At 38.2% G+C, this 559,775-nt stretch overlaps 8 protein-coding genes, 1 long non-coding RNA gene, 2 other non-coding genes and 1 pseudogene across 38 annotated transcripts; 6 read left to right on the top strand and 6 right to left on the bottom strand.

The window, feature by feature from the left end:
* Positions 1–7,073: 7,073 nt before the first annotated feature.
* On the top strand, positions 7,074–22,528 carry COCH (cochlin). Of its 3 annotated transcripts, XM_046008905.1 has the most exons (12): positions 7,074–7,136; positions 7,486–7,542; positions 7,631–7,678; positions 9,614–9,770; positions 10,586–10,719; positions 11,428–11,490; positions 12,991–13,035; positions 13,142–13,289; positions 16,884–16,987; positions 17,901–18,127; positions 18,314–18,830; positions 21,535–22,528. In XM_046008905.1, exons 2-12 carry the CDS (start codon positions 7,509–7,511, stop codon positions 21,708–21,710), a joined length of 1,653 nt encoding a protein of 550 aa, XP_045864861.1. In that variant the 5' UTR covers positions 7,074–7,136; positions 7,486–7,508; the 3' UTR covers positions 21,711–22,528. The 3 variants fall into 3 exon arrangements, with proteins under 3 accessions (XP_045864861.1, XP_045864863.1, XP_045864862.1); XM_046008907.1 differs by lacking the exon at positions 11,428–11,490; XM_046008906.1 differs by lacking the exon at positions 7,631–7,678.
* Positions 22,529–24,897: 2,369 nt separating this feature from the next.
* On the bottom strand, positions 24,898–140,854 carry STRN3 (striatin 3). Of its 2 annotated transcripts, XM_046008902.1 has the most exons (17): positions 140,322–140,854; positions 82,384–82,487; positions 81,731–81,804; positions 76,504–76,585; positions 72,099–72,272; positions 64,469–64,598; positions 63,082–63,223; positions 57,911–58,021; positions 44,031–44,164; positions 42,510–42,685; positions 42,269–42,316; positions 41,855–41,976; positions 37,550–37,717; positions 36,172–36,312; positions 32,608–32,715; positions 26,718–26,804; positions 24,898–26,634 (listed from the first exon to the last, which is right to left on the bottom strand). In XM_046008902.1, the coding sequence occupies exons 1-17, from the start codon at positions 140,601–140,603 to the stop codon at positions 26,465–26,467; spliced, it is 2,253 nt and encodes a 750-aa protein (XP_045864858.1). In that variant the 5' UTR covers positions 140,604–140,854; the 3' UTR covers positions 24,898–26,464. The 2 variants fall into 2 exon arrangements, with proteins under 2 accessions (XP_045864858.1, XP_045864859.1); XM_046008903.1 differs by lacking the exon at positions 57,911–58,021.
* AP4S1 (adaptor related protein complex 4 subunit sigma 1) lies at positions 140,046–194,161 on the top strand. 2 transcript variants are annotated; one of them, XM_046008910.1, is made up of 6 exons: positions 140,046–140,203; positions 166,834–167,042; positions 171,142–171,228; positions 172,484–172,552; positions 180,769–180,850; positions 192,878–194,161. In XM_046008910.1, the coding sequence occupies exons 2-5, from the start codon at positions 166,905–166,907 to the stop codon at positions 180,838–180,840; spliced, it is 366 nt and encodes a 121-aa protein (XP_045864866.1). In that variant the 5' UTR covers positions 140,046–140,203; positions 166,834–166,904; the 3' UTR covers positions 180,841–180,850; positions 192,878–194,161. The 2 variants fall into 2 exon arrangements, with proteins under 2 accessions (XP_045864866.1, XP_045864865.1); XM_046008909.1 differs by lacking the exon at positions 192,878–194,161 and adding an exon at positions 191,034–191,641 and having other exon boundaries at positions 140,048–140,203; positions 180,769–180,780.
* Positions 194,162–194,294: 133 nt separating this feature from the next.
* On the bottom strand, positions 194,295–292,175 carry HECTD1 (HECT domain E3 ubiquitin protein ligase 1). 6 transcript variants are annotated; one of them, XM_046008880.1, is made up of 43 exons: positions 291,846–292,175; positions 290,251–290,411; positions 265,244–265,478; positions 257,307–257,534; positions 256,254–256,535; positions 255,881–256,151; positions 255,304–255,380; positions 255,120–255,218; positions 252,602–252,716; positions 251,368–251,542; positions 246,718–246,856; positions 246,358–246,528; positions 241,300–241,522; positions 240,521–240,784; positions 240,346–240,422; positions 236,181–236,315; positions 235,271–235,417; positions 234,125–234,219; positions 233,156–233,261; positions 230,045–230,179; positions 228,751–228,890; positions 228,151–228,474; positions 226,086–226,252; positions 225,819–225,995; positions 221,649–222,485; positions 220,742–220,963; positions 216,575–216,708; positions 215,181–215,303; positions 212,910–213,066; positions 209,314–209,536; positions 208,168–208,222; positions 207,764–207,946; positions 206,983–207,190; positions 206,813–206,895; positions 206,472–206,599; positions 203,587–203,788; positions 201,403–201,540; positions 200,529–201,136; positions 199,057–199,135; positions 198,836–198,929; positions 198,011–198,161; positions 195,360–195,504; positions 194,295–195,250 (listed from the first exon to the last, which is right to left on the bottom strand). In XM_046008880.1, exons 2-43 carry the CDS (start codon positions 290,388–290,390, stop codon positions 195,113–195,115), a joined length of 7,830 nt encoding a protein of 2,609 aa, XP_045864836.1. In that variant the 5' UTR covers positions 290,391–290,411; positions 291,846–292,175; the 3' UTR covers positions 194,295–195,112. The 6 variants fall into 6 exon arrangements, with proteins under 6 accessions (XP_045864836.1, XP_045864838.1, XP_045864837.1 ...); XM_046008882.1 differs by having other exon boundaries at positions 206,813–206,898; positions 221,649–222,344; positions 291,846–292,174; XM_046008881.1 differs by having other exon boundaries at positions 206,813–206,898; positions 216,581–216,708; positions 291,846–292,174.
* On the top strand, positions 237,184–237,695 carry LOC123944117 (annotated as a pseudogene).
* Positions 261,725–261,861, bottom strand: LOC123945263. The gene has a single exon (XR_006819140.1). It is a non-coding gene; the product is annotated as a U4 spliceosomal RNA (small nuclear RNA).
* Positions 292,176–292,369: 194 nt separating the features above from the next.
* LOC123944119 lies at positions 292,370–360,735 on the top strand. 4 transcript variants are annotated; one of them, XR_006818738.1, is made up of 5 exons: positions 292,370–292,829; positions 315,862–315,895; positions 335,780–335,881; positions 359,003–359,115; positions 360,625–360,735. It is a non-coding gene; the product is annotated as an uncharacterized LOC123944119 (long non-coding RNA). The 4 variants fall into 4 exon arrangements; XR_006818737.1 differs by having other exon boundaries at positions 359,028–359,115; XR_006818739.1 differs by lacking the exon at positions 315,862–315,895 and having other exon boundaries at positions 359,028–359,115.
* On the bottom strand, positions 359,209–468,620 carry HEATR5A (HEAT repeat containing 5A). Of its 16 annotated transcripts, none has more exons than XM_046008891.1 (39): positions 468,474–468,616; positions 464,406–464,445; positions 456,637–456,730; positions 453,474–453,660; positions 451,707–451,918; positions 450,515–450,623; positions 447,139–447,288; positions 446,151–446,325; positions 439,745–439,905; positions 438,300–438,555; positions 437,314–437,469; positions 435,696–435,946; positions 432,898–433,009; positions 426,835–426,987; positions 425,540–425,639; positions 419,568–419,677; positions 415,867–416,030; positions 415,601–415,776; positions 412,075–412,180; positions 411,038–411,228; positions 406,395–406,554; positions 403,445–403,634; positions 402,341–402,510; positions 399,814–399,840; positions 397,448–397,586; positions 395,243–395,422; positions 392,372–392,611; positions 390,684–390,865; positions 389,054–389,122; positions 386,824–387,003; positions 383,707–383,929; positions 381,911–382,159; positions 380,044–380,171; positions 378,376–378,523; positions 376,659–376,931; positions 374,224–374,448; positions 368,755–368,924; positions 361,001–361,214; positions 359,209–360,702 (listed from the first exon to the last, which is right to left on the bottom strand). In XM_046008891.1, exons 4-39 carry the CDS (start codon positions 453,597–453,599, stop codon positions 360,395–360,397), a joined length of 6,183 nt encoding a protein of 2,060 aa, XP_045864847.1. In that variant the 5' UTR covers positions 453,600–453,660; positions 456,637–456,730; positions 464,406–464,445; positions 468,474–468,616; the 3' UTR covers positions 359,209–360,394. The 16 variants fall into 16 exon arrangements, with proteins under 16 accessions (XP_045864847.1, XP_045864843.1, XP_045864848.1 ...); XM_046008887.1 differs by having other exon boundaries at positions 453,474–453,698; XM_046008892.1 differs by lacking the exon at positions 456,637–456,730 and adding an exon at positions 464,257–464,307.
* LOC123944118 (60S ribosomal protein L35a-like) lies at positions 455,525–455,857 on the top strand. Its single transcript, XM_046008912.1, has one exon. It carries the CDS (start codon positions 455,525–455,527, stop codon positions 455,855–455,857), a length of 333 nt encoding a protein of 110 aa, XP_045864868.1.
* Positions 468,621–497,718: 29,098 nt separating the features above from the next.
* Positions 497,719–506,608, bottom strand: DTD2 (D-aminoacyl-tRNA deacylase 2). Its single transcript, XM_046008908.1, has 3 exons — positions 506,413–506,608; positions 502,490–502,559; positions 497,719–498,706 (listed from the first exon to the last, which is right to left on the bottom strand). The coding sequence occupies exons 1-3, from the start codon at positions 506,521–506,523 to the stop codon at positions 498,381–498,383; spliced, it is 507 nt and encodes a 168-aa protein (XP_045864864.1). The 5' UTR covers positions 506,524–506,608; the 3' UTR covers positions 497,719–498,380.
* Positions 506,609–517,717: 11,109 nt separating this feature from the next.
* On the top strand, positions 517,718–517,853 carry LOC123945257. The gene has a single exon (XR_006819137.1). It is a non-coding gene; the product is annotated as a U4 spliceosomal RNA (small nuclear RNA).
* Positions 517,854–520,757: 2,904 nt separating this feature from the next.
* GPR33 (G protein-coupled receptor 33) lies at positions 520,758–522,102 on the bottom strand. Its single transcript, XM_046009799.1, has one exon. It carries the CDS (start codon positions 522,100–522,102, stop codon positions 521,083–521,085), a length of 1,020 nt encoding a protein of 339 aa, XP_045865755.1. The 3' UTR covers positions 520,758–521,082.
* Positions 522,103–559,775: the final 37,673 nt, after the last annotated feature.

Genomic DNA, 559,775 nt, shown 5'->3' on the forward strand with positions numbered 1-559,775 from the left:
ATGGGGAGGGCACGTTTTGCATGGAGCACTGGGTGTTGTGCAAAAAGAATGAATACTGTTACGCTGAAAAAATAAATAAAAAGGGGAAAAAAAAACAAAACAAAACAAAAAAAAAATTATCAAGCTAAAAAATTAAATAAAGATTAATGCATAATGAAGGAACTGGCTTTCCCTGTACATAATTATTTGGAAACATTTTGCTTTAGTTTACACTCTTCCAGTAGAACATGTTTAAGCAACAGTGTGAATAATTCCCCAGAACGACATGTAGAGATATTTTATTTCAGATCTAAAGACTAAGCAAGCAATTGGATCAATGACTTCAAAACAATTACTGTCACTATCATTTGACGACCCCACTGAAAATCAACCACATCTCCTAGGATACAGAAGAATGAATAATCCCACTGTATGTACATAATAAAATGGACCTCTGAAAGACAAGCTTTGGGATCATCACTAATGTCCATCTATCCTAAAAGGTATCTGAATCACATTAGGCTTTTGCTCCATATGGATATATTTTAGAAATTACTGTTTGACCTGTATGTTAAGCATATGAGCAAAATCTGCTATCTTTGTGTTTGGAATACATAATAATATTTTATAATTATCTTGTTATGCTAATCTATGGGTTATGTGCTTCTCTTGAATGTATCAGTTTCATAGCAGATCTCAGGGGTCACACACCAGTCACTCCCACTCAGAGATTTATCTCTTCTTTTTCTATTTTCTTCTAGCCTTTGTTGCATCCATGACCTTCTGGCTTTTCAGTGGATTTACTTGGCTATTATGAGGGAAAACACAGTATAACCTGGCTTTAGAGAACTAGATTTGATCCTGGCTCTGCGCTCTAGCTGTGTGATTTTGGACACATCTTATAATCAGTCTGGACATAAGTATCTTCATTCAGAAAATTAGGATGATATCCACTTTGCAGGTATGTTGCAAAAATTCTTATGGGGACATGTATAAAAAGCTTAACACAGTGCCAGGACCACTATTATTAGTAGTATTTTTATTACACCTCTGCCAAGAGCCAATTGGGCAACTTTCTGGCCCAAGTCTTACAGTAAAAAAGAAAAGTAAGTCATCAGCAGAGATCTGCCAGGACGGGAAGCTATGAACCATCCTTTATACTGGGAACTGAGCTTCCACCTTACTCCAAAGCTTTGTGTAAGCCACTGAAACTATAGGGGAGCATAAGAATGGTCAGCCTTGAAGAAGCTTATAGCCTTTAAGAGGAGAATTACCACATATAAAAAACCAAGTAGTAATAAATAGGGGAGAAGAGGCAAAATGTCACTTGCAGAAGAGTTCCCAATAATTTACATTGCTGTTCTGCCCTCAAGGAGATTGAACATAACTCCCCACTCCTTAAGTATGGGTTGCACATCATGACATCCTTCCAAAGAGGACAGCATGGAAAGGGGGTACAAAAGAGTAACTTCAGAGTAGAGAAACATGACAAACACCACCTCAGCCACATGACCAAGGTCAATGTCCGCAGTAATAATTCATGTTGATAGGATATACATACCTTTGATATGATGTGACAACAATGTTACTTCACCTCTGTGGCCCTCCTCCAAAAACCATAACCCCAACCCCGTAGTGAGAAAAACATCAGACAAATGTGTATTGAAGGACATTGTACAAAATATCTGACCAGTACTCTTCAAAATTGTCAAGGTCATCAAAATAAGGAAAATCTGAGAAACCTTCACAACCAAGAGAAGTCTAAGTAAATACATGCTGATTAGATGTAATGTGGTATCCTGGAAAGGATCTTGGAACAGAAAATGGACATTAGGTAAAAACTAAGGAAATCTGAAAAACGTACAGGCTTTAGTTAATCTTAATGTGTCATTACTGGTTCATTAACTGTAACAACCATGCCATAGGGAAAATTGGGCGTGGGATAATAGGAAGTCGCCTGTATTACTGATTTTTCTGTAAACCTAAAACTGCTCTAAAATAAAAAGATTTTTAAAAATCAGTACAAGATGGGGACATACAACTCTTAGAACATAGAACACACGACTCTTGATCTCAGGGCCATGAGTTCAAGCCCCACCTTGCACATGGAGCCTACTTAAAAAATAATAATAAAAAATATAAATAATATTAAATATTAAATAACATATAATTTATTAATAATATAAAATAATAAATATCACTACAAGGGAGCAAGTGATAAGATAGAATGTGACTGATTCATTTATTCAACAAATATTTCTTGAGTACTCATTATGTGCTAGACACTGCACTGGGAACTAAGGGTACAGCCATCAAAGAGCGATCAAAAAGAGGATGATGCTTGATCTTGAGAAGCTTACGTGGGATGTATGCTGGGCCTTATGACACAAATTTACTAAGCTGTCACAGCTTTCCTAGCTCAGGAGGGAAGTCTCCGTGGCACTTCAGTGGCCAATGTTATCTCTATTATTTCTTGTTAAATAGAGGCAAATGTGATCCAGTCCATAGTTTAGGAGTAAGAGGTGAATAGAAAGAGAACTTGTGTAAGACAGGATGGGTCCTGGGACAGCTGAGGGACAACTGAGGGACAGCTGGCACAGCCAGTGTTTCCTAAGGCCTCCCAAACTCCAGAAAAACAGCATAACCCTCACAGCCAATATACGCCAAGGGGAAGCATTCGCCCAAACACAGAAAATGGCCAGTGGGAGGTCTCTTCCAATCACTTGGTCTAATCATCTTCACTTTATAGGAAAGGGAACTGAATTCCAGAAAAAGGTGATTCCTAGTGGTGATAAGGCTATCTCAGAATCAACTTTTTTCTTCTCCAAGTTTTTACTTAAATTCTAGTTAGTTAATGTATGGGTAATATTAGTTTCAGGTGCAGAATTTAGTGTGAATCAACTCTTTGATTTGTCATTCCTCAGAAGCTGTAGGCATTTATTACATTGCTAGAAATCACTGAAAACCAAAAGGCTAGATATACATACTTGCTTAGTATTAGACATGAACAAAAACAATCAGGAAAACTAGATCCGGAAAAAACATCAATGTGGTAAAATAACATAGGTGATGGGAGTTTTCAAACTGATTATGGTCTATAACCAAGCATAGGAGCCTATGGGATACTGCAGGATAAATGTACACTTGTCTAAAGGTAACAAATTCACTTTAAGGTCAGTGCAACAGAAATAAAACCAGGTTGCTATGTATTGTATTAGCTAAGTAAATTTACAAGAGAGCTAAACTAGCTTAGGTGGTGGGACAGGACTGAGACTCCTTTTGTGTGTGTGTGTGTGTGTGTGTGTTGTTTTGTTTGTTTTTTAAAAAGATTTTATTTATTTATTTGACAGAGAGAGATCACAAGCAGACAAAGAGGCAGGCTCCCCGCTGAGCAGAGAGCCCAATGCAGGGCTCGATCCCAGGACCACGTAATCATGACCTGAGCCAAGGCAGAGGCTCAACCCACTGGGCCACCCAGGCATCCCAGGACTGATACTCCTTTTAAAAATAAGAATGAGGGGCGCCTGGGTGGCTCAGTGGGTTAAAGCCTCTGCCTTCGGCTCAGGTCATGATCTCAGGGTCCTGGGATCGAGCCCCACATCGGGCTCTCTGCTCCGCGGGGAGCCTGCTTCCTCCTCTCTCTCTGCCTGCCTCTCTGCCTAGTTGTGATTTCTCTCTGTCAAATAAATAAAGTATTTAAAAAAAAAAAATAAGAATGAAAGACCAACAACAAAAACACAAAAATTTCCAGGTAACACTAGATTCATACTTAAGTAAAAACAGAACAGAGAGGGGACCTATCAACCTAGAGCTTATCCGCAAAGGTAATGAGCCAAATCTAATCCGATAACCATACCATTCTTGAGAAACTCTTTTGAGCTGTCAGCAGCATCCTGAAGCGTAAAGATGCCACCTAGGGTATTAGCTTTAGAGGTATTTCACTCCCTTAACAAGGCCAGACCATTCCACACAGTTAGAAATGTGACCAGACAGAACATTTAGGAAAAATTACTTTTGAAATTGAGTTTTTAACTCTTCTATTAAGAACTGTCTTTAAACAACAATCAGGCCAGAAGATGCTTCCAAGTTTTATCCGGGAAACACAGTAGGCATATTTTTGATGGAATTTTAATGAAAGGATAACGAAAAAAAAGAAAGAAAAACTAGAATTATTAGCTTAACCTCTAATCCTGAGCTAAGTATTAAGTACCCTGGGCAGCCCATTAGAATCACCTGGGAGCTTTAAAAAATTCTAATACCCAGGTCTCATCCCAGTCCAATTACACAGACTCTCCTGGGTGAGACTCAGGCTTCTGTAATTTTTAAAGCTCCCCAGGTGATTCCATTGTATAGCCCACTTAGGAATCCACTGCTCTGCAGGGACTTAGTCTAAATATTGAATATCAAATAGTCTGAATTAAAGCAGGGTAAACTGGCTAGGCATCTCAGGAGAACAATAACCGGAAATGTCTCCCAACTGAATACAAAACTATAATTTTATCAATTTGTCTTTTTAAGTCAAACATACCCATTTCTTTGGCTTTCCCTCCCAGATAGTCCCATGGTAGAGAAAACTACCTCTTAAGTTCAGATATTTTTTTCCCCGTTTTACTTATGGTGAGCATGAGGTACAAAGTAAGTGAGAATGAGAAACCTCACCCCCACTCCCCCACCCTCCTTGGTTGGCCTTTCAAACCAGAAAAATAACGGAAGAATAACTTCTCTTAAATGTTCCAAAACAAAATAATTAAAATTGTATCTTTGGGTAAACAACTATGAAACTCAATGAGGTATTTCCTTTATTTTTCAATAGTCACAGACTCAGGGGCAATCGTGGAAACAGTTGCATAGTTTTGACTCTGCCAAACGGTTCAGTGAAATTACATCACAGGAGGGGTGTGCCCCATAGGAGTCCTGAATAGCAGTCAGCCCTTTGGCCATTTGGGCACCTGCCTGCTGAGCTGTGGAATAGTAGCATTTTTCCAGGATGTGAACTCTGCCTCATGATGTAGCATCATGACAATTTGCCCAGCCCAACTGGGAGGAGATTATCCAACGCTGATTGAAGACATTCAATAAGCAATAATGAAAAGACAGCTTTACTAGTCCTGAAGGCTTGAAATTTCTCCCAAGAAAAATATCAGGCGTGGTGGCCAGATTACTGGGTTTCTAAGAAAAGGGTTAACTGTCTACTATGGAAGAGATTAAATCTTTAAAGCAGCCATGAAAATAAGAATAAAAAACCTCCCAGCCAACAAATGTTATTTAATGAGTCTCTTTCTCTTCAGAAGACATTCAAATAGTAAAGGGAATGAAATCAGCAATCCCCATTTACCTGGTACAAATACTGACTCATTCCAGATGGAGAGAAGAGTTGTAAAACCACTACAAAATTTGGCTTCCAGGTGATGGTGGTAGGTTTCTTTCCTAATACAAAATGGGTGAGAATACTACTAAGCGATAAAAAGGAAGAACACATACAAGCCACAGCCTGGATATGCCTCAAAAACATTATGCTCAGGGCATCTGGCGGGCTCAGTGGGTTAAAGCCTCTGCCTTCAGCTCAGGTCATGATCTCGGGGTCCTGGGATCCAACCCCGCATTCTGGGATTGAGCCCCACATCAGGCTCTCTGCTCAGCAGGGAGCCTGCTTCCTCCTCTCTCTCTGCCTGCCTCTCTGCCTACTTGTGATCTCTGTCTGTCAAATAAATAAAAAAAATTAAAAAACATTATGCTCAGTAAAAGCAGTTGTATCATTCCATTTACATAAAATGCCCATAAAAGGCAAATGTATATACAGGAAGCAAATCCGGGTGGAGGGTAGGAAAGGGAACTGACAATGATTAGAACAGATCCTTTTAGGAGGAATGGAAATGTTTTAAAACTGGATTGTGGAGATGGTTGCACAACTCTGTAAACTCATTAAAAATTATGCGTTTTACACTTAAAGGGATGGATTTTATGGCATATAAATCATTGGTTATTCTCTGGACCAAAATAAAATGCTGTTCTTGAACTAAATAAAACTCTTTGGGGAAAAAAACAAAAGAGCATCCTGCCCCCTCTCCTGGGTCTGGAGGTGGTTCCTAAGCTACCATGGAGGTCACTTGTCTGTCACACTCCATGTGAATTCCGCTCTTAGTCCCATTTCCACCTGTCAAAAGTTACCGGGATGACGGAGGACACATGAGCAAATCAGCGATTCTGCGTAATCACCACAGGTCTGGGAATTTGGAAAAGCAATCAAGCATAAATCCTTCCTGATCTAGAAAGGAAGAAAAGGGAGATACAGTGAGGGGCCCGGGTCACCTCAGAAGCGTGGCCTTACCCATTATAGTAAATGGAGCCCGCTGGGGAAAATCCGATTCCAGCAGAAACCAAGTCGTAAGGCTGGATCCTAAGGTCGAAAGAATAACCAATCAGTTGACAGAGTTTCTAAAAATACCAGGCCCGCGTTTGCAAAACCCAGGTTGCTTTTAATTTACAAGTAGGAACTCCATTTCCATGAGAGCACGAAGTTGTAAAGTTTGGTTCTGAGGCCGCGTGGAGCTGGTAGCTCTCCGGGGGCGCAAGGCCTCTCTGGGCGGACAAGCGGCCCTGCGCCCCCTCGGCCGAAGCAGCGCCAGGTTCCCCGCGAGGGCCGCAGCTCCGCCGTCGGGAACTGTGCACGCGGGACCGTCCTTCCCCAGCCCAAGTGAGGCTGGCCGCGCACGTCGGGCAACCGCCCGGCCCGGAGCGCAGCTAAGCCTGCGCGGCCGGCGCCCTGCACCCCGGGCTCACCCCGCTCGTCCCCAGGCAGGGTCCCGCCGCCGGGTCCCGCCGCAGTTCTACAGTCGCTCCGACGCCCCTGACGCCGGGCCCCCGGGGGGCCTCGACCCTCTGACCCGGGCCTTCGCGCCTCCCCTCGGGACGGACACAGCGTCCAGGTGGCCGGGGTCCGCGCTGCGCGGGGGAGGCGCCTCGGCGCGGGACTCAACCCGAGACCCGGAGCGGGTGAGGGCGGAGCTGGACGGCCGCCGCCCAGCCCCGCGGGACAGTCTCCCAGCCCCCTCCTCGCGCGCCCCCCGCACAGTGCTCATGCGCGCGGCCCGGCCTTTATAGCGGCGAAGGGAGCAGCGCTTTCCGCACTCAGGCGCACCCGGGAGGTTCCGACTCAGGTGCGGAGCCCTGGGCGTCCGGCGGCGGACGTGCGGGTCCCTGACCCCTGCCTGTCCGAGTCTCTCCTCTGTCGTTCCCAGTTTCTTTCTGTCTTGATATCGCACCCCCTCTCCCGGGCCGGGATTGCACATCGATGCTGGGTTTGGCTCGATTTGCAGCCAGAGCGTCGCCTCCAGATAGAGAGGCGCTAGCTCCGGGGCAGCGGCCTCTTAGGTCACCTCCCTCCCTTCCACCGCCCCTGGGGTTCCGAGGGGTGCGAAATCTCCAAAGGGGTGGCGGGCGTAGCGTGGTGGGGAAGTAGGGGCCTCCGTTCCCCGGAGCCTCCCTCGCATTCTTCCTGTCTCCCAGGTCCGAGCAGCCCCTCGACTACCATGTCTGCAGCCTGGATCTCCGTTCTCTGCCTCGGTGGGTACCCGTCCCTCCCCACCTCCTTCCCTTCGCACCAAGCGGGGTGGAGGCTGGAGCCAGCCCTCGCGCTGTCCTTTCTTCGCAGGTGTATGTCTGCTGCTGCTGCCGGAACCTGCGGGCAGCGAGGGAGCGGGTGAGTTGCGGGTTCCCATGTCGGGGAAGCAGGGCTCGGTCCAGGCGGTGGGAGGGGTTAGGGGCCGGCAGGTAGAAGCGCGCTCAGACCGAGCCCCTAGATCTTGGCCCCAGGGACCAAAGCTGGAGGGCGCCAAGGTTGCAGCGGCTGCCTGGCGCACACACATCCTTACCCACAGCGTATCTGCTCCGGCTTACCCATTTCTCCAACGCGAGGGGGCCCCTGGTGTCCGATGGGGACGCTCTTCCCAAGGCGTGGAGAAGCAAGCGTCCCCGAACCCACACTCACACCGCGGGAGGCAGCCGGCAAGCCGAGCATCGGCATGGAAAGTTCAAGGCAGGGGAGTATTCGTTGAGTCCCACCGAGAGGCACCTAGTTTCAGGTTGTCCCCGGCGTTTGAGGACAGGGAGAAGCCTCCCAGACCCAAATTCACACTGTCAGAGCTGACAGAGACAGAGAGAGATGCTTACATCTTTGTCCCACCTCGCTGGAACCCCTGGTTTCTAGGAGTAACCCCTATTTGTAGGCCCGTTTCATATTGGAGAGAGTCTAAAAACAGTTTGTTCCACGTGTAAAAGTCTGAATATGGGCGTGTGTGTTTTCTATATTATAAAAGGCAAACTCTTACAAAATCTATTCTGTTCTCCTTGAAAGGAGAAATGAGGGTAAGCATTGCACTGGGCTGTTTTCAGCACCCCCTCCCGCCCCCCCCCCCACACCCCCATCCTCTCTCTCTCAAGTCAGTGTTGGCAGCTAAAGGCAGAACCTCTGATGACATGGAAAGTGAGAGGAAGGGTTAAGGCTGTTTGATCAAATGTGTAAGGCTCACGGGTATGAGTCTACTGTTTTTGGTAAAGATTTTAACTTCCCCAGCAATCTAGAGTGTTTCAGAGCTAAGGAATCAGCACTGTACCTGGCATTCTGTCTTCCCTTACAAAGACAAGTACAGTTGAGGGTGTTGCTCAACAAATCTAGTAGAAAAGGGTCATTGGTAGAGGCAGGCTACTCAAATGGTCATGACCGGACAGTATTACCCCATCTTGAAAAAAGAATGTGCTTGTTGTTTTTTTTTTTTTATTAATATCTGTTTCAAAAAGTTTTGGATAACCACACTTTCTTATGCTTGGAGAATAGCATTTGATAACATTAGTCTCAATATTTATTGTAAATTGATGAGTTAACATATTACATTGTTACATGCTGCCAATGACTGTCTACCTAATGTCTTTTGTAGTAAGAACTTCAATTCCTTATTAGTTTAGGTTGGTATGTAAAAATTGAGAGTATTAATGCTGTTTCAAAAATGCATTCACTGCCTGATAAATCTCTTGGGACTGATTTGGAGCAGAAATAAGCAGGTTGCATTCAGATAAAAATGCTTCATTTCATAGAGACTAAATTCCCTGTTTCTTGTCCTGCAGGAGTTGGGCAGTGTGACCTAGGGCAAATTAACCCCATCGCTTTAATTTCTGCATCTGTAATATGAGTGATTGAGCTAAATGACATTCTGTAAAGGGAAACATCTGTTTACTGGCTTCCTTAAATTAAGATATAATTTTAAGGCACTGCATTTGGAGAAAAACTGGTATAACTGATCCTTGAGGCAAAGGATGGGACCTAGAGAGGTTTGCGTATGACAGGTTTGTCTATGAAAATGCTTCTTATTGGGGTGCCTGGGTGGTTTAGTTGGTTAAGGGTGGGACTCTTGATCTCAGCTCAGGGGGTTACCTCAGGATTGTGCGTTCAGGCCCTACATTGGGCTGCACGCTGGGTGTGGAGGCTACTTAAAAAAAATGAAAGAAAGAAAGAAAATGTTCCTCAAGGCTCAGGCCAGATTTAATATCTTTACCTCAGGAACTGTGTCCATAGTAATTGAGATTTTTATTTTTCTAAAATGAATTAATAATGTCATCACATTCCCTCCTTTCTTTTCAGTTCCCATTGCTATCACGTGCTTTACCCGAGGCCTGGACATCAGGAAAGAGAAAGCAGATGTCCTTTGCCCAGGGGGCTGTGCTCTTGAGGAATTTTCCGTGTTTGGGAACATAGTATATGCGTCCGTATCAAGCATATGTGGTGCAGCTGTCCACAGGTAAGCTGAAACATGCAAGGGGAGAGGAATCCAAGTATGATAACATCCCTTCCCTCTTTAGCCAAATGGACACCCCCACCTTCCTTCGTTTGGTGTCAGTATTGGTCACAGAAGATGGATACATTTTTAAGGTTTTCATGGATATCCTTGAAGCACCAGCTACACAAAGGAAGCTTTCTGACTAAAGGCAAATTGTATTATTTCTTGATAGCTAGATCCCTGTGATTTTAGAGCATGCCTAATCATGTAATATATTAGTGAATTTTTGTTATGTGCTAGACATTGTTTTAATTTCCATGACATCTACAACTGTAGGAGTAGATACAATTTCATTCCATTTATAGATGAGGAAACTGAACTCAGAGTTTCCAACCATCTTGCCACTGTTAGCAAGTGCCCAAGCTAGAACTGAAAGCCCAGGCTGCCTCCAGAGCCCATATTCACCACCCACTCTGCTATCCTGCAAGACTTTTTTTTTTTTTAAATGAAGTCCAAGGACATAGAAAGTATCTTAGAAAACTAAGAAAATTATTTGGTTCTGTTAACTCTGAATCTCTGAGCTGTAGGGAACATGATCCCACAGGTATGTTCCTATCAACATTTAAGAAGTATGACAGCACAAAACTATTTCTCCCAGGCCTATTTTATACCTGTGTAAGCAACTTTTTCAAAAGGCTGGCAGCATCCTCATGTATCTTCCCCGATGAACTATTTTCTCGATTAATCAGAACAATAGATGTAACATGACACTAGAAGTCAGCCAGATACCCCTAAAAAAGTGTGGGTAGAATATCAGCTGCTTTTCTGTGTTACAGGGGAGTAATCAGCATTTCAGGGGGACCTGTGCGAATATATAGCCTACCAGGTCGAGAAAACTATTCCTCAGTAGCTGCCAATGGCATTCAGTCTCAAACACTTTCCAGATGGTCTGCTTCTTTCACAGTGACAAGTAGGTACAATTACATTATTCTTACTTTTGTATGAATAGTGCTTCACCCCCCCCCCCCAAAAAAAAGTTTTCTGTTTTTCTTTATCCAATCTCTTTGACTCTAATGGAAAAGTCTGCAATCAAGACTTGGAGGAGTCAACAATTGGGTTAGAGTCAGGGGACTGGACAGGCAAAGACCCACTCAAGCTAAACCTGGCTGAATGGGGGAAAAATAATCTTGCTGTTAGAAGACTGTAGTTAGAAGTTTGCATTGTCTGTAGTGTCTGGGTGACTCAGTCAGTTAAGCATCTGACTCTTGATTTCAGCTTGGGTCCTGATCTCAGGGTCCTGACCTTAGGGTCTTAAGTTCAAGCCCCATGTTGGGCTCCATGCTGGGTATAGAGCCTATTTTGAAAAAAGAGAGAGAGAGAAGGAAAGAAGAAAAAGAAACTTGCATTGTCTGCAATCAGAATGCCCTGACATTTTCCAAGTAACACTAAATAAAAACACTCATGAGTGAAAATGAATGTGAATTCATTTTTGGTGATCCTTTTAAAATATGATTTAATAGATAAAAACCCATTTTGGTCAAACTAGCATGAAACAAGTACTCATACAATTGCCATCACTCAATTACATTTATCACCCTGTAGGACCCTAAATTAGATTCATTATGCTTTGATGGTAAAGAAGGAAGGGAAAAAAATAGTCTTCTCTTTATTTTAACAGAAGGAAAAGGTGGTACCCAGGAAGCCACAGGAGAAGCAGTGTCCACAGCACGTCCACCTACAGGTATGAAATATGGAAGCTATCTCCTAGTCGCCTGACACAACATTTGGAAATTCAAAATAAATGTGTTGTTGATAGCTTTCCTTTTAAAGGAAAATGATACTAAACACAAGACGGGGAGCCTGCGTAGCTCAGTCGGTTAAGCTTCTGACCTCGGCTCTGGTCATGAGCTCGGGGTCCTGGGACTGAGCCCCACATTGGGCTTTATGCTCAGCAGGGAGTCTGCTTCTCTCTCTCCCTCTCCCCCTGCTCATGCTCTCTCTCTTTCTCAAACCTTAAGACTAAAAAAAGAAAAAAAAGATTTTATTTATTTGAAAGAGAGAGGGCACGAGCAGGGGTAGCGGCAGAGTTTCTCCCTGCTGAGCAGAGAACCCAGCACAAGGCTCAGTCCCAGAACCCCGAGATCATGACCTGAGCCAAAGGCAGATGTATAACTGACAGAGCCACCCAGGTGCCCTCAAATAGATAAACCTTTAAAAATTAAAAAAAAAAAAATGTTTACTGGTATGTTACATAAAGAAACATTTAATTTAATATTTCAAATTCTTATCCTTCTATTTTCAATTACAAAGTCTGCTACCAAACGTTCTCTTGAAGTCCTACTATTTCTGATCTGATAAACCCATGCCTACACACTGGACAAAGTAAAAGTACCATGAACTTCCTAGTTCCATTTGCCACATGCAAAAAGGAATTAGTGTAGGTCCAATTTTTTAAAAATATTTTATTTATTTAACAGAGATCACAAGTAGGCAGAGAGGCAGGCAGAGAGGGAGGAGGAAGCAGGCTCCCTGCTGAGCAGAGAGCCCGATGCGGGGCTTGATCCCAGGACCCTGAGATCATGACCTGAGCCAAAGACAGAGACCTTAACCCACTGAGCCACCCAGGCGCCCCAGTGTAGGTCCAATTTTTAACAAACTGTCAGGGATATCATTTCTTCAGACTTTGGCGGTTTATTCATTTTTTTTGAAGGTTTTATTTATTTATTTGAGAAAGAGAGTGAGAGAGAGAGAAAGAGAGAGAGAGTGCCCAAGTTGGGGGAGAGGCAGAGGGAGAATTAGGTTCCCCACTTAGCAGGGAACTTGAAGTAGGACTCGATCCCAGGACCCTAAGATCATGACCCGAGCCAAAGGCAGACACTTAACTGACTGAGCAACCCAGGCACCCCAAGACTGTGGAAGTTCTAAAATCAAATAAATTAAGAACATTAGAATCTAGCTGTTGAGTATCCAGTCCTGCCTCCACTGTAGGTTTGAGAGATCAATTCCTGAATTAGTGGCATATTAAATATATAGGCCTACAACAGTTCTGACTTGTTTCTTTGTTGGGGCATTGTTTTCCCAGCCCAGAAAACCGTGAGAAAATTAATTTTTTAAGGAATTTACTTTTTAAAAACAAGTATTTTTAAGATTGACACTTCTTGTTAGGAGCTTTTACCCATGTGGGCTTCTTGCTATGAAAATGTCTTCCTTTTACTAATGCCAAGTGCTTCCTTTGTTTCAGGGAAACGACTAAAGAAAACACCTGAGAAGAAAACTGGCAATAAAGGTAAGAGTCCAGATATCCATTTGGGAAAGTAACATTCATTGTCCCTTCCTCCCTCCATCTCTCCTCTTGAAACTGCTAACAGAAAGACTTGTTTGGGTATTCACAGACTGCAAAGCAGACATTGCATTTCTGATTGATGGAAGTTTTAATATTGGGCAGCGCCGATTTAATCTACAGAAGAATTTTGTTGGCAAAGTGGCTCTAATGTTGGGAATTGGAACAGAGGGACCACACGTGGGCCTTGTTCAAGCCAGGTACCAATCTTGTTAAAATGTGGAGATTTGATGATAACAGATGAATTCCTTTAATGGATACATGCATTTTGGTTCAATGAGTTGTAGACAATCTGATTCCCAAACTGTAAATACAGGATTTAGGACTGCTAAGCAGACTAGATAGGTCTAAGTGCTTCCTTTTTGGAATAACAGATTGAGAATCATATGCTATTTGAGGACCAGAAGGTAAACTAAAGGGTTTTGTTGCTCATACAAATTACGTCTGCACATACGCTCTGCTCAATTCCCAGTTCCTCTTTGCTGAAGGAAGAAGTGACAGGTTTATTCTTCCTCCCTACTCTGTCATTCTTGTAAACATTTTCCATAGTTCCTTGAAGATCTGAATTCCATCTTTTTAGTTTTGCTCATTTAAAAATAAGATCTATAGCTTTTAGGATTATAATATGGTCACTATAGAAAGCTTCAAAAACATATAAAGCACAAAGAAAACCAATTTCCCAAGTATGCCCCTCAGAGATAATCACTATAAAATGTTTTGTATCCTTTATTTTTTTTAAAAAAGATTTTATTTATTTATTTATTAGAGAGAACGTGAGCTGAGGGGATGGCAGGGGGAGAAGGAGAAGCAGATTCCCCATTGAGCAGAGATCCATCCCAGGAACCATGACCCAAGCCAAAGGCAAACGTTTAACTGAGTGAGCCACCCAGGCACCCACCTTTCAGTATTTTAAGAAAATTTGTTTATACACGCATGGGCATGTGTGAATAACTGAAGTATAGTTGACACACAATGTTAACATTAGATTCAGGTGTGCAACATAGTGATTCAACTTCTTTTATGTTACACTGTGCTTACTGTAAGTGTAGCTACCATCTGTCTCCGTAGGATGCTATTAAAATACCACTGACTACATTTCTTGTGCTGTAGCTTTTTTTTTATATTTTTTTTTATTTTTTTTAATTTTTATTTATTTATTTGACAGAGAGAAATCACAAGAGAGGCAGGCAGAGAGAGAGGATGGGAAGCAGGCTCCCCGCTGAGCAGAGAGCCCGATGTGGGACTCGATCCCAGGACCCTGAGATCATGACCTGAGCTGAAGGCAGCAGCTTAACCCACTGAGCCACCCAGGCGCCCTGTGCTGTAGCTTTTATTCTCCTGACTTACTCATTTCATAACTGGAAGCCTGCAACTCCCACTCTTCTTCACCCATTTTGCCTACCCCCCATCCCTCCTACATGTGCATGTTGCTTTTTCAAAAGCTCCAACTATAAAAATGTCTTGTGTCCTGTTTTTTTCATCTCTTAATATTTTAAGCATTTTACCAGATCACAACTACTCTTCAAAAAATGGTTTGGGATGCCTGGGTGGCTCAGTTGGTTAACCATCTGACACTCAATTTTGGCTCAGGTCATGATCTCAGGATTGTGAGATCCAGCCCTGTGTGGGCTCTGTGCTGGCTGTGGGGTCTGCTTAAGATTCTCTCCCTCTACCCCCTCCTCCCTCCACCTATCCCCACTCACACACTCACTCTCAAAAGGAAAAAAAAAGTTTTGTAGTGTTCCTTTGCATAATTATTTGTTTAACCATTTTCACTGTTAGACATTACATTATCATTAACATCCTTATGTGATCCTGTGCCATCCTTGATTACTTCAGTAGACTAGATTCCTGAAAGTGAAATTGGGTCAAAGAGTTCTGACATTTTTAAGGCTTCTGATACAAAGTTAAATTGCTTTCTAGAAAGTTGATCCAGTTTAAACCACTATCAGTATTATGGAAGAAGGTAGCACCAGTACTACAAATATTAATTTCTATTTCATTCTTATGTTATTTTTTTTACAACTGATTCTTAATTTAGATAGTTTTTTTTTTTTTTTGGTATGAGAATTTAACTTTGTTTTCTACATAATTTAACCATTTGTCCCACACCTTTAAACAAATGAGCTTCTTATTCCATTGATTTGAAATATCAATTTTATATACAAGTTTAGGCAAGTCAGTTTCCTTGATCTATAAGCTAATTTCACATCTTTTCCACAATGCTTTGATTACTGTAGCTTTATTGTACTCTTTAACATCGCAGGAGGCAAATTCTCCTCAGTACTTTTCTTCTTAATTTTTTCTTTGTGATTCTATCCAAATCTTTTTCAAGATGAAAGTTACACTATCTTTAGACTCAAACAAAGAATTAGCTTCTCTGTAAACTCCTTGGTTAATAGTTTTTCTACTTTAGGAAGAACATCAGAATAACCCATGTCAAGAGTTTATATTTAAGCAAAATAACAGAATATATCATTAAGGATGCAAAAATAAGACTAAATCTCATAAATCAAAATTTGGATATTTGAAAAGTGACCATTAAAGTGAAAATGTTATCAACCCATAATATCTGGTTTTGTGACCCAGCATTTCGCCAGATATACAGAAATACAACCAGTGCTATATTTATGTCTCAAAACTCTTGACTTAATGACGATTGATAATACTAAGATCTTAAAATTTTATACTTAAATACTAACTTACCCAAAAACTAAACACAAAAAATGGTGCTTTTAACTGTTTTTATTCACCATGGTCTCTAATGAACACAGAGTAGTGGTAAAAGTGAGCTGAAAAAATAAAAAAAAAAAATGAGAAAAGAGTGAACTGGGGTGCCTGGGTGGCTCAGTGGGTTAAGCCTCTGCCTTCAGCTCAGGTCATGATCTCAGGATCTTGGGATCAAGTCCCACATTGGGCTCTCTGTTTGGCAGGGAGCCTGCTTCCTCCTCTCTCTCTGCCTGCCTCTCTGCCTACTTGTGATCTCTGTCAAATAAATAAATAAAATCTTTAAAAAAAAAAAGAAAGTGAGCTGAAATCCGTCTACTATTAAATATGGAAAATCCCAAATCCTATAATATACATTAAGATTGGTAATGTCAATATCATTTATTATAACAAAAATTCCATATTGTAATCCTTCACATTTTTTTCTTATACCTTCTCATTTTTAAAATGTTGGTCCCAGTGTCCTTGAAATTGCCTCTTGTGACCAAAAACTGGAGTATTTAATAGACCCACTCTGTTGAGTGCTTCCAGGGTCTCCCACTGGAACAGACCTAACCTCACACCCAGCCACCTTCCAACTCTGTGCTGCCCAGCTCTGCAGATTTCCATTAAGTCCAGTGCTCTGAGCCAGGCCTCGTTTCAGGGGCCCCATATAGGTTAGGCATGAACTCTGGTGCCACACAAACCTGAATTTCAAGTGCAGCTGTGTTTTGTTGGGCAAGTTACCTAAATGTTCTGAGCCTCAGTTTCATCATTTATATAATAGGGATAATCATTTCTACCTTGTAGAGTTATGATGAAGTGAGCTGATACATGTTACATGTATATAGCATATTACCCAGAATAAAATAAACCCTCAAGGTAGCAATGGTTTTTGTTACAATTCTGCAAGATGCCTTAAAAGTCAAGTAAGGATGCAATTCCTTAACTGACTATATACTATGGGATTGAGCAAGAAACTTAGGCATTGTCCAATTCAAAGACTTTTTTTTAAAGGTATATAATATTACTTGATTTACCTTCTCAGTTCTCCCTAGATAACATTTTTTTTCATTTTTTCCACTTAGTGAACATCCCAAAATAGAATTTTACTTGAAAAACTTTACATCAGCCAAAGATGTTTTGTTTGCCATAAAGGAAGTAGGTTTCAGAGGGGGTAATTCCAATACAGGTAAGTAGACTTTGGCACCTGGGATGCAACACAAGAGAGGGTTATGAGTGGTTGGACATGTAAAACAGTTTTAGGCTGTTTTATAGAAGCAGATGTGAAACTTTTCCTCTTGACACTGAAATCTTGGCTAGGTTTGTACTTGATCATCTAAGATACTCAATTTGTAATGGAAAATATGCCAAAGGACTAAGTAATATTGCTTGTTTAAAACACAAAAAAGGGGGCACCTGGGTGGCTCAGTGGGTTAAGCCTCTGCCTTTGGCTCACTCGGGTCATGATCCCAGGGTCCTGGGATCGAGCCCCACATTGGGCTCTCTGCTCTGCGGTGACCCTGCTCCTCCTCCCCTCCCCACCGCCTGCCTCACTGCCTATTTGTGATCTCTCTCTCTCTCTCTCTTTGTCAAATAAATTTAAAAAATAAGTAAATAAAACACAAAAAAGTATTGTGCTTTATTATTCTTATATTGGATAGAACAGGTAGCCACTGTTCAGCATGTTAAAAAGAAGCAAAGATCAGCAGATGATTTAACAAGTGGAGATGGGTAGAAAGAACTGGAGTAGCACTACAGATACTTTGAAGGAACATTTCTTGTTCTTAGTCTTTAGTGGTACTAGTCAGTAAGGGGCTAGAGAGCAGAATTACAGGAGTGGAGTCAGTTTTGTTTCTGACTGGTGACTGATGTACAGTAAGGAAACATGAGGCTTTAGGAGGTGATGGGGGAAGTAACGTGGGTTGTGAAGACAAAGTAAATAAGGCCGATGGATAATTAAACTTTCCCATCTATTATAGATTATAGACAAGTTCTGTGTAAGTTAAAATCTTAAACTTTGGTGGCATCAAGTTGGTACAGGGAAACAGAAATGTCATTTTGAGCAGTGGTGCTGCTCCAGTCTGCTTCTTTTTCAAACCTAGGAAAAGCCCTGAAGCATACCGCCCAGAAATTCTTCACAGCAGACACTGGAGTAAGAAAAGGGATCCCCAAAGTGGTGGTGGTATTTATCGATGGCTGGCCTTCTGATGACATTGAGGAAGCAGGCATCGTGGCCAGAGAGTTCGGTGTCAATGTATTTATAGTTTCTGTGGCCAAGCCTATCCCTGAAGAACTGGGCATGGTTCAGGATGTGGCATTTGTTGACAAGGTACGGAGGTGAGGGTGTCTTCTGTTATGGTCGTGATTTAATTTTGGGCCTCGAGCCACAGTGCTGATTGGCCCTTATCTGAATTAACTTTGAACGGTCAAGACAGAATGTTTTTTACAACTGTTTTAATGTTTCCATAATTTTAAAGAAACAACTTTGGATCCCTTTTCTGTCTCCCTCATTTAGGCTGTCTGTCGGAATAATGGCTTCTTCTCTTACCACATGCCTAACTGGTTTGGCACCACGAAATATGTAAAGCCTCTGGTACAGAAGCTCTGCACTCATGAGCAAATGATGTGTAGCAAGACCTGTTACAACTCGGTGAACATTGCCTTTCTAATTGATGGCTCCAGCAGTGTTGGAGACAGTAATTTTCGCCTCATGCTTGAGTTTGTTTCCAACATAGCCAAGACTTTTGAAATCTCAGACATTGGTGCCAAGATAGCTGCTGTACAGTTCACCTATGATCAGCGCACAGAGTTCAGTTTCACTGATTATAGCACCAAAGAGAATATCCTAGCTGTTATCAGGAACATTCGCTACATGAGTGGTGGGACAGCTACAGGCGAAGCTATCTCCTTCACTGTTAGGAATGTGTTTGGTCCCGTGAGGGACAGCCCCAACAAGAACTTCCTGGTAATTGTCACAGATGGCCAGTCCTATGATGATGTTCGAGGCCCTGCTGCTGCTGCACACGATGCAGGTAAGGTTCTTGTCCTTCTTCTGGGGGTGGGGACCTGAGGCATTCAGTGAGTTTTATAAATATAAATTTAACCATTTGTTTTATTGAACAAACACCTACATTATGGCAGTCACTGTTCTAAGAGCTTTACCCAGTATTAACTGATTTAACTATCAAACCAGCCAGATGAATCTCATTCTATGGATAAGGAAAGAAATTTCCTCGAAACCACACAGCTAGCAAGTGGTGAGGCCAGTATTCAAACCCAGGCAGTGGGCTGAGTCCATATTCCTAAGATCTGTATTGTTGGGAGAATGCCCAGGAGAACCATGTCAAGGAAACATGTTACAGGGTCTTATGTTTGGCTCAAACTTGGAATATATGCCTGCAAAATCACCATTTATAATTTACCATGAATCCATTTGATGTTTTATCTTTTTTTTTTTCTTTAGTAATTTTGAGTCTGGCATGAGTTTTCTAAGATAAGGTCAGCAGTAGACTTTAATTCTATTCCATCTAAACTTCCTTTTTAGTGTCTTTTTCTTCTTGAAATAATAAAAACACACTCTGATGTTATAAAAGGGTATGAAAAGGCCTTCTTTTTCCCTTAACCCCAACCTTAATATTACTTGGCAAAGGCCCCTCATTCCTGAAAACATTAGCATAATGTGTTGCTGAGATCAAATAGGGCAACAAAACGCTGGCATCTCCTTTCCTGGGATAAAACTGAGTGATTGCAGTCCAATAATACTTAAAAAACAAAAACGCTAACTTGAGAGAGGCGCATTAGCAGCCTTGCAATTTTCTATAGTCTTACATACATCCTTTTCCCTATTTAACTTCTAATAAATTAACCTTTTTCCTTTCATATATTAGCATGTTAATGTACTTATATATTGATGGAATACTGTTTTTTAGTGGGTAGAGAACTGATCCATGGAATTTAACCTATACATTGGTTTATTTTTATACATCTGGCTTATTTTATACATCATGTACATTATACATCTAACCCAGATCAAAAGGCGTGTTTGCTATCACACTCCTTAAAAACGTAGCTTACAGGGGCACCTGGGTGGCTCAGTCTTCTGAGCTTGCAACTCCTGCTTTCACGTCAGGTCATGATCTCACGGTTGTGGGATCAAGTCCCACATGGAGCTCAGCACTCCATAGGGAGTCTGCTTGAGGGTTTCTCTCCCTCTGTCCTTCTCCCGACTTGCACATGTACGCGCATGCATTCTCTCATAAATGTTTAAAAATGTAGTTTACTGAAATAACTTATGGTTAATAGGCTTGGATTCAGGCTAAATTACGTGAACTGGATTAATTGAAATATATTTTCCCTATGTAATTAGTTGAACTTCAGGAGGTTGGGCCAAACCATTTTCATGATAATTATCCTTTAGTGATAGTGAAGTCAAAGTTACAAAGTTAACAAAACCCAGAATACAGGGTAGGCCTTCAGGGCTAGGTCATAACTTTTTTTTTTTTCAAGCTGTACCTTGGGTCCAAGCTAACCAATTTGAGCTTGAATTCAATCTACAAGTGAGGAAACCTGAGGGGAGAATTTTTTTTTTACTTTTTTTTCTTTCTTTTTTTTTGCCAAAGGAGTATTAACCAGGGATAATAAATAGTTTTAAGGAGCTTTTACATATACTAAACCTGAACTATATCTTAAGTATTCACAACTCTTGGCACTGAATACTAGAAGAGGGATGAAGTCTTAGATAGATGAGCAGATTTTTCAAAAACTCTCAAAACATTATAGGGAATTTCACCCAAAAGAAAGATGGTGAACAAATACTGCACTTGGGATTGAGGTGAATCAAACTGAGGTAGTAATCACCCTAGCCAAAATGTGGTCAGAGTAAAAGCCTTCTAGTAGTACAAGGGAATGCAGAAGTTACGCCTCAATGCCTAACTAGAAGAAATTATTCCAGTTCCCAGACCTTGCTCTTTTGGCTATTTTTATCACATCTGTGCTTTGGTCAAATTTCGGACTACAGGTCAGTTTGCCAATGTAACATATGCATCAAAATGCAAGAAAATTTTCAATATTCATATTCACAGAGGCTGGTCGCCATCCCTGGCAATGCAACAGCCTTAGAAAACTTCCATTTACATATCCCAAATTTTGTGTCATTCTTTCATGCTGTCACATTGGCTTGGACTCCAGTAAAATGATTAATTGGAGTGATGATGGCAAGCAGCCCATTCTCATGCCAATCTCAGGAAGTTTTCCATTTCACTAAATGTGTTAGTATAGGTTTGTTGTTGTTGTTTTTTAAAAGATTTTATTTATTTATTGACAGATCACAAGTAGGCAGAGAGCCCCATGCAGGGCTCGATCCCAGGACCCTGAGATCACTACCTGAGCCGAAGGCAGAGGCTTTAACCCACTGAGCCACCCAGGCGCCCCAGTATAGGTTTTTTTTTAAAGATATTAATCAGTTTACCAAATATTTGTCAGTGATCATGTGATTTATCTGTTAATGTGCTAATTTATACTGATGGCAGAGCTTGTTTTGATTCAACTGTTTAGTCATTCTCATTATAATGACGTTAAAACCTACCTAACCATTTGGTGAAGGAGATTCAGTTCTTCAGACATTACTGGAGAGTTTTTGCTACAACTATTTATTAATTCATGAAAAAATATTTACATCTGATTTTATATATAAGCTGGAACTTTGCTTTAATTCACTTAAAAATATTTTCATTGTAGGTATCACCATCTTCTCTGTTGGTGTGGCTTGGGCACCTTTGGATGACCTGAAAGATATGGCCTCTAAACCAAAGGAGTCACATGCTTTCTTCACAAGAGAGTTCACAGGATTAGAACCAATTGTTTCTGATGTTATCAGAGGCATTTGTAGAGATTTCTTGGAATCCCAGCAATAATGGTGTCATTTTGACAACTGAAAGAAAAAGTTTAAGAGGACATAATGTATAAGTCATTTTCTCATAATACCAAAATACTATATAGCATAATAGGATCAGATACAAAACTACTATATTAAAAATGCCAACAGCTGTTTTAAGCACATAAGCATTCATTTAAAGCTTTTAATGACAATTTAGAATTGTTCAGCACTCTGCCTAGGCTTCATAATCATGACCCTTAGAAACTCAGGAAAGAGGAGATACTGTGCATCCAAATCTTAAGAATTCCAAAAGGCATATTAAATGTATAGAAATGCAAATTCCATAGCTCAATAAAAGAATGATACTCAGAACAAAAGCAACATTCCTTCTCTAATCATTCTGCATTAAATCTGTAAGGAAAACGAAACTTAGAGTTAACTCAGTTCAAATGTTATTTTGCCCCAATAGATGTTGTCTTAAAAACTAATCAACCATATTTGTTACTTCATACTAAAAAGTTTTTATTATGAATGAAATGGAAGGGAATTAGGTCTGAAGTTTCTTATGTAGTGTATTTTCCTAATAACATAATGGAAATATCACACTGAACAAGATAGGAGGATTGCCTGGTATTTTTCTATTTATATCCTTAATTTTATATGTGTCTTGATTTATTTGGCTTATACACTGAAAGTCATCCATGTACTTTAAAAAAAGCTAAGTTGGTAAATTTTTATTTACTATTTATACTTGTAAACATTTGGCATTGAGGGAAAGCACATATTAAAAAAAGGACTGCAGGAAAAACTATTGTAGTTTGACTATTTAAGCAATAAAACTATTAGTGACTATTATTCTACGCTGCTTTACTTTTATTATTCCAAGTATCTATCCCTGGGATATGGTAAAAAATCCTACATTCACTATTTTATGCAGAAAGACCAATTCTGAATTTTTTCTTAAAACTGTTACATTTATTCAATTATTTATTGAATGTCTCCTGTTCGAGGCATTATACATAGTCACTACCAAGTTAAATAGCATGAGATGCTTTTGATTACTTAGTTCAACAAGTGTATTTTGTAATTAACATTATTTTTACTTATATATGCTTATAAAGTTGGCTTTTGAAAAATGATCAAAATTACCTTAATATAACTATCATTACCTCACCAAGAGTTCTCCCTTCAGACACAGGTGTCATCCAGTCTGCCTTATCTTTTCTACAGAGAGGACCTGCCCTCTCCCTTATCCAACCTATGCACCCTATATCCCTTCACACATACACTGATCCTTATCTGAAACAATTAACACGTTGACCTGAAAAAGGTGTTAACTGATTTACTGGAGTCCATGTATTAATTCTGAATCTTTGGAGTCTAACAATTTCATAGGTCATATAAAAGGGATGAAAGGGCCATGTATTCAAAAAGGCAGAAATGAAATTGCCTTTAACACTACTTAAAAATTTGGCAAAATGGGGTATGGGAAGACAGTGCGCCTGCCCCTTAACAAAATGCCTCAAAGATGAATTGACTCATGTAACAATTTTTATTTAATTAAGCAAAAATGGGTTTAACCTTTTCCCTCCATAAACAGAAAACAAATTCTTAGCTGAGAGTACCACTCCTTGAAAAATTAAATGAAAATCCAGCTTCCAAACATTACAAGCAGTTTTTAAAGAAGGTAATTTTATAAAGGACAAAGTTCTGAGGCATCTGATGTAACCAGGGAAACTAAAACTCTAATTTAACACTAAGAGCAGCAATGACCACTCTATCAAAGTTACTATCAATTATTTTGTCAGTAAACAAGATAAAGCATTAACTAAAAGGGAGTAAAAGGATTTTTAAAAAGATGTATCACAATCCAACTTTAGCAGGCATGCCTAAATTTCAAATACGCTAGGCTTTTTATAACATTTAAGGTGTTAAATGAGGTACTGGTCGTTAGTGGATAACTTTGAAATGTGAGAAAATTACACAAAAATAAAGTATGAAAAGGGCAGATTATGATTAAATACTGAGAAAGTCAACAGATTGACAATTGTATAGAAAAATATTCTTAAACTTTAAAAAGCATCATTTCATAGCCAAATCAGTCTACATAACTTCCTATAAGTCACAAAAGGGAGCACACAAAATAAGACTTACTCTTTTTGCATCCTTTAGTCTCTTCCAAACATTTAACACTGGAGAGAAAAATACAACCAAAGTAGAGAAGAGAAAAATAAACATCTACAATAATTTTTATTCATTTCAGTTTTAACACATCCCAAGAGGTGAATGTTTATGCTCTGCAATGATGACAATCACAGTTCAGTTAAACAGTAATGCATAAGTTTGGAATAGCTGCCAGAAACCATACTACCTTTGGAAAAACTGTTATTTCCAAAACTAAGGAGAAAAATAAAAAAGGAGAAAATATGCCTTTCACTTTGTTCATTAAGTTGAATCTTCAGAAAACAAAAAATCTATCACTTCAAGAAAATTTCTGAAAAATTTTAGTATTTCACCAGCAATGACTAAAATTGACACTTGTATTTTTATGTAGAAAACACAATTTCTCAATGTACACACAATGTAATTTTTTTGCACTAATAATTCAGATAGAATTTTGCCACTTAAGTTTTGATACCCTCTAATTCCATTTCCAATTTTCTTCAAAAAAGGATATTACCTTGTTGAAAGAAAAAGTTTCAAGATACTTATTATTTATAAGAACAACTTCTAATTGAGTAATGCAGTTTACTCTCTGCTTTGCTTTTTTGTGGAAATAGGTATGGCTAGCTAGGAAAGACAACACTATTAACTGAAATCCAGATTTAATAAACAGAACATTTAGGGGCACCTGGGTGGCTAAGTCGTTAAGCATCTGCCTTCATTCAGCTCAGGTCATGGGATCAAACCCCACATCTGGCTCCTTGCTCCACAGGAAGCCTGTTTCTCCCTCTCCCCTTGCTTGTATTCCCTCTCACTCTCTTTCTCTGTCAAATAAAAAAAAAAATTTAAGGAAATTATTTAATACTGGATCTCTATTTTTTCTTTTTTTTTTGGTTATTGTGAATTACCTTACTTTAATAGAAGACTTTTTAAGATTCCCAAATGGGGTGAAATATGTATAAAGTCATTCTTAATAGTGTTAACTGTCCTAATCTTTAGAGTCTCAATAAGCAATACAAAGTTTAATATAACAGCATAAAAATGAAGGACTCACTGAGAAATCATCTCCATTTCCTAGTTTAATGATGGAGAGTAAAGTATTGCACTTTATTAATCAACACAAAATAATGTAGCCAACAGTAACATACAGGTACACAATTTAATATTTATTATATGCATTTTATATACATTATTTTTCAACAGCTGTACGTTTGCTATGTGGTACAATCTTAAAAATTTGCTGATTCATAGTTTGTAAAACAAAAACCTTACAAAACTCATCAAAACTCGCAAACTGATCAGAAAAGTTTTTGGAAGACTAGAAAAAATACTTTATTGTCTTAATCATGCATTACACAAACAAAATCTTTAGTTACACCATAAAATTAAGCATATCTGAAAAAATAAAACAGGGATAACTAATCCAAACACAGCAGATTTCTGTATCCTGATTCAACTATTTTTGTACCCTATTTGTAATGCAAATAAAATTTTACTCCAAATATTTTTAAACAAGATAGTTTTTGTTTGGAATCATGGTAAACCAAGATATGCATATGGGGGAAATCACCTTGGTTTGTACTTAAACTATAAAATATTCAATTTTTAGTCTATTTTAGACTATTCAAAGAGTTCCAAAATAGATATACAGGTTCCTTTAGCACATTAATAAAAGGATATATAGACCAACAAAAAGTGAAATAAATAATAGGCTATTAGCAAGATGGATAATCCTTGATAAATAAACTTGTAAATACAGTAAGATGTACAAAATATCACATAGTGATAGGATGCCAAGATTAGTTTGTTTTTTTCTTTTTAAAGAGTTCATTTGGAGTATTAAACCCCACTGTTTCATTTTAATACACTTAATAGTCCTTGGTATATGAAGACAATTATGTGATGATGAAGGTGATTTAGCATCTTTATGGAAGGACTTAGCTGAGCTGTATTAGGCAAAAGAAGGAAAAAGTGTGGTTACATGGCAGCGGGTCAGTGAGATCTCTGTGTTTTAGGGTTGTATAATGCAGAAAAACTTCAATACAATCTTGAGCACTGTTGTGACAGGCTAAATATATAAAAAGACTTATAAAAACTAGAATTTTATCCAAACATTTTGTGCAACTAATGCTAAAATATTTTAAGTTAAATTTTCTTTTTTTTTTTTTTAAAGCAAAATAAGTTTAAAAGGGAATCTGTGGCATTCAACTGATAAACAGAAAAATCACTAAGAGATGAAAAAAAGCTACTCTTGGAGCTCACTTCCCCCCCAACAAGAGCACCACATTCCTAACCCTAAGGCAGCACACAGAGTCCAAAATAAAAGTCTTTTGTAAGATCAGACTCCACATTGGCTTAAAGATACCTAAAAAACAGACATACGCTCAGTTCATATCCAGTACAGGCCACAAATAATGGAGTCCTTTTTATTTGTCCCACAAGATACAGTAATTACAATTAAATTAACGAGCCTGACATTAAGATGTGATTTCCATCAATTTATGCCTGCCCCGAATAGCTTTCACCAAGCAGATCACATGTAGTGTCATATCAGTAACCTTTCAGATGGCAGTGATGCAGACCCTCTTTCTGTCCAAATTTGTTGTTAAGATGTGAGTTTTTGTTGATTCACACAAATACTTTGGCAAGGGCATCAGCCCCTGCACTGGCAATATATGCTTTTGATGGATGGAAAGCAACATCATAAATCGATTCATCTAATTTCTTCCTATGTGCTGTTATTTCTTGCACACATGTCTTGCTGTCCAAATTCCACAATCTAATAGAACAGTCATGGCCTGTAATAAAAGAACAAATAAAGTACATTATTGAGTAACAATTCTTTTATAAAGCTGTGGCAGTACAGGAAGTTCAGACTTACTTCCAGACATCAGGTAGATTCCATTAGGATCTACTGCTAGACTTGTAACAGCATCCAAATGAGCTACCATAGAATGGATCATTTTACCTAAATAAAACATAACATAGAAGATAAAATTTTCACAAAGAGTTACTAACTTGCAAGATCAGAAACCATAATATAGCATCAACAAAAAATAGACAATCACTATAGCAATGTATTTTTTACTGTGGTAAAATACATGTAACATAAAATTTACCATTTTAACCATTTGGGAAGGTATCATTCAGAGGCTTTTAGAACATTCGCAATGATATGCAACCATCACCATTATCCAGTTCAGAACATTTTCATCACTGCAAAAGGAAACCCGTACCCATTAAGCAGTCACTCCCTATTTCTCCCTTCCCCCAAGTCCCTGGTTACCACTAATCTGCTTTCTCTCACTATGATCTGGCCTATTCTGGATGCTTCATACAGTTGAAATCATACAATAACATGTGGCTTTTGTGTCTGCCTTCTGTCATTTAAAGTTTTCAAGGTTCACCCAGTACCACAGGTATACCTTACTTTATTGTGCTTCAAAGATATTGCAGGTTTTTTTTTTTTTTTAAACAAACTGAAGATCTGTGGCAACCCTGTGAACAAATTTACTAGCACTGTTTTCCAACAGCATTTGCTCACTTTGTGTCTCCATCACATTTTGGTAATTCTTCAATATTGAAAACATTTTCATTATTATTGTATTTGTCATGGTGATCTGTGATGAGTGCTTCCAACTTGATGAAAGCTAAGCAACGGTTAGCAATTTTTTTGCAATAAATATTCTTTAATTAAGGTACATACATTTGGGTTTTTTAGACATGCTATGGCACACTTAAGACAACAGTATAGTATAAACACGACTTTTATAAACACTGGGAAACCAAAATTCATTTGACATACTTTAATGACAAATGAGCTTTTACTGCAGTGGTGTGAAACTGAACCCACAGAGGTATGCCTGTAATAATTTTTTTAAAGAGAATTTGAAATCTAATGCAGAACTTTCCCAGTTATTCTTTAAAAAGACATCTGTGTGGGGCGCCTGGGTGGCTCAGTGGTTTAAGCCGCTGCCTTCGGCTCAGGTCATGATCTCGGGGTCCGGGGATCGAGTCCCGCATCATCTCTGCTCTCTGCTCGGCGGGGGGCCTGCTTCCCTCTCACTCTCTCTGCCTGCCTCTCTGCCTACTTGTGATCTCTCTGCCTACTTGTGATCTCTCTCTGTCAAATAAATAAATAAAATCTTTACAAAAAAAAAAAGACATCTGTGTGACATGAATCTGACAGTATCTGGCAGTGGAAAACATAATGACTATATGGTTGCATCGAAGGCTCAAGATCATATAAAGTGGAATTAAACTAAATCTCTCTCATTAAGAGATGTAAAGGTTATTTCATATACAGGGTTACTAATAAATAAATCACTAGAGGATATATTCTTTACTAAAGATTCTATTATCAGATTCATTTATCCTTTGAAATGTCAATCATTTTATACATCAGAAATAAGAAAGGGGGGAGGGGTGAGAGTATATTAGAGAAATTATTCTGGATTTCCCCAGACAGTAGCAAAAACAATATTCTGGAAAATGGGATTTAATGGTGAGTTAAAATTAAAAAACAAGTTATAAGTACAAAGTTATGTTGCATAAATACCTCGGGGACAAGAGGATTGGCCTCTGTACTTGCAATATATGCCTTTGGTGGATGGAAAGCAGTATCATAAACTGATTCATCCAAGAAGGGAATAAAATAGCGAATACTGGTATTTCTAAAATTACCTCCCCTTTCATTCAGCAATGAGTCTTTATTACTCAAATGCTTGTGTTGCTCCTAATGAGAGGCCTTCTTCAGAATTCTAGTTAGAATCATGTGCCATGTTTTTGGTCCCCTGATGACATTCCACAATGGGACATGAACTAGATCTACTTTCATTGTTTGCTACAGCACCTAGACTGCATATAAAACCACAACATAATCAAATGTGCAAAAGTTACTCTGGAAACATAAAAGGTCCTATCACTTTCTGGCAATACTAATGTCATCAATTAAGTACAAAATTAGTCTCTCATCATTTCAAACCACATTTGTCTGTTTCTCACTAATACTAACAGAATAAATTTTAGAGATTCTTCTTTGCTACCTTGAAGAACAAAAGAATCATTCAACATACTATCTTTAAATGCGTAGTCTAATATAACTCATCAGAAATCTAGAATCTGGGGCGCCTGGGTGGCTCAGTGGGTTAAAGCCTCTGCCTCTGGCTCAGGTTATGGTCCCAGGGTCCTGGGATTGAGCCCCACATCAGGCTCTCTGCTCAGCAGAAAGCCTGCTTCCTCCTCTCTCTGCCTGCCTCTCTGCCTAATTGTGATCTCTGTCAAATAAATAAATAAAATCTTAAAAAAAAAAAAAAATCTAGAATCCATTCCTCCCAACATTCCTATAACAAAACCAAGCATGAAATAGTTGGTCTCCAGGACAATAATCTCAAATCATTAGAGGTTAAATACCAAGCATCATTAGCTTCCTTTAAAATGTCATAATCTATGATGGTAACTCTTAATTCACAAATCTAGTTCCAACTTCTCTCCTGAGAATGATCCTGCATCTCCTAAATGTAACATGTCTTAAACCAAAGAATTTCATCCAAAAAGCAGATTTACTCACTTCTTCAAGGGTACTTACTATAGTTTGCCCAGTATGCCTCCAGTTCTCCTGTCTGTGCACTAAATTAACCCTATGATATGCTAAGTCAATTTAGAGTCAACCCTTCCTCTCCCCAGAATCAGAAGGTCACTTTAAAATTTAAATGACTCCTGGGGCACCTGGGTGGCTCAGTGGGTTAAAGCCTCTTTCAGCTCAGGTCACGATCTCAGGGTCCTGGGATCGAGCCCCACATCGGGCTCTCTGCTCAGCAGGGAGCCTGCTTCCTCCTCTCTCTCTGCCTGCCTCTCTGTCAAATAAATAAATAAATAAAATCTTTAAAAAAAAAATTTAAATGACTCCTTCAGACTACACAGGAATAAAGAGGTAGAATGCTGAACTAAGTTGGATGCTGGGCTTCCACTGGTGACCACAGAAGTCACAAAACTTCTGACACTTCCCGAGAGTTAGGACTCTGTCTTTAGCAACATATACTTGTGGCTTCTCCCATTTAACCAATTTCACTTTTGCCCCATGTCTCTGCTACTACCTCTCTTCACTGACCAAAGTTAATTCCTCCTATAACGGAGGGAAACAGAGAATACACGCATTCTGTTCTCGCCTCTCTGGCACCTCAAGCCCTCTGACTTGGGTAATCAATATTATGAGACTCTATGAAATGGAAACAAAATAGATATTTTTTTTAAAATGTAGACCAGACATAAGAGGACCAGACATTTTGTCTGTTCTATTTAGGAAACTGAACGTAACAGTTGAAAACTATGTCAGGGATATGGCAGACAATAAAGTGTGCCAAATGAATGAGTCCACAACAAATTCAGGATCTTCCGTCTCCAATTCCTCCATATTCCTCACTTGTACACCTTTTTCCAAACTCACCATTACTAGCTAAGTTTCTCAGGCAAGTATATTCTCATGCAACTCAAATTTGTACCTCTACCAAAATTTTAAAAAATCATGAGCCCTTAATATCTCTCCAGAACTAACAGTAGAAACTGAAATTACAAATTCTTTAAAGTCAAAGATCTACCAGGTAATACCAATTTAAACCAATTTTACAAACCCCTGCTCAAATATCTTAAGTGGTTTTCACAGTATACAGCATAAACAAAAATCCATTATTCTTAGCCTGGTGCTGAGAAGTTCTCCTCAACGGTTTCTGTTTCCCTTCTTCAAACTTACCTCTTTAGCTTTACCTATAAGATACTTTTGTTCCAGCCCAAGTTCCTACCACCATGCTGCCTCTGCTCAAAATAGGCCCACTGGAATTTCCCACTACCTTCTTCACTTAAAAACAAATACACACACACACACAAACAATAAAACTTACCATTTCTTCAAGGAAAAGATCACTATGAAGACTCCTTTATCTAGCACTATCTAGCATGACTCATCTTACTGCACATATAAGTGCACGTGCACATGTGCACACACAGACACGTGTCCTATTTTCCCGAAACAATGATAAGCTCCCAGAGAAGAGAAACCACATCGTATACATGATAGCAGCCAGTGCCACGCAGAATACAAAAGCTAAATATATTCTTTTTGTTAAAATCTAAGAATTCATTGAATTCATCCACAGTATCAATTTCTATGTTTCAGATTAAAAAATTCAATAAATACAACAGTCACTTCACAAAATAATACTCTATTAAAAACTTAGCTGTCAACACTAGACCAGCTATGAAAATATTGTAGTTTATCACATTTAAATGAATTACCAATTTTCAGGGAAAAGTTTCTTTGGAAACAGTATACCTCACCACAATTTACAGTTTAATTTAACTCAGTGTTGTTATGTGTATGTACCTGTGTGGGAAGTGAGATGGATTTATAAAGACTGTTTCCATTGTTAAGAGCCTACTGCTTTGGCTTTACATTACAGAGAAGGTAACTAGACTAATTAACAGAAAGAATAAATTGGTAGTATTTTTAAACAATGTGAAAGACTGTTATACTTACATGTACATATATATGCTACTTATTTGTTATTAAGTAAAATTTTAATACCATTTTCTTGATTTCTGCCAATGAAACAGCTCTAGAGACTCACACTTTGCTCTTAAATACAACTACTAAAATTTCTGACCCTCCCCTTACAAACCTAAATGTAAATCTCCAAAAGTTAATTTAAAAAATATTTTCAGAAATACAAAGGAAATTATCTCTGTGCTTGCAGCAAAGGAAGACAATGAGGCTTCATAAAAATGTTCATAGAATTGTTTTGAGAAGGTGCTAAACTGAGAATTTTCATACAAATATGAATCTTCTTTCCTTTGAGATACAGACTATAAATATCCATTCTCTTCTCAACTTCTACTGAGTTAAAAGGAATCTGTCCATTAGAGTGTTACCTGAACATGGGGATTTAGTTTAAGACTCTAAAGATTAATAATTATAACCACAGCCTACATAACCTTCGAAGAGAAATCTGTAGAGGGGCACTTGGATGGCTCAGTCAACAGACCATCTGACTCTTGATCTTAGGGTCATGAGTTTAAAGCTCACGTTTGGCATGGAGCCTTCTTGAATGAATGAGATTATCAAAGAGAAATCTGTAGTTCTAATTAGCTGTCTTGCTTGACAATCTGTTGCCCTGCAATACTGCTGCAATTAACTTCTAAGTTTCTTACTTGGAAATCCTTCAACATCCCTGGTTTTAGCTTCTCAAAGGAGCCTAACTGAGAACCAACAGTATTTTATGTGGTATTCTAAGGAAAGATGAAACAGAGGTCATTAAGAAAAAAGAACCCTAAGGCCAAATTAAAATTTAATTTGACTTCTATATAACTGTTAAGTTTCCTCACAGTAAGAAATAGAGGGAAAATAACAATTAACAATTTCCACCATTTCATCATTTCATTTCCCGAGGAATAATTCTAAGAGCATATCTGAAACACCAAACCCCAGAAAGAGACCTTTCACAACAGAATATGAAGAAGAAATTTCAAATGGATGGGTTTATATTTAACATGACATGGAGAAAAACATAACTGGTAGGCAAAGTATTATATAGACTTAAGGACAGAACTTAACATGTAAGTATACTACATTAAGTAAAGCAAAAATCTGAGTTCAAATAGTTCAACTTGGCAATTTTTTAGGCAAAAAGTCAGTATGTCTTACATAAAAAGAATAGCATTTTTGATCATCTCAAATTTACAGTACTAAGACTAAGAAGAATATATGATAACCTACTTACCCGTTTTGTTGTCAAAAAATTTGATGTGTCTATCTTCATGAGCAGTTATTGTAACAGGGAGTGTGGGATGACTTACTACTCTGTTAATGTGATTACTGGATTGTAAACCTGAAAAAGGAAGAAAATGCACTAAAGTTCAAGCTTTTGATTAAAATTTGGATAGCCCTTTTTTTCTTTTTAAGATTTTATTTAAGAGGGGCGCCTGGGTGGCTCAGTGGATTAAGCCGCTGCCTTCGGCTCAGGTCATGATCTCAGGGTCCTGGGATCGAGCCCCGCATCAGGCTCTCTGCTCCACAGGGAGCCTGCTTCCTCCTCTCTCTCTGCCTGCCTCTCTGCCTGCTTGTGATCTCTCTCTCCGTCAAATAAATAAATAAAATCTTTGGGAGAAAAAAAAAAAAAAAAAAAAAAAAGATTTTATTTAAGAGAGAGAGAACACAAGCAGGAGAAGAAGGGCAAAGGGAGAAGAAGGACGAGGAAGAAGACTCCCCATTGAGTCCCACTGAGCAGGGAACCCAACATGGGGCTTGATCCCAGGACCCTGGGATCATGACCTGAGCTGAAGGCAGATGCTTGACAGACTGAGCCACCCAGGCAACCCTGGCTGATAGCCTTTTTAAGCTTATCAACAAATGGGAATCATTAAAAAATTAAAGCATTTGTATAAAAGAAAAATCTGAAAACTAAAACTAGAGCTCTGGAGGGATAGTTTCTTTTCTTTTCTTTTTTTTTTTAAAGATTTTATTTATCTATTTGACAGACAGATCACAAGTAGGCAGAGACGCAGGCAGGCAGAGAGAGAGGGGGAGGCAGGCTCCCTGCTGAGCAGAGAGCCCAATGTGGGGCTTGATCCCAGGACCCTGGTATCATGACCTGAGCCAAAGGCAGAGGCTTTAACCCACTGAGCCACCCAGGCGCCCTGAGAGATACTGTTTCTTAAAAAATGTTAGTGTAAGCTATCATGTCCTATAATATGGACAGCACTAAACTCAAGGAAAAATTAGGAATATTTTAATGCAGACTGTCAGTATAGGTGGTTTAGAATTTTAAAAGACCCACAGTAATTATTACTCTAAATAAACAGTCCATAAATGAATTACAAGCATTTAATGGGAAAATATCATCAACATTTATTAGATTTTAACTACATCAGTCATTCCACATACATACAAGAACACTTAACTTAGACACATTACCTGTGAAAGGGAGACAGGGACTTAAGTTGAAAAGATGCCAGGAAAGACACCTCTTTGACTAATTTTTTTTGAGATTTGACCAAGAAACCATTTAAATGGTTTAAATAATTATAAAAATGATTTTTTTAAAGGTGCGTGCACACACACACACACACACACACACGGAAAAGCAAAATTTAACAAATGAGTGTAACTGCATGTCCAACTGAGGTATAAACACAAAGAAATGAACCACTTCAAGTGACTTGAAAGCAGAATAATTAGATGTCCCATCCCAAATGGAATACACAATTCATATGAAACTATTATCAGTAATCAAACTATTGGTGGTGGTGTCATTTTTATTATTTTGAGATGACTCTATCTATATTGTGGAATAAATTAAAGAGATGATGATGATGATTTTGCTGACAACCAAGAATTTCAGCATGATTAAGATGAGGTAAAAAGCAAAGAGAGAAATCTCAACTTGAATGGGAAGTATCTGTATGAATTTATCGTTCTTTTTATTTTTTTTTTAAAGATTTTATTTACTTATTTGACAGACAGACCAGACAGAGATCACAAGTAGGCAGAGAGAGAGAGAGAGAAGCAGGCTCCCCACTGAGCGGAGAGCCGGACGCGGGGCTCGATCCCAGGACCCCGAGATCATGACCTGAGCCGAAGGCAGAGGCTTAACCTACTGAGCCACCCAGGCGCCCCCGTTCTTTTTATTTTTAAAAATGCATTTCTAGCTCTGTCCACTGAAGAAGCCCAAACCAATAAGCAATTCAAGAGCCATAAAATCTATGGGCACCAACCCAAAAGCCCTGCACCTATATTATAGTCTCTAAATGCCATTTTCCACTAAAAGAAACCATGGCTCCTTAGAGAAATGCATGATTTCAGTCTGGGGCACAAAATGAACAAGATGAACCCAAAACATCTTGCCATATCAGAAAGTAAGAAAGTTATCAATGACTACCAAAGTCATATCAAAAGGACTCAAGAGCAAAACCTGAATAAGCTCCCACTGGCTAAAGATAAACAATCTGAGGAGTAATAAAGAATACCCGCAATGGACAGAAACACATGAGATACATTTATTAGAAATTATAATGGTAATAAAAACACCCAAAACACTCAAAAGTCACCTTCGGGTAATGCTAGGAAACCACCTCATTATTTTGAAAACTGATAAAGTGGGGAAGGGATCAATAACTGATCTTCCCCTTCACTTACGATCACTAACTCTAGGTTAATCAAATTATTGATGAGGGGTGTTCCTTTTTTACAGAAATATTCTAGATAATAAGTGGTGAAGGAAGGAAAGAATTAGAAAAATCATTCTTCAACAGAATTAATGCATTAATGGCCCTAGGCAATGATCATCAAGACTGAAAATGTTAAGAAAAAGATAAACGACCAGACAATATTTACTTCTGATAAAAGCTCACAAATTACTATAAAGTAATCTTGCCAAAAACACTGAAAAACTTTATAATGAAGACAAATAAAAATACTAAACCTGAATTTGAGTACGCCTCCTCTATTTATAGGAAATAAAATGAAAAGAGAAAGCATATTAAATGATACCACAAGGATGATACCAGCAAAATCCACACTGTGGAGACTACAGGTTGATAAATGATTCAATTTAATAAGTGACTGATAAATGATGGATAAATGATTTAATTTCTTCAATCAAAAAATGTAAGGGAAAAAGAAGAGATGGAGGGGGAACCTACAGATGAGAAGATACCTGAGACACATATCAATCAATTACAATGCATAGGCCTTATTTGGAACCCTATTTAAATAAACTGTAAAGCACAAATCACAGTCTACACTAGCAACACTGGCCATTCATACATAATTAATAGAGATGGATGATGCTTTCCTCAGGCTTATTTTATTTTCACTACTTTCACATGTATTTCCATTAAAACTTTAAAATTATTTCCCATGCTTTCACACTTACATTGCTCTTACATTCTCTGTCCCCTAAATGTTTCTCCAAGCTTTTAAGCACAATTTGAGAAAATTGCAAAAACAATGTAAATAAATATACCTATAACGTACTGAAATTTTTTCATCATAAATTCAAATAGTCAAAATATAAAACTTAAGATTACCCTCTGTTGTATAATAATCTTTTTTTCAAGATTTTATTTATTTATTTGACAGACAGAGATCACAAGTAGGCAGAGAGGGAGGCAGAAAGAGAGGAGGAAGCAGGCTCCCTGCTGAGCAGAGAGCCTGATGTGGGGCTGGATCCCAGAACCCTGGGATCATGACCTGAGCCAAAGGCAGATGCTTTAAACCACTGAGCCACCCAGGCGCCCCTGTAATAATCTTTTTTAAGGTTTCAAAGAAACCAATGAAAACTTACCAGAATCTATCTGTGATGAAAGCATCACCAATGATTGTGATGTTTCTAAATCATAAATTATTGTACTACCAGTGTTGAAAGAGGTCACCATATGAGCTGGATCACAGCCTATAAAGTCAACTGATGTAGGTATTCCATGCTCTGAAAAGAAGCCCAAAGAGATCCAATGTAAAAACAATTTAGAAATCCCTGCTTTTCTAATAAGAAAAAGGAATTCAAGTATTCCTGAAATAATGTCAATAATGAAAAAGAGAACAATTACATTAGGATAGTGAGATATAACAGGTAACTTTCCCTCAATTATTTTTAGTTGTTATAACACTATTTAACAGTGTAAGAAAACTACAATTAGAGGGCTCAAAGTTATGAGAAGATATGTACAGAAGTTATTTCATTTTTTTAATGTAAAATGATAAATTAGCATTCTCACATCACTATCTTGGGAGACTGCACCTATTTGAGACCTATAAGCCTTATCAAGTAGCTCACACAAGTTGAAATTTTGGATCTGTGAAAATAAAGCCTGGATCTGGAATTCACTGATGCAGTACCATCCTACCATGTCCTGAGCAGCAATTTCTGTTTTTAATATTCAAATGACCAGATTAATGCACAACTAAAGTCCAGAGTGTCAAGCAATAAATTAGATGAAGTAAGCAATAAATATCTAAATAAATTTTTACCTCAAAAGTTTGGGTAATTGAAAAATTAGTAGAATCACTAAGGTATCTAAGAGACCCTACAAAATAAGCATATACTATTTATCTAAAATGCTTTAAGAGAAAACAGTTTTTAATAAAAATAAAAGGTCTGATTTGTAAAATAACTTAAAAATGCCTTGAAAACATGACTATTACCAGTACACAAAAGTATTTATATAAATAAATGGCATCAAAAAGCAAACAGCTTTGACAGGAAAACACCTGAAATTCTACCTGTAATTCAGTTTGTACTTCCCACTTAAGGGTGCTAATTCAATGATTATGATACTTCTCATCAGTGTGCTCTTACATATTAGATATGCTTAAGACTGTGACCCCTTCAGTCTTTCTGGGCAGGCAACTACAGTTAAGTGGAGGCCCTCATGTTGTTTCTATGAACAGCCTCATTTGTCTACTTCACTATTACAAAGAGCTTTATTTTTTAAATAGGACATGTCCTGGAAAAGGTCAAAAAGCACCAAACTATAGAATATACTTGCAAAATTCCTTTCTTATTTATAAGAAATGACTAGGAATACAAAGATCATCACAAGCTTTATAAAATTATTTCACTATCTTAGAGTAACAAAGGAATAGTAAATCATTTGCTTTGTCATTTCTATTTCCAAGTTAAAAAAAAAAAAAACAGCTTTTTTTATAGGGCAAAATTTACTTACCCTTGTCTCCATTGTAAGTGCAAATACATGGCAATTTTTCTTGTGGATTCCATAACCTAACAGTGCCATCTGCTGAACAAGACAGTAATTGATTTTTTATGCCACTATAAGCAAGACCCCAGACAGCATCTGTATGTGCAACTAAAGTGCCAGCTAGAACATTTGGCTCTGGGAAAAAACAACAAACAAATAAAAATTAGCTAAAAGAAGTTGGAAAGAAATGTTTTGGATAAATATAACTTACCACATAATTAAGTATAAAGACCATGTATAATAGCCCTAAGAAGATAACCAAAATGTACACACTGGCCATATCTAAGTTGTAGAATTATGGGTTATTTTTTATCTTCCCCACAATACTTTCCTGTATTCTTAGAATTTTCTATAAAGAACATTACACTTTCTATAAAACAGCTTTAATGACACAGAATTCCCATACCATATAATTCACCAATTTAAAGTAATACAATTCAAGGGGGTGCCTGGGTGGCCCAGTTGATCAAGTGTCTGGCTTTGGCTCAGGTCATCATCTCAGGGTCCTGGGATGGAGCCCCTTGTCAGGGTCCACACTCAGAAGGAGTCTGCTGGTCCCTCTCCCTTGGCCCCTCCGCTCCCCACTCACTCTCTCTCTCTCTTTCTCAAATAAAGAAAATCTTTAACAACAAAAAAAAGTGTACAATACAATGGTTTTTTGAAAAATTTTATTATTTTATTATTTATTTGACAGAGACAGAGAGCGAGACAGTAAGAGGGAATACAACCAGGGGGAGTGGGAGAGGGAGAAGCAGGCTTCCCATTGAGCTGGGAGCCCAAAGTGGAGCTCGACCTCCGGATCCTGGGATCATGAGCTGAGCCGAAGGCAGACACTTAACAACTAAGCCACCCAGGCGCCCATATACAATGGCTTTTATTAGGTTCATAGAGTTATACAATCATCAGCACATCAATTTTAGGACACTTTCATGATTCATTAGCCATTCCCACCCCCCACTGCCCAATTCTTCCTTCCTGCTTTTCTGCAGCCCTACAAAACCACTAATCTACTCGGTTTCTTTAAGTTTGTCTGTTCAGGACATTTCATACGAACGGTGTTTTGTAACGGGCTTCTTCCACTTAGCAAAGCATTTCCAGAGTTTGTCCATGATGTAGCATGCCTCAGTACTTCACTTCTTTTTATTGTATAATATCCATTGTATGTATATACTATGTTTTATTAACCCATTTATCATTTGATGGACATGGTAGCTAATAATAACATTGTGTATCATCTGGCCTATAATCCTATTTCTCCAGCAAACTTCTACTTTCCACTGGTATTTCTTATCTACTCCGGAATGTTCAGTTTCCAACCTTCCTTCCACATGAATGATTATCTCTATCGACTTCATTGAGAAACTACAGCACTGAAATAAGAACCCCTCCCCTTATCTTTTCTCTATCCAATCTACTAGTGTCTAAAGCCACCTTCTCCTCGCTTTCAGATAGGAGTAAGGAACTGTCCACCTTCTTCTCAAAGGCTAATTCTACCAGGTAAATTTTGGATTCCATTCAACTCATTAACTTCTTTCATGTTTACAGTTTCCGTACTACACAATAATTCTCCTTCTCCTGGATCATCACCACTGCAAACAAAGATGCTCCAGAATCTCCTGACTTAAACAAAAACCTTCATTAACCTTATATCACCCTTCCAACAGACAGCAGAAGAGCATATTGAATAAAATGCTTTTTTATCTCTCATTCACTCACTTAAATCAGTGTAATACGCTTTCTGATACCACCATTACACCAAAATAGCCCTTGCTGAAATCACCAATTATGAACTCTCTTTTATCAAGTTTAATGAAATTTTTCTTCCTTTGAACATTATTTTCTTGGTTATTTTTATCACATTGCTTTTCATCCAGTGTGTACCTTAAAAAGTTGCCCACAGGTACCTTCACCCTCTGGTCTTTGTCCCAGCATCCAACCTCTGGCTAAGACCTGGGTGACCTATTTGTCACATAAAAAAAGGAACCTTTCTATCCTCCTATTATTGGACTTCTCAGCAACACATGAAAGGGCAGACTGCTTTCTTCTTTTCAAAATGGTTTTTTATTTTGGTATGCTTCCATGGTCCACATTTTCCTTCACTTCCTCCTTCCTCAAAGGCCACTCCTTCTCAGTTTCCTTTGTTGGCTTTCCTACTCTAGTCACCCTCCCAGTATCAGAGTTGTTCAGGATTTTGTCTTCTCTTCATGCCCTAAACAGTACACTGTTCTCTATGTTATACAATCCATTCTCATATCTTAATATTAGCTACTTGATACTGCTATCTCTTAATATGTCTAAAAACTGAACTCACCATCTTTAATCCTCTCACACCTGTTCTTAATATACTCAATTGTTCATGTCAAAAAAAAACCAGAGCAGTAGTGATAAAAATGTTCTGAACTGGATAGTGGTAATGGATGCACAACCCTGTGAATATAGTAAAAACTATATACATACTACCTATATAGTAAAAACTGTATACATAAAAAAGATGAATTTTAGCATGTGAATTATATCTCAATAAAGCTGTTTTAAAAAGTAACAAAATCAAGAATCACTTATCCATCACTTTATCCACTCAATCCAATTTATCAACAGATTCTTCCTATTCTACCCTACTTCCCCAGGTCCGCTATGAAGTGATTTACCATCATTACGACCATGGAGAAACATAAACTCTCAACTAGTCTACTGGACCGGTACATGATAACTTTGCAACATTAATTGGTATTCTTTTCTCCACTTCTCCCACCCCTAATCTATTCTCCTTACAACAGCCAGAGTCACCTTTTTAAACCCTATATTTAGGGGGACCTGGGTGGCTCGGTGGGTTAAGCCTCTGCCTTCAGTTCGGGTCATGACCTCAGGGTCCTGGGATCGAGCCCCACATCAGGCTCTCTGCTCAGCAGAGAGACTGCTTCCCTCTCTTTCTCTGCCTGCCTCTCTGCCTACTTGTGATCTCTGTCAAATAAATAAAATATTTTTAAAAAAATAATAAATCCTACATTTATGGGTCACTTTTTGGATTCAAACTCTTTACTGAAAGTTTCCTTTAAGAAAAAAAAAAAAAGATTTTATTTTATCTCAAGCAGACTTCATGCCAAGTGCGGAGCCTCTCACAGGGCTCAATCCCATGACCCTGAGATCATTACCTGAGCCAAAAACCAAGAGTTGGATGCTCAACTGACTGAGCCACCCAAATGCTCCCTAAAAGTTTCCTTTTATCCTTTCGATTGTGACTTAAATGTCACTATTTTGGACTTATCTAAAGAATATCATCTTCCATAGTACTTCTATATCTTCATAATGCTTATTAAAATTTCTAGCCATAAACTGGACCCCTTTGTTTGATGTCTGTCTTTTCACTAGACTAATTCTTATTTCTTGATATAGTGCTTAACACCGTACCTGGCAAATTGGCACCAAGTGTGTGTTAAATAAAAAGCACAAAGAGATCCTGGATTTTATTTAATTTTTTTTGATTTCTAACAATGTTAGAGTCAGAGTACATTTTTTTAAAGTTATTTATTTATTTATCAATCAGAGAGAGAAAGAGACTGAGAGAGAGCATAAGCAAGGGGAGAAGCAGGCTCCCCGCTAAGCAAGGAGCCTAATGCAAGACTCAATCCGAGAACACTGGGATCATAACCTGAGCGGAAAGCAGATGCTTAACTGACTGAGCCACACAGGTGTTCCGCTCCTGAATTCTTTTTAAATGCACCAACCATTAAGTAGATCACTGTTCATTCAACCTTCTCATATTAGTAACTATTCTTTTTGATTTCTTTTAATTACAAAAATGCCCTTATAAATATATTTGAATACAGATATAGGTATTTCTGTGGGACAGATTTTTAAAGTATCATTTGTGAGTAAAAGGGTTTTCTTAATTAAGAAATTTTTGTCTTCTAAAAAGTTGTACTGATTTACACACTGCCACTATTTGTTTCTACTTTCTTCTGCTAAGTATTTTTGAACTACATAAACTATTTCTTAAGTTTAAAAAACTGTTCATTACATTTTATTCTCCTTTTTGTTAACTAGCACTAAAATTGTTTTAATTAATATAGTTTTTAAAAATTACTGGACAATAAGTACCAATTCACAGGCTTAAATATTCCATGGTATGATACTGCTTAATTTTCCCCTTTAATAAAGCAAATTAATAGTAAATGAAAACTAAATGAGGAGACTAATACTTGCTTAAGCAACTTATAATAATATTTTGTCAGTTCCATTCACTTAAGAAGATTTTTTAAGCCTTTCACTTACCATAGGTATCATATGGATCCACATTAGGGCTAGGCATATTCCACCACTGGATGGTTGCATCAATACCACCACTAAAACACTGTTCTCCATTAGAACTAATAGCTAACGATAGAACAGGACCACTATTACAGGAAAAGAGGGAAAAAATTATTTATAAAGTCTAAGAAGACATATCTGTATCCCCCCAACCTCTAAATTCATACAGTATCTAAAAACTGTTTAAAATTTAAAACATAAATTTGAACAGTACAGATTATATTCTCATTAATACTATCATTAATCAAATGAAATACTACTTAACAAATGTCTTTTCTACTATAAAACATTGCAAGAAAATTTTAAGCTTTGAGGATTGATAAATAATAGTGAACAATAACTATGGTTGTTAATTTAAGCACAAATTCAATAACTTACATGTGGGCCCTAAACGTGTAGATAGGCTCTACATCTAAAGAGGCACTCCTGAAAGAGGAAAGTACAAGGGTGGGGGAGGAGAAGGTAATTAAATAACTGCAAATCACTGGTTGACATTCAAGAATCATTAGGTAAGATCAAATGAAAGCTTCAAAAAAGAGAACCATAGAGAAGGATAATTACTTATAATTATTAGCAAATTTAGAAGGAAAAAAAGACAGGCTAACGTGAAAATACTTGCTTTTTGGCTGGAACTGTTTTTTGCAAGTTCCAAAGTTTCAGAGTATGGTCCTCAGAGGCAGTAACCAGCACAGGTTCTACAGGATGAAAAGCTAATGCCCGTACTCCATCAAAATGGCTACGTAGTGTATACTTGGGGTTCCATGTCTTTCGAAAGGCATCTTTATTGGCAGGCAACTAAAAAGAAAGAGTGCAATATTTAGTGGTAAAAGTCGTAAACTGATAGGCAAGTGGAGTTTTGTGTGTTTTGGTGTGTAAAATATATATATTAAACTGCTTTGCTAAAATGTCCAGTGGAAATTTAATGTACCTTAAAAACTTTATAACAAATCTTTATCATTTAATAAATGATACTAAGAAGAATAACTTCAATTAGCTTTCAAATATGTAGATCAAATGAAGAGTTCCTTAATCTGTTTTACCTAATCATCAGGCTAAAGCCAAAAGTCCTATTAAATGTCAGATGAGAACAACAAAAAACTACCATGCTGCAATGCTTTACATGAAAAAAAAAAAAAAAATTATATAAATCACTACCAAAAATTCAAGCGAACAGTATTAACAATACAATTGTCATTTAGAAAATCAGCATGTGAAATTTTTAAAGGAAGCAAGTTAAGGTACTTTCCAAAAGTCTGAACTAAAGACACTTTAGGAATATCATCATCCTATTTTCATTATTATTGTTGATATTGGTAAGAGGTTAATCTTTTTACCTTCACTTCTCCATCTGTAAAGATAGGCTGTGAAAACACTTCTAAAGTAGTCAAAAGTTTACTAGAATTTAGTTGCTTACATACTTTGAAAATATTAATGAGAATAATCCAGCCCACCAAGGCTGATGTCTCTAAAAAGCATGCTCATCTAGATATAAGTATAATATGTAGAAAAAAGAAATGCTATAAAAGGGAAAAAATAAATTTGCTGAAAAACTGCAAATTCATTCATACAAAATCTAAACAAGTATAGTTAACTCTCAATTGAGTGTTTATTGTCTATAAAAAATTTAATCCAAGACTACTTTCACCTCTGAACACTACCTTCCCATCCAATCTCTTCTCTCCCATCCCTCAAATGAAGGACTAAGTATTCAGGAAATGGCAAGCTAACTTTAACATTATGTTTACAAAAATAAAAGTTCAAAAATAAAACATAATTTTTAAGAAGTATCCTGAAGGCAAGTGATTCAGGTTACCTATTTTTCTCTTGTTGACACCAAAATATGGCTCAATTTGAGTAGATAATTGAGAGTTGACTACTCAAGATAGATATTTATCAACCAATATTATCAGGTAATCAATCATCCCAAACTTCTAGCTAATCCACCACAATACCTAAGAAAAATTTAAGCACCACAAAGTAATTAAAAAAGAAAAACTACATGTCACTTCAAATCAACATACTGACACACTTAAACTTATCTTTTCCATGCACCTTGATATTAATTCTGTTTTTTAAGTGTTTCCCAAAAAATAAGGAGCCTATTAAATCATTAAAAAATTAAAAATAAAACTGCACTTACATCATAACTATAGTCTGCATCATTTGTTACCGTCAAGTCTGCAAGGTCTCCAAGGCCCAGTACACTTAACAAAACATCATCAGAACCCATAATAAATGACTTGCCTCCTCCAGATGGAAACGTTATTGGTTCAGCTATAAAGAACAAAACCGCTTCTTAAATGCTGAAAAATCATACAGTACAAGACAATATTGTGGGGGAAATGTAAGCACTTAACAGTTACAATATTAATAATTATTTTTTTATTTTCCCACTTCCCTCCTATTTCTTCCACTCAAAAAATCCTATTACTGAGTATCAATAAACAAGTGTTTATTTGCTTATTTACAAACTGCAACATAATCTTCTACAAATCAAGTATGCACTAGATACATTATTCCAGGATGGGAGAGGGGCCACAAAGGCTTTGTGTTTGTCTATTTAAATTAGTTACTTATCACTTTGGTACAATTAGAACTATAATATTTTTTAAATGTTATAGTCCTTTTGCTTTGTATCATATTTGCTTAGAAGTGCTAGGTATTCTAGTCCCTGATAAAAATTAATGTAAGCATTCAAAAGTAAATGGTATCCAATTTATCAGTTTACTAGTTTACTGAAATGAAGCCTTAAATAGCTCAGGTTACAACAATGTTCTAGGAAGAGGGTGGTTCTACAACCAAAACTGTCAGCTTCCTTTCTGTAAAACGTTAATCCATGTGATGTTCCAAAATACCTTCCAGTTTTCAAGCTTTGATTATGATTTCTTATTTTAACTCTCCTTTTATTTACCATACTTCTAAAATAAAAATAACTATTCTATATTGACTAACTATACAACTTTAAATTAAATTTCTATTACGGTTAACATCAAACTCTGCCATAATCAGAATAGCTATACTATAAGTATTTTGTTGTAACAGTTACAGTACAAGGAATAATTCTCAGTATTATCTCACACATGCTTTGAAATCAAAATTTTAATCTGATGATACAAGAAGAAAGCACACAAGTCATTGTAATACAAAACAACTCAACATGTCAAAAAAACATTTAAAATTCATGAGCAGATTTAAAAGAGAAACATTTAAAAACTAAGCTAATTAATAATTTTGAAAAGTTCCTACGAAAAATGATACAAACTTAATATACAAGAAACATAACAGAGGTAATGAAATTTGTCAGTCATCACTAATACTACTGAAAATTACTCTAAGACACAAGTCAATCTCCTCAATATATACTACTGCAGAAATAATATTTACCTTTATCTAGAATATCATATTATCGAAGTAAGCTAATGAAGTTGTGAGTCAGCAACAAATCTAGAGTAAATCTGACAAGATATATATACACAGGTATACTAGTAGTAATTAATCTTTCAATGATTATGTTTATTAAATCTAAATCTACAGAATTGATTCTACCTATCTAGTATACAGTTATTGGTAATATTAGAAGCTGCAAAAAACTATTTAAAAAAACGTTTCAAATGATGTTAAGAATAACTACGTAAAATTCATGAGGTTAATATTTTCTCAAAGCATTTTTAGCCAGTATAAGGACAAATTTTTCTTTTAATTTCATAATTTGTTTATAAGACAAGTTAGAACAAACTGCCACAATTCCTCCCACTCACAATTACACACTCATTAACACAAATCTTAATAAAAGCCCAATAAATTACTTTTAACATAATAACAAATTATTCTGCATTATTATATAGAGCTTTTTCAGAGATTATTTCTGATCAGTTGTTGAGAAATTTACGGGCATGTGAAGTGAAGTACCTGGGCAATTTTAACTACGTTTAACCAGATTTCTAATTAAGCATACGATTACATTTCTCCATCTCACTCTATATACATACATTTATTTATACATAGCAAGCTTACTGCTCATTCAGCATTTATTATATATAGCTATGTATTTCTACTTTTCATAATCACCTATCACTGGGGCATACAGTAATCACAGTAAATACTCAATTTTGTCCTTGTTTTTTTGCAGAGGGAATTAGTTTCTATTCTATAAATTCATTTTATTTATAACTAATTATAGCAAATGATTGCATAAACATAAGAAATGTCATTAGCAATTCAAAGAAACCAAAATTAAAGGTAGTTTTTAGTAAAGAAATTTTGATACTTTTTGTCAGTTAACCTAAGAGATTTCATCAAGCAATTTAAGAATACTATTACTACCTTAGCATTTCCTTTTTTGGAAATTTTATGGTCTACAAAATGGGATCTTATAATAAGGTTCTTTTCATACTTCTATAATTAATTCTCCTTTTTATGGACACTCGACTGACCAAGGAAACCTACAGTTCACATATCAAACAAACCCTTTCTTCTTCAATTTTATCAAACCTAAAGAACACAGCCAAATAATTAATTCCACTTATGCCAGTGGTGACATGGTATATCTTAAATCTTTATTAAAAAACGGTCTGGTTGGAAAGAAAACAGTCTGGTTAAAAACACTTTCTTTACAAAATGGAGTATGATAGGAACTCAACAAGAAAAGATAAAGTTGGAAAAATGCCACTGAAATAAGAGATTATGAACTCTAATGTTCCCTTCTCAGCTTTAAGTTAAAGGTGAATTTGCATCTTTTTAAATAACAAACTCTAATGAAATATTTATCCTTTAAAAAGTGTAATGAGGTTCATGCTTATTGGCCCCCTCTCCTCCTTCCATCATTAAGTGTCCTGTCATGAATTTAGGAATCACAGGAATTTAGATGTCTTCCAAGAAGGTAGTAGTTATTGTCAGGTGCTAAATTCAAGCAATATGACAAAATGACTAAACAGTTTTTTCCCATCTGTGCTTTTTTTTTTTTTTAAAGATTTTGTTTATGTGACAGACAGTGATCACAAATAGGCAGAGAGGCAGGCAGAGAGAGAGAGGAGGAAGCAGGTTCCCTGCTGAGCAGAGAGCCTGATGTGGGGCTCAATCCCAGGACTCTGGGATCATGACCTGAGCCGAAGGCAAAGGCTTAACCCACTGAGCTACTCAGGCGTCCCCCCATATGTGTTCCTTAAATTCCTTTATTAAACTACTATTTTCCTGATCTGTGAGCTAAAATTAGATTTCAGAACAGTACTCTCAATTGACTTATGGCAGAAAAAACTTCACTTAACATTAAAAACGAAAGCAAAATATATAGACATAAAAGTCAAAAATTCGGGATGCCTGGGTAGCTCAGTCAGTTAAGCGTCTGCCTTAGGCTCAGGTCATGATCCCAGGGTCCTGGGATGGAGTCCTGCATCAGGCTCCTTGCTCAGCAGGGAGCCTGCTTCTCCCTCTGCCCCTCCCCACTGCTCATGATCTCTCTTTCAAAAGGGGTCGGGGGAGCCAGAAACTCCAAAATCCTTAAGACAATTGCCCAAACCCTCTCTCAAGATCATACAAGCAGATCTTCAGCACTTTAAAACAGCAGCAAATTTACAATATTAAGGAGATTAATGTCTGCTGCAATATAAGTAAACACAATAGCTATATTTTGTACCTTCCTCTGCTCTTGCAACTTTATAATCAGTCATCCAGTAGAGGCTGACCTTGACTGATTAGAAGGGGGGGGCACCTGCGTGGCTCAGTTGGCTACGCATCCAACTCTTGATTTTGCTCAGGTCATGATCTCAGGGTTATAAGATCAAGCCCCACACAACTCAGAACCTGCTTAAGATTCTCTCCCTCTGCCTCTCTCCTTTCTCCCTCTCCCTCTCTCCCCCTATCTCTTAAAAAAAGTCCTGAAGGGATGAGGGGCAATCTATCTCTCAGATCAGTTATCATGTCATAGAGTTTTGTCCTAGTAAATTAATGTTGGCTGTAGAGGTTCATTTCATGACTGTCTGATTTGCTAGCAGCCTTAAAACTAATTTACTAACAAAACAGGCTATTTTTCAGAAGTTCCTGTTATAAAAATCTCAGATAAATAAATCTTCAGTTTCCCAAACTGAAATATTTCAAATATTTCCAAAGATATTAAGATTTAAATAATATATTCACAATTTCTGTAGTGAAATATATACCCACTATGTTTTATATCTATATATAAAATTGAGTCTTCTGTCACTCAACGAAAGCTCTGTAAGCTCACAGACACAAGTACCCTTAAAAGACAATTCTGGTATTTAAGATGATTAATGTTGTACAATGCACAGAGTAAAACATGAGTTTTTTTCCAATTTAATTCACTATCATAAAAAGTTAAATAAGTACACATGATTTTTATATGAGAGGGCAACAAACAATTGACTCTCCCTGGTGTTCATATGGATAGTTTCCTGCCACACTTACACAAATGTGTCATTAACAAAGCAACCCCAATTTTCCTCAAATTTTTTTCACTCTTCCCAAATTTGAAGTCTCATTTACCCATGTGTGCTCTGAGATTCTCATAACAGTATGAAAAGTCAACACTGTCACAGGCCATAAATTTAAAGGGAGAATTTCAGCTGTTGCCTGGATTATTCAGGCCAAAATATACAAAACTCAAAAGCATCTGCAGTACTGTGAGATCTTTAACTATGAACTTCAATAATGACAGAACTATTTTCTTAAGTATTTTGAAAGAAAACAGTTTTTAAAATGTCCCAAAAAATTCTTGAAAAGACAAAAGAAAGTATTTTGTAGTCAGTATCAAGTAAAAACAAAACAGGCAAACCCAAGGTCACACATTATGACCTTATATTTACTATGACTTTGTATTTACTAAAGCCAGTACTAATGGACTAACTAACAGCTACTTAATTATTAAATTTCACTATGGCTATTGGAATATTATAACTCTATAGAAACTATCATTCATCCATGTATCTGTAAAAAAAATGCTAGGCAGTGAGACGTTAGGAATTAATGGGAACCGGTGAAATCTTACACATTTATTGTCCTAACAGTAATCCTTAATTTCTCAGAAATGCTTAAGTATCATTACTTCTGCATGGAAGTAGGCAGTATGCCAAATAGTCTGAATTTTCTAAAATGATTATCACAGGGATTATGCGAGGATTTTCTCCCTGATACTGAATGACTGTAAACAAATTCTGTAACAAATGAGAAACTGCCAACTGGATGTCTAACCATCAGTTAAATTCAACATAAAAGAAAATGTTATCCTTACTCACAAAATAGCTCTCCTTTATAACTTTCCCACTTACAAGTATCACCACCATTGCTCTGGTTTCTATTCTTAAAATTCTGCAACTACATTTTAATAATTCCTCTTCAACTTGTAGGGGCATCTGGATGGCTCAGTCAGTTAAGTGTCCCACTCTCAATTTTGGCTCAGGTCACGACTGTGGAACTGAGCCCCACATCCAGCTCCATGCTTCCTAGGGAGTCTGCTTGGGATTCTCCCTCACCCTCTGCACACTCCCCCACCAATATAACTAAAAATAAATAATCTTTACTTTAAAAATTCCTCAACTTTTAAAATGGGGGTAGGGTTGTTTTTAAAAAGAATTTTCCCTACCAAGAAAAAAAAAATTCTCCTTTATTATGCTTCAGCTTAATCTACCCTGTTGACTTTTTTCTAATCAAAGCTTTCATTCTTATCAATTATTGCCATAGATTCCTAATTAGTTTTCCTAACCTCCAGCTCCACTTACCTTCTGCAAAATTGGAAAGCCACAGTCAAACTAATTTTCTAAAATTATCACAATTATCACCCCTAATTCAGAAACCACAAGTGGCGCCTTAACATTCTTTGGATCAAAGCTAACTAAAATCTTGTACTTTACCCTTGCATGTGGCTTCATGTTCTGATCCTATTTTTCCTATTTGATCTCATTTTTTAATGCTCCACAACACAAATCTCCCTGATTTTAGACTCAAAGCAGCTTCCTCATCTCACTCATTCACACTTTCTCTCTCTCACACACACACACATACATAAACGTTCTAACTCTACCATGCACTTACCACAATTCTACCTATTCCTTCAAACCACTTCCAGCTCTCCTCTTAAAGCCTTTGCTGATCTTTCCCTGCTCATTCTTATTAAACTTGCATGTACCATAACATTTGACTTTATTAGATATTATCTTACAATTAATTTCATGATAGCTAATATCAAAAATAATAAAGATGAGCTCAAGTTTTATCGCACATGTGAAGTCATAATCTTCCTGAACACAGAGACTGAGAAACACAGAAGAAAAGGAAAATAGGAGATAACATGAAAGTTATTGTTTAAACTAAAGGTCCCAAATTATGTAATAACTATTATTTTTTCATACTAGAGCCAAACACTAGTCTTTGTGTGTCACAGTGCCAAGTTCAGGAGACAATGTAAGAACCCTGCTTTAATTCTAGTGCCCAAAAGCTGCTTAAAGATTAAAGCAGATTTCATAACCAGGTATGAGTCTTAAGTAGTCCCTAGTTTATAGAATACCTCTCAACTACAAATTTAATGTGTATTCATTCTCTTTCTAAATCTACCCAATATTCTAAATATAATAAATGTAAAAAAATGCAACTTCAAATAAATTTGAAGACTAATTCACAGTAATAAGAAAACTGTAAACAGGAGCGCCTGGGTGGCTCAGTGGGTTATGCCTCTGCCTTTGGCTCAGGTCATGATCTCAGGGTCCTGGGATCCAGCCCCGCATCCGGCTCTCTGCTCAGCAGGGAGCCTGCTTCCCCCTCTCTCTGCCTACTTGTGATCTCTGTCAAATAAATAAATAAAATCTTTAAAAAAAAGTGGAAGAAAACCGTAAACATATTAGTAAAGAATATTACACATACAAAAATAATCAAGGCCTAAATGAAAACTCATTAAGCATTTACTAGATAAAGCCTGATTCTTAATTATTGTTGGACTTTATAGGAGAAATACTTTATCAAACTGAACAACAAGAAAAACACTTTCTTTTTTTAGGTGGAGGGCAGGGGAAGGATCAGAGGGAGAAACAGAATCCCAAGCAGGATCCATACTCAATGCAGAGCCTGACACAGGGCCCAATCTCATGACCCTGAGATCATGATCTGAGCTGAAATCAAGAGTCATGAGCTTAATGGACTGAGCCATGCAGGTGCCCCAAGAAAAACTCTTTTTACTACTCTGAATTACATAACAACCCATCTACCTCTTAACCATGACTATCAAATCTGCAAAATGTACAATCTTCTAAACAGATTACAGGACAATGAAAAATATACTAATTATGGCACGTGTAAGCCAAACTATGGACCGATGATTGCTGTGTTCATGTTTTTAAAACCATACTTGTTCTCAAACACACATATTCAGGACTTAACGGAATGTATCTTTCTATAGACTCTATTACTGTAAGTACTCAAGTATTTTACTAAATCTAACATTTTCCCTTTCTCATTAGGTGCCCCCCCCTTTGTTAATCAAACCTTATATTCTAAAGTGAAAGCAACTGTTAGCAGGCAATCTGGAAAAGATAAATTTATTTTATATTTTTTAAAAGATCTTAATTATTTGAGAAAAAGAGAGAGCAAGCGAGCGTGACAGACAGCATGAGTTGGGAGAACAGGGAGAAGCAGGCTCCTGATGAGCAGGAAGCCTAAGGCAGGGCTCTATCCCAGGACTCTGGGATCATGACTTGAGGTGAAGGCAGATGCTTAACTGACTGAGCCACTCAGGCACACCAGTAAGTTTATTTAAAAATAAGGATTTAGTTATGTCTGCTACATTTGTTCTATTTTCTCATTATTGTTCTAATAAAATAAAAGCTTTCACACGAAAACTATCATCTTAAAAAAAATAACATCACAACAGTAAGAAAAAAAAAAAAAACTAGTTCAGCTAGGAAGTGACTCCACAGTTTTAAAAAGTGTACTGATTCAGAGAGTATCAAGCTGATACTTTCTGATCCTTGTCAAAATGTCAAGTTAAGATAGTTAGCTACAAAGTGATTCTGTAGTTTTAATAAAAAGAGTATCAATTTGATACTTTCTAATCCTTGCCAAAATGTGTAAGTTAAGGTACTGTCTTACAGGGATGGAAAAAAAAAAAGGGGGAAGAAATATGAGTTGAACTCAACGGTCTATTTTAAAAATGTGAAATCAGGGGCAGCTCAGTGGTTCAGTCAATTGTGTCTGACTCTTGATCTCATCAGCTCATGTCTTGATCTCCAGATCCTGAGTTCAAAGCCTGTGTTGGGCTAGGTGTGGAGCATGCATGCATATATACATACATGCATAAAAAAAGGTATGAAATTAAAACAGGAAATACAAAACCAACTGCATCCCCTTCATAAGAGACAACTATTTTTGTCTTTGATTTGATATGAGACAGAATACTTAACTGTTTTATGGATTCTTCAAATTTATACTCTCTTGTAAACAGAAGCAGCTTAAATACCAAATATTTGGAGCACCTGGTGGCTCAGTGGGTTAAATGTCTGACTCTTGATTTTGGCTCAGGTTACGATCTCAGGGTCATGGAATTGGTTGAGCCCAGTGTGGGGCTCCACACTCAGCAAGGAGTCTGCTTGAGATGCTCGCTCTCCCTCTGTCCCTCCCTGAGCTTGTGTGTGTGTGCGCATGTTCTCTCCCTGTCTCTCTCAAATAAGTAAATAAATCTTTTTAAAAATACCAAATATTTTACAGCGTGCACCAAGTTGTTTTTAAAAGCCTACTAAAAGTTACTGCTATAAAAGAATAATTTCTCCTTAAATGTTAAAATGTCCAATATACAGATATTCGGACAAAAGTCATACTTGACAAAAATATTACATTTCTTTTTCTTTTTTTTAAAGATTTTATTTATTTATTTGACAGAGAGATAGATATCACAAGTAGGCAGAGAGGTAGAGAGACAGGAGGAAATAGGCTCCCTGCTGAGCAGAGAGCCCCATGCGGGCGCTCGATCCCAGGACCCTGAGATCATGACCTCAGATGAAGGCAGAGGCTTAACCCGCTGAGCCACCCAGGCGCCCCCAAAATATTACATTTCTGTTGACGGTTTGTCATCCTGGATCTGGAGTAACAAGTGACAAAAACTAATATAAAATTTTTTAAAAAACTAGAAAACAATCCAGGGACACTCACTTATAAATTATATATATATATTTTAAATATTTTATTTATTTGACACAGAGAGAGATCACAAGTAGGCAAAGAGGCAGACAGAGAGAGGGGGAAAGCAGGCTTCCTGCTGAGCAGAGAGCCCGATGCAGGGCTCGATCCCAGGAGCCTGAGATCATGACCTGAGCTGAAGGCAGAGGCTTAACCCACTGAGTCACCCAGGTGCCCGTATAAATTATATTTTAAGAATACTGAAAAAGTTAAAAGACTTTCCTTTTCCAATGTATTGACAAGTCAAAGCATATGCAGCAATTCTGTAACATCAGTTAAGAAGGGGAATGACAATCATATTCTATACATGGAAAAGACAGGAAAATTAGCACAAATGGCAATCATGAGAAAAATTAAGACAAGTTCATTCATTCACTAAAAACCAAAACTGTAAACATATATATTTTCAGAATGTGAGTCTTTGAAATGGGAAAAGCCTATGAATCATTTGAAGGAAAGATATGAAATGATGTTATTTTAATAAGCCTCAATTTTAGAAGTCTTAAAAAGCATAGGAGTAACAATAAGCCATACAATAAGACCATCTATAAAAGAAAACATATTACAATTCACAATTTAAACTCTCCACTTGAAAACCTGAAGCAGACAAAAATCTAAGGAAGTCTTAAGAACTTTTTAACTTCTTCCTCATATTTTTCAAACTTCAGATGCTTCACACTTACTCTATATGCTCCACAGTGATTTCTGTTATTGATTTACATGCTTTTATTGAGCTATAAATAACACAGCAAAATGCACACCACCAAAAACTTCTCTAGAAAAATCCTACCAGACCAAATTTTAACATAACAATAAATTTAGAAACTCTCCCAGACTCCCTTCCCCAATTATAGAACCTTTAGAAATTATTAAAGAATGAAAGAAAACTGAGTTGCGGGTCAGATAACAGTACTGTATCATTTACTTTCCTGGTTTTCATCACTGTACTGTGGTCATTTAAGAGGATGTTTTTGTTGTCAGGTAACATATGCTAAACCATTTAAGGAACAACATATCTGCAACCTACTCATTTTTTGAACTATTCAAAATAATAAATGTATATAATTACAGAGAAAGAATAAAGCAAATGCAGTAAAATATTGACAACTGGGGGGTCTGGGTGAAAATTACCTGCAATTCTTTGTACTATTCTTGCAACTGTACTTTTCCTTAAGTATGAAATTATGTCAAAATAAAAAGTTAAAAAGTAGGGGCGCCTGGGTGGCTCAGTGGGTTAAAGCCTCTGGCTGTGGCTCAGTGGGTTAAAGCCTCTGGCTTCGGCTCAGGTCATGATCCCAGGGTCCTGGGATCAAGCCCCACATCGGGCTCTCTGCCCAGCAGGGAGCCTGCTTTCCCCTCTCTCTGCCTGCCTCTCTGCCTACTTGTGATCTCTGTCTGTCAAATAAATAAATAAAATCTTAAAAAAAAAAAAGGTTAAAAAACTAAGGTAAGCTTAATACTTTTGAAGCCTTAGAACAAAATAACTGCATCAAGTCTCTTAAGTTTCATGGTTTCTACTTTTACAAGTATTAATAAAGTATATCTCCTAAGCATATGGCACTTAGCATGAAATTAATACTAAATTATATCTACAATCCAAGGCAAAGTTCACATTTAAGTCATTTTCTTTTGCCTCAGGTGGAAAAAAGGAAAGGTGTAGTGAAGTAAACAAGTTAGAAGACAAATAACCACTAGTTGCTCAGCTCTGGGTTTTAGAATTCTTTCCATTTAAGAGTCAAATCATGGTTGAGTCTTTACAAAGTTAAAAAGCTGATATTCTCACCACTTTTTTCTTTCCATTAAAAAAAAAGCATTTAGGTTGGGTTACATCTGCTGAATCTATATGGTAAAACTAGCAAATAATTTTCTTCCCTCTAAGAAGCTAGAAAAAGATCTGTAGAAATGTAGTATTATGATCCAGTGGGTATAATTCATTCATATATTGGAATAAAAGAAATAAAGAAATCAAGACTACAGCTTGCAAATTATTCTATCTTGTACAAAGCTGTATCTAATAAAATATCAAAATAAAACTCAACAAAAACAGTTAATAAGAATAAGAAAATACAGGAATTATCCTTTTCATGTAAAATTATATCTTTGTATTAATGTAGATCTACCTAGATTAAAACAGAAGTTATGATCCATCAACTGAAAAAAGTTTTTTTATTTCCTTAAGTTTTATCTCCATATCAGGGATTCAGAGCCAACAGGTTCATACTGAACTTGATATATTCAAAGGCAAAAAGGTTTTATTTAAATTCACAATAAGTGCAAAAAGAAACACATTACCTCCTAATACATTCCTGAGACATTTTGCTAAAAATCTTATATGTACATATACAGGAAACCTTAAGACATGGACATTTCTAAAAACATTAAAAATGAGAAAAAATATAAAGGTCTAACTAACGGAGGCCAGGTTAAACCTACCAACTGCAAAACTATGTAATCATTAAAATTATATCTTCTTCAGATGACTGTGCAACATTTAAGACAAAATGAATTAAAATATTACAATATTTTTGTTAAAAAATTAAAAAGGTGGTTTATATATAAGACAACACTTGGAAAAAGTTGTAAAGATATATGGCAAATATTAATCTCTAAGTATTAAGATTGTGGGTCTTTTTCACATTTTTCTATATGTTTCTAGATACTATACTTCCTACACTGTCTGGGTAACAAGGATGTGTTACTTTTTATGGTTATATAAACAAAGTTAGCTCCTTTAAAAAAAAAAAAAGAAAAAAAAACAAAATTTAAAAGACCTGGCTAAATAATAGAGTACATATCTAGATAATAAAACAATACAAAAACAAAAACAAAACCCCCAGTACTCAGACATGAGAGCCTCAGGCATGGCTCTGCAGGCCCAACTTCTAATTTGTATCACAACAATCCTCTTTTGTCCACTTCACATAGTTCTCCAATCTTATATTTCACAACAAGGTAGTTGGTTAAAAAAAAAAAACAAAAAACCTGAAAACATGCTATAAAGAGGAATATTTATTGATATGAAATAATGTCTTCTATGAAATGTCAGCTAAACAGGCAAATAAAACTTTGATACAATTGGGGGTTTTGAATTTTAGCTTCAGTTGATTTGTTTCTAGTATTTCTTAAAGATGTGGGTGTAATATTTTCTAGGTACATTTAGGCCTACAACTGAAAAAGACCTTCAATTGACCTATATATTATTTTCTAAACCTCAAAAAGATATAATCATATCAGGAGGAAAAAATGGGGGGTATTTATATTTTAAATTAAAGCAACATTATCTAACATTTTCTAAAGAAATCAAAAGATGAGTCAGTTCATGAACAGCACACGGAAAATAAGTAATCTAGTATTAAAATAAACTACATTTCATTAAAAAGAACTACACCCCAAAATTCTAATGTTTCATGTCTATATTCAAATAGTCAATCATGCAAAAGTACTTTTATACTAAACATGCATGAATTACGTAGGTAAATGATGTTAGAGCTGAACAAAGCGCCTGCCCAGCACTAAATGTTTTTAAATACAATAAGCGATTCACCGTATAATCTGAAACTTCTTAGAAAGTAGTTTCTTTTCATCCACATGCATAGCAAATTAGCATAATTTTATAAAAGAAAACTGTACAAGTCCCCAAAACTCTCCTTATTAGCTTCCACAATAAATTAAACCATTTAAAAAGTTTTACTGCAAAAAACTTACATGCATTTCAGTTACACCTGCCATTTTATAAACTTCTCTGTCAACAAAGGAATATAAAAAGAATGCCTATATGGTTTTAGCCTTTGCCATCACTTTGTCCTTGACATAGTCAAAAAAGTGAGACTAGGAGAATCAACAGCCAGTTCAAAATAAAGTTTTCCCCAAAGCGAGCTTCAAGTTTCTTCATTTAATACTCAAAAGTCTCAAGATACTTTTCATGTGGGTGTTTTTAAGGTTTGATTCAAAAAATGGAAATGAACTGTATCACTGAGAAGTGCTATAGCTGAATTTATACTTTCACAGTACACTGATCAGACACAACACAGTGAAAATACTATGAAAAAAAGTTACTCAACTAGAGACCAAACAAACCTTACTGGCATCACTACCCTTTCTATTAGCCTTCTACCACAGTAGTCAACAAACTACTAGCCAGGAGAGATTTTTCTGCTGTCCTCTTGCTTTGCTGTTGGATTAAGACCAGAAAGCAGCAATGATGAAAAGGGCTTTTATATTCACTATACTTAAGGATTTCCAAACTAAGAAATATAACCTGGACAAGACAAGTTGGTTATAGCTATAATACCCCATTTATCAAAAACAAGGAAATTGGGGCGCCTGGGTGGCTCAGTGGATTAAGCCGCTGCCTTCGGCTCAGGTCATGATCTCAGGGTCCTGGGATCGAGCCCCACATTGGGCTCTCTGCTCCACCGGAAGCCTGCTTCCTCCTCTCTCTCTGCCTGCCTCTCTGCCTACTTGTGATCTCTCTGTCAAATAAATAAATAAAATCTTTAAAAAAAAAAACAAGGAAATTTATACTTTCTCCCTTTTGAACAAATTTGTTACTTTTAATTCCAAGGCCAATATTCCTTACAAACTGGTAAAATTTTTAAAGCTGTAAACAAAAAAACCTCTCTTTCCTTCATCCTTATTAGTATTATTTAAAGAGATTTTTCATTTGATTAGTAACACAGCCTAAGTTATATTCAAATAAATTTCAATTATACAACAAAGTTTAAAGTTAGTTGCCCCCTGATGAAACCAAAAAAAGGTACACACACACACACACAAAAAGCAAGAGTTGAAGAATTTTTTTCTAAGAGATTGGTATACAAAAATTATAATAGAATCTGCACTTACTCTTCACCCCTTTCTTCCCCTTTCGTTCCTTCTTGTACTGTTCCTTCAGTTTACTTATTAATCCCTGGTCTACATCCCAAACCTCAGTAGGTGGGGAGAGGTCATCTTTATCTACATGCAGCATATTATTAAAAGAAAAAAAATCAGCAGTTGGCAATGCGAGCTGTTGGCAGTAAACTTACAGTTTTACATAATCATAATAAAAATACACTAATAGCATATACCCAAAATACTTTAAAGGTGCAGTTTCAGTTTTGGTATTCACAACTCAAACTCTAAATGCCCATCTCATAAGTTTCGAAACAGTTAATACTAACAGTTAAATGATGCTTCATATCTATGAATCACAAATTTGAAGGTTATTATTCTTTCAATGAGTAATATTCAATGGACTGACATTAGAAACTGTTATACAAAAGAGATCACTGCATCTTTATAAAAATGTTCATAAAAATTATTCAGCCAGCATCAGAAAAGCAAATGAATGAATTACATGCGAACTACTCATAAGAGTGCAAGCTGGAAAGGTCAGTGCCATTTTACTGATGAAAATATTCATGCACCTTCTGTCACACTGATTCTGCATGCACGGGTAACTATACTAATAGAGAGGCATTCTAGTCCAATATAATACATACATATAGTTCCAAAATACATTGTCTCCAATAATACATACAAAGCATTCAGAGAATCCCACCTTGGCCCCCACCCCACCCAAATAGTTCAACATCTCATTACCTTCTTCCATTGGTCTACAACTAAGATTAGCAAAAAAAAAAAACAAAAAAACAAAACTCAAATTCCACTGAAGAATTTTTTGAGTTGATTTTTTTAGGGTAAGATAAAAGCAGTGACAAGCATGGAGAAGTGAAAACATACATTTGCTGTACATCTGCTAAAGAAGAAACTTCAGCTATTTTAGCTGAATAACAAATCTGTATTTATTTTAAGTAAATACTTGTGCCTGAAAAAATTTTACTCTATCGTAAACTAGAAGAAAACAGCATTAAAAAGAAGCAGAATAAAAATAAGTCTATTAGAATTACTTTAAGTATTAAGGGATTTCCCTTCATTTGTTTAGTTTTAAAATAGCCATGTCATTAGAAAGTTTAACATTCTGTTACAGAGTAACAGGTATGCGTTTATGTAACCATGTTACTAATTAAGAACTGTATCAAAACACACAGGCTAAGTCACTGAACAGGACTGACAGAATAGTGAGATTTTAGGGAAACCACACTTGCTAAATTTCTGGTAACTCATTATATTCCAGATTACAAGTCTTGTAAAACTGCCTAGGCCTCACTGACTTAATCCATACAGTGGACATTAAAAAGCCTTTTTTGCCCCTTATAGACTGCTATTTGTAGTAAATATAAAAATTCTCATATTTGAACGGCATGTAGAAATTCAATTACTTACTGTACCTTGAGCCTTTTCTACTACACTTGTTATCACTTTCTCCCCTATGGATATACCTATGATCTTGGGCAATCTGGATGTAAAAAGCTAAATTCAAAGCTTTAAGTTAATTTACCAACTTGAATTACTCAAACTAGGTTGCTCAAGATTGAAATGTATACATAAGATTATCTGTCAAATTTGCTATTGTAGTACTGTTTGTAATACTGCAGTAATATTGATTTAAAGAAAAAATTTACTTTTGTGTACTCTAATCATGAAGTTTACTGAAAACGGCTGTAATCAGAAATTATTCTGTGAACTCACTGGATACTCCCAAAAAAAAAGTGATCTAAAGAACAAATCAATTGCATTCATCTTAATAAAACTAGCAATTATTGTTTAAGTAACCACTTAAAATAAGCCAAACTACACATTTTTAAACCTACAGAAAGAAAATTTAAAAACAAAAAAGCTTCAGTGTTATAAACTTTATGTAAGTAATGCCACAGGACAGAAAATTTTAGTAAGATAGCCCCAAGAGTTTTTTAAAAGACCGCTGTAGAAAAAATAAAGTTGTAACTCTAATTCAAGTAGCAAAGGGTACTAGAGTGGAAAAGCAAAAGGGAATAAAAAGGGTAAGCCTAAGGAAAAAAAAAACAAAAACAAATATTACTTGCAAGATAACCTAAAGTCTAGAAAACAAAGGTTAACTCAAAGCAGTGCAAAGAACAGGTTGGTGAATGCATATGTGCACAAAAAACATCCTGAAACTTGCCTGGTAATAACAGCTGATTTGATACTGCTTATAAGAAATAGTTAAGAGCAAAAGGGAAGAGGCAGCATAATCTTCTACATATTAATTCTGTTTTGTTAATAATCTAGGGGGGGAAAAAATACCAAGAAATGAGGTTGAATCAGTTAGGGGAACTTTTTTGTTTAAAAGAAAACACAAATATGCACACACAAAAAAATGACCCTTAACAACTCAAAACCACAAAAACATAAAATTCTAATATGGTAATTCTAACTATCAGAGTAGAAGAATTATATAAATCTACTTAATATAGCATAAAAATGTAACATTACTTTATGCAAATATTCAGTACTTTAATTATCCAATCCATAATATTTAAATACAAACATTCAGGAACTAATTACATTTGGTAGTCCTACAAATTTCCACAAATCACACTTTCAAAGTGGAGGAGAAAATAACCAAACATGCTCAAAATGCCATGTCTCCATGAGAGAAACAGCAAAATCAGAAATGCCTACTACTATTTTTGATTATGAGAAGAACTAAAAACTACCAAAATTAAACTCAGATTACCTAATGTAGGTAACAGAAGAAAAACAGGATTTAGAAGCTTCCTAAAAAGCAGTGGTTTTATATGATGAAAGTATTCAAAATTAGAATATCTGAGATTTATAATGTTACAAAATAAAAAACAACGGACTACCCACTGTGGGTGGGTACTGGAATATGTTTCAGTAGGATACATTACTTATGAATAACAAAAAAATAACAAAAAAAAGGTCTTTAACCCAATAATTTAAATCTCAAAAACTGTCACCTTCCCATTTTTAAGTAAATTCAAATTTAAGCAAATGAGTTAAATAAAGTTATGTTTGTATATCCATCCTCTTTGTTTTGGAAAAACTGAATATAGCACCTGTTGAGTAGAAATGAAAAATACTGCATAGATCCTTTGACAGTCTGCATTTGGTAAGGAAAGAAACTGACTGAAAATTTTGTTCTTTTCCTTCTAAAGAACTTAAAATGCTTTAAAGATGGTTCAGTCTCATCTGGAAGGAAGAGACTTTCAGTTACTTCCATATACACAGATTCAGGTCACGGTCAAATAGTAACAGTGAAAGTGAATAATATTTTACAGTTATCACTCACTAGTTAGGTCTGCTTTTGAAACTGCTCTAGAGCCAAAAGCCTTCGGACAGAAGGACCAATCGACTACACACAATATACCATTTCATTATTAAAGAAATAATGCCATTTTACACAAACTAAATTCCTGAAATTTTTGTATATTCTTTTGACTAACAGTTAAAATTCCAGCAATTTTAGGCAAAGAAAGCAGGAATGGTTATATGCCAAGCATCAGCTATGTAGATATTTGAAAACTGTTGATTATTTTCTTTAAGGAAAATAATCTAAATATTCATCAGTAAGACCCCAATTAAATAATGGAACATATTGACAGAATATTATAAAGCTATTAAAAATGTTGCTCCAGAAGAACAATGTATTGGGTTTTAAAAAGTGTGGGTTATAAACCGGAACTAAGCAAAGTCCTTTGTTAAAGACAGATACACTACATAAATGTTAAGCATGATTCTCCTTACACAGTGGCATTAGAGGTTATTTTTAAATTCTTCTTCACAGGTACGTATGGGTTTCTAAACTCCTAAAATACACGAATTACAAAATAATTATATACTTATATAGTTATAAAATAACCTGGGGGAAAAAAACAGTACTTTAGAATCTACTGGGGAAAAATTAGGTATTTCTAACATTGAATGGGTTGCACAAAGAAGCTTAAAGAAAACTTTTATACTTTTATTGTGCCCCTTGAGCAAGGCTAATTCTTAAGAAAAGTAAACTAGAATATAGCCATTTTCAAATAGTAAGTACAAAAATGTATATTCAAAGTCTAGAAGGTAATTCCGAATTTTTTTCATATTTTCCACTAACGTGCCTCTTCTCTTTCCACTTAGAAGAGATAAGTAAAGGTCTGAAACAATGCTTAAGAATTAGAATCAGTAAGAAAGCAAGTAACAAAACGCAGATTTTTAAGTGCTTAAATTGTTATCAGGATAGTAAATAATTACATTACCTCTTGGGTTTTGTTTCTCCTACTATTAGCAAATTCAATTTCAGTACACAAATGAGGCATTTTTAAAAAACATGTGTTCCCCATCATCAAAGTAGTTTTTAAGTAGTTAGTGATAACTCCTCCTGCTAGTAACTAAGCAACTTTGGTGTTCCTTTGAAATGTGCAATAAGGTACTTAGTGACCTTCTCCAATAAAGCTCTGTAAACATAGTGTGAGTTCTACCTGCCAGATAACATGCTGGTTTTCAAAGCTGATTGAATGCACAACAGAGTGGACCTCAGCTATTATCGTAGTATAATTTTTATACTTTTATTTTCTAATGGAGTTTTAAACCCTTTAAAAATAGAACTGTTTTCTTTCAGTTATAGCTGTATTATTATTAGCATTACATATCATTTCCAAAGGCTAGGCCCTAACATGCACACTAAATATATGTAGTAAAGTTTAATATCTTCACTAAACCTTGTTCGATGTAAAGCTGTAATTCAAGATTAGGAGCTTTATTACTTTCTAGCAATAAGTCAGGTAACATTGTATGGGCATAACAATAGTTAAATCTTTAAACCTAGATTCATTACCAAGTTAAATAATGGGAATGTTTAAAACTACATACAGGCACTTTTTTTTTTTTTTTTAATTTGCTAAGAGGAAAAAACTTGGACTTCTTTCAACTTTAAATCAAGGTAAGTTTCAAAAATCAAAATCCACCAAAACGCATACATTAAACAATAGTTTTGTCACCATATCTAAATAAATTGGTACAAAATACCCTGAGCTTATTCAACACCACTTCCCCTTGTTTTTGTTCAACTGCCACCATACATTCAAATACTCACATTCCACATATAATATTCAATACCAATACATCCTTAAAGGCTATTCTCCCGCCCCCATATTTCTTTATCACCTTACCCCATTCTGTGCCATCCCCTGAACTCCGTGCTTCTCCAGCTCCTTCACCATCTTCAGCTGTCACTAAAAAATCAAATTCTTTCAGTGCTTCCTCAGTATCAGGATCATCAGTTAGGTCAGCAGCTAAACCTTCATTACCTATCTGTAAATGGAACATAAGCCAAGAATTACTTTTATTCTAGATTTTAAAGGGGTCCTTTATATGTTTTCACACAATTATCTTTATAGTTGCACTCCCATTTTTAAATTATTTATACAAAATTTTAGATTTTTCTATTTATTTCACCAATCCCCAAATACATGCATATAAATGGCAAATATAAATTTCTTAACAGTGTCATGTGAAGATTACTATAAGATGTGATACAAGTAATCTGGTAGTAAAAAAAAAAAAAATGGTAGTTAAAAAAATGGTTACAATAATAATCAAAAGTAGTTCACTTCTTTAATTATAATAGGATCACAATTATCCCTATTTATAGGCCCTTTCACTCACTTACATTCTGATAATACATTGTGTTGAATTGATTTCACTGAGAACTGCACATGTAGTCCATAATTCACAAGGTTCTGGCATGGCTAATATAATAAAGAATATTAACTGATCTTAAGTCACTAGCTGTGATAATAATAGTCCTTTGCCTCCCAAGGGAAAAAAAAAGGAGGGGGGATCTCTCCATTTACCCATGTTATACACATGAGTATGCTACATACATGAAATGTGAAAGGAAGGCTGAAAACAGCTTTAATAGCCTAAAAACTTTTAAAGAACAAGAACATTATTATAATATCCCAAGAAAACAAAACTTAACCCATGTACTTTTTTTTAGATACAAGAAATACTCTATACTACTGTGGTAATTCATAAATGGATCATCTAATTTGTGTATACTCTTATAGCTAACCCACATCACCGATAAAATTGGTAACTCAGTTTCTTAGGTTATGAGGAAAAGTAAATTTTTATTAACCCTTATCAAAGAACAAGAATGTAGACACATACATTTATAAGCTATAGTTTAGTCCCTCACCCAGAGTGGGAGTATCCCCACTGCAGCTTCAGTTTATTTACCACCTGTTTACTGTACACGAAGAGACAGACTTCAGCAGTGAGTCTTAATTGTAGCAGGAGTGGATAAGGTGGTTTGGTTGTTTTTTTTTTTTAAGTTTCAAAGTGCCAGACTAGTTCTATTGAAAAAAAGACTCCCTTTTGCTATTTAGTGAATGATACAGCAAATAATAATTTTTACTATAGGTGGGTAATAGTAAGAACTGACAATATATAAAACTTTCAATCAAGATGATAAAATAAAAAATAATCCATCACTCCTCCAAATACATGTGTATATGTATTTTAGCCAATAAAAATTAAAAACTGAGTTCCTACTTTGTGTTTATTCATCCTATGTTTATCTTTTCCTTCTGGGATGCCTTCAATCATGTCATTTTCCTCTTCTTCATCACTGTCATCAGCATTTTCTAAAAAATTGAATGTCTCAAGAACATCACCAGAGGGCCTGTCAAAGGGGACAAAGATGAATCCAAATAGTCCAATGGTTAATTCTAATATTTCTTTGTTTCCTATTTTAAAACAGTACTTGAAAGTAGTATAGAGATTCAAATGATAACCTATTTGTAATATATTGCCTAAGCATTTTACCCAAGAAAATAATGTTTTGAAGATTGTTTTCTGACTAAAGTAAAAGTGATTGTTTTGTTAAGTTTCTCTTTGAGTAATTACTGTGTTAAAATCTTATAGTAACAGACACTCAAATGCGGTATTATTTCTCAAAATAAAGCCATCATAAGCAAGCAAGTAAACTTAGCATTTCTTATAGCTCTACAACCTCTTACAGAGGTCCAAATGTCTGAAGACTAAAACGTGCCCAGATTTAAAGTTATGGGGTAAATCAGATACAGATATTCCAATCTATTTCACAGACTTTCTTACCTATAAAACAGGATTCTTCCTATACTAAAGAAATACTTTCTTCAAGTCTTTCAGAATCATTCATTTAATAGGTAATAACGATCATCTATTTTAATCTACCTATGAAGTCATTTTTTAAACTGTAATTTGAGTCCCTTCTCTATGTACAAAAAAGAGTTTTCAAATAGCTGTTTAATATCTAATAACAAAGCAAGAGAACAGTGAAAATTTCAGCCCAACAAAGACTTACACAATAAAATTTTCTGCTCTACCATTAACTAGATGACTGAATTTGGCCAAGTCACTTAAACCTTTTAGCTGCAATTTCTTTACCTATAAACTGTCTGGGTTGAACTAGATGATCTTTTGGTACCAAAAAGAGTAACAATCTAAAATACAACTCAGACTTTTTTTTTTTTTTTTTTTTTAAGGGGGCAGGGCCTGGAGGGGCAAAGAGAGAGAGGGAAAGAGAATCTTAAGCAGGTTCCATGTCCAGTGCAGAGCCCCCAGTGTAGGGCTTGATTCTCACAACCCTGAAATCATGACCCGAGCTGAAATCAACAGAAGACAGGGTCACCTGGGTGGCTCAGTCTGGTGAGCATCTGACTCTTGGTATCAGCTCAGGGCATGATCTCAGGGTTATGAGATCAACCCCTTGTATCAGACTCCACACAAGTGCAGAGTCTGCTTGGGGTTCTCCCTCTCCCTCTTCCCAAGTGCAGATACTCCCTCTCTCTAAAATAAACTAAAATCTTAAAAAAAAGAAGAAGAAGACACTTAACCAACTGAGCCACCCAGCCACCCTAATTCAGACTATTTTTTAACATAGCATAGGATTTTAATAGGTCTACTATATACTCTACCTAATCCAGCTCATGGTTTAAGGATCTGAATAAAAACTGAATGTAGAGAGAGATGGTTTTCCAAATACAAATCAGTAAAACAAAGAAATTACCACAGTAACAGAACACACACTTTCATCTCATTATTTACAGTATGTCTGAACATCTGGGGATTAAATGAAAAGCAAAAAAGTAAGTGGCAAAACTGGTACATTAATGACAGAAAAATAAAACCAGTACATTTAAGATATGAGAATTCCATTTCAAACTCTCACAAATTAAGTAGTACTATTCCTTGAATAGAAATGTCTGTCTATAAGGGCGCCTGGGTGGCACAGTTAGTTAAGCGTCTGCCTTTGTCTCAGGTCATGATCCCACAGTCCTGGAATCAAGTCCCATGTTGGGCTCCCTGCTCATCAGGGAGACTGCTTCGCCCTCTCCTTCTGTCCCCCCACTTATGCTTGCTCTCTCTCCCTCTAGTTCTCTCCTTCTCTCAAGTAAATAAAATATTAAAAAAAAAAAAGAGAGATGTCTCTAAAGTGAAAATCATGTTTTAAGTTTCTAAAACTGTATTTTTTTAAACTGTATTTTTTTTTTTAAGATTATTTATTTGACAGAGAGAGATCACAAGTAGATAGAGAGGCAGGCAGAGAGAGAGAGGGAAGCAGGCTCCCTGCTGAGCAGAGAGCCCGATGCGGGACTCGATCCCAGGACCCTGAGATCATGACCTGAACCGAAGGCAGCGGCTTAACCCACTGAGCCACCCAGGCGCCCCTAAACTGTATTTTTAAAATAAGACTTTATTTGTCAGAGAGAGAAAGGAGGGAGAGAGAGAGCATAAGCAGGGGAAGCTGAGGCAGAAGAAAAAGCAGGTTCCTCGCTGAGCAAGGAGCCCGATGTGGGACTCGATCCCAAGATCGTGGGATCATGATCCGAGCCCATGGCAGATGCTTAACCAACTGAGCCACCCAGGCATCTCTTTAAAATTGTATTTCATCACAGCAATACACGTGGATGGCTTTAAAAGACAAACAGAACACAATCTATAAAAGAAAATGAATCAGACTTTCCAGTATTAAAAACTTTGTTCTTCAAAAGACAGTGTTAGGGGAACATAAAGAAAAGCAAAATATTGGGAGAGAATATTTGCAAGTTATATATTTTATGAAGACAACCTGTGTCCATAATACATAAAGAACACTTAAATAACAGTAACAAATAAAAACAATAAAAAATGGGAACATTATTCAAAGAGACACTGTATCAAAAGATGCATAGATGGCATAAACTGATGGTCAACATCATTACTCTTTAGGAAAATGAAAATTAAAGCCATCACAGACTATGAAAGGTCTGAGACTTTACCCTACTTGCATGCTAACAAACTGTTTCTTTTGAGATGCTTCTTTTTAGCATTCATGATGATGGCCTTTGTATTTTTTTTTTTTTTACTAATTTTATAGTGTAATTGGGACGAATCTTTTCAATCTCGAAACATCCTTGAAAATTAACAATCTATAAATTTATTCCAGAAAATTTTCTTTTATTACTAATTTAATAATCTTTTCAAGACATTTTACTTGTTCTCTCTGGAACTCCTAGTCAGATGTTGGCCCTACTGATCTTTGAATTTACCTCTTTTCAGTCCTACTTCTTCTTTCCCCTTTTCTCTTTTCGGAGGGTAGAGGTGTGGGGGGGTGGTGATTCTTCAATCTTATCCTCCAAGTTTTATATGGAAATTATTTCTATCACACCTTTTAATCTCTAACAGCTCTTTTTTATTTTTGATTGAACCTTTTCTTAGAGCTTTTAAAATTTAAGTTCGATTAATTAACATATAGTATATTATTAATTTCAGAGGTAGAGTTCAGTGATGCATCAGTCTTGTAAAATACCCAGTGCTCATTACACCCCATACCCTCCTTAATGTCCATCACTAAGTAACATCCCACTTGTTTTGTAGAGGTATTATCTTCTCTCAATCTTTTCAGAAGAGTAATTATAGTTTTGAAAATCTGCTCCCTGTTTTGAGTTCCTTTTTTCTTTGGTTCCCTGGCTTCCAATTTCCGTAGTAAAGTGTCTCCTGAAATGCTCACCTTTAAGAGCACCAAAGGCTAACTGTATGTACTGAGTACATAGGTGAGGTTTGCCAAAGTGACTGGCTTCACTTCTGCATGAAAGGACAGAGCCTCACCATTTCACCAGCAGATCCCAACTGTCAGTATCATTAAGTCTTTCCTATTTATGTGATAAATTTCAACATTCTGCCTGGAAGGGATGTAAGACCCATTGCCAATATAACAGAAGCCAAATACTAGAAGAAAACAGGAGTCTCACTGCTCAGCTGGAGATTCAGATAATCCTCCTGTTTCCAGTTAAGTAGATTCTATCCTAGAGTTGCTTTATATCTTAAGAAATCAGAAATCATGGAACTTCACTGGAAAATATACCACCACAGGTGGAGGGGTGTTTAGCTCTGAGATTCTAACGACCTCTTACATAAACTTTAAACCAATACTCCAATCATAACCCCCTCTAAACCCAATCCAGATGTATCTGATACTTCTAATTCCTTAGCCTTTAGAGCTTTGCTGGCATTTTAAGACTTTAATTGGCTTGTTCCTTTTATTATTGCTCCTGAATGTCCCTAGATTTAAGGCATGTGATATTTCTCCATTTTCTTTCCAGCCTCCAAAACTGTTAAATGCTCCCTATCTGCTGAACAGTATATCCTCCATACTCTTGCCAACTTTTCAAATTGTTAAACTCACTCTATCCAGATGTATGGTACATCTTCACATTCTTTCTACATATTCAGTTTTTTTGCTCTTCTGCGTTAATGCGTTTTAGAAAAGTCTTTAACTGTAATTTTAACAGAGGTTTCAGAAGGCACATAACTAAAATGTGACTTTTTAAATCCATGATGCTTAAGCAAAAATCTTTGTCTATGGCTTTTGTAATAGTTGCTTTTTTTTCATTGCCAACTATGTATTTACTATCCTCTCTCACTGTAAAAAGAAAATCAACAGAATAAGAAAATTAAGGTGTAAAAAAAAGTAAAAAAATTAAAAAAAAAAGAAAAGAAAAAGAAAAAAAAAAGAAAATTAAGGTGGCTCAGTTGGTTAAACAACTGCATTCGGCTCAGGTCATGACCCCAGAGTCCCAAGATCAAGTCTCGCATTGGGCTCCCAGCTCCATGGGGAGTCTGCTTCCCCCTCTGACCTTTTCCCCTCTCATGCTCTTTCTCACTCTCTCTCAAATAAATAAAATCTTTAAAAAACAAAATTAAAATGTCCAGATGAAGAGAAAATAAAATGGAAGCCAAGGGCAAGGTTGGTAAGTAAAAGGCTAAAAGTCAGGCGGGGGTGAGGGAGCATGTCTGCAGGGCACAAACATGGCAAGAATCCAAACAGAGTAAAAAGAGAAAGAGAGCAGCTACTGGAGGTTCACAGGTAAATCAAACCAATTACTAAGAAGCAGCAAAGATTTTCCAGTTGCAAGATCTAAGAGAACTCTGTGCTCCTTGAATCCTCATAAAGTAGATGCTTTGTGACATGATGCACTGTGCATTCAAAACACCCCCCTCCCCAATAAACCAACAAATACAAGAGTGACATTCACTCAGCAGAATCTAGTAAACATTACCCTGGTAGGGTCACATTTCAATAGGATTCACATTCCACCACAACTGGCACTTACTATGTTCTAAATGCTTCCCTATTAATTCATTTCTTCTTCACATTAACCCTATCATCACTATTTTATCAGTGAGGAAACTGAGGCACAGGAAGGTTAAGTACCTTGCCCAAAGTCATGACTAATAAGTGGCAAGTCACAATCTAAACCTAGTCAGTCCTCCTCAGAATTTACATTCTAAACCATTAAATCTCTAGTAATACGATCTAAAATTTGCCACTGCTCTGTTAAACATTAAGATTGCTTTTAACTTTTTACTATTATAAGTTAAGAATGTGATAAACATCCTTCTGCTAAAATCTCAACATGTTAGATCATTTTTCTCATTCCTGCTTTTCAAAGGCCCGAGTAATAGCTGAACCACACATACCTGCATTAGTGCAGATTCAAAATATGTAAGTATACTCATTAAAATGGAAGTCAGCCTTGATTAAGAACAACTATTACCTAAACATCTGTGGACACATGAATGGAACAAGAAAATGTGGTATATACATACAGTGGAATATTATTTAGCCAAAAAAAGAAGGAAATCTTGTCATATGCTACAACACGCTAAACCTTCATGACATTATGCTAAGTGAAATAAGGCAGTCAAATAAGGACAAACGCTACATGATTCCACTTACATGAAGTACTTAAAGCAGTCACTTACAGAAACAGAAAGTTGAATGGTGGTTGACAGGGGCTGGTAAGGGGAGGAAATAGGGAGTTGCTATTCAATAGGTATAGAGTTTCAGTTATGAAAGATGAAAAAGTTCTAGAGGTGTACTCTATAACATTGTGCTTATGGTTAACAATACTGTACTCTATACACTTTAAAAATGGTGAAGAGGATAGATCGCATGTGTTTTTCTTTAAACACAATAGAAAAGAAACCTATTAAAGTCTTAATCTTGCAAAGGTAAGGAGCTTTACAAGATTAAGTCTGGTGTGGAAATTTAATTCAGATTCAGGTGTGCTAAACTGCATTCCTCTAAATGAGAGGAACTACTCAGCCTGATTAGCAAACAAACTTAAAAATGCATAATACTTTTGCTTCTTCTCTTATACCACAAAAATATTCTGTGTTTCCTGAAATCCAGAGTAAAGAAAATAAGAGCTCTATTTGATGTCAAATGTTACTGAAGAGACCTTATTTCTCGGAAATAAAACCCCTAAAGCAAAGGTTTATGTTAACTTGAAATTTTTAGTACATGTTTTAAACAAAAGCATAATGTCATGAAATAAGCAAAGGTAAGAAATAATGCTAGTTTATAAACAATACATAGCATTCATTTCTTAAGCTCTAAAGGAACTCAAGGAACTCATTTTGCTTCTTTCCATTTTCTTTTTCTTTTCTACGTCCTTCCAACCTATGTTTTCAAGGAGACATCTAGTGGTTAAAAAAAAAAAAATTCTACCTACTTAACACCTTGCATTTATAAAATCTGTATTAACCAAAGGTATGTATGACAGACAAAAAACATCAAAGGTGATGAGGACATGAAGAAAGTTCTGGTGGGAATGTAAAATAGTTTACCCACTTTGGAAAAGAATTTGGAACTTCCTTGACAAGGAATGGATAAACAAAATGTGATATATCCAATACAACAGAGTATTACTTGGCAATAAAAAGGAATGAATTACTGACACTTGGATGAAGCTTAAAAAACATTATGCTGAGGTAAAGAAGCCACTCACAAAATAACCATTTATATGAAATGTTCAGAATAAGGAATCTATAGAAACAAAGTAGATTAGTGGTTGCTTAGGGTTGGTAGTGAAATGAGTGCAGAGCAGAATGGGGAGTGTTGGCCAGTGAGTTTGGGGTTCCTTTTGGGAATGATGAATATTTTCAAAACTAAGATTGTGGTGATGGCTGAGAGACTGAATTTCCTAAAAATAAACTACATACTTTAAATGGCAGAAATGTACAGTATGTGAATTTTAGCTCAGTAAAGACATTAAATTTTAAAAAGTATTAACTGATGGCTTTCTGACAGCAAACTTAACACAAAACCTTGTTTCTTTCATACTTGTGTGTAAATTGCTACTCTAATTATAGAGTACCATTATAATTTATTGAAAATACCCTATCAAAAATTTAAATCAGGATGTTAAAGTAGCTCTGAACTGCCTGGGTGGCTCAGTGGGTTAAGCCGCTGCCTTCGGCTCAGGTCATGATCTCAGGGTCCTGAGATCGAGTCCCGCATCGGGCTCTCTGCTCAGCAGGGAGCCTGCTTCCCCCTCTCTCTCTCTGCCTGCCTCTCTATCTACTTGTGATCTCTCTCTGTCAAATAAATAAATAAAATCTTAAAAAAAAAAAACAAAACGAAATTACTCTTAAACTGAAATTTAAATTCTGCACCTACTTCAGAACTATAGCCAATTTCTTGGTATCAAATCTTAACAGAGATCAATTTAAATTTGCCCATGGTACCATGCAGGAGGGAAAAAGTCTTTAAATCTGAACTCTACCTGCTTTAAAAATTAACAATAGTAACATGTTAAAGAGATTCATAGTATCCATTATACAACCAATGTTAACCAATAAGTACAGATCATACCTTTTGATTTCTTGTCCTTTTTGCTTAGGAGATTCACCTCCATTCAGGATCTGTTCCAAGTTCTTTGTTTCTACTGATCCATTTGGTTCTGAATTGGATAGTCCAAGTAATGACCTTACCCGCTGAGACCGTACATCTAATATTGTATCTGTGTAACCTACTTCCTGAAGATATCTATAAGAGAAAATTTAAAATATTAAAACTCATATATTAAGACCTACAACTTGTTAACCCAAAATCTTATCAAGGAATTTCAGAAAAACCCCTAACTCTCTAAAATACAATCTTCCTTTGCCACAAAACCTTCTTCTCAATAGACTAGTTCCAATTCTAAGAAAACAAGGCCAATTATAAACCAAAATTTAATTAAGAAAGCATATAGTATGCTAACACTAATTAAGGGATAATTATCGTGAAACCTAAAAAGCCCAAGAACCTTAAAAAGCTTTAGGAGTTGATGATATATTAAAAAAAAAAAAAAAAAGTCCACAAAGTGATAAAGAATGAGTAGAACTAAACCTCAGTAATGCAACATTCTAAGCTTAAACCTGGGTTCTTAGCCAGAGGATGATGCATAGGTTAGTTATTCTTCTAGGACCTAAAATCTGGTACTCAAACTTTCTTTATATCTAACTTAGGATGCAGGATGCTATTTGAAAAGAAGAAAGGGACCAGATTATGACATAATACATAATGGGTCATGAATGGCTTTGTGTGATAAAGAATTTCTTCTAAAAGTATTTGACAGGCTACGGAAGGATGTTAAAAGGAGTCTTAGACACTACTGGCAAAGAACGAAAGATTTTTAGGTGAAAGCCAATGATAGGGAAATTGGTTAGAACACTATTAAAACAGCAAGAAATAAAACTGAAGCTAATAAATGTGAGAAAATAAGCAAGATATAATCTTAGAGACATGGTGCACAAATAAATATGGCAGAAGAATTTAAGGAGATGGATGCCTGGGTGGCTCAGTGGGTTAAGCCTCTGTCTTTGGCTCAGGTCATGATCTCAGGGTCCTGGTATCAAGCCCCGCATTGGGCTCTCTGCTCTGTGGGGAGTCCTCTTCTCCCTCTCTCTCTACTTGTGATCTCTCTCTCTCTCCCTGTCAAATAAATAAATATTAAAAAAAAAAAAAGAATGTAAGGAGATAAAAGAATTTTAGAAAAATTTCAGATTTCTAACATAGATGGTGGTCCCAGTCAATGAAATGAAGAATAAGGTGTCCAAATCTGGTTTATATGGTAACTATAAGATAATCATGTAGTATCTATGAAAGTGACAACATTTATTAGGCACAATAATAAAAAAAGGCCAAAGCTCAGAAGAGACTGGACTCAGTTTATAGATTTGAGAGTCATCAGTGTTCAATGGTATTTAAAGCCATGGATTTTAATGAAGTCACCCTGAGAAAAAAACTCTAGAACAGAAAGCCTGGGGACACAGACATCTAAAGGACTAGAAAAAGAAGAAAAAAAAAAAAAATCAAAGAAAATTGAAAAAAAAAAGCACTTGAGAAATAAGGGTGGGAAATGACAGCAGAGATTAAGTAAGAAAAAAGGCTCAAAAAAGAATGAATAATTAAATGAGATATCACCTCACACCAGTCAGAATGGCTAAAATTAACAAGTCAGGAAATGACAGATACTGGCGAGGATGCGGAGAAAGGGGAACCCTCCTACACTGCTGGTGGGAATGCAAGCTGGTGCAACCACTCTGGAAAATAGCATGGAGGTTCCTCAAAATGTTGAAAATAGAGCTACCCTATGACCCAGCAACTGCACTACTCGGTATTTACCCTAAAGATACAAAGGTAGTGATCCGAAGGGGCACGTGCACCCGAATGTTTATAGCAGCAATGTATACAATAGCCAAACTATGGAAAGAACCTAGATGTCCATCAACAGATGAATGGATAAAGAAGATGTGGTATATATACACAATGGAATACTATGCAGCCATCAAAAGAAATGAAATCTTGCCATTTGCGACAACGTGGATGGAACTAGAGGGTATCATGCTTAGTGAAATAAGTCAATCAGTGAAAGACAACTATCATATGATCTCCCTGATATGAGGACGTGGAGATGCAACATGGGGGGTTAGGGAGATAGGAGAAGAATAAATGAAACAAGATGGGATTGGGAGGGAGACAAACCATAAGTGACTCTTAATCTCACAGAACAAACTGAGGGTTGCTGGGAGGAGGGGGGTTGGGAGAGGGGGAGGGGAGTTATGGACATTGGGGAGGGTATGTGCTATGCTGAGTGCTGTGAAGCGTGTAAACCTGGCGATTCACAGACCTGTACCCCTGGGGATAAAAATACATTATATGTTTATAAAAAAATAAGAAATAAATAAAAAATTTTTAAAAAAAGAATGAGTAGTTAATGTCAAATGCTTCCAAAACATCAAATAGGAACAAAAAAAGTCTCTTAAGTATGTTTGTGAGTAGCTTCAGTCTGATATTGATGTAGAAAAGAGAGTACACAGCTGAGAAATGAACAAGGAAAACTACAGCGATAAACTCTTTTCAGTTTATAGAGATAAACTATTCTCAGGGAAAGAGATGGAGAGACAGAATATTAATCCAGACAATAACATTAGGTTTTTTATAAGAGAAATACTGTGCAACCGATTTCTCTACAGCTACTGCACTCTTCTAAAAACTGCAATTCTCTTTCTGGGGGAACAAATGCCATCACACTCTAACCATGTGGTCTGAATGAGCAGCCAAGATCTCACACAACTAGGTAAAAATAACTGACTCATGGGCATTTATTTGATCAAGTAAGTAAATTCTGACTTTCAGAAGAAAAGATTAAAACTAATATACAGAGGAGAAGAAAACCAGAGAATAAGAACGTATCATGGTTGTTTCCATTCACTAAGAAGTCCTCAGGTATATGTCAGCTCTTGTCTTCTGGATACTCAGTTATTCAGCACTTTCCTCAATTCTGCTAGCTACTCTCGCATCCTTCCAAAGACTAATCTGTTTTACTAAAGCTTGTTCAAGTTTTAGTCACTAAGAGTTTGGACTGGTAGTTTCAAAAGAGTTTGAATGAAGCATCAGAAACTAAAGTGATAAATTTGAGGTTTAAATACATCTACAGAAAGGAAAGCATAAAGTTAAGGGAGTTCTCACCTGACAGCCTTCATATTTTCAGTGAAGTAGAACTTGAGGTGCTCTAATAAGTAAGGGAGAATGGGCTGAGATATGGTAAAAGTTTAGAATATCTACTGAGGGTAATGGGAGTAGGACATGGCCAGGGTTATGGAGAAAGACTCTCTACAATGTTTGTACAGGAAACTGAGAATATGTAAGGGCATTCAGAGGACTCTGTGATTTTTCTCCAAGATTTAATTAGAAACAGAAGAAGCAGACAGCAAGACTGAACTGGGGGTGGGATACTGCGGGTACAGTAAAACGACTGGTGGAAGAGGGTTAGAAGAGGGTTAAGAGAGGGCACCAAGAAAGCTAGGGCTACTAGCAAAAGGGTGATGGATGATTGGTCTAAGCTAGAACTAGGTAAAAATAAAAACAAGAAAAGCCCACATCAACAAATAAACAAAATAAAACCAACCAGAGCTAAAGGAGCCAAAGAGGAAAATTAAAGTAGTCAAGAATCTAAAGAAAGAATCAAGGTAAGGTCAAAGAGCAAACAACATGGGAACTGGGGTGGAAAAGGTGCAATGTAAGACAAATGTTGGATCATGGAATATTCCAGAGTAAGGTAGTTCTACGTAATAACAAGATGAAGGGTATGACCACATTTCACTGGGTTACTGAAATGAAGTTAAACATCTATATAGTTGAGAAGTTTGAATAATTGTAAATTACCCAGGATATTAGTAGTACACAAGTACCAAAGCTTTAAAAACACATGGCCAAAAACCAAATAGATTAAAGATAATAAGATATGCCATACGATTACTTCTAATACAGCAAAGAATTCAAACATTAAAAAAAAAAAATTCAAACATCAAAATGTTCCTCAAAAATTCAAGTAAAAAGTAGGATTTGGCAAGCCACTTATGAAAGGTTTCAGATAACCGGATGAATTCCTCTATAAACCAGTAATATTCCTAACCCAAGTTTGTGAATTCTGCACTGATAGGAATGAGAGTATCCTCAAGTATGAACTCTATATTATTTTTATTCTTGCATTCCAGTTTTTATGACATTCTACCCCATAAATAAGAAAACATCATCATCCTGAGTAGTGTTCAAAGGAACATTCAGAGGAGACAAACTTTAAAAAGATCCAATAGTCTAATAAAGCAAGAAAGCAATTTGAAAACTACACACTGTCCTATTATCACCAATTTTTCATTTGCAAGTGACTGAATATAAGCACTTTCATACCTAGATCCTTAAAGAAAGCTGAAAATGAACCATTACTTACTGTCTTAACAGCTGTCTGCCTTGCTTCCACGTTAACTGGCTATTCTGAGGTGCTGTGGGAGCTTCTGTGTCTTTGGTTTCTTCTAAAAATTAACACACACACAAAAAAAACAGATGATTTCATACGCATTATTTCAAGTCTTGAGAAAATATTGCCGAAGTTCTCCTAGGGATAAATTCTCACAAAATATAACTAAATATTTTATAAAGAACAGAAGTAAATTAACAACTATTGAGTATTTACTGTGGGTCACTCATTTTAAATGTGTTTATCCCAGTAACTTACACAACTCAGGTATGACCCTCCTTGTTTAACATCGGGAAAACCCAAGAGTACATAAACTCTACTAGAGATTCAAAAACCAAAATACTAGGCTTTGAAACGAAATGCTAAAAAATAAATGTTTTTAAGTACCAGAATTCTGCTGGGTCGAATGCTTTCAAAATTAAAAGACTGTATTTAATATTTACTTAATATTAAATTAAGCATTCAAAATCAGCACTTAGGAAACTTAATATATATAAAACCACTAAATAACTTAATTTTGAGTCTGTATCAGTTAACTTTAAGTAGATATCATAACACTTCATATAATCAACTTCAGTTTGAGAACTAAAACTTAAACCAGAAAACAGCTTCTACTACAATTAAAAAGTCGTATTTTGGGGTGCCTGGGTGGCTCAGTGGGTTAAGCCTCTGCCTTAGGCTCGGGTCATGATCTCGGGGTCCTGGGATCGAGCCCCGCATCGGGCTTTCTGCTCAGCAGGGAGCCTGCTTCCCTCTCTCTCTCTCTCTCTCTACTTGTGATCTCTCTCTGTCAAATAAATAAATAAAATCTTTAAAAAAAAAAAAAAGTCGTATTTTATTCTGGAATAAAAGTATATGCATTAAGAGAGAGTGAGTTTAGGGGCGCCTGGGTGGCTCAGTGGACTAAGCCGCTGCCTTCGGCTCAGGTCATGATCTCAGGGTCCTGGGATCGAGCCCCGTATCAGGCTCTCTGCTCCGTGGGGAGCCTGCTTCCTCCTCTCTCTCTGCCTGCCTCTCTGCCTACTTGTGATCTCTCTCTGTCAAATAAATAAATAAAATCTTTAAAAAAAAAAAAAGAGAGAGTGAGTTTAATAAATAATACAGGGGTGCCTGGGTGGCTGGCTCAGCCAGTTAAGCATCCAACTCTTGATTTTGACTCGGGTCATAATCTCAGGGTCATGAGACGGAGCCCCATGCTGGGCATCATACTCAGTGGGTGGTTTGCTTCTCTTCTCTCTCCCCTTTTGGGCCCCTCTCCCCACTCTCTCTCTCTCAAGCAAATAAATAAACCTTAAAAAAAATACTATAATCTGAAGTGAGTCAAGCTCTCAATAAGTATCCCTAGAGAGAGACTTAAAACTATGTATCAGCATGAACGTTATTATAGAAATATTTTCCTATAAAGTCCCATTATGAAAATTAAAATAAAGCAGAGAAGAGAGGATCATAGAAGACCAGTCTTCACACTGAATGTTGAGAACCCTTAGCATGGCTCACAGTTAGGCTCCTAGCCTCCTCAAAGTCATGAGAACAAATACTGGTAGCAGGCATTACTTCTCTAACCCTAACAATCCCATTATTAACATCTTTTCATTCTTCCCCCGAACACATGAATTTCTAAGATTTCTAGAAACAATTATTTCATCCTAATAGCCTCTTTATTTTTGTTTATAACTTTTTCTTTTATACCATTTGTTTACCGTGTAATTACATATAATACATAACCACTGGAGAAAAAATATATTTTTTTAAAAGAATTATAACTGCCTCAAATCCTATCATCAATAGTGTTAGTCCTATACTTCTTTAAGAAAAGAGGGGGTTCAATGTGTGCACTGTAGCATAAGCCGCTTTTGACAACGTATTTGAATATTCTCAACATTCTCTTGATAGTAATAGATTACTATCATAAAATGATTACCTATTATTCCAAAGAAAGTATATGACTATTTAACGAGTCCACTAATGTTGACATTAGTTTCCACTTTTCCTTATTATAAATAATGCTGCTAAGGATATCCCTGAAGTACATCAGAAGCATATAGATCAATGAATTTTTTAACACACCAATGTAACCAATTCCTCAATGAAGAAACAAAACATTTATCAGCACCCCAAAAACTTTCCTTGTGCCCTCTTTAGTCACTAGACACTCCTAAAAAGGGTATCAATACTATCCTGATTTATAAAACCTAGATTTTTTAACTTGATACAAACAAAATCACTTGTATCAATTTTCAGTTTTATGTTACCTGTACATGTTGTCAAGTATAGTTATAGTTTGTTTACTTTTGTTGCTAAAGAGCATTCCACTATGCTAAAGTATTACACAGTATATGTACCCATTCTAACACTGCAGGTCATTCAAGTTGTTTCCTGATTTTTAATACAACATACTATACACAAGCCTTATGATGAACATGTATGTATGCCTTTTAAGGAGTAGAATACCTAGAAGCAAAATTACTGGGCCATAGAGCATGCTGCTATGGCTATGTTCCCTTTAGTATCACTGACAAACCACTTTCACAGCAGTTCAATCAGTTTTCAATCTCAAACCCAGTAGGTATGGTTGTTTTAATTCCTCATCAACACTTCACCTTTTTTCTCTTTTGTATGTTATTTTAGCCATTCTGATACGTCTCTAATTATATACACTGCACTTTGGTTGTATGTCCTCAGTAACTAATAAAACTGAGTCTCATTTCATCTACTCATTGACCATTTGGATATTTTCTCGTATGGGCTGCCTTTTCAAGTCTTTTGTCTACTTTTCTACTGTTAGAGATTTTTTTTTTCCTAAAGGCATGAAAAAGAGCTCTTTACATATTTAGATACAACCCCTTCTATAAGTGTTAGATTTAGAATACATATACATATTGGTATTACTGAGGCACAGGTACAAAAACATTCACATTTTGTACTTCAGTCAAGACAATATTTTACACTTTTTTTACATTTTGATTTTGTGCATCTATAAAAGGCAATACTAATTTGTTGAATAGCTCTCTTGAGCTGTACTTTGATGTAAGTAATTTCATTCCATTTTGTTTGCATGCTGTATTTAGCCCATCCCTTTGTCTTTTTCCCCTGCTCAAGACCATGAAGTTTGCTACATCAATAAAAGCAATCTATTTTGCTATTGCTATTTCCCGTAAGTAAAATAATTGGATGTCATTTATTCCTCATTTTGAGGAAGTTTTAATAGTTAAGTTTACACAGAAAGAAACAGTTGTTTTTAATCTTACCTCAGTTGTAGGCAACAGAGATCTATCTGTTTTCTACAAGCTGCTGTACTGAAATCAACTAGCCAATTCTAACTCTAGCTCCAGGACCAAGGCAGCTCCAACTAGTCAACTTCTGCTCATTTACGAAGACCAAGTTAGGGGGGATAGCCCTTGAGTTAGGAAGTGAATACTTGTTTAGTGACTATTCTAACCATATTATAAAGAAAAGGAGTCAAAGAAAAGTTCTGAATCCATTAGGTTGTGTGAAGCTACTCTACTCCCTCTACCTGCAGTAAGACTACTGTAGTAAACAAGGCCCAAAATATATAGACCTTTCCAACTTTTTATCATTTACTGTTGCTTTTCCATTAGGCCATAATACTGTTCCCTACTATCAAATCTTCATATTCACTGAAAAGCCAGATCAAAGGAAACTCATGCAGGACACCAGGGTCGCTCAGTTGTTAAGCGTCTGCCTTCAGCTCAGGTCCTGATCCCAGAGTCCTGGGAACAAGTCCCACATTTAGCTCCTCGCTGGGCGGAGATCCTGCTACTCCCTCTGCCTGACTCTCACTCTGGCAAATAAATAAAATATTTCAAAAACAAAAAGGAGGGGCGCCTGTGTGGCTCAGTGGGTTAAAGCCTCTGCCTTCAGCTCAGGTCATGATCCCAGAGTCCTAGGATCCAGTCCTGCATTAGGCTCTCTGCTCGCGGGGAGCCTGCTTCCTCCTCTCTCTGCCTGCCTCTCTGCCTACTTGCAATCTCTGTCAAGTAAATAAATAAAATCTTTTAAAAAAAAAAAAGAACTCTTTAAAAACAAAACAAAAAAAAAAAAAAAAAAAGGAAACCCATGTTGTTCATATTTTTTTCCTCAATTTTATATGTATGCCAACAACTAGAAATATAATAAATGGTAAAATTAGTTAAGTATAGAAAAATTAAATCAACTGCAAGTTTTATGTATGAAGTGTTTTGCTAAGTATTTAACATTAACAGTAATATCAAACTAAAAACCAATAAAATTTTTAAAATTTACTTTGCCACCTAACTAAAAAAAAAAATCCATACTTAAGTTTTATTTTCCCTACCATATATACTTTGATTTTATTGGATATGGTACAACTATAGAAGGAGAGGAAATATTGCATATCCAAATGAAGACACACTTTTTCCTTGTCTTAGTAACCAGCATCCAAGAACACAGAATTCAATCTGACTGCACCATCGAAATGTGTATGAGTTCTAAATGTACCTGAAATAAGAAACTGATAATATTCATAATATTGTATAAAACAAAATAATCCTCATTATTAGATGTTTAGACTACTGAAATTGTAATCATACAGAACCCTAAATTTACCAGTAAACTGTTAGCCTTTTCCTTTATCTAGCCATCTCTTCCCAGCGTAACTGCTCATCAAATAGTACTCTCACCCTCAATATCCATTTAGTTTAGTGCAGATGCAAAATGTAGTATAGTGCAAGATGAAGCAAAGATTTTTTTTCCTTCTCTTAACCCTTATTTGGCTGCCTATGAAGTTTTCAATCAATCAAATTTCCAATTTTCAGAATTAAACTGTTAATCACAGCTTTTCCACATAAAAACAACTTTGTAATAATAAAAAATTAAGCTCATGTGGGATAAAGATTACCTACAAGCACAGAAAGAACTGTTTCATTACCTTTCACCTCTAGTTAATTCCAAAAATGTACCCACAATTTTACATAAGTTTCAGCACAAGGAAAACAGGATAAATAACCTCAGGACTGAGATGTAGATAAAGCTATTTACTTTATTCATTTATGATTTCCCCTGAAACACTACATAATATTACAGTAGTCAACGATCTGACTAACCAATGCTATCAAAGCAAAATGAGAGTGAAGAAAATATGTCTGTTACATAAAAATGAGCTTAAACCAATTTTTCTTGAATTAGGTCAGGAGAAGGTTAAAGGAAGAATCAAGTTTACCTGATTCAAAGGTTGGCATTTTCAAATCACCTTGGTTCAGTTCTGTGCCATATTTTAATTTGTGATATTTTGCCCTGAAAATTCAATAATAAATTGTTGAAAGAAAATACTTTCTCCTTTTCCACACAGTTAATACTGGTATATATTTCTCTGATAACAAATAAAACATAATACGAATTGTCTGTTTTTAAGCTTTACTTGCAAAGGAAGTTAGAAAAAAAGGTGCGCTGCTGTGAAAGAAAAAAATGTAAAATTACTCAATTAACATAAACACCTGAGTAAAGACAAATTTTTCCTGATCTTTAAAGAAACAAAACCCCCAAAATCTAGATTCCATAACAAGATATTATTTCAATTTTAAAGATTTAAATCTTGGCGCGCCTGGGTGGCTCAGTCAGTTATCCTGGGGTCCTGGGATGGAGTCCCACATGCTTCTCCTCCCCCATCACTCCCCCCATGAAATAAATAAATAAATCTTTTAAAAAATAAAGATTCAAATCTTCTCTTTTCCCATATAAAAGTCAAAGTATCATCTTGTATTTTGGGCAGGGTTTCATATCTTTCAAAGAGCTTTTAAATACACTGTACACTAGTACAAAAAAGAAAACTGTTCTACTTTATATTACACATATAAGAAAATGAGGCACACAAACCTTTCTTGTTTTAATGCATACTCTAACATCTTTATTCTTCTTACTAAATCCTTCTTTAAGTTTTCTTGACCTTTTCTTTCTCCTTGCAAAAATGCTATCCGGGCCTAAAAATATAAAAGATTCATTTATTTTCATTTTTTCCTAATGACACACAGGAAACCAAAATTAAGAAAACATGACAGGAAGTTTTATAACGCATAGAAACAGTCAACCAAACTTTGTTAGGTAACACAATTATTTTAAAAATAAACATAACTGTAAGTCAATTTATTTGCTTATAATTGTAAAGTCTTAATATTAATAACTTTTACATAATCATAAAAGGAAATTTTATACATAAAAACGGAACCTACTTCCTAACATAAGTCACAAAGAACTAAAAAATATTATTTTCATAAATAGATAAAATATTTTTCCCCAAATGAGATACTGGTTGTTTCAAAAAACAGTAATAATACCTCAAAAGCATTTTCTTTATGAAATACTTAAAAACTTATCATCTTTTCTATTCTACGCACCCACTCCAAACTCTTTCAATTCTTGAAACAGTAACAGCACAGTATTGCAAATAGTTTAAGTAAAGCCACCATATTTTCAAAGAACTCATTACTTTCTGTTGTCACTTTTCTATTGTGATAGGAAAATGTTTTTCCTTTAATTGCTTCATTTCTGTGAGAGACAACTCTCTATCTTTTCCTGGCCCCTCCTATCATGTCAGGCCCCTTTACCACACTAAAGAGTAATGCTTAAAGAGACTATCATCGGTATGGAGACATTTGCTATTATGCATGTAATTACAATAAAATTAACTTCCACATGGGGGAGAATGCTTTTGCTGAGATAACCCACAGGTATATTTGTTGGTTAAGAAAAAGGAAGTTACTTAGTAACCTAAATTATGATTAATGGAATCAGAGCAAATAAATTCAGGTGAAAAATTTAACCCATTAAGTTAGGATCTCTTCATTTCTTTAATAGAAAGAGCCAGCAGGGGGCGCCTGGGTGGCTCAGTGGGTTAAAGCCTCTGCCTTCCGCTCAGGTAGTGATCTCTGAGTCCTAGGATCGAGTCCCGTATCCGGCTCTCTGCTCCGCGTTCCCTTCCTCTCTCTCTCTCTGCCTGCTTGTGATCTCTGTCAAATAAATAAAATCTTTAAAAAAAAAAAAAAGAGCCAGCAGACCAGCTAAATCAAACTGATTAATAAAAACATATTTAATGTTTAACAAATGTCCACTGCCATCAAAACAAGCTCTTCTCTATTATCCTTTATTTTAAGATGTATTTATTTGAGAGAGAGAGAGTGTGTGTGTGTGTGTGTGCGCCAGTACACAAGCACAAGCAGAGAAGAGTGGAGGGAGAGGGAGAAGCAGGCTTCCCGCTAAGTAGGGCACCTGATTCGAGGCTAGATCACAGGACCCTGAGATCATGAGCTGAGCCGAAGGCAGATGCTTAACTGACCAAGCCACCCAGGTGTCCCTCCATTACCCTTAATTAAAATAAAAAGGGGGGCGGCGCCTGGGTGGCTCAGTGGGTTAAGCCTCTGCCTTTGGCTCAGGTCATTATCTCAGGGTCCTGGGATGGAGACCCGCATCAGGCTCGCTGCTGAGCAGAGAGCCTGCTTCCCTCTCTCTCTCTGCCTGCCTCTCTGCCTACCTGTGATCTCTGTCTGTCAAATAAAAAAAAAAAAAAAAAAAAAAAAAAAGAGGGGCGCCAAGGGTGGCTTGGTCAGTTAAGCTAAGAGCCAGACTCTTGATTTTCATCTCATGTCATGATCTCAGGGTTGTGAGATCTAGCCCAGCTTAAGATTCTTTCTCTCCCTCTTCCACTGCCTGTCGGCCCCCCCCCCACCACTGCTCACTTGCTCTCTCTGAAATAAAAAGAAATCACCTATGTAACTCCTTAACATCTGAGATGTTAGACAGCTACATAACACTTGTAAATACAAATTTCAAACAAACAAACAAAAACGTCTAGGAGGAATGGTAACTATTCAGAACCTAACAGTCTAATACCTTAAGAGAAAAGTAGCACTTAACGACTCTTGAACTATAAAGCAAAAGCGAAATGTCAATTTCATCACACAGCCTCAAGAGTTTTTTTTAAGCCTCAAGAAATTCTCATTAGGTTTTTTGCCTGCACCAACTTTCTAAGTGCAGTCACCAGCACTGTCACCATACAACACCCTAATGGTATTATTGACTATATTCTCTATGGGGAGTTTTCATTCCCTAACTTACCAATTCTGTAACTGAAGTTGCACCTCTAAAATCACTTCACCTATTTTGTCCATCCCCCCAACCTCCTCACCTTTGGCAACCACCAGTTAGTTCTCTGTATTTATGATTCTTTTTCTGTTTGTTTGTTCAATTTACTTTGTCTAGATTTCAAATAAAAGTGAGATCATATAGTATTTGTCTTTCTTTGGCTTATTTCACTTAGCATAATACCTTCTAGGTGTATCAATGTTGTCCCAAAAGGCAAGATCTCATTCTTTTTATGCCTGAGAAATATTCCATTGTGTAATATTCCATCGTTTTTATCTTTTCAACTATGAGTGGATACTTAGGTTGCTTCTGTATCTTGGCTATTGTAAATAATGTTGCAACAAACACAGGGGTGCATAAATTTTTCCAATTAGCATTTCCATCATCTGTGGGTAAATACCCACTATAGAATTATTGGACTATATGGTATTTCTATTTTTAATTGTTTGAGGAATTTCCATCTTGTTCTCTACAGTGGTTGCATCAATTTACACACTTCCACCAATGCTGCAAAAGGGTTCCCTTTTCGCCACATCCTCACCAACACTTGTTATTTCTTGTCTTTTTTATATCAGCCATTCTGATAGGTCTAAGGCGGTAAGTCACTATGGTTTTGTTATGCATCTCCCTGATTAATAATGTGAACATCTTTTCACATATCTCTTGGTCATCCATATGTTTTCTTTGGAAAAATGTTTATTCAAGTCCTTTGCCCATTTTTAAACCAGATTGTTAATTATTTTTATTTATTTTTTTGGTGTTCAGTTGTCTTAAGTTCTTTATATGACATTAACCCTTTATCAAATATATCATTTGCAAATATCTTCTCCGATTCAGTAGGATGTCTTTTCATTTTGTTGACTGTTTCTTTCACTCTGCAGAAGGTTTTCATTTTGGTGTAGTCCCAAGAGTTTATTCTTACTTTTGTCTCCCTTACCTGAGGGGACATATTTAGAAAAATGTTGCTAAGATCAATGTCCAAGACATTATTGCCTATGTTTTCTTTCAGGCGTTTTATGGTTTCAGCTCTCACATTTAGGTCTTTAATCCATTTTGAGTTTATTTTGTGTATGGTATAAGAAAGTGATCTCCTTTCATTCTTTTGCATGCAGCTGTCCAGTTTTTCCTAATACCATTTATTGAAGAGGCTGTCTTTTCTCTATTGTATACTCTTGCCTCCTTTACCATAGATTAATTTACCATATAAGTGTGGGTTAATTTTTGGGTTCTCTATCCTGTCGATCTATGTGTCTATTTTTATGCCAGCACCACACAGTTGTCATTACTACAGATTTGCAGTGTATCCTGAAATATGGGACTGCCAATACCTCCAGTTTTGTACTTCTTTTTCAAGATTGCTTTTACCCATTTGGGGTCTTTTTTGGATCCACACAAATTTTACCATTATTTGTTCTAGTTCTGTTAAATACACTATTGATATTTTAATAGGGATTGCACTCAATCTATAGAATTTGATTAGTATGGAGATTTTGACAATATTAATTCTTCCAATCCACAAACATGGTATAACTTCCCATTTGTTTGTGTCATCTTCATTTTTTTTTTTTAAGATTTTATTTATTTATTTGACAGAGGGAGGGAGAGATCACAAGTGGGGGAGGAGGGCCAGAGAGCAGGCTCCCTGCTGAGCAGACAGCCCACTGCAGGGCTTGATCCCAGCATCCTGAGATCATGACCCAATTTGAAGGCAGGAGCTGAACACACTGAGCCACCCTGGCACCCCGCCCCCTTCAGTTTGTTTTAGCAATGCTTTCTCATTTTCAAAATACAGTTCTCTCACCTCCATGATTAAATTTATTCCTAGGTATTTCACTCTTTCTAGTGCAAATATAAACATTGTTTTCTTAATCTCTCTTTCTACCACTTTGTTATCAGTTTACAGAAATTCAACAGAATTCTGTATATTAATTTTGTATCCTGTGGCTTTACTGAATTTATTAGTTCTAATAGTTTTTTGGTAGATTCTTTAAGATTTTTTATATATAGTACCATGCCATCTACAAACAGTGGCAATTTTACTTCTTTGTTACCAATTTGGATACTTTTAATCCCCTTCTGGTCTGACTGATAAGTTTAAGACTTTCGGTTCTAAGTTGAATGAAAGTGACAAGAGAACACCCTTGTCTTGTTCCTGATCTTAAAAGAAAGGTTTTAGCTTTTTCCCCTTAAGTATATTAGCTGTGGTCTTGTCATATATGACCTTCATCATGTTGAGGTATGTTGCCTCTAAACACACTTTGTAGAGTTTTTATCATAAAAGGACGCTGAAGGGGCACCTGGATGGCTCAATGGGTTAAAGCCTCTGCTCAGGTCATGATCCCAGGGTCCTAGGATCAAGCCCCACATCGGGCTCTCTGCTCAGCAGGGAGCCTGTTTCCCCCACTCTCTCTGCCTGCCTCTCTGCCTACTTGTGATCTCTCTGTCAAATAAATAAATAAATAAGATTAAAAAAAAAAAAAGGATGCTGAATTTTGTCAAATGCTTTTACTGCATCTACTGAGATGATCTTATGGTTTTACCCTTCATTATGTTAAAGGAATGTATCATGTTTATTAACTTGCAGATATAGAACCATTTTTTTTTAAGATTTTATTCATTTATTTGAGATAGAGAGCAAGAAAGAGAGTATGGGGGGGCAGGGCAGAAAGAGAGGGAGAAACAGTCTCCTTGCCAGAGAGCCCAATGTGGGGCTCGATCCCAGGACCCAGGATCATGACCTAAGCCAAACGCAAATGCTTATTAACTGACTGAGCCACCCTAGCGTCCCTAGAACTATCCTTGTACTGCCTAGAAAAAAAGGGGGGGAAAAAAAAAGGCAAAAACCATTATCAGATACTAAAAGCATTATGTGACTCCAATTTCCAGATCTTATAAGCATACTATAATTAGCAATGGAAAAAGATGAAAGAAGCTCATTTAATTCTGCTTTTTTTTTTTTTTAAGATTTTACTTATTTATTTGACAGAGAGAAATCACAACAAGGCAGAGAGAGAGAGAAAGGGAAGCAGGCTCCCCGCTGAGCAGAGAGCCTGCTCCCCCGCCCCACCCTCTCTCTCTCTCTGCCTGCCTATCTACTTGTGATCTCTCTCTGTCAAATAAATAAATAAAATCTTAAAAAAAAAAAAAAAAAAGCAGTCATCAAGGTGGCTCAGTCAGTTATGTGTCTGCCTTCCACTCAGGTCATGATCCCTGGGGTCCTAGGATCCAGTCCTGCATTCGGCTCCCTACTCAACAGGGAGTCTGTTTCTCCCTCTCCCTCTGCTTCTTTCTCTATTAAATAAATAAAATCTTAAAAAAAAAGCAGTAATCAGTAATTTTTCCAATGAGAAAGGCAATGAAATTAAGTGAAAGTCATAAGGCCCTCTAAAGGATTAAAAAAAAAGTGGTAAAAGTAGTAATGTTTCCTATTAGAAGCTTACACTGTTGTCTATGTGCTTATACTAAAGCCGGCACTAGAATCTTACTCTATTGTGAGAATTCATTTTCTTGGCAATGTCTTGGCATTTTCATACTAAAAACCATCCATCCATACAGGATTTAGTACATTAAACAAGCACCTACTATATTTAAAAAGCAAGAATCCCACAGCAGCTTTTGAACAGGAGTTGAAGGGAGATAATTCACAGACCCAAAAGACAAAAAAAGGTGAGAGTTCATCAAGAAAATACTTTTAAAGGACATATCCTAACCCAAACTATGTGGAGATGAGGGTAAAAAGAAAATAACAGATATATCATGACTGTTGGGTGTAGCTTTATGACCTCACATCACGTAGTATCTATATAGATACTCTGACTTAAAAGGTAAAGGTTATGTCTGACAGTGATTAAAAAAAACACACACACGCACAATTAAATAAGAGATTGTGGCCCCCTGCTGCCATTCTCTAGCAGTTGACTTGTTTATGCCTCATTCTTCTCCTGTGCCTGTCAGGAGGCGGCAGTAATAAAGGTTCATTGACAATGAATTCTGAGCTATTTTTACAGGTCATAATGCACCATTAGTAGCATCATCTCAGCAAATAAACACTTTAAAAAGTAAATGCAAAAAAAGAAAAAAAAAAAAAAAAGGAAGGGAAGCCTAGGGAACCCCGGGTAGCTCAGTAAGTTAAGCCCCTGCCTTTGGCTCATGTCATAATCCCAGAGTCCTAGGACAGAGCCCCACATTCAGCTCCTTCCTCAGCGGGGAGCCTGCTTCTCCTTCTCCCTCTGCACTACCCCTACCCTCACTTCTGCTCCTTCGCGGTCAAAATAAACAAATAAAATTTTTTTTTTATTTTTTTAATTTAAAATTAATTTAAAAAAACAAGAGTTACCACAAAAACCATATTTACAATGGCATCAAAAACCAAAACTATATATGAATAAACCAACAACAACAACAAAAAACAGAAAAATCAACAAAACCAAAACTTGATTGACCTGAAGTATCAACAAAATTGACAAAATGTTAGCTGGGTCCACTAAGAAAAAAAGAAAGACACAAATATCAAAATCAGAAATGAAAGTGGAGGCATTACAACCAATTCTACAGAAATAAAAGGACTGGAGGCATACTATGAACAACTGAACACCAACAAATTGGATAACTCAGAAACACAAAACCTAACAAGACTGAATGATGAAGAAAAAGAAAAACAGAAAAGACCTACTTATAGATTAATTCGGTAATCAAAAATCCTTCATACAGGGGTGCCTGGATGGCTTAGTTGGTTAAGCATCTGATTCCTCATTTAGGCTCAAGTCATGATCTCAGGGTCATGAGATTGAGCCCTGTGTCTTTGAACTCCCCACTAAGCAGGAAGTCCACTTCTCTCCTTCTCTCTCTGCCCTTCCCCCTGCCCACAAGTGTTCTCCCTCTAAAATAAATACATAAATCTTTTCTAAAAATAAAAAATAAAAACTCCTCATACAAAGAAAAACCCTGGACATGATAGCTTTACTAGTGAATCCTGCCAAACATTTAAAGAACTAACATAAAACCTTCTAGAACATTTCCAAAAATTGGAGACAAAACACTCTGTAACTCATCAAGGCCAGCACTGCCCCATACCAAAGCCAGAACAAACACTGTAAGAAAACTACAGACCAGTATCTCTTATAAACACTTTTGTAAAAACCCTCAACATAATACTAGTAAATCAAATTCAGCAGCATATTACAAAGACTGTATACCACAACAAAGTGAGATTTACTCCTTGAATGCAGGGATGGTTCAACACAAGAAAACCAATCAATGTAAGGCACCTCATTAATAGAATAAAGGAAGAAAACTGCAAAACCATTTCAACTGATGCAGAGAAAGAACCTGACAAAGTTCAACACACTTTCATGACCAAAAAAAAAAAAAAAAAAAAACAAACCACCCACTCAACAAACCAGGAATAAAACTATCTCAACATAATTTAAAAAGCCATATATGAAAAACCACAACAAACATCATACTCAATAGTTTAAGACAGAAAGCTTTCCCTCTAAAATCAGAATGGAGGATGGGGGAGGTGTGCCTGGTGCCAGGGTGGCTCAGTCAATAAGCGTCTGACTCTTGGTCTCAACTCATTCCTTGATCTCAGGGTCATGAATTCAAGCCCTGTGACTGGGTTCCATGCTGGACATGGAGTCTACTTAAAAAATTCAAATAAATAAAATCAAATCAAATGAGAACAAGGGAAGGATGCCTATGTCAACACTCCTATACAAACAGAACTGTTAAGTACTTTCCAGAGTAATAAGGCAAGAAAAAGAAAGGAATCCAAATTAGAAAAGAAGTAAAATTATCTCTGTTCACAGATAATACAGTCTTATATGTAGAAAACCCAAAAGATTTCATTAAAGATGTTAGGACTAACAAATTAAGCAAAGTACCGGGATACTGTCACACAAAAATCAACAATTTTTTTTTTTTTTTTTTTTTTTTAAACAGGGGTGGTAGAGTGGCAGGGGGAGAGAAAGAATCTTTAACAGGCTCCACGCCCAGCACAGACCCCAACACAGGGCTCTCACAACCAAGATCATGACCTGAGCCAAAATCAAGAGTCAGACACTTTAAACAACTGAGCCACCCAGACACCCTCAGCAGCATTTCTATATACCATCACTGAACAATCATGAAAGGAAATTATAAAACAATTCCATTTTTTAAAAAGATTTATTTATTTATTTGACAGAGAGAGAGAGAGATCACAAGTAGGCAGAGAGGCAAGGAGAGAGAGAGGGGGAAGCAGGCTCCCCACCAAGCAGAGAGTCCGATGTGGGGCTCGATCCCAGGACCCTGAGATCATGACCTGAGCTGAAGGCAGAGGCTTTAACATCTGAACCACCCAGGCGCTCCAAAACAATTCCATTTTTAACAGCATCAAAAAGAATAAATTAACTTAGGAATTAACCAAGGAGGTGAAGGACAGGTACAATGAAAAGTACACAATAATGCTTAATCAAATTAAAGACTGAAATAAATGGAAACACATTTCATGTTCATGGACTAATGAACACTATTATTATTAAAATATCAATACTACCCAAATTTACAGAGTGGGTGCAATTCCTTTCAAAATCCCAATGACATTTCTTACAGAAATAGAAAAATCCATACTAAAATTTACATGGAATCTCAGGGGACCCCTTAATAGCAAAACAATCTTAAAAAAGAATGAAGTTGGAGGCCTTTCCTAAGTTCAAAACATACTACACAAAGCAAAAGTAATCAAGACAGTATGATACTGGCAAAAAGACAGACATATAGACCAATGGAACAGAAATGAAATACCAAATATAAACCGTTAACATATACGTCAAATGTCTTTTACAAGGATGCCCAGACCACACAGTGAAGAAAACAGTCTTTTCAACAGGTACTGTTGGGAAAAAATGAATACTCACATGCAAAAGCATGAAGTCAGACTGTTCATACACCACAAATTTTCATACATCACAAATTAATTCAGAATGAATCAAAGACCTAAACAAAAGATCTAAAACTATAAAATTAAAAGAAAACACAGGACAAAACCTTCAAAACATTGGACTTGGGAATGGTTCCCTGGATATGAAACCAAACCACAGGTAACAGAAGATCAAATGGACAAAATGGACATGATGAAAATTTAAAACTTTTGCACATCAATGGAAACTGCCAACAAAGGGAAAAAGGAATCTATGGAATGGCAGGAAATAACTGTAAATTGTGTGTCAGGTAAGAGATTAATATACAGAATATATAAACCATTCCTAAAACTCAAGAACAAAAAACCCAATTCAAAAATGGACAAAAGACTTGAATAAGTATTTCTCTAAAGAAGATACATGACTGGCCAATAAGCACATGAAAACATGCTTTCCACCACTAATCCTTAGGGAAGCCCCCTATGAGATACTATACCTCATTAAGATAGCTACTATTAAAGACAGTAACAACAACAACAACAACAAAAAGCATCCGTGAGGATTTGAAGAAACTAGAAACCTTATATAAATTGTTGGTAAAACGATAAGAGTCACTGTGGAAGGTAATATGGTGGTTCCTCAAAAAATTAAAAAATAGAATGATCTCACCCAGGCACCTGGGCGGCACAGTTGGGTTGAGCAGCCGACTCCTGTGTTAGGCTCAGGTCGTGATCTCAGGGTTGTGAGAACAAGCCCTGTGTCAGGCTCTGTGCTCATCGGAAAGTTGGCTTGGGACTCTCCCTCCCTCTGCCCCTCGCCCATGCATGCTCTTGTGTACACACACACGCTCTCTCTCTCTCTCTAAAAGTAAATAAATATTATGGACACTGGGGAGGGTATGTGCTATGGTGAGTGCTGTGAAATGTGTAAGCCTGATGATTCACACCCCTATACCCATGGGGCAAATAATACATTTATATGTTAATAAAAATAATAAAAAAAAATTAAGAATAAAAGTAAATAAATAAAATCTTTTAAAAAATGATCATATTACCCAGCAATTTCACTTCTGGGCATAGACTAAAAAGAACTGAAAGCATGGTCCTGAAGAGAAATTTACACACCCATGTTAATAGCAACACCATTCATTATACCTAAAACCTAGAAGCAAACCAAGTGTCCATCAAAAGATAAATGGGGACACCTGGGTGGCTCAGTCAGTTAAGCATCTGACTCTTGATTTCAGTTCAGGTCAGGATCTCAGGGTCGTAAGATCAAGCCCTGTGTCAGGGCTCCATGCTCAAAAGGGAGAAAAATCTAAGTTTCTGTCTGATGAATTTTTAATACAAATAAAAAAATGAAAAGCATGATCCTTGAAAAAAAAGCATCAGACTTTATTAAAATTGAAAACACTTTTGCTCTACAAAAGACATTATTAAGAGAATGAAAAGTTGTACCTGACTGGGAGAAAATATCTGTAAAAACACGTATCTGATTAAGGATTGCTACTCACTACCTATAAAGAATTCTTAATACAACTCTTATTAACAACCAAAATTTTAAAAGGGCAAAAGATCTGAACAGACATGTCAACAAAGAAGACACACAGGTGGAAAATAAGCATCTGAAAAGATGCTCCACATCACTGTCATCAGGAATATGTAAATTACAACAATGAGATACCACTACACATCCATTAGAATGGCTGAAATCCAAAACACAGGCGAGTATGTCAAACAACACAAACTCTTTCATTGCTGATGAGAATGCAAAATGGGACAGCCACTTTAGAAAACTACATGGCAGTCTGTTATTACAAATTAAACATACTCTTACCCTAAGATCCATCGATCATGCTCCTTTGGTACTTCCTCAATTAGTTGAAAACCTCTGTCTACACAAAAATCTACACATGATGTTTTGTTTTGTTTTGTTTTTTTTTAATATTTTTTATTTATTTGACAGAGAGAAATCACAACTAGGCAGAGAGGCAGGCAGAGAGAGAGGAGGAAGCAGGCTCCCTGCAGAGCAGAGAGCCTGATGTGGGGCTCGATCCCAGGACTCTGGGATCATGACCTGAGCCGAAGGCAGAGGCTTTAACCCACTGAGCCACCCAGGCGCCCCTACACATGATGTTTAAAGCTGTTTTATTATTAACTATCCAAACTTGGAATCAACCAAGACACCCTTCAACAAATGAATGATAAACTGTAGCATATCCATACAAGAGAATAAATATTCATCAATAAAAACAGATGAGCTGGGGCGCCTGGGTGGCTCAGTGGGTTAAGGCCTCTGCTTTCAGCTCAGGTCATGGTCTCTGGGATGGAGCTCCGCATCAGGCTCTCTGCTCAACGGAGAGCCTGCTTCCCACCCCACCCCCACACCCAGGCCGCCTACTTGTGATCTCTTTCTGTCAAATAAATAAATAAAATCTTCGGAAGAAGCAAACAAACAGGTGAGCTATCAAGCCATATAAAGACATGGAGGAACCTTAAATGCATATTCCAAAAAGTGAAGGAAACCAGTCTGGAAAGAAACTAGCCACATATTGCATAATTCCAACTATGACATTATAGAAAGGGCAAGACTATCAATACAACAAAAAAAAAAATCAGTGGTTACCAACTGTTCAGGGATATGGGGGAAGATGACTAGGTGAAGCACACAGAATTTTTAAGGGTGATGAAACTGTTCTGTAGGATACCATAATGATAAATCTGTAACATTATGCTTTTGTCAAAACCTACAGACCAGTACAACACAAAATGAACATAAAGCAAACTATGGAGTTCAGTTAATAATAATAACATTCAAAACTGGCTCATTAATTGTAGCAAATGTACCGCTCTAATGCAAGATGTTAATAACAAAGGAAAAATGTTTTGAGGGGTGGGGGCACGGCACATATGGGAACTCTATGCTATATGCTCAATTTTTCTGTAACTCTAAAATTATTCAAAATATTCATCAACAAGTGTTGGTGAGGATGTAGAGGAACTGGAACTCTTGTGCACTGTTGATGGGATTATGATACAATCATTACATGCATGAAATACTGTGAATGATCGGGCGCCTGGGTGGCTAGGTGGGTTAAGCCTCTGCCTTTGGCTCAGGTCGTGATCTCGGGGTCCTGAGATCGAGTTCCACATCAGGCTCTCTGCTCAGCGGGGAGGCTGCTTCTCTTTCTCTCTCTCTGCCTGCTTCTTTGCCTACTTGTGATCTCTCTCTCTGTCAAATAAATAAATAAAATCTTAAAAAAAAAATACAACTATCAAATATGATCCAGCAATTCCACTTTTGGGCATATATATCCAAAAGAATTTATTTTTTTTAAAGATTTTTTTTATTTATTCATTTGACAGAGAGAGAGATCACAAGTAGACAGAGAGGCAGGCAGAGAAAGAGGCAGAGAGAGAGGAGGAAGCAGGCTCCCTGCGGAGCAGAGAGCCCGATGCGGGGCTCGATCCCAGGACCCTGAGATCATGACCTGAGCCGAAGGCAGCGGCTTAATCCACTGAGCCACCCAGGCGCCCCTATCCAAAAGAATTTAAAGCCAGGTCTTCATCCTGCCACATGCTACACAAACGAACCATCAAGCCATATTGTGTCAAATGAGGCAGTCACATTAAGACAAATATGCACAATTTCACTTTTATGAGGTATGTAAAAGTAGCGATATTGATAGCAACTAAAAGTAAAATGGCAGTTAAAAAGGAGAGGGGGAGGGATGCCTGGGTGGTACAGTTGGTTAAGTGATTTTTTATTTCAGCTCAGTCTTAATCTCAGGATTGTGAGCTCAACCCTTGTACTGGGCTCCCAAAAAAAAAATAAATAAATATTTTAAAGGAGAAAGAGAGGGGTAGGAACTGTTGTTTAATGGGTTTAATGCTTCAGATTTGCAAGTTGAAAAGTTCTGAAGATCTGTTTCACAACAGTGAGAATATACTTAATACTAATGAATTTACACTTTAAAAAATTGTGCTAAAGGGGCGCCTGGGTGGCTCAGTGGGTTAAAGCCTCTGCCTTTCGCTCAGGTCATGATCCCAGAGTCCTGGGATCGAGCCCCACATCGGGCTCTCTGCTTGGCAGGGAGCCTGCTTCCTCCTCTCTCTCTCTCTGCCTGCCTCTCTCCCTACTTGTGATCTTTGTCTGTCAAATAAATAATATCTTAAAAAAAAAAATTGTGCTAAAAAGCATAACACAGTATTTACCACCTTAACCATTTTTAAGTACTAAAAGAACTTAAAAAAAAAAAAAGCAAACCAGATGAAAGATATTTGCTAAACATCTAGATGAGAATGTGATCAAATACATAATACAGAATTCATAACCACTCCCCCAAAACACACAACCACATAATAAAAAAGATGCATGATGGAAATACTATAAGAAGACTTACACTTCACAAGTTATCAAAATAGGCAATCAAGATATGAAACAGTTCTCAATTTCATCTGTGTTCAAAGGAATATAAATTTAAGATACCAATAAAGTAACAATACCAGATTGGCTAAAAAATTTTAAAACTGACAATACTATTTTTAAGGAACTATGAATGAACAGAAATTCCCATAAATGACTTATGGGACCATAACTTGGTATAGTCTCTTTGTAAAATTTTTGTATTATACTTAAGTTGAAGATAAACATATTAAACCCAAAATTCCTAGATACAGACCGAAAAAAAATACATGTGCATAAGTATGTACTATGAGACATATAAAATATTTCCAGAATCAGTTTTTATAACAGCCAAAGACTGCAAACAATCTAAATATCCATCAGTTAGAGAAGAGATAAATTGCGGCATATTAGTACAGTGAAACACTATAGAGCAAAGGAAATGAACAAACTACAGCCACACATAATATGGATGAACTAATATCGTGTTGAGGGAAAAGTCAAGACACAAAAGACAATGTCCTATACAATTTCATTTATGTAAAGGTCACTATCAAACATAACTAATACATTTAGGTAATGTGAACTTTATATGAGCACATATAAAGAAAACCAAGAAAATGATTATATAAAAATGATAGCAGTTATCCTCATGAGGGAAGCAGGAAGTAGTAATTCGGAAGGGACAGGTGGTAAGGCTCCTGGGGTACTCCATCTATCTCTTTACCTTTCCAAGAATGATTTCTTGGTTGTTCTCTTTGTTTTTTTTTTTTTTTTTTTTTTTAAAGATTTTATTTATTTATTTGACAGAGAGAGATCACAAGTAGGCAGAGAGGCAGGCAGAGAGAGGAGGAATCAGGCTCCCCGCTGAGCAGAGAGCCCGACGTGGGGCTTGATCCCAGGACCCTGGGATCATGACCCGAGCCAAAGGCAGAGGCTTTAACCCACTGAGCCACCCAGGCACCCCGGTTGTTCTCTTTGTAATAATTGGCTAAACTATGCAATTATGTTTTATACACTTTTCTGCATATAGTTATTTTTACAATTTTGAAGTGTTTTATACTAGTGTTAAAAATTAATCTCGGGGCACCTGGGTGGCTCAGTGTGTTAAAGCCTCTGCCTTCGGCTCAGGTCATGATCCCAGGATTCTGGGATCGAGCCTCCCATCCGGCTCTCTGCTCAGCAGGGAGCCTGCTTCCTCCTCTCTCTCTCTCTGCCTGTTTTCTCTGCCTACTTGTGATCTCTGTCTGTCAAATAAATAAATAAAATCTTTAAAAAAAATTTAATCTCATCTTAACAGTTAGATTTAAGAAGTAAATTTTTATTGTGAAAATGAGGTCAATGACCTAGGTCCTTTAGTTAAGAGGAAAAAATTCTACCATAGAGTGTGTAGTACTGTCAATAAAGTAAGTACTTTTTAAAAACCATAAATTTTTGGGTTGCCTAGGTGGCTCAGTCGGTTAACTGTCTGTCTGGCTCTTGATTTCAGCTCAGGTCATAACTCTGGGTAGTGAGACGGAGACCCAAACTGGGCTCCATATTGGGCATGGAGCCTGCTTAAGACTCTCTCTTCATTTCCCTCTTCCTCTCCCCAATTCACGAGTTCTCTAAGAAAATAAAAATAAAAAATAAAACACCACAAATTTTCATTTTTTATTTGCCCAAGTCAACTAATTTTAATGCTTTTAATTACCTGACTTCAAGATTATAACTGTGGGGGCACCTGGGTGGCTCAGTGGGTTAAAGCCTCTGCCTGGGGCTCAGGTAATGATCCCAGGGTTCTGGGATCGAGCCCCTTGTTGGGCTCTCTGCTCAGCGGGGAGCCTGCTTCCCTTCCTCTCTCTTCTGTCTGCCTGCCTCTTTGCCTGTCATCTCCGTCAAATAAATAAATAAAATCTTTAAAAAAAAAACATTATAACTGTGATGATTAACTTGAAATTTGTTACTACAAACATACTGTACAGGCAGAAATGAACTTTTTACATTTGTTTCCATATCTAATCACAGTTAATTCGGAGTAACAAAGCCTACTGCTGTCTTCTAATACAATTTTTCTTCCTTTAAATATAGGTAAAGGTACTCACTGGGGTCATATATTATTTATCACCTGAGTTCAACAGATTCAACAATCAGCATGTGATTATCACATGAGAGCCTTAAAAAAAATTACTTGATATTGACAGCTGATCACTTTTAAACTGCAAGACCGCGAGAGGTCATCAGAGCAAAACATTCAACACTGAACTAATATCAGCCTCAAGTTATTTCACAGTTACTATAGTTCCCAATGTTTCTAAAATAAGAGTATCTTGCTTAAAACAAAGAAAATACTTAACAAAATCTGTTTTACTGTAAGAGTTTTCTTACTTTAAACAAAACTTAAATGCCAATACCAGAGACAGGTCAGTTTTGTTCAATGATTATAAAACATTCTTTACAACTTTTTGGAAAACTGATAATGTACTTAGAAACTATAAAGCCATCAGCAAGCAAATTTTAACATCCCAAGGAATTAACAAAGTTAAATATTTTATGTACAGAAGCAAATTAAAGAAAAATCAGGTTATAGCAACTATTAATAAATTCAAGACATCTCTATTCAAAATAGGCTCTCCACAGCTCTTTCTGCCCATGGGTCCTGTCCCCGAGCTATAATAAAAACACCTTTTGGGGGAACCTGGGTGGCTCAGTCAGCTCAGGTCAGGATCCCAGCGTCCTGGGATCAAGCCTATGTCTGGCTCCCAGCTCAGAGGGGAGTCTGCTTCTCCCTCTGCTCCCCACCATTCCTGACTCTTCCTTGGTGTTCTAATAAAATTTTTAAAAATAAACACCCTTTCCCACTAAATAAAGAAATATATGAATGAAATAGTAGGCTCTCAACAAGTATTAGTACCCTCTCCCCTAATGATCAACTGAAATTATAAAAGTGGTTCTATTCCAAGCACTTAACATCTGGAAATTAAGCAAGGGCCAGCCAGCTGTAAATAACAGAAAATAAAAGTATAGGGATGCCTGGATGGCTCAGTCGGTTAAGCCGTTGCCTTCGGCTCAGGTCATGATCCCAGGGTCCTGGGATCGAGTCCCACATCGGGCTCCTTGCTTAGTGGTGAGCCAGCTTCTCTCTCTGCCTTTGCCTGCTTGTGCACTCTCTCTCTCTCTGATAAATAAATAAAATCTGCAAAAAAAAAAAAAAAAAAGTATAAAGACTCAGCTGACCCACTGACATTTTATATAAAACGAAACAGAAAATAATTACTTAATACAGAGGTTTCAAAACCTAGCTAATTATTAGAATCATTAATGAGTTTAGATATTAAAACAGACATACTTAGCCTCATAATTCAGTATGGTGAGACACTACAAAGAAAGCTTTGTACACTCATCTAGTGATACAAAAGTAGTAACAAGATGGACCCAAAAGCTATACTACGCTTTCAAGAATAAACGAAAAGCCTGCTCGAAATAGCTTGAAAGTTTTTCACAAAAATAACTTTCTAGGGGCGCCTGGGTAGCTCAGTCAGTTCAGCTCACGTCATGATCCCAGGGATCCTGGGATCAAGGCCCTGTGTCTAGCTCTCTGCTCAGTGGGGAGCCTGCTTCTCCCTCTCCCTCTGCTGCACACCCCCAAGCTCTCTCAAATATATATATATATATATATATATATATATATATATATTTTTTTTTTTTTTTTCTCCCTAAAAAGCTTTCCGGGGCACCTGGGTAGCTCAGTGGGTTAAGTCCCTGTCTTTGGCTCAGGTCCCGGGGTCCTGGGATTAAGCCCCGCATTGGGCTCCCTGCTCAGCAGGAAGCCTGCTTACCCCTCTCTCTCTGCCTGCCTCTCTGCCTACTTGTGATTTCTCTCTCTGTGCCAAATAAATATTTTTTAAAAAAATTTTAAAAAGGGGCGCCTGGGTGGCTCAGTGGGTTAAAGCCTCTGCCTTCAGCTCAGGTCATGAAACCAGGGTCCTGGGATGGAGCCCTGCATCAGGCTCTCTGCTCCGCAGGGAGCCTGCTTCCTCCTCTCTCTGCCTGCCTCTCTGCCTACTTGTGACCTGTCTGTCAAATAAATAAATAAAATCTTTAAAAAAAAAAAATTTAAAAAGCTTCCCAATATTATAGACAAACAAGAATTCCAGAGAAAAGAGAAACACTAACAATTACTAAGATTTCCAAAGGCAAATAAAATCTTTGTTTTTATCTCTTCTATCAGAGCCTTAAAAAAAGTTAATAAAAATACGACTCCATTCTCTATAATCCCAATGTCATTTTTCATGGTAATAGTTGGTTTAAAGCATAAGAGATTTTTAACTATCAACTCTGTTCTAGTAAGTTCTCATTTATCCGGTATCTGAAAGCATTATGTTCCAGGTAAGCCCATTTTCCATTAACAGAGGAAGTATACCCCCCTTTTTAAGTATAAACCTGTAAGCCATTTTAATGAACTCTCTAAAAACATGTTTACTAACATCGTAACTATTTTCTAAATCTGTTATAAATTACATCCTATACAAGTTCAGAAAAAAAAAGCAAAACACAAAAGATTAACATGGCGTCAACAGTAATGATTCAGAATCTGCAGAATGGACACCCGCCTCGAGCTGCACAGAGCCACTTCTCCTATCAAAACAGTATACTTAAAACATATCACCAAACTTTTTAAAAAGATTTTATTTATTTATGGGGGGAGGGGAAGCAGAAGCTGGTGGAGGGGCAGAGGGAGAGGCAGATGACCCGCTAACCATGGAGCCAAACGTGGGGCTTGATCCCAGGACTCCGACATCATGACCTGAGCAAAAGGCAGATGCTTAACCAATTGAGTCACCCAAGCGTCCCTCTACCAAAAGAGGTAGACTCTTTTCAAAAGAGTTTTCTGACTCTTGGTTAAGCTTGTTTGCTTTTTCCTTTTTTAAAGATTTTATTTATCTGACAAAGGGAGAAAGAGATCACAAGTAGGCAGAGAGGCAGACAGAGAGAGGGGGAAGCACGGTCCCCACTAAGCAGAGAGCCCAATGCAAGACTTGATCCCAAGACCTCAAGATCATGACCTGAGCCGAAGGCAGAGGCTTAACCCACTGAGCCACCCAGGTGCCCCTTGTTCAAGATTGTTATCTATACTATTGAAGTACTGGCAACAAGTTTCCCTCTTCCCTCAACCATTCTATTTTGTACCAAGTTAGGAATCCAAACTATATTATATATATATATAATATATATAAATATATATATTTATATATAAATATATATAAATAATTAATATATATAAATATACATAATTATATAATTATATATATATATTTTTTTATTTTTATTTTTTTATTTATTTGAGAGAGAGAGAGATCACAAGTAGGCAGAGAGGCAGGCAGAGAGAGCGAGAGGGAAGCAGGCTCCCTGCCGAGCAGAGAGCCTGATGCGGGACTCGATCCCAGGACCCTGAGATCATGACCTGAGCCGAAGGCAGCGGCTCAAACCACTGAGCCACCCAGGCGCCCCTGCTTATTTTTTCTTTGAAAAGAGAATAAAATTCTTTTTGAGATATGGCCAGGTATAATTTTTTTAAAAACTGACAAAATGGAAAAGGCTTCTACATATAAGCGACTTTGAGCTTTTATTTGTTTTGTTTTTTTCTGCTGACAAGATTCTTCAGGAGAGCCTATTATGATTATGTTAACTAAACATAATATTACTTTCTCAGGACTGGTATGTTTCTTGAAACCATTTTTTTAAAATAAAACTCCCAAGAGATATTTCAAATTTTATAGTAAAAATAGATTACAAATAATAAAAAAAGAACCTTACAAGCAAGTTTTCAAGAACAGCATCTCTAGGGCACCTAGGTGGCTCAGGTGGTTAACCATCTGCCTTCTGCTTGCATCATGATCCCAGAGCCCTGGGATCAAGCCCCACACTGGGTTCCCTAGCGTGGAGTCTGCTTCTCCCTCTCTCTCTAGCCTGCCTCTCCCGGTTTGTGTGCTCTCTGTCAAATAAACAAAATCTTTAAGGAAAAAAAAAAAAAAAGCCCAGCAGCTGAGGGGAATTTATTACTCTTTCTCTTAAAACTCAAAGCACCTTTATAGTCCTCAATTAAGGCAATTACTAACCAGGTAAGCTACTTAAAATCACTGTAAATTGTGAGATACTAATGTGAAAAAAGAGGCGTGCTTAGCCATGACTTCTACTAGCAGAGGTCTACATTCCTTTACCAAAACCCTTCAGGCCAAATGTGTTCTGACATTTATCACTGAAGTATAGATACCACATATGACCTAACACCCCATCCAAAACGAACTGTGGCAGTAACAAAATCAAGCAAATACAACAAAGTATAAGACCTTGCAGTAAGTGGGATAAAGACTATAAATAGCTTTGTTATCACTTTTCAGATAAGGTTTCTGCCATCAATTAATCAAAACCTTTTGACTATCACAATTTTGGGACTTGAGAACTGTAAATGAAAAGGAGGAATAATAACCATGACAAGTATTTGTAAAGTATGCTATAGCCAAACCATTTTAAGTATTTAAGTGTATGAGCTCATTTACTCCTCACAATGATCCTGACTTGGTATTATTTTCCCCACTTCACAGAAGAGATAAATGGGGTGTAAAAGGGTTAAGAAACTTGGCCAACATCCTAATAATAGCAGTGGAGACTGTAAAATTTGATTCTAAGCAGTCTCACTCTCGAACAGCTTCTGATCACCAAACTACACACTATAAAGCTGCTCAACAGAGTGGGGAGAGAAAATCAAGTAGAGAGATAATGTTGGGGTTGACAATCTCATGATACTACCAGGTTTCCTCCCCAACTAAGGTAGACATCAAAAACTTTGCCTCAGTGTTAAAAAAAGAATTCTTCACATATCCTAGGCTCCAGGCAGCAGTGGCAAAACTATCTGAACCAGCAAAATATCTGCCAGTTCAATTTCATACTAAGAAAATCAAAACACTAAAAATCAAGTGTCCCTGTTTTGCCACTAATTAAACAAATGTCACTAAAAAATAAGCTCCACAAAATTATGAATATCTCTTGTTCACTGATACATTCTTATTACCCAGGACAGTACATGTCGTAAGTAAAAACTCAATAAATATTTGTTGCTGAATAAATGAAGGAAGTCATTATTACAATTTCTCAGTTTCCTCAGTTGTAAAATATGGGAATGACTATATGTATATAATTTCTAGCTAAATCTCAAATCTGGAAGTATTTAATTCATCTACAATAAATGACAACACTTTTTAAAAAGTGCTGAGTCATTCACCTTGATTAAGTGTGTGTTTGTGATTCCAGAAATTTTGTTCATCTAGTCTATGTTAATTCAGGACATTAATGATCAAAATTAAGAAAATACTTAAGACATTTAAACTGAGCAATGAGGGGTGCCTGGGTGGCTCAGTCGGTTAAGCATCTGACTTTTTTTTTTTTTTAAAGATTTTATTTATTTGACAGACAGATCACAAGTAGGCAGAGAGAGAGAGAGAGGAGGAAGCAGGCTCCCTGCTGAGTAGAGAGCCTGATGCAGGGCTTGATCCCAGGACCCTGAGATCATGACCTGAGCCAAAGACAGAGGCTTTAACCCACTGAGCCACCCAGACGCCCCAGTATCTGACTCTTGATTTCGGCTCAGGTCATGATCTCAGGGTTAAGAGTGACCCTCAAGTCAGGCACCAATCTGCTTCTCCCTCTACCTCTGATCCTCCTCTTGCTCATTCCATAAAACAGGAGGTCTCCAAATTGGCCCACTTGTGACCATAGTCCTTGGTATGGGCAAGACAGTCAGAACCCCTATTTATAGCTGGTGGGTAAGCACAGATAACAATCTGCATTGGCAATTAGCACCAGAAGAGATGGGGGGGGGGGTGTTTTGTAGGATCAAGCCGTTAAATCTGTGGAATCCGATGCTGTCTTCAAGTAGATACTGTCAGAACTAAGTTAAATTGCAGGACACCCAGCTGGTATCACAGAACTGCTTAAATTTTAGAAAACCCCCATGTTTGGGATGCCTGGGTGGCTCAGCTGGTTAAGCGTCTGTCTTTTGCACTGGGCTCCTTGCTCAGAGGGAAGACTACTTCTCCATCCATCTGCCTGACACTCCCCCTGCTTGTTTGCTTGCTCTGAGAAGTAAATAAAATCTTAAAAAAAAAAAAAAATACCCACATTTGGTGTCTGAAAGGAAGTACAGTTGACCCACAAACAACAGTGGTTGAGCTGCAGGTCCACTTATACATAGAGTTTTTTTTTATAAATATGACAATATTGTTAAATGTATTTTCTTTTCCTCATGATTTTCTTAACATTTTCTTTTCTCTAGCTTACTTTATTGTAACAATACAATATGTACATAATACATACAACATTGTTAACTATTTACGTTAACCATAAAGCTCCCCTTCAACAATAAGTTATTAGTTATTAAGTTTTGGGGGAGTCAAAAGTAAACAAAGATTTTCAACTGTGCAGGGGTCAGCACCTCCTAACCCCTGCATGGTTCAAGAGTCAACTGTACTGATAAACTATTGATAGCAGAGGAGATACACAGAGATGAGTCTTTCCTTATGGGGCAGTCTCAAGTTTTGCTTAGAAATAATGTGCATTTGGCTCAAACATCTTCAAGAACCCAAGCATTTATCAGGAATCTGAAAATTACAGTAGTAGCTCTACATGATGTAGCTGCAAATAAGATGAGTACCTAATCTAAAAGATTAATAAGGTTAATAAACCTTTTACCTAATATCGTATCATTATTCCTGTATTTCTTTACTTTTTTTTAAAGCTTTTATTTGTGAGAGAGAGCAAAAGCTCACAAGCAGGGGGAGCAGCAGGCAGAGGGAGAAGCAAGCTCCCTGCTGAGCAAGGAGCCCCATGTGGGACACAATCCTAGGACCCTGGGATCATGACCTGTGCCAAAGGCAGATGCTTTACTGATTAAGCCACCCAAGTGTCCCTTTCTTTTACTTCTATAATATGCAAAAGTAAATTCTTTGAAAACCTAGGCCATATTGTTATATCCCTCCAATACCACCCTAGCATCCTGCAAATTGCACTTTCCATTCTGTATAATGCATGGTGCCAACTAAGTATGTATAGAATAAATTAATGTTTCTCTGAGTCTAATAAATAAAAAAAGTACCACTCACTCCGGCTCAGACATACATTAATGTAACTGAGATACATAGCCCCACTACTAAATCAAAAGTATCAATGTTTTTCAGGAGAGAACTGTGCTAATTAATTTGAATTTGTTAAAAATGCTTAAGTTAGAGGGGGAAAATGCTGAATTTTAACACTCTCACACACATTTTCTGTCTCTCTCTCACACACACATACCCCAAAGGTAGCTTACACTGTATAGTGTTTCTCAAATCCACAAAGCTGCTCTAGCCATTAATTTTTCTATGCTGTTTATACCAATTCCTATAATTAAAGAGTAATGCAAATTTTTGCTAGCACAACATATTTTCAGTTTACTTAGTTTTACCAAATACATTTACTAAACAAATATATACAAAGTACAAATTTGCTGAGCCACGGTAAAACAAAATTAAAGCATGTAAATGGTGATAAAGCCACAAAAATGGGACAGAATACAAAAGTTCTCTTTTTAAATGTCTAGATTCTAAAAAGTAAGGTTAATAAAGGAAATGAATCCTGTGCAATTACAGACTTACTGATGACAATAATGATAAGCTATACCAAGAAACAGAAATAAAGCCCAAAGAATGTAACAGCATCCATGTCATTCTAATTCAGAAATGTGGTGAGACAGGATAAGAGACTACAAATTTAGGAAAGAGACTCCTGTAAGTATTTCAAAAAAAGAAAAATCCTGGCTAAAGGAGCCAAGAAGCTAAACAGAGGTAATGTGGCAGCAAACTAGTGTTAGGGCACTCTAGCAGAGTCTTCAGGGGGTACTAAGACTCTTAAGAGATAGCACAAACTGGGTATTTTTTAAGGGGGAGGGACGGCACACTTTCCTTAACCTGTAAGTTTATAAGAAAAGTGCCAGAAAAAGTGACCATAACTTCAGCCTAAAACTGGCACTGCACAGGAGATTCCATCTGCGACAATACCAGAAAAGGAAGTAATTGGGACTAAGATAATTAAGTCAATTATGACCTAGTCTACTTCCAAATACCGTAAGAAAGAGAAGACACTAACCAACAACTTTGGGATTAAGTTAGCTGTATTCCTAGGCTCTATTTTCATCAGCCTATAACCAGATATGATCATATTGGTTGCCCTTGTTAACTTAAACAAGGAAGCCATTAGATGAGTTGGCTTTAATGCCTCAGTAGCCTACCTAAGCAAAATAAAACCTAAACCTGAAATGCCTAAAGGTTAAGAAATCCAAACCACCTAGGGACAACCAATCACAAATAGCCAACTAAGCTTTCCCAAATAATGCCATGTCCTTGTTGTTCCTCTGAATCCTGTCTGCAAGAGCCCTCCTAACAATTTCTGGTTTGCTGGTGCTCAATTTGATTTTTGTACCAAAAAACTCAAAAAATTTAACAGCCTGCAGTTCTATTGAAGGTAAAGTGAAGGAAGGCAAGAGGAAACCAACTTCTCCACTACATTTGAAGCTGACTGCATAAAAGAACTTGTGTTCAATTTTACATCATCCAGAGTGCCCTACACATATTAGAAACTTGTTTAAATACTGGTACTGCTGCTCATTCTTGAAACAATTACTTACAGAGTGCTTCCCATGGCTCTAGGGATACAGTGATGCACAAAAGGCCAATATAATCCTACTCTCACAGAGCTTATGGCCTACTATAGAGACCCATAAAAAGATCAGGCCTGTGAAATGCAGCTCAATAAATACTGTGATAAAGGAAGTTTACAACATAGGAGGAGGTTACACTTGCAGGCTCAAAGGTGGTTTCCCAGAGGAAATAACAGCTAAAATCTAAATTGAAAACAGTTCAAACAGAAGACAAACTATTCCATGTAGAGAGAACAGCATGTGTGAAGGCCTGAGGGGAAAGAGGATACACTAACTTTACCAAAATTTAAAGAAACGGAGCTGTAACCGGAACTTTATATATCTTGGAGGAGAGGGGTAGAAAAGAGGAAGAAGAGACACCGGGGAGAGAAAGCTGGAAGCCATATCGTAAAAAGGCTTACTGGAAAAATACCATTAAAAAGCCGTATCTATCTGAATATTTCAGTACATGTGATGTATAGTATAACACAGATAATATAAAAAAGTTATCAAGATCTCCATTAAATATTCTCCAACACACAGCAGAGCTAATAGTATAGAAAAAGCTTAACAGCAACAAATGACCTGATTTAAAAATGGGCCAATTTGAATAGACATTTCTCCTAAAATGGCCAACAAGCATATGAAAAGATGGTCAAGATCACTAATCATTAAAGAAATGTAAACCAAGCTACAATGTAGGATGACCTCACAACTATTAGAATGACTACTTTTTTTTTTTTTTTTTTGGTTAGTCACTTTTGTTTATTAAAGATTTTTTTTTTCATTTTATTTATTTTTTCAGCGTAACAGTATTTAGAATGACTACTTTTTTAAAAAAGACAGGGTGGAAGCCAAAAAAGAAAAAAAATAAATGCTGGCAAAGATACAGAGAAACTGAACATTTATACAGTGTTGGTGAGAATGTAAAATGGTGCAGGCATTAGGAAAACAGATTGGTGGTTGCTCAATAAACTAAAATTTGATTATGATCTAGCAATTCTACTTCTAGGTATTATCCAAAAAAACTGAAAGCAGAATCTTGAAGAGATATTTATGCACCCATATTCAGAGCAGCACTATTCATAAGAGCCAGGAAATGAAAGCCACCCAAGCACCTTATGAATAAATTGTGGTATATGCATACAATGGAATACTAGTTAGCCTTAGAAAGGCAGGCAATTCTAACAACTGCTACAACATTGATACACCATGGAAACGTTATTCTAAGTGATATAAGCCAGTCATAAAAAGACAAATATCGTATGTATCTACAGTCAAATTCATAGAAATACAAAGTAAAACAGTGGTTGCTAGGGGCTGAGAGGAAGGGTAGATGAAATGCTGTTGTTTAACAGGTAAAGTTTCTTTTACAAGATGAAAAAGGTTCTGGACATTGCCTGTACAACAATATGAATACACTTAATAGCACTGAACTATACACTCAGAAAGATGGTAAAGTTCATGTTTCCTTTTTTTTTTTTTTTTTTATTTATTTTAGAGAGAGAGAAAGCAGAGGGAAGGCGCAGAGGGAGAGGGTGAGATTCTTAAGCAGACTGGGCAGCTGGGCATGGAGCCCAGTGCAGGGCCTGATCTCATGACCCTGAGATCAGGACCTGAGCCAAAACCAAGAATCAGATGCTAAACCGGCTGTGCCCCTTATGTTATGTTTTCTAATACATACATACATGCCCCTTGTATTCATCAACAAAGAATATAACAAATTTTATTATCTTCTTTCACCTCACCTCCTATCTTTTCCCCTTCTCCCTCCCCCAGTGATATATTTCAAAGCAATTTTCAGATCTTATTGCACCCATAAATACTTTTGTGTACTTTGATAACAAATGAGGTTATTTCATTTGTATAACAAGATGTCACTACCACTCCTAATAAACAATGATTCTTTTTATTATCAAACAGCCGATCCAGAGGGCACCTGGGTCAGCTCAAGTCATGATCCCAGGGGTCCTGGGATCGAGCCCCGCATTGGGCTCCTTGCTCAGTGGGGAGACTGTTTCTCCCTCTACCTGCCGCTCCCTCTGCTTTTGCTCTCACTCCTTCTGTTTGTCAAATAAATAAAATCCCCCCCCCAAAAGCCAATCCAGGGGTGCCGGGGGGCTCAGTTGGTTAAGTATCTGACTCTTAACTTTGGCTCAGGTCATGATTCCCCAGGTCATGAGCTGAGCACTGCATCGGGCTCCCCACTCAGCAGGGAGTCTGCTTGAGATTCTCTTCCTCTACCCCTCCAGCCACTTCTCCCTCAAATAAATAAATCTTTAACAAAAAATAGCCAATCCATATCCATATTCCCCCAAGTGTCTCATCAACATATTTTTACAGATTTTTAAAATCCTATCAGGTGGTCATATCTCTGAAGGGTAAAGACTCTTGGGGACACCTGGGTGGCTCAGTCAGTTCAGCATCTGCCTTCTGCTCAGGTCATAATCTCAAGGTCCTGGGACAGAGCCCCACATCAGGCTCCCTACTCAGCAGGGAATCTGCTACTCCCTCTCCCTCTGCCCCTTCCCCTGGCTCGTATGCTCTCCTTCCCTCTCTCTATCTCTCAAATAAATTAATAAATAAAACATTTTTTTTAAAAAGGAAGGGGATGAAGACTCTTAATAGTGTGGCAAATTTTAGGTGAAAAAAAAAAAAGGAACACAGGAATAGAAAATATAATGCTGAGGGGGAAAAAAAGACACCAAAGAGTACTTACTGTAAAACTGCAATGTTAAAATGTAAAATAGGCAAAAATAACCTGTGATGATGAAAGTCAGATTAGTAGCTACTTCTGGTTGGGAGTGCTGACAAAGTAAAAACAAAACAGACACATCTGGGACACTGGTAATATTCTCCATCTTGATCTCCACCTTGAGTGGTAATTATACTGGTGTATCAATTTGTAAAAATTCATCAAATTGTATATTTAAGATCACTCTACTATGTGGATATTATACTTCTAGTTCAGGGAAAATATACTAAAATATCACTCATCTTTTTGAGTATTTACATATTTATATAAAAGTATCACCTACCACATACATATCCTAACACCAAAATATTAATATGGTTATCTCTAGATGTTGAGGTAAGTCATTTCTATTTTTCTTTTCAAGGCTTTTCTACTGTCTCCCCACAATTAAAAGTAAAACATGTGAAAATTAAGAATATTGCTATCAGAATGCCTGGGGGGCTCAGTCCGTTGAGCATCTGCCTTCAGCTCAGGTCATGATGCCAGGGTCCTGGGATGGACCTCAGCAGGGGGTCTTCTTCTCCCCCTCTCCGTCTTTTGCTCGCGTGCTCACGCGCTCTCTCTCTCGCTATCTCTCCCCAAATAAATAAATAAAATCTTTAAAACAAAAATACTGCTATCAATCTAAACATTCCCTCTAAAACATTATCTTCTCTCTTCTCAAACTGATAAAAATATCATTTTTTTTCTCCCACACAATTTGTCTTCCTACTCCACATTTCAGGTTTTAAACAGCTCTGTTACTAGTCAAAACAAATGAGTATTAAATTCCAACTTTTGGTCCCAGGCTAGAGAGAAATACAGAGCTTATAGTATACTTAGCATGCTCAATATACTTGTCAAAGCACTAGGGATATATATACATACTTACACACAGACCCTGTTTTCAACTTAGCTTCTAGTGCATTCCTGGCCTGACAAAAGTCAGATCATGTCACTCTTCTGTTCAAAACTCTGCAATGACTGCCCATCTCACTCAAAAGAAAGCCTGAGTCCTTATCATGGCCAAGAAAGTCTTAACAGTTTGCCTTTTTTTTTTCAGATCTCCCTTTCTATCACTCTCCCCTACACTTCACTCTACCTCAACCACACTGGTCACCCGTACCAGTTTCTCAACACATCTAGCACCTACTTTTCTTGGGGACTTCATACTCAGTGGTTGCAATGGCAGTAAGTTCTTCACCACATAACTAACTCCCTGGTACCACATCTTTGCTCAAATGTCATCTTCTCAATGAGACCTATCCTAACTCTCCTTTCAAAAAGCACAAACTGTTCCACATCCCTGCATACTCCCAACACTTACTCCCCTCTTTTTCTTTTTACCACAATACTTACCACTTTTTAACAATACTTTTTCATTTAATCATACAATTTCTCAATTAAAACTTATATATATGTTATCACTTGTCTCCTCCTACCCTCAGATCCAATAGAAACTAAGTTCTGGGGGGCACCTGGGTGGCTCAGTGGGTTAAGCCTCTGCCTATGGCTCAGGTCATGATCTCGGGGTCCTGGGATTGAGCCCCACATCGGGCTCTCTACTGGGCAGGGAGCCCACTTCCGCCTCTCTCTCTCTGCCTACTTGTCATCTCCCTCTCTGTCAAATAAATAAATCGAATCTTTAAAACAAACAAACAAACAAAAAAAACCTAAGTTTTGTGAGAGCAGGGATATCTGATTGCTTAGTTCTAGGTTATATCCCAAGAATTTTTTTTTTTTTAATTTCCTTAAGTAATCTCTACACCCAATTGGGGCTCAAATCAGAACCCCAAGATAAAAGTCACATGCCCTTCCAAATGAAGCAGCCAGGTGCCACTATCCCAAGCATTTAGAAATGTCTGGCAACTAGCAGGTAAGGAAAAAAGGAGGGAAGAAAGAAGAAAAAAGAAAGACCTGTGGCAGGTTTAATGACATAGCCAGATGGGTGATAATTAGAAGGAAAATTACAATGGCAAATAATCTTTTATTAAAAATTAAAATTAGTGAAATATCAAGAATAAGGACTCACTCAGTAATATTTCTACTGATACTTGGCACAATTCATCATATTTAGTTTTATACACATTTATACTCTCCCATTAGAAAGTGTGTAAACCGTAGGGGTACCTGGATGGCAGTGGGTTAAGCAGCCAACTCTTGATTTTGGCTCAGGTCAAGATCTCAGGGTCCTGGGATGGAGCCCCACATCGTGGAGGGAGGGGGGGGTCCACACTCAGCAGGGAGTCTCCTTGAGATTGTCTTCCTCTGTTCCTCCCCCAACTTGTGCTCTCTCAAATAAATAAATCTATCTTAAAAAAAAAAAAAAGCTGTATGTAATAGACACTGATGTGTTGCCCAGGTTTCCCTTCAGAAGTGAACAATTTCTGGGGCACCTGGGTGTCTGAGACAGTTAAGGGTCTGCCTTTGGCTCAGGTCATGATCCCGGGGTCCTGGGATAGAGCCCCACAACATCAGGCTCCCTGGTCAATGCGGAGTCTGCCTTTCTCCCTCCCTCTGCACACTACCACCCCCCACCCACCCCCTGCCTGGCCCGGCTTGTGCACTCTCTCTCTGATAAATAAAAATCTTTTTAAAAAAAAGTGAACAATTTCTTGTACCGATGCTGAAAGTGCTGCTGGAAAACAGCCTTCACCTGTCAGCCTTTTCAGGCATTCCCTTAGCTAAAGACAGCTGCCTGCCCAAGTGGCCTCCATCAAGCAACTAATTAAAACAGGGCTGAGAGGTGCTGTTGTGGCTCACTTGGTTGGGCAGCTACCCTTGGATCAGGACATAAACCCTGGACCCTTGGATCAAGCCCCTGCATCAGGCTTGATCCGCAGGCAGCCTGCTTCTCCCTCTCCCTGCAGCTGCCTCAGCTTGTACGCGCTCTCTCTCACTTTCTCTGTCAAATAAAAATTTAAAAAAATTTTTTTTCTTTTTTCCCAATTAAACAGAGGCATAAGGGCACAGCACCTGCCCACAATTCTAGACAACTCTGAGAGTTATTCCAGCTTCAGAATTCCCATGGGGTCAACTGTGGCTTTTGTTGATAGTACCTTACAGCCCAACTTTTCCTTTGTTTCCTTTGCATTTTTTCTACAGATGTTGATCCTAACAACCTCCCCTAATAAACTTATGCATGCATGCAAATCACCATCTCAGTTCTTCAAGGAAACTAACACCCACTGGTGATGGGCATGGTCCAAGAAAGCAGGCTCTACCATGAAGTTCTACTGTGAAGTTTTGGAGTTGGTTCACCTGGCTGCCCAGCTTCAGAGAAATACATCAGTAGGGATGAAAAGAACAGGGAGCCCCTTGCACAAAGTGGCAGTCAACAGTTAAAACTTTCAGTGTTGATATACTGGGTAGTTTTCCAGTGAAAGGGTATGCAGGCGTTGGTCAATCTTTTTTTTTTTTTTTTTTTTTTTTAAGATTTTATTTATTTGACAGACAGAGATTACAAGTAGGCAGAGAGGCAGGCAGAGAGAGCCACCCAGGCGCCCCTGGTCAATCTTTTTTAAAGGAAGAGACACTATTTTGTATTCTTGTTGTTTTCATTTTATAACTTTTTTTTTAAAGATTTTATTTATTTATTGGACAGATAGAGATCACAAGTAGGCAGAGAGGCAGGCAGAGAGAGAAGGAAGCAGGCTCCCCGCTGAGCAGAGAGCCCAATGCGGGGCTTGATCCCAAGACCCTGGGATCATAACCCAAGCCGAAGGCAGAGGCTTTAACCCACTGAGCCACCCAGGCACCCCATCATTTTATAACTTTCTAAAAGTGGGGGGGCGCCTGCGTGGCTCAGTGGGTTAAAGCCTCTGCCTTCGGCTCAGGTCATGGTCTCAGGGTCCTGGGATCGAGCCCCGCGTCGGGCTCTCCGCTCAAGCGGGGAGCCTGCTTCCTCCTCTCTCTCTCTCTGCCTACTTGTGATCTCTGTCTGTCAAATAAATAAATAAATAAATAAATAAATAAAATCTTTAAAAAGTGGGGTATAACAAAAACAGGCTGGCCCAGAAATGGATTTGGCCTGCAAGCCATGGTTTGCCAAACCCTGCAATATAAGGTACAATGTATTAGACATTTGAGAAATATAAGGAAAACAGTAATTTCAAGGACCATGAAATTAGGCTGTTGTTACTAAAGGCAATTAACTCACTCTTTGGAAAAATGTAACAAGAGGTCAAAGTGAGTAATGGGGAATTAAAAGCTAAATGTGAAAGCCAGAAGATTCTTTGGTAGCATAAAAAGACACTCATCTCTAGCAGTAAAAGACCACAGAAGGCTAAGGGGCAGGACCAGGTCTTAATCATGAGTAGCAGAGTGACAAAGAAAGTTGAACTCTCAAAACAGGTCTGCTGTATCAAGGTTAAGGAATGAATTGGAAAAAAGAAAGAACTGGAACCCTGAAAAAACGGGATGAGAATATAGACTGATTAACCTGAAAATCCCCAACCCTCAGGTCTCCTTGAGCCCCCAGAGCTTGGGGAAGGAACCTATACATTCTTACTAAGTACAAATGTTACTCTTATTAGTAAGAGCACCCAAGTAAAGACTTCTGAAATTCTCTCCTTCATAAAAGAAACTAGAACAGAAGTTCTAAGAATCACCTTTTTCAGAACTGTGGAAATTACAAAGCATTGCAGCGATCTAGTGAGTGTTTAGGCAAGAAATATGGCTGAATTCTGTTAAGAATGACAAGCCCTGAAGCTTTGTAATTTGCCCTATTCTCAGCACATCCCAGTTCCATGTAGCCATGAAAACCAATGGCCTACAATTACAGCAAAAATCTGCAGCCACTAGAAGGGCCAGAATAGGACTGGAGCTCCTTCAAAGTCAAACTCCCAGAGAATTGCCATTATATGACAGTCTTCCCTGGAAGACTCCACTCTAGCAATCTGTCTTTATTTGACCTGACTTAGCTCACCTAGTCCAAATATCCTTTTCTCTGAGTGCTTTTGGCCAAAAACAATCAGAGGCAACTGTCAAACACTTAAGCCCCAGACTTTATGCTCTGTGCAAGCAGAAAAAGAATGCTACAACAGAGATGTAAACTGCCTGGCTGAATGCCGAAGGCATGTCTTACATAGAGCCCCTTAGCAAAAACCACAAGACGTACATGTTTCAGGCATCCAAGGAAATGTCTGCCTATTTATTATCTTACAGTAACTACATACAACAAAAAAAATATAGACTCTATGGTAAAATATTAATAACAGCAGTAAATAATTCAGAGGATGGGGGAGAGCAGTCAGTATAAACTATCCCTAAGGAAGCACAGACAATGAACTTACTAGACTAAGATCTTAAAATAACTATTTTAAATGTTAAAACTAATGGAAACCACATCTAAAGAACTAAAGGAGAATATGAAAATGATGTCTCACCAAACTGAGAATGCTAACAGACAAAAATTATTTTTTAAAACAACCAAACTACAGATTTGAGAATTACGGTAACTAAAATGAAAAATTCAATGGAGGGGGGGCGCCTGGGTGGCTCAGTGGGTTAAAGCCTCTGCCTTCGGCTCAGGTCATGATCCCAGGGTCATGGGATCCAGCCCCGCATCAGGTTCTCTGCTCAGCAGGAAGCCTGCTTCCTCCTCTCTCTCTGCCTGCTTCTCTGCCTGCTTGTGATCTCTCTCTCTGTTAAATAAATAAATGAAAAATTAAAAAAAAAATTCAATAGAGGGGCTCAACAGTAGGTATGAGCTGGCACAAGAATCTGCAAATTTTGAAGGCAGTTCAACTGAGATTAGCCAGTCGGAGAAAAAGAATAAAGAATAGGGAAAAATGAACAGAGTCTCAGAAACCTGTAAGATACCATTAGGATACCAATAAATGCATAATGGAGAGATGAGAGAGAAAAGGACAGAATATATGAATAAGGGCCCCAAATTTCCCACTCTAATTAAAAAAAATTAATATACACATCCAACAAGCTCAATGAATTTCAAGGAGCCTAAACTCAAAGAGATCCACTCAGCACACATCATAATCAAACTGTCAATAGCCAGTGAGAAAGGGAGTATCTTGAAAACATCAAGAAGCAAAGTATCACGAACATGATTAACAACTGATTTCTCAGAGGAACCATGGAAGCAGTGGGACAACAGTCACAGTGGTGGGGCGGGGGGGGGGGGGGAGAGTGTCAGCCAAGAATCTATACCCAACAAAACTGTTCTTCAAAACTGAAGGAGAAATTAAGACATTCCTGATAATAACTGAAAAAGTTTGTTGCTAGTAGACTTGCTCTAAAAAAAGAAACTAAAAGAAGCTCTTCAGGGTAAAATGAGAAGACACTAACTGGTAATTCAAATCCATATGCAAAATACAGAGCATTAGTACAGGTAACTTTCCAGGTAACTATAAAAAACACAAAGTCTATTTTTTGTTTGTAACTTTTTTCCCCTTCATATGTGATTTAAAAGAAGACCACATTCAACAGGTACTTAAAAATGTCTTGGTAGTATACAGTGGATAAAGATATAATTTTTAGGGGCACTGGGTGGCTCAGCTGGTTAAGCATCTGCCTTTGGCTCAGGTCATGATCTCAGGGTCCTGGGACTGAGCCCTGCATCAGGCCCCCTGTTTAACAGGGAGCTTGCTTCTCCCTCTCCCTCTGCCATGCTCTCTGGCTCTCTAATAAATAAAATCTTCTTTAAAAATGTAAATTTTTTTAGGGGCGCCTGGGTGGCTCAGTGGGTTAAAGCCTCTGCCTTCGGCTCAGGTCATGGGATCAAGCCCCACATCAGGCTCTCTGCTCAGCAGGGAGCCTGCCTCCCCTCCTCTCTCTTTGCCTGACTCTCTGCCTACTTTTGATCTGTCAAATAAATAAATCAAATCTATTTAAAAAAATTTAAAAAAAAAAGAAATGGTGGGAATTTTTTTTAAATGTAAATTTTTTGCACTTACTTTTTATTTTTTATTAACATAGAATGTATTATTTGTTTCAGGGATACAGGTCTGTGAATCATCGGTCTTACATAATTCACTGAGCTTCCCACAGCACACATCCTCCCCAATGTCCATCCCCCAGCCACCTCTCCCTCCCACCCCACTCCACTCCAGCAAACCTGTTTGTGCTCCAGCAAACCTGTTTGTATTTCCTGAGATTAAGAGTCTCTTATGGTTTGTCTCCCTCTCTGGTTTCATCCCATTTCATTGTTTCCTCTCTTTACCCATGATCCTCCGCCTTGTTTCTCAAATTCCACATATTAGCGAGATCATATGATAACTGTCTCTGACTTATTTCACTTAGCATAATAACCCTCTAGTTCCATCCAAGTCGTTGCAAAAGGTAAGATTTCATTTTTTCTGATGGATGCATTATATTCCATTGTATACATATACCACATCCTCTTTATCCATTAATCTATAGATGGACATCTAGGCTATTTCCATAGTTTGGCTATTGTGGACAATGCTGCAATAAACATTGGGGTGCCCATGCCCCTTCAGATCACTACACTTGTACCTCTGAGGTAAATACCTAGTAGTGTAATTGTTGGGTCACAGGGTAGTTTTATTTTCTACTTTTTGAGGAACCTCCATATTGTTTTCCAGAGTGGTTGCCCCAGTATGCACTCCCACCAACAGTGTAGGATGGATCCCCTTTCTCCGCATCCTCACCAACATCCTGTCGCTTCCACACTTGTTAATTTTAGCCATTGTGACTGTTGTAAGGTGTTACCTCATTGTGGTTTTGATTTGTATTTCCCTCTACCAAGTGATGTTGAGCATTTTTTCATGGCCTGTTGGCCATTTGGGTGTCTTCTTTGTAGAAATGTCTGTTCATGTCTTCTGCCCATTTCTTGACTGGAATATTTGTTCTTTGGGTGTTGAGTTTGATCAGTTCCTTACAGATTTTGGATACTAGACCTTTACCTGATATGTCATTTGCAAATATCTTCTCCCATTCTGTCAGTAGTCTTTTCGTTTTGTTGACTGTCTCCTTTGCTGTGCAAAAGCTTATGAAGTCTCAATAGTTCATTTTTGCTCTTGCTTCCCTTGCCTTTGGTGATGTGAAAAATGTAATTTTTAAGACAACAGTAACACAAAGGAGAATGAATAGAATCGAGCTTCAAAGGAGTAAAGCTTTTATCTACTATTGTATATTAAATTAGTATTAATGAAAACTTGATAAAAGATTAACTGTAATCCTCAGTATAACCACTAAGAAAGTAACCCAAAAATCTACAGTAGAAGGTCCTCCTGGGTTGTTCAGTCAGTTAAGTATCTGCCTTTGTTTCAGGTCATGATCCCCGGCTGCCTTTGTTTCAGGTCATGATCCCCGGGTCCTGGTATCAGGCCCCGCACCAGGTTCCCTGCTGGGGATGGGTACAGGGGAGTCACTTCTCCCTCTGCCTCTCCACCCCCCACTTGTGTTTTCTGTCTCAAGTAAATAAATAAAATCTTAAAAAAAAAAAAAAAAACTTCAGTAAAGAACAAGTTTTTAAAATGGTACACAAAAAAATTAATTAAATGGTACACCAGAAAATATCCTACACAAAAAGACAGTAATAAAGGAAAAGAGGAACAAGAGATACCTAATGTTCAGCAGTGAGGTCTTCCCCTGTTTAAATAGTAATCTTTTTTTATTATTATTATTTTTTTTATTTATTTGACAGAGAGAAATCACAAGAGAGGCAGGCAGAGAGAGAGGAAGGGAAGCAGGCTCTCCGCTGAGCAGAGAGCCCGATGCGGGACTCGATCCCAGGACCCTGAGATCATGACCTGAGCCGAAGGCAGCGGCTCAACCCACTGAGCCACCCAGGCGCCCCAAGATTGTATTTATTTATTTGACAGACAGAGATCACAAGTAGGCAGAGAGGCAGGCAGAGAGAGGAAAGGAAGCAGACTCCCTGCCAAGCAGAGAGACTGATGCTGGGCTCGATCCCAGGACCCTGAGATCATGACCTGAGCCGAAGGCAGAGGCTTAATCCACTGAGCCACCCAGGTGCCCCTAAATAGTAATCTCTTAAACACAAATGCATTCCTTATCACCCTTCTCTGCTTTTCTTACCTCAATAGCACTTATCACCATCTGACAAGCTTTATTTTCTTTCTCTACCCAATAAAATCTCAGCTTCAAGAGGGCAAGAGCTGTATTTTGTTTATGGCTTTATTCCCAGACACACACCCACTGAGTAGGTACTTAATAAATAGCCAATGAGTGAATAAATAAATGAACAATCAGTAGAAATAAGCCTTATAAGAAATGTCTCCCATTTTTTAAGAGCAGCCTAAGAGGAAGGGTTATGTGTTCACATGTACAATTTGTAGACTTGGTAGCAGGAATATAAAGAACTTCCCATCTGATGGGTTTCTATTTTCTCTGTTAAGTAGGAGGTAAAGACATCTGCTGAGTTATAAGGGAAGGTAGAAAAGCTGAAGATTTCCAGACAGTAACTAGCTGCCTGGCATGCTTCCGTTTAAAATTTCTATATCAGATTCAAATTCTGATACGTTTGATTGGGCACTGTTGTCTTAAATCAGCAGTCACATGATTTCATGTAAAACTGTTCACAAAAATTCATGCAGTCTTACAACTTAAAAAAAGTTCAACCTTTAAAAAAGATCAATACAAGATAAATGTCTTGAATTCAGATTTTGAAAAGAACACTGTATCAAATGGAAAAGTCTATAACCTACAAGTATTGAATTTATCAATTTTTTAAAAGATTTTATTTACTTATTTGACAGAGAGAGAGAGAGAGAAAAAAAAAAAACACAAGCAGAGGGAGCAGCAGTGGGAGAGAGAAGAAGGCTCCCTGCTAAGCAAGAAGCCCAATGTGGGACTTGATCCCAGGACCCCGGGATCATGACCTGAGCCAAAGGCAGACACTTAACCACAGGCACCCCTGAATTTATCAGTTTTATTAACAAGTAAATATCAGTTATACAAAATGAAAGCTGAGTCCTGAAGATGTATTTTAGTACACTCGTGTTTCAGCAGCACCATTCGCAGGAGCTAAAAGGTAGATGCAATCCAAGTATTCATCAACAGATAAATGGATAAGCAAACTGTGGCTTATATATACAATGGAATATATTATTCAGCCTTAAAACGGAAGGAAAATTTTGACATTTGCTACATGGATGAACCCTGAGGACATATTGCTAAGTAAAATAAAGCAATCACAAAGAAATAAATACTAATGATTCCACTTACATGACGTACATAGAATAGTCAAATTCACTAAATGGGAAGGTAAAAAGCTGAGTTACCAGAGACTGCAGGGATGGGGAATGGGCAGTTACCATTTAATGGGTACAGAGTTTCAGTTTTACAAGATGAAAAGAGTTCTAGAGATGGACAGTGGTGATGGTTGGCAATACTAACATGTATACATAAAAACAGCTAAGATGATAAATTTTGTATTTGCATTTTATCACAATTTTAAAATCAGTGGGGTGCCTGGGTGGCTCAGTCGATTGAGCATCTGACTCTTGATTTCTACTGAGGTCATCTTCTCAAGGTCAGGAGATCAAATTCCCAGTGGGGCTCTGCGTGCAGCATGGAGTCTGCTTGAGATTCTCTCTCCTCCTCTCCCTCTGCCCCTCCACCCACACACGCACTCCCTCTCTCTGAGATATAAATAAATACATCTTTAAATAAAATTGGGAGGAAAAAGTCAATTTTAGTATATTATGTATTAAAGCACAAAATACACTGTTACCCTTAAAGAAAAAAACCACTTTTTTAGACACTGAATTTAAATCATCTGTACTCCATGCCGTACATTTGTTTATACCAGACAGCGCAACAGAAGCTAAAGCTTTGAGATACCCACTGGCTCTGAGAAGAGGACTTCAAAAATAAACTGAACTGGGTACCTGGGTGGCTGAACTGTTAAGTGTTTGCCTTTGGCTCAGATCATGTTCTTGGGGCCCTGCGATCGAACCCCACATTGCAGGGAGTCCACTTCTCCTCTGCCTCTGCCGCTCGCCCTGCCTGTGCTCTCCTGCTATCCCTCTGTCAAATATATAAATAAAATCTTAAACAAACAAACTGAACCTAGTATGCAAACCAGGATTTAAGGACACCAAAAACAGTTAAAACAACAATACAGAACACAAAGACATGACAAACAAGAAAGATACAGTATGACTAAAGGAATAACTAAAGGAGAGTCAAGGACCTCAAGTTTATGCAAGGCTGGTAAAGTGGAAATAATAAAAATCTAGGGAGGGGAGCCTGGGTGGCTCAGTCAGCGAATCATCTGCGTTTGGCTCAGGTAATGATCCCACAATCTAGGATCAAGTCCTGCATCAGGCTCCCTGCTCAGCAGTGAGTCTGCTTGTCCCTCTGACCCTCATCCTGCTGGTACTCTCAAAAAGATAAGGAAAAATCTTAAAAAGAAATAAAATAAAATAAGGGCACCTGGGTGGCTCAGTGGGTTAAAGCCTCTGCCTTCTGCTCAGGTCATGATCCCAGGGTCCTGGGATCAAGCCCCACTTCGGGGGGGGGGGGGGGGTCTCTGCTCAGCAGGGAGCCTGCTTCCCTCTCTCTCTGCCTGTCTCTCTGCCTACTTGTGATCTCTGTCTGTCAAATAAATCAATCTTTAAAAAAAAAAAAAGTAGGTAGAAAGTGACCATATAATAATGGAAACAATAGGATAGAATAAAGAGAATTCTGGAAAGAACTGATAGAAGACCAAAAGAAAACCAGGCTCCAAAAAAGTTCAGGAAAGATGGAATATTATCCTACAGGTAGGCTCAACAGAATATAAACAAGAATGATAAATTCTACTTTTACATAGTTAAAATTTCAGAAGATTACAATGATGGACATCTGAGACCATTAGAAGACTACACAGGACGGGCTCTCTACTCCGCGGAGAGCCTGCTTCCTCCTCTCTCTCTGCCTGCCTCTCTGACTACTTGTGATTTCTGTCAAATAAATAAAATATTAAAAAAAAAAAAGACTACACAGGAAGTTATCTGGAGAAGTCAGAGAATTATAAGCTCAGAGAATGAATTATAAACAATTAAAGATTTAAGAAAACAAAGTTATGGGAAGGATAAAGCAGATTAAAAGCCATTATCCACGACTTTTAGGCCTTTCTAAAGAATGGTAATAAAAATAAGCTTTAAGCATTAAAAATAGCTACCATCTAGCCTTATAGTATCTCACTCTTAAGCATACAGAAATAGTCCTAATGGTCACCAGTATTTGAGAAAAGCAAGGAAATAAAGGGGAGAAGCAAAAGAAAGAAATCTGGAAGACACTATCAATTTAGGCAAAGAAAACATCAAAAAACAGAAACACCACTATGCCAAAAAAAAAATAATAATAAATCCATTAAAAAAAAACAGAATATCACTCTTTAAAAAAATTCAAACAGGGGCGCCTGGGTGGCTCAGTGGATTGAGCTGCTGCCTTCGGCTCGGGTCATGATCTCAGGGTCCTGGGATGGAGCCCCGTGTCGGGCTCTCTGCTCCGCAGGGAGCCTGCTTCCTCCTCTCTCTCTGCCTGCCTCTCTGCCTACTTGTGATCTCTGTCAAATAAATAAAATAAAATCTTTAAAAAAAAAAAATTCAAACAAAGGTGCCTGGGTGGCTCAGTCGGTTAAGCATCTGCATTTGGTTCAGATCATGATCCTAGCATCCTGGGACTGAGTCAGCATAAGGCTCCTTGCTCTACATGCAGTCAGCTTCTCCCTCAGGCCCCTCCTCCTATTTGTTCTCTCAATCTCTCTCTCTCTAATAAATAAAATCTTTTTAAAAAAATTCAGAAACACCTGGGTGGCTCGGCTGGTTAAGTGTCTACCTTTGGCTCAGGTCATGATCCCATGGTCCTGGGATCAAGTCCTACAAAGGGCTCCTTGCTCAGCAAGGAGCATGCTTCTCCCTCTGCCTGCTGCTCCCCCACTTGTGGTCTCTCTCTTTAAAATTAAAAAAAAAAAAAAAAAAACAAGAAAATGCTTCTTAAAAATTTAAGATAACAGGACTGAAAAATATAGTTGAAGAAAATCTCTCAGAAAATAGACCAAAAGGAAAAGAAAAATGGAAGACAGAAGAAAAATTTTAAGTCAGCACGTCCATCATCAACAGAAAATGTGCCCCTATGACTTGGGACTACAGTAATACTTCTCAAAAAAGACTAGTACTGGGGCACCTGAGTGGCTCAGTGGGTTAAGCCCCTGCCTTCGGCTCAGGTCATGGTCTCAGGATCCTGGGATCGAGACCCGCATCGGGCTCTCTGCTCAGCAGGGAGCCTGCTTCCTCCTCTCTCTCTGCCTGCTTCTCTGCCTACTTGTGATCTCTGTCAAATACATAAATAAAATCTTAAAACAAAAAAACACAAAAACACAAAAAACGACTAGTACTGCTGCCACCTAGGAGGGTGTTTGAAAATGTCAGAGAACAATTCTAGTCCTAATAACTAATGGGTTATACTGGCATTCAGTACCTGGGAATCAGGGAGCTCAAATCCCTACAAGCACAATACAGTCTAACACGGAAACAGTAACTACCTAAATGCCTACAGTGCCCTCTATTGAGAAATACTTGACAATGGAGTGAGAGAATTCTCTTAGTGCCTGACACACTATGCACTTTCATGAACTTTAATAATATCAGGATAAACCAAAGATACCTAGAAAAACTTTCAAATCCTGCATAAAAAATCCAGATTAAAAACAGCAACAGGGGCGCCTGGGTGGCTCAGTGGGTTAGGCCTCTGCCTTCGGCTCAGGTCATGATCTCAGGGTCCTGGGATCAAGTCCTGCATCGGGCTCTCTGCTCAGCAGGGAGCCTGCTTCCTCTCTCTCTCTCTGCCTGCCTCTCTGCCTACTTGTGATCTCTCTCGGTCAAATAAAATCTTTAAAAAAACAAACAAACAAACAAAAGCAACAAATTCTTCAAAAGCAACACTGAAAGTTCAAAGATAAAACCTTCAAAATGTTGAGAGAAACTTAGAGTCAAACCATCAATGAAGTATGACATTTTTAAGAGATAGGTCCCTAAGATTTATATACTATGTAACTTTTCTCAAGAAGAAATCAGAGAATATTTCTGCAAAAGCAAGAACTTAAGCCAAGAAAAGAGCTTTCTGAATGGTAGCTAGGAAAAAAGGAGTTGGGGGAGGCAAAAGGAGACTCCCAACTGGAGAACAGTGGACAAAAGTTTCAGAATAGTAACTTTGTAACAAACACAAGAGCCCAGAGAAGTTTCAGAATAAGCACTCTGTAACAAGTCTTAAGAACAAGTTTAGATCAGAGCAAAGGGTCTGACGTCCTCCCCCATCCTCTCTCTAGGGCAGAACTGGTAGGTAGTATGATGCACTCTCAGTGAGTCTGAAAACCCGGGTAGCTTTCCAAGACCTTTTGGAAAAACAGCAATAAATACACAGAAAACAAAGTACATAAAAAGAGGAGGCAAATAACTGCAAGAAAAACAAAACGTACAGAGAAGGTAAAGTATTCACAGTATTCACTTGATTAACAACTTATAATCTGCATGGTAATAACGTAAAATCTAGTGATTTAACTAATTTTATTACAATGAAAAATGGTGAAAGGAGATAAGAGGGGTGTAATAAGTTAAAAAATAATATAAAATATTGTCAGAGACCCTAACTATTTTTCTTAAGATTTTATTCATTTATTTGACAGAGAGAGAGATCACAAGTAGGCAGAGAGGCAGGCAGAAAGAGTGAGAAGCAGGGTCCCCCACCAAGCAGAGAGCCTGATGTGGGCCTCAATACCAGGACCCTGAGACCATGACCTGAGCCAAAGACAGAGGCTTAACCCACTGAGCCACCCTGGAGCCCCACAGTTCTATTATTTTTAAAAAGGCAGTAAATATCAGAAGAGTCGATAGTGGTTGCTTCTGGAAAGCTGGAGTAGAGAGACAGGATGGGTAGAGACCTAACTACTCTGGACATAAGCGTTCTAGTATTTTCCGTGTTTCTCAGGAAAATCAACTGGAGAAATGACAATGTTTCATAAACATAACATTTCATGCTATTAAGAAATTAGGCAGGGCACCTGGGTGGCTCAGTGGGTTAAAACCTCTGCCTTCGGCTCAGGTCATGATCCCAGGATCCTGGGATCAAGCCCCACATCAGGATCTCTGCTCAGTGGGGAATCTGCTTCCCTACCTCTCTCTTTGCCTGCCTCTCTGCCTACTTGTGATCTCTGTCAAATAAATAAAATTTTTAAAAAATTTTAAAAATTAGGCAGATTTATATATATTGAAATGGTACAAAGTTTATAATAAATTTTAGTAAGAATTTATTTTATTAATATAATCACTCAACAATTATATAACTACCAGGAGTTTTTCTAGACACTGAACCTGAATGATAAATGAACTATATAAATACACATACACGCAGTTAGCTGGGTATCAGCTTCTAACCTCAGCATTACTGACATATGGACTGGATAATTTTTTTATCTGGGGGGTAGAGGACTACTGTCTTGTCCATGTTTAACAACATCCTTGACTTCTATCCACTAGATGTCAATAACAGCCTCCTCTCTGGCTGTGATAACCAAAAACGTCTCCAGACACTGCCAAATGTCCCATGGAAGCAAAACTGTCCCCAGGTAAGAATCACTGTTTTATATGTTGCACATGTTGAAAAAGTTCTGGGGGCACCTGGATGGCTCAGTCGATAGAGCACGTGACTTTTGTTCTCAGGGCTCTAAGTCTGAGCCCCACTTGGGTGTAGAGAGTACTTAAAAATCTTTAAAAAGAAAAAAAAAGGCAAAGTTCTGAAATGATACACACCCAAAAGATAGCAGTTTTGTAACTGGAAGAGAAAATTAGCAAAAGTCACTATCTTTGACACTCTTGTAGCTTGATTTTCATATAAATTCATTATTTCAATAGTAAACATTGAAAACTAATATAAAAACTTACAAAATAAATTAAAACTAAATGCAACCACAAAACAAAAGTTTTTTTTTTTTTTTTTTTTTTTTTTTTTTAAGATTTTTTTATTTATCTGACAGAGAGAGATCACAAGTAGATAGAGAGGCAGGCAGAGAGAGAGAGAGAGAGAGAGAGAAGCAGGCTCCCCGCTGAGCAGAGAGCCCGATGCGGGACTCGATCCCAGGACCCCGAGATCATGACCTGAGCCGAAGGCAGCGGCCCAACCCACTGAGCCACCCAGGCGCCCAAAAGTTTTAATAGAGAGTATTTGTCAGTTTTTAAAGAAATCAATAAAAAGGGACTCGTGGGTGGCTCAGTTGGTTAAGTATCTGCCTTCTGCTCAGGTCATGATCCCAGGACCCTGGGATCAAGTCCCACTTCGGGCTCCTCACTCAGCAGGGAGCCTGCTTCTCCCTCTGCCTGCTGCTCCCGCTCTCTCTGACAAACAAATAAATAAAATCTTTTAAAAAGGGAAAAAAAAGAAATCAGTAAAAAAAGGAAATGGAGAAAAGATAAATATATAAATTTATTTAAAATATTAGTAAGTTCAGGGGCACCTGGCTGACTCAGTGGTAGAGCATGTGAGTCTTGATCTTGGTAGAGCATGTCAGTTTTCATAACTTCAAGACCCACACTAGGCATACAGCTTACTTTAAGGAAAAAAAAAACTAGTAAGTTCAACTTGCTGTTTTATGATAAAGTATTTTTCAACAACTATACAGATATAAACAATCCATTTCTGAAATATCAATTTTAAAAAAGTATTTACTCTAGGGGTGCATTAGTGGCACAGTTGGTTAAGCAGCTGCCTTCAGCTCAGGTCATGATCCTGGGTCCTGGGCTCAAGACCGAAGCCAGCTCCCTGCTCAGGAGGAAGCCTGCTGCTCCCTCTCCCTCTGCCACTCCCCCTGCCTGTGCTCTCTTGCACTCCCTCTCTCAAATAAATAAATAAAATCTTTAAAAATAAAAAATATAATTTTGAATACCTTACAATAAAAAAACAAAGCTTGGTTCATTCCAGTATCAAATGAGAGGGTCAGGGAAGCTTGCGGGCTTTTTTCCCTATTACGTACTACAAAAATTACAATTCAGCTTCTCTTATCTATCTAACAGCTTAACGGAATCCTAAGCAACTTCACTCATTTATAATTTTAAGTAAACTCTACACCAACGTGGGGCTCGAACTCATGACCCTCTGAGTTCAAGAGTTGCATGCTCTATCAACTGAGCCAGCCAGGCGACTCAACTTCACTCATTCAACAAATACTTAGCAAATACCTAGTATATGCCAGGCCCTTCACTGTACATTGGATCGAGTTTTTAGAAAATAAATAAATAAATACTAAAAAGATAGATTCTTCCTCTCAGTTTAGAATCAACCTTAAATGGGAAAACAATCAAACAATTAAGTTTAAAATTACCAATTATATTAAAGTTTAGGAAGAAAATGACCTGGGTGTAGTGATACATGTTAAGCATGAAAACTCATAAGCACCGATTTTTTTTTTTAAAGATTTTATTTATTTATTTGAGAGAGAGAGCATGAGAGGGGAGAAAGTCAGAGGGAGAAGCAGACTCTCCAAGGAGCAGGGAGCACGACGTGGGACTCGATCCCAGGACTCTGGGATCATGACCTGAGCTGAAGGCAGTCGCTTAACCAACTGAGCCACCTAGGCGCTTAGCACCGATTTTTAAGAATTCCATTCCCTACCCCCACTCCTCTTTTATTTATTTATTTATTTTTAAAGATTTTATTTATTTATTTGGTAGACAGATCACAAAGAGGCAGAGAGGCAGGCTCCCTGCTAAGCAGAAAGGCTGATGGGGGGCTTGATCCCAGGATCCTGAGATCATGACCCGAGTCCAAGGCAGAGGATTTAACCCACTGAGCCACCCAGGCGCCCCCTCCCACTCCTCTTTTAAATAAAATTTTATGGAAGTCTGATCCACTTTTTAAATGTTAGTCTAAGCCACTCTAAAATTATTTTATTTAGACAACCGTTAGCTGGACATTATTACACTCACCCACTGTTTATCATGATTATTACACTCCCCCACTGTTTACATGAACTATCCTCTTTCCATCCACCATACCCTATTTTTTATTTCACATTTTACTTTTTTTTTTAAAGATTTTGTTTATTTATTTAACAGAGATAACAAGTAGACAGAGAGGTAGGCAGAGAGAGAGAGAGAGAGAAGAAAGCAGGCTCCCCACCGAGCAGAGAGCCCGATGTGGGTCTCGATCCCAGAACCCCAGGACCATGACCCAAGCTGAAGGCAGGGGCTTTAACCCACTGAGCCACCCAGGTGCCCCATACCTTTTTCTTTGTTTTGCCTTTCTACTACATTCTCCAGGATTTCAGTAACAGCCTTGGCATTAAATGAACCAATCCCTGGTTAACAGTTTTCAAAACTAAAATATCCATGACCCCTAATTTAAATTCAGATTTAGAAGCTAACCATGAAATAAAGCATTAAATAAAATTTTAATTTTACAAGGGGTAATAACTCTAAACAATACAATAGAAGTTTGAGGAGGCAACACTGGTTGCTCACACATTTAAGAACATAGTTACAAATGCTATGTGAAAATTTAACAGAACCACCCAGCAACAGTAAAGTAGTTAAATCAACTATGGCTAGTCCACATGGCAGAATACAATGCAGCTGTTAGAAAAAAAGTGAGAATGTTCTCTATTAAAGGTTTAGAATGATTTCCAAGAAATGTTAAACAAAAAAGTGAAAAATAGGGTAGTGTGTTTCTGCCTTTATCTACTTGCATAAAAAAGTAAGACTACACATAGTACTAATAAAAGTGGTTACCAATGTGGGATCAAGGGTGGACAGGCTTATTGTAAGTACAAGACTTAATTCTGAACCATGCATTACTTATTTTAACAAGTCTGAAATTACCTAATAAGAATTTTTTTTAAAAGATTTTATTTATTTATTTGACAGACAGAGATCACAAGTAGGCAGAGAGGCAGAGAGAGAGAGAGAGGAGGAGGAAGCAGGGTCCCCACTGAGCAAAAGGCAGAGGCTTAACCGACTGAGCCACCCAGGCCCTCTGAAATTGCTTAATAAGAATTTTAAAAACCAGGGCACTTGGGTGGCTCAGTTAAGCGTCTACCTTCAGCTCAGGTCATGATCCCAGGGTCCTGGGATGGAGCCCCATATCGGGCTGCCTGCTCAGTGGAAAGCCTGCTTCCCCCGCTCCTTCTTTTTTTTTTTTTTTTTTTTTTTTTAAGATTTTACTTATTTATTTGACAGAGAGAGAGATCACAAGTAGGCAGAGAGGCAGGCAGAGAGAGAGGAGGAAGCAGGCTTCCTGCAGAGCAGAGAGCCCGATGTGGGGCTCGATCCCAGGACCCTGAGATCATGACCTGAGCCGAAGGCAGCCGCTTAATCCACTGAGCCACCCAGGCGCCCCCCCCCCCCCCCCGCTCCTTCTGCCTGCTGTTCTACTTGTGCTATCTCTCTGTCGAGTAAATAAATAAAATCTTAAAAAAAAAAAAGAATTTTAAACATCTTTTTACAAAGTCTATCTGAAGATGATCCAAAATTTCAAAATTTCACTACAAATTTATAACAGCTTCAGTTATAATTTTTTATATCTTGGCACACTAAGCCTATCCATTAGTCATTTGTTTACAATTCCTTACCACTCAGGTGGTCCAAATGAACATGAGGTACTGGTATTAACTTAAAACAGTACAACACATTGCTCAAAGGTAACTTAGCTCCTGACTTCACTACCTATTTTATGTTGACCAAATTATTTAACCTATTGCCCATGTTTCCCTCTCTATAAAATGGAAATAACTATACCTATGGCATGGTATGGAAGTTAGAATGATTCCCGGCACACGGAAAACTGATTAAATGTTAGCAGATATTATTATTCATAGTTTTTTTATGGACATGTAGAGCTTTCATCTATATAAGCAAACACCACAGTAGGTTTCCATCAAATTCAACAATAATTCATAGCATATTCAGAATCAGTAAATTCCTGTTAAGGAATGGCTTCAATGTACTGCAAAGCAGGAAAGTGAAAATAATACAATAAAAAAATAAAAGTGAAACAATGTAACTATACACAGTCCAAGTCCTGGAGAGTGACATATTGCTAAAGTTTAAAATATCAATAGGAGGGGCGCCTGGGTGGCTCTGACATCAGATAAGCGTCTGCCTTCAGCTCAGGTCATGATCCCAGGGTCCTGGGATCAAACCCTTCATTGGGCTTCTTGCTCTGTGGGAAGCCTGCTTGTGTATGCTTGCACAGGGGCTCTCTCTCTCTGTGTCAAATAAAGAAAGAAAATCTTAAAAATAAATTCATAAATACATAAAATAGCAATAGAAAGATGAAGATTTTGAAGGAAAGCAGAGAAATGGATTATACCAAATCATTAATAACCTTTGATCACACTGGTTCCCAAACCCGGCTGATAATCAGAATTATCAGGCAGGTATACACTTTAAAAACAAATTCCACCTCCTACTCCGTAATCACAATGACAAGGGATAGAATATGGAAATCTGTATTTTTATAGCATCCCAGATGATTATGATCATTAACTAGGTTTGGGAGCCACCAAAGGACTCACTATTTTACAATTAGAGACTTCACAAGTATCACCAGATAACAATCATTGCCTTTGGTGGCTGTAAAGCCAGAGGCAAAGTGATATTACAATTAGTCATTCCCGGGAATGCCTGGGTGGCTCAGTCAGTTAACTGTCTGCTTTTGGCTAAGGCCATGATCTTGGGGTCCTGGGACTGAGACCCACACTGGGCTCCCTGCTCAGTAGGGTGTCTTTTTCTCCCTCTGCATCTTCCCCTGCTCCCTCGTGTGCATGCTCTCTCTCCCTCCTGCTCTCTAATAAATATATAAAATCTAACAAAAACAAAAACACAATTATTCCTTCAGACTAAATTAAAGAATTTTTTTTAAGATTTTATTTATTTATTTGTCAGAGAGAGAGAGAGACAGAGATATCACAAGCAGGCAGAGGTGGAGAGAGAAGCAGGCTCCCTGCCGAGCAGAGAGCCGGATGCGGGACTCGATCCCAGGACTCCGAGATCATGACCCGAGCCGAAGGCAGCAGCTGAACCCACTGAGCCACCCAGGCGGTAAACAGTAAGTGTTTTAAGTTATAGTGTGGCTGCCATTTACTGAACAATTACTCAATGGCCCAATATCATTCCATTCAAAAATAAAGAAAATGTCAAGAGGAAGAGAACAGAGAATACAATTTAAAAACAGACAAAAAAAGATCTGAGCAAACACCTAACCAAAGAAGATACAGAGTGGCAAATAAATCTATAAAAAGATGCTCATTAAGGAACTGCAAATTAAAGCAAGATACCACTACAACCTATTAGAATGGCTAAAACCCAAAACATTGACAGCATCAAATGCTAACAAGGATGTGGCACAAGAATTCTCATTCATTGCTGGTGGGAATGCAAAAAAGGCATAGCACTGTGGAAGACTGACATCCATCTTTTCCTTGCCCCCCTTTTAAAGATTTTTTTAAGAAATGGTCTTTGGGGATACCTGAGTGGCTTGGTAGGTTAAGCGCCTGCCTTCAGCTCAGGTCATGATCTCAGGGTCCTTGGATCAAGCCCCATGTCAGACTCTGCTTGGTGGGGAATCTGATTCTCCCTCTCATGCAGATTCTCTGCTCGGTGGGGAGTCTCATTCTCCCTCTCACACTCCCTTTGTGCTCGCTCTCAAATAAATGAGAAAAATGCTTAAAAAAAAAAATCAGGTCTTTGGTCCTATAAAGGTTTCCAGAGTTCTGCATTTTGCAGAGTCCTTTTCTATAGTTTAATATATTTTGTTTTGTTTATTTTTCCTATAACTTGGCTAGTTGGATCCAGGGCTTGATCAGAATTGGTATATTTTCTTATTGGGTGTGAGGATGAGAGAGGGCAAGACTTTTCACATGTGTTGAGGATTCCCATGAGAAGGCCCAGACAGTTGATTTTGACCCCACCGAGCAGAGAATCTGCATGAGAGGGAAAAGATGGAAAGGTTTCCAACCAAATAATGGTGTTTAGTTATCTTTAAAGTTCTTATCTTTTAGATCTATACTGAAATACTCATGGATAAAATTACATGACTGAGATTTGCTTCAAAAGAACAGATAGGGGAGGAGTGGACAGAAGTGTAAGTAAAATAAAAAAAAAAAACAGTCATGAGTTCCTTAAGATGAATGACAAGTTTGTAGGTCACAGATACTGTAATATTTTTGTATATATTTAAAACTCTCCATAATAAAAAATTAAAGAGTATACTCAACACAATCATATTTACAATATAGAGAATAAACTGTTAAGACAGCAGTATGGATGGATGGAAACTGTTAGTTTATTCCAGAGAAATCAGACAGAAGCACCCTGAAAAAAACAGCGGTAGTAAAGAAATGAAAAACACAAATTAAATCAGGGTGATTTCCTGAGGTCAGTGGTTACCAGGCTTCAGGGACATTCTATGCGAAATTTTTTATTCACTCATTTTTTTTTTAAACTAAAAGAGTCTTCACAGCTTTCAGACTATATCCCAAAATATTAATCACTGAAATTAAAATATATTTTAAGGGCGCCTGGGTGGCGATGTCGGTTGGGTGTCCAATTCTTGGTTTCAGCTCAAGTCATGATCTAAGGTCATGGGATTGAGCCCTGCATTAAGCTTTGTGTTCAGCATGGTGTCTGCTTGAGACTGCCTCTCCCAAAATAAATAAATAAATCTTTAAAAATATGTATATAGGGGCACCTGGGTGGCTCAGTGGGTTAAAGCCTCTGCCTTCAGCTCAGGTCATGATCCCAGGGTCCCGTATCGGGCTCTCTGCTCCGCAGGGAGCCTGCTTCCTCCTCTCTCTCTACCTGGCTCTCTGCCTAGTTGTGATTTCTCTCTGTCAAATAAATAAAATCTTTAAAAAAAAAATGTATATATATATTTTAGCATATTGAGGCTGTTATCTATATTTGACAGCCCCTTGAATCACTGTAGTCCAGTTTACACATTTCAACAAAGTTATTTCCTCCTTCAGAACTTCTGCTAATGCTGTATCTTCTAACTGCAATACCTATGATAAGGTATTCATACTTCAGATCTAAAAGTATTCTTACCTCCAGGGGCTTTATGAGAATTAGATGAGCTAAACATAGTAAGAATTTAAATTCTTGGCATATAGAAATTGCTCAATAAATATTACCTATTTATCTGAAAATCTGTTATCTACATAGGTTTCTTATTACCATTTATTTTCTCACCATTTATCTAGTTAATTTCTGATTTATCATATTCTATTATTTCTAGACTACAAGCTCCATGAGAGGCAAGGTCCTTAATTCATACATCATTATGTACCCAGTGCCTAGCACAAAGTAACACTCAAATACATTCACTGAATAATTACACTAGAATCGATAAAACTTAGACTCAATATATATAGGGGTAAGACCCACTAATATCTCTAGCATCTAATGATGGGAAGGATGGTGATAAACATTAACAGTATCAGGGAAAAAGGAGAATAAGTAGGTTAAGTGTATTTTGTGGGGGGAGGAAGAAGCAAGCATATGAGATGAACTGAATAATGAATGTACTGAATAAAAGTAAAAAGTTAAACAGAAAATTAGAAACAGGAGACATTTGATAACCAAAAATCTAGTAATGGTAAGTACAGGGCTCCTAAAGGCAGCCTGTCCAGGTTTAAATCCCAGCTCTGCTGCCCGCCAGTTGCACAATCTTGGGTCAATTATTTAATCTCTGGGCCTCAACATTCCAATACCCACCAAAAAAACCCCAAAACAAAACAAAACTCCAAAAGCCAACAAGAAAATAAACCAACTGTGCAACCTCATTGGGTTGTTTTAGAATTTAAGGAGTTAATACTGAAGCACTGGAATACTTAGATAGCAGTAACCAAAAAATGTTAGGTATTAAGACCTAAGTGGTGGGGCGCCTGGGTGGCTGAGCCGGTTAAGCACTGGTTAAGCACTGGACTCTCCATATTGGCTCAGGTCATCATCTCAAGGTTGTGAGATGGCCATGGACCCTGCTTTCAATTCTCTCTCCCTCTGCCCTTCTCCCCTCCCTCTCCTAATTTTTTTTTCTTTTTTGACAGAGAGGGAGAGAGACAGTGAGAGAGGGACACAAGCAGGGGGAGTGGGAGAGAGAGAAGTAGGCTTCCCACTGAGCAGGGAGCCAGATGTGGGGCACCTGAGCTGAAGGCAGATGCTTAACAACTGAGCTACCCAAGCAAATCCCCCCCAATTTTTTTAATTAAAAAAAAAAAAAAGACCTAAGTGGTAGCTGAAAATCTGATTTCAAATGATACAGTGAATACATTAGGAGAACAAGAGTTCCAGGGAATAGCAACTGGGAACAAAGAAGAGGAAACATGAAGAAAGTGTTAAGTGGACCAAGGAAAACTAGGGAATTACAGAGTGGAAGCCAAAGAAAAGGATTTTGAAGAAAAAATAGTTAATAGCAGAAAGTACTGGTTAAGTGCATAGAAGTCCATAAAAAAGCCAGGATGGGGTGCCTGGGTGGCTCAGTCAGTTAAGCTTCTGCCTTGGGCTCAGGGCATGATCTCCCAGGGTCCTGGGAGCCCCGTGGCTCAGGCTCCCACTCATTGGGGAATCTGCTCCTCCCTTTGCCCCTCCCCCTGCTCGTACACACTCTCTCTCAAATAAATAAATAAAATCTTAAAAAAAAAAAAAAAAAAAGCCAAAGGATTGGCATTTGAGGGCCAACCATCAACAGAAAAAAACAATATCCTACAAGGTGTTCAAATGTGTTTAAGGAGAAAGTAGGGTAAAAAAGGTAAACTATCATGCAGGGTTAAGGGGTAAAAAGAAGAAGAGAGAATTTCAGATTAGCAGCCCCTAGACGTTTGGTTTGCAAAGATTTCAAAAAGAAATAGAGAAAATGACATAGGGCTGTGGTCTCTTTAATTCTGTCAAATAAACTTTTCCCCCCTCTGCTGTCAACTATCATTTGAAAAAGGGAAGTGCATAACAGCAAAATTTATGAAGGTAAAAACTGTCAGAATAAAGGGAGTACCTTTACAAAAAATTACCATACTGTTCTTCTTTTTGTATTTTCATAGTAGATTCATAAAAATGTTGTAATAGTGCAGAATAAGCTGTCAGTTTTTCTCTTTTAAAAATGAAGAAATCAGGGGCGCCTGGGTTGCTCAGTGGGTTAAAGCCTCTGCCTTCAGCTTGGGTCAGGATCCCAGGGTCCTGGAAATGAGCCCCACATCGCACTCTGCTCAGCAGGGAGCTTGCTTCCCCTTCTCTCTCTCTCTGCCTACTTGTGATTCTGTCTGTCAAATAAACAAATAAAATCTTAAAAAAAAAAAATGAAGAAATCAAGTTATGCTTAAACAAATTATCTATTAAGGTCTTTAGGTGGCAACATCTGTCAAGATACAACAAATCAGTATGCCAGAGTGTGCAAACACAAACACTAGTTAAAATTTTCACATTTGGGGGGCGCCTGGGTGGCTCAGTGGATTAAGCCGCTGCCTTCAGCTCAGGTCATGATCTCAGGGTGCTGGGATTGAGCCCCGCATCGGGCTCTCTGCTCCGCAGGGAGCCTGCTTCCTCCTCTCTCTCTGCCTGCCTCTCTGCCTACTTGTGATCTCTCTCTCTGTCAAAGAAATAAATAAAATCTTAAAAAAAAAAAAAATTTTTTTCACATTTGTTGGGACACCTGGGTGGCTCAGTGAGTGAAGTCTCTGCCTTCGGCTCAGGTCATGATCGAAGGGTCCTGAGCCCCGCATCGAGCTCTCTGCTAAGCGGGGAGCCTGCTTCCCCTCTCTCTCTGCCTGCCTCTCTACTTGTGATCTCTCTGTCAAATAAATAAATAAATAAATAAAATCTTTTAAAAAAATTTTACATTTGTTCAATTAATAGTTTTAGAATACAAACTCCTATACTACATTTTCTATGTAATATCTGTCATATTTTTACAGTTAACAAGCAAGAATTTTGTGTATATCCTAAGTGCATACCACAACAGAGAAAAATATAAGGACATTTTTGCAATATACATAAATTAGACCTGACACATAATGGGGGTTCAATAAAACTTTGTTGAAACGTACTAGTGTGCCACATAATGGTAGACGAAGAATTGTAAGTCGGATTCCATTTCTATAAAAAATGGCAAGACAACAATATAATACAATGGTTACAAGAACGGTAGTAAGACCACAAGCTTTGGATTCAGACAAACTGGGGTTCAAATCTCAACTGTAACACTTCATAGGTGAATGACATTGGCAGTATTTCACCTAAGTTTACCTCCTCATCTGCAAAATAGAAATATGTACCTCATAAGGTTGTAGTGCTTTTAAAATAGCAGTTATAATTTTTTTATAACATGAACTGCCAAAACCCATAAACAGTCCATTTTCTCCAAGTCCTAAACCAAATTAATCCAAATCTCTGGAGGATGAAGTAGAGGCCTGCATATTTTTACAAGTTTTACAAGTGATTCTGAGGGCAGCTGGGTGGCTCAGTCATTAAGCGTTTACTTTAGGCTCAGGTCATGATCCCAGGGTCCTAGGATCGAGCCCCGCATTGAGCTCTCTGCTCAGCTTCTCCACTTCCCACTTCTCCTGCTTGTGTTACCTCTCTGGCTGTGTCTCTCTATGTCAAATGAATAAATAAAATCCTAAAAAACAGTAACAACAAGTGATTCTAGCTCACATTTTCATTTAGGAATTTTCATTTAGAGTCTTACTACTAAAGCTTTATCTGAGCCCCAGGTAAGTTAATGTCATAAAGATAAAAGAGCATTAAGACATGATACTCTGGTTTAATTCCAAGTTTGTATGACAGACCGTTAATCAAAATTCCTTTTACAGAAAATAGAACCATACTGCAAAATTCCAATTTAAAACCCTTTCCAGGGGCACCTGGGTGGTTCTGTGGGTTAAGCCACTGCCTTCAGCTCAGGTCACGTTCTCAGGGTCCTGGGATCCAGCCATGCATCGGGCTCTCTGCTCAACGGGGAGCCTGCAGCCCCCCAGCCCCCGCCTGCCTCTCTGCTTACTTGTGATCTCTGTCAAATAAATAAATGAAACCTTAAAAAAAAAAAAAAGAAAGAAAGAAAGAAACCAGTGGGTTGGGGCCTCTGCCTTCGGCTCAGATCATGATCCCAGGGTCCTGGGATCGAGCTCCGCATCAGGCTCTCTGCTCAGCAGGGAGCCTGTTTCCCCCTCTCTCTCTCTGCCTGCCTCTCTGCCTACTTGTGATCTCTGTCTGCCATATAAATAAAAATAAAATCTTTAAATAAATTAATTAATTAAATAAAATCCTTTCCAGGGGCGCCTGGGTGGCTCAGTGGGTTAAGCCTCTGCCTTCGGCTCAGGTCATGGTCTCAGGGTCCTGGGATGGAGCCCGGGCACTGGGCTCTCTGCTCAGCAATGAGCCTGCTTCCCCCCTCTGTCTGCTTGCCTCTTTGCCTACTTGTCATCTCTGTGTCAAATAAATAAATAAAATCTTTTTAAAAATAAATAAAATAAAATCCTTTCCAGGGATACCCGGGTGGCTTAGTTGGTGGAGCATGGAACTCTTGATCTCAGGGTCATGAGTTCAAGCCCCAAGTTGGGTGTGAAGTCTATTTAAAAAAAAAAAAAAATTTAGGGGCGCCTGGGTGGCTCAGTGGGGTAAAGCCTCTGCCTTTGGCTCAGGTCATGACCCCAGGGTCCTGGGATCAAGCCCCACATCGGGCTCTCTGCTCAGCAGGAAACCTGCTTCCTCCTCTCTCTCTCTGCCTGCCTCTCTGCCTACTTGTGATCTCTGTCAAATGAATAAATAAAAATCTTAAAAAAAAAAAATGTTTAAACAAAATCCTTTCCAAAGCCAGGGAAAGTAGGATTCCATATTGAAATTTTACATCAAAATTGGGTATATCCTAACCTCTTCATATTCATTATTGAATAACTCTAATATTGAATATTTTTGAGTCACTGTTCATCTACACATCAACAGCGAGCCAAGGCTGTATACAATAATATTTAAGCTCTCTTGTTATCATTCTTAAAAATAAGTTTAAGTTTACAGTTAAAATCCACTGACACTAAACCCTAATCCATTTTTTATTTGACAAATATATTTTCCTTAAAATTTTATTGTTTTAAGTAATCTCTACACCCAATATGGGGCTGCAACTTACAAACTGGAGATCAAGAGCTGAAAGCTTTACCAACTGAGCCAGCCAGGCACCCTTTGACACACGATTTTTAAAGGTGCACCTTACAAGCAATCTTATTTAAGACTAAAAGTAACTAAAGCAAATTCAATATTCCAGAAAAAAACCTGAAACCCTATTAACTAAGTAACCCAATAAAACATTTTAGAGAAATATGTAGAAAGCATACAGAATCATGAACATTCCACTTCAAAAAATCAGCGTGAAATAATAAAAATCCCTCGCAAAAAGTAAGTCTAGAAACACTGTAGAGGTTGTTAAAAATAAGCAAACAAAAAAAGCTTAGAACAGCTTTATCAGAACTAATATGCCAACAGCAGATTAACTGGAAAGCAAACAAGAAAAGGAATCTTCCTTAAAAGATTTCACTGTTACTGGCAGAGAGGAGAACTAAAAGGGAAAGAAGGGGCTAAGGCAGTCATATAGACCTCATTAATGTCTTATAATTAATAGATTTTAATTTAGACAGAAGTAAGACATTTTCTCACTTAGTGAAGCTAACCTACAAAGTGTTAAAACCAAGCTTTCAGGTGCTTACAAGGCAAAATAAGCGTCTCATCTTCTACAGTAGGAAAAAAAAAAAAATCCAACCTTTCATACAACGGTGCAAAGGTCCTAGACACTATATCCAAAGACTGGTGAGGTATTATTTAGTGAGTCCAAGACGCAGTACATTTGTAAATGCAATTTTTTTTTTTTTAAAGATTTTACTTATTTATTTGACAGACAGAGATTACAAGTAGGCAGAGAGGCAGGCAGAGGGAGAGGAGGAAGCAGGCTCTCCACGGAGCAGAGAGCCCGACACGGGGCTCGATCCCAGGGCCCTGGGATCATGACCTGAGCTGAAGGCAGTGGCTCTAACCCACTGAGCCACCCAGGCGCCCCTGTAAATGCAATTTTTAAAAAATAACTGTCCTACTATCTTCATTCACACAGAATATTAAGTTTGCAACACGGTGTAATAAAAAGGGCTTATCAAGAGAACTCTATAAATCCCACATATTTTAAACCAGACTATGCACAAGTTAAAAGAAACAATAGAAAACTGGAATACAAGCTTTTTGAAAGTTATATTTTTTGAAGTTCAATAGTGAGGCATCTGTGTGGCTCAGGCAGTTGACTGACTGCCTTTGGCTCAGGTCATGATCCCAGAGTTCTGGGATCAAGTCCCACATGCGGCTCCTTGCTCAATGGGACGTCTGCTTCTTCCTCTCCCTCTGCCCTGCTCATGCTCTCTTTCTCTCTCACTCTCTCTCAAATTAAGTAAGTTGGGTTTGTTTGTTTGGGGGTTTTTTATTTTTAAGTTAAATAAATAAATAAATAAAAGTCCAATAGTATATCAAAGCACAATTCAAAAACATTGAATTGACTAACAGGTGTTAATTTATAATTAATTTTTTTAAAAGACTTGATAAAGTGTCAAGATATATAAACATCCTTACTTTTTTTAAACATCTAGCTTCCCCAACTTTATAGAATCAAATAAAAGTTTACTAATTCAAAATTAAACTAAAGTATATATATTTGTTTGAAGACACCCTTTCTAAATTAACTCAATCATCCTTCTTGCAACACTGTATTTTCCTAACTACTCACTGTAGGCATATATGACATAATATATCAGCGAACACTACTGCTTACATTCTAAATATATACCAGTCTGAAGAACAGGTGCAACACTACTTGATTGCATGCTCTTTTCTTCTAAGCCTAAATTTGCCCTGGAAAGGGTTTTAAAAATAAACACAAATACCCAAGAGTTGAACTATCCTCTTAAAAAGATGTAGCGATACTGAAATCCAAGACATAAGTTCTTCAACTACCAACACCTTCCAAAAGTTAGGTAAACAGCCTATCAAAGCTTCACCTTAAAAAGATCAAGTAAGGACCAATTATGAAGGGTTCTGAGCACATCTAACTTTGCTTCCCTTGCGTGAGTCAGTAACGTGAGACAAGTACGTTTTACTTCAAGCTAATATTGAATCTTTCCTCAGTCGTTTCATAAATACAGCACAGATACTCTGGTTTGGCTTTTTACAGATAAAGAAAGGGCTAGAGGCCCGGTGAAGAGTACTCTAAAAAGAAAATTTCAATTTAGAGAAGTACTCATGAGTCAGTCGCTTAGGGAGAACTAATTGAAAGAGAACCTAAGTGAGTAAGGCAGCATCCCAGGTAATAAGGTACTGAAAGTTGGCGGTAAGAAATGAAAACTTCTCAAGAGAGCAGCAAGACATTATGCTTGGTAGCAGCCCTGGAAAGAAGCGTGGCTGTCAAGGGGCAAGTGCATACCAACTCCGAGAGAGGGGGCCAAAAATGCCAAATCGGATGGGGGGGGGGAGGTGATGAAGGAGAAGATAATAAAATGCCCATCCCAGACCCTCTCTTCGGGCTCTCCATCGCAAAAGACACAATCAAAAGCAAGCTTAATGCCCAATAACCCCACGCTGGACTCTCCCACAGAGAAGAGTTTAGCCCCAAGCCCGGGAGGCCCGGCAGGCCGCCTCCAGAGGAGCCCCCGCAGACGCCATACTAAAAGTCAAAATGGCTGCCCCAAGGAAGCCCGCACCGCGCAGCTAGTAAGGGTTGGGGAACAAGCTTCTGCGGGAAAGGGGGAGGGGGGCTCTCGGAAGAGTCGTCGCCAGAACCGTAGGCAGGACTATCACCCCCCGAGCTACACAGGTAGGTTCCCCTCAACCCTCAAGGCCCGGGGCTCCAACAGAGGGGAGTCCCGGCCCCACCCCCCAAGCCGGGAACCCCGCCGCCGCAGCCGTCCCGCACACCGACCCCAGCGAGGTACCTGCAGTTCGGCCCGCTCCACCTCCCAGTGCGCCCGCTCCATCTCGAACCGAGCCCACTCGTGCTGGATGTAGTGCAGGATCCCCGGGATAGTGTACTGCTGCGGCCGGGACAGCTCCGGGCCTGCCGCGGAACCTGCACCCTCGGCGGCTGGAGGACCCCCACCGCCCGCCGCTCCATTTCCCCCTGGCGAAGGGCTCATGTTCCCCCCAGGTCCCTGCTGCTGCCTTGGAGGGGCTGCCATCCCCGGGCCTCCACCACCGCCTCCGGCGAGCTCGTCCATTGTGTGTGGGGCCCCGGCCGGGGCGCAGGGCGAAAAGCCGACGGCTGGGGGAAGGGCCGGGGCGGGTGGCCCCGCGCTGGCCGCGGGGCGGAGGCCGGCTGAGAAGGGGGCGAGGAGGGGGTCGTTGCTGTATGCTTGCCGTGGGTCAGAGCAGGGAGCTGCCGGCCGCCGCCATTACAGTCCCTCCTCCATCTGCCAGTCTCACTCACTCACTTTAGGGAAAGGGGGGGCCGTGGCGGGAGGGGGAAGAGGGGGCAGGGTTGGGAAGGGGATAGACGTAGGGCCGTCACTACCGCGCAGCATGCCGGGTAGAGAACGCCGCTGCCGCCGCGAGCCTAGCAGCCAAATAGAGTGCGGCCTCACCACACGCAGGCGCACTGAAGACCCAGTAAGGGCGCTTGAGGCGGGGTAGGAGCTCTGGCCCCGCCCCCAGGCCCTCCTTCGGACTTGCTCCGGGTGTCTCGCTGCGGTTACTGGACGGTGTTCCACCAAGACTCTTAACTTTGGGGAGCCAGTGGGGCTCGTGCTCCCAACAATCAGTTTCCCTTGCTCAGTTACCAACCTCCCGAACGTCGTTCCCCACCCAAGAGACTTCAGCAGCCTTAGAAAAGCCTTAGAAAAGCTGTTTTAACCTGACTGGGCGCTTCGGCCGGCCGCAGCCGGTCCCGGATTCCTGCCGTTTCTTTCGCATTCCTTGCGTGTTTCAGGATGTCCCAGAGGGTCGGGCCTCTTTCTCTCGTAGTCACTCACTCTTTCGCTGGTTTCTTAGCACCAGTCAGTTATTGAGGCTTGGGGGGAGGGGGGGCTCTCTTTTGTCAAATTGCCCAGATCCTTCCGGACGTTGGTGACTGATTCCCGGTCTCCGTTTCAAGCCCGAGCTTTGGTTCTATTCTGTGCTCCCGGTCGCCGGTCGCAACTTGTTCCACTTTGCCTACCCCCTTCCTTACTATTTTGGTGTGGGTTGGTTGGGGTGGGGGCAGGGGGCGAAGCAGGAGTGAATGTTTCCATTTTTTCCTTTGGGAGAAGGGAGGGTGAAAAACTTTAGATCTTGACGATAGTGTGAAGAGAGAAAAAGGTAACTTTGAAGGAGACTTGTTAGACTAACGTAACAATTAAGTGTTTCAGAATGAATGGGTTCACAAATAGGATTCATAGCAGAATCTTTAATGGAAACAAAGTAAAAGCGCCGTGAATACAACGTAAAATCCTAGATGAACAGCTGCAAAGATGTTTTCCTAGGTCACTAAATGATGTTTGAATGAATATAATATACACCGAAAAGTCACGCTTAATCTTTTAAGTACCGTAGTGTTTTTATGTGCTTAGGTTGCCAGAAAACATCCTTAATGAACTAGTATGTTTCTAAAGAAAGTTAATATAGCTAATAACTTGTTTGAAAAATAGGACAAAAATATTGAACAATATAATAAGAGGGAAAAGTTTCAATAATTACAGCTACCCAGGAAAATTGCGCATAAAATTGATTGCATTAATTTTTTTTCTTCTCTACTACCAGTATGTAATATACAAGACCACTCAAGGTATAATTTCAAAAAGATAAAAATAGTACATCTTATTTTATCATGTCTGCTTTACTATTTTTTTGTCTAATGGAGAGCAGATTGGACTTGTTACCCATGCTGCCATATTTTATTTGTAAATGAGGTCTTAGGTTACATATTATTAGGAACTGTTTCTCCATATTGTTAAGTACTATTTTTCTATTTTATAGTGACCAGATACACCCTGCTTATTTAGTCCTCTTCCTTTTTAAGGGGCCTTATATCACATAAAATGTTCTAAAATAATGTCTCCAAGAAACATGTTTGAGCAGGTGTAATTGATCTCTGTTATGCTGGCATCAAAAGAATAATATGTACTTATATTTCCCACTGGTACCTCAAGCTCAAGTAAAACTAGATTGATAATCCTTCCATTTTCCTCCCCACACACCTTCAAAAAAACAACTCTGTTTCTCTTCTATTACCTATCTTATTAGGTGGCACTACATTCAAACCTGAGGGCTGGCAGTCATTGTAGTACCTTCCTTTCACTCACCCCCACATCCAATCCCTTTCCCAGTACATATTTCATTTCTTTCCTTATCTGTATCATATCTATTCCGTTACCTTTCTTCTTGTGTTAGTTTAAGCCTTCCCACCTTACTTGTTCCCTTACCTCCCACTACCACTGATGCCTGAGTGATCTTCAAAAGACAGATCTGATTCTTTTGTTCCTTGCTTAAAATATTTTAGTGATGGGGTGCCTGGGTGGCCCAGTCAATTAAGCACTGGACTCTTGGTTTGGGTTTAGGTCATAATCTCAGGGTCATGAGATTGAGCCCATGTGGGGTTCAGGACTCTGCAGAGTCCCCTGGAGATTGTCTCTCCTCTGCCCCTCCCCCTGTGCATTCTCTCTCTCTCTCTCTCTCTCTCTCTCCCCCCAATAAATTAATCTTTAAAAAAGTATTTGGTGGTCGCTGGATTTAGAATAAAGCCCAAATTTTAGCATGGCATATAAAGATCCTTCTAGATCCTCCCTATTGCTTAGTCCACCATCATACCATCATGGCACTCCTCTCCAGGCAAGCTACACTGATTTTGGTTCCTCAAGAGCATAATGCTGTTTCATTTCATGAGAATTTAACATGCTGTATCCCATTGGCTTCCCTTCCCTTCTCCAGTCAAAACTTGGTTTGAGTGTTACTTCTACCAGAAGGCTTTCTAGATCCCTGAATTAGATGTAGTTTTAAAATATGAAGTGCTGGGGCACCTGGGTGGCTTGGTTGGATAAGCGACAGCCTTCAGCTCAGGTTATGATCCTGGAGTCTCAGGACTGAGTCCTGCATCTGGCTGTCCACTCAGCGGGGAGTCTGCTTCTCCCTCTGACTCCCCCTCCCCCATGCTAGTTCTCTCTCAAATAAATAAAATATGAAGTGCTCCCTGGGCGCCTGGGTGGCTCAGTCAGTTGAGCCTCTGCCTTCAGCTCGGGTCATGATCCCAGGGTCTTGGGATCAAGCCCCACATCAGTCTCCCTGCCCAGCAAGGAGCCCACTTTTCCCTTTCCCTCTGCCTGCCAGTCCCCACTGCTTGAGCTCTCTCTCTTTCAAATAAATAAAAATCTTTTTTAAAAAATTTGAAGTACTCTGAATTTGAAGAATTCCAGTTGAACATGTCTGCACTCACTTTCACCATGGTTTTATAAATGCCAGTAATTCAGTCCTTGGCCATGTTCTACCCAGATCACAGCCATGTTTCTGCAGCCTTGCAGCCTGTTAGAGGGGTAGGACCCGTGCCCCTCTTATTTGCTTAACCAACTGAGCCACCCAGGCGTCGCCCCTCTTATTTGCAACCATACCCCCCGGATCGGGGATAGGAGCAATCTCCCCAAAATGATGAATAACTGAAATTTAGACTAGACTAATAGGCATATTTTTCCTTCACTTCAACTCTTTTGTAGTATTAGTGTTTGCTACCATTGTATCAGCTATTTAAGGTTCAGTGGCCAAAAATGCTCTGAATTCTTTTTTTATTTTGTTTTTGTTTTTTACAGTTGACTTTACCCTGAGTATTAAAAGAGAAAGGTACCAAGATTTTCTCCAATGTGAGGAGAATGTTTTTTACATTATTGTCATTGTACATTGTGTCCATGACTCCTGAGGACACTCTGCAGTGAGCTCCTGGAATCTTGTCCTTCGTATGTAATGAGCTTACCCAGGTCATATCATCACCTACAACTCACCTAACTGGAACTCCCTCCTGGAACTGTGGCTGAGTCATTTCCTCTCTTCAGTTTCACCTTTGAAACTTCGTATTTGTTCTGTCTTTTCATCAGTCCTGCTTCTCGCTGCTCCTCTCCCATTGATTCTCTTAGTTTCAGTATACTGCTGATGATCAAGAGTACCTATTTGCACTAAATATGAATTTAGAATTTTAGGCGTTTTTTTCCCTTTCCTGTTAGCTTATCTTAGACACCTGTGTGCTTATTCTATCTGACCAAAAAGGGATTTGTCAAATTTGATATTAGTATATCAGTAGAAGTATGTTAAGGAATTCCAAGCTTTTAATTAAGTCAGGAGTTATTAACACTAAGATGTCTTCTTCCCAATTATTGCAATATCTGATGTACAAAGAGTTTTGACCCTGCTTTTGAGAACTGTATGGCTCCCTGTAATTACTCACCTGAACATCCAGTTTCACACCTTACTGGTTATAAACCTGACGTCCTTCTAACAAAGAGCTCAAACTGGTTCACAAACACTGTTCTAGTCATCTTTTTGCATCATGTGGAAAGGTTGCGACAGGTACTATTATCTACATGGGGAGATGAGGAAGCTGAGATTAGAGTTCTGGGTCACCTCCTCAGGCCCTTACTAGAATAGGAAGTGGGTCCTACTCATATCAGTGAGTATATATGTTTTTTTGGAAACAAAGTCTCCCTTCACTATTCTTCCTCCTACTGTCCTATCAGTTGCTTAATATCCCTGTCTCTGGTTCGCAAATCATTTGTACTTCCAAAATCATTTTTAGGTGTTTTGGGGTAATTTTGTCATTGGGGAAATTATGTAGTGTTTTACATTTATAAATATAGAGAACAAAGGAGGAAGATCTTTGAGAAGATCTGGCATGTGCTCACAAACCAAAGGAGCAAACTGTGTAATGTACATAGAACAGAAAATGAGGAGACAGCTTTGCCCTACACCGAGGTTTAACCTGCCAAATAAGATCAGATATCTATTTCTCATTACAGGAGTTGCCTGTGGCTAAGAAAATTATAGAAATACATGCAGGGCACTTGAACTATTCAAATAATATGTTGTATGGGAAAGAAAAGGAAAAGGACGTTCAATGGTTATAGAAAAATAGGTACCAAAACCTTTAAGAAACTCAGCATGCTATATAAAATTCTAGTCCCAAGTTCATTCCTGAATTGTCTTCTGGGTAATATGAGTCAGAAAGCAGTATGCTTTGATAATATTGTATAATAGCTAACTCACAAACAGGTCACAATTGGAGGAAAAAAAATTGCCTAGAGCAGAGTCCCTTCTGGACATTGGCTAAAAGTGAACAACCAGGTCCATAAACATGAGAACCAAATGACTGGAAAATGTGACTGAATGGGAAATTGCCAAAACTTTCCTAGGTAATAATTTACAATCTTGGAAATGTGGTTTGTCTCCTATTTGAGCAACAGTGGAGAATGTTCAAAAGAGTGATACCAGACACAGACACTTTGCCTTGGAAATCTATGCTAGAGAGTGTTCTCTTTGGAGAATGTTTTAAATTTGGCAAAAATTCCCAAAATCTTGTGGGCTTTTTTTTTTTATAACAACGTATTTTTAAGTGATGGTTTTGTCTTTGTATTAATAGACTAACCTAAAGAGTATGACAATTACTCCACAAAAAAAGGATTGAAGAATTTTTTAGAACGGTTTAAAATAAATCCTATTCTCCTTTGCTCCTTTTGTTTCATAAGTTTTAATATAGTAATTAGATATTCTAAATCATGCTGCGCCTAGACTTTTTCTATTTAGTTTTTTAATTTTGAAAAATTTCAATCACAGGGTTGCCTAGCTGGATCATTCGATGAACATGGGACTCTTGATCTCAGGGTTGTAAATTTGAGCCCTGTGTTGGGTGTGGAGATGACTTAAAAATAAAATCTAAAAAAAAAAAAAAAAAGAAAAATTTCAGTCATGCAAATATAGAAACAAAGTCTTATGAACTATACTTACAATGGTTATCAAAATGTTGCTGTTCTCTGTTCAACTCTTCCACCTTTTTGCTGAGGATTTTTTTTTACAATTACAAAATGTATTTAATAAAGAATTTAATATAAAAATGTTTGTAGCCCTGATAATTCATCTCATAGTAAAACTGGCTCATTGGAAAGGAGACATCTTAGAAGCAATTGATTCCTGTGCTGAACAAGTCTTAGCTTATACTTGTTCCAAGGCTTAAATATGATGATACTGTTTCCTTGTATTACCACTTTTTTGTATTGTTCTGTTCTGTTGCCCACTGACTGCCGTCTCAATGCATTCATTTATCACAAGTTTCATAAAGCTATCAAATCCCCCAATATTCCTTGGACATGGCTGCCACCACTTAATTTCAGTTACAACTTCTTGTCCCTAAATTTTCCAACTTGGCAGGGTGAGCTTTGCTCATGACATTACTTGACAAGCTCAAAGATGCCTTGAAACAGAATTCATGGTCTCCCCCATGCTCCTGTGGCAGCCCCAGTAATATTTTAATATTTTAAAATAAATCCCAGACATCATATTATTTCATTGGTATATATTTCTCTAAGTATCTTGAACAGATTAGGACATTTAAAAAAAAAAAAAAACATACCACAGGGGCACCTGGGTGGCTCAGTGGGTTAAAGCCTCTGCCTTTGGCTCAGGTCGTGATCTCAGGGTCCTGGGATCAAGCCCCGCATTGGGCTCTCTGCTCAGCAGAGAGTCTGCTTCCTCCTCTCTCTCTCTGCCTGCCTCTCTGCCTACTTGTGATCTCTGTCTGTCAAATAAATAAATAAAATCTTCTAAAAAAATATACCACAGTATCAGTGTCACACCTACAAAGTTAATGGTAATTTGTTAATATAGTCTAATCCTCAGCCCATATTCAATTTCCCCCTGTTGTCTCAAAAAAATTTTTTAAGGAGTTGGTGACTTCAAATCAGGATCCTAACAAAATTCATATATTTCATTTAGTTGCTATGTCTTTAGGTCTTTTTTAATTTTCCTTCCCGTCACCCCCACATTGTCATGCCATTTTACTGAAGAGACCAGGTTATTTATCCTATAGGATTTCCCACATTTGGCTGATTGCATTTTTATGGTATTAATTAGCATATTCCTTTCTCCTCCATATTTTCTATAAAATAGAAAGTCCTATATGGGACATTACTTTGCACTCATGGGCAAGAGAAACCCTACCAGGCATCCTCCCAGTTCTCCCTGTGGTTCTTAGACTCACTTGTGGAATTCCCATTTCAAGTGGTGAAGAGCATCCCCTTCCTTTGGATGATGACCTGGTGATTTCTGGATTCTTTGGCTGCTCTGACTCTTACAAGACCACATTTTCAAACCTCCACTTCAGCCAGCACAGCTGTGATCATTTTTTTTTTTTTTTAAGATTTTATATGAGAGAGCTTGAGCAGGGGTGGGGGCAGGGAGTAAGGGGAGTAGGTTGTTGGGCAGAAGGAGAGGAACAAGCAGACTCCCCACTAAGCACAGGCTCAACTGGGGGCTCCACTCTCGGCTCGACCCCCAGGCCCTGAGATCACGACCAGAACCACATTCAGACACTATTCAACTGAGTTACCCAGGCACACCTGTGGTCACCCCATTTTTGTTGTTAAGTGTAGTTTGACTCTACCCATTTTAGATTTCCAGGACCATTTTTCACCTGGTTTTTGGTAAAGATGTTGCCTACAGACTTGAATTTTTTTTTTTCCAACCTTGCATCTATCACCATTTTTTGTGAGTGGATCCTGGGAGCTCCCAAAACTACTCTGCTACTATCACCTTGCCTCTCTACACTCTTGGCATTTTAAAGTTTAAGTTGCTTGCTATTTAACCTAAAGTTACTTATTACAACCTGATATTGAAATAGCTTTATTTGGCCACTGAGTATTCGAGGCATTTTTGCTCTTCAAAGATTGTGAGATATAAATTAGTATAAATTTAAGTATGAATATTCCTTTGGGCAACGTTCGGGCCAGCTCTTGGCTGACGACTGTAATATCCTATTTACATTTTCAGCGGGAGCTGTAACATGTTGCTACACTTTACTGTGAAATTCAGAAAAGCAAAAGATGTTCCTGGGCAAAGGGCAGCCAAGCAGGCCACCTGAAAGGACCTGCCTTTACCCTGACATTTGATCTGAATGAGAATGATACTAAATTCAGATACGTGTTTGCAAACTTGCCTTGGACAGCATTTGCCGGGTATGCTTTATTTATTGGAAGTAGAAAGGGAGATTAGCTAACCTCACTAAGAGAGCAAATCAGGCGCAGGGATTTTGGAAGTACAGGTCCAGTTGTAAACGTTAAGCATGTTGTGGTAAATGTAGTAATATGAGTTTTACTGTCCTAAATTTTCGCATGATCTGATTGAGTCATTTCTGAGGCATTTTAGGCTCCGTGTTGAGCTCCACCAAAAAGTAAGTAATCTATTAGAATTGCACCTTTTGTGACATGCTCCAGGGTCTGTTTGAAACTGCCAGAATATGCATGTTAGCCAGTAAAAGCTTTTGTGCACAGGGTACAACTGGCCCAAGCTAGATTTACACTAGTGAATGAGTAGAATTGTGCATTGCTGGTCATATTATGGCCATCACTGCATTACTGGAGTCTTGAGGCAAACCTGGAAGGAAAGAGCCCTGGGTGAGAGCACAGACTCTGGAGTTAGGCCATCCAACATTGGGTCCTTTCTCCATTGTTTTAATGAGTGACCTTTGGCAAGTGACTAAGTATTCACACCTGTAAGTGAGGATAAAAACAGTCTCCAACTCATAGAGGTATTATGAGGATCAAATGAATGTAGGTAAAATGTACAGAACAGCCCCTGGCTGTCTAGTTAGTACTGTGTTAGTGCTTTCTAGTGTTACTGTCTCTCGTCATGAGCTGCTGTGTTGGGTCTCGTTCACACATCATAATCCAAAGAGCAAATACACGAGCACCATCAAACATTGGGAGTATTAATTACTCATTTGAATTAGCATTCGTGGTAGTCGTGTCACTAACAAAAAAGATAGATCTTGTTGGGTAAGTTAGCTGATCCCCAAATGGGAGTTTAATGCAGTAATTTTTGTGTTTCACTGCTTCTCCTTAGAAGGGTGATCTGCAAAAAGAATTTGTTATTGGAGCCATATTTTCCAAGTGATATCTTCAGACCCTGAAAATACTGATGTAGCTTTTGCTATGCTTGGTTTTAACTCAGGACATACTTTATTTAAGAAGCTCTTAAAATAAGAACTTTAATACATTGGTGTAGTTTCATAGTATGACTTTCTTGTATATTTTTTAGGGAAATATTAAGAGTAATTAATTTTCCTTAAGTAATGTGAGCATTAGAGTTAAAAACTTCACAATATTGAAACGAATTAGTTGCAGATAAATTATGGAATGATTATTTTATAGAAACACTTTTTTTTAAAGATTTTATTTATTTATTTGACAGACAGAGATCACAAGTAGGCAGAGAGGCAGGCAAAGAGAGAGGAAAGGAAGCAGGCTCCCCACTGAGCAGAGAGCCAGATGCAATTGGGGGCTTGATCCCAGGACCCTGAGATCACAACCTGAGCCAAAGGCAGAGGCCTTAACCCACTGAGCCACCATGGCGCCCCTATAGAAACGTTCTCAATAATTCCAGCATTGTATTTAAATTCAATTTATAGTCAACTTTTCAGAGATACATTTTTTGTAAAGTGAGATTCCTTTGCATCCCAGCAATGTTTTGTTTGCTTCTTCTTTGACACGAGAAGATAGGAGCCATCAACAAATCAAATTTTAATTCTAAATTGCTTTAGTTTGATTTGAATTTAAAACCTGTAACATTGCACTTAAAGGCCTGTCATTCAGATCCTAATACGATGCTATTAGATGACTGCTCTTCAGAAGGACAAACATAGAAGAAAAATCTGCCTTTGTATGGCTTCCACAGTTTTCATTGGAAATCAGATGCCCAGCAAAAATTAACAAGATCCATCTAACTTAATACAGAAGTTAAATTTATTAGAATCCAGAATATCTGGTTTGAAGTATTTCCAATTTGAGGGGGAAATTTGACAAGTTGCCCATTTTACAGGAATGGGGAGTAAAATATAGTACTCCTGTTTATCTTCTGGAATCCCTCCTTATTGTAATTCCTCCTTACATTGTAACATCAGAATAACAAGTTCTGGGAGCATCCCAGCCATGAGACTGCTAGATCTCTGCTTCCCATGCTCTCTCCTCTAAAACTAAGATATTAGATGTCTTTGATAGCCCAAAAATTCGATGAAGAGGGGCATCTGGGTGGCTCAGTGGCCTCTGCCTTCAGCTCAGGTCATGATCTCAGTGTCCTGGGATCAAGCCCTGAGTTGGGCTCTCTGCTCAGCGGGGAACCTGCTTCCCCCTCTCTTTCTGCCTGCCTCTCTGCCTACTTGTGATCTCTCTCTCTGTCAAATAAAATAAAATAAAATAAATCTTTAATAAATAAATAATTTTGGGGGCGCCTGGGTGGCTCAGTGGGTTAAAGCCTCTGCCTTCGGCTCAGGTCATGATCCCAGGGTCCTGGGATCGAGCCCCGCGTCGGGCTCTCTGCTCCGCGGGGAGCCTGCTTCCCCCTCTCTCTCTGCCTGCCTCTCTGTCTAGTTGTGATTTCTGTCTGTCAAATAAAAAAAAAAACAAAAAAAAATTTTTTTTAATAAATAAATAATTTTTAAAATAAAATTTTAAAAATTCAATGAAGATTTTTAGTCAGTAAGCACAAGTATTTGATTCGTGTGGCTAATTTTAACTGATCAATAAAGATTACCCATGCAGGGGTATTTCTTCACTATTTCTAACCCATGCCCATGTTTTGTCAAAGTAAAATATAATTCCCTATTTTAATGTTATTTCAAATTTCAAAATAAATTATCTTTGACATGAAACCCTATAGAAGAGGGTCGCCTGGGTGGCTTGGTTGTTAAGTGTCAGCCTTTGGCTCAAGTCATGATCTCAGGGTCCTGGGATCAAGCCCCACATCAGACTCTCTGTTCCGCTGGGAGTCTGCTGCTCTCTCTAACTCTCCCTCTCTGCTCTCTCTCTCTCAGTTTCTCTGCTCTCTCTCCCACTTTCTCTGCTCTCCCTCTCTCTCTCTCTCAAATAATTAAATAAAATCTTTAAAAAAAACAACAACAACCTAATAGAAGAAAGGTAATTTTAGAAGAAAATCTTTGTTTTGATTTCAAAAGATATGTATTGTTATCTCCGTTGGTGGTAATGGGAAGGTTGAGTCCCATTGTTTGCCCCAAAGCAGCTTTTCTATCCTAAGAGTGGAGGGTAAGATATCAACAACAAAAGGGTGACTGGGTGGCTCAGTTGGTTGAGCTACTGCAGCTCAGGTCATGATCCTGGAGTCCTGGGATCGAGTCCCACATCAGGCTCCCTGCTCAGTGGAGAATCTGCTTCTGCCTCTGACCCTCCCCACTCTCAAACTCACTCTCTCTCTCTCTCTCAAACAAATAAATAAAATCTTAAAAAAAAAAAAAAAGTCAACAACAGCAACAGCAGCTACAACAAGAAGCTCGTGTGATCTCCAGCCATTAACAATTTGTATCTTTAAAAAGTACACAGCCTCGCCACCACCTGATCTGATAGTCATTACCTCTCTGGCAGAGATGACTGATGGAGCATCTATTCTCAATCCCTCCATCACCCACTACACACACACACACACACACACCACTAATGAATAAAAATAAAACAAGTATTTTCAGACAATGTAATGCTCTATTTATAGTATATAAATTCCTCATCCTCAGTTTTTGAAATATGGCTTTTCTCCCTCTGCCTGAATCATGTTGCTGTAAAGACCTTAAAAATTCTTCAGTTCATCCCCTGATTTAGGATAGAAGTCTGATATCTGAACATCTCCAAAAGTTCAATATCTACCCTTTCCAGTAAAACTTCCAGCTTGTCTCTGATATATTTATATATGTTTTGAAGTTATAAATAACCACACTTAATTTGAACTTACATTGTAACTTGGATGAGAATTTGATGAGATATATTTTTTAAATTTTTGTAACTGAAGTATAGTTGACCTACAATGTTACATTAATGTTAAACTTACAACATAGTGATTCTACAATTCTGTGTACATTACTGAGTGCGCACCATGATAAGTATAGTTGATAAGACTTCCCTTTTTTTTTTTTTTCCAAGATTTTATTTATTTAGGGACGCCTGGGAGGCTCAGTGGGTTAAAGCCTCTGCCTTTGGCTCAGGTCATGATCCTAGGGTCCTGGGATCCAGCCCCGTCGGGCTCTCTGCTCAGCAGGGAGTCTCCTTCCTCCTCTCTCTCTGTCTGCTTCTCTGCCTACTTGTGATCTCTGTCTGTCAAATAAATAAATAAATAAATCTTTAAGAAAAAAAAAAAGATTTTATTTATTTATTTGACAGACACACAATGAGAGAGGGAACACAAGCAGGAGGAAGAAGCAGGCTTCCTGCCCCGCAGGGAGCCCGATGAGGGGCTGGATCCCAGGATCCCAGGATCATGACCTGAGCTGAAGGCAGCTACCTAACAACTGAGCCACCTAGGTGCCCGATAAGACCTTTTGGCCAATTTACCAAAATGTCTTTAAGTCAAGATGTTAGAGTCCTGTGAAGCTTTAGAAATCTTTCAGATATATTCTTAGAAAAATGACAGGCCAGAGTATTAAGGTTTATTCTTAAAGTACTTTTCTACAGAAATGGGAGCTTCAGGATTTCAATAGATCCTGAATTTGATTGAAATTTAGCATTTTATTATTTTTTAAAAGCCTTTATTTTGAAGTAATCTCTACACCCAACGTGGGGCTCAGACTTATAACGCTAAAATCAAGAGTTGCGTTCTTGAGCCAGCCAGGTACCCCAAAATTTCGTATTTTAAATGGTTTTAATATTTTATTTATTTACTTATAAAGGGTGGAGGGGCAGAGGAAGAAAATCTTAAGCTTTATCTCACAACCCTGAGATCATGGCCTGAGCTGAAATCAAGAGTCCAGCGCTTAACTTACTGAGCCACCCAAGTGCCCCTTAACTATTTTAAAACCAAGTTTTAAAAGTAGCATACATGTAAATGTGTTAATTGCCAAATAAATCAAATGCAGTTGAAATATTTCTTGAGTGACCCAGGGATTTAACAGAAGTTAAAAGCCTCAGGTAAAGCTACTGAAAATGTATTCTGAATCATAAAGAAGAGATTTAGAGAGAGATGGGAGGGGGGGGAATGGATGGAAAGAAAGGCAGGGTGGTAAAAGGTTTCCTGAAGTCACATTTCATTGGTCTTAGAGTTGCAGTAGCAGGGCTCCTGGATGGCTCAGGCATTAGGCATCTGCCTTCAGCTCAGGTCGTGATATCAAGCCCCGCATCTGGCTCCCTGCTCAGAGGGAAGCCTGCTTCTCCCTCTCCCACTCCCCTTGCTTGTGTTCCCTCTCTCGCTGTGTCTCTCTGTCAAATTAATAAATAAAATCTTAAAAAAAAAAAGAACTACAGTAGCAAGAATCTGTTGGAAAGAATATCTCATCTATACTGAAGAGGAGGATGAGGAAGGAAAAGGAGAGCTCTGTTGAGTGTTGTATATTTCCTTTATCTCATTTGGTCCTCACATAAGTCTGTGAGGCAGCTGTCATTCTCAGTTAACAGATGAGAAAACTGAACCATAGAAGAATTCCAGTAAATCTGAAGCAAAGAAAAAAAACTATTTTCATGTATAAATAAACAGTATATATTACAAACTCTGAGGGAGATGCTCCAAAATAGATGAAAGTCTGCTACTGACCAGTATTTCCTCTCATTTTAATGATGGAAAGATTCAGAAACAGCTAGATAATTGAGAGGCCTATGCAATGAATCGATGTGATGTGGCAAGTAGATCTAGTAGTTGCTATTTCCATGCTTCTGGTATTTAGTCCATACTGATTAGATGCTGCCAACCCATCCACTTTGAAAAACAGTACATGTTTTAAAGAAGTATGGCATTTAGAAATGTCACAATAAATAGAACAATAGTTTCATTATTCAGATTAACATTTATTTTCCAGTTGGGTAATTTCTTAAAACTACATAATGCAGCTCAGCCTTCCTAAACAAACTTTTTGTGTGTGACACAAAAAATAACACATTTCTTCAAACTTAGGAAATAAGGCAAAGTAAAGATAGGGAATAAAAATTGGCCCTAATCCTACCATCCAGATTTAAGCAAAATGCATTTCGGTCTCATTACTTCCTTCTCTGCTCATTATTTCATAGTATTTCTGAGCTTTATGTAACATACATGCACAATGATTTTTAATAAATTTACCAAGTTGCGCAAATATTATCATGCAAATAAATCCAGTGTTAGAAGATTCTTATTATAAGGGAGATGGGTGATGGGCATCTTGGAGGGCACTTGTGATGGACGCTGGGTGTTGTATGTAAATGATGAATCACTAAGTTCTACTCCTGAGCCCAATACTATTTTATATGTTAACTAACTTGAATTTAAATAAATACATTTTTTTTAAAGAAGATTTTTTTTTTAAAGATTTATTTATTTGAGAGAGCACACGTGTAAGTAGGGGGAGATGCAGAGAGAGACTCTTAGAGACTCCCCACTGATCAGGAAGCCCGATGCAGGGCTCAATCTCACAATCCTGAGATCAACACCTGAGCTGAAACCAAGAGTTGGAGACTGACTATGCAGGCTCCACCAAAAAGAAGATTTTCATCATCCCTAAAACAAGTCCCATCCCCATTTTCCCCTAAACCTCTCCTGGCCCTAATTACATTATACTTGGCCCACTAATATACTTTCTATCTAAATAAATTTGTCTTTTCTGGACGTTTCAGAGTAATGGAATCATACAATAGGTAGTGTTTTGCATCGGGCTTCTTTCATTTAATGTTTTCAAGTTTCACCCATTTCATAGCATGTAGGAAATGCTCCCTTTCACTGCTAGGTAGTTTTCGTTATGTGTAGATCCAGCACATTCTGTTGATCCACTCATCAGCTGGCGGACATTTGGGTTGTTTCCACTTTTTGGCTATTATGAATAATGTTCTATGAACATTCATGTACAAGTCTTTGTGGACGTGGTTTCCTTTCTCTTGGGCTTATACTTAAAAGTAGAACAGCTGGATAATATAGTAAATTTGTGTAAATTTTTAGAAAACTGCCAAATTGTTTTCCAGAGTGGTGGAACATTTATTTTCCCAACAACACTGCATGGGAGTTCCAGTGTCTCCACATCCCAGCTGGCACTTGTTATTTTCTCTCTTTAAAAAAAAAAAAAAAAAAAAAAAACAAAACTATTTATTTATTTATTTTAAAGAAAGAGAGAGCATGAGGAGGAGGGGAGAAGGAGAGAGAGAGAGAGAGAGAGAGGGAGAACCCCAAACAGACCCCACACCCAGCACAGAGTCTCATGCCAGGCTCAATCCCACAACCCTGAGATCATGACCTGAGCCAAAACCAAGAGTCTGACACTTAACCGACTGAGCCACCCAGGTTCCCCAATTTTCTCCTTTTTTGATTATAGCTACTCAAGTGGGTGTGGAGTGGTATCTTGTGGTTTTAATTTGAACTTTACTAAGGATTAATGATGTTGAACATTTCTTCATGTGCTTATTAGGAATTTGTATATTCTCCTTTCACATGTACTTTGAAATCCATTATCCATTTTTTAAATTGTATTGCTTTTCTTCCTATGAAGGAGTCTCTCATATTCTAGATACAAATCCTTTATCAGATACATGATTTGCAAAGAATTTCTCCTGGTCTGTGACTTTACATTTTCTTACGGAAATGTCTTAGCATGTTTCTTAATGTCTTTTGAAATACAAATTTTCTAGTCTCATAAAATCCAGTTTATCAGTTTTTTTCTGTTGTAGAGTGTGCTTTTGGTTTATTTGTTTGTTTGTTTTTAAATATTTTTATTTATTTTTTTTTTGAGAGTGAGAGAGAGAGGACAAGCGCAAGAGAGGCAAAGGGTGAAGAAAGCTCCCTGCTAGGCAGGGAATCCCAATGCAGGGCATCATCCCAGAATGCTGGGATCATAATCTGAGCTGAACACAGATGCTTAACCAACTGAGCCAACTAGGCACCCCTGTGTTTTTGGTCTTAAATCTGTTTCTTCTAAAAGTTTTATAGTCTTGGGGCACCTGACTGGTTCAGTTGGTAGAGCATGTGACTCTTGATCTCAGGGTCATTGAGTTCAAGCTCCACTTAGGTGTGGATTCTACTTAAAATAAATTTTTTTAAATAAAATTAAAAGTTTTACAGTTTTACCTCTTATATTTAGGTCTGTGATCTAATTTGAGTTAATTTTGGTATATGGTATAACATGCATTGTAATTTATTGAGGTTAAATGAAATATTCTAGTCAGCCACTATAAATTCTTTTTTTTTTTTTTTAAAGATTTTATTTATTTATTTGACAGACAGAGATCACAAGTAGGCAGAGAGGCAGACAGAGAGAGGAGGAAGCAGGCTCCCTGCTGAGCAGAGAACCAGATATGGGGCTCGATCCCAGCACCCTGGGATCATGACCTGAGCTGAAGGCAGAGGCTTTAACCCACTGAGCCACCCAGGTGCCCCAGCCACTATAAATTCTTGACAAAAGAATGGCTCTGTGCTTCCTGGAAATAACATTGTATTCTAATATATGTACAACTTTGAGAGAGACCTGCTGAGGCCATGAGGGATGGGGCTGCCACCAAACCAGCCAGGTCACGTGAACAAACCTGAGGGTCTGTGGAGTGACATGTCAGGACAGCTTGCCCTCTCACCCAGCATTTTATGGATTAAGATCCATGTCCAAATGAAAGAAATTACCCATAATAGTTGTGGTTCTGTTTACTCTGTTGCCATACTGTCATATACCTGGTAAGCACCCAGCTCATGTTATTTGGTCTGATTTGATATTGAGAAAGGTGAACTTCATGACATTGTAGGTATGTAATTTAAGGAGTCTTTTAATACTCTGCCACGCCATGTATGGTTCCTGCTCCAGACCTACGGAATTAGATTCTATATTTTCCTAAGTTCCCCAAGTGATTTATATGCTCATTAAGTTTGATAAGCACTGGTCTAGAGCAGAGCAAGCTACAGCCTGCAGACTAATCCAGTTTATGATGGCTTTCATAAATAAAGTTTTCTTGGAACACAACTACACCAATTTCTTTACATATTATTTATATTGTATGGGCTGCATTCATTCTGCAGGGGCAGAGTGACTGGTTGAGAAAGAGACCATATGGCCCTCAGAGCCTAAAATATACCTGGCTTTTATAGAAAAAGCTTTTCTAAACCCTGAATGAGGGAAAAAGAGGGAAAATTCCCAAATGGTGATGTGTGGTGGAAGGATTACTGGGAACTACTAGAGGTTATCCAGGTCAGAACAGAGACTGACCAAAGGGCATAGGAAGCCATTTATAGAACGTATACATTGATACACACACACACCCCTCATCTCTTAAAATTAATATGCTTCTTAGCTAAACAAAAATAAGAAAGCCTAAAGTGTAATTGTTGAGAATATTAATACAAATGAACCTCATACCTAACATCTACAATACACTGATAAGAACTTAGATATCTAAGCAATATAACCAAATATAACTAATATAACCAATATGACATAGGCTTAGACACTCAGACACACCAACAAACAAACCCCCTTCACTTTAATACAAATACAACTCTCTCCTTTTATATTTTAAAGTTGGTTTTTTTTTTTTTAATCTAAGTAATTTCTACACCCAGTGTGGGGCTTGAACTCATGACTCACATTCTTTTCCAACTGAGCCAGCCAGGCACCCCTCTCTCCTTTTATTTATTTATTTTTTTAAAGATTTTATTTATTTATTTGACAGACAGAGATCACAAGTAGGCAGAGAGGCAGGCAGAGAGAGAGGAGGAAGCAGGCTCCCTACCGAGCAGAGAGCCCGGCGTGGGGCCCAATCCCAGGACCCTGGGATCATGACCTAAGCTGAAGGCAGAGACTTTAACCCACTGAGCCACCCAGGCGCCCCCCCTCTCTCCTTTTTTAAAACTAAACTTTTACCTGGAATAATTTTAGATTTATAAAAGAATTGCAAAGATCGTATAGAGAATTTCTGAATATCTTCACCCATATCCCCTAATGTTGTCATTTCATATTACCATGTTAACGTTTATCAGATCTAAAAAACCAACATGGGTAGTATTATTATTAACTAAACTCAGACTATTCTCATGTTTCACACACACACACACACACACACACACACACAATTTAAGATTTTGTTTATTTATTTGAGAAAGAGAGTGAGAGCAAGAGAAAAAGAGTGCACACACAGAAGGAGAGAGAGAAGCAGGCTCCCCACTGAGCAGAAAGCCCAGTGGAGGCTCCATCACGGGACCCTGGGATTGTGATTTGAGCCAAAACAGATGCTTAACGGACTGAACACTGAACCACCCACATGCCCCTCATCAAAAACTTTTTTAAGTTTATTTATTTTTAAGTAATCTCTACACCCAAAGTGGAACTCAAACTCACAACCCCAAGATCAAGAGTCACATTCTCCTCTGACTGAGCCAGCCAGGCACCCCTCGCCAATTTTTTATTAATGTCCTTTCTCTGTTCAGGATCCCCTCCAGGATACCACATTGCATTAGTCACCATTATCTCCTTAATCTCCTCTGATCTCTTACAGTTTCTCACACTTCTCTTGTTTTTCATGATCTTTTTTGTTTGTTTGTTTGTTTGGGTTTTTTTTTGTTTGTTTTTCATGATCTTGACAGTTTTGGGAAATACAGGTGGGATATTTTTTTAGAATGTCCTTTCATTTGTTTTTTGTTTGTTTGTTTTCTACTGCATTTTCACATGATTAGAATGGGGCTGTGGGTTTGGGGAAGAATACCACAGAGATGAAGTACTTTTCTCCTCACATCATTTCAGGGGACATGACATGACTGATGATGCTAGCATTCGTCAGTTGGGCAAGGAGGTGTGTGCCAGGTTTCTCTGCTGTGAGGATACCATTTTCTATTTCCACATGCTGTCCCTTGGAAGTGAGTCACTAAGTCCCGCTTACCCTCCAGTGAATGGGTGGGAGAATTTAAGCTCCACCTCCTGGAGGAGAGCCTCTCAACAGATAGGGAGGTATCTCCTATGGAAAGCCTTTCGCTTTTATGAAAGACCTACTTAGTACCCGTTTTCGTTGACTGGAAGAAATTCAAAAAGGATTTTCACTTTTAGAAGAAAAGCCGGAAAGCGAAAATAGCGTTGAGCATTTGTTTTGCAGTGAGCAGTCACGGAGGCAGTTTGCACCCGGACAGCCAGAGATCCTGCCAAGCTCCTTCCCCGGGAACTACACTCAGCATGACAGCATCGAGCTGACAGAGCTTGGAGCTGTGTCCCTGAGCATCTGTGCTTTCTCTCCATTTGTTTTGTACATCCCTTAGCAAGATGGGTCCTAAGGCATCAGAAAAGCGTAAGAGAGGTTATTTTTTGTATCTGGGAATGCTCAAAAATTTTCCCGTATAAATTAATAGTAATTGCTTCTTTGCTTTACTGCCATTTTTAGCTTGGTAAAGGTTTCCCAGGAGCAGTCTACTTTCAGAGAGCAGGGGGAATCCTATATATGGGATTCTTCTGTCCTATTTATTGATTCAATCATGTATTTATATCAGTATGTACTAATGTATACTTATTGTGTACTCTGGGTAATAATCTGATACTATGTTATTTGTTGTCCAGATTGTTTCAGTTTTGGCCACTGGGAGCTCTTCCCAGATTGTCTGGTCTGTCTGTCTGTTTTTTTTTTTTTTTTAAAACAGGCTTTATTGAGATATAATTCACCTACCATATAATTCACCCATTTAAATTATACAATTCAGTGGCTTTTATATACGCACATTTGTTCAACTATCATCACAATTCTATTCCTCTTAGACTTCCTATGCCAAACCCCCATCCCCTGGCAAGCCTTAATCTATTTACTTTCCCTATAAATTTCCCCATTCCAGACATTTCTTATAAATGGAATCATACAATATATTGTCCTTGTGACTGGCTTCTTTCAGTTAGCATGATGTTTTCAATGATCATCTTTCTAATCTCGTTTTGTTTGTTTTATGTCTTGTTTTTGTATGGTTTCTGTCTAATCTCTATAATCTTTGTTCAGATCTTGCTTCTACATAATTGTAATCCATGTGGTATAGAATTTGGTATTCTGATTTTGTGACTTTATTATATCTACATTTTCCCCATTTTTCTGCATATTTTTCTTTTTTAAAAAAATTATTTGAATTCAATTAACATATAATGTATTATTGGTTTCAGAGGTAGAGGTCAGTGATTCATCAGTCTTACATAACACCCAATGCTCATTACATCACTTGGCCTCCCTAATGTCCATCACCCAGTTACCTCATCCCCCACCCCTCCCCCCTCCAGCAACCCTCAGTTCGTTTCCTATGCTTAAGAGTCTCATGGTCCCTTGCATGGTTATTTTAATGGTTAGAAAATATCAAGTTGGTGTTCATTTAACACTTGGTTCTCAGTTTATAATATCAGCTTGTTTCATTTTTCACTATTATAAATTTTTTCATGCCTGTGGATTTAAACTTATACCTTAGGATAGATTACCAAATCCGAAATGCTTGACGGTAGAATCATTTTCATGATTTTTTTTTTGGTTAAATTCTATCAAGTTACACTGTAAAAAAATTTGTAACAATTTAAGGGACTACTCGCAATGTATACATATACACCTATCTGTTTCCTTATAATCTTACCAGCATTCCTTTCTAGTTTAATATACAATAAGAAAGGAAATGAAAGAAGTCAGTGTGTTAAATGTTTTACGAGAGTTACATCATTTACCTCATTTGATCTTCCACTACCACTCTGTAAAGTAATTGCTACTCCCAGTTAACCAGCAAAGACTGAGTGCCAGAGACTTCCCCGGTTACAGCCAGAGGGCAAATACCAAAGGTCAAGTCCTGGAAGATTGCAGAAATCCAAGCCATCTCATTAAGAACTAAGGCCAGAGAAAGAATGGAAGCCAAGGCCCTGGATCAAGGGGGCAAAGACCAGGAAAGCCTGGACTAGACTGAGTCAACAGGAAGTGCTCCTGATGAGTTCCAAGACGTCTCTCTTCAGTGCCCTTTTATAGGCTCCTGCCAGGGCTTTGTGAGCGTACCTGGTTCATTCAAAGGTTCCAGAAGAGAATAACCGCCAGGCTAGTCACTTGGCATTTTAGAGTTCGATCACATTTAGGTTTAAGAAATAAAGTTACTACACATGCATGCATATTTATATGTAAATTTATAGAAAGTCTAGTGGAATATGCACCAAACTTAAAAACATTGGTTTATATCTTTCAGGAGACTGACAGGTTTGGGGGCAGGAGTTGGGGTACCAGAGTACTTTATGTGTCTGCTTTGTTTGAATACTGATGTGATTTTCTTTTTAAGGGGAAGTTATTACTTTTAAAAAGTCTTCATTATTTCATTCGTTCAACAAACATTTATTGGATAATCTCTTACACTAGGCACTGTGCAAAGATCTGAAATAAGATATGAACCCTACCCACAAGTTCATGTTCTAATATAGTGTTTTTCAAACATTGGGCCACAGTTCTTTAGTGGATCCTGAAATTTAAAATCTGTGGATCATATTATATTATAACCCTAAGTATAAAATAAAATATCTGTGAGTCCCTACTGATATAAATAAGTGATTGAGTAAATAAATAATAGGGTACAGTAGACAGATCTCCTGTGCAGTAGAATTCCAAACAATTTACATAGGTAGTTTTTCTTCAAGGAGATGGAACATAACTTCCCAACCCTTAAATGTGGGCTACATATAATGACTTCCCTCCAAAGAGTATGGTGTGGAAAGGATAACTTTATATTACAGAAACCCAACAAAACTGTCTCAGCCAGATACCAAGATCAGGTTCAACAGTGATACATCATGTTGATAGTATGTGTATTTTGTGTGTTGGGGCTCTGTCTGTTAAGCATCTGCTTTTGGCTCAGGTCATGATCCCAGGGTCCTGGGATCAAGCCCTGCATTGGGCTCCCCATTCTGCAGGAAGCCTGCTTCTCCCTCTCCTACTCCCCCTGCTTGTGTTCCCTCTTTCACTCTCTCTCTCTCTCTCTCTCTCTCGTGTGTCAAATAAATAAACAAAATCTTTAAAAAATAAATAATACATTTATCTATGTAACCCAAACACCTCACACCTACATTTTTTATAAAATGTCCCAAAAATCACTAGAGTACAATACACACAGAATGGATAGGTATTATTTGGTGAACATCATATATAACCGAATCAGATATGTATGTACGTGTATGCTGGGTCACAATAAAAGTGTCACCAAAAAAAGTAAAAATCACTGGTTTTGTAGGGGAGCTTAGTATGTAATCAAATTCAGCCACCTGAAGTTGATGCTTAGTAAGGTTAAATGAACCTCTAATGACACTAATACACTGAGCAAGGCAAAGAGGCACTGTGACAGATTAAAGACGGCATCAGATTATGAGTCAGGGGACCAGAATTCAAGACTTCACTCTACATCTCAGATTATCCATTTTCCCATCTGCAAAATGAAGGGAGTGCACATCATGGCTGACAGATATAAGATGCATATGTTGCCACACCCTGCTTCCTAACCTGCAGCTGACATACTCATCATTCATGGCATCCTTTTGAACCTAAACAGTTGCAGAATCCTTCCAAACAAGTGCTCAAAGCAGCAAATACAGTTAGTCACAGTTGGCACCCAAGTTACAATTTATTTGTCATCTCTGGATGACAGTCTCAGAATACACCATCAGAAATATGAAAACTGTACCCAATTCAGCATGCATTTCAATTGTTCCAGTCTCTCTTTTCTCTAGGCATTCAGTTTGTGTCATAAAGGGTCTTGGGATATTGATCTGCTCATATTCTACTATGACTATATCATCTTGGCCTTTAGGCATCCTGGCATCCTTCGTGTAAGGCTTTCCTCAGTGAAATTTCCCTTCTTTATCTGTCCTCGATTCACACAGGCTCTTGGGTGTGGAATCCCCTAAGTCCTGGCAATCAAAACATCTTCCCCAGCCTGTGTGTTGTTGAATACAAAGAGTTTTATAAACAGAGGAAGTTCATACCTGCTTCCTGGCCACTCCCAGCACTTGTCTAGGCATATTCTTTCCTTATTGCCCTACCTCAGTTTCATAATTATTTGATTTCTCTCCTCCCTGATGATTAGTAACCAGGAGAGATGCTTAAAGCATTCATCTTCTGTTCTCAAACATGTACTTGTCTCTGAGTCTCCACGTTGTATATTTCGGCTTTGTGTATTTTATAATGGAGTTTACAGTCTTACTTGTCTACTTTATTACCACTGTGTAATCCTACAGTTATAAATTGTGTAATTGTTTATGAGCATGCAAAAAAAAAAAAAAGATGATGTATACGAGCCTTTAGATGCCTTCAGCTACTATTTTTAAGGCTTGCATCCTAATGAGTATCAATTCAACACGCCCTTGTTTGTCATCCTTGTTCCTGAAGTCAGTGGGAAGGAATGCTGTGCTTGTGAAGGTAGAAACCAATTTGATCCTTTGGTGTAACATCTCAATGGGATCATTTTACATCTCATTTTACCGTAAACTTAACACAGCCAGACATTTAAAGGCAAAGGTTTGGACATGAGTACCATTGAGATGTTATCTTTTTTTTTTTTTAAATTATTTTTTTTTAAAGATTATTTATTTATTTGACAGAGAAAGACACAGCGAGAGAGGGAACACAAGCGGGGGGTGGGGGGGAGAGGGAGAAGCAGGCTTCCAGCCGAGCAGGTAGCCCGATATGGGGCTCGATCCGAGGACCCCAGGATCATGAGCTGAGCCAAAGGCAGATGCTTAACGACTGAGCCACCTAGGCAGCCCCGAGATGTTATCTTTTTATTTAAAAAAAAAAAAAAGAGAGGGAGAGAGAAAGAGTAGGGGGAGGGACAGAGGGAAAGGAGACTAGCAGACTCCCTGCTGAGCAGGGGGCCCCTCACAGGGCTGGATCCCAGGACCCTGAGATCCTGACTTGAGCCGAAACCAGAAGTCGTCTAGACATTCAACCGACTAAAGCCACCCAGGTCCCCAAGACAGTAGCTTTCTTCTAGCTGGCAGTTGGAATCCAGAGTATAGGATTGTAATTTCTAAATTTCATGAAGATTCTTTTAAAATAACTTTGCTAAACGGCAATAAAAGAATGGATGGTAACTTAATTTACTGGTCTCCAGCCATAATTTATTGGCAGTAATTTGTGAGAATAAAAGCAGCACTTAATACCAAATGACTAAACAGAGTATGTTGCAATCCCACCTACAGTCGTGAACTTATCTTCCTGGAAGAAGGAGTGAATGACCGACTACTGGCCGCCCCCACCATGGCACAGCTGCCATGTCCCCCGCGGAGCTGGTCTACAGAACATCCTGCCCTGTGCCCTCAGTGAACATGGCAGCCCAGGCTTTGCCAGACTGGGCCTGGCTCTTTCTAGCTCTTTGTGTTTGGCATTATTGTGAGATAACCACCTGTCTGATCTGGTTTAGGAAATAAGAGATGAGCTGGGGGGGGGGGGGGCAACGAATAATATAAAATGTAGTCCAAGAATTATCCTGTAACCTGCTGCAACTTTTCTGTAAAATTATTCCAAATTTTAAAAGTTCATTTAAGGGGCACCTGGGTGGCTCAGTGGTTTAAGGCCTCTGCCTTCGGCTCCGGTCATGATCCCAGGGTCCTGGGATCAAGCCCCGCATCAGGCTCTCTGCTTGGCAGGGAGCCTGCTTCCTCCTCTCTCTCTCTCTCTGCCTGCCTCTTTGCCTACTTGTGATCTCTTTTGTCAAATAAATGAATAAAATCTTTAAAAAAATAAATAAATAAAAGTTCATTTAAGAGGGGTGCCTGGGTGGCTCAGTCGGTTAAGCGCCTGCCTTTGGCTCAGGTCATGATCCTGGGATGAGCCCCATATCCGGCTCCCTGCTCAGCGGAAGGCCTGCTTCTCCCTCTCCCACTCCCCCTTCTTGTGTTCCCTCTCTCACTGTCATTCTCTCTGTCAAATAAATAAAATCTTAAAAAATAAAAAAAAAGTTAATTTAAGAACTATTATTAACAGGACGCCTGGGTGACTCAGTCCTGTTGGGCTGCTGCCTTCAGCTCCGGTAGTGGTCCCAGGGTCCTGGAATCAAGTCCCTTATGGGGCTCCTTGCTGGGCAGGGAGACTGCTTCTCTCTCCGCCTCTACCTGCCACTCTGCCTGCTTGTGAGCTCTCTCTCTGTCTCTCTCTCTCTCTCTCTCTCTCTGACAAATAAATAAATAAATAAAATCTTAAAAAAAAAAGAACTATTATTAACCTTGGTATTTTGCACTTAATTTTCACAGCTACTACAAAATGTGAATATGATACTGTCAGGGGAGTCAGGGAGGCAGCTCCGATGCTCCTGATGAAAGAAGCACTGGCCATTGGTCAGTATTGTGCTCTCTTGCCCTGATCATTTCAAAATCTATAGCAAGTGTAGGAGGACCCAACACGAGTTTCATTATAGCCAAGTTAGAAATAAAATTGCAAGCATGGACCCTTGGGAGTGATGAGGACAAATGAGGTGGTGTCATGGATCCAGGCATGTGCCTGGCTTCTGAGCTGCCTCTTATTTCTGACACAAGTAATCTAGAGACTTTGGGGATCCTTCCATCCCTGAACTTCAATTTGATTGGCTTTAGAGTGGGGATAACACACATAGCTGCCTCAGAGAATTGTGGGAATTAAGGAATATAAAATTGCTTGGTAGAGGACCTTCCATAGGATATGTTAGAGAGCCTTGGTGGGGGGCTTTAGCAAATAGTGGAGATTACTACTACGGCTTCCAGCACTGAAGAAAGAAAACTTCACTGTAGAGCTTGTCTCTCCTGTCCATAAAATAAAGTTCAGGTGCCCTCACCTTATAAACTCTTCAAGACCTTTCTGCATTTTTATATGTGTGTAACTTGAGCAGTGTTATCAATGTTTTTGTAAATATTTATTATGTTTTTGTATTTCACTTAATTCCAACAACTTTTGCTTTAATAAAATGTTCTAAACATTGAAAAAAAATCACTTCTTTATCTTTGTATTCTCTTGGTACTTGACACATAGTTGGTACCCAACAAAACTGATGAATCTATTGAACAAATACAAGTAGCAGAAGTATTGGGGAAATTCAAAAATGTTTTGAAAGAGGGTACCTAGGTGGCCCACGTCTTCATCTCAAGACTCTGGGATCATGACCTGAGCCAAAGGCAGAGCTTAAGCAACTGAGCCACCCAGGCACCACTATGTTTACTTATTTATTAAAACCTCATTTAATTTATAGGAGCGAAGACCAGTATTATCAGATCACATTTTATTTACTCCTGGTTCATCTAGAGAATACGTCTAATATTATTCTTTGAGATATTTGATCTTAACTTTTTGTTGTTCCTTCACCTTTCAGGTTCTAATTACAGCCACCCCTTGACATAACTTTAGAACTATCTGGAAAAATACCACCCAGAAAAAAAAAAAATGATAAAATTTTTCCTCATGGTGAATAAACAAGGACAGACCCGACTTTCTAAATACTATGAACATGTGGAGATCGATAAGCGTACATTTCTGGAAACGGAAGTCATAAAGAGCTGTCTCTCCCGATCCAATGAACAAGTAAGTTTCTGGTTCTCTTTTATCTCCGCATTCAACTTGGCAAGGGCAGATCTGTTATTACCGAGTCTCAAGGGCCATCATTTTCTTTGAACTACATTCTTTCAACAGCTATTAGGGAAAATAACAAATGAAGTGAAATGAAGACTGAAGCATAGCTCTCTTTTACATCCCCTTAAGGAAAACACAAACAAGGAAAACCAGGAAAAGCCTTGAGTCCTCTATTCAAGTCCGGATATTTGTCTCAAATTTATTTCAGCTAATAGACATGCCTTCTTTTTTTTCCATATGAATTTAGCCCTTATAACTCCGAGGGGTGTTCCCAGCAGGTAGCTCTCTTTAAGCCAAGAGATGAAGGTCAGATGATTGGTATAGAGGTAAGCACTTGAGATACATTTTGTGCCAGGGATACTGGCATGATTCTCATGTAGACCATACTTTTTTCTGCTTATCATCTTATAAACTTAACACCCACATAATCCGACAACTAGTGGTTAAAAAAAAAAACAAATTTTATTTGAACTTGTCTTGTTTTATGATGTAGATGGGGTAAGTGCAAGTTAAAAATTCTTATGACACAACAAATCTACCCATTCTGTCAAAATGGAGGTTAAACAAAATTATTAAAATAATAACAAATAGGGCGCCTGGGTGGCTCAGTGGGTTGAGCCGCTGCCTTTGGCTCGGGACATGATCTCAGGATCCTGGGGTCGAGTCCCACGTCGGGCTCTCTGCTCAGCGGAGAGCCTGCTTCCCTTCCTCTCTCTCTGCCTGCCTCTCTTGTGATTTCTCTCTGTCAAATGAATAAATAAAATCTTTAAAATAAAAAAAAATAATAACAAATAGGAAGTTTAGGAACTGAGTTTATTTTTACAAAGAGGTTTAATTGGAGACGTCCTTAATCCGGGTCCTGAACTTTGAATCTATTGGAAATCACTGAATAAACTGCAGTGAAATCAGAAAGCTTGTTTAAATTACCCATTAATTTTGCCAGTTCTCCATTTCATAGCATACGTAGAAAGGCCGCCTGTGGGAACCACTGCTAGGTCTTAAAATATTAAGGTACATCAGTGCTCAGAAGTTACATGTTGGAACTGTGTTTCCCTTGGCTTCTGAATTGATTTTCCAGTCTCAACATCTCAGAGTCCTCTTTGAATTACTATTTGGGCCAGCCGTGGCACATATTGCTTCATGCAGTTGTCAAAGGGAAAGGGAAACTATTAAAGGGCTATGCTAATAGACACATACTTTTTTTTTTTTTTAATAAACATAAAATGTATTTTTATCCCCAGGGGTACAGGTCTGTGAATCGCCATGTTTACACACGTCACAGCACTCAGCATAGCACATACCCTCCCCAATGTCCATAACCCCCTCCCCCTCTCCAAATCCCCCACCCCCAGCAACCCTCAGTTTGTTTTGTGAGATTGAGAGTCACTTATGGTTTGTCTCCCTCCCAATCCCATCTTGTTTCATTTATTCTTCTCCTATCTCCCTAACCCCCCATGTTGCATCTCCACGTCCTCATATCAGGGAGATCATATGATAGTTGTCTTTCACCGATTGACTTATTTCACTAAGCATGATACCCTCTAGTTCCATCCACGTTGTCACAAATGGCAAGATTTCATTTCTTTTGATGGCTGCATAGTATTCCATTGTATATATAGACCATATCTTCTTTATCCATTCATCTGTTGATGGACATCTAGGTTCTTTCCATAGTTTGGCTATTGTATACATTGCTGCTATAAACATTCAGGTGCACGTGCCCCTTCGGATCACTACGTTTGTATCTTTAGGGTAAATACCCAGTAGTGCAAATTGCTGGGTCATAGGGTAGTTCTATTTTCAACATTTTGAGGAACCTCCATGCTATTTTCCAGAGTGGTTGCACCAGCTTGCATTCCCACCAACAGTGTAGGAGGGTTCCCCTTTCTCCGCATCCTCACCAGCATCTGTCATTTTCTGACTTGTTAATTTTAGCCATTCTGACTGGTGTGAGGTGATATCTCATTGTGGTTTTGATTTGTATTTCCCTGATGCCGAGTGATGTGGAGCACTTTTTCATGTTAGACACATACTTTAAAGATAAACTCTAGAAGCATTCCCCTTGAATCTTTCTGCAGAATGCAGGCACTGCACAGTTTCAAACACCGTCTTCATGCATACATTACTTTTTGAAATATATGCTTTGGAACGAATATATTGTTAGATATTTTTGAAGCATTCCGAATTATTTTTTTAAAGATTTTATTTATTGAGAGAGAGAGAAAGCGAGAGAGGGAGAGGGAGAGAGAGAGAGAGAGAGAGAATGAGCTAAGGGGGAGGGGCAGAGGGAGAGGGAGGGGCAAACCCCCCCACCCCCCACCTCCCCGACCAGGGAGCCCCATGTGGTGCTCAATCCCAGGACCCTGGGATCATGACCTGAGCCAAAGGCAAACACTTAACTGACTGAGCCTCCCAGGTGCCCCCTGAATTATTCTAGATTTTAAAAGGAACCCAGTGGGCTTTGGGATTATTAGGTACTGAACAATCTCAGCTTAGTTTTTTATTTTATCCACAAAGGTGCTTTGTTACTTTTTTTTTTTTTCCAAACTCCTGAGAGGCTTTGAAAAATGTTCTTCAGTTCTTTCAGATAGCTTGTGTTTCAGGCACCTGGGTGGCTCAGTCAGTTAAGCCTCTGCCTTCAGCTCAGGTCATGATCCCAGGGTCCTGGGATCAAGCCCCATATCGTGCTTCTCCCTCTGCTGCTTCCCATGCTTGTGTGCTCTCTATCTGTGTTAAATAAATAAAATCTTAAAAAAAAAAAAATAGGTTGTGTTTCCTTGAAATATCTAACTGAGCAGAGATCACACTGGCTCTACAGTGAGCCAAAAGCTGCAGAGTCATCCTGCATTTCTTACCTAATTTCTTATCCTAATTTTAAATAAGAGCCTCAAATCCCTCCATTTTATAGATAGTTAAGTGCCTTAACCATGGAAGAAATTTCACAATTAAAACCTACAGCTTCAGGGGCGCCTGGGTGGCTCAGTGGGTTAAGCCTCTGCCTTCAGCTCAGGTCATGATCTCAGGGTCCTGGAATCGAGCCCCACATCGGGCTCCCTGCTCCACAGAGAGCCTGCCTCTTCCTTCCTCTCTGCCTGCCTCTCTGCCTACTTGTGATTTCTCTATCAAATAAATAAATAAAATCTTAAACACACACATACACACACACACACACAAAACTTACAGCTTCATCTCCAGATGCATCTGGGCGCCCAGGAGCAGTTATCCCAGTGCAGATAGCCATAGAGTTCATGTGCAGTCACATTTGGTCAAGCACACCCAGAAGTCCAAAGGAAGGGCAGCACTGTGCCTTAGGCTGCTATCCAATTCCTATCTACCCGGTGCCTTCCCAATACCCTTTGTACAATGGTTATGGGAAAGATAATGGGAAGGGAGTTGTTCTAACCACCAGCCCATGGTGGTAAACTTGTTATTAATTCATAAGAAGCAATGTTTATGATGGGAGATTTTGTCTAGCATCTGCCCCACAAAAGCCAAAACTTTAAATAATTTATAAGAGTCTACATGGATTCTTTTCATGGGTCTAGGAAAAAGAAATCAGGATTCTTTTTGCATGTGTGTATGCTGTATATATTTGGCTATTCATTTGCTGTTAAATAGTACAAAACTAAATCTCTAATTGCTTCCTGAAGAGCCTAGGGGAGATGAAAAGAAGAAAATCTTCTTTGTCATGTTGGCATCTTTTCATGTTGGAGGCAATTTAAAATTATTCAGTACCTTTGCCGGCTGATTTCCACACAGAGCGAAGCAAAGGAATGAGAAGGAATACAGGTGGGAGCCCACGGGGATGCTCCAAGCCTTTTTTCCTAGACCCTTCTCTGCCTCCCACTAGAGATGCTTCCAAGTAGTCCCACGAATATTGTGAGGAGGCAACCAATAGGCAACCAACCAAAAGTGTGTAACATTTTAATATTGTATATTTCTAGGACAGTGTTAACCAGTACTAAAATCAGAACCTAGAAATTATGCAAGCCATTTTGAAGAAATCCGTACCAACCATAGGAATTAATATCTAATTGTGTTTTATTTCTAGTGCTCTTTCATTGAATTTAAGGATTTTAAGCTGATATATCGACAGTATGCAGCTCTATTCATTGTGGTTGGAGTTAATGACACTGAGGTAAGATAATAGAGGAGCCTATGGAGAATGCAAGAAAATTAGGAATGACAGTCTGATTAAAAAAATTTTTTTTTAAAGATTCTATTTAGGGGTGCCTGGGTGGCTTAGTGGGTTAAGCCTCTGCCTTTGGCTCAGGTCATGATCCCAGTGTCCTGGGATCGAGCCCCACATCAAGCTCTCTGCTTGGCGGGGAGCCTGCTTCCCCCTCTCTCTCTGCCTGCTGCTCTGCCTATGTGTGATTTCTCTCTCTGTCAAATAAATAAATAAAATCATAAAAAAAAAGATTATATTTATCTGACAGAGAGAGAGAGCACAAGCAGGGGGAGCAACAGAGAGAGAGAAGGAAGCAGGCTCCCCACCAAGCAAGAAGCCTGACTTGGGACTCGATCCTAGGACCCTGGGATCATGACCCAAGCCAAAGACAGACACTTAACCAACTGAGCCACCCAAGCACCCTGACAGGCAGACTTTTATTCCTCCTTAAATTGACATTTTCTTCCCTACTTGCCTATCTAAGAATTATCTTGAATCTTAAAAGGATCTTGGTTTCTATCAAGGACAGGGAAAGCTGTGTGGAAGAAAAATATCTGGGATTTTTCTTGAATTAGATGAGCAGCTTGTGGGTAAACACAAAACCACAGAATGCTTTCCCCGACCCTAGGCAATACCAGGTTCTTGCTCTTGTTCTGTGTGGCTCAGTGGGGCAACTGAGACGGGGTAGAGGCCAGTCAGATGTGGCATTAAATATAGGCTGACAGATCAGAAGCCAGAGCAAACTATAAATATGATTGTGTTATTACTGAATTTCCTCAGATTTAGTTCACCTTTCCAGAAACATCAGTCCCTGATCAATAGAACCTATCTATGGCTATTGAATCCATGAAAAGGCATTTCAGATTTAAGATACCTCAGAATTTCAGTTGATTGTTTTTTATCCATGAACCAAACCTGGAGGTAGTTTCCCATCTTCCCAAGTGGAAAATGGTGGCATGAAGAACCAAAAACATTGTTTCAGCCAGTTGATGATAAAGTCAGGGAGCAGAGCTCAAAACCCTAAACACTAGACTCGATCTGGTTTCAGTACAGTTATGTTCACTGGGGACTTAAAATCCTAGAGGTTAAGATTTTCGATTCTCTCTCTGTTGGTAAGCTTCTTTCAAACAAGTGAGTCCTAGAACTATTCTGAATATTTGTCAGAGTCTAATTACATACAGGCCATACTAAAACTAATTGTGCCCTTCCTTTTTTATTTCAGAACGAGATGGCCATTTATGAATTCATCCATAATTTTGTGGAAGTGTTAGATGAGTACTTCAGCCGAGTGGTAAGTCTAATGACTAAAAAATGATTTTTGTCCTCCAGCCAGTTTCCCAGAAATGGGTCTATATCAAGAATCTGTGTTCATACAGAGCTTTAATGTGTAAAAGTTAAAACTCAGATGATCCCACCTTTTCTTTACCTTTCCTTCTGGTTCATCCAAAGTGTTACAAAACACTGTGTGCCTTAGATCTTTATAAAGAACCAGTTCTACAAGCCTAAGAACCTCTTATGTCTTTCTTGTAATCAAGAGACTTTGTATTTAACTTACTTTTCATCTTTCTTTTTTTCTGTCTCCCTTCCTAAGGCACTAGGAACCTTTTTAGTTTAGGAATTGTTTCCATCCACACGTTTGCTTTGATGACCAAAACCACCTCCCCTTAAGGTATACATGAGTTCCTTTCCTACAGCCCCCTTCTTAAAGATTTATTTATCTGAGACAGAGAGAGGGTGTGGATGCAGGAGTGGGGAGAGGGGCAGAGGGGGAGGGAGAGAATCTCAAGCAGACTCCCCCGAGAGTGGAGCCTGTCATGGGGCTCAATCTCCTGACCCTGAAATCATGACCCAAGCCAAAACCAAGAGTAGAACGCTCAACCAAGGGGCCTCCCAACAGCCCCCTTTTTAAAAAACAAAACAAAACCAAAAACGCCAGCTGTACTGAAACTGAATTTACGTACCCCCAAACTCACCCATCTAATATATACAGGTTTTAAAACTTACACACCTGTGCAGCCATCAGCAAAGTCAATTTTAGAATATTTCATAACCACCACGAAATCACTGTATCCTTAAGTACTTTGAGTTAATATATTAGAGAAGATGCTTATTCTACCATTAATAATTTTATTCTTACCATGGTTCTCTTTTTAAAGTTAATCACTCATCATGTAACATTAGTACACAAGTATTTTTAAAGAAAACTTATAAAAACAAAAGAACCCTAACAGCAGAATTTTTTTTTTTTAGATTTTTTATTTTATTTATTTGACAGAGAGAGAGATCACAAGTAGGCAGAGAGGCAGGCAGAGAGAGAGGAGGAAGCAGGCTCCCTGCTGAGCAGAGAGCCCGATGTGGGGCTCGATCCCAGGACCCTGAGATCCTGACCTGAGCCGAAGGCAGTGGCTTAATCCACTGAGCCACCCAGGCACCCCAACAGCAGAATATTTTATAACCCCAAACAAATACCATTGCTATTAGCATTTCCCTCCCAATGATCTGGCTCCTTTGCTCCAGGCTCTGGGTAATCACCAATTTGCTTTTTGTTCTATAGGCTTGCCTGTTCTAGATTTTTTATTTATATAGACTTGTACAATATGTGGTCTTTTATGACTTTATTTTTTTACTTAGCATAATATTTTCAAGATTCATCCATGTTATAGCATGTGTCAGTACTTCTTTCCTTTTTTTTTTTTTTCATGATGTCTGCAGCTTTCTTTGAATTGGTTATTAGGCCAGGAAGGAGGAGGGAGAGGAGAGGGAAGGAGAGAAGGAAAGGAGAGGGAAAGGGTAAGAAGAAGGGGGAGGGGGAGGACAGGAGAAAAAGGAGAGGGGAGGGGAGAGGGGAACGGGGAGGGGGAGAAATTTTTGTTTGAAATGTTGAATGTTTGACAACTTTCATAATAAAAACAGTTGGGGTTGGGGGGAGTGGAGAAGACAGCCAGAAAGGAGTGAAAGCAGGACCCTGGCCCAGAGAGGGTGCTTGAGAAAGCTGCTGCAGGTGAGAGGAGAGCCTGCCACCCTTCTCCTGGGGCCTGGGGCCTGAGGCCTGGGCAAGGAGGGCAACCAGGGCAACCAGGGGACAGAGCAGGCATGTGCTGGACACCCAAATACAATGGGTAAAATGTGAATAGGGTTCTGGGGAAACCACTGTTCTGGACAAAACCAAACTCCACCAGAGATCCCAACACTTATTTCAGAGATTAGCACTGTTTTCCTTCAGAATGACACAGGTATGGAAGGGGTTAGGAGCAGGACCCTGGAAGCAGAGAGCTGCCCAGAGCAGAACTCAGGAAACCTGCAAACCCTCAGATCTGGTCAGACGCAGTCCCCAGGTTAGGGTCAGTTCCGCCGTGTCACACAAACACCAGAAGGACATGCCAGCCTGAGCCTGGTCTGGACAGGAGCCAGAGCCCCCGCAGAGCCTCCTTGGTGGGCCTGGGGCCCTGAGGACCCCACTCCATACAGGCCCATGCCATCCCAGACCGGGAGGCCTGGCCTCTCCACTCAGGTCTGTGTCTTGGTTACTACTAAGTGCCCAGAGCAGTGACTTCATCAGCACAGAGAGAAGACCAGCCCCGGTTCTGCAGAAGCCAGAGTGGAAAGAGAAGAGGGGATCGGCACCAGCCAATGGAAGGTGCCTGCAAGCACCCTACAAGTAGGGAAGAAGCTGAGGCTCAGAGGGCAAGAATGGCCCTCATCACCTCCTCCTGTACCACTGGTGAAATCTGCAGGCAGAACAGGGGTCAGACAGACCCCAGGTGGGAACCCAGAGTCCCTCTTCCTGGCTATATGCCCTGGGCAGGTCATCCAGCATCTCTGAGCCCAGTGGCTGCTCTGTAAAACAGGCTTGTCTATAACATCCACATTCGGAGGCCCATGAGAGCAGCTGGTGAGCATGCATTTAGAGCAGTGCTTCCCACCTTGAGTTTATTTCCTGGCTGTGTCAATGTCCTATGGCCACTGTAACAGATGACCACAAACCAGGGGCTTACATGACAGAAGTTTATCCTCTCTCAGTTCTAGAGGCTCAAGGTGATGCTGGGCCACACTTCCTCCGAAGGCTCCAGGAGTTCTTAGGGGCCCGTGTTCCCAGGCCTGCGGCCGTATCCCTACAACCTCTGCCTGTCCACCCATGGCCTCTATTGTGTTTCTCCTCTTCTTCGAGGACACCTGTCATTGGATTGCAGGCCCACCCTAAATCCAAGCTGACCTTGTCTTGAAATCCTTAACTAATTACATCTGCAAAGACCCTAGTCCCAAATAAAGTCCCATTCTTGCCCCCCCCTTAAGATTTTTAATTTTTTAAGTAATCTTTACACCCAATGTGGGGCTGGAACTCATGACCCTGAGATCAAAAGTCATAGGATCTACCAACTGAGCCAGTCAGGAGCCACAGTAAAGCCACTTTCTGAGGTTCTAGATGGACAAGAATGGGGGTGGGGTAGCTATATCATCTCCGAATTTCATTTCTGGACAATAAGGGACTCTTTAAAATATCTGTTAGAAAAAGGGGTCTGAGCTGGCCATGATCAGGAGGCAGGGAGAAGACGAAACTGACCCAGATAGATGTTTACTTAAATCTAGAAAGAAATACGGAGACATTTTAGCCCTTCTGAGGGAAAGACAGCAGAATGACTCCCCCATTAATAGTTCAAACTCTAAAAAGACACTTCCAACCAACCCAGGCAATGGGAGCGCAGGAGGCACTCTCCCCCCGGGCGTTGGGGGGCAGCTGTGCCTCCGGGCCCGGGAGGCCCGCCAGTCGCAGGGCGGGGCTGCAATAGATCCGGCCCCATGACCCCCTGAGGCCCACGGTGACACGGTGCAAGGCAGACGGAGCTCCTGCCCTCTCCACCCATCCTAGGGGGAAAGTCATTTTTGAGAAACGGAGGGACAGGGGAGCTCGGGGTGCAAAGCCGTTCTCAGCAGTCCCGTAGGGAAGCACGACCCATTCACAGCACCCTGAGCTGTGGGCGGTGGGAGTCGTTGGCCCAGGCCGTGCGCCACGTGCCTTCACAGGGACACGGAGAGCCGCGCGGGCCTGCTCACGGAGCGGCTTACATGAGGGACCGGGAACAGCGGGGTTCCCCGCGGCCACCAGCGGCACACGCGTAAGGAGAGCCACCCGCAAAGGCGAGAACTTTCCGCCCCAGGTGGTTCTTTTCCCTGAACTGACGGCTCTGCCGCAGCACGTGAGATGGTTCCCGCTTGATAGGACGCACTCGCGTCTCCTCACCTGGAGACCGCGTCAGGGGGCTGCGGCGGCCGGGAGATGAGGCATGATGTCCCGGGGCGGCCGCAGGCGTCCTCAGGTTCGGATTGTTGGACCATAACGTGCCGGTGCAGAAGCTGGGCCTGGGGCGGGAACGGCAGGCGGGCCAGCCAATTATTCGGCAATAATTTTATTGCCAAATTATATTCTGCTAAGTGGTGATACCACATGTTGTTTACTTTTTCATTAGTTGATGGACATTTGGGTTAGTGATACCTTTTGGCTATTATGAATAAGGCAGCTTGGTATATGGGCTGCCGAAGCGAGCACATGAATAAGGCAGCTTGGAACGTTTGTATAAACATTCTTGTGTGGCATCATATTTTGTTTTCTTGGGTATAATATACCTAGGAGTAGAACTGCTAGGTGATGTGGTAACGCCATGCTTAACACTTTGATGCACTACCGAACTGTTTTTCCAAAGTGGCTGCGTGATACCAGTTCTCATCAGTAGTATTTGAGGGTTCTAATCTCCATGTTCTTGGCAAAACTTTTTATTATCTGTCTTTCTGGTTATAGCCATTCTAGTGGGTATGAAGTAGTACAGATGCCAGTGGTGGTTTTGATTTGCATTTCATTAATGGATAATAAATATTGAGCATCTTTTCATGTGTTTATTGGCCATTTGTGTATCTTCTTTGGAGAAATGTCTTTTCAAATCCTTTGTCCATTTTTTTCAGTTGCATTATTTATTTATTGTTGAGTTATAAGAGTTCTTTATATATTCTGAATACAGGTATATTTGAATTGATTGAGTAGAAAAATATCTTTGATTGAACTAATTGAATACAAGTACAAATATCTATCAGATATGATTTGAAAATATTTTCTCTCATTCAGCGGGAGAAATTTTCACTTTCCTGACAGTGTTCTTTGAATCATGATAGTTTTTTGGTTTTGTTTTTTTTTTTTTTTTTAGATTTTATTTATTTATTTGACAGACAGAGATCACAAGTAGGCAGAGAGGCAGGCAGAGAGAGAGGAGGAAGCAGGCTCTCCACTGAGCATAGAGGCCAACTCGGGGCTCGATCCCAGGACCCTAGGATCATGACCTGAGCCAAAGGCAGAGGCTTTGACCCACTGAGCCACCCAGGCGCCCCTCCAATATTCTTTTAAAAAAGAATCAGTGAAGATGTTTTACTCTGTTCCCATAGGCCTTCCTGAGCCTTGGTTAGACATTCTTGAGAGGTAGTAGTGGCACAAACTGAGTTTTCAAAGTTGTCTTGGTTCTTTTGTTTTGCTTTTAAATAAAAAGGATTTTTTTTGTTGTTGTTATTTTGCTTTTAAATAAAAGGATTAGGAGGAAACTATTTCAAGTTGCTTTTTCCTGAGACAGTGAGTGGAATCTGGTCTATCATTAGTAATATTGAGTGCACTGAAGTCTACTAAGGACAAAACTCATGTTAAGATGTTGTATCTTGAAGGGCGCCTGGGTGGCTCACTCGTTTAAGCGTCTACCTTTGGCTCAGGTCATGATCCGGGGGTATTAGGATTGAACCCCACATCGGGCTCCCTCCTCAGAGGGAAGCCTGCTCTCCCTTTCTCTCTGCCACTCCTTCTGCTTGTACTCTCTCCCGCTTTCTCTCTGTCAAATAAATAAATAAAATCTTTGGAGAAAAAAAAAAAGAAGTTATATCTTCAGCCTAAGTCCTAATACATGAAGTAAAGTAAAGTTTGGCACACTCCTTCTGCATGGGACCATCCACTAGCAGGTCTTCATTGCTTTAGTGCAATGCTTCTCCAAGTGTGGTTCCTGGACCAGCAATATAAACATCACCTGGGAACTTGTTAAAAATCGAAATTGTGGGCCCACCCAAGACTACTGGATCAGAAAGTCTGAGTGGAGGTTCAGCAGTCTGTGTTTTAACAAACCTTGTGGATGATTTGGATGCGTGCTTAGATCAGAGACCCACTATTTAATGCATGAGGAAAACTAAGAAGCTGTCCTGTGACCTGAGAGATGGTTGTGTATCTCGCTAGGATGGAATTAGTGCCCTCTGAAGCTGGAAGCGGGGGCAGTCAGGCCATTCCAGAGACTGGCCTTGAGGGGCCAGGGGACAGTAAGGCTGGCTTTAAACTCCATCTTTGTATTGATGGCTTGGAGAGAGTACCATAAGTCAGCACTGTCCAGTACAGTGTTCTGTCACCGCAGAAATGTTCTGTACCTGTAACATCCAGTGCAGTAGGCACTAGCTACATGTGGTTTTTTCAAAACTGGAAATCTGATCAGTATAAAGGAGCAAATGAGGAATTTAATCTCAATTCATTCGATTCACCAAATGATGCTGGTGGTCACCGTATTAGACAGTACAGCTCTGGCTCCTGCTTAATCACAGGGACCGCTCTCTTAAGACAGACTGGTTTGCAAGTCAGGGTCTGTGATTCAGAGCTGGCCATGATTAGCCATTTTAAGGGAATACCTATCAAGAAAAATACCATTTCCCAAAAAAGCAATATATTTTTTTAAAGATTTATTTATTTGACAGATAAAGATTACAAGTAGGCAGAGAGGCAGGCAGAGAGAGAGAGGAGGAAGCAGGCTCCCAGCTAAGCATAGAGCCCGATGCGGGGCTCGATCCCAGGACACTGGGATCATGACCTGAGCTGAAGGCAGAGGCTTTAACCCGCTGAGCCACCCAGGCGCCCCCCAAAAAGCAATATTTTAAACCTGAGATAATCATGAGTGAGTACAAGCATTACCAGCGCTAAGGTTTTTAAAATTATTATTTGGTGACTGAAAATAAATATCTGGTTGCTGAATTCTTGCTGTAATTCTGGGGAGAGAGTCAGTGACCACATAAACCACAGAAATAAAGATTAGAATTTAATTTAAACTGGTGACCACACAGGACTCCAACAGTACTGTGAGATGACTCCATTTAGGATGACAGTAGCAAAAAGAAGAGACAAGAGGAGGGAAGAGAGTACTATGGGCAAGAAAATAGAATCTGTCCTACTCAGAGGATGCCTTGTCATCTAAGACTTATTTTGGGGTTAGTGAGTTTTAAACATTCTTTCTGAGACTATTTTTAATCTTAGTTTCCAAATCTTAAATTTGGAGATCAGTCTCATGCTGTCTGGGCTGCAAGAAGCATCTCGAGATCACATTTCAAAACAAAAGCCAACCCAGTTAGCTTCCCTGGGGGCCATTTTGCAAGAGAGGACGGCTGCTATGGACGGGGTCATCACTGCTTCACTTGACAAATCTTGAGTCCTTTCAGATATGAATTTAACTCTGTTTACTATTTCTCCATGTTTTTTTTTGTGCTGTAAACATCTCTGACCATTGAAAACAATTAAAAACACAGATAAGCAAAAAGAAAGGGGAAAAGATCATGAGTAAGCCCATGACTTACCGACACATTCTATTATGTTTATTTCTTTTTAGACTTCATGTATCTGTCTATATCCAACTATGTCTGCATATATCTCTACATGTACATATATCCTTGGGATAATACTGTATATGCCATGTTATAACTTGCTTTTTTACTTAACAGGGTAGTACTTACATACCTATAGATTCATTAGTGGATCTGCAATAATTGATTTAAGTAGCTCCCCCCCTTGATAGATTTGTAGCTTGTTTTCAGTGATTTGCTTCTATAAACATTACCCTGAACATCCTATCACACATTGTTGTGCTGTTACCTAATTATTTCCTCAGGATAAACTTATAGAAGTAATTGGTGGATTCAAAGGGCATGCATATTATTAAGGTTATTGATACACGTATCAAGTGAGCTATCATCTGTAAAGGCTGAGGTGGTCTATTCCCCCTGTGTTTGAAGAATGAATTGTTCTGGTTGGCAAAATTCCCCCAGACCACAACCTTTTTTTTTTTTTTTTAAGAAGCACCGTCCGGGGGTGCCTGGGTGGCACAGTGGATTAAGCATCTGACTCATGGTTTTGGCTCAGGTCGTGATCTCAGGGTCATGAGATCAAGTCCATATCGGGCTCCACACTCAGTGCAGTCTGCTTGAGCCTCTCTCCCTCTGCCCCTCCCCCACTCATGTGTACACATGTGTGCATGTGCTCTCTCTCTCATAAATAAATAGATAGATAGATAGATAGCACAGTCCTTGACTCAGAACCTTCCTGCTCAGCCTTGTATGGCCAGAGCCGTCTCCCTGACCTGCTCCCAAGCTTGCGGCCAGAGCATCTGCTAGCTCTGCTAAGCACATGTGGCCCAGTGTCTTATTCTCATCCTTGTACTTTTTTCTCTTTTCCAGAGTGAACTAGATGTATCCTTTTTCAAAGCTGTGAGCCAGGTTTTTCTCAGTACTTGGCAAAGCACAGGCTAGTCCCGATCAGGTAAGTGCCACGGGCCAAGAAAAGGATGCAGCAGAATCCAGAATCCAGAATGCTAATTATCCATCAACAGTCAGAGGTGCGGGAGCTTTGCAGAAACACCCTTTTCTTTTTTTCACCCTTTGCCCTTTTTTACAAAGATGATTCTTATATGTTTCAGACAGGGCAATGCTGTGGTCGTATTTGATAATAACTGGTCTAACAATGTAACTTCTTTTAAGTATATAGAATAGACCTTTACAGAATTTGAGTAACACAGCTAGAAAGTCCTTGGTCCTCTTAGAGAGGATGGATTTTCATGGCTCCAGGTCTAAATCTCCAGAAGTCTCTCACATCATCAGAATAAAGCCTTCGGGGATGATAAACTAGAGGGTTAAATAATTGCCTGGCTTGTATACATTTACTTTTGTAACAGAGAAAGCTCTATTTTTCTTTCTTAACCCTTTTATTTATTTATTTTTTAAAAACAGATTTTATTTATTTGACAGAGAGATCACAAGTAGGCAGAGAGGCAGGCAGAGAGAGAGAGGAGGAAGCAGCCTCCCCGCGGAGCAGAGAGCCTGATGTGGGACTCGATCCCAGGACCCCGAGATCATGACCTGAGCCGAAGGCAGAGACTCAACCCACTGAGCCACCCAGGCGCCCTTTCTTAACCCTTTGAAATCAAAGTATGCAAGGTCCCCCCCACACCCCGCCCCAAACAGTTTTTGCTTCAAATACTGTACGCCTGTGGATTTTGGCAGGGGCCTCTGGGTTTTTCATGAGTGCTCTGGAGGCAAGTTGACTTTTAAGTTAATTTTTACTTCAAAAATCTGCTTGAAAGCAATAATGAGAGTCCTTTGTGAAAACATCTGGCTTAAGTCTAAAATAGTAACAAATATAACAAATATATTAATTATAACAGGTTTCTATAGACATATATATACATTAGACATCAGTATATCTGGGGGAAAGGGCCATTTAGCTTTTACTCTTGATAGAAAATGTCATCACATTGATAAACTCCATTTCCAGGCTGTATCTGGCAGCCTCTTTAAATTAAGTGGGAAAATCTGAGTGCCCTCTAGTGGTGAATGACCTAAATCTATGATCCCTTTGACCTAGGACGTCCAAGGGGTCTTTTTATTTAGCATGTTATATTCCATTTTAACTAAACCTTTTAAAGCAATTCAGAATATATCTCCTCTTCTTGTACAGGGGAATAAGAAAAATGCCTTTGGACTTAAAAAGTCATCAGGAAGGTAAGAAAAGCTGTTAGACACTTCACCAGGAGTACAAAAACCCAAATTCTGCTTTTGAACCTGCCACAAACTGTAGGTGTTGGACAAGACGCATAAACCCTTCATCTCAAAATAATAGGATTGGGCTAGAAGAGCTTTAACACCCTCTCAGCCTTAATATTTGATGTTGCCATGACTCTAGGTAACTGAGCTGAGTTACCTTACACCTGGAACAGGAAAAGAGACTCTAACTAGTCTAGAAGTTCAGAGAATTAAAGTGAAGCAGATATAACAGGGTATGTATTATAGCTGAACTAGTTGTATTGATGTATCTTACATATTGATTAAATGTTTATTAGAAGTAGAGATGGACTTGTCTTTAGAGCCCTCTGGTCTATAGCATAGGTCCAAATCATGATCTCTAGCATTCTTTTTTTTAGGTTTTATTTTTAAGTAATCTCCAGCGTGGGACTCAAACTCACAAGAGGAGTCCCATGCTCTTCAAATTGAGCCATTCAGGTGTCCTGAGCTCCCGCTTTCTTATTCAAATTTAATTTCCACACCAAGGCACACAGTTTGTACCTTCTCCCTTTATTTTACTTAGTTTCATTTTTGCCTTCCCTTCCTCTTTATTTTTTTTTCTAACTCAATTTTTTTTTAATTGAAGTACAATTAACAAACTATGTTAGTTTCAGGTGTACCTCTGACTAATTTGCATATTTACTGTCCTTCGGAATTACTTAGGTGTATCCACCTGACAGATTAGGAATTTTGCACCATTTAGAGAAGGGAACTGAATCTGCCCAGAGCTGGAAGTGTAAGCCTTTGCTCAAAGCATAGTTTCACCTGGACCTCCAGTGGCCTAAAAGTGAAGCAGGTAGCCGGGCAGGTAGGCTATGGGGTACCCTCTCTCCTATTAACATTCTTAAGAGGTTTCCACCCTTAGCCATCTGAAAACAATCCAATTAAAACCCACGCCTTTACTCTGCCTCATACATAGTTCTTTCTAACTATCACATGTCTGGGAAGGACCTCTCCACACCAATTTCGTAACAGTAAGATGGAAGCCTTTTAGAGGTGCAGCCTCAGTTTCCTGCCCCCTCTGAGTAGGGCCAGAGATGCTCCACATCACCGCCCTTGGAGCATGACTGAAGCATTGCTGAGCAGCTAACATGGGTCAGGGCTGCTTGGCCAGGAAAGCTTCCTTCAGCCTTGAAAGTCTGAAAACAGGCAGCTGATAGAATTGTATCCTAGAGCTGGTTCTCCCAACACTCACAACACCTATCTTTGTGTTTGCTCAGGCTTCAGAAAGCCTCCCTTGTCCACCCACATGGAATAGATGTGCTTTAAGGCTTGGCTTTGGTGCAGCCCCAGGAAGATGGAAGGCAAAACCTTGTAGAATTCCCAAGAAGCCCTTTACTTGCCCTCTTTTTCTCCAGAAGCTTCACTCCCCTGAAGCGTTCTAAGAATGGAGCAGCTTTCCAGAGTCCACATGATTAAACTTTGAGAAATAAAATGAACCATTTATATGCAAGTGGTTAGAAGGGGCTTATTCTACTGCTAGTAAGACTGACATCACAGAACAAGACAGATGGCATTTAAAAAGAAATGACCTGGGATGCCTGGGTGGCTCAGTTGGTTAAGTGTCTGACTCTTAGTTTCGGCTCAGGTCATGATGTCAGCTTTCTGGGATCCAGCCCTGAGTCCCACATTGCACTGGGCTCTGCACTCAGCAGGGAGTCTGCTTCCCATCTCTCTCTCACTCTGCCGCTCCCCTGGCACTCATGCTCTCTCTAGAATAAATAAATAAATCTAAAGAAAGAGAGAGAGGGAGGGAGGGGGGCAGGAAAGAAGGGAGGGAGGAAGAAAGGAAGGAGGAAGGAAGGAAGAAGAAAGGAAGGAGGAAGGAAGGAAGAAGAAAGGAAGAAAGGGAGAGAGGAATGACCCAAGTACAAGAAATTAGGACAGAAATTCTGGCTTGAAAATGCTTCTACTAAGTGGCAACTCGGTGTTGCAGTTGGTGTCAGGTGGGGCAGACCCTTGGGGCCGGGCGTGTCAGTGACCTAAATCATTCATCTGCTGTGCATAAGTTCTTGCACCCTCTTCACATTCTCCTTTACCCACTGGGCTGAAATGTGGCCTGAAGACTCCTGAGGCTCTGCTTCTATAGAGAAAGTTTGCCCTAGTGCATCCTTTAGTAGACTTATTTAAGATTTCAAGTTCTGGGGGCTCCTGGCTGGCTCAGTCCGCAGAGCATGGGGCTCTTGATCTTGAGATCATGAGTTTGGAGATCTGTTAAAATAATAATTTTTTAAAACCTAAAAAAAGCCCAGGGGGTGCCTGGGTGGCTCAGTGGGTTAAAGCCTCTGCCTTCAGCTCAGGTCATGGTCTCAGAGTCCTGGGATCCAGGCCCGCGTTGGGCTCTCTGCTCAGCAGAAAGCCTGCTTTCCCCTCTCTCTCTACCTGCCTCTCTGCCTACTTGTGATCTCTATCAAATAAATAAATAAAATCTTAAAAATAAATAAATAAAAATTTTAAAAACCCAGAAAGACTTCAAATTCCATGAATTAAAATGGTTTTTAGGAATCAACTAATGAGCTTCCCAAAATGTCTGTGTTCAGTTCTGTAGCCCCAGATTTGCTGAATTCTCCAGACAATTCATAATTCAAAGGCACCCTCTCCACCCCTCTGGTAAATAGGGGAATGGCGCCCATGAATGGTGCTATGGGGGAGATGCCCATCTCCTCCTCAGTTCAGGGCACACCTACTAATGTATGAATGTACAGAAAACCTTAACTACCTTTTTGGTATTTGGTGCCTTTAAAGTGGCTTAAAGACTCGGTTTATTTGGGCTAGAGTGGAATCCAGCAATACTACCTTTAGATTTGGACACTCAGGATCCCTTTCCTGGGCCATGGGCCTTAGGGAACCCCATCTGGCTTTCCTTCAGCAGCATCCCTCTCCATGGGATGAAGATGCTTATCCAGAGCCTGCAGGGCTCCAGTCTACTTCTTGACCATCTTCCAGCTACCTGGGTCCCCAGAATTCATGGGGTGCCCATATACCAGGGCCTGTTGCTAGGTAGGGCTTGTACAGACCTCTCCCCATGACTGGGGACAGGAATGACAGAGAGCCTGGGATGGTAACCCACATATACACATGGGGAAAAAAGTGAGGAGCAGGCTAGAACCCCTCTTTATATTCCATAGCCACCTACCCCACAAATATAGGGTAGGCCTAGAATCCAGAATGTTTTTCTGATTCCAAAAGCATTTTTTTAAAGCTTTTATTTATTTATTTATTTATTTATTTATTTATTTGCCTGAGAGAGAACATGAGCAGGAAGGAGGGGCAGAGGGAGAAGCAGGCGCCCCACGGAGCAGGGAGCCCCATGCTGGACTCAATCCCAGTACCATGGGATCATGACCTGAGCCAAAAGGAGTCACATAACCACATGAGCCATCCCGGCATCTCCCAAAATCTTTTAAAAAGATTCTTTAGGACATTCTTTTAAAATACTCTAGAATTCTTTTAAAACATTCATTTAAAACATTCTAGAAATCTTTTAAATAGATTCTTTAGAACATAAATAGAATCTTTAGAACATTCATGTTTTCATTTTCTAAGTCCTTAAAACCCAAAAGCCTGAGCAATTAATTCTAGAACGTTAAAGCTCACATGGGTGATGTGAAAGTACCTCTTTATTGTAGTTGAAGGTGGGGGAGAAGGAGGGGCTTCCGTTGCTGCTTGCGCTCTGTGATTCAGCACCACTGAGATTTGCACTCAGGCCCTGAGCAGGACCCAAAGCCCATCATGGGGCATCAGCCTCTCCTTCCATCATTACTTTCCTAAAACCCCAAACACCTTAAGGTCCAGAAACCAGAATAGGTCTTCTCTGAATAGGAGCTAACTTCACACTGACTTAATGAGAAATCACAAAAGTACTTGTTCAACTAGGGGCTAGGGAAATATTGGCAAGAAGAACAAAGAATCTCTCCAAGGAAGCCATCCAACACTGAAGCAGTAGCTTCTAAATAAACTGAAATTGTCTCCATGTTCTCTCATAAAGGTCACGATAATTAAGTCATTACCAAAGGGTTTCTTATGAGGTATGATGGAGTATGTGATTACCTCAGCAATGACTTGATAATGTCAGGTAGAAGTAAACTAGCTCCCCCCTCCCTGACGGTTATTTTTAGAGTCCTAGGATTTGAGTACTTTGGAACTAGAAGAAAACTCTACCATCATCAGGTTAAAAACCTCATTTTTTTAGATGAAAAGGCTGAAGCCCAGAGGGGTTCTATTGACGTGTCCTAGGTGATAGAGGTACTTTGGGGCAGAACTGGTACCAGTCTCTGGGTTTCCAGGGCTATAAAATTAGATATAGGGATACTTAACTCAGAGGTTAAGTGTCTGCCTTTGGCTCAGGTCATGATCCCAGGGTCCTGGAATCGAGCCCCACGTTGGAATCCCTGCTCAGCAGGCAGCCTGCTTCTCTGTCTGCTGCTCCCCTTGTTTCTGCTCTCTGTCAAAGAAGTAAATACAATCTTCAAATAATAATAATAATAAGATTAAATTTGACACATTTTTAAAAAATGTGTTATCTGGAGTAGATTGTGGCACTTTAGTTCCTAACAAAACATTTGTAAAGTGCTTGTCCCTGTGCTCTCTTGGTGTTGTCAAAAGTATTCCTAAAGTAGAAAAGAAGTTTTGAAGAAACATTAGAAAAGGAGGCATCAGATATGATGAAACAGAGTATCTGAATGTCTTAATAAGAGCATACTCTACAAAAGTGGAGTTCACATATCATTTAATTTCTTTTTTTCAAATAGGCTCCATTCCCATCATGGACCCCAATGCAGGGCTTGAACTCATGACCCTGAGATCAAGACCTGAGCTGAGATCAAGAGTTGGACACCCAACCAACTAAGCCACCCAGGCACCCCTGCATGTAGTAATTTCTGAACACCTTTTTCTGAAAGCAGGGCTGCAAAGGGTGAGAGCTGGTCCATGTAGCTTATCCCGTCTTTGGGAAGGGCAGGTACTGAGAAGCAAGGGGGCCAAAACCATCTCAGCATTACTTCACTCAGTGCTGTCAAGAGTGAAGAGTCTCAAAATTATGAACAGTCCCTGAGGGAGTCAGCCATTTACCTGGGAAAGGGATGTTAAAGTTCTAGGTTGAACAGTTCTGCCTTCTGGGCTTTTCTGATTCTCACTGGCCTTTGCTGTCTCGGTATTTCCTTGATCTATGTCCTGTAGGTGCCATATGCATCCGCTCCTACCCCTCCCTAGCAGGTCCCTCTGCCTTACCCCTGCTCCTTTCACTCCATGCTTCCAGGTTCTGTTTGTTTTACTCAGGAATGGCGACAGCCAAGTCAGGAGGAGCCACAGAGTTTAGGAGAAACAACAGAGAAAGTGACAGGCTCACCTGACCCAATGCTTTCATAATTATTTCACTTCATTATATTTTATAATGCTTTCATAGATATAGATTCAGTTTACATAAAGCCTTAAAAAAATTACAACTGGCTGTCTTATTGCTCTCAGAATATGAATGGACCTTTAAGGAGAAACCCATAAAAAAAAAAGATAAACTCCTTTTCAGTGACCTCATTAAGAAGGGACAATACCAAGCCTAAAAGTGGACAGCAGACTATCTTACAAGGAGAGTATACTGAGGACCGTGCACAGTCTTCATGAGGACAGTCTTCTATATAGGAGTATTCAGTTTTCTGTGGGAAATGTGAACACAAAGTAGATAAACACAGTTTATCTAATTTCATGGCAAATTATATTAATTAAAGTATAAATACAAGAGCAAGTTTTTCCCCCACCCCACTTAGTTTATCAAGAACTTTGCTTAGATAGGATCTTAAAAAAAGAAAAAGAAATCAAAAAGAAGACGAGGGACCTGAGACCAAAATCTTGAGTTAGAGATTTTAGTTTCTAGGCTGGGCTCTGCCTGCCAGTTGCTTTTCAGATCCCATTCGAATGTATGCTGCTCAATTTTCTCTTATTAAAGGATAAGTAGACCACCACAATGGTATTAAAATACCATATTGAAAAAGTGACTTATGATCCAGAGACCAAAATGCCAATATAGGAACCAGAAACATTTCAAGCTCTTTAATTAAAAGATTGGTTTCAAGTGGCACTAATATTACTGGGGTCCTAAGATGTTCAGCTTCAATCCACATTACATAACAATTCAGAAAGGCTCTTGGGTTTCAGGATTGGGAAAAAATGGGGTTTTCTGATTCTGCTTTTTGGGAGGCTGTCTGTAGTTCATATCAATTCCAACTTTAGGGTGCCCAAGTTGCCTTAAGGGTCTTTAAGTCAGTCAAGTTCACTATAACCCAGAGGTTATTGAAATGGTCATTCTCAGCTTACCGTATTAACAGACCAATAGCCTGGACCTTTCTTGCTTCATTCTATTCCAGCTGTCAGGGTTGAAGCATGTTTGCATGTTTATTGCCATGGGGCTTTGCCCGGGCATCTTTTTGGTCCCTGACATGTAACCCAAATGCCATTACTATTGTATAAGTTGCTTATAAACCAAATCAAGATGTAAACAACAGCTGGATTCTTATTTTAAAGGAGTCCGATGATTCCGGGGGGGGTAATCAGCTTTTAAGAGTTTGCCTCACGTTGGATTTGGTCTGTGGTTTCCCATTATAATGCCAGAAAGCTACATGGTTATTAAGGGCTTGAATCAGCTACTCAGACAGGCAGTCACATGCCCACAGTCAAGAGTGACCTCACTGAGCAACTCATGTTTCTAGGATGTTGGGAAATTCAGACTTGCTGAAAGACCTTGTCCTTACAGTGTGAGGATGTCAGTGGTTGATATGATTCAGCAGCACATTCTAATCTGAATTTCAAAACAACTGGTCTCTTGCTCAAGGGGCACCTGAATTTTAGATCATGCACTTGCCACAGTCTTCAGAGTAGCTTAATCCCTGAACCAGTTCAAATAGATTAAAATTAGATCTCCTTCTCTCTCCAAGAAAATCATCTTAGATGAGTTGGCATTTTCAACACACCAAGGCTTTCATTGCCCTTAGTGAATATGACAGGCAATTCTGCCTTAGTGAATATGACAGGGGGATTCTGCAGGCCAGTTTCACGTAGCCACCTATGCTCCCCAACTCCTCTTCTTTGTACCAAGCTGACATTTGCACTTTGTTTGGCTTCTGAGTTCTGGCTTCTGGGTCTGATTGAGCCTAATATTCCAATCCCATCTGGTCATGGACAAAGCAATCATCTATATAATTGGAAAACATTATTAATAGGTATATCAGAGTAAAGCTTTTTTTTTTCTTTTCTGGGTCATTTAAGGACAGTTCCCATGGGCTCCTGAAAAAGTTTATTCTGCTAGAGGACTATTTGCACAGAGCTTAATGAGATATTAATGCAGAGCCTAATAGAAACCTAAAAGTCATTCACAGGGTTGTCTCATTTTCTACACCTCATATTTCACTAAACAAACCCAATACAGACTTGAACGTCTGAAATTATTGAAAAAAAAAATAAGGTGGTAATGATTCACTTTACAAAGATTCACTATTTAATTATGAACTTCCCTAGTGCATTTAAGTCACTCATTTGTTGAAGTTTGTGTATTTGAAACAATCTGTTTCAGTCAGCTGTTGTTGTTTTTAAACAGACCAGGATCATGTTCTTTAAATAGAAATGGAAATAAGTTATTAAAGGGTAGAATTCAGAATTACTCAATATTGTTATCATCTCATTCTAGTTCCCTTTCTCCTTTCACAAAAGAAAAGTTCTCTGAAGGGGCTCCTGGGGTGGGGGAGGAAGAATTTGGCTCTCTACAGTTAGCTAGACCTCATAGGCTAACATCATTTTCATCTTCCTCCATGTCCTATACTGACTTTCCACTAGGAACATCAGTACCCTGATCTGGCTTTATAATTCTCAAATGAGTATTTTTAGAACTGTTCATTCATACAGGATAACTCTCATGAATTTCAGAATTTTTATCTACTTGGGAATTAGCATTGCCTTGCTTTCTTCATTCATATCTACTCTTGATGATTTTTTTCTTTAGTCTGAGAAAAAAGATAGTTTAATACGTGAGGTTTTGTCCTTCGGCTCAGGTCACGATCTCAGGGTCTTGGGATCGAGCCCGGCATCGGGCTCTCTGCTCCGCAGGGAGCCTGTTTCCTCCTCTCTCTCTGCCTTCCTCTCTGCCTACTTGTGATCTCTCTCTCTGTCAAATAAATAAATAAAATCTTAAAAAAAAAAAAAAAAAGAATATTAAGACGTGAGGTTTTGTGAAGTCATTTGGTTTGGGGTGGATGTTTGAGGGCTAAGGGAGGGGTATACTCAGTAGCCCCAGGCCCCTCCTGAGAAGTTTGGAAGTCCAACTATTGAGCCGAAGCTGTGGGCGTAAATTCCAGCTCTGGCAATTATCAGCCATGGGACTTTGGACAATGGCTTTGAGCCTATATGCTCCCATGTAAAATTAGGACAATATGTAACATTTATATCGTAGGGTTGTAGAGAAGACTGAAAAATTATGTAAAACATTCAACACGATGCCTGGAACATCATTGCTATTACTGTTGATGTTATTAGTGTCTGGGACAACACTGTTCTTGTCAGGTCATGCCCTTGCCAATGTTACTTGCTTTGTTCTCTAGTTCTTAGAGTCACTTTCCCTCTGGCTAAAAGGTGTAGTAGCTATACTATTTCTGTACCTACTGGCCAGTTAGCTTAACCAAGGTGAAACTAGGTGTGTATGTGTACGTGAAGGTAATAATTTCTAACATGGACACCAATCTTAAATCTAATTTCAGAAGTTCTGTCTAAAAAAAAAAACAAATACACTTCATGCTTAGACAAATTTACATGGGAAAAATGATAGGCTAAGTCATAAGTTATTACTTACTGTTACATGTTAACATTTTTGTTAACTCAAACTAATTTCCTTAATATGAACTTAGATAATGTTTAATTTGGATAAAGTGCACATCATTTTGGATGAGATGGTGTTAAATGGCTGCATTGTGGAAACAAATCGAGCAAGAATTCTTGCCCCTCTACTCATTCTTGATAAAATGTCAGAAAGCTGAATGACAGAAGGCTCTGCCAGACAACATTAACTTGTAGAAGTGGGAATACCTCTCAACATCTGTAGCCCAAAAAATGTGGAAGACTGCACTCTGCAAAAGGGGGTGTCCTTCCAAAGACATTTTAAATAGGTGTTTTCCACAGTTCCTAAATGGAAAACAAAGCTGTATTTTAAAATATGGTCTACAAAGAAAAATTTTCTCTGAACTAAGAGACAGGTTTTATTTTCTAACCATAAGCATTTTTTTCCCACCTGTTCAAATTTTTTTGAGTTCTGAGGGTAACTTTTTGTTCTCCGCTTTCCTATGCACATTTAATTCAGGATTAGCAGCATGGGAAGAACATGTGACAACTATCAGCCAATAAAATTTTAAACACACATAGTACTTTGAATGTTTTCTGAATGCTCTTTTTCCTTAAAATGTTTTAAGTCAAAACTTTACAAAATTGTGTACTAATAAAAATCGAGAATTAAATTTTATTTGCCAGTTTCTAAAAAGCCTGCACTTTGCAATTACACTTTGCACTTTGCAATTACAATGTCATCATGTAATTAATTCACTTATAATGTTACTACCAAAAATGAATGGTTACACATTAAAAGAGCGGTCTTACAACCATTCTTTAGGCCATATTGTAAATGGTTTGTCTTATTAGTAAACTTATTTGTAAGTGAAATTTACTTTAGTTCGAAGTCTAAAAATAGAATGCAAGAGAGTATCTCTTTTGAGGTTGGCATGATATGAACCCTTCTCCCCTGCCTCCTTACTCATTCCTTCGACCCCTTCTCTTGGAATGTCCTGAAGCAAAGAAAACTAAGTCACTATAGAAAAGCAATGGCCTGACCTTTCCAAACATTCCTAGATGCTTTGCTACTTTAGTCAACAGTAAAGCATACAGAATTGTCTTTGGTAAAAGCATGTTTTATGTGCATATTGGGAAGGAAGGCAGATATAATGGAGGAAACAGAACTACCGTCTTGGTACATTAAGATATTGTACCAGCCTATGGAATTCTAAGAGTTTTCATCTACAACACTCTATCCTCCAAAAGAAGACATAAATGGACATTCCAGGTATTGATGATGATGATTCTTTCGGTACTGTTTGCTTTTTCTTTCTTTTATATGTGGGGGGTGAGGGAAGGATTTCTTTTAAATCTTTATTTCTAAAAATCTATTTACATATTTAAAGTTTGCATCTATAAAGAGCCAGGCGACCAGTCAACAATGGATTCTAAAAGCAAACCTAAGTTGTTTTGGACTCATTCAGAAAGGCAGAAGGCAGGCTTCTGACCTCCAGAACAGCAAATGGTATGCGTGTATAGACCTCTCTTTGCCTTAAGTAGCCATAGTGTGGGAAAAGCCCAGTCTAGATCAAAGTGCTCTGGAGGTCTTCCTAAGACATATTAGTTGGGCAACACTGTCCTAGTTGGTAGGCACTGAATCAGCAGCACATTCAGGTAACTGCGGAAACTGGTACACCAGAAGTAACTAGGGAGTGAACAAAATTAATTTTTAGGTCACACCAAAATAGCACTTGGATAACATCTTGGCACAGATTTTTGTACCTTTAGAGAATAACAATTTAAAAAAATACTAGGTAGATACCAAAGGAAAGAAAGCTGAAGAATCTAAGATATGTGGAGACCCTAGCAGATGTTACCTAACACTTGACACATGCAAAGTGAACTGTAATAGGACTATCTGTTCTTCTAGGCTGTGTCATCATTTCCCTTCACGTTTACTGCTGAACCGTGCTGAACAGCTTTAAGTGATTTTTCACGCTCAAGAAATTTATGCCTCAGACTGGTCAGCTTCATCTTGAAGACTCCTGACATTTCATTTACTGAATGTATAAGATTCATCAATTTTACCCGCTACAGCGATGTGCTAGACCAGGATTCAGCAAACCTCTTCTGTAAAGGGCCAGACAGTAAATACTTTAGGCTTCATGGGCCATAAGGTCCCTCTGCTGTAAACACTCAGTTCTGCCACTGTAGTGTAAAAACAGCCACAGATAAATACGTAAAGGAATGAGCATGGCTGTGTTCTAACAAATCTTTATTTATTTATGGACACTGAAGTTTGAATTTCATAAAATTTCCACATCATAAAATATTACTCTTCTTTGGCTTTTTTTTAACCACTTAAAAATGTTAAAACCATACTTAGCACTTGGGCAATGCAAAGCGAGCAGCAGGCCATCGTTTGCTGAGCCCTGTGCTAGATTAGTCTTGATAAAAGATGGGTTATTGACAGACATTTTACAGATTTAGATAAATGGCAATACTAAGCACATAAGTTGGATTTTAACTCTAACACTAGTATGACGTTTCAGTCATGCATCCATGACTTCATTAAGACAATCACCACCACTATTTTTTAGATTAAAGCATAGGTCGTACATTTAAATATTGCTATTATGTTTTATTTTAACTTTTATTCTCACAGAGAACTGTGAAACTAACAACAAGATGAATTATTTAAACGCTGCCACTGATAACAGTACAACATTCTCATGCAGAGAATAAAAACAGTACTCAAACGACTGACTGTAGTGGGAGATATCTCTTCTAATGTAGAAAGGGAATGTACCTTTTAAACAGGTAAATAATGGGCAATTCCAAAAAATGCTTTTCACTCCTAAAAAAGCCATTTGGCTAAATCAGGCCTAGTGACATTTCTTTCACCTAAGGGCACAGATGTGATACATCAAGGGAATTTGGGAAATGGAAATAGAAGAAGCCCTACTTTAAAACCAGGAAATGGCAGTATCCTGGTGGTCTCTTCTAACACTGACAGAACATTGAGAAATCATTCTTGGATCTTGGACTTACACATCCGTGCAGATACAATCTAAGTAGCAGACCTGGTGTTGAAAAAGTAACACAAATAACTGGGCCATTTTTAGCTGAAGAATACTTTAAGACAGCACACAAAAGTTGGATCACAAGCATGTGAACATATACTTCTTCTAGCTTTCCAGTTTCAGTTAAGTGTATTTACTATAGAAAAATACATTTCTAAATGTAGGAATTTCAAAAAACTAAATCTCAGTGACTCAAAATAAAAAATATCTGGTTAAGCTCTCAGTCAGCTCGTTGCAGTGAAATAGTCACATGACACGGTTTTGTACGCTGCAAACATTTTAATGATTATTGTTGAGCATACATTTTGGAAATTTTTTACTTCAAACTGCAACAAGTTAAATAAATGTTTATAATATACAAAGAAAATACAACCAAAAGTAAAACTTGCTTTTAAGTGTGCCTTGTGTCTAGACCAGTGTTTTTTCTTTTTTCCCCTTAATATATCTTTACTTTTGAGCTGCACAAACACACTTAAGAATTTGATCTTTATAGTATGGCATTTAGGAAATAAAAATATACTCCCACCTCAAAGAAATAAAAAGGCTGTGCATGATTATATGCCAAACAAAAGAGAGAACACTACAATACTCTGATAGTGCAGGCATCATTAAAAAGGAAAAGAAAAAGCTTGAGATGCTCATTAACTCTCTATGTTTTAAGGAAGCAGGATTTTTGACCGAGTAGCTTAAAAGCCAGCAAAACAGGGATCAGTGACTGCAACTGTAGTGTATGAAGTATGAAACAACAAACTTTACACAAATACACTGTTAGAAATTTACCAGTGAACACTGAGGATCTGAGAAGCTGCTCTTTGGAACAGTCAAGTAGGGACCACCTTTTTCCAGTCACTAAGCCCTTGTAGCAACACACAGTGTTCTGTGCTATATACTTGCTGGCTGGATAGTTAAAGGATTTGTTTTGTCATTAGCAGCTAACCAACTTATTCCACATGTTCTTAAAGCCTTAATGGTTGAAATAAAGGCAAGTGTCATTAGCGTAGAGGATCATATACTTCTCTGCACAAAAACACAAGAGGCTTCACTAGTATTTTAAAAGTCTCTGATGCCTCCCACTTCGAAGCTCAGTTGAGATGAAAGCCTTTCTCCATGGTAGCAGCTAGCAGGCGCTCTCTCATGATCTCTTCAGAAGAATATTCAGGCAACTTGAGATAATGCACACAGGTGTTCACTGATGGGTAGCTTGCATCAGTAGCATCAACCTACAAAGAGAAAAGTGAAAAGCAGAAGGCCACGACTTTAAGTATTTATTTCTTTCAATCCCGAAGTAACAAAATTACATTTGAATTCCCCACTAGCTAAGGTCTGTACCTTGCGTACAACTGTGAGCCTGGGATGCAGATTGGCCAGTCCACCTGGGGGAAGAGTTGAGCAACCGGTGGTAAACTGCAGGAATGCTTTCCTTTCATCTGAAGACATGCCACACAAAACCCTCACGAACCTCAGGAAACCAGGGCTAAAAGGAGAAAAACAGTTCTACTGCTCTGACTGCGGATTTAAAAGAAAAACACTACCACCACTTTGTAAGCAAGCAATAAGCCAAAAAACAATTATTAACATGTGAGAAGAACAGTACTATGTAGAGACTCTTGAGTAAGCATGAAAGGAGTGGATATAAGCTACTTTAAATACTTTAAATGCAAAGATTGTCTTGTACTTAGAAATGGTTAAGAACTGAAATACTGATGGAGTACAGGGATCAAATATGCAATAAGGCTAGCAAATGAAAAACCTTAAAAATGCACCTGCAAAATTCACCCAAATATTGCTGAACTACTAAAGGGGATCTGAAATAACCCATCTTTGTTAATAGTGAAATAAACTATTTCTACATGCCACAACAGGGATGAATTTCATAATCATAATGTTAAAGAAGCCAGACCTTAAAAAATATATACTGTATGATTTCATTTTTTAAGGTTCAAATGCAAGAAAAGTTGATCAATGGAAATAGTGATTTAATATTAAAAAAAGAATATAACGGGCAAGGGAATTCTTGAGTTGTTTCTTGTTCCGGGTACCAATACACAGGTGTTTTCCTTTGGTGAAAATTCTCCAGGCTATACACAGAATTTGTGCACTTCTCTATTACAATTCAATAAAAAGTTGACTTAAGAAAAAAATGCCATATGAATGTCAGTTAAGGTTAAAGTAATTCATAATACAGTTGGCCCCTGAACAACAAGGGATTTGAACTGCACAGATCCACTCTATTGTATTTATTGGAAAAAATTATATAATAGAATACTGCAAATATATTTTCTCTAATTCATGATTTTCTTTTTTGTTATTTGTGTATCATTGACAATGTTACATTAATTTCAAGTGTACACATAGCGATTCAACAAGTTTACACATTATGCTATGTTACCACAAGTGTACTTCCTCATGATTCTTTTTAGTACTTTTTTTTTTTTTAAGATTTATGTATTTATTTGAGAGTGAGCAAGAGAGAAAGGGAGGGAGAGCACAAGCAGAGGGAGAAGGAGATGCAGACTCCCCACTGATCAAGGAGCCCGATCAAGGGCTTAATCCCAGATCCCCAGGATCATGACCTGAACCCCAGGCAGACGCTTAACCGACTAAGCCACCCAAGCGTCCCCCTTCATGAGTTTCTTAACATTTTCTTTTCTCCAGCTTACTTATTGTAAGGATACAGTATATATACATATAAAATATGTACCGGCTATATTATCGGTAAAGCTGGTCAAGAGTAGGCTACTTGTAGTAAAGTTTTTGGGGGTGTCAAACATATATGGATTTTCAGCTGTGGAGGTCAACTGTATTCTCTCAGTTATATTAATTTAGAAACTTTCAAAAAGAAAGGTAGGGGCACCTGAGTGGCTCAGTCATTAAGCATCTGCCTTCTGCTCAGGTCATGATCCTAGGGTCCTGGGATTGGGCCCTGCATTGGGTTCCCTGCTCTCTGGGGGGCCTGCTTCTCCCTCTCCCACTCCCTCTGCTGTGTTCCTTCTCTAGCTGTGTCTCTCTCTGTCAAATAAATAAAAATCTTAAAAAAAGAGAGAGGTAATATAGGGCCTGTAGTCATAAAAATATCAGTAGTATGAAAGGAAAAAACAGCAGAAGAACTGTTTCAGATTAAAAGCCTATCCCCAAATGACCCTATCACAACCAAATGCGATTTCTATTATCAGGACAGTAGTGGTGAGGAGAGTTCTACAAAGGACATTACTGGTGTAATCAGTGAAACTGCATTATGGACTACGGATTAGCTAATAGTATGAATTTGCCAGTGAAAGTGGATACATGGAAGAATTATCTGTATTTTCAGAAAATGCACACTCCACTATTATAGAGTAAAGGCACATGATATATGCAATGGTTCAGAAAAAAATAGCACACACACAAACATATATATCATGTAGGGTGTGTGTGTGTGTATGTATGTGTGTAAAAAGATAATATAAAAGAAATGTTAAGAACAATTGAATCTGGGTAAAGGAATATATGAAAATTCTTTCAACTATTCAACTATCCTATTTGAAATTTTCTTTTCTATTTGGAATTTTTAAAAAATAAAGATTAATTTATAATGGGGCACCTGGGTGGCTCACTCAGTTAAGTGCCTGCCTTCGGCTCATGTCATGATCCTGGGATCCTAGGACTGAGCCTCATGTCAGGCACCCTGCTCAGTGGGGAGTCTGCTTCTTCTTCTGCCTCTCCCCCCACCGCTAGTGCTCTCTCTCAAATAAATAAAATGTTAAAAAAAAAAAAAAGAAGCCTAAGGGTTTACAATTTACCCAATTTTTTAAATAGTGAACAATTAAAATAGAATCTTAACATCAACAAACACTCAGTTGCCTTTTCTTGTAAATTCAGCCTTATCAATAGATATGAAAACTGCTTTCTCACTTCACTAAGTCATAGTTCTTTAGAGAATCTACCATTTGATTTTGGGACATAAATTATTTTGTTGACCTTACAAAATAACCAATACATACCTGTCACGCGTATAACCTAACTTAGGTTCAGTATAATTAATAATATCCTCTGCTGCCCAGGATGGTGACTGGTTTCCACAAAGAATCATCTGGACTTCTTCGTGGCTGAAGGAACTTAATTTCTCCATTGGAAAAACTTTGTTAAACCCATCTATATCATACACAGCAAAAAACCAAAAACGAGAAAATACACAACTCAATTTCTAAGTTACAATGTCAAAAAACCAAATTTCCAATCAAAATAGCTAATATGAACTAAATGGACATAATATGAATAAAATATTAATAAATGCTTGAAAAAACAAATATAAATAAAATAGCTTGAAATCAAGCTAAGCTTTTAAGTCAGAAATTAAGCTTAATACTGTAAATGTGAACAAAGATATTCAGTCACTATGGTCAGTAGCCAAATTCTATTAATTTCTTAACCCACTCTTTGTGTCATACAAGGCTAGTCAATGCTATATCCTGATTTTCAAAACTAGTTTGTGATGAACAGTCTAATATATTTTGCTTCAATTTTCACCTGAAGAACTTAGGTTCTAACTTGGTTTAATTCATCCTGATCATGCAATGTGTGAAGTATGCATACAAATGAAGAAATGGAGGCTAAAAGGGAGTCCCCCAGTACTCAGCAAGAGCAAGCTGAGGGTATGGAGAATGTTCCAATCTGTTCCAGGTACTCTGTGGGGCTAAGTATCTAGAAGACAGAAAACTAGAGGACAAATCTAAAGATGACCTGCAATTCTTGGCAAGAGAAATGCCTCAATTTCAAATCTCAAAGTAAAAGGAGAAAAAATTAAGCTAAAGAGTCCAAAAAATTACCTCTAAAGGCTTCCATCTGTTTCTGAATACCCGTATGCATACAAAAGTCAAACATCAAATCCACATATTCTTCTGCATTATCCATTGTTATCATCTACAAAGGAAAATTTCCCAACATTGTTGTTAATATCTAGGAATATTTCAGCACCGCCTACTACAACTGGCCTCATTAAGAAGATGTTCTGAACTTATTACTGTATCAAAAACAAAATTTTTATTACCTCATCTTCCCCACTTGGCTTGAGATCCACAGCTGTAAAGCCATATATTCTTGAGGAAGGGCAAAACTGGAAATTTAAACTTGGAAGACAAAAAGGAGTGGATTAACATTCAGCTACTGTTGGTGTTTAATTTTTAAAACACTGCTGCCAAAGGGACCCCTGGGTGGCTCAGCCAGTTCAGCATCTGTCTTTGGCTCAGGTCATGACCCTGGGGTCCTGGGATGGAGCCCTGCATGGAGGGGTTGGGGAGTGTCCTTGCTCAGTGGGGAGTGTGTTTCTCCCTCTTCTCCCTCTGCTCCTGCTTTCGCTCTCAAATTAAAAAAAAAATCTTAAAAAAATAAATAAAATATTGCTGCCCAAACCATGAAAACCCATCCCCCCTACTCTTCCAACAAAAACAGTATTCCAGCTTAGATGTTACGTATGAGGCCCCCCCTTTTTTTTAACTTTTTTTTTTTTTTTTTAAGATTTTATTTATTTATTTGACAGAGAGAAACACAGCAAGAGAGAGAACACAAGCAGGGGGAGTGGAAGGCTTCCCACTGAGCAGGGAGCCCGAATGCAGGGGATGCAGGACATATAGGGCTAGATCCCAGGACCCTGAGATCATGACCTGAGACTGAGATTGACACTTAACGACTGAGCCACCCACCCCAGGAGGCCCCTTTTGAATGCAAAAACCCTGTGCACAAAAACTATTAGGACAACCATTACCAAACCTGGTAAATCTTTGCAAAGATTGCACAAAACCACCACCCTTCCATATTTCACTTTTCTCTCGGCACAAAATTAACAAAGTAAGGGTTTTTGCAATAAATTATGAAAGCAACAGCTTTACTTTTACTTTTTTTTTGTTTTTTTTTTCAAGAAGAAACTATTGCTTCACTGAAGTTATTCATGCTCTGTCCCTACGGTGAAATTAAACCTTGAATATATATAAGTTATCAAACCAAACTTCTCAAAATTAGCCATTAAGAAAGAAAGAAGAAAGTGAAGACTTTCAGCCAACCCAAAAATCATAGTAAAACATACTAAGGGTATAATAATTACATGTATACAAATTAACAGAGTTTTATCAATAGATGTGTATCATCTGAGTTATTAGCTAAGTCCTTGGGCATAAGGCCTACATACAAACTATTTTGAGCATTCCCAAGTACACTATATTAACTAGTCATGATTTCTCAAAATGTCTTTGGTTTTGGACTTTCATATAAATATATAAATTAATCACATTTGATAAATCAGATAATCTTTGAGATATGATGATTAATACACTATGTTCTGGTATTCTGAGTGTTGTCTTTATAACATGAACTATTCAAAGATTCATATCAGTAATATTTCCTACAGCATATTACTGTTCTTAACAGACTATTTAACTCATACACTGCATATTACTGGGGACAAAGAAACAAAAGCTTTAAAACTTATTCATCCATTAGGCTGACAAACATATATAAAAAACTCACCCTAAATCCTCTATGCTAAGTGGAGGCCCAGAACCTGATGGATTCTTTAGCACTAGTTCCTGTAATTTCGTGTTCTTCTCATCTTCAGAAAGACCTTTGTTGCTTAAAATCTGACGCCTCTTGACAGCAAGGTCTTTAATTTCTTTTAAAAATCTGGCTCTGTGTGGATTTACGAGTTCAAAATCTTCCCAAGTTAAAATTCCATTAAACCATGCTGGGGGTTTTGGTTTGGGGGGATCTAGAATAAACTCTGATTTTGAATCCTCTTCAAAGCTTCCTACTGAGAGTGAATCATGACCTTCTTCTGTAGAAGCTTCAGACTGACTTTCAGTACAGTGCAAGTCTCTATCGCCTCGTGACTCATAAATTAATTTACTCATATTGCTTTTAATATCACCCATACACATAAGTTTAAAGAAAGGTTTAGAAATAGGTAAGTCCACAAGTCTATTGTCTTGAATGCATTTGGCCAAGAAAATTCCAAGGAAATGAAAGAGTTTTGTGATCCTTTCAAGCTCATCACTGTCTTGTGGAAATGGTGCTGTGAACAGTCCACATGATCTCTGCACATAGTACCCAGGAGGTTTCAATCCACCTCCAAGATCAACCTAGTGTTTTAGAGGGAGAAATACAAATAAAATTAGACGAAAGATACATAAATATTGAACATCTTTATCAATTTTGTTGAAGTATTTATATATATATACCTTTTATTAAATAGTTATTGATGACTGAAAAAACATTTTAATAGCATCAGGAGTAATCAATAATAAAAAGAGAGTCAGCAAACCTGGCTTAAATTCTGAAGGCATAACCTATTTTTAATAGTAAAAGAAGAATCACAAGTAATCACAAAATGGGAAATAAATCTTACATGACGAGATTCATCATCTGGAAAGTTATCATCACAAAGCCAAGCTCCCAGATCAGTTCTCTGGAATTCTGCTGCCACCAGAGCATAAAACTCTAATGTAGGGCCCAAACCAGTTCCTTCTTCTCCCAAAAATTCAACCTAAAATATAAGCAAATTTTAAGGAAAAATTAGCCTAAAAAAAAAAAGATCCCATTCTTAGACACCTGGGTAGCTCAATGGGTTAAGCCTCTGCCTCAGGTCATGATCTCAGGGTCCTGGGATCAAGCCCCGCATCGGGCTCTCTGCTCAGCGGGGAGCCTGCCAGCCCCCTCTCTCTCTGCCTGCCTCTCTGCCTATTTGTGATCTCTCTCTCTGTCAAATAAATAAATAAAACCTTAAAAAAAAAAATCCCCTTCTTGCCAAGTAATACATCTTTTTTTGTAACAGCAGCAGAATATTATACACATTAAAAACAACACAGAAGTTTTTTTTTAAAGATTTTATTTATTAATTTTGACAGAGAGAGATCACAAGTAGGCAGAGAGGCAGGCAGAGAGAGTGAGAGGGAAGCAGGCTCCCTTCAGTGCAGGGAGCCCGACGTGGGACTCGATCCCAGGACCCTGAGATCATGACCTGAGCCGAAGGCAGCGGCTTAAACCACTGAGCCACCCAGGCGCCCCAGAAGTTTTAATTTCGTTTTTCTAAAAAGTATATTTATTGTACACCATTACATATTTAAACACTGTGGTGAGCACTGTTTACCACATTGTTCATTAATTTATTTCTCATATCAACCCTAAAAAATAGGTTTTATCTTTTTTTTACACCAAAGGAAACCAAATTTTAGATAAAAAGGTTACATCATTTGCTTGAGGAAAAGATGGCATACAGCTTTCTATGTGTGTCTATTTAACATAAAACCTAAACTCTTCCACTTCTGAAGGGGCAATAACTTTAAAGGCTTTTACCCATACTCTACATTTTCCACAAATGACTTGAGGCAACTTATAAAAACATATGGTGAATGATTTAAAAAAAATAATTAAGGTTTACCTAGTTAGAGGAATGTATTTGGTAGGAAGAATTAGATGAAGGTGAAGAGAGTTTAAAGTGAAAGCCCTAAGAGCCTTTTATATCTTTTTGGCATGTATCATATTTGTCATGATCAATCTCTGATTCAAGTGATAAACTAAGGGGTGCTGGGGTGGCTCGGTCAGTTAAGCAACTGCCTTTGGCTTAGGGCATGATCTCAGAGTCCTGGGATCAAACCCCATGTCATCAGGCTGTCAAGCTCCCTGCTCAGCGCAGAGTCTGCTTCTCCCTCTCCCTTTGCCTCTATCCCCGGCTTGTGCTTTCTCTCAAATAAATAAATAAAATAAAATCTTAAAAAAAAAAAAAAAAAGATAAACTTAAGCAGATGCTTCACATTTATAAGAGAAATTTCATCCACTGTCCCTCATATAAGGAAGAACAGGTATATAGGATATAATCAACAATGCCTACAATAACATCTCTACAGTAAATGTATTACATTTTATACTGCTATTTGCTTAACATCTCTCAATACAGGCCAATGATGTAATGCCAAGCACAGTGTAACAATAGTATAGAATAGTGTACTCCAAAACTGCAGATATCTAATAGCAGAGCTTAATATGAAGGTAAAATTTAGACTATCAAAAAGAATCCTTAGTATTATTATTCAGTTCAGGCTTTGTTCAGAAAGGAGTAATGTCCTTCAAAAAGACCAAGGACTTAGGGTGCCTGGGTGGCTCAGCTGTTAAGCATCTGCCTTTGGCTCAGGTCATGATCCCAGGGTCTGAGATGAAGTCCCACCTCAGGTACCCTGCTCAACTGGAAGCCTGCTTCTCCCTCTCCCACTCCCCCTTTTTATGTTCCCCCTCTCATTGTCTCTTTCACTCTGTCAAATAAAGAAAGAAAGAAATCTTAAAAAAAAGACCAAGCACTTTTCCACCTCAAGAGTGAAGATACTCTTTGCTGCTCATCAATCACAAGATCCTGACCTCTGAAAAGGTAAGCTGACATCCTCTTACAAAAGATGCTCTACCAAAGGGAAAGGCCTTGCATAGAGGGCAGAGAAATCCCTCTCCATTTTTCATTTCTATCTAACATGGTTTGCATGCTATGGAACATACAGGTTTGCCATTCCTGCATACTAAAAGAATTTAGATGTGAGTGAGATACCTCAAGAACTGATTTCCGATCTGCATGTATTTGCATGACGTTCTCAGCCCATTCCATCAGTGATTCACCACGTGGGACTTTTACTCTTTCATGCTTGAGACGACCCACTCGAAACTCTCCAGGATCATCTCGCCTTACACTACTGGTGGTCCTTGTTCTTTCCACAGTAGCTTCACGTCGGTTTTGTAACCACACTATTGCTCTAAAATAGAAAAATATTTCTGGAGCTCTAACATTCAGTAATAGTTTGAATGTACTATTAAACCAGCAACATAATTCAAAGATTTAATTATTCTTTTTAAAAATAGTATTTTATTAGGTGGCAGAATTAGTACATTTTCTTATTGCAAAAATTATTGCTTCCTCTCTTAAAACATATAAACCCCTGTATTATTTTCCTAAACATATGAGAAAATATGTAGGTATTTTCCTCTTTAGTAATTAACAGATCAAAATAAAGGTCTGTGGTCCCAACCCCACTACATCAAAATATACACAAACTGGGGATAAAAGGAACAGCACAGGGAATACAGTCAATAGAATTAGAATAGCACTATATGGTGGACAAACAGTTGTTACTGTACACTTGTGAGCACAGCATGATTTAAGGAGTTGCTCAGTCACTGTTGTACACCTGCCATTAATGTAACATGCATGTCAATACTTCAATTAAAAAAATAGCCAAACTTATGATACATAAAAATACAAGTGAATATTTCTTAACTACCGAAGAAACTGAAAATCATTAAGCTATCTTTATTACTGTGATACAAACTGAAAGCCATCATTAAAATGCAACTGACTTCCAAATATTTTCTTTTGGGGACATCTGGCTGGCTCAGTTGGTACAGCATGTGACTCCTCTCGGGTTGTAAATTCGAGCCCCATGCTGGATGCAAAAATTACTTTTTAAAAAATCTTTATCTCTTGGGGCGCCTGGGTGGCTCAGTGGGTTAAAGCCTCTGCTTTCGGCTCGGGTCATGATCCGGGGGTTCTGGGATCGAGCCCCACGTCCAGCTTTCTGCTCCGCGGACAACCTGCTTCCTCCTCTCTCTCCCTGCTTGCCTCTCTGCCTACTTGGTGATCTCTGTCTGTCAAATAAATAAATAAAATCTTTAAATAAATAAATAAAAATAACTAAAAAATCTTTCTTTCTTTTAAGATTTTATTTATTTATTTGACAGAGAGAAAGCACAAGTAGACAGAGCAAGCAGCAGGCACAGGTAGAGGGAGAAGCAGGCTCTCTGCTGCACAGGGGGCCCAATGCAGGGCTCATCCCAGGACCCCAGGATCATGACCTAAGCCGAAAGCAGGAACTTAACCGACTGAGCCACCCAGGTGCCCCTAGAAATTACTTAAAATCTTTGGGGGCGCCTGGGTAGCTCAGTTGCTTAGTTGTCTAACTCTTGATTGCAGTTCAGGTCATGATTTCAGGGTCATGGGATCAAGCCCTGCTTTGGGCTCTGCGCTCAGCCCAGAGTCTGCTTGTCCCTCTCGCTCTGTTCCTCCAACTGCTCACGCTCTTTATCTCTAACATAAATAAATAAAATCTTTTTAAAAATAATATTTTCTTTTCAATAATGCAGAGCTAACCCATCTAGGGCAGAAGAAAGAATCTTCAAGTAGGAATAAGAAGATAAAAAGATTTGCTCTTAGGTGTGCTACAATTATTTTGTAATCTCAGGTCAATCAGCTATATACTCTGAGAATCAATTTCCTTATCTATAAAACAAAAACCATAACCAATGCCATTTATGACAAGAGGCCCATAGTTCCACATGTACAAATGATCTGTAAATAGTGTAACTTATCAGGGAAGTCAACAGCTCCATTTTAAATTATAATTTTTTTATATCCACTTTGAAAGTACTCTGGATACTCAATGATTCAAAAAATATTTACCAAATACCTACAATGTGCTATATACACTGCTTTAGGAACTGCATCTAGATCAGTGACAAAACTGCCAGAAAATTCTTGCCCTCATCAAACTTTTATCTAGTGGAAGGAGACAGAAAAAAAAAAGGCTTGAACTGCGGGGTTCCACTTATATGTGGATTTTTCTTTTAGAAATATAGTACTGTAAATTTTCCTTCTTCCTCATGATTTTCTTAATATTTTCTTTTCCCTAGCTTACTTTATTCTAAGAATACAGTACATAATACACATAACATGCAAAATACATGTTGTTTGTTTCAGTAAGCCTTCCGGTCAGCAGACTATTCATAAAGTTCTGGGGGAGTCAAAAGTTACACACTTTTTAAATATGATTTTTCAGGGCACCTGGGTGGCTGTTGGTTAAGTGTTTGCCTTTGGCTCACGTCATGATCCCAGAGTCATGGGATCAAGTCCCGCAACGGGCTCCCCATTCAGTGGGGAGGCTGCTTTTCCCTGTCCCTTTTTCCCAACTCTTCCCACTCATGAACTTATTCTCTAAAATAAATATCTTTACTGCACAGGGAGGGTTGGCATCCCTAACCCTGACACTGTTCAAGAGTCAACTGTAGGAGAGCATATCCAACCAGAAATTAAGAAAATGTTTAAACACTGAGAACTCATAAGAAAACAAAATAATATATTCCTTCCATCAGTCTTGACGTAAAGTATATTTGTACATTTTGAGCTTATATAACATTAAAATTATATAAAAGGGGGAGCGCCTGGGTGGCTCAGTGGGTTAAAGCCTCTGCCTTCGGCTCAGGTCATGATCCCAGGGTCCTGGGATCGAGCCCCGCATCGGGCTCTCTGCTCAGCAGGGAGCCTGCTTCCTCCTCTCTCTCTGCCTGCCTCTCTGCCTACTTGAGATCTCTGTCTGTCAAATAAATTAAAAAATCTTTAAAAAAAAAAAATATATATATATATATAAAAAAGGGAACATGTTCTACCTTGATGCACCAAATGCTGTACATGTGAAATAAAGCTGTCTAGTTTCAAATGGTATTAGGAAAGGACACTTGCTGGTTAACTGTTCACACCAGTCTGGTAGAGCCCCACTTGCCAAAGCCAATGGTTCCTGCAAATTAACGAATAACAATGTTATAAGGCAGTTATTTAAAAAGACCAAAAGGAGTCAGTTCTTAAAACTAATGAAAGAAAGTAATGCAATGGACCATATGGCCTAAATCAATGAATCAGAGACTAACAGTAGAGATGGTAAGAAGTAGAAAAGGAAGATAATACTTTGAAAGTCCAAAAGTTGCAGAATAGAGTTCAACTATCTGATTACCTCAATCTGCTGCAAAATCTTTGTTGTGATTTTTTTGCTAGTGAATTCATCTGGTGGAAAAGTAAATTGAGGCTGCTCCTCGCCTTCTGAAAAATTAAGAAAATTAATAAAGAAATAAACTGACTTCCTTTTAAAAATGCCATAGAAATGAAACACAGTTTCTTACAGACCTTCTTGGGATATTCTTGAATAAGGGTCACTTGCAACTATATAGAGAATACGCAGAAGTTGAAGGACATCTTCTACTCCACAAGAATTCTGTCCATTGCCAGCTTTAGCCTGAGGTTGTTCTTTTGCCAAATTAAGAATATCACTACTTTGAAGAGTAGAAATGGCCCCCTGATTTAATCCAGACTTTGTTCCATGCTCACAAAAATCCTATAGAAACAATTAGTAAAACTAGCTATTAATCACATTTTCGAGAAAAGCACTGTATAATCCTATAAGTATTTGAAAATGCTGAAATCTTTCAAACTGTCTTCTTTTTAAATGAAAACACTATAACCCAAGTTGAAAATCAATGTGTTCTAAACCGTTCCCAAATAAACTATAACTACCATAAGCCACAGTTAAAACCATGTAAATAGGGGCACCTGGGTGGCTCAGTGGGTTAAAGCCTCTGCCTTTAGCTCAGGTCATGATCTCAGGGTCTTGGGATAGAGCCCCGCATCAGGTTCTCTGTGCAGCGGGAAGCCTGCTTCCCCCCTCTATCTGTTTGCCTCTCTGCCTACTTGTGATCTCTGTCAAATAAATAAAATCTTTAAAAAAAAAATGTACTTAGATCCAATACCACAAATCATATTTGAAATTTTAATATTTGGCATATTAACAATTTTAATTCAACCTCATTTTTTAAGCTTGTCCCAATAAACCTCTTTTTCTTAAGAATCTTTAAAAGCTGCAAACAAAGCACAAAGCCATTCCCAGTTGTGTTTTGATGCCAATATATACCTTATATGCAGCTATGAGCTGAGAACAATTTCTGTTTTTCCTAATACTTTTATTAGTGCCAGTTAATTTCCAGTGGCGCAGGAAAGCGGCGTCTGCATTCTTCTGCAGGTAGGTTATCAAGTCATTCTTTGGTAATTCATCAGTGCCAAGGTACTGTTCCACATGCTCTATAGACCAACAACCCTACAATAGGAAAAACCAAATGTTGGCCTTTCCTGATTAAAAGTCTATGCTATTTCACATGCATTATATAAGGCAGCTTTAAAATCATGCATTTAACCTCATCTAAAGAATTCCATGTTAGTGATTTTTTTTCCTCAAATGTTCAATTAAAACAATGTTAGTTTTTATTTCCCCTTTTTTTCCACTACGGGGCCAAGAAGATTTATTTAAGTATCACTTACCATTTTTCCATTTTCCTTCTCTTTGTCAGAATCCTTCATTTCTCTGTACATGATTCTAAACATGAAGATATTATTCACATTAATTCATAAATCATATAATTTGTGGTTATTTCCAGTAAGGCTTCAATTCTTTAAAAAATTATGAATGATATCATTCATTAGCCATATGCTTAAACATTAAACTCAGGGACAATTTATTTAAAAAAAAAATCAATTTGTTAAACATGGGGGAAAATAAGAGAAATCGTATTCCTGAAAAAGTTATTATTTATAAATCTAGTATAATTGCAAAGAATGCATACATCAAACCTAGGACCTTTAAAGATATGAAGTGATACACTCTATCATGTGTTATAACTTTCATTTATTGTAAAAATAAAAGGGATACGAACAACAAGGACCAGGAGGCTTTATGTCCACATAAGGCAGTGGAGATAAAATTTGAAACTCTAATAAAAACTGAACAGGGTGGGAAAAAATAACTATGATAGCCTTCTGTTCTATCTCTAAAGGATCTAGATTACTTTATTAGACATTATATAAAATTATCAATGATGTCAAGAGAACATCAGAAAAATTAAAGTAAAATTAACATAAGGATGATTAAAATTTTATTTATATTAAATTATATTAAACTATTAAATAATAATTATTATTATAGGTAATACTGAGCACTCAGACAATACTGAAAACACTTTACATGTATTCATTCGTTGATTCCTCACAACCATGCTCACTTTACAGATAAACAGAAAGAGGCACCAAAATGTTAAATGTGCACAATGTCATCATTAATTAATTCTTCAATGAATGAATGAACAAAGAGAGGCAGGCTTAACTTGCAAACTCCAAAACAAATAACAAATAAAAAATATTTAGTACTTCATACACAACTGCAAAGAGTTCAACAATTAAGACATAAGATGTCTAAAGTTATTTCTGAAGTTTATTTCTAAAGTTACTTTCAGTTGAAACCTTAAACTATTCTACCTCAGGAGTCACAAATGCTCTTATCTGTTGTTGTAAACCAGAAGAACAAGAACCAAATATTTCCTGTTTCTATTGTAAAAAATATAGAAATACAATGGTTCTAGGCTCATGTATCATGGAAATATCTACTTAAAACATTAAGTTAAAATCTCTTACGTGTATGTTGGCTCCCAAATACGCCTAAGTTTATCTGATTTCACATTGCCATTACAGGACAATTGAAGCAATTTTTGTACATAGTAAAAAATGGTTGATCTGAAATTAGTGAGTGGTAATTCAACTTCACGAGTTGTTCCAAGACCTGTTACTTTCAAAGTGAGGGCTAATCGAGGTGACGGAGTACATTCAACTTCTTCCAAGAGCTCTGAATGAGGTGTTCCTAAAAATATGGAAGACATCAAAAACAATTACACTATAACAAGCAGTCCATAAAAAACAATGCACTGGAACACATAGCTATATGAAATCTAAATTCTTCTGCCAGATATTAGCTAAAGACTTCAGCTACTTAAAAACTATTCTGGCCTCAACAAATTTTTTTTTAAATTATAAGATTTTATTCATTTATTTGACACAGAGAGGGCACAAGGAGAAGAAGAGGGAGAAGCAGGCTCCCCGCTGAGCAGAGAGCCCGATGCGGGACCCGATCCCAGGACCCTGAGATCATGACCTGTGCCAAAGGCAGCAGCCCAACCCACTGAGCCACCCAGGCGCCCCTAAATCTTTTTTTTTTTAAGATTTTATTTATTTATTTGACAGAGAGAGAGATCATAAGTAGGCAGAGAGGCAGGCAGAGAGGGGGGGGAAGCAGGCTCTCTGCTGAGCAGAGAACCCGATGTGGGGCTCGATCTCAGGACCCTGGGATCATGACCTGAGCCGAAGGCAGAGGCTTTAACCCACTGAGCCACCCAAGCGCCCCATCCAACAATTTTTTTTTTTAAATGGGAACAATATATCCAGGTTACTTAAAGACAGAGCACTAAAGCTGAATTTATACATATGATAGGAATCTCTGTTTTAAGAAAACACATGCTAACTGTACGAATATTTCAGAAACATTTTATTCTTAAGAGAACACTAAAATTATTCATAATTCTACATCCAGAAAAAACCACACTGAGAAAGCACAGACTCTAGTCACTGAACTGTCAACCTTCTGCTCACACTGAATGAGCAGATTGTGAGGTAACCACCCCCCACCACAGGTACATAGTGTATTTGGTGCTGTATTCTTCTTTTTCCTTAGCTCAGTAATTTTCTCCTCATATCATAATATAATTTTCTAAAGTATTAACTTTATTCACTGCATTACATTCCATTAAGCCTTAACCAAACTATATCCTTGTTATTGGAAATAACGGAAGGTCATTTCCAATTTTCTGACAATATAAATAATACTTGCATAGTCATCACTGGCACCCAGAGCCAGTATTTCTTTACTACAGGTTTCTAGTAGTAACAATATGAAATGTATTGCCAAAGAGCTCTACAAAAAATCTGTACCTATTTATATTCCCTAGCATAGGTTTTTCTTTTTGAAAGGATCTTAAAACATCTTGTGGGCCGCCTGGGTGGCTCAGTGGTTTAAGCTGCTGCCTTCGGCTCAGGTCACGATCTCAGAGTCCTGGGATCGAATCCCGCATCGGGCTCTCTGCTCAGCAGGGAGCCTGCTTCCCTCTTACTCTCTCTGTCTGCCTCTCTGCCTACTTATGATCTCTCTCTGTCAAATAAATAAATAAAATCTTTAAAAAAAAAAAAATCTTGATTCGGCCTATATGCAACCTCACCATAGAACATCATACTACAAAGCACACTTACTTCCCTATTTAACACAAATATCATTCTATCAAGTAAAAAATACATTCCACACCTAATCAACATTTAAGCCTTCCTTAAGGATAATATACTGATTACTACAGCTGAGGTTTACTGAGGCATGCACCAGGTACCATGCTAAGCGTTTTATATATTTTACCTCATTTAAAACTTTTAATTACCTTAAAAAAAAACTTTTAATTACCTTGTCAAACAGAAATTATTACTTTCTCCAGGTAAGAGATAAGAAAATTCAGGCTTATGCAAATTAGGTGGTTTGTTCCATATATTAGCATCTTATTGTTGCTTTAACAAATCACTATAAACTCAGTGGTTTAAAACAACCAGTTACAGAACTGAGAAACCTTAAATGGATTGGCAAGGCTTTGTTCCTTTTGGAAGCTCCAAGAAAGAATCTGTTTGCTTGCCTTTTCAAGCATCTAGAGGCTGCCCATATTTCACAGTTCATGACCCCTCATCACTCTGATCTCTGCTTCCTATTGTCAAATCTTCTCTCAGACCTTCCTGAATTTCTCTTCAACTTTTTTTTAAAAAGATTTATTTACTTACTTTAGAGAGAAAGAGAGCAAGAGTGCAGAGGGGGAGGGGCTGAGGGAGAAGGAGACAGAGTCTCAAGCAGATTCTACACTGAACAGACAGTCCAATGCAGGATCATTCCCATGACTGAGAAATCAACCTGAATCGAAAACAAGAGTCTGACACCCAACCAGCTGCACCACTCAGGCATCCCCCTCCTATATTCCTTTTATGTGGACACTTGTGATTACACTGGGCCTAACTGGATAATCCAGGATTAATTCCCTCTTCTCAAAATCCTGAATTAAATCTCGTCTACAAAGCCTCTTTTGTTTATTAAGGTAACCTATTCACAGATTCCAGAGGTCAGGACTCACATACCTTTGGGGATCATTAGTGTGCCTACTATAGCCAAAATAGAGTTGTAAGAGAGAAAGGTACCAGCTAACTCAAGACCATAAATGAAACTACAACACAATTTTCCAAAGTCAAAGTAGAATAGGAATAATCCACAACAATTCTGATCCAGCAGAATATAGAAATACAAATTATCTACCTTTAAGTGAGCCTTTTTTTTTTTTTTTAAAGATTTTATTTATTTATTTGACAGAGAGAGAGAGAGAAAGATCACAAGTAAGCAGAAAGGCAGGCAGAGAGAAGGGCGAAGCAGGTCACCGCCGAGCAGAGAGCCCAATGCAGGGCTAGATCCCAGGATGCTGAGATCATGACCTGAGCTGAAGGCAGAGGCTCAACCCACTGAGCCACCCAGGCTCACTGAGGGTGAGCCTTCCTTTAGAAATTACACAAATACAGAACACACTGTTTTTTAAAGTACTGTAATTTACCCCTTTAAAAATAATCTGTATTGGGGCACCTGGGTGGCAGTCATTTAAGCATCTGCCTTTGACTCAGGTCAGATCCCAGCCTGCACAGGGCTCCATGCTCAGTGGGGGAGTCTGCTTCTCCTTCTCCCTCTGCTCCTCTCCCATGCTTGTGTTCTCTCCCTCTCTCTCAAATAAATAAATCTTTCCAAAAAAAAATCGGGCACCTGGGTGGCTCAGTGGGTTGAGGCCTCTGCCTTCGGCTCAGGTCATGATCCCAGAGTCCTGGGATCGAGTCCCGCATTGGGCTCTCTGCTCAGTAGGGAGCCTGCTTCCTCCTCTCTCTCTCTCTGCCTGCCTCTCTGCCTACTTGTGTCTGTCAAATAAATAAATTAAATCTTCTAAAAAAAAAAAAATCTATCTTTTAAGGACTTTTGGCTGATAAATAGTTGTTTCTTTTTTCCGAAAACTTTTCTTTATAACCTGAATATGTAAGTAGCCACCTGCTTTCCTAATTACATGTAACTATCTTGCTTGGTGTATGTTCAAAATAAATCACAAAACTAAAATACACAATACCTGGGGGTGGAATCTCTAGATCAGTCGTCTGTTGGACATTAGTACGACCAGGTCTAGGATCAAAAGCAGGAACCAAAGCAGAAAACTGCCTCTTGAGTACATAATCATCATCCCATGTTCTCCGACGTCCTCCTTTAGTTTCATACTCCTCTTCTTCCTGTTAAAATTCCACATACAGATAAACAAGATAAAACTTTTCTTTACTGCAAAAGTGACACGCTATCTTTAAAATGAGGTGGATGTTAAATACTTCTCTATATAGCTATTACACTTCCTTATTTAGCCATAGTTTTTAAGCATAAGATGACGTAAGTGTAAATAGGTACATATATATATATTTTTTTTTTTAAATATTTTATTTATTTGACAGAAATCACAACTAGGCAGAGAAGCAGGCAGAGAGAGAGGAGGAAGGCTCCCTGAGGAGCAGAGAGTCCAATGTGGGGCTCGATCCCAGGACCCTGGGATCATGACCTGAGCCGAAGGCAGAGGCTTTAACCCACTGAGCCACCCAGGCGCCCCGGTACATATATTTCTTAACGATTTAATCTTACCAAAAGTAAATTGCCTTAATGGTGCTTACTCTAATCCACAAACAATAAAATGAGAAAGAACCATATACATACACTGTATCAGTATCAATTTCCTGATTTTGATGTTAGACTCTAATTAGGTAAGGGGTAACCATTGGAAGAAACTGGGCAAAGGGCACAAAACCTATCTTTGGAACCTCCTGTGAATCTGTGAACTTACAATTATTTTTAAATAAGTTACTTTTAAAAAATGTAAGTAAATTTTATTATATATGGATTATATATGAAATATAATGCTTGGAAGATGCTTTAAGTAACTGTGGGCAAATAAATCAAACATGTTAGACAAAGTGTTGGTAATCATTACAGATGATGAGTTCTTAGGGATTCACTGCGTTATTCTTTCTACCTCAAGCATGTTTGAAAATTTGCATAATGAAAGTTTTTTAAAGGAACATTTTCTTCTCTTCACTTTTACTATCAACAAAAAAGATCAATGAATGGTAAATGTTGTAAATATCTGATATCATAAATAACAATTATGCATATACTTATATGCACACAGAGCCTCTCATATTCCGAACACTTAAATTAACTTTTATAACAAATGAAATGGACATATGGTATCTTCGTAATGAGAATGTTTGTGTTTTAGTCCTAGATCCAAAACGTCTACATGTGACCTTTACCAACCACTTCATCTAAAAATTAGGGCTGATAATAACCCTCAAAATGTTGTTGAAAGGACTGAATTAGTTAATACACGGGAAGTATTAAAACCAAGACAAGGACTTAATTATTGATATCTTTCGTGATTAATAAATGAATTATTTATTAATTCAACTTTATATAAATAACATAATATAAATATAAATAAAATATAAAATATATTCATATACAAATATAATATATAATATGAAATATTTATATAAATATAAAATAAATTTTAAAATAACAATTTATTCATGAATAATAAATGTTCAGCTAATAGACTAATATTATTAACCCTACTACTATTACCAAACCTATAAATCTTAGATAATAAAATCAATCATTTTGGGTGCCTGGGTGGCTCAGTGGGTTAAGCCTCTGTCTTCAGCTCAGGTCACGATCCCAGAGTCCTGGAATTGAGTCCCGCATTGGGTTCTTTGCTCAGCAGAGAGCCTGCTTCCTCCTCTCTCTCTGCCTTCCTCTCTGCCTACTTGTGATGTCTCTGTGTGTGTGTCAAATAAATAAATAAAATCTTTAAAAAAATTAAATTAAATTAATCATTTTAATAAATGTTAACTGTTACACAAGGGCCAAGATGAAGTGCTTTCAAGTAAGAAACTCCCTTATGCATTATGCCAGAGCAATCATGGACTCTTTCTAGACTATAAAACCAAAGCAGGGGGCGCCTGGGTGGCTCAGTGGGTTAAAGCCTCTGCCTTTGGCTCGGGTCATGATCCCAGAGTCCTGGGATGGAGCCCAGCATTGGGCTCTCTGCTCAGTGGGGAGCCTGCTTCCTCCTCATTCTCTCTCTGCCTGCCTCTCTGCCTACTTGTGATCTCTGTCTGTCAAATAAATAAATAAAATCTTTAAAAAAAACCCAAGCAGTAAGGGAAATTTTTTTTTGTTTATCTGGTAGCTTCTCACCCCCACCTCAATCCCCATATATTCTTCTAGGCATTTTGGTTGATGCTTTACTGTAAAAAGGGAGGAAAATACACAATAGGGAAGATAAAAATTAAGATATTACCTGCTCCCCAATAGGTCGGCTCCCTGCTCCAGCAGGGACTTGTGGTAGCTGCGAGGTGACAGCATGGTGTGTTACATCAGAGCGAGAGCCAGCTCGACGCTGCAGGGATGGACGTCTCAGAATCTGGAATAAGAAAATGTGAAGAGACATGTCTAATTATTTGACTCATATATATATCCCCATTCAGCCTTAACCTAAAACTATCCACCCTATCATCAACTATCATTAAAAAAAAACTTCATATTCATTAGCCATCTTCACAAAACTTACAGATTGGACGCTCTATATTCAACATGCCTCATACACAACCTTCACAAGAAATATGTTACAGTAATATCTGTTTTTATGTAAGTCATACTGAAAGAATTTCTTGGGAATCCTTCATACCATTAAAAAGCAACCTGTGAAATTTAAAAAAATCTAATAACATTTTATAAAGAAAAATAAAAAATATACAAGTTACAATAAAGGGTATTTCCAGGTATAAGTTCAGTTTGAAGATAATCGCAGTGGTTAAACATTAAGAGTTCTGGATCACACTTCCTAAGCTTAGGTCCCTACTTTTGTACTTAACTGATCGATTAACTAGGACATATTATTTCTTCTATGTTTCTACCTCACAGCTATAAAGAATGATGAAATAATACAGAGTTACTGCTCACAAAACAGTACATACTAAAATAGTTTAATTAGAGTGCCTGGGTGGCTCAGTTGGTTGAGTGATTGCCTCCAGCTTGGGTCCCAGTACCAGGGCCATGGGATCGAGCACTGCATCAAGCAAGGAACCTGCTACTCCCTCTCCCTGCCACTCCTCCCGCTTGTGCATGATCTCTTTCAATTTTCAAGTAAATAAATAAAATCTTTAAAAAATATAAAATAAAATAGTCCAATTATTTTGAAAGGAACGTAAAAATTATATTCTTCAGGATCAGTGCAGTTCTTTATACTTTTAAACCTGTTAAAACATCAGCATGTGACATTTTATTATTTTCCAAATATAACCAATTTATTTTCTCTTAAAAGAGAATCAGGGGCGCCTGGGTGGCTCAGTGGGTTAAAGCCTCTGCCTTCGGCCCAGGTCGTGATCTCAGGGCCCTAGGATCGAGCCCCACATCGGGCTCTCTGTTCCTCGGGGAGCCTGCTTCCTCCTCTCTCTCTGCCTGCCTCTCTGCCTCGTTGTGATTTCTCTCTGTCAAATAAATAAAATATTTAAAAAAAAAAAGAGAGAATCATAAATGTTCAGATTAAAGGTGCTTTTCTTAATTAACCACATTTTTTCATAGTCATCCCATATTTCCCTATTTCAAAGTTTAACCAGGACTTTGCTTTTCCTCTTTTCATTTCAATTATAAACATCTTATGTTAGTTAAGAGAATGGGAGACAATCTCTCTACCATAACCTCCTCGTATTCTTGGTCCTCCTGATTGTCATCTTCATTCTCATCATCTTCCTCATCTGGCTCAGGCAAGTCTTCATCATCATCTAGCTCAGCTAACAGAGTACTGGCACGACAGCTATCCAGGAAATCTAGAAAAGAAAACCAACAACCTTATTCTCGACATAATTAACAAAGCATTATAAGGTAACTGTGTACTGGTCTTACAAAACAAAGGTAAAATTCAAGAGACCTGGGTGGCTCAGTGGATTGAGTCGCTGCCTTCGGCTCGGGTCACGATCCCGGGGTCCTGGGATCGAGCCCCGCATCGGGCTCTCTTCTCGGAGGGGAGCCTGCTTCCCCCTCTCTCTGCCTGCCGCTCCGCCTACTTGTGATCTATCTCTCTGTCAAATAAATAAGTAAAATCTTAAAAAAAAAAAAAAAAGTAAACAAATGAGGGGTGGCTGGGTGGTTCAAACGGTTAAACATCTGACTTTTTTTTTAAGGTTTTATTTATTTATTTGACAGAGAAATCACAAGCAAGCAGAGAGGAGGCAGGCAGAGAGAGAGTTGATGGGGGAGCAAGCTCCCTGCTGAGCAGAGAGCCCAACACGGGGCTCGATCCCAGGACCCTGAGATCGTGACCTGAGCCGAAGACAGAGGTTTAACCCACTGAGCCACCCAGGCGCCCTAAGCATCTGACTCTTGATTTCGGCTGAGGTCATGATCAGGGTCACGAGGCTGCACCCTACACTGGGCTCCACATGGGACATGGAACCTGATTAAGATTCTCTTTCTCCCTCTGTCGCTCCCAACTGGTCATGCTCTCAAAAAAAAAAAAATTTTTTTTAAGGAAAAAAAAGAAGAAAATATATAAATAGAAACTGTAAACTATCATATAAGGAAAAGGCAGAATAAAGTCAGTCTATCAGAGAGGCTGGGTTTAGCTATGTGACCTGGCAGGTTAAAGATAACAACTACTTAATGACACTGCCAATGTACTATGGACTAATATATGTACCATCTTTCATATTATCCATATTCCCTTACCCCCCACCCCATGAAGTCTGTGTCAGATAAACAGTCCCACACAATGAAGATGCTGACAAGCTGTTCTGCACGAGAACTAAAAATAGAAAGTAATAAGGGACTAAAACAGGAGTTTTACTGGATATGAAAAAAAAAATTTCTGTAAATAAAGACAATGCACACTCTATATTCCAAAAGAACATTCAAAAGACAATTTATAATTACTTGGAAGAATCTTTTATCTGCAAACCTATGAACAAAATATATATTTTTTAAATCTAATAATTACACAAGATTAAAATTCATTACCTTTTACTAGATGGTTAGTAGAAGAAAGAGGCCTGATACTATATTCAATTAGTTTCTAAGGCATATATTTTTTTTAACACTTTAATATTCTGGAATCAGAATGTGTCTTACAAGCAATGGCAAGTCACAGCTAAATTGGCAGTATTTTTTCCTCAGTGACATAAAATAATTATAATTAATGGAATCTTAAATTTGATGAAATATATTATCCCTAAAACATGTTAAGGTGCCATCCTGCAATTTAGGACTGGTTCTCATGAACATAATGTGGTAGTACACACACACACACACACACACACACATGCACACACATAATGAATTCCACTTTTGGCTAACTATCAAAGGAAAACAATGTGACTTTAGATACTGAAATCCCATCTTTCACATGTTATAATTCACTGAAATCAAGGCTTTTTTAAAAATCATGATCGTCTGTTTAGCAGAGTATAAGAACATTTAAATAGCTCCTTATTTCATAGATTTGACCATATCACAGAATCACACCCCTCAAAACCTAACACAGTAAAAGTCTGCACACAGAAATTATTTTATAATGCAGATGTTCCTCTGATCCTTCACAGCAGCATCCTTAAAGAGTCCTCCAGTTTTCGAAATGTGAAAAAGAAAACTGTAATCTTCTAACAATAATTTTCAAAAGGCAACCAGTAGCCCTACCTATTTAATATTCTTTCCCACTAGCAGACCCATAACCTACTTAACTTTCACATGATCAATAAAGCCTAAAGTTAACATGTAACCAATAAGCAGAGAGGGGCAGAGAGGCTCCATGACAAAAACCAGAGTGGAGTATAGTTTATTCGATAAATTTACATACTCTGGTATAATCACCATCACCATTTTGCTACATACACATTTTATAGATAAGGCAGATGCAGAGAAATAGGATGATTCTCTTAAAACCATAGAACATCAGATCCAATTTCTGGCTTGGAATAGGAGAGGATACATTCAGAGAAAAAAAGAAAACATAATAAAGTAAGATTTACATAAAATAGTACTTGAAATATTTGAAATTAACAAATTCAGTTTTCTAAAAAGATTTTATTTATTTGACAGACAGAGATCACAAGTAGGCAGAGAGGCAGGCAGAGAGAGGAAGGGAAGCAGGCTCCCCGCTGAGCAGAGAGCCCGATGTGGGGCTTGACCCTAGGACCCTGGGATTATAACCCAAGCCAAAGGCAGAGGCTTTAACCCACTGAGCTACCCAGGAGCCCCAACAAATTCAATTTTTAAAAAGAATGGCCAGGCACCTGGGTGGCTCAGTCAGTTAGGCGTCTGCCTTTAGCTCAGGTCATGATCCCACCATTCTGGGATCAAGTTCCACAACAGGCTCCCTATTCCACAAGGAGTTTGCTTCTCCCTCTGCCCCTCCCCTGACTTCTTCTCTCAACCTCTCAATCTCTCGCTCTCTCCTTAAATAAATAAATAAATAAATCTTTTAAAAAAAAAAAAAAAAACAACAAGCAGTGGCATCAAAGATGTATGAATGTATGTATGTATGCATGGTAAAGGATATTCAACAACAATAATGATGGAAGTGCAACCTTTTTGAAAGGCAATTCAGCTACTACTTCTTTTAAAAAAGTACCTTAAGGGAATACACAATAGTACAATTCAAAGATGCTGATTCAGAACAGTTTATAGTAATGAAAAGGTGTAATTTAAATGTCCAAAATGGAGAATTTATTAAATAATGGTCATATAGTCAAACACTGTAGAAACATACTGAACAATGTGAAAATAATTTCACAATGTACTGAGTAAAAAGAGATATCTGGAAAGATAATCCCTTTCTGGGGAAAGAAGAGGGGCCAGATACGGAGTCCAAACACCAATGGCTAATAATTTAATCATTTGTGCTTAAGTCATGAAGTCTCTAAACACCTCCTCCCTCCACCCTGACAAATAGAGGATTCAAAGAGCTTCCAAACTGACAGACAAGAATACATCCATGGAATGACAAGAGTTTCCAGACTCCAAGGAACAAATACTCTTGTGCTTGGGACCTTCCAGACCTCACCCTATGCAACTCTTCTATCTGGCTGTTCCTGAATTATATATCCTAAATTATATATTATATATATATATATTTCTTGTTAGAAACGGTTACTCTAGTAAATAAAATGTTTCCCTGAATCCTGTGAGCCACTTCAGCAAATTAATCAAGCCAGAGCAGAGGGTCATGGAAGCCTCCAATTTATAGCCAGTATGTAGCACAGATGACAACCTGGACTTTCAATTCAGTGTCTGAAGGGGTGGGGAGGTGGTGTTATGGAACCAAGTCCTTTACCTATGGGATGTGACACTATCTCCAGGTAGTTAACGATGCTAGAACTGAGTGACTGAGTTAAACTGTATGACACCAGGTGATAAGTCTGAAAACTGCTTGGTATGGGAAAACTTCACAAACATCTGGTAGTCAGCGGTGCCAGCTGTGAAGTGTTCTGTGAACAGAGTGTTCAGAACACAGGAGATACACAGGGGGAGTGTTTTTCCTCTTACATTATAGTATACAAAGAATATAACTTCACAAAGCTTATTAATCTCTTACACTTCTTTTCTGATAAAGATGTCAAATATATTCTAATAAAACTTCATCAGTGCACAAAAGGTAAAAAAGGAGGACACAAAAGTTCCTAGATGTCCGCTTATGATCAGATCATTTAATGTCCCATAGCACGGAGTTCTTTCATCTTATATGAAGATGCCATATCTTTAATAAGAGTGGATAATTATTTTCTAATTGACAGTTAAAAACAACATAGCAGGAAAACATACTAAAAGCATCACTACACAAATACCTAAGTATTTTAAACTATCACTTACCATATAAGGAATATTCTGCTTCCTGACCTGTGTCACTCTCACTGGAGGTTGATGTGAGGCTGGTAGTTAAAGTATTACTTAAGGACTGACCAACTGATAAAACTGTTGTTGCTGTAGCTACATTGCTGCTGCTAGTCACACTGGATGTTGACATTGTCACTGTTGATGTGGTACCAGGTGTGGTCAAATTGGGAAAACTCTGAGCACCCATAAGAGGAGAAGCTAAAGATAAAAATGAAGCAAATCAGTACAACTGGTGGGATTGTATAAACCTAAGAAAAACTAGGTTATATATTTAGAATGAGATCATGAAACACTAATTATTAAAAGGCTGAAAAGCAACAACTTTGGGAACCCAACTGAAATCCAACTAGAAATCCTTGTTTGTATAACGCTGTTATTTTTCCAAAAAATTAAGCCTCGCTTTTTTTAAAAACTGAAACAGGCAATGAACTAATTCCCAATGACATTTTCCAAAGGAATTACTTTAACCCATTAGCTTACGTTAGAATTAAACACCTTTCAGAAGCTAGTATCAATTTAGGACCCAAGGAAAAGTTAGACCAGTGTGATGCTCTGATTTCAGTTGACGATAACAGTATTTAATAGTCATCTATTATCCTCATGCAGCTGAACTTAATTATTTTAGAAGAGTGAAAAACAGAAGTGTGTTACTGTTTTATCCTTCTGGATTAAGAGGTTCTTTATCACACCTGATCTGAATTCTTAAGAGATCATGATTCTACAGAACTGCAGATTCCTGAAGTGTTAAATCTGACGTAGTTGTATGTAACACGGTTAACGATCTAATTAAAGACTGCAGCCAGAACCCACTGAACAAGAAACCCTACTGTGCATCCCTCCGAGTGGAAAAACCATTGGGTTCCATAAGGAAAAGCTCACTTACTTGCTGTGCTCATCACATTCCTCCCCAAAGTATTAGTGTTGTTATCACTGCTGCTTCGGCTTAGATTCATGTTGTTCGTGGCATTAGTCCGTGCTATGTTTGCCACTCTCCTTACAAAACTCTCCAAGCTAGATGTTTCTCTTGAGGACAGATTAGGTACACTTGCACTAGAGCTCATAGGGGCCCCAGCAGCCAACAAAGAACTCACTGACAGTCTGTTACTTGCTGAAGAGCTAAGGGGCCGTTGTGAAGCTGCTTCTTTATTAGTTAACTCAGACACTGAACTAACATCAGGAGAACTAACACTAACAATTCCCATGGATATTGCACTAGACTCCCCAGGAGTGCGAACAGAACTATCAGGGCCTAACTTTCTTTCGGCATTTTCACTTCCCGTTTCCGCTGTTAAGGTGCTGGTGCTTGCACTGGAAGATGACCCTACTTCTGTTTGAGGGACGTTTTCAGCAGATGAAAGAACAACAATTGGTTCATGGACATCAGCTCCTGAAACTATACTGTGTTCCATTACAATTTCTGATCTCCGTTCCGTTTTGGTCGAACCCAAGCTGATGTCGCTGCTACTGGCCACGCTACACACAGAACTGCTGCTTCCTTTTCTACTTGAGGAGCCTGCAGCAGCAGAGGTCTTGTCTGGACAGTTGTTTTTCACCAAGCTGCTCCATGATTGCGTTGTGCCTGAAACAGTGGATGAAACAGGTTTGGGTGATGCCACTGTATCAGGGTCGTACCCTGGTGCAAGCTTGAGGTCAAATTTTCCTTCTGCGCCCATACGGTAAGAGTTTGAGCCACCAGCATCCCAGGTGACATCAATCCAGCCTGGAAAGGGACAGGAGTTTGTGAGACCCAGCAGAAAGCAGAGAGGAGCGTGTCAGACAGTAGCTCCACAATATGGGATCAGCTTTTCATCACTGCTGTACTTCTCTGAATTTCTATAGCCATTTAAGGTCTGCCAACTAAAATTAAATTCTTCCTTTTATTTCTCTTATTTCTGAACTGCATGCTCTGCTGATATCTGAAAACAATGTAAGGGTCATGTTTACATCTACTGGGGTGTCTTTTAAGGGGAAGAACTATTAAAACTGTAAAAAGTGATACAAATGGTGATATACTACACCTTCAGTTAAGTACAGATGATATCTAAATAAAAGGTTTTTTAATTGCTAAATGTGATTATGTGGTTGAATGTTCTTTTTAGAAAAAAGTTCTGACTTATCATTAGTTTTTATGTTTGGGCTAAATTCTAATAATTGACAAACAAAATATTCATATATTACTGTACAAATTTTAACCAGCTCAAATAATACTAAGTTAGCATTTCGGTTGTGTTCTCAAAGTTCAGTGGTTACTTGGTTTTCTTATGATTAAGTTTAATATATTTGAATAAGCACAGAAAATTCTAAAAACAAAATTTTTAAAGTATTGGTAGGCTCTTTATTAGAACCTATAAGCTAAAGCTAATAATGTGCAAAGAACTAATGAACATGATATTCAATGTATATTGACTTGAACTTGTAAAACAATACTTGTTCTTTTTAAAAAACAGTAATTAAATTCCAAAAGCAGTAAAACAAATTACCTAGCAGAATGGAGAATAATAAAAATTTTACAATCTTAGTTTAGTGTTATTTGCTAACTACTTCAGGGAAAACACAACACATAAAAATACACGTATTTTTAAAAATAGAACACGTTTAAGCTTTTCTAAAGTCTGAAAGTACTTCACCCACACACGCAAGTACTCCCATGCATGCGCACACACACGTAACAAATTCATATATGTTTATGATGAGGCTCAGAGGGGTATAAGTAATACTGAATCACCTGTGGGGATTATCTGCATAGGAGTTCTATGAGAGAAAAACTAACAGCCCCAAATCTACATAATCTAGTTTTGATGAAATTTCAATTGCTCCCATTTATACCATATGCTGAAATAAGTTGGGAAGAACCAACATTTAACCATCTCTTCTGCAACATGGAATAGTGTGAATAAAGGAGAGGTTCAAAAACATCTACCAATTCCAAATAAAAATAGCGTTATATACATTAATTGGCCCAAAAATATGCTGATAATTTATTTCATAGCAGCCATCAAGATCTGTAAATGTATGTTCATCTATTTCACTCAGAAGGCAGGAAATCATACTTTTTTGGTGACCATTGTTTACATGAAATCTAACAATTTACCAAAAATACCAGTACATGGTAGGTACTCAATTTTGTGGAACAGATGGGGGGAAAAGGGTATTTCCACTGACACATAGATTCTTTAGAAAGGAAAGATATTTGGGGCACCCAGGTGGCTCAGTTAAGCATCCAACTCTTGATTTCAGCTCAGGTTGTGATCTCAGGGTTATGAAATCGAGCTCCACATCAGGCTCCACACTGGATGTGGATCCTGCCTAAGATTCTCTCCCTCTCCCTGTGCCCCTCCCCACCAAAAGAAATGGTTAGTTCAGTCAGTGGAGTGTGTTCAGTCAGTGGAGTGATTCTTGATCTTGGGGTTGTGAGTTCAAGCCCTACATTAGGTACAGAGAATACTTAAAAGTAAAATGTTAAAAATTAAAAAAGAAAAAGAAAAAGAAATGGTTGGTTTACTATTTGAAAACCAAGCACTTTCACTAACATAATGGTTTCAATATAAGACTCAATAAGATCAGCCAACTTCATCAGCTGAAACTCTACATTAATCCAGTCAGCCAAAAAAGCTTTTCTTATATACTAAATTCTAAAATTAAGATTCCCATTTTCCTAGGCAGTCACTTCGGCTAACTCCAGCCTGAGAAAAATAACCTGCGTTCATATACCCCTAACTAGCCCACACACTTAAAAGCCAAAACAAACAATTTAGAATATTAACTAAGTATCATTAAGATGTCTAAAAACATTTAAAATTTCTGGTTGAATGGTACTACTGTCCTCTCAACTATTATTGGTTTTTATGAATTTGGGCAGTTATATCTTTGCTCATTCACTGTAAACCTGCTATAATGACAACAATTTGCAGTTACGGTATAACTGCACAGAAATGGATTAAGTAGGTCCCTTGGGTGGCTCAGTTGGTTAAGTGTCTGCCTTCTGCTTAGGTCATAATCCCAAGGTCCTGGGACTGAGTCCCACATCGGGGTCCCCGCTCAGCGGGAAGTCTGCCTCTCCCTTTCTTTCTGCTCCTACCCCCTGCTCATGCGCTCTCTCTCGCTCTAATAAATAAATAAAATCTTTTAAAAAATGCATTAAGTAGTAAGATGATACAAGGAAGAGAATCTCAAAAACCATAAAATCAAGAATGTATTTAGGTAAATAAATGCCTATATCATGTAGAACATGAATGTATCAAGATACTAAGTATTAGTCACTCTCCTAAGCACTGTCACCTTTATTTTAACTCTTCAGATATCTGGTTTAAGTTAAGAATGTGAACATTTTACTCCTTTTTCTTCTTAATGCCAAGCAAAATTCGTAAGAACACACTACTGGCTAGGCAAATCATCTACGAACAAATCAACCTTTTGAGTATTTATAAGAAAAAACACTAGGCACTTTAAGTTGCTTCTTGGAATTTAAGAGTAATTTATTAAGTGGGTATGAATTTCATTTAAACAACAACAACCCTTACCTTATAAAATATCAAAGTTTAAAATCCAAAGAAAAGCTAGTAGACTGAGAAACGTTAGGAATGTTATTTTATAACCTATTAATAAACAAAAAGGCTACAATTCTTTATCTATGTTTTATTAAAAAACAGTTGCTAAAAATGTTAATGCTTTTTCTTTTACATGACTTATAAAAGAATAAAAAATTACTGCCTCATTCCTATCACGCTAACAAGAAAAGTCTAAGAAATTAAAGATCAATGAAAACTTATGAATAACAGACCCAAAAAAAGCAGCAGAAAATGTGTCTTTAGAGTAGTCAACTTATACTAACTTATTAATCACTTTAGAATATTAGCGTAAGTTCTAAATCAAAACAGAAATTAAAATTTTTCCTTAATTCTAAATAAATGATTTTCCATTTTTAATGTGAAATCAATACAGTTCTATAGAGTGCTGGGACATTTAACAATTTGTAAACTATCCCAAAATAATGAAAAATACTTTGTTATTTAAGTACTCCACTCCTACACTAAAATGCTAAGCACCTACTCACCATTATGCAGTTCCCCTGTGACGGTACCTTCTCCTTGCGGGCTGCCATCCTGATCTCTCCATTTCCAATCAAGGCCTCTAATCACACGAGCCCCTGGAACCATGTATTTCAGAACCTGGGAGCGAACTAGACGTCTCTGTCTTCTAAGATTAGCTTCTGCTTCCTTAGCTGCTTTCCCTGTAAAGTAGAAATTCAAGAAATATAAACAGGTCACATTATATAAAGAGAACTGTTTCAGTAAGTTAAAACCCAGCTTCATCTCTTTACCTAGCTGGTCTTCACATACTCCATTTACAGTGCCATAAAGTTCAAATCCAGAGAGTGACAGGTAGTGGGTTTGTCCACTAGCATTCTTCCCCATCTGTTTAATTCTCACGTGTCGCCAACCTTGTTTCTCATCCTTTGGTGGATCAAGAGGCCAGGTTGCTGTTGACCTGTGAATGTGTTACGGAAAAATGGTGTAATGTTTTAAAATAGATGAAAAGGATGTTTAAGGTGGGGAAGATTTTTTACATAATAGAGACCAACAGAAAAAATAAACAAACTTCCACATTCAGTCTGTTACTGAATTCCACAGTTTGTTACGTAAGAATCAAGATATCAAAGGAGAAAATCAGACATCAAGAAATTAAGTTAAAAATGAAATGTTTAAATGTGTAAGATTATGTCTCATAACTTTAAATGATTTATGATCAATAAAAAGAATTGAAGACAAGATATAAGACAAGAAATTTTAAGAGTAACAAATATGCCTATGATGAAAAAGATTTTTATAATTCTTGCAAAGTTTAAAATAATATATTAAAATATTAAATTTAAAGCCTGAAAATATTATCTATTAATTCAAATATTAAGGAGTTCTCTCCATACGACATGAAATGCAGAAAGTAATTTAACTTTATGCCCTATATTCCCCTCAAAATGTGCCACACTGTTCTATTAAAACTTAGCAGGACTAAAATTTTTAGAAATACAATACTTTTGGGGGACCTGGGTGGCTCAGTTGGATGAGTGTCAGACTCCTGGTTTCAGTTCAGGTTGTCATCTCGGGGCCATGGGGTCGGCAGCATTGACCCCTGTGTTTAGCATGGACTCCTCCCTCTCCTGCTCTCTCTGCCCCTTCTGCACGCACACTCTCTCTCAAATAAAGTTTTTAAAAAGGAATATAATACTTTGTTTTAAAAAAAAATATATATATATATGACCAATATATAAAATTTAGAAAAAGAATATTAAAATAAGAAAAATTTAAAAGTTAGCCATATTTGGGAAACCTGGGTGGCTCAGTTGGTTAAGCGGCTGCCTTCGGCTCAGGTCATGATCCCAGTGTCCTGGGATTGAGTCCCATATCCCGCTCCTTGCTCAGCAGGGAGCCTGCTTCTCCCTCTGCCTCTGCCTGCCTCTCTGCCTACTTGTGATCTTTCTCTGTCTCTCTCTCTCTGACAAATAAATAAATAAAATCTTTAAAAAAAAAAAAAGTTAGCCATATTTCTTTAAGCAGCAATAACTACTGTTAATCTGTAGAATATACACATATGTCATGTATATATATGGAAAGTTTAGTAAAAAACTAATTCCATTTTTTATTTTTATTAGTATACTATATTCAGCTTAGGTCGTGATCTCGGAGTCCTGGGATCAAGCCCTGCATCAGGCTCTCTGCTTGGTGGGGAGCCTGCTTCCCCGCTCTCTCTCTCTCTCTGCCTCTCGGAGTACTTGTGATCTCTCTCTGTCAAATAAATAAATAAAATCTTTTAAAAAAAAAAAAAAAAGGGGGACGCCTAGGTGGCTCAATTGGTTAAGCGTCTGCCTTTGGCTCGGGTCATGATCCCAGTATCCTGGGATCGAGTCCCACATCAGACTCCTTGCTTGGCAGGGAGCCTCCTTCTCCCGCTGCCTCTGCCTGCCATTCTGCCTGCTTATGCTTGCTCTCTCTTTCTGACAAGTAAAGAAAAATCTTAAAAAAAAAAAATCTTAAAAAAAGTTTTCGTAAAAATTATCATTTCAAAGTTTTAATACCTAAATTATAGTATCAAATGATTTTTTTTTTAAGATTTTACTTATTTGTCAGATAGAGAGCAGAAGCAGGGGAGTGGCATGCAGAGGGAGAGGAAGAAGTAGGCTCCCTACTGAGCAAGGAGCCTGGGATCATGACCTAAGCCCAGGGCAGCCACTTAACCAACTGAGCCACTCAGGCATCCTTCCAGTGATATTTTTAAAGAGAAACTTGCTTTAATATTTCACAAAGAAGAGAGCTCTAAGAGCATACAGTCATAAAAATAAACAAAGCTCTTTACTCAGTTTTTCAATTTGCAAAGACTCCTCAACTAACCCTGGTTCATTGAGACTGCAGTCATCAACATGGGTATACAAAGAAGTCCAGTTCTGTCCATCTTTGGATACCTGGAAAACCCAATTTCTCAGGGCAGACCTTCCATAACCACGAGCATGACGAAGTGTATATGCTGATGGTATCACCCAGAGACCCAGATCTATGGCAAACCAGGCATTCTTATCGTCATTGCTATGGCAATTTAAAGCTGAATTATCACGACTTAGTATGTCTTCTAAGCGGCCATATGGTAGATTTCTTCCTTCTGATGATGTTACTACTACAAGTCCATAAGCAGCTGGATTTACCCATTCATATGCAGTTCTAAATAAAATAAAAAAAAATTAGTAGTTAATACTATTAAAATAACTGCAATATATTCATACCAGTTTTCCACATAAAAATCGTATTTTTAAAAATTCTAAAATTGATAATTTATTTTTTCCTCATAAAAAGGAACTGAGATAGTCTTATGTTTAAGCTATAAGACAAAATTCCTTAAAGTGTAAGATACTCGGAGTGATTAATAATTTTATTCTACCATCTAGAATTCTTTTTCCAGGTGAATATTTTCACTCTACATTAAAGAGCATGACTTACTTCGCATTTGTCCCAATCCAGTAAATGATTCCATTTTCATCAAAATCATGCTGGTGCCGAAATATAAAATTTTGGCCTTCTCTTAATTTCCGAACAAAGACAAATGAAGATCGGTCAAAATCGTACCACTGCTTTGCTACCTATACCAAAGAGAATATGGAAGACACTCACCTTAATAATGCTATTTTCAAATGCACTGTCCACTTTTCCCTCTCCTTTAATGTGACTTTTTTTTTTTATAAAGAATTTATTTATTTATTTGACAGAGAGAGAGATCACAAGTAGGCAGAGAGACAGGCAGAGAGAGAGGGGGAAGCAGGCTCCCCGCTGAGCAGAGAGCCCGATGCGGGGCTCGATCCCAGGACCCCAAGATCATGACCCGAGCTGAAGGCAGAGGCTTAAACCACTGAGCCACCCAGGCGCCCCATGACTTATTTTTTTAAGAGTTTATTTATCAATGAGAGAGAGCACAGCAGAGGTGGGGTGGGGGGGTACAGAGGAATAAGCAGACTCCCTGCTGAGCAGGGAGCCCAATGTGGGGCTCAGTCCCAGGACCCTGAGATCATGACCTGAGCTGAAGGCAGCCTTTTAACCGAATGAGCCACCCAGGCGCCCCAATTTGACTTATTTTATCCCAACAAGTACTCATGAAAGACTACAGTGTTTCTGTGTAGTATCAAAGTGGGCTCCATGCTCAGCAAGGTGGCAGTTTGAGATTCTCTCCCTCTTCTCCCTCTGCCTCCTCCCCACTGCACACGCACTCTCTCGCAAATAAGTAAATCTTTTTTTAAAAAAAGAGTATTTGTGGGAAAAAAAAAAAAAAACAGAAAAACTCAAATTTCTACAACCAAAATATCCACTATTAATATCATAGAATATTTGTTCACTCCATTATTTCAACAGACAATGTAAAACAACATCGGTTCATACTGTACCAAATTTTTTTTTCCCGTATTGGTCTTTATACATTTTAATAGCTACATAATATTCAAATTAATGGAAATAATTATCAGCTTGATAGACGTCTTTTTGACTGACATTAAGGTTTTATTCATGATTTTAGTATCACAAATGCCTCTAATAAACCTCTTTTTTTTTCTAATAAACCTCTTAATGAAGAAAGCATTTATAGTGCATAAACATTATTTTCTTAAAATAGAGTACAAAAAATGGAATTACAAGGTCAAAGTGCATTACCATAACTCTGCACACATACTTCCGCAACTTCTTTTCTAAAGGGTTAAACCCCATAGCAGAGAATGCTTATTTCACCACAGCCTTGCCAGAAACTCACCATTTTTAAGAGATACTGTTCCAGAGATTCAACTGTAGCCAGGGGTTCCATCTTCAACATCCTACCAGTCCTGTCTATCAATGCAGTTTCACCAGGTGCACGTTCCAACCGAAATCTTAATCTTCTGGTAAGTATCTGTGCAAAAAACGATAAGACTGCTTCAGAAAGTTACCTTGTTTTTCTCTTAGAACTATAAAAATGAGAAACATTCTCAATAGTAATTGAAAATTTTAAGTTATAGTATAACCCTAGAAGAAGGACCAATGTTTGTTTTCTATTATTTTTTTTATTATTATTATTTTTTTAAAGGACCACTGGGGGCCCCTGTGTGGCTTAGTCAGTTAACTGTCCCGCTCTTGATTTCAGCTCAGGGAATGATCTCAGTGTCATAAGATCAAGCACCACATCAGGCTCCATGCTCAGTACAGAGTTTTGTCCCTCTCCCTCTGCTCCTCCCTCAGCTCTTCCTCTCTCTTTCTCTCTCAAATAAATAAATAAAAAAAATCTTTATAAATAAATAAAATTTAAAAGGACCACTGAACAAGTGATACTGGCTTTTAAGAGAGAACCAAAGTTAACAATGTACTTAGAAATTTCTAAACAACTTTAAATAGACATGGTTTAAAGAAATCGTAAAACACTGTAACAGAAGTACTGCATTCCTTACAAGTTTCAATTTCTAGGAAAGTTATGAAGAGTAGCTCATTATTTAGCTAATTTATTCCTTTTTTTCTAATCTTTGTTTTTTTTTTAAGATTTTATTATTTGTCAGAGAGACAAAGAGAGAATACAAGCAGGGGGAGCGGCAGGCAGAGAGAGAAGCAGGCTGTCCACTGAGTAGGGAGCCTGATAGCAGACTGGATCCCAGGACCCTGGGATCATGACCGAAGACGAAGGCAGGCACTTAACCAACTGAGCCACCCTGGGACCCCTAATTTATTCCTTTAAGGACAGAATGTATTAAATAATCTATGGCTAATGAACTTTTTAGGTAGGCTTTATGCCCAATATGGGGCTCAAACTCAAAACCCTAAGATCAAGAGTCGTAGGCTCTACCAACTGAGGGAGCCAGGCTCCGCTACTGCTAATAAAATTTTAAAAATACAAGACAGGGTGCCTGGATGGCTCAGTTGGTTAAGCATCTGCTCATCAGGTTATGATCCCAGGCTCCTGGGATCGAGCCCCTTGTCAGGCTCCCTGCTCAGCAAGGAGCCTGCTTCTCCCTCTCCTTCTACCTGCTGCTTTCCCTGCTTGTGCTCTGTCTCTGAGTCAAATAAATAAATAAAATCTTTAAAAAATAAAATAAAAATACAAGATAGTTTCCAATCCATTTTATTAAACAAGTATGAAACTAGCAATTTTACGTCATTTTCACTGCTGTTTATTAATTTTTTTTTCTTTTCACTGCTGTTTAAATCTTCACTAATTCCTATAGATACATAATCAAATATTTATACGGGCATGTGGGTAGCAGTTTAGACGACAAAACTACCAGAGGGTACATTACTAGCCTTCTTGCACAGCCTCCTGAAATGGGAAGTGCATAATAAAAGATGCCGATGCTCCTAGGACTGTACAAGCGGGGGAATTTCCAGTCATTGAGACTTACCTCTTCATCATTCACTTCACAAGGATAAAGCCCTGGGGTGCCTGGGTGGCTCAGTTGGTTAAGCAGCTGCCTTTGGCTCAGGTCATGATTCCAAGATTCTTCCCTCCGTTGCTCATGATCTGTCTCTCTCAAATAAATAAAAAATCTTTTTTTTTTAAAAGACTTTATTTATTTGACAGAGAGAGAGCCAGTGAGATAGGGAACACGAACAGGGGGGAGTAAGAGAGGGGGAAGCAGACTCCTCGCTACAGGGAGCCTGATGCAGGGCTTGATCCCAGGACCCTGGGATCATGACCTGAGCCGAAGGCAGACACTTAAAAACTGAGTCACCTAGGTACCCACAAATAAATAAAATCTTAAAAAAAAAAAAAAAAAAAAGGATAGAGCCTTAAAAAGGATGTACTGGGGTGCCTAGCTGACTCAGTAGAGCATATGACTCGATCTTGGGGTTGTAACTTGGAACCCCACATTTGGTATAATGATTGCTTAACAAATAAAATATTTAAGAAAAAAAGGGGGGATGTGCCAAAAAGCCCTTGCTCCTCTTCATTATTCAACCCAAAATAAAACACAAAGTAGATCTCAACATCATGTTATATATAATTCCATGTCAGGCAAACTAAATACTTTAACTCCCTGGACAACTTCTCTAGTCTGGAAATCTAGTGGCTTTGATAACATTTGGATTCTTGGGGGGTATGGCAAGATTTTTGCCTTGAGTAACCATTATTTTATCAAATACAAATTCTTAGTCACTTAGTAAAGACTCCATTTAAAAGAAACTATTCCATGCAGTGCAATACTGGATAAAGGCAAAATTCAGGCAAAATGACGTGTAAAGAAAACTAAGGTAACCTACAAAAGATATAATAAAGATCTGTATTGGGATAGTCATACAAAGAATATTTATTCTGTCTATTCACATTTGGATACCCGCTGTTAACAAAAGAATACATGAATAAATGAATGTAAATGCCAACCCAAACATTTAGGAAAAAAACAAGCTTCTTATAAAACACATGACAGATTTCCTAAACAATCAATAGGAACAGCTAAGGAAGGCCACCTGGCTTTACCAAATGACATAAAGCAAGAAAAACAAATTGTCCTTAAAATATTTTCAAATTTTCTCATCTACTGATACTCGTAGAGACCAAAGGACTTAACTCATAATTCTAAAACAAAAGGACCCATTTCTTTTTTCCTGGCTTTCCACTGATAAAGCATCTTCTTCCACTTACCCTCAACCAAATGATTTACTTAAAAATAAATATTTATTAAAAATCCACAGTGATTTGATTTTAAAAAGTTGAAATATTAATAATTCAAGAGTTATTAAAAAATAATTAAATGGCATTAGGATTACAGTCTTTAATGAGTAAGCAGAATTGTTAACTTAAAACAATGTGAAACAAAGTTTGTTCTTGTTTTTGTTTTCTTAAGCAAAGTAAAAGACTACTCCTAACATATTAAACAATAGTGACTACATTTTTCATGATTACCTGCAGGTTATATGTGGATCCAGGTGTATCATACAAATGGAGAGGTAGACGTTCAATAGACTCTAGTACAGCTATTAACTTCCGAATTAATGCAACTGCTGGTCGACTACAAAGAAAAAATAATTAAGAGCATTTATATAATTTTATAACCAAATTCATACAGAAACTGTGTTAACCAACCTCATAAAGAACCCTACTTTCTTTATAAGTGCAAAGAGAAGTTTAATTTTGTATGAGCAAACAAAAATACTCTCATAACTCAATTTCCTTCACTCAAGCATAAAGCCTTTCATTTTACTTACAAGACTTTTATCAACTGCATTCAAAGTAGACATAAAATTTATTTTTTAAAGTTTAAACAATTATGGGATAACCGGGTGGCTCTGTTGGTTGAGCGTCTGCTCAACTCCTGATCCCAACTCCTGGGATGAAGCCCCACATCAGGCTCCCTGCTCAGTAGGGAGTCTGAGAGCAGAGCCTGCTTCTCCCTCTGCCTACCACTCCCCCTGCTTGTGTACATGCACTCTCTCTCTCTCTCTCTCTCTGACAAATAAATAAATACATCTTTTAAAAAAGTTTAAATAATTTTATTACTTAAAATTTGATACATATAAAATATATAAAGCAGCAAAGTTTTGAAAATCGTATTATTTGCTGGCAAGGTAATGCTGGTATGTTTCTAGAAAGTAACCTGACAATTTTTTTTTTTTTAAGATTTTATTTATTTATTCGACAGACAGAGATCACAAGTGGGCACAGAGGCAGGCAGAGAGAGAGGAGGAAGCAGGCTCCTTGTGGAGCAGAGAGCCCGATGCAGGGCTCGATCCCAGGACCCTGATATCATGACCTGAGCCGAAGGCAGCAGCTTAATCCACTGAGCCACCCAGGTGCCCCTATATTAGACAATTTTAAAGAAGTATACCAACTTTCAAACATTGACATTAAATTAAAAGAAATTTAGTGATTTACCTTTCATCATCTTCATTTTCACTAAAAGCTGTTTTAAAAACATTTATTCTTTCTACCAGTTGACTACAATCTTGTTTCATATCTAAATCCATGCTCTAAAAAAAATTAAAAAGGTACAAAAAAGAAAACCATTTTAAGGCTGTTACCAAAATTTATCAAACACACTACAAAGATAAATATTAATATATTATTACAAAATATTACCAATATAATCTAAGTGAAATCCTTTTCTTTCAATTAAAATTCTTTTTACTATATAACTAGTAGACCACAGCTAACATAGACTTTTTTTACTTCCTGTATAGAATGTGCTAGTCAGCTTTTCCCAAAGTGTAGTATGCAAGGTGACATCAGATTATTTTCAAATGAAACATTTTCCATTTTAACAGTATTAGGAAAAACATAACTAGTACACCAAAACAATGATTTCACAAATATCAGTAAGATATATAATGTGAATATAAGTTTCATAAATGGAAATTATGCAAATGTTAAAATTAATGAAGTGGATACACAACTTACAGAAGTTAAAGTGAATTTTAAGAGTTTATTACCACATACAGTGAGTAAGAGCAAAAATTAAAGCGGGAAGTAGAACTGAAATAGAAGAAAACTTTCACTTTTTATACTTTTGTTAGAATTTGTTATAATAAGTATATATGGTATGATTCATTAAAGATTTTTATCACAATTAAGAGATACTAAGGGTAGACTAAGTTGACGAGAAACAGAAGGTTATTAGCAAATACTTGTCAAATAGTCACAGTAACTTCCTGAACAGTCATGGCTCATAAATTAATTTTATGCATATAATTTAAGGTCTCAAGAAGGTCTATAGAATAACTTCATTTTATGAAGAAATCAGAAGTGAATAATGTTAAAACTTAGGCCAAAGTAAGTGTTTTATCAAAAAAATCGAGAATAAATTGTAATCGGGAAACTCAAAAATCTAAATAGACTCAATTAATGAATTCAACTGGCTCAAACTAATGATACAACATAAAGGAAAGGCCAGAGAAATTATAATATTAACATTTATTACCTCAGTTTTTAAATATTTCTTGACAAAACAAATGCTCTGCCAAAAATGTAGCTGCAAATTGTTAGAACAATTATAGTCTGTTTTGTACTATTTCATAAACTTACATTGTTTAAAACAGTAAGCAGTGCTTGTACCAATCCACTACTACACATTTCATATGGTGAAATTGTGTTTTCATCCTTCAAAAGTACAATTAGATTTTCTAAGGCTGTCTTCATTAAATCTCTCCAAGTGTTCTCACTCTCAATACACTAAAAAAAAAAAAAAAAAAAAAAAAAATTTTAACGAAGACAAAAATGACCAAAAAACAGGCCTTAATATACTTAATTTATCACATCAATTACCAAGAAAATAAGTCAGATATTAAATAAGAATAGGGAGTTCAAATTATTAACGTAAATTATATCTCTGCCAGGGTCAGAAAACAATTTTTTTTAAGAGAGGGAAGGCGTGAAGAGGGGCAGAGGGAGAGGGAAAGAGAAAACCTTAAGCAGGCTCCAGGTTGAGCACAGAGGCCAATATAGGGCTCAATCTCACAATCCTGAGATCATGACCTGAACCAAAATCAAGAGTCAGGATGCATAACTGACTGAGTCACCAGACGCCCAGTGCACAAAACATTTTATAAAGGGACAATTAGAAGTATTTTGGGCTTTACAGGCTATATGGCCTCTGTCACACCTATTCAACTCTGCCCTGCAGCCACACGACCAAAGCAGTCACAGATAACAGGTAAAAGAGTGAGTATGGCTGTGAGCAATAAAACTACTTTTGGACACTATCATTACATTTTCATGTATCAGAAAATACTACTCTTACTTCTGATTTGTTTTCAACCATTTAAAAATATAAAAACCATTCTTACAAAGCCATATAAAAATAGGTGGCAGGCCTAATTTAGCCCATGGGTGGTAATTTGCTGACCCCTAATCAATACCCAGAATATAAGGTAAAGGGGGAAAAACTAAACCAAGATCAACGTGTGTCATAGAACCAAGAGGCTGAATAACATACTTGTCTATTTGTATGAAGTTCCCAAGATGACTCTAACTGCGTTGCTATGTTTCTGAGTGTTACCACTACTCCACGAGGCATGCTTTCCACAGCTTTAAAGTGGTCGTCATATAAATCTCGAGCCATAGTTCGTACCTACCAAATTAAAATTGCAAATATGAATTCTCACAGTTAACAGTTTGAACAAATCTCTTCTACCTACATATAAATGTTCAACTTTTAAATTTTTTGTTTCATTACAAACTTCCAAGAAATGCTACTACTTCTACTCATATATGTCAAAGGTTCTAACAGGTGAAAAAGTACTCTAGTAGATTTAAGCAATATCAAATAAAATAACTCATAACCTTAATTTTTGGTTGTTTAAACTTCGTATTCATATGCCAAAGAGGAGATTATTTCATTTAAATGAACTTTAACAACTTGTAAAAAATTAACTTTGCTTTTTTTAAATAAAAGTAACCTAATTATGGCGAACCAATTAGAAAATATAAATAAGCAAAAAAAAAAAAAAAAAAAAGCCACCTATAGCTCAATCAACCAAAGTTGAATCTTTTTAACTTTTCCTTAAAACTTACTTAAAGACCTACTTGGCTTTATTCAATGTTCCATGAATTAAGCAGCCTTCTGTCTTGTATACAGAAAGGAACTCCCCTGAAGCTGAACCTTTTCACAGGGTTCAACTTTAGGGGTATACTTTAGGTTTTATTCTTTTCTCTTTACTTTAGGTTTTGCTTTAGAGGTGTACTTTAGGTTTTGTTTTTTTTTTTAAGATTTTATTTAATTATGGGGGGGAGAGAAAGAGCACATGAGTAGGGGGAGGGGCAGAAGCAAATGGAGGAGCAGACTCCCCGTTGGGCAGGGAGCCCGAAGCAGGGCTCGATTGCAGGACCCCAAGATTATGACCTAAGCCGAAGGCAGACACTTAACTGACTGAGCCACCCAGGCGCCCCTGTGCTTTAGGTTTTACTCTTTTTTCTATTTATATTATTCAAAGTACAAATGACACTCTATAGATTTATATATTTAGTCATAAGGAAGAATGACCACAGTTGGTTTGGGTACTAGCCACCTTTCACTTAAATTAATGTTATTTGAGCCTTTCCGCCACTGGAGCCATGGAGGAACAGCAGCCATGGCTCTGCACTACTCTACCACCATGGGCCTCAACAAGGACCACAAGGTGACTAAGAACATGAGCATGCCAAGGCACAGCTGCCGCCATGGGCACCTCACCAAGCACACCAAGTTCATACAAGACAGGATCTGAGAGGTACGCAGCTTTGTCCCATACCAGCAGTATGCTATGGAGCTGTCCAAGGTCTCCAAGGATAAGTGTGCCCTCAAGGTCATCAAGAAAAGAGTAGGGACACACATCCATGCCAAGAGGAAGAGAAAGGAGCTGAGCAATGTCCTGGCAACCATGAGCAAAGAGGTAGCCAAGAAGGACTGAACCCCTCCCCCTCTGTACTTATGTAATAAAGCCTTTTGGAACTTGAAAAAAAAACTAAAATTAAAATTAAAAATAAATTAATGTGTCCCAAGTTTGGGTCTGATAAAATTAAGTACATACAGTCTTTAAAATATCTCCTTAAATAATGTAAATTTTGGACTTATGTAATTTCATTTAAAAAACTAACCTAGCATAATTCTAACGTAATAGAAAAAAACTGACTCCTGAAATGAATTAACAGTACCTTTTCATTCTATTTTGGTATGCCTTTCAGAATTAGGAGGAAAATAAGCTCTGAATATTAGACAACACTTAAGACACTATCCCTCTGTGAAACAGTATTAATAAGAAAAATGAAGGTTAAAATGAAGAGTTAAAATTACTTTTATCTAGGGGCGCCTGCGTGGCTCAGTGGATTAAGCCGCTGCCTTCGGCTCAGGTCATGATCTCAGGTTCCTGGGATCGAGCCCCGCATCAGGCTCTCTGCTCCACAGGGAGCCTGCTTCCTCCTCTCTCTCTGCCTGCCTCTCTGTCTACTTGTGATCTTTCTCTCTGTCAAATAAATAAATAAAATCTTTAAAAAAAAAAAAATTACTTTTATCTAAAATCAGTATATTTTGATATGTACTATTTCCATACCCAAAGAATAGCCACATGGTCAATAAGTTACTATCCACTTTAAGAATCGAAGTCAATAATCACATGTTCTTTAAGAATATGAAAATATAGGACTGAGACTAGTTCTCCTTAATTTACTCTACTTCCTTCTTTTCTTCTGTATTGTGAAATTTCAGTTCCCACTGACTCTAAATTTGGTTGGTTAATACGACCTATCAGGAATCACAAGAAATTCCTGAGATAGCTCAGTGGTAAGTTTATAAAAAATTACAGTTGATCCTCATTATTTGAGAATTCTATATTCGTGAGTTCAACTACTCACGAAAATCTGTATTCTCCAAATCAATACTTACAGTGCTCTCACAGTCACTCGTGGACATGCACAGTACAATAAAAACTTGGGAGCTGCCTCATGCGCATGTTCTCAGGTAAGGTCAAACAAGGCGAACTCTACCTTTAACCGGTTAAGTGTCATACTTGTGTTAGTTCTTTACGAACAAGTGTCCTCTTTCCACACTCTATTTTGTGCCATGTTTTTAACATTTCTTGGTTTTACTGGTGCTTTCACTGTTTAAAATGGCCACCAAACATAGTACTGAAGTGCTGCCCAGTGTTTCTAAGCACAAGAAGGCATGACACATGTCTTAAGGAGAAAATTGTGTGTTAGGTAAACTTCATTCAGGCATGAGGGTGTTACTGGCCCCAAATTCAGTGTCAAGAAGTCAGTAATATACATTAAAGATGGTATCTTTAAACAGAAAGACACATAAAATAAGGTTAGGTATGGAACAGTTACAAAAATGTGACCAGAGCCTCAAAAGAACCTAACCCTGTGTTTCCTCTAAGAGCAGTAGTTTGGTATTCACAGAAGCTTTACGTAACACAACTATTATGAATAATAAAAATGGACTGTATTTAGTTCAAATTCCTTTTAGCATCTAATGGCTATCTTCAATTGAGATATTTCTTCCTCAAATGCCCTTTAGATATCCTGAATTAGAAAAAACTTCTGACCTCACACTCTTTTTAAAAACAAAGAAGCAATCACAAAGTAATATATATAGCTATAGAGATAATACGTATGTATCTAAATAAATGAAAGTGTTTCCTTCCAAGGTCTAGCATCTGGAAGTATCTTTAGGATGGCCCAACACATTAACAAGCAGAAATGAAGCCATAACATGTTATATATAACTTCTCCAAATAAAACCTATTACTGCTATTTCTAAGGCCAAAGCCATAAGAAACACAGTAAGACCCTAATTCAAAACATCTAAAAGCATTCTTCATACACTGTATGAAAAAACTATTCTATACCATTGTAGGTAAAATAAAAATTTCTGCCATCAGAAAATACTGAATCTAATTATGAGATTATTGTCTCCTTTAAAAATGAAAAATAAAAAGCAAGAATTGATATAATAAAGATGGAAATATACTGGCTTATATTTTTAAGTAATCTCCATATCCAACGTGGGGCTTGGACTTAAATCTCCAAAATCAAGAGTTGCATGCTCTCTCTACTGAGCCAGTCCAAGTGTTATGTAGCCTTACGGGGGGGGGGGGGGGGGGGGGAGCATACTTAATGGATAAAATTTAAAAATTATTATTGTTATTTTGAAGATGGAGTCAGTAAACACTTGCTCCTATATCTTTTTGAAACAATTATTTCACCTAAGATGACATTTAAACTAAGCATCAAAATATCTGAATCTAGAACCAGACATTCAAATTGCTTTATCATAAAGTATTAAATCAGGATTGTAAAATAAAATGATGTTTTCAACCCCACTGTAATAATAATTAAAGCATGAGTTCAAAGTTTTGTGACATTAACAAGTCAAAAATTTAAACTCTTGTCTTACAAATTTTGTTTTAATGTTTGTGTTTAGCATGTGTATAAAATTATAAGTAAATGTGTATGTACTGTGGAACATAAAATAATGAGCACAGCAAAAGAGAAACAAAATATGTTAGATTAGGGTAACTTGTGTTATATGGCCCAATTTTTTAAATGCTTGCAATATACCAATGAAACCTTACCATGTCAGTATAAATGACAAAAAAAAAAAAAAGAAAATCTCACAAATATACCTTTTGCTTTGTTTTTTCTAATTTAGATTTCAATTTTCTGCCTCTTTTACCAGTCCAACCAGTCACAAATTCTGAACCTTGAAAAAAAAAAAGGACATTTCACAGAATATTTCACTACAATTTAAGATACTCATTTATTCTTATGTGTTAAACTTATATATTCTATATAACTTACCCAGAGAAGTTTCTGCAGTAAATGAATGTTTGGTCCCTCTATTAGATTCAAATACAAAACCAGGTAAATCTTCTTTCAGTATTGTTGCTTGCTGACCATCTGAGTTATGAATAGCAATTTCTCCTTCTTTCAAACAAGTTAGTGACCAATTTCCTACAGTGAGTTTAGTGGGTCCTGGTGCTGAGAGTATAGGTTGACTTGAAGTAGACGGCTTTACTTGGCCTCGAGCTCTTTGTAACTTCTCTAAGAATTCACTTCTGCTTTCTATAAAGACAAAATGATTATTTTAAAACCTCATTCTTTTGAAATATTCCTTTAAAAAAAAAAACAACTACCTGTTGGAATATTTGTTTTATATAAAAAACTTAATTAGCAGAGTTTTATTCTTTGGTATATTCCCAACTGGTTTGATATATACAGATCCAGGCATAAAGCACTCCTAACAGGCATAATTTTTTAAAATATAAGGCTTTTGGAAAAGATACTACTTGAGGAGGCTTCACACACATACAATTCATCATTACATGGTAAGAGGTAGTTTTAGCTAACATTAGAGAGAGTAAAAGTACGTACAGTGCTATTCCTTGTCTCATACAATAAAAAGGCATTTCTTAAATGCTTTCATGGTAGAACAGTTTTTCTCTGTTGATATTAAATAAATTGGCCTATGATCATCAAAAATGTGCTATTTCTATGACAATGCTAGCAAAATTATCAGCATAAAAACAAACTGAAATTACAGAAAATAATAAAACATTTTAAAAGAAATAAAATGTTACCTGAACTATCCGATCCACCTTCAGGACTACCACTTGAATACATGGTGGCTAGTTTTCCATCCAAGATAAATCTGAACCATCCATTACTGCCATTAGATAATTCCAAGGCTGCTGCATCACTCCATATATATAAACAGTCCCTTCCCCTAATGATTGACCAGTCTCTCCAATGATATGGTTTACCTTGCTGCAATTCTTTAGCATCCTCCTGTGGTTCATCTTCCTAAATGTATAAAATTATTCAATGAAACAAGGAAAACAATATCTGTATCAAATACTCACAGGTTTTTAAAAATATGTCCATGTATCAAATTTAGAACTAAACCATTCTGAACTTAACATATTCAGTTGCCTGCAGTTTAGTTATGTATTTTGATTCAACTAATAACCTATAGCTAAATCTTACAAGTCCTAAAAATATCAAGAAAGTCACATAAATAGGGGCACGTGGGTGGCTCAATCAATTAAGCATCTGCCTTCTGCTCAGTTCCTGATCCCAGGGTCCTGGGATTGAGCCTGCCTCTCTCCCGACCCCCACACCCCTAGCTCGTCCTCTCTCTTACTCTAATAAATAAAGGAAATCTTAAAAACAAAAAAAAAGTCATATAAATAATGACCTAAGTTACAACATTTCCAGGTGTACTGGTAGAGAAGACCAATGGATTCAGTCTACAACAACTATCTAATTATCCTCCCCACATATGCTGTCTCCATGTCTCAAATTTTTTTTAAAAATCTTAAAAAACAAAAAGATTTTTGAGCATGCTTAAAAGAAAAAGCAATCTGTAAACACTGTTTTCTTAGCCTGACATCCTGAAAAATTTTATTGTGTTGCCAACATTTAAATTTTTTAAATTTATTTATTTGACAGATCACAAGTAGGCAGAGAGGCAGGCAGAGAGAGGGGGAAACAGGCTTCCCGCTGAGCAAAGAGCCTAATGCGGGGCTCGATCCCAGGACCCTGGGATCATGACCTGAGCCGAAGGCAGAGCCACCCAGGCGCCCCGACAACATTTAAATATTAAGAATATTCATCATAACTGTATATGAACTTGGTATTTGTGTACATACATGTGTATGTGGTAAAACACTTTTTTTTTCAAGATTTTATTTACTTATTTGAGACAGAGAGAGCATGAGTGGGAGGGAGCCCAAAACAGGGCTCAATCCCAAGACCCTGAGATCAAGACCTGAGCCCAAGGCAGGTGCTTAACTGACTGAGCCACCCAGGTGCCCCTGGGTAAAGCACTTTTAAACTTCAAAAAAACTTGTTATACTTAAAAAATATTTTTACATACTTTTTTGAACATAAAAAACTGAAGTAGTTTATAACACTAAAATGAGATTATGAAGTATGGATTGTAAATTTCTCTAAACTAACTAATTTTGCTCTAAGCCACAATGGGTTAACAAGCACCAAGACTTCTTTACGCACTGTAAACAACGAAAAACTAGTCAAAATACGAGAAAAAGTGTCTCAAACACTGGGCAATATGCAATATAAGACCATGATCCCCCAGAAAACAGAAAAAAACAAGTTAAGCACCTTAGTTCTAGACAAAAATTTCTGGCTAAGAAGAAACACAAAGAGAGTCGAGCAGTAGGACTTCAGGAAATAGAGGTATGTGTTTGAAGAGGCTAAAGCAAATAGAACATATGGACAATGAGTTCAGGATTAGGGAGCCAAGTCAAAAAGACTAGAAATCCGTAAGTGGTCACCATGAGTCTCCAACAAGTACCGGACCACTCATTTCTACGGTGATGCTCCATAAATGATAAGCAAAGAAAAAATGGAAAATTGTTAGGCTGGATAATTCCCAGAGATCACACAAGGTGGTCAGACAGTTGCATTTCAAATGCTGAAAAGTCTCAAATTTGATAAAAAGTTTAATCCCACAGATCAAAGAAAATTAAACCCCGAGCAGAGATGGACACTCACACGTGCATATTTACACAAGTACACCAAGCACAACAAAGCAGAGCCAAGTCACAGTGCTTAGAATCATAATAGCCAGAGAAGAAAAAATGTTGTTAGAAGAGATGTTAAGTTGGGGCACGGGGTGTCTCAGTTGGTTAAGTGACTGCCTTCAGCTCAGGTCATGATCCCAGGGTCCTGGGATGGAGCCCCACATGGGGCTCCCTGCTCAGCAGGGAGCCTGACTCTCCCTCTCCCTGTGACCCTCCCCCATGCTTGTGGTCTCTCTCACTCACACTCATTCTCTTTCAAATAAATAAATCTTAAAAAAAAAAAAAAATATATATATATATATATGTATATATGTATATATGTATGTTATGTACCAAAGAACTAAGATGAGAAATAAAGCAAATTTCTCAATGGAGACTATGTACATCAGGTGACAATGGACCATCTCTAAAAGTGCAAGAAAATGATCAGCCAAAAGTCCTTGCAAGCACTGAAAATATCCATCAAAAATGAAGGCCAAATAAAATATTTTCAGACAAAGAGTATCTAAGAGAATTTTCTGGGTTGTCTTTTCATTTTTTTTTTAAGCTATGTATGTATGTATGTATATTACATTACAGCAAAGAGAGGGGCAAAAGGAGAGGGAGAGAGTGCATCTCAAGCAGACTCCATGCTGTGAGCATAGAGCCCAACACGGCGCTTGACCCTATGACTCTGAGATCATGACCTGAGACAAAATCAAGAATCGGACACTCATACTATACAGTCATCAAAAGAAATGAAATCTTGCCATTTGCGATGACGTGGATGGAACTAGAGGGTATCATGCTTAGTGAAATAAGTCAATCGGTGAAAGACAACTATCATATGATCTCCCTGATATGAGGACATGGAGATGCAACATGGGGGGTTAGGGCGACAGGAGAAGAATAAATGAAACAAGATGGGATTGGGAGGGAGACAAACCATAAGTGACTCTTAATCTCACAAAACAAACTGGGGGTTGCTGGGGGGAGGTGGGGTTGGGAGAGGGGGAGGGGGGTTATGGACATTGGGGAGGGTATGTGCTATGGTGAGTGCTGTGAAGTGTGTAAACCTGGCGATTCACAGACCTGTACCCCTGGGGATAAAAATACATTATATGTTATTTAAAAAAAATAAGAAATAAGGAATCGGACACTCAACCAATGAGCCACACAAGCACCTGTCTTTCCGTTTTCTAAACAAGGTATCTTTAAGGACAGAAGGTTATTTTTGATAAAGGAAAACTTACTGATTTATTTTGTTCTTGTATAGTATAACCTTTTTATTTATTTTTAAGTAATCTTTATACCCAACCTGGGGCTTGAATTCACAACTCTGAGATCAAAATTGGATACTCTTCCAGCTGAGCCAGTCAGGCACCCCTACAATATAAGTTTTTAATGTCCTATTTAAGAAATCTCTGTCATAATCAAGGTCAGTAAGATTTTCTTCCTTTCCCTCTTTAAGTTTATATGCCCATACATTTCAGTCTGTGATTCATTTTCTATTAATTTTGTATGTGGTAGCTATGGTATAATCAAAATTTCTTTTTTGTGTCTGTATGTATCCACTTGTTCAAGCATCAGTGTTTAAAGAGATCATCTTCGGGACACCTGTGTGACTTCAGCCACCTGTGTGGCATCTGCCTTCAGTTCAGGTCATGATCTAAGGGTTCTGGGACTGAACCTCCAATCAGGCTACCTGCTCAGTAGAGAATCTGCTTCTCCCTCTCCCTCTGCCATTCCCTTCTGCTCATACTAGAGCATTCTCTCTCTCTCAAATGAATAAAATCTTTAAAAATAAATAAATACGGACGCCTGGTGGCTCAGTCATTAAGCATCTGCCTTCGGCTCAGGTCACAATCCCAAGGTCTGCAATTGAGCCCTGCACTGGGCTCCCTGCTTGGCAGGAAGCCTGCTTCTCCCTTTTCCACTCTCCCTGCTTGCGCTCCTGTTCGCTCTGTCTCTGTCAAATAAATAAAATCTATTTATTTATTTAGTTATTAGTAAATAAATAAATATAAATTTCCTGACTTTGATAACTAACCAGTTTACACAAGAGAATGTCCTGGTTTTTTGGTGAAGTTTTAGGTTGTTAAAAGGGGCACTATGTACCCATCTTCTCAAATAATATTCAAATAATATTTTAGGGGCACCTGGATGGCTCAGTCAGTTGGGTGTCTACCTTCAGCTTGGGTTATGGTCCCAAGATCCTGGGATCAGGTCCTACATCAGGTGGGCTCCCTGCTGAGCAGGGAGCCTGCTAATACCTCTGCCTGCCGCTCCCCCTGCCTGTGCTCTCTCTCTCTCTCTGGCAAATAAATACAATCATTAAAATAATAATAATTTTTTTTCTTTAAGTAGGCTCTAGGCCCAGTGTGGAGCCCAACATGGAGCCTGAACTCACAACCATGAGGATCAAGATCTAAACTAAGATCAAGAGTCAGATACTTTAATTACAAAGCCACCCAGGTACTTCTTAAAGATTTCACTTTTAAGTAATCTCTACAACCAATATGGGGCTCAAATTCACAACCCCAAGCTCAAGAGTTGTATGCACTACCAAATGAGCCAGCCAGGTGCCCTTCAAATAATACTTCTTAAATGGACACACACACACACACACACACACACACACACAGTATCTGTGTAAATAAAGTAAATGGAGCAAAATGTCAATAATTAGTGAATTTATAAAGAACACTCTGATACTCTGCAATTTTTCTGTAAGTTTTAAATTTTATCAATAAACCTCCTAAAAGTAACCAAATTTAGGGGGTGCCTGCATGGATTAGTTGGTTCAGTGTCCAACTCTTGGTTTTGGTTTGGATCATGATCTCGGGATTGTAGGATTGAGCCCTGTATCAGGCTGCACACTCAGCACAGAGTCAGCTGCAAATTTTCTCTCTTCCTCCTCTGCCCCTTCCCCTGATCACATTCTTTCTCCAAAATAAAAAAGTAAAATCTTAAAATAAAAATAACCAAATTTTATAAAAATTCTAGTACTACCTCATACTGCCATTATTTTATCAAAAGTCATCGTAAATTATAACTAGATTTCCTCTACAAAACTCTATTCCTGGTAACACTGCAAACAACATCACTCACTTTTTCTGGTTTTGATTCCTCTTCATTCTCATCATCAGAGGAAGGTCCTGCCAAAGTTGACACTTTGCTAATTACACCAAGTCTGGCTAGCTGATCCAAAAAAATATCACCACCTTTATCTACCAAATCTCTTATGATTTGCAAAGCCAGCAAGTGGCCATCATCATCATCCTGGGGGAAAACAAAAAGGCAATTAAGGAAAAACGATAAAAATAAATTTAACTGCCTAAAGCAGACAAATGCAGTAATTTCATAAACAAAACGACTTACTGAAATTAGGACAAAAATTAAATTATTTTACTAACCATTGTCTAAAGGGAATTAAAGCTACAGGAGTTTCAAAAAAGATAAAAATCTGACCTCTTGATCAAGGACAGTTGCAGTGATTTCCACTAGTACTGTAGGCAAATTGTGACCAACATCAGAATCACAAACTTCTTTTAAGAGTGCTTCAGAGCAAAAATGAATCATTTTTCGAATCAGAGCAAGACTTGCCTTCCTTAAAGATAAATAAATAAATAAAAGAATTTTAGGAAGCCAGGAAAAGAACCTAAAATAAAACAAAATGCAATTATACATTAAAGAAAACAAAAATATCCAATGGTAAGTTTTACACACTCTGTTAAAAAGTAAACTGAATAAATGTATACAAAAAGAAATATATGTAACTATGTTCTCATATAAATGGAAAGTAAGACATCCTAGTAATCCCACGTCCCTAAATACTTCCACCGTGAACAATTTGGCATGGCTCTTTTTCTTTCTATACTCATTCACTGCTTTGCTTAGAACATAGATACTCAATAAAGTCATACAAACTAACCTCAGTTTTATAACAAGGAACCTATTCTTTTTTAAAGATTTTTTTTTTTTTAATTTATTTATTTGAAAGACAGAAATTACAAGTAGGCGGAGAGGCAGGCAGAGAGAGAGGAGGAAGCAGGCTCCCCGCTGAGCAGAGAGCCCGATGCGGGGCTCGATCCCAGGACTCTGGGATCATGACCTGAGCCGAAGGCAGAGGCTTTAACCCACTGAGCCACCCAGGCGCCCCGGAACCTATTCTTTTAAAATAAAATAAACAAGTATCTTACATACATTTAAATTATAATAGACTAAAAAGAAACTGGTCTATATAAAAGATAGCAGTTCATATAACATGTATTTTCTGAGCATGTAACAATATCCTAGGCACCGAGCTATAGATACCGTTAACTTTGCGGTAACTTCCACAAGGATGGAGAAGCAAAATTCCCACTAAAGTCCAAGAAAGGCAGGTGACACATGAATTTCTACAACATGTGGTCCCTATTTGATGTATATCCCAACTCTTCTTTAGCTGAAATTTGTAACACTGTATGTTTTTCAAGTGAAAAAGCATTTGATTATAAATTCAAATATGTTATAGAATATGGTAAGCCAAAGAGTAGGGAATCTGATGTGGGGGTCGATTCCAGGACCCCACAATCATGACCTGAGCCGAAACCTCTAAAATATTAGGCATAACTATGCTAACACTCAATACATACCTAATAAACTCAATACATATACCTCAATATATACCTAATTTTTATTCTCAAACCTAAAGAGAATTCAATGTAATTATCTTCACTTTAGAGAGAAACCAATTAAGATAAAAGAAGTTAAGTACCTTTTTCCATGGCCACATATAGGAAGTAGCCACTCTGCAATGACTCTAGAGTCTGAGCTCTTAACTAAGGCTTATGCTTTCTTACTTGCCACAATTAAATGTGTATAATTATTACCTGGAGAATTCAGCATCGAATGTACTAAAACTAAAATTATATTTAGACAATCCTGAAACATACAAACATACATACATTTATCTATCTATTTATTTTACAAGTACCATATGGTTATTGTAGAAATTTAGGAAATACAAATTAACAAAAGAGAAAAAAATTACCTGTAATTCCAAAATTCCAATCCCCAATCCTGAAACATTTAAAAGAGTGATAGAAAATAACCATCGGAAAAAAAAAGAAAAGAAAATAACAATCGAGGGGAACCCAGGTGACTCAGACAGCTAAGTGTCTGAATCTTGGTTTCGGCTCAGGTCATGAGCTCGGGGTCAAGGGATGGAGCCCTGAGTCAGGCTCTGTACTCAGGAGGGAGCTTGCCTGAGAAAATCTTTCCCCCCACCCCCTTCTCTCTCTCCCTCTGCCCCTCCCCCTGCTTGCTTATGCACACACTCTCTCAAATAAATAAATTAAAAAAAAAGAAAGAAAGACAGAAAGAACCATCTAATAAGGAATTTTTTATATGGTAGCATACTTTATAATTTTCTGACGATCTTATCATGAAGCAGTTCTACTCCGAATATATCAGGATTCTTTTATTGGCATGACAGCTAGTCCTCTAAAACATTCAGGCCAAATTATCTTGTTCAAAATTGAACTTGCTGACTCCTCAAGAGGATTCTAAGTTTTGTTTAAAAAAAGGAGAGGGCCACTCATACCTACACCTCTGTACCTACTTGGAGGAGAATAAAAACCAAGCACTTTAATGGTCACAGTGAATTATTTTACTGACACTTTTCTCCTACTTAAAACAGTCTGCCATGGGGCGCCTGGGTGGCTCAGTGGGTTAAAGCCTCTGCCTTCGGCTCAGGTCATGATCCCGGGATCCTGGGATCGAGCCCCGCGTCGGGCTCTCTGCTCAGCAGGAAGCCTGCTTCCTCCTCTCTCTCTGCCTGCCTCTCTGTCTACTTGTGATCTCTGTCTGTCAAATAAATAAATAAAATAAAAAAAAACAAAAAACAAAAAACAGTCTGCCTGCACTTTAATGTCAACTTCTAGGCACTTGAATCTTACAAATCGACTTGTTCTAAAGACCTCCTTAACTTAAAATGTCCAAAACCAAATTCTCAATCACTCAAAAATTCAGTACTCATTCTTCACCTATTCCTTTCCTTCACCTCTCACAAGTGGTCACTAATCCCTGTACAACCCATCTCTCAACCTTTTGAGTTTGTTCCAACCAATCCAGTCCCCCAACAACTGTTTTTCAAGTTCATCTTGCAATGAACCCTTAAGTAGTTTTCATTCTTGGTCTCCTCTGGCACTTTTCCCCACTGGGCTGCCAATGGAATCTTCATAAATCACAAAATCAACTGTGACAAATATCCTCACAGGTATGTAATGACCCTTCTTCGACTGTGGAGTATGGCTCATTAGCACTGGCCACAGAGGCCTTTGCAGGCCTCCTGTCTGCCTTATTTTTAACATTGTTCTCTGAGCTATCCAAATACATCCCATTAATCCAAACACACTCCATTAATACTAAAATACTTAAAACTGCTAACAAAACACACTCACTCAATCATGCTCTAAATATCTACTAAGGACCTACTGAATATCAAGCCCTTTTCTATACCTCTTTATCTTTGCAGGAATATAGCTGTACACAGGCCAGCTCTCAAGTTCACTTTGGAGGGGAGACAGACAATAAAACAAACAAAAGTCAAAGAAGAGCAAGATTTCAGACACTGAAAGCTCTGTAAAGACATTAAAACATCATAATTTATATGAAAGGTATCCCAGGGGTAATTTAAATTAGATTAACAAAAACATCAGTGGATGGAACATGTGAACTGAGACCTAAACAATATGAAGCAACAAACCACCCAAAAGACCTAAGGATAAGAAAAGTTTCCAATAAAGGAAGTACAAAAGCCCTAAGAATGTATTTGGAGTGTTTCAAAAAATAGAAAAAAGGCTAGCTTATTGTACGTGTAATGGGCTAGGGGTTAGATAGTACTAAATGAGGTTCAGGGAAGTGTGTGGGGCTTATGTAAGACTTTGTACGCCCAAGTGTTTTAAGGGCACCTGGGTGGCTCAGTCAGTTAAACTCTTGATTTGGACTTAGGATTGTGAGATCAAGGCCCTTGTCCAGGCTCTGTGCTCAGCGAGGAGTCTGCTTGAGATTCTCTCCCTCTCCCTCTTCCCTCATCCCCCAGGACCCTCAAGCCCTCACTCTCTCTTCAAAAAAAAGAGGTTTTAGTTAAAGCCAGATGGAAGCTACTGGAGGCTTAAATCAGAAGGTGATGTAATTATTATTTTTAAAATAAATTAGACAAGGGGTGCCTGGGTGGCTCAGTGGATTAAGCCTCTGCCTTCGGCTCAGGTCATGATCCCAGGGTCCTGGGATGGAGCCCCCCCATCAGGCTCTCTGCTTCACAGGGAGCCTGCTTCCCCCTCTCTCTCTGCCTGTCTCTCTGCCTACTTGTGATCTCTCTCTCTGTCAAATAAATAAATAAAATCTTTAAAATAAAATAAAATAGACTATAATGTAGAACATATTATAAAGGAGCAAGAGAGAAAAGAAAGACTAATTAAGAGGAAACTGCAGTAGTCAAACTACAGACTACAAACCAGAGTATTAGCAACAGATGAACAGAAATGACACACTATAGAAGGAGAGCCATCAGGATTTTTAACAGGATGGACTGACTCATGCCTCCATGCCTTTGCACATAAAGTTCCCTAGTGATCCTTGCAATCTGTCTGCCTACAAAATCCCCAAGTATCCTTTAAACCCCAATGTGAATCTCACTTCTGCATAAAATTTTCTCCAACTGTGCACCCCAGTTAACTGTTAAATTATCTATATACCCAGAGAACTCTGATGGTATGTCTAGTCTATCACTTACTACTCTTATTACTCACATCTTCCTCAGGACCTGCAACAAATGGTATTGTAAGCAAAAGCCAAGTCCCATTTCTTTGGGTAAATCTCCAACGACCATCTCACATTGCCTCTACCAAAAAAGGTCTCCATAAAGCTCAATAAATGTTTGCTGTACTTACCAAAATTTCTCTAAAGTTGATACTCAGTGAGCTACAAAAACTATTAGGAATCTACCCTTTTTGATTTTTCAAAACTCCTTAAGTCAGATAATCAGAAGAAAAGATTTAACTCTCCAATCAAATTTCTAATCTAAATTTTATTCTTACCATACCTTTTCAATAAACACATACTACAAATAACTACCTTATTGAAGGCAGCATAGTTTGCTGAAATGTCTGTGCAAACACCGGCAATAACCTTTTCAAGTATATAGGTGCCATTTCTGGATCTCCTTTTGGTTCATTACATTCTTCTTCATCTTTGTTTGTGTCTTTCTTTTTCTTATCATCTCCTTTATTAACTGGACACATCCAATCACCTGCAGACAAACATTGTTCAATAAAATAAATTTCTGGAAAATTTTTCTTTCAATGAAAAAAACATTAAGATGTACCGAATTTCAAACTGTAATTATCCCTGGGGCACCGGCAAGGCTCAGTCAGTTGGGCATCTAACTCTTGATTTTGGCTTGGGTTGTGATCTCAGGGTCATGGGATAGAGCCCTGCATCAGGCCCCACACTCAGCGGGGAGTTTTCTTGATATTCTCTCTCACTCTCTCCCTCTCCCTTGCCCGTCCCAATGCCTGTGTGTGCTCTCCCTCTCCCTCGAACGAATACTTAAGAGAAAAAAAAATATCCCCAATTAATAATAATTAAACTGAAATTAAAACACTATATCTATCAAAGGTGTTTGTAAAAATAATACTATTCCAATTCATTTCAGTACATGTGCTGCCTGAAACAAACACAAGAATACTAAAGAATGTCAGTTCCACCAATGAGTGAATCACAACTTAGGGAAATAATTTTGGATATTCCACTTGATTCTAGGAATTATTTCATGAAGTTTCCAGATTCATCTACTCTGTGAAAACTTAAAAATTTGGTCAAATTACTTCATCTATATAACAGCTAACTATTCTTTATGACATTCCCATGTCCCTTAAACTTTTTGTTTTTGGAATGCCTAGGTGTCTCAGTCGGTTAAGTGTCTGCCTTCGGCTCAGGTAATGATCCTGGGGTCCTGGGATCGAGGCCTACACTGGGCTCCTTGCTCAGCGGGGAGCCTGCTTCTCCCTCTGCCTGCTGCTCCCCCTGCTTGTGTGTGCTCTCTCTCTCTCACTGACAAACAGATAAGTAAAATCTTAAAAAAAAAAACTTTTGGTTTTGTCATTCTGAAATTATGCACCCAGTCTCAAAGAACACTGAGCAGTACTGTTAAAGGCTTATAACATGTTAAAGTATGGGCATATAATTACTTGACTTCATAGCAATAGTTCATTTATATAATGTTAATACATACACAAGAAGCTCTATTTGTAAAAGTGAAGCTGAAAAATAACAGCAGATGGCATAAAGGAAAGACTGTACCACTCACCTGGAGACTGAAGAATAGCTACTACTTCACTATGGCCCCTTTCCCGTGCTTTATCTAAAGGAGTTTTCCCATCTTCATCTCTCAGATCTGGGTTTGCACCATGCCGTAACAAAGTCTAGAAAAGAAAAACATTTCGTTTGAATATAAGAATTAACACTTCATTTCAAAATCCAACTCTGTAATCCTCAAACTGTACCCACAGATTTTGGACTCAAAATTAATTGAGTAGGCACCAATTGAAAGCACTATTTTGCACAAATCACCTCAGAAATGGTCTCTCTAGATCTTGAAAAAGTTACAGATTAATTTCACTTGGTTATTTATTAATAATTCAAATTAAGTACATTCATATGTGAACCTATAATCTTTTCCTTCAAACTCCTCCTCCCAATTTCCGTAACAGAGAGGTAATAGTGTACATTTGTGACATGGTAATCATCTTTCTCATTTCCTATATACTGCCAATTACCATGTTTAATCAGTTCTCCTAGAATGTACTACAAAATTTATCTCTGAAATACTAAGTCACATTGTTCATCAATTTTCAATGGACAATGGACTCTCTCCCCAGCAGACTGCTAAGGTCTTTTGAACAGAGAACACATCTCGTGTTTTTCTCATCAGCCTCAGAGCCGCAGTTTTTCTTACTTTGTTATGATGTAACAGATATAGCTGATATATAAATGAATACGTACACACATCTGGAAAGTACACAGTACTGGCTAAAAAAGCCAACTGCAGAATCATAATGCTTCAGCATTTTATCTAATCTAGGATGCCACAGATTATTAGATATATCATTAATTACCACAAAGAAAAAAAAATGCCAGTTAAATTCTGTAATGTGCTTTCTCATTGCTTCAAATTTTTTTTAACCTTACTGAAAAAATATTTTTAAACTTAGATTTTTTTTCTCACACATTACACGGATAAAAATAGATAAGAAAATGAACTATAAGGTATTCTGTAACTTCACATACTAAGCACAATTCTTCATAATTAATTTTTATTCAAAATCAATATTTGTATTTCTACAAACGTTATCTGTGCCACAAAGAGCATTAAAGATGCAGCATTTCTGAGTGCTTCTCTATAAGACAGGATTTTTTATTACTGTTGCATGAACAGGTAATGATAACTATGCTGCAATTTCTATCTAATCAACAGCAATTATACAACATTTTCCGATTTAAGAGATGTTAAAATGTGTATGGAGAGGGATGGGGGAAGTGGAGGTGTATCTTCGAATCAATTAAAACAGAAGAATCTATGAAGATTAAATGATAAGACATGTTAAATACCTAAGATACTGGCTAGCACAGAGTTTCCATGCTCAGTGAGTCATACCTATCATTATTAGTAATAGCAGCTATTGCTCACTGTAGGCTGACATATAATCAAGTTGGGTTAGGATGAAATACAATTCATTTGGCTTCTTCTCTCCCACCTAAACACTCACAACTGTAAAACAGTATAGGTCAAAAGAAAATGGGTCAATAAAACTTTTATCATCCTGACAAGCATTATTCTCTTTAAAACCTAACCAACTGAAATTGACAGAATTTGACCTTGAGAACACCCTTCCCAAGTTAGAAAACTAAGCGGTTAACCCAAATTTTCATATACTGTAAAGATGACAATAACAGAAGCTACCATGTGAGCACTTACGATATGCTGATTACTATACTATGTGTTTTTATGTATTTTTTCCTAATTATAACAATAATCACGCGACACACAGTATATACATTTAATCGAAAAAACTGCAAGTCAAACTGAAGAAATTTGCCTAAGGCCACATAACTATCTTGCTTATAATAAGCTGAAGTTTGAATCCAAGTGTGCCTGACTTAGTGGCAGACTACCATAACACTGCTAAATTACTTCACATTATGAAGATTCTAGAGATCTAGATCATCCACACATTTGGTTCAACCCTTATAATTTGACTTCTCTGGACCTTCTCAATTTCTAACTATAAAAAGAATTCTCCAATGTCCTTTCCTAATCTGAGAGTCAAAGATATTATGATTCGTCAGCAAATAAATTATTTGCTTTAATGATAAATAAAATCACAAATATGTACAAAATTATTTGGTGCCAAGAGTAAGAAATTTAAAAAATTAAAGTGTTTAGAAACAGGTGAATAAATCTGCAGTATATCCACACAGGGCAAGTATACAGATGTATAAAAGTTACCCAAATACCAATAGGAAGAGATCTTCAATATATACTATTAAATGAAAAACTAAAGTATAAATCAGTACATGTAACATTACACTTTATATCAGAAAAGGAGGGAATAAGTATATATATTTCTTTTTGCTTATATCTGTGTTAAGAAACACTAAAAAAAGATAAAGAAGACACTCTTACCTATAGTGAGCAATGGGGAATGGAGTGAATGGAGATGGCACGGAAGCATGACTTATCAGAATAAAAGCTTTTATATCATTCTAATTCTGCAACCATGTAAGTGTTAAATATTAAATTAATAATTTAAAAACCTGGATTTTACCTTTGCTACTTGAGGTCTTCCAAAACATGCAGCATAATGTAATGATGATGACCTTTGACCCCTATTAACATCAGCACCTCTTTCACAAAGAAATTCTACCTGTAAAATTATGAAGAATCATAAAGTTGCCTTATTAATAGTTCTATCTTTGATTTAAAACACTAGCTTTTATTTATTAGCTTACCATTTCCTGAGTTCCAAAAGCAGAGGCCCAGTTTAATAGAGTCTGACCCACATCATCCATAAAATTTACTTCAAAGGCTGGAAGTTTGAAGGAGAAAAATAAATTTTTAAAAATCCAACAAAATAATACTGAAATTTTCTACAGTGGAAACCATTTAAAGATTGTTATTAACAATTACTAAATACGGAGTCAATTTTAAACATTTAGGTCAACTCTACAGCAGTAAATCATCCATCAACAAATTCTGCTAAGAAAAGATATTCTAAAATTTTTAAACCACTGAGGATTCATAAGGCTTTAAGCCTTAAATATAAACAAAAAAGAAGAAGAAAGGAAAAAAAAACTATACAATTCAACAGGGTACTAGTTTCCTTTATTCATTTCATTTACTCAGGTTTTATCATGCAACAGGTTGATAATTATCGGTATGGGGAGGGGAGAGGATATAGAAGAGGCTGGCCATTCTATTATCTGACACAGCCGCTAAAAATACTGTCTAAAATCTACAAACTAGAAATTGCCTATATAATTCCTATCTCACAGTTTTCTTTTTATATTTTAAAAAATATTTTCCGACCTCCTGTGTCAATTGCATCTATAAGTGCATCAGTATCTTTACTCCGAATACAGTCTATAAGCTGCCGATGTGAGCGCTCCCCAGAGCTATCCAATCTCCTAAGTCCTGGGATTCTGCCTGTAGATCCAGCACTAGACTTTGGCAAAGCTTTTCGTCCTTCAAATAACAGCACCAAGAGAAGGTCGACCAAACGCATGGTATCAAGCACACATCTTTCATCACCCTGCAAAGCACTTTCAATTGAATCAGGAAGTTCCGACCTCAGGAGATCCTAGAAAGGGAATGGGAGAAATGTTTAAGTTTAATAGATTTGCCTTACACAAAAAGACTTTTACTGAAAGATTAAAAATCAAAGATTGAAAAACACTCTTACGTGTGTGACTACTGGAGAGCCTCTGCAAAGTGTTGAGAGCAGACTTACAATTGTTGACACCTGGTTACTCAATTTGGAATCTGCAGCTGTGGAAGGTGCTCCTGCAGTGCTGCGACCTGGTTTACAAGCAGAGGATGGCCCTGACACAGTACCACCAGCAGCAGCCATGCGTGATAACAGCTCCTCAGTTAAGCCATGCTTGGCTAACGGAGCTGGATCAACACCACGACGGGTAAATCGGTCAGCTAGTGATGCAAAACACCGCAGAGCTCCATCTGAAACCTAATGATATCAAGAATATGCCCATGGATAAAATTCACCCAAAAAGGACTAGGGGCTGATACTGCTAATTTCATTCCTGAGATTATAAGAAAGGCAGCTGCAGCAAAGATATAAGCATATCACCCATCTAGATTTTAATTCTGGCTCCACATTCTGCTAACTCTATGACCTAAGGATATTACTTAATTGCTCAAGGCCTCAGTTCCCTTAGCTATAAAGTTGGGATAACAGTACCTATAATTCACAGTCCAAGCTTAAATAAGATGATAAATGTAAAGAAACTAGATGGACAGTAAAAGCGCAGTAAATGTTAACTATTATTATGAACAATTCTGCCAAAAAAATCTACAAATATCAACTAAAAATAATTAACAGGATGGTAAAAAGGCATTTAAAAGTCAAGTTTTATTTTCCAAAGTACGCTAATTTGAAAAAAAAAAATTTACACATAAAAGACCTTAAATACTGTGTTATTTTACATTAATTAAAATTACCTTAAGTCAATAAAATTGTGCTGAATCAACAAACCACTGAATATAATGCAGCTTTAAAAATTATGTATTTCTAAAATGTTTAAATTTTAAAAATAAATGTAGCACTTTCATAATTTAAAATGTTTCACTGCCAAAACAAAAAAGATGACCATATAGAAATATGAAATGAGAAAAAAAGAAAATGGAATTACCTCTAATTCATCAACTGAAAAGTTCAAATAAAGGACACTATAAAATCACTACTTGAATACAAAGTATATAATGGTGATTTATTTACCTGATGATCTTCATGTTTTAATAAACTAGACAGAGATTCCACACAAATTTCTAGAGAAGAATCTTGAGGTTCCATTTTGCCACAGAGTCTTGATACCACGGCCATGGCAGAGTGCAAGGTATCTTTATGAACCAAGTGTCCACTGTCACGAATGAAGGTAAGCACACAATTCAAACCACCAGCTTCAAAGACTGCTCCTGACTCACGAGTACATATCAGTTCTAACACCTAAAACAGTAAATAAAAATTAACAAAAGAATACAGTAAGTCCAATTTTAATTTCTAGCATCACAGAAAATACAATGTGTCCTCCAAATTTATCAGTAACCACATTTTACAAAGTAAATCACAACAAATTAGAGTATTATATTTAACTTAGCCCAATACACGTAAGGTATCATCATTTTAAAGTTATCAATCTTAAAAACTGATGTATTTTACATTCTTTAATGTATTTTTTTACAGCTTTTTTTATTTTTTTTAGGGACACCTGGGTGGCTTAGCAGGTTAAGCACCTGCCTTCAGCTCAGGTCATGATCCTAAGGTCCTGGGATCAAGTCCATCAGGCTCCTTACTCAGTGAGGAGACTGCGTCTCCCTCTCCCCACTACTCTCTCTGCTTGTGCTCAACTCCCTTTGATTTAAAAAAAAAAAATTATTTTAGGGATGCCTGGATGGCTCAGTCAGTTAAGTGTCTGCCTTCAGTTCTGGGATCGAGTCCCAAATAGAACTCCTTGCTCAGTGGGAAGCCTCCTTCTCCCTCTGCCTGTTGCTCCCCCAACTTGTGCACTATGTCTCTCCGACAAATAAATAAAAAATTTTAAAAATTATTTTCGAGAGAGTATAAACAGGAAGAGGAGCAGAAGGGGAGGGAGAGGAGAGAGAGAATCCTAAACAGACTGATCCCATGACCATGAGATCATGACCTGAGTCAAACTTGAGTCCAAACTACTTGAGCTCAACAAACTGAGCCATCTAGGCACCCCATAAACTTTTAGGTATTAAGTTTTCAAAATCCCAAGTATATTTTACACTTATTTTACTTTCAGGTACCACATTTGAAATGTCCTATATGGCTACCGTATCGAACAGTGTAGGTTTAAATGGTGAAGCCTGCATGGGAAGTTAAGCAATTAAAATAACTTAGCAAAAGATCACAAAAGTCCTACACGTTAAATGAATAAATAAATAAATGCTTGCTATTAAATTACTCATAATCCTCACACTTACTCTCTGAATGTCAAAACATGAAAAATTAACTCTCAGGGGCACCTGGGTCCTGGGATCAAGTCCGCATCAGGCTCCCTCCCCCACAGGAAGCCTGCCTCTCCCTCTCCCTCTGCCTGCCCTCTTCCTTGTGTGCGTTCACATAGGCACACGCGCACTCTCTCTCTCTCTCTCTGTCAAATAAATAAATAAAATTTCTTAAGAAATTAACTTTCATTTTCCAAATTATGTTGATGTTTAAGGAGTTCAGGTAAAACTAAAGAGTCCACAGATCTTATAGGCATTAACAGAAAATTTAGACTTTATTCTTAAAGCTAGAAAAAAATTTTTTTTAAGAAAAATGTTTTTAATTAACATACAATGTATTATTTGTTTCAGGAGTACAGGTCTGTGATTCATCAGTCTTACACAATTCATAGCACTCACTATACCACATACCTACCCACTGCTATGTCCATCACCCTGTCACTCCATCCTACCCACCTCCCTCCCCTCCAGAAACCCTCAGTTTGTTTCCTGAGATTAAAAGTCTCCTATGGGGACGCCTGGGTGGTTCAGTTGGTTAAGCGCCTGCCTTCGGCTCAGGTCACGATCCCAGAATCCTAGGATCGAGTCCTACATCGGGCTCCTTGCTCGGCAGGGAGCCTGCTTGTCCTTCTACCTCTGCCTACCACTCTGCCTGCCTGTGCTCGTGCTCTCTCTCTCCCTCTAACAAATAAATAAATAAATAAAAATCTTTAATAAAAAAATAAAATTAAATAAATAAAAAAAGAAAGAGTCTCTTATGGTTTGTCTCCCTGTCTGGTTTCATCTTGTTTCATTTTTCCCTTCCTTCCTTTATGATCCTCTGTCTTCTCAAATTCCTTATATCAGTGGCGATCATATAATCATCTTTCTCTAATGGACTAATTTCACGTAGCATAATACCCTCTAGTTCCATCCACATTGCTGCAAAAGGCAGGATTTTAAATTTTTGATGGCTGCATAATATTCCACGTATATATATATGCCACATCTTCTTTATTCATCTGTTGATGGACATCTAGGCTCTTTCCACAGTTTAGGTACTGTTGGCATTGCTGCTATAAGTTTTGGGGTGCACGTGCCCTTTGGATCACTACATTTGTATCTTTGGGGTAAATACTCAGTAGTGCAATTGCTGGATCATAGGGTTGCTCTATTTTCAACTTTTTGAGGTACCTCCATACTGTTTTCCAGAGTGGCTACATCAGCTTGCATTCCCACCAACAGCGTAAGAGGGGTCCTCTTTCTCTGCAACCTCAACAACATCTGTTGTTTTCTCACTTGTTAATTTTAGCCATTCTGCCTGGTGTGAGGTGGTATCTCACTGTGGTTTTGACTTGTATTTCCCTGATGCCAAGTGATGTTGAGTACTTTTTCATTGCCTCTTGGCCATCTGAATGTCTTCTTTGCAGAAACATCTGTTCATGTCTTCTACCCATTTCTTGACTAGATTATTTGTTTTTCCGGTGTTGGATTTGATAAGTTCTTTAGAGATTTTAGAAACTAGCCTTTTATCTGGTATGTCATTTGCAAATATCTTCTCCTATTATGCTGATTGTCTTTTAGTTTTGTTGACTATTTCCTTTGCTGTGCAAAAGCTTTTTATTTTGATGAAGTCCTAATAGCTCATTTTGCCCTTGTTTCCCTTGCCTTTGGTGACATTTCTAGGAAGTTGCTGCAACTGAGGTCAGAGGTTGCTATGTTTTCCTAAAGGATTTGGATGGATTCCTGTGAGTCTATTTTTGTGTGTGGTGTAAGAAAATGGTCCAGTTTCATTCTTCTGTATGTGGCTGTCCAATTGTCCCAACCTGGTTTGTTGAAAAAAAACTATCTTTTTTCCATTGGACATTCTTTCCTGCTTTGTTGAAGATTAATTAACCAAATTAATTAACCAAAGATCTGAGGGTCCATTTCTGGGCTCTCTATTCTGGTCCATTTATCTATGAGTTGGTTTTGTGCCAGTACCATGCTGTCCTGATGATTACAGTTTTATAATAGAGCTTGAAGTCCAGAATTGTGATGCCTCCAGCATTGGTTTTCTTTTTCAACATTCCTCTGGCTATTCGGGGTCTTTTCTGGTTCCATACAAATTTTAGGATAATTTGTTCCATCTCTTTGAAAAAAATTGATGGTATTTTGATAGGCATTCCATTAAATGGGTAGATTGTTTTAGGTAGCCTAGACATTTTCACAATATTTGTTTTTCCAATCCATGAGCATGGAATGTTTTTCTATTTCTTCCTCAATTTCTTTCATGAGTATTCTATAGTTTTCTGAGTACAAATTCTTTGCTTCTTTGGTTCGACATTCCTAGGTATCTTACGGTTTTGGGTGCAACTGTAAATAGGACCAACTCCTTAATTTCTCTTTCTTCTGTCTTGTTGTTGGGGTATAGAAATGTGACTCACTTCTGTGCACTGATTTTATATTCTGACACTGTCAGTATTCAGTACAATTCCTATATGAGTTCTAGCAGTTTTGGAGTGGAGTCTTGGGTTTTCCACATAAAGTATCATATCATCTGCAAAGGATGGGGCTTTGACTGCTTTGCCGATCTGGATGCCTTTATTTTTTATTTATTTATTTTTTTGTCTGATTGCTAAGGCTAGGACTTCTAGTACTATGTTGAATAGCAGTGGTGATAGTGGATATTCCTGCTGTACTCCTGACCTTAGGGGAAAAGCTCTCTGTTTTTCCCCAAGGAGAATGATATTCGCTGTGGGTTTCTCATAGCTGACTTTTATGATATTGAGGTATGCACCCTCTATCCCTACAGTGTGAAGAATTTTGAGCAAAAAAGATGCTATACTTTGTCAAATGCTTTTTCTGCATCTATTGAGAGTATCATATGGTTCTTGTTCTTTTTTTATTAATGTAGTGTATCACATTGATTGATTTTTGGTGTTGAATCAACCTTGCAGCCCAGGAATAAATCCCACTTGGTCATGGTGAATAATTCTTTTAATGTACTGTTGGATCCTACTGGCTAATATTTTGGTGAGAATTTTTGCATCCATGTTCATCAGGGATATCAGTCTGTAATTGTCCTTTTCAATGGGGTCTTTGCCTGGTTTTGGGATCAAGGTAATGCTGGCCTCATAAAATGAGTTTGGAAGTTTTCCTTCCATTTCTATTTTTTGGAACAGTTTCAGGAGAATAGTATTAAGTTTTCTTTAAATGTCTCCTAGAATTCCTCTAGGAAGCCAACTGGCTCTGGGTTCTTTTTTGTTGGGAGATTTTTCAATTAGCAATAATTATGCCTCGGATAAACCTCACTGGCTACGATACTGCCACTGCACAAAGGTGTTGGGAGATTTTTGATGACTGCTTCAATTTCCTTGCTGGTTATGGGTCTGTTCAGGTTTTCTATTTCTTTCTGGTTCAGTCTTAGTAATTTATATATCTCTAGAAATGCATTCATTTCTTCCAGATTGTCTAATTTGCTGGCATATAGCTGCTTATAATATGTTCTTATCATTGTTACTATTTCTTTAGTGTTGGTTGTGATCTCTCTTCTTTCATTTATGATTTTATTAATTTGGGCCCTTTCTCTTTTTTTTATTTTGATAAGTCTGGACAGGGGTTTATCAATCTCATTCATTCTTTCAAAGAACCATCTCCTAGTTTTGTTGATCTGTTCTACCATTCTTTTGGTTTCTATTTCATTGATTTCTGCTCTGATCTTTATTATTTCTCTTCTCCTGCTGGGTTTAGGTTTTATTTGCTGTTCCTTCTCCAGCTCCTTTAGGTATAGGGTTAGGTTGGGTATTTGAGACCTTTTTTATTTCTTGAGAAAGGCTTGTATTGGTATATACTTTCCTCTTAGGACTGCCTTTGCTGCATCCCAAAGACTTTGAACAGTTGTGTTTTCATTTTCATTTCTTTCCATGAATTTTTTTAATTCTTTAATTTCCTGGTTGACCCATTCATTCTTTAGTAGGACACTCTTCAGCATCCATGTATTTAAGTTCTTTCCAACTTTCCTCTTTTGACTGAGTTCTAGTTTCAAAGCACTGTGGTCTGAAAATATACAGGGAATGATCCCAATTTTTGGTACCAGCTGAGACCAGAAAAACGTTTTAAGCAGAAAAATAATATGATCAAAATTCCAGTTAATAACTGGGAGTGGGCCAGAGGGAGAATATAGAGGGAAATGCAAAAAAAAAAAATTGAAGCATTAATATTCAAGAGAGGATGACAGCTTAACTAAGGCTATAACAACACTGACAAACAAAAGGAAATAAACTAAAAATACTTGACCATTTATTACATGTGTGGAGTTGAAAAAAGGAAAGAAAGGATAAAGCACAAGTTTCTGCCTACAATGGGTAAATTTAATGACAATTATTAAAATAACTACATGTAGTAAAAGATCATGAATTCAAACGGCTACTAGAGCTGTCCAACAAGCCTTTGAATATGGAGTCTAGAACTCAAGAGAGAGGTCAGGCTAGAGATAAAGACATGAGGGCCGTATACAAATGAATGGTATTGATGTTGATACATGGGATTATCTAGGCAAAGTTGTAGTTTTAAGAAGGTAAAAAAAAAAAACTGTGGAAAATACTACCATTTAAGAATAAATTAATAACAATAATCTGCAAAGGAAACAGAAAAAGGGAGAGCAGGGTGTAAAAGACAAGACAGAGTTTGAAATAATATAAGTCAATGAATAAACAATGGAGTAAAATCACAGTCCTATAAAAAACATGAAGTAATATGATCAAGAGAATAAGACAGAGGGGAACTTGGATGGCTCAGTTGCTGGGTGTCCAATTTTTTATTTCAGCTCAAATCATGAGCTCAGGGTTATGAGATCAAGCCCTGAGTCAGGCTCTATAGTCAGTGTGGAGTCTGCTTGAGATTCTATCTCTCCTTCTTCCCCTGCCCCTGGCTCATACACTCATGTTCTCTAAAATTAATTAGTTAAATTTTTAAAAGACAGAATAAGGGAAAAAAGTTCTAAACAGGAAAATAGATACCACTTCATCTGAGTAAAGAGACAAAAATAAACCTACAGACACAGAGGCAGAAAATCAAGACATTAATACCTATAACAGCAGTTCTTGAAGTGTCGAGAAGATATCTTCAAAGATCCATGAGGTTAAAACTTTTTTCATAATACCAATACCATGACAGTAATTATCTTTTTCATTCTCATTCTCTCAGGAGTGTAAGGTGGGATTTTTTAAAAGCTATATGTGATATAGCAATAAATTGAATGCACAAGTAGACATGAGGATCGACCTGACTTATTAAGTCGGACATTATTAAAGAGACATACAAAAATGCTTTAAAATGCTACTGTTCTCATTAATTTTCTGTTTGTTCAGGAAGTAATTTTTCATTAAAAATGTATGTTAGGGGCACCTGGGTGGCTCAGTGGTTTAAGCCACTGCCTTCGGCTCAGGTCATGATCTCAGGGTCCTGGGATCGAGTCCCACATCGGGCTCTCTGCTCAGCAGGGAGCCTGCTTCCCTCTCACTCTCTCTGACTACCTCTCTGCCTACTTATGATCTCTCTCTGTCAAATAAATAAATAAAATCTTTAAAAAAAAAAAATGTATGTTAAGGGGCGCCTGGGTGGCTCAGTGGGTTAAAGCCTCTGCCTTCAGCTCAGGTCATGATCCCAGGGTCCTGGGATCAAGCCCCGCATTGGGCTCTCTGCTCAGCAGGGAGCCTGCTTCCCTTCCTCTCTCTCTGTCTTCCTCTCTGCCTACCTGTGATCTCTGTCTGTCAGATAAATAAATAAAATCTTTAAAAAAAAAATGTATGTTAACACATGAGTCTGTTATTTTCAGATAATGAATTTCTCAGTTTTAATATCTAATATGGTAAAGATAAATAAATATAACCTACATAAGGCTCTTTGAGGGCCCCTCAATAAAACTTGTAAAGGGATCCTGAGACAGAAAGTTTGAAAACTGCAAGAAAAATCTAAACAAGAATGAAACCGGAATCATAAACAAAAAAACATGTAAAGTCTAAATGTGCTCATCAAGTAGTTCTATTAAACTACTGACCCAGCACGGGTGCTTTCAAAGTCACATAAAGTTCATAAATTAGTCCCACCAGGAATAACACAAAATAGCTACTCTAAAGGAAGTACAAAAAAATAGTTAAATCCATGGGCCATCCAACCAGACTTCCTAATTTCAAACTCCTAATCTTCGAATTCTGGCTCTGTCATAAACTATTTCTATCACCACCAACCAAGTTACTTAACCTCAATATGCCTAAATTTTTTCAAATAAAAAATAGAAATGCTGATATTAGCAGCAACTACTTCATATAAAGTTGTCATGAAGACTAAGTGAGTGAAGACATGTAAAGTGTTTAGCATAATGCCTGACTGTAATAATCAGCATTAGTTGCCATGGTTGTTGTCATACAGAATCATTTTGGTTAAGAACAGGGATAACTGATCTCAAAAGCTACTGGAAACCCAGGAGCCAGCACAGAAGAGCATTACCAGTGACCTACAATTTTCCTTTGAAGATAAGATTTCTTTTCCCAAGCTATACGGGATTCTCTTGGGTGCAACAAGGACTATCTTGTCCTTGTCCACTGCTGTCAACCACTCTTAATAAAGTAAGAATAATGAAAGAATTTTCTTTCTTTAGCAAAATCTATTTTTTATTCTCTAGTCATCTTCAAATGGGCCAGTAAGTACATAATTAAGACTTACCTTTACACACTGTTCAGCTAAGTCTCTGCTAGTCCTGTTATTAAGCTCGACCACAACTAAACGATTACAAAGTGCTTTTATAGCTCCATCAACCCCAACAATCCTTCGGGTGCATTCTGCAGATACATCCAGATAGTATGTGATGGCACGGGCTGTCACCTCTAACACATTGTCTGGAGCACTTTCATCAAGAAAAATTTTGCAGAGGGCTGGTAAGAAAGTGCGAGGAGGACATCTGTAGTGAAAGAAATCATATTACACCTAGGATTACTAAATTCTTCACATCAAAGTATTAACAAAATCATAAATAAAAACTGTAACATAATACAGCAATTCAACACTGTGTCTTCATGCATATTAGGTAGTATTTCTCACATTGCTTTTGTTTCCAGGAAAATACTCACACCCTAATCTCATCACTGCTGAAAATATCAAGTTAGCAACGGTTTAAGGTAGTAGCATTAACTTGAAACCATGTTTAAAAAAAAATGCCTATTCAATACACAGCTTAAACATCAACTGCTCTGTAAAACCTTCCCTAACCTCACCAAATCACTAAGTTGGTATTTTCATGTTCCTAAAAACTTCATACAAATAGTGCCCACACTATTTAATCTATCACTTTATTTTCTTATTTACCCTAAAAGGTCCTGTAGGCCAGGGACATTATTCAATTAATGTTTTATTAGAACAAGTGCTGATCTGGGGTTTAATAGATAAGGATAACACATACAACTTTTTAACCTTTGTGATCCTGTTTCCTCATTGGTAAACCAAAGATAACATCTAAAAAATACCAAATTTATATGGATGATATGAAAATTAAGTAAAACTATATATATTGAACACTTAGGTCTATATGCTGGCACCACACTGAGCTAATTAACTTTAGCTCTCCTTCCCTACTATGAATAGTCTAACACCTGCTATATAATCAAAAGCAGAATTTGTGAGGTACCAAAAATACCCTCTATATTTTATCAACACTTAAAATATGAAATATTATGATCTACATTTAGAAGAAATCTCAGTTATATGACATTAAATATATTATTCTAACTTCTCTGCACAAACTAAGCTTTAAATGAGCTACAAATAACACAAAAGGTAGTACTCTAAATGTACTAGTGGAATTATTTTTCCTTCAAATTTTAGTGCGTATCTTTAGTAGCTTTTTAAAAATATCTGTGTTGGGCACCTGCGTGGCTCAGTCGGTTAAGTGTCTGCTTTCTCTCTCTCCCTCTAACCCTCCCCCAACACTTAAACACACTCTCCCACATAAATAAATATATCTTAAAAAAAAAAAAGCCGTCGTTATAATATAAACAGGTAATACCTTAAAACTGTCTCTTCAATTGTAGATCAGGGATTTTTTTCCCCTTATCTTTTAACATTTTATTTATTTGTTTATTTGAGAGAAAGAGTGAGAGCACACAAGCAGGGGAAGTGACAGGGAGAGGGAGAAACAAGCAGAGAGAGAGGAAGAAGCAAGCTCCCTGCTGAGCTTGGAGCCTGACCCAGTGCTCAATCCCAGAACATGAGCCAAAGACAAACACTTAACTAACTGAGCCACCCAGGTGCTTTCAGAGAATTTCCTTCTTTCTTTTCTTTTTTTTCCTCTCCTTTTCTTTTCTTTTTTTTTTTTTTTAAGATTTTACTTATTTATTTGACAGAGAGAGAGCGCGCGCACAAGCAGAGGGAGCAGCAGAAGAGGGAGAGGGAGAAGCAGACTCCTCACTGAGCAGGGAGCCTGATATGGGACCCTGGATCCTGGGATCATGACCTGAGCATCTGGAAAATATACTTAATTGACTAAGGCACCCAGGCATCCCGACAGAGAATTTCTTAGTATCATTTTCAAAAAAACCCTATGTTGACAGATAATCAAATCAGTCTTTGAATTCAACCTGAGTTTTATGGTTATTCAACAGCACTTGCTTACCTTCTTTGAGCAAGGCCCTCAAAAGTCCCTTGCTTCCCCCCGCTCCCCCAGGCTACCACTACAACCATAACTTTCCCAAGGTCTGAATCCATGTCAACAGGGAGTAACTAAGAAATAAGATTTACACAATCAAGAAAAATAATGTCATTATAAATTTGTAATCACCAACCTTAAATGAACACAATGTCCAGTAATTCTGCTACATTTCCTCCACAATCTACAATGAGTATTTCACCGTTCCTTTAATTTTTTCTTGGCTTTGTGACTCCATTGGTTTTCCATCCAGTCTTGGTCCTGAACGCCCTGGCTTTTCTCTCTCTAGTTGGTCTCTCTATTCTCTTTGTTAATACCTCATGGATATAAATCTCATCCATATACCAGTGAAAACTCCCAAATGTTACCTCCAACCCAGAACAACTCACTCACAATCACTATCTCCACTTAGAATTATCACAGGCAACTTAGAAAAAGCATATTAAGGACCTCCTTAAGAGGCCTGCACATAAACCAATTCATTACCCATTCCCAGTTATGCTCCTCTTGGGTGGTTTTAGAGCACTCAGTGAACCCCATCTATCAAAAGCATCCATCAAGTTACATTATATTTTCCCATTTACCTGTCTCGTCCATGAAAACATGAGCTACTAGACAGCAGGGTCTGTGCCTTCTCTGTTTTCCTACAACAGATCCAGACTTGTTATCTAGTGGATATTCAAATATTTGATGAATATATGAAATACATATGAATGTATATATAAATACAGGAATATAGTGAAAATAATTCCTGTCTCAAGAAATTTAGTTTAAAAGGCAAAATGATAATGTAATCAAACAAAATATAAATGAGTATAATAAAAACCTAAAAGAAGTAGGTCCAGGGGCGCCTGGGTGGCTCAGTGGGTTAAAGCCTCTGCCTTCGGCTCAGGTCATGGTCTCAGAGTTCTGGGATTGAGCCCCGCATTTGGCTCTCTGCTAAGCGGGGAGCCTGCTTCCTCCCCTCTCTTTCTGCCTGCCTCTCTGCCTAGTTGTGATCTCTGTCAAATAAATAAAATCTTTTTTTTTTTTTTAAGATTTTATTTATTTATTTGACAGAGAGAGAGATCACAAGTAGGCAGAGAGGCAGGCAGAGACAGAGGAGGAAGCAGGCTCCCTGCAGAGCAGAGAGCCCGATGTGGGGCTCGATCCCAGAACCCTGAGATCATGACCTGAGCCGAAGGCAGCGGCTTAATCCACTGAGCCACCCAGGCGCCCCTAAATAAAATCTTTTTTTAAAAAAAAAAGGAGTAGGTCCATATAAAGTTATAAGAGGGAAATTCAATTTTGGGGATTTAGGGAAAGGAAGTCCTCATAAAAAAGGAAGACATCTGAGTAAAGTCAAGGTATTCTTTGCTTTGGAGAGTTATTGCAAAGATCTGAGATAATGGATATAAAATGTGTAGTACAGAGCTCAGGACATAAAAAAATGCTTGATAAACCACATGACAGATGTTGGCTGAGCAGACAAGCCCTTATATTCCAAGTAAGGAGAAAAGCATGTACAAAGGACAGAGAATTGAAGAATTACGTGACGTTGCAGATTTTATTTTCCAACAATATCCACATCATCTCCCATTCCACATATATACTTTTTAAGATTACATATTTATTTTAGGTGGGAGGGACAGACAGAGAGGAAGAGAAAGAATCCTCAAGTAGACTCCCCACTGAGCATAGTACCCAACTTGGGGATTGATCCAGCACCCTGAGGTCATGACCTGTACTAAATTCAAGAGCCATACACTCAACGAACTCAGCCACCCTGGCACTCCCCCCAGTACTCTTTTTATGTAACTCTGATACTCATTCCCATTGAGAGGGCCTATGTTCCCACTACTTGAATCTGAGCAGCTTTATGAGTAAAGTAAAAGTGACAGCTGGGTGACTTCTAAAGCTGAACCAACAAAAGTTACTGGATTCTCTTCGGACTCTGCTTTTTGCAACACAACCCCTACACTGTGAAGAAGCCCAAGTAGCCATATCACAAGGCTAGTAGGTGTTCCAATTAACAAACTGAGAAGTCCTACCTAAAAGCCAGTATTGTGGGCATGTGAAAGACCAAGTCAGCAGATGATTCTAGTGCAACACCATCAAGCTTTTGTTATAGATAAGTAGGATCATACTACAAATAGTATCCTATAATTTGCTTATTTCTTTAATTGATAATGCTATGACCACTTTCCCACATTAAAATAAACAGGCCTAGCTCAATCTTTCTAATGTCAACATAACATCCAGTATAATGAAGAGCCATACATTATTCACCACTAGGGTGGTTTCCAGTTTTTTACTATTTGAAATAGTGCTGTAGTAAATACTCCTGGAGGTGTATCTTTACACGCCTGTACCAGTACAGCTGACCACAGGGTCTAAACTGTGCAGACCCACTTATACATGGGTTGTTGGGGTTTTTTGTTTTTGTTTTTTCATAAATACCATACAGTAACTGTTATTTCTATCAGTAAGGCTTCTGGTCAACAGGAAGATATAAGTAGTTAAGTTTCTGGGGGGTCAAATGTTATACACAGATTTCTGATTGCAAATTTAAATAAAAACTTGAGGGGCATCTAGGTAACTCAGTTGATTAAGCATCCAACTTTTCATTTCAGCTCAGGGCCATGAGATCAAGCCTCTTGACGCTGGATGTAGATCCTGCTTATGATTCTCTTTTACCCTCTCCTCTGCCTCCCCAGCACACTCTATCTAAAAAAAAAATTAAAGGGGTGCCTGTGTGACTCAATTGTTAAGCGTCTGCCTCTGGTTATCTCAGGTCCTGGGATCGAGCCCCATATCGGGCTCCCTGCTCAGCGGGAAGCTTGCTTCTCCCTTTCCGACTCCCCCTGCTTGTGTTCCCTCTCTCACTGTGTCTCCCTCTGTCAAATAAATAAATAAAATCTTTAATAAATAACAAAAATAACATAAATGAATAAAATAAATAAAATTAAACAAGTAAATAAATAAAAAATAAGTCAAAAAAAAGTATATAATTCCACCACAAGCATTTTAGAGTACTTATTTCCCCACCGCTAAGCCATATAAAATGCTACTACCTTTAAATTTTTGCTAGCCTGGGGGTGCCTGGGTGGCTCAGTGGGTTAAGCCTCTGCTTTCAGCTCAGGTCATAATCCCAGGGTCCTAGGATTGAGCCCCGCATTGGGCTTCCTGCCCAGTGGGAAGCCTGCTTCTCCCTTTCCCACTCTCCCTCCTTGTGTTCCCTCTCTCGCTGTGTCTCTCTCTGCCAAATACATAAATAAAATCTTAAAAAAAAATAAATTTTTGTTAAACTGATAAACACTTAAAGACTTTATTTCATAAAATTTGGCTGGCCATGACAGAATTAATAAACTTTTTTTTTTTTTAAGATTTTATTTATTTGAAGGGAGAGAATGAGTGAACGAGAGAGCATGAGAGGGGGGAGAGTCAGAGGGAGAAGCAGCCTCCCTGCCAAGCAGGAAGCTGATGTGGAACTTGATACTGGGATTCCAGGATTATGACCTAAGCCAAAGGTAGTTGCTTAACCAACTGAGCCACCCAGGTGCCATAAACTTTAATTAAAAAAAAAAAAAAGATTTTATTTATTTATTTGAGAGAGTGAGTGAGCATGAGCAGGGTGTTTGGAGAGGGTGGCGCAGAAGGTAAGAAAGAAGCAGGCTCCCAACTGAGCGGGAAGCCTGACTCGAGGCTAGATCCTAGGACCCTGGGATCATAGCCTGAGCCAAAGGCAGACACAACTGACTGAACCACCCAGGTGCCCCAAGAATTAATAAACTTTTAAAATTAAACACAGAATTATTCAAACCCCCACCAAGAAAATACAAAAGAACCTAAAGCTGCATGTATACACCCACAAACACTTCAGGCTATAGAGAGTCTCTAATTAGAATCACAAAAAATTTACTACAAAACAAATTCAATCATTCATATCTCATTGCTGTATTTCTAATGCAGAACTTATTTCTATATGAATACATACTGGAGGCAGATACAAAACCATGCTGGGCATATATTAACATCATTTTAAAATCTCCATTCCAGGGGCGCCTGTGTGGCTCAGTGGGTTAAAGCCTCTGCCTTCAGCTCAGGTCATGATCTCAGGGTCCTGGGATCGAGCCCCGAGTCGGGCTCTCTGCTCAGCAGGGAGCCTGCTTCCTGCTCTCTCTCTGCCTGCCTCTCTGCCTGCTTGTGATCTCTGTCAAATAAATAAAATCTTTAAAAAAAATAATAAAAAATAAAAAAATAAAATCTCCATTCCATTTTCCCTTAAAAAAATAAAAATCACAATTGACTAACCTATTCATTCATACCTCCAAGGACTGAAAGCTTATAACATCATCTTCAATTACATTTTCCTACAATGAACTCTGAAGTTCAAAACAATCAAAAACTACAAGATCCTCTATCAAAAGTAATACCATTTTGAAAATGTTTATAAGAAGATAATTATATGCAAACACACTAGGTCAGACTTCAGAAAATAATTAAATATTATTTAAAACAGATTAAGGAAAGTTTGATTTCCTCATATACGAATTGTGAAGTCAAGAGTTCCAAAAAAGTTATCAGGCAAAAATGTATGTGGGGAAGGGCGGGGAGGGATAGGGTGGCTGGGTTATGGATATTGGGGAGGGTATGTGCTATGGTGAGTGCTGTAAATCATGTAAGACTGACGATTCACAGACCTGTACCCCTAAAGCAAATAATGCATTATATGTTAATTTTAAAAAAGGTATATACAAAGATGGTCACAGTGACATAAACCATGTATCTAATAACAGGGCATGATTAAGTATATGACACATCCATATGACAGATTATGCTGGTTTTACTGAGGTACTTACTAAAAACATATTATGATACAAATATTGTTTAATAAAAATATTAGGTAAAAGAAGAAAAATCATATCCATTATGGTGTTCATCGTGTTAAAATATTCAGAGAAAAAAACTAAAGGAAAAAGTTAAAATAGCTTAGTACTAGATAGTGCAATTACAGATGATTTCTCTAAAAACTTCTCTAAACTTTTCTGATTTGCCCAAATTTCTCATTCTCTAAGCTTTTCTGATTTTTTTCCAAATCTCTGAAACAAGCGTATTTTACAATTCCCAGAAAATAAATTTAAAATTTGGGGCAAGTCAACTACAGTAAGTTTATTATAGCCTATTTCTCCCAATTATAACCAAAAACCTTGGAAAAAAAACAAAAAACAAAAAGCAACCATCTGAAGACTCTGAAAAGTAAAGAGCAGATGGACTAGGGAAGGAAGTCAAAACTTAAATAAGGACCCATGATAGAAGTAAGTTTCAGGGGCATTTTTCTAATTCTCATTTTCTTTTCTGGTTTGATTTGACTCCTTGATGGGTCAAGTCTCAAACTATGTAGCAAGAACACAGAACATAAACTCAGAGAGGACCAATAAAGAGGGTCTCTGTGAGCCAGAGAGTGTGGGGAGAAATTCCTGGGGCTTCTTACTTCCTACCTGGCCCCAAGGCTAGCCTCAGAGTTAAGCCTCACACTAAATCTTGAGTGACACATACCCAGTGCAGTAGAGATGGCATGAGCAACTAAGGTGCTGGAGAGAACTGGGCACTAAGAAAAGGAGCTCTTATGGATAAAAGAACATGAGAAGAATCCTGTTATCTTCCCTTTTTCTCTCACTATTTTAACCTTGGGGGCAGCCTAGTCTAGTCTAGTTTAGTCCCAGCATAAGGGGTAAGAGTGGAGGGGGAAGTGATGGGAAGAAGTGTAGCTGTAACATCAAGAAAGTCCCAGTTTTCTAGCTAGAACACAAGTAAAAAGGGTTCCAGGTAGCCAAAAAATATAGGGGAAATCTCAGAAAAGAATGAGCAGAAAAAGGATCGCCAACAGAAGTCCTAAGCTCACCTCCAAACTACACTATGAAGGAAAGAGCTGAAAAATACCAGCAAAGACTCTGACAACTGAACTATGATATAATCTACCACTCAAGCCCCAGATTATACTCTGAATGACAAATGTACATACAGAGTAGACCCAAACACTGTAACAAAAGCTATGAAATCACTAACATTGGAACCACCACCCACAGAGGGCAAGATAAAACTTGCAATCTAAATCTAATCAGAATGACTGCATGCCAACACAAAACAAAATCAACATCATCTCTAGAGGATTGTTATAAAACCCAGAGTCTAACAATATCCCAAATAGCTAAGATAAAATCCAAAATAACTTGAAACAGGGGTGCCTGGCTGACTCAGTCAGTAGAGCATGTGACTCTTCAGTCTCAGGGTCATGAGTTCAACGCCAGCATTGGGCATGGAGCCAAAAAAACTTGAAACATAAGAATCAGTACAATCTGACTTATCCAACTCAAGAAAAAGACAGCTGGGGGTGCCTGGGTGGCTCAGTCGGTTGAGCATCTATCTAACTCTTGATCTCAGCTCAGGTCCTGATCTCATAAGTTCAAGACTCATGTCAGGCTTCACACTACAGATGGAGCCTACTTGGCGGGGGGGGGGGAAGATGCGGTGAGGCTGTCAACAGATACAAGTCTGAGACTACCTAGATATTAAAGTTATCAGGGGTAAAAAAAAAACAAAAAGAAAAGAAAGAAACAAATTATCAAGGAGGATTATCAATTAGGTATTTTAACTATACCCCTAAAGGTAAATGTGAACATTCTTGAAATGACTGGAAACAGAAAGCATAGAAAAGAATCAAATGGAAGTTTCAGAAATAAAAAGTACAGAGGGGCCTGGGTGGCTCAGATTAAGTATCTGCCTACAGCTCAGGTCATGATCCCAGGATCCTGGGATCAAGCCCCAGGTCAGGCTCCCAGTTCAGCACAGAATCTACTTCTCCCTCTCCCTCCACCTCTCCCCCTGCTTATGCTCTCTATCTCAAATGAATAAATAAAATGTTTAAAAAAAAAAAAAAAAAAGGAGGGGCGCCTGGGTGGCTCAGTGGGTTAAGCTTCTGCCTTTGGCCCAGGTCATGATCTCAGGGTCCTGGGATCGAGTCCCACATCACCCTCTGTTTGGCAGGGAGCCTGCTTCCTCCTCTCTCTCTGCCTGCCTCTCTGCCTAGGGATCGAGTCCCACATCACCCTCTGTTTGGCAGGGAGCCTGCTTCCTCCTCTCTCTCTGCCTGCCTCTCTGCCTACTTGTGATTTCTCTCTGTCAAATAAGTAAATAAAATCTTAAAAAAAAAAGGGAAAAAAGAAAGAAAAAGTACAATTTGTGAGTGGGGGGAAAACTTCACTAGATGGGCTCAGAAGCCATAAAACATAGTCAGTAAAATTGAAAACAGGTAGTAAAAATTATCCAATCTGAAGAACAGAGTGAAAAAACTGGGAGAAAAAGGGAAATAGTGACAGGCATCCAAGGGAACACATTAAAAAGTGTAACAGTTGTGCCACTGGAGCCCCAGAAGGAAAGGAGAAAACTAAATGGCTGTAGAAAATAGATTTGACAAAGAGATGCTCCAAATGTGGTGAAAGGCATACAGATTCAAGAAGCTCAACAAACTTCAATTAAGACAACCATGTACAGGTAAATCATAATCAAACAGCAAAACCCCACAAAGGTAAATTTTTTTTTTTTTAAAGATTTTATTTGTTTATCTGACACACAGAGAGAGCGAGATCACAAGTAGGCAGAGAGGCAGGCAGAAAGAGGGGAGAAGCAGGCTCCCTGCTGAACAGAGAGCCCGATGTGGGGTTCGATCCCGGGACCGTGAGATCATGACCTGAGCTGAAGACAGAGGCTTAACCCACTGAGCCACCCAGGTACCCCAATTTTTTAAAAAATCTTAAAAGCAGCAAAAGGAAAAGCAACGCAAAGAAACAAAGATCAGAAAAAATGCGGATTTCTCATCAGAAACTATTAAAGGCTGGAAAATGATGGAATAATATCTTTAAAATGCTGAAAAGAACTGTCACCCCAGAATTCTATATCCAGCAAAAATATCTTCACAGCATAAATACAAAATAAAGACATCCTCAGATGAAAGAAAACTAAGAGAATTAATCACCAGCAGACTTCCCTAAAAGAATTGTTAAAGAGGGGCGCCTGGGTAGCTCAGTTGGTTAAATGTCCAACTCAACAAGATTTCTGCTCAGGTCTTGATCTCAGGGTCCTGAGTTCAAGCCCCATGTTGAGCTCAACACAGGGTGTGGCTCCTACTTAAAAAAAAAAAAAAAAAGAAAAAAAAAAAAAAAAAGAAAGGGCACCTGGGCCACTGGGTGGCTCAGTTGGTTAAGCGTCTGCCTTTGGCTCAGGTCATGATCCCCGAATCCTGGGATCCAGCACCGTATCAGGTTTCCTGCTCAGAGGGGAGACTGCTTCTCCCTCTGCCTCTCCTACCCCATGTCCTCTTTCTCTCTCTGCTCTCTTTCAAATAAATAAATAAAATGTTTAAAAAAGAAAAGAAAAAGAAATGCTAGAGAAAGTTCTTCAAAGTTAAAGAAATGATACCAGAGACATGGAACTTCAGGAATGAAGGAAGAACAACAGAAATAACAAATAGGAAGATAAATATAACAGATTATTTTTCTCCTCTTAAACTGACTTTTGAAAGTGAAAATTTTAAGACTGCATCTTGAGATTTTCAATGTATATAGACTTAAAACATACAAAAATTATAATATGAAGGATAAAGGGATCTACATAGTTGTAAGGCTTCTTCAATTAAATGGTAAAACACTAACTCTTAGTTAATTGCAATTCCCATAGCAACCATTAAAAAAATATAAAGTGAGCCAAAAACTAACAGGCAAGTTAAATTAAAATGTTACAAAATATTCAGGTAAGGAAAAGCAGGAAAGAAGAAACAGAAAAAGAGAGAGCAAGCGAGCACAAGTGAGCGACAGAACAAAAAACAAGAACTAAAATGTTAGACACATTTCCAAACACATCAAAAAATTACATTAAATATAAATGGTCTAAACTCACAGATTAAAAAAAAGACCGGTTGGATTAAAGGAAGACAACCAGGTTGGATTAAAAAAACACAAGCTAACCATGTACTGTCTACGAGAAACCCACATTACATATAACAACACAGATTGTGTTTTAAGGATGGAAAAAAGGATTAAAGGATGGAAAGATCAAATAAACACTATCGAAAGAAAGCTAGAAGGGCACCAGGCTGGCTCATTTAGTGGAACATGGGACTCTTGATCTCAGGGTTATGGATGCAACCACCATGTCGGGTACAGAGATTACTTAAAAATAAAATCTTGGGGCACCTGGGTGGCTTAGTCATTAAGTGTATGCCTTTGGCTCAGGTCACGATCCCAGGGTCCTAGGATCGAGCTCCATATCAGGCTCCCTTCTCAGCGGGGAGTCTGCTTCTCCCTCTCCCACTCCCCCTGCTTGTGTTCCCTCTCTCATTGTGTCTCTCAAATAAATAAATAAAATCCTGGGGGGGAAAAAAGAAAGAAAGAAAAGAGAAAAAACAAGAAAGCAAGCAAGAAAGCAAGTGAGCTTAAGCAGCTATAGTTATGTAAAACAAAATAAACTTCAGAATGTGGAAAATTACCAGAGAGTTTTCATAATGATAAAGAAAATAAAATTTCCTAACAATCCTTTTAAAGGCACCTAACAAGGCTTCAAAATACATGAAAAACTGAAATAACTGAAAAGAAATAGATAAATCTACAATTACAGTTGGAGACTTCAATACCTCTTTTTCAATAACCTATAAAACAGGGCGCCTGGGTGGCTCAGTGGGTTAAAGCCTCTGCCTTCAGCTTAGGTCATGATCCCAGGGTCCTGGGATCGAGCCCTGCATCGAGCTCTCTGCTCAGCAAGGAGCCCGCTTTCCTCTCTCCCTCTCTCTCTGCCTACTTGTGATCTCTCTCTCTGTCAAATAAATAAATAAAATCTTAAAAAAAAATAATCTATAAAACAAATAGAGAATCAACAAGGATATAGACTGAACACCACTATCAACCAACCTGACCTAATTTGACACTTACAGACATTCCTCCCAATAAGAGCAAAACATACATTTTTCTGACATGCATTTGGATGTGTCACCAAAAACAGACCATATCATGGGTGGTAAAACAAACCTTAATAGATTTAAAATAATTAAAATAATATAAAGCATATTCTCTAACCACAACAGTGCCACAAAAATGCCTGGAAAATCCCTAAATATCTGTAAATTAAGCAACACACTTCTAAATAACACAAGGGTCAAAAAGAAACTGCCAAATAAAATTTTTAAGTATTCTGAACCAAATTAAAATAAATATATAACATCAACTAAAGCAGAAAAGATATTTATAGTATTAAATGCTTATATTAGACAAGGTCTCAAATCAGTAACCTAAGCTTCCATCTAAGAACTAGAAAAAAAAGAGCAAATTAAATCTCAAACCAATGCAGAAGGAACTAAGAGCAGAAATCAATGAAACTTAAAGCAGAAAAATAAAAAAATGAATTAAACCAAAAGCCACTTCTTTATATAAAGATTAATAAAACTGAAAAATATTTAGCCAGATTGATCAAAACACTGCCAGTATCAAGATGAAAAATAAGATTATCCCAACACACTGTACAAACACCTAAGGATAAAAAGGAATATTGCAAACAACTCCATGCCCATAAATTCTAATTCACATTAGTTAGCCCAATTCCTTGAAAGACGTTCTGCTAAAATTCACTCAAGAATTAAGTAACTTAGGGCCACCTGGGTGGCTCAGTCAGTTAAGTGTCTGCCTTTTGCTCAGGTCATGATTCCAGGGTCCTGGGATCAAGCCCCCCATCATGCTCCCTGCTCAGGGGGGAGCCTGCTTCTCCCTCTCCTCCCCACTTATGCTTTCTCTCACTATCTCTGTCACTATCTCTGCCTCTCTCTCTCAAATAAATGAATAAAATCTTAAAAAAAAAAACCCACAAAGAATTAAGTAACTTAAACAGTCCTCTATTTCACAAAGAATTAGTTATAAAAACCTTCAAACATACCAGTTTATTCTCTTATGGGTTGTGCTTTTGGTATTTACTTAAGAAATATTTGACTTACCTAGGGTCACAAAGGATATCTCCTATGTTTTCTTCTAGAGGTCTTATAGTTTTAGGTTCTTCATTAAGGTCTGATTCATTTTATTTCTATATATGGTGTGGTACATTAGTCACAGTTCATTTTTTCTTTTTTCCACATGGACACCAATTGTTCCAGCACCATAAAATAATACTATTCTTTTCCACTGAACTGCCTTCGCACCTTTGTTGAAATAAGGTATCCCGGTACGTCAATCTATTTCTGACTCTCTGCTCCATTTCATAGATCCATTTTGCTTTACATCAATACCACACTGTTTTGATTACTGCAACAATATAACAGGAATTTAAGTATGATGTTATTAGTCCTCTAATTAAAGTTGTTTTGGCTAGTGTAGGTCCTTTGCATTTCCATATAAATTTTGAGATCAGTGTGCCAAATTCTCCATCTTGTCAGATTTTCCTTCCCTTTTTTTTTTTTTAAATTTTGCAGTGATTTTTTTTTTTAAGATTTTATTTATTTGACAGAGAGAAACACAGCAAGAGAGAGAATAGAAGCAGGGAGAGTGGGAGAAGCAGGCTTCCCACCCAGCAGGGAGCCCCATGCGAGGCTCAATCCCAAGACTCTGAGATCATGACGTGACCAAAGGCAAACGCTTAAGGACTGAGCCACTCGGGTGCCCCGTCAGATTTTTCTCTAACAATTGCAGAAGAAATGAAAATACATATTTATACAGAAATCTATATACTAATGCTTATAGCAACTCTGGTCATAATTACCAAAACCGCAAAGCCAAATGTCTTTCAAGAGATAAATGGAGGGACGCCTGGGTGGCTCAGTGGGTTAAATCCTCTGCCTTTGGCTCAGGTTATGATCCAGGGTCCTGGGATCGAGCCCCACATCGGGCTCTCTGCTCAGCAGGGAGCCTGCTTCCTCCTCTTTCTCTGCCTGCCTCTCTGCCTACTTGAGATCTTTGTCTGTCAAATAAATAAATAAAATCTTAAAAAAAAATCTTTTAAAAAAGAGATAAATGGATAAACCATCTGTGGGGTACAACCATAAAATGGTACTAGACAGATATTAAAAGGAACTACTTATTAGACACACAGAAACATAGATGACTCTCAAATGCAATATACTACACTTATGAAGCCAGACTCAAAACACTACATAATGGGGGCGCCTGGGTGGCTCAGTGGGTTAAAGCCTCTGCTTTCGGCTCAGGTCATGATCCCAGGGCCCTGGGATCGAGCTCCACGTCGGGCTCTCTGCTCCGCAGGGAGCCTGCTTCCTCCTCTCTCTCTGCCTAGTTGTGATTTCTCTCTGTCAAATAAATAAAATATTAAAAAAAAAAAAAAAAACCACTACATAATGTATATGAGATTCTACTTATACAACATTCTGGTAAGGTCAAAACTATAGCATCAAAGAACAGACCACTCACTGGTTGTCAAGCACTGGAGTCGTGGATGGATTTAACTTCAAAAGGACAGCTCTAGGGAATGTTTTGGGATGTTGGAACTGTGCTGAATTTCAATTGTGGTGGTGATTACATGACTTTGCATTTGTCAAAACTCCGAACTTTACTGTGTGTAATTTAAATAAATTTAGGAAAAAACATAAGTGTCATGCATATCATAATCACAGCACTCCCTGAATAGTGCTAAAAGTAATACATCCATGGCACAAACTTTTATTTATAATTAAAGAGCTTTTCAAACTTTTAAATTTGTTGAAGATTTATCTCTCACATTATGGTCAGAAATTATTTTTATATAATTAAACCTAGTACTATACCAGTTTATAGACCTAATACCAGTTTATAGATTTAAAAATAGTCTAATTAGGAAATGCTACCTGCAATGACATCAGAATCTTTCTCTGATGAAGGCAGAGTAAGTAACTTAAAGCAAGAATAGGAGCATCTGAGTGGCTTAGTTGGTTAAGCATCTGCCTTTGGCTCACGTCATGATCCCTGACTCCTCAGATCAAGCCCTGCATCAGGCTCCCTACTAAGCAGGGAACCTGCTTCTCCCTCTCCCTTTCCCTCTGCCCCTGCTCTCTATCGCTCACTCTCTCTTTCTCTCTCAAATAAATAAATAAAATCTTAAAACAAACAAACAAAAAAATGAGAACAAAAAGCTTCATGAGGTTCCAAAGATAAGTAATTTCCTTGGGAACTATAATAGTTTTTACACTGTAACTATCCCATGCTTTTTCTAGACTCTATCGCTTGGACTTGGGCCAAGATTTTTGAAGATTTGCAATATAAAATTTAACTTTTTTTTAAAAAAAGATTTTATTTATTTTTTTTTTCTTAAAAGATTTTTATTTATTTATTTGACAGACAGAGATCACAAGCAGGCAGAGAGGCAGGCAGAGAGAGAGGCAGAGAGCCCGATGCGGGACTCGATCCCAGGACCCTGAGACCACGACCTGTGCGGAAGGCAGAGGCTTATTAACCCAATGAGCCACCCAGGTGCCCCTAAAATTTAACTTTTTTAATAAATAAAGAAGTTATTTACAATGGTAATATTTTACTGAATATGGTCTGCAAATTGGGCATTTCCTTTATTAAAGAATTAAAACAAAATTTTAACTGTAAAAGTCTAATAAATTTGGTTTCATAAAGATAATAAATAACATCTTTTGATCCATTTTATCTTTTTTTTTTTTTAAGATTTTATATATTTATTTGACAGAGAGAGAGAGATCACAAGTAGGCAGAGAGGCAGGCGGGAGGAGGGGGAAGCAGGCTCCCTGATGAACAGAGAGCCCAATGTGGGGCTCTATTCCAGGACCTGAGATCATGACCTGAGCCAAAGGCAGAGGCTTAACCCACTGAGCCACCCAGGTACCCCTCATCTTTTATTTTTGTCCCTGCTCCCAGCCTTGACTCTCCCTGCATTGCTTAACTAAAAATAACTCCTGGCATAGCAGTTGAAAATTATGGCCTTCCCTCTCAAAGGAAAAGGAGTAAAATTCCAATACACAGACTTGCTTTTCTCCGATTAAAACACACACACAAATCTGACTGCAATTCATTAAGTAAGTATCTATTGAACAGATAGTACTTTTTTATGCCAAGTACCATGCTAGGTATTGGAAGGTAGGATACAAAGATGAGTAAGACAGTGCTGGGCTCGACAGAACTAAAAGGTCTCATGGCACAGTCAACAAGTATGCAAAACATACACTGTTTACAGCTACAAAGAAGAATAATATGTGTTTTGGTTTTTTTAATATTTTAAGGTGAGGGGCACCTGGGTGGCTCAGTTGTTAAGCGTCTGCCTTCAGCTCAGATCATGATTCCAGGGTCCTGGGATCGAGCCCCGCATTGGGCTCCCTGTTCAGCAGGAAGCCTGTTTCTCCCTCTCCCCATGCCTGTGTTCCCGCTCTCACTGTGTCTCTCTCTGTCAAATAAATAAATAAAATCTATTAAAAAAAAAGTATTTTAGGGGCGCCTGGGTGGCTCAGTGGTTTAGGCCGCTGCCTTCGGCTCAGGTCATGATCTCAGGATCCTGGGATCGAGTCCCGCATCGGGCTCTCTGCTCAGCAGGGAGCCTGCTTCCCCCTCTCTCTCTCTGCCTGCCTCTCTGCCTACTTGTATCTCTCTCTGTCAAATAAATAAATAAAATCTTTAAAAAAAAAAAAAAAAAAAAGTATTTTAGAGGCGACTGGGTGGCTCTGTGGATTAAGCCGCTGCCCTCGGCTCAGGTCATGATCTCAGGGTCCTGGGATCGAGCCCCATATCGGGCTCTCTGCTCAGCAGGGAGCCTGCTTCCCTCTCTCTCTCTCTCTCTCTGCCTACCTGTTTACTTGTGATCTCTCTCTCTCTGTCAAATAAATAAATAAATAAAATCTTTAAAAAAAGGTATTTTAAGGTGAAAGACACTTTGGTAAACTTAACAAAAGCTCACTAAAGATCATTATCTATGAGCTCCCTTACAGAGAATGGTTCTCATCTTCTAACACTTCTTTCTGCTGTCCACTAAAAAGAAGTACATAAACAATAGTTGATTTGTGTAAACAGAAATTACTTACTTAACTTTTTAGTATTATATGTATTTGAAATAATGAACATTCCCTATCCAAGGAAGGATCAGCTGTAGGGCTTATCAAAAAAAAAGTAATTTCACTTCCCTATTACTCTGCCATGGGGTAGAAGAAAACAGAAGTTAATATGGAAAAAGCAGGTACATAAATGCAGGGGGGTAGAGAAAATATATATATTGATTCTGTCACTGTTTGTTCTACAGAGAAGAATAAAATGATCCTCCCCTTATATGCTCCCCAACCACTTTCATGATCCCAAAAATACTTTGTTAGGCATAAATGAAAAGCAAGCACAAAATAAATAACTTCTTCATTTTGTTCACTATCTGGTTATTAGCTATTATATGCCAGACTCTATGCTTGCAATAGGAAGAAAAAAAGTAAGGGCGCCTGGGTGGCTCCATCAGTTCAGTGGCTGCCTTCAGCTCAGTTCATGATCCAAGAGTCCTAGGATGGAACCCTGAACACACCAACTCCCTGCTCAGTGGGGAGTCAGCTTCTCCCTCTGCCCCTCCCCTCTGTTCATGCTTGCTCATGCTCGCTCTAGCTCATGAGCTCTCTCTCAAATACTTTTTAAAATGACAAAAGAAAAAGAAAAAGTACTAGTGGTATGTATCTAGTAGTACTTTGAGAACACAGGAGAAGTCTTTGGAGGCATCTGAATCTTAGTCATTAGGTAAAGACCCAAAGATTTTATAATATAGAGTGTTACAGTCAAATAATTGTTTTAAAACTACTTATACCTCAATAAAGTTGGGGGGAAAAGACCATGAAAAATATTTTAAGATATGACTCTGGTTATTGTTAGCTTGGAGACAGGGATATCTATTATGAAGCTACTAGCAAATTATAATTATTTCCCCATACCAATCCAAGATACTATCATTCTTTTCAATCTCCTACTTCAGGGAGAGAAAAGACCATCATATAGAAATCCCTCAAACTTTTAACCATCAAACCTAAAACATCTATATCTAATCTTCCCATCTGCCCTGTTTTACAAGGAACACACTACCTAAAATAAAACCCATCTCTCCACCAGCAGATCAGAGCTTTACTCCTAAACTAGGATTTTTCTGACCACAGCTTCAGCATTATCTGGTAGCATACTAGGAATGCAGACTATCGGGCACACCAAACCAAATGAATCATAATTTACAGCTTAGCAAGATCCCCAGGTGATTCACATCATGCACACTCATCATGCACACTGAAGTTTAAAAAGCACTGGTCTTAACAGAAGCCAATCTTCTCCCAGTTTCTCAGAATCCTAATCATTATGGATATTCTCTCTCCTCTCTCTTTGACTTTTAAAGGACAAAATCCCATACCCCCATTCCAATTTAACTTCTTGAAAAAGTTTTCCACACTCCCTGGCTCTATTTCTTCATATCCTACTTATTCCTGGACCCATTCAAATCTCTCCCTCACCACCACTCCACTCAGCTCTCATTAAGATCAATGTCCTTGAGAATGTAGCTAAATCCAAAGGACGCTTTCAGTCTTCACCCTACTTGACCTCTCACCACAATTCAACACAATTGTCCTTTCTCTTTTTGAATCACTTTCTTCCTGTGTTGACATGTACACTAATGATGCAAAAGCAATGGTGGATGAAACTGCTGGCATTTCAGCATGAATCAAAGCAAGGGTACTAAACTGTACTACTAGTAGCTGTATTCTTCACTGCCGAGATCTGGCATAGGGGGCTGGAGGGGAGGCACTTTCACTACAGAATAACTTTGATGAAGGAAAAAAATTATTAATTTTACTACATCACAACCCTTGAATACCTGTCTTTTTAATAACCTACTACAGGTAATGGGAAGCAAGTATAAAGCACTTCTGCCTCCTGAAGAATGATGGCTGTGTCAAGGGAAAGCACTTGTGTAACTGTTAGAGAGCTCAACTAGACACTTTTTTTCATGCGACACCATTTTTAAAGAACTTCAGACAAACTGTGATTATTCAGACTTGGGAACCTGGCAAACATTTCTCAAAATTTAACAAAGTAAGCCTTCCACTACAAGGAAAACAACTGACAGTACTTATTGCCAATGATAACATTAAAGCTTTCAAGCAAAAATGACAATTTTGGAAAACTTGCATCTGCTACCATGAGCTAGACAGCTTCCCAATATTGAAACTTTTCTGATGAGATCAGCATTCATATTAAACAAATATGAGTTTGTGATACTGTAGAATGACATATGTCAATATTTGGATTATCATATAGCTCAGTAAATCCATAACCAGGGCACAATTTTACAAGCTTAAACACAGATTAAAAAAAAAAATCCACTCAAAGTACAAGAGAGACCAATAAATTTTATGTAACAGAGTACAAGAAGCTCACTGATATGATTCACAATCCACATTATAAGTAACCCTTAAGAAACTATCACTTGTCCAGTTTTGGTAACATATCAAAGAATATCCATAATTATGTATAAAAAATCACTACAACATTCCTCCCTTTTCCAACCACATTTGCGGAGGATGATTTTTTCATGTATTTCTGTCAAAACAGAATCCAGCAGGCTGAATGCAGAGGCAGATATGAGAATCCAGCCAAATTCCAAACTCATGATCTCAGCCCCTCAAAACTCTTCCAGTGTTCTCTCTCACTGAATGGCATCACCATCCATTGTAACCTGAGTAATGCATGATACTTCCTTTCTCATTCTCTCATATCCAATCGTTCAACAAGTTCTGACTGTTTTTCTTCCTAAATCTCTCTCTCTACTTCTTCATACTTCTATTACTATAAACCTCTCGTTCAACCATAATCGGCAAAGCCTAGAAGAAATTGTTCTTTCTGTCCTCTCCACTCATCTATTCTATTCTCAAAAGAGCAGGTAATGTTTCTGAAAAACAAATGTAATCGTATCAGTCACTCTTTTGCACTATTTTACTGCCTTTGCATTGCTCTTAAGATAAAACCAAAAGCTTTACTTATCATATACAAAAGACTCCATCCCATCTAGCCCCTACCTCCTACGCAGCACTTCGGCAAACTCCTTGTCCCAGTCACACTAGTCTTCTTCAAGTTCCTCAATCATGCTCTACTTATCCCACTTCAAATTCTTTGACATTGTCTCCTCTTTGAACACCCTTCTACCTCCTCTTCATACTTCATCCCATAAACTTACTCATCCTTTGTAACTCTAGGAAAAACCACTTCTTCAAAGGCCAGAGGCAACTGGGTGGCTCAGTGGATTAAGCCTCTGCCTTTGGCCCAGGTCACGAACTCAGGGTCCTGGGATCCAACCCCACATCAAGCTCCCTGCTGAGCAGGGAGCCTGCTTCCCCCCCACCCCCACCGTCTGCCTCTCTGCCTACTTGTGATCTCTCTCTCTGTGTCAAATAAATGAATAAAATCTTAAAAAAAAAAAAAAAAAGAGCCTTCTAGTACCTAAAAAGTACTACCACTAGGGTGCCTGGGTGGCTCACAGTTAAGCATCTACCTTTGGCTCAGGTCATGATCCCAGAGTCCTGGGATCGAGCCCTAAGTGAGGCTCCCCACTCCTTTGGGAGTCTGCTTCTCCCTCTGCTTCTATTTCTGTCTCTCATTAATGAATAAATAAAATCTTAAAAATAAAATAAAAGTACTATCCCTGATATCCCATTTCCTAGATCTTAGATTCTACCCAGAAAATAGAACTCTTAAATTATAATATCTGAAGAGACAGGAGGCAGGATCTATAAGTGCCCAGGATTTACCTATTTATAATAACATGTACAATACTCATCCATTTTAATATGTGAATACAAACTCATTTGTAACTCATTAAATTTAACTCTTATTAAATTTATAACATACTAAATTTAACTCCCTAACATATCACAGATGAAAGCAAAAACTCACCTTGAACTTGAATTTTATTTTTTAGAGCATTACCCTGTAAGTTCAGCCATTAATAGGAAATATCACAGCTTCACAGAAAATATACATTCCTTAACTTCAAAAAGACTGTCAAGACTCTTCAAAAAATGGAGAGCCACATATAATACTACACTAAAGGAAAAGACTTAACCATTAAGTGAAAAGCACTAAGCTAGGGATTTCACATCTATCATCCCTTTTAATCTTCACAAAAACTGAACCCAAATCTATCCCATCCCAAAGGCCATTATTCTACCATACCATCTGCTTTTCCTGACTAAAGAGACATGTAACTATTAATACAAGCTAATGAGGGAAATACATATCTGAACATATAGAAATCTTCTGCTTTATTGAATATAAGTAACAACTATTTGCTAGTATCTTAGGAAATCAAGTTGGTATGGGAAATTTTCAAAAATTCAAATTTCAATATTCAAAATATGCACATCATCTTGCTTTTCCCCTACCCTGTTTCTTGGCTCTTGCCAAGAATTTTAAAAAACTCTCCAAAATCAATCAGCTTCACAAAATAAAGTCCCAAAATAAAATTCAAAATTAGAAATGTCGTATTAGTAGGTAGCCCACTTTAACCAAATCACTTTTCATATACATTCTTTCCTTTAATCCTCACAAGGAACCTACTGCTATTCTACACAGAAAGAAACTAAACTAAGGCTCTCAAAGGCTAAATTAGATGTGTAGTAGACCAAGAATCCAAGAACATAAACCCAGGTCTCTGATGCCACAGCCATTCTTTCCACCTCACCAAGCTTCCTCTGGTTTAAGAGACTCAAAACAAGTTCCCTTGTGACAAGAAAATCTTAGACTATAGAACAAAGAGAGCAAACTAAGCGTTTTTTTTTAAAAACTGTTACAAATTTAATCAAAGATGTTTTTTGATAGACAAATTACTGGTATGCTGCATGAAATAGGGGTAACCATTCCAATTTGAAAATAGTCTTGTTGGGGCGCCTGGGTGGCTCAGTGGGTTAAAGCCTCTGCCTTCAGCTCAGGTCATGATCCCAGGGTCCTGGGATGGAGCCCCACATCAGGCTCTCAGCTCAGCAGGGAGCCTGCTTCCCCTCCTCTGCCTACCTCTCTGCCTACTTGTGATCTCTTTTATTTATAAATAAATAAAATTTAAAAAAAATAGTCTTGTTATCTTAGTAAATAAAAAATATAAATCATATCTGACTTTAATTTCATCTTTCATAACATTGTATTATATCAAATATAAATAAGCCTAGAAGGGAAAATGGAAAGAACAAGTTATGTTAGGATGGTAGGATTTTATACACGGATCTTTTTTATTTTAAAAATTTCCTTTAAGGGCACCTGGGGGTTCAGTTCATGATCCTGGAGTCCTGGGATGAAGTCTCACATGTGGCTCCCTACACAGCGGGGAGTCTGCTTCTCCCTGTGACCCTCCCCCCTCATGCTCTCTCTCTCTCATTCTCTTTCTAATAAATAAATAAAATCATTAAAAATAAATAAATATTTCCTTTAAAATTGTTTTAATTGGTAACACCTTTTTTAAATGCCACTACAAATAACTACTATATATTAGTACTTAATAAAGATACAAAACAATCATGACTGTGATTGGCAAGTGTACATTCTTATTTTTTAAAGATTTTATTTATTTATTCAACAGAGAGAGACACAGTGAGAGAGGGAACACAAGCAAGGGGAACGGTAGAGGGAGAGCAGGGAGCCTGATGTGAGGCTCGATCCCAGGACGCTAGGATTATGACCTGAGCCAGAGGCAGATGCTTAACGACTGAGCCACTGAGGTGCCCCTATTTGTCTGAGAGAGAGAGAGAGAGAGACAAAGATAGCCACAGAGAGCACAAGTGACCACAAGCAAGCACAAGCTGGGAAGGAGGAGAAGGAGGCTCCCCACCCAGCAAGGGGTCTGATGGCGGATTCCATCCCAGGACCCTGGAATCATGACCTGAGCCAAAAACAGACAGACACTTAACAGACTAAGCCAAAAGGCGCCCCAGCAAGTATAACTTTTAAAAAACCAAAAGTAGGGGCACCTGGGTGGCTCAGTGGGCTAAAGCCTCTGCTTTGGTTCAGGTCATCATCCCAGGATTCTGGGATCGAGCCCCGAGCCCCGCATTGGGCTCTCTGCTCAGCGAGCCTCCTCTCTCTCCCTGCCTCTCTGCCTACTTGTGATCTCTGTCAAACAAATAAATGAATATTTTTTTTTTAAGATTTTATTTATTTATTCGACAGACAGAGATCACAAGTAGTCAGAGAGGCAGGCAGGGAGACAGAGGAGGAAGCAGGCTCCCGGCTGAGCAGAGAACCCAATGCGGGGCTTGGGGCTCGGGGCTCGAGCCCCCTCGAATGAAGACCCTCTAATGAAATCTGAGAATACTCAAAAATCTATTTCACTTTTCTAAGAATACTGCTAAAAGAAGTATCAACAGGGGGGCTATTATTATGCATTCAAAGTTTTGTCAATAACAAAAACTAGTTGACATGAATTGGCCACTAATAAACTGTGATTTGGGGTAGGGGGATGGGGTAACTGCGTGATGAATCACTAAATTGTACCCCTGCAACCAGTACTATATTACAAGTTGACTAATCTAAATTCAAATAAACTCTTGAAAGAAAACAAAAATAAAAAATAGTGAATTTGAAACTTTGTTTATAAGGATTTTTATCCTAAGATTTTTACTGTCTTAATGGGATTTACAACTAAGAATTATTAACTTTATTAATTCATCTTCATTAATTATTCATTCAAAAATGAAGACAATTAAAAATGCTTTGTCAATTTAGAGGCGCCTGCGTGGCTCAGTCCATTAAGCGGCTGCCTTTGGCTCAGGTCACCATCCCCAGGTCCTGGGCTTGGGTCAAGCCCCATGACGGGTTTCCCTGCTCAGCTTCTCCCTCTGCCTCTCCCCGACCACCACCCACTCATACTCGAGCGCGCACACACTCTCTCTCTAATAAATAATCTTAAAGAAAAAAAAAAATTTTTGTCAATTTTATAACAGCCTTTATTGCCACCTCAAAGAAATTAAGATAACTATACAAAGTTTTAAGTCAACATCTCAAACATTTTCTAATTGTCTCAAAATAGCATTAAAACAAATAAAGAAATCTGACTTTTCATTAACTATCACAATTCAAAATTGTAAATAAGTAATATAAACAGTAAAAGTATTCAGAAGAATGGTTAATCTAACCAGGCAAGTAATCTTATAAGAGAAAAAAACAGCATTAACAGCCAATCTAGTAATGAATTCTTTTACATTTTCACACAAATCCTACATAAAACCTCTGAATAAAATTGTTTAAACTCCAAATTTCAAAATCTGTTTCTACTATTTCAAAAATATTCTATTATGAGTAACATCCAATTTATACCCTCCAAACTGAAATTTACAAATTTACAAAGCAATCATTTGCTTTAAGGAAAGTACAATGTCATATGAGTTAATAGTAATGAAGAAAGGGGCACCTGGAAACTGTTCATCATCTTCTGTATTTTCATGTTTATTTCAGGTTAATTTGTTGGTACAGAAACAGGTACCTTTAAAGAAGTATTTGTATTTCCCAGTTCATAATGTATTTTGAAAATGAATCAAGCAAGCTATGGGTTAAATTTAGAATTCCCTAATTCCTATTCATTCAACAAACATATATCTGTGTCATCACAATTATCATTACAGGAATTACTTCACCTATCAATGCAGATTTCTCAGAAAAGTGTAAATGCAAAACCGCAGACACTTTTAAAAAGATAATTTTAAAACTCACTAAAGAAAAGTCTATACAGGGTGCCTGGGTGGCTCAGTGGGTTAAAGCCTCTGCCTTTGGCTCAGGTCATGATCCCAGGGTCCTGGGATCGAGTCCCACATCAGGCCCTCTGCTCAGCAGGGAGCCTGCTTCCTACTCTCTCTCCCTGCCTACCTCTCTGACTATGTGTAATCTCTGTCTATCAAATAAATAAATAAAATCTAAAAAAAAAAAAAGGAAAAAAGAAAAGTCTATACAAACTGAAGTCAGCAAATGGCTGAAAACAGATGTCACCACAGCAACCCCAAAAGAAGATGACGGAGCGATGTACTTACGTTTCAAAACAACGATCCACGTTGTCAGACATCAAAAGCAGCATGCATAGCTGTTCCAGGGCTATTAGTTGCATGTCCCTTTCATCTCCCTGTCCCATCTGCAGCCACTCCAGCAATGTATCAGGATCCACATCTGCCATGGTTTTTTAAAAGCCTCTTTGCTTAAATTAAAAAAGTAAAAGGAAAAAGTCCTTTAAATATCCAGGATCGATCAGCTGGGGTTTAAAAATTTTTCTTTTACATCGGCTAGAACCAAATGTTCCTGGTGTTCTCCTAGGAATTAGAAAAGACTTGTAAGTATGTTTGAGAGAGTACTTTAATGCAGTTTTTCAACTTTATTTCGCTGGTTTAACGTTCACGTATCATCCTAAATAAAAACCAGTTTTGCATTAGAGTATAAGCTGATTAGGTTGCTACTTAACTGGAAACCAGAGCTGTCTCTGTCAAACACAGTCAAACTTTAGATCCCACCACTGCTGTCACCAACGCCTGTGCCAAAAGGCAAAGAACACCTTACTAAAGGTTCTTTTTTTTTCCGACAAAGTTCTTCCCCGCTCCTTCACCCTAAACTGATCTTCATAAGTGTTAGATTCAGTATTTTGAGATTCTAAGCAGTGTCCACTCCCCCTTCAAATTAAGTTTCTGCTTTAAAATGATCTCCCAATTCCACAAATTCTGCTGAATTCCCAATTTACCTACTGCTTCTTAAGACGTCCACATACAAACAATAATTAGATACAAGTTGTATCTATGAATAAAGGCGTGGTTAAGAATTCTGGCAGTCTTGGCAACTCTTTAAAGTTTAAAAAAGAAATGCTAAAACTAAATGCAATGGACTAACACCTTAGGGATCCGAATACAGGCCACTCTATGGCCCTCTTTCCCCATTCTCACAGAATGGGGCAGTTGGTTAAAAAATTATAATACAAAATAGAGAAGCAGCCCCAAGAGTCAAGTCATTACAAAAGCCCGTAGGCTCCCTGACAGAAGGACAGCTTTGGATCCCAGGTAACCCAGCTGCAAGTGTGTGAATCCAGCCCCGGGTCCCGGGTGGGCACCCAACGGCGGCGGCCAGCAGGGATGACCCAACACTCCCGGCCCAGCCGAGCCCCGCGCCGGGAGGCGCAGGAACGAGGCTCTGGTTTCTTGGCACCAAACCCTGCTAAGTTAGCTACCTGTGTCTAGGAGGGGGAAGTTCTGGAGGAGAGGCAGCAAGCCTCAGTGCCCAGAGCAGGCCGCCGGGCCGAGCAGGGCGGCGGGTCTCTCGGGAGCGGCGCCCGGAACTTCGAGGCTCGGGGGGACGTCCCTGGCCCGACGGGGAGGCGAACCTTTCTCAAGGGCAAGGGGGGCCCGCCTTGGGCTCCGGCTCGGCCAAGCCAAGCTCCGGCTCTAGCAAGCCGGGCCCCGCCGGGGGCAGGGCCGAGGGAGGGGAACAAAGGGGCTAAGCGGGTTAGTCGGCAAGCAGCCCGGCCGACCTCACCCGGAGCCGGGGTCTCGCTCTCCGCACGCCGCCGGGCATCCGGGATCCCGGCCCCTAGGCCGGGTCCTTCCGACCGCCTGAGGCTCTTCCGCCTCCCCGTCCCTCAAGCTCTTACCCGGGCTTGTCGTCCCAAACCGCTACGGTCCAGCTCCGAGCAGGCCGCGGGCAGAGCCAGGCCCGGCCGCGGCCCTCGAGTTACCAGGAAGCCGCAGGCCGCGCAGGTCGAGCCGGGCAAGCCGCACAGGAAAAGCCGCGCCTTGTCCCTCCCCTTCCTCCGCGGGGACCTGGTGACAGGGAAGCGAGAGGTTCCCCCGACCGGCGGCAGCCAGCGCACGTCCGGTCCCCGGCACGCGGCTCCTCAGGCCCGCAGCTCAGAGACCCGCGAGGTGCTGCCGGCAGCAGCGGGGGGTGGCCGCGTCCATCGCGATCCCGGAGGGGGAAGGGAGAGGGTCGGGCGAGAGCGGGGCGGGGAAGCTGCGGAGGGCAGCCGAGCTTGGCGGAGGCGGAGCAAAACGACTCTCCCGGCAGCGACCCCACCGGCCGCCAGGTGGGGCGCTGCTGAGACCGGTCGGCGGGCGGCGCAGTAGCCTCAACCTGGGGAACCCGGCGGCCGGACGCGTGGCCCTCAGTACCAGGACGCTCTGGCCCTGCGGGCATCAGACTCCCCTGTCAGCTGTCGCTTTGCTGTCGTGCACTCGCTCCCAGCACCCCCGCACACTGGTGCACGCACGCTCAGCCTGTTTTGCACCGTGCCTACACACTTAGCGTGCTGCTGCTGTTAGGCCCCCACGCTACACGTCATAGCTGTGGCCAACCTGTCCTTACCGAGCCCCCGCCGGCCTGGCGGCCCGAACTGCACCGAACTGCACCGCGAGCTCCTCTCCTCCCCGACGGGCAGCCTTACTCGCGCACGGAAGTGCGTCGCGGGAGGAAAAGCACCACCGTGGGGTCTTAGGAGGCAAACCACCTGCAGTTCACCAGAAGGAAAACCTTTCACCACAACCCTGGGAAGTAAATATTTTCCGGCAGTATCTCCATTGCAATGATAAGAGAACTGAGGCTCCAAAAAAAGTGTAAATTCAGGCCCAGTGACGTCCCGGTAAGCAGCACCGCTAAGAGTGTGCTTTTGACTCTTTTTCCTGTGGGTTGTGGTCTGGAGTACATCCGTGGTTATTCCCGTCAAACGTTTTGTGTTTCACACCCTTTAAAAATAAAACGGGCCTGCTTATAAGACCTATTTGGAAATTTTTAGGATGTAGTTCATTGGAAATGTGAATATAGCGTTTTTTTTTTTTCCTTAAGATTTTATTTATTTATTTGACAGAGGTCACAAGTAGGCAGAGAGGCAGACAGAGAGGGGCGGGGAAGTAGGCTCCCTGCAGAGCAAAGAGCCCGATGCGGGGCTCGATCCCAGGACCCTGAGATCATGACCTGAGCCGAAGGCAGAGGCTTAACCCACTGAGCCACCCAGGCGCCCAAATCCCGTGGTTTCTGAGATAAGTAAACCCATACCTCAGTCACTCTCACTGTACTCTCCCCTTTTCATCTTTTATGACAAAAATGAATATTACATAATAGTAATTGAGTAGTGTTCCTTTAAGCAATCTTCATATGCTAGAAGAACCAGTATTTTGGAAATTACAGATTTGCACTTCAAATACATATAGGCACAGGTCCCACTGTCACAGGTCATGGTCCCTAGGTCTCCCGTTAACAGTTCATATCAAGAAAAAAGAGTAGAAGATTCTACTATCTTGTCACAACTACAACACATGACAGTAATTGTTTGGGAGCTATGACTATGACATGGAGCTGCCAATAAAATCTTCAAAGAGGAAGGTCTTTCTGGACTTTGAAGAATGGGTGGAATATGGACAGTGCAAGGGAGGGGAAGAATACAAGCAAAGACTGGTATTGTCTGACAAAGGAAAGAGGAACTGTGCCCCAAGCAAAGATTCTGCATTAAGCAATGAAGTGGGGAGAAGGTGGGGACTGGAGCAAGCAGGGCCTTGAATGCCAGCTGCAGAATTTAGGCTTAGATAAGTAACAAGTTTTGGATTAGAACACTGATGAGAATAATTAGAGTCTTAGAAAGATTGATGGAATGGCTAAAAGGAGCCACAAAGACAAAACAGTTAGCTGGGAGGTTGCTGAACTCCTCCAATGGTGGAGGAAGGAAGGGCCAATAAATCTAACAATTATTTTTAAAAAGATATATCAGGGGGCTCCTGGGTGGCTCAGTGGGTTAAAGCCTCTGCCTTCGGCTCAGGTCATGATCTCAGGGTGCTGGGATCGAGCCCCACATCAGGATCTCTGCTCAGCAGGGAGCCTGCCTCCCCCTCTCTCTCTGCCTGCCTCTCTGCCTACTTGTGATCTTGATCTCTCTCTCTCGCTCTCTCTCTCTCTGTCAAATAAATAAATAAAATCTTTAAAAAAAAAGATATATCAGAATTTAAATATTTTTTTTCAGAATTTAAATATTAACTTCAATTCTTTTTTATTCTTTATTCTTTTTTAATATTTTTATTTATTGATGATAGAGCGAGAGTGAGAGAGCACGAGCTGGGGGAGAAGCCAGCAGAGGGAGAAACAGGCAGAGGGAGAAGCAGACTCTCCACTGAGCAGAGAGGCCTGAGCCCCAAGGATTAGTCATCTTAAGCTAAACTTACGGTCTTGTTTTTTAACTTTTAATTTTGAAATAAGCTTAGACATTAAAAAAAAAAAGTTGCAAATAAAATTAAGAGTTCCTATATATATCCCTCATGCAAGTTCTCCAAATGTTATTATTGGGATGCCATAGTTGAAGTAAGTGAATTTCAAGAAGGCATTTGACAAGATTTCCTGTAAAATCTTAGGTACAAGGTGCTCAGTTGGTTATGCGTCTGCCTTCATTATGAGGTTATGATCTGGGTCCTGGCATCCAGCCCTGTGTTGAATAACACAACGGGCTCCAGGTGGGGTTCCCTGCTCTGCAGGGAGTCTGCTTCTCACTCTCCCTCTGCCCCTGCTCCTCCCGCACTTCATGTGTGCACTTTCAAGCTCTCTCTCAAAGAAATAAATAAAAATCTTTTTATTTATTTATTAATTTGACACAGAGAGAGAGAGAGAGATCACAAGTAGGCAAAGAGGCAGGCAGAGAGAAAGAGGAGTAAGCAGGCTCCCTGCTGATCAAAGAGCCCGATGTGGGGCTCAATTCCAGGACCCTGGGATCATGACCTGAGCTGAAGGCAGACGCTTAACCAAGTGAGCCACCCAGGTACTCCATATTGCCACTTTTTAAATGAAAAATATTAAAATTCTTATTGCCAAGAAAGAGGTGGGTCAGATGATAGTGTTGTTAGATAAAGTTGTAAGGTGAAGTCCTGGTTACCTGAACAACTATACCCAGAGAATGTTACTTAATGGACAAATAACTTCTTGGTGAAAAGTTTGTAATATGCCAGAGCCTTTGTGTTGGCCATGTACTGCTGGACAACTTTACCTAACTAACTACTTTTTTTTAAGATTTTATTTATTTATTTGTCAGAGAGCACAAGCCGGGGAGCAGGCAAAGGGAGAAGCAGGTTCCCTGCTGAGCAAGAAGTCCGATGCAGGACTTGATCCCAGGATTCTGGAATCATGACCTGAGCCAAAGGTAGATACTTAACCAACTAAGCCAGTCAGGCATCCATATCTAACTGACTTTGAACAAAAAATTTGAGGGTACAGATGATATGTTGTAGTATCTGATGAAGATTCAAAGATATTGCCGCAGAATGCAGCACTGAGACAAAATGAACAAAATTATTTTAGTAAGTCTAAATATGAAGGACAAAATATCATATTAAAAGATTGAAGTGAAGCTGCCTTCGAAGTTTAGGGAACAAGACATCAGCACTTCAGTTTACCACATACTCTGCGAGCCAAAATGGAGGCTCAGGATGTGGTTACCACCCTCCTAACTCAAGGCAAAAAAGACTACACTCCTCTGTTCTGCTCTGATCTCATTTGAAGCACTGTTTTAGGCTTAGGAATCAGTTAATTAACATGGAGAAGCTAAACATGCCCAAGGAGGGTAAAAGAGTTGAATGGACTGGACTTGTTTTGCCTGGAGAAGTGGGGACATGGGAACATGACTATTGCCTTCAATTGTTTAATGACCTGTCCTATGGAAGAGGGAGCCAACCTAGCATGCCACACAAAACAGCAGAACTAATAATACAATAATATTAATAGCTGGCATTTTTGAATATTTAATATATGATACACATTTTACATTCATTATCTTGTTTACTATATTATTCAATGAGGGCTTTAGTTTCTGTTACTATCCTTGTCTTACAGAATAGTAAAACAAAGCTCAGAAAGACCAAGGTCGCACAGGTAATACGTCAAAGTAGTTAATACCCTTAGTGAAGTAATAGTTGTAATTCATTTAGAAAAGTGTTAGGACATGATAAATGTCTAATAAAATCTAGCTGCAATAATAATGAATAGTACTATAATTATACTTAAATATTATTATTATTATTATTGTATTGACAGGCTGATGACTCTCAGCCTTGGCTACACATCGAAGTCTCTTAGAGCACTTTAAAAAATACTGATGGTTGGATCTTACCTTTAGAGATTCTGACTGAAGTAGTCTGAGATATGGCCTGATCATCTGACATTTTAAAGATTTATTTATTTATCCGAGAGAGAGAGAGATTGAGCGTGCGTGCACAAACAGGAGGGGCAGAGGGACAGGGAGAAAAATTCCCAAGCATACTCCTTGCTGAGTGCAGAGCCCGAATCAGGGCTCAATCCTATAAGCCTGAGACCATGACCTGAGTGGAAACCAAGAGTCCCAACCAACTGCACTACCCAGGCTCCCTGGCATCTGACATATTTATTTCTTCCTTCCTTCCTCCCTTCCTCCCCCCTCCCCCCCTTTCTGATTTTATTTATTTATTTGAGAGAGAAAGCACAAGCACACACGGTGTTGGGGGGGTGGTGCGGCCAGAATCTCCACTGAGCAGGGAGCCTGGTATGAGGCTGGATTCCAGGATCCTGGGATCATGACCTGAGTCAAAGGCAGCCACTTAACAACTGGCCACCCAGGCGCCACATTGGCATCTAACTTTTTAAAAGCTCCCCAGGTGAGGAAAAATTTACAAAATACATCTGATAAAAACTATTATGAAAATAAACAAAGCATTTTTCAAGCTGGGTGGAGCCTACTTTAAAAAAAAAAAAAGAACTCTTGGGGCACCTGGGTGACTCAGTGGGCTAAAGCCTCTGCCTTCGGCTCAGGTCATGATCCCAGGGTCCTGGGATCCAGCCCCACATCGGGATCTCTGCTCAAAGGGGAGCCTGCTTCCTACTATCTCTCTGCCTGCCTCTCTGCCTACTTGTGATCTCTCTCTCTGTCAAATAAATAAGTAAAATCTTAAAAAAAAAAAAAAAAAGAAATGAACTATTAAACCATGAAAAGACACAGAAGAACCTTAAATGCATATTACTAAGTGAAAGAAGTGAAAGAAGCCAATTGAAAAAGGCTTCATACTAAATGATTCCAACTATATAACATTCTGGAAAAGGCAAAACTATGAACACAATAAATAAGATTTGTCGTTACCAGGACTACACGGTGGGGAGAGCTGAATAGATAGAATACAGGTGATTTCTTAAGGCAGCGAAACTATTCTGTATAATACTATAATGATGAAAATGTGTCATGATACATTTCATTTGCCAAAACCTATAGAATGTACACCAAGGGTGAATCCTAATGTAAACCATGGGCTTTAAGTGACAATGATATGTCAATACAGATTCATTAATTGCAATAGATATACCAGTCTGGTGGGGATTTTTTTTTTAAGATTTTATTTATTTATGAAGATTTTATTTATTTACCTGACACAGAAAGAGAGCACAAGCAGGGGCAGTGGAAGAGGGAGAAGCAGGCTCTCTGCTGAGTAGGAGGTTGATGTGAGGCTGATCCCAGACCCTAGGACCATGACCTGAACCGAAGGTAGATATAATGAAATGAGCCACCCAGGTGCCCCTGGTGGGGGATATTGAAAGTAAGGAAGGTTGCGCATGTAAAGGGCAGGAGGTATAAGGAAACTGTACTTTCTGCTCAATTTTGGTGTGCCTAAAATGGCTCTAAAAATATAGTCTAGTCTGTTAAAAAAAATAAGTTCCCCAACTGAATCTAATGTGCAGCTAAGGTTGAGAACTACTGGCCTAGGTTTTTGCATGCATAATCTCCGTCAATTATTCTAATATCCATCTGATTAGGTATCTCTGGTTATCCTACTTTACATATAAAGAAACTGAGGTCTGGAAGGATTAAATAGTTTGCCAAGTTCACCAAGCTAGTAAAATGGGAACTGATTTTCACACATTTGCTCAACCAACTCTCATGTGTATAGCGTTTTTACCATACCACCTTTTAATAATTCAAGCTGGTAGATCAAATAAAAATGCATTGCCTCCTGAAGTAATAACTCCCCAACACTGGAAATATTATAGAAGAATCTGGATAACAGGGGCGCCAGGGTGGCTAAGTTGTTGGGTGGCTGCCTTTGGCTCTCGTCATGATCCTGGAGTCCTGGGATCAAGTGCAGCATCGGGCTCCCTGCTCAGCAGGGAGTCTGCTTCTCCCTCTGACTCTTCCCCTCTCATGTTCTCTCACATTCTCTCTTTCAAGTAAATAAATAAAATCTTTTTAAAAATGAATGAATGAATGAATAAATAGAGTCTAGATAATAAGTCAGGGATGGCACAGATGACTACACTTTTTGTTTTTGTTTTGTTTTATTGTCAGCATGAAGGAGGGTAGAATAGGTTCTCTCTCTTTTTTTTAAGTTTATTTATTTATTTAAGTAATCTCTACACCCTATGTGGGGCTTGAACTCACAACCCAGAGATCAAGAGTTGCATGCTTCCCCTCCTGAGTTAGTCAGGCACCCCAGGTTATCTTGAATATTCCTTCAGACTCTAAGAACCAAAGAGTTGAAGGACTAGGTTTGAGAACTAGACCTGTCTTTTACATACTGTGAGAGCAAAAAGTCACCTAACTTGTCTGCGCATTTTCTCTTGTGTAAAATAAAGATAGTGCTTATGCTAACACAGTTAGATCATTTTTCATATATATTAAATAATATCGGAGAATTAAATTTTTTTATTAAAGTCTTTTGCTAACTGTAAAGCTTTATAGAAATCAATTTTATGGTTTTTTAAATTTTTTAAAGTAAGCTCTATGTCCAACGTAGGGCTTGAACTCACAGCCCTAGTAACAAAAGTCACATGCTCTACTGACTGAGCCAGCCAGGCAGCATTACAGAAATCACTTTTAACTTGAGATGGCTAATAATCCTAAAGCCTTCCTCATATCACAGTGCTCCTTTGTTTACAATGTCCAAAGGCTCCCCATTGCCCAAAAAACAAACTTCAGAGTCCTTAGCATGGTGTTCAAGACCATTAGCAAACTAATTCCAGTTAACCTCAATGTTCTCTTCCAACCACTAACTCTACCTAGGTTCCAGCCAAATTTCATTTCCTACTGTTTCAAAATGGCCACACTCTTTCATAGTTACAGCTTCTCAGAAATTGAGAGAAGCCAGGGATACTCCCATTTCCAATTAAAAGTTGAAGAAATGCCCAAACAGACATTTTTTTGTAGCATATTTGAAATGTTTACATCTAGTGATGCTTTTGATACATAAAAAACATAACATCATATAACTGTGTTATTCATAAGGTAAGATTTATTTTTAAAAATTAATTCATTAATAATGTCTGTCAGTGAGGTAAGAGTTTAAATCTGAATGATATCTCCGTTTCTGAACCTGTGAATCAATCCCAGTTAACTGTGTATATTGAAGGTACTTCATAAAAGTGGGGCCTTTCCCTGTTTCCCAAAAAGGAGCCTTCTTCACACTTCTGTGCTTCTCCACATGGTCTTCCTAATGTCTGGCCAGCCCCAACGGAACATTTGAGATCTAACTCACATATCATTTTTGAAGCCTTCTGACCTACCATTCATAATCTCCTTGATGTTCTCAGTGTAGTTGACAATATTATGTGGTAAGTATTATCATGGAGGAAGACAAGGGAAGTGTGTTCACATTTACCTTCTTCTAGACTTTTATATAGTTCATGAAAGATGAAGTCTGTGACTCACTGTACCTTTTACTGTGTCTGGTACATAGCAATTCCCAATGGCCATTCTGCTGCTGCTGCTGCTGCTGCTGCTGCTTCTCCTTCTTCTTCTCCTTCTTCTTTTTCTTCTTTTTTCAAGATCTACTTATTTGAGAGAGACAGAGAGCATGAGCCGGGGGAGGGACAAGGGGAGAGGGAGTGAGAGAATCCTCGAGCAAACTCCCTGCCTCTCACTATTCCCTATGTGAGGCTTGATCCCAGGACCCCGAAATCACTTGTGCTAAGTCAGGCATTTAACCAACTGAGCAACCCAGGCGCCCCCTCAATGGCCATTATTCTTGTATTTTGACATGAAATTTTTTTTTCTAATTTTTTTTAAAGGATTTATTTATTTATTTGACAGACAGAGATCAGAAGTAGGCAGAGAGAGAGAGGAGGAAGCAGGCTCCCTGCCGAGCAGAGAGCCCGATGTGGGGCTCGATCCCAGAACCCCGAGATCATGACTTGAGCCAAAGGCAGAGGCTTTAACCCACTGAGCCACCTAGGCACCCCCATGAAGGTGAAATATTAACAGGTAAACATATCCTGGTTTCTTGGGACATATATTCAGGTATGGTCAGTTGCCTTCACAAGATCTTCTGTTTTCATCAGGGCTTTATTCTTTTACTTGAATGCTCTTGTGATAGGATTTCATATTTTAATTTAAAATAATATAATAAAATCACAATAAAAGTCAGCAGTTTTAGGATAAGGTTTCTTTAAAGCACACTACAGGGGCACCTGGGTTACTCAGTCAGTTAAGCATCTGTCTTCAGCTCAGGTAATGATCCCAGGATCCTGGGGTCGAGCCCCTCAACCAGCTCCCTGCTCAGTGGGGAGTCTGGTTCTCCTATCCCTCTGCTGCTCCCCCTGCTGATGCTTGCTCTCTCTCTTGCTCACTGTCTCTGTCAAATAAATAAATAATAAAAATCTTAAAAAAAATGATGAAAAATTCTTAGTAATACTGTCATCGAAGACTCACTCTTCTAAAGGTTTCAAAAATAATGTATTTAAAAATAAATTCTAGAATTTTGACAGTTTATTACAAGATTCACTATATCTATCTCTCTTGGAAGTGAAATAAAAAACCAAATCACATTTGTAAAGTTGTGTGCTTTATGTTCCTAGATAGTTATTCTTGCTCTAAGACTAAAAAACCCTTCTGTAATTTGCTGTTCTCAAACATCCTATAGCCTTCATCTTAAGGAAAATTATTCTTGAAGATAGTTTATTATTCTTCTTTAACATACTTGGGTACATAATAGTTGCTTTGAAGGCTTAGAGTAAAAGTATGATCTGCTTTACAAAAACTCTATCAATAAAAAACTTTCAAGGAGGGGTGCTTGGGTGGCTCAGTGGGTTAAGCCTCTGCCTTTGACTCAGGTCATGATCTCAGGGTCCTAGATTGAGCCCCGCATCAGGCTCTCTGCTCAGCGGGGAGCCTACTTCCCCCTCTTCCTCTGCCTGCCTCTCTACTTGTGATCTCTCTCTCTGTCAAATAAATCAATAAAATCTTTAAAAAAAAAAAAAAACTTTCAAGGACCTAACTTTTGTGAGGAATTATATGCTCTAATTACAGATTTCAAAATGTGTCTTAGGGGAAAAACTTACATAATAAGTTGTTTACATTTGAAGTGTCTCCTGGATATTTGCTATGAGTGGATTATTGTTCATTGTTTTTATTTTATCTATGATAATGGTATATGGTTATATTTTCTTGAAAAGAATCCTTATCACTCAGAGAAGCATATAAAAACATTTACAGGTGAAATGATATGATGACAGGGTTTGCTTCAAAATAATTGGCTGGCTCAGTCCAGTAGAGCATCTGACTCTTGATCTTGGTCATAAGTTTGAGTCCCACGTGGGGTATAAAGTTTACTTTTGGGGGGGTGAGGAGACTAAAAAAATAAATGAAATCTTTAAAAAAATTAATTTGAAGGGATATTGAGTAGAGTTAGATAAAACACATTTGGCCATGTTTTGAGGATAATTATTGAATTATTGAATCTGGGTAATAGGTACATGGGGGTTCATTATGCCAGTGTCTATACTTTTATATGTGTTTGAAAATACCATAATAAAAATGATTTTTAAAAACATATGGAAGGTCTAGGATGATAAAGGAAATAATACCAACATATAGTATTTTAAAACAATCTGATAGTATGTTTTTAATTTGGGGGCACCTGGGTGGCTCAGTGAGTTGTGTCCAACTTTTGATTTCGACTCATGTCATGATCTCAGGGTTGTGGGATTTAACCCCACATCGGACTCTACACTGGGCATGGGGCCTGCTTGGGATTTTCTTTCCCCTTCCCTTTGCCCCCTCCCCCTGCTAAATAAATAAATTAATTAATTAATGAAATGTTTTTAAAATTTTGAATGATGACATCCTTTAACCTAATATCTATGGGAAGAACAATCACTATAGTTATTTACTTAAGCTTTTTAAAACTCAAAATAATTTAAGTATGTTCCTATATTTTTTGCACTATTATAAATTATGATTTTGTTATAAAATAAAAAGGTAACAAAAACTTAAAAAGAGGTAGCATTCTAGGGGAAAATGAAGAAATATGTATTTTATTTAACTTACAAATACACAGAGCTTACTATGTACAGGAATCATTTTAAGTGCTTTATAGTTACTAACTCACTTAATCCTCCTAATAACCCAACAAGGGACATAATATTATTCTCTCCATTTTCAAATGGGGAAAACAGAGCCTATAAATGATTAAGTAACCTGTACAAGGCTACACAACTGGTAAATAACAGAAGTGGGCTTTGAATCCAGAAAGCCTGGCTACAGAAATTCTTAACCTTATCCTCTGCTATCTCTCTGTATTAACTGAGTTTTCTCCTTGATGACAAGAAGAAATATACCTTGAGGAATCAAGCCTATTGAAATGATAGTATGAGTGCAGAAAAATAAAAATACCAGCATATTTATTGCAGCATTTTTGTATTTATTGAACATTGGGAACAGCTTACATATTCTGTCAATAAAAAGTGAAGAAATCTACACATCTTCATCTAATCTGTATAGGTGTTAAAAAAAAAAACTGATTAATGGGGCACCTGGCTTATCAGTTAGGAGAGCATGCGACTGTTGATCTTGGAGTTGTGAGTTCAAGCCCCATGCTGGACATAGAACTTTCATTATAAAAGAAGGAGAAGAAGAAGGAAAGGAAGGAGGAGACTGACCTAGAAAAATGACAGTTTTTTTTCTTTTTTTAGAGAGAGTCGGGGTGGGAGGGGCAGAGGGAGAGAGAGAGAGAATCCCAAGCAGGCTCCACACCCAGTGTGCCAGATACAGGACTCGATCTCACGACCCTAAGATCATGACCTGAGCTGACGTCAAGAGTCAGGCACTTAACTGACTGAGCCACCAAGATGCTCCTTTTTTCTTTCTCTTTCTTTTTTAGTGACAACTTTTTTTTAAGATTTTCTTTATTTATCTGACAGAGATCACAAGTAGGCAGAGAGACAGGCAGAAAGAGAGGGGGAAGCAGGCTCCCCGCTAAGCAGAGAGCCCGATATGGGGCTTGATCCTAGGACCCTGAGACCATGACCTGAGCTGAAGGCAGAGGCTTTAACCCACTGAGCCACCCAGGCGCCCAGTGACAATTATTTTAAACTAGAATAGCAAGTTACAAAGTTAAAAACACATTAAGATCCCATTATATTTTGTTTGTCCCAAGTAATTATTTTTAAGTTTTTAATTTTATTTCCAGTATATTAACATATAGTGTTATATTGGTTTCAGGTGTGACTCAATAATTCTATACATTGGGGCACCTGGATGGTTCAGTCTATTAAGCATCTGCCTTTGGCTCAAGTCATGATCCCAGGGTTCTGGGATCGAGCCCCACATAGGACTCCTGGCTCAGCAGGGAGTCTGCTTCTCCCTCTCCCACTGCCCCTGCTTGTGTTCTCTCTCTGACATATAAATAAATAAACTTAAAAAAAATTCTATACATTATTCAGTACTCATCATGATAAGTGTACTTTTTAATGGGTCACCTCTTTCACCCATCCCATCCCCCCCACATCCCTTCTGGTACCATCAGTTTGTTCTCTATAGTTAAGAGTCTGTTTCTTGGGGCACATGGGTGGCTCATACAGTTAAGCATCTGACTCTTGGTTTTGCCTTCGGACGTGATCTTGGGATCATGAAATCAAGCTCTGAATAGGGCTCTGTGCTCAGAGCAGAGTCTGCTTGGGATTCTGTCTCTACCTCTCCTTCCTGTCCCCCAAAATAAATAAGTAAATCTTTTTTTTTAAAAAGAGTTTATTTCTTGGTTTCTCTCTTTTTCTTTGCTTATTCGTTTTGTTTCTTAAATTCCACATGAGTGAAATCATATGGTATTTGTCTTTCTCTGACTTATTTCACTTAGCATTGTTATACTCTCTAGCTCCATTAATGTTGTTGCAAATGGCAAGATTTCATCCTTTTTTATAACTGAATAATATCCATTCAATATGTATACCACCTCTTTTTTATCCATTCATCTATTGGTGGACACAAGCTGCTAACATATCTTGACTATTGTAAATAATGCTGCAATAAACATAGGGGTGCATATATCCTTTATAATTAGTGTTTTTGTATTCATTGGGTAAATACCCAATAGTGTGATTACTGGATAGTAGGGTAGTTCTATTTTGAATTTTTTGAGGAACCTCCATACTGTTTTCCACTGTGGCTACACCAGTTTGCATTCCCAACAACAGTGCATGAGGGTTTCTTTTCCTCCACATCCTTTTTTTTTTTTTTAAGATTTTATTTATCTGGGATTTGGGTGGCTCAGTCAGTTACCTGTCTCCCTGCAACTCAGGTCATGATCCTGGGGTCCTTGGATTGAGTCTACATTGGGCTCCTTCCTCAGCAGGGAGCCTGCTTCTCCCTTTGTCTGTTTTCCCCCTGCTTGTGGGCTCTCTCTGACAAATAAAATCTAAAATAATAATAATAATAATAATAATAATAATGGAGAGCAATTTCTTTGTATACTTCTTTTCAGTGTTTGAATTTTTTTAAAAGACTTTATTTATTTATTTGACAGACAGAGATCACAAGTAGGCAGAGAGGTACGCAGAGAGAGAGGAAGAAGCAGGCTCCCTGCTGAGAGAGAGCCCGATGGGGGGCTCAATTGTAGGACCCTGAGATCATGACCTGAGCCAAAGGCAGAGGCCTAACCCACTTAGCCACCCAGGTGCCCCATCAGTGTTTGAATTTTTTTAAATCACTTTTGCAATTAAGAATTTCTGTTAAGCATACAGATGGTAGAAAAATTGGAAAATTCAGACAGAATAAAAAGAAAAAATAATTGGGTGCCTGGGTGGCTCAGTGGGTTAAATCCTCTGCTTTCAGCTCAGGTCATGATCTCAGCGTCCTGGGATCGAGGCCAGCATCGGGCTCTCTGCTCAGCGGGGAGGCTGCTTCCCCCCTCCCCACCTCTCTCTGCCTGCCTCTCTGCCTACTTGTGATCTCTGTCTGTCAAATAAATTTTTTAAAAAGATCTTTAAAAAAGAAAAACTAATCGCCAACAACTTTGAGATTATTATCATTAACGTTTTGATAACATTCGTATGGCCTTTTTTGTTGGCATAAGTATAAACATATAAAATCATATGTATTATTAATTATGATCACAATTTTTTTTAAATGGGCTCAAGGGCGCCTGGGTGACTTAGTTGGTTGGGCGACTGCCTTCAGCTTGAGTCATGATCCTGGGGTCCCGGGATCAAGTTCCGCGTGGAGCTCCCAGCTCCATGTGGAGTCTGCTTCTCCCTCTGACCTTCTCCCCTCTCATGCTCTCTCTCACTGTCTCTCTCACAAATAAATAAATAAAATCTTAAAAAATAAATAAAGTGGGCTCAACACCCAGTATAGAGCCCAACATGAGGCTTGAATTCACACCCCTGAGACTGAGACCTGTGCTGAGATCATGAGTTGGCCACTTAACCAATAGAGCTACCCAGGTGCCCCACAAATTGTTATCATATTATTAAATACTACAAAGTTAATATGACATTAAACAAGTCTTAAGCCTTTTTCTTGGACTTCTTACATTACCAAAGTCCAAAATTCACCTACCCATCACTATCCAAACTCCTGGATGATGAAAAGAGTTTTTGGTTTTTTTTATCCCTTTTATCAGCTAACTAAAGAAGCCTGAGGATTAGACTTTGGTTACCCACGCCAGGAAAAATAGCAACTTTTGATCTCTGTCTGTCAAATAAATTAAATAAATAAAATAAATAGTTACTTTTCTTCAGCTATGAGGATTAAAACTCTACTCCCAGAGATCAGTGTTTCTGTGATAGCAGAATTGAACAGGTGGGCAGTTATTCAAGTAAAGCTGCTTAGGAGAAAAGTCTATCTAGGTCATTCAAAACCAGAATTATATTTGACTTCCCCAGAGGTCATTTGCCATAGATTATCTGAATCCTTGTCTAGAAGACCTAAGAAGGTAGATCAGAATTTAATATAAACTTGGAGCCCATGGAATATTGTTTGACTTACTAGGCAAATGCCAATGGCTTAAGGATATCTGTATGTATTATTAATATGAGAATGTGGATATGCTAAGATAGCTAGAGATTAAGGCAGGGAGTTTCTTGGCCAAAGAAATTAACCACCAAGTTTTCAAGGAAATGTTATCTATACTAGTTTTTCTTTGACAATCACCATGACTATATGATTTCAAGGTTTTTTGTTATTCAGTTTCTTTAGGTTCATATTCAATTTCCTGATGTGTATATCATATAAAATACATAATATATTATATAACCACAATCTAATTCTGGAATATTTTCATCACCTTAAAAAGGAAACCCCATACCCGTTAGCAGTTATTACTATTACAGTCTCTCTAAGACCTAGTACCTGGAAACTATTAATCTACTTTGTATCTGTACACATTTACCTACTCTGGATATTTATCATAAATAGTATTATACAATACATGGCCTTTAATATCTGGCTCTTTCCATTAAACATTTTGTATTTAGGGTTCATCTATATAGCATATATCAGAACTTCCATTCTTTTTTATGGCTGAGTAATATTCCATAGCAGGAATAAACCACATTTTCTTTTTCTACCTATCAGTTCATGGACATTTGGCTATTTTCAGTTTTTTATTATTATAAATAATGCTGCTATGAACATTCATGTACAATCTCTGGGTAGATACATTTTCATTCTCTTGGGTATATACCTAGGAATGGAACTATTAAACTATATTGTTTAACATTGGGAGGAACTTCCAACTGATTTCCAAAACAGCAGTACATTTTACATCCCCACCAACCATGTATGAGGGTTCTACACCTCTCATCTGTGTTTTTTATTATAGCCATCTTAGTGGGTGTGAAGTAGTATCACATTTCCCTATTGACTAATGATGTTTGATGTAGTTGTATTTTTTTTTTTATGTTGTTGTGTTGGTGGGGTCCAGAGCCAATGGCCAAGAAAGAGTCCTTGAGACATCTTCAATGGAAAATGGTGATTTTTATTAAAGCACGGGGACAGAACCCATGGCAGAAAGAACTGCTGTCTCTGCTGCCGGCTGCTCTCTGCTGCCTCTGGATTTTAAGCAATGGCTTATTGTATATCTTGGGGTTCAGAGAAGTAAAGATAAGGGAAGTTCTAAAAGGACTCTCATATGTTAAAGAAGATTCAGGATCCTGGAGGAATGTTATAATCTGCCTATCTCAAGTATTTGTTAATGGACTGCAGGTTATAGATAGATTTAATTTTTTTTTAAAGATTTTATTTATTTGTGGGGCACCTGGGTGGCTCAGTGGGTTAAGCTTCTGCCTTCAGCTCAGGTCATAATCTCAGGGTCCTGGGATTGAACCCCACATAGGGCTCTCTGCTCAACAGGGAGCCTGCTTCCCCCTCTCTCTCTGCCTACTCGTGATATCTCTCTGTCAAATAAATAAAAATCTTAAAAAAAAAAAAAAAAAGAAAAGATTTTATTTATTTGTGAGAAAGAGAGAGCATAAGCGTGGGGAGCAGCAGGCAGAGGGAGGAGCAGGCTCCCCACCAAGCTAGGAATCCAATTTGGGACTTGATCCCAAGGTCCTGGAATCGTGACCTGAGCCAAAAGAAGACATTTAACTGATTGAGCCACCCAGGCATCCCTAGGGAGACTTAATATTATCTACATTTCCTTCTGCCTCAGTTTCCCACGTCAATGTTAAGCACCTTTTGTGTGCTTATCAGCTATTCATATATCTTCTTTGGAGAAATGTCGATCAAAATCCTTTACCCAGAGGTGCCTGGGTGGCTCAGTCATTAAGCTTCTCCTTCGGTTTAAGTCATGATCCCAGGGCACCTAACTGGACCCTGCCTCCAGTTCCCTGCTTAGCAGGAAGCCTGCTTCTCCCTCTCCTGCACCCCCTGCTTGTGTTCTCTCTCTTGCTGTCTCTCTCTCTCTCTCAAATAAATAAGATCTTTAAAGAAAAATCTTTTACCCATTTTTAAATTGGGTTATTTGTCTTTTCATTGTTGAGCTGTAAGGGTTCTTTGTATAGTCTGGATGAAAGCTCTTTGCCAGATAAATAACTTGCAAATATTTACTTCTATTCCATGGGATGCCTTAAAACTTCTTAATGGTGTCCTTTGAAGCACAAAATTTTAAAATTTTTATGAAGTACAATTTATTTTTTATTTCAGTACCTAAGAAACCATTGCCTAATCCAAGATCATGGAGATTTACATTTATGCTTTCTTCTAAGAGTTTTATAGTTTAAGCTCTTAGCACCATTTTTAGAAAAACTGTTCTTTTCCCATGAATTTCTTGGCATCTTTGTTGGAAATCAACTGACCACAAATATAAAGGCTTATCTGGACTTTCAATTATGTTTCACTGATCTCAGTTTCTATCCTTATTCCAATACCACCCTGGCTTGATTATTGTAGCTTTGTAGTATGTTTTGAAATCAGCAAGTGTGAATCCTCCAACTTTGTTCTTTTTCAAGATTATTTTGGCTATTCTAGGTTCCTTGCATTTCCATACGAATTTAAGATCAGGTCATCAATTGCAAAAATAAATGCAAAACAACAACCACAAAACCAGCTCTGATTTTGATAGGGATTGCACTGAGTATTTACATCAATTTGGCTAGTATTGCCATTTTAGAATTAAGTCTCTCAATTTATAAACATGGGATGTATTTCCATTTATTTACTTCTTTAACCAATCAATGATATTTTGTAGCTTCCAATATACAAGTTTTGTGCTTTTTTTGTTAAATCATGGAGACTTTCCATGTGTATGTGAGAAGAATGTGCATTCTGCTTTTGGGTGAATGTCTGGAGGTTTATTTGGTTTATAATAGTGTTCACGTCTTCTGTTTCCTTGCTGATCATCTGTCTAGTTGTTCTAACCATCCTGTATTCTTGAAAATAGAATAATGAAATTTTTATTGTGGTTGAATTGCCTATTTCTCTATGATTACTTTTATCTCTTTTAAGTTGTTTGTTTTTTTTAAGATTTTGTTTATCTATGTTTGACAGAGACAGAGCAAGAGAGGGAACACAAGACAGGGAGTGGGAGAGGAAGAAGCAGGCTTTCCACCAAGTAGGGAGCCCAACACTGGGCCCTATCCCATGACCCCAGGATCATGACCCAAGCCGAAGGTAGATGCCCAATGACTGAGCCACCCCGGTACCCCTCCGTTATTACTTTTTACTTCATGTATTTCAAAGCTCTGTTGTTGTTTTTTTTTAAGATTTTATTTATTTATTTGACAGAAAGAGAGATCACAAGTCGGCAGAGCAGCAGGCAGAGAGAGAGAGAGGGAAGTAGGCTCCCCGTTGAGCAGAGAGCATGATGCGGGTCTCGATCCCAGGACCCTGAGACCATGACCCAAGCTGAAGGCAGAGGCTTAACCCACGGAGCCACCCAGGCACCCCTCGAGGCTCTATGTATAAATACATATGGTGCATATGTATTTATAGTAATGTCTTCATGACAGATTAACATTTTTATCATTATAATGTATATATTTTTGGCTCTAATAATGATTTTTGTCCCAAAATCTATTTTCTCGGACATAGTAAAACCATTCTAGCTCTCTTTGGGGTACTGTTTGTATTGATAGAGAAAAACTGTACACTAAGATGGCTGACCAAACCAGCAAGGAAATTCCAGTCCCTGTCTTAAAGCCTTCCCGGGTTCTCCTTTCCTACCACGTTTCCCACACACGCCGAATGTACCAAGTATGTGGAAGTAGAAGGGTATACATTACCATCTAGCTCGGGGCTCAGACCTTTGGAGAACAACCTCCTCTGAGCCCACAGTGTTAAATAAACCTCCGATCCACCAAAGTCTCCGAGTGCCACTTGGTTCTTCTGTCAGGATCCAGTCCAGGTTCCGTAACAGTATATTTTTCCATTCTTTTCCTTTCAGGTTATTTGTGGCTTTGAATTCACAGGGATCAAGCCCTGCATCGAGTCCTGCGTCAGGCTCTCTGCTTAGTGGGGAGTCTGCTTCTCCCTCTGTGCTCTCTTTCTCTCTCTCTCAAATAAATACATAAAATCTTTAAAAACATATATATTTTAAAAACGGGACACCTGTTTGGCTCAGTCAGTTAAGGGTCTGCCTTTGGCTCAGGTCATAATCCCAGAGTCCTGGGATGGAGCCCATCGGGCTCCCTGCTCAGCTAGAAGCCATCTTCTCCCTCTCCTCTCCATCACTACCCCCCACTCACACTATTTCTCTTTCTCTCTCTCTCAAATAAATAAAATCTTTTATCTTTTAAATAAAATCTTTTAGGGACACCTGGGTGGCTCAGTGGGTTAAAGCCTCTGCCTTCAGCTCAGGTCATGATCCCAGGATCCTGGGATGGAGCCCCACATCTGGCTGTCTGCTCAGCAGGGAGCCTGCTTCCCCCTTTCTCTCTCTCTGCCTGCCTTTCAGCCTACTTGTGATCTCTGTCTGTCAAATAAATAAATTAAAAATAAATAAATAAAATCTTTAAAAAAAAATTCTTCAAGTACACCTGGGTGGCTCAGCCAGTTAAGCATCTGGCCCTTTTTTTTTTTTTTGGCTCAGGTCATGATCTCATGAGTTGTGGGATTGAGACCCCTGCAGGTTCTCTCCCTCTGCCCTTGCCCCCTCTTGTGCTAGCTCTTTCTTCCTAAAATAAATACATAAATCTTTAAAAAAGAATAAAAAATAATAAAAAAACTGTTCAACTTGCAAATTGCTTTCTATTTGCATTTCTATGAAGAAAATATAACTAAAAGAATGATCTCGTGAGTACTCTCCACAATATCATAAATACCCTTTCCTCAGGTAAACTTATTTTAAAAATCTAGTCATAGCTCACAATCATTCAAAACCTGTGGGACACAGCAAAAGCTGTTCTTAGGGGGAACTTTAGCAGTACAGGTTTACCTCAAAGAGCAAGAAAAATCTGAAGGAAACAACCTAACCCTACACCTAAAGGAACTAGAAAAAGAGCAAACAAAACCTAAAATCAGCAGAAAGAAGGAAATAATAAAAATTAGAGCAGAAATAAGTGATATAAACTAAAGAAACAATAGAGTAGATCAATAAAAATCTAGTCAGAGCCTAGCATAGGGATCAGGAATACCTGAATCAGTCAGCTATTTGAAATGAATCTGAAAAAAAGAAAGAAAGAAATGTTATCTTCATCTCCTCTTCTCCTAAGGATGAGGTCTATTCTTCCCATCATTTTTTGTTTGGTTTTGTTTTTAGGAAGAAAATAATCATATTCACCTTGGAAGTGATTTTTTTTTTAAGATATTATTTATCAGAGAGAGAGAGCACACACACAAGCAGTGGGAGCAGCAAGCAGAGGGAGAAGCAGGCTCCCCGCTGAGCAAGGAACCCAATACAGACTCCATCCCAGGACCCTGGAACCATGACCTTAGCCAAAGGCAGAGGGAGAACCACCCAGGAGTCCCTGGAAGTGATTTTGAATAGGCCAAATGTTACTTTTAAAAGGCAAGAATTACCATCATTTATAGTATGCAATCCAATGACCCATAAAATCTATTTTGGCCATTTTCCATAGACCCATTAAAAAAATAATGACTGTGGTAAAAAGGGGTTGAAAATAATTCCTGTTACCAAGGGGCCAAAGGTGAGATTCTTCATTGTAAACATTTAATTTAAGGATTGAATTTTAGCAGAGAGAGATTAAGAACAGTAAGGTAGGGACGCCTGCGTGGCTTGGTTGGGCAGCTGCCTTCGGCTCAGATCATGATCCCAGCATCCTGGGATTGAGTCCCGCATCGGGCTCCTTGCTCGGCGGGGAGCCTGCTTCTTCCTCTCCCTCTGTCTCTGCCTGCCACTCTGTCTGCCTATGCTCGCTTGCTCTCCCTCTGACAAATAAATAAATAAAATCTTAAAAAAAAAAAGACAGTAAGGTAATTGTTGGTGATTCATTAAACAGAAGGTGAGTTTCGACCTTTTGTTCCTATTGGAAACAAGTCCTTCCGAAGTTGGAAATAACCTTCCATATTCAGGTACTGTTGGTTGATGAGGTTCTGATCATGGTAATTCCTAAATATTAATGAAAGAGCAGATTAAAGTAGATGATCTGCTAATATTTTACTGGTATGGTTCACACCTATTATACAAGGATACTCTTAAGGAATTTACTTTGCCTTTCTCAATCTTGAAGAAATGTGGTTAGATTGGAATGTAATCTTGCTAACCACTGCATGACTTTCCATATGATCCTACTTTATCATAGAGTGGCTAGCCTTTGCCTTACTTTCTTACACTATTTAAACACCCTTTGGGGCACCTGGGTGGTTCAGTGGATTGAAGCCTCTGACTTCAGCTCAGGTCATGATCTCAGGGTCCTGGGATAGTGCCCTGCATCAGGCTCTCTGCTCAGCGAGGAACCTGCTTCCCTCTCTCTCTGCCTGCCTGTCTGCCTAATTGTGATCTCTGTCAAATTAATAAATAAAATATTTTTTTAAAAACCACACTCTGGGGCACCTGGGTGGCTCAGTGGGTTAAAGCCTCTGCCTTCGGCTCAGGTCATGATCCCAGGGTCCTGGGATCAAGCCCCGCATCAGGCTCTCTGCTCAGCGGGTAGCCTGCTTCCCTTCCCCTCTCTCTGCCTGCCTCTCTGCCTACTTGTGATCTGTCTGTCAAATAAATAAATAAAAATCTTTTAAAAAAATAAATAAAAAATATAAAAACCACACTCTTTGTAACCAAGAGAACACACACACACACACACACACACACATTGCTCTTCTTTCATAGTCAAAAGAAGCTGTAGGTGGATATTCTTGTTTTCTTTAGCTAAAGAATCCTTTGTCCATTCATGAGTGGTTGGAATCTTATTAGCAAACAAAATTTGCCCATGGCTTTTATATTAGTGTTACTGTCACACTGTGTACACAGGGGAGACGGAAGACTCTAAAAATAACTAATCTAGCTTCAAAAATGGACTGAACTATATATGCTACATATTCCACAGACTTAACAATCTGGGTGAGAGAATATTCTAGGAACAAATCACAACTAAAATCCGTATTCTCCTCTCGTTGAGAGTTTTCCCCCTCCTCTTTTCCCTTAACCTGGGCAGGCTCCAGGGTTTTATAAGACGCAACTTGCAGTCTCAATAAACAGAAAATAGAACCTTCTTTTCATAGTGGTTTCTGCAGTCAGACATATTCTGTATTGTAACATCGATGAAATTATAACAGTATTTTTTAATAATAGGACAATTGCAGCATAAACAATGAATTCTGGAACACTGAAAAGAAATAAAATAATAATAAAAAAAGGACAATTGCTTTTCCCCATTGACTTATTTCAGTCACTGAAACAATGTTCTTGTCCAGAGATGTGCTTATTTCTTATTGAGAGGTTAATACAAGTATATTTCGAGTGCTGTTGATTTGTTTGCTCATTCTAGTTTTTAAATTTGAAGTGTTAATAAGTTTATTTGACGCTATAATGTGTAAGTGGGCAGCTTTTCCTTTCTTTCAGAAACAAAGCAGAAAGTGACTAACATCTTCATCTGCTTCTGAATTCTTACTCATAGGCTCCCTGCCCCCCTTCTCTCATGTTACACAACATTAAGGAGCCTGGAACATAATGTCAGCCTCTTTCTAAAGGCACTGGATGATGTTTACACACTTCGGCTTCTGGCACTGACAAGGCAACTGGAGTCAAATGTAAATCATGGTGTTTATCATTCCCAGTCAAATATGTTGTGCAATGGGTAGCAATGGGCACTGTGTGAAAGGTTGCCTAAGAAGCAGCCCCAGCTTTAAGATTAGTCAGCTTCTTTCTGTGAGGTGTGTGTGACCAAGATACTAGAGGTCGTTGGTGACGGAAAGACAGGCTAGCCAATGACAAGAACCAAAAGGAGGGGAAACCCAAGTCTTGGCAGACAACTGAATCTTAGCAAAAGGCATTTGTTCTCTGAGGTGCAGAGGCTGAGAGGCTCCTGAGAAGCATGTGAGGGGAAGGATTTTGTTTTCTTATTTTTTACTATTTTACATGAAAACTTTCTCCTGTATAAAACCTTAGAAGTCAGTGTGATTTCGGGTTACGTTAATTTACAATAAAACTAAACAATGCTTTCTAGAGAAATCTTTTTTCTTTTTGTAATAAAAAGTTTAATTATTAATAAGAACATGACCACACTAAAAAAACATTAGAGAAACAAAGCAAGAGGAACACACTCATAATCCCTTGCAGTATCACAGTAGTGTACTTTCTCATTGTTGAATTGTTTGACTTGGTTGTAATCATCCAGTTACAGGATTTCATCACATAATTTCTTGGTAACTTATCAAAAGCTTTTTTTTTTAACTTTTTTGTTTTAAATATTTCATTTATTTGACAAAGAGAGAGAGATAGTGAGAGAAAGAGAGAGAGAGAGCACAAACAGAGGGAGACGCAGAGAGGGAGAGAAACAGGCTCCCTGATGAGCAAGGAGCCCAATGCAGCTTGATCCCAGTACCCTGAGATCATGACTCACACCGGAGGCAGACTCTTAACCAACTGAGCTACCCAGATGCCCCTACCATAAACTTTTTCCCCCATAGTGCTACAAAATCATATTTCAAATAATTGAATAATATTCCATTGGTTATGGTTCAGCATACGGTTGAACCAATGTTCACTTTTTTTTTTGATTCCTCCTCCCCTCATCAATGTTCACTTCAACCATTCCAATAGGCTGCTTCCATTTTATGCTGTTGTTGTTATAAATAACACTGCAGTGTTAAAATACAGCTTTATAGTATAAAAATGTTTAAAAATTAAAGGTGTTAAGGGGTGTCTGGCTGGCTTAGTCAGTAGAGCATGTAACTCTTGATCTTGGGTTTGTGAGTTCAAGCCCCATACTTAATGTAGAGATTACTTTAAAAAAAAAAAAAAATCCCAGGGCGCCTGGGTGGCTCAGTGGGTTGGGCCACTGCCTTCGGCTCAGGTCATGATCTCAGGTCCTGGGATCGAGTCCCGCATCGGGCTCTCTGCTTGGCGGGGAGCCTGCTTCCCTCTCTCTCTCTCTCTGCCTGCCTCTCTATCTACCTGTGATCTCTCTCTGTCAAATAAATAAATAAAATCTTAAAAAAAAAAAAAAATCCTGTAGAGTTCAATCCTTTATCGAACTCTACATCTGAAGCTCATTATGTACTATATATTGGCTAATGGAATTTAAATTTTTAAAAAATTTTAAAAAATAAAAATAAATTTAAGGTGATTTATATCAAATCCAAAACTTGCATAAAGCATATATGAGCAACTTAAAGATTAATAAAATGAACATCTTAGTATCCACTTCCAACTTAGGAAATGAAACACTGCCTATAACTTGGAAGCCTGGCTGTGTGCTTCTCTCTGGTTGCATCCTGCTCTCTTCTCCCCTATAGAAATAACCACAAGTCTCAATGTTTTGTTTATTAATTTTTAATATTTTTCATTTTCCCTCAGGGTAGATTCTTTCCAGGAGAATTTAATAATTAAGGTAAGTGGGTTGTATTTATTCTTATTAGGGCTAATCTCTGATGTTGGGGGAAAGCATTGGCTTACATTTTTCCTTCAGAAATTATCAGGCTTGACACACCCGAGTAGGCAGGGCGGGCCCACACACCAGAGAAAAATTTGCCTCATAAGGAGTGCAGTCTGTGCCAGCTTTCTGCTGTACGAGGATGTTAAGGGTTAGGACTAAGAACCTGTATAGTACGGAGATGATTCTGGATTACTTAGATGAGGGTTATCCTCCCTCCTCTTAGGTTTTTCTCCATTCTCTAGTTATTTTGGTTTTGGCTTCTTATTGTTATTTTAATTACTCATTTATTTTAAAAAGGCCGTTCTTTTTGTTCAGGCTATTGGTGTCTTTCTTCTGGGATAAACCCAACATAATGGTGTTCAACTTCACCTAGCCCCAAGGAATCAGATGGGTCAGGTCTCACTGTCAGTTTTGAAAATGGAGAAACTAAATTTAAAAACAACTGGCCAATAACAGAACTAATCAGGGTGGTTAGCTTTCAAGTCTATGGTAAAAGCTGCAGTCGAGGGTTTCTGATCACTTGCATCAGAATCAGTTTAAGATACTTGGTAAACAGAGATCCCTGCACTTGTGGCCTTCCAAATCATAATTTCTGGATTTGGGGTCCAAGAAGCTACAGTTTAATAAGCACCCCAGATGACCTTCGGTACCCTAAACTTGAGAAGCAACCCCTTTGCTCAGGGGCAGTAACCTAAGAAAAGTGATATAGTAAATATTCCCATTATTTTCTAGTACGTTTATCTTTGTTAAGCACTGACATGCAGGGTAAAGTAGCCATTTAGTGTTCCTTTCTGTGGGACCCAATTGTGACAGCTTTTGCTAGACAAGCGTGGAAAAACCATATCCAGAGCCACACCAGACTGTGCCTGATTGTAGAAGCTAAGCTGGGCTGGGTCTGGTTAGTGCTTGGATGGGACAATTGAAAAGTCCAGTTATTCACTTTGATTTTGAAATATTAATACCAGGAGTGCCTGGGTGGTTCAGTGGGTTGAGCCTCTGCCTTTGGCTCAGATCATGATCTCAGGGTCCTGAGATCAAGCCCCACGTCGGGCTCTCTGCTCTGCGGGGAGCCTGCTTCCCTCTTTCTCTGCCTGCCTCTCTGCCTACTTGTGATCTCTCTCTGTCAAATAAATAAATAAAATCTTTGAAAAAAAAAGAAATATTAATACCATAGGAAGAATTTACCCTTCAAGTGAGGTCTAGGAACCACCTTAATTATTTGTATCGAATTAGCAGTAAATTTTCTTTGACTCTGACCAAGAGCAAGAAGGAGATACCAGATGAATGCAGGTGGAAAGCATTTGCCTGAAGCAAAGACCAGGGTTCAGTGACAGTTTGTGCCAAGCACACACTGTTTTCTTTCCAGTTTGGAGTAGTGCCCTTTGTCTGTGACCTTGATACTCAGAATTGTTTTGTGCAACCATTAGCTTGCATAGCACTGGTTCTGCTTCCTAATTGTCTTTGAAGCAGGAATCCTTATGATCACACCAAATCTGGAGGGACTTACAAGGACAGAAGTACAGAGAAATTAGTTGTTGAAAAGCTAAAAGACAATACTTGGAAAAACAGTATAAACATAGAAGTAGAAAGTCAAGTGGAATCTGGAAAGAAACATTAGAAGTAACCTGAGAGACACAGACATTCTTCACATTCATTCTCAATTAATATAGCTTGGGAGGTTGCTAAGCAAAACCCTTCTGAGAATTGAACCTGAGATCCTATTTAATACACATTTGCTGTCTGGAACAGTGAAGAAACCCTCTAGCTGAAAATCAATTGCTCTGTGAAAACTGTCATTACTAAAATAGTTATTACTGAAACTACATGATTTTGACAGAGTTTCTCTCCCTTTTTTATTTCATTTTTCTATGTTATCAGAAATTTGCCATACTTAGGGACCCAGCAATGATAATTAGGAATATTACACATTCAAAAAAAGGGAATATTACACATTTCAATATTAATATGCTTAGACTTTCTTGAAATTTGGACATAATATTTAACCCAGAAAAAAATAAGGATGAACCAGTTGATGAATGTCAAGTAGGCCATAAATATACTAAGAATGTTCAATTTTAGTAATAAGAATAACAGTAACAAGATCAATGAGGGGGGAATCAAATAATAAACAATATATATATATCACATTTTTATGGAGGCTATTAAAATAGCATATCCAAGGAATCTTATTATTACTATTTTTTTAAGATTAAAAAAAAGATTTATTCATCCATTTTAGAGAGAGAGCACAAGCAGTACGGGAAAAGGGAGAGGGAGAGAAAATCCCAAGCAGACTCTGAACTGAGTATGGAGCCCAACTTGGGGCTTGATCTCACCACTATGAGATCACAACCCAAGCTGAAACAAGAGTTGAATACTTCATAGACTGTGCCACCCAGGCACCCCCAATAGTGTATGTGTGTGTGCGTGTGCGTGTATATATATATATATATATATATATATATATGTATATATACATATATATATATAAAGATTTGATTTATTTATTTGACAGAGAGAGAGCACACAAGCAGGGGGAGCAGCAGAGGAAGAGGGAGAAGCAGGCTCCCCACTGAGCAGGGAGCTGGATGTGGGGCTCAATGCCAGGATGCTGGAATCATGACCTGAGCCAAAGGCGAACACTTAACCAAATGAGCCATTTGGTGCCTCCCAAGGTATATTTTTGATGTTTATTTGGTAATCTGCATTTTAGGTTAATTTCTGTCTCTACAATACAAAATAATGTCAAACTGATCTCAACAGTATTTATGAAGAGAAACTATGAATAATAAGACAGTAATAATTTAGCAGTTAAGGAATTTCAGACCAAGTACCAATATCATACTGATTGATGAAACACTAAAGTTGGGATAAAGCAGATTTCCCACTTAATTTAACCTTATGAGGGAAATTTTTTTTTTTTAATTTTAAGGTTCTATTTATTTATTTGACAGAGAGAAAGAGATCACAAGTAGGGAGAAAGGCAGGCAGAGAGAGAGGAGGAAGCAGGCTCCCCGCTGAGCAGAGAGCTCTATGCGGGGCTCGATCCTAGGACCCTGGGATCATGACCTGAGCTGAAGGCAGAGGCTTCACCCACTGAGCCACCCAGGTGCACCAAATTCTTCTCTTTTTTTTTTTTTTTTAAGATTTTTTTATTTATTCATTTGAGAAAGAAAGGGACGAAGAGCAGGAATGGGGGAAGTGTCAGTGGGGGAGGGAGGAACACACTCCCTGCTGAACACAGAACCTGACTCAGGGCTCAATCCCAGGACCCTGATCATGACCTGAGCCAAAGGCAGCTGCTTAACCAACTGAGCAACCCAAATGCCCCAAATTCTAGACAGTATTCAACAACAGAAGTCATATGTGTAAGTGGAAGAAATTAGAGATGAATATGAATTTGATGCCAGATAGGAGTTTTCCTAAGCAAAAAGAAAGGACAAAGAACAATAAAGGCAAAAAAAATAAATGAATGAAAATCATATCTTTGATTACATAAAAATGTAAAACTTATTTATACAAAAACATAACCAATGTTAAAAGTAAATAACAGGGGCACCTGGGTGGCTCAGTGGCTCCTCAGCAGGGAGCCTACTTCCCCCTCTCTCTCTGCCTGCCTCTCTGTCTACTTGTCATCTCTGTCTGTCAAATAAATAAATAAAATCTTTAAATTAAAAAAAAAGTAAATAACAAATAAATTGAACTACAAACATGAAAAAATATTTAAATTCACTATTAATAAAAGAAATGCAAGTGAAAACAATGAGATACTATTGTTATGCCCTCAAATTACTGAAGATTTAGAATAAAGAAAATACTCAGCACTGACTAAATGCAATGAAATGGGAAAGTTTTTTTAAAATAAATAAACTTATTTATTTTAGTACTTATTTTAGAATATCTATCCCTGAGATCAAGAGTTCCATATCTTTTTTTTTTTTTTTAAGACTTTATATATTTATTTGTCAGAGAGTGAGAGAGAGAGCAAGCAGCTGGAGCAGGAGGGAGAGGCAGAAGCAGGCTCCCTCCTAAGCAAGGAGCCCAATGCAGGACTCCATTCCAGGACCTAGGATCATGACCTGAGCCAAAGGCAGATGCTTAACTGACTGAGCCACCCAGGCATCCCAAGTCCCATGTTCTACTGACTGAGCCAGCCAGGTGCCCAGAAATGGGAACATTTTATTTTATTTTATTTTATTAAGATTTTGTTTATTTATCTGACAGACAGAGATCACAAGTAGGCAGAGAGGCAGGCAGAGAGAGAGAGGAGGAAGCAGGCTGTCCGCAGAGCAGAGGGCCCGATGCGGGGCTCAGTCCCAGGACCCTGGGATCATGACCTGAGCCGAAGGCAGAGGCTTTAACCCACTGAGCTACCCAGGCGCCCTGAAATGGGAACATTTTAACATTATTTGTGCGAATGCCCTTTTTGGTGAGTAATTTATATCAAATTTGTTTAAGTATACATCCCTCTGATTCATCATTCTTCCAGTGGCATTTACACTATTACACTAGAATGGGAAAGAGGGGGTACAAATAAAGATGAACAGGCATGTTCAGAATAGCTTTTTATATAATACTGAAAAATTGAAACAATAAAAATCAAGAGAATGATATAAGTCTATTCATAGGATACACTAATATTAAATGATGGGAAAACTCGTATTTTTCTCACAAAATGTTACAAGTGAAAAGAGCACTAAAAATAGTAAAGTCTGACCCCACTTTTTAAAAGCATATTCATATCTGTAGAAAAAGAATGAAGAAATATCCACTAAAATATTTATGGTTGTTTCTTCCAGATGATGGGATTCTGAGTTATTTTTACTTTACTTTATGCTTTTTTAAATTTTTTAATAATAAACACATATAATTTTAAAAATCATTTTAAAAGCAAACATTTTGGGGCGCCTGGGTGGCTCAGTGGTTTAAGCCACTGCCTTCGGCTCAGGTCATGATCTCAGGGTCCTGGGATCGAGTCCCGCATCAGGCTCTCTGCTCGGCAGGGAGCCTGCTTCCCTCTCACTCTCTCTGTTTGCCTCTCTGCCTACTTGTGATCTCTCTCTGTCAAATAAATAAATAAAATCTTTAAAAAAAAAAAAAAAGCAAACATTTTAAGTTAAACAACAGTGTTAACAAGTTAAAGAGTATGACATTCAAATTATTTCCTAAATCTTTGTCTCTGACTCACAAGGAAATTTTGCTTCTAAGCAGATTCTGATCTGTATTAAAATAGAGGCTGGTTTAGATTTTTTGTTTCCTGAAAGAAGCAGCAGAAGATAGTGGCTGTTTCACCTGACAAAAACTTTATTCCGTGCCAGACTATACACACACACACACACACACACACACACACACACACTCCTATGCCTGGTCTCTTTTGAAAAAATAATAGCAAACTGCAGATAGCATTTGAATCACAGAGAATGGTAGAGGTCATAGAGTACACAAGCCCTAAATTTCCTTAAGGATGTCCCTAATACTAATTCTAATTCTGAAGCTGGCACCTCTTGTTAATGCTTGGATGTTGTTGCCAGGTTTTAGACAAAAATGCCCTTATCTGTTCACTGATGATCAACTCATGGCATTATTATCAAAGATCTATCCAGGATACATTAACACCTAGTAATAAAGAAACAGAAGGTGTAGGGAAAGAAAAGCTTTCCAGCAACACTCTTAGGGTCCCTGGCTGGGCCTGAATATTAAACTGACAAAGAGAGATTAACAGGAGAAAATAATCAAATTTATTTATTTTTAATATTTTATTTTTTGAAGATTCATTTATTTGACAGACAGACAGAATAAGCAGGGGGAGTAGCAGGCAGTGGGAGAGGGAGTAGCAGGCTCCCCACTGAGCAGAGCGCCTGACATGGGGCTCAGTCCCAGGACCCTGGGATCTTGAGCTGAGTCAAAGGCAGATACTTAACTGACTGAGCCACCCAGGTGCCCCCAAAATTACTTAATAGAAGTTTTACATGACATGGGAGCCTTCGTAAGGAAATGAGAACCTGAAGAAGCACAGTTAAACCTGAGACTTTTTTTAAAAAGATGTTATTTATTTATTTGACAGAGAGAGACAGAGATCATAAGCAGGCCAAGAGGCAGGCAGAGAGAGGGGGGAGGAAGCAGGCTCTCTGCTCGGCACGGGGCTTGATCCCAGGACCCTGAGATCATGACCTGAGCCGAAAGCAGAGGCTTTAACCCCCTGAGCCACCCAGGCACCCCTAAGCCTAAGACTTTTTATACTAGGTCTGATGAAGAGTAGAAAGTCATAGAAAACTGTGATGCAACAGAAGGGTCTGAGCTAAGGGTAGTAAACTGGGGAGAACTTAACAAGGCCTATGTGGACTCCTTGCAGCATCCCTCCATCTTCAGAGATTTCCTCTGAGTGTAGGGAGTGCACTTCTCATGAGAGGGTCTTATGACCTGCTTCAGAGGAGCAGAAGAGTTTGGAATTCCTTCCCGCACCTGCTGTTTCTCAAATTCTTTCAGCTTAAAATATTGAATATGCCCAAGAACCATATTTTGAGGTAGCATGTTCTGAAACCTACGAGAGGGATATATAGGAGGGCCTCTGGTGTCTTGATTGTCACCAGTGCCAAATCCATAACAATGTTTTCTCCGGTCTGTAGTGAAAATGTCAGAGTAAGTTTCACAACTGTCATTTTTGGAGGAAATCTCCTCAGATTATATCTAACGTACTTTTTTTGTTGTTGTTTTAACCGTATGAAATTATTGTGATATTGTAAGTGATATGTTTAGTTTTTTTAATTTTGTATTTGTAAAAATAAAAAATTGGCAATTCTGTGCCTGTTGTCTCCTACCACCTTCAATTTTTCTTTGGAAATCTGAAACTAAGAAGTCTGAACACTGTTGATCTCATCAAACTTCCTTATCTCTATGAATGAAAAAAACTGAGGTTCAGAAGAGAATGGAGATTTGCCCAAGGTTTTATAGTAACAATGGAGATTATTTCTTTCACCTAGTGATCACACAGTAAAGAGTCTTCAAAGGCTCATCCTTCTGAATTGGAACACATTCGGAAAATTCTTTGTAAGCCTCTTTGGGGCAACTGACCATGGGAAAACTTTTCAACTGACCATAGGAAAACCAGAAATCACCATCATTTTGAACATCTTGTTAAAGGAAATCAGAGGGGCTCCTGGGTGCCTCAGTCCGTTAAGCATCTGCCTTTGGCTCGGGCCATGGTCCCAGAGTCCTGGGATCGAATCCCATAGTGGGCTCCCTGCTCAGTGGGGAGCCTGCTTCTCCCTCTGCCTCTGCTTCTCCCTCTGCCTCTGCTGCTCCCCCCTGCTTGCTTTCTCTTTCTCTCTCAAATAAATAAAATCTTTGAAAGGGGAAAAAAAAAAAAAGAAAATCAGAGCCGGGCAGTAGTTTAGTCAGTATGAACAGATTTTATTTAGGAATTATTACAATAGGGGAAAAGAGACCTCACTGTAGAACTGGGCACAGTTCCCAATACAGCATGATCGACTGGAGATTTATAGGTAGAGGGCTGTGTGGGGGTCAGTGGATGGAAAATTACTAAAAGGAAACATCATGGGTAAGGAAGGATTCTGACTAGACCAACTTAATACAATTCTTGCTAAAGGCAGACCTGGGTGATCAATGGCAGGAGACTCTCTCTAACCTGACTTAGCAGAATCCTTGCTAAAATTGGGTGTTGCAGAGACAGACACAGAAGCCAAAGCCAAGGCCTATTTGAGAAGAGGTTTCAGAAGAACCTAATTAACGTTTGGTCAAGGAGAGAGTCTCTGTAGGTCTTTCATTCAGAAGAACAGAGATGCTACAAAGGAATGAAGGCCTAGTAATAAGTTACTTCAATCAATGGGAACACCAAAAAAAAAAAAAAAGTTATTTCAGAATAATATCTGCCTTCTTTACCCTTCCCCCATACAAAAGTAATTTTTTTTTTTTTTTTAGATTTTGTATATTTATCTGAGAGAGAAATAGAAAGAGAGAGCATGAGTGGGTTGGAGAGGAGAGGGAGAAGCAGACTCTCTGATGAATAGGAAGCCTGAAGATGGGAGCTTGATCCCAGGACCCTGGGATCATGACCTCAGCCAGAGGTATACATTTAACTGACTGAGCAACCCAGGTGCCCCAAAAGTAAATTAATTTTAAATATCAAAATTTGAACACAAATTTCAAAATACCTTTGGATTAGCATAAAATAGCTAACTTCTTATAAAAAATTATGTAAAAATTATATATATAATGTATATATTTATCATTATTTCTAATTTGTCTATGTAGGTCTCTAGCCCTGGGTTCAAGTCTGCTTGATGAATAGATCGCTCTGAGCCTGTTTCCTCATTTATAAAAAGGGTATAATTCGATTGGCATTGTGTATCTCACAGCATAGTTGTGAATGTAGGGTAAGAAAGTACAGATGGAGCGGTGCCTGGGTGGCTCAGTCGGTTAAGCATCTGACTCTTGGTTTCATCTCAGGTCATGATCTCAGGGTCATGAGATCCAGCTCTGCGTTGGGCTCTGCAGGTAGAGTCGAGTCTGCTTGTCCCTCTTTCTCTGCTCCTCCCCCTGCACTCTCTCTCATAAATAAATAAAATAAAATAATTTTAAAAAGAAAGTATAGATAGAAACTCTTTGTAAATTGTAAAAGGCAATACGAATGTTATAATTAAAAATGTAGACAAAAAATATTCTTTTCGTCATAGCAAACCATCTGTTATAATCATAATATTTATTCAAATGCAAATGAAGACTTAAACCATCTCTCTTTTTGAGTTTAGTGATAAAATTAGATAATAGGCTTCTGGGAACAATGGCCATTCCAACAGACTTGGAAAGCAATGTGACCATGTTCATAAAAATCCTCTTTTAAGTATTCTGCATTGCAGAGCACGGTTCAAGCAAACCCTGGGAAATTGCCCATTTTTGTGGGTCAATCTGACAGAAAAATCAGCAATTCCTTTTGAATCAACTTATTCTAATGCATATCTATATAGGCAAAATCCAAAAAGGATTAAAGGCCTACTAAAAGTCTCAGGGGCTTCTCAAAAGAATCTCCAGTGTCTCCTGTGGCTGCTCAGTGCTTCCAGGAGCTGAGTAAATTTTGGCATTCTTATCTTACAAATGAAAAAATGAAGATACAAATTTGCATGTCTATCACATAATCAGGTCAGCACAAGACTCATTTTGATGACTTCTAGTCATGTCCAGGCCTCCTTGGCTTAGGACAGTGGGGCAGTAGAAGTTAGTTGAATAGACTTAACTATTCTCAGAGTTTCAGAACTACATGTTCTATTGCAGGCTGTTGTGAAGGTTCTGCTGCTTCTAAGCTCATTATCATATATCTAACCAGTTCTTTCTCAAACCAGGCTATAAACTTAAAATTCAGCTCTGTCTTCTTTTCCACTCTGTACCTCAAATTACCAGTCAAGTTTGTTGTTGTTGTTCTTTTAAATAAACTCTATCCCCCAAGGGGGGTTGAACTCATGACCCTGAGATTAAGAGTCACATACTCTACCAACTGAGCCAGCCAGGAATCTCAGTCAAGTTTAATCCATTCTACTAATTCAATGTCTCTACTAATCATTGCGTCTCTCATTCCCTAGTTCAAGTCCTTTGCAAGTTTACTGAACAATTACTGTCTTCAAACTGGTCTTTCCATCTCCAGGCTTGATTTCTTACTTTCTGCTTAAAAGATCACCCTTTATTCACTTTATATCTCCTGTAGCACCCAGGACTGTCTTTTAACAAATGTTTATTGACTGTGTTGAGAAGGAGTTTTTTTTCCTATACTGTGGTAGATAGTTTGGTTGGTAAATTGATAAGGAATAACGGGAAAAATACTAATTATACATATATAGAGGAACCCCATTTGAATATGACACCCACAAGTAGTCAAGACAGTTCAGGTTTATACACCATCCTGAGCTAGGGAGGAATAGGGGTCTGAGAGTTTAAAGAGAAGGAAGGGGGTGCCTGGGTGGCTCAGTGGGTTAAGCAATTGCCTTCAGCTCAGGTCGTGATCTCAGGGTCCTGGGATTGAGTCCCGCATCGGGCTCTCTGCTCAGTGGGGAGCCTGCTTCCTCCTCTCTCTCTGCCTACTTGTGATCTCTGTCAAATAAATAAATAAAATCTTAAAAAAAAATAAAAATAAAAAATAAAGAGAAGGAAGATAATGTTTAGAAGATGGGAAGAATAAATGTTTGGTACACAAATGTCTGGCTTGCCATACAGAGACAATGGGACCCAAAAAGGAATTAGATCCCTACGTTTTTTTTTTTTGTTTTGTTTTGTTTTTTTTTTACAGAGAGAGAGAGAGAGAGAGATTACAAGTAGGCAGAGCAGCAGCCAGAGAGGGGAGGAAGCAGGCTCCCTGCCAAGCAGAGAGCCCGATACGGGGCTCGATCCCAGGACCCTGAGATCATGACCTGAGCTGAAGGCAGAGGCTTAACCCACTGAGCCACCCAGGCGCCCCAGATCCCTACGTTTTGACTTCCCCCCATTTTACCATTTCTAGCCCATATTCTTTGTAGGTCTCTCTGGTAGTTTTCCTCCCAGACCAGGTGCCCTATCTGAAATCTTTTAGCCATTTAAGAGGGAGATAAAGGTCTTCCTGAGTCTTTTGGGCCTTGATTGACTTCAGTTCAAAGTAATCCACATGCCAAAGTGGCACATTTCAGGGAGGCTCATTCTGAACCTGTTCAAATGATGCCTTGGATTAAGAATCAGGCCATGAGGAAAGGGTGATGATAATTGCGCAGAAGTTCTTTCACATGTCGGGTCCTATACTTCAGGTCATTTAATCTTTACAACTCCTGGAGACTGAGGCAGACAAGATTTATTGCTACGAGTGTTCTTTCCTCCTTGCTCTCTAGAGAGAATTTGTCCTTCAGTTTCTTCTCAGCTTTTTTTCTTTTTCTTTTTTTTTTTTAAAGTAGGCTCCACACCCATCACAGCCCAGTGCAGGGCTTGGTCTCATGACTAAGACCTGAGCTGAAATCAGGGGTTGAACACTTAACTGACTAAGCAACCCAGGCTCCCCAGTTTCTTCTCAACTTAGAAGAAGAATTTTCTCCCTTCCACGCTGGTTCTTAGTGTTTTGTGACCCAGGATTAAGAGAGGAGTGGGAGTCCTCATCAGTCCAGACTGCAGGGGAAGCAGGGTAGTGAACTGGTTTCTAAGGTCAACTTTGTTATGGAGAATGCAAGCTAAAGGAAATTGGGGAGAACAAGAATTTCAAATAATATACATAATAAAGAACTAAAAGGGGTGAAAGAGGGAGAAATAAGGTAGAAACAAACTACTCAGCAGGCAGGCTTCCATCGAGGAGGGGATTGCAGAGGTTTGAAGAATGTTCTCTGGAACTGGCTTTGGCAGAATAAGAAAGAAGAAAAAGGAGGGGGTTTTTTGGTATGTTTTTATTGTTGTTGTTGTTTTTTAAAGATTTTATTTATTTATTTGACAGACAGATCACAAGTAGGCAGAGAGGCAGGCAGAGAGAAAGAGGGGAAGCAGGCTCCCCGCTGAGTGGAGAACCCGATGTGGGGCTTGATCCCAGGACCCTGGGATCATGACCTGAGCCAAAGGCAGAGGCCTTAACCCACTGAGCCACCCAGACACCCCGAAAAAGGAGGGTTTTAAGTATTGCTGTGGGTTACAATTTGATCTCCTTTATGTTCTTTGAAAAAAAAAACACAAAAACAAAAAATGAGGATGGGAATTCTTGAAAGAATTTGACTACTATTGTTTCTTTCAGTGTGAAATTAAGCCATGTGGAGTCCACACTAAACAGAAAGCTAGGGCTTGGAGAGCCAAACTTTTGCTAACATCACACAAACAGTAAATGGCTAAGCCAGAAGTTGAACCCACACCTCTCCAGATTCAGTCTGTCAGTTTTTATCCCTACATGCTAATAGTGGATCAAAGGAGATCTACAGAGTTGCACCTCTAAAAAATCCATCAAAGGGACTCCGGGAAAAAAAATAGAAATAAAAATAAATAAATAAATAAATAAATAAAGGGGGCTCCTGGCCCCTTCATTTGGAAGAGCATGCAACTCTTGATCTTGGGGTTGTGAGTTTGAGCCCCACATTCAGTGTACAGAAGGCTAAGAAAATGAAATTTTTTTTTTAAAGATTTTACTTATTTATTTGACAGAGAGAGATCACAAGTAGACAGAGAGGTAGGCAGAGAGAGAGAGAGGGAAGCAGGCTCCCTGCTGAGCAGAGAGCCCAATGCAGGACTCGATCCCAGGACCCTGAGATCATGACCGGAGCCAAAGGCAGCGGCTTAACCCACTGAGCCACACAGGTGCCCCAGAAAATGAAATTTTTTAAAAATCCATTGGGGGTTGCCTGGGTGGCTCAGTCAGTTAAGTGTCTGACTCTTTTTTTTTTTTTAAAGATTTTATTTATTTATTTGACAGGCAGAGATCACAAGTAGGCAGGGAAGCAGGCAGAGAGAGAGGAGGAAGCAGGCTCCCTGCGGAGCAGAGAGCCCCATGCGGGGCTCGATCCCAGAACCCTGAGATCATGACCTGAGCCGAAGGCAGCGGCTTAATCCACTGAGCCACGCAGGCGCCCCTTAAGTGTCTGACTCTTGATTCCAGCTCAGGTCATGATCTCCTGGTCATGAGATAGAGCCCTACTTGTGCTCTGTGCTCAGAGTGGAGTCTGCGTGAGATTCTCTGCCTCTCCCTGTGTCCCTCCACCTGTGTGCAAGCGCATGCATGCTCGCACACGCGCTCTCTCTCTCTTTCCCCTCTGAAATAATAAATATTTTTTTAAAAAATTCATTGAAGGGACACCTGGGTGGCTCAGTCAGTTAAACATCTGTCTTTGGCTCAGGTTGTGATCCCAGGGTCCTGGGATTGAGCCCCACATCGGGCTCCCTGCTCAGCGGGGAGTCTGCTGCTCCCTCTGCCTGCTGCTTGCTGCTCCCCCTGCTTGTATGCTCTCTCCTCTCTCTCTCTCTGACAAGAAATAAATAAAATCATTAAAAAAGAAACCCATTAAAAAAATAAATAAAAATCCACCCAAGTTGTATAGGAAGGCTTGTTCCTGATAGCTGTTGCTCACTTAGGAGCTTTCAACATGAAATCTTATTTCAGGGATTGTGGGAAACTGGAGAGGAGATTCACTGATGCCTTTCCTTGCCTAGGATATCTTGCCTGTGTTTAGGATTTCAGATTTCGGATTTCCAGCCCAGTCTTTTGCATAAGAATACCTATTGATTTAAAAGACCTTCAGAGAAACAATATCGAAACCGAACTCTCCCCAGGGATAAAAGAGGAAGCATTTCTGTGAGTGTGCTCTATTTACAAGCATCACGGGCTCCCACTGTGTCTAGAGAGTGGACAGCATTTTCAATCATAAGGAAATGGAAAGATCTGAATTAAAAGACTCTGAAGGATATATTGTCTTAAGAGTTTGGAAATATGGCACCTGGGTGGCTCAAGCAGTTTAAGGATCTGTCTTTGGTTCAGGTCATGATCCCAGGATACAGCGATCCAGCCCCGCATTGGGCTCCCTGCTTAGTGGGGAATCTGCTTCTTCTCCTTCCCCTACTCATGCTCGTCTCTCTCTGTCAAATAAATAAATAAAATCTTTTAAAAAAGGAGTTTGGAAATATAAGAATCATTGACGTATAACCACCATAGGAAACATAGACAAGATGGAATAAGAGTAGTGACTAAGGTGAAGATGGTGTTGATAATACCAGCCGTTGCTGTGTTCCACTTTGAGCAGAGACTATGCAAAGAGCTTTACACGTATGCGGCAAAATATTTTGGGATATTAAATTCTCTCTTTTCCTGTCTCTTCTCCTATTCTAATCAGGCTGTTCTTTGCCTCACAGAAGTAAGTATCAGGACAGTTATTAAAAGTGCCCCAAAAGTTTCTCTGCCCTTTGCTTACCTTAAGTCTTAGAAGTTGGAGAGGGATGTGGTACCTGGGTGGCTCAGTCATTAAGCATCTGCCTTTGGCTCTGGTCGTGATCCCAGGGTCCTGGGATACAGCCTGGCATCAGGCTGTCTGCTTAGTGGGAAGTCGGCTTCCTCCTCTCCCACTCCCACTGCTTGTCTCTGTCTGTGTCTCTCTCTGTCAAATAAATAAATAAAATCTAAAAAAAAAAAAGAGAGAGAGAAAAACTTGGAGAGTTTATGAAGCAAAGGGGTTTGGGACAGGCCACCCTCCACTCCCCAAATGTGGCACTTTGGCATGCAGACTATTTTTTTTTTTTTTAAGATTTTATTTATTCATTTGACAGAGAGAGATCACAAGTAGGCAGAGAGGCAGGCAGAGAGAGGAGGAAGCAGGCTCCTCGCGGAGCAGAGAGCCTGATGCGGGGCTTGATCCCAGGACCCTGAGATCAGGGCCTGAGCCGAAGACAGCGGCTTAATCCACTGAGCCACCCAGTCGTCCCTGCATGCAGAATATTTTGAGCTAAAGGCATTCAAGACCCTACTGGCTCAAGAGAAACTTTTGCCCCTCCCTTAACTACATAGAAGACTCTAAATTGGAGGGGTTTTCCAGAATGAGTGTTATTAAACAAATAAAATTTATCCCAGTGACCCATCTGTATGGCGGGGCAAACTTCTAATTACCAAACATCTGCTCTTTTTTTTTTTTTTTTAATACTTTATTTATCTATTTGACAGACAGAGACCACAAGTAGGCAGAGAGAGGAAAGGAAGCAGGCTCTCTGCTGAGCAGAGAGCCCAGTATAGGGCTTGATCCCAGGACCCTGGGATCATGACCTGAGCTGAAGGCAAAGGCTTTAACCCACTGAGCCACCCAGGCACCCCCAAACATCTGCTCTTCTTATCGTCCTGTGAAATGCATTCCTTTCCTCTGAAGTCCCAGAGTCCTTAGTTTATAATGACATAATACTTCGTTTTGCCTTACTGTCTTTGTAATGTTCACGTCTATGTGGATTCCCCACATCTATGCTATTAAACTTAAGTTTCTCCTGTCATGTCAATTTGATTCTTAGTCCAGCAAGAAGGACCCTTAAAGGGGACAGGAAGGTAAAAGAGGTAGATTTCTAAGAATAGCTAGAGTAGTGATTCTCAAACTTTTTGGTCTCAGGATCTCTTATATTTTTAGATATTATTTAGAACCAAACTGTGCTTTTATTTATACAAGTTATATCTATCAATATTTACCAACGTAGAAATTAAAACTAAGACAAAATTTTATTTTATTTTATTATTTTTTTAAGATTTATTTATTTGAGAGAGATAGAGTGAGAGAGCACGAGTTGGAGGGACAGAGGGAGAGGTAGAGAGAATCTCAAATAGGATCCATGCTGAGCGAGAAGCTGGATACCGGGCTTGATCTCAAGACCCTGAGATCACGACCTGAGCCGAAACCAAGAGTTAGACAATCAGCTGTGCCACACAGGCACCCCAAGACAAAATTTTAAATATACATTAAAAATAATAAAATAACAGACACTTGGGTGGCTCAGTCAGTTATTATCTGCGTTCAGTTGGCATCAGAATCCCAAGGTCCGGGGCGCCTGGGTGGCTCAGTGGGTTAAAGCCTCTGCCTTCGGCTCAGGTCGCGGTCCCAGGGTCCTGGGATCGAGCCCCGCGTCGGGCTCTCTGCTCTGCAGGGAGCCTGCTTCCTCCTCTCTCTCTCTGCTCACCTCTCTGCCTACTTGTGATCTCTCTCTCTGTGTCCAATAAATAAATAAAATCTTTAAAAAAAAAAAAAAAAAGAATCCCAAGGTCCTGGGATCAAGTCCTGGATGAGGCTCCCTGCTAAACAGGGAGTCTGCTTCTCCCTCTGCCCCTTTCCCTGCTTGTGTTCGCTCTCTCTCTCTCAAGCTCACAAAAATAAATGAAATCTTTAAAAAATAATAATAATAAAATAACATAAGTAACATATTTTTGTGAAAAATAAAGTTTCCAAACAAAAAAAATTAGTGAAAAGAGTGGATTGTTTTATATTTTTGTAAATTTCTTTCATGTTTGTTTTAATAACAAACAATTTGATTCTCATCTTCTGTATTCAGTATCTTATGACTTGTTTTGGTTGGTGTATATTAACAAAATCCAGTCTTACACAGATATATTATTGGAAAAATGAGTATTTTAATAGACTTTCCAGATAACTCGTGGATAATCTTTCTGGTACAACACTAAAACTCAACAAGATTTAATTTCTTTATTGTTTAGTTGCAATGTGGAATCTGAAATCAGATAAATGAACTTTTTATATACCATTACATTACAATCTGTTGATCTGTGTTGCACTTTGAATAGATCTTCTATCCCCTTATGATTTTGTAACATCATCTGCTGGCCATTCAGAAAATGTTGGCTCACTGAGTTGTGCAGATTTTCCAAATGTTAACATCTTCACACTATGTAATATCCAAAGATCACATTTGTTTTTATCACCACTGATGTCATGAGAAATGTTGTTAATGTGTTGGGAAGCTGTTAACCTCAAGATCATGGTACGAATTTTTCAAAATCCATTTTTTAAAATTATTTATATATTTGTTTATTTGTTTGTTTGTTTAGAGCACATGAGCATGGAGAGGGGCAGAGGGAGAGGGGAAGAATCCCAAGAAGACTTCACACTGAGCACGGAGCCCAATGCGGGGCTTGATCTCATGACCCTGAGATCATGACCTGAGCCCAAATCAAGTCGGATATTCAACAGACTTAGCCACCCAGACACCCCAAGTTTTTCAAAATTCTAAATTTCATCCCTTTTTTTAATAAAGATTTTATTTGTTTATTTGACAGAGAGAGATCACAAGTAGGCAGAGAGGCAGGCAGAGAGAGAGAGAGGGAAGCAGGCTCCCCGCTGAGCAGAGAGCCCGATGTGGGGCTTGATCCCAGGACCCTGGGGTCATGACCTGAGCCAAAGACAGCAGCTTAAACCACTGAGCCACCCAGGCGCCCCTCTAAATTTTATCCTTGGTGACAAATTTTGTCATTTTATTTCTTTATTTACTCATTCATTTAAATTCATGTATTTACTCTTAATTAAAAATTAGAAAATGTCAGCCTAATGCCCAAGTCTGAACAAAATGTTTGTCTGTCAGTTGTTCTTTTAATGACAGCAGTGTTTTCATCAACTGTGAGCTAGTTTAGCTAGTTTAGCTCACAATTCAACTGCTGCAGTGTGTTGTATTACTATACATATTAGAAGCACATTTTATGTATTTTCTATTTTAGCACAGAGTATGAAAGGGTCAAGGTTTAATAAAAGTAATACTTTTTACTGCTTCATCAAGGAAATTGTTATGTGAAACTGGTTTGTTTTTTTACTGCAAGTGTGTGGTAGTGGGGAATGCAGTAACTGCTGGTATAGTTTAACGCTGTCTGAGAGAAAAAACTTTGCCTGTACCATTAGTTTCAGTTCTTAGTAACCTGTGAATTAAACAGACGGAAGACAGGTTAGCAATAGACAGAGTTTTTTTTTATTCAAGTAGGGACACAGTAGAATTCACAAAAAGTATGACTCAAAGATGTGGTTAGAATTTCAGGGGGTCCTAGGTGGCTCAGTTGGTTAATCATCTGCCTTCAGCTCAGGTCATGTTCCTGGCGACCTGGGAAGGAGCTCCAAGTTGGGCTCCATGCTCAGCAAGGAGTCTGATTCTCCCTCTGCCTCTCCCCCATTCATGCTCTCTTTCTCTGTTAAATGAATAAATAAAATCTTAAGAAATAAAAAAATAATAATTTGGGGATTATATTCTACCTTATTAGGGGAAAAGGAGAGGAAAAAGGGCACTTACAGAAAACAACTGATTGTAGGGGGCCCCTGGCTGGTTCAGTCAGTGGAGTGTGTGACTCTTGATCTCAGGATTGTGAGTTGAAGCCCCATGTTGGGTGTAGTGATTACTTAAAAATAAAATCTCTTATTATAAAAAAAAGAAAGAAAGAAAAGAAAACAGTGGACTTCCTAATAAGGGGAAGCTGGAGAAAGGGCACTTAATGGGAAAACAAATGATCTTTTGGACAGATAGTGGGCCCCGTAAGCACTGTCTGCTTAGGTGTGCTATCGGTACCTCATCACTGTTGATAAAAGTCAATCTTCCTTGTTGCTCCAAGGAAGGGAGTTATGACAACTGAGTTCTTTTGGGAGGCTCTACTTTAAGGCAGATAAGGGATTTCGGGAATTCAAATGCTTTCTGTTCAAAAGAACCGTTCTGCCACAGTGGCCTATTCTGGACCCCCTCAGTGCCGAGTGCTGATTAGCACCAGAATACCAACAGTTTCACACACCATTGTTTTTGTATTGTGGTGCAAATGCCAAGATGCTGAAAAGGACACATAACATTTTACTATAATTATGAAAATAGTTATGATTACTCCAACCCCCTTAGAAAGTTTTGGGGGCCCCCTGGGGTTATGGACCGTACTTTGAGAACCACTAAGTGAGGGTGTCTTAGAGAATCAGAGGAGGGAAACAAGGCCTGAAAAACAGATTCCTCCAGGTAAATGGTTAGGAGAAGGGACCAGGGAGGGCCTGCAAATCTAGAGAAGTATAGAAAAGCACATACGTTTTCTGACACCAGCATAGGGAGGCAGCAAGACTCTGGAAAGGAAGAGCTGTATCTGGTGCACCTTCATCTTGGCAAAAGATTCCTTTGCTTCCAGAATGGTGTAGACACTTCAGAGTGCTGAGGATGAGAATAGCAGACACCCTGTTACCTGTGTGGACTGGTGGCTGGTGATCAAAAGGAAACACATACACACACACAAAAAGGAAACACGTACACAAAGCACACCCTAAGGCCTGAGCATGTCACAAGATTCTTGGTATAACCCTATGGATGGGCAAGGGAAAGCTCCCAGAATGATCATCTTAGCAGAATGGGGGCCAGATCAGATACCAAGTAGAATTATAAGTATTTTTAAAATAGTACTTTTTTTTTTTTTTTTTAAAGTAGGCCCTGCACCCAGGGCAAAGCCCTGCACAGAGTTTGAACTCACGACACTGGGGTCAAGACTGAGCTGAGATCAAGAGTCAGACGCTTAATGGACTGAGCCACCCAATCACCCTTAAGATACTACTTTTATAACTGAGTTTGTAGGGCTAAGTTTACTGACACTGTATGTATCATCTTGTTTAATACTTGACAACCAATGATGATCTTATCATCATTTCCATTTTATAGAAGGAGAAGCTGAGAGCATACGTTACTTAATTTATGCACAGCTTGTAAATGGCAGAACCAGGATTAGAACTATCTTTAAAACTGTGTGCCTTTTGGGAGCCTGGGTGGCTCAGTGGGTTAAGCCTCTGCCTTCAGCTCAGGTCATGATCTCAGGGTCCTGGGATCAAGCCCTACATGGGGCTCTCTGCTCAGCAGGGAGCCTACTTCTTCCTGTCTCTCTACTTGCCTCTCTGCCTACTTGTGATCTCTCTCTCTGTCAAATAAATAAATAAAATCTTTAAAAAATATAATAAAATAAAAAAACAAAACAACAACAACGACAAAAAACTCTGTGCCTTTTGTCAGCACACTCTCTCTGTTGATTTAGTATCGATAATTTCCCTATTTTCTCTCTCTCCATTTATCTATTACCATCCCTGGTCATGGCATCGAAAGAGAGAAGATAAGGGGTGCCTGGGTGGCTCAGTGGATTGGGCCTCTGCCTTCGGTTCAGGTCATGATCTCAGGGTCCTGGGATCGAGCCCTGAATCGGGCTCTCTGCTCTGCAAGGAGCCTACTTCTCCCTCTCTCTCTGCCTACCTCTCTACCTACTTGTGATTTCTCTCTCTCTGTCAAATAAATAAATAAGATCTTTAAAAAAAGAGAGAGAGAGAAGATAAAACGTTGGGTTGGTTTGTATAATTGCCCTGTTGTTTGCCCTTTTTGCAGTTGTTTTTCGGCTGCTATAATCCTGGCGAGAAACGACCTACCAGGCCTTGGATGACTTAGTCTAAAACGATCCCTAGAAGGAAAGGATGGTACATGAAGATGGTAAGTCCTGATACATTTGTTGGCAGTCTGCCCAGGAAGCCCACACAACTGCAGGTGGTGTAAGGCGCACTTCCCTACTCTCTGAGCCTCACACCTGAAAGGAAGGCTGGTGATTGGGATATGCAGGCTTGGAAAGCTCTAAGGAAGGGCCGATCAGACCCTGCGAACATAGTGTCAAGGAAGCAGCCCCATCAAAATAAAGCCAATGTGCCTCCTATCTGGCATTCTAGAATCCTCTTTATTTACTTTTATTTTAAGAGAGAGAACACATGCATGAGCACCAGCGCAAGTGCTAGTGCAGGGGCTGGGGGAGAGGCAGAGGCAGAGAAAGAATTTTAAGCAGTCTCTATGCCCAGTGCAGAGCCCAGTGTGGGGCTCCATCTCAGGATACTGAGATCATGAGCTGAGCTGAAATCAAGAGTCAGATTCTCAACGGACTGAGCCACTCAGGCGCCCCTGGTATTCCTTTACTTTTTATTTATTTTTTAAAGATTTTAGGGAGTGTGGGGCACCTGGGTGGCTCAGTGGGTTAAGTCTCTGCCTTCAGCTCAGGTCATGATCTCAGGGTCCAGGGATCAAGCCCTGCATCAGGCTCTTTGCTCAGTGGGGAACCTGCTTTCTCCTCTCTCTCTCTGCCTGCCTCTCTGCCTACTTGTGATCTCTGTCTGTCAAGTGAATAAATAAAATCTTAAAAAAAATAAAAAAGATTTTAGGGAGTGGCAGGCAGAGGGAGAAGCAGGCTCCCAGCTGAGCAAGGAACCTGTTGTAGGACTTGATCCCAGGACCCTGGGATCATGACCTGAGCCAAAGGCAGCTGCTTAACCAACTGAGCCACCCAGGCATCCCCTTGTATTCCTTTAATTATAGAAACCTAGTACCTCTAACTGGCATACTTGAAATATCCCAATATTCACTCCAGAACATGAATACTGTGGTGATTTTAAAAAAGCGTTTACAAAGCAAATTCTTTGACACTCTTCCCATTAAGAATGGGGTTTTAATCCCTCTTTGCAACACAGGCTGGCCTTAATGACTGACCTCTGGGGAACTGAGTGTGGCAGAGTGATGGCTAAGTTAAAAACGTCAGTTCAGCTTCTTTAACTGTCTGATTACTTTTTGTCTGTTTTGTGTTAACTTTATTTTTCAGAATACTATTTATACCAAGGGTGTTAAGAAGGTTGTTCCTTGGGAAAGGGAAAAAAAAAAGGCCTACATTCTCTAATCCAAAATCTGACAGATTTGGGGGATACTGTGAGTCTCTGTGGCTAGTCAGGAGGCTTGAGATAGAAAACCATTGGGGGAACCTCCTCCCTCTCACTCTCCAGTGTGTATACAGACTCCGCACCTCAAGTACACTCTGAAATACAGGATATCCTGACTTAAAGGCAGTGATGTAAGACCTCCAGATGAGGATTCCAAGTGGTTTTCTGTTACCTGAATTAATAACACTGTTCAAAAACAAGATCCAGGTTGGGATTCTCGCTGCCCTCAAACAATAGATACAAAGAAGTCGGGCTGAGGGGATGGAGTGGTCCAGTACCTTCTTTGAGCTTAGAGCAAAGGGGCCGGGCCCATCAGCATGGCTCAGTGGGTTCCATGGATAGATGTGTGATTTTGATACCTCTTATGGGGGGCTTTGCCCAGCAGCTTCCAGGATCTGACATGAGGCAAGAGCTAGCTGCTTCTACTAAGCTTTTCCTCATTCATCACAGCTGCCCTATAGTGAACTCTGAGTTGTATGTTCCCTAGCACTTGAATGCCATTCACTACTCTCTACAGACATGAGCCTGGCTGTTGCTGGGCCCTGGCATGTATCCATTGGCAACTGGGGGACAGAGCATGAACCTGTCATTCCCAGGAACCAGTGAGCACATTTGGATAATAAAATAATAAAAATAATCATTATCATTCTATAACTAGTCAATGATAAAACATACTGGGACAGGAAAAAAAATGATGCCTTAGAAACAAGAAGATATATTTAAAAAGGTTCAATAAAAAGGAAAAACTTGGGGCACCTGGGTGGCTCAGTGGGTTAAAGCCTCTGCCTTGGGCTCAGGTCGTGGTCCCAGGATCCTGGGATCCAGCCCAGCATTGGGCTCTCTGCTCAGCAGGGAGCCTGCTGCCTGCCCCCTCCCCGCCCCTCTCTCTCTGCCTGCCTCTCTGCCTACATGTGATCTCTGTCAAATAAATTAAAAAAAAAAAAAAAAAAAGGATAAACTTCTCCAGTAATCCCCAGTCCCCATGTCTAAATTCTCTCAGTCTCTCAGTGGCTAGCTGGCAGGCCGATGAGGAAATCAGAAGATGCCAGAGCCATCTTTAGACCTAACTGTCCTCCATTCTCTAAGAAACAGCGATCCAGAAGGATCTTCTCACTTGGTTACCCATGCCTTGTGAATACCTAAATATCTACACTAACAGCATGAGTACTGGGGTGTGTGTATTGTGATTTCTAAAGCACCGTGGAGACATTCTCATTTCCAACTATGAGGATTACAGTGAATTTAGTGAAATACAGAAGGTTGGGACTTAATGCACTAATGTTTCTTCTCGGGGGTTCGGGAGCCTGAATGACTAACAGGGACTCAGAAGTTGCCATCAAAAGGCAGAACTTTAATAAAGACAGATTCAACTCTGAGGTTCTTGATTTTCAACTTTAGGAAGCCCAATTATGTTTTCAAAAACTTTTTTTTGTTCATCAGTATTTTATTATTAAATATTTTATTTATTAATTTGAGAGCGAAAGAAAGAGCAAGACAGAGCATGAATAGGGAAGAGAGTAGATGGAGAGGGAGGCGCAGACTTCCTCACTGAGCAGGGAGCCCAATGCGGGGCTCAATCCCAGGACCTTGGGATCATGACCTGAGCCAAAGGCAGATGCTTAATGACTGAGCAACCCAGGTGCCCCTATTACTTTTCTTTAACCAGAACCTTAGCAACGGACTTTTATGTTGCTCATAGTTCTTTATTTTTGTTTATTTAAATAGGAGTCACTTAATTGGCCTCTAATACATTGCATCAGTTGATACTCCTACCAACGGCATATGTGTGTGCCTGTTTCAAACCCCTATTGTCACTGAGGATTATCACAAGTTTTCTAAATAGATTTGGGAATTTATCTAAGTCACTCCTTTGGGTAGAAATGCATATTGGAGGAAATTCATGAAGTCAGCACATTTACCTAAGTACACACTATATATTCTAGGTTAGTGTAAGAGTCAAGTATAGAGGAGTCACTGATCTGTGATTCTCTGCTTTATTTTCCTAAGATTTGGGGCTTAGAAAGCCTTTTCTCATTACAGTTCTCAAAGTGTTGAGCTGGTTACAGGCTAGACGGTGATGTCGCTCCATAGACTATTTTAGGCCTCTGTTTCCTGCTTCTAGGATACTTGTAGTTAATATCCCACACATCTGTGGGATGTAGTTTGTGCTGGTAGTTTGAGACTCTAATCAACGTTTAACCGTGTTTTTGTATTTTGAAAATACATTCAGACACCCAATTTGGGAGGCCAGAAACACATTTCCTCTCTACTGGAGTGATATGGGGGCATACTCACTAGTTATATGGGACATACCCACCGTATCTTCCCCAGATATTTGGATCTTTGCAAGGGGTCACTCCACCTTACATACCACCCTTGACAGAATGAGAGCCCAGCTGAGAAGCACAGCTACTAAATGGAAGAAGGGGAACTTGGACTGGGCACAGGGGGCGTGGGAGGAGATGATGGTAGATAAAAATCCCCTTGGCTATGGAGGAAAGGCAGAGGTTTCAGTTCTCTTGTGGGAACCAGAGATGGCGTGGAGCACCAGAAACAGGCTCGAGATAGTGATCCTGGCAGGGCATACCAGACTTCTGAGATTGATTATAAAATCTTCCAGCTTATGAAGTCTCCAACATCTATTTTCAGCCAGCAACTGGAATGCCAGAGGCAAGGCATTTTTCCAGTAACTTGATATACTTCCTATCAGTTAGCAGTTCCTTCAGACTTCTTGAGTGAGGAAGCAAAGAGTTCTCTTCTGTGTGGAGGGAAAGAAACCTGTTTCTTGGAAATAGCTCTGTCATATTTCACCAGAAATACCAGCAGAGCCTCACCGATTATATTTCACAGGGCTCTGATGATGTCCCCTGTTCTCAGAAGGAAAAGACAAACACAAATCTGCTTCAGCTTCTAGATGCCTGGGTGCACGAAGCACAGTGTGTTTACTCTGATCTCCATACACACCACAGTATTTGTTTCTGGCACTGAGAAACAGCAGTCAGTGAAACCAGAAACGCTTGGATTTTATACGGCAGTTACTGTTGTGTGTGTGTTTGTGTGTGTGTGTTTAAATAAATCCTTACTTTAAAATGTCTATCATGGAGCACCCAGGTGGTTCCATTGGCTACGCATCTGCCTTCAGCTCAGGTCGTGATCCCAGGAGCCTGGGATTGAGTCCCAAATAGGGCTCCCTGTCCAGTGGGGAGCCTGCTTCTTCTTCTCCCTCTGCGGCTCCCCCTTGCTTGTGCTTTCTCTCTCTTTCTCTGTCGAATAAATAAAATCTTTAAGAGAAATCAAAATAAAATGTCTGACTATGAAAACTGCCAGTTTTCAAAGTTTAAAATCACAACTTTTTGTTGCAGGTTTTTTAAAAAATAAATTAAAGCCAAGTACTAAAAAAATTCAGATGATTATCAAATATTTGCCCTCCAAAAAAATGCCAGACATAGCTAATTTTACTACTGAGTTCTTCAAGGCATACTTGGCATCTATTATGCAAATTGGATTGGCATGTCCTAACTCCTACAGTCATATTTGGAGTGGCATTATTCTGCTACCCTTCATGCTATGAGGAAGAAAAAAGTTTTAGTAGTTTATTTTAGCAGGTTCCACACATAATAAAATTTCCTTGAAGATGATTTATAAAGTGCTGCAAACGTGAAAAGGGAAAAAAAATGTTGTAGACTTCTGTCATTGTTTTTGGTTATCCAATTTGCAGCCCTTCCTCCTTTGTGGGTGAAATCCTTTATCGTATACCATGTAGGTGAGACGCAATGCTCTGCTTTCCACAACGGATGCTTGGGTGGAGACACATCCCTCTTCTTGAACTGTAGCATTTCAGCAGCCAGAGCGAAGTATATGATCTTGGCTTGGCAAAGAGATGCTCATGCTGAGACTTGACTCTAGACAGATGGCCCCTGATGTTTCCATTGCGCTAGCTGTGGTAGAGTTCAATGGCGGAGGGTCCTGTGGCTTCTTACTTTTTTCTTTTTTTTTTAAAGTAATCTCACACCCAATGTGGCGCTCAAACTTACAACCCTAAGGTCAAGAGTTGCATGCTTTACTGACTGAGCCAGCCAGGTTCCCTGCAACTTCCTACTTCTTGGTCTTCCAGAGCTGCCTGGATTCCTGCATGTTTTCTCAGTTTGATGTTCTGTTTCCATTGACTTGTTGAACTCATAAGAACTTTCAATAAATTTTCATTTTTCTTTTCACTTAAAAAAATTTAAGATACACCTTGCTTTCTACCACCTAGAAGCAATCCTACTAATATCATATTCTATTTCTTTCCAGATTTTTGCTTTGCATTTTTTATATAATAAAGATCAACCTCTGTATATTTTTATATTTGTTTATCTATCTCAACATGCACAAATACATCATTTTAAATACTATGTGAATAAATCTTAAAGTTTATTTTTCTATAGTATTTATACCATCATTTCCTTACTCATGATCCTATTGGATATTTGAGTTTATTCCAAAATGTTCAGGCTATTATAAATACTTCTTCAAATAAATCATTATGTATGTTTTCTTATTGTTTTTAATATGTCCTTATGACAAATTCCCAAAAGTAGAATTATTGTACCTAACAGTAAGGGTTCTAATATTAAGCTTGTATCCAATAACAAAAATGCATGACAAGTACAGAGAATGGAGAAGAGGCACTGGCTATTATAATTGTCAAAAAATGTATTGAGTAACAATTAGATATATGGCCTCAGTGGTCACTAAGCCAGGATCCCTGTCCTGACAAGCAAGTCAAACATTTCTCATCATCGGGGCACCTGGGTTGCTCAGTGGGTTAAAGCCTCTGCCTTTGGCTCAGGTCATGATCCCAGGGTCTTGGGATCAAGGCCCACGTTGGGCTCTCTGCTCAGCAGGGAGCCTGCTTCCCCTCTTTCTCTCTGCCTGCCTCTCTGCCTACTTGTGACCTCTGTCTGTCTAGTAAATAAATAAAATCTTTTTTTTTTAAGATTTTATTTATTTGTCAGAGAGATAGAGTACAGGCAGGCAGAGTGGCAGGCAGAGGCAGAGGAAGAAGCAGGCTCCCCGAAGAGCAAGGAGCCAGATATGGGACTCGATCCCAGGACGCTGGGATCATGACCTGAGCCGAAGGCAGCCACTTAACTGACTGGGCCACCCAGGCATCCCAATAAATAAAATCTTAAAAAAAAAAATTTCTCACCATCTAACATGCAAATGAGATCTGCCAATAAATAATCTACAAAAACAAAGAGAGTTTAAAGGTTTGAACAAATAGATAAATGAACCTAAGTACTTTAGGTCAAGATAAACTTTCAAAAAAAATTTTTTCTGGCTATAGATATATTCAACATAACCAATCTTCTTCAGCCTATGTGGGCTTGTTCAAGCTCATAACCATATTGCCTCTAAAGGGGAATTTAGTTGCTGAATCAGCAATTTGATCCAGCAATTTGTCTATAGCTGTCTCTATAGCTTCCTGTGGTTGAATCGTGCAAGCCACTTGCCCTCCAGACCTTTTAGCAGGCCCACCAGTCTCAGGATGGCGGGGACACCAGGTGTCAGGCTTGATCCCAGGGGCAGATGGTGGTAATCATGGAAATACTGGCTACTTTCGTTGGTAATGTATCAGTAGAAATGACTCCAGGCAAACTGTTCCTTCAGTAGCCTCATGACCTGAGAAACTGCATGATCCTCATGACAGGAAGGTTCTTGTCTGACAGTGTGGGGTGCCTCGGCATGTTGATATCCTTCTTGGCCACCATCAATCTCTCCTTCAGGAGGAATTTACAAATCAAAACAGTATGGGACTGGCACAAAAACAGACACATAGACCAACAGAACAGAACAGAACAGAACAGAGAGCCCAGAAATAAACACACACTTGTATGGTCAATTAATCTATAATAAAGGAGGCAAGACTCTGCGATGGTGAAAAGACAGTCTCTTCAACAAATGGTGTTGGGGGGCGCCTGGGTGGCTCAGTGGGTTAAAGCCTCTGCCTTCGGCTCAGGTCATGATCCCAAGGTCCTGGGATCGAGCCCCACATCGGGCTCTCTGCTCAGCAGGGAGCCTGCTTCCCCCCCCACCTCTCTCTGCCTGCCTCTCTGCCTATTTGTGATCTCTGTCTGTCAAATAAATAAATAAAATCTTAAAAAAAAAAAAAAAAAAACAAAAAAAACAAATGGTGTTGGGAAAACTGGACAGCGGCACGCAAAAGAATGAAACCGGACCATTTTCTTACACCATATACAAAAGCAAACTCGAATGCATTAAAGACCCAAATGTGAGACCATAAAAATCTTAGAAGAAAACATTGGAAGTAATTTCTTCAACAGCAACCGTGGAAACACTTTTGTAGGTAGGTCTCCTAAAAGAAGAGTAACAAAAGCAAAATTAAACTACTGGAACTATACCAAAATAAAAAGCTTCCTCACAGCAAAGGAAATGATCAACAAAACAACACGGCAACCTACTGAATGAGAGAAGATATTTGCAAGTGACATATTCAGTACAGGGTTAATATCCAACATAGATAAAGATTTATACAACCCAGCACCAAAAACCAAATAATCCAATTAAAAATGGGCAGGGGAGCCTGTATGGCTCAGTCAGTTAAGCAACCGACTTTTGATTTCAGCTCAGGTCATGAGCTCAGGGTCATAAAAGAGAGCTCCATGTGTCAGGCTCTGTGCCCAGTGTGGGAGACTGCTTGAGACTCTCTCTCTCTTCCTCTCCCTCCACCCTTTCCCTGGTTCACTGGCATGCACGCTCTCTCTCTCTCTCAAATTAAAAAATGGGCAGAGTATATGAATAGACATTTTTCCAAAGATGGCTAAGAGACCCATGAAAAGATGCTCAACATCACTTATCATGAGGGAAATGCAAATCAGAACCACAATAAGATAGCACCTCACACCTGTCTGAATGGTTAGAATAAAAAGACAAGAAGTAAGTGTTGGTGAGGTATGGGGAAAAAGGAACACCTGTGCACTGTTGATGAGAATGTAAATTGGTGCAGCCACTGTGGAAAACAGTATGGAGTTTCCTCCAAATATTTAAAATAGAAGTAACGTATGATACAGTAATTCTACTATTGGGTATTTACTCGAAACAAATACACTAATTCAAAAAGATATATGCACCCCTATACTTATTGCAGGATTATTTATAATTACCAAGATATGGAAGCAACCCAAGTATCCACTGACAGATAAATGGATATAGAAGTGGTACACACACACACACACACACACACACACACACACAATTAGTCATAAAAAAGAATGAGATCTTGCCATTTGCGGTAATATGGATGGAGCTAGAGAGTTTGATGCTAAGCAAAATAAGTTAGAGAAAGCAACACTATATGATTTCCTTCATATGTGGGATTTAAAAAACAAGACAAAAAGACAAAAAAAAAAACCAAACCCCAAAAAAACCCAGACTTTTAAATATAGGGAACAAATATTGTTTGTGGTGGTTACCAGAGGAGAAGAGGGGTAGGAGGGTGGTTGAAATAGGTAAGGTGATTGAAAGTATGCTTGTCTTTTTTTTTTTAAGTTTACTTATTTAAGTAATCTCTATACTCACTGTGGGGCTCAAACTCAAGACTCCAGGATGAAGCGCCACAGGCTCTTCTGAAAGACCCAGTCAGGTGCCGTTTTAAGATTTTTTGTTTTTGTTTTTTTAAAGTAGGCTTCACACTCAGCGTGAACTCATGGCGCTGAGATCAAGACGTGACCTGAGATCTAGAGCTGGATTCTTAATCATCTGAGCCACCTAGGTGCCCCGAGATTTTATTTTTAAGTAATCTCTACACCCATCGTGGGGCTTGAATTTAGAACCCTAAGTCCAAGATCACATGCTCCACTGACTGAGCCAGCAGGATGCCCAAGAGTACATTTCTCTTGATGACACTGAGAAATATATAGAATTGTTGAAACATGAATTATACACCTGAAACTAATATCACAGCGTATGTTAACTATACTTAAATTTAAAATGCAAAAAAATTTTTTTCAAAAAAGACAGAGAGGGAAGCCTGGGTGGTTCAGTTGGTTAAGGGTCTGCCTTCAGCTCAGGTCAAGGTTCCAGAGTCTTGGGATCGAGTTCCTGCATCAGGGTCTTTGCTCACTGGGAAGCTTGCTTCTCCCTCTCCCTCTGCTGCTTTCTCTGTCAAAAAAAAAAAAAAAAAAAAAAAGACAAGAAAACCAGTTTCACAAGAAGGATATTTGTTCTCCAAGTCTTTATCTTTTACAATATCTGCAAGCCTTTTGAAACAAAGGAGTTTTGGTGATTGGTTAAAAAAAATCATAAAAAGTTTATAAATGGCAATCCCGTTCTTTGTTGGCATCAACATCACTAGGGTCTGGGGCTGGAAAGCCAAGATAAACTACTAAACTTATTTCTTTACAATAAAAATTCACAGTCTGCATCTTAGGACCAGAAGGAACTGCTGGAGGAAACCCAGTCTTTTCTCATTCTCCTTATAGGGCTCTTTTCAGGGAATACTTAAAGAGCTCAGTTACTCGAGAAGGAAAAATCCTTTCTTAGTCATAGTACTTACTAAAGAAAAAAAAAATCTTTTAAAAGTCTTATTTCATTTATGCTTGTTCTTAGAAATGGCAAGGACACAATGATCTGTAGAATTCTCTAAATAATTATTTCTGTTTACTGCTAAATTTCCCCTTTATATGGATCTATTGCTGCAGCTTCCAAGGGCAACCAGAGATATTATAGTCGCCAGAGCAAACGGGATTTTACAGCAAGAGTTTCAGACCAAACAGGCTAAATCACTGACCTGAAAAAAAGACACAAAACTTCCAACTTTTCCTGGAAAATTTGGGAATGCATTGAAGAATGTGTCCCCATTTGGGAGGCAAAATGGAGATCCACTCCACTGCATTTTGTATTCTTTGGTAGCAGAGCTGGAGCTCGGTGGTTTTTGGTTGCATCATGAATGCCACTTGCTGTGGCCTAGAACATCTGGGCCCAGAACACTTAGTGAAAATGCCATTTCCTGGTCAGGATAGACCTCCACCCCCTATCCCCTACCCCCCGTCATCCTTTCATGTCCACATTAGACTAGTTCTGCCCAAAATGCAAGGTGGTATTACATTCTGGGCAGGAGAACTTAATATGGCCACAAATCTATTCTTTTCTCCTCCTTGCTGAATGGTGTCTTAATTTTGCATTAGATTTGTAGGGAGATGAAAGCAGTGAGTACAAATTACCCTCAGGATGAAGGACTTCAGGAAACCAAAATGCCTGCTTTCAGAGGAGGAAGGTGCATACAGAACCCCTACAAGTAACCCTTCATTCCTTTTTTTTGTTTTTCTTCAAAGATTTTATTTATTCCACAGACAGAAATCACAAGTAGGCAGAGAGGCTGGCGGAGAGCAAAGGAGAGGCAGGCTCCCTGCTGAGCAGAGAGCCCGATGCGGGGCTCGATCCCAAGACCCTGGGATCACGACCTGAGCCAAAGGTAGAGGCATTAACCCACTGAGCCACCCAGGTACCCCTCCTTCCTTCCTTTCTTTCATCTCTCTCTCTCTCTCTCTCTTTCTTTCTTTCTTCCTTGGAAGCTTTACACAGGAGGTGGGGCTTGAACGAGTGGTATGATCTATTCACTGAGTTGGCCAGGCAGCCCCTCAAACAGAACCCCTGATGACCAAGTTTCAGAGATCAGTTTTAAAATACATAACTTTAATGATGCCTGGGTGGCTCAGTTGGTTAAGCAGCTGCCTTCTCCTCAGTTCATGATCCCAGGGTTCTAGGACTGAGTCCCACATCAGGCTTCTTGCTCAGCAGGGAGCCTGCTTCTTCTGCCAGGCTCTCCCACTACTTGTGCTCTCTCTCTCTCTCTCTGACAAATAAATAAAAACCTTTAAAAATAAAGCAAACCAACACATATCTTTTAATTTCTTCATAGTTGATTGGGTAACATATAATACTTTTCAAATGAAAGAATTTAAAGTCACATGCCTAGGGTCTTCTCATTTGTCCAGTCTCACTCCTGTTGACCGTGTATCACCAAAAATAGCTTCTGAAAATATTCATGTTACTAGATCCCTTTACGACTATCTTGGTTACATGTAAACAGGAACCTTCGTTTGAGTCATAATTAATCCCCAGATAATTAACTCTTGTTAACGAACTCTGTTAATAGCCTTAGATTCTACTAAAGTAGAGCTCACAGAAAGGGAGGAGGAGGGGGAAATATTGCCATTTGGCACATACTTCTTACACCTGTTTAATCTGATTTTACTGTATATTTGAACCAGTTAAACCTGATTTTTACTCTATTTTTTGATTGGTTAAGGGTAAGTAAAGAGACTTTACATGACTACTGTCTTAATTTGCTGGGCTGGAGAAGTTCCTTGATTTGTTACGTGGTTCCTTAAATAGTTTGTGTGAATTTAGCTCTTTTGACTTTCTCCATGAACATTCTCTCACCACTCAATAGTTAGTGGTGGCTGTTTTGGATCCACCTAGTTTAAGAGGGAACAACTGAGAAGGAAGTTGGGCCAAATTTATTCTATGAGGTGAGATCAAAAAAGGAGTTGATCTTATTGGCAGAAAGCCAAAACTAAATCAGGCACAAAGAAAATGTACAAGGTGGTTATGAAGTTTGCTTTAAATTAAATATAAATGTGCAGCAGACTGTATCTCTTTCCAGGGTCAGCTCTGGGCCAGGTGGCAGGCTCTGTGGTCCCTCACAGGGTGGCACATCCACGGAAGACCGGGTCTCGCTGTCTCCCCTCTTGATTCAAGTCATCCAAGGATCCTTTTCTTGAAAGTCATGAAACTAACACAGCGGACTGTCAGCAGTCAGCAGCGGCAGGCACTTGCTCTGTTTTGTTTTAAATTTTAAAAAGCTTTTATTATGCTGGAACAAATGCTTATCTGAGGTTGCTGAAAAACTCACTGCCAAGCCAGTTTTGCATACAGTCTAAACTGGGAAAGGAGCCTTCATTGGGATGATGGCCAAGGAGCTGGTCAGTTGTGGATGTAGCTTAAAAGGTCATTGGCTTACTCGCAAGAATGCTGGCAGCCTCAACATTTGCTACAAATTCCTCTCATTAGTCAATTGTTTTTGAATTTCTTTCCCACTGTTAAACCCAAGAATGTCTTTTGCCTGAGTGTACTATTCTCAGCTGATCTCTTTTCCCTGAGATGTTAGGAATGAGGCCTTGCAGCATCCTCTGTGAGTCACAGGTCAGGAGGCAGGAAGTCTTTCAAGTTCTTTGCATACAGCCTCTATCCTCTCTGTCTCAAAAGGGCATTGACAGCATTTCTGAGCCTTAGACCCAGAAGTATCAGAATTAGAAAAAATCTCAGAAAGCCTTCTGAGAGTAATGAACCATGCTGGTTTACCTGGTACTGAAAAGCTTGCTGGGACATAGAACTTTTAGTGCTGAAACAGGGACTCCTAAGCAAACTGGGATACTTGGTCACACTACACTGGTTTTTTTTTGTTGTTGTTGTTTGTTTACACTTAACTGTTCTGCAGAGAAGAAACTGCGGCCCAGGAGGCTGACTTGCCAAGCTAACAAATTTAGTCAGTGGCAGATCTCGAATTAGAATCCAGATCCACGGGTGCTAGAATTCAATGCCTTTTCTTTGCTGGTACTTCCTTATATTCAGTCACACAGTGCGTTACACACAATAGGTGCTTATGTTTTTGTTGTGGTTGTTTTCTGAGTTCAAGGGAAGTGCTTTTTGCAGATACGGTAATTCTTAATTAGCAATGATCTCACTCAAGGCTGTCATGAATCTATTGTGAAACCAGGTCTCTGGTTTCTAGACTCTGAACAGAACAGAGTGAACAAAGGGGAGGAAAGCTCAGTGAAAAATAGAAGTGGTTAAGAAAACACAAGGCTTGGGGCGCCTGGGTGGCTCAGTGGATTAAGCCGCTGCCTTCGGCTCAGGTCATGATCTCGGGGTCCTAGGATCGAGCCCCCATCGGGCTCTCTGCTCCGCAGGGAGCCTGCTTCCTCCTCTCTCTCTGACTGCCTCTCTGCCTACTTGTGATCTCTCTCTCTCTGTCAAATAAATAAATAAAAATAAAATAAAAAAGAAAACACAAGGCTTGTGCAAAGATGAAGAGGCCCATGTGTGCAGGTGTGCTGAGCAATACTGCAGCGGGGAACATAAAGGACATAGAGAAATCAATCAGCAACAGTGTGGAGTGTAAACACTGAGGAGAAGGATATATGCTTTCCTTGTCCTCAGAGAAAAGAGTATGTAGAAAGAAAATCGTCATCATTCTCCTGATAAGGGAAGAAATGTAGCCATGGCCATACACACACACACAGACCCATGTGGTAAAGACCATGTAATGAAAAAACTCCGTGACCTGACATTAATGATTATATGTTTTCCAAGGACAAAAGAACTATGTCCCAGCAGTGTTCTTTGTCCTACCAAGTCGGAGATCTGCTCTGTTCTTCTTGCCAGGTTTCTCCTCCTGGATACTGAGTTTTTAATAAAATAGCATAAACACTAGGGATCATTAGCTGTTATACCTAGAACTCTATGATTGCTTACCTAATCTCTACAGTATCCTATTCAATGCAATGGTCTTTTCACCTGCAAGAGGCACTGTTGTTATCTGGGTGAGGGAATGAGAGAAAGCATTTGGGATGTGATGAGTTGAGGATAAAGACTAAAGAAATGACTACTGGAAACAAAGGTCCGTCTTCAGCAACTCATATTGTGGGGTAGAGCTTGGCACTTAATTTCTTTCATCTGGGATGGAGCCCAAGGAAGTGGGACATGGAAATGGAGCAGCATGAATAAAATGGAAGTGACTAAGGTGTTTTGACACTCATTAAAATGGGTGTTACTCTCAAAATGGAAGCCAGGTGCCTACTTTTCTATTCCACCACACCTTTTCCTGCTGGTGACCAGCGACAGAGTTACCTGGCTCTTCTGACTAATACCTAAAACCACAGGTGAACAGAGACAGAACTGACCTACTTTGCAAATACGTGTCACGGTGTTAATCAGCAAACTTACTGCAGGCCGTGGTCATGTGGTCTCACAGCTATTCTGCTTTAGGCTGAAGGCCAGACTGGGAGCCGACCTTAGCTAGGGTGGCACTTGCAAGAAACAAGTGCTAGGGACACCTGGGTGGCTCAGTGGGTTAAAGCTTCTGCCTTCGGCTCAGGTTATGATTCCAGGGTCCTGGGATCAAATAAATAAATAATCTTAAAAAAAAAAAAAGATAGGATAGAGTTGCCATATGCCACACATTTAGTTTTTAACTACTAGCACAGTACATTAGTATGGTACATTTGTCACAAGTGGTGAGTCAATATACTCTATTAACTAAAGTTCATATTTTATTTGAATTTCCTTAGTTTTTACATAATACCCTTTTTAAAAAAAATTTCTTTTTAGCGTAACAGTGTTCATTGTTTTTGTGCCACACCCAATGCTCCATGCAACACGTGCCCTAATACTCACCACCTTGGTCCCCAACCTCCCACCTCCGGCCCCTTCTAGATCCTCAGGTTGTTTTTCAGAGTCCATAGTCTCTCATGGTTCACCTCCCCTTCCAATTTCCCTCAACTCCCTTCTCCTCTCCATCTCCCCATGTCTTCTGTGTTATTTCTTATGCTCCACAAATAAGTGAAACCATATGATACTTGACTCTCTCTGCTTGACTTATTTCACTCAGCATAATCTCTTCCAGTCCCGTCCATGTTGCTACAAAAGTTGGGTATTCATCCTTTCTGATGGAGGCATAATACTCCATAGTGTATAAGGACCACATCTTCCTCATCCATTCGTCCGTTGAAGGGCATCTTGGTTCTTTCCACAGTTTGGTGACCGTGGCCATTGCTGCTATGAACATCGGGGTACAGATGGCCCTTCTTTTCACTACATCTGTAATACCCTTCTTCTGTTCTGAGATCCCATCCAGAATGTCACATTACATTTTCTCGTGTCTTCTTAGGTTCTTCTTGGCTGTTAGTTAGACTTTCCTTGTTTTTGATCAATTTGGGTTTGTCTGATGTCTTTCTCATCATTAGACTGATGTTACAGGTTTTTGGAAGAAGACCATAGAGGTGAAGTGCTATTCTCATCACATATCAAGGGCACACACTATCAGCATAACTTATTGATGTTAATCTTGATCACCTGGCATAAGTTGCATTTTAAGGGTTTTCCAGTGGAAAGGTCTTTCTTCCTCCCCTTTTCTTTGACAGGAAATCACTATGTGCCACCTACACTAAGGGGTGGGCAGTTAAGTTGCACCTCCCTGAGGCTGGAATAGTTACATAAATTATTTGGAATTCTTCAACATAGGAGATTTTCTACTTTCCATCATTTATTCAGTTATTTACATCAATATAGACAAATGGACATTTATTTTATACTTTGATATATCCCCATTGGTTTTTTTGATTTTAGTGTTTCATTACTTCCTGGCATTTATTTTTTGGGTAGGCACCTCTTTTTTTCAACAAGCTTTCATGATGTTTCCAGGCATACTATAGGTAAGTAGGTGTTTTGGTTGTTTTTTTTTTTTTAAAGATTTTATTTATTTCTTTATTTGACACAGAGAGAGATATCACAAGTAGGCAGAGAGGCAGGCAGAGAAAGGGGGAAGCAGGCTCCCTGCCGAGCAGAGAGCCCGATGTGGGACTCGATCCCAGGACCCTGAGATCATGACCTGAGCCGAAGGCAGAGGCTTAACCCACTGAGGCACCCAGGCGCCCCTGTAAGTAGGTTTTGACAGAGAAGAACTTCCCATGTTTGTGAGATCCACGTGAGTCACATGGGCTGCAGTTAAAAATTAGTCTCAGGCCCCTCTGATGATGATTCTGATGTAGTAGTTCTAGGGTGAGTCCCAAGATCTGGATTTTATAACTATTTTCCGATGATTCTTATAATCAGACATGTAAACATGGCCTTGATATAATTTTAATGAAGACTTTGGGATAAGGCTTAAATTAGATAACTACAATTCATGGTATTGGAAGAATAATGTTTTACCCTTGGGGTTCCAAGTGTGTTCACATGCACTCCAATTTGATTCTCATTATCAAAATAAGAAGGAGGAAGAACATTTTGTAGATGAGAAGAGTGAAAACTCAGTAAGGTATCTTTCCTAAAATCACACAGTTGGGTATACCACCATACCATGGCCAATAGGCAGAAAAGCAACAGAGAATCTGATGTGTTTGGGAAATTGAAATAGTACTATTAAATAAGATAATTAAAAAGACAGATATTAGTCTGCTGGTTTTTAAGCAATTAAGAATTATACTCTATCATAATAAAACTGATCTACACAAAGCACTGTTCCCAGTACCCTTTCATCCCTTCAAAATAAACCAAATTCACTTTATATATTGAACAACTACTATATGCCAAGTGTAGCCTAGTCTCTTAAATTCTTTGTAAGACTCCATTTTCCTTTTTTCTTCAAATTTTAACTTAAATTCTAGTTAACATATATGTAATACTGGTTTCAGAATTTAATGATTCATCACTTATATATAACACCCACTGCTTAACACAACAGGTGCCCTACTTAATACCCATCACTCACTTGCCCAACCCCTACCTCCCTCCCCTCCAGCAACCCTGTTTATTCTCTCTCGTTAAGAGTCTCTTATGTTTTATTTCCATCTCCCTATGTTCATCTGTTTTATTTCTTAAATTCCACATGAATGAAGTCATGATATTTGTCTCTTATTTTGTTTAGCTTAATACACTCTAGCTCCATCCACCTGACTCTGTTTTTAAACTTGAGGAATAGGGGCGCCTGGGTAGCTCAGTGGGTTAAGCCTTTGCTTTCAGCTCAGGTCATGATCTCAGGGTCCTGGGATCGGGTCGCCCATCGGGTTCTCTGCTCAGCGGGGAGCCTGCTTCCCCCCTCCCTCTCTGCCTGCCTCTCTGCCTACTTGTGAACTTTGTCAAATAAATAAAATCTTAAAAAAAATTCAGGGGGTGGGCGCCTGGGTGGCTCAGTGGGTTAAGCCGCTGCCTTCGGCTCAGGTCATGATCTCGGGGTCCTGGGATCGAGTCCCGCATCGGGCTCTCTGCTCAGCAGGGAGCCTGCTTCCCTCTCTCTCTCTCTGTGCCTGCCTCTCTATCTACTTGTGATCTCTCTCTGTCAAATAAATAAAATCTTTAAAAAAAAAAAAAATTCAGGGGGTGCCTGGGTGGCTCAGTGGGTTAAAGCCTCTGCCTTTGGCTCAGGTCATGATCTCAGAGTCCTGGGATCGAGCCCGGCATCGGGCTCTCTGCTCCGCAGGGAGCCTGCTTCCTCCTCTCTCTCTGCCTGCCTCTCTGCCTAGTTGTGATTTCTCTCTGTTAAATAAATAAAATATTAAAAAAATTCAGAAATAAATCTGTATGAGTTTTCTAGTGCTACTGTAACAAAATATCACTACAATAGTTCCCCCTTATCTGTGGGGGATAAGTTCCAAGACTCCTAGTCAATGCCTAAGACCGTGGATACTACAGATACTATCCTTTTCCCTATACACATATATTATATGTGTATTATATTTCCTATATACATATATTTATGATAAAGTTAACTTTTTTTTTTAAGATTTTTATTTATTTATTTGACAGACGGAGATCACAAGTAGGCAGACAGGCAGGCAGAGAGAGAGGGACGCAGGTTCCATGCTGAGCAGAGAGCCTGATGCGGGGCTCGATCCCAGGACCCTGAGATCATGACCTGAGCTGAAGGCAGAGGCTTTAACCCACTGAGCCACCCAGGCGCCCCTATGATAAAGTTAACTTACAAATTAGGCACAGCAAGAGATTAACAATAATAGTAAAACAGAACAATCATAATGATATACTGTAATAAAAATTATGCAAATGTCGTCTCTCTTTCAAAATATCTAATTGTACTGAACTTCATCTTCTTGTGATGACATGAGATGATAAAACGCCTATTTGATGGGATGAAGTGACATGGTCAATAACACAGGTGTTACGACGCATCGGCAGGCTCCTCTCGATCTTATGATTAGGAAGATCATCTGCTGCTGGACCCTTGTTGACCTGCATAACTGAAACACTGGAAAGTAACACTATGGATAAGAAGGAAAACAACAGAAACTTACTCTTCTACAGTTTTGAAGACGAGAATCCAAAATCAAGGTGTTGGCAGGGCTTTCTTCAAAGCCTCTAGGGGAGGATCCTTCCTTGCTTCTTCAAGCTTCTAGTAAGGCCAGGCATTCCTTGGCCTCTATAACTTGTAATGCCTATCTCTGCCTCCATCTTCACAGGTTCATCTTTCATCTGTGTCTTCACACAGCATTCTCCTCTCCTACAATGACACTAGTCAAATTGGATTAAGGGCCTCCCTAACTTAATATGACAATTAACTATCTTAACCACTTACATTTGCCATGAGCCTATTTCCAAATAAGGTCCCATTCTGAGGTACTAGGGGTTAGGACTTCAACATCTTTTTGGGAGATAACGATTCAACCCATAATAGATTTGTGCCACACAATACACCCTTTTAAAGTGTACTATTCTGTGGGTTTTATTATATTCACAAGATTGTGGAGCCAGTATCACTAGTTCAGGACCATTTTCTTCATTCCAAAAGGATAACCCCATACCCATTAGCACTCCCCAACCTCAATCCTCCCCAACCCCTGGCAACCACTAATCTACTTTCTGTCTGTACAGATTTGCCTATTCAGGGCACCTGGGTGGCTCAGTTGGTTAAGCATCTGCCTTGGGCTCAGGTCATGATCCCGGAGTCTTGGGATTAAGTCCCACATCGGGCTCCTTGCTTAGTGGGAAGCCTACTTCTTCCTCTGCCTGCAGCTGCCCCTGCTTGTGCTCTCTCTCTGACAAATAAATAAAATCTTGAAAAAAAAATTTGGCTATTCATAGGCATTTCGTGTAAACGGACATTTCATGTAAATGGAATCAGATAATAATAAGATTCAGCTACATTATAACATGTATCAGCACTTCATTCCTTTTTATGGCTGAATAATATTCAATTGTATGACTATATATATACATTTTGTTTATACATTCATCAGTTGATGGACACTTGTTCCCCCTTTTAGGTATTATCAATAATTATGCTATAAATATTCATGTACATTTTTAATGTAACTGTTTAAAAAATTTTTTTTAAGTTTAGCTCCATACCCATTGTAGGGCTTGAACTCACAACTCAAGAGATTAAGAGCTGCACACTCTACAGACTGAGCCAGCCAGGTGCCCCTGTGTGACTGTTTTTTAATTTTTTCATACCTAGGACTGAATTGCGGATCATATCATAATTATAGTTAAATTATATACATAATTATAATCTTTGAGAAATGGCCAAACTGTTGTCCAAAACAGATGTACTAATTCTCACTAGTAATGTACAAAGGTTTTGATTTCTGCACATCCTCTACAGCACTTATTGTCTGTTGTTGTTTTTTTTAAGTAGGCTCAACGTCCTACTGAACTCAATGCCTTCTTTAAGTCTGGAGCTCAGTTTGGGGCTTAAACTCACGACCCTGAGATCAAGACCTGAGCTGAGATCATGAGTCGGACACTTATCCAACTGATCCACTCAGGTGCCCCTGTTGTTATCTTTTTGATCATAGGCATCCCAGTGGATATAAGTGGTATCTCACTGTGGCTTTGAATTTCCCTAATGACCAAAGATGTTGAATATCTTTTCATGTGTATATCAGCCATTTATATATCTTCTTTGGAGAAAGGTATATTTAAATCCTTTGCCCAATTTTAAATTTTCTTTTCATTGTTGAGTTCAAACAGTTCTTTATATATTCTGGATACTAGGATCCGGAGGATTTGCAAAACTTTCCCTCCCATTCTGTGGATTATCATTTTCTTGGTGGTTGTCTCTGAAGGATCAAATTTTTAGTTTTGATCAAGTCCAACTTACCTACATTTTATCTAGTGCTTTAGGTGTCATAGTGAAGAAACCACTGAAAAATAAGCTCTTTAAACTGATTATAGAAGATGATTATGAAACTAACATAATGAGATATGCTAGACAGGTTTTCAAGGAAGAACTTGGAAACTCCCAGACTTTTAAAATAGTTCCAAATTGTTGTAAATGATTTAGGTGTGTTTTGTTCAGATACAGGTTCTAAGGCGATTTCTGGAAGTCCCAGTACATGTTAAGAGTATTAATCAAACAACTACGGAAACATCTTCATATTGTAGACAATTCTACAACATTTTTGATACAACACTAAGAAATCAGAATGGTCACATTACTAGTGAAAAGAAAAAAAAAAAAAAACATCTGCAATGAGAAATGTAGCAAATGGCAGAGTACCCTGAGTGGAGAATGCACAGGACTGAAGAATAGGAAGTGCATTGTCTAACCACTTTTCATTCGATATTGACTTACGATAGGTCTGTTGACTGCTGAAACAAAAGCATTTCCATAACTTAAGAAAATCTACTTTTAAGATATTTTTGTGTTCAAACAATTGCCTAGAAGATGTGTTTCTAATAACTGCCTACTACAAGGGAGAAAAGGTATGGGAAGACCAATCAGTGGAGAGCATTTGATTATAAAATATGAGGCCCAAAGCTTTGTTAAGATCAGAAACTGAGAGAAATACTGGGGTTTATAAGCCTCGTTGTTTAGTAGCGAGCCTGTTTTGGCTGCATATGCATTTCTTTTTTCTGAGGCCACTTCACTACCTCCAGTAATTGGCACTAACAAAACTACTCTTGCGGTGTCACTGGCGTACTTTGAATTGCTTTAAAAAATATCACTTTTGTTCCTTCTTAGAATATTTTATTTTACAAAGCAATCCATTACTTCTGATACGGGCGGGTATGTACATATTTGCTAATCAAGTTATTTGTGCCTCTAGATACTTTTTCAGAAAAAAGTGATTAAATTCTGATCCCATTAAGCAAAACATTGTCAGTATTACTTTTTAACTGGCAGCAATGGCCTAATTTCTTAAAAAAATAGTTAGAATTTTTCCCAAAAATAAGGTTTTGGGGGGATATATTACCTATTTAAAGAATGATATGTGAATATGTTATGCCCCAATAATGGGTCTGTGATTAAAGGAGCGAGACTGATATAAAGCGAAGGTCAAGCAAAGCTTTATTTTGCGCCAATCATCAAGAATCAAACTGACCGGCCAGGGCCACGCCTCTTACAGAGAGGGCGACCCTTCTCTGTTTCCCAGACTAGCTTTTAAGGGCAAAGGCCATGCAGTCGGGCCTGGACAGGCACAGGTGGCCAATGAGATTGTAACACACAGGAAACTCCACAGTGATACTAGGTGACCAATTGAATTACAATTTACCCTAGTAGACATTTGAACCAGCCTATCACCTTGGTCAGAACTGGCGCCCAAAAGGTGCCCAAAGGGCGGGGTCCATACTCCTTGGTAACTAGGGAGACAGTATGCAACCCCCCACTGATCGGATGTCTCCACCTGGCCTGACCCACCCTTGTATCTGGGCTTTGTTACCTGGAGCTGGTTTCCGGGGACTTGTTTTTAAGTAAATCCCCTGGGGGGAAGGGGAGCAGGGACAGTTTAAGGGTTAAACAAGGTTTTTGTTTAACTTTAATGAAAGCCTCTTGTTAAATAGGTCCTTACTAATATAGATGAAGAATGGCTATCAAGTAACAAGAATTTTCTCCAAATAGCCTGTAGAATCATCATTAAAAAAAAAAAATTTATTTATTTGACACAGAGTAAGAGAGATTACAAGTAGGCAGAGAAGCAGACAGAGGGGAAGCGGGAAGCAGCCTCCCCGCCGAGCAGAGAGCTGGAAGCAGGGCTCCATCCCAGGACCGTGGGATCATGACCCAAACCCAAGGCAGAGGCTTAACCCACTGAGCCACTCAGGTGCCCCAGGAATCATCATTTTATAGTGCCTCAAAGAGAAAATTAAGCAGGAATCCTACCCAAACAGAAATGCAATGAAAGGAAGCTAGTTTCTTTAAATATACAGAACTTGGGATTGTATTTGTGTTCTGTACCGGATATCATCAAAACAACGTAAAATTTCCCATTTCCTCAAAGTTAAAAGCACAGGAAGGCATTAGTTAAACAGAGTAGTAAACAGAAAAGTCGGGCACCTGGGTGGCTCAGTTGGTTGGCTGGCTCCTTTGGCTTAGGTAGTGATTTTGGAGTCCTGGGATTGAGTCCTGCATCAGGTTTCTGCTGGGTGGGGGGAGTCTGCTTTCTCCCCTGACCCTCCCCCCCTCTCATGTTCTCTCTCTCTCTCAAATAAATAAATAAAATCTTTAAAAAAAAAAAATGAAAGAGAAGTCAACACAGACACAATTAATTAATTGGTGGGTGATTAGTGTCAGACAGCAAGGAGTTGGAGAACGGTATTTCTAGCAAACATAGAGGTAAAATTCTCCTGATAAACTGAGGTATTCCCAGGGTTGACAAGTTATTTGTAAAGAGGAAAGCATATTCAGATGATGGAGAAAATGCAAGATATGTAATTACCTTGGTCCTAAAGTTATAATAAAAAGACAAAGGGAATTCTTTAGGATATGGCATAAAGGGAATTCTTTTCAAAATTATTGTTATGAAGAACCATTCAGGTTTTGCATTCCCTCGAGTAAGTACTATTTTCAAAGCCTCTATTCTATGATATTCCATGGATGAATTAAGTTCATCTTGGAAGCCTCGGTCGTCTTTTCTGGGCTCCCACAGCACTATGCTTATACCTTCTTCTTTTTTTTTAAGATAAGTAGTCTACACCCAACATGGGCCTCAAACTTAAGAACCCCAAGATCAAGAGTTGTATGCTCTTCCAACTGAGCCAGTCAGGTGCTCCTATACTTAAAAACTCTTTACAGGACTTACTGTATTTATTTACGTGCCTTGATGTTCCCTTTAAGGTTAATTTTGAAGTCTGTTTTATAGACAATTAGGAAGATACAGAGTCCAAGCCATTGCAAAGAATGCTCCAAAGAAAGGGCTCATCTGAGAAAAATGCCAAGTTACAAAGAAGGTATGTTATTTGCTCCACAGAATTGATTTTCTAGAATCTGTGAGACTAACCAGCCATCTTTTGTGGGCAAAATAATCTCAAATACAAGAATGATAAAGAAAATTAGCTTTATTTATGTAAATTAAAAAATTGATTGTAGTGTTAGATTTGTCAAGTGTTTTCACTTTGAACAATTTACAAGAGTATTTATATACAAACATAATAAAATAGAGTATATCACATTGTTTCTGCTTGACTCAAAGTGTTTTCTCAATTTGGAACATGCCTCTATCACTCCAGTTTTTAATTTTTTAACAGGGAAATGCTATGTTGTGACATAGTGCTTGATTAATACATATAACACTGAAGTGGAAGGAGAGTCAGTGATTACCAACAGTTAAAAAATAATTTTTCAACCAATATGACTCTATCATTAGATTTTTTTCTGTATTAAAATATGTTTCACAATAAAAAAAACATACTTGCATTTGGTGATGATCTAAATTTGTTGTTTTATATAAACCCATAGTTGACCTAAATATAAATATGAATTAAACTCATTAGTATGAATGTCTGTCATAAATGAAAACAAAATTACCAGGAGCAGAGGTAACAGAAAATTCACGTGAGAAACTGAAGTGGAAATGTCCTATTCTATTTAAAATAAGTAAAATTTCCATTTTGTGAACCCAATACAACCAAACCAAAAGTAGTGAAAAGCCATGATATTTATAGACGCCAGATCTTAAGTCACACTGTAGAGCTATAATTAAACTGTACTACTATTTATTGGATAATTCTAAACCAACTTACTAAACATCTTTCCAATCATTATGTTGTTTGAGAAATACAAGAAAGTTTAATACAATTACTGAATAAGGCAGAATTTTAAATTAGCAATTAGGATACAATATAAATGAAGATATAATTTAGAATCAATCTCTATCTACCAAAGTATTAAGTACACCATGTGTGTATGGACTGTCAGAAGAAAGCCATTTCATTTCTAAAGCAGACTGGATTTTAAGTAAGCTCCTGGATTGTTAAGTAAGTTCAATTTTTTAGCACTTTCTTGAAATTCCTGGCAAGAGCTCTGTGATTTTATTAAATTGAAAAAAAAAAAAAAAACCCAACAACCCATAAAAAATGTTAAGTTTGATATTACTTTGAAAAGTCACAGCTGTTTAAGACAATCAACCAGACCTCCAAGTGCACTTGTGTCTAAAATGTCACTTTTGTCCCCAAAGAGAAGGAAATAATCAAGTATTTTATTAAGGTGCTTACTATTAAAACAGAGGAATCAGAGGAAATTGGTCTTTAATTGGATGCTTGCATTCTTTCCAGGGTTCTTAGTATGTTTAGATGTTGATATCTTGACTTTGACATTTTCCTGATTGCCCTTGATAGCAGCCTCAAGGCGGGCTTTCAGGGCTGGAGAAGAAGCCATTACAGTTTTAAAAACTGATGAATACTGAGGCCCAATCTGCATGAGATTTTGCAAAGCAAAGTCATGTAAATTTTTCATTACAGAAGTTGCTGATCCTAGAGCATTATCATCCAAAAGGAAGGAAATGAGGATGGGCAGAAGACTGGACACCAGCTGAGAACCTGTTAAGTAAATAAATGATTTTTAAGTCCTGGATTGAAGGTTGAAATGTTTAATACATACAGCTGTAAACTCACTTATCTGTACACATTTTTTCCCACTGAAGGGGAAAAAGGATCCTTCTAATCTCTCAAATTAACACTCAATAATATCAATACTTGCAATTAACAACACTCACCTTTCAATGAATGTGGAAATACAATGTTAAGTGACTAACTGAAAATTTTACATTTAAAATAACATTAAATTTCTGATTTGGGATGGATTCTTATTTAGTATGAATTTAGTGCTGACACTTACGGTGCTGTTCTTCGGCAATGGATACCAGTGCTTCCAAGACCTTTATGCCTTCTTGAAAGATCTGAAGCTCAGTAGCATCTTCAGGCTTTCTCTTATCTATTTCCTGCAGTTTTTCCACAATAGAGGATACTAAAGAGTAAATGTATGGGTAGGAAACAGCTGGATTTGGATACTGAAAAACGGAAAGTAGGAGTTGATAGGTCTTGATTTGTACCTAATTAGGTAAGAGACAAAAACAGTAATACAAATTTATATTAACATGCAGACTGTAATATAAATCTAAAAAAAGGAAATAAAAATTGTGAATTAAAACCTTTTTTAAAAGAAGTCTCTAAAAAAGGCATTTAATTTCTAATTTATTTTTAATTGTGGAAATCCAAGTGCTAACAGTTGTTAAAAGAGGGACAAGAGCCCAAAATGGAGTCACCTGGGCAAAGCCCAGGTTACCAAACCAGAACTCAATATCCAACTTAATTACAGTTTCAATCTCTCCCAGGACTAGAATCTTAAACCAGTCAATCTGCAATTACCTGGTCAGCACTAGTGAGGTGTTCTGCTAGACAGACCCCGCTATCCCCTTAAGGAAGGTAGCTTTGCCTGAAACAATCCACTCTTCGCTAGTAACTTCCTTGCCCTTCCTCTTTCTGTCTATAAATCTTTGATTTTGTACAACTCTTCAGAGCTCCTCTCTATTTGGTATATGGGATGCTGCCCAATTCATGAATAAAGTCAATAAGATCTTTAAAATTTACTCAGTTGAATTTTGTTCCTTGACAGATTTGGTGGCAGTGATGGGATCCAAAGGAAACTTCCGAAGGCTTCGGGAGTTAAGGAGAAACACAGATGTGGACTAGTGGTTCCATCAGCAGTTCTCTATTTGGGTGGAATCCCTGTCTCCAGTCCCTATTTGTTGGGGTCTGTTGGGTTCAGTTCTTTCCCCAGCCCCCACATCCACACTGGGACTTGCTGGTGTTGCACATAAGGCCTTCTACTGGCCAGACTGCAATAACATCTCTTTGGTCACTCCTGGTATGTTGATGTGCACATGAAGTAAAGGCTACTGCAGATGGAAATCTAGGAAGCCAGAAAGCTGCAAAATTGGTGGGCACTGGTAGAGTAAGTACATAAAAACTGTCAGAGTGCTTGCTACCTGACCCTAAGACTCTTTTCTAGGATAAGCTGGTCACAGAATGGGTTAGACTGACACAGATTACCCACCACCAACCTCAAGAAAATGTCCATGCAACAAAGCACACCATAAAACACCATGCAATCCCCAACCCAGTAGCACATCCCTCTAAGGTATTAGTTTGGCTCCGAGAGACCCAAAGAGTTAAAGAAATGGGATCCTTAAATTTCAAAAAGTTAGCACTCCACCTTCTGGCACACCTGCTTATTTCATGTCTGAGAACTATAGTCTCTGTAGCTATTAAGACCTAATAGAATGGTAAAATCTTACTAAAGGCAACTTAGAATTACAATGGCCATTATGGAGAAAGTGCCAATTAGACAAGGTCATTTATTTAAGAAGTATGCTTAAAAGCAAGGATTCCCAAATCAAAGAGAATGGGATACCTATTTTAATTGTTATGCAGAAACTTCCAAAAGGCTTTAAGATACCTAAATAGCTTCATTGAAAGTTTCATTGCAAAAAGGGAATAAAAAATTAAGACACAAAAGTTATCTAAAACAATACCTCTTGCACTACAGCCCTCTGGGGGTGCCTCATCAAAACACAGGCCCAGAAACTGGTATCTTATTTCTAATTAACTGGTATACTGGAAAAAAGATTGTTCTCAAAGGTTTTGCAAAAAATCCTCCAACACCAATTCGAATGCCTCCATATCTACCTTGGAAGGAAGGTCCCATATGGGCCTCTCCCAGAGCAGACAAGAGTCTGAGGGAATTTCTGGTACATGGCTATTATTCTTTAAATAGACAAGGGAAACTAAAATTTAAATTAATGGAAAACCTCACCAAATTCTGGTAGATACTACAGCTACATTTTCTACGTAAATCCTATTTAGGACTGCACATGTGATCCTGGGGAAACTGGAAGAAGCTAGCTAAGGAAGATAATCCTTGTCAGAGTCCACTCTCCCAGATCTCTGTCTGTAGTAACCAGTAGAGCGAGAAAAATAAAATACCTTTTGCAACCTCTCTGAGAATGACTCTTGAGTTCAAGGGAACTCAAGTAACTCTATTCCCAAAGTGAGTCTATGGTCAAAATTTGGTCAAACCGGAAGCTGATTTTCAGAGCTTGATGGCAAATTTTTTTTTTTTTTTGGAAGATTCCTTCCTTAAGCTAAAATGAAACTCTGTACCCACTAAAATATTTCAAGACACACAACTCTAAATCAAAAACAGTAATCTTTTGATTTCCATCTTAGTTGACAATGTCTCAGATATAAAGAAAAAATTGGAGATAATGTAGTTATACAGGTACGTCAACCTATGAAGTCTTTTTTTTTTTTTTAAGATTTTATTTATTTACTTGACAGAGAGAGAGAGAGAGCACAGGCAGAGGGAGTGGCAGGCAGAGGGAGGAGAAGCAGGCTCCCACCTGAGCAAGGAGATGGACTCAGGACTTGATCCCAGGGCTGGGATCATGACCTGAGCTGAAGGCAGATGCTCAATTGACTGAGCCACCCAGGTGCCCAACCTCTGAAGTCCTTTACACTGCAAACCAGGGGCGCCTGGGTGGCTCAGTGGATTAAAGCCTCTGCCTTCAACTCAGGTCATGATCCCAGGGTCCTGGGATTGAGTCCTGCATGGGGCTCCTTGCTCAGCAGGGAGTCTGCTTCTCCCTCTGCCTGCCACTCCCCCTGCTTGGTGTTAATAAATAAATAAAAATAAGAATTAAAAAAGGGAGAGGTGCTTGGGTGGCTCAGCTGGTTAAGCATCTGACTTAATCTCAGTTCAGGTCTTGATCTCAAGAGTTGTGGGTTCAAGCCCTGGATTGGGCTCCATGCTGGGTGTGGAGCTTACTTTAAGAAAAAAATGAATTACTATACGGTAGAATATTATTAAGCCATAAAAATGAATGAACTCTTACCATTTGCCATGACATGGGTAGAGCAACAGAGTATTATGCTGAGTGAAATATAAGAAACAAAACAAACAAGCAAAGGGAAAAAAAAAAACAGGGAGGCAAACCAAGAAACAGACTCTTAACTATAAAGAACAAAATGATGGTTAACAGAGGGGAGATGGATGGGAGGTTGGGTGAAATAGATGAAGGGAATTAAATAATAGACTTTTTTTTTTTTTTTTTTTAGATTTTATTTATTTATTTGACAGAGAGAGATCACAAGTAGACAGAGAGGCAGGCAGAGAGAGAGGGAAGCAGGCTCGCCGCCGAGCAGAGAGCCCGATGCGGGACTCGATCCCAGGACCCTGAGATCACGACCTGAGCCGAAGGCAGCAGCTTAACCCACTGAGCCACCCAGGCGCCCCAAATAATAGACTTTTCATGATGAGCAATGAGTAATGTACAGAATTGTTGAGTCACTATATTGCACACCTGAAGCTAATATAACACTGTGTCTTAACTGGAATTTAAATAAATACTTTAGAAACACAATCTGGATCCAACTGCTCTTTAATCAACTAGTGAGTTTTGCATCATTATACCTATCTCATGGCTCAAACTTTAAAATGAAAGCTCGTTGCTTGCAAACTTCTAAGGAGTGACCAGGAAGGGCCATCACAAATGTTATGAATGTTCTCTAAGAGCACTGATTCCAAAATTTTTATGCCAAGATCCCTGATTGAGGGTCTAAGTAACTTCGGAAGACAGCTGAGCACTCAATCCTTGGTTTGACCAGTTCCTGGATGTGTGAGACACATACAACAGCCCACCATTCTCACTAAAACTCCTGATCCCCTACAAAAATGAGACTCATGCTCCTTTTCCTTTTATTTTATTTTATTTTTTTTAAAGATTTATGTATTTCAGACAGAGAGAGATTGCGTGCACAAGACAGCATGAGTTGGGGGAAGGGGCAGGTGGAGAAGCAGGCTCCCTGCTGAGGAGGGAGCCTGGTTCAAGGCTTGATCCCAGGACCCCGGGATCATGACCTGAGCCAAAGGCAGACGCCCAATCAACACCCAGAGGCCCCTCCTTTTCCTTTCTGAGTCTCCCAGATGCTCTGTTTGTATCTGCTCTATATCTTCAATAAATTCTGTTCACTTTTCCTTTTCCTTGTGTTTGTTTTCTATTCTGCGAAAAGCCAAGGACGCTTTTTTTTTTTAAAAACGATTTTATTTATTTATTTGACAGACAGAGATCACAAGTAGGCAGAGAGAGAGGAGGAAGCAGGCTCTCAGCAGAGCAGACAGCCCGATGCGGGGCTTGATCCCAGAACCCTGGGATCATGACCCGAGCTGAAGGCAGAGGCTTAACCCACTGAGCACCCAGGTGCCCCCAAAAAAGCCAAGGGCACTTTTGAGGAGTCCTCAGACCTGGCCCGTCTGCATCTGTATGTTTACTTAAAAATAGTTTCCATGGGGCAATTGGGTGGCTCAGTTGTTAAGTCACCTGCCTTTGGCTCGAGTCATGATCCCAGGATCCTGGGATTGAGCCCCGCATTGGGCTCCCTGCTTGGTGGGAAGCCTGCTTCTCCCTCTCCCACTCCCTCTCCTGTGTTCCTTCTCTCACAGTGTTTCTCTCTGTCAAATAAATAAAATCTTATTAAAAAATATAGTTTCCAAAAATCTTTTTGGTAACTTAAAACCTTAAAATTATACTGAGATAAGTTGAAAGATGGATATTCACTGAATATCTGGATCATTTCCAATTAAAATAAAAAACTGAAATATTAATTACTAAACATAGGTTTATCTATTTTTGGTTTATTACCGAGAAACTTAAGATAGTTGGGTCTATTAGTAAACATGTTTGGTTCACCAGTGAAAAATATACTGAAGAAGAATGTATTTTTAGAAATTACAAAATGTATTCATAAATTTGTCAATCTCAAGAATGTTGGTTTAACAGTTCACAGTTGTTTACTTAGTTTTTCATTAGAAATTAAAGTTTCTGGGGCACCTGGGTGGCACAGTGGGTTGAGGGTCTGACTCTTGGTTTCAACTCAGTTCATGATCTCAGGGTCATGGGACTGAGTCCTGGGTGAGGCTCCACGCTTGATGCATAGTCCGCTTGAGACTCTTTCTCTCTCTGCCCTATCCCCCGCAAAGCACGCACATGTTCTCTCTCCCTTTCTCAAATAAATAAATAAGGGGCTCCTGGGTGGTTCAGTTGGTTAAGTGTCTGCCTTTGGCTCGGGCTGTGATCCCAGGGCTCTGGACTGAGCCCTGTGTGGGGCTCCCTACTCAGCCCTCCCTTGCCTTCTGCCCCCACCCCCTGCTCATGCTCTCTCTTTCAAATAAATAAATAAAACCTTAAGTAAATGCATCTTAAAAAAAGAAATTAAGGTTTCTAAGGGTTAAAACTGTTCATGTATGTAATTAAACTACTAGATATAATTGTCAGCAAGTCCTCTAGCTCAAGCATAGGCCCCAAAAATTAAGATCAGAAATAGACAAGATTGCTTAACTCATGCCCTAACTGAAACGCATTGTTCTTATTTCTTATCATACTTTCTTGAGACATTGATGGAAGATGTTTTGCAATGACCTGAACATTCCAACTACCAGGCCAGAAAAGCCCTGATATCTAAGAAATGCCTGGAAGACCGCATCCCATACCCTTCCCTGTCCATGATCACTTGCTGAATACATACAGACTCTTTCCTATGATCAGTGCTGCCTGCTCTTGGCATGAATTCTCCGAACCTCTCCCTATAAAACTCTAGGTGTCCATTTGTTGGCAGAGAGGTCAGTTGTTAAGGCTTGAGCCACCTCCCCTGGCTGCTGGCCCCCAAAATAAAGCTCTCCAATTCTCTTTTCCAAACCCTTGTCTCTTGAGTGATTGGCTTCTCCTGTGATTAGTTTATCTGAGTTTGTTTGGTAACAGTGTTGGTAAACCCAGCCAGGAGCTATGCATTTCATTTGTTCAGCCCCCTTGGGATTCCTAGGAATGGTGCAGTTGGCCTTGGCAGCGAGCCAGGGCTCAACCACTTGTTTCCTGAGTTAGTGGCTGTGATCCATCGATGGGTAACAGAATCATGTTTGTATCTTGGCAAAGCAGGATGTGTGTTTCAGTAAGAGAAAGAATAAGGGAAGCAGATGCAATTTTGTTGAGGAAAAAGAAATAATTTTGTCCTAAAGTGAGGTTGGTTATATCATAATGGGAAAGGGGAAAAATAGACAACAAAATCCAAAGTACAAAAAATAAAGTTGTAGGTTTGTGGAAAGGGATTTTGGGAAAGGAATTTTATTCATGGTCAAGCTACCTAAGATGAGAATAAATTTATGTAAGAAAAAAAAAGAAAATGAGCTTTAATACCATAAATACACTGGTACAAAATTAGAATTTGGTTTTCTGTTAAACAGACAAATTTTTCTTGGATTATTGGTCTCCTCTTGATAAAAGATTATAAAAGGTTTTTCTTTGCCTTATTAAAATAATCTGCCTAGAAGATAAAGATTCTGTATATTATCAAAATAATTTCTCACATTTCATATTATCTTTATCAAGTCTTTGATTACTTAGGAAAACTGAATGTTCTCTATTAAAAGAATAAAGTTTTATTTGTTTTTTAAACTACGTAACTTTCTGTATTGCCCATGAAATCTTTAACTGTCCTTCTGGCTAAATGGTAACTACGCATTTTTCACACCGACCTATATAGTCCTACTAGTATTTGATGAAATGTTTTATTTTTTAAAGATTTTATTTATTTATTTGACAGAGAGAGAGAGAGAGATCACAAGTAGGCAGAGAGGCAGACAGAGAGAGGGGGAAGCAGGCTCCCTGCTGAGCAGAGAGCCTGTTTCGGGGCTCGATCCCAGAACCCTGGGATCATGACCCGAGCTGAAGGCAGAGGCTTTAACCCACTGAACCACCCAAGCACCCCTGATGAAATGTTTTAAAACCTTTTGATATTACTGACCAATTTCCCCCAAATCTAATTGTAAATGAAGTCTTTCTGACCTGGAACCAATTCATTCTGCAGTGCGTAAGTGTGTAAAGGAATAGGAAGTTAATTTAGCAAGTGAAGGGGTCTTAAAGGAATGAGATTACCTTGTGTGCACTGTTTTTGGGATGGGTACCATTATTTCATATCATATTCTTGAAGGCATGTGAAGTCTTTCTTTTTTAGGAAATCCACTATAATAAGCTACAAAGTATCTTACTAAAGGGGCACCTGGGTGGCTTAGTCAGTTGAATGCCCAACTCTTGATTTTGGTTCAGATCATGATCTCAGGGTGATAAAACTGAGTCCTGTATCAGGCTCCATGCTCAATGAGGAGTCTGCTTCTCCCTCTCTCTCTAAAATAAATAAACAAATAAAATCTTTAAAAAAATGAAAATACGAACAAGTTATCTTACTAAATGTCCCTCATAAGTTCTAGAGATACATCAATTTTAAGGTGCCCTATTTCAAATTAAGGTTTTGTTTTGTTGTAAATGTCTTTTATCTTTCTCCAACTATTTTCTATCCTTGGGGGCAAAGAGTAAGAACAGTATTATTTGGCTTTGTCACCCTAAGAACAGAAACTGCTCCAAACCTAAAAACAAAAAATCCAGTCTGGTACTTCTTGTTGGAGCCAATAAAATCACAAAGAAAAGTTTTACAAAAGCCTAAACATATTCCTATTACAAACATCTCTCTACTAAAGACACTTACCACAGGATCTTTTATCTTAAGAGTAGTCTTAAATGTCTCAATACAGCGCTTCTGAAGGCATGGGATGGTAGTAACTTCTGGACTGGTAGACAAAATAAATACTGTGATAGCAGTAAGTAGACTGATTTCATCAAGTTCTTGATGTGTTCCATCTACTGAAGAGAAATGATCTATGAGAAACATCCCAAGATTGCCGTATTGTTTTATGTATCCGTGTGAAGATACCTCTGGTTTGACAGCAACAATTTCTTTTGTGTACACAACAGTTACAGACAATAAACACTAATGGACTGATTTTAAGAATACTGGCAAGTGCATTTGCGACGACGTGGATGGAACTAGAGCGTATCATGCTTAGTGAAATAAGTCAATCAGAGAAAGACAACTATCATATGATCTCCCTGATATGAGGACATGGAGAAGCAACATGGGGGCTTAGGGGGATAGGAGAAGAATAAATGAAACAAGATGGGATTGGGAGGGAGACAAACCATAAATGACTCTTAATCTCACAAAACAAACTGGGGGTTGCTGGGGGGAGGTGGATTGGGAGAGGGGGAGGGGGCTATGGACATCGGGGAGGGTATGTGCTATGGTGAGTGCTGTGAAGTGTGTAAACCTGGCGATTCACAGACCTGTACCCCTGGGGATAAAAATACATTATATGTTTATTAAAAAAAAAAAAAATTTGGAAGGGGAGGCAAACCATAAGAGACTATGAACTCTGGAAAACAACCTGAGGGTTTTGAAGGGTCAGGGGTGGGAGGTTGGGGGAACAGGTGGTGGGTAATGGGGAGGGCACGTTTTGCATGGAGCACTGGGTGTTGTGCAAAAACAATGAATACTGTTACGGTGAAAAAATAAATAAAATGGGAAAAAAAAAAAGAATACTGGCAAGTGTGGTAGGTTTTAAAATGTAAGATTGTAAGTAATTCTAGAGCCAAAAATTACCAAAGTAATTACATTCTTTACAGGTGGACATCAGTAAATATATATGTATATTTATTAGGAATATACATTTACTAGTTGTGTGACATTGAACACTGAACCCCGGTTTTAGTTTTCACATTTATAAAATGGAAATATTAACAGTACTTGAATCTATAAAGTTATGAGGATTAAATGAGTTATTCATGTAAGGCATTTGAATAGCATGTTGAGCTCAACACGAGTTAGCTATTATAGTATCATTTTTGTTGTGGAACAAATCAGAAATGATTTTTCTTTGTTAAGAATAAGGTAAACTTTCTTTGTTAAGATTAAGGTAAGATAAGGTATTCATATTTTGATAATACAAGTGTCAAGTGAAAATACCTTAGTGCTTTGCTATATATACTATTTCTTAACAGTTATAAAAAAAACTGAAAATACTGCATGGGTCACAATCATCTGAAAGAATTTTCTGTTAGATAATTCTCCTTCATTTCCCCCCATATTTACCTTCATAATCTCATTCAATAATTTTAATGATCCTGCTGTGAAAACTTGATGTTACTTGAAAAGGAAAAGGGGTAGCAAATTCAACTCAAGAAACTGTGTAAGACTGGATTACACTTATGAAGAAATAATATACAGGGATCGAGATAACAGCTTTGCTAACATTCATTCAACAAATGTTTAGGAAACAGCGCTCTTTTTGGCATTGAATCTATCATTTACAGAAAATATACTGTACACCAGAAGTAAATAATTTGTTAGTCACAAGGTCTATGAATATAAAAAATATATTAAAAGATCAAAGTTGGGGCTCCTGGCTGGCTCAGCTGGTAGAGTGTGTAACACTTGATATCAGGGTCATGAATTTGAGCCCCATGTTGGGTGCAGAGATTACTTTTATATAATAACTTTTTCTTTTTTTAAGTAGGCTCCATACACAGCATGGAGCCCAATGTGGGAATTGAACTCACAACCCTGAGATAAAGACCTGAGCTAATAGATCAAGAGTCAGACACCTAACTGAGCCACCCAGGCACCCCAAATAAGTAAATTAAAAAAAAAAAAATCAGAAAATAAAAGAAAGCAATCCAGGAATTACTACACTGGGTGGTCAGAGAAAGCCTTGAGGAGATTAATATCTTAACTGATACTTGAGAGGTAATAATGAAACAATGACAGCAATGAAAGCAATATATTATGGATGAGTGGAATTTTATAAAAGTAATTTGAATAATTTTAAAGTAAAAGGTACATGGGTCAACGTTTAAAATGATGACAACATTATTACGGGTACTTTGTACATATTAAATATTTCATCCATATAATAGCACCAGGAAATGGGTACTCTTATTTCTTCCATTTTATAGGTGAGGAAAAGAAATTTAGTCATTTGCCCAAGTCACACAATTAGTAAGGCAGATAGTTTGATTCCAGAGAGCATAATGTTAATCATGATGCTATACTGCTTCCTAAACAGTTGTTATTTTCAGTCATTCATGACAATTTGAAACACAGCTAGTCTGCTTTGTCAAAAATGTCTTTTTATTTTCAGTAGGATAAAACTCTCCTCTTCCCATTTCTTCTCAAATTCCCCATTCCCCCATCCCTACCTAAACTCCCTTACTCCAGCTTCTTTTACCCAGCATAAATGCAAGTTTCCCTTAGCATTAGCCCCACGGAGAGGTCTCTGTGGTAAGGAAGCAAAGCCTCCTGCTAATAGCCAGCAAGAGACTGAAGACTCTTTTTTCAACAGCCATGAATGAGTCATCTTAGAAATGGATCTTCTAGCTGCAGCCCTGGCCAACATCTTAACAGTAACCTCATGAGTGAGAACCACCCACCTATGCTGCTCCAAATTCTTGACCCGTAAACTATCAGATAATAAATGTTTGTTGTTTTAAACCACTATGTTTTCAGGCGATTTGTTACACAGAAAATGGTTTACCTGTGATTATCAGCTCCTACTTTAATTTCTCTAGGTAGGTAATCTAAATCCTTTCCACCCTAACCTTATTCTCTGTTAACAACCAAAAACATATTTGTGGTGTGTGATGGGAGAGACAAGCTCTTTGTAACTCTCATCATATAAACTTATACCTATTATTTCCCATCTCTAACCTCCTTTTCTTCCCTCCCACCGGCAAAGGTACATCCTTCTAAATTGTACTATGAATTTTATTTCTGCCTGCTTAGAAGGGGACATTGCTTCCCTCCCTAATATTTCCAACTCCAATCTCATATCTTTTATCCCCCATAAGCACAAATGCATGCTAAAATCTCATCTTAAAAAAAATTCCTCGTCCCTATACTTTCCTTCAGCTTTCTTTTCTTCTTGTGAAGAGGAGTCTATACTCAATTCTTACTTTCCTTACCTTCCATTTATACTGTATTTACACTGTTGACCATGCTCTCACCATTAAAATTCTTTTCTTTGGCTTCTGTGACTATCTTCTCTCCTGAATCTCCTTCCATCTTAATCCATAAACTCAACTGGGGTGATTTTATCTATCCCATAGCTTACGCTGATAACCCTCCAATACACATACTCTAAAATCATCTTTAGCTCAGATTACTTTCCTGAAGTCCAGACTGCTACATATTATGCTCCACTTGATTATCTGAAAGGCATTTCAAACTCAACTCATTACATTCCCCTGAAAATGTTCACTTTGGAATTTCTGTTAATGGCACTAGGAGTGCTCAGTGAACCCTTTCAACTCCTAAACCAAACTATCAATAAATTCTGTTAATATATGCTTAACATTTTATTTTTAACATTTTATTCTTTATCCTTACACTACTATCTTACCTCCAAGAATCTCGTTTTCTTTTCTATAGTTGCCACAGTGATTCTTCAGAAATGCAAATCCTATCCCTTTATTCCTCTTCTTAAAACCCTTCAGTGATTCCACATGCATATTAAAAGCAGTCCAAATTACAAACCATGCAAATCTTCCATAATCTGGCCCCATGCACCATCCAACTTCATCTTTTTAATAAGATACTTTTAATAATTACTATTCATCACCTTCCTCTGCCTCTTCCTTTAACCCCACATTCTTTCATTATTCTACTTGCTGTCCCCAAATGTACCATACTACTTAGGTCTACAGGTACATGATCAAAATGTACCTAGAACCTGTTTCTATAATGTCCATGTGGAAAAATGCTTCCTGATTCTCCAAGAAATCGACTTTTCTGAGAAGCCTCTTGTGGCAGATACAGAACTGTACCACTGAGATCCCCTTCATGGGAGAAGGTGCTGGCCAGCCTTGGGAAATATGGTCAGTTTAGCTCCCTTAGGGTTGGCCTCAGCTAGAGTTGCCTTGATTGAGATCACATCCTTCCTGGGTTAGCCCACGCCTGAGGATAAAGTACAGGCCTTTTCTGTCCTATGTGAGGCATTCATATGGGCAATCTGCAGAACTCCCAATTGTTGGGGGCTTGTGCTGGAGTTCTATTCCTCTTTTGCCCAATATTACTTTCCCCTACTCCCTTCACAGGTGTTGTTCCTTAATAAACCTCTTGCTCCCCAAACTTCATCTCAACAAGAGCTTCCAGGGAACCTACCTGTTACACTCTGCCTGATTCACTCAGAGCAGATTACTCTCATTTTTTAAATCAGTCTCTCTCTCTCTTTTTTTTTTTTTACTATATTTAGAAAAGCAGTGATAATTAAGACATTACTATTGCTTTCAAGGAGTACTTTGTGATATTAAGCATGTAACAATTTATAGATACGAGACTCCACCAGACTCTCAACTCTAGGCACAAAGTACGTGGTCAATAAATGCTGAATTCCATTGAAACCTTTACACCATATGAAAGAGAATAAGGTGAACTGGGACATTTACAAACAGAACAAGGAAGGCAGGGACAATCTATAATATGTCTAAGGACTTTTTACAATCACCATGACATTATGCTGAAAATGAAAACTATACAACAATAATAAGAGCAAAAGAAATTTTAATGGCCACTGAACATAATACTGGCTATCATTTATTGATATATATCAGATAATAAATGAGATGCTTTCCATATATTATGTTACTGCTCTAACAATTCCTGCAACATAATACCCTTATTTTGTTAATGAGAAAACTAAGGTTCAGAGAAGTTGAGCAACTTAGCTAGTCAGTTAGCTAGTAAGTAGTGGAATGAGGATATAAATCCGATCAATGTTATTTTAGATTTATAATGCATAACTTATGTACTTTTTGATACCCTGTGTGCATTAAAAGGTTTTGCCAGCTAGTTATGAATCATACTATACTCATAAATTAATACTAACATTTGGAGCTGTCAACTTAATATATAGGCTGCCAGTCATTTAACTGCATTAAAGAGTAAAGATATTAAAATGAGAATATAGATGTTTTTATCTACTTAATATTCTCTGAACACAAATGTAGTGACTTTGGGCCCCTCTAGGTGAGAATGCCAAATATGATCAATTAAATAGCTTATTCTCAAAGTCCCTCGTGCTTTTTACAACAAACTAAACAATTGCTTCTCAATAGCCTTAATTACCTGGATCCCAACAGTCAAGTATTGTTGTTAAAGCCCTACGGAGGAGGTCAGTCCAAGCAGTGTGACTCTTTTCTGCTCTGGCCATGGGAGACGACAATATTCCTTTCAGAGCCTGTAGGGAAGCTGCAACAGTTGAAGATAACTGGCCCCCAGGTAACTTCACAGCAGTTTCTCTGAGGACCCCAATTGTGAGGTACAATATAGTAGGGAGAATTGAGATGCTTCCTGTAAGACACATATTTAAAAACACTCTATGTTTCAGTCTGTACATATAGTTTCTAAAAAGAAATCATCAATGAGGAAGACAATGTCAAAAATTTCTAGCTTTTAAGACATTTTTCATAAAGGATTGTAACTATTAAGATAATTTAGGTAGTGTTAAGATTTTTAAGACTGCATTAAATTTTGGTTATAACTGAAAATGTTATTTAAATTGTGTCATGGTATTTTTGTATCTTGCTTATTTGGTAGCTGACAAATGATGAATTTATTTTTATTTTTTAGTGTGATAAAATATAGACAAAATTTACAATTTTAACCATTTTTTTTTTAAAGATTTTATTTATTTATTTGACAGAGAGAGAGAGATCACAAGTAGGCAGAGAGGCAGGCAGAGAGAGAGGAGGAAGCAGGCTCCCTGCGGAGCAGAGAGCCCGATGCGGGGCTCGATCCCAGGACCCTGAGATCATGACCTGAGCCGAAGGCAGCGGCTTTATCCACTGAGCCACCCAGGCGCCCCCAATTTTAACCATTTTTAAAGTGTACAATTTAGTGGCATTACGTACATTCACAATGTTGTACAACCATCACTACTATCCACGTGAATTTATTTATTTTTTTGTTTTGTGAATTTATTTTTATTTTATTTTATTTTTTTTTAAAGATTTTATTTTTTTGACAGAGAGATCACAAGTAAGCAGAGAGGCAGGCAGAGAGAGAGAGGGAAGCAGGCTCCCCGCTGAGCAGAGAGCCTGATGTGGAGCTCCAACCCAAGACCCTGAGATCATGACCTGAGCCAAAGGCAGATGCCCAACCCACTGAGCCACCCAGGTTTCCCTTGAATTTATTTTGTATCAAACTCTTTTTTCTAAGGAATTTGCAGCAATCCACTCAATAAAAATTATTAAAAATTTCATACCCACTAAAGAGTTGAAAAGTCATTGTTATGTTTAAACTGAGAGACTAAAAGTAAAATAGTAAATTTAATGCTCCCAGAGGCTACTCAACAAAACTCTCACAGTGTATTTTTATCCTAAAGCTTCTACTAGTCACTATTTTTTGCCATTCTTGTTGCAAAGCAGTATGTGAGAATTAGGAATATAGGTTTCAATTCATATCAAAGCTGAAAATCATGTCAAAAGATAGCACATAAGTTGGTCAAGACATGTTTAAGCAAAAATATGCTTTCAGTTAAGAAATCTATTCAGCACGGAGTGCCTATTATCTACTAAATTTCCTAAAGGATACAGTATTTCATTGGAAATAAGACATATTTGTTTGCATATAAGTTTATCTTTTTGGTATGTAATGAATTACAGATAATGCCTCTGTATGATGCATAAAACCTGTTCACATATGGAAGCAACATTATACACATAGATATATGCATACACACATGAAAAAACAAAACTCTTTATGAGTTCGAGTTTTTAGGGAAGCATTTACAGATAACATAGACCTGGATATGAGCTTCAAAGGAAGGCAAAATTTTATTTTATTTTATTTTATTTTTAAAGATTTTATTTATTTGACAGAGAGAGATCACAAGTAGGCAGGGAAAGAGGGGGAAGCAGGCTCCCTGCTGAGCAGGGAGCCCGATTCGGGGCTCCATCCCAGCACCCTGAGATCATGACCTGAGCTGAAGGCAGAAGCTTAACCCACTGAGCCACCCAGGTGCCCCAGAAGACAAAATTTTAAAAAGGAGAGAAGGAATGGGCCACTTCAGATCAAGAAGCACCATGGACAATAGGGATAAGCAAGAAGGCTTCTAGGTTACAAATTCACACAGAAGAAATTAGGAGGAGGTAGTGACTCAGCAGAGCCCTGTGGAGCCTTAAAAGCTCTATTTTAAGTATGGACTCGATTCCAAACTGAGGACAAACTTCTGTCATCACCAAGAAAGGGGAAGTCCATTAGGTATTTTATACCAAAAAATGCCCAAGAGCTAAATCACTGCCACTGATAGGTTAAAAATATTGTCAACCAAGAAAGAGCATTATCTGTTGATGGTACATAGTATCTCTTACCTTCACCCTTTCAAAAAACAAATTATTAGAATGAAATGTTAATCTTAAAGGATTAAAAACATTACCCACCAAACCTCTGAGGCAGCATTAGTTTAATGAGAAAAGGATTGGCAACCATTATCTCCTTTATTTATTAAAGTCATTTCTCTCCCTCCTGGTCAAGTAAAGCAGTGAAATACCACAGCGTACCTTCAGGAGAGCACACGGCAGGAAGTTCAGACAGGATAACTAATGCAGCTGACACCAATCTACTTCCATCTTCCGAGAGCACCTGTGGCTTCGCAGCTTTTACTCCTGGACTACCTGTCAATTTTGGATTTAGTTCTGGAAGCTGTCTAACTAGAATGCATACACACAATTCCAGTGTTGCAAAAACCAAAGATTTCCCAGGCACAAGTCCTCCTGTGTCCTTTCCCTCTCCAAACTCTGGCAGGGTTTCCTTTTCCGCAGCCCCATCATCAACTAAAAGACAGAAAGAACAGTGTTTAATAAACATTTCATGTTTGCTTTGCTTTGGGTAAATGGCAATTTAGTTCACTTCTGTTGTAGGTAAAACCTTTAAATGGCTGAAGTCTTGGGTGTTAAAGACTGAAAGATAAAGTTATGGAGGTAAAACGAGTTGTCTTTATTATGACTACCTATTGCAGTAGATCAAAAGAAATCCTTGGTAACCCTCTCAGTTTTAAAATATTGTCTGGTTAACGCCTTGTTAAGAATGTGAACCTGAGGGGCACCTAGGTGGCTCATCAATTGGGCGTCTGTCAGCCTCTGGCTCAGGTTATGATTGAGCCCCATGTCGGGCTCCTTGTTCAGAGGGGAACCTGCTTCTGCCACTACCTCTGTGCTCTCTGTCTCTGACAAATAAATAAAATCTTGGAAAAAAGAAAAATGTGAATCTGATAGGTCCAGCTCCAATGCCTAGCTTGTACTCTTAAGTATTGAAAATGGCAGGCAGAAAGATAAGAACCAAGGTCCCTGATGTTTTTTAAGAAACTGTCATGCTGTTCAGGACTTCCTATCTCTGGGGCATCTTTTAGATGACTGAACAAGTCCTTGTGTTTTAAATCCGCTGTTAGACTCAGTTTTCTGTTATATGTAGTCAAATGTAATATTAAATGACAAACTCATCAATACCAAATCAGACTTATAAGTAAGCAATTTAATCACTCTGCAAAACTTAAGTCATTCAAAATTGTCAGTAGTGGGACACCTGAGTGGCTCAGGAGTTAAATGTCTGCCTTCTGCCTAGGTCATGATCCCAGGGAGCCCACATCAGGCTCCCTGCTCAGTGGAGAGCCTGCTTTTCCCTCTCCCACTTCCACTGCTTGTGTTCCCCTCTCGCTGTGTCTCTGTCAAATAAATTTTTAAAAATCTTAAAAAAAAGAGAGAGAAAGAAAAAAAAAAAAAAGAGAGAGAGAGAAAGAAAAAAATTGTCAGTTGTTAAGGGGTACTTGGCTGGCTTCATCGGTGGAGCATAAAACTCCAGATTTCTGGGTTGCAAATTCAAGCCCCAACACTGGGTGTAGAGATTACTTAAAGAAAACTTAAGAAAATTGTCAGTTATTCTTCCATGTACACTGATAAACACTCATAGCTAAAGTAAGTATTCAACCAGTATAAGGGATTTTTTTCTCCCCTTCCAGGATTTTGTTAAAATTCTCATTTTCCCAAGGAAAACCTTAGCTACTAACAAAATCCGAGCTAACGTGTAGAGGTGGATAAAAGGACTTAAAGCCATACCTAGAGAGGTTTCATTTGTACTATACACAAAACATTATCAGAACAACATAGACATGTAAGAATACCTTTAAAAAGTAATGCCAAAAAAAAAAAATAAATAAAAAGTAATGCTAATTAATCTGATTATAATAATATGATAAATTTTGTATTATAGGTTAACATTCACCTTCTGCACTTCGTCTTTTCTCCTTGACATGTTCCTGAGCTGCACAGATAATCTGTCTTACCACTTCAAGCGAAGCCAACTGAATAGAAGGTGATTCTCGGGTCAAAATTACTCGATGTAGTACATTCAACAACTCGATGCCCAAGTCCTATCATAGAAAACATTTAGGAGAAACTGTTTTGGAAATAACATACTTTCTTTTTTGAAAATACCAATATTAAATGCCATGGCAACATTCAAAAAGAGAATATTAACAAATTGATCACAAAAATTAAAGGTGTAGGGACAATAATGTTAGTAACACTTGTTCTACTTTAAATTGACTCCAGATTGGTTTCTGTCCCATCTTGCAGGAAATGGTATTATGACAAAAGACTGTTTTCACACAGGTCCTAAAATGGGAAAATGGAAAGGGAAACTTCCAAAGCAAGGTGAGAAATCTGGCTAGAAGAATACAAGCACTGTCGTGTAGACTTCCAGATCTGTATTGAGGTTTTCTAGTAATAACAAAGAATGATGGAGAAGGAAAACATTAAAAAAGTGATAAGTTAACAAGCATAAAATGGACATCCCTCTAAAGGATAAAATACACTGGGGTGCCTCAGTGCCTCAGTCAGTTAAGCGTCTGCCTTGGGCTCAGGTTATGATCTCAGAGCCTGGGATGGAGCCCCATGTCAGGATCCTTGCTCAGTGGGGAGTCTGCTTGTCTCTCTCCCTCTGCCCCTCACCCCACTTGTGTGTGCTCACTCACTTTTTCTCTCTCTCTCAAATAAATAAATTTAAAAATCTTAAAAAAAAAAAAGAATAAAATGCACTGGACAAATAGTCTCTCATTTTCTGTTTTTCTAGTGCTTAATTTGGTAGCTTCCTTTCATCTTTGAAAATTACAGAGAAAATCCATCATTACTGTATTTGTTTTAATATGCCAAATAAACAAGAACAAAATGTTCAGAATTTATTCAAGTATAATCCAAGTCAGGGAAGATGCTCTTTAGTAATTTAAACCCAATAAACAAAAGTGTTAACAGGTTAAATTACAGTCTACCTAGAGAGAAAATCAGTAGTTCTTAGGAAAGAAGTTAAAGGAAATGCCATACTTTCACAGTGATCCTATTATCACAGTCACAACTGGGTCAGATATTAGTGTCTGACTCCACCTATAGGCTAGCCAGTAATCTCTTTAAAAACCGGGAAGGAGAACTCAACCAATAGGAATACTCTGTAATAGACATAACTACATGAACCAAGTAGATTCTCTCTTGGGGAAATGGAATAGAAGATACAGATATATACAAAGAACGGGGTGCACTGAAGCAGAAAAATACAAAGAAGGAATTCTACATTTAACTAGTAGCTACTCTTCTGGCCACTTCAATACAGTGCCTTCCCCTCATTGCTGAGTTGGAATGAAGAGCTGTTACACTGAGTAGTTAGCAGCAGAAATCAATGTGGCAGAAGCAGACACACAAAGTGGCAGTCAGAGGCATGACTGCTCCTGGGTCTGCATGGTTGCTGATAGCATTCCAGTTCTGACAGATCAAGTCATGCAGCAGTTTAGTTTTCTTTTTCTTCTCTGTGTTCATTTTCTGTTTGCTGTAGTGACCTGAACATGTTGTTATTCCTGTTCCTTGAAAACCACAGAAGCCTAACAAAAAAACAAGAAATCACCTGATCACTGCCAATTTTAGATCTGGGCCAAGGAACATCTAGAAGGGCCTGTAATGCATGTAAACAAGCAGTAATGCTCTCCATGGTTGCATCTGAGCGTAAGGAACATAGAAATTCCACGCTGATTCCTGTAGAAAACAGAAAAAAAGGAGGCTTCTTTGAGATTCTTAGTTTATGAAGTAAGGAATTCATTTTATACTTAGATGAGATATACAAATAAGCTTAACAAAAAGGTAAAGTAAACCACATTGCATTTAAGACTAAACTATTAAGTAATAAAGCAATTCCTTTAGTTGTTTTTATCCACATGTACATAAAGAATAATCTCAAACAGGTTTGAGCACTACTGCATAGGTGCTATGAAATAGTTAAAAAATGCAAAAAATTAGAATAAAATTGTACTAGACAACTTAATGTGGAAAGTTTTTTATTAAAAAAAAATTTTTTTTTTAAAGAGGACCCACGCAGGGCTTTAACTCATGACTCTGAGATTAAGAATCGCTCTACCAACTGAGCCAGCCAGGTGCCCCAACATGTAGAGTTCTATAACTTTATTCTTACTAAAATTTATTGAGTGCTTATCATGGATCAAGCACTGTATCTTTACATATACCATTTCATTTCATTCTCACAATACCTGAGGAAGTAGGTATTTTTTTTATATTTTTATTTTTAAGTAATCTTAACACCCAGTATGGGGCTTGAATTTAACAACCCTGAGATTAAGAGTCGCATGCTCCATGGTATTCTTAACCCTCTTTCTGAGAGGGAGATGAGCACATACAGCTTAAGTTATTTAATTTGCTCATGCTCAGTTACAATGGTGTACTGGGAGAACTTGAATTGAGGTAGTCAAATTGCACAGTTTATGCTCATAGTAACTGCCATCCTTCATTCTGCAAGTTTGTTTTTAAAAAACTCTTGTCTCAAGGCAAATGGAAACAAAGTTTAGTATACCCAAGGAAATAGGAAAAGTGGCCATGTCCGGCCTGAGAAGGAGTAGTAACAGAAATTCTGTGAACCACAAACCTTACTTAATCATTTATCTTTGTAACGCTTACATTTCATTTAATCAATAATTTCTTCATAGATAATGATCTAATGGATTGTCTTCCAAGAACTAGGTAAAATATGAAAAACATTTCTTTCATTTATTCCAGAAACTCACTCTATTTTAGAAAGAAATTTCACTTTAAAAATGAAGTTCCGGGGTGCCTGGGTGGCTCAGTGGGTTAAAGCCTCTGCCTTCGGCTCAGGTCATGATCCCAGGGTCCTGGGATCGAGCCCCACGTCCAGCTCTCTACTCCGCAGGGAGCCTGCTTCCTCCTCTCTCTCTGCCTGCCTCTCTGCCTAGTTGTGATTTCTCTCTGTCAAATAAATAAAATATTAAAAATGAAGTTCCAGGAAAGCCAAGGAATGGGTTAAACTTCGTAACCTAAAAATCTCATCTCCTTGAACTTAAATATTTTCTCGCAATTTTGTACCTTTGAGTATACTTTTCTGAACCTTGCAATCCTTGAGACACAGGTAGGAGATGGGGGGGCATGCAGGTGGACCCCATCTTCAGTATATTGGTATTTTTTAATATAGAGAGAAAGAAATCTAAAAAATTTATAGAGATCACATGAATCTTCAAAAAACTGTGTGGAAAAAACTAGGATTGTCTTATAATTTCTATAATTCATTCAACATGATGTTGAAGCCAGCTTGTAATGGGATTCCAGAAATCTGCATTTTTGTAAAATGTATGTAAGTTTACTCAGTTATGTCAAGTTTATCACTAACACCTAACAAAGAAAGATGGGTAGTAAGGCACAACTCAAGAAAAACTCTGTAGGGTTAGGAGCTTGTTAGCTCTTTTACTGACCTAAAATAAGATGGAATCTATCAGTGCAGACATCCTCAGGGGATTTTACCGTTGCCCCAGATGATGAACCTTGACACATGGAAGTTGGTGTTACAGGTCTTGAGAGATGAGATGCTCCTTCATCCGGGTCAGCAACAACAAAGCCTGTGCTGGTAAGCCACAATGCTGTAGCATGCAGGATAAGTGCCCAGGAGTTGTAATAATGCAATTTTGCATTTTCACTAGTCTCTGCTGTGTAGAAAGCACCACCTACAAGAAAGCAGAAGCAGTTTTAGGAGGAATAAAAGAGATTAGCTCCAATTACATTTTCTCTCTTCTGTGTTACAAGGTAATAGACCATTCCCATCATCCCAGAAGTTCCTTTAAGGAATTTATGTGATGTGTGTTTGAAACAAATACTGATACCCACTGAGCTACCCAGGTGCCCCCATACCATTAATTCTTATCCCTCCTTCTGTAATCACTTTTCCTCAAGTTAGTGTGACTCACTCCTACAACAGATGTTTGTATTTATAAATAATATGGGTTATTTGTGTTTAAAGGCACCATATTGTATGTAACCTTTTTGAATTTGTTTTTTCACCTAACTTTATGTTTCTGAGAGTAACTTATGTTGATCTGTATTTGTTATTCACTAGTAGCTGACGTACCATGCCAATAAATCAATTTATTTCCATTTTGATGCTACTGAAAGGTATTTTAGACACTCTTATCTCTCTCTGTATAATTCCAGTTAAAATTCTAATAGAAGCGGACAGACTGACCTGAAATTCATATCAAAGAGAAAAAAAAAGCATTTTGGAATAACAAATAAAAATGGCTATCCAAATATCCAATCCATAAATGCAGATTAATAACTGACAATAAAATTAGATGCCTATCCCATTCCACACACACAAAATCTAGCTAAACTAAGCCCAAACTGTAAAGTATAAATCTGTAATGATTTTAGGTTTTTATGATCTTAAAAACAACAATAACAACATAACAACAATAAAAAAAACCTTATCAGGTATTACACAAAACCACAAACCATAAACGAATGAGTACACTAATTTTAGAAAGATAAAAGTTATAAGCTATAGACTTGGTAGACACACAATCACAAAAGAAGAATACTGGGGCGCCTGGGTGGCTCAGTGGGTTAAGCCTCTACCTTCAGCTCAGGTCATTATCTCAGGGTCCTGGGATCAAACTCCACATTGGGCTCTCTGCTCAGTGGGGAGCCTGCTTCCCCCTCTCTCTCTGCCTGCCTCTCTGCCTAGTTGTGATCTCTCTCTTAAATAAATAAAATCTTTTAAACAAAACACAAAAGAATACTAAAATTAGATAAGGGATTAACAAATCAGTAAAATCATGACAAATACCAAGTAGAAAATGGACAAGGATTATGAGTAGGTGACTGATGGAAGAAGAAACTTAGCCCATAAACCCAGGAAAAAAGGTTTTCAATCAACAAAATAACAAAATACAACAATGAAAAACTATTTCATATCCACCTAAAGGATAGAAATTATTAAGTACAACAACATATAATGGTAGAAAATCTAGTGAAACAGAAACATGCTGTTGGTGGGCATCTAAATTGTTACAACTGCTTGGAGAACAATTTGGCAGTACCCTGTGAGGTAAGATGTGCATGCCTTGTTACCTAGCAGGTAAACTTCAGGGTATTTACCCTGAAGCAATTCTCACATGCTTATTCTATAAGTGGAAATTACTTGCAAAAGGATAAATTTTGAAAAGTTACTGACTGTCACTCTAGGAATTATGTACATATTTTACCAACTTCTTACCTTCAACAGGAAGTTGGGAGGCAAATTCTGAAGGCAACGTTAAGAGAGCAAAATCCTGAAGCGCAGCAAGCCAGAGCCTACTCAGTGTGCCCAGGTCTGCGTGGACTAAGTCAAGCAGTCCATCTGATGAATATGACTCATTTCTGACACTGTCTTCTGAATAAGTGGTAGTCTTCAAGGGTTGTCTGTGGCTTTTATGCCTTTCTACAGCAATTATGTAGACCTGTTACAGGGTTAATTTGTAAATAGGAAGATCTTGTACCCATTAATAAGGTGCTATATTTTTATGTTGCCGAGGAGACAGACTTCACCTTTGAGCATAATGGACTCCAAATGCACTCTGATACCAGGAAGGTTATATACCCATGTAACCACACAGACAAACTGGGGCAGACAAACATAATGCACAATGAGATGCATTATGGAGAGTAAATACTTGACAAATATGCTGCCATTCTGCACTTTTATATCTCTTGACAGCAGTAACCACATGATCACAACATTCTTCTCACTAAGCTTAGCTATAGCCCTATAATCCACCTCAACATATGGCTTCAGGTGCCCACTTCTGAACTGCAGTAAGCTGAAATATGGAAAATATTTTCTTTCCAAGTTACTACCAAATCACTACAAAAAGTTTACATAAACAGATTGAACATGGGCTGTTTATAGGACTATAGCATGTGAAAGTATTCAACACAGGATATAGCATGTACTACCCCTCTATCTACAACTCTAAAATCCAAAAAACACTGAAAAGTAATTATAATCTGGTGGCAAACATGACTGAATTTATATGAGGCCTTTTATAGTCTCTATTCAACATAGTGTGAATATTCAAACATTTTACTACAGATATATTAATTATAGATTCTACAGTACTGCTGTAATTTCCTGGAGGGATACCTGGAATATGCACTGTATTACCTTGTTTTTTTTTTTTTAAGAGATTTTATTCATTCATTTGACAGAGAGAGAGACAGTGAGAGAGGGACCACAACCAGGGGGAGTGGGAGAGGAAGCCGGCTTCCCGCTGAGCAGGGAGCCAGATGCAGGGCTCAATCCCAGGACTCTGAGATTACGACCTGAGTCAAAGGCAGATGCCTAACGACTGAGCCACCGAGGCACCCCGAATGTGTACTGTATTACTTTTCAAAAATTACCCTGATTCTGAATTCCAAATAAATCTGGCTCCAAGGATTTTTAGATAGCAGATTATGAACCTCAATTACACAAAACCTGTTGGTCTTTTTTTTTTTTTAAGATTTTATTTATTTATTTGACAGACAGAGATCACAAGTAGGCAGAGAGGCAGGCAGAGAGATGAGGAAGCAGGCTCCCCGCTGAGCAGAGAGCCTGATGCATGGCTCGATCCCAGGACCCTGGGATCATGACCTGAGCCGAAGGCAGAGGCTTTAACTCACTGAGCCACCCAGGCGCCCCCCTGTTGGTCAGTCTTAAGGAAGAGTCCAGATATTCAAATGAAAAGAACACTATATAAGTAGAGAATTATTTACAAAATTGGTTACAGAGATTAGAAAATTTGTTTGCTCTACTAAAAGCAAATGTTTAAAAGCATACGAAGTTGACTATTGAAGATCATTAGTTCCAGCTATTAAATCTAGGCAGAACTACTTTTTTTTTTTTTTTTTAAAGATTCTATTTATTTGAGAGAGAGAGAAAATGAGAATGAGAGAGAGAGAGAGCAGACGCGTGCGCGCCCATGAGAAGGGGGAAGGTCAGAGGAAGAAGCAGACTCGCCGCCAAGCAGGGAGCCCGATTCGGGACTTGATCCTGGGACTCCAGGATCAAGACTCGAGCAAAAGGCAGTTGCTTAACCAACTGAGCCAGCCAGGTGCCCCCAGAACTACTTCCTAACCAAAGTTGGTCAAACCCAAGTAATGGCAAAAATAGACTCCAATCTTCAGGTTTTAATTTCCTTTAATGGAGGAAATGCTTTCTTACATATTGGTTAATTTTCTCAGTTGCAATCTGAGACTATATATCTTTATTAAAATGATATATGAACTGAGGGTGGCCAAGTGTGAACTGTCAAAGCCCCAAAGTGGGTATATATGAATGCATTATATTATTCTACTTTCATATATGTTCACATTCTCAAAGTAAACTTTTCCTGATTAGAAAAGTAGATAAAGTTAATAATTTCCCTATAATATTTCATTAATTTTGGAAAAGAAAATAACTATTATTTAACATTCAAAAGCCATTCTATGAAAGAACGCTAGAAAAAACACTCAAGTATGTGTACAGAATTGAAAGAACATACAAGCAAACCCACATTGCCAAAATTCAGATTTCAATAAAAGTTGATTTCTGGTTAGTCTCTCTGGCTCATGGCTGCCCCTGCTTAAAGTAGCAGATAACAGAAAAGAATATTATAGAACGCTTGGCTAAGAAAAAAAAAAAGAATCAGGGGGCACTTGGGTGGCTCAGTGGGTTAAGCCGTTGCCTTTAGCTCAGGTCATGATCCCAGAGTCCTGGGATCGAGCCCCACATTGGGCTCCCTGCTCAGTGGAGAACCTGCTTCTCCCTCTCTCTCTGCCTGCTGTTCCGCCTACTTGTTCTTTCTCTCTCTATCAAATAAATAAATAAATAAAATCTTAAAAAAAAAAATCAATGAGCATACAAAAAAATCTCACATTGAAAGTCTTTTTGTTAACCTTAAAAACAGACTTAGTTGTGTTTTAAGTAGTTATAAAGCTACTTATAGCATATAAGTATATATATATATATACTTATATAAGCATATAAGTATATATATAAGTATATATATATATACTTATATAAGCATATAAGTATATAGCATATAAGTATATAAGCTTATAGCATATGGTATTTATTAACAACTTCTAAAATTCCAGTGGGGGCGCCTGGGTGGTTCAGTGGGTTAAAGCCTCTGCCTTCGGCTGGGGTCATGATCCCATGGTCCTGGGATCGAGCCCCGAATCAGGCTCTGCTCGGCGGAGGAGCCTGCTTCCTCCTCTCTCTCTCTCTGCCTACTTGTGATCTCTGTCTGTCAAATAAATAAATAAAATCTTAAAAATAAAATAAAATAAAATAAAATGAAATTCCAGTTATAAATGGAGAAACACTAACCTCTGCCCAGGCTTTCAGCACGGCTAGGATCTCCATAGTAGAAGCACTTTCATTATATAAGTGACTCAGAGCCTCTTTTCCAGCCTGTATTTTTGTTAATGATGAAACAAGCAACTGATGGACTCTCCGGAGATCATTAAGGTCACTGACAACTCCACTTGCTATCCAAGCACTGCAAACCTGGTTTTTAAGAACATCAAAAGTTACATCTAAAAATTATAGATACCTCCCCTTTGTGAGCTCAGCAGAGCTAACCATATCTCAGGAATCTAGACACTGAAATCATCTTCTTCTCAGGAAACGCAATGGATGCTGCTGATAATGCCAGTCAAAAGCCAGCATTTCAAAAGGGAATGAAGTCTACGGTTGAGCAAGGAAACCAGTGCTACTAAGTATAAAAATCAAAGAGTTTCAGATGTTATTAATACGGAGAAATGAAGCCATGAAAGGTACCACTTTCATAAATGTTTGGATTAATATTTGAATTAAATCTTCAATCTTATTTCATATTACTATTTTAAAAGCAGAGACTATATGGTTAATTAGTTTGACTGTTGAAAGATAAAGAACATTTAAAACCCCAATGAAGATTTTATTTTGTAAACAAGATACTGAAAGTATTTTAAAACAAAGCATCATTAATAGTTCTCCAAAACAAACAGTTTGCTAAATTATCAGAGGCTGTTTGGTTTTCTTGGATGTCATAGTATTTCTTTATCTAGAGAAAATTAATTTTTCCTCTTCCATCTATTTATTTAGTTCCTATCTCATTTCACAAGATTTTAATGTCTTAAAGCAAGAACACAAATAATGAAGTGATAATAAATCAGAGATTCAACACATTTATTTATTTGAGAGCGAGAACAAGAGAGAGTGCATGGTCGGGGGAGAAGGAGAGAGAGTCTTAAGCAGACTCCATGCTGAATGCAGTGGCTGAAGTGTGGCTCAGTCTCATGACCCTGAAATCATGACTGGAGCCAAAACCAAGAGCTGGATGCTTAACAAACTGTTCCACCCAGGTGCCTTTGGTACAACATTTAATACAGTTCTTTGAATATTCAAGGTACCAAACATATCCTAGATACAGGTGAATAAAATAAAGTTGAAAGAACGGACTAAATTTAGTTTATTCCATTATGTTTACAAATAATTTAATTCAAGCCAGTTCTGCTTTTAATTTTTGCAGGTCATTTAGGGTTGGATATTGAGTGCCTGAGAATCCTAAAAAAGTGACTTTAAAATTATTTATTACAGTGGCTCTTATGGGCATCTGGGTAGCTCAGTGGGTTAAGCTTCTGACTCGGGTTCAGGTCATGATCTCAGTGTCCTGAGATTGATTCCATGTAGGGATCACCACTAAGTGGGGAGTCTGCTTCTCCCTCTCCCTCTGCCCTCCCTTCCCCCTGCTCGTGATCACTTGTGTTCTTTCTCTCAAATAAATAAAATCTTTAAAAACAAAACAATTATATATTATAATGGCTTAGATACATGAAAAAATGCTCAGTCTTACTTAAAACATAAATCTAAAACTAAACTTTTCGAAGATACCCTTTTCATCCCATCATATAGATAAACACCTAAAAGTTTGACAACTTACAGTGTTGTTAAGACTGTGGGACAACAGGTATTTGCATACAATGCTGGGAGGAGTTTAAATTGTTAAACCCCAACAATATATTCTTTAAACCAGAAATTCCATTTTGCAGAATTTACCTCACAGATACACTTGTACCCAGTAAAGTGACCTGTACAGAAAGTCATTTACTGCAGCAATATTTGTAATAGCAAAAGATAAAAAAACCCATACTTCCATCATTGGTTAAATAAATTATGACATATCCAACAACAGATTACCATGTAGCTACATGAAAGGAAGGGGAAATTCTCTAAATTTAAAAAGTAAAGGAAAAGGAGCAGCTGAGATTAATGGTTAGACAACTGTAATGTAGAACTCCTGGTATCAAATATTAACTGAAGAATTGCCTCCTAAGGGAGGGTTTTACTTTTTAAACTTTGTTTAATTAGTTAATAAAGATTTTATTTATTAGAGAGAGAAAGATTGAGTGAACAAGTGGGAGGAGGGGCAGAGGGAGATGCAGACTCCCTGTGGAGCAGGGAGCCTGACGCTGCACTCGATCTCAGGACCCTGGGATCATGACCTGAGCTGAAGGCAGATACTTAAATGACTGAGCCACCCAGGCACCCAATCTTTGTCTTTTTAACCATTTACCTGACATGCTTTGGCAGTGACATCAGGTGGCGTCTCTGAAGTGAAGGCTGGCCTAAGTGCCGCTCCTACCTGGCAATAAATGATATGAAATATCAAGCATCAATAAGTAAGTTAGCAAAAACTTTCTCTTTCTAGTATTATTTTAAAATTATTTGTTTATAATAGGTATTCCAGATACCTGCTGTTTCTGCCTGTTCAATGTGTCTTCTTTTAGATAGGAGCACCTCAGTTTTCCTTTGGAGAACCTTCTCTTTCACCCACTTTTTGCCCACGTTGTTGTTACGGAGCTGAGAGCACTGCCTGACCCCAGGGACCCAAGAGCTCCTAAAGATGTCTGCTGGGAGTACCAGCACAGAAGCACCATCTGTTTTTAAGACTGGGTGCTAAGAGCCATCTTGATAATAGTTAGAGAGAGCAAACTCTAGAATAAAGCCAATGTAGAAGAAAGTAGAACCAACTGAAATTTTTTTTTTAAGGTTTTGTTTTTTTTTAATTTATTTGACAGACAGAGATCCCAAGTAGGCAGAGATGCAGGCAGAAAGAGAGGAGGAAGCAGGCTCCCTGCAGAGCAGAAAGCCCGACAGAGGGGCTCGATCCCAGGACCTTGGGATCATGACCCGAGCCGAAGACAGAGGCTTAAAGCCACCCAGGCCCCCCACAACCGAGATTCTTGAAAACAACTCTCCTTTTCAGCTTAAGTGAGCTGTAATTATATTTCTATCATTTGCAATTTTTTTTTAAGCAAGTTCTACCCCCAATGTAGGGCTTGAACCCAACCCTGAGATCAAGAGGCTCATGCTTTACTCGCTGAGTAAGACAGGCACCCCTCATTTGCAATTTTACGAGGGCTAAAAATATAAGAGAGCTGCCCTTAAGCTGAACTGTAATATTTCATTCTAATATGGTAGTTCTACGTAACTCCTATTCCTTCCTTTTGTTTTCTCCCAGAGCATAAATGAGCATTTCCCGCTGGGAAAATCTGGTGGAGAAAGCTAACTAACTGGTGAATTCCTCCTGTCTCCCTAACTGCTAACTGACAGAAGCTGCCTCTGTATCATAAGGAGAGGTAGGGAAGGATGAATAATGCTGGAGGATTACATGTGATGATTCTGTTATCTTCCTTGTTCTTCCTACATTGCTCAAAGTGCCAGTGAAACATCAGTTAAAAAGATTACAGAATCAGTAATAGGAGCCTGAATTCTTTTCTAAGCTGAGAAAAAAAAGGTTACATTTATTCTAGGAGTGATGATTTTAAGATAAAACATGCACACAGCCTAAATGGAATATAAAGAATGATTTTGTGTTATCTTAATATTCAGATATTTTGTAAGATTTTAATTAGCAATGTTATTTATCACCCAAATTACCAAGAAGGTTTTAATTATTAACCTGTAACCTTACAAAGGACTTGTTTTATGTACCACTTTGTTTTTACTTAAGATTTCTTCTTCAAACATAATTTTCTATAACCTGATTATATGGGTGATATATTAGCAGAGACATATACTCATTTACATTTTAAAAAGTGACATGCCAGTTAGTTCCACAGACTTTTATCCCAGGTGTTCTTTTTTGTTTTGTTTTGATCCCAGGTGTTTAAAAATAAAATTCTCTAACAGAAAGTGCTTACATTGGCTTGATACTGTTCCAGAATCACATGACCTGGAAACTCTGGTTCTGGAATAGATGCAAATCGCCGAATAACAACTAACAGTGTTTCAAGGCCAGAAAGACGGAGCTGGTCACTGTGATCCGTGGCAGCCATAAAGGCCATGCGAATTAAGTCGGCAAGATGTAGCACCAAAAAGTCATCTACAAGATTAAACAAATCTAATCAAGAAAAAGCATACACTGAAACTAAGATTTACATTAAGTGATCACTTCTTTTCCTTATAATTTCAAACTTTTCTAGACTTTCTTAAATATCTCTGACTTGATTTACTATTTTGCTGTACTGTTTGTTAAATGCAGACTTCAAAGCTGGATTTGCTGCACTACTGCAAATGATCACATACAAAAAACTCCTAGGGCAAACAATTACGCAGCTTTAAAAAAAAACAGAGAAAATTAGCATCCTTTAAAAGAGTGCTAACAGTACCTTCAGTAAAAACTTTTTTCAGACTTTCTGATAAAAGCATGTTAGAAGGTATTTAGGAAACTTTGGGTTTTGATGCATTAGGCAGTAATTAAACAGCAAACAGTAATTATGTTAAGTTGAAGCTGAAAAGACTTAAATGTTCCTTTTGCAAAAGACAGTTTTATGGTTCTTTAGATGGACTAGATTCTATTATTTCTGTAAGTCTTATCACACATACAAATGATAGGAATATAAAAAATATTTGTAGCTATAAAATTATAAATGAGAATTCCTTTCATTCCTACAATTCATTCTTTGGTATAATAATTCTACTGGGGAGAGACATAGGACAATCACTTAACAATATTCGAACAATAAAATGTTCAGGGGTACAACTAACCTTTACTCAAAATAAACCTGGGACTAGTTTTAATAAGAATGTTATAGATCACAATGAAGAAACCAACTCCTTTTAGTGCCACTTACAATTTTAATTGGGAAGAAAGGAATCAGTAAGCATCTATGTTATACTAATTTTTTACCTATCAGTATCTAGAATGGTGCTTATCACAAATAATGAGACTCAATAAATACCTGCTTGAAAAGTCATTAAAACAGAGATACCTAATTCATACTCCCACACTGGCAATAGCAACATTTTGCTATATAACTTTTTTTGTTTGGTAAAAAATATATCTATAGCATTTAGATACATGCACTGTGTCTTTGAACATAATGTGCTTAAGTAAATTTTGAAAATTAGACATCAAGCCATAGTATGTACACATACCCCCTTCAGATACAAACAATAAAACTCAAGAATAAAAGGTCAAAATTGCCTTGCAAGCAGGTTTACTTTACATTGTGATAAGCTCTAATGTTTTCTGGGTAATATTCACAAAACTAAAATAATCTACAAGCAAAATTACTTTTGATTGAGTTTGATTGAGTTGTGATTATGCATGTAGCACTCAAGAACATGATTATTTTCTATAAATTTAAGTCATGCACAAGTCAATTAAACAAATGTGAATGACAATTTAAGAAGCTAAATCACTGAAATGTGTATAAACATTAAAACTATGGTAGCATTATAGCTTACACAAATATTATAGTCAAATTTCATAACTGGTTTGGAAGAATCCAAACTACTTTCTAGTTTTACTTCTTAAATTAATATTAAAAACATAAGCAGCATTTCTATGGATATCCTTTGGTCTTTTCATTTTTATGCTACTTACTTCTTGAATCCCTTTTTCTCATTTCTTGTGCTAAAGCAATGTCAAAATGTGCGCTGTGTGCATTCTCACACTGGTTAATTATCCTACAAATACATTCGGCAGCAAAAACTCTAGTAGCCCAACGGGGATTGGTAAAGGGATATGATTTGTCATCATTTCTGGTGGTCAGAACTGAGGCATCGTCCCCTTTATCTCCTTCTTCTTCTTGCATTGTATCCACACAAGTTACAGTTGTAAAATCTTTTACCAAGGGAGAATACAAATAATTAAAATCAAATGTAAGATACATTTATAAAGGAACACAAATGACTTCAAATTCACACTAGAATTGTTGATCAATCATACGTCTTTAACAATGTAAAATAATCACATAAAACGTAAAATGATCACATCTAATACCTATAGACAACAGCGGTATTTAAAGAAATGCTCTGGGGCGCCTGGGTGGCTCAGTGGGTTAAGCCGCTGCCTTCAGCTCAGGTCATGATCTCGGGGTCCTGGGATCGAGTCCCACATCGGGCTCTCTGCTCAGCGGAGAGCCTGCTTCCCTTCCTCTCTCTCTGCCTGCCTCTCTTGTGATTTCTCTCTGTCAAATAAATAAATCTTTAAAAAAAAAAAAAAAAAAAAAAAGAAATGCTCTAAGAAATCTTCCAGGTCAAAATGACAAAGATGTTCAATTATAGTCACAGTGAAAAACCAAACATGATACTACAGACAGGATACTAAATACTAGGACAATTATCAGTCTGTTGTATGTAGAGAGTTATGCTTAAGGAAGCTCAACATTCTCTGGTATGGAGCATGGTGGACTGCACTAGGGAGGCTGTTTTAACACTAGGATCTTGAACAGATTTAAAGTTCCTGAACCCATTTGAAAATGTCTGAAAATATTTTTCTTAGGATAGACCCATTGTTGTCATTTATAGTCTCATATTATTATAATGGCCAGAGCCTGTGAGGAATGAATCATTATTATTCTTTTCTTAGAGAGAGAGAGAGAGTGTGTACGTGTACACATGCGAGCAGGGGGGAGGGACAGAAGGAAAGAGAGAATCCCAAGCACGCTCCATACTCAGTCAGCAGCACAGAATCCAACGCAGGGCTGTATCTCAGGACCCCGAGATTCAAGAACTGAACTGAAATCAAAAGTTGGATGCTCAACACACCAAGCTGTCCAGGTGCCCCATTTCCTATTTATATTAACTGTTAACTTATTAACTCTGTTTAGCTCAACTTAAAATGGAACTAATTCTTAAAAAAGCAACATTTTTTTCCTTAGATTATCTTGTATGTCAACATATTTTGAATGTGTTAGAGCAAAGATGTCACAAAATTATGGCAAAGTCTTAAGACTAAGTAAGCCACCAAAGCCTGAAATGCAAGTTTTCCTAAGAAGGGATGCAGCCAAACTACAAAGGATAAAGAACAAATGCTGAAATAAAATTGAGCAAGTAAGCTCAAGGAGTATGAATGTTAAAAAAAAAAATAAAAAAAAAAGGTGAGACACCAGAAAAGTGTAATCAACCTATCAAGGCACATACAGATTTTCTCTCAAAGAAGTCCTTGTAAGTTCTCAAGTAGTGAGAATGGAAAACATGCAGAGCATAGTACTTAAAAGAGCAGATATAAATCACTGGAAGGGAACAGGACCAAGGTAGACAGTGAAGAATGTTAAACAAAAAATTCTTTTTTAAATATCTTTTTTCCTTTCACATAATTCAGACAACACATTAACTTATGAGGCTTGAGTAATTGAGTTTAAGAGCTACTGAAATACAAAGCTGGATTTTATTATTTCACTTTAAAGATTTTATTTACTTATTTGACAAAAAGAGAGAGAAAATGAGCAGGGGAAGGAACAGAGGAAAGGATCAAGAAAAGTGTGCTGAGCACGGAGCCTAATGCAAGGTTCGATCTCACAACCCTGAGATCATGACTTGAACAGAAATCAAGAGTGGGACACTTAACTGACTGAACCATGCAAGCATCCTGGAAGCTGGATTTTAAAGTCATGCAGGGAAAGGTCTGAATCCAACTGTGTGTGTTTTGGGGTCAATTACCTAACCTTTCCAAGTCTTGTTTTCTCTTGTGTAAAATGGAATAATACTGCCTACTCATTGGATGGCTAAAGGATTAAATCAGCCAAAGAATGTATAGCACCTGGAACAGAACTGATTTGTCTCCTTTCTTTATCTCATTTATCTTCTTACTTCACAGATAAAAATTTGAAAGATTCTAATATACTTTCTCACTAACAATGATCTTATACTGAGAAAGAAAACAGGGAAATAACACTGTTTTCTAACCCTGTTTGAAATCAGCATTATTGAGTGTATAGAAACTCGCTTGCTCAAAATGTTGCAAATTCTAATAATTTTTCTATTAAGCTGATTTGATGCAGTCCTTCAAATATTATACGTAGGGGGGCACCTGGATGGCTCAGTTGGTTAAGCATCTGCCTTCAGCTCAGGTCATGATCTTGGGGTCCTGGGATTGAGCACCGCATGGGGCTCCTTCTCCCTCCTACAGCTCCCCCTGCTTATTGCTCTGTCAAATAAATAAGATCTTTAAAAAAAACTGTACATATGAAAACAAATGATGGGGTTACTCAACATCATGACATCACTTTCATAGTATAAATAACTGCTTTTTAGTTTGTTTTATACAGGTAAGTCATAAAAGATAATGAGAAGAATAAGAAAAACATAGGCTTAAGTGTTAGATGTAAACACTAAAATCTTCACTTGAAAAAAGCAACAAGCAATTACAATACAAATACTCATAAAACTGATGAACTATCACCAGCAAATAATTATATATAGAACATTTTCATTTTCAATTTTATTTTAAACGGTAACCACCAATACTTACCAGCTGATGCAGCAAGTACATCTTTACAAAGCTTTAACCAGAAGGAGAGCTTATCCACTGCCATAGATATAAGCATATGATTTAAAGTCTCTTTGATATCATGACATAACTTCTGATCTGTCTCTTTATCTAGTAAGGTCAATAATGCCCCTTCAAGGCCCACTTCTCTGATGTTAGCATCTGACAAGAAGAAAATCGATGATCTAAGTAATACAGAAAACAAAACTGCGATATGAGAAGCACACATATTCAAAAGTTACTAAAATACTACCTGCAAATATTCTCATTGCAAAGTAATAAAGCACCTCAAAGGAGAAACATAAGCCTTGGTCTAGCAACTACTTCCTCTAATTCTGGAAATGCCAAAAGAACAAATACATTTTCTCTTGAAAATTTAGCTTATTTAGCATTTCTGAAAGCATTTAGATTCTGAAGATTATGCTACTACTACACTATTTTGAAAGAGAAATTATCTTTTAAAGACCATACGGAGGCATTGCTGGGATAAGGTACAGCACAGGGACTATGTCAGTGGTATTCTAATGACATGGTATGGTGACAGATGAGAACTACACTTGTGGTTAGCAAAGCATAATATATAAACTTGTTGAATCATGATGCTGTACACCTGAAACATGACACCATGTGTCAACTACAATTCAATTAAAAAAAAAAAAAAAAACACAGAAGGGGGCAGTGGGAATGTTTCCGATTAGGGGTCTAAAGAGATAGAACAACCAATGTGTGAGTCATGGCTGGAACCTAAATATGGGTGGTGGTAAGGGAGGGTAGGAAGGAGTTCTAAGGGGTATTTTTTGGATAACTGGGGAAATTTGTATCAGAACTGCACATTTTATGATCGATACTAAATCAGTGTTGATTTGATTGAGTGTGGAAATGATACGTGGTCATGCAGGAGAATATTCGTATTAGAAGTGAGTTGTCATGATGTCTGCAGCTTGCTTTCAGATGGTTTGGCAAAAGGCTTACATCTGTGTATATATAGAAAGAGAGGAAGATATATAAAATGAGTGCCATAAAGACAGTAAGTAGGTGAATGTATGTTTTCACTGCACATTACTTTAAACTTTTCCATTAGTTTGAAAAATTATAAAATTTTAAAAAGGGAATTATATAACAAGTTCTTTAGTATATTTTACTCACATAGCTAATTCAAGAATTCTAGGAATATACACCATGTTTACACAATCAAAGCAAAAGATGCAGATAATTTCAGTGGTGAATATAAACTGAAGGTCACTTGGGCAGAATATCTCATACAATTATAAGATTAAAATTTCTCTGGTTAAGGTAAATCATCAACAGTTTTCAAATGAGTTCTACAACCTCTCTGATGACAACTATACCAGTTCAGCAATGCTGATTAACTCAAGTCAGAGTTAAAGTTTTAATGTAATAACAAACTAATTTAAGGAGCACAGCACGACAGTAAAACACACTGTTCTGAGAGCTTTAGATACTAGAAAGCTTTGTGACCTTCTAAAAGAAGCCTGAGACCTTCTAAAAGTGTGACACCACTTTGGAAACTATATACATAAAAGGGTAAGATATTACCATTGCTGTTTTTGTAGGTTGTTTGAATTTGTATGCATATTTGCATTACCATATAATTTTAAAATAATGAAATATATACTTAAGTCTTACCGGCTAAGAAATCCTTTAATTCAGCTCTAAAATAAAGAAGAGGCATAAAAATCCTCTAACCTGAAGAAGACTCTTCTATGGTAAGTTTTATTAAACGAGATTACAGGCATATATGGTAAATTACTTAAAGACTAAATCCAACTTCAACGATTTGTTGTGAAAAAATTTGCTCTAAAATTTGAGAGGCTCTCAAATTCATTAACAGGGATTATAAAACATAGGTAACAGATCGCTGGACTCTACTCCCAGATTTCTGGTTAAGCAGATTTGTGATGGGGCCCAATCATTTGCATTTTTAACAACTTCTCAGTGAGGTGGATATTGCTAGTTCAGGGGTCTAAGTTTGAAAACTGTTGCTCTAAACTAGTAACACCACCAGCTGGAATGACGGTAACTGTTAGTGACTGTCTCTTGTAGCAGGTTTAAAACACTACATATTAACTTTTATATTTCATTTTAAAAACTCATGTTTGTATGAAAGATTTAAGATTAAAACTTAAATCATCTGAGCTGGAGATAAAGCTGATAAAAAAGAATTACCTGGAGTCAACTCTTCTCTGCTATCCTTAGCAAGCATAACAGCATGTTCTGAAACTTCAGCTGCTTCTCTCTGTACAAGCTGACGTAAGCAAGCCAGTACAGCTCTTCTCAATAACAAATAGGGACTACAAAGATTCACCTGAAAAATACCATATGGGAAATGAAAGAGCTGAAATTCTTGGTGGCATTCACAGTAAGTCTAATAGACATTCACTGGATCCTTCCTGATTCTGTCCAGCTGATTACACTGCTAGAGGCAGTTTATTAGATAGACAGCAACTTCTTCAAACTATTCTTCTAGTACATATCTTTTACTCTAACTTAGACACAGGTAAAGAGTAGCACATGTACTTGATTACACAAATATTCATAAACAAATCCAAGCAGTAGCGTCTTGAGTGTTAGAAAACACAAAATTTATATGAATAAAAATAGTTTTGAGATAAAAGAAATACAATTGAGAATTTATTTGTAGCTCAGACATTTGCGCTTGTGCAACATTACAATGTTTTATGATTCTCTAAGTAGAAATTTATATAAATTCATATAAGCAGTATGGCATACTGGTTAAAAGGGAAGCTCTGGAGTCAAACTGCCTCACTTATTAGACGTGTGACCTTGGGCAAATTATTTAAACTCTCCATGCCTTAGTTTCCTTTGTAAAATGGAAATAATACTACCCCACGTCACAGGGCTGTTGCAAAATTAACACAAAGACACATGCAAAAGGGCTGAGTACAGTACCTGGCAAATAGTTAAGTGCTCAATAAATGTTGGTTATTATTAATTATTATTAACAGTCTCTATCAGTAGTATTTTATTCAGATGTCATACAGAGTGAGTAAATGCATTTTCAAATAAAGGCAGAAAAGAGTTTTACTCAAAACATATTCACCAAAAACACTCTCTAGAGACACATTATGGACAACAAATTTTACATATATGTATATCAACTTATATATGGATATGCATATATGTACATAGACGTATACATTTCTTAGAGATACAGAATATTTTTGCTCATAATGACAAACTCAATACATAGTCTTTTTACTTAGAAGTATTTGAACTATGTGAATCTCACCAGGTTGTAGCTACTTAAGTAAATGATATGATTGTGATATACCTTAAATGAACAATTAAAACAAGTCAAAGGTTCTGGATACAAATTCCAACTCAGTGATTCATAAGTAGGATAAAGTATAGAGTTTTTGAAATTTATTTTTTCTAACTATGAAAGTACAGGCCAGTTTAGTGTGGTTTATGACAATGAAAATGTGTGTTACGCTACTGATTTTCCAAGCAAAATGTGAGAAGTAACAACATAATTATTATTGTGATCTTTATTTAGATCTGGTGTATGTGAGAAAAACAGGACTGAAGTAGGTGAGTTTGTTGAAAAGAGCAGAGGATAAAATCTGGGAAAAAGAGTGGGTGGTGACAGCTGGTTTTTGATATATAAGAAACACATGCAAAGAGAGTAGAACCCTAAATTTTATCAGATGCCAAAAAACAGAAAAGATTTGTGAATGTACCATCAGTAAAACATATGAATGAGAACTGCTTTATAAACATATTCTATTATACCCTCAAGTCATATCATGAATTCAAAAGTGGGAAAAGGAACGCCATTCACAAAGTCTGATGTTAATGTCATTCAAGTCACGTTAAAGAATCATCGTTAGAAACTAATACATAGGAAAAAGGAGTTAAAATGTAAAAAGATTAAGTTACTCATGCCCAAAATTATGGCTGCATTTCACAACAATGACAAAAAAAGCATTCTACGAGGCAATTTTAAAGAAAAGTTAATGAATCTACTAGTTATTTTCAGTGGAGTTTTATAAACATATAATACAAGGCAGGTGCAGCATTTATTCAGGCTGGTCAAACACTCTTTTAGAGAAAGCATGCTTAAAAGTATTCTTGTTTGGTAGAAAAACGATTGAAGGCAGTCAGTCACACAAAGCAAAATGGAACACTTAGTATCTCCATGTCATTCTCCAGCATTTATATTGGGAAGAGGAATAGAATGAGTCAAGGCAAACAAACCAAGCAGGAAAAGTATAAAAACTAAGTCAAGCCATAATTACAATTCCTTTCTGAAATGAATATATAAATCAGAATGATGCAAAATTAAGTGCAAGGAGTGACTGCACCAGCTGGAGAAGGTTAGGGAAGGTTTGTTTACAGTGGTATTAAATAAACACCATGTAACATGCTACACATACTGGACTTGGCATTAATGGTTAGCTTAAACAAAGAGATGCAGGGGAAAACAAGAACATCTACAACCAAAAAAATGACACAAAGAAACAGCATTGCAAACCTCAAAAAAAGTTAGGAATTGAGGGTCAGGGACCTACCAACACAGAATTATCCAACAAGATCTCCTGCACAAAAACAAACGACAGACTGGTCATAACAAAACCAAAAGATAAATACTAGGATGACTTTGATAACAGTCAGCTAAGCATTAAAATACAAATATTGACAGAGCTATCATTCAAATTGGCTTAGCTTCAGCTTAAAAATATGCCATAATACTTCATTTTCCAACTTTAAAATATGAGTTGAGCTAAGATCTTGGAAATACTCAACTCAAGATATAAAGCTATAAAATACACAATAACTTTAAAAATGTACACTTGTGTAATAAGGTTTTCCTTTGGAATCTCTCATTAACTCAATAACAAAGCCAGATCAAGTACACTTGAGTGCTAAAGGAGAGATCTGGATTGCATTCACATGAGCAGGTGTCCAGCAAGGGACAAAGTTAATGGTTTATCTTATCACAAGTTAATTATAGATTTTTTTATTCTTAGAAGCCAACTTTTAAAACTGAGAGTACTCAGAATTGCTAGTGTAGCTAAGACCAAGTTCAGAATGGAAGTTAAACAGCATGCAGTTAGAAGAAAACTCTTTCCAATAAGATTCTTTCTTAATGATGAAATGTATTCTGAATATTCAGGGATTTTCAATTAATTTGAAAACATTTCATGCTAAATAATTAAATTCTCTGTAAAAAAGAAAATCTGATCATAAAGATGTTAAATAGGAAAGCAAAAGCAATTTTCTTACTATAGGAAATACTCTACAATAAACTCATTCTAATAAATTCAGAATAAAACTTACTAAAAATTAAGACAAAATAAATTATAGTGACTGTAATTTTTAAATGATTTCTGTATAAGAAAAATCAATTTATAGCTTAAATAAGAGTCACTAAGTAAGATTTGTCAATTGCTAATTTTGATTTTTTCAATTGCTCTGATTGCTCCTAAAACAAAAATCTGATAGTGGTCTCTACTCTTTTTTTATATATAACCTTTCTCAGTCTGGGGAAAAAAAAAAAAAAAAAAGAGTAACAAATTTGATCAGATCTAATTCATCAAAAATTAGTAGTAAGTTTTGCTCTTTATTTCTCAATATACTTAGTAAATAAATTCACACATCAGTTAAACAAATTTCAAACGGCTACCAATGGAAAATTTCTACTATAATTCAAGGGGGAAAAAAAGGTAGTATAAGAAGAGTGAAAGTTTGAACAACTTGCAAAGAAGTGGCTATTTTTCAGTAACTGGTTTTTCAGTAACTGGTTATTCTTCGAATAGAAAGAATAATATTCCTAGGGAAAAGTCATTTAGTGGTAAAGGTAAAATCCAGTTAGTGCTATTTTCTCCAATACATGTTTAACCCAGACAGGAACCAAGTTTCTATCAGAAAAGTCAGTTGCATCCTCTTTCTAAGAGTCTTATATAACTTTGTGAAAGTCACTACAAAGATTAATATAATGTATAAGTTATATGTTAAGAAAATAAAACTACTATGTATTGAGTGGTTGGTTATTAAGTGCCTGGGACAAGTGCCTTTTCAGGTGGCATCCTGTGTAATCCTTGTGCTCTACAAATAAGGCAGCTAAGGCTGGAAGAGGTTGTGGGACTTCCTAAGGCCACAAAACTAGGAGGTGGCAGAGCTGAGATTAAGAGCTAACCATAAGTATAAAGTCAGTGAGAAATAAAGAAATGGGGACTAAATAAATTGAGAAACCTGGATTCTAGACTTGACTTAGAACTACCACCATAACTAGGTATGTTACCTTAGGCAAATTACTTGATTTTTAGTACTTGATTTATCTTTTTTATTGGGAAGGTTGGTTTTAATGACATTTGAGGTTCTTTCAAGGTCTGAAATGCTGCACAGCCTACCTCAAGCTTGTAAATGAAAGGGCTGTCTAAAGTAATGATTCTCAACAGTCATGTTACTAATGGGAGTGTGTTGCGCCAGGGCAGAAAACGTTGAAAGGCAATGGTGTTCTTTTAATTCCAAATGTAACTCAATTTTTAAGAAAAGTCCAAACAGACACTGGTGATACACAAGGTGAATCTTAAAACCATTGACGATCATGAACTATTTCACCAGAACTTTTAGCATTCATCTTGTCATACTTATTAAACATATTATTAAAACCCAGATATTGATGGATTATGCCACTAGAATATTAAGGGAAAATGTTATTTGCCCATCTGGGGTGGAGGGAACTTTATATGTAATTATGTGGAAAAAAGAAAAGGAAAAACAAAGACATCACAAATATTTCGATGTCCTATGGCATTTATACAGTACCTGACATATTTAAGCACCCTATATATGTTTGTTGACTAATGAATAAATACTCCAAATATTAAGTTCAACATTAAAGAAGAAAAATGAATCAATATATGAGATGTTTAAAATGCGCTTATATAAAAGTTGGTCCACCCCCTAAAAAAGACTAGAATTAAGAGAAAGTATTAAGAGAAAATAGCTATTGTACACAGATAGAGAATAATTAAAATAAACCTAAGTTTCCGATGGAAAAAAACTAAGACTCACTAATAATTTTATACTCACACAGAGGCAGCTGACCAAGCTAGACAGGTTGACATGTCTTGGAGCAAACATATGAAGCTGCTGAAGGCAAGAAATGGCCTGAGCTTGAACAAGGCAGTCTGGGTTATCTTGCATCACTGCACAACCCAAAAGACAGGAAGTCCTTAAGGTGGAAATGGAAGTACTATTACCTAAAATGAAAGCAGAGAACTTTGAATAATTGGTCTATGAAATCATTCCTCTTTAAGCATATATTATTAGGTTAAAAAAATTTTTTTAATACCAATTTTAAACTTAAGGTTTAAAAAAAATTTTTAATACCAATTTTAAACTTAAACTTTAATACCAATTTTAAATCTGTGAAGTAAATTTCTTCTAAAAAAGCAGGGATAATCCAGGTGACAGATTTTAAGGTTATGTTAGTTATTCTTATTCTGAAAAAATTTATGTCCACATAGATCATTACAAGAACCTAAGACTAGGTTATATCAAATTATATGAAAAGTAAAATTAGAAATGACTAATGAACTTGGCTCTGCTTGTATCAGTTGAGTTGCTTTCAAATATTAAAATTACAGACTTTACATTTAACAGATCAGATTATCTCAGCTTTGGGACTTAGTCACTTACTTTTTAGAGGAGATGAGCTGTTTAAACTATTCCACTTGATGTCTATCACCTTCATTGAAAGGGAAGCTTTCAAAAAAATCTATCTTTCTAAATATGGGACTCCTTGTCGTTTCAAGGTAAAAGAAATCACACTGAATGGCATTTCACAAAATATACGATCACTTACTATGTGTTAATCACAAAGGCTTTTCAATTTTTCCCTCTTTGACCGAGAAGGAACCAAAGACCAAAGATTTTCTAAAGGTCATCCAATTAAGTAGTGGTGGAGCTTACATTAAGTTTTCTCGTTTCTACATTGTATTCTATTATGCCAACATTCAGGAGTCAAAGTCTTCTTCCCAAGATGACTCTCAACATTCTGCCCATGGATTTGCATAGAACATTGTGCTAAACTAAACTTCACTTCACTGACAAGTATTTGAGTCAATAATAAGAAATGGATTCATTTTCTATGTACATTTTTAATGTAAAAATCACAAAATGAGCTATGCATACCCTGTAACTCCGGACCCAATGTAGTAATAAGGGCATTCAAACAGCGACCAAGACTTTGGTGAACTTCAGCATGAGTAGGAGGCACATTTAATAATAACATTATAATAAGAGAAAGGGTGGGTTCCACATGCATATTATAGAGTGGGCCAGCAGAATCAATTATCAATGATAGCGAATGTAGTGCCCAGGTCTGTGAAGACAGAGAAAAACAATTTAAAATGCTACAGCAGCATTAAGAAACATAAAACACAATGAATTGTCTTTGTTGAAGCAAGTGATAAAGTAACAGCAAAGTAATTTGTGTGCTATTACTAGCCTGGAAAGAGAAATGGAGACTATAAGAAGTTTAAGAAAAGATTTCTCTTCAAATATTCAGTAAAAAACAATGACAGACAATCATCTAATTTAGAATGGTAAACTGAAATCTCAGCACCAAGAATTCCAAGACTATGTTTGGTTCTTTAGCTAACAGCCTGAAGTGAATCTAGTTTGTTGAAAATTGTTTATTGTTTAATCTATGTGAACAAAAATTCCAGTTTTTAAAAGATTCAAAATAAATAAGATTCAACAAAATCTACAAATACATGCAGTAACATGGACAAATCTCTTGAACATAATGTTGGAAGAAAGCCAGACATAAAAGAGTACATACCATATGATTCCATTGATATAAAGTATAAAAGCAGGCAAAACTAATATATGATGTTGCAAATTAGGATAGTGGTTATCCTTGGTGGGACAGGTAGTAACTAGAAGAGAACATGAGGAGAGCATTTGGGGTATTGATAATGTTCTATTTCTTGATCTAGGTGCTGGTTACATGGTGTATTTAGTTTGTATACTTTATTCACAGAGGTGCACACTTAAGACAAGTGCACTTTCATAAACATATAAAAATAAGTATATGTATAAAATAAGTCTATATTTATTTCTATTAAACAAATGAAATGCCTTTGAGTGAAATCTGACCTGTCACGTTTTTATAAATAAAACTTCACTGAAACACAGTCATGCTCATTTATTTACATATTTATGGCTGTTTTACTGCTACAATGACAGAATTGTGTAGCCGACAGAGACTGCGTAACGTGTAAAGTGTACACAATTTACTATGTGGCTCTTAATAAAATATGTCTGTCAACTCTGGTTTAACTGAACAAGCCTCTTCCAATATCTCAGGATGGGACTGTCTTTGGAGACAGGGTCTTTAAAGGAGTTAAAACGAGGTTTTTAGGGTGGGCCCTAACCCAATGTGACTGGTGTCCTAAAAAGAGAAAATCTGGACAGAATGACACTAGAGATGCATAAGCACAGTGAAAAACCATGGGAAGACACAGTGAGGTGACCACCTGCAAGCCAAGCAAAGAGGGCTCAGAAGAAACCAAACTGAGTGACACTTTGATCTTGGACTTCAAGCCCCCAGAACCATGAGAAAATAAATTTCTGTTATTTAAGCTACCAATGAATTAATGAATGAATGAACAAATGAATGAGTGAATGGAACAAGACTGGTCATATACTAATAACAAATGTAGTCAGATGATGGGTATAATAGGGTCCTTATAGTATATTCTACTTCTATGTATGTTTTAAGTACATAAAAATGTCTCCATTTCGGAAACTGAGAAAATTTTATCCCTCTTATCAATGAATGTGTAAGAAAGCTTACAGTACTTTATTTTTTTTGAAAGCTTACAGTACTTTAAATGCTACAAAAATAAACTGTTAAGTAAGATATTGCAGTAATTGAGAAGAGTCAGATTTGATGACACTGGAAGCCACTAAAAGTATTTAATCAACAAAAAAAGTATTTGATATAAAAGTATGTGCATTCACAACAGACTTCTTAAAGGAGAAGAAGAGAAATTAAATAAAAACAAAAAGTGTTACAATAAGGGAGGATGAAAGAATGGAACACCTTATAAGTTAACTCAGTCAACTACTGGATGAGGAGGAGGAGATGATTTGTAATATGGTAATTCAAAGAATGAGATCTAACTGTGGATTAGGGATGTTGAAATTTGACGAGAAGGTGGTTAAACTGGATCTCAGAACACTAGAAAATTTGGATTATCAGACAGGAATAGTAAGCAAAAAGAATAGGAAAAATATAAATGCAGATAAGAGAAAGGCACGTGTTGGATGAAAATAGGCAGGTCATCTATAAGAAAAGCAAGTACTTTCGGGTAATAGGGTTCCTGGGTGATAGGACTTGAATGAGGTGATTTAGGAAGCAATAAACAGTTTCTCCAAATTTTTGGTAGAGAAGTGGCAAGACGAAAGTCTTTCAGGAAAATAATTGTGTCTTCACATCTCGGGGGACTTGCAAAGAACCGAAAAATATTACCATAGCAATTAGGAACACACATGAAGGCAGAGATAAGATAAGCAGAGAAAAAGAGCAGATAGAAAAATAGTCATTCAAGATTTGAGTAAGATATCAAGAGAATGAGGATTTTAACTGAAATGGATAAGATGTGTACCATAATATGGTTTACTGGCTAAGAACATGGGTTCAGAGGCCATGACTTATGTTCTTGAGCTGATTCCATGATTTATTGGCTTTCAGCTGTAAGTTACTTCGCTTCTGTAAGTTCCAGATTTCTTTTTGTATAAGGGGAATAGACACCCTAGATTGCTGTGAGGCTTAAACATGTTAATGTTTTAGAAGAATATATAAAACAATCCTTGGTACCAATTAAGATGTCCAAAAGAGTTAATGTTATTATTAAGATGGAAGATCCATTTTCAGAAAAAGATAATGAATTTGGTTTTAGAAACTCTGAGGGTGAAGTAAAGATAGTAAGATTTGAATTTCAAAAACCAGTCAAGGTTAACAATGGTTTGGTTTTATTGGAGGGGAGATTATTTACAAACTAATAGTCTATAAAAACAATCTGCATTATATACAAATCATGAATTTCAAGAAGGTATCACATGGGGTATTTACCTGCACATCAGGAGAAGTACTGTCCTGAGACAAAGTAAAAAGGATTCCAACACAAGAATTCAAATGTTGAGAAGAACTTATTCCTCCTAAATATCTATGTAGAGATCCCAAAGCCAATGAGTATCCTGTTCTGGTAACCACATCCCTTGCCGATTTCAGTCTATAATCATGGAAATAAATAATAATCACTGAACAAAACTAATGCATGTACACTGTTACTTGGCAAAACATTTTGTATGAATAGCTGCAAAATTAAAAAATATATTTACTGTTAAGTGATTTAAAAAAATCTGAAATGACCTGAAAGGTATCTTGAAAAGAAAAACAATTTACATAAAAAGTCTTCACATTATTAATGAATAAGTATGAATAATTTCAATATTTTTCAAAGATACACTAAATCTGTAAGACAAGCACTATTACTTTATTTTTAAGTTACTTTTTATAAGTTGAAGTATAACCAACACACAATATCCTATTAGTTTCAGGCATATAGCATAGTGATTTGATATTTTTATACATTATGAAAGGATCCCCACAAAAAGTCTATTACCATCTGTTACTATGCAAAGTTTCTGCAATATTACTGACTATATTCTATATATAATACATTGCATCCCATGACATTTATTTTATAACTGGAAGTCTGGACCTCTTAATTCCCTTCACCTGTTTTGCACCCCCTCCCCTCTGGTAACCAACAGTTTATTTCTTTTATCTTTGAGTTTGTTCATTCATTTCTTCTCACATATATGTGAAATCATATGCTATTTGTCTTTCTGTCCTATTTCACTAGCATAATAGCCTCTAGGTCCCTCCATGTTGTCATAAATGGCAAGATTTCCTTCTTTTTATGGCTAAGCGATATTACACACATCTTCTTTATCTATTCATTTATTAATAGACACAGTTGGTTCCATATTTTGGGTGTTGTAAATAATGCTGTAATGAACCCAAGGGTGCATATATCTCTTTTAATCAATGTTTTCATATTCTTTGAATGAATATCCAGCAGTGGAACTGCTGGATTGTATTTTTAATTTTTTGAGGAACCGCCATACTATTTTCCATAGCAGCTGTGATTTATATTCCCCCCAAAAGTGTATGTACGCTTTTCTCCACTTTCTACTCAACACCTGTTACTGTCTTTTGGATACGAGCCAATTAGACAAGTATGAAGTGATGTCTCATTATGGTTTTGATTTGGATTTTCATGACAATTAATGGTGGGAGAAGCTCTTCACATGCTTGTTGGCCATCTCTATGTCTTCTTTGGAAAAATGTCTATTTGGTCCTCTGCACATTTTCTAAAAATCAGGTTTCGGACATTAAGTTGTATAAGTTCTTTATATATTTTGGATACTAGCCCCTTAACGAACATATGATTTGCAAATATCTTCCATCATTCATAGGTTGTCTTTTTACTTTGTTAATAGTTCCTTCATTGTACAAAAGCTTTTTAGTTTGATGTAATTCCATTTGTTTTAGCTTTTGTTGCCACTGCCTGAGGAGCAAGACCTCTTTTCCCCCTAAATATTTCTAAGATTAATGTCAATGAGCTTATGCATATGTTTTCTTTTAGGAGTTTTATAGTTTCTGGTCTTACTTCAAGTTTTTCATCCACTCTGAATTTATTTTTGTATACAATATAAGAGAATGGCCCAGTTTATCTTTTGCATGTAACTGTCCTGTTTTCCTAACACCATTTATTAAACAGACTGCTCCCGCCCCCCATTGTTTTATTTTTTAAAGTAAGCTCTAAGACCAAGGTGGGGCTTGAACTTATGGGCCCCAAATCAAGAGTTGCATGCTTTACTGACTGAGCCAGCCAGTAGCTTGTTTTTCCCCCATTATCATTCTTGAATCCTTTGTCAAATTAATTAACTAGATATATGTGGATTTATTTCTGGGCTCTCTAACACACTGATCTGTGCTTGTTTTTATGCCAGTAACATACTATTTTAATTACTATCGTTTCGTAATATAGTTTGAAATCAGCATACCTTCAGCTTTGTTCTTTCTCAAGAGTGCTTTGGCTATTTGGATCTTTTGTGGTTCCACAAAAATTTCAGGATTTTTGTTTTATTCTAGCACTGAAAGTGTCATTGGTATTTTGATGGGGATTACAATGAAACTGTAGATTGCTTTCAGCAGTATGGATATTTTAGCAATATTAAATCTTACAATCCATGAGCATAGTGTGTGTGTGTATTAAAATATGGAATACTTCAAGAATTTGTATGCCATCCTTCTGGAGCATGGTGTATCTCTCCATTTATTTGTGTCATTTTCAATTTCTTTCAACAATGTCTTAACATTTTCAGTGTGCAGGTTGTTTACTTCCTTTGTTAAATTGATTCTTACGTATTTTTATTTTATTTTATTTTTAAGATTTTATTTATTTGACACACAGACAGAGAATCACAAGTAGGCGGAGAGGCAGGCAGAGAGAGAGGGGGAAGCTCCCCGCTGAGCTGAAAGCCTGATGCTGGGCTTGATCCCAGGACCCCAGGATCATGACCTGAGCCCAAGGCAGAGGCTTTAAGCCACTGAGTCACCCAGGTGCCCCATGTATTTTATTCTTATTGACAATAGTGTTTGGGATTGTTTCCTTAATTTCTCTGACAGTTTACAATTGATGTACAGAAACTGATTTCTGTATGTTAATTTCATATCCTATGTGATTTTATTGAATTCATTTAATTCTAATAGTTTTTTGGTGGAGTCTTTAGGATTTTCTAATTTTGTCTTATGTCATCTACAAACAGTTACAGTTTTGTCTCTTCCTTTCTAATCTGGATGCCTTATATTTCTTTTTCTTGTCTAACTGCATGGTTAAGACTTCCAAAACCAAGGTGAACAGAAGTGGAGAGAGTGGGTATCCCTTTTTATGTTCCTCATCTTAGAGGAAAAGCTTTTAGCTTTTCACCACTGAGTGTAATAGCTGTGGGCTGGTCATATATTGTCTTTTTAATGCTGAGGTATGTTCCTTCCATATTTATTTTGTTAAGAGCATAATTAAATTACATTTTAAAAACTCACACTGCTGAGATACTTTAATTCCACACAACTAGAGTTTCAACTCAAGAACTTTAGAAGTTTTCTTATGCATTCTGTGTTAAGTGTTGTACATTTAGTCCTTTAATCCTCCCAACCTTGAGATTCCTACTATTATCAGTTCCTTTTTACAGATGAGGAGAACAAAATGGTAGCCAAAATAACTCTTACAAAGTAACCAACTATCAAGTGGAAGAAAGGGATTTGAAAAAAGTTTAGTAATCTGACTCCAGACTTCAAGCTCTCTCTCTTTTTTTAAAGTTTATTTATTTATAATCTCTGCACCCAATGTGGGGCTTGAACTCACAACCCCGAGATCAAGAGTCACATGCTCTACCAACTGAGCCAGCCAGGCACCCCCAGACTTTAAGTTCTTAACCAAATCAGTCAGTAAGTGCTACTTGCATTACAACTACTACTACCTCTACTACTACTACAAATACAACTTTATATACATATACTACTAATATAACCATGAACTTTTATTTGTGGTTGTTTTATTCTTTCATATTACTTTCATATTTATTATCTCATTTACCTTAACACTGTTCAGCAGGCAGGGTAGTATTAACAACCTCCTATTTGAAATAGAGGATATTCACCCCAAAGATATAAATGTAGTGATCTGAAGGGGCACCTGCACCCCAATGTTTATAGCAGCAATGGCCACAATAGCCAAACTATGGAAAGAGCCCAGATGTCCGTCAACAGTTGAGTGGATAAAGAAGATGTGGTACACATACATACAGAAATCTTGCCATTAGACTGATGTGGATGGAACTAGAGGGTATTATGCTAAGCGAAATTAAGTCAATCAGGGAAAGACAATTATCGTAAGATCTCACTGATATGTGGGATTTAAGAAACAAAACTGAGAATCATAGGGGAAGAGAGGAAAAATAAAACAAGACGAAACCAGAGAGGGAGACAAACCATAAAAGACTCTTAATCATAGGAAACAAACAGACTTGCTGGAGGAGAGGGAAGTGGAGGGATGGGGTAACGGGATGATGGCCATTAAGGGGGCATGTGATGTAATGAGCACTGGGTATTATATAAGACGGATGAGCCACAGACCAGTATTTCTGAAACCAATAATACATTATATGCTAATTAATTGAATTGAAATGAAAAAAACATAAAAAAAAAAGACACAGAGGAAAACTAACTGAGAGGTTCACTCTCTGTTCATGATCTCAGAGTTGGCAAAAATGAAAACATAGTTTATGGTTCCTGATCCTAATAGCCTACAGCTTTTACTCTTTCTGATAGATTGTCATTACTACCTATTATCTATATTTTACATGATAAAACTCCATAAATGTCTTACTCCCAGAGTCCATTCCACTGATAGCCAATATATCACTCATATGTTAGTAATCTTTCTCTTATTATATAAAAATTAAAGCCGAAATAGTAATAGTTCTATGTTCCAAGATGAGCAGACCCTTCATTTGAAAGTATGTGTTTATCAATTTTTTTCTGTTAACTCCAGAATGAAGTTTCACCAGTTCCAAAAAAGTCAACAAGCCATATACCGAGTTTTGACACACAGTCTATGAGTATTAAATAAGAAATTCACTTACTTGTCAAAGCTAACTTGAGCTAATGCAGCAGTAAAAGCTCCATCATCAACCACTTGGGCTAATCTAGCCCATGCCTCTGCAGCTGCACATCTCAAGAGGGGGTTGGGACTTTCTAGGGCTCCCATCACCAATGCTAGGGCAGGTCTTCTAATTTCTTCTGGACCCAAATTTCCCTTGGAGCCAGCTAAATACTGAAACATGTAAAGAATAATCCAAACTTACAATTGTAGTTAATTTCCTTTTAAAAAAGAATGTATTTATTTTAGAGAAAAAGAGAGTATGAGAGTGAATGTAAGTGGGGTGAGGACCAAAGGTAGAGGGAGAGAGACCCTCAAGGAAGCTCCATGCTGAATGTGGAGCCTGACTGAGGGCTCAGTGTCATGACCCTGAGATCACGACCTGAGCCGTAATGTAGACTTAGATGCTTAACAGACTGAACCAACCAGTTGTTCCTGTAGTAAATTTTCTAATCCAGTTTGGAATGAATATTCTGGTTAAGCAAATGTGCTCATACTTGGATTACTACTTCAACACACACACAAATAAATACTGAACACCCCAAAATAATTTGATTTTTCACAGAAAGTTCTTTAGAAGTTTAAACCTCCAAGCAAACAGTATGGTAATTAATTGTCACTATAATATATATGTGTTCAGTAGAACATTAATAGGAATTTCCATAAAATAACCAATGAAGTGTATTATATTTTAGTTAGAAACAATAAGCCATAAATGCAACAAAAGGCCAGATTTGGCCCATAGGTCATAGTCTACCAATCTCTGGTATAGGATATTAGGCTAAGTAGGTTAAAACATGGTCCTAAGTCAAGATTTTAGGTTTAATTTCTGACTAACAAGTTTTACATAGAGAAAAAGTAAAAGGGGAATTGCAAATCCCAAAATATTTTCATTAGGAGATTAAAAAAAAGGGAAGGAAAAAAAGCAGCAATTCAGACCTTCCTCCAACCTACTTAACTGGCCGTATATTAGGGAAAATTTAATCAAAACCCAAATTTTTAAAAAAAAAACAGAATTACCTTCAAGAAACTAGAGAGTGAAGAAACAACATGTAACTGAACTATTTGTTGACGAGCTCCTTTTGTGTGCTTTATACTGTTCAAAAGCTGTTCCAGTATAAAAAGCCTAAAATCAGAAACAAGCAAATAGTAAACAAGCAAATAGTAAAACACTGAATTTGTTAATAAAGAAAGTAAGCCAAAGGGCATTACGGAGTATATACTACTAATCTGTTTTGTTGCATTATTTTGTGGTAACTGCTAAAATGAAATAAACTATTGCTGAACATACTCTAACATTTTAGGAAAAGAAAGTACAAAAAATGCAAAAATATTTTAATTTTGTGTCATTTTGAGAGTGGGTGAGAAGCATTATTATGTGGGGGAAAAAAATCCCAAAAGTATAACTTCATAAATATTTACATGGACAAACTCTATCTCAATAACTCTTTTCTAAACAAATGGTATCTTATTTTTTCTTTTCTTTCTTAAGTAAACTCTATGCCCAATGTGAGGTTCAAACTCACACCCCTGAGGTCAAGAGTCACACGTCCTACTTATGTAGCCAGCCAGGTACCTCTAATCAAAGGCTCAGTGGGTTAAGCCTCTGCCTTAGGCTCAGGTCATGATCCCAGAGTCCTGGGATCGAGCCCCGCATGGAGCCCCGCATTGGGCTCTCTGCTTGGCAGGGAGCCTGCTTCCTACTCCGCCCCGCCCCACTCCTGCCTGCCTCTCTGCCTACTTGTGATCTCTGTCAAATAAATAAAATCTTTAAAAAAAAAGGTTATCTTAAAAGTTACTTGCATCAACTTTTTTGTTCTTAATAAGAGGACTTAATTGGATTCAAATATACTGCTTCATCTTAAAAGTAGCGCCGCCAACTTATGTCATCTATAGTCAGTGAGAATCAGCACAGCTCTTTGAACTCCCAGCTATACTTTAAAATGTACTTAGGATCACATTATGTATTAACACAATTTTAAATCTTGTTTTTCTCATTTAACATTACCTCCTAAGCACCTTTCAAATCATTCTTATTCTTTGGTAACTTTTATGAAGCCAAATTTTACTATGCACATGTATTATAATTTGTTCAATCATTCTCCTGATGGAGACCAATTTTCTAATTTTCACAATTCTAACTATGATGGATGTAAACATTATTTTTGGTCTGGGATTGAATGTGTTCACTAGCTATTTATGTCACTTCTGTGAATTGTTTTACATGTCCTTACAGCACTATGCTTTTCCTCTCGCTCCATCAGCCATTTTACAGCATTTAGCAGTGGTTCCCAACTTTGGCTGCATGTCAGAATTACCTAAGGAGTTTCTGAAAATTTCAATATCCAACATATATGCATACCATACTATTAAATCAGAACCTACATTTTAAAAAGTTGTCAGAGTGTCTGCAATGTATTGTCAAGGGCAGAACAATCTTCACGTGAATTAAGTAATTCATTCTTTGCATTTATGTATAAAATGCTTCAAAGTAAGCACAAACAACACATGCACAAGATCAATCATAGTTCTTCTCTGCATAAAACTATCTCGACATTCTAGTACCTTCAACATTTTAGTACTTTAAAATTATCAATACAAGTTTTCTTATTATTATTATTTTATTTTAAAGATTTTTATTTATTTCTTTGACAGAGAGAGATCACAAGTAAGCAGAGAGGCAGGCAGAGAAAGAGGGGGGAGCAGGCTCTCCACTGAGCAGAGAGCCCGATGTGGGGCTCCATCCCAGGACCCTGGGATCATGACCTGAGAAGGCAGGGGCTTTAATCCACTGAGTCACCCAGCACCCCTACGAAGTTTTCTTATTTTTAGAATCCTATAGTCAAAACAGAGAAAAGCAAATGATTTAAAGATAATTTAATTTTGGGGGCGCCTGGCTGGCTCAGTGGGTGAAGCCTCTGCCTTCGGCTCAGGTCATGATCTCAGGGTCCTGGGATCGAGCCCCACATCGGGCTCTCTGCTCAGCAGGAAGCCTGCTTCCCCCCCGACTCTCTCTCCCTGCCTCTCTGTCTACTTGTGATCTCTCTGTCAAATAAATAAATAAATAATAAAATCTAAAAAAATAAAAAAATAAAATAAAATGACATGAGGCTATTAAAAATCAAAATAAAAGACAACATAAGCTTTATTCACTTTTCTATCCAATGAAAGTAAACTATTCAAAGAAATGCTTAAAAAACGTGTTCCTGGGGTGCCTGACTGGTAGCTATTGTAGTACACATAACTCCTGATCTTGGGATTTTGAGTTCATCTTGTTCCTAGAGCTTACTTTAAAAAAAAAAAGCAAATAAACCCCCCAACCCCCAAATGTGTTGCTGACAAGATTCAAATATTTTGGTAAGTCTTCATCAAAACAGACCAAGGTAAATTCCCTACCTAATTGATATTCTCTGGAAAACATAACTAGATAAAATGATATAAAAGCTATGTATCTAGTTACACGTTATTTTTGGTTTAGCACACCAGAGGCAGATAAGAAGGAAGGAAGGGAGAGAGGGAGTGGGAGGGAGGGAGAGAGAAAGAGGAAGTGAATGAGAGAGAGAGAGAGAAAGAGGAGAAAGGGAAGGAGAGAATATGAATAAATGAGGATAGTTACTAATTTATAAATTGTTAAACAGCAGAGCCTATAGGAGAAATTCACATTGCATTCAGTATCTCACATAAAAACAATTGTTTTACATAAAAACAATAAGTAGTTTTTTGATCCCCAAGAAAGGTATTACCTCAGTTATCAATTATGAAACTCATTTTCAATAAGAAACTATTACTAGCGTTTGATATTTTAAAACTGAAGTCTACTTTGAGTGGACTGAAATCTATCAAACTTAAGACTAATGAATTTAATCTAATTTTTGAAATCCACCAAACTAAAAACCTATAATGGGTCCACAAAGCCTTGAAGTAAGAAAGCTTAAGAGACCTAATCTAAGCAGAAAAGCAGCAATCTTCTTTGTAACAATAGCTCATAAATCAAAATTCTAATATCACAGAGTTTTTGTTGTTCTTTTTTTTCACCACTCCATTTTTCTATTTGTATTTTCAGCTAGATGATAAGGTAATTGTGGGTAAAGTGCGGCATCCACAACAAAGCGTAGCAGTTTTCAGTTTAATCACTGAATTTAATCACTGACTTAATTACTTGTTAAATATTTGCCAGATGAATAATTAAACAAGAGCCTTTATCACACCTACACCTGTCATCTGTAAGAACTCTTTTATACTAATAAGAACTTTCCGAGAGGCAGAGAGGGCACTCGAACCACTGCAGGGTGGGGACAGGGAGAGACTCTCAAGCAGATGCTGTGCTGAGCCCAGAGCCTGGTGCAGGGCCCAGTCTCATGACCAAAATCACAACCTGAGAAACCAAGAGTCCGACGCTTAACTGACTGCCCCACCCAGGCACCACACTAATGAGAACTTCTGACATTTTTCTTATGCATCAGTTCTTTATTATGCATTTATTGAACCAATAACCAATCCTTAAACATTGTACTTCAGGATATGTGAACTACTAAAGATGATTTACCTTTGAGCTTCTCCCACACGAGCACAAACAACTCCAAAGAGCCTGACTGCAGAGCTAATAACTGATAGTACTGGAGGTAAGGGCTTAGGCACTGAATCTCCCTCTACATCTTTCTCATAAACAGAATAGGGGTCATACTCCAAGCTGCCACAAGCAATACCATTACCAAGCAGGAGCTAAAACAAAACAAAACAAATATATAAAGGTATTAAAATGACTGTTCACAGAATGAGTCAACCCAAGAGTTTATTGAAAAATGACTATACCTGCTCTTCAATAAATCTATGGTCAGTCTCTTGTAGCAAAGGACTTAATATCACAAGATCATCCTGATGACAGAGGGGTGGAAGTAAAAATGCAGATGCTGCCACCTGTATATCAGAGGCAGTCAAGTCAGCAGCCAGCTCTTTCAGGAGAGCACAAAGGTTTCCTGTTGAGTTCCAGAAAACAGCAATTAGCAATTTATTAAAAGCAGTTAACTGGTTAGAGTATAGGGTTAAAAAAAACCCAGGCAGAACTTTAATCTAAACATCAGCTAACTTTAGTCTATTACAGCCAAAGATTATACTTCGTCCTTAAAAAATATGCTACAAACAAATGGCTCAACTGGTGTTACTGGTCACAAGACTAAGAATAGATACTGTAAAGACATCTCAAAATATATGTGTGTATATACTTTATGATAATGAATAAATACTACCATCCATCATTTTAAATAAAATGACACAAAGGACAAAAACAATTAAAAAAAAGACAAATACAAAAGCAGGTAAATTATATTTATTTTAAAAACCACAGCCTAAAAAAATTTACAAACATTTGACATGTTTTTTATTTTTATTTGTTTATTTAAAAAAAGATTTTATTTATTTATTTGACAGAGAAGGAGACAGAGAGAGAGGGAACACAAGCAGGGGTGTGGGAAAGGGAGAAGCAGGCTTCCCACTGAGCAGGGAGCCTGATGCGGGGTTTGAACCCAGGATGCTCGGATCATGACCTGAGCCGAAGGCAGATGCTTAACAACTGAGCCAGCCAGGTGCCCCGGACGTGTTTTCTATTACAGAAAATTTCAAACATATACACAAGAAGACATAACTCTGTGCCACTTCAGCATACGACTGTCATGCAGCTTGACCTGCTGAATCAATTGTTTCACTATACCTTCATCCACTATCTCACCACTTCCCATATTATTAAGTAAATCCTAGAAGTCATATCGTTTTATCTATAAGTATTTCCTTGTGTATCACTGAAAGCTAAGGATATTTTAAACAATTCTAATATCATGTTTTAAAAAACACTAAACAACTAACACCCATTCAGCGTTCAAATTTTCAATTGTCTCAGAAATGCTTGTTTTTGTTTGCTTTTGTTTGAATCAAGATCTAAATAAAGTGTACGTGTTGTAACTAGTAGATATATTTTAAGTCTCATTCAAATTCCTCCCTGGGTTCCTCAGTCAGTTAAGCATAAAAAAGTCTGCATGTGCTGGACAACCATAAAAAAGAAGTCATTTACATTCTTAAAAATAGGTCCCACATAACAGAAGCAATTTCTTATTCTGTCTTATAAACTTACTTTTTGACAATTTACTGTACCAACCAATATCATCAAAACTTTAAATTTGTTTCTTTACTTAGCCATATTTTGAATTAATGAGATATATAACTTTAAATATTACTATTTCATTTAGTGTTAAAAGACTTAGAAATTACTATAGGTTATTATTGTATGATGAGGCATTATTTTAAATGTCAGTTCATATTTTAATGGTAAAGTTCTGTTATGCCCCCTACATATAAATCTATTAAAACAGAATGCCATTAAAAAAATTAAAAGTCTTTAAGGGAAAAAAATCCTTAATTTTATTTCTATAGTTTTAAAGATGGAAAAATGATAACCACGAAATGGCAAATAATTATTTTTGGTTGAAACAGAAAACTATTAATACCTCCATATTTTTACTTTTCTATGAACTAATTCTTCTTTAAGTAATGTTAGATAAATAGATACACTTGAAAAACATAAAGAGGGTAAATATAGATTCTATTTTTCAAGAAATTTATAGTAATTCCTGACTTTGTCTCCCAGTGAACACTCTGGAACTGAGTTAAAATCTATACACTTTACATTCATTATTCCTTTAGGACTTCTGACTGCATTCCCAAACTCCAATTCTGAGAAAAAAGTATGAGACTGTTTTTTTTCTTTAAGTCTTTTAAGGGCAGACTTACATTATCATTTATTAGAAGATACACTGAAGATCTTAAGTTGAAATTCAGGTATTCTATGTTTAATGAAGACATGAAAAAGAAATCAATTTTTTAAATTTGTAGTTTGAAAATAAACTCCAAAATATGGTATAATTGATATAAATGTCTAAAGGGAATTGTTTTTGCCAGAACCTGACAGCTATCAGAGGTATAGAACACAGAAATTATCTCTAGGGCTTTTTTATCTGGCAGGTAGCTCTTTTATACTAAGAGATAGTACATAGTAAGAAGGACCTATCACTAAACCTTTACTATTTGTTAAGTCCCTTGTAGGTTATCTGTAAATAGGTATGCACCACAGCATGAAGCAGATCTATAATCCTGATTCCACTATTTACTGCATATATGTTCTGGAGTTGTTTTTTTAACTTCTCTATGCCTTTATCTGTCAAATAAGGAAAATGTAACCAGCTCACTCTATTATCCTAAGATAAATGAGATAATAATATATACAATTTCTACCACAGTACCTAGAATACAGAAATGATTCTTTTGATACAATTACCTATTTTTTTCTAGTTCTTCTGATACTACATTTAGTGTCTTCTTATACTACATTTACTACTTTGTAATAAATATTTTGCTAGGTACATTTGTGAACCAGGATGAAAGGCAGTGGGAACAATATCACTTACATAATAAAAGGCCAAAATAGAAGTTACAGGTTAATATTTTGAACTACTGTATTTATTACACTGCATTTGTCTGCAGAATAGATACAAGCCAATGAATGTATATTTACAAGGAGCAGATTTGAAGTAATAATCAACTTAATATGTTTGGCTGAAAACTATTAAGACTAAAAAAATATGAAGTTCCCAATGGAGACCATTTACAACTTTCACCTCTTAAAATAAGCATCGTAGGTAATTCAGCAGTAGCAATATGTTTTCTTAAAATTGTGTTTTAAATTTACAAGAAAGTTTTTAGGACTAATTTTAAAACAAGGACAAGTTTATTTTACCAATCATAGTATACCAGTAATCTAAGGTCATATTTGAACCCAATAAATGCAAAACCTACTCTCTAAACTTTATAAAATCAATTATACCCTGGTAGTTCAGTATTAAGTTGTTTTTTTTTTTTTAATTTACTTATTTGACAGACAGACATCACAAGTAGGCAAAGAGGCAGGCAGAGAGAGAGATGAGGAAGCAGGCTCTCCTCTGAGCAGAGAGCCCGATGTCGGGCTCGATCCTGGGACTCCGGGATCATGACCCGAGCTGAAGGGAGAGGCTTTAACTCACTGAGCCACCCAGGCGCCCGGTAGTTCAGTATTAAACTTCTGTTTGGGCACAGCGAAGAATGGAACAAAATGTGTGCATTAGATCATCAATGTAGAAGGAAACCAGAAATGGTCAAATGTCTAATAGACTTACATTATATGTTCTGTACCAAACCCTAAAGTAGAATCAAGACCAATCTTTGCGACTCATTCTCTTCCACAAGGTGGAACCCTAGGGACTTTTTTCCCCGGAGGAGAAAAGAAAGCAAGCCGTTAAAAAGTAGGTTTTAAAAAAATTTACTTTATTTACTGTATAATGGTGAATATAATAGTTAAGATTGAACTCACTAAACCTCCTAGAAATAAGGTACTAATAAACATCATATCATTCATTCATTCATCTGGGTTATTACTTTCCAGGCACTGTCCTAGCCACAAACAGTAAAACGTTTTGATTTAAAGCACATACCTTCATAGGTTTCAGGAGGTAATAAAATCAGTAATTCATAAAGCCTTTGTTTATAAACTATTGATGGTGTTTTCAAAGTGCTTCCATATGTTCTTAGCACTGAAGAAAGCCTTAAAATAAAAAAAAAGGTGTATCTTAAATGTGTAAGTTATATAATATAAAAATACCGGATAGGATGACATATAAAACAGCTATTCATATTATTAGTAGACATTAGTGCTTTTATGTTTCCTTTTTTCCTTTAAAAAAATAATGTGTGATAATAAGTTATGAGAGTTATAAAGTATCACACATGGAAATTATTCTACCATGTTTTCTATCACACTTTATATAACAAAACTGTACATTCAACTTACATCTCTAAGGCCATCAGTATTTTGTCTAAAAACAAACTCTTAGTAAATTCCACAATTTACAACTTGGCATTTGTTAAAAAAAAAAAAAAAGTCTATTATTTGGAAAAGGAATCATATATGGAAGGAAACAAATAGGAAAAATAAATATGCAGGTAAAATCCAAGTTTTTGTTTGAAACTTGATCTGGAATACCATCACCAAATAGGAAAAAAAGCATCAAAATATGCAAAGATCATAAAACATATTCTCTCTTATTCTTTTTTAGTTTTTAAAAAAATTTTATTTATTCATTTGACAGAGTGAGAGAAAGCATGAGCAGATGGAGAGGCAGAGGGAGAAGCATGAGCAGGGGGAAGGGCAGGGGGAGAAGCAGACTCCCCACTGAGCAGTGGAGCTTCATGTGGGACTTGATCCCAGGATCCTGAGATCATAACCCAAGCTGAGGGCAGATGCCTACTGGCAGATGCCTAACTGACTGAGCTACCTAGGTACCCCAGATTCTCTTTTAATAAAGCACAAGCCAAACCAGTGTTTCCCTAAAAGTTTCAATCACAAAATCTCTTATTTCCTTCACTTTCATGTACTTTCTATTTATTTATTTATTTATTTATTTATTTATTTTTTAAGATTTTATTTATTTATTTGACAGAGAGAGATAACAAGCAGGCAGAGAGGCAGGCAGAGAGAGCGAGAGGGAAGCAGGCTCCCTGCCGAGCAGAGAGCCCCATGTGGAACTCGATCCCAGGACCCTGAGATCATGACCTGAGCCGAAGGCAGCGGCTTAAACCACTGAGCCACCCAGGCGCCCCATTTTTATTTTTTTAAAAGATTTTATTTATTTATTTGACAGACGGAGATCATAAGGAGGCAGAGAAGCAGGCAGAGAGAGAGGAGGAAGCAGGCTCCCTGCTGAGCAGAAAGCCCGATGTGGGGCTCCATCCCAGGACCCTGGGGTCATGACCTGAGCCAAAGGCAGAGGCTTTAACCCACTGAGCCATCCAGGCGCCCCCATGTACTTTTTAATCTTCTAATCATTTCCACTACTGGTATTAAGGTATCATTTTACTGAGGTTCACTCTTCTAAAAAATATTTTATCAAATGGAGTATGGTCTCCATCTTTCTAGCAACACCAAAATACAATGGAATTACTTTTAGTGTGCCACTGGAATAAATCCACTAAATTGTAACAGCATGAGGTTTCCGGGTACTCAAAGAATTCTGGCAATGTTTATTCATTTATTCATTATTCATTTGTATTTTTCTGGAAAACTGATACCTACTATTTCTAATTTCTGGAAGAAATGAGTTAATTTCTGAGTTGTCACTGTATTTTTAAAAAGTTGGTACCAGTTTATACCATTCAGTACAGTTAAGAACATAAAGAAAACATTTATAAAACCTAGGTAGAATTTTTTAGTTATGAAGCTAAGAATAAATCCACTACATTTTTTTAATTTCTCTAAAACAAGGTAAGAAAATTACAGATGGCGGGGCGCCTGGGTAGCTCAGTGGGTTAAAGCCTCTGCCTTCGGCTCAGGTCATGATCCCAGAGTCCTGGGATCAAGCCCCGCATCAGGTTCTCTGCTCAGCAGGGAGCCTGCTTCCTCCTCTCTCTCTGCCTACTTGTGTCTGCCAAATAAATAAAAATCTTAAAAAAAAATTACAGATAGCATACAAAAACAATTTCAATTATATTAACAAGAAATTAAGAAGTTATGAACTATATTTTTAAAAATTCCACATTTACCTGGTTTAAATACAACAGAATTTAGTTCAGAGGGATATGTGTGCATGTATTTTTTTCTTACAGAAAGTAAGACGAATAAAACACAGTAAGAATTTACGAAAGCACTGCCAGTGGTTTCTGCTTCTATCAGGAAGGTGCAGAGTCTTTGGAGGGCCTTCAGCTATAAATCCACTTGGATCCTAGATAAAAGATAACCTATATTTCTAGGCTTGCAGAAAGGGACTTTTCCAAAGCTACACCTCTAGTTTCCTCCAACAAACGTAAAAAGTATGAAACAAAATATGAGCTAGAATCAGGGTGGGAACACAAATACCAATACCAACACAAGAATCTGTATTGAGTTTATGTTCATGGCAAGGTAAGGATAGATAAAATAAAGATCTCTTGAGGGCAGATCCCAAGTCCTGGAAGAGGCAAAGGCACGTCAGATTAAACCCAGCTGAAAAAAGAATTAGTGAACTGGAAGAGAGAGCTGAAGAAATTACCCAGAATGCAGCAGAGAAATAAAAGGAGGAAAAAATATTAGAAAAATGAGGAGACATGGAAGACAAAATGAAAAGATTCAAAATTTATCTGGAATCCCAAAAGTTAAAAAGAATGCAAAATGACAATATTTGAAGAAGTAACAGCCACTTTTTCAGAACTGCTAAAAGGCACGAACCAACAAAATACATAACAAGTTGGATAAAGAAATCCACAAATTGCCAGTTTAAAGCACAAACTGGTAAATTCAATTGAAAAAAGACAACTACATGCAGTTTATGAGACACACCTAAAAACATAGTGCCAAGAAAAAAGACATACCACACATATTAATAACCCATAAATTAGACTTTAATCAAGAAGTATTATTAAGGATAAAGAGACTATCTGTATACTGTATAATGATAAAAGATTCAATTCATTAGGAGGATATAATTCTATGTACCCAATTAGTCTCAAAATATGAAAAAGCAAAAATTAACAGAACTACAGAAAAAGATTATAAACCCACCGTCATAGTGGAAGAGTTGAACACTTCACTCTCAATTACTGATAGCTCAAGTAGATAAAAAATTAGTGAAGACAGACAGAACACAGAACTTTTAACAAAATACATTTGTTATAAGCAAGTCTTGACAAATTTAAAAGGACAGGGAATAGGGGTTCCTGGGTGGCTCAGCTGGTAGTGCATGCAACCCTTCGTCTTGGGGTTGTGAGTTTGAACCCCATGCTAGGTGTAGAGATTGCTTAAATAAATAAGTTAAAAAAAATGAAAATAAAAGTAGAGGTAATACACAAATTATATTCATTAAATATAATTACGCAGTTAAGTTAAAAATCACTAACAAAACTACAAACTAAAAACTATTCTATACATGTAGGAATTTATAAAAATACTTCTAAATAACTCAAAGAAATTATAATGAAATTTAAAATACTTAAAATTGAAAAAATGAAAACAATGAGTATCATTACTTTAAGGATTCAATAACTAGGGGCGCCTGGGTGGCTCAGTGGGTTAGTCTCTGCCTTCGCCTCAGATCATAATCTCAGGGTCCTGGGATCGAGGCCCACATCAGGCTCTCTGCTCAGCAGGGAGCCTGCTTCCCCCTCTCTCTCTGCCTGCCTCTCTGACTAATTGTGATCTCTCTGTGTGTCAAATAAATAAGTAAAATCTTAAAAAAAAAAAGGGGGGGGATTCAATAACTGGAACCTAAGTAGGGAATTTATAGCCATAGCCTCTATTAGGAGAATTAAGAGAAATACAGTGAGATTAGCATTAAAACTAAGGGGTTAGAAAAAGATAAGTATTTAAAAGAGCAGAAAGGAATACTAAATAATGAAAAAAACCTCAATATAAACTAAATCACTTTTTGTATAGATTAATAAAATAGATACACTACTCAAGAGATGGATCAGGAAAAACAAAACAGAAGGCATAGTGAAAACTTAAAGGGAAAGGAGAAAGGGACATGACAGATATAGGTGGAGATTAAGAAGGTAAGATAATACTATAAAGAACTTTATGCCAAAAGATTTGAAGATAAAGATACATTGTGAAAATCATTAGGAAAAAATCTAATTAATAAACAAGCAAAAAAAACCCCTAAACCAGACCTTGAATAGTCAGAACAATTAAGGAAATGTAATATGTACTTTAAAAAAAATTTTCCCATAACAAAAATACCAGGTCCAGTCTATTTTTCAGACCTCTGAAGAGTTTATTTTTTTTTTATGATTTTATTTATTTATTTGAGAAAGAGAGAGAACTTGGGGGGGAGGGAAAGGGGCAGAGGGGGAAGGAACCCCACAGTGAGCAGGGAGCCCGATGTAGGGCTCCATCCCAGGACCTTGAGATCATGACCTGAATTGAAGGCAGATGCTTAACTAACTGAGCCACCCAGGTGTGCCTGAAAAAAGATGTTTTTTAAACCAAAAAAGGATCGATAAATTTGACATTTAAGAATGTCTGTTAATTCAAAACTATTTTATCTAAAAATAGGTAAAGATATGCATGAACAGGGAATTCCTAGAAGGGGAAATAATGAGAACTAATATATAAAATGACAAATAATCAGGAATCAGTATATAAATTAAAATCATGATGAGATACCAATTTATACCTACTGGATGGGCCAGAAATGATGTCTGAGTGTTAGTGAAGAAGTCGATCAAAGGGCACTCATATATATTATCAACAGAAACATACAAAAATTTTGGAAAATATATATATTTGGTTATATAATATATAATAAAAATACATATTTGGATATTTCAATGACAGAAGTAGGTAAGTTGCTATATACACACCCAATTAAATACTACATAGCAACCAAAACAAATGAACAAACTTACTCATACATGAAGTTTACAAACAATGATGAGTAAAAAAGTAAGTCTCAGAAACAATATACCATATACCTGAACAAAACCAAGTGAAACTATACAATGTACTCTTTAGGGAAACATATATATGGGATACACTTTTAAAAATGCCAGGGAATGACAAAAATCAGGAGAGTGATCACCTTTAGAATAAAGTGGAAAGAATGGTATTAGACAAGAACTCACCGATAACTTCAATAGTATTATTAATGTTCTAGTTAAGGATAGCTAATCTGGCCCACTGTCTGTTCTTGTAAGTCAAGTTTTACAGGAGCATAGCCACAGTCACTCATTTCCAGATTATTTATGACTGCTTTTGAGCTACAACAGAGCTGAGCAGATGTAATAGAGACTATATGGCCTGCAAAGTCTATGATGTTAACAATCTGGTCCTTTATAGCAAACATTTGCTAACCCCTGCTCTAGTTGTGCTGTATGCACAGGTGTTCATTTTATACTATATAAGCTATATCTTTGATTTATTTTTCTGTAATATACTAAATTTTATATAATTACCTTTTAAAAACCATACATTAATTTGGAAATTACAAATGCTCAAGATATAAATTAGATTTTCTCTATGTTTTCTTAGCATATAAGTCAAATTTATGAAATACAGAAACAACAAAAAACTAAAACTGTTAACAAGCATCTGGTTCTTATAAACACAGAATAACACTAACAAACCAATAAGATGCATACTTGAAAAGGTTAACAGGCTTAATGTTTAACTTCTTAGTTAAATCTGACTGTTTGGAAGATATAATAATCACCAAGTAACTTTCCTTCCCCTTTAATATGCATTTTTTCCCCAAGTTCCTAGCCTACAAAAAAAAAATCATGTAACTAAATGTCTGCCTTCGACTGCAATAGGAAAATCATTCACCAACCATAGAAGCCACATGGCCTTATTAATGTATTAAGCATATATTACATGATCAGAGGATACCTGACTGCTATTAAACATTTTTTTAATCAAATCTAAACAGAAGATCCTTACTGAATTAGCAAATCCACAGCACAAGGAAGTGGTGGAAGAAGACGCTGAATTACTTCCTCAGTAAGGAGATCACCACAGTGGGAAACAAAACTCTTGATAGCTGAAAAATAGAACAGACTTTTACTTCGCAGAATGTAATGAACCATGAAAAAAGCACTCATTAATGGTACAGCATTTGCATTTTTATTAGAGGAATAAAGAAATGTGCTAAAAACAAACAAAAAATCTTGAAAGTCTAGCATAAAAAGGAGGCTAATGTTTTTTTACATCTAATCAAGGTAAAAAAACAAAGTTTCTAGAATCACTAAATCACTAAAAGAGACAAACAACCAAGTTAACAAAATGTTGCTTTTCTGGGGTTTTACTCAACCTCTGAGCTCAGAAGTAGAAGAATAAATTAGCTTAGAACCTCAAGTCTGCCAGTTCTACATTAATTCTGCAGAACCATGATGACATTTTAGCCAGCATTGTTAGGTTCTTACAGATGTTACCTGAAACACATAATTTTTTGTAAGGAGTTATTTCACATGTAGAATAAAATGAGTATTTTATTTAATTTTTTTTAAAGATTTTATTTATTTATTTGACAGGTGGAGACCACAAGTAGGCAGAGAGGCAGGCAGAGAGAGAGGGGGAAAGCAGACTCCCCGCCAAGCAGAGAGCCCGATGCGAGGCTCATCCCAGGACCCCGAGATCATGACCCGAGCCGAAGGCAGAGGCTTAACCCACTAAGCCACCCAGGCTCCCCTAAAATGAGTATTTTAAAATTAGACTGAGTTTCAAGATTAATTTCAAAAAAAATTTTTTTTAGGAGTAAAAATGCCATGAATAAACAAATAAAACCAAAATCAATGTTTCCATATCTTTCCAGAAATACCACTTATCCTTAGTTCTAATATTCACGGTAGATACTATTTTTTAATGGTTCATATACTATATAAGGGTACAATTTTCTTATTTATTTATTTATTTATTTTTAAGGGTACAACTTTCATATATAAAAAACTAAATGGAAACTATACTTAATTAATGCTAATTAAATCCAAGTCTAATATTTCTTGGATGCCTGCTTAAGACAAAACAATCTTGAGAGTTCTCAACTAGATTACATCTAAGAATCAGGATCAGGAATTCTAAAAATTTGGTTTATCATGTATCTGTTATAATCACTAATTATGTCCAATTACAAAAACCACAAGTAGATATTTTTGCCATTAAAGATATAAATATGGGGAAAGTTAAAGAGTAGGAAAAAGCCAAAGGAAAGGGAGAAACAAAGACTAAATTATACCTACCACAGAGTGCACCAGCTCTTCCTTCCAAGGTTACCTGCCATGTAAATGAATCTCCTCGGCTCTTTTCTGTTTCTAGATCTTTAGGAGACACTGGAAAGACACACTTCCACAATAGGAGAAGTCGAGCAAGGTGATGACTGACAACTGCAGGACCTGTAATTTATTCAACTTATCACTTATAAAAACCCCAAATGTTACTCTTAAAAACTCAGTAAGCAAGAACTTCCCTTGTAAAATAAACATATTTTAATCCACTATTGCAATTTTCTCTTTTTCTTACCTTCTGTTTACAACAAATGTACCACTACTGTATGAATTGTTACCTGAAGGCACTGTGGAGTACAGGGAGAAAAACAAAAAATAATAATAATAATAAAAAAAAGAAAAACAAGAACTGTAAAGAATTCTAGGGTCAGCTCTTCCAGTAGGGTTGCGACGTGGAGATTCAGTTTTTCTTATCTATAAAATGAAGCTTTCACCACCTGCACTTCTTGTCTCCAAGGTTTTGTCAGGTCCAAATGATAGAGCATACTTTACAGTACCCTGAAAAACTATACTGTATCATGTAAATCCTAAGGTACTATTGTTTCGGTAAAAAAGTATCATTGTAGCAATGGCTACGGTCGCCAAACTGTGGAAAGAACCAAGATGCCCTTCAACGGATGAATGGATAAGGAAGATGTGGTCCATATACACAATGGAGTATTATGCCTCCATCAGAAAGGACGAATACCCAACTTTTGTAGCAACATGGACAGGACTGGAAGAAATTATGCTGAGCGAAATAAGTCAAGCAGAGAGAGTCAAGTATCATATGGTCTCACTTATTTGTGGAGCATAACAAATAACATGGAGGACATGGGGAGATGGAGAGGAGAGGAGTTGAGGGAAACTGGAAGGGGAGATGAACCATGAGAGACTATGGACTCTGAAAAACAACCAGAGGGTTATGAAGGGGCGGCGGGAGGGGGTGGGGTGGGGTGGGAGGTTGAGGAACCAGGTGGTGGGTAATAGGGAGGGCACGTACTGCATGGAGCACTGGGTGTGATGCCAAAACAATGAACACTGTTATGCTGTAAATAAGCAAATAAAAATAAATTAATTAATTAAAAAAATAAATAAATAAATATGTTTTTGGTAATTCAAAAAAAAAAAAAGTATCATTGTATACCAAAAGTAATGTTAAATTTGATAGCAACTTGTTCCAGACCAAAAATCAGATGTGGTACATCTGACTAGAATTTTTGCTTAAGAGTTAGGCCTCATATCCATGGTATGACCTTTTTTATTTTATTTATTTTATTTTTTTTTAAAGATTTCATTTATTTATTTGACAGAGAAAGATTTATTTATTTATGTGAGAGAGAGAGAGAGAGAGAGAGAATGTGCACGCATGAGCATGCAGAAGAGGCAGAGGGAGAGGGAGAAGCAGATTCCCTCTGAGCAGAGAGCCCAACAGGGCTTGAATGCAAGACCCCAAGATTATGACCTGAGCCAAAGGCAGATGCTTAACTGACTGAGCCACCCAGGTGCTGCTGAAATTTTTTTTAAAGAAGATTTCAGATCAGTAACATTTATGAACTAAGAGATCATGAATATACAAACTCAGTAATGAATGGCAATGTACAATGATAATATTTTTATTTGGCAGTATTATCAATTAAGAAAAAAGAAAAACTAGGAAGTATAAAAAACTTGCAGCTTTTCTCCCAAAGTTTTTTTCATGCCAAGTTTGGGTTATCTTAAAATTCTCTTATAAGTACTCCTTATTCTAATTTCTATATTGTGCCAACTGTATGTTTTTCTTCTGTAGTAAAGCAACATGCATAGAACTAACTGCACTGGGCTCTGGAAGAAGACCACCTAGGTTAATACCCTGGTCTACCTATTTACTAGCTATGTAAACTTGAATAAGTTACTTAACCTCTTTTTACCTTAATTTTGTCATCTATAAATGGAGATAATAATAGCATTTACCTCTTTAGACCCTTTCTGAAGTTTATATTATCAGTGTTTGACATTATGCAATTATCATTCAAAATTTGCCCAATTTGCATACTATAGGATAAGGTAATGGAAAAATGAAAGGGCAATTGCAAACAAAACTTTTTTTATGTATGCAATTTAAGTAGATTAAAAGAGAATTAATTTCTCCATTTTTTCCTCTGACTTGCTTTTTAAGAAGAGGCCATATGCTAACTCCTACAGTGTAATTCAAAATAAGAGTAATTCAACGCTCTTTGCTCACTACTTCCTACTTCCTTTAAGGTAGTAGGGGTCTAAAAAGACCCCTAGGGGTATCTGGGTGGCTCAATCAGTTTAGCATTGTTTTGGCTCAGGTCTTGATCTCAAAATGATGGATTAAGCCCCATGTTGGGCTCCATGCTCAGCAGAGTCTGCTTGACGGTCATTTCCCTCTGCAGCTTCCCCAGCTCATGCGTGTGCTTGTGCTCTCTCTCTCTCTCAAATGGATAGAGAAATCTTAAAAATATTAAATAAATAAACCCCTAGAATTATAATAAATCAAGGAAATCAGAATAAGGCCATTAAGAATAAGTGACCATAAGGTTTGTATATGTGAGTGTATGTGTGCATGCACATACACATTCCTATATACTGAATGGCTGCTGGGATAGAGGCAATTCTGAAAGGAAAATTTTGTCTGTTAAAAAAAGGCAGTCACTGAAAATATCCATAGTTAAGTTTCATAAATATCTGTCATCAAACCCTTAAGATATCTCACTAATCCAATAGTGAACAGTGTAGTAGCTCTTTCCCACAAAGGATCAAGATGTCAAAATCAAGAGACATATATGAACTAACTTAAATAAAAACGTGTGTATAGTAATTACAGAGCTAAAACACAAATCAGAGTAAGTTTATTCACACCAGAAATAATATACCTAATAAAAACCATATACTTGGGGCGCCTGGGTGGCTCAGTGGGTTAAAGCCTCTGCCTTCGGCTCAGGTCATGATCCCAGCGTCCTGGGATCGAGCCCTGCATTAGGCTCTCTGCTCCGCATGGAGCCTGCTTCCTCCTCTCTCTCTGCCTGCCTCTCTGCCTAGTTGTGATTTCTCTCTGTCAAATAAATAAAATATTAAAAAAAACAAACAAACCATATACTTTATGAGCTACCCACAAATCTGTAAGACATGTAAAGATATATAGGTAAATCCAAGTTGTTTCAGGTGGTATCAGGTAAAGTATGAAGCGTAGCAAAAAAGGTTAAAAAATCTGAGGAATAGATTGGAATGTGGTCTGAGCTTATGTTAGCTCAGCATGGTAAATATATTTTAAATGATGGAAACTGTAAATGGTAAAGGAAATGGTGAAAATGCAAAAAACCTTTTAAAACTCCAAGGCAAAAATTAATGAAGCACTCAGATTGTCATCTACATATTATTTCCCATAAAAAAGTATGAGGACTCCCTGGAAAAACACTGGTTGTAAGCCTAGGGCAGAAAATCTAAAAGCTGAGACATCTTATCATGCCAAAAAAACAAAACAAAACAAAAAAAAACACGTTATAAAAGAACACCAGGTTCATGTTAAAAGAACACATGAACCAGCACTAAGGGACTTCTACTGATGAGACAACTAGAGGATCAAAAGGCATAATGACTGCAACGCACTGACATAAACACATAAATATATAAAAATCTGTGAGTTCATAATGACACTTAAGACCAAAAACATCACTGATGCCCTTTGAAAGTTGCTAGATTACTAGCAACATATTCAAAAATTTGATAATAAAGGGAAGTAATAACACATAACAAGAGAATAAAGCTGATGAAGACAGAGCAAGTAAAAACATTTTAAGGGCATCAGGGTGGCTCAGTTGTTAAGTTGATGATCTCAGGGTCCTGCGATAGAGCCCCAACTCAGGCTCCCTACTCAGTGGGGAGTCTGCTTCCTTCTCTCTGCCTGCCTCTTTACGTACTTGTGATCCCTCTCTGTGTCAAATAAATGAATACAATCTTAAAAAATTAAAAAAATAATTTTTTTAAGATTGTATTCATTTATTTGAGAGAGAGAGAGTGAGTTAGTGAGAGAGAAAACACAAGTAGAAGCAGGAGAAACAAGTTCCCCACTGAGCAGGGAGCCCAATGTGGGGCTGAATCCCAGGACCCCAGAATCATGACCTGAGCTGACGGCAGATACTTAACTGACTGAGCTGCCCAGGTGCCCCAAAGCATTAATTAAAAAAAAAAAGGTATTTTATTTGTTTATTCCAGAGAGAGAGTGAATGAATAGAGGGAGGAGCATGGGGAGAGGAACAAACAGACTCCATGCTGAGCACAGAGCCTGAATGCAACATGAGGCTTGATCTCAGGACCCTAAGATCATAACCTGAGCTGAAACCAAAAGTCAGAAGCTTAACTGACTGAGCCACCCAGGTGCCCCAAAACATTTAATTTAAAATTTTAATCCTTTTTTGTACACTGATTATGAATATACAATAAAATATGTACTAATCTTTTTTTTTTTTCAAAGACTTTATTTATTTGAAAGAGAGAAAGGGAGAGTGCCTGAATGGGCAGGGAGAGGGGCAGAGGGAGAGGGAGAGGGAGAAACAGACTCCCATCTGAATGGGGAGCCTGATGCAGGACTCAATCCCAGGACTGTGAGATCATGACCTGAGCCAAAGTCAGACACTTAACCCACTGAGCCACCCAGGTGCCCCTAATCTCTTTCTTTAAAAGAGAATGGATTTCTTGTAGTCTTCTTCTGCTGGAATTAATTTGTTCTGAAAAATTTTATTCTTTGAAATACTGCATTTATTAATCATACTGATTTATACTGATTGATATTTATCATATTTATATATGATTGATATTGATTTATTAATCATATCATATTGATATTAATAAATAATGATTAATCATATTGATATTAATCATCAATATGGCAAGCATGACACACCCAGCCAAAAGCAAATAAAGACTTGACCATATTATTCCCATCACTTTGTGAAATGATAACCTATGCCAGGGTCCAAATTTTGAACCATTAAAAATGTAGAAACTCTTCTTAGCTTAGAGGCTGTATAAAAGAGTTGGCAAGACAACTTTGGCTCACAGGCTGAACCCTAATATAGTCCAATAAACCTCTTTAATCATCTCAGGAACAATATTTAAAGTGGTTCTTCATTTATGACTGTTTATTTTAATTTAAGCTCCTTTTAAACCAAATTACTTCAGAGGTGTGTGTCAAAATGATTTACTGGTTAAATCTAGTCAGTTTTATATCTTGGCAATAAATGATACAATTATAAAATAGATTTCAAATATAACTTTAATAAAGCAATAAAAATGAGTTTCAAGCTTATAGGATATAAATATAGTAATCATGATCATAAAATAATTACTGATTTTTAATAAATATAACTTAGTGAGCCCTATCCCATTCAACTACCTTATTGGCATTACCAGTTCTTAAAATAATCATAGAATTCAGAGTCACAGTCTCACAGTCTATGGTATGTTCTCCTGACCACCCTTACATTGTGGAGATTTTTTTTTTCTGAGGATGGATGTCAATGATTTTTGGAAAAGTCAAAGCCAATTCAGAGTTAAACCTGAAAGGTGATCAAATTGGCTTATCCCACCTAAGACTCATAAATTGTTTTGTTTTTTTTTTAAAGATTTTATTTATTTGACAGACAGAGATCACAAGTAGGCCGAGAGGCAGGCAGAGGGGCGGGGGGAGGCAGGCAGAGGGGCGGGGGGAAGCAGGCTCCCCGCTGAGCAGAGCCAGATGAGGGGCTTGATCCCAGGACCCTAGGATCATGACCTGAGGCAAAGGCAGAGGCTTTAACCCACTGAACCACCCAGGTGCCCCTTAAATTGGTTTTGAAGAGACTTTGAAAAAAGGAGATCTGAAAACATCTTGAGGGATGGAGTAAGTATATGGCTTCCTAAGGTGACTGCTAACAGAAAAATGTTTGCGTGGATCTGAAAATTAAGTCTCCACAAATCATGCATTACAGTATTTTACATTCAGAAAACACGAAAGTACTTCATAGTCATGTAAACTTTCCACAAGACTGTTGTTACCTAATGTCATCAGAGCAGCAATCAACAGCCATCCAGATTGTGTGCGCTGAGCTGAAAGACGACTGTTTTGTACAGCTGAACACAGCAAATCCTCTGCTAATGTCATAATAATCTATTTATACATGGAGGAATAAGATAAAGAAGCATATCAATTTATAGGTTACTGGATAAAAGACAGCAATTAATAATCTCTTGAAAAATGAACTCTTACATATAACAAATATAAGTGATAAAGGACTGCCATTCATGTAGACTACATCATAGGACAACATCAGAGAAAACTATAAAAAAGTTAAGTTTCAAGGTTAAATACTGGCATACAGGGTTGTATGCAGCAACCCTGTAATTCTTTGTAGAGCACAAATGATGACATTGTACAACTGTTCAAGTCAAGGTATACAGAATTTGAATTTACTTTCAATTATAAACAATTATCTTAAATCTGTAATTACCAGAGAAAGTTTTCTTATAGGAATCCCCTCTTTAAATTTTTATTATTTATTTTAAGATTTTATTTATTTACTTGTCAGAGAGAGAGAGAACACAAGCAGTGGGAGTGGTAGGCAGAGGGAGAAGCAGGCTCTCCACTGAGCAAGGAGTCCAATTTAGAACTCAATCACAGGACTCCAGGTTTACAACCCGAGGCAAAGGCAAACGCCTAACCAACTAAGCCACCCAGGCATCCCAGGAATCTCTCTTTTTAAAAATCTGCATTCCATTTTGATACTCAAATGTCTGATAATCTTTCTAGAGGTAATATACTACAGAGATTAAAAGTCCTTGAAATAGTTCACACTGAAGTGAGTTTCACAGTAGAGTGCGACTCATGAAAGTATTATACTTTAAAAGTGTATGAAATAGGCAAAAGAAAAGAGGAAAAACCAGATTATTTCATATGTTATGGATAATGCATGCTTATATAGTACAGAGTCCAAGAGGCATCTACTACGTCTGGGAAAACATCTCTGTTACCAAACACCTCTAGAAAAGTAGCAAGTATTATGAGTTAGCACATAAATTTTCTGAACAGGAAGGCTAGTGTATTTTAAAACAACCAACTTACTACCAACTTAGGACTACTTGAAGCCAATATAATCAATGAGTAACACTCAATAAAAACAAGGATAAAATAAGCCAATCCTTTCTGCCTAACAAGTATGATCTGAGGATATTAAATCTAATTAAATACATGCAATGGCAATTCTTCGCTTAGAAACATATGACAAAATATGTTAGTTGTCAATCACCTTACTCAAGTGACATTGGCAATACTCAAAAAGTAGTTTTACAGCTTCTGAAGTAATGGTACATTCTTCTGCAAAAGCTAAATGGCAGATATAGTATAATACTAACAATGATGTAGGAATGATAGTGAGAAAGCAAGGAATGGTGATTTAATTCTTAAGAAGTACATATATGGGTTGGGGCGCCTGGGTGGCTCAGTGGATTGGGCCGCTGCCTTAGCTCAGGTCATGATCTCAGGGTCCTGGGATCGAGCCCCGCATCGGACTCTCTGCTCCGCAGGGAGCCTGCTTCCTCCTCTCTCTCTGCCTACTTGTGATCTCTCTCTCTGGAAAATAAATAAATAAAATCTTAAAAAAAAAAAAAAAAGAAGTACATATATGGGGGCACCTGGGCAGCTCAGTTGGTTAAGTATCTGTGTTCAGCTCAGGGTGATCTCTGCTCTGTGGGGAGTCTGCTTCTTCCTCCCCCTCTGCCCCTTCCCTCACTCATGCTCTCTCTCTCTCCTCCCCCCTCACTTGCTCTCTCTAGAATAAATAAGTAAAACCTTAAAACAAAAGTACTTATATTTGTTTAAGGCCTAGGTTACAAAGGCTTTCACTGTCAAACAACATTCTCTGATAACTCACAATTCCAATTCATGCAACCACTGCTGCCATTTTTCTTTTATTTTTAAATTTTTGATGTACACATTATCCCACTTTGGTCAGTGGGAGACCCTTAAGTTATTTTCTGTATGCTTTAAAAATGAACACAGAACGATGACTTCTTCATTCTCCGGAATGACAAGATATTTAAGGTTTACACTATGCCTTTCCTGCCCCAGATCTGGAACCCGCCATTCCTTCATGGAGCCTTAATTCCCTTTTGCATAAAATGGTGTTTAGAGCCATAATCTGGGCACTAGGGCTTTTCCTTACTACTAAGTTGTCACTGCTTTAGGTCTTGTCACTGGACAGAGTGGGGATTTAAGTACTTTTTTTGGGGGGGGGATCAGTTCATAGTGGTATTTTCCATTCAAATTTAACATATGGGGCTTTTACTTAACTTTCTTGATTTTAGAGCTATATAGCTCTTTGCAGCTCTGTCCTCTACAATATTCTTTTAGTCTTTACAATGCAATTTTATTTATTATTTTTTTATTAATTTATTCATTTTTTTAAAGTAATCTGTACACCCAATGTGGGCTCAAACTCACAACCCCAGGAACAAATTCTGTTACTAAATGGAGATATTTCCAATAAAAAGCACAGAAACCATTCCTGTTTAAGTGTGGATAGGACATTTTTAACTATCCCTTTGTTTTTCACAGCCACCATTTGATAATATTTTTTTTTCTTCCATTTTATTTATTTTTTTCAGCGTAACAGTATTCATTCTTTTTGCACAACACCCAGTGCTCCATGCAAAATGATAATATTTAAAAATTAAGTAATATAGCTGATTTCTCAAAGTTGTCCTGCACGGTTTTTGACTGGGTGATAAACACAAAGATGATGATTTTTTTAGAAAAAAATCGAAATGTCACTATTGTATGTGAAGAATAAAATCTTTACCTTGCCCTTTCCATGAGGAATTCCTAAAGGACAGTGTTTCACTGCTCCCAACAAAGCTGCCACGGCAAAACTAAAGCCAGTCACTGCTTCAGGTGAAGACTTAAGTACAGTAAGCCGTTCCAGGCAACGGTCTAAAAGAGGTGTTAGGTAAGAAGGTAATGCCACAGCAATGCAGTGTAAACACCAAGCTGCTGCTAGTCGAACAGCAATGCTAGGGTGCTGAATAACTGAAATGACACTGTCAAGAAGACCTAAAAGGACAGAAAAAAAAAAGAGACTTAGTTCTACAGATAAAGTAACTTAGCCATAAAATAGTCAAAAGAATTAGCAAGCCATATGGATATAAAATATATTATCTTTATCAAAAACCAAATCAGAATAGAAAAAAAGACTTCAAAAGATACATAATTATAAGTGATTTATTTGGAGCCCAACACGGGGCTTGAACTTAGGACCCTGAGATCAAGACGTGAGCCAAAATCAAGAGTCAGCCGCTTAACAAACTGAGCCACCCAGGTGCCCCTAAATGATTTTTATATACAAGAATTACTTCTAATATGAAAACTGGTTTAATACACAAAAGAAAAAATTTTTTTTCCTAAATAAGCTACTGTTTTGCTTTTTTATCTTCAGAACATTATTCATTTGGTACTAGGAATTAAAAATTATCAATGCATAACAAAAACACCTTAAAAAGAAATGTCACACTGTGCTCCATCCTTTTCTTTTTACAAAAATCTCTTTTGACACATTTATCTACATAATTAGTATGCTTCCTATGTACCATAACACTCTTGCCTGAGAACAAAATGTTGAACAAAACTGAGGCTTTGCTAGATCCTCAATGGGCTACTAACCAATTAAGTATACAGTGGAGTACCACTGCCAGTAAGAATAAAAGTCTGCATTTGCTGTATACAACTTCATCAAAATATTTAACAGTTCATGTTGACTGCTAAATTATATGGGATAAAGAGCTTACAAACCAAGTATAATGTAAGCTTCAGTCAGCAGGAAATATGTACCACAGTTAAAGGACAAAAGTCATCAAAACTGTATTTTTAAAATGATTAAATAAAAGACACATATTGTATGATTCCATTTATGTGGAATGTCCATAATAGGCAAATCCATAGAGACAGGAAATACATTAGTAGTTATCAGGGGCTAGGGAAAGGGGAAATGGGAAGAGTGAACTTTTTGGTATATGAATTATCTCAAAGTGATTAATCTTCTAAGAAAAAGAAAATGGAGACTGCTTGAAAGGACCTTTGAGGAAGTGAATTACTTGTATCACATAGAAATTAATGTTTTCACTGCAGATGAGAGACAACAGTTCAGGTTTGCTTTCCTTTTTTTCCATGTTATCTTAAATATTTTCGGAAAGGGGGGACTAGGTGTGACTTAGTGAACAACCTTTAATTATAAAAGAAACACTCAAATATATACATATTCTTAATAATCCTGATTATATTTATTTCACAAAACATCTCTAACAAACCTATAGTGGAATTTATAATAAATGAGTTATATGAAAAAGACTTGTTTCCTCAGAAAAAAAATTTTCTAGGATAAAAGTAAAAACAAGGTATTCAGACAAGCTGCAAACAACAGATACCTGCACTTGAATCCTGCAGTAAAGGTGCAACTGTGGTGCCAAGACTGTATATGAGATTTCCAAGTTCTTGTAAAGCGCACACCAGCATATGCTGGCTGGCCATTACATCTGTGGAGCCAACCCGGGTTTCCACATTACCCTCGTTCATCACAGCATCTGAGAGAAGCATAAGATTTAACTACTTGTCAATGTTTTATTAAAATACATTATAGGGGGTGGGTGTTAGAAGCAGAAAATATAAAGGCAAAAATTAATACCACCTCTCTCTATACATGAAACCCTTAAGGCAGTTAATTTAAATACTACAATGGGGACTTGCACCAATTCTGAGAAAGAACTGAACTAATATAACCAATCCAGTTCAAGCAACCTGACATTAATCCCTTAATTACTATTACATGTGGCACTGAAAGCGAGAATGCATAGAAAACTAAAAAAATATTCCAACTTCACTGGTATACAAGATAAATAGAGTGGACTTAATAGAGTACAGGAACTGGGATGAACTGTTTTTCTCTTTTTTTTTTTAAGGGGGTGAAAGGTAGAGGAAAAGGGAGAGAGAGAATCTTAAGCAGGCACCATACCCAGCCCAGTGATGAGCCTGAGACAGAGCTTGATCTCACAACCCTGAGATCATGACCTGTGCTGAAATCAAGAGTTGGATGCTTAACTGGCTGTGCCACCCAGGTGCCCCTGAGATTAATTGATTGTTCTGAAAACATTTTATCAACCTCTAGAGGAAGATTATGAATTCTGAGGAATTATCACCAGCCTTTAAGAAAAAAAAAAAAATATATATATATATATGATACTTATGTGTTAGTTTATGTCTCATCTATATATTGACAACTTTACCCTAAAACAACTGACATCTATCACAAAAGCATTTTTTTAAATTCATTTAGTATATTATATATCAGTCTAGCTTTTCCAAAAGGTCAATTCCTTCAGCATTGTTAAAACAGAGTATCTTAGTAAATCCATACCCACAACTTTCTTTAACTTCCAGATAGTCTGGCAAATGTCCCTGGCAGCAGCAATTTGAGCCTTTTCTCCAAGAAGACCTCCTATAGCAGCTCGAAGGATAAATGAAACACAACGACGACCACAGACAGCATCAGTCTGAGTCTGGGTGGCTTTCGGGTGTGACTGTGACACAAGGCTTAGGACATGAGAAAGAAAGGCAGCAAAATTCTTCTCTAGCCATGTTCCTCCTAATGTTGAAACAAATACCACATAAGCCTAAAAAAAGAAAAGATTTTATCTTCAAAATGAAATAATTTAAATTCTATATTAATATTTTCTCTTCTACGAAATATATAAATTGTTTTATTCTTTCCTCATTTATAGCCACTTTATATAACTATATAAATGTAATAGTATTCTTCTGTCTCTATTAAGCCCAAACTGAAGTATGCAGTCTTTCAACTGGGATTTCATTTGTACTGCATTTTTATTTTGGTCAGACTGGACCAAGTTTCAGAATAATCAGCACAGCCAGCTAATATGGAGACTGTGTCTATGGCTCCTCTGAACAAAGGATTCAAGCTCTTCAATATTCTGAATAAGAAAACCCAAATCAAACGTGAACACACTGTAAGAAATATGTTCCAACACACTGTAAGAAATATGTTCCAACACCGTAACTCTAAAGGAATTTAGTTCTAGAAATGTGAAAGGAAACTTCACAGTAATGAATCACTGCTCTTTATTTCCATGAATGTTAATGGTTGGTCTCATCCCAGAGATACAAAGACAGTAGTTTCCTTATGTAATCTGTTCTTCTAGAAATACAGCTTACAATTACCCTGGGACATCTTACGTTTTCAAGAAATCTAATATCTATAAAACATTTTGAGGATCTATGTGAATTTAAAAAAAAATACACATTTGCTTTGAACCACAATGGCATTTAGAAAATAATACAAAGCCCTCTGTGTTGTTTTATTCTAAGATACTTTTCCTAGGTTTGGCTTAGATTATACGCTATGATCTTTACTTAGGAGGTAATACCATACAAAATGGAAATACAGTATTTCCCATACTGAATAATATGTACCTAACATGTACCTTATATCTGAACTGTACAAACACACAAAAGCATGAAGGAAAACACATTAAACTGTAAGACACTTAAACGCACAAGGCCTAGAAACAAACGTTTGGGTTTCAAAGGAAATAAACAAAAATTTCGCATTATTAGGAACTTACAACACATGGTGAATAATGCCCTATTTCATTGGTTTTTGCGTAACTAAGGTTTTCTTACTTGTAATCTAACTTTCAAAGAGGGGCCTTACCATCTCTGTTTTATGTGAGAGCAGGAGTGATGACCTTGCACAGTATCACTTATGCCCAGAGTATTCAGATACTAAAATTCTCATTAGAGGCCAGTGAGCATTACACGTAGATACTCATTTGTGACTCTAACCTGAGTAACTCCAACTCGAACATCCCTACTGACTGAACTGGTTCCTTTCAGCATATCTCCACTGGCTCGAAGAAATCCTGAACTTCCACGTAGAAACCCTGTTCCTAGTAATTCCAGAACTTCCTCCAGAGATAATCTGCGAATGCTTTGACGTGAGACTGCTATAACAAAGAACAAAACAAAACATGTGATTCTTACTTTACAGACTAAAATTTTAATGCAAGACCTTGATTTGCACGATCTTGGTAAACACGTTAATAGAAACAAAAATAAACTAAAAATCCAAACAAAATGCAAAATTGACAAGACATTACACACATTAACATACAAAAAGTTATACAAGGGTTCAGAGGTCAAATCATAGCGGACTCTGAAGTATGTCAATGACATCTTAAAGACTAAGCTACTTAGGAATTATGCTGTATTGCCCTCCTTTTTATTTTTAAGATTTTATTTATTTATTTGACAGACAGAGAGCATAAGCAGGGGGAGAGGCAGGCAGAGGGAGAGGGAGAAGCAGGCTCCCTGCTGAGCAGGGAGCCCAACGACACAGGGCTCAATCCCAGGACCCCAGGATTATGACCTGAGCCAAATGGGCTGTTCCTATTGCCCTCTTTTCCACAAAGAAGTTAGAAGGCTAACCTTTTTAAAAAAAAGTTTTAATTTGTCTGAGAGAGAGAGAGATAAAGAGAGAGAGCACGAGCAGGGCAAGGGACAGGGCGAGAGGGAGAAGCACACTCTCCAGAACCCTGAGATCAGGACCTGAGCCGAAGACAGATGCTTAACCAAATGAGCCACCCAGGTGCCCCAGGATAACCGTCTTCTAAAACAAAAAACATTAACTGCCCTTGCTCTCTATAAATGAAAATGCTTACAGCTTTAAAAGTCTAAAATGCTTTAAAAATTCTTTTTAAATACTAAAAAGTGGGGTGCCTGGGTAGCTCAATGGTTTAGGCCACTGCCTTCGGCTTAGGTCATGATCTCGGGGTCCTGGGATCGAGTCCCGCATCGGGCTCTCTGCTTGGCGGGGAGCCTGCTTCCCTCTCACTCTCTCTGCCTGCCTCTCTGCCTACTTATGATCTCTCTCTGTCAAATAAATAAAGAAAATCTTTAAAAAAAAATAAATACTAAAAAGTGCTGAAATCATAACTTTATATTTCCAAATGCTCTACAACTCTTAATGAAACTTATATAAAGTGACCATCATATCCTATTTTTTACAGTTCTCAACTGCAGGTACAACTTTTGTTATATCCTTAGTCTTTGAAGAAATCAAAGCAAAATATTACTAAAATGATCAGTTGGCTCTCAGGCTATAATAATCAAGAGATGAGTTAGGGCAGAATGTGTCTTCAAGTTTGTTTGTAGTCTGACATAGCAGACTTTCTTCCTGTGAATATCTAGGGATCTCTTAAACACATACATATACACTTCTCTCCCTTTCATTCTTCCGAATAATGATGGTCATGAGCTCTGACTCTCATTATTGGTTCAAGTCATACACAGTAGAGAAATAAACTTCCATTAATCAAAATGATGAGCAAAAAACCTACTCTTTAGTGTAAAGAGGAAATAACCATCTGAAACAAATGAAAATCTATGTTGGCATTTGGGAAAAAAACATTAGTGAACAGTATAAAATCCATGCCCTCATGAATCATAAATTCTAGGAAGGAAAGAATAAACAACATAATAAATGATTAAGTATATAATATGCTAGACAATGATTAAAGCCATGCAAAAAACAGAGCAGCTCAGGCTCAGGAATACTGGGGGAAGTATTTGCGATTTTAAATAGGGTAGTCAAGGTAGGATTCATTGGAAAGGTGAGGACAGTGAGGGAATCAGGCATGCAGATATCTGGAGAAAAAGTGTCCTAGGCAGAGGAAATACCCAGAGCAAAACGGCCTTGGGGAAGGATATGATGCATACTGGGTTCAAGTAGAGCTATGTGAACAGAGCAATGGAGGAATTTAGTAGGGGACAGGCCAGAGTGTAAACATGGGGAAAGAGAAGGCACTGGTCTTTGTAGATCATTATCATAGGGATGTGAAGTGAAGTGAGGTACCAGTGAAGGAGCCGAAGCAGAGGAGTGATATAATCTGTCATTTTGCTTCGGTGCAGAAAGACTGTAGAAAGGGCACAGGGAGAAGCAGGGAAACCCACTAGAAGCAATTGAGTAACTCAAGCAAGAGGTGATGGTGGCTTAGATCAAGGTGGTTGCAGAAGAGCAGAGTCTGCATAAACATGTATTTTTAAGTTTTTACTTGAAAAAGTTTCAAAATCACATTACAAAAATAACTGCAGGAGTGCCTGGGTGGCTCAGTGGGTTGGGCCTCTGCCCTCGGCATGGGTCATGATCTCAGGGTCCTGGGATCGAGGCCCACATCGGGCTCTCTGCTCAGCAGGGAGCTTGCTTCCTCCTCCCTGTCTGCCTGCCTCTCTGCCTACTTGTGATCTCTGTCAAATAAATAAATAAATAAAATCTTTAAAAACAACAACAAAAACACAAAAAGAACTGCAAGAATAGTAAAATAAACTCCCAAGTACCCTTCACCTAGACTCACAATATTCTCATCACTTTTTCCATTTTTGAAGAGTTTGTGCATGACTAGTTGTTTTATACAACAGCACTCAATTTGAGTCTGTCTAGTATTTCCTCAGGACTTTTGGCAGGAGAACTATGCAAGTAATTATAAGCCTTCTCAATGCGTAGCATCAGAATGCACTATCAGCTTGGGATCGGTCTGTCCCTATGTTAGTGTTAGGATACTTGAACAGTTGAATAAGGTTTGTCTGCCAGGTCTGTTCACTATAAAAATATCAACTTTCCTTTTATAATTACTATGTAACTTGTGTGGTGATACTTTAGGACAATAAAAATATGCTGTAACCCATCAAACTTTCATCCAACAATGCAATGAGGATTCCTACCTGCATAAATTATTATAATGACTGCAAAAAGGTCATTATCTAACAATCATTCCTTCTATCTTTATTAGTTGGCATTTTACTGAAAAAAGAGCTTCCCCTTCTCCTTTATTTACTTACTTTCAGTATGCACTCATAGATTTCTTTTTTATTTAATAGGTATAATCCATTTGTCATTATTAATTTTGCTTCTAATACTGTCTTGGATTTGACCAGCGGAATTATCTTCAAAGAGCTGACCAGTGAGAGCACCTAATTTTTTTGACACAACAATATGTTCCAAGGTCATCTTCAGACATTTCCTTCACCAACCCCATAATTAGCCAATTCTCCAAGAGGTCCCAATTCTGGGTATGTTTTAAGATTGTCCAGTAGAGAAGTTATTGAGTGTGAGAGGTAAGAATCATGGGTGACTTTACAAATTTTGATTTGAACACCTGGAAGGACAGAGTTGGCACCAACTGAGATTAGCAAGCCTGCAAGTAGAACAGGTGTGTGTGTGTTCTAGAGGGGGAGGGATCAGGTATACCCTTCAGGAAAAATTAATTTGAAACATCAAATAAACATCCAAAGAGATGTCAAATAGGCAGCTAGATACGAGCTTGGTGCCCAGGCTAAAGATATAGATCCAATAATCCCTGACATATGATATTTAAGCCATTAGATTAGATTAGATAGGATCACCAAGAGGATAAGCATACACATACTGCAAAAGAACAAGTATTAGGCAAGGGGCCTCTTCTATAAAGATAAGGAATCAATACGGAAGATGAAACAGGAATTTCTAGTGAGAAAGAAGGAAAACAGAGAATGAAGTTATATAAGCACAGTGAAAAAAGACAAGGAAGATAATCAGCTGACTTAAATGTTGCTGAAACGTCTAGTGAGACAACGGAGAACTAGTGAGAAACGTCTAGTGGCTTTAGGTGGCTGAGTACAAATATCACCTCAAAAAGGGCAGGGGTTTTTGTTTTGTTCAATAACATAACCCATGTGTTCAGAAAAGATCCCAAGTATAAACAAGTATTTATTGAATGAATGAATGAATGAAAGAACATGGAGGTCTTTGATGACCTTAACCAAAACAGTTTTGGTGGAGTGAATTTGGTGGGGGGGGGGGGGGGGAATCCTAACTGAAGTGGGTTTGAAAGATATGATTGGAGGGAAACTAAAGACACTGTCAAGAACTCTTCTGAGGAACTTTAATGCAAAGGGAAGAGAAATGGAGCTCCAACTGGCTGAGAAGATACAAGAATTCTTTTCTTTTAAAAATGGCAGAAACAGAAGATGTTTTTGTAGGTAATAATCCAATAGAAAGGTAAAAGCTGGTATAAGAGAGAGGAGACTTCCTAGAGCAATATCCTTGAACAAGTGAGAGAATGACATATATTAAATTATATATATTAAAAAATCACAAATTCCTGGCAACTTGTTCCAATGATAAGAAAATCTCATACTCAATCCCTGCTTTTTAAAAAATTTTATTATTTATTTATTTAAAGCACATGAGTAGGGGGAAGGAGAGTAGGAGAGCGAGAAACAGGCTCTCCACTGAGCAGTGAGCCTGACGATAGGCTCTATCCCAGGACCCTGGGATCATGACCTGAGCTGAATCAACTGAGCCACCCAGGTGCTCCTCAATCCCCACTTTTTAAGTGCCTTGGAATAACCTACCACCTGTCTGAAACCTGTTAATTTTACTAAGAAAATCATTTCAGTTCTGTACTTCATAATCTTTTGTAGTTGAGTATGCTAACCTCCACTGCATTTGTTTTCTAAATTAAGCACTATGTTGTTATTAGTCCCTGACCGTAAAAAAATCTATTATGGTATCTAGATCACTTTTTAGTTGTACAAAAATAACTCAATTATTTGTAAGCTAAAACTTACAGAGGCAAGATGATAGAATTTCTAACAAAAGATTAGGCCAAGGATTTTTACTGTGGGTGAAGCTGATTCTTCACTTTGCTTAGTCTGATTACAAAAACGCTAGTTTAATTCAGAACTACCATCGAAGCATATACATTTAAATATTTATCCATAACTTATGCAATTCTACATTTTGCTTGTTTTTACTGAAACTGTGTGCTACTGCTAATGATTCATTTACAGAAATGAGCAATTTACATTTTTAAAAAGGATTTGATTAGGGGCACCTGGGGGGCTCAGGTCATGATCCTGGGATCATGCTCAGCAGGCAGTCTGCTTTCCCCTCCCTCTGCTGCTCCCCCTGCTTGTGGTCTCTCCCACTCTCTCTGTCAAATACATAAATAAAATTTTTGGGAAAAAAAATAAATAAATAAAAAGGATTTGACTAAACATTTCATCCAATTTCAATTTCTTAGGTGGATTAAGATTTAACCTCCTAAAAGTCCTGAACAACATTTTTCTGGTTTGGGTTCTTTTGGTGACTCCCTAACCTGTTCCCTTTCCCCTACCTCCCAATAAATAAGAAAGTCTTACTGAATTATAAGGTTAGAAAAAAACATAATAAAAATAAAAATTTATTATAAATTTTATTTATAATCTTAATTGGAAAGTGAGGGGGCTATAAGTTTGATAATGTTCCACAGATGACTGTGACATGCTGTACTTCTTATCCTCTCCCATCTCTGGTTAAAAACATTAGCTTTAGAAAAAAAAAATCTCCCTTAATATAACTATAAACAAAATTTCTCCAGCAATGCTTCTTAAACTTTAATGTGCACATGAATTATCTGGAGATCTTGTTCAAATGAGAATCTGGATTTAGTAAATTGTGTGTGGCCTGAGTTTCTGCATTTCTAACAAGCTTCCAGGTGACGCTAACTCCCGATCGCAGATGTTTCAGTAGTTAAATTTCTAAAGAACAAACACATTTTCATTTGTGTGAGATTGTTTATTCTTTGGAGACAGAATGATAAAGCAAGTTTTCAGTTACTCATCAATGTTTTATATACACTGTTGATTAAACCCAGGCAAATTCTCGTTTTCAAAAATACCCCATCCTTCACTGCCTAGAAGCATAGAAATAAAAAGTAACACAAAGCAAACTGTCCAAGTACAGTGAATTTAAATACCTGTTGTTTGGATTATTTACATCACTGCTCCCTTATACCAACCTAGAAAATGGCAAGCCGAATATAGGTAATCAAATTCATGCTGCTTAAAAAAGAATCAAGATTTAGATCGTACCTATTATTGGTAACAATTAACAATTTACTTAAAAAAACAAAAGTAAAGGCCATAATGTAAAGATGACAACAGAATAAAGTACACTTCTTCAAGAGTTTATTTTTTTCCTCAAATTATTACTGACTTATTTGAAAATGAAATCTTGGGACCTAACCAATGTTTATAAACTAAAATTGATTTATAAGATATCCTGCCTCTTTTCAAAATTAACAAAGGGTAGTAGTAATACTACATTATGTGTGTTTAAACCAACTGGGAATAAATTATAATAGACATTTTGAAAATAATTATATAATTTTACCTGATCCTGGATGTTTAGAAATTATAGCTTTAGCCAACACTGTGCCTAGTAGCTTTGAAACAGAAATCCGCACATCATAATTGGAACCTTCAAAGGACTTAAAACATAGTGTGGCCACACTATCCAAGTCTGTACTCCACATAAAGATGGCCTCTTTTTGAAGTTCAAGGAGACACTATTTAATTGAAAACAAAACAAAACAAAGCAAAACAAAAAAACACAGACATTAATGAAAAATAAAATGTAAATGCCAGGTTCAGATCTATGTAAGTTATAGAAACTATCAAGCTCTAACAAAAATTATATACAAATCAAAGTATCTAAATAATGATTGCGAGACAACAAATGAGTACTTATTAAAAGTCATAAAAATTATACTATATAAAACAATGTGTCCACAGAGGATGGGAGGAGAACCCATTCTAAGTAGGTTAGGAAAGATGTCTGTGGAACCAATCTGTTAGCTATGAGCAGTTGTGAGAAAAATTACAACATAAACAACTCTACTGTCCTCTCAGACCAACTAGATTAGGAAGGCCATGATAATTCTGGAGATCACAAGACTTGGCCTAGATCTGCAGAGGACTAAACTGCCTTATTTTGCTTCCAAAAAGTGACACATTCAAAAGAAATTAAAATATCAAAATCTAAATCCCAGACTTAAAAAAAAAGGCATGATAAAAACAAATCACTCTCAAGTAACATAAACTTTACATGTAAACTTCAGGTTATAAAACTATAGAGAGGAAGCATAGCAGAGTGAAAGAAATACTCGGAGTCTGGTAAGCTGAATTCCCCGCCCTCCAACAGGGTCTGAAGGACCTTAGGAAATTCATACAACTCTCTGGACCTCAGTTTCCTCCTATGCTAAAGTAAGATGGGCTAACTACCAAGATTATACTCTGAGATCATGTACCTATTAACAGGGATACTAATTTAATTTTCTTTATATTTATTTTGAGAAATTCTGCTTATTAGACCATATTACCTTTGCAGCAGCACAACGAACAGCCATGGATCTATCTGTTAAGCAGGATTTAGCAGCTTTATAAACATCCCTGTGGCAAGGTGTAGCAGCAGCTCCTAGACCATTCAATATATTTTGCAGACTAAGCATAATCTCATATCGACCTTGAGACTACCAAAAAGAAAAAAATTTAAGAAAAAAATTTAACTGTGAAAAGTAGCATTAAGCATTAAAACTTCTCTCATATACTAGTGAAATACTTCAATATCTGTATATACTAACCAACCCATCCAACATCAAGAAACATTAAGTTTTTTATGAAGTGTTTAACCATTTGAAAAGTGGTATGTATACATATTATAATATTTCAACACAATACGAAGGGTTGATGCGAAGATTAAGTGAAATTATATAAAAAAATCCTAGCACAAGGCTGGCATGTTGTTAAGCATTCAATAAATAGTTGCTAATAACAAGGTAACATGGTAAGTGGATAGCACCTGGCAGCCAGGTGCCCTTGGGCAAAACCGTTTACCTTTTAAACGGACATATCTACCTCACAAGTTGTTGTGAAGATCAAACAAGTTACTATATGCAAAATGCTGAGAATAGGGCCTGACATACAGCAAATGCTCAATAGATTTTATAGCCATTAATATTTTAGCATTTATTGGACTGAGTAGTTTAACTGAGAACAAAAGTCTGGGTTTTGGACTTAAAGACTTGGGGCTGAATCTTGGCTCTGATCCTTAGTACCTGTATGACTTTAAGTTGTTCTTACTTATTTCTCCATCTACAAAATGAGAATAAGATGAACCCCACAGAGCCAGTGTGAGAAGGAAGTAAGTCCTTGTGGGGAAAACATTTACCGCAGTGCCTGGTACATAGAAATACTCAACACAGTCGCTGCTTATACTACTGATATTTTAATAAATGCCCCAAATGATTTCTATGTCCCAGGAAACTAAGGCCACTACAGATAACTAAAGTTGGGGGAAGACAAAGATCAACATCAAGTATCATTTTCATAGGAAGGTTATTAATCTTCTTTACCCAAAGGAGCACAACAATGAATAATTAATAGGTGGACATAACCAACTGGGTCTCAAGGTGAAACTTCTGAACTTTCTTTTTATCCCAACTTTATGTTGTCTATTACTGAAGGGCATGAATCAAAGGTGGGAGCACTTTGGTCATCTCCAACTTGTTGTAGTACCTGATCTACTAAGTCATATAGATTAAAAAAATAGCAGGAAATAAAATCCTCAGCAGTAACTTGAAAATTTCTGAGACTTAAAGAGTAATCCCATTAACCATGAGGCCTAAACAGATTATAGCTTACCTAAGAGAGTTAAGTGGGGAAAAAAGTTTATTTATTTATTATTTGAGTGAGAGAGAGAGAGAGAGGGCATGAGAGGAAAGAGGTCAGCGGGAGAAGCAGACTCCCTGTCAAGCAGGGAGCCAGGTGTGGGACTCAATCCAAGGACTCTAGGTTCATCAACTGAGCCGAAGGCAGTCGTTTAACCAATTGAGCCACCCAGGCACCCGGGGAAAAAAAGTTTAAAGTGGCCATTCCTCAGCAGATAAAAGTTCTTACAAACATTTCCTTTTAAGTAAAACCCAATTTTACAATCTCTTTTGATGTTAACAATCTCTTTTGCTGATCACTTTCTTCAGTTTTCTAGCAAAACACTGCTTAGAACTGACTGGATTCGATTACTAGTTTTTTGTTTGGACTTAACTTCTGAAAGATATTGAACAAGCAACATTCTTTTTTTTTTTTTTTTTTAATTTTTTTCTTTTAAATAATCTCTACACCCAGTATGGGGCTTGAACTCAAAACCAAGAGGTGCATGCTCTACTGACTGAGCCAGCCAGGCACCCCAAATCAGTTACATTTTTCTCGAAATTTATCATATTTTACACATGAACTTTCAAATTCAGGTCGTGATCTATCTCAGAGTCTCAAGATCAAGCTCTGTGTCAAGCTCTTTGCTCAGGATGAAATCTGCTTGGAGTTTCTCTCTCCCTCTCCTTCTGCCCCACCCTACTGCACATACTTGTGCACGCAGGTGCATAAATGTTCTCTCTCTCTCCCCCTAAAATAAATAGTTTTTTCAAAAAATGTGTGGGCAATTAGATAGCATTTTAAAAAATTATTTCAGAGCTGTTTTCTAGACTTCTTCACTAGTGACTTCTTCACAACAAGAACTAGTATGTTGTTTTTATATTTAGAGGTGCTGAGGGGCACCTGGGTGGCTCAGTCATTAGGTGTCTGCCTTTGGCTTGGGTCGTGATCCCAGAGTCTTGGGATTTAGTCCCATGTCAAGCTCCCTGCTCAGTGGGAAGCCTGCTTTACCTCTCCCACCCCCTCTGATTGTATTACCCTCCCTTGATGTCTCCTTCTCTCTCTGTCAAATAAATAAAAATAAAATCTTAAAAAAAAATAAAGGTGCTGAGTTATCCTTAAATATTAGGGTTGACAGACTTAAAATTTTTGATAAACACATATACAAATGATTTAATTTAGAAAATGATTGGTGAGGGGCACCTGGGTGGCTCAGGCCGTTAAATGTCTGCTTTCAACTCAGGTCATGATCCCAGAGTCCTGGATGGAGCCCCCAGATCAGCTCCCTGCTCAGCAGGAAGCCTGCTTCTCCCTCTGCCTCCACCCTTCCCCCTGGTTGTGCACGCTCTCTCTCTCAAATAAGTAATAAAATCTTAAAAAAAAAAAAGATAAGTGAAGATAAGTGAAATTATAGTTGGCAAGAAATTACAGTATCTTGGAAGACAAATGAAGAGACAGTTACAAAAATAAAGAGTATTCCACAGCGGTAAATGATTACAAATTAGTAAGAGAATATACTCCTCTGACAACTAAAAGGTCAACTAGATCCTAGTCATACTTATATCCTCCATGCTCTTTCCCAACCTGATTATATTCCTTACTCTTTTCTGTTCTGGTAGAATACTACTCCAACCATCAGGTATCCAGTAGTTACCAACTATGTATCTGGATCCTTGTTGACAAGCACTTGCTGCAGTACTAGTATTAGGGGAAAAGGTGATGTGAGAGGATGCAGCAGGGATGGGTCTGCCAGAGAAATACTTGAAGCTTTTGCCAATCGGGATTCATCCAAAATTGTAAATTGCATTACTGATTTTCTAATAAAGATTTAATATACAAAAGAGATATGTACATCCCCTAGAAATATTTCTAGGAAATATTTATGGATATATTTATATACATACCTATGTATGTTTACCAGAGGTAAAGCACTTCTGTTGGCTCAAGAAACCATAAAACACAAAACCATAAAATACTTTTTGTTCTTTTTGATATAATAAAAATTATAGTTTATCTTTTTAATCTTTGGTTGAACTTGTGGTCACTCACCTCTGCACTCTTCATAGCTTTAAGAATATTCCCCACTGTATCAGTAAAGGTGTTAACCAGTACTCTACCCAACTTCCTGTACAAGGAACCCAAACACACCACAGCAGCACTGAAACAACATTTAGATTAGGAATTAATCATGAGTGAAAAAACAGGAATCAAAAAAATCTTAGACTATGTAAGTGACTATTTAATTTTACTTTTAAAGTATAAAACTGCCCAGAATCTATTCAATTATACTGACCTGCATGTCTTGGCTAATCAAAGATAATCTTAAAGATGCAAGGCAAGAAAAACAGGAAATAATATTCTTATCAAGTCTGAAGTCTGAAAACCTCATGGGAAAATACATTCTGTTATAAGCTAAAAATTAGATCAACAGAAATTTCTGTAAAATTACTATTGTGGTACCATATATGGCAAATGACTTTCTCTAAAATAACAGACGAAAAAATGAACTGAATCCTATAGAGAAAGAAACTAAGCTGTTCTTTTTAGGAGCTTAGAAGTGTATGTTTCTATATGGTACTCACTATTAACTTTTACTACTAAGAGTTAATAAATTAAAAGAAAACCCAAGAGGTGAAGAACTCAAAATACCTTTTTCTTAAACACTCAACTGCTAAGACTTTTTTGGTATTTATCCTTAAAACACTTCTTTTTTAATAGCTGACATATTAGTTTCAGGTGCACAACATAGTGATTCAATAATTATAAATATTACAAAATGCTCACTACAGCAAGTGTAGTTATCATCTGTCATCATACACCGTTATTACAGTATTATTGACGATACTCCCTGTGCTGTACTTTCCATCACTATAACTTATTTGTTTTTATAACTAGAAGTTTGTACCTCTTAATCCCCTTCACCTATTTCACTTAACTCCCTCCCTATCCCCCACTCTGGCAACCACCAGTTTGTGTTCTACATTTATGGGTCTCTAGCTATTACATTTTTAGTAAGACAGTTTTCATTCCTAAATCAAGACTTCAAATACGCCTAAAATATTTTTTAGAATAGTCTTTCAACCAGTGGGAAATGTTAGATTTTTTTAAAAAATTAGATTTAAAAAATGAGCGAAACAATTTGTACTCAGTTTCAAAATAATTATCAAGTAGTTTGGTTTCTTTAGAAAAATGATTCAACAAGGAAACTCTACTTTATGTTCAGTTTTAATACTTAACTTACAGTTTCGTGGGAAGATAACTTGGAGAATCATCTTTGCTACGAATAAGATCATTACATTTATCGATTGTCTCGTAAACAGAGAATGTGTCACCAATACTATAAAGAACGCCTAGATTTTTAGCAAGGAGTTTGCGGGTAGGAGGCCCTGGGGAGCTATTCAACAAAGATAGGAGCTGTTCAACAAGGGTCTTCTGTTTCTCCTTCACATCACTCTAGAAAGGAAGGTAACAAGGAAGAATTCAAAGTCAATACAATTACTTGTAATCTTCTAATACGATTTTTCTTTCATATATTTAAGAATTAAAAACTCCAGAAAAATACAAAATTATTTTGACTAAAAATTACAAGTAAGTTGGTGATGTAGTCATTGTGCCACACAAGGTAGTTTGCTGCAGATATCTCCAAAAATTAATTTCTGGGCCACAATATAGTGGAGTCTCTGTGAAGAAAGATAAGGGTTCTATTTTTTCTGTTGAAAGGTAGAGCAAATATGTACTTTCACGAGAGGATCTTTGTTATTAAGTCTCTCCCCCATATATATCTGTATAAATAAGCAGCAACCTATAATCTATCATGAGTTGACCTTGAAATGAACGACTGCGTTACTCAGATCTTTTTCTAAGTTTAGTGCAATTTTCTTTTTGCAAACTTATGCATCTAAATGCCAGTAATGTTACTCCATTTTACTTGTCTACTTTCTGAAAAAGGAGTACAGAATACCATTATAATAGTAAAGGTATTCAGGTGCTCACTAAAGCATAAGCTTCCACAACGAACTATTTGTTAGTATATGGATTTTTGTCTTGTTAAATTCCAAATTTCTCCATGAGTAGTGTCTCTGTACCATTTCTGTATTATATATGGTGTCACTTACTATGTAGAAGAATACCCTCATTTTTAGTAGGAGATATATGCAGAAGTATTTAAGGTGCAATATCATCTCATACGGCTCAGTAAATCAGTCAATCAAATATGGTAAAATGTTAACTGCTGAATGTAGCTGAAAGTATGAGTGATTTGGGGTTTTTGGAAATTATTTCATAAGCCTAAGAGTTAATATGTTTACTAGAAGACTTTTAAATTCATATTCTCCTTAAAAAGCTCACAACTTTTTAAAACTGAAACTCCCTTACAATATTTAGCAATGTATTACACAAGGGCTTCATGCATATGAAGGTGAAGAAGATAATGCAAATGAAATCTAAATAGAATGTGGTTTATAGTTAGTTTTTTATATTTTTGTATATATATATTTAAAGATTTTATTTATTTATTAGAGAGAGAGAGAGATCACAAGCAGGGGGAAAGGGTAGAGGGAGAAGCAGGCCCTCTGCTCGGGGAGCCTGATGTTGGGCTTGATCCCAGGACTCAGGGATCAGGACTTGAGCTGAAGGCAGATGCTAGCCGACTAGGCCACCCAGGCTCCCCTTTCTATATATTTTTAAAGTAATATAAAAAACATTGACTAATTTCTTCCTGCTCTTTGAAAGAATAGACTTCTTGTAATATTTCATTATAAACTTTTTTAAAATTAACATATAATGTATTATTAACCCCAAGGGTACATGTCTATGAATCGTTAGGCTTACACACTTCACAGCACTCACCCCCACCCCAATGTCCATAATCATTATAAACTCATAACAAGGTCTAGCATTTGAAAGCTAATTTAGGTTATTCTGAATGAAATTAGAAAAGCAAACCAAATGACCTACACAACACATGGCACTTAAAAAAACACTAAGAAGTTTTTGCAATTTTACCCACCCTGCTGGTTGCTAGCAAGAGTTTCTCCAAATAGCTCAACCAATCAAAAATAAACTCTGCCTTCTGAACTTCACCTAGTTGATTGTACACTTCTTCATTCACCAATAAGCTATGAGCTAATTCCATTCCTTGCCGAAAATTCTCCTAGCTGGTCACAATTCTTCTCATTAAACTTCAGTCAATATATCTAAGAAAAACAAAAAAACAAAAAAACAAAAAACAAACCTGTAATAGAGGAAAAGAACATATTTTAAAAGGAAGGCAATTTTAATACTGGAAATTTCCACAGTAAGCACAAAGTATAATTAAATTGGGAGATAGTTTTTATAAATTATAAACTGGGTGAAACTGGGAAATCCCAATACTGAACTCTTAACAATGATACAAAATCTACCTTTGACTCAGTTTTTGGAGAGCAGACAGGCAAAGCAAGAAAGTATCATTGATATTCATATGAAAAAATTTGCTAAACAGAAGAGACATTCCATTAAAATTCTAAAAATTTTTAGGTTAGGCTACTAAGGGTTATATTTTTATTTTTCTTTGTAGGATAAACATCCTTTTACTAAAATAAAATGGGTCATGGGTACAAATCAATAAATGACCAAATATCCAGACCTCCTACTAAAATTCTAAAAAGCTTGACCTCTGCCTGGGCACATATCCTGTCATTTACCTGGATTTTAAAATGGAAGGACTTATTCCTATTAGCATCTATTCCCTCAGCCTAATAAAGATACTGCATATAGCTTGAGGCTAGGAGTTATAGCAAAAAGTCTCATCTCAACCAGAATAGTCCTATCTCTGTGAGCCTTGTAAAAGCAAAGTCCTTTTTTTGAAGGCACTGAGATGGATCTTGTCCAGGGACTGTAGCAATAAAGATCATATCTGCTCTGACCCAAATCCAAAGTAGTCTTCACTTCTGCTGTAGCAAATACTCAAAAAAAGAGCGATCTGCTTGGTTTTGTTTTTTTAAATTCCTAAGTATGTCCTGGGCATATACCTTCCAGAACATAAATAACATGTAAGTGTATACACCACCCCCTTCACACACAAACATTTATAAGATGACATCTTGATTACGGAATTTTTTTATTTTTAGAAGGATCATGTTCAAGTTTATAGCAACATGTCTACAACTCATTTTTTAATAATTAAGTGACTCAATCAGCCATAAAATATAGTAAATGTTAACAGCTATATGTAGACAGTGGGTATGTGAATGGTCATTTTACTATTCTTCACTTTTTCTGTATTTTTAAAAAGATCACAATAAAAAGTTGGAAAAAATTATTTAAGAAATTAAGAAACACACAAGTAGGGCACCTGGCTGGCTTAGTGGTAGAGCATGAGATTCTTGATCTTGGGGTCCTGAGTTTTAGCCCCAAGTAGGGTGTAGGGTTTACTTAAAAAAATTAAAGGGACGCCTGGGTGGCTCAGTTGGTTAAGCGGCTGCCTTCGGCTCAGGTCATGATCCTAGTGTCCTGGGATCGAGTCCCATATCGGGCTCCTTGCTCGGCGGGGAGCCTGCTTCTCCCTCTGCCTCTGCCTACCTCTCTGCCTACTTGTGATCTTTCTCTCTCTGTCTCTCTCTCTCTGACAAATAAATAAATAAAATCTTTAAAAAAAAATTAAGGAAAATTAGAAGGGCAAGTTTAAGACAAAAAACACACAAGCTGGCTTTAAAAAAAATCATCACTGCTATTTACAAGAGAGACAACTATCATCAAGAACATTATACGGACAAGGCACTACATACATAAAAGATGGGTACTCTTATTCACTAATATATCAGAAATAACTTTGATTAATTATAAAACTCACAGCAAAACAGAAACAGGTAATTAGAATTGCATGGAAATACAGATAGAATGCTGCAGGTAATTAAACTATAAAAATGAAATATATAGCTCATATACCCCTAAACAAATCTCAACCTTTTATAGAGAAGCCAGCAAGTGAAAATGTGTTAGAAAATCAAATAGGATGCTTCCCGCCATCTTGGAGCCTCTGGAGGCCTGCTGAGAACAGGACTCCTAAAATGACAAATTATGTCTGGAAGGTTGTGGTCCAAGGCCATTTTTGCTGGCTACAAGCGGGGTTTCCAGAACCAGAGGGAGCATACAGCTGTTCTTAAAATTGAAGGTGTTTATGCTCGAGATGAAACTGAATTCTATCTAGGCAAGAGATGTGCTTATGTGTACAAAGCAAAGAACAACACAAAGACTCCAGGTGGCAAACCAAACAAAAACAGAGTAATCTGGGGAAAAGTAACTTGTGCTCATGGAAACAGTGGCATGATTTGTGCCAAATTCCAAAGCAACTCTCCTGCTAAAGCCACTGGCCACAGAATCCATGTGATATTATATCTCTCAAGGATTTAAACTTAATGAAAAGTAAATAAATAAAGATGTACATTTGTTCTCTTTAAAAAAAAAAAAAAAGAGAGAGAGAAAGAAAGAAAAAGAAAAAAGAAAAAAATCAGATGGGAGATCTAGGAAAGGCTTTTCTTTTTTTCATTCATTTTTTCTCCCACAGAGTTAACTGGTATAAAATTACCTCCAGTATCAGATCTTCATAATTAATATAAATATAAGAAGAGTCTATTTTTTAAAAAGATTTTATTTATTTATTTGACAGAGAGATACAGTGAGAGAAGGAACATAAGCAGGGGGAGTGATGGAGAGAGAAGCAGGCTCCCCATGGAGCAGGGAGCCCAATGAGGGGCTTGATACCAGGACCCTGGGATCATGACCTGAGCCGAAAGCAGATGCTTAAGGACTGAGCCACCCAGGCGCCCCAAGACTCTCCTTATAAGATAGTAGTCACCAACTGATACCCTGTTGGCCAAATTTAGCCTGTAACATATTGGGGGAAAATTACTTACTAACATTTCAACATAAGATTTTACGTGAAAACCTGCATCCATATCCCCATATGGCAACAAATGGCTGAATCTAAGAGAAGAACCCTCCAGCGGGCCATAGCTGTCACCTGGCCTACCCCATTCATTTACATTATTTGCCAACTTCTTCAGGTATTTAAGTTTTCAACTCCTACTCTTTATCTTACTTGCATCCCTCTGGCTTGGCCCAATATTCTGGATTCTGACTATGATGCTGCCCCAGAGGCCAAAAGGCAGCTTTTACCAATCTACACTCACCAAGTCTGCAAGCTGCATTAGCTATGTGGGTTGTTCCCTTCCAGTAAGTCTCACCCATCTGCCCAATACCACATATAATCTGGTACTGATAGTCCTTCAAAAAAAAAAGATACAATAGTATTTTCAGAAACGTCAATTTTAAGGAACAAGAACATAAACAATAATGCTAATAAATTCACTTTTACAGAGCCAAGTGAATTTTTAGATTCTTGTTTAAATCCTCCTTTCTTAAATTATCAAAGCCAACCGACCAAAATATACACAATTAAGGAAAAAGTTAATAAATGCTAGAGAAACAGTTTCTGGAAGAAACATTCTAGCTATACAGAAGGAGATAATCAAGTGTACACTCAGTATCTATGATTGCCTAAAGGAAAAAAAAAATTACCTCACTATCACAGAGAAAATTTCTTATAACTGCCATGGCAAATCAAAAATCCTATCTTAAGAATCAAATTACCCTTTTTAGAGGTCATTAGGACTGCTGAAGAGACTTTTTTTTTCCTTAGGCAGCAGCAATATTGTGGTGTAAAATGATCAAGAAGCAAAATAGCTAACACAATGCAATAATAAATAATTCAGTAAAAAGCTTGAGATCATAAGCAGGGCAGAGTTACCTCCAAAATCCTCAATACATTCCTCGTATAAATTACTACTAAAAGTAGACAATTCATATTAGTAATCCTACATTTAACCACTCAATCTAAAATGCACCTGTGATCTCCACATATGCACTATCAATGGGATCAGCAAATGCTTTTTGCAAGTAACAGATGTTCCTGCTCTTACCTAAAGTTTCATTTTAGGGAGATGAATATGAATGGGGAGTCAATATACTGTTATGTTTTAATTTAACCACACCCTACAACTCTATGTATCTGAAGACTGCTTATTTTTCTAATTTTCTCTTATTTTCCATTTTTATGTTTCTGTTGAGATCACAGAGTGATTAGTTTATTAAAAGTGAACATACATTAATTACAACAGATTTTTCAAACTATGAATATGCTACTTGAAAAAAACATTTGTAAAACTACCCACCGTAATGCCAGCCATTATTTTTGACAAAGCTAACACTTGGCCACTTACTATGAGTGCTTTATATTTTCTCAAAAAATTCACAAAATTGTTCAAGAAACAGCCAGCTATTTTTAGATGAGGAAATTGATGCATAGAAAAACTAAGTAACAGTCCTAATGTCATGATGAATTTGGATGTATACTTAAGCAGTCTCACTCTAGATATATGTGCTTAAACCACCAGATACTCTACTGCCACTTCCATCCAATCAAGCCCTTCCAATACCTCAAAATCAGCCACTTTTTAAAAAAGCTTAGAACATGTAGAGAATTTGTGGATAATATGGAACAGATCACTGTACTATTTCCTAAAAAATGAACACCAGATTCCTCATTTTAATACATATGAGAATCTATAATACAACAAAAGTTACCAAAGGAATTCTCAGGGTATTCATAATATATACTATAAATTTCCATGAATGGAATGTAATCTGAAGTATTAATCAAAACATGGCACAACAGTCATTTCCAGACCTAAGTAAGCTGTCCCGTGGAGAAACATTAACATGTACCTGTTATGGATACTAGTCCTGTATTTTAAAAGGGTACACAAGAATATTACTTTACAGGGATGCCTGGGTGGCTCAGTCGGTTAAGCATCTGCCTTCAGCTCAGGTCATGATCCCAGGGTCCTGGGATACAGTCCCACATTGGGAGCCTGCTTCTCCCTCTGCCTCCTGCTCCCCCTGCTTGGGCTCTCTCTCTCTGATAAATAAATAAAGTCTTTAAGAAAAAAAAAAAAAGAATATTACTTTATAGTCAAATATCGTATATGCTTGCTAACACAAAGCCATTAGCTGAACTAAGCTTACAAACACCTTCAATGCTTTTCTTATCATAAATTTCTCTGAAGCACTGTTTGCGTCCTTTGTAATAACTGCTCATATTTTGTGTACGATAGATACTCCTAGTGACTCAATCATAATTTTCATCCCTGAAGTCTTCTATATTGAGAAAAGTAGGCACTGTGTACTAGACCTAAGGTTCTAACATACTGTCCTACTACATGACTCTCTAAGTGGGATATCCCTAGCAGTGTGCCCACAGAATACATATACTGGAGGATCAAAATTTACTTAACCATTTCCTCTCTGACATTAACTTAAAACATCATACTAAAATAAATACATATTTAATATGCACTAGAAGGCAAAATTAACAGTATTTCAAGATAAAACATGAACCTTCAGAAAAATTCGAAGCAGGACAAGCCTTTGTAGACCTCTTTTAATAAAATCACCACCCCCCACCCCACCCCACTCCCGCCCACCACAACCTCACCAAAATTCACTCCCCTCTGCTGGTAAGAATACTAGTTTAGTGGAAATGTTTAAGAACAACTAAGCTGCTAGTAAGCTGAACTATATGAACTGCCATTTTTATAGTTCAAAAAAATGGATGGATATCAGCAAATTCACATGGTACAATTTAAATATCATGTTCAGACTTCAAAGACTTGGCATAGTATAAGAAAGGTATGTCTCCATTCTGCATAGTGTTCTTACACCAGTGACTTTATTATCTTGGAGTAATACATCTGTATAAATATTGTTGACTGCTGAGATAAAAAGGAACCACCTCTTCAGAAGTTAATCTTATTATCATGAAGGGCTAATTTTCCATCTGAAAATGAGTTCACATCAAATTTATGTAGGCAAAGAAGTGTAAGCACCCGCAAGAATTTTATTTTTTCACCTTCAACAATTTTATTCATTTAAAATATTTTTTAGGGGGGAGAGGAGAGCGAAAGAGACTCTTAAGCAAGCTCCACGCCCAGTTTGGATCCCGATGGGGTCTTGTTCTCACAACCCTGAGATCATGACCTGAGTTGAAATCAAGAGTCCGACTCAACTGACTGAGCCACCCAGGAGCCCCTAAAATATTTTATTTTTAAATAATCTCTACACCCAATGTGGGGCTTAAACTCACAAGCCCAAGATCAACAGTTGTATGCTCTACCAACTGAGCCAGCCAGGCACCCCTCATCTTCAACAACTTCAAGAATAACAAAACAAAATAGCCTACAGATGCCAGTCCTGATAGTGTTAACATGATTTTCTCTATATACGGTTTAACGATTTATTTTGGTAGAGACAGGAACATATTTAAAATATGGTTAAGATTTATGGGGAAAAAGAGTCTTCCTAATCAATCTTTTTGGTCACTTAGTTTCTTAAAATGATTCATTTTATCATTGTGAAGAGGAAAAAGAGAAAAAGTCTCAATAATCAAAAGAACAGCAAACAAACACAAAATAAGATGAATCTGTTGCTTTGTTTTTTCTTTCCAGAGCATGAAAAGACCAATTTACAATATGAACAAACCATTATACAGTAAATGGAACTAATTCCAGAATGCATCAAGTGTGTGAAGTTTTGAAATATATCATATGTAAATTCAAATTACTTCCTTCAACTCTCACTTCTCTAAAAGTCATCACAAGGGCTTCAATTCAGCCTTAGTTTTTAGTTTTCTCAGTTTTGTTCAAAAAGCATAAAGTAAACAACAATGACAAAAAACCCTCCCCAAAATCTCCCCCACTTCAGGAAACATACATAAATCTTAAAATCCGAACCTTTCCCAAAAAACAAAACAGTAATTAGAACAAATCTAGAAAGAAGCTGGAGCATTTCTATTCTGACCTAATTTAAGATTCTCTTTGACCTGTGATTCAGGCTTTGCAAGATGATAGGTTGCCAAATACCGACTCATAAGTTAGAGAGAGCTTTAGGTCACGCTTAAAATGTTGCCTAAGGGAGCCTGCCCCTGGTAAAGAAAAAGTTGGTCTGCTGACACATTTATAATTTTATAATTTATAATCTCAGAGTTCTTTAATACAGTTTTATCTTCAAAATTTTTAAATCTTGTATTTATTCCATCTTCAAATCAGAAATATCTTGCTTCTTTCTTTCTAAATAGACTCACTATCTTAAAATTCAGCTAGGAGTGCCAAAATGATGCAGTTAGGTAAGCATCTGACTCTTGGTTTTGGCACAGGTTGTCATCTCAGGGTCTTGAGACTGAGCCTTGGTCGGGCTCTGCGTTCAGCAAAGAGTCTACTTTAGACTCTTCTCCGCCCTCCCCCTGTGCGCACACTTGCTCTCTAAAATAAATAAATAAATCTTAAAAAAATAGTAAAATTCAGCTAAAAGAACCAGTTCCTTCAGGAAAGCTTTCATGATTAATTCTCCTATTCTTACACTGTTTTCTCTTGGCATAGCACATCTTTCATTATATTTATGGTCTTTAAAATGTTTGGCTTCTCCAGCTATCACTTAAGACTGTGAGATTCTTCTGACATTTTTCCAAATCATGACTTAAAAATCTTAACATTAATTATTAGAGTAGTAGCATGGATAATGTTTTTTTCTCTATCTCCAAATTTTTAGTAATTTTAAAGCTTTTAAAATGAAACCCTTAAAAACCAATAAACTAAACTTCTGTTAGATTTCTAACTTTTAACATTCACAGTGCCATTCGTTGGCATCATCTCGGTAATATCACAAATGAGGACACACGTAAAGGCTGCTGTTGTAGTTTCTGGCTATGCCTTTCACCTTCCTAGGAGACTCCCAAATTACAATGGCAATAACAGCTATTACTCACTGAGCCAGGAACTTTTTAGGTGCTTAACTTACACCATCTCTAATCATCACAAGGAAGAAAGCAAGGAAGATACTATTGGCCCTCATTTTATGGATAAAGAAACTAGTAAGATATTGTCTTTCCTCACTGCTAGGAAACCTTTCTAGGTTTCTGGGGAGAAGGAAAAACAGAATTTTTACACGAAAATGTAAGGAACAAAATATGCAGAATAATGGCATGGGGAGGGGAGAGGTCATTACATTTGGGCTCCTTCTCTATTTACCCTACATCTTTCAGTAAATCACAAAATTGGCTTCATCTTCTAACTCTTCCAAGGATAAGGAGTCCAAAGAATTAAAAAGGGAGTGTTCTGAAAATAGCAAGGGGAACAACACAAAGAAAACAGGTTAAGTTCTTAAAATTAAAGGAAACTAAGCGTATCATGATAGCAGACCTGTAACAATGCAGACAAGTGGTTCATAATTCTAGCTGCTTTAAAAAAAAAAAAAAAAACCAAAGCCAAGTCTAAAACAATCAAATCAGAATCTCTAAAGGTTTGGGTGCTGTAAATAAATGGATTTTTCATTTAACCACTACCATCAAATCTCTACTAACACTATTAATTTTTAGGTAAAAATACTCAGGCTAGATTAAAATATGGATGATTTTAACAGCTGATTAACATCCACTACTTTCCTAAATTTCTTCTATTAAACTGGGTAAGAAAGATTTATCTTGATATTTTTAGATAAGCTATAGCAACTGAAACTGCTTTAGAAATCAGGAGAATGACAATGACATTCTCCATAACATCCATGATATTATTTGGGATGAACCTAATCTTAGTATAATTCTTTATTAACAACCTTAAAAATAAAAATAAGTTATTATTAGTTAGTATTTTAAAATGTTGGGGCACCTGGGTGGCTCAGTGGGTTAAGCCTCTGCCTTTGGCTCAGGTTATGGTCTCAGGGTCCTGGGATCAAGCCCCACATTGGGCTCTCTGCTCAGCAGGGATCCTGCTTCCCTCTCTCTGCCTTCCTCTCTGCCTACTTGTGATCTCTCTATCAAACAAATAAATAAAATATTTTAAAAAATAAAAAATATATATTTTAAAATGTTTAGTGTACAACGATTGAAGCCCAAATAGAATTTAATTGAGTGGTTCAAAATCACATGTACATTAAATCTAAATACGGTTAAGTACAATAACTTTAAAAGCCAACACTAAGAATTTAGAAAACCTAATAGTTTCATAGTGACGGCACAAAGAGGTACTCTTTTGGAAAATATATCAGAAATCATAAAAATATCAAATTTATCTGACAAAAGCATCCTGCTTTCGAAAATTCATGCTAAAGAAGGGGTACCTGGGTGGCTCAGTTGGTTTAGCATCTGCCTTTGGCTCAGTTCATGACCCCGGGGTCCTAGAATCAAGCCACCCCCATCAGGCTCCCTGCTCAGCCCGGAGCTTGCATCTCCCTTTCCTTCTGGCTGCCACTCCCTGTTTTCATTTGCTCTCTCTCTGTCAAATAAATAAATAAAATTAAAAAAAAAAAAAAAGAAAAAAGAAAATTCATGTTAAAGAAAGAGAAAGGAAAATATCAGAAGCATTAGTGTTGACTATAGCCCTATAAAGGCGGTAACTGGAAAACTCCAAGTCCAACATGAGAGAAATGGTTAAATAAATTTTGAAAGAAAAAATAAATTTTGGCATATTCAAATATTAGATTCTCATTAAAAATTATAATTAAAGGGGCACCTAGCTGGCTTAGTCAGCAGATCATGTGACTCTTGATCTTGAGGTGGTAAGTTCAAGTTCCACATTGTGGGGGGGTAGAGTTTACTTAAAAAAATTTATAATTATGAAAACTACAAGTACAGAAGCTTACATATTAAGAGAGGGTCCTGGAGGTAAAGCAGTGTTTCCTGAAGTGTTTTTTATAGAACAGTAGTACCAAAGAATGAAGATGTGTTGTGGGGGGGCAGGGAGGAGGTCTAAAACCAAATACTTTTAAAAAATGCCAAATTCCCAGTTTCTTTCCTACACAGCATCTCCATACATGTAATACGGTAATGGGCACTATATACTGCCAGGAGGGCATGTATATATAGTACTCAGTGTTTTAACTACAGACATCTTCCCAAACTCTACCTCTTTCTCTCTCTCTCTCTCTTCCTCCCTCCCTCTCTTTTCTCCTAATAGGTTCCATGCCCCGTGTGAACCGAACATGGGGCTTGAACTCATGACCCTGAGATCAAGACCAGAGCCCACACCAAGAGTCGGATGCTTAACTGACTGAGCCACCCAAGCATCTCACTACCTTTTTCTTTTTTACCCCCCAGCTGGGAATGTTGTGAAACTAGTGTTCTACAGAACACAATCTTCGAAATAACATCATTAAATACTATAAATCAATAAATTTAAATACTTCTTTTTATTCATACTATGATAGGATTTTTATTAGAAGACTATATAACAAATTAATATCACACCTACTTAAAAGTGGCCATTTCTGATTAGTATTTTGGATCAAATTATCTAACATTAAATATTCTAAATATAAACAGAATCTTCTCTTAGCTACTCCTAAAATATGAATAAAAGAAGAAAAGATGCTTTTAATTAACCTAGTATAAAAGTTCACATAAAAATGTGTGTTATTCCTACTTATAACTAAGTTTCACATCACACACCTTCCAAACTAAAAACAGCTTGCTGCGCCATAAATTAAATATTTTGGGGGGAATTCTGACTACAAGTTCTCATAAAAATCAACTTAAGTCATGTTTTTTGTCATTTCACACAAAGTCTAACTTGTAATATGCCCAGTCACTGCGCTATCATATTTTAATATATAATGAAAAAACATCAAGTACAGCAAGATTCCAAGACTGTTTCCTGCAAACTTGGTAGGGATGGGGAGAATGCTGCTTATCACTGCATACAAACCAACAGGAATGGCAGATGTACACAGCTCCAAGAACCAACGGAAAACACATCCTATGAGATACAGAAGTTAGGATGAAAAAGGAAAGAAATAGGAATTACGGGGAAATTTATGAACTGGCATAAGAAACACAAGCAGGGATGTGACTTACTTTGCGTTCCTCTTCTGTTTTTCTGAGGTACTGCAGATCACTATTAGGGATGAGAAAAAGGACAGAAACTGAATTAACTGAAGGAGGCTGCCAACGGGGGCCCCACTGAAGTCCTACAGGTTCTGCCAATTCTCATTCCAGATTACAAAAGAGAAAATCCCTGAAGGGTATTTTGTTGTGGGGAAGCAAGGGGAACTCAGCAGTACAAACCAACTCTAAGGCAGTGATCCGAGAAGGACCTAACATTTTTTGTGACAATTCACTTAAAAGTAGAAACTTTTAATCCTTCTAACACTGAAACTAATAATAACTTTATTATTATTACCCTCATTTTACAGATGATGGTAACAAGAAACATGTCCAAGGTCAAGATGTTATTTAAAGCAGAGTAAGATAATGCTTCCATCTGTCTGGTTTCAATGTTCATGTTCCTTCAACTACTTCATACAGCCTCTTCATAAGTGTCTCTAATCACTATTACTGACAGTTACTGCCATAGCCACTGAAGCATCTAATCATTATAACTTTATTATTCTTTTTCATCACTTCATTCTCCTCTTATGTCGGTACTTTGAGGCTTTTTGTTAAAGTGTGAGGTCTTCTAGAGACATCAACTTTCAAAGGACTCTTTCCATCTAGACAGTAAATCAATAAGTACCAACAGTGTTAGTTCAGTCTTTAGATATTCTTGACAATTTTTATCACTCTTTGTTCAGCTAACCAACTCTTCCATCTCCCTCCAGGAAGACAGTTTTCATTCTGGGCATTGAGGAGTGCCAGAAGGCATATTCCAAGATAGAAAATTTATCCTTCTTTTATTTCCCACCTCACTCATCTGAAAGTAACTAAACAACCTCACTACTTGGTATACCAAGTTACAACTCCAGTAAGAAGAAAACAAAGAAAGTTTTTTGTTTTGCTTTGTTTTGTGTGCATGTTTTTTTAAAATTAATTAATTTATTTGACAGATACAGATCACAAGCAGGCAGAGAGGCAGACAGAGAGAGGAGGAAGCACGCTCCCTGCGAAGCAGAGAGCCCGATGCGGGGCTTGATCCCAGGACCCTGGGATCATGACCAGAGCCAAAGGCAGAGGCTCAACCCACGGAGCCACCCAGGCGCCCCTTTATTTTTTTTTTTTTAAAGGATATACAGTAATTAATTATTTCAAAGATCATGAACTTTCCTAATCTAAGTCTCTTGAGAGGTCTCTCACAGCCTATCATTCTTAGTTTAGGCATGATTAACAATCCAGTTATCTGGATTCTAGCTAGGGTGGAAAAGAACACCATATTGAAAGTGAAAGAGCAAAGTCATTGAAATCCGGAAGAAATTAAAGCAGGATGCTAATGGTGATGGAAGCAACCAAAATACTATTTAATAAAGCAGAGACACTTTAAAAAATAGGGCAACATGAGACTACTAAATACTACTAAGCAAAGTGTACCAGATGCCATTATTCTTCAGATCAGCAGAGGCCAGGAATCCTTGCCCAGTTTTTCAATAATCTATCCTTGTATTTGCTATTTGTGAAATCTGTCACTTAGGGCTTCTTGGTTTAGACCCTGCCTACCTTACAATATCCCCTCTTCTCCCCCTTCAAACTGTGACTCTTATATCAGGGTTAGCATTCACAGAATCAGCCTTAATCCACACTATGGTCTGACATCTTGGTTCTTCCTCAAGGCTCTCCCTTCTAACTCACAGCAAACATATCCTATGGAATACCCAGCCTAGAACTTAGCTACATTTCCTGAAGGGGTTTTATTGACAGACACTGCTTCTTCCTATCTGCCAGATCCCCAGCTACGCTCCTAACTTTGCAAGTAGAGCTCCCTGGAACAACTCCATTATTCCTGGGCCTTTTGGCAGCCACCCTTATGGCTGCACCTAAGTAATACAGTGAACATACCATCTATTACCTCTAACCTCCCAAAACAGTCTGGGGCAACACTCTGGCAATCAAATTCACTGATATTTCAGCAACAAAAGAGAAAACATATTCACATAAGGTAGGATTAAATAATAACTATAAATAGCTTTATATCAATTTGCATTATATTTTGCAGTCAAATGAGTTAAGAAAAAAACTTTCCAGAGCCTTTCCACACTGGAATTAAGATGAAGGGACTCTGCACATATATGTCTTTCTTTCCATTTTTTTCCTTTCCAGCTCTCCTCGCAAAATATTAAAGAAAAAAATTTTTTCCTGGTGTTTCAATAGGTAATTTCAACTTTCTGATAATTTTACTTGTGTAAAAAATGTACTAAATAAATGAGGTATATTTTGGGTATATACACAAAAACATCTGTATTCATCATACAGGTATCATACAAACACAAAAGGATATAAACAGATGTTCATATATTTACCCACAGAGAAGCATTATCCAGGCAGTAAGTGTAACTAAGTTACTGAAGAAGCAGACATATAAAACATTTTATTTTGTGCAATTAGAACCATACCAGGGTTTTAAGATTAGTAATACAGGATACAAGCTCCAAAAAAAGCCTTTTTTCTTTTCTTTTTTTGAAATGCAGAGGTCATTAAACTACTTATCCAGGATTTAGAACAAAAGAATTTTAGAATAGTAAGAGGCCTAAACAAATCCAGTTTAACCTTCATTCTGTTCATAAGATAATTAAGAAAGGCTAAAAAAAAAGTTATAAATGGCCTCAATCCCCTTTCTGAAGGAAAGCTGGATGGAAGACAGATCCACTGCTTAAAAACAAAAGTACTTAAATTCAGGTCTCCTGACTGTCAGAAATCTTTTCCTATATTATAGTTCTCTATATAAAATAACTGCATTCTAAGACAAATCAAACGTTCAATACTTTTTAAATTGTCACTATTCTTATGTTATAAACCCTGTCTGCTTACCCATTAAAGAAAAAAAATCGATGGTATTAAAATGTAAGACAAGTCTCAGCTTCACTGTTGATCTAAAATGACTTTATTAAAGACACAATTTTTAAAACATGTTCAAATGAAACAAGATAAATTCTTCTCTCCCCATCCATCTAATGCTCAGCTCTAAGGAGACTTCTGCTTTCCTTACACTTTAACCTCACTAGATTACTTTCTCCAAAAGTTCTTAACAGTACTTGTGGGTACATTCTCCCCCCTCCTTTCAGCATCTCCTCTAGGCTCCAAGTTCCCTCAGACTGCAAAGCCTACACACAAAAGGTGCTGAATATTTGAATAAATACACGCACATAAAAATAATGTATAATTATGATCCTTAAGGAAGAAGCTCAAATAATCTGGCTTCTATTATCTGACTTGACAGTTATAAAAATCACCTTAACTTGCCAGAGGTATACATTACTGTGACCAGTAAGTGCCATAAAGCACTTTATAAAGTTCCTAAACACTTGATAATCACTCGAAATGACGCTTCGCTGGCCGAGAGTACGGTAAGAGGAAATGTTTCCTCACACTAAGCAAATGCTACTCCAGCAAAGGCTATTTTTCTCGGAGAGAACTGGAAATTAGTCCTCACGTAGAAGGCAATATCCACTTCCTCTTCCAAAGCGCTTCTGGAAACCCGCCTTGAGGGTGAGGTGCGGGCGCTCGGAAAGCCTCGCCGGAAGCCCGGGTTGGAGCCCCGCTCCCGACGGACCTGGGGCGCAATGGGAGCCACTTGGGCGGGTCCGGCCAGTCGGGTTCCGACCTTCCGACCTTTCTCCACAGGCCAGGAGTGCCGGGCTCCCGCCGGCGGGCAGAGTCCATACCTACCTGTTGTGCTCCGGTAAAACCAGACTTTCCCGGAGCCGGGGGACAGGAAGAGTGAACGCACTGGCCATTCGGTTGTCCCCGCGCGCCAGTCCAGTCCCTCCTCTACGAGTCTGACTCCTTCAGCACGACACCTAATCCCTCCATGCATTCCCGCACTCAGGTTCCCCGCTTTCTCCACCACTTCGCAGCCGCGACCACCCTGGGGACCCCCAAGCCGCCCAACTCACAGTGCAGGCCCGAGTGTGATGTCCCTCACAGTGGACAGGCAGCTCGGGCACCGCCCCCCTCGCGCCCGCAGCGTCTCCACTCCCAGGATCCCAGACTGCTCACCTTTTGGGGTCCCCCACGGCTCAGTGCCCTTCCCAGTCCTGCCACGTTACCGGCTCCACAAAACAGCAGGGTAGCGCCGAAACTCGCCGGCGGCGGCGACTGCGAGGCAGTGCGGCGGGAGGGGCGCGCGAGGGGCGGAGCCGGAAAGCTCGGAGCCCGCGAGCGCGGCGGGAGCCAGCGATTGGGAGCTCGCCCTGGGCCGCGCCGCCGATTCTAGGCCCCCTCAGCCGGCCGCCGAGCCATCGAGCACCCACTCTGGCAGGCGTGATTGCTCCACCGCCGAAAGAGCGATGGGGGAGAGTGCTGCCCAAGGTAATAGAGGTGGGGGCAGTGGCTATGCAGTTCGTAGATCTTGGCCACAACTATTTTTGTCTGTTGTCATCGCCAGCCAGAATCCTTAGGGGCTGCACTGGAGCATCTGAAGGCCAAGACGCATGGAGTCTGAAGAAATTCAGGCAGGGAGTGCTGTGGGTGTGGATGGTGTTACGTTAAACAGGGAAGGGACCCTAGAGAGCTTTGTGGAGCTACTCCTGGTTTTAGAGCAGAGACGCTGGGGCCTGACAAAGCGCCTTACTCAGGGTCACACACTGAGTCAATGGTGGAATTGAGATTCACAGCCACTTGGCTCCAAGTCAAGTGCGTTTTTCCAGTATACTCAGGGTTCTGAACATAATTTTCAGTGTTTATTTTGAAACAGTCTCAAAGTTACAATAATGTTGCAACTACAGGACAACGAACATTTTTCCTGAACCATTTGCTATTTAAGTTGCCGACATGATGCCTTATTATTCCTAAATACTTCAGTGTGTGTCTTACTAATAATCACCTTCAATTGTGTAATCACCATCTACCAAAATCAAAACATTTACATGATACATTACATTTAGCCAATTGTCCCAGTAATGTTTTTATGGAAGACAATTATTCCGTTTAGAATCAAGCATTGTGTTTACTTGTCATGTATCTTTAGTTGTTTTATATCTGGAACACTTCCTCAGTCTTACCTTTACTTTCATATCCTTGACACTTTTGAAGATTTCCAGCCAATTATTTTGTAGAATGGCTTTCACTTTCCATCTGTCTGACGTATATTTATGATTAGAACCAGGCTAAGTGTCTATGACAGGACTGTCACAAAAGTAATGCTGTGTTCTAATTCTGAGGCCAGATGCTTGGTTTCTCAAACTGTTCTGAAAGCAAAAGCAGAACTATAGTTGTATTAGTTGCATTATTAACTTAGCTGCATATATTGTTTTGTTCCTTATGTTTTATGCACCTCTTTTTTTTTTTTTTAAGATTTCATTTATTTATTTAATTGACAGAGAGAGACAGTGAGAGAGGGAACACAAGCAGATGGAATGGGAGAGGGAGAAGCAGGCTTCTGGCCAGGAAGGGAGCCTGATTTGGGACTTGATCCCAGGGGATCATGACCTGAGCGGAAGCCAGATGCTTAAGGACTGAGCCTCCCAGGCGCCCCTGTTTTATGCACCTCTTACCAATCATTAACTTTGGTTTTTCTACTCCTACTCCCAGTTTACCCACTGATTTTAGAAACCTAATGGGGTCTCACCGATAACATTAGTCTTGAAATTATCTGACATACCTGATCTTACCAGGTCCCAAAGGATGCCTCATTATCCAGAAGAATGCACACCTCCAGGTCATTTCAAGCTTCCCTCCCCTCAAGGTGTCAAGAAACCCCTCACCCTCCTCTCATGTGTTCACCTCTTTCCCCAAACATATATAAGCTGTCTCTAGGCTTAACGGTTACAGCAATCTTTAGAATAATTCCTTGCCTTCTCCTTGGGCTGCCCTTCTCACTGTAAAGCTTTCTTAGCTAGTTTCAAAACTCATGTCCAAGATGTTGGCTTACTGTGCATCAGATGCATGGAGAAGTTTGAGTTTGGTAACAGTGGCATTCTATCAGATGCCAGGGTGGCTCAGTTGGTTAAACATATGCCTTTGGCTCAGGTCATGATCCCAGGGTCCTGGTATTGAGTCCCCCATTGGGCTCCTTGCTCAGCAGGGTCCTCCTGCCTGCAGTTTCCCCAGCTTGTGTTCTTCCTCTGACATTTATTTATTAATACATAAAATATGTAAAAAAAAATAAATAAAAAATTGCATCCTATCAAGTGGCACATTTTAATTAGTCTCATTATTAATGTCTGTTTTAATAAAGTAGTATCTACCAGGCTTCTGCACTATAAAGTCACTTATTTCCCCTTTGTAATTAATAAATATTTTGTGGGGGGAGGGTCTTTGAAATTATGTATTTTCTCATCAAAATTTTAATTTATTTGTTTATATCTATAAATTCAGAGTTTCCTATTAAATGGGTCATAATCTATTTCTATCATTGTTTATTTTGATGTTAAAATTATCCCAAGTTTGGTCTGGGGGAGTCCCATTCATGCTGGTTTCCGTGTCTTTGTGTGTTTTAAATTCTTTTGCAATATTTTTTTATAAAACACTTTTAAAATACAGAAAATTTGAAAGAGTTTTTTATATGCCATATACCCACTATCCATAGTCTACACTAATATTTCACCATTCTGTGCCCTTCTGACACACCTCCATCATTCTTTGAGCACTTCCTTATTTTCTGGCAGTGTAAGATGTTCTAAGATCTTCTTGCCCCAACCCTAGATGCAGCCATTTATCCAGGAGCCCTGGTTCTTTTAGTGGAAAATAGTATTTAGAAGCACTAGGTGTGCTCAGTGCTATTGGGGTATCACTGCTCAGGCTCTCAGTGGATGCGGCTAGGGAATATTTATACACTCATACAGTGCATCTATATAGATAACTACATATATATATATATCATACACATTTACAACTATATTTCTTTATCCAAAAATATATATTGAAAAACCATGTTTCACAGTATTATCTCCAATCTAGCATCACACATATATTCTATTTTTTTGCCCATATTTGTAACTCCTTTCTCCTACAGAGAGAAACCTGGATCTTATTATCCTTGAGATATTTACTTGTTTGAACACCTCCTCTATATTTAAGAAATCACCCATAGCTGCCATCTCTCCCTTTGAGGATGCTGCATTTACCCACTATGGTTCTGCAACTCCAAAATTAGCCATGACAAACCACCCTTCCAACTTTCTTCTTTTCTTACCCCTGCTCCAAAACCTTGTGCCAGTGCCCAGTCCATAAGCCCTCATCATTCTGCTCACGCTCTATCTCTTGTCAAGCATTCCCCTAGGCATCCTCTTCATTCCACTTGATATATATAGACACACATACAAACATAGACAGACACATACACAGACACATTGGGTACTATAAATTACCCTGAGAAAGGTACTAAAGTATTATAAATCCTGAAGGAGAGAGAAATTACTATGAAGTTCTATTGGGAGGCTCATGAAGGGTTTAAAGAAAAAGATGACATTTAAAATGTGGACTTTGGGGGGCTGCCTGGGTGGCTCAGGTGGTTAGGTGTCTAACTCTTGACTTCAGCTCAAGCCATGATCTCAGAGTCCAGAGACTGAGCCCCATGTTGGGCGCCAAGCTCCATGTGGAGTGTGCTTGGGATTCTGTCTCTCCCTCTCCCTCTGCCCTTCACCCTGCACTCTCTCTCTCTCTCTCTCTCTCGCTCTGTCTCTCAAAATAAATGAATGAATAAAATATTTTTAGAAAGTTAAAAAAAGGTTACCTACATGGGTCCGTCAGTTAAGTGTCTGACTTCAGCTCAGGTCATGATCTTGAGGGTCCTTGGACTGAGCTACATACTGGGCCCCATGCTCAGCGGGGAGTTGGCTTCTCCCTCTCCCTCTACTCCTTCCCCTGCTCATGCTCTCCCTCTCTCAAATAAATAAAATCTTTTAAAAAATAAAAAATAAAAATAATTAAGTTTTAAAGATAAGTAAATAAATAAAATGGACTTTGAAGGATGCATAAGAATGAATGAGTAGGATGTACGTATTCTATTAGATACTAAAAAAACTCTGGAGGGTGCCTGGATTGCTCAGTCGTTAAGCGTCCACTTTCCGTTCCTGTCATGATCCTGGGGTCCTGGGATCAAGTTCTGAATCATGCCCCCTGCTCGACGAGGAGCCTGCTTCTCCCTCTCCCACTTCCCCTGCTTGCGTTCCCTCTCTGGCTGTCTCTCTCTGTTAAATGAATAAATAAAATCTTTAGAAAGAACCACCCTCTGGAAAATAATTTGAGCAGGCCTGAAGAAGAGAGTGTAATTCATTTTAACTGAATTAAATGGGTCATAATCTACACTAGAATTTTTAGAGCTGGAAGGGATATTATGTATCATTGAGTCCAACTACTAGTTTTACAGAAGATTCAAAGATGACTCCAAACTTTGAGCTTAAATGACTAAGAGAATTAAATGAGAAGGAGGAGTCAGTTTGGAGGGGTAAATAATGAAAATGAAATGAAATGAAATGAAAGAGGAAAAGAAAGAAAGAAAACAAAGATAGAACCCTGAAAAACAACCAATTTAGTTTTAACCAAACAGAAATGTGTTCCACCTTTCAACTTCTATTTTACTTTGTTCTGTCCCATATTGGGATTTTGAGTCACGATATATTATTATAATTAGCATTATTATAATAATAATTTTCTGCTAATTATAATTAGCAGAAAGAACACAGCTTTGGAATTAGGACACTTGTGTTCAAATCCTAATTCCCCCACTTAGTAGGTATAACCTAGGGAACACCACTTCGTATCTTTGAAGCTCAGTTTCCTCCCTTTAAAATGAGAATAACGACTCCCTCTCTGGGGTGTAGCACAAGATTCAAGATATAATGGAAATAACTAGCAGGTTGCCCATTGTCAAATAATAGCTAGCATTGTCAGGCACTTGCCTTATTTTTCTGTCCCAACTTATTCCAGCTTGTTAACTCAGTTGGTGTTCTGTTTGGCACACAGAAACCTCCCATCTGGTATTTGTTGAAGGAATGAAGAACTGTATATATTTTCTATTTTTTTAATACTCTGCAGTTGAGTGCATTATACTACCTCTCCTTGGCTATTTATAAAGGAACAACTTCCCTACCAATAAATGAAGCATTATTAGAATTGTTGGTATTTAATGATGTATGTAAAAATTACAAAGTAACCAGTAGTTACCCATTGGACTAGCTATGTGATATCTTGCTTTAATTTATTGTTTAAACACATCTGATATAATGACTCTAGGTTCCAAGCAGCATACATTTGGGAAACTGAAGATGATAGATTACTTTTAAGATTGCCTCTACCCCTGAGATTATAAAATTCAATGATGGTAGAACAGTATTATCTAAACAACGGGGCTCCAGCTCTCCCATAGAACTCTAGTGTCCTGCTCTTGATTGTAATCCTTAAGAGGTTAAAAGATGTTCTTTTAAATAGGCATTCTTAAATAAATTTTACAAAGACCATATGTTAATATAGCCATCTTCTAGAAAATCATCATGGATAAGAATAGGCTGCATTTTCTGTGGTATCTCCCAAGCTTATTTGGCAATGGAATATAATCTCTTTTCTAAAGGAATGCATACTCGTATCTTTGAGAACTAGTCTTCCTTCAGAGCAGACTTTGGGAAATACAGCTCTGGAAATTTGTTATTAGTGATCCACTCAGTCTTAACAGGCTGCTCAGTGTTGATGAAACCATCAAGGAAACTGGAAACTGGAGCGTACATGTAGCAAGCTCATGTCACAAAACACATGGGTTGGGCACAGCTTCCACCCTGTCGATTTCAATATGATCTAAAGCCAGAAATCACATTGATACCCCAGTCCAACAAAAGATCTGCTCACCCTTTGTGATACAGCTTTCTACTTTTTGGTCTATCAAGCATTATTTGTCAATGTACTGCTGAGTATGCTGTAATCTGTGACAGGTTTTTTTTTTTTTAAGATTTATTTATTTTTAGAGAGAGAGAGCGAAAGAGTGCACATGAGGTGGGGGAGGGGAAGGAGCAGAGGGAGAGACAGAGAGAATCCCAAGCAAACTCCCCACTGAGCCTGAAGCCCAATGCAGGGCTTGATCCCAGGACCCTGAGATCATGACTTGAGCTGAAATCAAGAGTTGGCCATCTAACCAACTGAGCTACCTAGGCGCCCCTCTGTGATAGCTATTAGCACTAGATTTCTTTTTTTTTTTTTAAGATCTATTTATTTATTTTTGTTTATTTGTGAGAGAGAGAGAGAGAGAGAGAGAGAGATAGCAAGAGGGAGAGCACAAGCAGTGGAGGAGAGGGAGAAGCAGGCTCCTATTGAACAGGGTCGATCCCGGGACCTTGGGATCATGACCTGAGCTGAAGGCAGAACCTTAACAGACTGAGCCATCTAGGTGCCCCAAGATTTATTGATTTTAGAGAGAGAGAGAGAGAGAGAATGAGAGAATGTATGTGTGCTGGGGGAGGGGCAGAAGGAAAGGGAGAATGAGAGTTCTTGAGCAGACTCCACACTAAGCTCAGAGCTGACATTGAGTTTGATCTCACCACCCTGAGATCATCATCTGAGCTGAAATCAAGAGTCGACAGCCCAACCAGCTTAGCCACCCAGGCATCCCTAGCACTAAATTTCTAATAAGACTTTTGAGCCATAGGTAGGATTTTCTACAGTTGGTAAACTACTACTGAATATAAATATTCAGCCAAGAAGTGATACTTACAACATAGCATAGGTCTTGATCTATGATGGCAAGTAAGTACTAGTAGACCATCTAACCTTGAAAGAAGCACTTAAACTCGGGGCTAGTGTTTCTAAGCAGAAATATGGAGCAAATGTAGATTTGCAACTATGCATTTAATACTTTATGCAAGAAACAATTGCAATTGTGTTCATACTTGACTAGGACACCTAAAGTCCCTTCCAATTCATTTTTCTCCAATCAGATCAAGAAATACTGTGTTTTACATGTGCATAAACTTTACGGTTTTGTTCCAGAGTTGCTGCCATTTATTTTATAAGTCAGCTTTTTAATCTCTTTGGGCTTCAGCTCCCTCCTCTGGAAAATGAGCATGCATATTAGGTTCCTAAGATCTCTTCCAATTTTAAAAATTTAAATATTCTACTGTTATTCTTATAAAAACACCTTCAAAGTAAATAGAATAGCTATTATTTGGAAGAAATAGAAACCAAAGTTCAGAACAGCTAGGTGATTTGTCCATGTTTGGAACAAGATTCCAGAAGTAAGATTTAAGACTAGGCCTTCTGAATCCTTGTCTGATATCTTTTTCATATTATCATAGTACCATATATATTCAGAACTATATAAAATATGCTAGACAGAATAGTACTTTTAAAAGGTTTTCTTTCTTTTTTTTTTTTATAAACATATAATGTATTTTTATCCCCAGGGGTACAGGTCTGTGAATCGCCAGGTTTACACACTTCACAGCACTCACGATAGCACATACCCTCCCCAATGTCCATAACCCCCTCCCCCCTCCCAATCTCACCTCCCTCCAGCAACCCCCAGTTTGTTTTGTGAGATTAAGAGTCATTTATGGTTTGTCTCCCTCCCAATCCCATCTTGTTTCATTTATTCTTCTCTTATCCCCCTAACCCCCCATGTTGCTTCTCCATGTCCTCATATCAGGGAGATCATATGATAGTTGTCTTTCTCCGATTGACTTATTTCACTAAGCATGATACCCTCAAAAAAAAAAAGTTTTTCTTTTATATTGATGTAGTAATGTTTATTTTAAAATATTATTCACATTGCTTGAAAATACAACTTTTTAAAACGCAAGAAAACAAAAACATAATCCTACCACCTCCACCTAACAATAATTTTCACTTATTTGATTTTCTTTCAACTGTTACTTACATGTCTAAGTAAAGCAATATGCATATGGCCTATCAAATTCATATTCATAGTCATTTCATTATACATAGACATCTAAACATCAGTTCCTGGTTATAGTAATGCTAGCATTTAGTTACCTGGACCTGAAGAGAGAGGAAAAAACTGCTCTCTCCTACTTACAGGTAGATATAATCGGCAAGGAGTGAAGAGGACCTGAAATGACTCTAGTTTACAATGATAATCCTTTTCAAATAATGTCTGGCTTTAAAATCTCATGATTAGACTCATTCTTCTGGTTTTCATAAGATAAAACAAGAGACTTCAGGAGGCTGACGTTAAGATCCTCTTACTTGGGGTGGGAGAGAAAATCCTGGAGATCTCCTGGCTTATTCCTTTAATATAGTTTCACCTTGGAAGACAGGGAGGATGTGACCCTGAAAGATTGAGCAGCGGGATAGGAAGGTTTCCATGGTAAGGGGGAGGACTAGGCAGCAACAAGCCTTCAGTAGCCAGGGAAAGAAGGTTCTGGATAGTGGGATCCATAGCAGATTCCAGGAAGAGGAGAGGAGGTGTCTGTGGGGAATCAATAAAAATGGGGCTGAGAGGATTTAGATGAGAGTCCTTGGTCAGCTTATCAATTTTTCCCTGCCAGAAATTTCCTGATGGGAACCACAGGAAACACCATCATAAGCCAAATTAATCATGTAGTTAATCTGTCAAGGTGAAGGAACAAAATTTAATGTCATTAGCAGCTTTGTTCTAAACATGAGCCAAAACCCAAGGAATGGGAGAGTCTAAGCAAGAACTAAGACTAAAGAGGAGGGCTGTGTTACTAAATATTTTTTAAATTAACATACAATGTATTATTTGTTTCAGGGGTACAGGTCTGTGATTCATCAGTCTTACACAATTCACAGCACTCACCATAACGTATACCCTACCTAATGTATTACACAAGCTGTCAACTTTAGCTGTAAGCTCTTTAGAAAGTAAATTATTTACCTGTAGACAGGTAACTTAAGAGAATAATTTAGTGCTTTCATTTAAGGTTATTTTGTTCTTTATAAATAGCATATAAGGCATCCCACCAAAGCCTTATTCATCTGACATTTGAATGTTAAAAACTGAAGATGGATAATTATCTACTAAAAAATGAAATATACCGAAACAATAATTATACAAGATAACATGGTAATATTAAGACCCATAAAATTTGTTGTAAAATTCATAATCTAAGATTATTTTGTCTATTCCCCAGTAAAAGGACAAAACTCTACCTGGTTGATTAATAGTATTCCTACTGAATTATCACATGTGAGGAGAAACTATATACAATATTATATGACATACTTATGAAAGTGTAATGTGTATATATAAGTCTTTACTAACTTCTTTGGGACATGTTATTCTTGAAATAAATTCTAATAAAAATTAGTTTATATGTCAAACTTCTTGCTTAGCTACAAACTTAAAAGAGAGAATATTATCTAGATGCAAATATTTAACTGACTAGTATGAACAATAACTCAAATTAAATTAACCATATGGGGCATCTGGGTGGCTCAGTCGTTAAGCGCCTGACTTGGACTCAGGTCATGATCCTGGGGTCCTGGGATCGAGCCCCTTATCTGGCTCCCTGCTTGGCAAGAAGCCTGCTTCTCCCTCTCTCTCTGCTGCTCTCCTGCTTGTGTTCCCTCTCTCGCTGTATCTCTCTCTGTCATATAAAAAAATAAAATATTTTTTAAAAAGCTGTATAATATGATTATGGTAATCAGTGGAGCTAGAGTCATAGATCAGGAAGAAAAAGAAAAATGTTAATAATATGGAATAGAATTATATACTCTTGAACTCAATTTGCCAACCTACAGGCATTCACAGACCAGAACACAAATCCATTTATAGACCATACTTGCTCATCTTAATAATATCTTATTGACTTACACATTTTCTCCTTTTGTCTGCTTCCTCTCCCTTACACTCCCTGAGATCAAAACTTAAAAAAGAAAACAAAACAGTTTCTTATATACTTAAAATAAAAATATTAAGCCACAAAAAAGCAATAGCAAAATATAAATCCTTTTATACTTGAACTGTGTTAAAATATGTGTGTGGTTATGAACAAAGATTATAAGGGAATAAATAAAAATAAAATTATTGTATTGAACAATGAGATGATAGGCCTTTTTATCTTTTTTGATATTTGTAATTGTTTATCTTGCTTTTACAAAAAAGAAAGAAAGAAAGAGGAAAAAAAAGCATTTTTAAAAGTTTTTTCTTTGCAATTTCCTGGTGCTATTTCCTCCCTTTTGAATAAGTACCTGACACATAGTAAGTGGTCAACATAAATTTGTTGAGTAGGTATACAAAATGGCAACTACAACTGCTGGCAGATTTTCTTTAGGGAAAAGCCAAATGATAGCACTGGCTGTGTTGAGGTAGGGATAAATAAGTCAGCATTCACTTACCTACCTGCATATGTGCTTCTAATTACCTATCCTTGAGATTGTTATTTTGTAGATTGTCCATATAAATTGTTGTCTACCTGGACATTTTTGAGAATGAAAAGACTTGCTATTTATAAATATGCTGGGTTCTTAGGGCACCTAAAGCGTAAGCAACCAAAGAAAAAGATATGTTGGACTTCATCAAAATTAAAAACCTTTGTGACTCGGGGCGCCTGGGTGGCTCAGTGGGTTAAAGCCTCTGCCTTCGGCTCCGGTCATGATCCCAGCGTTCTGGGATCAAGCCCCACATCGGGCTCTCTGCTCAGCAGGGAGCCTGCTTCCTCCTCTCTCTCTGCCTGCCTCTCTGCCTACCTGTGATCTCTGTCTGTCAAATAAATAAATAAAATCTTTAAAAAAAAAAAAAAAACTTTGTGACTCAAAGGACATTATCAAGTAAATAAAAAGATAACCCATAAATGGAAAAAAAATTTGCAAAGCATTTACTCACAAGGGTCTAGTATCCAGAATATATAAAGAAAACTTATAATCAACAATAAAAATACAACCCAACTAAAAATTAAAAAAATAATTTAAAGGACATCTCTTTAAAGATGATATACAAAAGGGGAATCAGCACATGCAAATATGCTCAATGCTGGTTATAGGGAAATGCAAATAAAAACCAAAATGACGTACTGCTTCACAGTCACTAGGATGGCTATAAGAAAAAAACTTGAAAACAACAAGTGTTGGTAAGAAGGGAGAGAAACTGGAACCCTCATATACTGCTAGTGGGAATATAAAATGGTGCACCTACTTTGGAAAACAGTTTGGTAGTTTCCCAAAAAGTTACAGTTTCTGTACAACCCAGCAATTCCACTCCTAAACATACAATCAAGACAAATGAAAATATATGTCCATATGAAAACTTGTACTTCAGTGTTTATAGCAGCATTATTGATAATAGCTGAAAAGTAGAAACAAGCCAAATGTCTATACATTACATAACTGGATAAACAAAAATGTAGTATATCCATACCATAGAACACTATTTAGTCATAAAAAGAATAAAGTTCTGATACGTGCTACAACATGGCTGAGCCTTGAAAACATTATGCTTAGTGAAAGACACCAGACATAATAGGTGAAATATTATATGAATCCATTTGTATAAAATGTCCAGAATAGGAAAACCCAGAGACCAAGTGTTTGTGGTAGAGTGGAAGTGGGGAATGAACTTAATGGTATAAAATTTCGTTTTAAAAGGAAAATATTCAGGGCGCCTGAGTGGTTCAGTTAGTTGTGTCTGACTTCTGATTTTAGTTCAGGTCATGATCTCAGGGTTAGGAGAGTGAGCCCTGTACTGGGCTGTGTGCTGAGCATGGAGTCTGCTTAAGATTCTCTCTCTCGTCAATTATCATATGGTTTCACTTATTTGTGGAGCATAACAAATAACATGGAGGACATGGGGAGATGGAGAGGAGAAGGGAGTTGAGGGAAATTGGAAGGGGAGGTGAACCATGAGAGACTATGGACTCTGAAAAACAACCTGAGGGCTTTGAAGGGGAGGGGGGTGGGAGGTTGAGGTTGGGGGAACCAGGTGGTGGGTATTAGGGAGGGCACGTATTGCATGGAGTACAGGGTGTGGTGCAAAAACAATGAATACTGTTATGCTGAAAACAAATAATAATTTAAAATAAAAAGCCATTACCACAAATATTAAGCAGAAAATTCTGAAAAAAAAAAAAAAAAAAAAAAAAAAAAAAGATTCTCTCTCCTCCCACTGCCCCTCCCCCTCTCTAAAAGATAAATAAATTAAATTATTCATAAATAAATAAATAAAATGAAAACATTTTGGAATTAAAGACTGGTGATATTGCAATATTGTGCAATACAAGAATATTGAATAACCTTGTGAATATACTAAAAACCCTTGAATCAAACACTTCAAAGTGGTGAGTGTTATGGCCTGTGAATTATACATCAGAGATAGATACTTTGATAGAGCGGGCAGGCTGGGATAATGGGGTGGACTGGAATTGAATTATGCTCATCATGGATCAGACATTCAATGTATTTCCATTGGAAAAAGCTGGGCTTGGAGAAGATGCCTAGATGTTTTTTTCCCAGAACCGTTTAAACCTGAAAACAAACTTTAAAAGAGATGCTATGCTAATATTAGATATCACACCTAGGTCATCTCCATTTTGCTTCATCTCTCCTAAACAATATTCAGGCATAATTAATGCTTTTGTTTTAACATCCCTTCTCTCTCTCAATTTCTTTTGCTTCTTTTGCTTCATTTATGACAAACAATATTCAGCCAAAAATTAGCATTATAATTGCATTCACATTTCTTCTCTCACCTCCCTGCAACTCTTGTGTCCTTAATGCCTTGTCCCCTCATCACGTAAATTTGTCTAGTCACTTTTTCTTTTATCTGCTCTCTTTTCCTATGCAATGTAGTTTGCTTATTCTCCTATTAATCCCACTTTATCTTCCAAAATACCATTCTATTGCTAATAAACTTTCTCATATTGTTAACCTGTCCTTAACAATCTTTTGACCTCTTTGCTATAATGGAAATCCAACTTCCTCCAGAACACACACTTCCCTTCAAGTGAAGGTGATTCCTATTTCAAGGCCAGGAAATGGAGCTGACATTTCCCAGGCTCTCCCAGGGGTTTCAGACTAGCTCTCTTGTGGTCCTCCTCTGAAATTCACATCCTCCTGGAACACTACTCTCTCTCCAACCCCAACTCTGCCTTTTGCTGACCTTCATGTTATACTATCACAGTGGTTAAGCATTTGGGCACAGGATTATGGGTATTTCTATCTATTCTGAGTCTTATCATTCTGGGTTACCTTCATTGTCCAAATGGCATAGTCATCCAACCCATTACCTTTTTTTTTTAAGATTGTATTTTATTTATTTTAGAGAGAGTGAGAGACAGAGTGATGAGTGGTGGGGGATGGAGCAGAGAGAGGAACAAGCAGACTCCACACTGAGTGTAGAGCCCCATGTGGGCTCAATTCCATGACCCTGAAATTGTGACCTAGCTGAAATCCAGAGTCAACCACTTAACTGACTGAGACAGCCAGATGCACCGTCACCCCCCGACACACCACCCTGTAAATTCCTTGACACATTCACTGCAGCTACACAGTCCCATGGCCTCATCCCAGATCATGTTATGACTCATGATGGCTCTACCTCAGAAATTTCATACTGTGCCCAGTCTCCAAGCCTTCCATAGCTCCCTCTCTTTGAACTTCCTCTGATAACTTCTTCCCTTCCTAGTCTCCTTGACCTCTCTTGTCACCTAATCTGTTAGTTCCTAGCTGCTTTTATTATTACTATTTTTAATCTTTTCTTTATCCAGTTTGGTTTCTGAGGTCAGGTGTTTCAACCATTTTCTTACTTGCACTCCTAATTCCTTCCACCCCATGCCCCTGCCAATCCCTGAATGTGGATCAAGCCAACCATCTGCTTTTTCTGATCTGCTCTTGGACTGCCAAGAGAATTACATAACCTTGCCTTCTAATTTGCTGCATTATTTATGATTTCTAGCCTCAACTAGTTGGCTCACTTACCCAATTCCTAAAGTGGATTTGTCACACATGCACTACTGTCCTTCAGCCCTACTCTGAGCCATCTTCCTCTCTCCCAGATGATCAAGTCATGTTTTATAGCAAAAGAAGAGGGCATGATGTCTGAACTCCATTAGAACTCTCCTTTTCATCCTACATCTAGCAATCTTCTCCTCATCTCAGAGGATACCAAAGTTTTCCCAAAACATCTGTCTACCTATGCCTTCGATATGGATTTTGCTCCATAAGACCTTGGTTGTTATTTGTTTTGTTTTTACCTTCAATTTCTCTCCCTACTTCCACTTACTTTAAAAACATGCTCAGATTTTTTGCATCTTAAAAAAATCCTTTAATATAGGCTTCATACAAAACTATACCTCTTTGATTCCCTTCATCCTCAACTTCCTTGAAAGAAATTTGGCTAATCTAATTCCAAGGAATCTGTATTCAGTAACATTCAGTGACCTTTAATTGTCAATTCCAACAGCTTTTTAAAACATTTTTTCCTGGGGCGCCTGGGTGGCTCAGTGGTTTAAGCTGCTGCCTTCAGCTCAGGTCATGATCTCAGGGTCCTGGGATCGAGTCCCGCATCGGGCTCTCTGCTTGGCAGGGAGCCTGCTTCCTCCTCTCTCTCTCTCTCTGCCTGCCTCTCTCCCTACTTGTGATCTCTATCTGTCAAATAAATAAATAAAATCTTTAAAAAAAAAAAAAAATTTTTTTTCCTGTTTGTCCTCTCAGTAGACTGGATATCTTTCACTACAACCTCCCTTCTCTTGAGTTCCATGACATTATACTCTTTTAATTTTTAATTTTTAATTATACTTTTTATTTTTTCTACTGATTACTGTGTAATTTAGGATGAATGACTGTTGTAAGCTTAATGGTAGGTATCTTGCAATATACATATCTATTTGCTTGAGATGTCAACTGCTGCTTTGCACATATTAAGTAGTAAGTATCTGGTTAATTAAATAATCTCAAATATTAATCAAACTGAGGGTATCAGTGGCTCAGTATTAAAATGCTTGCATAATTTCCTACTTCTAAATGAAAATGTCAAGAAAAAAAGAGGAGAACATAAGAGAATTAATATGCTATTATTATACTCCTACACATTTTTTAGGATAAACACAAATATGTGAGCTATATAACGGATGGACTTTATTCTGATCACATGACCTCAGTGAGTAAGATCTGCCAATAACATTTTCAGAAAAGCTTAGCAAATAGCAAATTTGTAATACCACTGAAAAGAAAAAGATTAAAAACAACGTTGTTAAAGGATACGGGCACTCATCATTATTATTTATGAGATGGTAGCAAGTACACAGAGACACATTTAAAGTAATATTCTGAAATCATCTTGAAACTAAAATTAGGTCCAGATTTACAATGGAAAAAAATCCTACCCAACATCAAGGTGACTGAGGGCACAAAATTTAATTGTTGCTCAAGACAATGTTTTTCTCTTTCCCTACTAAATATAGTTTTAAAACTTGCATTAACTTCTGCCAATTCAGAGCCCTGAGAAAATAAGTCACTTTCTTTATAGGAAAAAGGAGAAGGTTCCTATCAACAATGTAAAAGGAATGCAGAGTGGCCACAGCTCAGCGTGGACCTGGAAAGGTCAAAAGACTGAGTGAAATGCCTGAAGCTCATTCCAAGGTTCAGCTTTGAAAAAACCAAGTGAGAACTCATGAGATGCAAGAATTTAGTTATTGTGATGGGTAACTAATGTGCTAGTTGGAAGAAAGGAAACAACTATGGCTCAAATGAATATAAGCCTAAACATTTCTTTTCAGTTCATCTGATTAAAGTTTCACCAACAGCTTCTAATTCATGAGATTCAGTTTTAAGAGTTCCACAAAATGGTAGAGGTGAACAGAATCTTAGAATCAAGAGAACAAGAATCTCAGACCAAGTACAATTCCTTCCCCTTCAAGATATGTCCTAGAGGGATTGAGTTACCCTAGGGTAGGATAACACACACAGCCCACGGGAAAGCTGAGACTCCAAAAGAAGTCTCCTGACTCTCTGAGCGATTGCCACTATACCAGCCATTCTCAGATGGAGCTATTGCCACTATACCAGCCATTCTCAGATGCTAGTCTGTATCAGAGTTACAGGTGGGGAAACAATGACTGTTAAAATGCAGATTCCCAGGCCTCACATTAGGAATTCTGATTCAGTAATTCCAGGGTGAGGTGCAGGAATTTGCATTTTAACACGTTTTTCTAGTAATTCCAATTTGGTGGTCCTCAAACTGTCTTTTGATAAACTGCTAGAAAGCTAGACAGATCATGGAGCCATTTAGAAACTGCTTCTTCTCCATTCTCAGGTTCAGACTTCTAGGGAGAGCTAACTAAACTAACTTGAAAGGTGGGAATATTATTTCTCCTGTGAAGCATCATTCGGGACCTTTCCTTTAAAGAAAAGGCACATGGAGGAGAGAGGTTTTCCCATAAAGAAAGTTTAGGGAATCTGGGCTGATTAGTGAAAAGCAGCAGGCTCACAACAACCTGGGCTTCTAGGGGGAGAGGCTTGATCAGCAGTGGCAAAAGCGAGGACAGAGGAGGAATAAAGTAAAACCTTTGGCAAAACAAAATAGTCTCATTCTTGGAATGGATTGACAGATAGATAGGTATTAAAGCAAATATAACAAGATGCTAACTACAGAATCCAGGTTGTAGGTATATGGGTGTTAACTACATAATACTCTGAACTTTTCTTTCTTTTTTTTCTTAAGATTTTATTTATTCATTTGACAGAGAGAGAGATCACAAGTAGGTAGAGAGGCACGCAAGAGAGAGGTGGGGGAAGCAGGCTCCCTGCTGAGCAGAGAGCCTGGCGCAGGGCCGATCCCAGGACCCCAGGACCATGACCCAAGCCCAAGGCAGAGGCTTTAACCCACTGAGCCACCCAGGCACTCTATTCTTTGAACTTTTCTATATGTTTACATCCACTTCCCCAATTCTTGAAAGCTTAAACTCCAGGATACCAGTGCTTCCACTTATTTGTTCCACTTTCTCCACCTATCTATATCTGTCTGATGTTTGCTTGTCAATTTTTCCTCTTCCGTCTGTTGCTTTAAATCTGGTTGAAAGTAAAGTGCTTTTTTGTTCTCTATATTCTCTCTTTCATATCTCTTTTTAAAATTTTTTGATAACTTATTTGACAGAGTGAGAGAGCACAAGCAGAGGGAGAGGGAAAGGCAGGCTCCTGCCTCTGGGCTTGATCCCAGGATCCCGGAATCAAGACCTGAGCAGAAGGCAGACACTTAACCGACTGAGCCACCCCAGCGCCCCTCTTATATCTCTTAATCTTCAAAATTATACTAAAATGTTAGTGCCCTCCTAACTAGAAGAAATCTCTATCTCCAAATCTCCACAGTACTGTTTTTATCTCTCTTCTGGCACCTCCAGTTTCTCTGTGTTCCAGTTAACTGTCCTAACACACCAGTTGTTACAATCTCCAAGAGGACAGAAATCACTCTTTTTTTTTCTTTAGTGTGCTTATACTTACCAGAGTAGGCACTCAGTGAATATTGGATGATTAAATTTTGTCTATTTCCGGGGCTTCAACTATCACTTTCATAAATAAGACTTCCAAGTCTGTACTCTCTCTGCCCCAAGTAACAACTCCACTTGGCATTTCCACTTGGATAAACTTCAAGCTCAACATATTAAAATCTGAATTCATCTTCTTCAGTAACCCACACATGAGATTTTAATTTCTGATTTGTCCCTTTAGCCCCACCACAATGAGGCAGCTGCCTTGAATTGTACTTGTTTTCCAACACCTTCCAGTATCTCCAGTTAGGTTTATTTCCATGTTCACAGACACTACCATGATCTAAGTCAGCCTTAACTTTCTTATGCCTGTATGGCTAAAAAAACCCATCTTCCTGCCACCAAATTTTCTTCTCTTTGAAATCCTCATGTACCATTGCCAGGTCTATCCTCCTTAAAATTGTTTTAATTATGCCACTCTTCTCTTTAAAATCCTCCAGTGACATCTTACTAATTAGCCCAACTAATAGAAATGCCTCTCTACCCCCTCCTTTGGGCCTATAGAAATTCTACCGATTCTTCAAGGGATAGTTCAAATTGCCATGCCTTTGTTAACAACAGGGATTCACCACTCCAGCCAGAAGTATCTTCTCTATCTGCTGCTACTCTATAGTTCACTGATAGCATCATCCAGATGTCACTGACCACATACTTGTGTCTATCATGTTCCCTACTAGATGGTAATAAATTCCTTGAGATTAAGGATCGTATTTAAACAAAATGTGTTTCACACAGCTCTCAGCTTGACTATTGACCTGCAGATTCTAAAGACTACAACCTTTAAGTGGAGAGCAACTATCCATGATGCAGTATTAAGTAAATGTTAAAAGAACATTTTCAAGATGCCTGGATGGTTCAGTGGTTATGCATCTACCTTGGGTTCAGGTCGTGATTCCAAGGTCTAGTCCTGCACCCGGCTCCCTGGTCAGTGGAGAACCTGCTTCTCCCTCTGCCTGCCACTCCTCCTGCTTGTGCTCTCTCTCTCTTTGACAAATAAATAAATAAAATCTTAAAAAAAAAAAAAAGACTGTCTCTCTTCCTCTGCTTCTCCTCCAGCTCTCTCTCCAGAAAAAAAGCAAGAAAATTTTAAAAAAGCAAAAAAAAAATAAAAAATAAAAAAACCTGCATAGAAAGTGTGCCTTAGTTTATCTATGTGAAAACAAAGCTAAGTGAACAATATCTCTAAGTTGGAGTTAAGGATGGCATTTTTGCAGTCAGATGTTCCCTTAAAAACACTAACATTCCCCCTCCTCCCCCAAAAGTCCACAATTACTTTCCCAACCTCAACTGTTTGTAGCTAATTGTTCTCAGATACTGTTACATAGGGTGTGGTGCATTCTTTACATACATTCTTTCCACATTCAGAAAAAAAGCTGATGTAATAGGTCAAATTTTATTAAGCTTCTTTAGAGAAAAAATGCTGGCTAACCCAGAGCAAAAAATTTGTTATATGGGAAAGTCTGGTAAAAAGAGGTAGGGTCATATTTATCACAAAGTTGGCTATTTGTGATGCATCCCACAGAACTGCTTTATTTTGTAATCAAATATAGAAGGGTCTTATTACAGCTTGATGCTTTAAAATTCATATTTATAAATAAAACACTTTTTAAAGATTTATTTTTTATTTATTTTTGTGAGGGGGGAGAGAGAGAGAGAAAGCATGGGGGGGAGGGGCAGAGGGAAAAGCAGGCTCCCCACTGAGTAGGGAGCCCAGTGTGGGACTCCATCCCAGGACCCTGGGATCATGACCCCAGCTGAAAGCAGGCACTTAACCAACCAATCCACCCAGGCACCCATAAATAAAATACATTTTTATTGGGTTCACAATAAGTTTGTTTTATGAAGCATTCAAATATAGGTTTTTTAAATGAAGTAGTTTTCCCCTTCTGTATTTTTAGAATGGCTTGCTTATTTTACACCTTTTTAAAGTACAGGGCTATTGCGTAAGTACAGTTATACTATATATAGAGAGAGTGAAACTTCAGAAAATGCAAAGTGACCACTCTGATGTAATAAAGTAATAAAACAGAAATAGCAATGCTCACAATTGTATTGAATCTCTGTCTGTTTTAGTTTTCCTCAAACTTTTCTGGTGTCATCTATTGTATTTTTGAAGCAAGGTGTAGCTATATTAAACTTATTTCTTGTGCATTCCAAACTCTTTTTATTCCTCAGTAGCAAAGAAATCCATATATTAAATACTAGTTTTAATGGTATTTTGGCCAACTGACATATCTTCAAATATTTTTTAGAGATTTTATTTATTTATTTGAGAGAGAGAGAGAAAGAGAGCACAAGCCGGGGGAGCAGCAGAGGGAGAGGGAGAAGCAGACTACCTGTTTAGCAGGAGCCTGATGCAGGGCTTGATCCCAGTACTCTGGGATCATGACCTGAGGTGAAGGCAGATGCTTAACTGACTGAGCCACCTAGGTGCCTGACATATTTTCATATTAATTCAGGTAATTATTATGGAGAATTATGAGCATAGACAATATGCACAGTGATGTGTAAGTACTGTGGGAGACTACAAAAAACATTATACTATATTATGTATGCTCTCTATTATACTGTCTCTGCCCAATGTTATTTATACTCTTACAGTTAAGACACATAAAACATAAAAGATTTAAAGCCAATGTACTCAACCTCTTAAGACCCATCACAAGTGTCAAGAGTGGGACAACTACAATTTGGAGGAGGGTAGAGGCAGAACAAATTAGTCTGGGATCAGAAGAGATTGATTTGAGCTAGATATTGAATCCTGGAAGATTTAGCAAAGCACAGAGTAACTCAGGCATGAGCATTACTTAAGAAAAACAAGCGTTACAGTGGAAAATTTCTATTGGAAGTAGTGGGAGAAAGGGTTAGAAAGTCAAGCTGGAGAGCACCTGGTGACTCAGTCAGTTAAGTGTCTGCCTTTGGCTCAGGTCATGATCTCAGGGTCCTGAGTTGGAGTCCCACACTGGGCTCCCTGCCCAACAGGGAGTGTGCTTCACCCTCTCTCTCTCTCCGCCCCTCCCCCAACTTGTGCACTTGCGCAAGTTCTCTCTCTGTTTCTCAAATGAACAAACAAAATCTTAAAAAAAAAAAAAAAAAAAAAAAAAAGTCAAGCTGAAGCCAGAGTTTTAAACTTTGAAAGCAGCCTCAGAAGTCTGGGCTTCATTCAGAAGAACAGTGGTTCTGGGATTCCAGTGTTTATGAGCATCACCTGGGGGACACTTGTGACTAGAAAGATTCTAAGTCCCAAGTTTTTTTTATTAACATTTTAATTTTTTATTAGCATATATTATTTGCTTCAGGGGTACAGATCTGTGAATCATCAGTCTTACACAATTCACAGCACTTACCAGAGCACACATCCTCCCTCCCCAATGTCCAAAACCCAACCACCCTATCCCTCCCCCTCCACCCCTCAGCAACCCTCAGTTTGTTTAAGAGTATCTAGTATCTACTAAGAGTATCTAGTATCTACTAAGGGAGATTAAGAGTCTCCCTTATATTTTTGTCTCCCTCCTGATCCTATCTTGTTTTATTTTACCCCTCCCTACGCTCCATGACCCCCTGCCCTGCCTCTCAAATTCCTCATATCAGAGAGATCATATGATAATTGTCTTTCTCTGATTGACTTATTTTGCTTAGACTAATACCCTCCAGTTCCATGCACATTGTTGCAAATGGCAAGATTTTGGTTTTTCGATGGTTCCATAGTATTCCATTGTATATATACACCATGTCTTTTTTATTCATTCATCTGTTGATAGACATCTGGGTTCTTTCCAGTTTGGTTGTTGTGGACACTGCTGCATAAACATTTGGGTGCACATGCCCTTTCAGATCACTACATTTGTATCCTTACCTTAGGGTAAATACCTAGTAGTGCGATTGCTGGGTTGTAGGGTAGCTCTATTTTCAACTTTTTGAGGAAACTCCATACTATTTTCCAGAGAGGCTGAACCAGCTTGCATTCCCACCAATAGCGTAGAGGGTTCCCCTTTCTCCACATCCTCGCCAGCATCTGTTGTTCCCACACTTGTTAATTTTAGCCATTCTGACTGGTGTGAGGTGGAACCTCATTGATTTTGATTTGTATTTCCCTGATGTCAAGGGATGTTGAGCACTTTTTCATGTGTTTGTTGGCCATTTGGATGTCTTCTTTGTAGAAATGTCTGTTGATGTCTTCTGCCCATTTCTTGATTGGATTATTTGTTCTTTGGGTGTTGAGTTTGATAAATTCTTTACAGATTTTTGATACTAGCCCTTTATCTGATATGTCATTTGCAAATATCTTCTCCCATTCTGTCAGTTGTCTTTTGGTTTTGTTGGCTGTTTCCTTTGCTGTGCAAAAGCTTTTGATCTTGATGAAGTCCCAATGGTTCATTTTGCCCTTGTTTCCCTTGCCTTTGGCGATGTTTCTAGGAAGAAGTTGCTGCAATTGAGGTCGAAGAGGTTTCTGCCTGCATTCTCCTCAATGATTTTGATGGATTCCTATTCACATCGATTGAGATCTTTTTCTTCCAAAGGCTTTTATTTTTTTAAAAAGATTTTTATTTACTTAGTTGAAAGAATGAGAGAGAGAGAGTGAGAGCGTGCAAGGGAGTGAATCCATGAGAGGGGGAAGAGCAGAGGGAGAAGTAGACCCCCTGCTGAGCAGGGAGCCTGATGGGGGCTTGATCCCAGAACTCCAGGATCATGACCTGAGCTGAACGCAGCCACTCAACCAATTGAGCCACCCAGGTGCCCCTCACATTGAGGTCCTTCATCCATTTTGAATCTATTTTCATGTGTTGTGTAAGGAAATGGTCCAGTTTCATTCTTCTGCAGGTGGCTGTCCAATTTTCCCAACACCATGCGTTAAAGAGACTGTCTTTTTCCCATTAGACATTCTTTCCTACTTTCTCCAAGATTAGTTGCCCATAGAGTTGAGGGTCCACTTCTGGGCTCTCTATTCTGTTCCATTGATCTATGGGTCTGTTTTTGTGCCAGTACCATACTGTCTTGATGATTACAACTTTGTAATAGAGCTTGAAGTCTGGAATTGTGATGCTGCCAAATTTTTGGTTATCTTTTTCAACATTCCTCTGGCTATTCAGTGTCTTCTCTGGATCCATATACATTTTAGGATTATTTGTTCCTTGAAAAAAATGGATGGTATTTTGATAGGCATTGCATTAAATGTGTAGATTGCTTTAGGTAGCATAGACATTTTCAGAATATTTGTTCTTCCAATCCATAAATATGGAATGTTTTTCCATTTCTTTGTATCTTCCTCAATTTCTTTGATGACAACTTTATAGTTTTCTGAGTACAGATTCTTTGCCTCTTTGGTTAAGTTTATTCCTAGGTATCTTATGGTTTTGGGTGCAATTGTAAATGGGATGACTCCTTGATTTCTCTTTCTTTTGTCTTATTGTTGGGGTATAGAAGTGCGACAGACTTCTGTGCAATAATTTTATATTCTGACACTTTCAGTATTTAGTATGTCAGCAACACTTTCAGTATTCAGTGAAGTTCCTATATGAGTTCTGGCAGTTTTGGAGTGAAGTCTTTGGGTTTTCCACATAAAGTATCATATCATTTGTAGACAGTGAGTTTGACTTTGATGATTCGGATGCCTTTAATTTCTTTCTTTTGATGATTCGGATGCCTTTAATTTCTTTCTTTCTTTCTTTTTTTTTTTTTTTTTGTCTGACTGCTGAGGCTAGGACTTCTAGTACTATGTTAAATTGTAGTGGTGATAGTGGACAGCCTTGCTGTGTTCCCGACCTTAGGGGAAAAGCTCTCCGTTTTTCTCCAATGAGAATGATATTTTCTGTGGAATTTTCATAGATGGCTTTGATGATATTGAGGTATGTCCCCTCCATCCCTACACTGTGAAGAGTTTTGATCAAGAAAGGATACTTGTTTCTTGAGAAAGGCTTGTATAGCTGTACTTTGTCAAATGCTTTTTCAGCATCTATTGAGAGTATCATATGGTTCTTGTTCTTTCTTTTATTAATGTATTGTATCACATTGATTGATTTGCAGATGTTGAACCAACCTTGCAGCCCAGGAATAAATACCACTTGGTCATGGTGAATAACCCTTTTAATGTACGTTGGGTCCTATTGCCTAGTATTTCGGTGAGAACTTTTGCATCCGTGCTCATCAAGGATATTGGTCTGTAATTCTCCTTTTTGATGGGGCCTTTGGTTTTGGGATCAAGGTAATGCTGGCCTCACAAAATGAGTTTGGAAGTTTTCTTTCCATTTCTATTTTTTGGAACAGCTTTGGGAGAATGGTATTAATTCTTCTTTAAATGTCTGGTAGAATTCCTCTGGGAAGCTGTCTGACCCTGGGCTCTTGTTTGTTGGGAGATTTTTTTTTTTCTAAAGCTTTTATTTATTTATTTGACAGAGAGAGATCACAAGCAGGCAGAGAGAGAGAGGAGGAAGCAGGCTCCCCGCTGAGCAGAAAACCCGATGCGGGGCTCGATCCCAGGACCCCGAGATCATGACCCAAGCCAAAGGCAGAGGCTTTAACCTACTGAGCCACCCAGGCGCCCAATGTTGGGAGATTTTTTGATGACTGCTTCAATCTCCTTACTGGTTATGGGTCTGTTCAGGCTTTTTATTTCTTGCTGGTTCAGTTTTGGTAGTTTTTGTCTCCAGGAGTGCATCCATTTCTTCCAGATTGCCAATTTGCTGTTGTATAGTTGCTCATAATATGTTCTTATAATTGTTGCATATTCTTTGGTGTTGGTTGTGATCTCTCCTTTTTCATTCATGATTTTATTAATTTGGGCCCTTTCTCTTTTCTTTTTGATAAGTCTGGCCAGGAGTTTATCAATCTTATTAATTCTTTCAAAGAATCAGCTCCTAGTTTCATTGTTCTACTGTTCTTTTGGTTTCTATTTAGTTGATTTCTGCTCTTTATTATTTCTCTTCTCCTGTTGGGTTTAGGCTTTATTTGCTGTTCTTTCTCCAGCTCCTTTAGGTGAAGGGTTAAGTTGTGTACTCAATACCTTTCTTGTTTCTTGAAAAAGGCTTGTATTGCTATAGACTTCTCTCTCAGGACTGCCTTTGCTGCAACCCAACGATTTTGAACAGTTGTGCTTTCATTTTCATTTGTTTCTATGAACTTTTTCAATTCTTCTTTAATTTCCTGGTCAGCCCATTCATTCTTCAGTAGGATGCTCTTTAGCATTTTGCTCTCAGTTTTCTTGGTTTTGCTCTTGGTAGCTTTTGTTCCCTGAACACTTTACATACAGCTTTGGAGGATGGGAATGAAAATGGTGGCCTCCCAATCCTCGGCCTCAGAGTTGCTGAGAGCTCGGGCCCCACTCTTCAGTGTGCCCTCAGAGAAAAGTAGTCAATCCCTCCCATCTCCCTGGTCTCCAGCTGCGCTCTGAGCTCACCCAGCCTGTGACTGAGTGTTTCTATCTCTAGTGCACGGCCCTGTTTGGAGTCTCCAAACCCAGCTGATTCCTGCAGCGTGCTCCTGCGCCTGTCCTCCCAGAGGAGGTAGGAGGGGGTCTCTCCAGATCTGCCACTTGTGGGGTCCCGGCTTGAAGAGCAGTGGTCCGACTGCACCTTGGATCATGGTTTAAGGTAATCCTGAGCTGAGAGCTCCCCCACTTGGCTCCATCTCTGCAGCTGGCTTCCCTCCTCTGATACCTGGGAGCTCTGCTGCACTCAGGCATCCCTGGTCTTCCTGTGACCCTGCAGGACCTGAGACCACACTGTCCCCACAAGTGCTCCACTCCGGCTTAGCCTCTGGAGTGACATCCCTCAGTGGAGGAGACTTCTAAAAGTTCCGATTTTATGCTCTGCTGCTCTACTGCTTGCTAGGAACTGGCACCTCCCCCCACTTTCTCTCTTCCTGTATATCGCCTTGGATTCACTTCTCCGCACGTCCTACCTTCCAGTAAGTGGTTGATTTTCTGTTCTTAGAATTGTTGCTCTTCTCTTTGATCTCCTCTTGAGTTTGTAGGTGTTCAGCATAGTTTGATAACTATCTAGCTGAACTCCTAGGACCTGATGATGTTTAGGTCTCCTACTCCTCTGCCATCTTGCTCCTCCTCCCTAAATCCCGAGATTCTAATACGGAAGTTTGGGATGGTCCTAAAAAAACACATTTTGTTAAAATATTAGGCTCCAGGTGAATCCTGTTTCGCTGGCACACTTTGAGACACTGCCTGAGGAGAAAAGATAAAGAATCTTTTTCTGCTTCTCCCAAGTCTTGTAAATTTAACCCTATTTTTCCAGAAGCTTGAAAATACCTAACTACTAGGCCTAGAGGTCTCTCTTCAGTCTTTGTATTACTGTTTTTCTTGAGTATGTGGAACTGACTTTGTCACTATATACATCTTGAAAATTATCTTCTGTTAATACTGCAATTTTTGGATTCTCTCTGCACTTCTGGTCTCTATAGTGTCCTCTGGCCTTTCATTTGTTTGCTCTTCCTTTATGTTTTCTCAAGATTCTGACTCTGGTCCTCTCTACAGTTCTCCCTGCATAATTTCAATCACTTCTTAGGAGTATGGACAACTTTCATTACAACTTCAGAAATTTAGACTTTGATCCATAGATAAAAGGTTATAAAAGTTCTGAATGATAATGTAACACTGTATGTTAACTATCCTGGGGTTAGAATAAATAATAAAGTTTCTGAACTGTGGAATATTATGGAGATAAGAATGTTCTAGGATCATTACCTTGGAGATCATCTGCAAAAAGGATTAGAGGTAGGAGTAATAGGATGAAGAGAGAATAATTAGGAGACTTAGCAAACATTTAAAGTCATCACTATGGGGTGATTTTGGAATGAAAATGTTACTTTTCTATAGATCTTTCCTTTCCGAAACCAGTATTATTTAAACAAATTAAAAGGTAAGACATTTCTATTTTTATTTAAATTTCAGTAAGGTAGGGAATGATTAAACTTAGTAAAAAATACATTTAAAGATTTTATTCATTTGAAAGCAAGAGAGAGAGCATGCCCGTGAATAGGAGGAGGGGCAGAGGAGAGGGAGAGGCAGAGAATCTCAGGTAGACTCCACAGAGCATGAGGACCCTGATGGGGGCTTGATCTCACAACCCTGAGACCATGATCTGGGCCAAAACTATGAGTTGCACACTTAACCCACTGAGCTATCCAGGTGCACTAACTATGTTTAAGTATAACAAGACAGGCCCTCTGCAATATTTTTTTTTATTATTATTTTTTTAAAGATTTTATTTATTTATTTGACAGAGAGAGCTCACAAGTAGACAGAGAGGCAGGCAGAGAGAGAGAAGGAAGCAGGCTCCCCGCTGAGCAGAGAGCCAGATGTGGGGCTCGATCCCAGGACCCTGGGATCATGACCTGAGCCGAAAGCAGAGGCTTTAACCCACTGAGCCACTCAGGTGCCCCGGCCCTCTGCAATATTAACCATGGACAGTAAAAATAGGACATGTCATTGTCTTAAAATACCACTATGAATTCTTATTCTCCAAAACAAGTGGCATAGGACTACACAGTATTTGATCTTTATACTTGATAAGTTGAGTTCTTTCATTATGGAGTCAATAAATCATCATTAATTCAGACGTGATTCATTAGTGGTGGGCCTTTTTAAATTTGAACTAATGAAGGAATGGTGTTTGATTTTACTTTGTATGACCACATTCACTGGTAATCTGTGTCTTACAGTATTTTCTGTAATTGAACCCCTGTTGTTTCTAAATGGGCAGGTAAAATAATACTTAGAAATGAAATTCTAATTGAGACATTCTAGAATCTTAGAAAAACAGGGCAGAAGGCACATAAATTAGGTACAACCCTGCTGCCACCTAACTCTGTAAGTAAACCAATTTATTATTGGTTGTCCTTTTTTAAGTGATCCACACTGGGAGATGCTAAGCTTTTACCAAGATCAATTTCAGTTTTTAACAATTCTCATTATAGGAAAAGTAGAAAGATGGATATTATTCCTCCCTATAATGTGATCCTGGGAAAATTATTTAAGCACTGTCTTACTTTCCACAGCACTATCCTCATTATATATTGGGAAGATAAAAGGAGGGATCTCTTGAAAGCTCTTTGAGCACTGTGGGCCAGAAGAGCTACGGAGAGCCAAGGTGTAGTTACTTACATATCCGCTATTTCTCCTGTCTTAACTCTCTTGTCCTAGCTTCCTTGGAAATGAAAGGTGGCCATCACTTTCTGCTCAATAACCCTTCATGTAGGTGAAATTGCTATTCTCCACAAGTACTGCAAGCAAATTTTTAAAAAAATTGCCTGAACTATAAAACAGTAATCTAGCGCTGTGAGTCAGCATTTCACCTAAGCACAAAATCAAAATGATTTAAAATAGGTAACACATAATCTTTTCGAAAGACATATACACCTCCTCAGAGAAGCTTTGAGAAAATTGGAGTTTGAAAGTTTATGAATAGTTTATTACATTTCAATAAGTGTATCATGAATCAATAAAGCAAAAGTTAAGGACAATGAGCTCATTACCAAGCCAGTTATTGATTCTCAAGTTCCAAAATAGAATAGTACAGGAAGGATACAGAGTAACAGGATTTTTGTGATAACAAAAATTTTAAGTATCTTAGGAGGACAGACCTAAAGAAATGACACAAAGGAATTTTTAGCAGCTACTTAAGATGTTTATCCAAGTTAATTTCTTCATCTTTTGATAATTAGAAATATGATTTGGTGTTTACTCTTCAAAATATCTTTTCAAATAAAGTCAGAGGAGTTTGCAAAAACTGAGTATTATCTTTTATTGATTCACTAATTCTTTCAGTTTCTTATACATGTTCCTCTCTTGTGAAAAATTTACCTTATTAGCTGTCTGTCTTATATCACTACCTCCATCAGCTCAGGTTGCCCTAACAAAATACCACAGAGTGGCTTGAAAAACAGAAATTTATTTTCTCAGCCTGGAGGCTGCAGGGTCAAGATCAAGGTGTCAACATGGTCAGTTTCTGATAAGGGTTCTCTTCCTAGCTTGGAAATAGCCCCCTTCTCACTGCATCCTTACATGGTGGTAGCAGAGACAGTGAGCCAGCAAGGTCTCTGGTGACCTTCTTCTTCTTCCTTTTTTTTTTTTTTTTTTAAGATTTTATTTATTTATTTGACAGACAGAAATCCCAAGTAGGCAGAGAGGCAGGCAGAGAGAGAGAGGAGGAAGCAGGCTCCCCACTGAGCCGAGAGCCCTATGCGGGGCTTGATCAAAGGACCCTGAGATCATGATCTGAGCTGAAGGCAGAGGCTTAACCCACTGAGCCACCCAGGCGCCCCTGGTGACTCTTCTTCTAATCCCATCACGAGGGACCCACACTTATGCTCTCATTAACCCTAATTACCTCCCAAAGTCCCAACTCCAAACACCACCAAGTTGGGGGATTTGAACATATGAATGGGGGCAGGGCACAAATATTCACTAACAGAAAAAACACTGGCTTGAAATCGTCAGATAAATAATATGAAAAAGAACAAGTCAGCTTGTTTCCAAATAATTGTAGTAGAAAGCTTCCCTTTTTCTTTTACTTCCTTTTATGACAAGCTATGTAAGAAAGGACTTCCTAAAAAATCAACATTAATTTCACAAAGCAGTAACTTTTAAAAACCAAGGACAGAAAATGAGACACACATTATTTAGGTAAAAAACTCAGAAATGCAAGTATTAATTAATTGGTATATTAAATAAAAACAATTTTTAATCTTCATACCTTGTTTTTGTATCGACTAAAGATTTTTTAAAAAGATTTTATTTGCTTGAGAGTGAGAGAAAAAGCAGAGAGACAGAGGGAGACACAGACTCCCTGCTGAGCAAAGCCTGATGTGGGACTCAATCCGAGGGCTCTGAGATCACAACCTGAGCTGAAGGCAGATGCTTAACCAAATGAGCCACCCAGGTGCTCCTCAACTAAAGATTCTTAAAATGATTTAAAGCACTTGGACGCCCTGGATATAATATAATGCACAATAACATTCCTAGATTACATTTTCACAGATATTATTAAAAGGAACAGTAAATAGCATATTGTTTTCACTCAGAATTTGGAAAACTAAAGGAGTAAAACAAAACTGACAAAACTGCAATTGGTTTGTGTGGGATTTTACCTAATTTTAATACAGTTATTTTGATTTCATACTTCATACATTTGAGGGTATAAGAATATAAGGGTATATAAGAATACAAGGGTATACTTTTCTTGATTGAACAAAATTCTTCATGCAAAAATACTTAAATACAGCTCTCTAAGAGCATTTCCACAATGACTATAAAGTGAATAGAAAGCACTTTTCAAGCTTTCAAGTGGAAGTGTATGGGAAAGTAGGACAAAAGGTGAGGCTGAGATTCAGAGTTTGGTGACTTGGCAAGGCAAGGTCATCCAATTAACAGGTTACAGGGGTATGGATGGCACCCAAATTTTCTTGTCTAAAAATGCTGCAGATTAGTGCATTCAAGAAGAGGAAGAAAATCTAATTATAGTTAAGATCATTTTATACCAGAAAACAACTGCAGAAACTAACTTTTAATTTTTCAAAACTCAATTAGGTGTGTGTATGGTCCGTTGGTATCCAGCTGTAACACCTGCCTGTTCCCGTAAGTACCATGTTCCACCACAACCCCAGCTTCAGCACACTTGCTGTTGGCAGCCAGTTCTTTCTCACACAGAGTCACAAATTGGGAATAAAGTTCTAAGCCTTCTTCTTTTCCAGAGTTAGAGTGATACTGCATGTTTCTTCCTTTTACTCTCCCCCCAAGGGTGGCTTGAGGGATGATCAGAACATTGCCAGGTAGATCCAATATAGACACATGCTTGCCATTTTCTGTTTCACTTAACTTCACATTTAACAGTGTATTAACTGGGTGGGGAATAAAGGGAAAACATCTTGAAGTGAGAAACAAACATGAAGAAAATGAATATTCATCCAGTCAGCAAATCTCATGTTTAAAATCTAGTTTGTTGGCTCATGCTTTTTACCTAAAATCTCTATTCAGATTTAAAGAACTGCTTCACTAAGCTAAATGATCTAAGCAAGAAAAATAAGGCGAGTTTCATGCAAAAAATGGCATGATATTTTAAATCTACTGGGCAGTCAAGATTTCCTAACAATAAGTTGATGAAGTAAAGGACTAAAAATTAACCATATACCAAAAACCTCAAAATATTGTTGCCCCAGGGGGATACATTAGAAGATTCTACCTCTTTGCTCCTTTTTATATTCCATAAGCAAACCTCATTGGAAAAAGGCCATGATGAATCCTCCTCACACCAAATTCTGCTTTACAACAAAGAATATTAAATAGAAATCTTAGAGTAACTTAATTGCCTAGAGTTCTAAGCTGAAACAAAGTTTCCAGGTTTATTCTGATTATAAACCAGGTAATTTTACAGTTTCATAATCTCAAAGGTACTATTTAACAAAGTCTAATCATATGACAAATGTGACCCAGGGAGAAGAGTAAAGGTGAAAGCAAACATCATCAGAAATTCACTGTTACAACCAAAAAAGTAAGTCAAAAGATACATTGGTATTATGTTCATATACACACAAGAAAAGATGGTGTTATTATTTTTATGGCACTTATGAAATTATTCTCATAACTAGTAAGAACTGTCAAAAAAGCCATAAATACCTACGTGTAGCTGAAGATTTACATCTCAACATTAGTCATTTTCAAGACAATAAACAAAAGAAACATCTACTATGAAGAGCCTACTATGAAGGTCTTCTTGGCTCTGTAAAGGGTATAAATACCTTCTGCTTATAAAGAATAAATCTCAGGGGTACCTAGGTGACTTGTTGGTGAAGCGTCCAACTCTTGATTTTGGCTCAGGTCAAGATCTCAGGGTGGTGAAATCAAGCCCCCTGTTGGGCTCCATGCACAGCATGGAGTCCGCTTGAGATTCTCTCTCTTCTCTTTCTTTGCCCCTCTCCATGCTTGCATACACATACACACTCTCTCTCTCAAATAAATAAAATCTTAAAAAAAAAAAAAAAAAAGGACTACTCCTCAGAGGACAACGATAAACTATAGAGATCTCACATTCCTACCAGTAAGTAAGCTTGAAAATGTATGCTTTCTAACAGGGCAGTCAATGGTTTCAAGTGCTGGAGGGTTTGTAGTAAATATTAGTAAGGACCCAGTATGGTTGCCCTACTCTACAAATCACGGAATTAATCTAGTAGAAACCTGTCAAGATGAACACCCAAGTGAATTTCTAAGATATGCATTAAGCACTATCAATTTCCAACTAATTTCTATTTTAAAATACCTCTAATTTTCTCTACGATGAATAGGACTTTGCTATATAGCCAGCAGTTGTTATTGATTGCTTCTAAGGAAACTGTAACTCTCCAGAGCACTTAGCTCCAAGGGAACTATCTACCCAGCTGTGCAGGCCTCAGGCTAGTGACACACTAAATAGACAATTTTGAAATAACAGGCGAGTGAGGTTAAGTACAATTTATTATACTTCCACACACCTCCCTCTACTGGCTATAACTGAGAATTCAATTAATGTTGTTAGTATACAAATAACAGTATGTAGAAATAAACATAATACAAATACAAATGTCAGGAAGTAGAATTAAAGTGAGAATGAATTAATGGCATGTTGGAAACTCAAAGATCTTAAGACAGGTTATCAATTAAGTATCTCTAATGATGTATATGGGAAGTTAAGCTTTGACAGGTCCCTGGATCTCAGTTCAATTATACTGAAGATGAACTGAGAAAGATTCTGCACATCTCTATGTTAGCCACATAACTTCAGACTTTATGGATATAACTGGTTATGTTCCCAAGGGGTACATGATTTGATTAGAAAGATATGAATTCATTTAATAAGTATGAGGTGAAGTTTAAGAGAATCCCATCACACTGGCTTACTTTGCCTGGAATAGAGGGAAGTACAAGCTAATGGTATCACTAATAGATGGTCTTTTTTTTGTTTATAACTTATACCAGCAGAATGGGATAGAATCACAGTTCTTTACTGAGAATCATAATATATACAGTTTTGTTTTAGACTGTCCACTAAAAGAGTTAAGGTGGACCTCCTAGTTCATCACAATCTTAATGTATGTATTCAAAGTGAACTTAGACACAGATGGAAACACACAGGATTTATTTAGTGTAACACAAAATGTAGTTTGGATTTGGTTGGTTAATTTCATTTTATTATGCCTAAGAGTCACTTAGAGTCTAAAACAACTTTAGGAGTCAGTCTTAAGTCACAATGATGAAAATTTTCTTCCTGTTTTCATAGATTTCTACTATACTTTTTATGGTCAATGAAGATTTAATTCAAGGCAAAATATTAACTTAGGAAAATGGATAGAATGTCCAATACCCAAGCAATAAGTTTTGGCAAATCATCCTCTGTAATGGGAGTCCTCATTTCATTTGCTCTCTTTTTTAAAGTAATCTCTATAACCAACATGGGGCTGAACTCATGATCTTGAGATCCAGAGTTGCATGCTCCACTGACTGAGCCAGTCAAGTGCCCCTCACTCTTTAAACCCTGTAAAGCTCCCTATTGTCTTCCAGAATCAAATTTCAAACCATTGTTATTGGCTTTCCACCCTTACCTGTCGTAGTCCTTTAAGTCTAGTTTTCATCCCCTGACAAAGTTGCCAAACATGTTTAATGTCTTGGTATACAATTAATTCTAGGAGTTTATAGTCTTTTGCCCCAGAGGTTCCTCACTGGGCTATTTACCTTAGAGTTCCACTACTTGAAGCTCTTCTAGGTTAACTTCTGCATGTTGCAACTACCCATTTGTATAATTTATATTTCTTATTAATGCAACTAATGGGTGCTGTCCTCTACTAATAAAAAGAATATAACCTGTCCCAACATTAGGGATAGCTTCATTAATTCAGGTATTTTTGTACATAATTATTTTATCAAATACTATCTAGTACTTGATGTGATGTATCTGAAACTATGCGATTATCACAATGTGCAGTGCTATGGACTATCAGGGACAGTGGAGAACTGCAGGCAGGTAAATTAGTGTTCAGAGGTAAGTGAACATTGACCCTGCTTTTCTATCCCTGGAGGAGGTATGGCTGGAAGACACAGCTTTGTTCAAGATCGGGAGAACCTTATGTTTACATACACTTCTTATTAAAAAAAGATGCATAACTAGTTAGTTAAAATGTTTCCATAATAACGAAGTAAGATTTAGCTGTCCAGATTTGATGGGACCCACATCTTGCACATAACATGTCCCCTACACGCTCCTATCAGGGATTGTGGGAGACAAGGAAACTATATTAAGAAATGAAGCATCTGCTTTCTTCCTATGTGGCCACCCTGCATCTAACCAGTTTCTGTTAGAAACATAGCTGAATCTCAGGTGTGTTGTCTGTATGTGCATGTGTGTGTGTACACTCTTCTAAACCAATCTATAAGCCCCGTGAAATGTGCAGATGTTTTGAAAGAATTCCACCATACTTGCTTACTTTTAAACTTTAGAAAAGGCAAAAATAGCTAAAGCCAACAACCGTAGTAGAGTTAATTCATTCAAAATTTACCAGTACAACTTAAGATTGTGGTTTATCTATCTATTTTCTGGCTCATCTATCTGTTGCTATTCATTTTTAACTTTTAAAAAGCAAACATCAAATACATACCCATTTTGGGAAGAAGTTCTTTATTAGCTCCTTTGAAAAAACACACGTAGATTACTAATCCTCTCTGAACCTATGAGAAATCACCAGAGAAAACTCAGATTAGAAAAAACAACATAGAGGGGCGCCTGGGTGGCTCAGTGGATTAGGCCGCTGCCTTCGGCTCAGGTCGTGATCTCGGGGTCCTGGGATCGAGCCCCGCATCGGGCTCTCTGCTCCACAGGGAGCCTGCTTCCTCCTCTCTCTCTGCCTGCCTCTCTGCCTGCTTGTGATCTCTCTCTCCGTCAAATAAATAAATAAAATCTTTAAAAAAAAAAAGAAAAAACAACATAGAGATATAGAGGTAAATGAATAAAACGATGAAACTGTTAAATGGAGATTAAACCCAAAAGAAGAGAAATATATTTTTATAACAGATTTAATTTCTTAAATATGTGAGAAAACAAAGTCTTTTCTAGTATTTAATCACCTCAATTATCATTTCTTGCAAAAATTAAGATAAAACCAAGAGCAGGGGCAGCTGGGTGGCTCAGTGGGTTAAGCCGCTGCCTTTGGCTCAGGTCATGATCTCAGGGTCCTGGGATCGAGCCCTGCATTGGGCTCTTTGCTCAGTGGGGAGCCTGCTTCCCTCTCTCTCTCTGCCTGCCTCTCTGCCTACTTGTGATCTTTCTCTGTCAAATAAATAAAATCTTAAAAAAAAAAAGATATAACCAAGAGCAGTGAAGACCACAAGTTGTTCACTCAAACATTTATTTCTAATTAAAGTCATTTTTGAACCAGCCTCCTCTCCCTTAAGTAAGCTGACATTCGGAAATGCTTAGTTTGCAGAGTTCCATTTATTCAACACCAAATGAATTCACATTATATAAGATATGGGTGATGTATAAGCAATAGCATGACTCATGTCTTTTGACATCATTACTCTTTATTCCTCCAAATCTATTTACTTGCAAGTTATAAAACTAAGAGTCTGACTCTACTGCCCAATTATTTTTTGTTATTCTCAATGTTTCAAATCAACATAGTGATTAAGGTTTGCATTTATGATATTAAGTTCTACATCATGAGGTTGCCTGTTATCAGGAATGTAAGCTTTTTTGGCTTTTTTTTTTTTTTTTTCCTTGAGAGTGCACTAAGGGGAGGAGGCAGAGAATCCCAGGCAGGCTCCACCTTCAGCACAGAGTCAACCTAAGTGGGGCTTGATCCCATGACTGAGATCATGACCTGAGTTAAAACTGAGTTGGGACGCCCAAATGGCTGAACCATCCAGGTGCCTCAGGAATGTAAGATTTTAAATATAATGACTTGGATATTTCTTTATTAGCTATTGCAAGATATATAGGGAAAAGAGAGAAATGATAAATGACTCTGATTTTGCCACCGAATCATTGAATTCTTATTTTGTAGATTAACCTGGTTGAGTACAAGAGCTATTATAAAGATTAAATGAATTAATATTTGTAACATGCTTAAAACAGTACCTAGTACTGTTTTACAGTTCATAGTAAAGAGCTATATAAGTGCTTATTAAATTAGTATGTAAAAATAAATTTAAGGGCTAAAGCACAATTTATTTTACATTTTAATTCCCAAAGCACTTTACTGACATGATAGGGACTCAATTTATCTGTTGTTTGCATTTAAGACCAACTGTATCTCATAGGCTCTATGTGTTATCTAAATATGTCTTCTATATAAACTTAAGAGCAGTTTTGCACTCACAGTTGATTTACCGGAAAACAAATAACTTTTTAAGAAGTGCAAATGTGCTTCTGGAGTAAGCAAAGGTCTCCAAAGCACACCCATAGTATGGAGCTGGCAGGATGAATGATACAGATATTTGCACCACTGTCACAGGCCACTCCACTGGGACTGTTTTAGTACCAGCCCAAATCTCAAGCACATTCAGTCAAAACCTCAGGCATATTTGTATTTGGACACTTGCAATGTCAGAATTAACTATCTAATGATAAGCAGAAATAGACACCTGTTCTTTCCACTCACCATACTTCCTCCTCAGTAAGGTATTTTCTTTTAGTTTATTCCAATAATAGATCTTAAGTTGTGACCTACAAATTCCCCTCTTCAAGTCAGAACCACTTTTCTTGTAACATCATTTGGTAGAAAACATTTTACATATATACGAAATAACATATAATTCCCACCATAGTTTTTTTTTTTTTAAAGATTTATTTATTTATTTTAGGAGCAGAGACAAAGAGCAAGCACATGCATTAGCACGGGGAGGGGTAGAGGGAGAGAATCTTCAAGCAGAATCCCTGCTGCAGGCAGAGTCCAATACCCAGCTGGATCCCAGGACTCATGAGATCATGACCTCAACTGAAACCAAGAGTCAGACGCTTAACCAACTAAGCTACTCAGGCACCCCTCTCACTGCAATTTTTAAAAAGTTCACCTTCGGAAAGAAAAACAGTCTGTGACAGCCAAGGTCTAAAGGAATAAAACTGAGACCCAAGTAACCTTCAAATCTTTTGACAAAACAGTATTTCCCTTAGAAAAAACTATAACTTAGAATTGGGAAGAGCATGTCTGAGGAAGAAGAAAAAATGTACTTTCTCACTAATCGTCAGCTCTTTATATTAATTTAGATACTGTGGGAGTGAAAGGGAAAACTTTAGAATAGCTTTTAAAGTTTACCAACACAAACTGATAGTTTGGAAGGCTGCAATAAAATACCTGATTTTGCATAAGGAACTGTGGCATGAAGAATATAAAAAGATTTAAAAAATGGAAGAAATCTAAATGATTACTAGTTTGGAATTTATAGTCCCAAGAGTTAACTATAAAAATAGGCAATTCTTTGGATAGGATGACAAATTCCACAGTAGGGAGAGAAATCAAGACCTCAAAAAGGGGGGAGGGGTTCATAACAAAAACAAACATGAATTTCTGAGAAAGAAATGGGTAGCAGGAGATATAGGAATACTTATGTTTATAAATATTTCTAAATTAGCAGAGAGTAATAGATTCTGATTTAAGAATAACCACCCACATATCATAGTTTATAGATAATATTTAACATAATGACTAGGGTTGTGTTAAGGAATGCTAGCTCTGGGACCGAATCCAGCAGATGAGTGAAGATGCTGCTTCTACATTAAGTTTTCGAGTAGCTCCAAAAGCCTTAATTATCAACTAATTTTTCCTTCATTTTAACTTACTCCAAAAATAGGTCAGGGGCGTTAAAGAACATTGTTTTTGCAAAAATTTGGGGCTGGCTCTCTTTAAAGAACAAATCCTAAAGTAGAAGGAAATCCTATCTCTGCAAAGGTTTTAAACTCTCCTGAGGAATGGTGTTCAACAACAACGCAACATTCTAATAAAAGTTGTAGTCTTTGTTTCTAGTTGCAAATACGTACAATTTTTAAGTTTCATGGAAAAAGGTTTCATGGGAAGTCTCATTTCTGTGCCTAGCGGCAGGCTACCTAAAAGAGAATTCCACGGGATCTGGAGCACAGGTCGGAACAGGTCTTGAACGTGTACAACTAATCTAATCTACATGGTCGAACCAGATCAGCACTAAGGCGTGTAAAGGCCCTCGCTCGTCTGAAGCAAGAGATCTGGGACGGTCAGGCCTCAGGTCCACCGAGCGCAGGTAAGCAGAAGGTGAGAGAAAGTTCAAATTCCCGCGGTCCTAAGCAGGGAACACACTCTTCCGCCTGCGGAAGAGGTTTGACGAAGAAGGGCTGGGGCCGGCTGTGCCGTACTGCGCAGACGAGCCGAGCAAGTAGGCCTCTGCGGGAGGAGGTCCGCGGGCCGAGCGGAAGTTCGCACCGCCCACAGCACGTGTCGGCGCCACGCACCGTCAGCGCGGAAAGAGACGTGGGGGGAGTGTCGAATTACCAAAAGAACGCGGGAAGGCCCGCCCCTGCACGCAGCACCGGGAGTGGCGGGGCTGACGTTACCTCCACCCACTGGCTCTCCGCGTCTTCCTCGGCTGGGCGTACTTGGAGCCTGGCGTGCAAGCACTGCTGCAATAGCGCCCGGGCCTGAGGTATCCGGCAGCTCTCTGCCATGGTTCGAACCCGCGTGGCAACCCGATACGTTCGAGGATCACGCCGCGCAGGCTCCGCCTCCAGCGCGCCGGGAGGACGTGGCGGATCGTGGCGGCGGGACGTTCTAATGGCGCGTGGCACCACCCCTAGGTGGGCGGGGCCGCTGCCTGGCTCCAGGGTGACCCGGATGTGTGGTCTTCAAAGACAATACACTTAACTCCTACCCTGAAATTATCAAAATTTGCCAAAAGCGCTAAGCGGTAAAGCATATACTTTCAGCAGGTGGGAAGACTCGTTGGATCTCTTTCCTACACACCATTTAAAGAAAGAGATTTCAGATTAGAAAGCTTAAGTTTCCAGACGTTGAGAAATTTTAAATTTTAAGTCTTTATTATGCCCGTTATGAAGGTAGGTAAATAGAACGAATCAATTGAACCACAAAACAAGCAGAAATGGAACTAAAAGGTATAAATCTTAAAAAAATTTCCTTACTCCAATCAATAAAACAAGATATCTCCTCTATCAGGAATACTAGAAACCATTCTGATGCTGTAGTTTTGGAAAGATCTTGATATGCTATGTGAATACACACTTGGAGTGAAGTTCTTTAAAGAATATCCTGGCTAAAAATATTCGTATCCAAGAAAGTGTGTCATTGTTGATAAAATTTTTATCGTGCTGCTAACACAAAAATAAAACAACATGTTCTGATGAACATAATGATGCTAAATTTTGTGGAGTTTCCCGTAAGTAGATATTAGAATGTAAATAAAATTAGACAAAGCCTTGATCTTCTTTCCCACACAACCTATTCCTTGAACATGCATCAGATTAGCATTATTTTTCTATGGGCTTGGAGGGTTTAGATGAGGAATAATAGTGCTACCATGATTGCATTACTCAGGTCATTGATTTGGGCTCAGTTGACACAATATGCCTATACACTCGGGTGTGTTGTTTTAGAAGATGACATCACTGACAGTGTTGTTATCCATATAAACTAGTGTGACTGAAGAAAATAATCCATGCATATTCAAACGTCCTTTCTACACAAAATTGAAGCTGCCTGGTTGCTGGTTATCTTGCAGGCTGCTTTATATTTTTTGTAAAAACCAAAAAGCAAAATCTCACATTATCTCTGATTGCTGCATTGCAGCGTGTTCTGCATTTGTTGACATTTGTCTACAAAGTACAGACAAGCTGCATTGTTTGTGTCTTTATGTCATTATAAATATTGAATCTCTTTTCTCTTCACTCCCGGACTTAAGTTTTACAGGGCTATAAGGAACTTTGACATAAAGGCCTTTAGCCTTCACCCAGGGTAAGAGAGGCCCTATCCATTTGTATATGAGTACAGAAGACAGTAAGTTCTCTTGAAAATAGAATATATGGTTCCCAAAGATCTTTCCACGGTGAAGGAACTTTAGCAAATTGGGCAATCCTTCCTGTGAATAGGTGGAGTCTGGTTGGTAATTGCTTCTCTCAAAAGTCACCAGTTGCGTTAAATCTTTCTGTTAGGTGAGAATGTCTTGGACGCTACTTCAGGTAGTAATAGGTTGGGACTCACTTATTCTTTCCTTCCACCTGCAGAAGGCACTAAGGTATTCTTCCTGTATTTCATTTTTTGACCTAATCTGTTTCCACAAAGAATTTCAGAAGGGAAGACATACATGCAATAAAACAGTAAAATGTGAATAAACATAAAGCACTAGGAGTAAGAAAATAGAATTTTATCAGTAAGTCCCAGTGGGAGAAATTGGAAACAAATAGATAACCAATGGTTCTTGCCTGGAGTGCTGAGATGATGAGTATGCAGCAGTCTTCACAGATATCTCACTTTTGGTTATTAAACAGTTATCCCCGGGGGCGCCTGGGTGGCTCAGTCGTCTACCTTTGGCTCAGGTCATGATCCCAGGATCCTGGGATCGAGCCCCGCATCTTGCTCCCTGTTCACTGAGAAGCCTGCCTCTCTTTCTCTCACCCCCACTGCTTGTGTTCCCTCTCTCCTTCTCTCTGTCAAATAAATAAATAAAATCTTAAACAAAACAAAACCAAAACTCCTTAAAAAAAAAAAAACAACAGTTGCATCCATTGTCAATCAATCAATAAGAGTCTATAAAGTAACCAGGAGCATTTATTTTGGGGACTTAGGGATTACAATCCTGTACCCACAATCCTCGACTGAAATTGAAAGTGTGTTCAGAATTGAAAGCGCAAAGTGCAGACATATAAAGGTAAAGCCCGGGAGGTTATATGACTTTCTTCAATTGAATTGTGATTGGTGCTGACAGAGTTAAACTGACTAATAAACAATGAGCTATTTAGCTGAGAGAGGTTACATTATCTCTATTTCAGTCCAAAGTAGAAGGATGTGTTCTGGAAGGTGGTGGAGGTGCAAGTGACAAAAATCTAAAATCCAGGGTGTTCCAAAAATTGAAACAGAGGTCCATACGCCTTCTTCCATACTCCCCTGATCCTATTTTCGAATGGCTCTCTTAACAATGTTTACTTCACTTTGGAATTTTTTTTCATACCATCATATATAATGCTGAGGTGGTACATATCATACAGTTTCCTTCAATTTAAAAGTAAAAGGTGAGGGGGTGCCTGGGTGGCTCTGTGGGTTAAGCCTCTGCCTTCAGCTCAGGTCATGATCTCAGGGTCCTGGGATCGAGCCCCACATTAGGCTCTCTGCTCAGCAAGGAGCCTTCTTCCCTCTTTCTCTCTGCCTGCCTCTCTGCCTCCTTGTGATCTCTCTCTGTCAAATAAATAAATAAAATCTTAAAAAAGTAGAAAAGGTGAGAGACAATTGGGTGGCTCGGTTGGTTAAGCATCTACCTTAGGCTCAGATCATGACCCTGGGGTCCTGGGACCAAGCTCTTAAAAAAAAAAAAAAAAGGAAGTAAAAGGTGAAGTGCATCATTAAGTTCGTTCTATGGGAGGCTGGTGTTCAGGAGCATGAGAGTATGTAAGAAATCACTGTCTGAGCCGGAACAGTTTTTGAACAGTTGTAGTGCTACAGATCATAGGGCTAGTAGGTTATGCAGGAATGAGGCCCTCTGAGATGGTACAGTGATTGATTTAGAGTTTTTGTGGGTTTTTTTTTAAAGATTTTATTTATTTATTTGACAGAGAGAGAAAGGGAGAGAGCACAAGCAGGGGGAGTGGCAGGCAGAGGGAGAGGGAGAAGCAGGCTTCCTGCTGAACAGAGAGCCGGATGTGGGGCTTGATCAAAGAACCCTGGGATCATGACCTGAGCCAAAGGCAGACGCTTAACCAACTGAGCCACCTAGGGCCCCAAGATAGATGTTTTAATCTTATAGAGATTGGAAGAAATCTAAGCCCCCCACTTGAAAACTCTGAGATTTATTTTTTTTTTCGGTGGTTAGCGAGGTGATCAGGTTCTGAGAAATTAGTTCACAATAACTATAATGCACACAAATTGGGGTAGAACCAGAATGCTATTTTATTCATTTACAATAAGAAATATTGCTGTGACACAGAGTGGAAATTCTCACATATGGCATGATCAACACCTTTGCCCTTGCGTTCAAGCATGTATACTACGTCATGTTCAAAAGTCTCCTAACTAATTTCTTATGAGAGATAGTCACTCTTCTACCAGAGCACGGGAAACTGAGGTTGGAGAGACCCTTGTGGATTCTGGCTTTAAGATACTTGGCCGCATGCATTAAGACTGTGAGGAAAGAGGAAGCAAACATATTTAAATAAGAGCCTGAAACAAAAAGTCCAAAGGTAAATTCTCCAACCTGCAGGTCTGTATTTTGTCAGGAAGCCTCTTCTTACACAGGCAGAAACTGAGGCCAGGAATGTTAATCCAGTCAAAGCCCCTCTGTGTGGAAATCCGAGGCCTGGGAAAATGACAGTTCCCCATCTAAGAGCTGAGTCTATCTTTTAACATGAATAGTTTGTACAACCAGGTAAAGGATGGGATTTGGAACTTGATATTGATTGTTCTATTATTCAATTTGTTTTTTAAAATTATTTTGTTACCACACCATTTGCTGGTGGGTTGCCTAGGCAACTTGATCTTGCAAGTGCTTTTAACTCTAAGGCAGTGATGGATATCTGGCAGTCTGTAGATTTTCCCTCTGGTAGGCTGATAAATTACCTTGATTTTGGGGTTATTTTTCAGTCCACAGTGTTGTGATACCTTAGCAAAGCATTGCATAACCCTTTGATTATTTGTATAGTTGTGTTAGCCATTTTGTCAAGTCAGGCCAGCTGTTGTAAGGGCTTTTTTTTTTTAATTTGAAGATTTATACATTTACTTTAGAGAGGGGGGAGGGGCAGAGAGAGAGGTAGAGGGAAACTCAAGCCAACTCCACACTGAGCAAGGAGCCCCATGCGGCACTTAATCTCAGGACCTTGAGCTCACGACCTGAGCTGAAACCAAGAGTCAGATGCTTAACCAACTGTGCCATCCAGGCACCCCCGTTTTATACTTTATGTTTTATAATTTGGACACCTGCATCCTTTGTAGGAAAAACAACAACAAACCAAAACCATGGAAGATTTTGAACAGACAGAAGAGATTTCTAGATATCCTTTTAAGATAATGCTGGAGCCTCTGGAGATACCTTTGGACCTAAGGGGCTATTTAGGATTTGTCTTGACGAGGCTGTCTTATAACTCTTTAGAGATAGAAGTTAACTTGTTGAACACAAATTGTAAGCAAATCGTTCCTGTCCATAAAAATGTAAAATTTAATTATTACTCTGTGAATGCTGCCTGATTTTGACCATTTTGCATCCCTTTGTAAGTTCATTTCAGCATTCCTTTCCCAACCATACATGTGTAGCACCTTAAGTTTTCTCTGACTTTTGAAAATAAATTTTAAATGTCATAGTAGATTTAGATTTGTAGTAAAGATGCAAAAATAGTATAGAGTTCTTATATACCCCTCACCCAATTCCCCCTTTTATTCATATCTCAAATTACTATGGTATGTTTGTCACAACTAAGAAAACAGTGCTGGTATGTTAATTAAACTCTATCCTTTTTTCAGATTTCTTTAGTTTTTCCACTAAATCCTTTTTCTGGAATCCATCCAGGATACCACATTACATTTAGTTACATGTTTCCTCAGGCTGTGGCTGTTTCTCAGATTTTTCTTGTTTTTGATGACCTTGGCAGTTTTGGAAAACCCTGGTCAGCTACATTGTAGGATGTCCCTCCTTCTATGGAAATTTGGTATTTCCTCATGACTAGACCACGGTTATGGTTTTTGAAGGAGGATCACAGAGGTGAAGTGCCATTCTTATTATGTCATATCAAGGGTACATGTTGACAACATGTCTTCTTTGCTGATGATATTAACCTTGATTAACTGGAATAAAGTTAAACCTTCCTTCCCCTTCCAAAATATACTCTTTGGAAACAAATTCTTTAACACAACCCATACTCAAGGGGTGTCACTATACACGTTTTTAAGTGGGGGGTATCAGCATAAATTATTTGAAATTCTTCATACAGGAGATTTGAGCCCTCTTTTGAGCCTTACCGGTTTTTTCCTTATTGAGTTAAATAATAATGAAATAAAAATCTTTGACACATGTCGATTTTATATTTGTATGAGAGTTGCAAATTTATTCTTTTAAAACTTGTCCTCTCATATTCCCCTCCCAAAAAATGTTGTGGAAATCATCTTTTATATAGTTCTTTGACATCCATGAGTAAATGTCATATGCATTATTTTGAAAAGAAGATACAGAAGATTATTTATAGTAAAAGAAAAAAACAAGCTTTTTAAAATTAAAAATATACTTTTTTAAAATCACACTGTCAGTCAGAGTCGCATCAGGAATCAAATACATTCTAAAGAGGATAACGTGGGAAAGTATTATTTACAAACAGACTATTTGCAAAGGTGTGGGTGTAGAGGAACCACAGGGGTAGTGTAGTAACCCAGGGCATGGTAGCAGCTGATGTTTGTTACCCATTCCCTGGCCTGACGGGAGAAAGGGAGGGAGTCTGGAATTAAGAGGTAGAGACTTACACAGACCCTTAAGAGAAGGAGTTGACTTTCTTCCAAGAATCTCAGCCAACTCCAGTTGACCCTTTTGGAGACAGGGAAATAAATACCTGACCCCATTTTCCATCTTCCTTGCATTGCCTGCCAGAGGTCCCCATTGGCAAACCTCTACCAGAAGCTAAAAAGCAGGAGACCTGTTGCTGGCCCAGGCTCTGGGGTAGAGGATAGGGTAGAGAATGCTTGAATGTGGATCTGGAAGGAAGCAAAAGGTTCCAAACTCACTGACTGAGGAAGATGTTTTAAAGGCCACAATGGGGACTCTTTTGTCCTCTTTTTGTTGGAAGATGACAGCTAGGGAGACAGAGATAGCTGAGTTAACATTTCTAATGGAGCTCCTTAATTTCTCTTTGAAGAGTTGAGAGAAGTGAAGTTAGACTTTGTGAATTATCAATGTGAGATGAGCCAAGGTCCTTGCATTACAGCTCCTCCCACCTCCACTGCCACCACTGTCCCTTTTTTCCAAGTCATTGGAGGTATGGCTAAGACCTCAGGGAAGAAAATTTTTTTTAAAGGTTATTTATTTATTTATTTGACAGACAGAGATCACAAGTAGGCAGAGAGGCAGGCAGAGAGAGAGGAAGGGAAGCAGGCTCCCTGCTGAGCAGAGAGCCTGATATGGGGCTCCATCCCAGGACCCCGGGATCATAACCTGAGTTGAAGGCAGAGGCTTAACCCACTGAGCCACCCAGGCGCTCCCAGGGAAGAAATTTTGCTGGGATTCTTGCCTTGGTGAAAAAGCCATCTACACAGCCCAACTTTCATGGCAGAAAGAGATGGAGCTGCTGCTTCCAAGGGGTCTTACAGAATTGGATAAGAGGTATGTTATAGGAGACCATTAAAGACCCATTCCTTAAAGCTCTTCTGGAATCCTTTGCTCCTTGAGGGAAGGAACTTGGAATCAGATCTGATTTGATATAGAAAAAAATAATGAACCATGTTTACTGTTTCTGAGTATTGTAACTAAATAAAGTTGATACTGGCTCCTACAGGAAGTAAATAATAATAGAAATTTCCACAAAGGATTGTTCATATATACCTAAATCTTCAATTGCATTTGCTTGAGATGGAAGAGCGAAAGCTAGTGTTCTCAGAGGCAGCTCCCTGTTTGTCTGTTCCTTTTGACAAGTGAAAGAAATACTATAGATTCTTAGTTTGCTTAAGGAAGAACATTCTAAAAACCTCACAAATAGAATTCTAACTCCAGAATTAATTTATAGGTGCATGCATGTATTTATCCAATTGTTTATAAGCATTTATCTATCACGTTAGATACCAAGTTAGGTGCTGGAAATACAGGAGGAATTAGATGAAGGTTTTACTCTCAGGGAACTCAATATTTAGTAAAGTGACAAGGAAAATGATGGGGGAGCATTAGAAAAACCGTTTCTCTTTCTACCAGTGTGTTCTTTCCCTCCTGATAGGGGAAAGACAGGACTTGGAAGGAAGACCACCTCTTGGAAACCTTGAGTTAAATTAAATTGGGGTGACTGGCCTTAACTGGAAGGAAGGTAAGGTCTTCGACCCAAACAATTTGGCATAAACTGGATTTTCTGGGCCATATCACAACTAGGCAACTTTTTTCTTAGTCACCAACTGACTCTCTCTTCAGAATACCTTTCCCTATACAGGAATTATGCGAACTTCACTGTCTCGAAAGTATACTCCAGGGGCACCTGGGTGGCTCAGTGGCTTAAAGCCTCTGCCTTCGGCTCAGGTCATGATCCCAGGGTTCTGGGATCGAGCCCCGCATCGGGCTCTCTGCTCCGCGGGGAGCCTGCTTTCTCCTCTCTCTGCCTGCCTCTCTGCCTAGTTGTGATTTCTCTCTGTCAAATAAATAAAATATTAAGAAAAAAAAAGTTAAAAAAAAAAGAGAAAGTATACTCCAGGCTTGACCTCCAGCTCAGAAGTTTTCCTGCCTTTATGCCACAATCCAAAGTCTAATACTCTTTTTTTTTTAAATACTGTATTTATTTATTTGAGAGAGAGAGAGAGAGAGTTGTACTCAGGGAGGGGGAGGTGAGAGGGGACAGAGAGAGAAGCAGGCTTCCCACTGACCAAGGAGCCCAATGTGGGGGATGCGGGATATGGGGCTCCATCCCAGGATCCTGGGATCATGACCTGAGCTGAAGATAGAGATTTAACTGACTGAGACACCCAGCTGGCCCCCAAAGTCTAATGTTCTAAGTACTGTGTTTAGGTGCACTCTGCTGGGTGTGAAGCTGATTAAACTAATTTCCATTTACTTGTGAATGAAATGTAAGCTTCTTAAAAGGTATATTTGCATTTTAATGGCAGTCCCTTAACACAAATTAATCTCTAATTAGTAGAATGTGTGAGAGTTACTTTTTTTGTGGGAAGAAGGTGGTGGAATTACTCCTTAATTCTCCAAGTTTTAAAGAGCTGCTACTCTCAGAGCCTTTGGATTCTCACCTCCCAGACACCACTCAGCAAGATGCAATTTTGTTTCTCTTCCTGAAGCTAATCATTTTGAAGAGCTTTTTTGGTTAATTTCAATGGCCACCATCATCTTTTGAATAGCCTTTTTATTTGGGGAAATTGCTACATTATGAGCATCCTTTTCCCTCTCAGGTGGAAAGCAGAACTCAGCTCCCCAGCCTGCATGGCAGCTAAGATGCAGGCAGGCCAAATAGATACCTTCATGCAAGATTAAACTTGGAAGCGAGCGATGTGAATAAACAGGCTCTGCATAGGGCTTCCCTGTTCCTCATGGTGGTGTCGGCAGAGCTCTTGGGCACAGGACAGTTCAAGACTTGCTGCAGATGTGGCATTGGTGTCAGCAACAGTTGCAGTAAAATCAAGTTGCTGGTGCTCAAAGCTGAGTAGGAGCAGTAGCAGAAGCTGCTATTTACTGAAGTAGAGAACACCAGTAATCAGATGCCTGGGTGACTCAGTGGGTTAAGCGGCTGCCTTCAGCTCTGGTCATGATCCCAGGGTCCTGGGATTGAGTCCTCAGTTGGGCTCTCTGCTCCGTGGAGAACTTGCTTCTCCCTCCACCTACTACTCCTCCTATTTGCACTCTCTCTCTCTCTCTTTCTGTCAAATAAGTAAATAAAATTTTTTAAAAAGATTTTATTTATTTATTTGACTGAGAAACACACAGCGAGAGAGGCAACACAAGCAGGGGTAGTGAGAAGGAGAAGCAGACTCTCCGCTAAGCAGGGAGCCCGATGCGGGGTTCGATCTCAGGACCCTGGGATCATGACCTGAGCTGAAGATAGACATTGAATGACTGAGTCACCCAGGTGCTCCCAAATAAACAAAATCTTAAAAAAAGAAAGAAAAAGAGAACACCAGTGACAGATTCCTGATCTGGGTGGTTCTGTGGTAAAGTTTTGGGCACTATTCCAGGAATCTTTGTCTTGAATGTTTCTCCAGCCACCCAGTAATTCTGTGAGCTACTTAATATCCATTAATAGATCAGTTTGTGGTCAAACCAGCAGCATGAAATCTACTGTGGGCAAATAATTGATACAGGAGTCATCTTCAACTTTCTCCTCTCTTTTGACTTCTCAACCAACAGAATTTACAGGACAAGACTCTGCTTTTCTCTTACGTCTTAGTTCAGGTCACGTCATCTGTTACTTGGATTATTCCAGCACCGTCCAGTTCTATCACTCACCCCCAGTTTTGATCTCCTCATCAGAGCAGCCAGAGTGATCTTTCTAAAATGAAAACTGAATTCTATCACTCTTTGGCTGTAGATCCTGTCATGGCCCCCTAATGCCTGAGGATAAAGCCTAGGATCAAGTCCAGACTCCTTGGCAGGCTTTTAGGATGGAGGTCTAGTTGAATTTTCCTGCTTATCTTGGCCATGCCTGCTTCTCACACCTATACTCCAGGCATACTCTTTTCTTGCTTGGAACCAGTAGTAATGGATCCTCTGGGATCCGGTTACAAATGCAGACTCTCAGGGTGCATGGGTGGCTCAGTCAGTTAAGTGTCTGCCATCAGCTCAAGTCATGATCCCAGCATCCTGTGATGGAGCCTCGCATGGGGCTCCTGCTCAGCAGGGAGTCTGCTTCTCCTTCTCCCTTCCTAGCCCCCCACCCCTGCTCATGCTTGTGCTTTCCTCTCTCTCTCTCTCTCAAATAAATAAATAAAATCTAAAACACACACACACACACAGAATCTCAGTCCTACTCCATACTCGGTGAAGCAGAAGCAGTGTTTAAAATGATCATTAGGTGATTTGTGTGCATATTTATGTTTGGAAAGTGCTGCTTTAGGGCTTCATGCTCTCTCTCCCTCTGGGGCTTTTATACATTCTCCATTGTACTACATACTACGGACTGTGTTTATGTGTTTAAAACTCTGTTCTCCAAGATTCGTCTGGGAAAACCCTGACTGGTGAAAGCTGGGTGGGGACTTTGTTTCCCCAAACATGGCACTCATTCCTTTGTACAGTAATGCCCTTCTAACTTCTTTTTCTTTCCCATGAAACAGGTGTTTTCTGTTCTGGTTGTACTTCAGAGTCTGCCTGAGAACTTAAACAGAAGACAGATTCCTGGGTCCCACCACTAGAGATTTGGGTTTTAATTGATTTGAGTAAAGCCTAGATACTGGTATTTTAAGAAGTGTTCCAGATGATGATAATGGGGAGCCAAATTCAGAACCAGCACATCAGACTTTAAGCTCCTTGGAGACAAGATTGTGTCTTTTCACTGTTGTATTCTCAGAGCACAGTTTCATTGGATAGTTACATAAACTCTACTGGTGAAGAGTTGGTGCCCCTAGTTTCTCAGGGCTACGGATCTGGCTTCTGTTGTTCATACCATGCTACACCACAACCCCTCCTACATGTTCACAGCTGGGCAGCCCATTCCTCTCATGAAACCAAGGAGCCATTTCTTGAGGAAAGAACTCGAGCTGGCATTTGAAACATGTCTCTAGTCATCTCTGTATTCTTTTCTTGAGCACATTTGATCCTGATGTAATGAAGCACGTTTATATAATTGGATACTAATAGGCACATTGTTTTGAAAGACTGTCTCCAAACACGAATTTCAATAGCAAAACCACTAAATGGGTCCTGAGACCTCATAATAGTGAGGAGGTTGGTGTGATCAATACAGTTATAACAGACAGGTTTTCTCAAAGTTAACCATAGTTTCATGGGAAGTTAAAAAATACATTCTGGGAAGCTTTGCGCAGTGGCACTATCGTAGCCAATGAGGTTTATCCGAGGCGCGATTATTGCTAATTGAAAAAATACATTCTGGGAGAATTTTCTTAAGTTTCCATCCCATTTTCTTAAAATTTAAAGTGACAAGTTAAAAAAAACCTCTCTTAATAATATATGGATGCAGTGTTTTATATTTTAGAGGAAAATTCATTTCCACAATCTCAATAAGGAATGTCCCCATATTATAGATGAGGAAGCTAAGGCCCAGAAAATTTGGATAACGCCTCATATAAAACACCAAATTAGAAGCAAAGCCAAAGACCACCCAGATCTCCTGATTATAAGTTCAATGTTATTTTTAAATTTTTACTTTTTGTGTGTATTCTGGTATTTTCTAGGCATTTGTTTGATTTTTGTAGCTGACTTCTGTTGAAATAAACAGACTAGGTAGATCTGGGCTCTAAGGCCAGCCTTGCTGCCTCCTCATAGTGACCTGAAGCAGTGAGTATAATGGTTAAGAGCATGGATTGTAGGACCAGGCTGCTGGGGCTTATTATACTGCCTCTTCTAATTACTAGTCTATGGCCCTGGGCAAAGTCATAGTCTGTAAAATAGGGATAACAGTGTGACCTAATTCATAGACTTGCTAGAGGATTAAGTGAGTTACTATTTGTAAAGGACACAAAATCATGCCTGCACACAAGGTAAGTGTGATGTAAATCTTTGTTAAATAAAAAAACTGGCTCAATCTTATTATTTTATACCTAAGTTCATTTTTTAAGTCACACATTGTGATGATCCATATTCAATTTTCAGTAAGTATCTTTTCTTAGATACCAATTATGTATAATATTATATAGAAAAGGAAATAGTGGGGTACCTGGGTGGCTCGGTGGGTTAAGCCTCTGCCTTCGGCTGAGGTCATGATCTCAGGGTCCTGGGATCAAGTGCCACATTGGGCCCTCTGCTCAGCAGGGAGCCTGCTTCCCCCCCCCCCCCCCCCCGCCTGCCTCTCTGCCTACTTGTGATCTCTGTGTCAAACAAATAAATAAAAATCTTAAAAAAAAGGAAATAGTATGACCAATAGGCTTCTTCTGTCCTTGAGGAGTTTACAATCTACAGAGAGATGAAACAAAATATTTTTTTAAAAAACCAAGAAAGAGCCCTTCCTTGTTGGTTATTTTGGCAAGTTTGAGGAGGGAGACAAAAGACTCTCTAAATAGCTTCTAGGTTTCCGACACTATTCTTGTTTCAAAGAATCATAGGTTCCATCCAATAACTTTCTTGAATCCCATGTCATAAACTTCAGTGGGCTTGTCAGGATATACAAATGGGGGGAAAGAAGAAGCGTTGGTCATTGCTTGCTGCAGGGACACTTAGAGCCACAGACTGGGCATCAGTCCTACTCCTTCTGCTTTGGGAAAACTGTTCTGGCTCCAAAAGCATGAAATAGGGGCCAACAATAAAAGTCTTCAACTACCCGAAGATTTTTGTTCCTCCTATTCAAAGAGAGAGAGAGACCAAGCCCCCAGATGCCAGGGAGACAGTGATGCTAAGTCAGTTAGCAGCATTTCTAGGGCATCAAACTATCATTACTTCTCTTAAAAAAAAAAAAAAATTAGTAATGAAGGTTAATTTTCCTTCCTTTCTGTAACCCCTTGTAATTAATATCACCCATTCTGGGGATTTCTGATTAGGATATATGCCTGTATATTAGGATATATGGGTTGTGCAAAGCCAGTTGGAATATTTAGGGACTGAGTGTATGTTTTGGCTTAAATGTCTGCATTCTGTATCAGTTGAACCAGAGAGCTAGACCTATCTATTGCTTAATATTTATTGACTAATATATAGAACTAATGAGCTAAATTATGAAATGTAATTATGTCAGTGATATTATATGATCCTACATAACTTAGATGCTACAAGGTATTTCAAGAACTTGAACCGAAACTTGAAACCAGGGAAGATAAATTAGTATTGTTATGGCTATTCTAAAATTAAATACATTATGACATTACCCAGGTAGATTCTTTTTTTCCTTTTTTTTAATTTAAAAAAAATTTTTTAATTAACATATAATGTATTATTTGTTTCAGAGGTACAGATCTGTGAACCCAGCTAGATTTTTAAACATTTGTAATTATCTTAGTCACATATTTCTGAGACAGTTCAATCTATCGGTTTTGAAGAGAGACATTTAAGGTATCTTTACATTGAAAACATTATGGTATAAATTCTTTGTACTTTAACATCGATAGGAAAAAACCAGTGTTTTGTCATCCCCATGTTAAATTTTGTCCAAAGCAATTAAATCATTTAGGTGCTATGTAAATAAAAAGGGATCTTAATCCAAATGTCTATTTCCTAGAAGATTTTGTGACAGAAAAGTCAGATCAGTAGACACTATTGCTATTTAGAAACTGATATTCCTGTAGCCTCAAAAATCAGAGGTTGAGAGTCACATTTGCACCATTTCACACCAAGTGGGATGGCTGTAATTGAAAAAAAAAAAGGAAAATAATGAATGTGGGTAAGGGTGTGGAGAAAGTGGAAATTGCACATGCTGGTGGGAATGTAACATAGTACAACTGCTGTGGAAAAGTGTGGCTGCTTCCTCAAAAATTCAAACATAAAATTGCCATATGACTCAGTAACTCAAAATAATTCAAAATAATTGAAAACAAGGACTCAAACACATGCTTGTGTATCAGGGTACACAGTAGCATTATTCACAATAGCAGAAGGTAGAAACAACCCAAATATCCCTTAACAGAAGAATGGACAAACAAAACACACCATAGAATAAACATACAATGGACTATTATTTAACCATAAAGAATAAAGTTCTGGTATGGGTTACAACATGGCTGAACCTTGAAACTGTCATGTTAAGTGAAGTAGGCCAGACACAAAATAAGAAATGTAGGCATCCACTTACATGGAATATCTAAAATAGCAAATTCAGAGACTGAAAGTAGATTGGAAGTTATGAGGGGTTGTGGGGAGGGGGAAATGAGGAGTTATTAGTTAATCGCTGCAATGAACTAATCTCTTTGGGGTAATAAAAATTTTTGAAATGGTAGTGGCTGCAAAACACTGTGAATGTAGTTAATGTCACTGAAATGTACATTTTACAATGGTGAAAATGGCAAATTTTATGTTATATATGTTTTACCACAACAAAAACAGAGTAAGAATAATTATATTTGCATCATCACCCATTGCTTGCTTTCTTACAGCCCTTTTCATAGTCATAGATCTAGCCATGGTACAGCCTAGATGTCTCTCTAATACAGGGATTATATTAATTAAAAACAGAGGGTATATCTCGGATGGTGTAATTGATTAAGGGCCCATTGTTTTCTCTGGGATCCAAAATTTAAATGTAGGCTTCTGAATTTAGGTTTTGTGTCCTTTCTGCCAAAAATTCCTCACTGAATGTTGACTCAAACAGAGCAAGAATGGACTTCTTGAAAACATTTTTGAAGTTCTCCCCAGTAAACAGATAGAGTGTGGGAGAAAAGAGAGCATTGAAAGAAATGGTTATCACTGTAAGTAGCTGAGTCACCTGTAAAAGTACTGATTGATGCTCAGTAAGAAGTAAGCCCTGGTGTACATGGTAGGGCATCCAGCACACAAAGAAAGAGAGAATGGCAGTCACCATGACTTTGAACGGCTTATTAGATTTAAACAGGCTCCTTTCTTTCATCTTGTTGGCTACTTTTTTGTAACAAAGCGTGATGATAAAGAAAGGCAGAAGGAAGCCCAGCAAGAAGCGGCTGATGAAACAAGCTACATGAATACTTTTCCCTAATGTCTGCATCTTATTGCTTTCCCAGTTAGGAGATGCAGCGTAGTTATTTTGGCAGGTCACTCTTCCGTTATGGTCATCCTGTGTCTCTCTGAAAACCAAATAGGGCATGGCGAGGGCAGTGGCGGAGAGCCATATTCCCAGGACGATGCCGGTAGCCCAGCGTGGGGTTCGGTGAAGCTGTGACCACACTGGGTGAAGAGTGAGAAGGTAACGGTCAATGCTGATGGCCGAGAGGAAGAAGATAGAGGCGAACATCCCTGCTGACAAAGTGGCATTGAAGACCTTGCACATGGCAGTTCCAAAGCTCCAGTGATTGTCCTGAAGGTAGGTGGTGGCTATAAATGGTAGAATCAATGTTGAAATAAAATAGGAGAGAATGAGATGAAAATATAAGAGCGTATTGGCAGTCTTTTTCATCTTGAATTTTAGCACCCACAGGTAGAGACCATTGGTGATGGTACCAATTATAACTGACATGCACAGCAGAAAGGCAATGATCACATTCGAGGCAGGAACTGGAAAGTGAGTGCTGTTTCTTACTAAAGTAGAGACACTGAGCAAATCAGTAAAGTTGACCAGATCCATAATTACCTATAGAGAGAGAAACAGAAAACGACCACAAAAAAGAAGCAAAAAAAAAAAAAAGGTTAAATATAGAAATATAAACAGTAATCTTTGCATAGTAAGGGTCAAAATGACACTATTTTTAAAAAGGCAAACAATGGGGGCCCTGGCTTAGTTGGTAAGAACATGTGACTTTTGAATTCAGGATCTTGAGTTCAAGACCCACATTGGGTGTGGAAGCTACTTAAAATATATATATATAAAATGACAAGCATAATATTTCCACAGTAATACAAATCAGATATTTTCCTGAGCTTTATATTTTTATTTTGTATGAAGAATTAAGATCAGATTAATTTGAACATCCAAAATGGAAACACTACAGATGAAATTAATGTGAAAGAGAAATAAAATTTTGGATATTTTGGCTTGAAGTAATGAGCTCAGGTAGCCAAACATCTTCTATTTAGAAATGAACCAAGTATGACCCTCCTTCATTGTCATAACTTCTTGAATAAGGCAATGTAGGATCAGTTTTACCTGACTAAGTCTTGGTCAGGGCAAATGTTGCTAATGAAATTGAGTAACAAAATTAACAACTGCTCCAAACCAGTAATCATTCAGAGCTATAATTAGTTTTCTCCCATAAGCTAATTATTATATGTAGTAAATGCTAGTATTTTAATAGTCAGCATGTGATAAGAACCGATATTCATTTGGGAGCCCTGGGCTAGAGCATCGTAAGAAGGTGACATGTTGGGGTGCCTGGGTGGCTCGGTCAGTTAAGGATCTGACTCTTGATTTTGGCTCAGGTCATGATCTCAGGGTCTTGAGATCAAGCCCCACCTCAGGCTCTTACTCTGGGCATGGAGAGGCTGCTTAAGATTCTCCGCCCCTCTGAAAAAATAAATAAAAAGGGAAAAAAAAAAAAAAAAGATTCTCCGCCCCCCGCTCCCGCCATTGTAAAGTGCCTTGAAAATCATCAATCAAAGAGGAGCATGTGCTGTTGAGCATAGTGGTAGTTCTTACTTGGGAAAGGAAAGGAGGGAGAGAGGTCAAGGAATTGATATTTATCCAATACTTCTTATATGCCAAGAGCTTTATAAAAAAGTCATTTCTTTTTTTCCTCATAAAGGCAAATATTTAAACAGAAGAGAAAGTGAGGCTTACAGTGGTTAAATTTCTTACTTATCAACATTTCCCACCGTGCTTCCGTTTTCGTGGCAGGTGGGGAACCCCACCAGCGTTTATGTGACTTCTTTGAAAACTGGTAATTCATGTGTAGTGTTTTGATAATGCTCCATGAATCAGAGTATTTGATGATCCAAGCTAGCCCATTTCTTGGAAAATGATTCCTATAGTATTGAAAATATGAACCTGAGAATGTTTTGGAAAATAGCTATTATATATAACAGTCATATCAACAAATTGGTTTTTGATAAATTGGATAAATTGCTTTAGTGGAAATTGCTAATGATTTTTTTCACTAAGCAAAAACATCTCAATATATGGAGAGAAGAAATAAAAGAATTGCTATTAAAACCACAATTATTTTAAGTTAATTCTGCCTTCTAAGGAAGTTGCAAAATTTTTCTCCAAAGTAGAAAAATGGTCCTCTTTAAGAAAATACCTTAGTAGTCTGCTTTGAATAAAAAGCTAAGTCTAACACATGGAATGGGTGGCAATGGTGAGTGGAAGAGTGGGAACCTGCGAAAGAGACTGTGTGAAGGCCCTGGGGCACTGAGTAGAGGGAGGAGGGATTTGGTCTTCAGAGAGTGAGGTACAGGAAAAACACTGCGGGAGGTTAGGAGGCTTGAGGAGGAGAAGTGTTCAGTGAGATATTCTGAGAAGCAGAAATGACTCAGAGGATTTAAAATGAGGAATTGTCTAGGGGTGCCTGGGTGGCTCAGTGGGTTAAAGCCTCTGCCTTTCGCTCAGGTCATGATCCCAGGGTCCTGGGATCGAGCCCTGCATCGGGCTCTCTGCTTGGCAGGGAGCCTGCTTCCTCCTCTCTCTCTCTCTGTTTGCCTCTCTCCCTACTTGTGATCTCTATCTGTCAAATAAATAAATAAAATCTTTAAAAAAAAGAGGAATTGTCTAATATTCAATTTTAATCCATTTGCTGTGCTTTGACATGGTGTAAGATCCCTTCTCTTTAATCACAGCTGTCTTGTATTGGTGGTTGCCTTGGGGAATTGAAGGAAAAGAGCTTGTGTTCCTCATTTGGGATGCAGTGGGATGGAGAGAACAGACCAGCAGCAGGAGGTGAGATGTGAATGAGATGATGAATATGGTGGAAACCGGAGAGAAATTGGAATATGAGTAGAGAAGGAGAAACAAAATCACATGGAGAATTTCTGATGCTGTGTGTGGATAACCTTTGTGTGTCTGTCTGTGCATGTGTGTCTGTGTCTGTGTGATGTGTCTTTGGTTTGTCTCTATTTATGGTGTATTTGTCTGCATGTATGTGGATATAGAGTCTTGTGTGTGTCTCTGTGGTATGTGTTTGAATTCGTGGGGTGTGCATGGAGGGGGATGTGTGTGTGTAGTGTGTGTGTGTGTGTATCTGTGTGTGGCCTCTGTGTGTATGGTGTACAATGCCTGTAGTCTGTGTGTATTTATCTGTGTAGTGTGTGTTTATGTGGTATTTGTATGTCTGCAGTGTGTGTGTGTGTGTGTGTGTGCGCGCGTGCGGGCGCATGTGGTCTTTTGGTGTACGTGCATATAAAACCCTGGATACCTGAATTACAGGGCAGTGTTTTGTTTTGTTTTGTTTTTAAACAGTGGTATGGCTGAGCTGTAGAAAGGCATCTGAAAGTAATGTGGGGCTTGAACAAAAGCAGCACAGGTAGTGGTTCTGAATAGAATATAAAGTTTCCTAGGAGCTTTGATTTATTGCACAATAACCAGGAAATTTCTTCATTCTTTTTTTTTTTTTTTATTTGACAGAGAGAGATCACAGGTAGATAGAGAGGCAGGCAGAGAGAGAGAGAGAGAGGGAAGCAGGCTCCCCGCCGAGCAGAGAGCCCGATGCGGAACTCGATCCCAGGACCTGAGATCATGACCTGAGCCGAAGGCAGCGGCTTAACCCACTGAGCCACCCAGGCGCCCCGAGATTTCTTCATTCTTAAAGAGATTTTAACATGGTCTTAAAGTGCTTGAGTATAAATTAGTGGAGCAGAACCTGGGCTCTGGAGTCCCATAGACCTGGGTTTCTATTCTCTCTCTACCACTTACCAGTTCTGTGGACTCTTAATTCTGAGCCACTTTCACTTTCTAAAACCAAATGAATGTTTATGAGGATGGAATGACACAGTGTATATGAAACACTTAGCTCCGTTCATGGCACACATTAAACACTCAATAACTTTTTACCTATTATTTTGCTAAACTTGTTATTTGAAGGCTAGCAAGTACTTCATTTTGCCCTTTTAATACTGCAGGCCACGTGGCCACTACAGTCCTTTCCTCCTCAAAATCTCCCTACTGAGTCTTAGACGACTAGCAATAACTTCTGAAAAAAATTTAAATGTTCATCTATTGGGGCAGAAGTTCTCAGATTTGGAGTTATTTTGAGGTCTTGCTACAGTGATACCTTTGGCACAGAGTCTTTCAGGTAGACCCCTCCCCAACTCCTTGGGAACACTGTGCTCCTGTGGGGGTGGGCAGAAGAACCTTGGGCAGCCGATCTGTGTTAATTTAGAAACTTCATTGTAATGTAGTAGTATAATGGTATGTTCTTTTCTTCCTTTTTTTTTTTAATATTTTATTTACTTACTTGACAGAGAGCACAAGCAGGGAGAGAGGCAGGCAGAGGGAGAGGGAGAAGCAGACTCCCCACTGAGCAAGGAGCCCAACGCAGGATTCGATCCCACAACCATGGGATCATGACCTGAGCCGAAGGTAGATGCTGGACTGCCCGAGCCACGCAGACACCCCTGTTCTTTCCCAGCTTTTCTACTACAGCTCTAAAACCTTTCCCAAGAATTAAATTCATTGAATGTTCTCCCAAACAGTGTGTTCGTCATTAGCAATGACCTATCCCATTTAACGCAACAGCATTTAATTAAAAAAACAAAGCACTGGCCTTCCCCCAAATGATAATTTTCCTTTATAATGCTCAAATCTGAAGACTTCTGATACATATTGTATCAGAATATGTAGGGTCTGTAGGCCCTGCATCTGGATTTCCTGTTGAGTTCGTTGCTGTGGTAGGTACAGGCTCCCCCTCACTGCCCACCACAGGGACTAGAAAACTGTACACTCGTTTCCCTGAATTTCTTTGCAGCAAGTGATTCACTTTTTTTTTTTTTTTCCCCTTTTTATTTATTTATTTTTTCAGCGTAACAGTATTCATTCTTTTTGCACAACACCCAGTGCTCCATGCAAAACGTGCCCTCCCCATCACCCACCACCTGTTCCCCCAACCTCCCACCCCTGACCCTTCAAAACCCTCAGGTTGTTTTTCAGAGTCCATAGTCTCTTATGGTTCGCCTCCCCTCCCCAATGTCCATAGCCCGCTCCCCCTCTCCCAATCCCACCTTTAATCATCAAGGGTTTCATGGGATTCAGTGAATCATAAGGCAATGCCACCTGTGCAGTTTCTGGGGTCAGAAAGCTTATCTGGGGTAAGCCTAGAGGGTTTATTCAGATGATAGCACCAGGATAAAGCCTGCTGGCCCAGGGAATCTTACCTTGGAGTTATATCTGCCTGTCAGGTGGTCTTATGTGGGCCAGAGTGACTCTAGGACAGTAGTCTTCTCTCCAGGGACAGAAACAAAAATCAGTGACACCTTGATTTCATTTCATCTGCCTTTCTTCTTGCTGATCCTATTCCCCAACTTTGAGCCTACTATTTAAATATTCTGTGAGGTCTTCTGGCTCTTTCCCAGTTCCTTTTTCTGTGAAATGTATCATAAGAGGGAGGTAGAAAAAGGACTACTTCTTCAAATCATTTCTCCATTTAAAGAAGAGATTTAAAAAATTCCATAAACAGGGTCATTCCATGTAAGGTTGATAAGCTTGTTGCAGATCTTAAGACACTGTTGACACTGTTGAGAAATGACCTTCTCATATGTGGTCGCCCCCCAGGCACCCTCTCGGCCTTGAGTGGAGTGTGGTCATTAGCATATGGAGCATGGTGCTGGGTGCATAGGGAAGTAGTAAATATCTAGCATGGAAAAAAAAAGTGAGTCTGGAAACGAGTTACCTAATTCTGCTGGAGTGAAATGGTCAGGAAGAGAAACAACCACTGAGTTACATTAAAATGAAATGTGTGAAGACAAGGCAAAGATTAATATTATTTAGTTGAGAAAGATGCAGGCTTTTATCTCTTGTTTGGATCTGTACAATTGTTGAGAATAGTTGGAAAGAACACAGAGTTGGGTACCGTATCATGGAAATCTCGTTATAAGGAAATCCTGCAGCACAGGTAATATATTTATAAACCGAGTCCTGCATTTCCTGTTTTCGTCTCCCCAGTCCATCTTGACATTTTTTAGGATTAGCTTCTCTGCTGACCTCAGTGTCTTGATTTCTTTCCTGCTCAGTTTCCTTTTGATCTCTGCACTGCCAGTAGAGAAAAAGACATCAAAACCTCTGTGTAGCTTCAGTGTTGAAGCTCAGGAATCAGTTATCTAGTTGGTGTTAGAATTTTAAAGCTTTCATGGCTACTGTAACCTTATTAGAAATAGGCTTAAATTTTAGTTCTTAATTCATTTGGGACTATGACCTTCATCCTTGGAACTGATCTTCTTTGCTTCAGGATAAGTTTTCAAACTTGCTACTGCATTTTAAGAATGAGTTTTGCTCAGTTTTCATGTCCTTTGGGTTAATTCACATATCTGGAAATGACCTCAGATATTATTTGGTTCAAAACAGCTAATTTTGAAGATTAGGAATTTGAGATGCAGAGTTAAGTGATTCACAGTTTTTTCCCTTTGTTTTATTTATTTATTTGAGAGAGAGAGCATGAGAGAGCACAAGCAGGAGGAGCAACAGAGGGAGAGAGAGAAGCAGCCCTCACCACGAGCAGGGAGCTGGATGCAGGGTTCGATTGCTGGACCCTGGGATCATGACCTGAGCTAAAGGCAGACACTTAACTGACTGAGCCACCCAGGCACCCCAACAGTAGTTTTCACCAACATAATAACAAGGGCTCCTTACGCTGCCCTATGTTGTTTTATTAATAAAAAAGATTGGAGGGGATGAGGGCTGTTTCTCCTCCTCTCTCTTTCACTCTGTATTTTCAAATTTTACGATTAGTAAAATTCATAAATAAATATATTAGGGACTAGTGTTTAACAACCCCCCCACCCAAATGCACAGGAGCTAGTACTACCATTAGATAGCCTAAAATTTAACTCTTCTGTAACTGTCCTCAGAAATACTCTAATTAGTGAGCATTTTCTCCGAATAGGTAGTTAAACCAATGACATTAATTTTGTTGGGAAATATGTGGACTGTGTTTGAGGAAGTCTCTTCTGTGGCTTTGGTGATGTGACTTCATTCATTTCACTTTTCATATTTCAAATTAAGTCAAGTGATTTCAAGGAAAGAAGTCATGGAAATGGAAACTGTTTTATATTGTTTTGATATAAACACAGTATGAAATATGTAGAAAAGCAGAAGCAAATGATGTTGCAAAATTAAATGCTCAAAGGTCTAGGAACTCATATTTGCATATAGTTTTTAGAGCTGGAAGAGGCCACAGAATTAATTTCATCCAATTCCTGATTCTATAGGTGAAGAGAGTAAGACTCATAGAGATATTTGAGAACTTCTTTCCATTGTTATTTAATAAATAACGGGGCAGAAATAATATTCACTAAAAATACTGATGCACTACGTCGATCGCACAGGATGATATAGGATAGAAAAAAAAAAACCCCTAGATATAAATTTCAACTCTGTTACTTACATATGTATAACTTCTCTGAATCTCTTTTCTCATTTGTAAGTGGAAAGAAAGAAAGAAAGAAAACACCTCTTCTGAAGTATTATTTTGAGGAATAAATGAGATATTATAGGTAAGGACTTAGCATAGTTCCTAGCACATGGTAAGTGTGAAATAAATGATAGCTATTATTAACGTGTAAGTTGTAACAAGCCCAGTGGGCTGGAGCAAATCTCTGAGCAGTATAATTCAAGAAACATTCATTGAGTATCTAATGCATGACCCAATGTTTGAGACTGGGAAACAAAATAAATATTTCAAAATGATTGTCTTTAGTGTTTATAGTTATTAAAGAAGATGGTTCTCGAACTGACTAGCTTAGGAAGGTTGAGGAGAGCATATACTAGATCTCGCAATCAGTATGGTTAAAGGTCTAGCAAAAGAGAGCAATGCTTTGTTTGTTTGGCCTGGTTTTGCATTTTTCAAGATTACTTCCCAGCACCCTCTATGTCCCAGCATAGTTGGAATAACAAGGCTGGTATTAGCCCAGCACTTTCTGTTCTGGCTGATGTCAAAATCACTTGGAGGTCTTTAAAAAAATGGAAAGTATCCCTGAGACTTAATTCATTTATCTAGTATTTATCAAATACTTAGTGTATTTGAAGGACTATTCTTGCCTTTGGGGATATAGAATAAATGGAATAGCTTTGTTCCCATGGGCCTTACATTCTAGTGTGGAGAAATGGACAAAATCCAGTTGATAAAGAAGTATTACCTAGCACTACAGTATTATGTAGGGTATAAAACATGGAGATGTGATTGGCTATCTAGGGCAGTTGGAAAATTTCAGTAGATGACATTTGATAGGATTAGAATGATATGAAGGAGCCAATTGTGCAGTGATTAAGAGGGAAAGCAGGGTGAGGGGAAAGGTGAAATAAGTGAAAGAGATTAAGAGGTAAAAATGTCCAGTTATAAAATAAATAAGTCACAGAGATGAAAAGTGTAGCATATGGAATATAGTTAATAATATTGTAAAAGTTTATGGTGATAGATGGTGACAACAATTACGGTGAGCATTGAGAAATGTATAGAATTGTTGAATTGCTGTATGACACCTGAAACTAAGATAACATTGTATGTCAACAACACTTCAGTAATAAAAAAAAATTTTAGAAAAGTAATATTTTTCATTTTATCCTTTATGTTCTCTAATGTCCTCTTAAATGGATAACTTTTCTTTGTAATTACAACCGTTTAGACCACCAGTTTATCATTAAAGTTATAAAAGACCATTTCCTGAGAATACTGTTTTATTATAGACCTAAGAATTTTGGACTCTGTATTAAAACGTGAATTCTTTTATTATTTAAATAGGCAGACATGTCATTACATAAGGTAACACTATCCTATTTTATTCCCATTTTATACAAACACAGCACCATTTGTTTAAGGAAAGTTACTTTTAATAGATTACTACTGGGGTGGTTTGTTTCTCTGTTAGAGAGATGCATACTGTACTTTCTTTTTTTGTACCTATTAGCTTTTCAATGATGGTGATGGTGCTTTCAATGGTTTGCTTTTTTTAAAAATTAATTCTGGGTTTCAAATATTGAACCATTAAAATCATTAAAAATTACCATTCTAAAGAATACAAAAACACTAATTCAAAGAGATTCATACACCCTGATATTTATAGCAGCATTATTTACAATAGCCAAGATATGGAAGCGGCTTAAGTATCCATTGATTGTTGAATGGAAAAAGTAGTATATGTATGGAATGAAATATTATTTAGCCATAAAAAGGAACGAAACCTTGCCATTTGCAATGATGTGGTTGGAGCTGGAGTGTATAATGTTAAGCAAAATAAGTCAGTCAGAGAAAGATAATTATTACATAATTTCACCTCATATGTGACATTTAAGAAATAAATGAGCAAAGGGAAAAGAGAGAGAGGGAGAGACAAACCAAGAAATGGACTCTTAACTATAGAGAACAAACTGATGGTTAACAGAGGAGTTGAGTGGGGGATGGGTGAAACAGGTGATGGGGATTAAAGAGTACACTTATGATGAGCACTGGGTGATGTATGGAATTGTTGAATCACTATATTGTATACAATGTAACACTGTATGTTAACTGGAATTAAAAAAAAAAAACTTAAATAAATTACCATTCCAAACCAAAAAGGGAAAAAAAAAAGAGGGGACGCCTGGGTGGCTCAGTTGGTTAAGCGGCTGCCTTTGGCTCAGGTCATGATCCCAGCGTCCTGGAATCGAGTCCCACATCAGGCTCCTTGCTCAGCGGGGAGCCTGCTTCTCTCTCTGCCTCTGCCTGCCACTCTGTCTGCCTGTGCTCACTCTCTCTGACACATAAAGAAAATCTTAAAAAAAAAAAAAAAAGGAGAGAGAGAGACAGAGCGGATAAGAAATAGAAAGGGGCCAACAGAGAAATGACAAGGAGCAAGATGTAAGTTAGGTCCAAGGTAATAATGCTCTTCCTTTCTTTTTTTTTTAAGATTTTGAGCAAGGAGCCTGATGTGGGACTCAATCCCAGGACGCTGGGATCATGACCTGAGACGAAGGAAGCCGCTTAACCAACTGAGCCACCCAGGCGTTCCCGCTCTTTCTCTCTTAATTGGGTCTCTCCATTTATTGGAATCTTGGCTCATGACTTTTTAACTTTCTATGGTTTATGGCTTGTATTCTCCTCCTTGGCAGGGTCCTTTTTATGACAGCATTCCTGGAAACAAGAATTGAGCTTTATTCAGGAGACTTCTGGGTTCTGCTCCCAGCCTTGTTAGACACCATTCACCTCGTCAGGCTCCAGATCCTCTCCATGTTGGACTGCATTCCTGGAACTTGAGGTAGGATGTTGCTGGAGGAGAAGCTGCAAGTGAGGTTGGGAAGTTGGCCCAGATATTGATTATGAAAGGACCTGAATTCGGGTTCAATCTTGGGGGAGAAACATTTGGAGTTTGGAGCACAAGTGGAGAGGGAGTTTTTCTGCAGGAGTGAAAGAGTTAAGACCTTGGATGATAGATTTGTAACTCTGCAAATTCAGCCCCAGCGTAATCTGCTGAAAGTGAACAGAGGAAGGATGTTAGGAAGTGATGAAGGTTTAGAATTTCCTATGCAAGTAATGAGATATATAAAAAATAATGAGTAGTGTAAAGGGTCTATTTGAGGTTGGGGACCACTCATTTGTGGATCTAGCCTCCTGGGAAGAAATTACCTCATTGTGCCCATTTTAAATTCTGAGCAGTAATTTACTGCTGTTACATTTACTTCCAGCCTGGGGACAGAAGCTGAGGCAGATTGTCAAAATATTCAGGGCTTACGGTTTCCTCAAAATAGTCAGGGCCGGTGGTTTCTGAGCTGACACCACCAGCGGAGGCCAGTGGAATTAACATTGTCGATAAGAGAGCAGTGGAAGTGGTGTTGCCAGGGGGTTAGTAGAACAGGGAGTGTGCAAAGCCATGATCAGTTTGATAGTTGGGAAGAAAGGATTGAAGAATGAGGATTGGTGCTTGCAGAGTAGTAGTGTTTGTATGAGGATAGAAGGTTATGGCCAGAGTGTGAGATACTGGAACTTTCCATTTCCAAGGTATAGCAGTTCTGTGTGATGGTAATATCTCTAATGTGGCAAAACTCAGGTAGTAAAGCAGTCAATGGAATTGACATCCAGAAACTTGAAACTAAGGTACTGGATGGTCTTTCTCCTAAGAGTGGTGGGAAGTTGAAATGTTTTCGGTAAGTAGCGATATGGTCACAGTGGCAGTTTAAAAAGATAACCCGACTTTTGAGATGGAGAATGGATTGGTGAGTGGTGATAGTGAAAGTCGGAAGACCAATTCACTTAGTTTGGGTTCTGAAACAGGATTCTAGGGCAAGTAGTTTATTCACAAAACAATTCCAGGAAACCTGGGTAAAGGGAGGCGAAGAGAGATAGGGAAGGACAGAGTAAATAAAAAGTGAATTATTGGGGCTCCTGGGTGGCTCAGTGGGTTAAAGCCTCTGCCTTTAGCTCAGGTCATGATCCCCGGGGTCCTGGGATAGAGCCCCGCATCGGGCTCTCTGCTCCGCGGGGAGCCTGCTTCCTCCTCTCTCTCTGCCTGCCTCTCTGCCTACTTGTGATCTCTGTCTGTCAAATAAATAAAATATTAAAAAAAATTTTTTTAAAAAGTGAATTATTAAACAAGATATAGCTGTGGGTATCCTAACATACAAGCCCACTGTAGAACTCTTTTAAATGGTATAGAACACATAATGCTGGATGACCTCATCCAAGGACAAGGAGCTGTGGTATTTATATACCAACTCCTGTTAGTTATTGGTTGAGGATTCCTCTTGGGGGATGTTAATTTCTTGGTACTTTCTCTGCCACACATACAGGAACAGAGTGGGATCCTGTGGCCAGAAAAAGCTTTGGGGGAAAAAAAGTAGAAAGTAGATTTTGGCAGAAGGAAGTCTGACATGGGGCTCGATCTCATGACCCTGGGATCATGACCTGAGCTGAAGAGTTAGACGCTTAAGAGACTGAGCCTCCCAGGCAATCCCCCCTTTTTTTCAAGATAAAAATTATTAATGAAATAATTTATAGTCTTGTTTTGTGCTAAGTCTTTAAAATCTGATGTGTATTTTACAGTTCATGCACACCTTAATTTGAACTGGCCACACTTCTGGCACTGAATTGTTGCTCTATTGGACAGTATAGGTCTAGGGTGTGGGTTATTTAAGAAATGCATTCTTTTTTTTCCCCCTTCAAAGATTTTATTTATTTGTCAGAGAGAGATAGAGGGTGAGAGAGAATACACAAGCAACAGGAGCTGCAGGCAGAGGGAGAAGCAGGCTCCCCACTGAGCAGAGAGCCCGATATGGGGCTCCATCCCAGGACCCCGAGATCATGACCTGAGCCTAAGGTAGGCACTTAACTGATTGAGCCATCCAGGCTCCCTGGATAAATATTTCTTATAGTTTGCCAGGAAGTCCCCTTTAAGTTTTTGACATCAGAATCAGCCTTTTTATAGCTCATGGTCCTTTCATGTCTCTTAGGCCCTCTCTTCCTTTCCTTATTTCAAAGCCCACAATTATCAGCAGGTAATACAAGGCTGGAATTCAGCGCTCATTGTCATATGAATCATATTCATGCTCCTTTTCTTTCTCCATCTTCATGATGGGAATGGGAAATTGCTATTGCCAGGTCAGTGAAATAACTTTGGACAATATAAAATGGTCCTTGAATGAGATTATGACCTAATTATCAGAGGGCCAGAGATACTGAGATGAATAGGATGAAATATTTCAATATATTTACACATATACAATTGGATCCTTTAAGATGCTTTTATGACAACCATGGTCAATGTGGTTCATTTATGTTTTTCTCCCAATTTGTTCATATAGGCAGTATAAAAATGAAGGCAACGCAGGCCTAGAGTGGCTTAATTGATTTTAGGAGTCATAATGGCTATACCTAATTTGGAGATGATAAGTTTACTAGTTACAAAAATCTCATTTTCATGAGCTCTTTAGGAAGTGTGTAGTATATTTCCTTATTTTATGAATGAAAAATACCCCTCATAAGCCTGGGCCACCTTGTAAAAGGTGACCAAAGAAGTAAACTAATAAAGTATGAAAAAAACTTTGGATCTTTGGCTTCAGGTACACGTGGATCAAATTCTGGCTTTATTATTACTATTTTTTTTGTAAGATATGGCCCCAGTTCTATTACTTAGGTTCTCTAAGTTTCAGATGTTCCCAATATATCTTAAAGAGTTTTTTTAAAAAGTGTATAACTCACTAGTTATCACTTGTTGCTGTGATGTATACATCTAAGTATGTGGGCATATTTCTATAGAAATGAGACCATATTGTGCATCTTGCTTGGTAATTTTTCCCGCTTAATAATATGTTACAGGGGCACCTGGGTGGCTCAGTGGGTTAAGCCTCTGCCTTCAGCTCAAGTCATGATCTCAGCGTCCTGGGATAGAGCCCCACATTGGGCTCTCTGCTCAGCGGGGAGCCTGCTTCCCCTCTCTCTCTCTGCCTGCCTCTCTGCCTACTTGTGATCTCTCTCTCTCTCTCTGTCAAATAAATAAATAAAATATTAAAAAAATAATATGTTATAAATGTTTGCCATATCAATAAACTAGTATGCTAATCAATATACATCTATATCATCATACAGTGGTCCATCCCAATTTACTTTGAAGATTAAATGTGATAAAATACCTGAATATAACTGTTACATAGTAATTTAAGAACAACTACAGAATATACATGTTACTGAAATTTGGATTTCATCCAGTCAGCTTGATGGTTGACTTTTGCTAGCTAGCTGCCATCCTACAGGTGGTCTCCAGCCACCTTAAAGCAAAAGCTCCATAAAAATTGCTTCCCACATCAGAACCAGGATTCATGTGTTTCAGACATCATGTAGGCATCACAATGAAGGTGGCTCAGGGACCTGCATAGAAGATGTTTGTATTTCTGAAGGTAAATAATAGAATAATATTGAGCTCTTTAAAGAAAACAAAATGTACTATAACTAGTTCAAGACATGGAAGGCCAGGGCACCTGGGTGGCTCAGTTGGTTAAGCAACTGCCTTCAGCTCAGGTCATGATCCCGGAGTTGGGATGGAGACCCACGTTGGGCTCCCAGCTCCATGGGGAGTCTGCTTCTCCCTCTGACCTTCTCCCTTCTCATGCTCTCTCTCACTGTCTCTCTCTCATAAAAGAAAAAAAAAAAAAAAAAAAGACATGTAAGGTCAGCAGACCCCCAGAGGTTTTCTCAGACATCGTTTCTCAGAGCAGGAAGTTAATTTTCATTTCTGTGAAGTCCTTTATTTCCATCACCCTGGAAGTGTTTTTTCCCTTCCTTATGGAACAAAGCTCAGTTAATGACCTTCCCACTTCAGCAAGATTATCAGAACATGACGAACACTCCAGATTTCTGTTTGAAAATATGTGTTCCTCCTACTACATTTCTAGTTTTAAAATATCCTCTTTAACATTCCAAGAATTATTTTTGTAAATGATCTTGGCTGCAGTTCAAAACACTGTATGTAGCATTTGCTAGCCTAGTTCCTAGTCCTCCTCTGAGTACCATATTATAGAAGCACTCTCAGATGGTCTGGGATGGAGACAGATCCTGGGGCCTGAGCTCCATGATGTTTCCTCAGTCGTATGGGGCTGGGTGTAAGAGAGGAACTTTGAGGTCTATTGTTAGCCATTCTTCCTTTTAACTATGTCTTTTGAGGAGGATACTCTGAGCTATGAGTGCTGGTGAAAATAGAGCCTGAGGGAAAGAAGGGCTGCATATTTGGCATCTGATGGTACTGCCCCAATGGCTTCTCAACTAAACCAGTTGATATCTCAATTCGTCAACAGAGGTGGTTGTAAACACTGAAACAGAGAACCTGTCATATGGTCAACTAATATTTATGGAAGCCCCCCTATTTGTCAAGGACCATGCTGACACTGTAGGAGTAGTTCGGTTCTTGTGGACCTTCTGAATTAGAGGGAAAAAAAGGAGATATGAAACAAATAATAACAACTGTGTTTAGGGAAATTGCCCTAGACCAGATTCAAGGAGATTTCCCTGAGGAAGTGACTTTCGAACTGAGGCTTGAAATTAAGTGGGTAGTGGGAGTGGGGGACTGGCACTTCCAGCAAAGGAAACCTGTGAGAAGTCCCAGGTGTGAATGAGAACTAAGGCTAGAGGGTGGAGAGCTAAGGAGAGGGATTAGGTGGGAGACATCCACAGGGCCAAATCATATAGGGCTTCATAGGCCCTGAATATTACACCCATTTTATTTTACGGGTAAGAGGAAGAGGGAAGATACCATATGTATTAGTTTGTTAGGGCTACCATAGCAAAATGCCACATACTGGGTGGCTCAAACAACAGAAATTTATTTTCTCACAGCCCTGAAGGCTGGAAGTCCAAGATCAAGGTGTTGGCAGAATGAGTTTCTCTGAGGCCTCTCTCTTTAGTTTGCAGATGGCTGCTCTTTTGCTGCCTCTTCATATGGTATTTTCCAGTGTGTGTATGCCCTGGGGTCTCTTTGTGTGTAGAAATTTCCTCTTCCTCTAAGAATACTGCTCAGATTAGTGGCTCACCATACTGCCGCATTTTAACTGAATTTCCTCCTTAAAGGCCTTTTTCCTCAAAGCAGTCACATTCTGAGGTATTGGGGATTGGGGCTTCAACATGTGAATTTCAGAGGACATAATTCAGCCCATAGTACTATTAATGTGCCTGTAATGTGGAAAATAGGTTGGGGAGGGGCAGTGGGGAGACACATAGGAGATTACTGAGAAGAACGATAGTAGCTTGACCAGGGTGTGTGCTGTGAAGACAGACCTGCGTTAGCAGGTCTGAGAAGCACTCTGTTGAAGGATTGATGAGATCTGAGAGTCAGAGAGAGGGAGGAGTCAAATGACCCCTACATTTCTGGCTTTTGCATCTGGCTAGATGATGATGCACTTTATTTAGATAAAGGACAGAGGGGAAATGGAAGAGTGGTTTGTGGGGAAGATGATGGGTTTGGTTCTGCTCATGTTGAATTTGACATGCTTGTCATTCATCAAGTGGAGATGAAGAGTAGTTTGTTTATTGGAAAAGAAATGAACCTTTGTAATAGGTAGAGCTGATTATTATATATATTCCAACATCTATAATAGACAAAATTGCTCTTACCTGGCTCTTATTTTATTTTCTGTGGAAAACACTGTAGCCTTTTTCAAAAAGGTGCTCTTGACATCCTTAGATTTTTGTTCTCAAAATTGGCTAGATTAGTGTTATTAGTCAATATTGTAGAATATTTCTTTAACGATTTTTCTTAGCTTGACTTGTGATTTAACGTACCTGAAGAAATTGCCTAATGTTTATACCCTCTTTTTGAGGATACAACAAATCTTTTTTCATTTCCATCCTGCATGCCAGAGCTTAGTAAAGGATGAAATCTTACATTAAAAATGAAGTCTGTGAAACTCTTTTTATAAAAAAAGCTTTATTCATTTGAGAGAGTGTGCCACAAAAGGAGAGGGAGGAGCAGACTCACTGCTGAGCAGGGAGCCTGACTTGGGACTTGATCCCAGGACCCCAGAATCATGACCCGAGCTGAAGGCAGAGTCTGAATTGACTGAACCACCCAGGAGTCCCCAGAGTCCCCAAAACTCTGATGTAGATGGTAGAACAGAGAGATTTTTTGTGGCAGTACAGCTTGGTGGGGACTTGGAGGTCCCTCAGTGGAAGCAAGGGTGTTAGTGGTAGATGGGGAGCAGAAAGACAGTGTCAACAGGTAGCATGGGCTTTGGCACCAGGGTCATAGATAGTCGTATCCTTGAAATGAGGGGTGAACTTTGGGGCAACTGGAGGAAGGCTGGAGCTAAATCAGTGGTCGGGGAAGAACTGGGTCAGTCTTGGTAAAAGAATTTTGTTGCGTGCCCTTCCTCATATCGCTTCAAGGGCCAAGGGGGAGATACCACCTTGTGAAAAGGCAACCTTAAGGAATTAGGGTGACCAGCCTGCCTGGTTTGTCCAGGCTAGAGGGGTTTCTGAAGTGAGGGACTTTTGGTTTTAAAAGTAGGAATGTCCTGGGAAGACTTCTAGGAAGTTGGCTACCCAGTGAAAAGATTGGAATAGACCTAAGATCCTTGGTCCTTAAGTGGTCTTAGAAGGAAAAACTTTAGTGTACAGCAAATAAAGCTGCACGACTCACTCATCATAACCTTCTTAGTAAAAGGACTGCTACAATTTGCTTTATGTTTTAATAAATCAAATAATTTATGTTTTTAAAAAATTTGAGATCATTAGATTGACCTAATCTTAGTTTGCCTGGGATGATTCTAGTTTATGCCTGTTGTCTCATGTTATTAATAGTGTCCTTTTCAGTCTCAAAGTGTCCTGATTTGAATGACAAATTATATAGTCATTCTATCTTTAATAAAATGGTCTTTTTAATTCATTAAGAGTACTGTTTTGTGAATCTTGGCAAAGAGGGCCAGTTTTTAAGTCATTATGTTTGACAGTGTTCCTTTTAAGATGATTCACTATTTATTACTCCTAATAAATTAAATTTTAAAAATTAAGTTTTTCTATTCAGAAGTACTTAACCATAGTTCTACCTCTGAAATCAGAATTTATTATACACTTCTTCATCTCATTCATATTCTATTATCTCATTATTTCACAAAAGTATCATGAATTTTAAAATTGATTTCTAATTAAACAAATTTTTCATAACATTTTATAAACAAGAAATTAGAATTTGAAATGGGGAAGATACTAATGCAAATTAAGCAAGGGAAGGGGGAAGGATTACCCTATTAAGGAAAAAAATTAAAATAATCTAGTGATGTGCTTATTACTCAAATATATTAGATAATTTGGTTGAAAGTGACATTTTATGAATAGAAAATTAATTTTACAGAATGTCTAAAAATGATTATTGTGAAATAGAAATATTTTATTATTCAAAGAATATAGAGAATATCTGTGCATCTAAAGAAATTGTATCTCAGGGCGCCTGGGTGGCTCAGTGGGTTAAGCCGCTGCCTTCGGCTCAGGTCATGATCTCAGGGTCCTGGGATCGAGTCCCGCATTGGGCTCTCTGCTCAGCAGGGAGCCTGCTTCCCTCTCTCTCTCTATCTCTGCCTGCCTCTCTCTCTACTTGTGTCAAATAAATAAATAAAATCTTTAAAAAAAAAAAAGAAATTGTATCTCAAATAAACCTCTTTTCGGATTATGAGACAGATTTGAACACATTTCACATTTGTTAACAACAAAATTGAATGTTCATTTCCATCTTTTACCCACATCTAAGATCACCCTTGTTTGGGTTTCCATTTCAATGAATGTTATTGACCACTAGAGGGAGAAACAAGAAAAGCTTTGAAATTTTTGACAAATTGAGAGATTAGTTGCAAGCCAGGGGTAAAATGTATTAATTGTAGTGAATAAGGATTCAAGGAAGGTGTTAACAGATACTGTTGGTTGTTGGAGATCTGTCAGTTCTATGGGATTCTATAGAAATAATGTAACAGAAAGATGGTGTGGCTTCTTTAAAGCATGAGGAAGAACATACTGTCGTTCCAGCTGTATTATAGTTTTGTTCAATGTGTACCTTAATCCAAAGAGTAAGTACCATAAATAAACATATCTAAGGATGAATAAAAGGATTAGTTGCTTCAGGCTTCACAGGTGGGGATAGTAGCAGTAAAGGAAAAATACTACTATAATCAAAATGATTTCCCTATATTTTACATTAAGTGAATTTGACAATTAATACTTAAAATTATAGTTAGATATGTAGAACATACTTGTCATAAAGTGCTGAAAATCTAATCAGCTAAAGGTGTGGTTATCTCAATCTATTCAGTACATGAATTTATCAAGAGATAATTTCTTAAACTCTTCATTAGAAAATATCTTTGAATTATTTGTTATCTAAGAAATTACTGACTCCTTAGTTATATTGGAAAAGATATAAAGTCTATTAATTTAACCAATATATGTTGAACATCTACTCAATGTAAAATACTCGGGAGATTCAAGACTGACTTGCACATGAACTCTTTTTATCAAGAAATCTATAGTGTGAAAAATCTATTCATAAAAATCTGTAAAACAAGGTATATGGGGACATACCATTAGAGAAGCAGAGTCAGCACTATGAGTATTGGGAAGGAAGAGTTACTCCTAGTTTGATGTGTCTGTGGGGGTAGTCAGAGAGGAGGAATCAGAGAAAGCTTGCTTTTTTAAAAAAATTTTATTATTTTTAAATTAACATATAATGTATTATTAGCCCCAGGGGTACAGGTCTGTGAATCACCAGGTTTACACACTTCACAGCACTCACCATAGCACATACCTTCCCCAACGTCCGTAACACCACCCTTCTCCCTACCCCCCACCCTCCATGGCAATCCTCAGTTTGTTTTGTGATATTAAGAGTCTCTTATGGTTTGTCTCCCTCCTGATCCCATCTTGTTTCATTTATCATTTTCCTACCCCTCAAACTCCACATTGCATCTCAACTTCCTCATATCAGGGAGATCATATGATAATTGTCAGAGAACGCTTTCTAAAAGATGGGGGTATTTGAGCAAGGTCTGAAAATATTTAGGATTTAGAAATATGGCAATTATAGGACAAACATTCTAGGTACATGGAACAGCATGAACAAAGGCATGGAGTTAAAGTCCTGCTGAGAAAATGAAAAAATTTTAAGCACACTAAAACAGAGAAAAAGACAGATAATCTAAAAAGAGTTAAATTCAGTCCAACATGTGAAATATTCTTGGTTTGAATGATAACTGTGATGGTTAATCTTATGTGTGAACTTGATTAGGCCATGGGGTGGCCAGATATTTGATCAAAAATTCTGGGTGTTTCCAGGTGGTGTTTTTGGAGGAGATTTAACTGATTTAACAGTTAAATCAGTAGACTGTGTGGGTAAAGCAGATTGCTCTCCATAATGTGGGTGGGTCTCATCCCATCAGTTGAAGACATGGCTGACCCTACCTCAAGTGAGAGTTCTTTTTTTTTCCCCTTGTTTTTAGAGATTTTATTTATTGATTTGACAGAGAGATCACAAGTAGGCAGAGAGGCAGGCAGAGAGAGAGGGGGAAGCAGGCTCCTTGCTGAGCAGAGAGTCTGATGTGGAGCTCAATCCCAGGACCCTGAGATTATGACCTGAGCTGAAGGCAGAGGCTTAACCCACTGAGCTACTCAGGCATTCCTCAACTGAGAGTTCTGACTGATGGCTTTTGGATTTGAACTGGGACATTAGCTCTACAAACTTTGGATTTACCAGCCTCTATAACATGAGCCAATTCCTTATTTTTAAAGTTGTATTTATTTGAGAGAGAGAAAGAGGGAGAGGGTGCACAAGAGAGTGCACAAGGGAGGAGGGGCAGAAAGAGGGGGAGAAACAGATTCCCCACTTAGCAGGTAGTTCAAATTGGGGTTTGATCCCAGGACCCTGAGATCATGACCTAAGCCAAAGGCAGACACTTAACGAAGTGAGCCACTCATACATCCTGCCGATTCCTTATAATAAATTTCTTTCCTTTTTCTTTTTTCTTCTTTTTTAAGATTTTTGATTATTTATTTGACAGAAGGAGAGATGGCAAGCACAAGCAGGGGGAGTGGCAGACAGAGGGAGAGGAAGAAGCAGCCTTCCTGCCAAGCAGAGAGCCCAACGTGGGGCTCAATCCCAGGACCCTGGGATCATGACCTGAGCAGAAGGTAGATGCTTAACCAACTAAGCCACTCAGGCGCCGCAAGTCATATAATATTAAGTATGTATAGTTAAAAAATATAGTGAGTTCCCTTTTGGAAGCTAACCGAATTTACTTTAATATATTACTTTGCAAGAATGCTTCTTTAGCTATTACACTAGCATTCTGGCATTTATGGGTTGTTCCTCCAAACTGTCAATTATTGATAATAAGACTTAAAAGTGCACTCATGGGGGAGGGCACGTTTTGCATGGAGCACTGGGTGTTGTGCAAAAACAATGAATACTGTTACATTGAAAAAATAAATAAAATGGAAAAAAAAGTGCACTCATGATTTAAGCTTTAGATTAAGGCATAAAAGGAAAGCAAAAATTTTTTTCCTTCAAGTAGCCTAGAGGATCTTTTGGTAAGCTATAAATATTTTATTCCTTTTTATCCCCCTACCCCCCCATGTTGCTTCTCCATGTCCTCATATCAGGGAGATCATATGATAGTTGTCTTTCTCCGATTGACTTATTTCACTAAGCATGATACGCTCTAGTTCCATCCACGTCGTCGCAAATGGCAAGATTTCATTTCTTTTGATGGCTGCATAGTATTCCATTGTGTATATATACCACATCTTCTTGATCCATTCATCTGTTGATGGACATCTAGGTTCTTTCCATAGTCTGGCTATTGTAGACATTGCTGCTATAAACATTCGGGTACACGTGCCCCTTCGGATCACTATGTTTGTATCTTTAGGGTAAATACCCAGTAGTGCAATTGCTGGGTCATAAATTTACTAAATATTCATTCAGTTGGTGTCTATGGCAGTCATTTCACATATTGTTATGGTCCACATGGGATCTCATGATTCTGGGCAGCAGGGGCAGCGGCTGCAGATTCTCTAATCCTTTCCTCCTAGGCTTTGCCGTAAGGGTAGCTCTAGGATATTGCATGAGGCAAAGGGGTGAGACAATAAGTCATCATCATGTGTAGGTTGCTCACATAATCCCACCAAACTGAATATATTAATTATCTATTCAAGTATAATTAACATAGTGTTATATTAACTTTAGGTGTACAGTATAATGATTTAGCAATTCTATGTGTTACTTAATGCTCATCACAAGTACCCCTAATTCCCTTCACCTGAATCACCCATCCATTTGAATTTAAATACCCGTCAAAAGAGGGACAATCAAGACATAAAAATAAGTGATACATTGGTGATACCATGTACTCAATATATTGAATCAGCTTGATTCTCCTCTTCTTCCAGAGAAAGGGCTGGTGATAATTGATGGAGTCTTTTCTGTGCCCTTTGAATCTGCTGCTGTGTCTAGTTGCTCCAGACCAGCTACCACCTGTTATGCTATTTGGGCTGAGAAAGAGATTTTTAAAAGTCTTTCAGAGTACTTAAAAAATAATGGGTAAAAATATCTGAGACATAGTGATCTGACCATCAATATTAATTATATCAGGACTTGCATCGGAAAGGCTTATTCAGGGAAGTTTGCAAACTTGCCATTTAGGCCACTGTATTTTTATCCAGAGCCCATAGCAATGACATTTAACTTCCAGCAGATATCCGGGGTCCTAGTTAGGGCTACATGCAGCTTGAAGCACCTTGATAGCCATGTGATCTCATGCTTTTATACCTTTTTATGTTTTGTTTCTCTTGCCTGGAATTCTGTATTTTGTCCTCTGGGAGTTAGCATGAGTTTGTGTTCTATTGTTAAGTGCTTTCTGAGCACTCCCATTGCAGCATGAGTTAGGTGCCCCTTGTCTATACCCTCAGACCATCTTGTTCATAATCATGTCATTGAGCTCTGATGTAATTGATTTGCTTACCTGCCTGCCCCACTGTAATTTCAGGCCTGACTGCAACTGTGTCTTATTCATCTGTGGCCTAGCAAAATACCTGGCTCAGTAGACACTCAGAGAATATTTGTTGAAAGGATGAAAGCAGTTGAAGTTTATCTTTGGAATCCTCTCATCTCCCTACTGGCTTCCCTTCCTTTCCTTTGTAGTGCCCCAGTTGCCTCACTCCATCTTACCATTTTTATGTCTTTTTTCATTCTTCTGACTTGATACTGGCTCCTATTACCAGCTCCCATCTGGGTTAGGAGAAAAGGTTACTTATGTCAGAAATTACAAACAGCTGGAAAATGGGAAAGTGTTGATCATCCATTCAAAAGCGTTGCATCCTTCAGTAATTAGCAGACTGATTTTCATGCATTAGGTGTTTATTTTGATTTAAAAGTGTATTGCTTTTATCCATTCATAAAAGTAATATAGTCATGTAGAGAATTTTTTAAAAATATGGATTATCATTAATAATAAAAATCACATCTCAGTCACCTGTAGATAAGCACCATCAATACTTTGGTCCATTGAGAATTTTTTCCTATGCATATATACTCTTTTCCTTTTTCCTTTTTTTTTTTTTAAGATTTTATTTATTTGACAGATAAGAGATCAAAAGTAGGCAGAAAGGCAGGCGGTGGGGGTGGGGGGAGGAGAAGCAGGCTCCCTGCCAAGCAGAGAGCCCAGTGTGGGGCTTGATTCCAGGATCCTGGGATCATGACCTGAGTTGAAGGCAGAGGCTTTAACCCACTGAGCCACCCAGGCGCCCCTACTCTTTACCTTTTTGGAAAAATTGGGACGATACTTTATTAGCTCTTTTATCCCACTTTTTTCATTTAACATTATATCATGAGCATTTCATCATGGTTTCAAGTATTCTTCTAAAATGTCACTGACTTAATGTTTTTCTTTTTTTTTAAAGATTTTATTTATTTATTTGATAGACAGAGATCACAGGTAGGCAGAAAGGCAGGCAGAGAGAGAAGAGGAAGTAGGCCGAAGGCAGAGGCTTTAACCCACTGAGCCACCCAGGTGCCTCATGTTTTTCTTATTTCTGGGAATTCAGATCCAGTTTTTTCCTTTTACAGACAAGTCTGTGATGAAAATTCTGTGACAAATCTGAACATTTCCAATTATTTCCTTAAGGTAAATTAGAATTATTTGATTGGGGCACCTGGGTGGCTCAGTTGGTTAAGCATCTGACTCTTGATTTCAGGTCTTGATGTCAGAATTGGGCTCTGAGGTGAGTACTGAGTGTGAAGCCTGCTTCGGATTCTCTCTCTCTTTCTTCCTCTCCCTTTGCCCTTCCCCCCACTGAAAAAAAGAATTATTTGATCAATCTGTCAGCATCTTAAGGTCTTGATATTTATAGATAAATCAACTTCAAGAAATGTTGCATTATTTTATCATTTATTCACTCTCTTACATATTTAGCAAGCCTTTACTATGTGCTTGATACTGTGTAGGGGCTAGGATTTTAATGGAGGATAATGTATTCAAGGTCCTTGACCTTAAGCTCCTTGGGAGAGACAGATAAACAGGTAAATGAAAAAAGATAAAAGAATAAGATTGTTAGTAGTGCCCTGAAGGAAGCTCTGATATGATAGAGTAGGACTCTCCTTAGGTTAGAGTGCTGAGGGAGGGCTTTTATGAGAGATCTCTTTTAATTAGAAACCTGAAGCACTGAGAAGGCACTAGTCATGGAGTTGAGGGTGGGGGTCTGCTGGGAAGAAGAGAATGGCAAGTAATGAGGTTGAGAATGTTGGTAGGGCCAAAGGGCCAAACCATGGTTCTCTCTTAGGTGATAGGGAGCTACTTAAAAAAACTAAGCATGAAAATGTGTTTATAGGTATCAGCAGATCAATGCATTATCAGTTTTCCTGAATACATGCGCTGTGACAAAAGATTCCTAGAGAAGTTTTCTTAACTCAAAGGAATGTCCCACTGATGGAATTTGGGGTACTATGATAGGTGGCCTCTCAGATCACATTTTACACTGGGTGGCCTACATTTCCCGCATTAGGGAGTTCTTTCCAGGTTGTATTTGCTTCCACCACTGTCTGAGAGTCTGCAGAGGTATCTTGGCATGGCTAGCAGCCATGCATGGACCATGGCTCATCTCTCCCCTTCAGTTAAGGTTGATAAAACTACCCAGTCATGACTTTCTTGGATTTATTGTATATGTCTACAGCAATGGAATTTTCTATGATGCATTCTTAAATCTTTAATTTAAATATGTTTGTCACAGTTGCGCTCTTTGTCTCTATACAATAATACATATTAGAATTTATTTATCTATTTATTATAGGATTATATATTCCATATAATTATTATATTCAATCTATATACAGATAATGTATATTAGATAATAAGGATAATTTCTTATATAGAGAATTAGGAAAGAATTAATTTCCAAGAGCCTTATTATTGGATGTGAGATAGAGATTGAGATTCAGCAACAGGAGCTGTTTCAAATTCTAAATCTTTGGCTTTGATTAGTTTGTGTTTATATTAAGAGTCAGGCTCCGTATTCAGCTTTCAGATTTATTTTTAAGTATTGTGCATTGATGTTTACTGAGAACTTTCAGATTTATACATATTTATAAATGAGAAGCTTATTTATTCTTTTTGTGTCTGGATTTTACTTATTTCTTACCCATCAAAAATAAAATGACCCTTTATTAGAATTTAGACTTTTTCTAGACCACTCCAAAATCAAACAAGATTATAGCCAGGAAAGCATTCTTTTGATTCTTTGCCTAAAAAAGCAAGTCTAGACAATATATTCTGAGTGTTCACTTTGACAAGATATATTATAAGCAATCAAAACAAAGCTGTCTTGCATAAAAAGCAAATGAAGTCAACAAATGTTTACAGTATATCAGGACCTGAGCAGTCACTGTGAGGGCAATGGAGTAGTATATAATCTGTGCCCTATAAGAGCTTACCTGCAGTCTAACAAGGGAGACAAACGTAAATGGAGTGGAGGCCAGGGCATGGAACTAGGACACTGACATGTAGGAGTGTCTACTATGGCCTAGGAATTGTGCTAGTTGCTTCCATGTAAATCATCTCATGTATAACAGAATTCATTACCATACACCAAATTCTTTAGTATCTTCCCACTCTCCACCCATCCATCCATCTTTAGGTCATCCACAGTCCCCACTACCCTTGCTCCCCTCCCACATAAAATCATCACTAAATTTTGTTCCTGGATGCTTCCAGTAGCCTCCTATCTGGTCTCCTTCCTCTGTTCTTCTCTTATTAGCTCATCTTCCTTCCATATTGTGCACAGAGTGAACTCTCTAAAAGACAAATATCATTAGATTAATTACAACTCTTTTGGGATGCAAGTAACAGAATTCATTTAAAATAACCTAAGCAGGGGTGCCTGGGTGGCTCAGTTGTTTAAGCCTGTGCCCTATTTATTTGACAGAGAAAGCAAGAGAGCACAAGCAGGGGGAGCAGCAGAGGGAGAGGGAGAAGCAAGCTCCCTGCCGAGCAAGGAGCCCAACACAGGGCTCAATCCCAGGAACCTGGGATCATGACCTGAGCAGAAGGTAGATGCTTAACAAACTGAGCCACCCAGGTGCCCCTGAATCCATGGGTTTCCAACAACTCCATCACATTTCTTTTTTTTTTAATAAATTAAAAAAAAATTTTAAATTAACATATAGTGTATTATTAGCCCCAGGGGTACAGACAGGTCTGTGAATCACCAGGTCCATCACATTTCTGACAGTTTCAAATTTTTTTCCTTTGGGCGATAGGGGCCAGGGTTTTTTGTTGTTTTGTTTTCTCCCCTCTCTCCACCATTAGCACCCCAGTTTACCACATTGGGAGGATATTGCTAGAAATGATATGAAGCTGCAAAACTCTAGGGACAAGTTAGGCAGAGAGAGTGACAAAATAGTGATGAATTGTTTAGAATTCAAGAGTGGAGCTCCTGTAACAAGGAAAAAGGTAATATCATGAACCAAGAGCACTGGATAGTGAGTGATTTTTAGAGAAGTTCTGTCATGTTTCCATAGCACCTTCTGTGTGAAGTTTACTTTAGTATTAATCACAGTTCATTCTATTTGTCTGTCCATGTGGCCACCTGCACATTGAGCTGTCAGTCCTTAAGGCAGAGACTCTTGCTTATTAATCTTTGTATCTATGGTGCTCGGCATATAGCATTTGATATATTTGGATGTCCAAAAAATGTTGAATATCCTCCACTGATTTTAGGATTTTAAAGGTGGGGTCTGTGCTTCTTCATATAACCTATAAAGCACTTAGAAAGGGTAACTGAACACAAATTACTAAAAAATGAACTAAGCCTTTTCTCTGTCCTTTTTTTTTTTTTTTTTTTGATATTTTTAAAGTAAGAATTGGGATCAAAAAAGGTGTGAAAGAAGAACCAGAGCCCTAGGGTTGGAGGGTTGGATGAAAATTTTTCCCGGGGCATGTACAAAAGCAGCAAAAGACTACCTGGTATGTGTGAGGACAGTGGATGAGAGAGAATACAGGGATTTTAAGTACAGAATTGTGAATTGTGTGTTCTTTTCTTGGTATTTGCAATTTTTTAAAGGTCCTTTTTGTTCTTGGATTGTGTTCTTTTGATAATACTAGATAGAACTACATGGGTCACAGCTTTTTAAATTTTTTATTTGTTTAATAAGGATCTGTGAAATGAAGGAGAAGAAAAAAGATAGCTAGAAGAGAGGACAGTGAGGGTTAGAAGAAAAAAGGAGGGAATTTCAGGACACATTAATGTCAGAATGTACAGAGGAGATTCATGAATGTAAACCATACACCCTGATTTACATTTTGAAAACAATACATTTAATTTGAATTATTTATAATTTTTTTCTCTGAAATTAGTGAGATTTTCGCTCAGATATAAGAGCTTGAGTTTTAGGGAGAGTTGAAAGACTCAGGAGAATTTCATTTGGCATTAAGAAATTGAGCCAATCTTTTATTCTAAATGAAATGAACACTGCATAGTAATTCTTATTAAAGAAAGGAAGCTTTAACATTAAAAAAAACCCTATTATTAGTTTTCAAAATGAATTTTTTATAGTAGAAACCAAAACTCCTTTTTCCCCAAGGAAATTTTCCTCTTAAAATTGAGTATTTTTATATAGAAGCATCATTTTGGGAATCAATAAAAATACTTTTTTTCTCAATGACATATTTAGATATTGAGACTAATATAGTATATTATATTAGACTATACCCTAAGGAACTTTAATATGCAACATCAAAAATATTCAAAAGGCAATAGAAATAAAATGAATTTCAAGAATGAATTCATTTTTAGGAACATGTGTAACTACTACAGTTATGTTATATAATCCTAAATGAATAAATTGTAAATGTGCATAAATAAGCTAGAAGCTTATCTTAAAAGTTTCTTGAGGCTTGTTCACATTTTTAAAAGTCAGGCTATTGATTATAGAATCATAGAGTTTGAGAACAGAAAGGGACCGTTAAGATGATTTTGTTCAACTCTCTCATTTTATAGATGATTATAATGTGCTAATTAGGTAGCAGCAAAACCGAAGTCTTCAATAATGGTTCTCTGTTGGGACAACATTTACTTCAACCTAACCATTCCTTCACCAAACCACTGCAACACACACACACGCTGAAACATGGAAAGAACAAAAACGAGCTCAGAGTTCTCTGGCATTGATAATATCCCCTCATGCAGAGCCAACAAAACCTTGAAGCAGAAAGGAGGTTGTCTTTTTTTAATTGAGCTTGCCTCTGTGTTATAAGCGTGGATGTAGAGACTGATCCACTGATCCACTTGAATGGTTGTGGTGGCCAAAAGGAATCATTCTTATCTTCATGGGATATGATCCACATGGTTGTTATCAGATGCTTCTAGAGGGACTGCTTTCAGTGTTTTGTTGTCAAGTCAACCTCGAGTGGGAAGATCTACAGCAGAGCAGACTGGTGGACTCCCACTGACCCATCTTACATTTAAAGAAAAGATCCATGCTTCTGTCATGAAACAAATGAGTGAAGATAGTTCTATGAGCAAAGTGGCCTTCAAGTATCTGCTAAGTATCAAACACCTGGCACCTGGCAGATAATACATAACATTTTTTTAAAGATTTTTTTTTTTTATTTGTTTGACAGACAGAGATCACAAGTAGGCAGAGAGGCAGGCAGAAAGAGAGAGGGGGAAGCAGGCTCCCCACTAAGCAGAGAGCCTGATGTGGGGCTTGATCCCAGGACCCTGGGATCATGACGTGAGCCGAAGGCTTTAACCCACTGAGCCACCCAGGTGCCCCTTACATAACATTTTTGAATTGAATATGTTGCTGTTGTTTTTTTGGTCTTGCAAAGTCTTATCACCTACATCTGGTCAAGGATAATTTTAATTGAGTCTTGAAATAATAATAACAGAAAGATAAACACTGAAAACATGCCTTTAATGCTCAAGGCTTTATAAAAGGTACAAAGGTGAATATGTCAAGGACTCTCCTTTGGAGAGGCTCATATAAACAAGGGAAGTTTATTAGCATGGTAGGTGCCATAATAAAATACTATAGACTGGGTGGCTTAAACAAAATAATTTCTTTGCTCACAGTTCAGCAGGTTAAGTGTCTGTCAAGGGGTTGGCGGGGTTGGGTTTCCTCTAAGGCCTCTCCCCTTGCCTTGGAGATGGTAGACTTCTCCCCAGTCAGATTGGATTAGAGCCTAAACTAAAGACCTCTTTTTTTTTTTTTTTTAAAGATTTTATTTATTTATTTGACAGAGAGAGAGATCACAAGTAGGCAGAGAGGCAGACAGAGAGAGAGGAGGAAGCAGGCTCCCCGCAGAGCAGAGAGCCCGATGCGGGGCTCGATCCCAGGACCCCGAGATCACGACCCGAGCCGAAGGCAGCGGCTCAATCCACTGAGCCACCCAGGCGCCCCCTAAAGACCTCTTTTTACTTAATCACCTTTTTAAAGGTCCAGTCTTCAAATACAGTCACATCCTAAGGTACCTGGGTTAAGGCTTCACTATATAAATTTTGGGGAGTCACCGTTAAGCCCACAATAGGAAGAAAACAAAAACAAATAGCTTTAGAAATAAGTCAATCAGAGAAAGATAATTATCATATGATGTCTCTGATATGAGGAATTTGAGAGGCAGGGCGGAGGGTGGGGTGGTGAGTAGGGAAGGAAAAAATGAAACAAGATGGGACTGGAGAAGGAGACAAACCATAAGAGACACTTAGTCTCAGGAAACAAACTGAGGGGGTTGCTGGGGGGTAGGGAGGGAGGGATAGGGTGGCTGGATTATGGACATTGGGGAGGGTATGTGCTATGGTGAGTGCTGTGAATTTGTGTAAGACTGATGATTCACAGACCTGTACCCCTGAAGCAAATAATATATTATATGTTAACAAAAAATTAAAAAACAAAAACAAAAAACAAATAGCTTTAATACCATTCAACTCTGAGGAAAAGGATCTGGGAGAAGGAGTCTCTGACAGGACGTCGGCAGGTAGAATGAAAGAGTATACTGATAATTAAATAGGACAGTCTCCTATTATTGGAGTCCAGAGTGATTTGGTTTCTGAAACACCATTGTCACCGGATTCAGATTTTCCTTAAAAGAATTCACCATCCTTTTGACTTGACCACTTGGTTAAGAGAGTTAAAATTATAGTGGTGCCAGATCAGACAGAGTTTTCTTCTTTAAATTCAATAAACCTAACTGGTGCACAGATGTGTACCAACTGTTAGAAACAAATCTGGTAAACTGTATTACAAATAATTGGCTCAGAATAGCAAGCTTTGCAGGAGAACTCTGAGAAGTTCAAGTCTTAAATGTTATCTAGAATAATCAAAACGTTCTCTTGAAGTTATTTTATGAAAATCAGTATGAACTTTTGAAAATCTTATTTGGAAAACCATTGACTAACTGGTGAGATGAACTTGCATGAACTACACTCACTTTACATGTTACTTTTTAAAATTTTAATTTTAATTTTTTTAAATACTTTATTTTTTTGACCGAGAGAGAAACAGCCAGAGAGGGAACACAAGCAGGGGGAGTGGGAAAGGGGGAAGCAGGATTCTCGCAGAGCAGGGAGCTGGATACAGGACTTGATCCCAGGATTCTGGGATCATGACCTGAGCCGAAGGCAGAAGCTTAATTACTGAGTCACCCAGGCAGCCCTACATATTACTTTTTAGGTTACAGTCTTTAACATACAGTGCAGTAGGTTCTTAGCAACAATTTGGGACTTAGAGCTTCCTGGTTCTAGTCCCATTCTGCCAGGTTCTCTCCTATGTTGCTTATTCTCAGGCAAATGGCTATTGTTAGTCTGTTTCCTTTATTGTCTGTAAAACAGACAATGCTTTACTTAACTTTGTGTTTTCTGGCAAGATACTTAACCATTTGATAACTCATTCATCTGTGGAGTAGAAATTGTAGTAATATCTACTTCATAAAAGTTCTTCTGAGGATTAAATAAATGAGTATAGGGAAAGCACTTAAAATAGTAACCTGGCATTCAGTAATCACTCAGTAGGTATTAATCATCATTAGTATAGTACCAGCTTAGTTCTGCTTAATAAACATTTGTTACCTGAATGAATGATACTGATTATGTATAGTAAGAAACTGGTGGCAATCTATAACTAGGCAAACATCCAAATTTGCATGGTGAAGGACCACTGGTAGGGAACAGTGGCTTATACTAGTGATGTGCAAGTAAAGACATGGAAATAAGTTTCTGATGACTTCCTGTAACATGAGGGGGGAAAATTCTCTGAAAAAAAAAATCAGATAGTTCTGTAAAACTTTTGCTTTATTTTTGATTTGGCACGGAAGGAAGGGTACAGACCTCATTCTGAGCTGAAGGAACTTCAGGGAAATTTTTGTTTCATGTTTCTTTTTTGTCTTTGGTCTATAGCCAAGTCAGCTAGTGCTCACCCAATATCCCTTCCTCCTTCGTCCTTGCCATTAGAGTCCTGATTTTGTTCTGGTATCCACTCCATACCCTCTTGACAAAGAGTAGTCTAAATCACCGATGGTAAACCCCTCCCCACCATCCCAACAGCAAAAGTCTCATTTGGGAAGGGGCATGAGACAGGGTTCTGGCCAATGATAAAGGAGGGGAAATCTGCAATGGGGGTTTCTGGAAAATATTTCCTTACTTATAAAAAGACACACAGGACAAAGTACCCTCTTTTTCTGCTGCATATTGCCATGTTAAGGTGGAATATTTGTCATTGTGGCAGCCATCCTATAAGCTAGCTATTAAAATGTAAACAATTTTTCTGCTAGATCAATGAGATTCAATCTATAGCAGAAACTTAAGCCTTGGTGTAAATGATTTTCTCTATGTCTCATACAAAGTTTGTGATTATCTGGTTATTACATTCTAGATTTTTATTTATTTATTTTTAAAAAAATTTTATTTATTTATTTGAGAAAGAGCATGCAAGAGGCGGGGGGCAAAGGGAGAGAGAGAAGCAGAGTCACCAGTGAGCAGGGAGCCCAATGTGGGGCTCAATTCCAGGACCCTGAGATTGTCACCTGAGCTGAAGGAAGACACTTAACCAACTGAGCCACCCGGGCATCCCAACATTCTAGATTTTTAGACTCTTGATCCAGTGAATTATGTTGACAGTTTTTAGAATTAAAAAAAAAAAAGTGTTGATTTAAATCTCTCACTTTTTAAAAAAAATATTATATTTATTTGATAGAAGACACAGCGAGAGAGGGAACACAAGCAGGGGGAGTGGGAGAGGGAGAAGCAGGCTTTCTGACGAGCAGGGCGCCCGATGGAGGGCTCAATCCCAGGACCCTGGGATCATGACCTAAGCTGATGGCAGACACTTAATCAATTGAGACACCAGGCACCCTGCCCCTCTTCTTGATTATAGTCATCCCAGTGGGTGTGAAGTGGTAGCTCAATAAAGTTTTGTTTTTTTTTTTAAGATTTTATTTATTTATTTGACAGACAGAGATCACAAGTAGGCAGAGAGACAGGCAGCGAGAGAGAGGGGGAAGCAGGCTCCCTGCAGAGCAGGGAGCCTAATGCAGGGCATGATCCCAGGACCCTGGGATCATGACCTGAGCCAAAGTCAGATGCTTAATGGCTGAGTCATCCAGGCGCCCCTGTTTTCTTAATTTCAATTTGGGTTGTTTATCATTAATGTAGAGAAATATAATTGATTTTTTATATCCTGTAATCTTATGAGTTGTTTTATTATCTCTAATAGTTTTCAGTAGATTAATCAAGATTTTCTATATATGAGATCACATCATCAGCAAATAGAGATAGGCTTACTTTTTCCTTTCCAATCTAGATGATTTGTATTTCATTTTCTTGGCTACGAGCCCTGGCTAGAAATTCCAGGACAATGTTGAGCAGAAGTGGCTAAAGTAGACATCTTTATCTGGCTCCTGACCTTAGGGAAAAAGCATTCTGTCTTTCACTATTCAGTATGATGTTAGCCGTGGGTTCTTCATGAATGCCCCTTTTTTTGGGGGGGGGGTGCCTTGAAAGAGAAGAGATAGCAAGGAAACAATGGAAAAATAGATGTTGGTGGGTCTGACATTGACGGTCTTGTGCCCTATTTTGGACAAAGCCCTAAAGAGAGAGTAAAACTCATGACTATTTGAGGCATCCAAGAATAAAGCCTGACTATGGCTCCATATGGATAGAACTAGGATTTGAAATAAAAATGCAATTAAGTTGTAGAAATACAAACCAAGTTATATTTCTTCCTCATTGAGATTGGAAACTGTCTCTAATCACTGTACTATTACTAATCATGGAATAGCTTTTACGTAAGGTGTTTTTTCACTCATAATTACTAGTAGGTAATATAATAATAATTTCAAGTAATGTACTCTTTTTGGATGCCAGTCATGTTCAATATGAATCAATCTAGCGAATAAAAATTAGTGAATAAAATTTTAAAATGCTAAAACATTTTTTGGAATTAGTATTGATTTGTTAGGGCATCTCTTATGGACATAGTAGGGTATCTTTAATTGATTTGGAGTCAGAGAATAATACATTTACAGAAAAGATAATTTCATTTTATGCAGAAATCAATGACATTTTAGCATGTAAAGACTGTTGGAAACCTAACTGAAGATTTGAATCTTGACACGTTCCCTTTTACACATTCAAAGGAAATATTTATTCATCTGTATAAGGTGAGAAATTATACTTTCTTATTTTGTAGGACTGTTGTGTAATCAGAAGCAGGGTTTCATGCAAAATGTGGACATACATTATGATTTTGCTAGCAAGATAATTACTACACTGCATTTTAATTAAAGGAAAAATCCATCTAAGTTCTTGAATTTGGCACTGAAATTCAAAACCAAAAAATACTTAAAATATTCTTTTCTCTATTTTTTCATTTATTTATTCATTTTAAGAAGCATACATTATTGTATCCATTTGAGTGTTTATTTCATTTCTCCATTTTGAAAATTTAGAAAAAGCACTGATATTGTTGTTATGTCTCTACCACATACTCACTCAATATCATTCTGTCCTCTGGCTTCAAATGCTACCACCTCACTGAAATTGCCCTGTTGGAGATGACTTCTTGTCTCTAAACCCAAAAACTCACCTGTGTCTACTGCTGATCCTTTCCTCCATTCTTCCTTACTTTTGTGGCATAGTATCAAACTGCTTTTTCTCTTTCTCAAACTATTCCTGTTTCCTTTGCCAGTTTCACTTCTTGTTTGTCCCCTAGGAGTAGACATATTTCATCATTGTGTTCTTGGCTCTCTTTTCTTGCCTGTATATGCTCATGGTTTCACTTGCTTTCTTTCTGCATATATTTCCTGTAGTTGGTAATGGTTATCATGATCAGACACTTATTCCCCCTCAATATCCGTGGACTATTAGGGTAGCAGGAGAGATAGATGTGGCTTGCAAAATCTTAGAAAACTTTATCATTTTTATGATTAATCCTGTTACTATAGGGGCCAGGGATATGATGTAAATATCTAAGACAGATTCACAGGCATTAACTTTGATGATGGTTTATATTTCCTACCTCAATAAACAGCAAACCCCATGAGGAACTCTCTATTGTAACCCTAACATTTAGCAAAGTGCCTGGCACAGAATCAGTACTAAAAATAAATAAATAAATAAATAAATAAATAAATAAATAAAGGAAGGAAGGAATGAAGGAAGAAAGAAAGAGCACATCTTCAACATCAACACATTTTCAGCCATTTCTCAGTTCTGTCTCTCTTATACCACACTAAGTTTCATGCCACAATGAGCTGGGGTGTCGGGGTGGAAAGAACCTCACTGTAGATGAAGATGTTTGTCCTGAGTGTTTTCTTGAGCTCTCTTAGAATATTATGACATATAGCATCCACCCATGAACCCTGGAAAAGTTCCTTGACGGTTGCAGATACTTTAGAGATGAATCTATTGCTATTGCAATTTTCATCAAACTTCGAAATTCCATAAATCATAACAATACTATCTAACTTTGGTACAGTTCCAAAGGAACTATATATTATTGTAATAAAAAGGAATGTAGGGGAGGTTCTGTAAGGAGCCTAGAAGAAAGGGAGCCAGTGGGTAAAACTTCAGTATCATGTTTCCATTTCTGTCTGGGAAACACCTGATAGGTCACAAGAAAGAAGCATTATTACCTCTTGGCAAAAGTTTCTCTGTGACTTAATGAATGTGGGAGGCTAGTACCATTCTTGACATTGTCCAGCTCATTCTCCTAGCTTTGATTCTGTGACAAGAAGGATTCAAATATTCTACCTACCCTATGTAGATATGTCTACAGGTATTAACTAAATAATGCGAGCTCGACTATTGAGTCGGTAGTTTGTTTTTCATTTTAAAAGTAAAATTCTGGCTTCCCATCAGTGTGTACTTTCAGCATGAGTTAGTTGTCCCAAATCCACTCATCTCTGGATACACTGACAAAATAGAATTTCTTTGACCTGAAAAACCAGAGGTCATACAGGGAAATGTAGTAGCTGCATCAAGGAGATATCACTCTATGTACAATAAGCTGACCCCTTCTACAACATGTCTGGCTCTCCTATCTCTGACTCTGGAATCTCTATTCATATCTCTTGCTCTAACTTTTGAGTTTCAGTCGTCTGGACACCTCCATTTGGATATCTCAGGTCCATCTCAGACTAATATCTAAATGCAAATTAATCATCTGAAACTCCTAGTCCAACATTTCTGCTTTGGATTTCTTCATATGACATCTAGTCTTTATAGCATTTATTTGTTTTACCTACTGTCTGTCCTCTTCCACCAGAATATAAGCGCCACAAAGGCAGGGGTTTTGGTATGTTTTGTTCACTGCTGTTTTCCCACTTCCTACAAAAGTGCCAGGCAAGAGGTGAATATTTAGTGATTATTTGTTGAATGAATATTTATGCCAAATTTGCTCCTTTCTTGGACTAAAGCCCTTACAAGTATTCATAACACTACAATTTTCTAGTTTATTCAGACTCAGATCCTTGTGGTTGTTTTTGACTTTTCCCTATTCTCTTCATATATCCATTTAGTAGACCAGTCCTTTCCATCTTGTTTCCAAATATCTTCTAAGTTACTGTTATACTTTCTGTTCTCATTGCCACCATTATAAGTTAAATACTTGAAAACTCTGACTGGGACTATGAAATAGAGATTTACTGAGTCTCATGTTCTTTAGGTTTTTGTTACCCTAATTAATCTTACAAATCACTGCCAGATCAATCTTACTTGGAGCTCAGCTCTCATTATGTCATTCCCTTACTTGAGGCTCGGCACTGTTTAAATACAGAATCCTCAGCCTAGCATTTGGAACTGCCACAATATGACCCCAATCTGTCGCTTCAATTTTATCTCCCACTTTCTTTACAGATTCCTTATGGCACAAACAAACTGGGCTACTTGTTCTTTGAATACTCTTTGAACTTTCCTATCTCTGTGCTTTCCTCATGCTACCTACTTTAGGAATGTTCATTACCAGCTGTTTCTTGTATTATTTGCTTTTGTAAAGCTAAATGATATCCATATACTACAATCTTTTTTAAAAAAAGTTTTATTTATTTATGAGAGGGAGAGAGAGGAGGGGAAGGAGCAGAGGGAGAAGGAGAGAGAGAATCCTCAAGCAGACTCCCCCAGTAAGCATGGAACCTAACGTGGGACTCAATCCCAGGTCCCCAAGATCATGACCTGAGCCCAAAATCAAGAGTCAGATGCTTAAGTGACTGAACCACCCAGGCATTCCTATAATCTTTTGATTCCCAGTTTTAAAAACTGATTTACTGTGGTAGATGAAGATTTAGTGCTTTCACACTATCACACTCTCTGTGCCAGGTATCTCTTATTTGTCCCTCCAGTTCCACTGACCACATATTCTCTCTCCTAGGAGTCTCATCCATCTCATCTGTATAGACCACATATACTGGCTTCTTGTTGGGTTTGGTCAATAGAGGTCTGAGGGAAGGAAGAGAAAGAGGTTAGGATATTTATTATCCAACTCCCTTCCAGCATCCCTCAGACAAAGATTGTTCAAAGTGGCCTCCTCCCCACATCCTTCTTCCTTTAGGTTTTGGTAATGGCTTCCTTCTTCCTTCCTTTGGGACTAGGGAGTCTAACCTTGTGATTCCTTTACATTCCACCCATATCTGTGTGAATAATCCCTTTATAAATATATCCTTCTGGTTTATCCCAATTTGTGTGTACCATTTGTTCCCTGATGGGATCTGACTGACAGGTATACTCTCCTTGCATCTTCCCAATTTAAATAAAAATTTCTGGTTAAGTCAAAATTTATTGTTTATATTATGACATTACAAACATTAGTATATTTCTTCCTGGCATAGCCTTTTTTCCCCCCACAAGTTGGTTATTATCTCATTCGCTTAGTTGTCTATGTAATTTTTGCTAATTCTTACCAGGAAGACATTGAATACATCAGACATTCTATAGGGGGTGCCTGGTGGCACAGTGGGTTAAAGCCTCTGCCTTCTGCTCAGGTCATGATCTCAGGGTGCTGGGATGGAGCCCCGCATCGGGCCCTCTGCTCAGCAGGGAGCCTGCTTCCCCCTCTCTCTCTGCCTGTCTCTCTGCCTACTTGTGATTTCTGTCAGTCAAATAAGTAAATAAAATCTTTTAAAAAAATGAATACATCAGACATTCTATAAATTCTATTTATTCCTGGAAATCTCTCTCCTGGGCCTTATCATCTTTCTGTTTAGTCATGCTTAGGAATTGTTTGGAGCTGTTATCAGTATCTCCAAAATGCTACGAATTTCTCTTTCTTGGTTTACTTTTTTGTCTTTCTGGAGCATGTGCTCTAGTAGTTTCCTAAGAAATGATAAATGGGAGATATTCCTAAGAAATGATACATGGGAGGTATACTTTAAGAGGCTTTGAATATCTAAAGAAGTCTTATGATTTGGTTGGGTAGAAAATTCTTGGTTAAAAATGACTTTTCTTGGGGTGCCTGGGTGGCTCAGTGGGTTAGGCCTCTGCCTTCGGCTCAGGTCATGGTCTCAGGGTCCTGGGATCGAGCCCCGCATTGAGCCTGCTTCCTCCTCTCTCTCTGCCTGCCTCTCTGCCTACTTGTGATCTCTGTCAAATAAATAAATAAAATCTTTAAAAAAAAAGAAAAGAAAAGAAAAATGACTTTTCTCCCAGAATTTAGAAGGCATTGCTATATTCTAATTTCTTGTGTTTCTGT

This window comes from Meles meles, chromosome 6 (assembly GCF_922984935.1).
Source record: "Meles meles chromosome 6, mMelMel3.1 paternal haplotype, whole genome shotgun sequence".
NCBI lineage: Eukaryota > Metazoa > Chordata > Mammalia > Carnivora > Mustelidae > Meles > Meles meles.

Bases quoted from the DNA above. Each gene is read 5' to 3' on its own strand.
- COCH (XM_046008905.1), top strand. From the start codon at position 7,509: ATGTCTGCAGCCTGGATCTCCGTTCTCTGCCTCG. The intron at 7,679-9,613 runs GTGAGTTGCGGG...CTTTCTTTTCAG, and splicing joins TGCGGGCAGCGAGGGAGCGG to TTCCCATTGCTATCACGTGC. The intron at 18,831-21,534 runs GTAAGGTTCTTG...TTTTCATTGTAG, and splicing joins TGCTGCTGCACACGATGCAG to GTATCACCATCTTCTCTGTT.
- STRN3 (XM_046008902.1), bottom strand. From the start codon at position 140,603: ATGGACGAGCTCGCCGGAGGCGGTGGTGGAGGCCCGGGGATGGCAGCC. The intron at 42,686-44,030 runs GTAAGTGCAGTT...CTTTCTTTTTAG, and splicing joins ATGCAGACTATAGTTATGAT to TTGCCTGCCAATAAAGATGC. The intron at 26,805-32,607 runs GTAAGTAGGTTA...TGTTTTATTTAG, and splicing joins ATTTTTTGACAACAAAACGG to GTAAAATGATCCATTCTATG.
- AP4S1 (XM_046008909.1), top strand. From the start codon at position 166,905: ATGATAAAATTTTTCCTCATGGTGAATAAACAAGGACAGACCCGACTT. The intron at 167,043-171,141 runs GTAAGTTTCTGG...TTTTATTTCTAG, and splicing joins TCTCCCGATCCAATGAACAA to TGCTCTTTCATTGAATTTAA. The intron at 171,229-172,483 runs GTAAGATAATAG...TTTTTATTTCAG, and splicing joins TTGGAGTTAATGACACTGAG to AACGAGATGGCCATTTATGA.
- HECTD1 (XM_046008878.1), bottom strand. From the start codon at position 290,390: ATGGCAGATGTGGATCCTGATACATTGCTGGAGTGGCTGCAGATGGGA. The intron at 241,523-246,357 runs GTGAGTGATGTT...TTATACATTTAG, and splicing joins AGGAATCAAAACCAGAAAAA to GAAGATGAACCACAGGAGGA. The intron at 195,251-195,359 runs GTACAGACCTTA...TTCTCTTTGTAG, and splicing joins GGCTCACAGTTGTACGCAAG to GTTGATGCTACTGATGCAAG.
- HEATR5A (XM_046008894.1), bottom strand. From the start codon at position 453,599: ATGGAATTAGCTCATAGCTTATTGGTGAATGAAGAAGTGTACAATCAA. The intron at 447,289-450,514 runs GTGAGTGACCAC...TCTTTTTGGTAG, and splicing joins AAGCTATGAAGAGTGCAGAG to TCTCAAGGTCGATATGAGAT. The intron at 412,181-415,600 runs GTAAATCATCTT...TTCTGATTTTAG, and splicing joins CGTGTGGGAGAAGCTCAAAG to GCTTTTTATACTGGAACAGC.
- LOC123944118 (XM_046008912.1), top strand. From the start codon at position 455,525: ATGTCTGGAAGGTTGTGGTCCAAGGCCATTTTTGCTGGCTACAAGCGG.
- DTD2 (XM_046008908.1), bottom strand. From the start codon at position 506,523: ATGGCAGAGAGCTGCCGGATACCTCAGGCCCGGGCGCTATTGCAGCAG. The intron at 502,560-506,412 runs GTAACGTCAGCC...GATTTCTCATAG, and splicing joins CGGAGAGCCAGTGGGTGGAG to GTTCAGAGAGGATTAGTAAT. The intron at 498,707-502,489 runs GTATGTATTTGA...TTCCCCACCCAG, and splicing joins AGAACTTCTTCCCAAAATGG to TTAATACACTGTTAAATGTG.
- GPR33 (XM_046009799.1), bottom strand. From the start codon at position 522,102: ATGGATCTGGTCAACTTTACTGATTTGCTCAGTGTCTCTACTTTAGTA.